At 61.0% G+C, this 540,266-nt stretch overlaps 32 protein-coding genes, 3 long non-coding RNA genes and 3 other non-coding genes across 73 annotated transcripts in view; 18 read left to right on the top strand and 20 right to left on the bottom strand.

Annotated features, from left to right (window-relative positions):
* Positions 1-8,007: 8,007 nt before the first annotated feature.
* CSPG5 (chondroitin sulfate proteoglycan 5) lies at positions 8,008-15,703 on the top strand. Of its 2 annotated transcripts, none has more exons than XM_032686744.1 (5): positions 8,008-8,134; positions 9,749-10,994; positions 11,999-12,187; positions 13,465-13,537; positions 14,015-14,780. In XM_032686744.1, exons 1-5 carry the CDS (start codon positions 8,071-8,073, stop codon positions 14,063-14,065), a joined length of 1,623 nt encoding a protein of 540 aa, XP_032542635.1. In that variant the 5' UTR covers positions 8,008-8,070; the 3' UTR covers positions 14,066-14,780. The 2 variants fall into 2 exon arrangements, with proteins under 2 accessions (XP_032542635.1, XP_032542627.1); XM_032686736.1 differs by lacking the exon at positions 14,015-14,780 and adding an exon at positions 15,221-15,703 and having other exon boundaries at positions 8,011-8,134.
* Positions 15,704-15,719: 16 nt separating this feature from the next.
* On the bottom strand, positions 15,720-17,958 carry LOC116786380. Its single transcript, XR_004356903.1, has 2 exons — positions 17,845-17,958; positions 15,720-17,276 (listed from the first exon to the last, which is right to left on the bottom strand). It is a non-coding gene; the product is annotated as an uncharacterized LOC116786380 (long non-coding RNA).
* Positions 17,959-26,427: 8,469 nt separating this feature from the next.
* Positions 26,428-43,966, top strand: ELP6 (elongator acetyltransferase complex subunit 6). The gene is made up of 7 exons (XM_032686870.1): positions 26,428-26,513; positions 31,008-31,086; positions 32,606-32,676; positions 38,593-38,723; positions 39,441-39,633; positions 41,617-41,763; positions 42,533-43,966. Exons 1-7 carry the CDS (start codon positions 26,460-26,462, stop codon positions 42,659-42,661), a joined length of 804 nt encoding a protein of 267 aa, XP_032542761.1. The 5' UTR covers positions 26,428-26,459; the 3' UTR covers positions 42,662-43,966.
* Positions 43,967-45,881: 1,915 nt separating this feature from the next.
* Positions 45,882-94,013, top strand: SCAP (SREBF chaperone). 3 transcript variants are annotated; one of them, XM_032686466.1, is made up of 24 exons: positions 45,882-46,056; positions 49,488-49,489; positions 57,633-57,842; positions 64,468-64,594; positions 65,638-65,795; positions 74,991-75,211; positions 76,343-76,448; positions 77,257-77,429; positions 78,148-78,274; positions 79,636-79,748; positions 80,444-80,538; positions 81,052-81,150; positions 82,236-82,451; positions 84,161-84,570; positions 85,578-85,769; positions 86,500-86,695; positions 86,991-87,106; positions 87,703-88,285; positions 88,553-88,638; positions 89,271-89,353; positions 90,066-90,232; positions 91,070-91,150; positions 92,117-92,323; positions 92,766-94,013. In XM_032686466.1, exons 3-24 carry the CDS (start codon positions 57,721-57,723, stop codon positions 93,009-93,011), a joined length of 3,924 nt encoding a protein of 1,307 aa, XP_032542357.1. In that variant the 5' UTR covers positions 45,882-46,056; positions 49,488-49,489; positions 57,633-57,720; the 3' UTR covers positions 93,012-94,013. The 3 variants fall into 3 exon arrangements, with proteins under 3 accessions (XP_032542357.1, XP_032542350.1, XP_032542367.1); XM_032686459.1 differs by lacking the exon at positions 49,488-49,489; XM_032686476.1 differs by lacking the exon at positions 49,488-49,489 and having other exon boundaries at positions 45,882-46,029.
* A 46-nt stretch (positions 94,014-94,059) lies between these two features.
* Positions 94,060-105,719, bottom strand: PTPN23 (protein tyrosine phosphatase non-receptor type 23). The gene is made up of 25 exons (XM_032686372.1): positions 105,497-105,719; positions 104,400-104,474; positions 104,194-104,321; positions 103,603-103,679; positions 103,459-103,508; positions 102,782-102,913; positions 102,365-102,445; positions 101,804-101,935; positions 101,659-101,706; positions 101,353-101,409; positions 101,094-101,152; positions 100,751-100,830; positions 100,377-100,491; positions 100,071-100,136; positions 99,816-99,961; positions 99,199-99,507; positions 98,543-98,697; positions 98,312-98,463; positions 97,930-98,109; positions 95,812-97,771; positions 95,490-95,671; positions 95,206-95,310; positions 94,986-95,124; positions 94,786-94,899; positions 94,060-94,708 (listed from the first exon to the last, which is right to left on the bottom strand). Exons 1-25 carry the CDS (start codon positions 105,578-105,580, stop codon positions 94,163-94,165), a joined length of 5,172 nt encoding a protein of 1,723 aa, XP_032542263.1. The 5' UTR covers positions 105,581-105,719; the 3' UTR covers positions 94,060-94,162.
* A 442-nt stretch (positions 105,720-106,161) lies between these two features.
* On the bottom strand, positions 106,162-108,276 carry LOC116786376. Of its 2 annotated transcripts, XR_004356900.1 has the most exons (4): positions 108,190-108,276; positions 107,537-107,749; positions 106,641-107,053; positions 106,162-106,499 (listed from the first exon to the last, which is right to left on the bottom strand). It is a non-coding gene; the product is annotated as an uncharacterized LOC116786376 (long non-coding RNA). The 2 variants fall into 2 exon arrangements; XR_004356901.1 differs by lacking the exons at positions 106,162-106,499; positions 108,190-108,276 and adding an exon at positions 108,056-108,112 and having other exon boundaries at positions 106,666-107,053.
* On the bottom strand, positions 107,842-107,970 carry LOC116781200. The gene has a single exon (XR_004354808.1). It is a non-coding gene; the product is annotated as a small nucleolar RNA SNORA9 (small nucleolar RNA).
* Positions 108,277-108,714: 438 nt separating the features above from the next.
* On the top strand, positions 108,715-122,739 carry CCM2 (CCM2 scaffold protein). Its single transcript, XM_032686807.1, has 10 exons — positions 108,715-108,850; positions 113,639-113,812; positions 114,108-114,191; positions 114,579-114,762; positions 115,192-115,328; positions 116,058-116,193; positions 118,496-118,553; positions 119,619-119,757; positions 120,701-120,839; positions 121,787-122,739. Exons 1-10 carry the CDS (start codon positions 108,821-108,823, stop codon positions 122,059-122,061), a joined length of 1,356 nt encoding a protein of 451 aa, XP_032542698.1. The 5' UTR covers positions 108,715-108,820; the 3' UTR covers positions 122,062-122,739.
* A 1,526-nt stretch (positions 122,740-124,265) lies between these two features.
* On the bottom strand, positions 124,266-133,289 carry NACAD (NAC alpha domain containing). Of its 9 annotated transcripts, none has more exons than XM_032686448.1 (10): positions 132,860-133,289; positions 128,491-130,745; positions 126,900-128,148; positions 126,282-126,458; positions 126,117-126,205; positions 125,956-126,039; positions 125,318-125,464; positions 125,106-125,237; positions 124,600-124,722; positions 124,266-124,408 (listed from the first exon to the last, which is right to left on the bottom strand). In XM_032686448.1, the coding sequence occupies exons 1-10, from the start codon at positions 132,879-132,881 to the stop codon at positions 124,394-124,396; spliced, it is 4,293 nt and encodes a 1,430-aa protein (XP_032542339.1). In that variant the 5' UTR covers positions 132,882-133,289; the 3' UTR covers positions 124,266-124,393. The 9 variants fall into 9 exon arrangements, with proteins under 9 accessions (XP_032542339.1, XP_032542331.1, XP_032542315.1 ...); XM_032686440.1 differs by having other exon boundaries at positions 126,900-128,164; positions 128,405-130,745; positions 132,860-133,288; XM_032686424.1 differs by having other exon boundaries at positions 126,900-128,067; positions 128,164-130,745; positions 132,860-133,286.
* A 2,099-nt stretch (positions 133,290-135,388) lies between these two features.
* TBRG4 (transforming growth factor beta regulator 4) lies at positions 135,389-144,918 on the bottom strand. The gene is made up of 11 exons (XM_032686680.1): positions 144,871-144,918; positions 143,882-144,311; positions 142,866-143,177; positions 142,157-142,328; positions 141,136-141,293; positions 139,910-140,020; positions 139,411-139,555; positions 138,152-138,403; positions 137,310-137,421; positions 136,712-136,826; positions 135,389-135,785 (listed from the first exon to the last, which is right to left on the bottom strand). Exons 2-11 carry the CDS (start codon positions 144,272-144,274, stop codon positions 135,660-135,662), a joined length of 1,896 nt encoding a protein of 631 aa, XP_032542571.1. The 5' UTR covers positions 144,275-144,311; positions 144,871-144,918; the 3' UTR covers positions 135,389-135,659.
* LOC116781194 lies at positions 137,508-137,640 on the bottom strand. The gene has a single exon (XR_004354807.1). It is a non-coding gene; the product is annotated as a small nucleolar RNA SNORA5 (small nucleolar RNA).
* On the bottom strand, positions 138,686-138,819 carry LOC116781187. The gene has a single exon (XR_004354803.1). It is a non-coding gene; the product is annotated as a small nucleolar RNA SNORA5 (small nucleolar RNA).
* Positions 144,919-145,437: 519 nt separating the features above from the next.
* On the bottom strand, positions 145,438-175,718 carry LOC116788791 (SCO-spondin-like). Its single transcript, XM_032691963.1, has 65 exons — positions 175,441-175,718; positions 175,278-175,360; positions 174,376-174,731; positions 173,860-173,962; positions 173,552-173,710; positions 173,379-173,464; positions 172,610-172,823; positions 172,293-172,533; positions 171,464-171,602; positions 171,238-171,364; positions 170,750-170,922; positions 170,407-170,628; positions 170,083-170,254; positions 169,483-169,729; positions 168,656-168,836; positions 168,486-168,580; positions 168,014-168,270; positions 167,401-167,535; positions 166,475-166,674; positions 166,171-166,298; positions 165,986-166,095; positions 165,449-165,598; positions 165,170-165,263; positions 164,384-164,784; positions 163,714-163,944; positions 162,872-163,177; positions 162,220-162,561; positions 161,905-161,987; positions 161,314-161,527; positions 160,720-160,872; positions 160,301-160,441; positions 160,033-160,233; positions 159,769-159,919; positions 159,536-159,695; positions 159,410-159,464; positions 159,222-159,309; positions 158,890-159,107; positions 158,507-158,662; positions 157,973-158,152; positions 157,603-157,725; positions 157,055-157,109; positions 156,813-156,941; positions 156,281-156,372; positions 155,692-156,186; positions 155,094-155,257; positions 154,355-154,521; positions 153,964-154,064; positions 153,679-153,822; positions 153,344-153,597; positions 152,802-153,000; positions 152,284-152,451; positions 151,904-152,035; positions 151,480-151,756; positions 150,860-151,015; positions 150,739-150,788; positions 150,314-150,478; positions 149,798-149,908; positions 148,980-149,121; positions 148,113-148,549; positions 147,365-147,654; positions 146,740-146,835; positions 146,611-146,671; positions 146,394-146,524; positions 145,902-146,052; positions 145,438-145,460 (listed from the first exon to the last, which is right to left on the bottom strand). The coding sequence occupies exons 1-65, from the start codon at positions 175,716-175,718 to the stop codon at positions 145,438-145,440; spliced, it is 11,343 nt and encodes a 3,780-aa protein (XP_032547854.1).
* Positions 175,719-178,262: 2,544 nt separating this feature from the next.
* LOC116786262 (zinc finger protein 467-like) lies at positions 178,263-181,032 on the top strand. The gene is made up of 4 exons (XM_032686714.1): positions 178,263-178,371; positions 178,490-178,549; positions 178,660-178,740; positions 179,063-181,032. The coding sequence occupies exons 1-4, from the start codon at positions 178,338-178,340 to the stop codon at positions 180,694-180,696; spliced, it is 1,809 nt and encodes a 602-aa protein (XP_032542605.1). The 5' UTR covers positions 178,263-178,337; the 3' UTR covers positions 180,697-181,032.
* A 584-nt stretch (positions 181,033-181,616) lies between these two features.
* LRRC61 (leucine rich repeat containing 61) lies at positions 181,617-183,924 on the top strand. Its single transcript, XM_032686849.1, has 2 exons — positions 181,617-181,663; positions 182,701-183,924. Exon 2 carries the CDS (start codon positions 182,716-182,718, stop codon positions 183,580-183,582), a length of 867 nt encoding a protein of 288 aa, XP_032542740.1. The 5' UTR covers positions 181,617-181,663; positions 182,701-182,715; the 3' UTR covers positions 183,583-183,924.
* A 1,233-nt stretch (positions 183,925-185,157) lies between these two features.
* On the bottom strand, positions 185,158-188,610 carry RARRES2 (retinoic acid receptor responder 2). The gene is made up of 5 exons (XM_032686880.1): positions 188,008-188,610; positions 186,488-186,589; positions 185,913-186,017; positions 185,717-185,830; positions 185,158-185,303 (listed from the first exon to the last, which is right to left on the bottom strand). The coding sequence occupies exons 1-4, from the start codon at positions 188,179-188,181 to the stop codon at positions 185,717-185,719; spliced, it is 495 nt and encodes a 164-aa protein (XP_032542771.1). The 5' UTR covers positions 188,182-188,610; the 3' UTR covers positions 185,158-185,303.
* Positions 188,611-190,526: 1,916 nt separating this feature from the next.
* LOC116786366 (zinc finger protein 271-like) lies at positions 190,527-198,191 on the top strand. The gene is made up of 5 exons (XM_032686892.1): positions 190,527-191,512; positions 192,508-192,781; positions 193,156-193,269; positions 194,056-194,878; positions 195,476-198,191. Exons 1-5 carry the CDS (start codon positions 191,489-191,491, stop codon positions 197,028-197,030), a joined length of 2,790 nt encoding a protein of 929 aa, XP_032542783.1. The 5' UTR covers positions 190,527-191,488; the 3' UTR covers positions 197,031-198,191.
* A 1,061-nt stretch (positions 198,192-199,252) lies between these two features.
* LOC116788850 (zinc finger protein 316-like) lies at positions 199,253-201,773 on the top strand (the record flags this gene model as incomplete). The annotated part of the gene is made up of 4 exons (XM_032692083.1): positions 199,253-199,280; positions 199,934-200,069; positions 200,618-200,713; positions 200,911-201,773. Coding segments are annotated over exons 1-4 (1,104 nt in total), but the record flags the coding sequence as incomplete, so codon positions are not given.
* A 183-nt stretch (positions 201,774-201,956) lies between these two features.
* LOC116789163 (S-antigen protein-like) lies at positions 201,957-203,671 on the top strand. Of its 4 annotated transcripts, XM_032692620.1 has the most exons (3): positions 201,965-202,433; positions 202,476-203,178; positions 203,273-203,671. In XM_032692620.1, the coding sequence occupies exons 1-3, from the start codon at positions 201,994-201,996 to the stop codon at positions 203,582-203,584; spliced, it is 1,455 nt and encodes a 484-aa protein (XP_032548511.1). In that variant the 5' UTR covers positions 201,965-201,993; the 3' UTR covers positions 203,585-203,671. The 4 variants fall into 4 exon arrangements, with proteins under 4 accessions (XP_032548520.1, XP_032548529.1, XP_032548511.1 ...); XM_032692629.1 differs by lacking the exon at positions 203,273-203,671 and having other exon boundaries at positions 201,957-202,433; positions 202,476-203,263; XM_032692638.1 differs by lacking the exon at positions 203,273-203,671 and having other exon boundaries at positions 201,957-202,430; positions 202,473-203,263.
* An 8,716-nt stretch (positions 203,672-212,387) lies between these two features.
* On the top strand, positions 212,388-217,807 carry AOC1 (amine oxidase copper containing 1). Of its 2 annotated transcripts, none has more exons than XM_032698385.1 (5): positions 212,388-212,711; positions 213,668-215,211; positions 215,753-216,041; positions 216,675-216,807; positions 217,088-217,807. In XM_032698385.1, the coding sequence occupies exons 1-5, from the start codon at positions 212,692-212,694 to the stop codon at positions 217,364-217,366; spliced, it is 2,265 nt and encodes a 754-aa protein (XP_032554276.1). In that variant the 5' UTR covers positions 212,388-212,691; the 3' UTR covers positions 217,367-217,807. The 2 variants fall into 2 exon arrangements, with proteins under 2 accessions (XP_032554276.1, XP_032554286.1); XM_032698395.1 differs by lacking the exon at positions 212,388-212,711 and adding an exon at positions 212,988-213,042.
* Positions 217,808-217,941: 134 nt separating this feature from the next.
* On the bottom strand, positions 217,942-219,651 carry LOC116791924 (vegetative cell wall protein gp1-like). The gene is made up of 2 exons (XM_032698409.1): positions 218,889-219,651; positions 217,942-218,762 (listed from the first exon to the last, which is right to left on the bottom strand). The coding sequence occupies exons 1-2, from the start codon at positions 219,158-219,160 to the stop codon at positions 218,261-218,263; spliced, it is 774 nt and encodes a 257-aa protein (XP_032554300.1). The 5' UTR covers positions 219,161-219,651; the 3' UTR covers positions 217,942-218,260.
* Positions 219,652-219,774: 123 nt separating this feature from the next.
* Positions 219,775-245,899, bottom strand: KCNH2 (potassium voltage-gated channel subfamily H member 2). Of its 2 annotated transcripts, XM_032698364.1 has the most exons (14): positions 245,766-245,899; positions 244,311-244,541; positions 240,545-240,709; positions 239,703-240,200; positions 238,857-239,071; positions 228,536-228,961; positions 227,406-227,793; positions 224,875-225,074; positions 223,213-223,465; positions 221,901-222,094; positions 221,403-221,502; positions 221,051-221,296; positions 220,491-220,668; positions 219,775-220,032 (listed from the first exon to the last, which is right to left on the bottom strand). In XM_032698364.1, the coding sequence occupies exons 1-14, from the start codon at positions 245,839-245,841 to the stop codon at positions 219,789-219,791; spliced, it is 3,414 nt and encodes a 1,137-aa protein (XP_032554255.1). In that variant the 5' UTR covers positions 245,842-245,899; the 3' UTR covers positions 219,775-219,788. The 2 variants fall into 2 exon arrangements, with proteins under 2 accessions (XP_032554255.1, XP_032554264.1); XM_032698373.1 differs by lacking the exon at positions 245,766-245,899 and having other exon boundaries at positions 240,545-240,705; positions 244,311-244,373.
* A 4,096-nt stretch (positions 245,900-249,995) lies between these two features.
* Positions 249,996-262,219, top strand: NOS3 (nitric oxide synthase 3). Its single transcript, XM_032705822.1, has 26 exons — positions 249,996-250,094; positions 251,090-251,221; positions 251,614-251,762; positions 251,989-252,151; positions 252,229-252,320; positions 252,390-252,531; positions 252,800-252,939; positions 253,486-253,660; positions 254,112-254,213; positions 254,703-254,897; positions 255,309-255,382; positions 255,467-255,611; positions 255,750-255,854; positions 255,958-256,025; positions 256,118-256,234; positions 256,939-257,113; positions 257,243-257,372; positions 257,971-258,049; positions 258,386-258,573; positions 259,215-259,393; positions 259,719-259,929; positions 260,187-260,274; positions 260,519-260,640; positions 261,067-261,215; positions 261,806-262,000; positions 262,079-262,219. The coding sequence occupies exons 1-26, from the start codon at positions 249,996-249,998 to the stop codon at positions 262,199-262,201; spliced, it is 3,537 nt and encodes a 1,178-aa protein (XP_032561713.1). The 3' UTR covers positions 262,202-262,219.
* A 466-nt stretch (positions 262,220-262,685) lies between these two features.
* ATG9B (autophagy related 9B) lies at positions 262,686-271,150 on the bottom strand. Of its 2 annotated transcripts, none has more exons than XM_032705813.1 (15): positions 271,054-271,150; positions 269,351-269,489; positions 269,087-269,130; positions 268,898-268,962; positions 268,662-268,820; positions 268,175-268,316; positions 266,567-267,315; positions 266,305-266,458; positions 265,636-265,815; positions 265,200-265,445; positions 264,923-265,131; positions 264,251-264,353; positions 263,513-263,609; positions 263,253-263,383; positions 262,686-262,957 (listed from the first exon to the last, which is right to left on the bottom strand). In XM_032705813.1, exons 2-14 carry the CDS (start codon positions 269,484-269,486, stop codon positions 263,268-263,270), a joined length of 2,400 nt encoding a protein of 799 aa, XP_032561704.1. In that variant the 5' UTR covers positions 269,487-269,489; positions 271,054-271,150; the 3' UTR covers positions 262,686-262,957; positions 263,253-263,267. The 2 variants fall into 2 exon arrangements, with proteins under 2 accessions (XP_032561704.1, XP_032561694.1); XM_032705803.1 differs by having other exon boundaries at positions 269,351-269,514.
* Positions 271,151-271,691: 541 nt separating this feature from the next.
* ABCB8 (ATP binding cassette subfamily B member 8) lies at positions 271,692-276,404 on the top strand. Its single transcript, XM_032701163.1, is given in 17 exon segments — positions 271,692-271,783; positions 272,554-272,617; positions 272,619-272,861; positions 273,175-273,330; positions 273,410-273,504; positions 273,575-273,680; positions 273,760-273,921; positions 274,009-274,094; positions 274,167-274,264; positions 274,348-274,453; positions 274,561-274,594; positions 274,679-274,815; positions 274,920-275,014; positions 275,207-275,340; positions 275,426-275,573; positions 275,860-276,110; positions 276,188-276,404. Coding segments are annotated over 17 exon segments (2,073 nt in total). The 5' UTR covers positions 271,692-271,706; the 3' UTR covers positions 276,269-276,404.
* A 1,201-nt stretch (positions 276,405-277,605) lies between these two features.
* On the top strand, positions 277,606-285,388 carry ASIC3 (acid sensing ion channel subunit 3). 2 transcript variants are annotated; one of them, XM_032701151.1, is made up of 11 exons: positions 277,606-278,566; positions 280,804-280,954; positions 281,030-281,157; positions 282,221-282,371; positions 282,451-282,507; positions 282,788-282,941; positions 283,933-284,024; positions 284,111-284,190; positions 284,269-284,340; positions 284,443-284,489; positions 285,067-285,243. In XM_032701151.1, exons 1-11 carry the CDS (start codon positions 278,012-278,014, stop codon positions 285,143-285,145), a joined length of 1,566 nt encoding a protein of 521 aa, XP_032557042.1. In that variant the 5' UTR covers positions 277,606-278,011; the 3' UTR covers positions 285,146-285,243. The 2 variants fall into 2 exon arrangements, with proteins under 2 accessions (XP_032557042.1, XP_032557034.1); XM_032701143.1 differs by lacking the exon at positions 284,443-284,489 and having other exon boundaries at positions 285,067-285,388.
* A 167-nt stretch (positions 285,389-285,555) lies between these two features.
* CDK5 (cyclin dependent kinase 5) lies at positions 285,556-289,100 on the bottom strand. Of its 2 annotated transcripts, XM_032701175.1 has the most exons (12): positions 288,994-289,100; positions 288,802-288,890; positions 288,658-288,725; positions 288,377-288,437; positions 288,205-288,261; positions 288,019-288,114; positions 287,204-287,278; positions 286,957-287,053; positions 286,818-286,887; positions 286,491-286,551; positions 286,343-286,423; positions 285,556-286,144 (listed from the first exon to the last, which is right to left on the bottom strand). In XM_032701175.1, exons 1-12 carry the CDS (start codon positions 289,028-289,030, stop codon positions 286,058-286,060), a joined length of 879 nt encoding a protein of 292 aa, XP_032557066.1. In that variant the 5' UTR covers positions 289,031-289,100; the 3' UTR covers positions 285,556-286,057. The 2 variants fall into 2 exon arrangements, with proteins under 2 accessions (XP_032557066.1, XP_032557074.1); XM_032701183.1 differs by lacking the exon at positions 287,204-287,278 and having other exon boundaries at positions 288,994-289,093.
* A 266-nt stretch (positions 289,101-289,366) lies between these two features.
* On the top strand, positions 289,367-306,234 carry SLC4A2 (solute carrier family 4 member 2). Of its 6 annotated transcripts, XM_032699476.1 has the most exons (23): positions 289,367-289,431; positions 290,242-290,296; positions 294,962-295,105; positions 298,242-298,410; positions 298,514-298,749; positions 298,869-298,993; positions 299,142-299,365; positions 300,058-300,194; positions 300,271-300,451; positions 300,535-300,670; positions 300,807-300,990; positions 301,068-301,182; positions 301,255-301,439; positions 302,108-302,621; positions 302,855-303,003; positions 303,134-303,328; positions 303,409-303,651; positions 303,779-303,868; positions 304,129-304,295; positions 304,372-304,625; positions 304,902-305,071; positions 305,353-305,526; positions 305,626-306,234. In XM_032699476.1, the coding sequence occupies exons 3-23, from the start codon at positions 295,046-295,048 to the stop codon at positions 305,704-305,706; spliced, it is 3,789 nt and encodes a 1,262-aa protein (XP_032555367.1). In that variant the 5' UTR covers positions 289,367-289,431; positions 290,242-290,296; positions 294,962-295,045; the 3' UTR covers positions 305,707-306,234. The 6 variants fall into 6 exon arrangements, with proteins under 6 accessions (XP_032555367.1, XP_032555376.1, XP_032555382.1 ...); XM_032699485.1 differs by lacking the exon at positions 289,367-289,431 and having other exon boundaries at positions 290,223-290,296; XM_032699491.1 differs by lacking the exons at positions 289,367-289,431; positions 290,242-290,296 and adding an exon at positions 292,056-292,072.
* A 55-nt stretch (positions 306,235-306,289) lies between these two features.
* FASTK (Fas activated serine/threonine kinase) lies at positions 306,290-315,943 on the bottom strand. Its single transcript, XM_032699527.1, has 10 exons — positions 315,900-315,943; positions 314,954-315,557; positions 312,176-312,646; positions 311,485-311,633; positions 311,071-311,287; positions 310,807-310,966; positions 310,163-310,254; positions 309,241-309,862; positions 308,824-308,938; positions 306,290-306,872 (listed from the first exon to the last, which is right to left on the bottom strand). The coding sequence occupies exons 2-10, from the start codon at positions 315,510-315,512 to the stop codon at positions 306,786-306,788; spliced, it is 2,472 nt and encodes an 823-aa protein (XP_032555418.1). The 5' UTR covers positions 315,513-315,557; positions 315,900-315,943; the 3' UTR covers positions 306,290-306,785.
* Positions 315,944-316,256: 313 nt separating this feature from the next.
* TMUB1 (transmembrane and ubiquitin like domain containing 1) lies at positions 316,257-318,104 on the bottom strand. The gene is made up of 2 exons (XM_032692417.1): positions 317,676-318,104; positions 316,257-317,223 (listed from the first exon to the last, which is right to left on the bottom strand). Exons 1-2 carry the CDS (start codon positions 318,035-318,037, stop codon positions 316,869-316,871), a joined length of 717 nt encoding a protein of 238 aa, XP_032548308.1. The 5' UTR covers positions 318,038-318,104; the 3' UTR covers positions 316,257-316,868.
* Positions 318,105-324,720: 6,616 nt separating this feature from the next.
* On the top strand, positions 324,721-433,613 carry AGAP3 (ArfGAP with GTPase domain, ankyrin repeat and PH domain 3). Of its 3 annotated transcripts, none has more exons than XM_032683113.1 (18): positions 324,721-325,120; positions 365,655-365,713; positions 369,182-369,269; positions 369,456-369,541; positions 369,700-369,841; positions 371,181-371,315; positions 376,198-376,325; positions 382,366-382,521; positions 386,252-386,344; positions 392,955-393,059; positions 397,816-397,984; positions 413,682-413,855; positions 418,305-418,466; positions 429,472-429,626; positions 430,081-430,171; positions 430,527-430,749; positions 431,790-432,045; positions 432,301-433,612. In XM_032683113.1, exons 1-18 carry the CDS (start codon positions 324,841-324,843, stop codon positions 432,523-432,525), a joined length of 2,727 nt encoding a protein of 908 aa, XP_032539004.1. In that variant the 5' UTR covers positions 324,721-324,840; the 3' UTR covers positions 432,526-433,612. The 3 variants fall into 3 exon arrangements, with proteins under 3 accessions (XP_032539004.1, XP_032539014.1, XP_032538994.1); XM_032683103.1 differs by lacking the exon at positions 324,721-325,120 and adding an exon at positions 355,064-355,547 and having other exon boundaries at positions 432,301-433,613; XM_032683123.1 differs by lacking the exons at positions 386,252-386,344; positions 392,955-393,059; positions 397,816-397,984; ... (5 more) ...; positions 431,790-432,045; positions 432,301-433,612 and adding an exon at positions 384,845-384,964.
* Positions 433,614-440,395: 6,782 nt separating this feature from the next.
* GBX1 (gastrulation brain homeobox 1) lies at positions 440,396-447,692 on the bottom strand. Its single transcript, XM_032698688.1, has 2 exons — positions 447,233-447,692; positions 440,396-441,199 (listed from the first exon to the last, which is right to left on the bottom strand). The coding sequence occupies exons 1-2, from the start codon at positions 447,690-447,692 to the stop codon at positions 440,676-440,678; spliced, it is 984 nt and encodes a 327-aa protein (XP_032554579.1). The 3' UTR covers positions 440,396-440,675.
* A 1,953-nt stretch (positions 447,693-449,645) lies between these two features.
* Positions 449,646-450,913, top strand: LOC116792079. Its single transcript, XR_004358995.1, has 3 exons — positions 449,646-449,720; positions 449,848-449,985; positions 450,810-450,913. It is a non-coding gene; the product is annotated as an uncharacterized LOC116792079 (long non-coding RNA).
* A 3,359-nt stretch (positions 450,914-454,272) lies between these two features.
* Positions 454,273-467,447, bottom strand: ASB10 (ankyrin repeat and SOCS box containing 10). The gene is given in 7 exon segments (XM_032698676.1): positions 454,273-460,311; positions 460,565-460,678; positions 461,946-462,450; positions 462,973-463,033; positions 463,036-463,078; positions 463,080-463,240; positions 467,025-467,447. Coding segments are annotated over 7 exon segments (1,371 nt in total). The 5' UTR covers positions 467,326-467,447; the 3' UTR covers positions 454,273-460,125.
* An 8,518-nt stretch (positions 467,448-475,965) lies between these two features.
* On the bottom strand, positions 475,966-478,334 carry LOC116789885 (late histone H2B.L4). Of its 2 annotated transcripts, XM_032694157.1 has the most exons (4): positions 478,043-478,334; positions 477,274-477,363; positions 477,039-477,164; positions 475,966-476,337 (listed from the first exon to the last, which is right to left on the bottom strand). In XM_032694157.1, the coding sequence occupies exons 3-4, from the start codon at positions 477,156-477,158 to the stop codon at positions 476,101-476,103; spliced, it is 357 nt and encodes a 118-aa protein (XP_032550048.1). In that variant the 5' UTR covers positions 477,159-477,164; positions 477,274-477,363; positions 478,043-478,334; the 3' UTR covers positions 475,966-476,100. The 2 variants fall into 2 exon arrangements, with proteins under 2 accessions (XP_032550048.1, XP_032550037.1); XM_032694146.1 differs by having other exon boundaries at positions 477,039-477,363.
* A 2,632-nt stretch (positions 478,335-480,966) lies between these two features.
* Positions 480,967-491,716, bottom strand: LOC116789874 (ATP-binding cassette sub-family F member 2). Its single transcript, XM_032694135.1, has 15 exons — positions 491,637-491,716; positions 491,246-491,413; positions 488,523-488,735; positions 487,413-487,595; positions 486,928-487,099; positions 486,678-486,773; positions 485,480-485,582; positions 485,302-485,397; positions 485,077-485,196; positions 484,435-484,524; positions 484,095-484,205; positions 483,771-483,833; positions 483,181-483,309; positions 482,188-482,391; positions 480,967-481,572 (listed from the first exon to the last, which is right to left on the bottom strand). The coding sequence occupies exons 2-15, from the start codon at positions 491,397-491,399 to the stop codon at positions 481,435-481,437; spliced, it is 1,872 nt and encodes a 623-aa protein (XP_032550026.1). The 5' UTR covers positions 491,400-491,413; positions 491,637-491,716; the 3' UTR covers positions 480,967-481,434.
* Positions 491,717-492,051: 335 nt separating this feature from the next.
* CHPF2 (chondroitin polymerizing factor 2) lies at positions 492,052-497,159 on the top strand. Its single transcript, XM_032705137.1, has 4 exons — positions 492,052-492,423; positions 494,252-494,816; positions 495,228-495,410; positions 495,675-497,159. The coding sequence occupies exons 1-4, from the start codon at positions 492,152-492,154 to the stop codon at positions 496,935-496,937; spliced, it is 2,283 nt and encodes a 760-aa protein (XP_032561028.1). The 5' UTR covers positions 492,052-492,151; the 3' UTR covers positions 496,938-497,159.
* A 6,316-nt stretch (positions 497,160-503,475) lies between these two features.
* SMARCD3 (SWI/SNF related, matrix associated, actin dependent regulator of chromatin, subfamily d, member 3) overlaps positions 503,476-540,266 on the top strand; it is a 72,658-nt gene continuing 35,867 nt past the window's right edge. Inside the window, exons 1-4 of one of the 8 annotated variants that reach the window (XM_032713046.1) lie at positions 503,476-503,573; positions 506,084-506,274; positions 508,426-508,507; positions 508,766-508,832. In XM_032713046.1, the coding sequence (XP_032568937.1) occupies positions 508,767-508,832 (66 nt within the window). In that variant the 5' untranslated portion in view covers positions 503,476-503,573; positions 506,084-506,274; positions 508,426-508,507; position 508,766. Of the gene's footprint in view, positions 503,574-503,902; positions 504,829-506,083; positions 506,275-508,425; positions 508,508-508,765; positions 508,833-527,761; positions 527,802-527,835; positions 527,949-528,841; positions 528,861-529,646; positions 529,841-540,266 lie in introns of those variants that run through there. The other 7 variants (XM_032713038.1, XM_032713053.1, XM_032713074.1 and 4 more) reach the window with 7 other exon arrangements.

The following is a 540,266-nucleotide window of genomic DNA, read 5'->3' on the forward strand; positions in this document are numbered from 1 at the left end:
AGTGAGGGAGCAGAGGTTTGGAGGAGCTTTGGGAAACCAGTTTCAGGAATGCTGGTGGGTGAGAGGCTGGACCTGCCCCAGCCCAGAACCCCCCGTGCCCTGGGCTGATCCCTCAGCAGGGCAGGGGGGATTCTGCCCCTCTGCCCCCTCAGCTGAGACCCCCCTGCAGAGCTGCTCCAGCCCTGGGAACAGCAGCAGGAGGACGTGGAGCTGCTGGAGAGAGTCCAGAGGAGGCCCCGGAGATGCTGCCAGGGCTGGAGCCCCTCTGCTCTGGAGCCAGAATGGGAGAGCTGGGGGGGTTCCCCTGGAGAAGAGAAGGATCCAGGGAGAGCTGAGAGCCCCTTGCAGGGCCTGAAGGGGCTCCAGGAGAGCTGGAGAGGGACTGGGGACAAGGGATGGAGGGACAGGACACAGGGAATGGCTTCCCACTGCCAGAGGGCAGGGAGAGATGGGATAGTGGGCAGGAATTGTTGGCTGTGAGGGTGGGGAGGGCCTGGAATGGATTTCCCAGAGCAGCTGTGGCTGCCCCTGGTTCCCTGAAGTGTCCAAGGCCAGGTTGGACGGGTCTTGGAGCAACCTGGAGTAGTGGAAGGTGTCCCTGACCATGGCAGGGGGTGGGACTGGGTGAGTTTTAAGGTCCCTTCCCACTCAAACCATTCTGGAATTCTGACCCTGCTGTGGGTGTTGGGATCCCCACAGTTGGGCTGGGAATGGGATGAGGGCTGGGATTGCTGCTGGAGCTCAGAGTGGGTTAGGGAGTGAATTCCTTCCTGTTCACAGCTTTTTGGAATGGATACATCGACTTGAAGGCGGGTTTAGGACAGGGCTCCAAAGTGGCTCAGTGTGTGCTCCAGAACTGCAGGGGGGTCATTTGAATCCAAGGTGTCATCAGGATAAAGGGAATTACCTGCCTGGGATGAGCCCTTCTGCCTGCTCCAGAAAATCCCCTGTCCCTCCCCCTAACACACACAGCTGGGAAGGGTTTGTATCTTCATCCCAGTGATCTGACACTGCTGGACAGGGGGAATGGTCCGTGGGGGTTTCTTTCCTCAGCTCCACAGGGATGAGGCAGCGGGAACGGGAACCAGCAGGAATGGGAACCAGCACTGGCACTTCTGCTTCCCACATCCCAATAACTCACCAAACCTCCTGCTGTCCCGGGGGGCCCAAAAAAGCTGGGGGTTGTGCTTTTCTGGCTGATTTAAAGCCACAAATGCCCCTTGGGTCACACAGAGGGTGGGGGCTGTCCCAGTGTGTGTGGGCACGTTGTCCCCCAGCGCTGTCCTTTCCTCCCCGTGCCTGTCTCACGAGAACATTCCAAAGGATTTGGAAGGCTGGAAGCTCCTTTTCTCCCTTGGGAGGTTTTACAGGACGGAGTACGAGGCTGACACCGGCGCCCATCCCCTGGATAATCCCCCAAATCCCGTAGGAAGAGACGTGCCCCAGACAAGAGGTGAGCGGGTGGCTCTGGGTGACCTGCCAAGGGCTGGGCCGTGCCGGGGCCGTCCCTTCCAGACCCTTCCAGACCCTTCCCGGCTCCCTCCAGGAACAGTCGCTCTTTGTCTGCTCCAGCTCCCGCCCGGCCGCCTGTGCTGCCCGCTGGGAATCTCCCCTTTCACTGGCACCCCGGGACGCTGCCGGGGTCAGGGCACAGGGACCCTTTCCAGCAGCACTGGGAGCCCTTGGGATGTCTCCCGGAGGCTGCAACGGGAAACCAACGGGTGACTGTTGGGAATTTTTTTCCCCCCAAATCCCTCGTTTTCTGTCCTTCCAAGTTACAGTGGGATAAAAACAACCTGGTGCCCATCAAAGCCAGCAGCCTTCCAGGCATGCTCCCAGGAGTCCAGCACTGGGATGTGACTGGTGGTCCCCACAGGCCAGGACTGACGTTGCCCATCTGGCTCCATGTGGCTGATCCGGCCAGCAAAGATCTGGAGCGGCCACTTCCCTGGGCAGGATCAGCCCAGTGGGGTCTGAGGGGCAGCTCCTCGCTGAGCACCCGTCCCTGTGCTGCTGGGAGAGCCACCAGATCCCTACAGGATCCATTCCACGGCTCCCTCCCAGCACTGGGGACCAGGACGTTGTGGTCCCACTGATCCGGAGCCAGCGCAGCCCTCGGAGGATGCTCGGATGGATTTGGGTGACCTGCAGGTCTGGTTCTCTCTCTGCTCCAGTTTTGGGTTCCCTCCTCCAGATATCCCAGAGCCAGAGCCCTGGTGGTGACTGAGCACCCCTGACCCGTGGTGGGAGGGATGAGGGGGGTGTTCCCTGCTCTGGGCACGCCGGGGCTCAGCTCCTCTGCCCTTCCCGAGCCTTCTTCCTTCATTTCAGTGGGATAACGTGGTGTCTTCACCCCTTGTCCTGACTGTGAAACAGCTGCTTTGATTCACCCGGATTTCCAGCAGTAACGAAAGCAAAGCCCCAAAGATAAAAAGCTTTTCTGAAGGGCCTTTAGTGCCCTCTTGGCAAAATCACAAGTACTAAACCAGATTCTCCAGCCGGGAAGGAGGAAGGTGTGGGAATGGTGCTGGTGCTCAGGGTGACTTATCCTGGTCCCTGACAGTTTTATTTGTCACCCCTGTGCAGGCTGGGCACGTTCACAGACACAAAAGGTGTTGGATGCAGCTGGCAGGTGCTGTGGTGTGTCCTTGGATGCAGTGCTCTGTCCTTGGGACACAGTGCTCTGCCCTCGGGATGCAGTTGTTGGTCCTGGGGACACAGTGCTCCATCCTTGGGATGCAGTGCTTCCTTCCTGGGACACCTTTGGGATGCAGTGCTTCCTTCCTGGGACGCCCTTGGGATGCAGTGCTTCATTCCTGGGACACCCTTGGGATGCAGCTCCCGCCGTCTCTTCTCCCCGGAGCCTCTCGGTCCCGCTTTCCTCAGGGTTTTCCTCGCTCTTTGCAGCTCAGAGCTGTGACAGGTGATTATTAAACCTCTCCCACCTTTTCCCTGTGCAGCCACAGGGCTCCATGGCTCGGGAATGGCCGTGTGTGGGAGAGCAGGAGCTGGGGCACAGCCAGGGACCCCTCGGACACCGGGACTCTGCCCCCTCCCCGAGCCGGCTCTGCCCCTGCAGAGCCAAAGGCACCACTCCCTGGGCAGGTCAGGAGGGTTTTTTGGGAAGATCCCGGCTCCAGCAGCACTGGGCATGCAGAACCTGTGGATCCGGGTCTTTGTGCCTCCGGCGTCCTCCCCCGAGCTGTTCGTGCCATCCGAAACGCGGCTCCTGCTTGGAGGACTTGGAATTCCGGCAGTTCTCGGCTCAGGTGTCGGGAGCGGTTCGGCGTGTGACGGATCCGTGGGGGGGAATTTGCTCCCTGCAGGAAGGGGTGGGATGTTCTCGGGCTGAGCAGGGGGAGGCTGAAGGTCGATGCCGAGTCCTCCAGCGCTCGGTGTCACATCAGGGCTCGTCACCTCGGAGCCAGCCCGGGCGGTGCTAGCCCCGATCAAGGGCAAAGCCAGCCCTAAAACCCCGCCTGGCTGAGCCGGGCTCGGCCCTGGGCTCAGGCTCAACGTCCAGGGTACTGTGGGAGAGGGAAGAGCTCTGAGGGGAGCAGTGCCTGAGCCGGGGCAGGAAACACCGACCTCAGTCCTGGCTCTTCGATTCAATTCTCCATTTTCTTCACACTTTTCCAACAGTTGTTTATTTTTTGAAAATAGGAAAAGGGTGGTTTGAGCATCTCCAGTACCCGGGTGAGGAGGGAGGCAAAGGCAGCCCAGGGAGAGGCAATGGGAGGAACAGAAGCTGTTGGGGAAGTGTTGGCCTGGCTCATCCTGCCCCGGCTCATCCTGCCCCTGCCATCGCCCCCCATTATCCAGGGGGGATGTCCGTGGGGATCATCACTGGGGGTGGGATGAGGTGATTCCCAGAGCTCAGCTGATGGGAAGGAACTGGGAAGGTGGGAATCAGAGCCCATCTGTGCCTCCCCTCAGCCTCTGTCTGCCTGTCCATCCCATGGGGTCCAGGGCCACAGCCCAGCCTGGCACCTGCTCCCGGTGGTGCCCCTGTGGGTGCAGGATGGGGGGAGGAAGGTGCTGGTGTGGGGCCATTCCATGGCCTCCGGGAGGCTCCAGGACCTGCCAGCTGGATGAGCTGGGATGTGGGACTGAGCTGAGGGCTCCCCATGGCATGGGCAGCCAAAGCCTGGCGCTGGCAGGAGCAGGAGGCAGCAATGGGGGAGCAAAGCCCCTCCCGTGGGTTTTTGGGGACCCCACAGTAGGGGGGATCCATGAGCAAGCTCCACTCCCATCACTGAACAGGGCAGGGAAGGGATTTGGGATGAGATCCCTCCCCAGCTCACGGGATGGACAGACAGAACTCACACCAATTTGTTCTGGAAATGCCCCAAACGCTGGCTGCAATTCCAGGTCTTTTAATTTACCTTTAATATTTTGAGTAACTCTCCCAGGAAAACACGGACTCGCAGCAGCCGCCGGTTCTTCCAGAGCAGAGGGAGCTGGTGTCGGATTTCTCCCTGGGGGCCAAAGAGCCATCACTGTCTGCCTGTCTGTCTGCCTGTCTGTCAGTCCCTGCTGCCCCTCATCCAACCCTCCGCTGCTGCTGAAGCCAAATCCAAGGCAGGTTTGTAGGAATGTGGTGGGATGTGGCTCTGCCCCCACGCTGGGCTCGGCTGCTCCCGGATTTGGGCACTGACATGGATGGGGAGGCTCCAGAACCGCTCCCTGCCGGGGTGTCCCTGCCCAGGGCACAGCACCCCCACCCTCCCTGTGAGCTCTGCCCACCGAGGGGGGCCAGACCCTCTGTCCCCCCTTGCCCACCCGGATGGATGTCTGGGGGTCCCTGATCCGGAGCTGCTGGCACAGGGATGGGAAGGGAGCCTGTGTGGGAGTGGGGGCTCTTCCCATGGAAGGGGGGCTGTGGAGGGCACCATCCCCTGGGGCTGGGGGAGAGCAGCCTCCAGTGGGATGGGGGGTGGGGGGTGCCAACAGCCCCTTTTCCCCCGGGGATCCCGTGGGATCCAGCACAAGGTCCCTCCTCCCATGGCTCAGCATCCCGGGGTGACGCTGGAGCCTCGGGGGGTCGGTACCTGAGGGGACACCAGGGAGCTTGGGAGGGGTCCCTTGGGATGGGGGGTGCCCCTGGATGGGGTGTCCCGGGGCTGGGGTGGGACATGGGCCCCACGGAGAGGAGGAGCCGGTGCTCAGGACATGGGCAGTCCCGAGGCTGGGGGAGCCTCCTGCCACGGAGGTGTCCAGGGTGGGATCCCGAGCAGCTCCAGGCTTGGCCCCGGTGGGCCCAGGGGTCCCTGCCAGCCCCCCCAGCTTCCCACCCCCAGGAGTTACTGCAGGTGCTGGAAGTTTCCATGGGCTGCTGCCCTGCCCGGGCTCCATCCCATCCCCATCCCCATCCCAGATCCTACCCACCTCTATCCCATCCCATCCCCATCCCCATCCCGGATCCCACCCACCTCCATCCCCAACTCCATCCCAGATCCCACCTGCCTCTATCCTATCCCATCCCCATCCCCATCCCGGATCCCACCCACCTCCATCCCATTCCCATCCCCATCCCCATCCTGGATCCCACCTGCCTCCATCCTATCTCCATCCCCACCCCGAATCCCACCCACCTCCATCCCATCCCATCCCCATCCCGGATCCCACCCGCCTTCCTTCGGCCTCCTGCTGCCATGGGGGGGACCTGGCCCAGGGACCCCCCAGCCCGTGGGACCCCGATGCCTCTTCCCAACCCTTTCCCGGCCATCACAGCCGTGTCCCCCTCCATCCTGGCGGCCCCTCGGCCCGTCCCCTTGGAAACGCATCCAGGGCCGGAAGCCTGGGGAATACTAAGCAGGTGCAGCCCCTTCAATCCCCCTTTGAGAGGGACAGAGCGGGGCTTGTTCCCGGCTCACGGAGCCCGGCCAGGAACTGGGGGGGGAGAGGGACCCCCATCCCCAGCAGCCCCCCCCACACACAGGGGTCCCTCGGAGCAGGACGGGGGGGGCCAGGGAGGGACCGGGGGGGTCACGGCCCAGCTGATGTGGGACCCACACGGGGGGGGGTCCCCAGGGAGCACCCACTGCCCCCCTGGCCCTGCCCCGAGCATCCCTTAGTGGGGTGGGATTTGGGATGTGGGTGTGGGATGGCTGATGTGGGATGCGGGATTTGGGATGTGGGTGTGGGATGGTTGATGCAGGATGCAGGATTTGGGACGTGGGTGTGGGATGGCTGATGCAGGATTTGGGATGTGGATGTGGGTGTGGGATGGCTGATGCAGGATTTGGGATGTGGATGTGGGATGGCTGATGCAGGATGCAGGATTTGGGATGTGGGTGTGGGATGGCTGATGCAGGATTTGGGATGTGGATGTGGGATGGCTGATGCAGGATGCAGGATTTGGGATGTGGGTGTGGGATGGCTGATGTGGGATGCGGGATTTGGGATGTGGAATGCCTGATGTGGAATACAGGATGTGGGATACTTGACCCGGGTTATGGACTGCCTGGTGTGGGACGTGGGATGCAGGATTTGGGATGCAGGATGCCCGATGTAGGATGCAGGTTGTGGGATGCCCAGTGCAGGATGTAGAATGTGGAATGCCCGATGCAGGGTGTCCAGTGTGGGATGTGGGGTGTCCAGTGTGGGATGTGGGATGCTCGGTGCAGGATGCCCGATGCAGGATGTGGAATGCCTGATGTGGGATGTGGGATGGGGGAGCAGCCACGACGGGCACATTCCTGTGCTGCAGGTGGAGGTATCCAAGGACACACGGTGACCTTGGGAAGCCTCAGCCAGCCGGGAGCTCGGCCGTGGGGGATGAGGTGTCCGTGGGGGACGGGGTATCCCTGGGGGATGGGTATCCATGGAACCCGGGGTGCTGGGACAGCCGAGGAGCCCTCGCTCTCCCGCACACACGTCCCGGCTGAGCCACTGGTGGGAGCAGCCCCCTGCCCACATCCCCTGCCTGTACCCCTGCCCACATCCCCTGCCTGTACCCCTGCCCCCATCCCCAGCCCCTCATGGGTGGGCCACAGATGACAGAGGCCCTGGTGGCCCCTGGTGGCACCTGGACCACTCTGGCCCCGGGAAGTGGCTCTGTGGCCGTGGGGAGCCCACACGGGGGTCAGGGAGGGGCTGACCCGACAGTGGGGTCTGTGCTGGGGGGGTGAGTGGTCACAGCCCCCGCTCTGGGCCAGAGCCCCGCGGTGCCCCCGGGCAGTGGCTTTGCCCCCAGGGCCGTGCAGGAGTGGGGGGCTCGGGGGTGCAATGGGGGTCCCCCCCGCTGGTTGAGGATGCTGGGAGGGGACCCCGGAGCTGGTGCAGGGATGTGTCCCCGCCCCGTGCAGGAGCGGTCTGGGGGAGTCAGAGGGGGGTGCCGGTGCCGGGGGATTCCAGGAGGTGTCCCGTGGTGCTGGAGGGTCCCGGGGGGTGCTCTGGTGCCCCCCAGAAATGCCGGTGCCAAGATGTGCCCCCCGGTGCCTCCCCCCGGGGATGCCGATGCTGGGGGGTGCAGGGGGGTCCCGGTGCAGGGACGCCGCCCCACAGAGCAGCACTTTGGGGGTGGGTGGGGTCACGGGGGATGCCGATGCTGGGGGGTGCCGGGAGGGGTTCCCCGGTATCCCCCCCCAGGGAACGCTGGTGCTGGGGGGGAGCTGGGATGTGCCCCCCGCTTCTTCCCCCAGGGATGCCGATGCGGGGCAGAGGCAGAATGTGCCCCTCGGCGTCCCCCTCCTGGGATGCCGATGCTGGGGGGTGCCAGGATGGTCTCCCCCGATGCTGGGGGGTACAGGGATGTGCCCCCCGGCGCTGCCCCCGGGGATGCCGGTGCTGGGGGGGCCGGGATTTGTGCCCCCCGGGGATGCCGCTGCCGGGATGGGTCCCCCGGTGTCCCCCCCGAGGACGCCGATGCTGGGGGGTGCCGGGGGGGTGCGGTGCCCGTTCCCGGTGCCGCTGCCGCGTCCCCGGTCCCGCCCCCGCCGCCCGGCCCGGCCCCCCGGCTCGGCTCGGCGCGGCTCCGCTCGGCTCGGCGCGGCTCGCTCGGAGCGGGGCGGGCGGAGCCGCTGCCGGTTCCGGCCCCTGGCCCAGCCGGGGTCCCTCCATGCCGCCATGGCCCCCCGCGCCCCCCGCGCCCCCCGCGCCCTGGCCCTGCTGCTCGTGATCGGCGCCCTCGGTGCGTTCCGGGACCGCGGGGAGCGGGCGCGGGGGGGACGCGGGATGGGGACGGGGGGGCGGCTCCCGGCGCGGGGGGATCCCCCCGGTGGGGAGCGGGGAGGATGCTGCGGGCCGGGCGGGGGCTGCGGGGCGGGGGGGGATCCCCGGCCCGGGGCTGGATCCCATTGCCGGGGCTGCATCCCCGGGGGGGAGGTGGATCCCCCGGGGGGGCGGCTGGATCCCCTTGCGGGGGGGTGGTGGTGGTGGTGTTGATCCTGTTGCCGGGGCTGGATCCCCTTTATGCGTGGTGGAATCTGCGGGAGACGGGGAAGGGCTGGATCCCCTCGCAGGGCGGGCGGGATCCGCTTGCCGGGGGCCGGATGCCCTGCGGTGGGGTCTGGATCCTTTTCGTGGGGCCGGATCCCTGGCGTGGGGCTGGATCCCCTCGCAGGGCGGCCGGAATCCCCTCGCCGGGGGCCGGATCCCCTGCGGCAGGGGCTGGATCCCCGCGTGCGTAGGGGGGGCATCTGCAGGAGGCAGGGAAGGGCTGGAGCCCCTTGCAGGAGGGACGAGATTCTCTTGCAGGGGCTGGATCCTCTTGGGATTACGGGGCACACTTGCAGGAAGCAGAGAGGGTTGGATCCCCTTGAAAGGGAGCTGCATTCCATTGCAGGAGGGGCTGGATACCCTTGGAAGGGGGCTGGATACCCTTGCAGGGAGCTGGGTCCTGTTGCAGCGGCTGGATGTGGTTGTGCATATGGAGTGCACTTGAAAGAACCGGAGGAGGGCTGGGTCCCCTTGGAAGGGGGTTGGATCCCTTGGAAGGGGGTTGGATCCCTTGGAAGGGGGTTGGATCCCCTTGGAAGGGGGCTGGATCCCCTTGGAAGGGGGCTGGATCCCCTTGCAGGGGGCTGGATCCCGTTGTGCATATGGGATGTTTATGCAGGAATCAGAGAGGGCTGGATCCCCTTGGAAGGGGGATGGATCCTGTTGCAGGGGGCTGGATCCCCTTGTAGGGGCTGGATCCCGTTGTGGGAAGGGCTGAATCCTGTTTTGTATGTGAGATGCATATACAGGAACCAGAGGGGCTGATCCCCTTGGAAGGGGCTGGATCCCACTGCAGGGGGCTGGATCCCCTCGCAGAGGGGGCTGGATCTGCTGGGCGAGGGGGAGTCTGGATCCCATTCCGGGGAGCTGAATCCCCTGTGTGTGTGGGGTGCATTTACAGGAACCAGAGGAGGGCTGGATCCCCTTGCAGGGGGGCCTGGATCCCTCTGGGGGAGGGCTGGATCCCCTTGCAGGGCAGCTGAGGGGGCTGAGCCAGGGGCATCTCGGTTTGGGAGGGGCCGTGTTGGGGGGGGTGTGTGTCTCTATTGCGGGGGGTCACAGAGCTGTGGGGGTGACTGGGTGCAGGGGCACCATCAGAGCTGGGGGTTTCTGCGGGGTTCATCCCTTCGGTCCCCGGGAGAGGCTCAAGGATTCAGGGTGGAACCCCCCCCAAATAGCTTGTTGGGGTGCTGGGGTGTGCAAGGTCGAGCAGGTGGGGACCTGTCGGGACCCCCCCAGGTTGCCACGTCCTCCCAGAGGTGCGGGGGCACCTCTGACACGCCTTTCTCTCCTTGTCCCCCTCCAGCATCTGAGCGGCCCCCCCAAAACACCAGCGATGCCGAGGGGAGAGCCTGGGAGGGCTCACTGGAGAGCAGCCCCCCGAAATGGGACCTGGCGAGCGGAGACCCCCCGGGGGGACCCAGCAACAGCACCAGCCCCGAGGGGGTCGCGGCAGGACCCCAGCTAGAGCCCCCCGGGGGGGGCACGGCCACCACGGACCCGTCGGCGACGCCGGAGGGGTGCCCGGGGTGCTCCGGGGAGGGCGATGCCAGCGCCGTGCCCCCCGGGGCCGTGACCTGGCCCGGGGCCGAGGGGACGGTGCCCGTGGCCCTGGGCAGCCCCGAGGAGCCGGGGAGCGGCGAGCGGCCCACGGCGGCCTCCCTGCCCGGCCCGGGGGGCATCGGGGGGCTCCCGGCCGCCCCGCCCAGCCCCCCCGGCCCCCAGCTCGCCACCGACTCGGCCGAATCTGAGCTGCTGCCGGCGGCCGGGGGCTCGGCCGCGCCCCAGAGCCCCGTGCTGGGCGAGCCCAGCCCCGTGCCCGCCGCCGCGGGGGACTCGGGGGGTCCCCCGGAGCTCTGGGCGGCCCCGTCCAGCCCCGCCCCGGCGCAGGGGGCTCGCGGCTGGACGGACCTGACGTGGCTGCAGGAGCCCATCACGGCGGCCACGGGCCCGGCCAAGCCGCCGCCCGGCCGGGCGGGCTCCGACATCATCGACGTCGACTACTACGACCTGTTCGAGGGGGGCGACGCACTGGGGGGCTTCCCCGGGCCCGGCCGGGAGGCGGCCGGGTCTGCGCGGCGGCGGGAGCCCGACGGGGCGGCCACGCCCTGGGCCCTCCACGAGCTCTACGACGACTTCACGCCCTTCGACGACGCCGATTTCTACCCCACCACCTCCTTCTACGCCGACGGGGACGACGAGGACGAGCTGGAGGACGAGGAGGAAGAGGAGGAGGAGGAAGACAGGGAGCTGGAGGATGAGAACGGCTACCGGCCGCCCGCCTCGGCCGTGCCCGGCGCCGCGCCCGCCCCGCGGGACCCCCGGCCCACCGGGCGCCGGGACGCGGCCCCGCTGCCGTCGGGCGTGCCCGGGGGCAGCCCCACGGCCTGGCCGCGGCCCGGGGAGCGGGGCCAGCCCGACAACGGCTCCGAGTGCCGGAGCGGGTACGTGCGGCACAACAGCTCCTGCCGCTCCCTCTGCGACCTCGTGCCCAGCTACTGCCACAACGGCGGCCAGTGCTACCTGGTGGAGAGCCACGGGGCCTTCTGCCGGTAAGAACGGGGGCCCTGGGGGGTCTGGGGGACATGTGGGGGCTCGCCACCCCTGGGCACCCCATCCCTAGGCTCTCCATCCCCTGTACTCCATCCCGGGGCTCTCCATCCCTGGGCATCCCCTCCCTGGGCTCTCCATCCCCTGCACCCCATTCTCAGTCTTCCCATCCCCATGTAACCCGTCCCTGGGTTCTCCATCCCTGTGCATCTCATTCCCAGTCTTTCCATCCCTTGTGTAGCCCATCCCCAGTATCTCCATCCTCCGTGCACCCCGTCCCTGACCTCTCCATCCCCCTGTACCCCATTCCCAGGCTCTCCACCCTCTGCCCCTCACCCAGGTCCCTCCGGCCCCCGCATCCCGATCCCGCCGGGACGCGGAGGGGTTTCCCTGCCCCCCGAGCGGCGGCTGGGCAGGAATTAGGTCAGGGCTGTGCAGCCGCGGCTCCGGGGCGGCCGCGCTAATCGGCCCCGGCAGATGCGCCGGGGAGGCCGGTGCCGGCTGTGCCGCACGGATCGGGACGCGCCCCGCGCCTGGCACCGAGCCCGGCCCCGCGGGGGTCCCCCCAGCCCTGCTCCCACTGCTCCCGGCGCTGGGAGCCCCCGGCGAGGGGGACCAGCATCGGTGGGGGACCCCGACCACGCTGGCCCCCACTGTCCCCATCGCACTCAGCCCCGGTGTTGTGGTGTCAAACCTCCATCCCTGGGGACAATTAGCCCCCAAATCTCCATCCCTGGGGACAATTAGCCCCCAAATCTCCATTCCTGAGGACATTTAGCCCCAAAATCTCCATCCCTGAGGACATTTAGCCCCAAAATCTCCATCCCTGGGGACATTTAGCCCACCCACCCCTCAGCTCCAAGGTCCCCCTCGGGGGCCCATTAATCTCCTCCCTCCCAGACACTCGTAATCCCCCCGATTACAGACGCCACATCCCCTGAGGACGCTCTGTGGGCTGGGGGGGACACGTTTTGGGGCGGGGGTCCCTGACGGCGTGCCCCGGCAGGTGCAACACGCAGGACTACACGTGGCACAAGGGCACACGCTGCGAGTCCATCGTCACCGACTTCCAGGTGATGTGCGTGGCCGTGGGCTCGGCCGCGCTCGTGGTGCTGCTGCTCTTCATGCTCACCGTGTTCTTCGCCAAGAAGCTCTACCTGCTCAAGACGGAGAACAGCAAACTGCGCAAGACCAAGTGAGTGGCGCGGGGAGGGGACGGCGCTGCCGCCCCCCGCGCTGCCCCCCAAGGTGTCCCCAAACAGCCGCGGCGGGGGACGGGCTCAGCTCCCGGCATCGCAACGGGGCTGGGTGTGATCCCGTCCCTGCGGGGACAGCGCTGGCACCCCTCAAAATGTCCCCAGACTGTCCCCAAACAGCCGCGGCGGGGGGTGGGCTCAGCTCCCGGCAGTAGCACCAGGGTTGGGTGTGATGCTCTGTCCCTGTGGGGACGGTGCTGGCACCCCCCAAACTGTCCCCAAACGCCCCGGCAGCCGCGGCGGGGGGGTGGTCAGCTCCCGGCGGGATGTGGTCCCATCCTTTGGTGTCACCGGGACCCCCAGTGCCGGTGGGGACACGGTGACGTGTGGGTGGGAAAGCTCCCGGAGGCGGGAGCGCGGCGGGGCCATGGATGTGGCTCCTGCTCCACGGTTAATCCTTTAAAGCTGCTCCTGACTGGCACCAGTTAATCTGCTGCCCTGGGAGCTGGGGACACCGGCTGGGCTCGCCGGGAAATGGCCCGGCTGGGGACGCGGCTGGGGGGACAGGGAATGGTTGGGGTCACCCCCCCGCCGCGGCCGCTGCTGCCCAGCTCCCGGAACAAGGAGGAGGGAGCCCTCCCAGCCCGGTCCCTAATGAGCTGTTAATTAGTGTTTGGAAGTGCCAAGTGTAATTAGCAGGGAAGCTCCGTGCCAGCCCCTGGGTCTCCCTCTCCGGCCCTGGGAGCGGCGGCTCCCGCTGCCCCGGGCTGCCCTTCCCGCTCCCTGCCCAGAGCGGGGGTCACCCCAAACCCCCGGGGACGGGGGCCCTGAGCTCCCCAAAATGTCACACTGGGCTCATTTAGTCCCAAGTCTCCATCCCCGGGAGATGGAGATCCATCCGGGATCTCTGTGGACAGCCCCCAGAACTGGGATCTTTTAGCCCCAAACCTCCAGAGCTGGGGATATTTAGCCCCCAAACCTTAGATCTGGATGTATTTGACCTCCACAAACCCCCTTGTTTTGGGGCATTTAGCCCCCAGATATCCATCTGTGGGGACATTTAGCTCCTAAATTCACACAGATGGAGACATTTAGCCCTCTAAAGCCCCCAGATCTGGGGGTATTTAGTTCCAAACCTCCATCCCTGGGGACATTTGCCCCCCAGACCTCCAGCACTGGGACCAGTTACCCTCCCAACACCAGGGTTGCCCTGAAATGTGGCCGGGGGTGCTGGGGGGTCCCCACTCTCAGCCCGTGCCCTCCTGTCCCCCCGCAGATACCGCACCCCGTCCGAGCTGCACAACGACAACTTCTCCCTGTCCACCATCGCCGAGGGCTCCCACCCAAACGTAAGGACCTGCGTGGCACCGGCCCCTGTCCCGCTTCCCATCTCGCTTCCCACTCCGCTTCCCACCCCGCTCCCCGTCCCGCTCCCCATCCCACCCTCCGCCCTCTGCCCGGTAACATCTCGCCCGTCCCCCCTCCCCGATCCCAGCACTGCCCCCCTGTCCCCATCCTGCCAAGGCCACTGCTCTGTCCCCTTGCTGTCGGGTCCCCAGTGACCACCCTCCAGAGTTCCCGACGGCTTTGGCCCCGTGTGCGGGTGGCAGGGCTGGAATTTCCAGGGCGGGCAAACCGGGGCGTCGTGGCTCTGGCAGTGGATACTCCCCGGCTGTGGCATCGCCGGCAGGAGCAGCGGATGGCTCCGGAGGCAGCGGGTGATGCCGGAGGGTGACACGCTCCGGGCTGCTGCTGCTGTGGTCGGGGTGCAGCCCCCAGCATCCCCCGGATGCCCGTCCAACCTCCTGTCTTTCGGCTCGGAACAGAGAGAAGCGAAGGGCTTTGCGGAGCCGGAGGAGGAGCGTAGGTCCCTCTAAGCCATTCCCTATCCACGGTGTTCCCATCTTCCGACGCCTTTAGCAGCCGTAGCTGCCCTGACAGGAGGCTCCCGGGGCCGGCTCCCACTGCTGAGAGGATGAACCTTGGGATGGATCCGGTGCCGCTCCCGGCGTCTCACCGGGGTCTGACTCGTCCCTCGTCCCTCCCGGATGTGGAGGGTTTGGCACAGGGTGTAGCACACTGAGGATGCAGAGGGATCAGAAGGGGCAACACCCCTGAGAAAGGGGTTTTTGGGACCCCACGGTGGTGCCCATCCCGCTGATGGCACCAGCCCCGACTGGCCGGACGTCTCTGCCCAGGAGATGGAGGTTCCCGTCCTCGTGCGACACCACCCTCGGTGTCCCTGTCCGTCCGTCACTCTCCGTGTGGCACCAGGAACACCGTAACCACCACACCCATCCTGCCTTGGCAGCCCCCCATGCCAGGGCTCATCCTGCCCCACCAGTGCCAACGGTGCCACCGGGACCCTCCGGGCACAGCCGTCACCCGGCACGGCCGGAGCTCAGCCCCGGTGCCGGAGGGGCCGCTCCCCCGGGGATGTGGGACAAACTCGGGGCACAGCCCAGCCCCGGGGAGGGGAAGATGCTCCGGGGGGGGCATGGGGAAGAGTGTCCCCGGCTTTGCCAGCGGCACGGCGGGACCAGCTGTACCCTGAGGATCCGCAATAAATCCAGCCCCTCTGGCCTCCTGCCAGGCCGGGAGTTGCTAATTGTCCATGAGATGAGCCGGGCTGGGAATGGGACGAGGAGCTGGGTGGGGATGGTGGCTGGGATGGCTGGGTGGGATGGTTCCCGTGGCTGGCACAGGCTCCCATTGCTGGCACGAGCTCCTATGGCTGGCACAGCCCTTGGGGGCTGTTGGTGAGTGGTTTTTGGGAGCTGGAGCATCCCAGGGCGAGGGAGCTGTGGCGGGGCACAGCCACGTGTCACCACAGGTGGGTCGGACCCTCTCGCCCACCGGGTCCCCCGTGCCGAGGTGTCCTCTGGGGGGGGAACATTTGTCTCTCCCCCCCAGTGTCTCCCTGCAAGGGCAGCGCCCGCGTTGGGGTCGGTGGGACATCGGTGCCCTCCCCCAGTCCCTGCTGTGGGTCACCCCCCGTCCCCAGCACCCCCTGACCCCCGTCTCTCCCGCAGGATGATCCCAGCGCTCCCCACAAGCTGCAGGACTCGCTGAAATCCTGCCTGAAGGACGAGGAGCCCTTTAACATCCACAACTCGACGTCGCCCAAGCACGACGGTGGCAAAGGGGAGCAGGACGGGGGGGAGCTCAACTGCCTCCAGAACAACCTGACGTGAGGGCGAGGAGGAGGAGGAGGAGGAGGAGGAGGAGGGAGGGGAGGGGAGCCAGGCTCCCACCCTGCGCCCCCAGCCCTGTCCTCCCGCTGTCTCTTTTCCCGTGGCATGCTTTGGTGTGTTTTGTACAGAGGAAAACAAAAATCCCGGTACTAATTGGGCCGTGTCGTGGGGGTGTTTGCTCCGTGCTCCGTGTTTCTCGCTTGGGTTCGTTCCGCGCTGTGGTTTCTAAACCTTTGCCGTCCCCGCAACTGACTTTTTTTGTACTTTTGCCCCACTTTTTTTGAAATACAGGTAAAAACGACAAAAAAAGGGAAAAACAAAAAAAAAAAGGAAGATCTTGAAATAATAAATAAACCATTTTTTTTTTTAAAGTTAAGGCTCTCGCCGGTGCCTGCGATCTCCCGGCGCGGGCACGGTGGGAATCGCTCCCTGCTTCCACAGGGTCCCCTCTGAGCGTCACCCAGGGGGTGGTGGGTGCCTGCTCCCCCCTCCTCACCCTCTCCAGACACCTCCCCAGCTCTGCCAGAGCATATCCTGCTGCCATCCCAGACACCCCGGGATGTTTGGTGGAGGTGTCTGGGCTGCTCCAGGGCCTGCTCCATCCCCATCCCCGTCCCTGTCCCCACTGTGGGTCCCCCAACCATGTGGGTGCACACAGGGTGACAGCTCCTGGCCACTCCTGCCCCAAGAGCTGCCCAGGATGTCAGTGGGACTTTGGATGAGACCCCCCAGGGTTGTCACCCCCCAGCTCCCTGTTTCCATCCCCTCGGAGAAGAACTGGCACCACTGTGGTTGGGCTGGTCCCACCACCATCCCCCTGGCACCGGGTATGGAGCAGGGATCTCTCCCCAGGGAACCCCAGCATTCCCCCCACCCTCCCCTCTGGCCGTGGCTCCGTGTTGCTTCCCACAGGAACCGATTTCTTCTGGAGACGGATTCAGCCACGAGCCAACGCTCCCGGTTCCTCGGGGGAGAGCACACGAAGCCATTAACCACCGGGCAGTATTAGGTGTGTGGCACAGCAGGGATGCAGCCACAGCTCTCCTGGTGCTCTCCCAGCCCTCTCCCGGCCCTCTCCCACTGCTCTCCTGGGGCAGGTGGGAGCCAGAGCTGCAGCTCCTCACAGATTGGGTGTTCCCCATGTGTCCTGTGAGCAGCTAAATAATTAATTCTCGGCTCACTCGGGGAGATTAAACACTGAGGAGTGTGGTGGGAGCCGGCAGTCGATCCCGGCAGTCACGGGAAGCGGAGCGAGCGGCACCGCTGGGGTTTGGTCTGTGCCCTTCCTCTCCCAGCACGGAGCTGTGGGACAGGTAAAACCATGGATACAGCTCCGGGAGGGATGGACACAGCAGTAAAAGAGGGTGGGGTGGGGCAGAGCGATGTGCTGGTGGAGCAGGAGCCCAGCTGAGCAGAGGGGAGATGCTGATGTCCAAGGAAACGCCTGGAAAGGTGGGATATCCTGGCATGGGCAGAGGCTGGGCACGAGCTTCCCGTGGGACTGGGAGGGAGGGAAAGGGAGCTGAGGAGGGATGAGCATCACTGAGACAGCAGGGAGAGGATCTGTGCTGTGCATGAGGAGCGAGGGGAGAAGAAATGGTTATGGGTGTGTAAGGATGGGGTGTTGGAGGGGATCGGGAATCTGGGAATGACACGGGGTTGTGGGTGAGGAACATCTGAGGGGATGCAGGGAAGAGGATGGAAGGGGAGGGCACCCCTCACCTCCAGCTGCCCTTGGAGGGGTTGGCAGGGTGGGGTGCAGGGAGGGGCAGGATGGGGCAGCCGGGGAATGAGTACAACCACGGAACACACGGCTGGATGGTGGGACCTGGAAACCGCCTGCTCCTTGCTGGGATCCTTCCTCATGGTGCCTGTGGGTCCAGCTGGACACTGTCTGGAGAGAGATCCATCATGGATGGTGTCACCTGGGAGGTGAGACTGGCACAGTGCAGCCCCTCCATCAGGGACAGTGTCACCTGGGAGGTGAGGGTGACACCTGGGAGGTGAGGCTGACACGGCACAGCCCCTCCATCCCAGCACAGCCCCTCCATCCCAGCACAGCCCCTCCATCCCAGACCTCTCCTGGCCCCACACAGAGGTGCCCACCCTGGAGTGGTGCCCACCTTCCCCTGCCACCCGGTTTTGCCCCTTCCGAGGAGCCCACGCACGGCCAGGGCAGGCAGTGGTGGGAGCAGCCCCTCTGCAGAGCGGGGTGGGGACTCCTTGGGGCAGCTCCTTGTTTTGGGATGACCAGTGGAGGAATCCCAGGGACCAGAGGAATCCTCGGCTGCAGCCACTCACCCCACGGGCTGCAGGGACTCACTGGGATTCAGGACAAAACTGGGTCACAGGGATTTCAGCAGGTCTAGGGATGCTCCCGTGTCAGGAGCACGGGGGGGATTTGTCCCCCTGTCCCCCCACAATTCCCCCCGGCTGTTCCCTCTCTGTCAGACCCCACTCACCTGCCCTGAGTGCTCCTGTTTCCTGTGGGAAGGCACAGCCTCCGTTCCCTGTGTCACCCCGGGTGGTCACGAGCCCTGGAGCCCCACGTGGCTCTGGGGTCAGTGTCCCTCGCTGTGGTCTGGGGTCAGTGTCCCTTGCCGTGGTCTGGGGTCAGTGTCCCTCGCCGTGGTCTGGGGTCAGTGTCCCTCGCCATGGTCTGGGGTCAGTGTCCCTCGCCGTGGTCTGGGGTCAGTGTCCCTCGCTGTGCCTCAGCTTCCCCTGGAGATGACGGCCTGTTCCCAGCCCAGCCCAGGCTCTCATCCCACTCTGGCTTTCCCAGATGCGGGGAGGAGCGTGGTTTGGAGGGATTCCCCAGGGACAGGGCTCCCCATCAGCAGGGAGAGCGGGGCACGGTGAGGAGCAGGCACCGTGTGCTGTGCCGGGCACCGGAGCCGACCCCACAGGCCCTGGGGAGGAATTTGCCTCCCAGCCAGCAAAGCAACACATGGGCTCTGATCACAGGCCCGATGACGCCGGGCTGGCCGGGCCGGCACTGCCATTAAATTTCAATGCTTGGTTGGTTTGCTGGAGGGGGGCCGGGCCCATTGTGGCCCAAAGGGCTGGCACGGGACGCGGGAAGGGAGTTGGCATCGGCCCTCCTCGCCCTGTCCTCCTCTTTTCTCTTGCAGACACACAACAGGACCAGAGCCACAACCCCAGACAAGGAGCCTTTTCTTCCCTTGATGAGCTCCGGCTGTCCGGAACAAAATAGCCGGAGTCAGGATTCATCGGCTGAGTCCCGATTCACAACCGAGTCCTGATTCACCAACCGAGTCCTGATTCACCAGCTGAGTCCTGATTCACCAAATGAGTCCTGATTCACCAACTGAGTCCTGATTCACCGAGTCCTGATTCACAACCGAGTCCCGATTCACAACCGAGTCCTGATTCACCAGCTGAGTCCTGATTCACAACCGAGTCCTGATTCACAACCGAGTCCTGATTCACAACCGAGTCCTGATTCACAACCGAGTCCTGATTCACAACTGAGTCCTGATTCACAACTGAGTCCTAATTCACCAACTGAGTCCTGATTCACAACCGAGTCCTGATTCACAACCGAGTCCTGATTCACAACCGAGTCCTGATTCACAACCGAGTCCTGATTCACAACTGAGTCCTGATTCACAACTGAGTCCTAATTCACAACCGACTCCCGATTCACCGACTCCCGATTCACCGACTCCCGATTCACAACCAAGTCCCAATTCACCAACTGAGTCCCGATTCACAACCAAGTCCTGATTCACCGAGTCCTGATTCACCACCCAAGAGTCCCAGTGCACCAGATGAGAGTCCAGACTCACTGACCAACCATCCCAATTCATCAGCTGAGTCCTGATTCGACATCCAAGAGTCCAGTTCCCCAGCCAGGAAGGAGGGGAGAAGGGCTGGCAGCAGCAGTGCCATGGTCCCTGTCAGCCTGTGCTCAGTGCCCTCGGTGCAGGACGCTGCTCCTGGGGGATCCCGGGTTTGTCCAGCCCCCCCTGAGCTGCCTGGAGCTGGCAGTGCCATGTCTGTCCCTTGTGCCCTTCTAGGCACCCTGGCACCACGTCCTTTGGTCCCACACCCTTTCCTTTGAGGAGCATGTGGAAGATGGGGCTGGCTGTCTCCTCTCCCCTCGGTTGGTTCTCCTGTCCCGTGGCCTCCACAGTCAGGCTCCCTCTGCCTGTGGCTGCAGCCCAGACATCTCCAGTCACTCACATCTACACGTGGTGGGTGAATCCCACCTGTGCTGTCCCACCTCCAGCCCACAGGGAAAGGAGGGGCCATTCCCAAACCCTTTTGGACCATCCCTGGGAGCTGCTCTGCCCACCCCCAGCACAGGAGCATTACATGGGGAGCTATGGGATGTTCCCAGTGACCCAAAGGCAGGTTTGGGAGGAGATGTGTCCTGTAGGTCACGGTGGGAGCACCTCTGGTGACATCTAGGTGTTCCCACCACCACTGAGCTGCCTCCTGGCTTGTAGGAGCCCTTCACTGGCATTTGTGTAGCCAGAAAGCACCAGGATCTCAACATTCAGTGATGGGAAATACCAATTACTCCATTACTTTCAGTCTGGCTGGAACTGGGAGTGATTCCAGTATTGAACTGGCTCTGTGTTGGATTTGAAGGGAGGAGAAATGCAAAATCCTCTTAATCTTCATAAACTGTAAAATGCCCAGTGTGGGAACGACGAGCTGGGCATGCGCTGGGATGGCCTGAACCACGGCAGCTCCCCAGTGTCTCTGGCCAGCACAGCACTGGGGAACTGGTTCTGCTGGGAGAGGAAGGCAGTGGGGCTCTGGCAGCGATGGCAACCAGCCACCAGCCACCGGTTTGGAACGTAAAGGCAGGAGAAAAACTGCCTGAGACCGAGTGTGGAGCGAGAGAGTTCACGCCCCTCACAGAGGGATGTGGAAGAAAAGGGAAGAACAAAGACAAGGGACACTTGGAGAAGTGGGATCTCATGGGAGTCACGTTTAAAAGTGAAAGGAGTTAAGGAAACTGGCAGGGCTTCAAAGGAACTGCAAACAGCACCCACGGGGCCATCCCAATAGGAAACACGGCAGGAACCAGCCGGGCTGCGGAGCCAGCGCCTCACTGACCTCGGGCTGGGAAAAAAGGGTCCTGGAAAGTGGGAACTGGGTCAAATTACTAAGGACAGTTCCAAGGGGAGCATAAGCATGTGGGGAGACATCAGAAGGGCCAAATTGAGATGGAAATAGGCAGGAGTCATTAAGAGGAAGAAGAAAAGGCTCCATCGGCAGGAGGAGAAGGGAGCGTTGGTCCGGACCCAGGGAAGGAGGAAGGCAGCTGGCAAAGGAGGCATTCAAGGGGTTCACTGGTTTGTTTCAAAACCAGTCTTTAAAAAAACCCCAGCCCTTAAAGATGCCAACTGCAAGCAGATGCCCAGCACAATAAATAAGGTGCTGTGCTGCCACCGAGAGCAGCAGCTGCAAAAATGACAATTTAAACAGTGCACTCAGACTGCCCTGAGCACTCCCAGCTTCATCCTGTGGGACTCAGAACACCAGTTAAAGCCACCTGAGACCTGTTAGGTGGAAACCAATTAAAGCCACTCTGGGCCTGTTGGGTAGCACAAGGGATGTATGGATAAGGGTTTATAGGAGCAGGCATGTCATGGAAGGAAAGATGGAACCCATGGGAGAAGGTTCAGGGGACCAAGGAGAAAGAGGAGAGATCCGGGAAAGCCAGCAGTGGGAAGTGTGGAGACCTCGGGACCAAAGGAGACGAAGGAACAATCTCTGAAAGATTCTGCAACTCCCTGACAGGAGGGTGGAGCCAGGTTGGGATCAAATTCTTCTCCCAGGTAACATGAGACAGGACAAGAGGAAACGGCCTCAAGTTGTGCCAGGGGAGGGTCAGGGAAAATTTCTTCATGGAGATGGTTATCCAGCCCTGGCACAGCTGCCCAGGGCAGAGGTGGAGTCCCCATCCCTGGAGGGACTTAAAAGCCATGTGGATGTGGGCTGTCCCACCCGTGGAAGTGTCCAAGGGTTGGAACAATCTGGTCTAGTGGAAAGTGCCCCTGCCCATGGCAGGGGGTGGAACTGGGTGATCCTCAGGGCCCTTTCCCACCCAACCCACTGCAGGACTCCGTGATTTAATCTATGTGTGCAATTTGCATTTATTAAAGGAACCCAGAGCCATCCTGCAGGAGCTCCCGGGAGGCTCAGTCACCTTTTCCTGGGAGCTACAAAAACGCAGCGTGAAAATATGGTCCTTGTTTAGAGCTGAGAACTGCACAGGGAGGGAAGAGACGGCAGATGGGACAATGTGGTGGGTGGAGGACACAGAGCAGCAGTGAGACAACACTGGCTGCCATGGCAGACTGGGGGGAGCACCAGGCCACTCAAACTTGGAGGGGTTTTGTGCAGGCATTGGAAAAGAGGAGACTTCAGAAAGGATTCGGGCTAGGTCAGGGTTATGTTATGTTAGGGTTAAATGTGGAGATGCTCTTGCAGGCTCAGAACTCCAGCTCTGCACGGTGGTCCAGGCCTGGAATACAGAGGTGGGGCGGAGAAGGGGATCCCTGAAGTTGTCTGTGTTGTCCTCAGGCTGCGGAATGTTGTGAGTGGGATCAGTGGGAATAGGAGAGGGCAGGGAAAGAGGAGCTGTGGGAGAGCTCTGTGAGCAGGAGCTGGGAGAAGGAGAAGGAAGTGCTGCTGCAGGAACGGTCAGAGGAGCGAGAGGAACAGCAGGATGGGAAAAAACAAGGAGGAGGAGAGGCTGAAGAGGGTGAGGAGGAGATGCCAGCACAGAGGATCCGTCAGAGATCCCCGGCCTTAGGGAGCCAAACACCTGGATCTGGGAGAGGGGACAGTGCTTTCCCTGCCTGCTCTGACCCCACTTTGCTTCCAGCCACCCTCAGGACCTCACTGTCTCCCTGCTGAGCTGACTTTGCTGCCAGATCCCTGCTGGTTTCAGCACATTTCCCAGGTACTCTTCAGTCTCTGCTGGAAAAGGCCTGGAGATACCTCGTGGAGGGCCAGCGGCATTTTGCTTCAGTGGTAAAGTGAATTTTAAAGGTGAGCTGAGAACTGAATCCGAACTGTTTTGTTTCTCTCCCCACTCCCCGAAGGCAGGAGATTATCCCCCCCAGCCATGGCCAGCCAGCACAAAACCCCTGGGTGACCCCAGCCAGGGTGAGACAAGGGCATGGGCTGGGAACCCCGAGGTGCTGCAGAGCAGTGCCAGGAGAGGTGGTGGAGCCCCATCCCCGAGGGTTTCTCGGGGCAGGTTGGACAAACATCTGCCAGCAAAGGTTGAGCCGGGCGGGTTTTTCTGAACGAGCTCTCCGGGCCCCTCCGGCCTCGTGCTCAGTGATCCTGCTTTTCTTCCAGCAGAAATGCCAGCCTGGCGCTTCCACCCCTCTGCCAGCCCCTGCAGAGCAGCTCTGTGAGCTCTGTCCTCGCTCTGGGGGCTGACAGTGGTAATTCTCAATCATTTTCTCCTGCATTTCATACTTGTTCCTTACACTGGGGATAAATTTATTTACACGAACACAGACAGGCAAAAATATTTGAAATGGGAAAGAATAAACATCATTGCTGTTCCTGTCAGTTTACTCTATTTATCTTGTACTTTTCTGTTCCAGTCTTCCATGAAATCTTCCAGGACAAGGAATAGCCTGAGGTGAGTCTAACTGCAGCCTGGAGGTCTGGCTCCAGGCAATCAGTGGAAGGAGAAGGAGAAGGAGAAGGAGAAGGAGAAGGAGGGAGATGCACTGATGCTGTTCCATGTTTTTGCTGGAGTCTTTTAAAGGCAGCTCAGCCATTTCACCACATCCTCAGGATCTAAATCCATATACATTTTCCCCATCTCCTCCCTGGTGCTTTATCCCTGCAGCACAACCCAAACTATGCCACGATTTTCAGCCTTAGGGAGTCCCAGACCAGAGGGTTTGTAAACACCTGGGGGATGTGGATTCATCGGCAGTGCTTCTCCCAACCCTGCCAAGCTAAAGGAGACGGGAACATCCAAAAGAGACCAGTTTTTCCCTGAGTTTTCCTGGAGAAAGGAGTGCTGTTGTGGCAGAGGGGTGACCTGGAGAACAGCCCTGCCTCTGGATCAGGGCTCCCTGTCCCCCTTCCTGTCACAGGGACGGACCCTCTGCCTCGGGAATCCTTTTCAAACTCTGGCTCTTGCATTTCTTCAGAGAAATCCGGCACCTGGCTCAGCTCATCCATTATTCCCCCCAGCTGCTTTTGGCCATGTCAGGGCCGGGCATTGAGGAGGTGGAATTATCCCAATTTATCCCGGGGATGTGTCCCATTCTTTTCTTCCCTGGCCATTGACTGGGCCCAACATCTGCTCCCGTTAACCCTCGCTGGCCCCACGCACTGATGGTCCTTTATGACTCCAAAGCATTACTAAAGCCCTTGGCATTGTAGCAGCAAAGGGAAGAAAACCCTCCTTTTTTGCAGGGGTGGAATCGGATTTGTGCATTAAAACCCACAGGGATGGGAACATCCTGGATAGTTCAGAAGTAAGTAACAACCAAAGGAGTTGAATCAAAGTGCCTTCTCCCTAAAAAAGCATTTTCCACACACCCACATCGTGAAACCTGGTGGTTTTAACCTGCCACCTGGGAATTGCCTCAATCACTGCAAGATTAATTGGTTTTATTTGTTCTGTTGGGGTTTTTTTCTGCTTTTGGGAATGAATTACTTTTTACCCCCTGGCCCTGATATAGGAGCTTCATTGGAAGCACCGTGGATACCTATGGATCCCATATGGTTCCTCTGGGAAACAGCTCCATGGTAAACACTGGAGATAAGCAGGAGCAGATGGGAGGGGAAGGGGCAACAGCTTTAACAGCAAAACCCTCGCTGCCTTGCTGCCTTCGCACGGTAACAAGTCCCGGGGTGTGGGAAGGAATATATTAGGAAGGACAAGGGGTGTTTCCAGAGATGCAGCTGCACTTTGCATGCGGTCCTGGTCCCCTTCCCACTGGGAAGAGAAAAAGGGAGGATTTAACGTGTCATTTACGAGGCATTCAGGGCTCTGCGGCTGCCGGAGGAGCGAAGTTCCGCAGGGAAGGGATGTGGCAGCGCAGACAAAAGGTGTCAGGAGGCGGCGGCTCCGCTCGCATACCGATGGAGCCCAGGTAGGAGCACCCCCAGGAGCACCCCCAGGAGCACCTCCAGGATCCAGGAGCACTTCCAGGGCTCCCTTTGCTGCCAGAACGGGGCTCCACAGCCAGACCCTGTGATCCAGGAAGGAGCCAGGCTCTCTCAAAGGAGAATTAGGAATGAAGGCTCTGGCTGCAGGGACTGAGCTGGTTCCTGGACTCCCTGGGATCGGCCCGGGGTTCCCAGCTCCCTGAAAGGGTGGGAAAACAAAAGCCAAGCGATTTGGACTTTTAAAGGCGCTTTCAGCTGCAGCTTTTTCAGGATTGAAGCCATCAAAGGGAAAGCAGAGAGGAAGTTCCTTTCACAGCCGAGTCACTGGTTCAAGCACAGGAAGGAGGGGGCACAAACAGTTCCTGAGGGATCTCGGGGGCTGGGACCGCGACTGGCTTATCCTAAATGCTCCCAGGAGGGGATGGAGAGCAGGATGATACGTTTTAAAGGTAATACACGCTCAAACACAGGGAATAAGGGCAGAAGAACAGCCGCAGTGGTTCAGCCAAATCTTCACACAGCCCTTCTTTCCTGCAGCCATCATCCTAAGAGGAAGCTGGGGGAAAATTGAGGCTGAGCCAAACACTTCCCGTGTTCCCACAGCTCTTCTCCTGGGAATCCACAGCTCAGGGACTGCCCGGGATGGTGGTGGCCCTCTGTTCCACAGGCTTGTCCCCTTCTGCCATCGATTTCCCCCCCTAAAGCCACACAATCCCTCAGCAGTGATCGTTTGTGGTTCCAAAGAGCTGCACCACAGAGGCATCTCCTCTCCCTTCCCTGGTGCTTGGTGTTTATCAGGATCATGGGATGCCCCCTAATGCTCACAGCAGAGCATCCCGGGCTCCAGAATCATCTCTCCAGACCCCCTGGCACATCCCGGGCTCCAGAATCATCTCTCCAGACCCTGGCACATCCTGGGCTCTAGAATAATTTCTCCCAGCCTCTCAGCACATCCCAGGCTCCAGAATCATCTCTCCAGACCCCCTGGCACATCCCAGGCTCTGGCCCTTCTCCCCTCAGCCAGGCAATCCTCCCCTAAGGCTATTGGTGTAATGGAAATACGGGGAGTAACAGACCCCTCCCAAATATCCCACTGTCCCAAAATGTCCCAAATGTTTCCCAGATATGTTAAATGTGCCACACAAACCAGGGGAGATGACAAAGGGCTGTAGGGGGACACCCCTGGGCCAGGGATCAGGGCGGTGACAGTGACACCAAGTCCAGCTGGAAGTGGGAACTGAGATCCAGTCCCATTTATTAAGGATGTGATGAGGATCCAGTCCTATTTAACACATTTATTAATGATGGGATTTGGATCCAGCCCAATTAATTAACGGCGGGATGAGGTTCCAGTCCTATTTATTAATGACAGGGATGAGGCTCCAGTCCCATTTAACACTTTTATTAATGATGGGATGAAAATCCAGCCCTGTTAACTGATAATTGGATGAGGCTCCATTCCCATTTGGCACCTTTATTACCAATGGGGATATGGATCCAGACCCATTTAACACCATTATTGATGATGAGACGAGGATCCAGCCCCATTTATTAGTGATGGTATGAGGATCTGGTCCCATTTATTAAAGACGGGGATGAGGATCCAAACCCATTTAACACCTTTATTACAATGCGATGAAAATCCAGTCGTATTTAACACCTATACTGACAGGGATGAGGATCCAGTCCCGTGTAACACGTTTATTATGACAGGACGAGACTCCAACCCCATTAATGAATGATGGGATGCGGCTCTAGCCCCGCTAATTAAGGCCGGGACGCGGGTCCATCCCCGCTAATCAATGACCGCCGGGTCGCGGGTCCCTGAGGGGCGGCCATGGCGGCCATGGCGGCCGGGGCTCGCGCCCCTCCAGCAGGCGGCGCCCCCCGCGCGGCGCATGCGCGTTGTCCCTGGGCGGCCGCGGCCCCGTCAGCGCCGCCCGCCATGTTCGCGGAGCTCAACGAGCTGCTCGGGGCGTCCCCGCAGCGCCCGGAGCCGGTGAGAGCGCGCCCCGAGGGCGGCCAGGGGGCGGGAGGGACCGGCCGGGGCCGCTGGGAGCGGCGGGGCACGCTGGGAGGGGCGCGGCCTCAGGCGGCGGCCGCGGCCGGTCCTGGGGCCGAGCGGCTGCCGGCGCTCCCCTCGCTCGGTGCCGGCTCCCCGCCGCCCCTCACGGCTCCGGTATCGGCGGCCGGGACGTGCTCCCGCGGTGTGTCCCGTGCGGGGTCGCTGCCCGGCGCTGCTCTGGGCCAGGGGTGTTCTGCAGGTTCTTATTCTTCAGGGCGCGTTAATTTAGTTCGTTCAGGCAGGTTTTGTGCTAATGGAAGTCACGCTGGAACTAAACACCCTCGCCCTGTAGGTAAAACGTTCATCATGGAATCACAGAGTGTCGTGGTTTGGAAGGGACCGTGAGGATCACCCGGTGCCACCCCTGCCATGGTCAGGGACACCTTCCACTACTCCAGGTTGCTCCAAGACCCGTCCAACCTGGCCTTGGACACTTCAGGGAACCAGGGGCAGCCACAGCTTCTCTGGGAAATCCATTCCAGTCCCTCCCCACCCTCACAACCAACAATTCCTTCCCAGTATCCCATCTATCCCTGCCCTCTGGCAGTGGGAAGCCATTCCCTGTGTCCTGTCCCTCCATGCCTTGTCCCCAGTCCCTCTCCAGCTCTCCTGGAGCCCCTTCAGGCCCTGCAAGGGGCTCTCAGCTCTCCCTGGAGCCTTCTCTTCTCCAGGGGAACCCCCCCAGCTCTCCCAGCCTGGCTCCAGAGCAGAGGGGCTCCAGCCCTGGCAGCAGCTCCGGGGCCTCCTCTGGACTCTCTCCAGCAGCTCCACGTCCTCCTGCTGCTGTTCCCAGGGCTGGAGCAGCTCTGCAGGGGGGTCTCAGCTGAGGGGGCAGAGGGGCAGAATCCCCCCTGCCCTGCTGAGGGATCAGCCCAGGGCACGGGGGGTTCTGGGCTGGGGCAGGTCCAGCCTCTCACCCATTATCAGGGCTGTTCTCCATCGATCCATCACTCCCTTCATCCCCAGCCTGTGCTGATACCAGGAGTTGTCCCAACCCAGGTGCAGGGCTTTGCCCTTGGCCTTGTTGAACCCCCTGAGGTTGGCACAGCCCCACCTGTGCAGCCTGTCCAGGCCCCTCTGGATGCCCCATCCCTTCCCCCCGGTGTGTGATGGCCCCACAGCTCGGTGTCCTCAGTAATTATTAACAAATTATCCTTGTGCTGTGTGTTACACCTTGTTTTTACTGACAGATATGAGCTGAGATAACAAAAACAGGTTTGGGGTGATAATTGATTTTGTAAGTCTGACTTTCCCCCCTTGTCTCCAGTTTCTCCCTGGGCTGGAAAACACCAGTGAGGTCAGTCCTTGTCAGGCTGCCCAGAGTGGGGCAGGGCTGGTCTGGTGGGGAAGAAACACCAGGGAAAATTTGGGAGAGTGCCCTCAAGGCTCAAAGCAGTTCTGGTGGAGGTGTTGGCTGAGGCTTGGTGGTAGTAAAGGATAGTCTGAGGCTGTGCAAATGCCCAAATCCCCGTGGTCCCTGTGGTTCCGTGTTGAGTTTTTAATGCATGGGAAACTCTTAAATGAGGAGCCCTCGGTGGAGGTGGAGTGATGGCAGAGCAGAGCCTGTGCACTAAGGTGTATTTGATGGTGGAGCTGTGGGATGACCAGGAATGCTGCCATCCACAGGTCTGGTTTTGGGAGCAGGGAGCTCCCCTTGATGGGAACAGAAATTCCACAGAGCAAAACCAAAAGATTTGGCCTCAAGATCCTGAGTTTGGACTTGCCTGCCAAAGCAGGACAGAGGAGCTGATCCAAAGGCTCCTCTGTGTGAGAGATTCCCTCGGATTGAGTTGGCTCTTCCCCTCCCAGCAGCCATGGACATGGAGTTCTCCTGGCACACTCCAGGTCCCTCTGTGCAGGTGCCTGGCTGTGGAGAGGAGATGGTGCCTGGCTGTGGAACAGCAGATCATACCTGGCTGTGGAACAGCAGATCATGCCTGGCTGTGGAACAGCAGATCATGCCTGGCTGTGGAACAGCAGATCATACCTGGCTGTGGAACAGCAGATCATACCTGGCTGTGGAACAGCAGATCATACCTGGCTGTGGAACAGCAGATCATACCTGGCTGTGGAACAGCAGATCATGCCTGGCTGTGGAACAGCAGATCATGCCTGGCTGTGGAACAGCAGATCATGCCTGGCTGTGGAACAGCAGATCATACCTGGCTGTGGAACAGCAGATCATACCTGGCTGTGGAACAGCAGATCATGCCTGGCTGTGGAGCAGGAGATGGTGCCTGGCTGTGGAACAGCAGATCATGCCTGGCTGTGGAACAGATCATACCTGGCTGCCCAACGAGCAGTTCCCAGGTGCTGGAGTTGGGGGACTGAGTTCCTGATGTCAGTGTTTTCAGTGCCCGGCAGTGTCACCGGTCCCTGGGTGTGCCGAGATACCCGGCCTGGCTGGCTGGGAGTCCATTCCCACTGCACTGACACAGCCTCAGCCCTCTGCAGCCCTCTCCCTCCCGGCTCTGCCCTCCTGAGTTCTGCAGCTCCAGGGCTGGTTGGGGCCATTTTCCAGGTGCTGCCAGACACCATCCCCGCAGGGCTGTGGGTGGACAGGGCTGTCTCCAGAGTGGGGGGGTGTGCCCTGTCAGGGAGCTGTGACACCCCGCCGGCGATTTTGGCAGCTCCTGACAAGTAGCTGCAGCTTCTCCCTCGTAGCCTGCGGGAGGAGAGAGTGTGAGGGCAGGGTGTGGAGGGAATGGGCTGGGGCACAGGGAGAAGGTGCTACAGGAAGGATTTGCCTTTGGAAGGGCTTCATCCCCAGCAGCAGCTTTCTGCCTCAAGAAGGGGCAGTGAATAACTGAGGTAGCAGCTTGGTCCGGTTCATAAGGGTCTTGGAAGGGGAGCCTTGGGGTGGACTTGGTGGATGCAGAGGCCTTTCCCACTGCCAGTGACAGATCCCATGGTTCTGTCAGTGCTGTCTGAGCAGCTGCAGTGTGACAGCACAGTGGGGGCTGGCAGGATTGAAGGGGGATTGCTGGAAGGTTTGGAGCAGTGAAATGCCGTGTGCTCAGAGTGACAGCATCCCACTGTGCTGGGCACAGCCTGCTCCGGTCAGGAGCCAGCCAAGGAGGGAGGGAGGGGATCCCTGCTCTTGCAGGGGAAGAGGGGAGCTGGGCTTGTGCTGTTTGAGCCCAGAGACTCCTCCAGGCTCATCCATGCAGGACACATCTCAGATTTGTGCTCACTGCAGCAGTGTCCCTGTCACTGTTGTGGCCACCAATGCCTAACCCTTTTTGGGGGGGAAGAGCTCTGTCTGTGACTGAGGCAGAGCAGCTTCTGTGCCCTGGCCTGTGCTTTGCATTCCCTGCAGCCCTGTTCAATATTTGCTGTTCCAGTTGCTCCTCTTTAGGCTTTGGGCACCCGGGAGTTCACTCTGATGGATCACTTGGGAATTGCCTGTGCAGAGATGGCTTGTTGCTGCAAAAGGCTTGTTCTTGGGGGTTAAAAAAACCCCCACTTCAATAAGTTCTTTGTGATTCCAAGCATCCCTTCTATGATTTGTGTTGATTAAAGAAACATCCTGCCTCAGCCTGTAATGGAAACAAACACCTTGATGAGGCTGGGGCTGATAATGACGAACGGAATTAATTTCCTGCCTGATCAAAACAAGGTTTATTCCTTGTGCCCAGAGCTCTGCTGCACTACACAAGTTTGGTGATAAGGTTTTCTGCCCTGGGTGTGGCACGTTGGAGGTAAACCTGGAAAAGGGGCCAGGGAGGTCTCTTTGGGGACAAGAGGAGCAGCAGCTTTAGCAGTGCTGACATTTTAAACACACCAGTGACACTGGCTGTGGCAGTGGCAGAATGGACTGGGGGTGCAGTGGGTGGCTGTTGTCCCCTTGCCCCTTGCAGAGAAAAGATGACTGTGAGCTGAAGGAGAGAGGAACAAAGCTGGGGGTGGAACTTGCTCAGAACCCCCCGATGATGGTGTCCAGCACCAAAAGCTCTGGGTGTGCCAGCACTGGGGGCACGGTGCTGCACCCCAGTGTCCTCTGCAGCAGCCAGGGGGCTCCTGGGGAGGGGGTGGCTCTTGGTGGGCACAGGGCATGGGGGTCCAGCAGGGGCCTCAGCAAGGGTTTTTAGCTGGTGGGTGGCTCTTTCAGAAGGCAGTGAATTCCACATCGGGCACATGGGGACGTGGGTTAGGGTGGCCTTGGCAGTGCTGGGTTAACAGTTGGACCTGATGATCTCAGAGGGCTTTTCCAGCCTTAACAGTTCTGTGATTCAGGTGCCTCCCCGTGAGCTGTGTCTGGAGGAAGCGCTGGGTCCCCTTGTAAAGAGCAGCTGGAGCTTGGCTTGTCCACTCCTTCCTCCAGCTGATCCCTGCAGATCTGCCCATCGGCTGAGCAGGCACCGTGTCCACCAGGAGCAGTCTGTGCCCTCCCCCTCCCCCGTTCAGTGTTTTGCTCCTCTCTTGCAGGGTAGGTTGACGCTGCTGCGGGACAGCCGGACGGACGGCAGCTTCCTGGTGCACCACTTCCTGTCCTTCTACCTCCGAGGTGGGTGAGCACAGCGCTCCCGGGGCACGGGAACCGGGGTCCTTCACCTGGCTCGGGGAGCAGAGCCTGGTTGTGCAGAGCGTGGGGCTCCCTTGGGTTAACACCGAGCTTTGGGGTGGGGACTGGGGGATCCCAGTCCTGACTTGTTGTGGGGACTCGCTCTGTACCCTCGGGTACATCCCAGAATGTCTGTGCCTTGTTTCCTCACCCAGCCTGGGGATCCTGGTCAGTCACAGGGGCTCTGACAGTGAGGTGTTCACTGCAATTCCTCACTGCCTCCGTGTTTTGTAATGTAATTACACATATCAGCATCAACTAACAACAGACAAGCTCATAGTGAGTAAAGAAGCAAACAAAGGGCCTGGCAAGTTGCCTAATTGCTTCTCTGGGAACAGTTTCCCCAGTGAGTAACCTCCTGCTCCCTGTGCAGCAGGCACTGAACTCAACTCCTCCAGCTTTCTGCTGGCACAGCCACCAACCCAGCAAATCTGGTGCTGTCAGGCTTGAAAGGGAGCTCAGAGTGCTGGGCAGGGGGTGGTCTGAGGGCATCCTGCCCCCAGAACTGCCACTGCCTCAGCAGGGATTTACCCTGCTTGGAAATATTCTTTTACTTAATGGAAAGAGGGAAACTGCAGGAAATCCCGTGGAGAGCAGGTTGGTAGTGGTGTGAATGGTTCATAGGGACTTGCCAGGCACTGCCTTGGGGTCTGCCCACATGCCCTCCTGGCTCTGCTGATGTGCTGACCTGCAGCACTGCCCTGGGAGTTGCTGCCTGGAGCTGCCCCTCTGCCTGGGAAAAGCCTTCCATCCCCTGTGGGTGGGCAGCCCTGTGGAATGTTACTGTCTCAGGACAGGTGTCCTTGCTGTCACCTGCTCCCTTCCACCCCAGGACCTGGGTGCACTTATTCCCTGTCTGCAGCACCCCCATGTTGTCCCCTTGGTGCCCCAAACCTTTGGGGCCTCCCTGTGGAGGCTCAGTGGGGCCCCTGCCTTGTTGCACTGGAGATCCGTGTCCTGTCAAGCCCTGGTTGTGTTCATACCCGTAAGGCCAGGTTTGTCACGTGGTTTCCCAAAATCCCATTTTAGTGAGTGAGGTGTCTTTGTAGAAATTCCTTGTTCTGTGTGCTTTTCCAGTCAAGGTCAGTCACCTTACGAGAGCCAAAGTGGGGGTTTTTGGCACATCAGTGGTTTCAGGGGTTGGTGTCATGGTCGGCCACTGGCCTCCTTACAGTGACTCCAGCAAACGGGGCCAGGAGGTCCCAGGGCACCAGGGCAGGGGGCAGAACAGGGGCCTTACACTTTTGTGGTGCCATCTTTTTCTTATTCCTTACCCCTCTTTTTAAACTAACATCTCCCCTAATGTAGAAATCCTCTAGAAGGGTGAAAATTGAAAGCAGGGAGGGGTCTGCCTGGGCCTGTCGGGGTCCTTCCAGACAGCCCTGCGGCCTGGCTGCCGTGGTTGGTGGGCTCTGCTGACAGCACTGCCCTGTGGAGCTGCTGACGTGTGTGTCCTCCCCAGCTGGCTGCAAGGTTTGCTTCGTGGCCCTGCTCCAGTCCTTCAGTCACTACAGCATCGTGGCACAGAAGCTGGTGAGTCTCTGGGGGCAGGTTCATCATTACAGCTCAGGTGGTTTCTGCTGGGTGGGAAGGAACGGGAATGGGAACAGGAATTGTGTGGGATGTTTCCAGGTCCTGGTGGGGACAGTCAGGGTTGGTGCTCCTGTGGTGGGGGATGGAGAGCACTCAGGGGCAAAGCCCTGGCTGTGGGGTGCCCCACAGACAGGAGCTGGACAGCTGCTTGCTCTGTGCTGAGCAATGTTTCCCGGGGATCAGCGTTCCCAGACAGGCCCACACTGGTACACGGAGTTCCCTTAATCCCCTGGGGAGGAGAGTGCCGTGGGATGGGTGTTCCCAGGGCCCTGCACGCCCCAGGACACGCTGGCTGTGCAGCATGGGAGCTCCCCAGGGGACTCTGTTCCTGTCCATGGTTGTGTTGGGATGAAGGGCTGGGTCACCTGGTCACAGGGACACCTGTGGACCAAGCCACGAGTTTGAGCTGTATGAGGAGCCACTCATTCCCATGTTCTTAGGGGTTTCCTTCCCACGGTGAGTCAGGCAAGGATTATGTGTACCCTGAAATGAGGAAGCAGAGAGCCAAGGTAGGCAGGATAATTCCCTGTGTCAGCAAATTGTCTGAGCTCCAAACTGCTGCTCTCAGCTCTTTGTACAACGCTCAGAGGTGAAACACTCCAGGTGGGAAGCCCAGGTGACCTTCCAGGGCTGTAGGGATGAGGGCCTGCATTGGTCCTCCCTCCTCTGGCTCTGCTGGGAGTCCATGAAGCCTTCCAGGTGCTGGGGAACCAGGTGTTGCACCTCCTGTATTCCCTGCTGCAAACAGGGGCCGAGTTTCTGTGCTGCTAAAAAACTGTGTTTTATTTACTGCTCAGTCTTTACCTTTTGAAAGGAGATCAGTGGTCTGAGGTACATGAAATGGGCTGAGGGAATGGAGCTGTAACTCCCAGGTGGATACTGGACATGGGATTCCCCTGCAGAGCAGATCCCCACTGAGCAAACAGCTCCCAACGTGGAGCTGTCCCGGCCTTTGTGGTGCAGGGAGGAGGAAATCTTGAGGGGAACTTGCTGAATAGGGCAGGAAATGGGGCACAGCAGCTGGTGTGGGGAGGAGATCCAGCTGTTAAATGTGGGCTCCCTGCCTGCTCCTGGAGCAGGATGGTGTCTGTCCTCCCTGCCTGCTCCTGGAGCAGGATGGTGTCTGTCCTCCCTGCCTGCTCCTGGAGCAGGATGGTGTCTGTCCTCCCTGCCTGCTCCTGGAGCAGGATGGTGTCTGTCCTCCCTGCCTGCTCCTGGAGCAGGATGGTGTCTGTCCTCCCTGCCTGCTCCTGGAGCAGGATGGTGTCTGTCCTCCCTGCCTGCTCCTGGAGCAGGATGGTGTCTGTCCTCCCTGCCTGCTCCTGGAGCAGGATGGTGTCTGTCCCTGTGGTTCCTAACGTGGTGAGATTTCCCAGTTGGAGTTAACAGGAGCTGCTGCCATCTCCCTGTGGGAGAGGGTGACAGAACATGGGGATTAGCTGGAGTGCAGGTGCAGTGCAGATCAGGGTGCTGTGCTGTGTGATACTCCTGCAGAAAGGTGGCTGCCATGGAGGAGGGCATGAGAACAGCACAGTTTGCCCGGGGGGCTCAGAGAGCTGAGCCCAGCTCAGCTCTGAGTCACTCTGGCATTGTAACTTCACAGGTGCCCCTGTGCTGGGTTGGTGTGAACTCCTCCCAGGCTCTGCTGAGCTGGGGGTCATAACATCAAACATCAGTTATTTATAGCTGGGTTTCCATCACATCTTGTCTTTGCTTTAACCCTCCTGTGCCCAGAGGAGTGCACCAGGCTCAGTGAAGGGGGTTCTTGGCAGAGTAGTTTCACTCTTGGGTTTGTTTAAGGACTTGGTGCTGTAGATCTGTGCAGGAGAGCAGCTGGGGTGCAGCACACCCCCATTTCAGTGTGCCTGAGCTGTGTCCTGCTGCTGGGAGGTGACCTGCACACTCCACCCAGTGACCAGCTCCTTCCTTCCCGTCTCCTGTTCCTTGGGAATGAGCTCCAGACGAACTGCTGGGCTTTCCATGTTGGCCAGGAGAGTTGCAGAGATCAGGCTGTAGTTCCTCTGGGAAGTGCTTGGAGGAATCTGACCCGTGAGCAGCCACTTGCTTTGTGTTATCCATCCAGAGTGGCTGGACATGAGCCCAGGTGTGCCCAAGTGGCCAAGACAGCCAATGGCACCTGGTTTGTGCCAACCCCAGTGTGAACACAGGCCCAGGGCAGTGCCCACCCCTGTGCTGGCACTGCTGAGGCACCTCCAGCCCTGGGGGCAGTTTGGGCCTCTCAGGACAAGACATGGAGGGGCTGGAGCGTGTGCAGGGAAGGGAAGGGAGCTGGGAAGGGGCTGAGGGAGCTGGGGGGGCTGAGGGAGCTGGGGAGGCTCAGCCTGGAGAAAAGGAGGCTCAGGGGGGACCTTCTGGCTCTGCAACCCCCTGACAGGAGGGGGGAGCCGGGGGGGGTCGGGCTCTGCTCCCAGGGAACAAGGGACAGGAGGAGAGGGAACGGCCTCAGGCTGTGCCAGGGGAGGGTCAGGTTGGATATTGGGACAATTCCTTCTTGGAAATGGGTGTCCAGCCCTGGCACAGCTGCCCAGGGCAGGGGTGGAGTCCCCATCCTGGAGGGATTTCAAAGCCCTGTGGATGTGCACTTGGGGACATGGTCAGTGGTAGCCTTGGCAGTGCTGGGGGACAGTTGGATTCGCTGGTCTCAGAGGGCTTTTCCAATCTCATAATTCTATGATAATGCCTTTAGGAAAGATTGCACTTGGAAGAGCTTCAGAACTGAGTGATGCTCTTGTTCACACTGGGAACTAGATGGTCCCAGGCCTGGGAGGAAGGTCCTGGAGCCAGGGTGGATTTTACAGCCTTTACACACTGGTTTGTGGGTCTGGTCCTTGTACCACCTGTGCAGTGCTACAGTGGGTATTTACACCCAGCTGGAGTGCTGCTTCCATGTACGTGCTGCCTTCCCAGGGTACCACGTTTTACCAGTCCCAGACCAGTTCCTTACGTGTCAGCCAAATGCAGGGATGTACTTTCACTGGCAGGAAAAAGCTTTCCTGGCTTTTTGTGCCCGTGTCCTCTTTTCCTGAGGATTTGCACTTCATTTTCAGGGACAGTCAATGTTTTTTGCCATGACCTTGCAGAGAACATGCTGGGCCGTAGCTGGACTAACAACACCAGGGCACTTTGCCAGGTTGGTGTTCCCACCCTCGTTTGGACAGTTTGTTGTGTTTTAAAGGACAAACAGATTTGTCCTCGTTTGGTCTCCCTCTGGCCTGTCCCCTGTTCCCTGCTCCAAGCCCTCAGCCCGGAGGACGTGGCCTGGCCTGATCACTGATGGCCACACTTTGTCCCACAGCTCATTCCTTGCTCCCTCCAAATATTTTGCTTTCCCTTATGGAATGGCCTGTGGTGAGTGGCAGTTCTGGTCTGAGGGGACATCCTGGGCCCCACGCTCCAGGCAGCTTCCCAGAGGGATGGGAGGAGCTGAGCTGTGCTGCAGAGCCATTCCTGGCTGGATCCATAGCTGGCAGTGGGGTGGGATGCTGGGAGACCAGGAAGGCTCTCAGGCTGTGAGTGCTGGGCAGCACCCTGTGTCCCGTGGGCACTCAGGGAGGTGCCCTTGGCCACTTGGAGCAGTTTTCCCACCGTCTCCAAGCTGCTTCCAGAGGTTACACTGGGCAGGCTGTTCCCTGGGAGACAGCAGAGCTGGCTGTGGCAGGGCACTGCAGGGGGTGAGTCCAGGTCTCTCTGGGCTCTGGTTCTCCACCTGGAAAATGAGGCTGGACTTGCTGTGTCCATGTACCAAGAGGATGGAATTCCTGGTTTGACACACAGACCCCCTGTCCCTGCTGCTGTGGCCCTTCCCTGCCACCCAGGCAGGCCCTGGTGGCACAGCACTGAGCTCCCCTCTGCACAGGGGACACTGCTTTGCTGCTGAAGTCCAGAGAGACGGTGTGTGCAGGAGGAAATGGCTGAAGCAGAGGTAAAGTCCGTTGCTGAGTTATTAGTAGTGAATTTAGTTGTGGCATTTCAGCAGGTTCCTGGTCCTGTGGGCTCCAGAAATGCCCGAGGGAGTGAGGTTTGTTTGGCTGCTGTGCAGCCCAGCCCTGCTTTATGGCACAGCAGGTGTTTATTTATTTGCCAGCCCTTCCCTGCTCCTCACCTGCCACAGAAAGCTGCTTCTGTCCTTGGCTGGAAAGTTTTCCATGGGGTGTGCTTGCAATTGCCCAAAATGCTGATAGTTTGAAGTTATTTCTGGGGGGAGGTGTTGAAAAAAATCTGTTGCTTTGTAGAGGGAGTTTGGAGGGAAAAGGAACATTCAGGCACACCTTCCTTCCCAGCTGAGTAAAAGGAAGATAGGGTAAACGTTCTTCTCAGGTAGCAGGATTCTCTGGGTTGGGAGTCCAAGTGGCTTCCATTCAAAGCAGGAAGAGGTGCCAGCAGGCAGGAGTTTGATCAGGCCTCAGATTATTCTGAATAGCAATGTCCAAAGAGATAGTACTGCAAAGCTGAGTCTGGGAAGTTAATTGTGGAATAGTTTGGGTTGGAAGGGACCTGAAAAGGTCACCTAATCCAACCCCCCAGGAAATAGTTGTCCTGCATGGGATCATGGGATCACAGAATAGTTAAGGTTGGAAAAAGCCTCTTAGTCCACTGAGTCCCAACTGTCCCCCAGCACTGCCAAGGCCACCACTGGCCATGTCCCCAGGTGCTTCATCCACAGGGCTTTGAAATCCCTCCAGGGATGGGGACTCCACCCCTGCCCTGGGCAGCTGTGCCAGGGCTGGACAGCTGTTTCAGGAAGAAATTTCCCCAATATCCAACCTAAGCATCCCCTGGCACAACTTGAAGCCATTTCCCCTTGTCCTGTCCCTTGTTCCCTGGGAGCAGAACCCAACCCCCCTGGCTCCCCCCTCCTGTCAGGGAGCTGCAGAGAGTGAGAAGGTCCCTTCTGACTTTCACCAACTCCAACTCATGAACTTGGATTTAAGGAAGTTTTTTACAGTGAGGGTGGGGAGGCCCTGGCCCAGGTTGCCCAGAGAAGCTGTGGCTGCCCCTGGACCCCTGGAAGTGTCCAAGGCCAGGTTGGACGGGGCTTGGAGCAACCTGGGAGAGTGAAAGTGTCCCTGCCCTTGGCAGGGGGTGGCACTGGGTGGCCTTTAAAAGTCCCTTCCAGCCCAACCTTTCCGGGGTTCTGTGCTTTCCAGCCAGTCTCTCCATGTCTGCTGCAGCTCTGGGATGTCCCTGTTGGAGCTGGACGTGCCCCACACGTGGCTCTCCTTGGCCTCCCCAGCACACAGGGCTGAGAGCCGGCTGTGCTTTGAGTCCTGGTCCCTCCTGCTCCGTGTGGATCAGGCTGAGGCCCTTCCCTGGGAGCCCTGGCTGCTCTCTCCTGGCTGTTGTGCAATGTTGGGTGCCCACGGCTCTCCCCCGGTCGGGGCCGTGCCCGGCTCGGGCGCGTGGGCTGTGCCAGGGAGTTGGCATTGCCACAGCCCTGAGCTGGAGACAGGGAAAGCCAAAAGGTTTTGCCACCCATGGAGGGAGGGTGAAGGAATTGCTCACAGCAGGTCCCTGGAGGAGCCCGGGCCATCCTCTCCCCTCCTCTGCAGAGGCAGCTGGTTTTCTCCCGTGCTGCCAGGCTGACTGCCCAGGAGGAATACCAGGAGGTTTGAGCCCCCAAATCACAGCAGGGTTTTTTTTAATCTCCTGGTAAAATACAGGAGAGGGATTGTGCCACCAGTGTGTCACAGAACCACCCGTTTCACCGCTGGAGCACTGGCATTATCAGCACATTTAGATAAGGTTTGATAAAATTGGGCTGCTGCCCCATGTGGTTCTGTTTGCACCATTTCTCCAGAGCTGTTCACTCAAAACCTGCTGTTTTCCTCTCCCCAGGGAGTCAATCTGACAGCTGCCAAGGAGCAGGGGCAGCTGGTCTTCCTGGAAGGCCTCAAGTCCTGCCTTGACCTCGTGTTTGGGGAGGAGGAGGAGCAGCCAGGGCAGCCCAGTCCTCTGCAGTTCCTGAGGTGAGCTGAGCCCAGCACAGAGTTCCCCCTGTGTCCTGCCTCCCCAGCCCCCAGAGCACACCGAGGGAAGGGGAACAGCAGCACCAGGCACATCCCTGTGCATGTCCTGGCCTGTCCCTCCCTGCTGTCAGAGAGGAGTCTGTGCCCCTCTCGGGCATTCTGGGGGAATTCCTGCCCCCATCCACACTGCCAGCATGCTATAAGTCTAGAAAAACATTTATTTCAACACTCAGCAGGTTTGTGTCAAACAAAACTCCAGCCAAGTTGTTTTATTCCTTTTCTTTAATTATTTTGAGTGTTGATCTTATCCAAGGGGACAGTGCTGCTTTACCCTTGCTGGCTTTTGGGTTTATTCCCACTTCACTTTCTCCACGCCCCACAGTAAGCTCAGCAAAGGCAAAACATTTCTCTGGAAGTGTCCAAGGCCAGGTTGGACGGGGTTTGGAGCAGCCTGGTCTAGTGGAAGGTGTCCCTCTCCGTGGCAGGGATGGACTTGGATGGGCTTTAAGTTCCCTTCCCATCCAAACCATTCCATGATCCCCGGGGCCAGGCAGGAGGGTGTCACCACACACAGGGCTAAAGGAGCAGAGACTGAGGGCAGTGCAGGGCCTGGGGACTGTCCCAGCAGTGGGGACAGGCGGGGGCAGAGGGTCCCCGTGCTGGGTCAGTGGGTGAGCCGGCGATGCCAGGCCCTGACACCTCCTCCCTGTGTTGCAGTGAGAGCCCCTCTGACCTCCGGGCGCTGTTCCACTTCGTGCGCGTGTCGCTGAGTGCCCCGGGCAGCGAGGCCTGGGCGGGCCCCGTGCTGCTGCTGGACGACCTGAGTGTGCTGCTGGGCCTGGGGGCCACGCCCGTGGCCGTGCTGGACTTCATCCACTACTGCAGGGCGTGTGTGTGCTGCCAGCTGAAGGTACTGCTCCCCTGGGCCTGGGGGCTGAGCCTCCACAGCAAAGCCTGCCTTGGTTTGCTCTTTCCACCTGACCCTGGGGAAGCTTTGGAAGGCTTTGGCTGTCCGAGAAATTCAGACCGTTGCTCTGGGGTCGGTCTTTGGGAACTGTGTGAGTCCCTGGAATAGCTGTGCAGCTGGATTCCTGCTCTAGAGCCACTGTCAGGAGTTGTGTGAGTCCCTGAGTACCTGTGCAGGCTCCTGTGCAGCTGGATTCCCCCAGAGAAGGGTTCTCGGTGTCCCTGACATGTGAGCAGGGGTTTGAGGTGTAAAATAGTGTTTCTGGGAGCTCCAGGCTCTCCAGAAATCCCAGCTCACACCCGTGGTGGGGGGAGGCAGGGAAGGAAATGGGTTATGTGAGGGGTTGGTGACTCTCACAGGGGACAGAAACAAGGGTCCCCTTGGAGAGCACCCCAATCCCTGCTCCCACCAACCTCCAGTGTCTGCATATTGCTCCAGCTGGTTTCCAAGGGGCTGTGATGATGTCCAAGATCTGCCCAGTGATGTGCTGACTCCTGGGAGCACCACAGCCAGAACTGGTTCCAGTCACCTCCAGACTCTGCCACCCACACCACAGTGTCCCCTCCTGGGCTGAGGGCGGCGGTGTCAGTGGGATGGTGGGACCGTCCTGCCCTTCACACAGCACAGGGTGTTGGGCTGAACGTGCTGACAGGGGTGTTCTGCCTGTGCAGAATATTTACCTCCAAGGCAGCTAAAAAAGATGAGAAACCATGCTAACACTTTTTTCTATTTCAGTCTGAGGTGTTCTGAAGCTTTCAAGTACATTTTAATTGATTGAGAATTCCATGTTATTTTAAGTCCTTGGTGACTTGCATCGTCTGAGCAGAGACTCTGGGGATGGAATTTAATAGAGTGGGTGTGTTGGGGAGCTCTTTGCTCCTTGTCAGAGCTGTGATTGTGTGAGTGTTGCTGCAGCCCTTCGGCCACCTCTTTATTTACCTGCTCTGAATTCAGTCAGTGCCATCTGCCCAGCCTGACAGACTGGTTTAACCAGACTCTGTCTCCTAACAGAGGCTCGAGGTATTTTTAGGCTGCACATTACATGTGTGTGTGTGTGTGTGTTTGTGTGTGTTTGTGTGTGTTTGTGTGTGTTTGTGTGTGTTTGTGTGTGTGTGTGTGTGTGTGTGTGTGTGCAATGCACACACAGCAAGCTCTTCCAGAGTTTATAGGTCATGCAAGCACAGACTGGTTTGGGTTGGAAGGGACCTTAAGGATTATCCAGTCCCACCTGCTGCTGTGGGCCAGGATGCCTTCCACTAGCCCAGGTTGCTCCAAGCCCCGTCCAACCAGCCCTTGGACACTCCCAGGGGTGGGGCAGCCACAGCTTCTCTGGGCAGCCCGTGTCGGGGCCACACCACCCTCACAGGGAAGAATTCCTTCCCAATATCCCACCTATCCCTGCCCTCTGGCAGTGGGAAGCCATTCCCTGTGTCCTGTCCCTCCATCCCTTGTCTCCAGTCCCTCTCCAGCTCTCCTGGAGCCCCTTCAGGCCCTGCAAGGGGCTCTCAGCTCTCCCTGGAGCCTTCTCTTCTCCAGGGGAACCCCCCCAGCTCTCCCAGCCTGGCTCCAGAGCAGAGGGGCTCCAGCCCTGGCAGCATCTCCGGGGCCTCCTCTGGACTCTCTCCAGCAGCTCCACGTCCTCCTGCTGCTGTTCCCAGGGCTGGAGGCAGCTCTGAGTGGGGCAGAGGGGCAGAATCCCCCCTCACCTGCCGTGGGGTCAGCCCAGGGCACGTGGCCAGGGCGTGTCCAGCCTGTCCCCCCCGCAGCTGCTGGCTCTGTTCCCAGTGCAGTTCAGCTCAGCCCATACTGGAGGATGCCCGAGCTCAGCTGGGACCTCTGTGCAAACTCCCATGTCCATGTCCCCTTCCTTCCCTGAGGGATGGGGCCCATCCAGTGGCTCATCCCTGCCTGCTGCTCCCGTTCCAGGGGAACGTCGTGGTGCTGGTTCACAGCAGCGAGGAGTCGGAGGACGAGGAGAACGAACTGGTTGTGAACTCCCTGTGCCATCACAGCGACCTGATCCTGTGGGCAGAGGGACTGGCCACCGGCTTCTGCAAGGATGTGCACGGGCAGGTGAGGCACGGGAGGGCACCCGGGGGTGGCACTGTCCCTGTCACCTGCAGCACTGCCTGTGGGAGACAGCCTGGAGAAGGACTGATCCTGTGGGCACCAGGATCTGCTGCAACACCCAGGCTCTTATGGCTGTGACTCTGCTTCTGTGGGGATATTTGGGGACATCCTGCTGAAGCTTTCCAGGGTTTATACAGCAGCTGCAGCACTGGTTTCTCCCACCCCAAGGTGATGGCAGAGAAAAATACCAATTTCCTGGGAAGTTTCCCCAGGGGTGGATCTGAGCCCGGCCAGTGGGGATCTCCTCGGGGCTGGGACAGCTTTGGAGTCTCTGATCCCTCATTGGGGTCTGCCACCACAGGGACAGGGACAGGCAGAGCTGCCACCACAGGGACAGGCAGGGCTGCCACTGAAAGGACAGGGACAGGCAGGGCTGCCACCACAGGGACAGGGACAGGCACAGCTGCCACCACGGGGACAGGGACAGGCAGGGGCTGCCACCACAGGGACAGGGACAGGCAGGGCTGCCACCACGGGGACAGGGACAGGCAGGGCTGCCACTGAAAGGACAGGGACAGGCAGGGCTGCCACCATGGGGACAGGGACAGGCAAGGCTGCCACCACAGGGACAGGGACAGGCAGGGGCTGCCACCACAGGGACAGGGGCAGGCAGCTGTGTGAGGGGTTATTTTTCAATGATCCCCTCCCTGCAGGCCAGCAGAGGCGTGGGGGCAGCCAGAGGGATGATGTTCCTGTTCCTTTCCCTTGGCAGATGAAGATAATCCAGAGGGTGTCCCTGCAGCAGGCGGGGGAGCAGGATCTCGTCCAGATCTACCAGTACAAGATCCAGGACCGCAATGTCACCTTTTTCGCCAGGGGGCTGTCGGCTGCAGTCCTGTGAGGCTGTGACAGCGTGGGGTGAGCCTGGGAATGCCAGTCCCTGCCTCCAGCTAGCCTGGCAGCTCCACCAGCACCTTCCAGGAGCAGCACAGCAATCCGACCCGGGAGGGAGCCTCGGACACACGTGGAAGCGGTGCCAGCACAGGGATCAGCCTGCCCGGGGATGCCACATCCCTTTGTCCTCCCACCCGGTTCCCAATGGGCTCAGGCCAAGAAGAGGAGCACGAACATGCAGGAATGGCCCTGGGAGCCTGTGAACAGGGGTGGGGGATGCCCCGTGGGCTGGGTGTGCCTCACCTGTTCGGTGTGTGCCAGGCGCCGGGGAGCACTGGCACGGCAGAGATGACACAGCGGGCAGGGCAGGGATGGTCTGGCAGCCTCTGCAATGCTCTGGCTGGGGGAGAGCTGCTCCACTCCAGCCTCCACACAGGGTAAATCCACAGCTCGTGTGCAGCCCTCACACTGTGGCGGGACCTGGATGTTGCCTTCACTGGCTGATCCCTTGTGCTTCCCAAGCTCGTCCTTGGCTTTGGGGTCAGATAAACCCCTGTCCGTGAGCCTCTGTCTCAGCCACTGCTTCCCCATCCCAAATCCTGGCCAGCAGTTGCGTGACCTGCCTGTACTGAAGCGTTTTTTTTGGATAATAATCCCTAATTTTAATGAGATAAGGGTACAGTGATGAAGTAACCACGGATTTCTGTGTGGGAACCACTCCCCACCAGCTCCTTGGCAGAGGGCAGGAATGGGCATCTCCCAAGCCTGGATGAGGAGAGGGTTGTGGGTCCCCTCCCTCCCCATGGCCGGGAGGGCAATCCTGGGAGCAGAGCTCAGGCCTGGAGTCTCCTGGCAGATGCTCAGCTGGGATCTCCCATTTGTCCTGGGAGAGAAACAACATCACACACACTTGTGAGAGACAAGTGACCTGCCAGGTCCTTCCAGGTCCAGAGCTGGGTAACAGCTCCAGCAGTGGGACACGTTCCTGCATTTTCCATGGAGACTCAGTGACCCGTCCTGCTGCAGGTTTGGGAATGGTCCCTTTGGCTCGAGTTTGGGAAGCCCTGGCTGAGTGATGGCAGTCCAGGGAGGCCGGGGAGGGCAACCAGGCCCTGCATGTGCTGCAGGATCACATGTGCTGTGGGTCTGTCCGTGCTCTGCCATGGAAGTGGCAGTGCCAGGGCTGCTGCTGCCAGCCCAGCATGGTGACAGGGCCCAGGGGACAGTCTGCAAAGGGAGGAGGATGAGACAACCTGTGGTTCTTGTGGAAAGGAGCTGCTTAAAATACACCTGTAATGAGCATAGAATGGTACATAATTGGAGTAATATCCGTGTGATTACCCTTGGAGAGATCCCAAAACCTCCTGGCTCAAAGCTCTGCCTGCCTCCTGGGGAGCTGGCAGGGTGGCCGTGTGACATCACCGTGTGACATCAAAGTGTGACATCACTGCTGGCCTTTGCCTGCTTCGTTCTGTGCTCACCCAGTGTCAGCATCCAAGAAACCAGGGCTGGGGAGCCTCAGCCTGACCCCCATGTTCCCAGGATCTGAGCCCTTCGGGATGAGCTGCTCTGCCTGCACCGTGACGGGGGGAGCTTGGCCAGGGAGATTCCTGCTGGAGTAGGGGGTGGTGCTGCCGAGGCCTGAGCCCAGCATTCCCAGCATTCCCAGCATCCCTGCCCGTGTCCAGCAGTGGCCTTGGCCATCAGGACGTGGAGGGGCAGCCCTGCTGCGCCAAGGCCACGGGCACGGCCAGGACCCAGCCGGGACCTCGCTCCGGAGCTGACGCTGCAGGAGAGCAGCCAGGGAGCAGATATCGGGAACGGTGCCCTCGGTGCCAGGACGGGGTGGCCTTGCCCAGGGTCAGCCCCCAGCTGTGTGCTCAGGGCTGGGCGAGCCAGAGCTTGGGCAATGCCGGGGAATCCAGCGGGATTGGGCTCAGCTTTGTTCCCTTGTCAGCTTTGCTCCCTTGGGCAATGCCAGGGAATCCAGTGGGATTGGGCTCAGCTTTGTTCCCTTGGGCAATGCTGGGGAATCCAGCGGGATTGGGTTCAGCTTTGTTCCCTTGGGCAATGCCGGGGAATCCAGCGGGATCCTCGGCCTCGGGGGGAGCAGCTGGGGCCTTGGGGAAAGGCCCACCACCCACAGGGATGTGAGTCCTGGGAGAGGGGGGGTGATGTGTTGGGAAGGGCTGCCAGCAGCAGGGACTGTGGGGAAGTGTCAGAGCCCGATGGCTGTTTTTGGAGGTGCTCAGTCCCTGGAGATGAAGGAGCAGGGCTTGTGTCTCCCAGCACTTCACCCCATGCCAGCAGTGTGCTGGCAGGACAGCGTGGGCATTCCCGGGGGGAAGGGAAGATCCCTTGGCTCTGGGTACCACTTGCCCCTGGCCCTTCCAGGCTGCCACCATCCGCTCGGTTCTCGGCGCTCCCTGTGCCTGTCCCACTCCTGTTCCAGCATTTGAGTCACCTCTGGCCCCTGCACCGAGCCAGGGCTCCCGGTGCCAGGCCCTCCGCACAGATCCGCGCTCCCCCGCATGCTCCAGGGTTCCTGGTGCCCACCTCTGCTCCCCGTTCCCCGTTCCTGAGGCCTTCCAGCGCTCCTAGTGCAAGGTCATCTCTCCAGATCCGTTCTCCCCCCCAGGGCTCCTGGTGCTCAACCCTCCCGCGCCCCCAGCACCCGACCCGCACATCGCCGCGACTCGCGGGTGCACGGGCCGGCTCCGCTCTCCCCCAGCGTGCCCGGTTCTCCTCCGCTCCCACGGCCCTCCCTGTCCCCACGACCCCCCTCCACGGCCCTCCGCGTACCCAGGACCCCCCTCCCGGCCTTGCCGTGTGTCCATCCCATCCCATCCCACCCCGGCTCCACGTGTTCCCGCCGCCCCCGCGCCGCTTCCGGGGGGCGTGGCCAAAGGGAGCGAAGCGCGGAGTATCAACCGGAGGCGTGGTCATGCAAATGACGCGCTCTCATCTGCATATGGGCGTGGTTATGGAAAAACCCCGCTGTTATTGGCACGTGGGCGTGGTTATGCAAATACCCCCGTACAGGGAGCGCGCGGGCCCGCGGGGGGCGTGGCCGGCGCGGTGTGGGCGGGGGGCGCGGCGGGCGCGCGGCGCTGCGCGCGCGCGGTGGGTGCCTGGCGGGGGGCAGAGCCCGGGCCGGAGCGGCGGGAGCGGAGCGGGCAGGGCCGGGAGCGGGGCAGGGCCGGGAGCAGAGCCGAGCCGAGCCGAGCCGAGCCGAGCCGAGCCGAGCCGAGCCGAGCCGAGCCGGGAACAGCGGCGGACCCGCTTGGCTGCGGCCCGGGCGAACAGCGCGCAGGAAACACTACCGGAAAGAAGCCCGGGCGAGCGCCGCGGCCGGCGGGAGGTCAGAGGGCGGAGGTGAGGAGGGAGCCGCTTCCCGGTGAGGTGAGGAGGGAGCGGGCGGAGCGCGGGCGCCCCAAACAGCCCCAAAACCCCCTTCCCGAACCCCCTGCCCTGCCTCAGCTCCCCCTCCGGCCCCTCCGTGCCTCAATTTCCCCCTCCGGCCCCTCCGTCCCTCAGTTTCCCCCTCAGGCCCCTCCGTGCCTCAATTTCCCCCTCCGGCCCCTCCGTGCCTCAGTTTCCCCCTCAGGCCTCCCTGTCCCTCAGTTTCCCCCTCAGGCCCCCCCGTGCCTCCGTTTCCCCCTCAGGCCCCTCCGTGCCTCAGTTTCCCCCTCCCGGGGTCCGGGCGCGCTCCCCTCCCCGCTCCATATTTTTAGGGATAACTGAAAAGGAATTTGGGAAGATCTTTCCTGCAGGGTCAGGAGAAGGTGCTTGTTGGAAAAAGGGTTAAAATGAGGGAACATGTAAAGGGATTGATGGGAACGTGGACTAAAATACTCCGGTTCTGGGGTACCAAAGGTGCGAAGCCGAGAGCGGGGAGGAGGGAAGGAGTTAAATCACCTGCTCTGCGGGATCGGGATAAGGATTAAAAGGAGGGAATACCTGAAGGGAATGCTGGGAACATGGAGCGTTCTATCGCCCGGGGTTTGTGCCGAGCCCTCGGGAAGCAGGAGGATCCCGGGGGACTGGGCTCTGAGCTCACAGCCCGGGTCCTGCCCCCGGCACCGCCCCGGGCTCGGGAGTCCGGTCCGGGCTCGGGAATCAGCTTCGCCGTGAGGGTCCCAGTGAGCCTTTTTAGGTTGTTGTTAATACAGAGAACAAGGAGCTGTTTGGGTGCCGGAGTGACCGTGGGCTGTGTTCGGGAGAATCCCGAGGAAAGGACTCCGGAAGGATTCCGGAGTTTCCTGAGTGCAACATCCACGTGTTTGCCAGGATCGTGGAAAGGCAAACCAAGTTTCCTTTCACGAAAGGGGCAGAGGTGAGGCGTGAGCTCCCTCTGCGAAACCAGGACGGGGTGGTAGATTTGGGATTACACGGGGCCGTTGTGTAATGCAGAAAGGAGATTAGCTGGGATTGGGATGAGAGGAAAACACCCCGGGATGTTCCAGGAACGTCCCCCAGCCCAGCTCTGCTCCATTTCCAGGTACAGCCCTGAACTTGGCACAGGGCTGTTTGTTTTCCCAGTTGTGAGTCAAATATCACAGCCCAAAAGGAGCAAAGAACAATCGGGGATTGTCTCAGGAGCACTAAAACAGTATTTGGAGTGTCAGGATCGTGGTGATGAATGAACCTGTCAGGCTCTCACTGAGTTACTCGGTGCTATTTTCAGGCAGGGGGTTGCTGGGCCTGTCTGGCGTCAGAGTTTGGATCACTGTGCACCAGAAAGTCCTGCTTTTTTTCTCTCTGATGAGCAAAGAGTTCAGAAAATAGAACGGGTGCAGCTGGAGGAGCAAAAATAGCTTTACCTGCCTGTAGTGGAACGTTGTGCCTGAGGAGGGGATGGGGAGGAGCAGCAGCACAGCAATTCCAGTGGATCCTGTGACCCAGGAATCCTTCCCAGGCCGGGGGGCTGCAGCACCTTCCTTCCCTTTTACGAGAGACTTTCTCCAGCGAGCTGTGGCTGGAGGTGGAGGCACAATTCCCTGCCCTGGGAGCAAGGGGGGACTGATGGTGCTCGGCACGAGGGACTGAAAGCAGGTGTAGACTGAGCTTTCCAGGCATTCCTTGGCTCTAATGCCTGGGGTTATAATTCCTTTGAATCCCTCTCCCCCCCTTGTACAGTGCATTGAAGGAGCACTGAGCTGTTCTGTGGTGCTGCAGCCTCTGGGAGTGTTCCTGCTCACGTCCCAGGTACCCAGACCAGGGAGGAACAGGGAGTGAAAGGTGCTTGGCTTGGAGGGAATCTTTCAATCCCTGTGTTCAGGTGAAGACACAGCCCTGGTGGCTCAGAACAGTTGTGGCTTTTTGGCATAACTGGGCTCCCCTGGGAAAAAATGAACTTCTCCTTCCAGGAAAAGAGTGGTTTTAGCTGGAGTGAGAGCACGATGGGGAGGGGAGCAGCAGTGCAGTTCCTTGGGAAAATCTGAATTAATCTTGTGTGGAACATTGTGAGAAAGGGATAATAGTGGGTTTGTTTCCCAAAGACAATGTCCAAGTCAGACTGTGGGACTTGCTGCCTCACAGAGGGGTTTGGGGATCGTTTCTGTGTCGGGAAGAAAGAGGAGAGTGATTTCCTGAGCCTGGCTTCCTAATGGTGGTTATTAGAAAGGATAATGTTTATTGTGTGACGCTGGAGATGCCAGACGCTCCCTCTCGGGGCTGGGAGCCCTGGAAGTTGGTGTGTGCAGCCTTTCCTGGTGTTCCTGCTGTGACCCAGAGCCTGTGCAAAGCCAATCCCATGGAGATGTGTCACCTTACAGGTGCTGTGTCCCTCCTGCCTTCCCAGGCCACTTCCCAAGCCCCAATGATCTGGGAGTGCAGGGGTTTTAACCATGAAAACTGTCCTGGTTGAGGGTTTGGGGTTTATTTCTGAGGGAACAGTGCAGGGGAATCCGTGCTGGGGGTTGTATCTGAGGTCTGGCTCTGGCCTTCCTGGATGTGTTGTGGTGGTGAGTGGCTGCTCCAGGAGGGGGAATCTCCAAGGGCTGTGTTGTGGTGGTCCCTGGCTGCTCCAAGGGCTTCCCAGGTGGACTTTGAAAAAGGCAGAGCTGGAGCTGGGCAGAACCTGCCCAGTGCTGGTTGAACACATCAGCCCTCCTGCCCTGGGGTTGTTCAAACCCCCGGGTCATTCCAGTCCCCCTTTGAGGAGCAGCAAGGCCACGTAAGGAGGATTAAGATAAAATTCAAACCTGACTCTCAGAGGGCACTGAGGGATACAGAGATTGTTCTGGGAACTTCCTCCAGGACGACCACCCTCGGTTCCCTCTTCCTCCCTGTTTTGGGCATCTTGGATGTGAGCAGGAACACTTCAAGAAGGTAGTGGAGGAAAGAACAGAGGGGAAAACTTCGGCTGGCCTCCCCAAAACCAGAGTGTTCAGCATCTCTGGGCTCTTGGGGGGCAACTGGTGGTGGTGACAGGCCACGAGAAGGAAGAGCAGCTTTGCGAGCTGTCGTTGCAGGGAGGTATTTCTGTCTTGGGTGCTCAAAGTACCGACTAAAAAAAACCTTCCAGGCTTCAGGAGGCGTCTCCTGAGCCACAGAACATCGGTGGGGCTTTGCAGTCCTCGAGGGGAGCGAGCAGTGGGTGAGGGTGTGGGACACAGAGGATGGGGAAGAGCAGTCCTGCTGAGATCCTGCAGCAGGCAGGGAATGGTTGGGGAGCCCCTGCCAGGGGACAGGGCGTGTGGAGCAGCCGGTGCTGCTTGGCCACGGGCACTTCCTTGGCAGGGGCAGTTGGCTCTTTCTAGGATAAGGTGTCAGGGCTGTTTCTGGCTGCACTCATGGATCCAGTGAGATTTGATTTCTGTGCCAAAAAGCCGCTCAAGTAGGTGAGGCTGAAAAAACCCAGAGCCTCAGAAGGTGCCAGTCTGTGATGGATAAAAATGTGGTTAAATAAACCCACTCAGAGCAGCGGTAACACCCCCAGTAAGGGGTCTGGGTGTGCTGAGACGGGCTGGGGGTCTCAGTCACCACTGCAGGGGCAGTGACTGTGCAGGTTAAAGCTGTAAATGGCACAGGGAGGGAAGGGCTGCACGGATGGCCGGTGACTGAAGAGGGACAGAGGGGTTTGAGGAATTCAGTGTGGCCTGAAGATGGGCTGCAGGTCACAAGGGCAGGGTGAGGGTTGGGGTTCCAGCAGAACCAGCCAGCTGCAGGCACCAGGATAACTGAGGAGGTGTAATCCCTCGTGGAAGGAACCTGGTGAGCTCCTGTGGGGAGGGGAGGAGGGGATGTGGGAGTGTGGAGTGTGAAAGTTGGGCAGGAAGCTGCAGGATGTGAGGTGATGCTTCTGGCCCCAGCAGTGATGAGGTGTCACGGGGACACCCCTCGGGTGGGTCTGAGGTGACACTGGTGGAGTGACCCAGACAAGTGCAGAGAGTGTGAATCAGCCCAGCCTGTGCAGAGTGTGAGGGGGGACTCAGTGTGTGTGTGTCCTGGGGAGATTGAGGGGACACTCCAGGAATTTACTGGTACAAGGAGCATCCTGGTTTGTGTCACCAGGTGTGACACAAGCCCAGGGCAGTGCCCACCCCTGTGCTGGCACTGCTGAGGCACCTCCAGTCCTGGGGGCAGTTTGGGCCCCTCAGGACAATAAAGACATGGAGGGGCTGGAGCGTGTGCAGGGAAGGGAAGGGAGCTGGGAAGGGGCTGGAGCAGCAGGAGGGGCTGAGGGAGCTGGGGGGGCTCAGCCTGGAGAAAAGGAGGCTCAGGGGGGACCTTCTGGCTCTGCAACCCCCTGACAGGAGGGAGGAGCCGGGGGGGTCGGGCTGTGCTCCCAGGGAACAAGGGACAGGAGGAGAGGGAACGGCCTCAGGCTGTGCCAGGGGAGGGTCAGGTTGGATAGTGGGGAAATTCCTCCTGGGAAAGGCTGTCCAACCCTGGCACAGCTGCCCAGGGCAGGGGTGGAGTCCCCATCCTGGAGGGATTTCAAAGCCCTGTGGATGTGGCACTTGGGGACATGGTCAGTGGTGGCCTTGGCAGTGCTGGGGAGTGGGTGGACTCGATGATCCCGGAGGGCTTTTCCAATCTCAGTGATTCCAGGTTCCAGGTGCTGCTCCCGGGCTCTGTGTGCCTGCTGGGAACAGCACCAAGGGGGTTTAAATGGCAGGGAGGGCCCAGGTGAAATATTTCCAAACCCTATCTAAGGCCAGGACCTGCAGCCATTGCTCAGGGTGGCTGAGGAGTCTCCAGCTGCTTAGGAGCAAATGGATAACAGTCCCTTGGGAATGGTCTGAGCAGAACTCGTGATGCTCTGGGTGAGGGGCACGAGGTGGAGCCCTGGGAGTCCCCTCAGGCCTGTCTGCTCTCCCTCGTGAGCTGTAATTGCTGCCCAGGGTTCAGCAGTGCTGTGGCTCCCTGACCATGGTGGGGCAGGAGGGAGGCAGGGGGAGAAGGGCCTTTCCCTGCAGGCAGGGTGAGGGACAGGGACGGGGAGAGAAGTGGTGTGTCCTTCAGTGCAGCCTGGGACGGCCTTGAGTGAGGCCCAGAAATCTGCAGGGCTGTGCTGAAGGGTTTGTCTGGATTTTAGGCAGTTCCTGTTCTCTAGTGGGGAGTTGGGGCAGCTCTGGGGAGGGTTTGAATCTCATGTAGTGCTGGAAACTCAGAAATGACACCGAGCGTGGATCTGACAAAGTGCCCACTTCAGAAATGGCATTTCCTGGGTTGGAAGGGACCTTAATGCTCATCCAGTGCCACCCCTGCCATGGGCAGGGACACCTTCCACCAGCCCAGGTTGCTCCAAGCCCCGTCCAACCTGGCCTTGGACACTTCCAGGGATCCAGGGGCAGCCACAGCTTCTCTGGGCAACCTGTGCCAGGGCCTCCCCACCCTCACAGCCAGGAATTCCTTGAACAGTCCTGTCCCAGTCCCAGCCCCTGAGGACCCCACTGCTCACTGGTCTCCCCTTGGACACTGAGCCATTGGCCACAGCTCTGAGTGTGACCACCCAGCCCATCCCTTATCCCTGAGTGTCCCATCCATCAATCCATGTCTGGGCAGTTCAGAGACAAGGATGTTGTGTGGGACAGTGTCAGATGCTTTGCACAGGTCCAGGTGGATCATCCAAAAGCATTTTACCCATTTCATACCCCAAGCAGGAGGCTGGGGCTGAGCTGCTCCTCCTGTCTGGTGGAGAGGATTGGAGAAGGGCAGCAGCAGCACCTGTAGCAGGAAGAGCAGAGCAGTGCAGGGCTGTGCTGGGCCAGCTGTTTGCACAAGGCTTCAGCCAGGGGGGAGGCACTGATGGATTCCTCCTGTTGGATCCTGGCTCCAGGCTGTGTGCAGGGCCGGGGGAGCTCTGGGGTGTAACTGCACAGGGGTGTTGCATCAGTCTGGTATCTTCAGGAGACAGTGATTCCCCAGCCACTTGTGGAGCAGCTACTCTGATGAAGAGGAAGGAGGAGATTATTCCGAGGGTCACGTGGGGTGTGTTGCATGAGGACATTTGCCAGGGCGGGCTCGGCCCCTCGGGGTTCCTGTGGATCCAGATCTGCCTGGGGTGGCACAGACGGGACTGTCCTTGGGGCACTGGCAGCCAGTGCCACGCTGGGGTCAAGTGGCTCATGGCACAGGAATCTCCTGGAGCCAGAGGAATCTCCTGGAGCCAGAGGAATCTCCTGGAGCCAGAGGACTCCTTGGCTTGGCTCAGCTCCCTTCCCGGAGGTTTATCCCTGGCTTTGCAGCCGCGTGACGGGGGCAGTGTCCTGGGGAAGGGATCTCCCAGCTTAGCCGAGGGTTATTTTGAGCTGCTGCTCTGGGGGTTGGTGCTGAATTATCCCGGGATGAGTTATCCCAGGGATATCCCTTCCTGGCTCTGCTTCCTCCACTCACTGGTAAAATCTTTTCCAGCTGGAGAAGTCTTCCCATACTTCTTTGTTTTGTGGAAGCTGCTCCGTGTCTTTGATCATCCCAGAACCTTTTCCAGTTCCCCTCCTTCGTGGGATGCTGAGGAAGAGGAGGAGGGAATGCCCAGTGCTGCGTGTGGCACTGAGCACGGATTTCCACACTGATCCCATTCCATCCCAAACAGTTCCTAACACACAGTTCCCTTTAGTTTAACTGCATCAGGCCACACTTTCAGGGAATTAAGGATCAGGACCCCTGGATGTTGTTTTCCCTGTGTGCATCACATCCTGTTCCCTGGATTTGAACTTCCCAAGGCACTTGGTGTGGGGTTGTTTCTCCCAAATCTCCAGTTGGCTGGACCTTGCCCAGGAGTAACAGGCTACTCAAGGGGTTACTTATCCCAACACTGCACCTTTTTCCAGGGAAAGTGAGTCTCCCAGGCACCACTTCCCTCTGGGAGTGCCCCATCCCCTCCCGCTGGTGTTCCAGACATTCCTCACAATCCATAGAGCAGGAACAACACTGGGAGGATCTTCAGGGGGCTGAATAGTGGTGGATTGGTTGGTCTTGTTGACAGAGAAGTTCAGAGTGAAAAGTGTTGGATGGGAAGTGCTGAACTCGGTGACTTCTGGGATAAAGTGAAGGAATTGCCACTTCAGAGTCAGCTCCGTGTTTGCCAGGAGATGCTGGAGGAGGTTTAGAGGCGTTGGGAAAAGTCTTTTCTAAAGGATGTTCTGATGCCCTGTGTTTAAAGTTCGTCTGTTCGTAGCACTTGGGAGTTTACTCCCCTTCTGTTTCTGTGACAAATCCCAAACTTCTGTGTTCCACGGCTCCTCACAGGGAACATCCTGGCACCTCATCCACACCAACAAGTTGTTGTCTGGTGCTGCTGGGAGTGTTTCAGGGGGAAGGAAGGACATTGGATAGAAACCACATCCCATGAATGACTCTTCCAAGGCAGGAGTTCAGCTGAGGTTCTTCTCTTGTGGCAGAAAAGTTAAAAAAATGTCCTGAAAACAGGTTTGGAAACTGATTTTGGATGCCAGCCCCTGTTTTGGGGCAGATAACGTTATCTGGGATGTAGAGATTATTGAAGTGTTCTCTTTGAATCTGTCATTGCTGCTCAAGCATTTTGAGATATGGTTAATAACTTGTAAAATGAGTGAAATACCACTTGTAAAATGGGATCTGTTTCAGACAACCTCTGGGTTTTTAATCTCAAAACATAAATGAATGTTGTCGAGGGGGGAAAACAGGCACAAGGGTGAGAGTGAAGGGAGTTTGCACATTTTGGGTGTCAAGTCTGGTTCAAAAACCTGTTTCAGACTTTCCCCCACTGGTTTAACCACAGAGCTGGAGTGGAGGGAACACAGCCTGAAATCTAATTTATTGAGGAGTTTCTCCTTGAATATGAAAAGTAACCCTTCTGTGCTGAACAATCCACTGGGGCTGTTCCAGAGCCTGGTTCCTGCCGGAGCAGTGCTGGGATTAACCCCTTGCACACCCCGGCCCCTCAGGGCTGGGCAGGGCTGGGATTTTCCCATAGGAAGTGTCCTGTTCCCCCGTGACCTCCCTGTCCCCTCAGAGCACAAAGCACGTTATTCTTCCCCTGGGAATGCGAGGGGAGAGCAGGACCTTGGTGTTAGAGCCCTTTGTGCAGCAGTTCTGAGAGGGGAGGTTTGTCCTCAGCATGGCTCTTGTTTTCCCACCCCTGAAGTCCTCACAGGAACGTTTCATCCCTGGCCCTCACTGGGCCAGAACCCACACTGCTGAGGAGAGGGAGAGCTGGGTTCCTGAGGGCTGAGCCTCTCTTCCTTCCCCTGCTCCCCTTGGCTGCTGGTGGGATTTGGGGGCTCCGGGGCAGCTGACACAGTGAGGGATCCCTTGGTGGGATTTGGGGGCTCTGTGGCAGCTGACACAGCCAGGGATCCCTTGGTGGGATTTGGGGGCTCTGGGGCAGCTGACACAGCCAGGGATCCCTTGGTGGGATCTGGGGGCTCCGGGGCAGCTGACACAGTGAGGGATCCCTTGCTGGGATTTGGGGGCTCCATGGCAGCTGACACAGTGAGGGATCCCTTGCTGGGATTTGGGGGCTCTGTGGCAGCTGACACAGTGAGGGATCCCTTGCTGGGATTTGGGGGCTCCATGGCAGCTGACACAGTGAGAGATCCCTTGGTGGGATTTGGGGGCTCTGGGGCAGCTGACACAGTGAGGGATCCCTTGGTGGGATTTGGGGGCTCTGGGGCAGCTGACACAGTGAGGGATCCCTTGGTGGGATTTGGGGGCTCCATGGCCTCTGACACAGTGAGGGATCCCTTGGTGGGATTTGGGGGCTCCAGGGCAGCTGACACAGTGAGGGATCCCTTGGTGGGATCTGGGGGCTCTGTGGCAGCTGACAAGGCCGGGGATCCCTCTGAGCACCTCGAGGCCCTGAACCACCTCCAGGAAAGGGCAGGAAAATGCAGGTGTTTTGCTGGTGTGAGTGATCCAACATCTGGCTGTTTGCACGTCCAGGGACACTGATTTCCCATGGTTTTGGGTGTCTGTGGTGCTGAGTTCCAGCATTCCTGTGGAATCACCGTGGTACTGAGGGCTCAGGAGAGGTTGGATCCATTTGCAGGTCGAGGGGAGGCCGTGGATCAGGGATTGCTCTGCTCTGTGTGTGCTGGGAATAGCCTGGGAGTGTGTGCAGCACCCGTAACTCAGTGCCTGGGGCTGTGAGCACATCCTGTGTGCTGGGAAGGAGGTGGCACATGTCCCATTTGGACCCTCCATTCCCGGCTCCAGATCTGAGCTGGAGCACACATCTGATGTTCCTCATTCACAGAGTGAATTCCAAGTGCTCTGGCTGATCCTGTCTCCAGCAGCATCAGTCCTGCTGCTCCCACTTGTCCTGGGGCAGCTCTGGAGGCAGAAGGTTCCTCGGGAGCTGGTGCTGGATTGGCTGGGTGTTGGATGGATGGGTGGATGGATGGGTGGATGGATGGATGGATGGATCCGTGGCAGTGCCCACAGGAGGGGCAGTCAGTGCTGGATTGGCTGGGTGTTGGATGGATGGATGGATGGATGGATGGATGGATGGGTCCATGGCAGTACCCACAGGAGGGGCAGTCAGTGCTGCTGGTCCCCTGCCCATGTGCTGTGTGAGCACCCCGAGCTGCTCCCTGGGCAGGGACCCACCCAGGGACCTTTATAAATGCACAGTTTCACTAAACCCTTCCTTCTTTCCCTTTCCCACCTCCCCTGCCCTTCCTTGGCAGGAAAGCTCCTCAGGTCCCACGTCTGCTCCTGGGGGAGAGGCAGGTCAGGCCCTGGACGTGTTGATCCCAGTGGGATATTGGTGAGGGGCTTTGAGGGGCAGAGGGAACATGTTGTGTCTGTTCCTGCTTTACCAAGCTTGGTAGTAGATGTTGTAGGTGGAAAATGCTGGGTTAAAATTCCCGTTGGAAGTTTGATTTCAGACAGCACGATGGAGCAAATTATTGTGTGTACTGAAGTACAAGAGAAATTGCTGCAGAACAGGGATTTGTTTATTTTTCCTTGTTTCCCCCCCCTCCACTCTTCACTAGCCCGGTTGTGTGGTTTTAGGACACCTTTGCCAAGAATTCCAGAATGTTTTGTGGAAGACTGAGGAGTGGAATATAATTAAAACCCCGGGATCCTGTGTATTGTATATGGAGGAGTTTTCTGTCTTTGGTAGTTTTTCCTCAAAGCTCACTGTGGGCTCTGAGCTGGTTCCCTGCTCCCAGTGTGCAGGGAGGCTCCTGGGAAGGCTTTAATAGGCTTTCAGGCAGAAATGTAAAGAATTTGGAACATGTAACTATTGTTGAGTGAGATAAAACCTTTTGTCTTGGGAAAAGTAGCAACTTGGAGTTGATTTTTTTTTTTTTTCCCCTACAGGAAGAAATTCTGCATTTGTTCCTTGTGCTGGTCAGTCTTGGGTTGTGTGAGAATGTGCAGGAGGGGGGAGCCAAGGGGGGTCGGGCTCTGCTGCCAGGAAACAAGGGACAGGAGGAGAGGAAGGGTCAGCTTGGACGCCAGGAGGAATTTCTCCCTGGAAAGGGTGGTGAGGCCTTGGCAGGGGCTGCCCAGGGAGGTTTGGAGTGCCCAGCCCTGGAGGTGTCCCAGGAAGGCCTGGCCGTGGCACTCAGTGCTCTGGGCTGGGGGACAAGGTGGGCATGGGGCACAGGGGGATCCATGGGCTGGGAGGGCTTTTCCAGCCTCAGTGAGTGTGGGATTCTGTGGGTGTGTCCATGTCTTGCACCTGCAGTGAACCAGAAGTGCCACCTGTGGTGCTGCAGGGTGGGAACATCCCAATGTTCCTGTGCCTCCAGGCAGACTTTGTCTTGGATTTGTGGTGCTGCCAAAGGGAGTGGATTCTCCTTCAGCACTTGTCCTGCAGTCAGAGGGTTTGAGTTAGATAACATCTGTTTGCAGAAGTGACTTGGAGCAGGAGCAGTTCCTGCCCTTCACCCTTACAGGGTAAAGCCAAGAGAGGTGGCAGAGTTCAGTAGGCAATCCCCAAAAATGTAATAGGGAATGATTAGCCTTGGAATGCTTCATGTTTTCTTACTGATGCTGCTGTTTCACAGCAGGTGAAGTGAGCAGATACCAAGTTTTCCTCCTTGCAATTAGTGGAAGTTGTTCCCAGTGTCACGATGCTCCCCAGAGTGGCTGTTGGCAGCTCAGGCTGGGCAAGGAACCACTACTGATTTATTTTTTTGCCACAGGAGCAGCAAATCTGTGTTGTTCCCAAGTTTGTCATGGAACAGGGATGGTCCAGTCCTGAGAGGGAGGTTGGATCTGCTCCATCATTTTGTAGAATCAGAGTTCTAGAATGGTTTGGGCTTTGGGAGGAACCTCAAAGCCCATCTAATTCCACCCCCTGCCATGGGCAGGGACACCTTCCACCAGCCCAGGTTGCTCCAAGCCCCATCCAACCAACCTGCCCTTGGACACTCCCAGGGATCCAGAGGCAGCCACAGCTTCTCTGGGCAACCTGTGCCAGGGCCTCCCCACCCTCCCAGCCAGGAATTCCTTCCTGAATTCCGAGGATCTTTCTAAAGCAAGCCCACAATTTATTTTTTTTTCCTCTTTGCTCTCTGTCTCTCTCCCAGCCCCCCTGCCCCCCAGCCAGGGGTGCTCCATGTGGGAGGTGCCCCCGTGCCCGCCGTGCCCCGGGATGGCAGCGAGCTGACAGTGAGGATGACCCTGACGGAGCGGCTGCGCCTCAGGATCTCGGGGGCCTTCTACAGCCACGGGCTGCTCTGTGCCTCCTACCCCATCCCCATCATCCTCTTCACTGGCCTCTGCATCCTGGCCTGCTGGTGAGTCACACACAGGGGGTCTGGGGGGGTTCTGGGCAATGCTCTCCCTTCCAGGCCGCCCCAGGAGCTGGTTTTTATTTAAACTGCATGGGTTTGTGTCGTCTCCTTTTGTGGGACAAAGGAAACCACGAGGATGAAGTGCCTTCATCCAGTTTAATAAGTAGAAGCTAATTGAGTAAGTGAGCTAAAGCAGTAAGTGAGATACAAGCAGGCACCTGGTGGTGGCCTCCAAAGCCATGAATTAAAAATGGGGAGAAGGAAAGCTGATCTTTCTCTCCACCCCTGCCTGCCCTGCCCTCCCTGGGCTTTGCACTCTCGTTTCACCCTGGGCACACAGGTGCTGTAAATTCCCTGCTCTCCTGGTGGACCCTCACTTGGATATAAGTGGCAGCAGGATATAATCTCTGTCAGAAACCTCCCAGGGGCTTGGAATCGTTTCAGTGGGGCTGAGCAAACCTTTGTGCTCAGTTCTGTGCACACCCGTGTGTATATCCAGAGTCTGTCTTGGAGTTTTCAATTCCAAGTCTGTTTTGGTCAAAATACTCCCGCTGTGATGATTTTCCTCCTCTGCTTTTGGAAGAGCTGCCCCTGTGCTGCCACAGCTGCAGGTTTTCCTCTGAGCTGGGATGGTGCCGGGGCTGCTCTCACATCACTTAAAGGATTATCAGAGGGACTGCTTCCAGGTATTGAAACCCCCCTGAGGTGGCTTCTCCTGCCTGGGGCCCTTTGTGGTTGTGAGCAGCAGTCAGGGTGTTGCTTCCTGATTTTTCACTGCTCCACAGGAATCCTTGGAACTGCCAGGGACAGTTTTATTCTCAGATCTCTTGCTCTGTGGAACATGAAGCTTCTACAAGGCCCAAGCAAGTGGATCCTACCTTTTCTTTATCTTGGATAAGGTTCCAAGTACCAGCTCTGGTGGCATTTTTTCACCTGAAAGCTGCAGCCAGCAAAGCCAAACCAGAGTTCCACCTGTGTCCTGAGTCACCTGAGTCACGGTTCCACCTCATTCCTGCTTGGGAATGGCTTCCCAGAGCTGCTCCTGGCCTCAGGCTCTGCTTTTCAGCTCTCCCAGGTGCTCCTGCCCGGGCTGGATTCAGGAATGCAGGACAACTGCTGCAGTGGGGAATGTTCACCCACACATGTTGTGTTTTGGGAGGGGTCAAAACAAAACCTCCATGCTTATTCCTCTTCCTTAATTCAGGATTTCCCAGACAGGGGGAAATCTGAGGGGGGTCACCAGCAGCTGTCCCAGTTCTTGGGAACCTCGTGCCCCCTGGGTCAGGCCTTGTACCTGCCCTGGCATTGTTGAGAGCAGGGAATTGAGGTGTTCCCACCACATCCCTGAGGCTCCAGGCCAGGTGGTCTGTGGTAACTGTGGGTTTTGGCAGTGTCTGCATTCCCAGGTGCCAATATTTGAGGGTTCTGCAGTGCCTGGTTACCTCCAGGCCGCAGAAACTCGTCCAAGGCACCATCAGGTGTGAAGGGAAGAGTCTGTTTTCTTTGGCAGGCTCCAGAAGCTCGTTAGCAAAGCAGATAATGACCCTGGGAGAGACAGGGCTTAAAAACACAGGGACACCCCTGGAGAGCAAGAGAGCCTCAGTGAAAAACAGAAGTGTGGCTGAAGTGCTCCCTCTTTAGAAGCCATTTCTGGGGGGTGTTTCAGTTCCTTCTCTGCATTAACTGCTGGTAACTGGGTGTTAATTCTGGCTGGAGAAGTGGCTTTGCTAATTAGGTCAGACCTGTTCTGGAGCAGGGCCCTTCTCCCCCTGAGCACGTCAGTGTGGTGAGAGTGAGCTCTGGCAGGAGTCAGCTCTGACAGGCTGTCTCTGCACAGCTCACTGAAACGGGTGTGGGAAGCTGAGTTTGGGGTTGAGGTCTTCAAGTCTTCCTCTTAGGGTGGATGGTGCCACAAACTTCATCTGTCTCCTGTAGTTTCACCTATTTCCTGTATCAGGAAGAGATTCCTGGCTGTGAGGGTGGCTGAGAAGCTGTGGCTGCCCCTGGATCCCTGGGTACTGTTGCTTTATCAAGGTGTTTGGAGCGTGCCCTTCCTCCCAAGCCGTCCTTCCTTCCACTTGCTGTGGTTTTTCCAAGCTGAGAAGGGAAGTGGTGCTGAAGGGAGCACAGATCCGTGCTTCTGAGGGATTTGGGAAGAACTCTTCTCTTGGCCAGGTGGCTTTGCAGCTGCAGTCCACATATTGTTGATCTCTTTAAAGCAAGAAATAAAACTGATTGTGTCCCATTGCAACGAGGCTGCGTCCCAAGGGATTTGGATTTCTCCTTGGTTTCCTCTGTGATTTGGGCGTTTTCTGGCCAGAGCTCAATCCAGGGGCTGCTCTCTGCATCCAGCACTTGGAGAACATCCCTGGCAGTCCGAGGTGCCTCCTGCCTGTTTGCTGGGTGTGGGATGATCCCCTGTGTGTGGGGTTGGCTCCGTGCCTGGGTGGACACTGACCCCTGGGCAGGGGGGTTCCCAAGGGAGCTGTGGGATGGGCACCCCCAGGGCAGCTCAGTTGGCCTGGACAGGGACTCTCTGGTGGCCACACAGTGTCACATCTGCCCTTGCCTCGTGCTGAGGACCCAGCACTAGTCCTTGGCACAGATTTACTGCTGGGATTGGATGATTTGTGCTCCTGGGAAATGCTGCATTTTCCTGGGACGGATCCCACTGATTCATCTCGGCCACCCCTCTGCAAAACTGAGTGAGAAACGAGCTGGAATCGGCAGAAAGAAGCTGCTGGGGGAAGATCAAGGCCCAGCTTTGGGGCAGAAGCTCCTTTTGGCAGCATTTCTGTGCAGTCTGGCTGGTCAGAGCCCCCAGCACAGAGCAGGGAACTCAGAATCCTGGAATCACTGAATCCTGAAGGTTGGAAAAGCCCTCTCAGAGCGTTGAGTCCAACCATGCCCCAGCACTGCCAAGGCCACCACTGACCATGTCCCCAAGTGCCACATCCACAGGGCTTTGAAATCCCTCCAGGATGGGGACTCCACCCCTGCCCTGGGCAGCTGTGCCAGGGCTGGACAGCCCTTCCCAGGAGGAATTTTCCCCAGTATCCAGCCTGACCCTCCCCTGGCACAGCCTGAGGCCGTTCCCTCTCCTCCTGTCCCTTGTTCCCTGGCAGCAGAGCCCGACCCCCCCCGGCTCCCCCCTCCTGTCAGGGAGCTGGAGGGAGCAACAAGGCCTAAGCCTGACCTTGGGCAGGTCTTTCTAAAGAGGAAAGAAGATACCCAGTGATCCAGGGGGTTCATCCTGACTTCTGTGAACAGGGAAGGAGCTGGAAACATCCTCAGAATTGCTGAGAAGGTCCATCCCTGTCCTAGGAGATGTGAGTGGGAAGGAGAGAAGGGAATAGAGCACGAGGGATCTGTTCTTTATTCCTCAGCCTGAAATGTGGTTAGTAAAGACATCCCAGCAAACAGGAGTGGATCTTGCATCCTGAATTCCTCAAAGGGATAGAGGTGAACCAGTCCTCTTGATCCTTCTGGGATCAAGGAGAACTTGTGGAATTCTGCTGCAGAGGAAATGATCTCAGTTGTTGTTTTCCTCCCCCTCACCTCAGTCAAACCCCACCATCCTCGTGTGCAGAGAAGGTTTTTAGAAGCTGAAACAAATCCCGTGGTCCAGAATAAATCCCGTGTATCCAGGTTCAGCTGTGGGCTCAGGGTGACAGCAGTGACATGCAGGGGTTCCTCCTGCCTGGGAAGGGCAGAGTGAGGATCACCTGGCACAGTCACCCCAGAGGCTGTTCTGGTGTGGAACATGTTTGTCTTCAGCCTTGGAGGGGACACTGTTTTTAATGTCACTGATAGACAAGACATGATGGCTCTGGGTTTGATAATAAAGTAATATCCAAAGCACAAATTCCTGTGACTCATTCTTACTCTGTAGTCTGAAAATCCAAGTCAGTCTCTGCTTCAGAGGGAAGGTTTTCTTGTTTTACCATAAGTACTTTGTAGGTGACACTTATTTTCCTCATCCCCTTTGAACGGATCTGCTTTGGGATCTTTTTCCCCTAAAATGGGAGTGCCTCTGACCCTGTGTGACACCAGTGGTTCCTCCTGCCAGCCCAGGGAACGGGGGATGCCTCTAAATGTGGCCATCAGGGTGAATTTGAAGTGCCTGTGTCACCCTGAAGAACAGCTCCTGGGTGCAGTGGAGTTGAACCTGAGCCAGGAGCCTGTGCAGCAGGTTCAGGGGAGTTAAACAGCTCAGGCTCTGCAGGTGTTTGTTGTTTGACTGAAACGGGAAGTTCTGCTCCTAAAGAACTGCAGAAGTGGCTGGACCCAGAGCCCCTGAGGGTGTGTGTATGTTTATTTATTTATTTATGGCTGGAAGAACATTTCACTCTCACAGCTTTGCACCGTTTGGGTAACCAGAGGAGCTGAGTTGCCCTCAGACTCCTCATGTTCTGGATCCCCACAGAACAGTCTCCCCTGGGATTTCCTGGTGCTGCTGGAGCAGGGGGTGTGTGACGAGGCCTCTGTTCTGCTGCACAGGAAAGGGGAGTTCTCCTCTCCCAGGGCAGAGTTCTGGGGCCCTGTCAGTGGGAAACAGGGCAAAGCCACCGTCACTTATTCAGCAACAGGGCCTGTTGATGCACCTGCCAAGGCTAAAAAGGAGCTGTTGCTGCCAGATATTGACCTTCCCAAGCCTCTGGCAGAGGGAATGTTACCAGATTCCCCCTCTCCTCAGCAGTGGGATTCCAGGCTGGGCTGTCCCTGTGAGAGCTGAGGCTGCAGACAGGCCCACAGCTTGTCCTGCAGTGAGCCAGCAGAGCTGGGAGCTGGTTTAATTCCATGTGTTCCCTGGGACCTGGCAGCTCCCTGCTCCCCTCCATCCTCCCTGGCTGAGGCTGCTCCGGTTGCTGGAGCTCTGGGAAGGAGGAAGATGCCAGTGTGGGGTTTCCTGGTGCTCACCTGGCCCTGCTCCATCCTGGCCCCCTGGGCCCTCCTGGGAATACATAAAGGAGCTGGAGGAGCGTTTTTGCTCAGACTTACCCTGTGCTTGGTGACTAAAATGCACTCTCACTTCAGTTCACCAATTCCAGCTTGTTGCATGCGCTGTTTTTCCTTTATGATGGGTTTTCCAAAGGTTTTCAGGTGCACGGTGACATGAGCATCTGAAAAGAGCTTTTCTCAAACCCAGAACTTCTTCCTGAGCTTTCCTGCCATCTCTGTTAGATCCCAGAGTCCCAGAATGGTTGGAGTTGGAAGGGACTTCAGGAGATCAGCTGGTCCAACTCCCAAATCCCAAGAACAGGAATCCCAATAACTGAGCTCTCCTGGGATCCCTACCGTGAGCAGTCCAGGTGTTGCAGTAAGGGCTGTAGTGGCTACACACAGCTGTGTACAAACAACAGGGGCTGGTTTAACCTTTAGTTTAAATCTTTTAGATGTGGGTTTCCTGTGGGTCATTTCTCTGAAAAACAAGTTCAGCCTTTTCTTTGTCCACGTGCCCAACAACACACTGGGATGTCCTGTCCTGGCATCGAAATCATTTAGGGAAAAAATCATTCCCCCTCAGTCTGGTCAGTCCCTGTGCTGTGTTTTATCACTCAGTTTGATTTTGGTATTTTATTATTCCTTTTTCTCTTCCCTCCCGTTCCATAAGGAAATGATAATAAGTAGATGTTGTGTTTCTGTCAGACTAATAAAAAGCAAGTCTGACAAGCTTTGCCTCTGATTTCATTGGGTTTTTTGGCTGTTTGTTGTTCACTCTGAGGCCTCGTTGCTTGTTCCTCCCTGGCCTCTGATGATCCAAACTAAGCCCTAATGAAGTGGGCAGAGCGTTGCATGAAAACAATTCCAAGGCCTTTATATTTGTTCTGGAAATACTGCCAGAAAATTCATCTATAAACAGGAAAACGTACCAGGAGTTGTAAGGCCATGAAAAGACCCAGGTTGTTCTCTGGTTCCTTTCAGTGCTGACAGTCCCAGCCCATCGATGATCTCTGTATCTGCAGCTCTGCTTGTCCCACCACTTCAGTCCTGGTTTGCTTTTAACCACTTTTGAGAACCTCTGGAGTTACAAAGCCCGTTCTAAACTCTCTGAAACACTGGTTTCTCAACTTCTGAGTAGTTTCAAGCCTTTGTTGTGGGACAGCAGCTCAACTGAAGGTTGAGGGGGCAAAGGAGCAAGAAGATCAGTATTTCATAGCTGTTTTGGTGTCTCATTGCTGCCTTTAAAAGTGCTTTGAGGACAAATGAAATTAGTGACAAGTTTTGGAAATGGTTTCAATCCAAATGAGGGAAATGAGAGGATTATAAAGGGTTTGGGGCAGGGAGGCAGCCCCTGGAAAGCACTGAATGTCCTGGGTTTGTGCAGGATTTGCAATAACTGAGCCATGGCCACAGTCAGTCTTTTTAGCACGACTAGCTTTGAGGTGATGGAGGAACTCATCTTCTTCCTCTTGCAGGACTTCTAGTCATCCCTTTCCATTGGGGAGAGACTCCTGTGTTGGGACAGGACACCAATCAGTTCCTGTGAAACCTTAACCCTCTGGCCGTGTGCCCTGTCCTGCACAACTGGGCCTGCACTGGCGTGGGCCCGCTTGTGTTTTGGGCTCTTCTGTCTCAAACAGTCCCTCCAGAGCCCCAACTCTGCTGTGTCCTGGTCTCTCCCCAGTTACCCGCTGCTGAAGCTGCCGCTGCCGGGGACGGGCCCGGTGGAGTTCAGCACCCCGGTGAAGGATTACGCTCCCCCCGCGCCCGGCCCGGCACCGCACGGGGACCAGGCCGAGAGACCCGACTGGGTGAGTGCTGGGGCTGGGGGGGACGGCCCTGCTGGGCTACCTGGGGCTGGGGGGGATGGCCCTGCTGGGCTACCTGAGCCTGGGGCTGGGGGGAACGGCCCTGCTGGGCTACCAGAGCCTGGGGCTGAGGGGAACGGCCCTGCTGGGCTACCAGAGCCTGGGGCTGAGGGGAATGGCCCTGCTGGGCTACCAGAGCCTGGGGCTGAGGGGAACGGCCCTGCTGTGCTACCTGAACCTCACTGGGAGCAGTTCTGGGGCTGGGGGGAACGGCCCTGCTGGGCTGCATGAGCCCTGCTGTGCTACCTGAACCTCACTGGGAGCAGTTCTGGGGCTGGGGGGGAACAGCCCTGCTGTGCTATCTGAGCCTCACTGGGAGCAGTTCTGGGGCTGGGAGGGATCGGCCCTGCCGTGCTACCAGAGCTCTGCTGTGCTGCCTGAGCCTCACTGGGAGCAGTTCTGGGGGCTGGGGGGAACAGCCCTGCTGTGCTGCCTGATCCTCACTGGGAGCAGTTCTGTGGCCCAGGCAGGCTGTGCTGCCCCGTCCCTGGAGTGTCCAAGGGAGCAGCCTGGCAGTGACTCCGTGAGGAACCTGCTGGTTGCTGCTCGTGTGTCCTCTGCCATTGTGAGGGACAGGGCGGGTTCACACGGAATCACAGAGCCACTGAGGTTGGGAAAGACCTCCAAGATCATCCATTCCCACCTGCCAGCACAGGCTGGGGGGATCTGCAGCACCGTGAGGTGTCTGTGAGAGGCAGCGAGTCCCTGTTCCTGCCTGCCCTTCCAGGACCAAATCCAGCAGGAATGGCAGCCCCTGCCTCCCACAGAAGTGCCCCAGGCTGCTACCAGAACCATCAGTGGCATTTTGCCCCTTGGAGAAACCCCCTTTTTGTTCCTGCTCTGTTGGTCCTGCCATGTTCCACCTCTGCTTAGGAAGGGCAAACAGAACCTGGCACGGCCCTTCCCCAGAGGTGCCAGGCTGTGCCTGGTCCTGCTGGGAGCTCCCCTGTGCCCGGGAGCCTCACTGTGCCCCTGTCCCCCCGCAGTACGTGGGTGCTCCCGTGGCCTACATCCAGCAGATCTTTGTGAAAGCCACCGTGTCCCCGTGGCAGAAGAACTTCCTGGCCGTGGATGTGTTCCGGGCCCCGCTGTCCCGCGTCTTCCAGCTGGTGGAGGAGATCAGGAACCACGCCCTGAGGGACAGGTAAGGCACAGGGACCCACCTGGCTGCAAACCACTGCCTCTGGGTCCAAGGGTGAGCTTCGAGTTGGTGACACTCTCAAAATTAAAGGAAAATGAGGGATCAGTGCTGACAAGAGATGTGGGATCCATCCTCACACAGAACAGTTCCCATTTGTGCTGGAGAACTTCCCTGTCCTCCAGATAAGTCACTGATAATCCTCAGGAATCTTCTGGTCAGAGTCTGGAAGGGGCCTCCAAGGTGATACCTGTTAGAGCCATTTCAGTGTCACAGAATTCCTTCATAACCAACCAGCCGTGAATCACAGGGAGCTCCTGTGCCCCTGCCGTGCTCCTGGGAATTCCAGGTGGGCAGGAACCTTCTCCTGACTCTCCCTTCAGCTGTTATTAGGACCAGTTTGTACCTGCTTGGTTTTATCCTGTCACAGCAGGATGTTTATCCTACAACAGTGATTTTCCTCTGCTTCCAGATAATTCTGGGGAGAACTCCCACTCCCCACTCCATACCTGTGGCTGTTAAGCCAAACATAAAGCTCCTGGCTCACTGGTGAGATGCTCAGTATTCCATGTGCCATCCTGGGCCTCCCCTTGGCACTGCTGCTGTGGCATTCCTGGAGGTGGGAGAGCAGAGCTGTGCACGGATTCAGAGTCTCACTTGTGTGGTATTTTCCCTGCAAAGGCCTTTCCTGATCTCAGGGAGATCACAGGGCCCTTTTTCCCATTAGGAGGGGATTTATCACCACCCCTGTGTCCCTCTGTCCCTTCCAGCCCACCAGGTCCCACCTCACAGCAGGAACTCGTTTTAGCCCCCGAGTGGGGTCTTGCACTTTCTGCTGTTTAAAGAAAAGGGATTAAATTTGTCCCAGCCCTCACATCCTCCACTCCAGAGCCTCTGTTCCTTTCCTGAATCCACAGTGTTCCTGGATTTTGTGTCATTGGCAGACGTCCCTGGATCTTATCATAACTTATTAATAAAAATACATAATAATCACAGAATCTTGAAATGCTTTGGGTTGGAAGGGGCCTTAGAGTCCATCCAGTGCCACCCCTTGCCATGGGCAGGGACACCTGCCACTATCCCAGGCTGCTCCAAGCCCTGTCCAGCCTGGCCTGGGACACTTCCAGGGATCCAGGGGCAGCCACAGCTCCTCTGGGCAACCTGTTCCATCCCTGGTTCTGTGACCTGCCTGTGAGAGATCCCACTTGTTTCCCTCAGCACTGGGGGCTCCCCTTCCAGCAGCTCCCTGACATTTTCCTGTTAACCTGGTTCTTCCTGCACCCCAGTTTTATGTCTCTCCTGTGAGTTAAAGCATTTTCTGTGTGGTGCTGCATCCAAAGCTTTGGGCCCAAGGAGCTGAGACCTGCTCTACTTCCCCCAGCCAAGGAGTCAGGAATTTAAAGGACAGACCCCTCGTGTTCTCTCCTGGCAAGCCAAGAATGCCTTTTGTGCACAAAAAATTACCCTGGTGGGTTTGGTTTTATTTTTTTAATAAGTTTTTCATCGAGATCCACTTTTTTGTCCGAGAGTTCCAGGTTTTATGGGGTCCCTGGCCAAGCTCCTGCCTGGGTTTGCTGCCAAAGGCCAGAGAGCCTTCCCAGAGTGTCCTTTGGTGCTCGGTGAGGATGAGGGTGCTGAGAACAGCCCAGATGGGGGGAAATGGTGATATTGGAGCCTCTGATCATCCCCCAGCTCTCCAGCCAGGAGCTTCCTTCATTCTTTGTCCTCCGAGTGTCATGGGAGGATTCACTGCCCCACCTCCTTTGCTTCATTTCTGAGGGTCCCCCTGGCTCCTCTGCCTCAGGATGTGCCCAGTTTGACCCATCCCTTGCCCCCTGTTAAATACAGATTCACTTTTTCCTCTCCCCTGCCAACTCCCACAGCCTTGGCCTGACCTTCTGTCCCTGTGCCCAGCCCATCTCCCCCGTTATCCTATGGGATGATAATCTGTTCCCAATTCCAAGGCAGAAACAACTTGCTCCCAGGACTGTGTTGTCCCCTCCTTATCTCCCTTTGTTCTCCTTGTATTTCCATTATCTCCCCTTGGCATTGCCCTTGATGAGCAGTGGTGCAACATGGAGGCAAAATTACTACTTTTATTATTATTATTATTATTATTATTATTATTATTATGCATATTACCAGAAGAAAACCACCTCAATATTTCGACCTAAACCCTGGGGTAAGGTCACCATTTCGGTGGTGGGCTCTGACACTTGAGGAAACATCTGATTTTGAGATAAATTGTGAAAGTCATTGTGAAGTTCTTGTCGGCTGCTTTTGTCCCTATCAAAGTTGAGCACAGTGGATTTCCTTGATTTACAAACAGGCCTCTTTTTATCTTCTGTTTTATATTCTTTTATCTTCTATTTTATATTCTTTTATCTTCTGTTTTATATTTTTTTGTGTTGAAGCCCAGAAGGAGCTGTGGTTGCTGAGTGTGGCTGGGCAGGAACACACTGTGGGTGTGTTTTCCTCAGCCCGAGGTGTCTGGAGCTTTGAGCTCTCCCCCTGTAAAACCAACAGTGACCTGGAATTTGTGGTGTGCCCGGTTCCTGGGGTTTGGTGTGACCTGGAATTTGTGGTGTGCCCAGTTCCTGGGGTTTGGTGTGACCTGGAATTTGTGGTGTGCCCAGTTCCTGGGGTTTGGTGTCACTCTGCACCCACAACATCCCCTCAGGGACACACCGTGGTGTCACATTAAAAGGGGCAGAAAAAAATCTCCAAATCTCCATATCTTGGTTTTAATCCTCTTCTCAGTTTCTGGGAATGTCTCCCCAGGTGCTGGGGTTTTCCAGGAAGCCATCAGGAGGGGTTTTTTTCTTCTTTTCTGTGGCCTTATCTATCACCTTACAGTTCCCACCCCGTGGCTGCAGCCACTCAAACTGCACAATATTCAAGTACAGTTGTGCAGTGTGATGTGATTTTATACCCTGGGGATCATCCAGTGTCAGTGCAGGTAACTCATGGGCTGACTGTTCCATAATGACCCAAACTTTAATGTACAACACAATCACTGCAATGAGAAGCAAGGAGGTCAATACCAATGGTGTAGTAACAGGATGAAGCATTTGATGGCAGATTCTGGCAGCTGCAGGTGCCCTCCCAGCCAGGGTGTCTCACCAGGGGTGTTCCCCATCCTTTTTCACTCCTTTTATCACACAGGATATTTCTTCTGCGTTGTGATAGACAGTAATTAGCCTTTTGTCCATTTTCTTGAGCACCTTTTAGTAATTGTCTCAAGTCCTCATCTTGCAGCAGTCCCTTTTACTAGTGTGAAGTTCATGCTAGTGGGGGTAGAGGCTGTAAATCTTGAATTAGAATATAATTAGATTCTAAAAATTGATAGCAATTAAAATTGCATTTTGTAACATTAACAAAATTACAGACACAAACATTAGAGCCATTACTTGTATCTGCAAAGACATTATCTACAAGCACTGAATTACACAAAGTTTTATGGAAGAATATCTTTTATTAAATAGGATTACTAGGATAAATGTTTATAATTTAAATTAAAATTACTAGGATAAATTTTAATTTATCCTAGTAATTTTAATTTAAATTATAAACATTTTGTTCAGTGTCTGGACAAATGTCTCGGCCTTCAGTGGTGTTGCCTTCACAAACAAATCTTTGATGCCCTCGTGCAGTACCTATATTAGCATTAACAGTCTGTTATCTATTTTCATATTTTCAGGTTCATCCTCTGTGCTGTGGAGGGCAGAGCACAGCCCTGTGTGATTTGGTTTTCAGGCAGTGACTGGGTGTGTTCCATGTCCCAGGGCCCTGTATTGGCAGCACAGAGCTGGGGCTGTTGCTGCTGGGCTCCAAGGTCAAACTGCCTGGATACCACCAGCATTTCACTTTCTGTTCAAATCAATTGTATTACTCCAAATCACCTTGTGAGTTTTGTTAGGTGAGGTGGTTTTTCCCTTCCCCTTTCTTTTATGAAGGCAGCTGTTACTGACTGTACCCATGGGTGCATCTGAGAGCCAGAGGGACCTTGGTTTGGGTGATGCCAAGTGCATCTGGGATCAGCTGATGGTCTCTTGGTTCTTTTGTTTTAACCACTTCTCTCACTGCAGCAACAGGTTTGTTAAGGGCCATTGATTAGTTCCCAAAGTTAAAAGGGAGAAGAGGGTTGTTTGGATTTACTGGGGTCAGTGGTGATTGCACCAGTGTCATAACTGATCCATTAATATTTGAGAGCTCACCTTGTCAGAGCCTCCAGTCCTGTTCTCAGGATTTAACTGCATCCCACACATGATGGCAGGGATGGTGACCAAGCTGTGTCAGTGGGGAAATATTATTTTGCACCAGCAGCTTGACTCACTTGGGGACTGAAGGCCCAGGCTCTGTTTAAAGCTATATTTTAAAGTCATGTCACTATTTGTGCTTAAAAAGCAGGCATATTTTTTATTTTTCTCTTTTAGTGTAGTTTACAACGTGTAAGATTGTTCTTGTGCATTTAGAGCACCATTTTTAATTTATCACCCTATTGAGATGATGTTTTCTTTAATTCCTTTCAGGGACAGAAAGAGTTGATTTCCACTCTTCTTTGTGATGCTCCATTTCTGTTTATAAAAAGCAGCTTAAGCATAAGTATACTTAGAGGTACACATTTTTTATTTATGACCACCCTGTCACACATTTATAAATTTTATAAAATTAAATGATAGTTTTATGCCTTGTTTCTGTCATAAACAAGATGCAAGCACAGGTTGTGTTAAAATAAACTTGGTTTTCCCTTTTTTTTTTTTCTAGTGGATAAATTGCTCTTATCCCATTCTGTTAACAGTGATTAATTAGCATAGATAACAGAAAGTGAGGTAAAATAAAAAGGATTTAGGAGAATATAAGTATTTTCTTTTTCAAAAAAATAGTTATAGGGTTTTTGTATTTTATTTGCAGGTCATATTTGCATTCTATAGTTGTCTTTCCTTTTGGTTAAGGAAGGAAGAAAAAAACTAGTTGCCTGAGGAAGAATTGGAAAGGTTGATACATATTTACATAATTTCATATATGCATAAATCTTGGTGTCTACTTCCAAGTTATATTTGGTTGAATTTTTAAATTTTTAATTGATTGAAATAAAGTTATATATATTGATAAGGTAAGAGGTTTTTCCACACTATTATTTTATTTAATAAAGACAAAAGAAAAGGCAAAGTGAACTTATTAAAATTTAAACTAATAACACATAAAATGGTTTGTTTTGTATAACTTGGTTAATAGTTGGTCTTCCAACAAGTGGCTCTCAATGAAAACACGAACACATTACGAGAATTAATAAACTAATAATCTAAATAATTATTAGATGTTTCATTAGTCTCAGGCGGTTCTGATTCACTCGTAGCTTGTGCCTATGAGAAGATGAGGTGAAAATTCGGCCTACTACAAATTAACCATTGAAAAAACCCGAAAAAATACTTGATCAACTGTTGCCTTGGTTTCTGTGCATATCCCACAAGTTAAAAGAATTCCAGGGAAGTTTGCTGGCAGTCTCTTCACTCCAGTCATGGGGGGGTGTTGCATTCCTGGAGAAAGAGGAAAAGGGAAAACCCCAAGCCCCGCAGGGGTTTCTCTTCCAGGGGAACACTCAGCAAGTTGTTCAGCACAGTCAGACACTTTTATTTCACTGTAGGTAACAACCAGCTGGGTACCGGAACAGAGAGGGGGTGTAAGGTCACACCAGCTTTGCTGAGTGCCCTTCCTTCTTTTCAAGGGTATTCCTGGGAAAGGGAAAAGAGAAATAGGCTTGGTTCCCTCCTGAACCAGCGAGGCTGATCAGAAAGAGGGGTTTGGGATCCAAACAAAATCCCAGCTGCTGCTTCACGAAGAGTTTGCCACTTGGATTTTACAGTTTGTCCCCAGGTTTGGGGGTGGATCTCCTCTGTGATTGGAGGGAGTGTTGTAAAAACCTCGGCTCGAGTCACTGGTTGAGCTGGGTTGCCTTTAGGGTTTTTTGCGGGCTCTGCCTCTCTCACTGTTAGAGCTGGGCTGCCTTTAGGGTTTTTTGCAGGCTCTGCCTCTCTCACTGGTTGAGCTGGGTTGCCTTTAGGGTTTTTTGCAGGCTCTTCCTCTCTCCCTGGAGTTACCTTTAGGGAGAACACTTGCCCAGTTCACTCCAGTGGCTGCAGCTTCTCAGCATCCCACTGCACTGGGACGGGCTGGATTTCGACCTCGCCTGATTTAGGGTCAGATTTTGATAGTTTAGTAGCAGTCAGAAAATCAGGGTGGGGTTTTTCTGCAGCAGAAGGGAATCCACAGCTTTCTCTGTGCGGTTTTTCCCAGACAGGAGAATTCCCAAAGCCCGAGTGAGCGATGACACTTTTTTCTTTGGGAGTTGTTCCCAGGCCGTGAACACCTGAGCGGGCCCGGGGTGTTTGAGCTGTCGAGTTCAGGGCATCGGGCACAGCAGCTGCTGCAGAACCGCGTTGGCAGACGAGAGCCTGCAGTGAGGAATCCTCAGGAATTGTTTTTCCGAGTTCTGTAGGTGGGTTTTAGTCGCCTGGCAAACGCTGACTTCAGTGAGTTTAACACTTGGCAGTTTATTCGTTAATGTACAATCGTTTAACAGCCGCAGGTTTTGTTCTTTTTAAGCGTTTAACACCTCATTTACCTGCAGCCCCTTTTGTTCCCAGCCTGGGAAGTGGAAACTTGAGGTTGTTCAGTTCTAAGCAACTTGTTTTTAGCGACCAGTTGAGAAACTGGAGTTTTCTGTTTTTCTCCCGTTTCCCTCTTACAGGGTGATGATAACTTTGATACTTTACTGTCTGATTTCAAACCCACATATTCGACATCACCGATCAGTTTAGAAGCAGGTAAATCTGTAGATTTTCGTTGTGCACCAAACACACTTTGTTGTTGGAGTTGTAATTCCAGTTTCTCTGTATTTTCTTGCGTTTTTGCCACCTCTGTTGGAGAGCAGGAATCATCGTGCAGAACAGCAATTCTGACTTTCTCTGAATTAGAGTTTTCTGTGGTCTTGTCACAGCAAATATGCCCTTTCCAAATTCCCATATCTGGGTGAGTTATTGACTTTTGGGGCTGTTTGACTCCAAGAGTTTGTTTTTCTGGCAGTGGTTTCTCTTTGTGGTTTGCAGGCAGAGTTTTAAGGTGGTTCAAGCATTTCTGAACTTTTCCTTTAGTTTTTTTGAGCATTTCAGTGCACTCTTCCTTCCACTTGGGAAGAGGTAAATTTGCATTTTTGCCAAAGAATATTCCTGACACCCCACTTTCCTTGGTACCATCTTCTGTCACCTTAAAAGGGGCAGAAAAAAAGAATTTTCTGTCCAACCTGTATTAATTTATCAGTGTCTGTCAGTGTCCCCCAGGAGATCAAAGCCTTTTAATGTCCAGAACATTCTGCTGTTGTCTCACCTTGGCTTAACAGGTTCCCCAGAGGACAGGAATTATTGGTACCTTTTATGTAAGGACTGCACCAAAAGTGGTCAGAAAACCCCTCAGCAGGTTCCTCCTATGAGTTATTTCAGCACCTGAAAATGGACTCACTTGAACAGTTCATGAAATAACACCTTTATTTATTAATACAAATTTGTGGCAGTTTGTGAGGTTCACTATGTCTGGAATAGGGCCTAATTGCAAAAAACCCACACTTAAACTGTGTAGTGATAATAATAATAGTAATGCAAAGTGTAGGCACACACACTAAAGCAAAAGCAACTTACAGAGAAGTAAAACAACTGACACAGAATAAGGAAAGCAAAAAACTGAAGTGCACACCATAGAGTAAAAGCAACTTACAACGAAGCAATCAGGAAAAATTTTGAAGTGCTGTGGAGCAAAAGTAAAATGAGTGTCTGTGTTTAAGGAATCCCTTTTGCTTGGGTCCAGTCTCTTTTTATACCTTTCTCTTAAGGCAGTTGGAGTGGCTGTAGTCAATAAACTAATTTTGGGGTGACAGACAGATGAAATAGGCCCAAGGGTCCAGTTCCCGGGGATTATCTCCATTTTTTAATTCTTTTATCAGTTTGTGGGAATGTCTCCCAGTGCTGGGGTTTTCCAGGAAACCATCAGGAGGGTTTCTTTTCTTCTTTTGTGTGCCCTTATCTATCAAATTACACAAGGTCAGCTGGCTCTTCCTGGAGCTCTACCAGAGGCATCACTGCATCAATCCCTTTAAATTGTTCTTCCCAAAACTTTTGTCCCTACAGACACCCTCTTTTCGGGTGTATTTTCCAGTCTTGTCTTTTGGTAGCTGTGACTTCTCCAGGTGTCCTGCCATACAGCCACTGGATACAGGTTCTGGAGGGAGCCCTCACAAGGACAGATCATCATGTATTGATGTCTGTGTTTGCTCTTTGTAGTTCTTGTAGAAACAATCTCCTCTGGAACCACCTTCTGTGACCTGCAAGGCCGGAGCCAGCAAGGGCTGCTCTCTGTTCTTCACTTGGCCTCTGCTCAGTACACCTTTCCTGGGCAGATCCCACCAGTTCTGTATCCCAAGGAGGGAATTGTCTCTTCTGGACCAGCAGCTCCTCCTTGTCTGTCCAACAGCTGGTTCTGTCACTGACCCTTCACACCAGGTCCTTGTGTAATCCCAGGTTGAGTTTTGCTTGGATCAGTGGTTGATAAGGATTCTGTCACTGTGCTAAAGGAAGTCTGGGAGCAAACACAGGTTCCAGTTCTTACCAGTTACAGTTCTGTGGATTTCTGAAGCCCTAAGGTTCAGAAGTTCCCCCTTCCACACAAAGCAGGGGAACTGGGAGGACACCACAGCCAGGTGAGACACTGAATCCTTGGCAGGTTTTAGAGCACTCTGGGCACCTCACAGGGTCCACTTCAGGAGGGCTGGCCAGGATTCCTGTAACACATCCCGTTCTGTGTGTGGAGAGAGGTGTGCAGGGGGGTTTGGGGACTTGGAAGAAGAATTCCAGGGAGACAATCTCTCTGTTGAGTGGAGAATGTGCAAGTGGGAATTGTGTCACTGAGGATGGGTGAGCAGTGAGAGCTGTGTGGGCAGGCAGCACCCAGAGGAGTGAGGATGGAGTTCTGGAGCCTGTGCCTAGTTCCAGGGAGAAGCAGGCTCCTGGTCCTCAGCTGTGAGGAAGAAGGGCGGTGACACTGAAGTGAGGAAGGTGCTGGAATGTCCATCTCAGCAGCTTTGCCTTTCCTTAGGGAGAGTTACACACACACAGGGCAGTTTGGGTCCCACTCCCCGTGTTTGCCTTTCAGTTCTGGAGTCAGGAGCTTGGAGGAGCTTTGCCTGCAGGTCACAGATCTCCTGCCTGGCCTCAGGAAGCTGCGGAACCTGCTCCCGGAGCACGGCTGCCTGTTGCTGTCTCCAGGGAACTTCTGGCAGAACGACCGGGAGCGCTTCAATGCCGACCCAGACATCTTCAAAACCATCCACCAGCATGAGCCAAAGACCTTGCAGACGTCAGCCACTCTCAAAGGTGAGGTGCTGCAGTGCCACAGGAGCTGGGAGAGTGTCCCACGGATTCCATTGTTATTCCATCCTCACTAATTCCAACATCTGGATTGCTCCAAGTCCCGATTTGGGCGGCATTTTGTCACTCACAGCAGCTGAAATTAAGGTGCCTGATCTGTGACAGCTCTTATTTTATATCTGTGTTTGAGCTCAGAATGTGGAAGATGAATAATTCACTCAGTCAGGCTCCTTTCTGCAGGTAAAAATAGCAGCTGTTTTGTTCCTCTCACTCCACCCGAGCTCCAGCCTGGCTTTTCCTTCTGTCACAGTCCCCGTTGTCAGGGATAAATGAACGTTCATCCTGCTCCCCTGGGCCTTCACTGATGGTTCCCTGCACACAGCCAGAGCTGACAATGGAGATCAGAAATGTATTTTTCCTCTCTTAATTAAAAAAAACCCTCTGACCGTGTGTGGGATCATTAGTGGCCCCATAATGCCAGAGGAAATGGTGTGTTAAATGCTGTTTCAGTCCTTTGGTTTTAAAGGAACTTTGTACCTGTCAGGAAGTGTAAAATGTATAATGGGACTTGTCTGAAAAGGGAGTTGTAACCCTGAAGTAAGTTTGCTTTAAAGGTTATTTTTGAGCATCCAGAGTGTGAACACCCTGAGGATGGAGCACCTGGAGCCTGTGTGGGAGCTCACTTGCAGATGAAATAGAGGGAGAATCATGGAATCAGAGAATTGTTGGGGCTGGAAAAGCCCTCTGAGACCATCGAGCCCAACCATTCCCCCAGCACTGCCAAGGCCACCACTGACCATGTCCCCAAGTGCCACATCCCCGGGGCTTTGAACCCCTCCAGGGATGGGGACTCCACCCCGTCCAGCCCCTCAAATGTCCCGTACGTGGGGACCCCAAAACGGCCCCGGGACTGGAGGTGTGGCCTCAGCAGTGCTGACACAATCTCTGTGATGCTCCATCTCCACTCCCTGCACCGGGTGTTGACTCCCATCCGTTGGTGTCACCGGAGCACCGGGAAGTGCTTCCATAGGAGCAGTCACCGTGTTCTTCACCAGGAACACCCGTGTGCCCTCTCTGAGCGTGTCCTGCTGTCCCCTGCCGTGCTGTCCCCTGAGGTGCTGTCCCTTGTCCTTGCAGACCTGCTGTTCGGGCTGCCCGGGAGGAGCAGCGGGGTCAGCCTGTCCAACCGGCAGCGCGTGGTGTCCTACACCGTCACCCTGGCGCTGCAGCGCTACGACTCCAGGTGAGGCACAGCCCGGCTCCCCTGATCCTGCTCTGGGAAAATGGGCTCTTTGCTCCACTCACCACTGCCGTGTTTGCCTTTAGTCTCCATTCTCCTGTGGTTTAGAGTACTCTGAAGGAGCTGTTCGGGAGAGAAAACTCGCCGTGTTTTAAGGAGATAAAATACGATCCATTCTCAGCTCCTCATTAAAAAATATTACCTGTAATATCCAGAGATGCCACTGGGAATTCCTGTGGCATCCAGGGTCCAGTGGGGCTGGTTTGACCCAGTTCCCTGCTCACAGACTGGTTTGATTCCCAGTAAGCACTGGTTCCACCGGTGAAAGCGTTTTGGCAAAGCCAGCATGGATTGAGTGGATCTGAGGACTCAGTGCTGCACAGAATTCCCCAAGGGATGCCTGGGGTGGAATTGGCAGCACAGGAGTCCAGACGTGCCCTGCAGGACCCCACAGCCCCCAGGGCTGTTGTGTGGCAGCTCTCCCAGCCATTTTTACACAGAATTCTGTGATTCTGTGGAAATTCTGGGGGTGTTTGAGACCACGGCGTGTCCTGTTCCCCAGGGCCCAAATTCTGGTTGATGAGCCTTTGCTTTAAATAGATTTGGAGAGTCTGAACAGCAGATCTTGGCAGGAATCAAGGTCTGTGAGTTTGGGCCACCCAGGAACAGCCCTGGGAGTGAGACTGGAGAGAACCACACCCTGCTGGTCCAAGTGAATCTATGGAGCCGCTTCCTGCTGGGCTCTGGGAACTGTGTGTGGGTTCTGGGAGCGGTGTGAGGGACCTGCTCCTGCTGCTCTCCCCCTGTGCAGGTTCCTGAGCAGCCTCCGCTCCCGCCTGAAGCTGCTGCACCCCAGCCCCAACTGCTCCCTGCGGGAGGAGAGCGTGGTCCACGTGCACTTCAAGGAGGAGATCGGCATCGCCGAGCTCATCCCGCTCGTCACCACCTACATCATCCTCTTCGCCTACATCTACTTCTCCACACGTACGTTGGGCCTTGCAGGCTGGGGGGCCACTGGGGCACCTCCCTGCTGCCTGTGGGGTCAGGGCTGCAGGGCCCCCAGGAGACACTCCTGGCTGTGGCACTGCCATTCCCGCCTGTCTGAGCAGCAGGGCTGCTGTTGGAATGTTACCCTGGACTCTCATGGACACAGTTCATAGTCCTTTTTATCTGCTTTCTGCTAATTTGTCCCCTTAGCCAGTGTGGGGTTATTCCTTGTGATACACCTCCCCATCCCTGTAAGTGTCCTGGTCTTGTGGAAGGTGTCCCTGCCCATGGCAGGGGGTTGGAACAAGATAATCCTTAAGCTCCCTTCCCACCCAAACCATTCCATGATTCTGTGATAACTTCTGAGGTGTTTTCTGTCTTGGGCAGCTTTTAAATGCCATAGGAATGACTTTTTCCCCCAGATTATTCCATCCATTATCACACAGGTCAGACCCCTCTGGCCACATTTCAGTTCCTTGTTTTCACCCCTCAGTGCTGGGCTGGGATTGGTTTGAGCTGGGAACCAGCACTGTCCCGTGTGCTGGGAGGCTCTGGGAGGCTCTGGGAGCTGCACCTCAGGCCCTGACACTGAACTCCCCTTTCCTGGGGGCTGTGGGGTCTCAGTTACCTCCTGAAGTCAGTCAGGACGAGGATCCCTCCTCCATTTGTGTGGATGCCCTGGGCTGTTCCTGCTAACCCGTGCTGTGTTTTCCAGGGAAGATCGACATGGTGAAGTCCAAGTGGGGCCTGGCTCTGGCTGCAGTGGTGACGGTGCTCAGCTCCCTACTCATGTCCGTGGGGCTCTGCACCCTCTTTGGCCTCACCCCCACGCTCAATGGAGGGTATGTCCGGCCCCTCTTCCCGGGGGGATGCACGTGGGAGCACGTGGGACCAGCTGGTTGTTGCTCCTGGAGTATCAGTCACACACTGCCCTGCACAGTCACCAGCACAGTCACCATCACAGCTCTCCAGGGATCCAGGGCATGTGTTTCCCTGCTGGCCAGAGCCCAGTCCTCCGGGAGGTTCCTCACTGCTGAGCAGTTGGCTCTGTGTGCCTAAAGCAGAAGGAATTGTTGGGAGAACACCTTGTTCATAACCTGATTTCCCGGAGCTGAGGAGGTTCTCCCACACCTCCTCCTGCTGTGGCTGCACTGTCTTTGTTTGAGGATTTCCAGCCCTTTCCTCACAGCAGTCTCCTGTCCCGAGGTGCTGCCTGCAGGGTGTTCTCCTGGCTCCTCCTGGCAGGGTTTAGGTTATTGTCCTGCCTGCAGGGTGTTCTCCTGGCTCTCCCTGGCAGGGTTTAGGTTATTGTCCTGCCTGCAGGGTGTTCTCCTGGCTCTCCCTGGCAGGGTTTAGGTTATTGTGCTGCCTGCAGGGTGTTCTCCTGGCTCTCCCTGGCAGGGTTTAGGTTATTGTGCTGCCTGCAGGGTGTTCTCCTGGCTCTCCCTGGCAGGGTTTAGGTTATTGTGCTGCCTGCAGGGTGTTCTCCTGGCTCTCCCTGGCAGGGTTTAGGTTATTGTGCTGCCTGCAGGGTGTTTTCCTGGCTCTCCCTGGCAGGGTTTAGGTTATTTCTGCACAAAGCACGTGCACAGCTGGGGTTGTTCCCGGTGCTGGAGAGCAGAGCTCCACCACCTCCCAGCTGAGAAGTCCCTTCACGTGTCTTTTCACTGCCCAGGGTGGGATCACTCAGAGCCCCCCAGGCTGGAACTTTTGCCCACAGGGTGTCCAAGCCAGGCCCTGCCCCTGCTCCTCACCTGGGAATTCCAGTTGGAAAGCTGTGTTTGCTGTGGTGCTGAGCTGGGGTTTATCAGATGGTCCCTGTGGAGGTGGGACACACTCCCAACCCCCTTCCCTGATGACTAATTACCCCCAAGTCCACCACAGTGTTCCAGGTCCACCCCTCTCTTTACACCTCCTTGTACCAGGTGCTGGAGAGTGAGGGGCTCTGTCCCCACCCTGGGGAGCACCAACACTAAAGCAGTGGTGCTCCACAAGGGCCACTTTCCAGAAATTCCTGCAGCTCTGCAAAAATGGGGATTAAACACCAACCTTTTCCCCCATCCCAGCGTGACCCTGGGAGAAGGGACTGGGCTCTGGGTGGTGTCTCCTCACCTCGACTCCGGGCTGTGTTTGCTGCTTCAGCTGCCTCTTTCCTCCTTTCCACCATGGATCTCCTCCCCAGCTCTGCTTCTGTGCCCTCCAGGGAGATCTTCCCGTACCTGGTGGTGGTGATTGGCCTGGAGAACGTGCTGGTCCTCACCAAGTCTGTTGTCTCCACGCCCGTGGACCTGGAAGTGAAGCTGCGCATTGCCCAAGGTGGGGGCTCTGCTCTGGGAGACTCCAGGGAGGGAAAACCGGGGAATCCCAAGGACTGGGAGAGGGGGAAAGGTCTAATTCTGGCCCGTGGAGGAAAACAGTGTGAATTGTTCATCTTTTTGTCCCGTTTTTAATTCCGAGAAATAACAACCTTGTCGTTGTGGGCACTGATTTTGGGGTTGTGGACTGAAACATGGTTAAATAAGTTTAAACACATATTAGTAAGGGAGAGCTGGATCTGCTGGTGTAATATTGAGCACCTTGTCCTTGTGTCAGGGACATCCTGAGTGCAGTCCACAGGTGGTACCAAATTCTCCTGAATTGTGACAAAATTATCTTTTCCATTCTCTAAACACTCTGTGCCTGAGTGAGGATTTGAGTGTGCCCAAACCATGGGTAAATGGAACTTGCAAACTGCAAAGCTGTTTCTAACCATCAGGGAGGAGAGAGCCCAGAGTGATGCCCAGAAAAATCTATCTGGTTTTAACAATAACAAAACACAAAGGTGTTTTGCATCCCAGATGGAAAACAAGCCCCAAGGCCTCAGTGGGCCTTTGCACTCTGGAATTTTAGCCTGAAAGGCCCTTTTTGCCTGTTGCCTGTGGTTCTGAAGAAGGGAAGTGCAGTTCCCTTTGCTGGGCTCGTGTCTGGCACCAGGGAAGAGGCTCCTTTGACCCGTCCCTGCCTTTCTCCAGGGCTGAGCAACGAGAGCTGGTCCATCATGAAGAACATGGCAACAGAGCTGGGGATCATCCTCATCGGGTACTTCACCCTGGTCCCGGCCATCCAGGTGAGTGTGGGGAGCAGGACAGAGGCTCGAGGCCCAGAGCCATGGAACTGCTTGGCTTGGAAAAGCCTCAGAGACCACTGAGTCAAACCAATCCCAGGCCACCACTGACCACATCCCCAAGTGCCACATCCTGTCCCAGTTTCCTGTTCTCCTGTCCCAGTGTCCTGTTCTCCTGCCCCACTGCCCTGTTCTGCTGGCAGTGTCCTGTTCCCTGTCCCAGTGTCCTGGTCTCCTGTCCCAGTGTCCTGTTCCCCTGTCCCAGCATCCTGTTCTCCTGTCCCAGTGTCCTGTTCCCTGTCCCAGTGTCACTGTGGGTGCTCCTGAGGCACACAGTTTGTGGCTAAACAGAGCAAAGAATGAGAATCTGACTAAAATGAAATTTCCCAGCCCTAAACCCTCAGTCCCTCTGGGGTTTGTCAGTAGAACACCCAGCCCTGGGCTCTGGGCAAGGCTTTGCTGAGTTCCCTTGTTCTGGGGTTGAAGTCAGAGCTGATCCCTGTCTCCCACCCACAGGAGTTCTGCCTCTTTGCCGTGGTTGGGCTGGTGTCTGACTTCTTCCTGCAGATGTTCTTCTTCACCACCGTGCTGTCCATCGACATCCGACGGATGGAGGTGGGGAAGGGACACGGGGCCGGCCTGGGCTTCCTTCCCTGCTGTGCTGGGGGACTGAGGGGAGCACAGCCTGGGACCTTCACCCTTCAAATAGAAAAAACCCATAGAATCAGGGGATCATGGAATCATTAAGGTTGGAAAAGACCCTTAAGATCATCAAGTCAGACCATCAAACAGCGCCACCACCACGGTCACCACCGTGTCCCCAGGTGCCACATCCACGTGGCTTGTAAATCCCCCCAGGGATGGGGCCTCCAGCCTGTGCCAGGGCTGGACAGCCCTTTCCAGGGAGAAATTTTTCCAATAGCTCATCTAAACCTCCCCTGGCACAACTTGAGGCCGTGTCCTCTGGTCCTGGGGGCCTGAGCTGTTAAAGTTCCTGTGCTTGCCCAGTTACACACCCAGGGATGGGGACAGGACACCTGAGGGAATGAGACACCTGAGACACCTCAGGAAGGACATGGAGCTGTTGGAGCGAGTCCAGGGGAGGCACCAAGGTGATCAGAGGGATGGAGCAGCTCTGCTGGGAGGAAAGGCTGAGAAAGTTGGGATTGTTCAGCCTGGAGAGGAGAAGCTTTGGGGTGACCTAATTGTGGCCTTCCAGGGCATGGAGGAACCGACAGGAAAGATGGAGAGAGACCATTATCAAGGGCCTGGAGGGACAGGACAAGGGGGAATGGCTTCACACTGACAGAGAAAAGGGTTAAATGGGATATTGAGAAGGAATTCTTCCCTGTGAGGGTGGGGAGGCCCTGGCACAGGTTGCCCAGAGGAGCTGCGGCTGCCCCTGGGTCCCTGGAAGTGTCCAAGGCCAGGTTGGAGTAACCTGGGCTAGTGGGAGGTGTCCCTGCCCATGGCAGGGGTGGCACTGTGGGCTTTGAGGTCCCTTCCAACCCCAACCGTTCCATGATTCCATGATTCTCAGTAGTGTGCTGGTCCGGGGCGAACGGGCTGGAAGGGGCCACGGTCACACCACGGCCGGGGGGAGAATCTGTGCCGGGACATTTCCCTGCGGGACCTCGCGGAGGTTCCCCGCCCGCTCCCCAGGGTTCCCTCCCCTCACCGTCCCCTCCCTCTCTCCCCAGCTGGCCGACCTGAACCGGCGGGTGCCCCCGGAGTCCATCCTGCCCCCGGGGAAGCCGCCGTGCCGCCCCCGGGCCCCCCCAGCGCGGGCCGTGAGCGCGGGCAGCCCGCACACCATCACCCTGCAGCCCTCGTCCCTGCGCAACCTGCGCCTGCCCAAGCGCCTCCGCGTCATCTACTTCTTCGCCCGCACCCGCCTGGCACAGCGCCTCATCATGGTACGGCACGGGGATCCCACATCCCTCAGGGGATCCCACATCCCTCAGGGGGATCCCACATCCCTCAGGGGATCCCACATCCCTCAGGGGGATCCCACATCCCTCAGGGGATCCCACATCCCTCAGGGGGATCCCACATCCCTCAGGGGATCCCACATCCCTCAGGGGGATCCCACATCCCTCAGAGGATGCCACATCCCCTCAGGGGGATCCCACATCCCTCAGGGGGATCCCACATCCCTCAGGGGGATCCCACACTCCCACAGGGGGATCCCACATTCCCACAGGGGGATCCCACACTCCCACAGGGGGATCCCACATTCCCACAGGGGGATCCCACACTCCCACAGGGGGATCCCACATCCCTCAGGGGATCCCACACTCCCACAGGGGGATCCCACATCCCTCAGGGGCATCCCACACTCCCACAGGGGGATCCCACATCCCCACAGGGGGATCCCACATCCCTCAGGGGATCCCACATCCCTCAGAGGATCCCACACTCCCACAGGGGGATCCCACATCCCTCAGGGGGATCCCACATCCCTCAGGGGGATCTCACACCCCCTCAGGGGGATCTCACATCCCTCAGGGGATCCCACACCCCCACAGGGGGATCCCACATCCCTCAGGGGGATCCCACACTCCCACAGCTCCTCGGGCCTCTACGGGGGGGGATCCCACATTCCCCACAGGGGAGATCCCACACTCCCACAGGGGGATCCCACATCCCCTCAGGGGGATCCCACACTCCCACAGGGGGGATCCCACAATCCCACAGCTCCTCGGCCTCTACGGGGGGGGGAATCCCACATTCCCACAGGGGGGGATCCCACATTCCCACAGGGGGGATCCCACATTCCCACAGGGAGGATCCCACATTCCCACAGCTCCTCAGGCCTCCATGGGCCTCGTGCTGCCCCACAGCAAATGGAAAATCACCCGCTTTCCATAAGCACCCTTAGGAGATGGTCTGAGCTTTGGGATGATTTTTACGGGCAGAAATCGTGGTCTGCTCCTGCAGATCCTGTGGGGTACAGACATTTAGGGGATATTTTTTGCTGCATGAAAGGCTTCAGGCTTTGCCTTTTGCAGGTGTGGCCACAGTGGTTACACCAGTGACTGCCCCTGCTTGGCCCTCTGTGTCTGGGTTGGGTGTTTCTAATGGAATTAGGGGAATTCCCAGTCAGCCACCACTGGCAGTTCCAGTTAAATCCCCCCCAGTCCTGGAGCTGCTGCCATCTGTCCTGCACAACTGGGGATCCAGAACCCCAACCTGAGCCGTTACAGCCCTGTTTGGGGGTGTCAGACCTGCCGGTCCCTGCTCCCAGCATGGAGTCCCCTCCCTGCTGTGTGTTTTGGGGGCAGGACTGGGGCTCTGACCATCACACGGGTCAGGACAAGCAGTGTCCGTGTTGTGGGTGTGCTGGGAGTGCTCCCAGCCCTCGGGAGGGTCGGTGCTGGAGCCAGGCTCTGTGGGATGGGGGTGTCCTTGTGCCTGGGGAGCTGTGGGTCAGCTCCTGGGGGGCCCATGGGTCAGCCCCCAGGGGAGCCGTGGGTCAGCCCCCAGAGGAGCCGTGGGTCAGCCCCCAGGGAGGCCGTGGGTCAGCCCCCAGAGGAGCCGTGGGTCAGCCCCCAGGGGAGCCGTGGGTCAGCCCCAGCGGGGCCGGGGCGGTGGCACTGAGGGGGTGTCTCTGCTCGCCCCACAGGCCGGGACAGTGATCTGGATCGGGATCCTGGTGTACACCGACCCCGCCGGCCTCCGCACCTACCTCACGTCCCAGGTGACGGAGCAGAGCCCCCTGGGAGAGGCGGGGCTGCCCCCCATGCCCGTGCCCGGGGGGGTCCTGCCCGCCGGGGACCCCAAGAGGGACCTGTCGGTGTTCCCGTCGGAGCCCATCCAGCTGCCGGAGAACCAGACGCAGCAGCGGGAGCAGCAGCTGGAGCCCAACCTGCCCCCCTGGGCCCCGGGAGCAGAGGGCAGAGGGAACGGGCAGGGCGAGCTGGGCACGGAGGCAGAGGTGACCTGGGGAGCGGAGGACGAGGAGATCTGGAGGAAGCTTTCCTTCAGGCACTGGCCAGCCCTCTTCAGCTACTACAACATCACCCTGGCCAAGAGGCAAGTAGGCTGGAATGCCGTGGGCACTGGGATTGGGGGATCGACCCCCAGGGTTGGTCTTTCTTCTGTCCTTCGTCCTCCCGGGTCACAGAACTGGTTCCATGGGGTCACTCCAGGGGTGTTCAGGAGGAGCTGCTGAGCAGGTCCTGTGGGGGCAGAGCTCCCAAACTCTCCAGGGCTGTTCCTCTGGGAATCAGGGTTGTTCCTCTCTGTGCTCTTGGGTGTTTTCCGTGCTTGGGGTCTTCCTGGACCCTGGAGGTGGAGTTTAGGATTTTGTAAAACAATAAGAGGAGGCTCAGGGGAAACTTCTCACTCCTGACAGGAGGGTAGAGCTGGGAGGGGGGGCGGGGTCAGGCTCTGCTCCCAGGGAACAAGGAACAGGATGAGAGGAAACAGCCTCAGGCTGTGCCAGGGGAGGTTTAGGTTGGACATCAGGAAGAACTTCTTCATGGAAAGCCTGGTCAGGCATTGGAAGGGCTGCCCAGGGCAGGGGTGGAGTCCCCATTCCTGGAGGGATTTCAAAGCCCTGTGGATGTGGCACTTGGGGATGTGGGTCAGTGGTGGCCTTGGCAGTGCTGGGGAATGGTTGGACTCGACGGTCTCAGAGGCTTTTCCAACCTCAGTGATCCTATGATTCCATAGTCTGATCACCTGTAAGTGGTGGGGATGGTACATGTGAGGAAGAGACATCTGAGCTGAAGAACCTTCTTGGGGAGATCTCCTGGTCTGCAGTGCACAGGAATCTGCACCAGATCACTGTATCCTTGCTTAAATCCATGGGATCCATTTGGTCTCATCAGGAGTTCATCCCGCTGTTGGCTCTTTGAAGGGTTAAGACCTGGGAAATACCTTTAGAGAAGAATATTTCCAGGGAGATCTTTAGTTTAGAACACCTGGAGTTCCTGACAAAAGCACCCGAACCCTGCCCTGGCTGCCTGCTCACCTGGAGGGATTCCTGTGTCCCTGGTGTCTGTTCCTGAGCTGTCCTCCCCTCTCCCCCCCTTCAGGTACATCAGCATCCTGCCAGCCATCCCTGTCACGCTGTACCTGAACCCACAGGAGGCCCTGGAGGTGCGACATCCCCAGGAGGCCTCGCGCTACCACCCCTTCCTGGCCTCCAGCAGAGGGGACCCAGACACTGGAGCTCAGCCTGACCACACAGCCAAGCTCCAGGGCCACCAGGATGTCACCCTTTACAAGTAAAATGTCCTTGTCACAGCCTTCTGACCCTCCTCAGCCCCGGGGCTGCTTTGGGCTGGGAGAGCAGCACATACCTGTGGAGCTGCAGTGCCAGAGCCTGGGCTGGGACACTCCAGGCACAGCTGAATTCATCTCCCCTGGCAGGGGCCCATCAGCTGAGGGCAGGAGTGGGCTCTGCATCCAGCCTGTTTATCACTGGGGAGCAGGGGGGGAGACCCATTTTGGGTATAAATGCCATGATTTCAGAGAATCCCAGACTGGTTTGGTTTGGAAGGGACCTTAAAGTCCATCTCATTCCAATCCCCTGTCCGGGCAGGGACACCTTCCACTATCCCAGGTTGCTCCAAGCCCTGTCTAACCTGGCCTTCAACACTTCCAGGGATGGGGCAGCCACCACCTGGATATCATTTGATAATGATTTATGGGGTGTCAGGTTCCCTGCCTGAATCTGCAGGTGCTGAGCACACTTTGGATTATCCCAGTCCCCATCCAGTGTTTTCTTAGTCTTAGTTGCTCTCTACTTTCCTTACTGAAAAGCCTCAAATCTTGTTGAAATTGTCATTTTCCCATTAAAAAGCCCATTAATTTCCAACAAATTTGCTTAACATCTTTCTCAGTCGGGACATTTAGAGCAGCACACGTGTAATCCTGGCACAGGATTTTTCAAACCTGGAAATTGGATCTCTCATCTCTTTTCTCTCACCTTGTCCTTGTGTCTGTGTCCCCCAGGGTGGCTGCTCTGGGTCTGGCCTCGGGCATCATCCTGGTGCTGCTGCTCTTCTGCCTGTACCGGGTGTTCTGCCCCAAGAACTACGGGCAGAACGGGCAGGGCCGCAGGAAGAGGGGGGACCTGCCCTGCGACGACTACGGATACTCCCCCCCCGAGACCGAGATCGTGCCCCTGGTCCTCAGGGGCCACCTCATGGTACGTCACATTTAGGGAGACATGTACCTGTCAAAGGATATCACAGCATGAAATCTGCTGCAGCGCTTTCCCACCTCCTCCTGGGCCTCGCTCTGAGCTCCAGCAGTTCCCGTTATTGCCTCGTCCGGCCTGGCCTTGGACACTTCCAGGGATATCCGTGTTCTCAGTGTCCCTCGGTTCCTAAACCAGCCGGTTCTGACATAAAATCTGCCACCTCTGTATTCCTCAGCCCCACAAGGCTGTGGTCGGGCCCCAGGGCCACACTCAGCCGTGCCTGTCCTTCCTTCCTTGGCAGGACATCGAGTGCCTGGCCAGTGACGGGATGCTCCTGGTCAGCTGCTGCCTGGTGGGGCAGATCCGCGTGTGGGACGCGCAGACGGGCGACTGCCTCACTGTCATCCCCAAACCCAGGTACCATCCCCAAACCCAGGTACCACCTCCAAACCCAGATACCATCCCAAACCCAGGTACTGCCCCACCATCATCCCCAAACCCAGGTACTGCCTCACTGTCATCCCCAAACCCAGGTACCATCCCAAACCCAGGTACTGCCCCACCATCATCCCCAAACCCAGGTACCATCCCAAACCCAGGTACTGCCCCACCATCATCCCCAAACCCAGGTACCATCCCCAAACCCAGATACCATCCCAAACCCAGGTACTGCCTCACTGTCATCCCCAAACCCAGGTACTGCCCTACCATCATCCCCAAACCCAGGTACTGCCTCACCATCATCCCCAAACCCAAGTACGGGCACGGAGCCCCTGCTGCTCCTCCTCCTCTGCTGGGGATCAGCTCTGCTGGATCCTCGGGTTCCATCTGCTCAGGGATCACCTCTGCTGGATCCTGAGATCCCTCCAGTCTGAGGGATCACCTCTGGTGGATCCTCGGGTTCCATGTGCTCAGGGATCATCTCTGCTGGATCCTCGGATCCCACTGCTGAGGGAGCAGCTCCGGGAGCAGCCCTGCAGCGGGGCCTGGCTGAGCTTTATCCCCCGTTCCAGGTTGCGGAGGGACAGCAGCGGCATCTTCGACTACCAGGAAGGCTGGGATCAGAGCCCGGACAGGAAGAACGGGCTGGAGGACTCCTTTGAGAGCAGTCACCAGCTCAAGAGGCTGCTGGGGCCCCCCCAGCCCCCCCTGTTCTGCGACCAGCCCGACCTCACGTCCCTCATCGACACCAACTTCTCGGAGCAGGTGAAGGCGGCCGAGTCGGAGCCGCGGCTCCGGGCCGTGGGCAGCCGCCACAAGGACACGGGCTACGACTTCAGCAGCCTGGTGGGGAAGGTGTACGAGGAGCACGGCGGCTCCGGCTGCAGGAGCGGGACCTTCCCGGGGCTCCCGGCCCCGCTCGGCCCCGCCGGGCTCTGCGGGAGCAGCGGCCGCGCCCCGGGATGCGGCTCCGACGAGGGCGGGGGCGGCCGCCGGCGCAGCCTCGGGGACCGGGGCCTGGGGGACGAGCCCTGCGCGGGCTGCGAGACATCCTCACCCCTGCCGGCCTGGGGAGGGGACCTGGACAGCTCCGTCTGGAGCCTCGACCTGCAGGGGCACCTGATCGTGGCCGGCCGGAGCAACGGGAAACTGGAGGTGAGGAGCAGGGCTGGGGTGATGGGAGGGGAAGGGAGGAGCAGGGACACGGTAACGGGAAGGTGGAGGGGAGGAACAGGCTGGGATGATGGGAAGGTGGAGGGGAGGGGCAGGGACACGGTAACAGGGAGGTGGAGGGGAAGAGCAGGGCTGGGGTGATGGGAGGGGAGGAGCAGGGGCACGGTAACAGCAAGGTAGGGGTCCCACAGCTCCAGGGGCACAGCCTGGGGAGCTGTTACCTGGTCACAGTGACCCCTCCTCCCCCAGGTGTGGGATGCCATCGAGGGCACCCTCTGCAGCAGCAACGAGGAAGGACAGTCCGGAATCACGGCCCTCGTCTTCCTCAACAACAGGTAATTCCTTGGGCAGGGCTGGAGATCCCCTGCCAGGGTGGGCCAGGACCCAGCCCCGACCTCCACAGCAGCTCCAGGCTCAGCTGGGAAGTCTCTTCCTCAGAACCATGGAATGTCCCGAGTGGGATGGGACCCACAAGGATCATCCAGTCCCACCCCTGGCCCTGCACAGACACCTCAGCAGTCCCACTCTGTCCCTCAGAGCGTTGTCCAAACGCTCCTGGAGCTCTGGCAGCCTTGGTGCTGTGCCCACTGCCCTGGGGAGCCTGTTCAGTGCCCAACCACCCTCTGGGGGAAGAACCTTTTCCTGAGATCCAACCTTATATCCAGCCATATCCTTCCCTGTGTCCACCTCTCACCAGCTTTTCTGGCTCCAGGTCTGCTCCAGCAGCCACTTCTTCATTCTTCAGCCTCCCCAGCAGCAGAATATCCAGAAGGTTTCAGGGCTGGGAGAGCTTTGGGTCCCTGGTTCCTGTGGCTGCTGTTGCAGAGGTGCTGCCCTGGGGCAGTGGGTTCTGAGCTCTGTGATCTCCCAGCCCTGCTGGTGCAGTTCCTCCCAGGAGTGGGTGCTCTGTGCTCTGCCCAGTCTGGGGGCCCGAGGGGGTTTCTCCTCACCCCCTGTCTCTCCTCAGGATCGTGGCTGCCCGGCTGAACGGCTCCTTGGATTTCTTCTCTCTGGAGACACACGCGGCCTTGAACCACCTGCAGTTCCGAGGTGAGCAGGGTGGGAGTGTCTGCATGGCCCTGTGCTCCTCCCTCTTCCTCCTCCTTCTTCCTCTTTGGAGCTGACTCTTCTCACACCCCCTCCAGCTTTAGCAGTAAGGGCACCTTGTGCTCCCAGGGGTCGAGGAGAGGTGAGGGGTTCTGGGGCAGTTCCCTGTGCAGGGAGTCCATCCCCATGCTGGTTTTCCCCAAGGCAAGGGGCTGGAGGCTCCAGTGTGCTCCCAGGGTCAGCTCTGTCCTTACCTCCTTCCTCTCCCACTTATTTCTCTCAGTTTTCACTCATTCCCAGCCCAGGGCCTCCCCACAGCCACAGGTCTGAGGGGGTAACTGCTTTGAGCACAGGGGTTCCTTCAGTTCTGGAGTGGATGATTTAGATGGGAAGGAATTCCTGGCTGAGAGGGTGGGGAGGCCCTGGCACAGGTTGCCCAGAGAAGCTGTGGCTGCCCCTGGATCTCTGGAAGTGTCCAAGGCCAGGTTGGACAGGGCTTGGAGCAACCTGGGCTGGTGGAAGGTGTCCCTGCCCATGGCAGGGGGTGGCACTGGGTGATCTTTCAGGTCCCTTCCCACCCAAACATTCCAGGATTCCATAACTCTGTTGAGCCCCTCACTGTTCATGATCCCTGAGCCGCTGCAGCTGCAGCCCGAGGGTTCCCTGGAGGGGCAGCCCCAGGTTCTGCAGTGCAGGCTCACCCGTGTCCGTGCAGGGGCCCCGGGCCGGGGCAGTGTGCCATCGTCACCGGTGCTGAGCGGCGGGGCCGTGGTGCTGTGCCAGCTCACCCACAGCGTGCCCTGTGCCCACCACAAACCCATCACGGCCCTGAAGGCGGCGGCCGGACGGCTCGTCACAGGCAGCCAGGACCACACGCTCAGGGTGAGAGCGGGACACGGGGACAGGGGGACACGGGGACAGGGGGACAGGGGACACGGGGACACGGGGACAGGGGACATGGGGACAGGGGGACATGGGGACATGGGGACATGGGGACAGGGCATGTGGGGACACGGGGACAGGGGGACACGGGGACATGGGGACACGGGGACGTGGGGACATGGGGACATGGGGACACGGGGACAGGGCATGTGGGGACACGGGGACAGGGCACGTGGGGACATGGGGACATGGGGACACGGGGACAGGGCACGTGGGGACATGAGGACACGGGGACATGGGGACCTGGGGACACGGGGACATGGGCTGGGCTCAGCCGGAGCACAGCTGTACTGGAGTCCCCAGAACAGCCCCCAGGACTGGAAGTGCCTCAGCAGTGCCCTGGGCCTGTGCCCTGGGCCTGTGGCTACACTATGGTGACACAAGCCAGGTGCCACTGCCCTCCTGCCCACCTGGGCTCATGTCCAGCCACTGTCACCAGCACCCCCAGGGCCTTTTCCAGCTTTCCAGACAGTGCCAATCCTGGAGCTGCAGGGGATTGCTGTGACCCAACATGAGTATCAGGGTCTCTGTTCTGGGGTGTCCCCTGTCCTCTCCCCATCCCCTTCAGCCCTGCACGTCCCTGCCCTGCCCTGTCACCTCCTGACAGCCATGACCTGCCCCTGCCCTGGCAGCACCATCCCGAGGCCTCTGGAATCGCTGCCAGGCTCTGGCTCTGCCGGGACAGGGATCAGGTGGATCTGCTGGGTCACGGGGAGCTCAGGTGGCACCACCCACGGCAGCTGCCCCGGAGCCCCTCACCTGCCTGTCCTGCCCCAGGTGTTCCGGCTGGAGGACTCCTGCTGCCTCTTCACCCTGCAGGGCCACTCGGGAGCCATCACAGCCGTGTACATGGACCAGGTACGGGGGTGTGGGACCAGCCCTGAGAGCATCCCTGACCCATCACTGACCCATCCCTGAGAGTATCCCTGACCCATCCCTGAGAACATCCCTGACCCATCACTGAGAGCATCCCTGACCCATCACTGACCCATCCCTAAGAGCATCCCTGAGAGCATCCCTGAGCTCATCCTGAGACCGTCCTTGAAACTATCTCTGACCCATCCCTGAGAGCATCCCTGACCCATCACTGACCCATCACTGAGACCATTCCTGACCCATCCCTGAGAGCATCCCTAACCCATCACTGACCCATCCCTGAGCATTCCTGACCCATCACTGAGAGCATCCCTGTCCCATCACTGACCCAGCCCTGACCCATCCCTGAGACCATCCCTGAGACCGTCCCTGAGAGCATCCCTGACCCATCACTGATCCATCCCTGACCCATCCCTGAGCCCACACCTGAGCCACCAGCTCAGCCAGAGGGACTCACCTGGACCCCTCCATCCCTTGCTGTGTCCTCACAGGCTGAGCCAGAGTTTCCCCCCAGGTCACTGTGAGCTCAGTGATCCCTTTACCTGCAGATCTCCTGCCTCCCTGCCCTGTTGGAGCAGGGAACCCCTGTTCCTGCACTGCCAGGCCAGGGGGTGAGCAGGGCTGAAATGGGGCCTGAGCCCCTGAGGAGGGTCTGCCCCCACCCCCCCGAAAGAGGAGGGGGAGCCCCCCCTGTGCTGTCCAGCCCTGTGTAAATGAACTCAGGTGTCTCTGTCCCTGGTGGCCTTGGGGGTTTGTCACCCCCAGCCTGCTCGAGCACAGGGACACAGGCAGGGAACCCCCGAGCTGGCAGTTCAGGCTCCCATCCCACATTCCCGTGGCCTGGGAGCGCTGGGAATGCTGGTGTGCAGAGCCAGCCCGGGCACCCGGCGGCTTCTGGCGGCACCGTCCCCTCCCTCGGGGTCCTGACCCAGCCCGGTGTCCCCGCAGACCATGGTGCTGGCGAGCGGTGGCCAGGACGGGGCCATCTGCCTGTGGGACGTGCTGACGGGCAGCCGGGTGAGCCACATGTTCGCCCACCGCGGGGACGTCACGTCCCTGACCTGCACCACGTCCTGCGTCATCAGCAGCGGCCTGGACGACGTCATCAGCATCTGGGACCGCAGCTCGGGCACCAAGCTCTACTCCATCCAGCAGGTGGGCACTGGGGGCACTGGGAGCACTGGGGGCACTGGGGAGGGACAGCGGGGGCAGCGGGGAATTGGGGGGGATGGAAAAGCCCTCTGAGACCATCGAGTCCAACTGTCCCCCAGCACTGCCAAGGCCACCACTGACCATGTCCCCAAGGGCCACATCCACAGGGCTTTGAAATCTCTCCGGGGATGGGGACTCCACCCCTGCCCTGGGCAGCTGTGCCAGGGCTGGACAGCCCTTTCCGTGAGGAATTTTCCCAATATCCAACCTAAATGTTCCCTGGCACAACCTGAGGGCATTTCCTCTTGTCCTGTCCCTTGTTCCCCAGGAGCAGAGCTCTGCCCCATTCCAAACCCCCAGGGCTCAGCTCTCCCCATCCCAGACCCAGGGCTCGGCTCTCTCCCCTGCCAAGCCCGTGGCTCAGCTCCTTGCCCGTCCCCCACAGGAGCTGGGCTGTGGTGCCAGCCTGGGCGTCATCTCGGACAGCGTGCTGGTGACGGGGGGCCAGGGCTGCGTGTCCTTCTGGGACATCGGCTACGGGGACCTGCTGCAGACCGTGTACCTGGGCAAGAGCAACGAGGCGCAGCCGGCGCGGCAGATCCTGGTGCTGGACAACGCCGCCATCGTCTGCAACTTCGGCAGCGAGCTCAGCCTGCTCTACGTGCCCTCGGTGCTCGAGAAGTTGGACTGAGCAGGAGCGGGGCCAGGCGGGACCGAGGGGGCTCGGCCCCAGGGGACGGGACAGCGGCTCCATCGCTCCGGCCGCGCCTCCGGCGCCTTCCCGGCTCAGACACCCGGCAGGGCCCCACCTTCCTGCTCCTCTCCCTGTTCCAGCACCTTCCCTGCCGTCCCGGGGGCTCCCAGGGATGGTACAGAGGGACACAGGGGGACACAGGGTAGGGCAGGGGGGGACAGCGGTGGTGGCTCCCAGCGCTGACCTGCCAGGGCACGGAACAGCCCCCGGAGAGCCCCGGGGGCAGTGGGGAGAGGGCCGGGACCGACCCCCCGGGCGTGGCTCGGCCCCCACGTGCCTTAGGGCGTGGCAGGGCCCCCCCCAGCCCCGCCCCGGCCACAGCAGCCCTGCCCTATTTATTTATATGCTGTAAATAGTTATTATTTATTGGGGCACGGGGGGCCAGCACCCCCCTCACCCTGGCACAGCCGCCCTGCCCGGTCCCTCCTGCGCCCCGTTTGCAGCAATAGCACCTTCCTCCTCCTCCTCCTGCTGCGGGGCCAGAGGAGGCTTTTCTCAGGTTGGGAGGGGCGGGAGCCTCGCCCACGCTCCTGCAGGTGCTGGGGAGGGACCCCCGGGCAGGGGGAGCACCCGAGGGACCCCTGAGTGGGACCAACCATGGGCAGGCACCACCCCGGGCACGGGGCTGCCCCCAGAGCCCCCCACCCACTGCGGGCCGGGGGCTGCACTCCCCTCCCCGCTGCAGCCCCTCCCCAGGCCGGGGGTCCCGCCCGTCCTGCCGTGCCCCCCGAACGCCGATGACGCCTGTTCTCAACCCCCGGTGATTGTAGAGGCGGTGCCGGCCCGGCACGGGGGCCCTGCAGCCCCGGGTCCCCCAGGCCGGCCCCGCGGGTGGCCTTCGCCCAGCTGTACCTTTGTGCCGTACAGGGGACGCTTTTTGTACCGATGTGTTTTATAACTGTGCGAGAACGCCCATTAAACGGAACTAACCCGAGCCTGGCTGAGCCCCCCGGGGCACAGCCCCCACCCACAGCAGCACCAGCGCCCGGCCGATAAACTCGCTTTATTTTAGTAGCAAAGAGCTGAAAAAGTCAGTTCTACCTGGAGTCAAAGTGGAGGGGGGGGGGGCCGGGGGGCCCCCGCCCCCCTCACGCCTTGTTGAGTGTCCAGAGGGGGTCGAGCATGCTCAGGGGGTCGTCGCTGGGCCGGGGCCCGCGGAGCCCCTCGCCCGGCTGCGCCTGCAGGAAGTTCTGCTTGTTCATGCGCTGTTTGCCCTTCAGGGAGGCGTCCAGGCTGAAGGCTTCGGGCGTGAGCGACGCCAGCAGCTCCAGCGAGGAGGAGGAGGAGGCAGGGGGGGCGGCGGGGGGCTCTGGTGGCCCCCCCGGCCCCTCGGGACTCTCCCCCGCGTGGTTGCTGCTCTCGGCGTCACCCTGTGCCTCGGGGAGGGGCGGCCCCGGGGCGGGGGGCTCGGGCAGGGGGGCACCGACACCATCCACGACGCCGTCGGGAAGCACCGGCGGCACCTCGGGGTCCGTGGGGTCCGGAGGGGAGGTGGGGTCCGCCCCCCAGCCCCCCCCGGGCTCTGTGCTGGGCCCCCCCGGTTTGATGCTGAGCTTGGCGATGGTGGCCTGGATGGAGCTGATGGGAACGTCCCCCCCCAGCACCAGGTCCTGGGGGTCCTGCTGGAAGTAGAGCTGGGGGAGAGCAGCCCCGTGAGCCCAGGGGTGGCAGAGCCCCCCCCCAGCCCCCCCGGTACTCCCCCCGTACCCACCTTGGGCGAGGTGCTGTTGGGGAGCTTGGGCAGCGCGGGGGTCCCCACGCCGTGGCGCAGCAGCACCTGCTCCACGTGGAGCAGGACGGCCTCGAAACAGAACTTGAGGTGCAGCTGCAGGGGAGAGGGACGCGGTGAGAGCCCGGGGGGCTGCAGCCCCCGCCCCCAGCCCCCGAGGGGCTGCAGCCCGTGCCCGGTACCTTCTCCTGCAGCATGTGCTTGCGCTGCTGCCGCATGCGCCTCACCAGCTGCGGCAGGTCCGGGATGCCCTTCCCGGCCTCCACCTCCTGCACGGCCGCGTACAGGAGGCAGAAGGCCCCGGTGCGGCCCACGCCGGAGCTGCGGAGAGACCCCCGGCTGTGACACCCCGAGGGACGAGGGGGGACCCCGCCCCACCCCGGGAGCCCCGTCCCCGCTCACCTGCAGTGCACCACGACGGGCGTGTGGAGCGGGCGCTGGTGCAGGTAGTGCCCGTGCACCTCCTGGATGAAGCGCAGGAGGCTCCCCTTGCTGTCGGGCAGGCCCCTGGATTGGGGGGACACACTCACTGGGGAGTCCCTGCGCTCAGCCCCCCAGGAGGCGTCAGGGCTGCCCAAACACCATCCCACACCCAGAGCTCTGGTCCCGCAGCCCCCCCAGCAGATCAGGCCTCCCAAGCCCTCCCCTGCAACCCCCCCAGTCCCCCTTGCCCGCCCGTTCCGTACAGCTCAGGCCAGGAGGTGAACTGGAGGTGAGCCACGGTGCGCTTGAGGCTCTGGTCGCGGTACTGCAGCGTCAGCATCCGCTCCACGTGCGTGGGGGTCACCCGCAGGCTGGTCAGCACCAGGGTCAGGGGGCCGTGAGCCACGGGCTGGCCCCGCTCCGACGGGAAGTACCGTAGCACCTTCTGCCGGGGGACGGGCGTCAGGACACCCTGCCGGGGCCGCCGCCCCCCACGGGCCCCCCGCAAGGGCGAGAGGCAGCAGGCAGGGTGTCCCATCCCCGCGGGCCCCGCCCCGGCCGCCCCTCACCCGGGACAGGACGCACCTTGTCCAGCTCCTGCTCGGACACCAACATGACGACCACGGAGACCTTCTGCTCGTAGATCATGAGCCAGAAGTCGGCGGCGGTGCCGAGCAGCGGGGCCTGGGTGGCGATGAGGGCGGGGCAGTACGGGGACAGGTCCTCCACGCGGCTGGCATTGATGTAGTCGTCCTTGCCCGAGCACAGCACGACGCGGTTGCGGTCGTAGGGCATGATGTCCTGGTGCCGGTTCTTCATGGAGTAGCAGCGGGCGATGGCGATGGAGCGCTGGCGGGCGTCCCGCTCCTGGGCCTCCTGCAGCTCCTTCCAGAGCGCGTCCAGCTCGGAGCCGCCGCCGGGCACGGGCCGCTCCAGCCGCTCGGCCGCGGCCCGGAACCGCTCCAGCTCGGCCCGCAGCCGCTGCACCCGCTCGGGCTCCGCGTACGGGTCCGCCTCGATCACCTGCACGGCCCGCGGCCGCTGCCCCTCCTGCGCGCCCGCCTTGGTGGGCTGCAGCAGCCCCCCGGCCGCCGCCCCGCCGGGCTGGCTCTCGGGGCTGGACGACAGCAGGTCCGCGGGGCAGGGGCTCTGCCGCGGGAACGCCGCGTCCCCCGCGGGCGGCGGACGGGGCGCCGGGGGCTGCACGGGCAGGGCCGGCACCGGGGAGGGGGCCGGGGACGGGACCAGGGGGCCCTGGACCACCACGGTGCCCGGCACGGGGCTGGGCGGGGGCGCCTGGTTGGGGGCGGCCATGGACCCGGGGGGCAGCTGAGTGCCCGGGGGGGCCGGGCTGGGGCAGAAGGGCAGCGCGGGGGAGCCGGTGGGCACGGCCGGGAGCCCCCCCAGCGCCGCGGGACCGCCCTGGGCAGGGGCCCTGGGGAAGGGCACGGCCCCCGGGTGCGGGGCGAGCCCCGGCGGGGGCAGCTGGTCCTGCCCTGGGAGCTGGTAGAGCTGGGGGGGCAGCGGGGGCTGCCCGGGGGCGGGGGGGGGCAGCTGCCCCCCGGGACCGGCGAAGGGCTGCTGGGGGAACTGGGCCGGGGGGGCGAGGGAGGGCCGGGGGGGCGGCTGGAAGGGCAGCGGGGCCTGGGCCGGGGGCAGGAACGGCCCCGGGGGGAACTGCTGGGGGGCTTGGGCGGGGGCGAAGGTGTGGGGGGGCTGTGCCGGGGGGAAGGGGTGCTGAGCCGGTGCCACGAAGGGCCGAACCCCTCCCGCGGGGTAGGGGAAGGGGGCCGGGGGCCCCGCCGGGCGCTGGGGGGGCAGGAAGGGGCCCGGGGGTCCCCGCGGAGGGGCGGTGCAGCTGGAGATGGGGGCATGGACACTGTCCACCGTGGTGGTGGCCGGGCGGGTGCCCGGGGGCTCGGGGCCGCCCGCCCCCGGCAGGGCACCCAGGGGAGCTGCCCCCGGGCCGGGGGGGCGGAGCGGGCCCGGGGCCCCCCCGGGCTGGCCCAGGCCGTAGGCGGGCAGGGCCCCGTGCTGGGGGGACGAGCGCGGGGGCGGCACGTGGGGCCCCCCGAAGGCCGGCTGGCCCGGAGCGCGGATCAGGGGGGCGGCCGGGAAGAGCTGGGGCGGGGCCGGGGCCGAGCTGGGCACGGGCCCGGCCGGGGCCGAGGGCTGCAGGAGCTGCCCCGGGGCCCCCCCCGCGGGGGGAAAGGGGCCGGGGGGCCCGGGCAGGCGGTAGTGCCCCGGGAACGGGGGCGTGGGGGCCAGGGGGGGCAGCGGGGCACTGGCCACCCCCCCCGGCGGCACAAAGGGCTCGGGGGGCCGCAGCCCCCCAGCCAGGGCGGCCAGTGCTGGGGGGGGCAGCTGTGCCAGGGGCCCGGGCAGCAGCTCCGGGGGGAGGCTCCGCAGCTCCTCGGGCAGGTCCGGCAGCCCCAGGGAGCCCAAATCTGCGGCCTCGGAGCCCCCGGGCTCCAGCTCCAGCGCCTTCTTCTGCAGGGGGGGCTTGGGGGCCGTGGGCCGGGGGGGCGGCTGCTTCTTCAGCTCCCTGGGGGGGCAGGAGGGGCTCAGGGGGGGCTGGGCACTGCCTGCCCACCACCCCACTCCACGGGCACCGGGACCCCTGAGCCACCACGCAGAGCACCCCGGGGCCCTTTCCTCCTCCCGGGGGTCTCAGCAGCCCCCCAGGCTCTGGGCAGCACCCACCTCTCGAGCAGCTGCTGCCGCTGGGCCTGGCTGGCCTGGCACACGGCCCGTGCCCGCTCCAGCAGCTTGGCTGCCTTCCCCTCCAGGTCCGTGTAGAAATCCTTCCCCTCCTGGGACTTCTTCATCAGGTCCTCGTAGGCCTCGTAGGAGGCCACCAGCGTCTGGACCGTAGTGTTCCACCTGGGAAAGGGGCAGGGAGGGGATGGACTACCGGTATAAAGGTTGGTCCCAGCTCCAGGCTCCCGGGTGACCCAGCAGCTCCCACTGGGATGGACACGGGGGCAGGACAAAGCCACCAGCACGGCTCCCAGCACAGGGGTCAGACAGGGAAGCCAGGGGTGAGCCCAGCCCTGTCGCTGGGCCCTGAGCCCCCCGCACTCACTTGTGCTCCACCTCGGCCAGGCCCTTGCGCACGGCCGCGTACTTGACGTTGGCGTCGGTCAGGGCCTTGAGCACGTTCTCCTGCGCCGCCAGGTTCTGCTCCAGGTACACCTTGAGCTGGTCGTACTTCCTGAGCTGCTCCTCAAAGAGCTTCTGCCGGGACAGGGGAGGGTCCGTGGGGCTCGGGGCCGGAGCGGCCCCCGCGGGGGAACGGGCACGTCCCCAGCCCCACCTTCATCTCGGAGCGGTCGGCGGTGACCAGCGAGGTGGTGATGTCGTCCTTCTGGATCATCTCCCGCAGCTGCTGCTCCAGGGACATCCGCTGGTCCCGCATCTCCTGCACCTTGGCCAGGATTCGCTTCAGGTTCTGCAGCACCTGTTTGTCGTCTGGGGGTGGGACAGGGTCAGGGGAAGGGCCGGACCCCGAGGGACCGCACGGAGCCCGAGGGGGGATCAGGGCTGGGATCCCCAGGGGTGAGGGGCCACACCCTGGGACAGCAACCAGGGCTCTGTCCCCAAACAAGGCCCCACTTGTCACATTTCCACGGGGACAAGCACCCACCCAGCTCACACGGACGGTGCCAGTGCCCAGTGACACACTGGGCACAGGGAGGGACAGCCCTGCCTCCCTCAGCCCAGGGTGGCACATCCAGCCTCAGAGGGTTACAGCCCTGCCTCCCCCCAGCCTGGGGTGTGGTGGGGACAGGCAGACCCCCAGAGTGGCACAGGGAGAGCAGCCCTCCCTCCCCCAGTCCGGGGGGACACATTCAGCCCAGGGGGCACAGGGAGGGACAGCCCTGCCTCCCCCATGCCAGGGGGACACATTCAGCCCAGGGGGGCACAGGGAGGGACAGCCCTGCCTCCCCCAGCCCAGGGGCCAGGCCTCACCTTCGCTCAGGGTGGGGGTGGGCAGTGCAGCCCGGACCTGCTCCAGGGGGCCGCTGAGCAGGCGCAGGTTGCCCAGGTGCAGGTTCATGGCGCGGTGCAGCTCGGTGTTGGTGAAACTGGCCTTCTCGTGCAGCTCCAGGTACTTGGAGCACTCCTTGCTCACCTCGGCCAGCCCCGGGGGGGACCCTGGTGCCGGCGGGACCCGCCCCAGCAGCTCCTGCAGCTTCCGCTCCTGCGCCTCGTCCTCCTCCAGCAGGTCCCGGATCTCCTTCAGCGACGCCTCCACGTCCGTGAAGACCCCGGAGAGCACTGGGGGGACACGTGGAGCGGGGCTGGGACACCTCCCGACTGCTCTGGGCCTGGAGCCAGGCACGGACACGGCCTCCCAGGATTAAACCCGGCTGTGGGCAGCCCAAGGCAGGACATGGCAGCCCAGACACCGGGGTGGTGGTGGGCGCTCCTGGGCACCAACCCCCTCAGGGTCACCCCCCTCCCATCCAACAGGGAAAACACTCTGGGATTCAGGAATCTATGCCGGTAGAGAACTGGCCGTTGGTGCAGCCGTTCCCAGTGCCGAGCTGTGGGCAGGGAGCAGTGCCACCCCCCCGTTCCCTCACCCTGCATGGACTGGACGAGGTTGCGGACGGTGTCGGGGCGCACGCTGAGGGCAGCACACTTCTCCATCAGCACGGCCGGGATGTGGTTGTACATGTCCAGGTTGTCCACAGTCTCGGGGTCCAGCTGCATGGAGTCCATGAACTGGCTGTGGGGCACAGAGGGGTCCCTGAGGGGTGGCCGTGTCCCCCCTGCCACAGCCCAGGACCCGCAGGGCCCCTGTGGGGTGGGAGGGCCCCACCAGTCCCCTCACGTACTCCAGCACTTCGTTCTTGGCCTCGATCTTGGCCATCACGTCCCGCAGCAGTTTGGCCTTTTCCTCGCTGTGACGGGACAAAACAGCCCATGAGTGCAGGGAAACCCCTGCCAGGATTCCTGAGCCTGGGGGTCCCTGGGTCCCTGAGCCCTGCTCCCCCCTGGGGACTGGCTGGAGCCTCGTCCAGCCCTGGGGGGGTCACAGATGGCTGTGACGTTGGTCCCCTGCAGCTCCTCCAGCCTGCAGAGCCCCAGCTGGGACAGGGGGTCCTTGCTGGATGCACACCCCCACCCCAGCCCAGACACACCTGTACAGGGACGAGGCCTCGTGGGCAGCCATGGGCACCAGCTTGGCAAAGATGTCGGGGCCGGTGACCGCGGGGTCCGTGGGGTTCACGGGCAGAGCCTTCACCAGGGGGGCACCTGCGGGACACAGCCCTGGCTGGGACCATCCCACATGGATCCCTGCTCCCAGGGAGCCCCTGGCTGGGACCATCCCACATGGACCCTGTTCCCAGGGAGCCCCTGGCTGGGACAGATCCCACACGGATCCCTGTTCCCAGGGAGCCCCTGGCTGGGACAGATCCCACATGGATCCCTACTCCCAGGGAGCCCGTGGCTAGGACAGATCCCACATGGATCCCTGCTCCCAGGGAGCCCCTGGCCGTGTCCCACTGCCCACCTTTGACGGACTGCAGGGTGTCCAGCGCGGGCACGGCCTCGTGGTAGATGAAGTCATTGTCCTTCTTGGCAGAATTGTACCTGGAATGGAGAGGTGATGCCTTGTCAGGAGCAGTGAGCAGCATTCCCAGCTCCCTGAGCTCGCTCCCACTGGGATCAGCCCCCCAGGTCTCCCAGGATCACTCCAGCATTCCTGCAGCAGCCGTTCATCCCCAGAGCCTGGGGCAGTGCTGGGCTCTGCAATGGGGACACCAGGGACACTCCCCAGGCTCCCTGTCCCCCAACATTCCCAATCCCTGGAGAAGGACAGATACACCACCCTGGGGTGCCCCCTCCACACTCACTTCCCACCAATCACATCCATGGTGAACCTCAGGGCTTCCTGCACGGTGTCAGGCTGGCCCTGGGGAATTGAGAGCAGGAATCACTGTCGGTGTTCCCAGAGCCTCCCAGGCACCTCCTGCTGCACTCCAGACAGGAATGGAGAGGCCTGGGGGCAGCTGAAGCCTCTTAAAGCCATCCCAATCCTCCCCTTCCCAGCCTGGCAGCACAGGGCCCAGCTCTAGAGTGGGAAACCCCCAATCCCTGCTCCTGGGAACACACCTTTGCCAGCTTGATGGCTTCATTGAGCTTATCCAGAGCACTCTGGAAGTAGATGACCTGTGGAGAGAGCAGGAATTGAGGTTGGCACGGGAGGAAATGTCCCTGCCCTGCACAGGGACACCAGTCCCTGAGGGCCAGAGCTTCCCAGGGCCTTCCCAGAGCTCCCAGGCACTGGCAGGACACAGGGCACGGGTGAGACACTCATGGATGCCCAACGTGCCAACCTCTCCCAAGACACAACCCCCTTCCCAGAACCACGATCCAGAGCCTGGAGTGGATGACATGGGATGAGGTGGCCCCGCTTACCCTCTCCCCAAACTTCTGCTGCTCCTCCGCCTGCTTCCCCATGTGCAGCTGCAGGAAAACAGGGATCAGAGCTGTGTGACTCCAGGGAGAGCTTCCAGAGGGGCAGGGAAAGCCCAGGGATCAGCCCCAGCCCCTCCCCACTCACGTGGGCCACGGCAGCGAAGTAGTAGATCTTCATCTGCACCAGCTTCTTCCAGTCCTTCTGGATCTTGCCCAGCAGCGCCGCCGTCTCCGAGTTCTCCAGCGCCCTGCAGGCCTCCTTGTAGTAATCCACCACCTGGGGGGCACAGGGCTGGGGCACCCAGGAACACAAGGAGCCACAGCAGCGAGGGCAAGGGGGGCACCGGCACCGGGATTTGGATCGCCCGGAAAAACGGTTCCGGTGGGGAACTCAGGGATGTGTTTGGGATCAGAGCCAGGGATGGTGACATCACTGGGACACCTGTCCCCGGTCCAGGTTCCTCCAAGTCCTGTCCAACCTGGCCTTGGACACTTCCAGGGATGGGGCAGCCACAGCTTCTCTGGGAAGTTCAGTCCAGTCCCTCACCTCCCTCACAGCCAAGAATTCCTTCCCAATGTCCCACCCAACTCTCCCCTGTGGCAGGGGGCAGCCATTCCCCGTGTCCTGTCCCTCCAGGCCCTTGCCCAAAGTCCCTCTGCAGTTCCCAATCCCTGGATTGTGCTGGGAGCAGCTCCTGGAGCTCACCTGGGCACTGATCCGGGCCACCAGGAAGCTCTTCCTGTTGTCCAGCATGGACTTCTCCAGGAGACACTCCTGTGCCTGGCCCTGCCAGGGACAAGAGGGGGAATGTTCACTGTCCCCAACCCTTGGGACACCCCAGAACTCCAGCAGGACCCCCCAGCTCCAGCCCCTTTCCTGAGAGTTCAAGGAGGCACAGGTAATATCAGTCCCAAGGTGCCCAGAGAGTCCAGGAATGTCACAGAGCCTTCCCTGACTCCCACTGCTCCCCAAAACCTCCGTTCCCCCCTGGAGGGAGCCCAGATCCCACAGACAACTCCCCGTGGGACACTGGGATCCCATCTCCTTGGATCCCCAGGGAACACCCAACCCTATGGACACAGGTGGAGGTGTCCCAGTGTGCCCAGTGCCCCCAGTTCCCACCAGCATGAGGTTGATGTTGAGGCTGAGGATCTGGTGGCTCATGTCCACGCTGTAGGAATGTGGGAAGTGATCCCGCAGGTAGGTGAAGGCACCAGCAGCACACTGGAAGTGGGTGCAGGAAACCTTCATGCCCTGAGGGGATGGAATTGTTTGGGTTGGGAAAGACTTCCCAGATCATGGAATTCAACCATCCCCCAGCACTGCCAAGGCCACCACTGACCATGTCCCCAAGTGCCACATCCACAGGGCTTTGAAATCCCTCCAGGGATGGGGACTCCACCCCTGCCCTGGGCAGCTGTGCCAGGGCTGGACACCCATTTCCAAGAAGGAATTGTCCCAATATCCAACCTGACCCTCCCCTGGCACAGCCTGAGGCCATTCCCTCTCCTCCTGTCCCTTGTTCCCTGGGAGCAGAGCCCGACCCCCCCCGGCTCCCCCCTCCTGTCCCCCTGCGGACCCCCCTGAGACCCCCCAGCTGCTCCTGGTGCTCCAGCCCCTTCCCCAACTCCCTTCCCTTCCCTGGACACGCTCCAGCTCCTCCATGACCTGTTCCCAGAGCCCCCAAACCTGCCCCCATGACTCCAGGTGTGTCCTCCCAGTTCCCAGCACAGGGACAGTCCCTGCCCTGTCACCCCCCGTGGGGCAGAGCTGTCTCTGGGCTCTCTGGGGGCCGTTACCTCCTCAGACACTCTCTTGTCCATGGCTCCCAGCATGGAATGCAGTGCTCCTGTGGGGACAGGGAGGGCTCAGCGGGGCAGGGACCCCCCGACAGCCCCGGGAATGGAGCAGGGAGGTCCAATCCATGGGGTCCCGTTCCTCACCCAGGTTGTAGAGAACACAGGCCTGCTCGTACTTGATGTCCTCATGTGTCACCACCTTCCCCGAGAAGATCTCAGTCCTGGGGGAAAAGGGGGTCACAGGACAGGGAACAACCAGGGATTCTCCCAGAAGCAGGATGTGTCAGGAGCCCTGTTCCCCAAGGGATCCCCCTGTGCAGGACACTGTTTCCCAAAGGTTCCCTGGGATCCCCCCCTTCCACCCTGGGGCAGGACACTGATCCTTGAGGGGTCCCCAGGACCTCCCTGTGCCAGGAGCCTGTTCCCTAAGGGGTCCTCCAGAGCCCACCTGTGCCTCCCTGGCACAGCATCCCATTTCCTAGAGGTTCCCTGGGACTCCACTGTACTACCCCGGGGCAGAACCCCATCCCCTAAGGGTTCCCCAGGACCCTGTGCCAGGACCCCATTCCCCGAGGGCTCCCCGGACCTCCCTGTGCCACCCCAGGACAGGACATGGTTCCCCACGGGCTCCCTGTGATCCTACTGTGCCACCCCAGGGCAGGACATGGTTCCCCACGGGGTCCCTGGGATCCTCCTGTGCCAGGACAGCCCCCATTCCCCGGGGGTTCCCCTCACCATGTGACGGGCACGGCCGCGTCCTGCCCCGCTCCCATGGGAATGCGGCTCTGCAGGAAGTGCAGCTGGCCCAGGTACTTCCGCAGGGTGCTGCAGCCCTCGAAATCCCTGGGAACGCTGACGGCGCTCTGGGAACAGGGAGCGGGGTGAGGGGGGGTCGGCAGAGCCCCCCCCGAGGGCCCCCCCCCGGGCAGGTCCCCCCTCACCTGCCGGAGCAGCTCCAGCTTCCGCAGCTCCTCGTTGTAGTTCTCGGGGTTCTCCCCATAATTCTTCAGGACAAACTGCGGGAGGGGAGGGGGGTGAGGGGTCCGGAGACCCCCGGGGGGGCCAGCGGGGGTGGGGGACCCCGGGCCTGGCCAGGGGGGCTCGGGGATGAAAACGCTCCGACCCCCCGAGGGACGAGTTCCATCCCCGCGGGCAAGGGAGGGAATCCGGGAATTGCTGAGGTCGGAAAAGGAAGTTGCGGGAAGGGAGAAGGTCCCCCCGGCCCCCGCAGGTGAGGCAGGCTGGGGACACTCCCAGGGCCACCTGCGCCCTGTGTGCCCCCCTCAAACCGCGGGGGAGCGAGGCAAACACGGGGGGAACCTCCCCAATCCCCCTGCCCTTCCAGGAATCCCGGCACGGGGAGCGCCGGGCAGGGGCGGGGCTTGTCTACACCTCGTCATTAAGGGATTAATTACTCAGGTCCCCATGGGGGTGACAGGGCCGGGCCGGGCCCCCCCAGACCTCGGGGGGCTCCGGGAAGGGGGGAACCCCCCGCCCTCGTGTCACCTCCTCCCCGCCCGTCCCACCCCGGAGCCCCCCGAGGGTCCCGAGCGGCCCCGCCCGGGTCCCCCCTCTCCGGACCCCCCCCGACCCGCTGCGCTGACCCACAGCCCCCCCCGCTTCACCTCCCCGCTGCCCCAGGGACCCCCAAACCGACACCCCCCCCCGCTTTGCCCTTCCCTGGGCACCCCCGAGCCTCACAGACCCCAAACACCGCCCCGAGCCTCACGGACCCCAAAAAACCCTGAGCCTCGCAGACCCCAAAGACCCCCAGAGGCCCCTGCCCCAGCCTCCAACCCCTCCCTCCCTCCCAGACCCCCAGTGCCCCCCGAGTCTCACAGACCCCAACCCCGCCCCCAGACGCCCACCCCACTCTCCAAGCCCTCTCTTCCCTCCCAGACCCCAAACGACCCCCCAGAGCCTCACGGACCCCAAACTCGCCACGGAGCCGTGACCCCCCGGCCCACGGCCCCCGCTCCCCCTCCCAGCCCCGCCCGTCCCCTCCCCTCCCACGCCCCTCAGGCCCCCCCGACCCCACCTTCTTGACGGCGGCGTTGAAGGCGAACTCCCCGGCCTCCTTGAGGTCGAGCCAGATCATGGGCATGCGGGGCACGGCCTCCATGGCGGCCCGGCCGCTCCCGGCCCCGCTCCCGGTGATCCCGCTGATCCCGATCCCGGCCCGCCGGAACCGCGCGGGGCCTCACGGGACACCGAGTCCGCGCGACACTTCCGGCGCCGTTCCCATGGCGACGCCCCGCCCACCGTCGGGACCCCGCCCACTCAGGGCGGGACACGACCTGTTGCCATGGCGACGCAGCCCACGCTGATAGGCTGAAGCGGGTGTAACCATGGTGACACCTCCGGCGCTGGTTGGAAGAGACAGGTGTAACCATGGCGACGCCCCGGGCGCTGATTGGAGGAGTCTGGTGTTGTCATGGCGAAGCTCCGCCCCCGAACAGGAGGGGCGGTTGCCATGGCAACCACCGGTACCAGGCCCTGTCAAGCCCTCCCCTCACGGGCACCGTTAATTACCCTGTTAATTACCCCTTTCCTCACCTCCCGTGACGTATATTGAGGCCTCCAGGACCCCTCGGTGATCCGGGGGATGCCCCATCCTCTCCCCAGGCCTTTTCCAACAATGTGGAACAATCACAGAAACTGAGTTTTTACCCTACAACATTTATTTATTGAACTCGTTAATTGAATTATTCGATCCATTAATTAATTGACCCATTAATTTATCTGCCCCATTAACTGAATCACTTGGCCCCTTAATTGAATTATTCCATCCGTTAATTGAAGGATTTGATGAGCTCTGGCACAGGAGCAGCCCCTTGGGAGCTTCCCAGATCCCAGAGGGACTGGAGCCATCTTCTTCCAGCTGGAAAAACCCACTCCCCACCCAGTTTTCCCATCAGGGTTGTCCCAGTTTTTCAGACACGGGGACACCAGGATGTGAGCACAGGGCCCTGTGGACATCAGGATCCAGGGATACCAGGACACTGGGCCTCAGGAACAGTGGGCTGTAGGGACATCAGGACCTGGGCCACAGAGACAGTGAGTCCAGGTGACCCTAGGCCTGTCAGGGACACGGGGACACAGGGAGAGTCCCTGCTCCCCTGGGAATCCCCACTCCAGCACCTGGAGCCCCTCCCTCCAGTCCCATTTTATCCCATTTTTACCTAAAACAGAAGGAGACAAAGGCTCTCAATTGTAAATTAGAAAAATCATGGTTTCACGTTTAATTCCCTGGTTCCGGTGCAGCTGGATCCACGTTCTCCCACAGGGAAAGTGCCACGTTGCCCCAGCTGCTCCTTCCATCCACGTCTGCCGGATAAATCCCTGTGGGATGAGGGCACTGGCACGGGGAGGGTGGGATGAGCTGCCCAAGCCTCGTGCAGGTGACAAGGTGACAACCCTCCCCTGGACTGGGGGTGACACCAGATGGACCCCACAGGGGTGGGAGGTGCCCCAGATCAGCATTCCTGGGGGATTCCAGCTTTAGTTAACTACAGCTGGGTTAATTACGGTGACAGAAGCACTGCACCCACTTCCTGGGCCTTCCTAAATCACTCTGGATCGCTGGAGCAGGAGCCTGGAATGGGAAAGGGCAGGAAGGTCACTGGCCCTGCCTGGGGGTGCCAGGGGTTCCCCTCCTATCCCCCTGGATCAGGGGTGTCCGGGGGTTCTATGACCACTCCTGGGAAGCACCGGGAGAGGCCTCAAACATTCCCAGAATACTCTGGCAGCACTGCAGGAATGGCAGAGGCCACGCCAGGCCCCCCCACGCTGGAGCCTGCGGCGGGAGGGGCTGTGGGACCCCGGACACGGCCAATCCCAGGCTCTCCAGAACCATGGGAAGCTCTAGGAAGGCGCAGCTGGAGCAAGGGGTGACACGAAGACAGCCTGAGAACGCAGGCCCACAGCCCACGGGGTCACCGGGAGGGTCCCAGTAGCCAACCCCCCCCCCAAGCATTCCCGTGGGATCCCAGCCCCGGGGACTCCCTGGGCGGGGCTGGCAGAGGTAATTCCAGGGAATGAGGGAATTACCAGGATGGGGCAGAGCAGCACAGCTCACCTGGACACGTGGTGACTCCGGAGAAATCCCGCCGGGATGGAGGGACAGGGCTGTGTCCCGGGTCCCCCCCACAGGAGGGGCTGAGCCCTCGGTAGTGTTAATTAGGTAGCATTAATTAACCACAATAAGGCCAGTTTCGGTGACAGGTCCTCTGAATCCACCTCCTCCGTCCCGATGGCTTCGTCAACGGGGCTGGATCCCCAGAGCGGGAGCCTGGAATGGGAAAGGGCAGGAATGTCCCCGGCCCTGCCCGGAGGTCCCAGGGCTCCCCCGGTGTCCCCCCCCAGATCCCTCCCGGGCCCTGGGGGTGTCCGGGGGTTCCATAACCGCCCCCGGGAAGCGCCGGGAGAGGCCTCAAACGGCCCCGGGATACTCTAGCAGCGCTGCAGGAATGGCGGGGGCCACGCCAGGCCCCGCCATGCTGGAGCCTGCGGCGGGAAACGGCTCCCGATCCCGCCGGGATCGCTCCCGGATCCCGTCGGATCCCCCCGCCGCCCTTCCCGCGTGCACCGCGCCTACCGCCCCTCACGGCCCGGTGCGGGAGAGGCGCCGCGCACCGCGGGAGCCGCCCCGAGGAGCCCTCTGTGCTCCCGCGGCCCGGGGCGCGGATGCGGGCGGATGGCGCCGGGTGCCCCAGGCCGGTCGCCCCTCACCTCCCGCCGCCGCCATGGCCGAGACACCGCGCGCGCCGGCTCTGACGTCACCGCGGCGCGACGCGCGGCGGCGCCACCTGGCAGCAGTAGGTGGGCGTGGTCATAAGGGGGCGGGACCTGAGAGCGGTGGGCGTGACTACAAATTCAGTATCGCAACTGGGGGCGGGGTTACAATGGGGCGCGGTGTCTGCGTGGTGGGCGTGGCCAATACGACGGTCGATCAACTGGGGGCGTGGCTATTTGGAGGGCGAGGCCTCGGCGTCGTGGGCGTGGCCATTGAGATGTTCTTCGATTGAGGGGCGTGGCTTTGGCATAGTGGGCGTGGCTCGGGGCGCTGGAGGGTCGGCGCGTGCGCATGGTGGCCCTCTCCCCCTGGCGGCGGGCCGATGACGTCACGGGAAGGCGCCGCCCAAGATGGCGGCGGGGCCGAACCGCGGGCGCTGAGGCGGCGCCGGCGCCGGGAGCGGGAGCGGGGCCGGGAGCGGGAACGGGAGCGGGAACGGGAGCGGGAAGCGGGGCTGGAGCGGGACCCGGGCGGGCTATGGCTGCCGCTGCCGCCGCCGCGCACTGAGGCCCCGCCGCGCAGCCAGGCCGGGATGCCCCGGGGGGGGCCCGGGCCGCCGCCGGAGCCATGGAGGAGGAGGGCAAGAAGGGCAAGAAGGTGAGAGCGGCGGCACCGCGGGGACCCCCCGGGGGTCGCTCAGCCCCGGCGCGGGGCACTCCCGAACGCGGGCGTGGGACCTGCGGGACCCCCGGCCAGGATCCCCCTTCCCGAGGGTTTCCCGGATCCCCTTTCCCGGGGGTCTACCCGGATCCCGCCCCCCCAAACAAAAATCCTCCTCCCGATGTGAATGGGGGTGTCGAGAAGATCATTAATTGATGGGGTTATTATTTATGAAGCTCTTAACTTATGGGTTTGTTAACTTACTTAAATCAACTCTTTACGGGAATTAATCTCATTTCTATACCGGTTCATTTATACCTTTATACATTTGTACTTCCTCGTGTCTCTGGGTCTCAGCAGCTGCCCCTGTTCCCACCTTGCCCTAATTTCCCTCATTTCAGCCCATTTCTGGCTCCTGCGGGGGAGGTTCAGCCAGAGCTGCTCCACAATCCTGGAGCAGGGGGGGGGGCTTTGATCCCGTAATTTTGGGGAGAAATCAGATATTTTTGTGGGGCCCTGGACTCCCAGGGATCCAAGGAAGGGGCAGCAGGTTCCCGCTGAGCCTCTGCCTGGGACTGAGCAAAACATTCCCAGAGTGAGGGAAAATGGATGGATTTCTTGGGGCGTTTCCATCCAGGCTTCCCATGGAGCCAGACCTGGGAATTCAACCCCCCTGGTGTCACCTGGTGCCAGAGAGGGAGGAATTACCCTCCTGGAGATGGGATGCTCCTGCCTTTGGGAAGGACTTGGCTCCCAAGGCTTCAGGTGATGTGGGGTGACCCCAGGTGTGGGTCCCACCTCTTCCTTGGGATGTCCCAGTTTGGAGTCTGGATCCTCCTCTTAAGTGCTTGGACATGTTCAGCTGATCCCCCCACTGCTCTCCATCCCACCTGGATGATCCCACCTGTCCTCCTTCTGATCCCTAAATCCTCCTCACAGCCCCTTCCCAGGGCTGATCCCGCATTTTCCAGTCCCTTCTGTCCAGACCTGGCTGCCCCAGTCTGTTTCCCTCCTGCTTTGTGGGTGATCCCAGTGGAGGAGGAGGAGGATTCCCAAGGCTGATCCCACATTTTCCAGTCCCTCCTGCACCGGTAATCTCAGACCTGTCTGTTCCTGTCCTGATCCCAATGGATTGTGAGCTCCCTGAGCCCCTCCAGAGCTATGGCATCTCCTGGGCTGATTCCTGGCCTTATGGAGCTTCCTTGGAGCCAGTTTTCCATGGGTTTGGGGTTGGATCACCATTAAACCCTGATCATTCAGGGGTGGATGTGGAGTCGGGGGGCTCCATCCCTGTGTCCAGCTGCTGTTCCAGCTGCAGGGAAAACTCTTCCCCCTGTTTTTTTTCCACCCTGTGGATCATTCCAGCAGCACTCTGGGCTGAAGTGAGGGCACTGAGTTCCTCGAGTGCTGATCCAAAGGGAGGCCGGGGCAGGTTTGGGATGAGCAGGAAAGACCCAGCTCAGCTTTGGGTAAAGCCTGAACTGGTTTAAACTGGGAGCCTGGAGTTCCTGCCAGGAGCTGGTGTTGCCAGGATCTCACTGGGGGTTATCCCAGCAGGAATGAGCTGTTTCCTGGGCAGGTTTGGGATAAACTCCCGTTTCCCATCCGGAATTCCCGCGGGGCCGTGGGAGCCTGCCCGGGGCTGGGATCACACCTGGAGCCCCAGGTGAGGAGGGATGCTCCCGGCCTGGTTATTCCTGGGAAGAGGAGAGGGTGGAGGTGGATTTTCTGGGAATGATTTGCCTGTCAGGAGGATTTTCCTGCTGGTCTGACTCCGGAATCCGTCCGATGGCTGCAGGTGATCCAGAGCTTGCGCCATGTCCCTGAAGGAATTCTCTGTTAGCATGAAATTCCTGACTTTTCCAGCTTGGGAATGCCCTGGATGGATCCAGCCCCGTGCCCTGGGCTGATCCCTCAGCAGGGCAGGGGGGATTCTGCCCCTCTGCCCCCTCAGCTGAGACCCCCCTGCAGAGCTGCTCCAGCCCTGGGAACAGCAGCAGGAGGACGTGGAGCTGCTGGAGCTCCTGGGGCTGGAGCCCCTCTGCTCCTTGGGGTGTCTGGGGGGCCAATAAAGTGGATTTTGGAGTGTCTGTGCTGTGGCTGCTGGGGGAGCAAACAGCTGCCTGTGGTTACTGGGAGATGGGGAACAGGGTGACAGATAAACTTCCACCAGCCCAGGCTGCTCCAAGCCCCGTCCAGCCTGGCCTTGGACACTTCCAGGGATCCAGGGGCAGCCACAGCTTCTCTGGGCAACCTGGGCCAGGGCCTCCCCACCTTCCCAGCCAGGAATTCCTGCCCAGTATCCCATCTCTCCCTGCCCTCTGGCAGTGGGAAGCCATTCCCTGTGTCCTGTCCCTCCATCCCTTGTCCCCAGTCCCTCTCCAGCTCTCCTGGAGCCCCTTCAGGCCCTGCAAGGGGCTCTCAGCTCTCCCTGGATCCGTCTCTTCTCCAGGGGAACCCCCCCAGCTCTCCCAGCCTGGCTCCAGAGCAGAGGGGCTCCAGCCCTGGCAGCAGCTCCATGGCCTTCTCTGGACTCTCTCCAGCAGCTCCAATGGGAATGACTCCTGGCTCCCATTCCCAGGATGGCCCCATCCTCCCCAAACCGGCCACCAGGTCTTGGGCTGCTGCTTCTCCAACCAACCTCCTTCTTCAGGGAGTTGTAGCCTCATTCCCAGCTTTGCTTTCCAAATGTGAAACCTGAAACTCAAAACAGAATCATGGAATGATGGAACAGTTTGGGTTGGAAGGACCTTAAGGCTCACCCAGTTCCACCCCTTGCCCACCTTCCACTATCCCAGGTTGCTCCAAGCCCCATCCAACCCTTGGACACCTCCAGGGATGGGGCAGCTGTGGCCTCAGTGGATCATGGGATCATTAAGGTTGGAAAAGCTTCTGGCATCATCAAGTCCAACCCCTGGTCTCTACCCGGGTGCTGGAGCCAAACCAGCTCTGAACTCTGGGGAGAAACCAGGGCTCAGCCTCCCGTGGGATGGGGGGATTTCCATCCTGGTGTGGCAGCAGCAAAACACAAAGGATTTGGGGTGTTCCCAGGGATTTGGGGGTGCAGGAGGCGGGGTGGGAGGTGGGAATGGGCTCGTGCCACAGCCCCATCACCAGTTCCACCCCCAGCTCGACCTGTCACGTGGGAGGGAGGAAACTGTGGCCGTGGCACTTCCTGGCCCCGAGCTCCTCCATCCCGGCCCTGGCTCCCCCAAAGCCAGGGGAACAGCTCCCCCTTTCCCCCCAGAGCCCCCCCGGCTCTCCCAGCACGGTTGTGTCCCAGCTCCCAGGGAATTCCATGGAGGACGAGGTGGGTGCCGGGATCGGGGAGCCCCAAAAGCAGAAGCTGTTTCAGAGCTGCGTCACCGCGGGAGGTGCCTCTGCCTCGGATTTGGGATCCCCAGGTCCTCTCCCCGGAGAGCCTGGGGGGCTCGGGATCATCCCAGCCCCACGGAGACAGCACATCCCTGAGGGAGAAGGGGGGTTTATGGATGGGGGGTGGATCTGGAGCCAGCTGGTGAAAGGGGAAGTGTCTGGGTACTGATTCCAGTCGGGGGTTCCTGCGTCGCTCTGCTTCGGATTCCCAAAAGATTCCTGTGGAATTAGATCCTTGGGCATCGGCAGCCAAGATTTGGGATGGGGCACCCTGGAGTTGGAGTGTCCCCAAACCTCTGCTTTTGGCAAACAGAACCTACTGAATCCAGGATTTCCTTCTCTGTGGAGTCCCAACCCCTGGGCAGGGTTATGGAGTCACGGAATCATGGAATATCCCGATCAAGGATCATGGAGTCCTTCTCCTGGATACTTCCCAAAACTCCACGCTGCTGCTCCTGAGGCAGGGGCTGTGGAGTTGTTTTCTTCCCTTTTGTCCTATAGAATCCCTTTATTTTTATCTCCCCGATCCAAGGGAAGTTTTTCCAGGCCGTGCTGTCCCCAGTGTCCTTGTGGCTGATCATTCCCATTCTCCCGGGAGCTTTTCATTGGTTTAGATTTAATTAATTCACCTTTGGAAGCACCTTCTCTGCCCCTGCAGATCCCATATTCCTTTCTCTTGGCTATGGGGATCAGGAAAGCTGGGATGTGAGTGTCCTGAGGGGTGGGAAGCAGAGGCCACCAGGGAATGGGGCGTTGGAGCCATGTTGCTGAGGAGCTCCCAGGTCCAGCCATGGATCTGCCTGCTCCAAACACCCACTTCACCTGATAACCCTGGAACTGGAGCAGTTTGGGGATGTTCCCAGTCGTTTATCCAGCATGGAGCTCGGTGGGATCCGCTTGGAATTCCCGTGCCGATACCAAAGGTGCTCCCTCTCAGCCAGGAGCCCACCTGTTGGCTCCAATGGTTTTCCAAACCTGGCACTTCAGGAACCACCAAGAGCCGTTTCTCCCAGAGAAATTCGCTTTCTGGATCATTTCCTCGTTATTTTGGGTCTCCTTGGAACATTCCTGCCTGTTCCTTGGGCATTCCTTGGTGAGTCTCCACGGCAGAAGGTACAAAACCACGGAGGAACCCTCCGGGTACGCTCTTTACCTGGAACATACTTGTATTCCCCTCACCTGGAAGGTTGAAGGTGGTGACCTTGGGGGAGAAACACCGCATTTTGGAAGCGTTCAGCACTTGGGACACGTCCCAGGACGACGCTTTCCAGCGGAAAGCCGCGGATTTGTAGCTCCCAGCGCGGAGTGTGGGAGCGGCAGGATGGGCTTGAGGAGGGCTGGGCAAGGGCCCCGAGTTTCAGTGGCACAGCCCCTGTCACCCTGAGCCCGGCGTCCCCCTTCCCTCCCCAGCCTGGCATCGTGTCTCCGTTCAAGCGGGTGTTCCTGAAGGGCGAGAAGGGCCGGGATAAGAAGGCCCAGGAGAAGGTGACGGAGCGGCGCCCGCTGCACACGGTGGTGGTGCCGCTGCCCGAGCGCGTGGAGCCCGACCTGCTGCTGCACGACTACATCGAGAAGGAGGTCAAGGTAGTGCTCCACCTGCTCGCTGGGAACCCCTTCCCCATATCCCACCTGTCCCTGGGAAACCATTCCCCGTGTCCCGTCCCCCCATCCCTTGTCCCCAGTCCCTCTCCAGCTCTCCTGGAGCCCCTTTAGGCACTGGAAAGGGCTCTGAGGTTTCCCCGGAACCCTCCCTTCTGCAGGTGGACATTCCCAGCTCTCACCTGTCTGCAGGTTTTCCTGGGAGCATCTCCATGGCTCTTCTGGACTCATTCCAAGGCTGTGTCCGTGCTGTGGTAACGGTTTGGCTCTTCTTTCCCAGTATTTAGGCCAGCTCACCTCCATCCCGGGATACCTGAACCCCTCCAGCCGCACGGAGATCCTGCACCTGATCGACAATGCCAAGGTGAGGGGGCACCTGTTCCAGGAATCCCAGCGGGGAAAATCCAGGGTCACAGAGCTTCCACGGCGCTGGGGTTCATCCAGCCGGTGTCCTCCATCCCAGTGTCCTCCATCCCGGTGTCCTCCATCCTGGTGTCCCCTGGATGGGAGGGAAAGGTTCAAAGGTGGGAGGGAACGGTGAAACACCCCTGGGAGGGCAGTGAGGGACTGGAATGGGCTTCCCAGAGAAGCTGTGGCTGCCCCATCCCTGGAATTGTCCAAGGCCAGGCTGGAGCAAGCTGGGCTAGTGGAAGGCGTCCCTGCCCGTGGCACGGAGCCGGACGATCCTTAAGGTCCCCCCGTGATCCCAAAGCGCTCCGTGGCTGAAGCCGTGCCCATCCCTGTGCTCCAGAGGGCCCACCAGCTGCCGGGCCAGCTGAGCACGGAGCACGACGCCGTGCTCAGCCTGTCTGCCTACAACGTGAAGCTGGTGTGGCGGGACGGGGAGGACCTGATCCTGCGCGTGCCCATCCACGACATCGCCGCCGTCTCCTACGTCCGCGACGACTCCGCGCACCTCGTCGTGCTCAAGACAGGTGAGCCCTGCCCCTGCTCCTGGGGTTGTCCCCACGGGGGGCAGTGGCACCGGGCTGGCGGGGGGTGTCCCTGCCCGTGGCTGCGGGTGGGACCGGGGGATCCTCAAGGCCTCTCCAGCCCAGGCCATTCCAGGGCTCCCTGTGACACCGGGAGCCTGTCCCTGTGTGCTCTCAGGAGGGGGAGGGCTGAGCCAGGGATTTATCACATTACAAACCCCCCAGACAGGCTGTGGGATAAAGGAGTAAGTGCCTTAGGGGCTGGAATTCCCCTGGTGGAGTTCTGAGCCGTGGGAACGGCCAGAGGTCTCCAGAGCTGTCGAAACAAACTGCAAAGTTGAGGCTTTTCATCCCCTTCTGCTCTGCCCCCCCCAAGATTCCTTCCTGTCCCCTCCCTGCCCCGCCTTTCCCTCACTCCTCCTCTCCCCCCAGCTCAGGATCCCGGGATCTCCCCGAGCCAGAGCCTGTGTGCCGAGGGCTCCAAGGCGCTGACGTCGGGGTCGCTGTCGGAGAGCGCCGGGGGGCCCCTGGAGTGCTGCTGCCTGGTGGTCCTGGCCACGGAGAACAAGGTACAGCTCCCACCTGTCCAGGGAAACCCCGGGAACACCTGGCCATTGCTGGGAAATGTCTGGCTCTTGGATCGCTGGGAGGGTGGAGCCCCAAACTCCACAGCGGCCACAGCCCGTGGTGTGTCCGGATCCTTCCCTGCCTTGTGGGACACGTGGGTCTGGGTTTAGGGATGCAGGTGTCGTTGGGCACTGCTGGAGCACGAGGTGATACCTGGAGAGGGACACAAGAGGGTCTCCAAGGATGGTTTCCCTTGGTTCCTGCTGCCCAGAGCCTCCTCCAGCAGCAGAAAATCCCTGAGGAGGACAATCCCATAACGGGATTTTGCTGATCAGGGTGTTTTCCCAGTGTTGACCTGGGAGTTTGTTTCATCCAGCATCTGGATCCAGAGATCCTGGTCTCAGTCTCTCCAGTCTCCGCTCGGGCTGGAGTTTCACTCCCCGTGTTCCCAGTTGTGATGTTCCCTGGGCCACCTCCACCTCTCTGGGATGCAGGTGATGAGCCAGAATCCCAGGGAGCTGCACGGAGGAGCCTTGGCATGGAATGTGGGGGCTCAGGAGTGGATGCTGGAGCATCCCAGCTCCGTTCCCGGGTGGGAGAGGGTCGGGATGTTCCTCTGGCAGCGTGGGAGGGTGACGGACTTCGGGTCCTCGTGGGAGACGACCCCTGTCCCACGGAGCCGACGGGAAAGGCCGGGCTGGGGTTTTCCAAGGCTCCCTGCTCGTTGCCAGGTGGGTGCCGAGGAGCTGTGCTCCCTGCTCAGCCAGGTCTTCCAGATCGTCTACACCGAGTCCACCATCGACTTCCTGGACCGCGCCATCTTCGACGGGGCCTCCACGCCCACGCGGCACCTGTCCCTGCACAGCGGTGAGTGTCACCTGTCCTGTCACCTGTCCCTGTCACCTGTCCCTGGCACCTGTCCCTGCACAGCGGTGAGTGTCACCTGTCCTGTCACCTGTCCCTGTCACCTGTCCCTGGCACCTGTCCCTGCACAGCGGTGAGTGTCACCTGTCCTGTCACCTGTCCCTGTCACCTGTCACTGTCACCTGTCCCTGCACAGCAGTGAGTGTCACCTGTCACCTGTCCCTGTCACTGTCCCTGCACAGCAGTAAGTGTCACCTGTCACCTTGTCACCTGTCCCTGTCACTGTCCCTGCACAGCAGTGAGTGTCACCTGTCCCTGTCACCTGTCCCTGTCACCTGTCCCTGCACAGCAGTGAGTGTCACCTGTCACCTGTCCCTGCACAACTGTGGGTGTCACCTGTCCCTGTCACCTGTCCCTGTACCTGTCCCTGCAAAGCAGTGGGTGTCACCTTGTCACCTGTCCTTGTCACCTGTCCCTGTCCCTGCACAGTGGTGAGTGTCACCTGTCCCTGTCACCTGTCACTGTCACCTGTCACCTGTCCCTGCACAGCAGTGAGTGTCACCTGTCCCTGTCACCTGTCCCTATCCCTGTCACCTGTCCCTGCACAGCGGTGAGTGTCACCTGTCCCTGTCACTGTCACCTGTCACCTTGTCACCTGTCCCTGTCACCTGTCCCTGTCCCTGCACAGCAGTGGGTGTCCCCTGTCCCAGGGGTGCTCCCAGCATCCCCCACATCCACCCCCTGGAGGTCCAGGGACAGCCACACTCAGGCAGTGCTTGGGGTTGGAAAAGCCTCGGAGACCCTCGAGCTCACCCATCCCTCATCACCAACCCATGTCCCCAGGTGCCACATCCACGTGGATGTTAAACCCCTCCAGGGGTGGGGACTCCACCCCTGCCCTGGGCAGCCTGGGCAACCCTTTCCATGATGGAATTTTCCCAAGATCCAACCTAAACCTCCCGTGGCACAACCTGAGGCTGTTTCCTCTCGTCCTGTCGCTCATTCCCGGCCTGTCCCCTTCCAGCAGAGTCAGGAATCAGGCTGGGTCAGGAATGCCTCTGTGTCAGGAATCACTCACTCTGTGTCAGGAATCACTCGTGTCAGGAATCACTCGTGTCAGGAATCACTCGTGTCAGGAATCACTCACTCTGTGTCAGGAATCACTCGTGTCAGGAATCACTCGTGTCAGGAATCACTCACTCCTCGTGTCAGGAATCACTCGTGTCAGGAATCACTCGTGTCAGGAATCACTCGTGTCAGGAATCACTCACTCTGTGTCAGGAATCACTCACTCTGTGTCAGGAATCACTCACTCTGTGTCAGGAATCACTCGTGTCAGGAATCACTCGTGTCAGGAATCACTCACTCTGTGTCAGGAATCACTCACTCTGTGTCAGGAATCACTCACTCTGTGTCAGGAATCACTCATGTCAGGAATCACTCGTGTCAGGAATCACTCGTGTCAGGAATCACTCGTGTCAGGAATCAATCGCTCTGTGTCGGGAATCACTCACTCATGTCAGGAATCCCTCACTCATGTCAGGAATCCCTCACTCATGTCAGGAATCCCTCACTCATGTCAGGAATCCCTCACTCATGTCAGGAATCCCTCACTCATGTCAGGAATCACTCACTCATGTCAGGAATCCCTCACTCATGTCAGGAATCCCTCACTCATGTCAGGAATCCCTCACTCATGTCAGGAATCCCTCACTCATGTCAGGAATCCCTCACTCATGTCAGGAATCACTCACTCATGTCAGGAATCACTCACTCATGTCAGGAATCCCTCACTCATGTCAGGAATCACTCACTCATGTCAGGAATCACTCACTCATGTCAGGAATCCCTCACTCATGTCAGGAATCACTCACTCATGTCAGGAATCACTCACTCATGTCAGGAATCCCTCACTCATGTCAGGAATCACTCACTCATGTCAGGAATCCCTCACTCATGTCAGGAATCACTCACTCATGTCAGGAATCCCTCACTCATGTCAGGAATCACTCACTCATGTCAGGAATCCCTCACTCATGTCAGGAATCCCTCACTCATGTCAGGAATCCCTCACTCATGTCAGGAATCACTCACTCATGTCAGGAATCACTCACTCATGTCAGGAATCCCTCACTCATGTCAGGAATCACTCACTCATGTCAGGAATCACTCACTCATGTCAGGAATCACTCACTCATGTCAGGAATCAGGCTGTGTCAGGACTCAACGCTGTGTCGCTCCTGGGCTGGGAAATCACCGAGTTTGTGCCTCTCACATTCCGTACCCCAAATTTTTCTCCTTCCAGATGACTCTTCCACCAAAGTGGACGTGAAGGAGCCCTTGGAGGCAGATGCCAGCACTTTGTAAGTGAGCCCTGGCCCTGGAGCCGGGATTAACCCCGGATCTGCTGCCGTGGGCAGGGGGGAAGCTCAGCCTGGCCCCGCTGGGCCTCGGCGGGTGTTGGCACGGATCCTGCCCGGGCCTGGATTGTCCTGCCCTCAGCATTCCAGGGAAAGTCACGTCCACAGCGAGCAGTGCCTGTGTCAGCACAGCACGGGGGCAGCGGCTGATCGGCCCTGCTGGAGCTGGGAGAAGGGTTTTCCCAAAAAACCCCTTCAATTGGGAAACTTTTCTCTCCTGGGTCACTGGAAACCTCTGTAGTGTTTGTGGGATGAAATCCCAACACACAATCCATTGGATAACATGGAGGGGCGCTCTTGGAATGCCAATATCAAGGGATGCTCTGGAATGTCCAACACTGAGGGATGTTCTTGGAGTATCCAACATGGAGGGATGCTCTTGGAATGTCCAACACTGAGGGATGTTCTTGGAGTATCCAACATGGAGGGATGTTCTTGGAATGTCCAACACTGAGGGATGTTCTTGGAGTATCCAACATGGAGGGATGTTCTTGGAATGTCCAACATGGAGGGATGCTCTTGGAATAGCCAATATTGAGGGATGCTCTTGGAGTATCCAACATGGAGGGATGCTCTTGGAATGTCCAGCATTAAGGGTTGCTCTCGGAATATCCAACACCGAGGGATGCTCTTGAAATGTTTAACATGAAGGAATTATGAACACTATTGGAAATTTGCAGCTTTAGCCCCAAAATGAGGAGTTTGGGGATTTTTCCCTGTGCTGTTCCCAACGAGGAAGCACCTGGAGGGATAATTCCCTGTGTGGGGCTCCATTGTCACAGGGTCACCAAACCAGTGTTTGGCTCCATGGGGTCCTCGGGGTGCCCTCAGGAGCTGGAGGTTCCAGAATCATGGAATATCCTGGGCTGGGAGGGAGCCCCAAGGCTCAGAGCCCGGCTCCTGGCCCTGCACAGCCCGCCCCAAAATTCCCACCCCCACGTGGCTCCCCACCCCTCCAGCCCCTCCATGCCCAGGGAGCTCCCGAGAACTCACCGTGTTCCGTGTCAGTTCCTTCCCAGACACCCTGGAGGCAGGAGACACGTCCCCGTCCTCGTTCTCGGCGCGCCCGTCCCCGCACGTGACCACGGCGAGCGAGAGCGAGCTCAGCACCACGGCCACCGAGCTGCTCCAGGACTACATGATGACGGTGGGGGCCTGGCCGGGCTCTGGGACCGGGACCCTTGGGGCACTGGGATGATCCTGGGATTTGGGACCGGGACCCTCGGGGCATTGGGATGATCCTGGGATTTGGGACCGGGACCCTCAGGGCGTTAGGATGATCCTGGGATTTGGGAGCAGGACCCTCGGGGCATTGGGATGCTCCTGGGATCTCGGATTGTGGCCTCAGAGGGAGGGACAATCCCCTGAGGGGTGTGGGAGCAGCTCGACCTCCTCCTTCCCAGCCAGGCTGGGCGTGGAGGGCCTGACTGTGGGCTCATGTCGTGGAATCTTGGAGTGGTTTGGGTGGGAAGGGAACTTACGGATCATCCAGTTCCACCCTGTGCCATGGGCAGGGACACCTTCCACCTTCCCAAGTTTCTCCAAGTCCCGTCCAACCTGGCCTTGAACAATTCCAGAGGTGGGGCAGCCACAGCTTCTCTGGGAAATCCACTTCAGTCCCTCACCACCCTCCCAGCATTTCTTGCCAATATCCCATCTGAATCTCCACTTTTCCAGTGGGAAGCCATTCCCTGTGTCCTGTCCCTCCATCCCTTGTCCCCAGTCCCTCTCCAGCTCTCCTGGAGCCCCTTTAGGCCCTGCCAGGGGCTCTCAGCTCTCCCTGGAGCCTTCTCTTCTCCAGGGGAACCCCCCCAGCTCTCCCATTCTGGCTCCAGAGCAGAGGGGCTCCAGCCCTGGCAGCATCTCTGGGGCCTCCTCTGGACTCTCTCCATGTCCCACAGGAGCATCCCCCACTCTGTCTCCTTCCCACTGTCCAAAGTCTTCCATATCCCTAAGTCCCAGCCCCAGTAGCACCCCGAGCCTGTCCCTGCTTTCCCATCGGGATGAGCGGGTCCCTGGCTGCAGCCAGTGCCATTCCCAAGCCTCCCCCCCCATTCCCAAGCCCCGGTGCCATGAGTGCTGTCCCCCAGCTCCGGACCAAGCTGTCCTCCCAGGAGATCCAGCAGTTTGCCATGCTGCTCCACGAGTACCGCAACGGAGCCTCCATCCACGAGTTCTGCATCAACCTCAAGCAGCTCTACGGAGACAGCAGGAAATTCCTGCTCCTGGGTGAGTGCAGGAGAGCTCCAGAGGTGGGAACTGGGTGCTAAGGGACAGGCAGTGGGATGGGACTGAGGGGGAAAGGGTTGGGGCACAGGGAGGCCTTGGGGTCACCACACGAGGGGAATGTCTCAATCCTCCACTCCCGTGGAGATTCCTCCTTCCTGGGCCATCTGTCCCAGCTTATCCTGGTTTGAGTCCCTGCCTTGGAGCTGTTCCCTGTTCTCTCCTGGCTGTGGAACACCTGGGAACCTCCTGCCAACCTGGGAACCTCCTCCAGAACAAGGGAATCTTCTCCAGACCAGGGAACTTAATCCAGACCTGGGAACCTCCTCCAGACCTGGGAAATCTCCAGGCCAGGGAATCTCCTCCCAACCTGGGAATTTTCTCCAGACCTGGGGCATTTAAATAACCTGGGCTTAAACACCTGGATCCTCTCACCTGGCCTTTACTATCCAAGGGAAAACAGGCCAGGAGTTTAAAATCCTGACAGGATAGGAACAGTTTGTCTGACCACACCCAGGGCCTCCCTCCTGGCCTCTAATATCCAAGGAAAACAGACCAGGAATTTCAAATCCCCCCAGCACCGAAGCAGTGTGTCTCACCTGGCCCCTGCTGGCCCCTGGGGACACCGAGGGGACAGGGCAGATGTCCCTGAGGGGACAAATTATTGGCATAAGCTCAGCAAAGCCGAGCAAGGAGTCGGGTGAGGAATTAGATCCTCTGGAGTTCGGAAAATTAGATCCTCTGGAGTTTGGATTTTGCCCTCAGTGGGCAGTGGCCACAGGTCCCAGGTGTGAATGGGAGACCCTGGAGCTCCCGTCCCCCCCGAGAGGCTCCCGGGCTCTCCCGGAAGGCTCCGGAGCCTCGGGAACACCGTGCGGTGAGGAACCCCCCGGGTACCTGCCCTGAGCGTCCCGCACTCCAGCCCCGTCCGTGCTCTCTCCCGGCTGCAGGCCTGCGTCCCTTCATCCCGGAGAAGGACAGCCAGCACTTCGAGAACTTCCTGGAGACCATCGGGGTGAAGGACGGGCGCGGGATCATCACGGACAGCTTCGGGCGCTACCGCCGCTCCCTCGGCGCCGCCTCCGCCTCCAACGGCACCGGCGCCGCCGGCAGCTCCGACGAGCAGTCGGTGCCCTCGGAGGAGGACGAGTGGGACAGGATGATCTCCCACATCAGCAGTGACATCGAGGCGCTGGGCTGCAGCCTGGACAGGGACTCGTCCTGAGGGAACGGGGCTGGACACGGGGGGGGCCGGGACACGGAGCTGCCCCGGGGGGATCCCGGCCCTCGGAGGGACACCGGGACACGGAGGTGCCTCTGGGGGGGACGTGGAACATGGACCTGCCCCTGGGGGGAACACGGAGCTGCCCTTGGAGGGACACCGGGATGGGGAGCTGCTCCTGAGGAGAACACGGAGCTGCCTTTAGGGGAGACGTGGAGCTGCCCCTGGGGGTACCCCGGGACATGGAGCTGCCCCCAGAGGGGGACATGGAACATGGAGCTGCCCCTGGGGACCCCAGATTGGCCCTCGGAGGGACCCAGGAACACCAACCTGTGCCCTTGGAGGGTCCCAGAACATGGATCCTTCTGCAGGACCTGGGGGCTCCAGCAGGATGGATTCACTCTCCTGGCCTCATTAACAGCTCCAGGGCAGGAACGGCTCCGGTGTGGATTTGGGGGACAGAGCTGGATTTGGGGTTTGGATTTTTGGGGACAGATCTCTTTCTGAGCATTAAGGTTTCCTTTCAAGGGATGGATCTCCCCAGAGGATGGATCTGCTCTCAAGCATCCAGATCTCTTCCTGAGGGGCTGGACCCGCTCCCTCCCCAGTTTACAGTTTGCACAGCAGGTCCCCCATAACCCCCCCTGACCCCCCAATGAAGTTTTGCCACAATGTGAATCATTTCACCCTCTCGGCCCTGCTGTCGGAACATTCAGGAACATTCTGGCTTCCCCAGTCTGGGATTTCCCACAATCACCCCCTGCCCATCCGGGGGGGAACAGGAGCTCAGGGGGGGCTGCTGGGGCGCCCCAGGACCCCCAGAGCTGATCCAGGACCCCCCTTCTATCTGCACCCCCTGATGGGAGTCCCACCTTGAGGGGGGGCCCCCAGTTAATCCCACAGCCACACCAGAGGGGTGCTGCCCCCTCCATGGGTGCCCAGGGGGGGATGGGCCCCTCCACCCAGGCAGACGCTGACTCAGCAGTTTGGGGGATCCCGCAGCTCCAGCACATTCCAGCGGCTTCAGCCCCAAATCCCCCACAGTGCCTTTAACCCCTCTGCTCCCAGTGCCCACCAGTTCACCAGCACCCTCACTGCTGTGTCCCCAGTTCACCAGTTCCCTTAACTGGTGTGTCCCCAGTTCACCAGCTCCCTTAACTGGTGTGTCCCCAGTTCACCAACACCCTCACTGGTGTGTGTCCCCAGTTCATCAGCACCCTCACTGGTGTGTCCCCAGTTCATCAGCACCCTTAACTGGTGTGTCCCCAGTTCACCAGCTCCCTTAACTGGTGTGTCCCCAGTTCACCAGCACCCTTAACTGGTGTGTCCCCAGTTCACCAGCACCCTTAACTGGTGTGTCCCCAGTTCACCAGCTCCCTTAACTGGTGTGTCCCCAGTTCACCAGCACCCTCACTGCTGTGTCCCCAGTTCCCCAGCACCCTCACTGGTGTGTGTCCCCCCACTTCACCGTTACTTTTACTGGTGTCCCCTTTCTCCCTTTACCCTTACTGATGTCTTCCCCTCCTCACCCTTAACTGGTGACCCCCCCCTTCTCCTCCCGGGGGTCCCCCAGCCCCAGCTCCTCCTCCTCCTGGAATTTGGGGGTGCTGGAAGCTGAGTGATCCCGGGGACTCACCTGGGGGGCACAGAGGGGGCCCCTCCGAGACCCTTCCCATTCCCAGGCCAAGAAACCGGGGGCAGGAAGGGGGTGGCAAAGCAGGGGGACCCCAGGTCCTTGGGATCTGGGGAGCAGGAATTCCCTCCCTCAGAGCTGGGGGAGTTTCCTTCCCATCATTAAACCCTTTGGGAAACTGGGAATTTCAGGAAAACCCCCATTTTTGACAGGATCCAGAGAGCTCCTAACAGCTCATGGGGGAGTGGGGGTGGTTTTATATTTCCATGGGACACGGGATTAAATTCTGGGAGTAAGGCAGAGCTGCAGCGTCCTGGCAGGTCCTGGCAGGTCCCTGCCACACTCCCCATTGCCCCCCTAAAGCTGGGAGGGGTAAACCCTGACCCCCAATGGTGTTGGGAGCACCCTGGGGTGCTGCCACCCCTGACCCCAATGAGAGCCCCAAAACCTGCCCACCCTGCTGTGCCTCCACCTCCCCATCCCAGTTACAACCCCCTGTGCTGCCCCCACAACCCCCCCCCGGGCTGGAAAAAGGGCTCCCCAGACCCCCCAAAATCACCACGGGGGGGCCAGGTGCGATCCAAGGGGTGCAGGAGGCCTTTATTGAGCGGTCCAGGGGAGGAGGAGGAGGATGGGGGGCAGGAGGAAGGATCTGGGGGGGCTCTGTGCATCTATACAGGGGGGCCAGGCCAGCCCCGGCCGCTACATGGTCAGTTCCTGCGGGAGAGAGGGCGAGTCAGGGACCCCCGGGACACCCCAGATCCTGCTGGGGAGGGGTCCCGGCCCCCCGGAGGGAGGGTCCCGGCCCCCGGGAGGGAGGGTCCCGGCCCCCCGGAGGGAGGGTCCCGGCCCCCGGGAGGGAGGGTCCCGGCCCCCCGGAGGGAGGGTCCCGGCCCAGCCCCACTCACCATGATGGCGTTGACGATGTCGTTGTTGTTGTGCCGCAGGGCCCGCACGGCTTTGGGGCGGGACACGTTGGCCTGGGCCATCACCAGCTCGATGTCCCGCACCTCCAGCCCCGTCTCGTCCACCTGGGGGGGGGGGCACAGGGCTGTCACCCCCCCAAAGGCACCCACCCAGAGCTTCGGGGGTCCCCCAGCCCCCATCCCGGGAGCCCCTGTGTGTCCCCTCCCAGGGCACATCACACTGGCCAGGGCCATCCCCAGCTCTGTGTCCTGCCCCTCCAGCCCCTTCCTGTCCCCATGGGGGGCCACAGTGCCTGTCCCCCCCCATAACACCCCACAGGACCTTGGGGGTCCCCCAGCACACCTCAGGGACTCCCCCCGTGCCCCCTCCCAGGGCACAAGACCATAACCTGAGCCACCCCCAGCTCCGTGTCCTGCTCCTCCAGCCCTGTCCCCCCACCTGGGGGAGGAACAGCTCCATTACCCCCCCGAGCCCCCCCAGCACCCACCTCCTCCTCCTCCTCGCTCTCCTCCTTGATGGCGAGGGCAGGGGCCGTGTCTGTCACCAGGGCCGAGTGTTCCAGCGGCACCTTGAACTTCTCGGCCGCCGCTTTGTGCACTTGCTGGGACAGGTCCTCGATCTGGGGGACACAGGGGGTCACTGCCGGCCCCCCCCGGGCAGGGACACACACACCCCCCCACCTCGGACCCCCGAGCCCACCTTGGCCTCCCCGAAGACGATGTAGATGTCGGAGGCGGGGCTCTTGAACACGTCGGGCTTGGAGATGACGAACAGGATGTTCTTGGACTTGCGGATGGTGATGCGGGTGACGCCGTGGATCTGCCGCAGCCCCAGCTTGGACATGGCCTGGGGGCACGGGGGGCACGGGGTGACCCCCTGCACAGCAGCCCAGCGGGGCTCCAGCCCCCCCAGTGACACCCCAAATCCCCGGGATAACGGGGAAACCGGGGATGGGGGATGGAGGACATTGTCCCTGGCATGGCCAGGATGGGACCCCCAACCCAGGGTGGGGACCCCCAGACGCTCCCCAGTGTGGCCTGGAGAACCCCCTGGAGTGGGGGCTTGAACCCCAACACCCCAGAACTAACCACCCCAAAAACCCGGGGTGAAATAAGGACCCCAGCCCCATGGGGGAGCCCAACCCCAACCCCATGGGTGAGCCCAGCCCCACCCCAGTGTGACCCTCCCCAGAGTGGGGACCAGACCCCCAACACCCCAGGACTGACCCCCCGGCCCAAACCCTGGGATGGGGATCCCAACCCCACATAGGGACCCCCAGTTCCCTGTGGGACCCCCTGTTCCCTGTGGGACCCCCCGTTCCCTGTGGGACCCCCCACCTTCCGGGCCTTCTTCTCGCTCCGGCTCTGCTTGGCCTTGCTCAGCGGTTCCTCTCCGGGGCCGAGCGCGTGGCCCAGGGGCACCTGCAGAGAGGGGGGGTCAGGGGGGCCCTCAGCACCCCCGGGGGGCTCCCACCAACCCCAACCCCCCAAACCCCCACCTGGGGCTGGGCGGGGGGCGGCTCCGAGCCCTCGGGCTCCTCCAGCTCCGGGATGGACTCGTCGTTGCTCTCGGACTCGTTCCCGGACCCTGGGAATGAAGGGGGGCAGGTGAGAGGGGCCCCCAGACCCCCCAAGCCCCGGGGGTACCCAGGGCCCCCCCTCACCTCGGTGGTTGGGCTGGCAGCGCTGGGGGGCCGGGTCGGCCCGGGGGGTCTCAGCCTCGCTGGACGAGCTCGACTCGGACTGCAGAGACCCCCGGGGGGGCCCCCGGCCCCCCCCAGCCCCCGGCCCCACTGCTCGGCCCCGGGGCTCCGGCTCCTTCTGCGGGGGGGGCTGGGGGGCTGCGGGGGGACGGGGGCTGAGCCGAGGGGTCCCCAAAACTCCTCTGGGGGGTCAAACCCCTGCTCACCCCCATCACCCACCCCGGGACACCCCCAAAGGCACATTCCCCCCCCCAGATGCCCACCCTGGTGCCAAGAAATACCCCGGGAGGGGGGCTGAGCAGGGGGAGGGGGGGAACCTCCCATGGGGGTGAACCCCCCCACTCACCCCCATCACCCACTCGGGAACAACAACCCCCCACCCCCAAAGGCACTCTCAGCCCCCCCAAGTGCCCACCCTGGCCCCACACAGTCCCCTATGGCAGTGGGGGGGGCTGAGCTGGGGGGCCCCCAAAACCCCTCCATAGGGCTGAACCCCCCCAGAGACCCTCCCCAGTCCCCCCCCGGGTGATGCCCACCCCACACCCACAGCCACGGAGGAATCTGGGGGGTGTCTCTTACCTTCGAGGTGCTTCCTGGAGGGGGGCAGCCCCGGGGGGGGCTCCTGGCCGGGGAGGGGCCCGGGGGGGGCCGGGGCCAGCAGGGACACGGCGGCGGGAGGAGGCACTTGGCTGAGTTTGGGGGGCGCAGGGCGGGGGGGCTCGGGGGGGGTCGGCTCCTGGGGGGGCCCCTGCTGAGCCCCCACGGCGGGAAGGGGGCTGGAGGAGACCCCCCCCACCGCCTCCTCCTCCTGCTGCTGCTGCTCAGGGGGAGCTGGGGGGGATCTTGGGGGGCCGGGGGGGCTTGGGGGACCACCCTCCCCCAGGACTTTGGCATCGGTGCCCCCCTCATTGGGGCCGGGGGGCTCAGGGCCCGGCCGGGGGGTGGGGGGTTCCTGCAGGGGCGGGGGCAGGTCCTCGAGGGCCCCCCGGGGCAGGGCGGTGACCCCCGGGCCGGCCCCGCACCCCGAAAAGGCACCGGGTGGTGGGAGCAGCTCGGGGGGGGCCGGGGGGGTCCCCACAAACACCTCCCGCTCCGAGGCCGTGAACAGGGGCGGGGGGGCCGCGGGACCCTCATCATCCTCCCCCCCCTTCTCTTCTGCCTCTTCCTCCTCCAGTGGCTCCCCGAGGGTGCAGGGGGGGCTGGGGGTCCCGGGGGAGTGTGGGGGGCTGGGGGTCCCGGGGGAGTGTGGGGGGCTGGGGGTCCCGGGGGAGGGTGGGGGGCCCTCCCTGGTGCTGTCGAGGCTGGAGTCGGGGCGGGAGCGAGATGCATCCGGTGGCTCCAGGGACGAGCCCTCGGGCGAGGTGGTGGCCACGTCCCCCCACCCCTCGGGGGGCTCGGGGACCTCCCCGGGGGGCTGTGACAGTGACCCCTGTGACAGGGGACACGGGAGGGGAGCCGGGGGCTCGTGGGACAGGGTCATCTCAGCTGCCAGCACCACAGGGGACACGGGCTGGGGCGGGGGGCTCGGGGTCACCGGGGCACTGGCTGTGGTGGCCACCAGGCTGGGGGTCACTGGGGCACTGGCTGTGGTGGCCACCAGGCTGGGGGTCACTGGGGTCACCGGGGCACTGGCCATGGTGGCCACCGGGCTGGGGGTCACTGGGGCACTGGCTGTGGTGGCCACTGGGCTGGGGGTCACCAGGTCAGTGGCCGCGTCATCCAGCGGGGTTGGTGTCACTGGTGTCACTGGCTCGGTGTCCCCGGTGTCCATCAGGCTGCAGGTCACTGGTGTCACTGGGGCAGTGGCTGCAGTGTCCATCTCATCCAGTGGGGTTGGTGTCACCAGGTTGGTGGCCACAGTGTCCATCAGGGTGGGTGTCACTGATGTCAGCACATCAGTGGCCACAGCATCCTTCAGGGTGGATGTCACCGGTGTCACCAGGGCAGCGTCCACAGTGTCCATCTTGTCCAGCAGGCTGGGAGTCACCGGTGTCACCGGGTCAGTGGCTGCAGCGTCCATCTCATCTGGTGGGCTTGCTGTCACTGGTGTCACCAGGTCAGTGGCCACAGCGTCCAGTGGCGTTGGTGTCACCAAGTTGGTGGCCACCGTGTTCAGCTCATCAGGGGGGCTCGTTGTCAGCAGGTCAGTGTCCACAGTGTCCATCTCATCCAGGGGGGTTGGTGTCACCGGTGTCACCAGGTCAGTGGCCGTGCTGTCCATCAGGTCGGGTGTCACTGGTGTCACCACTGCAGTGCCTGCAGTGTCCGGCTCATCCAGGGGGGTTGGTGTCACCATGTCAGTGGCCACAGTGTCCAGCTCATCCAACGGGCTGGCTGTCACCAGTGTCACCAGCTCAGTGGCCACAGTGTCTGGTGGGCTGGGTGTCACTGGGCCGGTGGCCGTGCTGTCCATCAGGCTGGGTGTCACCGGTGTCCCCAGATCAGTGTCTGGCTCACCCAGAGGGGTTGGTGTCACCGGTGCCACCATGGCAGTGACCGTAGTGTCTGGCTCACCGGGCGGGCTGGGTGTCACCGGGCTGGTGGCCACCGTGTCCATCTCATCCAGGAGGATTGGTGCCACGGGTGTCACCAGGTCAGTGGCCATGGTGTCCATCAGGCTGGGGGTCACTGGTGTCTCCAGGTCAGCAGCCATGGTGTCCATCAGGCTGGGGGTCACCAGTGTCTCCAGGTCAGCGGCCATGGTGTCCATCAGGCTGGGGGTCACTGGTGTCTCCAGGTCAGCAGCCATGGTGTCCATCAGGCTGGGGGTCACCGGTGTCTCCAGGTCGGTGTCCAGCTCAGGTGTCGCTGATGTCCCCAGGTCAGTCTCCGCAGTGTCCCCCAGTCCAGGTGTCACTGGTGCCACCTCCTCAGTGGCCGCAGTGTCCGTCTCATCCCAGGGGATCGGTGTCACCGATGTCCCCAGGCTGGTGGCCGTGGTGTCCGGCTCACCGTGGCCATCAGTGCTCCCTGCTCTCCCTGTGCCGAGCTCAAGGTCACTGTCACCGTCGCTGTCACCCCCAGGGCTGTCCCGGGGCTCCCCGTTGGTCCCCCTCAGCCGGTGGCTCTGGGGGTCCCTGGTGCAGAGCCCGGGGCGCGGGGGGACACCGACTGTCACCGCTGGCTCCGTGCGAGGTCCCTGTCCCGGCGCTGCCACTCCAGAACTTTCTGCCACCTCCTCGGGGGGCTCCAGGGGGGACCACGCCTCCAGCGTGGGGACAAAGTCGTGGCCGTCCTGCTCCGTGTCCCCTCTGGGCAGTCCCGGGGGGGTCCCCGCAGACCCGGGGCCCGTCCCCTCTGCGGGGGGGTGACACGGGGACCCGGCGTGAAGGTGGAGCTCGATGCCGGGGGTGCCCGTGGGGGCGGTGGGGGTGCCCGGGGGGGTGCCCGGGGGGGTGGCCGTGCCCCCCGCGTGGCGCTCGGTGCCGTAGAGCCGCTCGTCCTCGTCCCCGTCGTAGGCGGCCGAGTCGGACGAGGCGTCGGTGTCGTCGCGGAAGGCGAAGGCCTCGTCCCCCCCCTCGGGGATGGAGCTCTCGGACAGCGAGCGCAGGAACGAGGCCGAGGTGCTGCCTTCGTCCTCCTCCTCCTCCTCCTCCTGCCCGTCCCCGGGGGGGGCGCGGGGGGAGATCTCCACGGCCTCGGCCTGGAACAGGAGGCTGCCCCGGAACGGGAGCAGCGCCGCCGGGATCAGCCCCGACACCTCGTCCTCATCCTCGTCTTCGTCCTCCTCCGGCGTCTGCCCGTCCTCCTCATCCTCATCCTCGTCCTCCTCGCAGCCCGGGGGGGCAAAAGAACCCTCCTCGTCCTCCTCGTCCTCCTCATCCTCCTCCTCGGGGGACAGCGGGGGGAAGGCCGGGGGGTCCCCCAGGCCGGGGGGCAGCAGCAGGGCCCCCCCCAGGCCCTCGGGGTCCCCCTCGGGCTCCCCCAGGCCTTCGGCCTCGGCCGCCAGGTTGGGGGAGCAGGACGGGGAGGTGCTGGCGGTGCCCGAGGAGCCCCAGCTGCCGCCCTCGGCCGTCATGTAGGAGCCCGAGGGGGACGTGGGGGGCGAGCACAGCCCCTCGCTGTCCCCGTCCGTCGGCTCCTCGGGGGGGGGCCGGGCCCCCCCCGCCCGCACCGGCGTCGAGGGGGCCGTGAAGAACAGCTCGGGGTCCAGCGCGGGGGGGCGGCCCGGGGGGGGCTCTTTGGGGGGCGCGGGGAAGGGGCAAGGCACGGGGGGGCCCCCCCGGGGCTCGGGGGGGGGGCAGCGGGTCTCCTCCCCCATGACGATGCGGGTGTCCAGGGGGTCCGCGGGCGGGGGGGGCCGGCAGGGAGAGCCGGGGGGGGCGGCGGCGGGGGGGCCGGGGTCGCAGCTGGCCCCCTCGGGGGGGGGACGGGCCTCCTCCTTGGCCGGCATCGGCGGGGGGGTCGCGGGCATCGGCGGGGGGGCTGCGGAGAGAGGGGACAGCCCTCAGTGCCACAGACCCCCCCAGTCACCACGGGGAGGGGAGACCCCCTCCCCCAGTGCCACGGACCCCCAGGGCCAGTCCAGGGTGTCACCCAGGGAACTGCCTGGGGGTGGTGTCACCCCTCACCCATCGGGGGGGGGGAGAACAGGGTGACCCCCACCCAAACCAGTTGTTGGGGGGGGCTCCCCAGGGTCTGGGGACACCGGGGGAACACCAGCAGCTCCCCCTCCTCAAACTCCTCTCGGGGGGGGCAATAAGGCTGTAGCTGCATCAAGGGGGGACCCCAAGCCAGATCCCCACAACGCAGAGGGACCCCTCCCTTGGGTGGGGGGAGCACACCCCCCCTTACAGCCCCCCCTCCAGGGAGTCCCCGAATTTGGGGGTGCTCAGCCCCCCACTGCGCACCCGAGGGGGTGGGAGGGGTGTGCAGCCCCTTCTCCCTCCCCAAACACCCCAAAACCACCTTGTGGGACCCCCCCATATTACCTGGACCCCTTTCCCCATTACCTGGGATCCTCCCTGTGTCACCTGGGACCCCTCTCCCATTACCTGAACCCCCCCCCCACACATTACCTGGGCCCCCCAGGGGTGGATCCATAGGGAGGGAGCAGCCGCAGCCCACGGGACCCCCAAACCTGCAGCACCACCCCCCCGCCCCCCCCGGTGTTATATAGGGGCGGGGGCGGGGCGGCGCGGGGCGTGCCGGGAGGGGGCGGGGCCTGGCGGGGGTATTTGCGGGGCAGGTGCCGCTGCCCCCCCCCACTCTGAGATGGTTCAGTCCAAGCCCCCCCCTCCCCACAACGTACTGAAGGAACTCCTGAAAGGTTCCTTCGGGGGGGGGGGTGTCACCCCGCCAAGGGGGTCCCGTACTGCCCTCCCGCCCCCCCGAGTCATTCTGGGGGGTGATTCTGGCCTATAACATGGGGGGGGCGCTGCTGGGACCCCCTTAACGCAGCCCTTCCCCACCTCTGCCTGGCCGGGACACCCTCACACTTTGGGGGGATGTTTTGGGGTCCCCTCGCACTCCCACCTGGCACACGGTCCCCCAGAACCCCCTGGAGAGGATGCCCTAATTCCCTCCCCCCTAAAATGGACCCTTATCCCATTTTGGGGTCCCCCCGACTCAGCTCCTGAGGCCCAGGGGGAGGTGACACTGGGCTGTGTCCCCTCGATCCCCCCGGCAGGTGACAGTGGCCCCCCGGGGACATCGGTGCAGGGTGACCTTGGGCTGTGCCTCAGTTCCCCCACGCGGTGGTCCCGGGGGGTGGGTGGGATGGTGCTGGGGGGGTGAGGCTCAGCCCCCCCAGTCCCCCCAGTACAGGGCTGGGGTGGGGGACAACCCGCCGCCGACCCCCCTGGGGCTCCTGGGGGGTGAGGGAGGAGCGGCCCCGAAGTGGGGTCCCCAAAGTCCGTCCCTGGGGGGCCGTGCCGGAGCCCCCCAGCTGTGCCGGGCCCGGAGCCGCGGGCGGTGGCTGCCGAGAGCCGGGCCCGCGTCCTGCAGCGCTCCCGCTCCATCCTCATCCTCCGGCTCCGTCATTCCAGCCCGTCCTTCATCCCCCCGCTCCATCCTCATCCCTCTTGCTCTGTCCTCCATGGCTCCCGCTCCGTCCTCATCCTCCAGCTCCATCCTTCCCACTCTGTCCCTCATTCCCCCCCTCCATCCTCATCCTCCGGCTCTGTCCTTCATCCCCCCCCTCCATCCTCATCCTCCCATCCCGCACCCCTCCACCCCTCCCGCTCCGTCCTTCATCCCCCCGCTCCATCCCGCATCCCTCCACCCCTCCCGCTCCGTCCTTCATCCCTCCAGTCCCATCCTCATGTCTCCGTCTCCATCCTCCCTTCTCCGCCCTTCGTCCCACCGGCTCCATCCTCATCCTCCCGCTCCGTTCTTTCCGCTCCGTCCTTCATCCTTCCGGCTCCGTCCTTCTTCCCCCCGAGCCACCCTCGTCCCCCCGCCCCATCCTCGCCCTGCGGCTCCCTCGCCCGGCTCCCCCTCCATCCCCCGGCCCGTCCTCCATCCCCCTCCCCGCGTTCTTCCAGCCCCATCCCGGCCGCCCCGCTCCCTCCTGTCCCCCCGCGCCCCCCCGGCCTCACCTGCCTCCGCTCCCTCCGGCATCCCGTTCTCCTGCTCAGTCCGCCCCCCCGGCGGATTTCAGGGACTCTCCGGTGTCGGCCCCCCCCGCCGCCCCCCCCCGCTCCCCCCGCTCGGGCGGACGCGGCTGCGGCGGCAGCGCCGGAGCATCAGCGGGGCGGGGGCGGGGGGGGCGCGGGGGGGCTCGGCCCCGGCACCCCGCTGATGTCAGCGGGAATCGCGGCCCGCCCGGCCCCGCTCTGTCGCGATACGGGGCTTGTGCCGGAGGGCGCTGCGGCGGGAGGGGGTCGGGGGGGGCTCAGGGCCCACCCAGCGCTTGCATCAGCTCCGGGGGGGGGGGAAGGGGGCGGACCCGGCCTCAGTGTCCCCCACTTTGTCTCTTAAAAAAGGGGGCTGAGCCTCCCGCGGGGTCCTGCGGGGACGGGGGGGGACACGCAGGGCGGAGCCCCCCTGAAAGCGTCTGCGCCTGTGTGGCGGCAGCAGAGCGGGGAGATGTGGGGGCGTCGGAGGGGGGGCCCGGCCTCGGTGTCCCCTCCCGGAGCGGGATTTTGTCCCTTAGAAGAGGGGATCGAGCATCCCCGGTGTCCTGGGGGGATTTGGGTGGGGACGCCGGGGGGAACCCCCCGAAAAGCATCTGCGCGTGTGTGGAGACAGCGGGGGGGGGACGTGGCGTGTCCGTCAGCTCCTGGACGGGGGGGCCGGATGGGGGGGTCCAGCCTCAGCTCCCCCCGCGCAGTGGAGTTTTGTCCTTAAAAAAGGGGGACGAGCCTCCCGCGCGGTCCTGGGGGAGGTTGGAGGGGACGCACAGGGCGGAGCCCCCCCAAAAGCGTCTGCGCGTGTGTGGTGACACCGCGGGGGAGGGGGGCACACGCGGACCTGCGTGTCCCCCCCGTCTGTCACCGCCGGGGGTGCGGGATGGGGGGGGACGGGAGAGGACGCGCGTTGCCATGGGAACGGCTCTTCCCCCGTCTCCCTGGGGATGGGGAAGGAGGATGAGGAGGGGTCCCTGGGGGGGACACACATGACCCCCCCGGACAGCGGGGTGGGAGGGGAGTGATGCCCAGGAGGCACCGGACACCCCCAGGTCCTCCTGCCCCAGTCACCCCACGGCCTGGACCCCCACAGCACCCCCGAGGGACCTGGGGGGGCGAGGAGCTGGGGCGCGGGCACGCCGAGCGCTGCCAGGGCCTCCCCGGGCACTGTCACCCCCCCGGGCACTGTCACCCCCCCGGCACCGTCCCCCCCGCGCTGGCACCGAGGCCGTGCCCGCGCTGCCGGTGCCAGGCACGGGCACGGCCCCAGCGGTGACTCAGCAGCTCCGGCCCCGCCGGGCCCCCCCCGTCACCGTGTCCCCCCCCGGGGTGGCCGGACTGTGCCCCCCCGTCACCGTGTGTCCCCCCCGGGGTGGCCGGGCCGTGCCCCCCCCTATCACCGTGTGCCCTCCCCCCCTGCCAGGCTGTGCCCCCCATCACCGTGTCTCCCCCCCGGGGTGGCCGGGCCGTGCCCCCCCATCACCGTGTGCCCTCCCCCCCAGCCGGGCCGTGTCCCCCCCGGGGTCCGGAGGGGTCCCGGGCCAGGTGGTCTCTAATCCGCCCCTAAAGCCCTTCCCGGCCCCGGGGCGTCCCCCCCGAGGGTTGTCCCGAGCCCCCTTGTCCCCTCCCCGTGCGGGGACACGTGGCCTGAGGGACACGGGGACACCGTGGGGGCTCCACGCAGGAGAGACCCCCCCCAAACCCCGGCGCCCCTCGGTGCCCCCTCCCCTCTGCCGCTGCTCCCCGACCCAGCCCGGGGCCGGCCCTGGCCCCATCCCCGTCCCCCTCGGGGACAATCCCGGGATAATCGGGAATAAAGGCCAGGTGGCTCCTGACCCCGATCCCGGCTCAGACCGGCGGGCACGGGGAGAGGGGGATGGAACGCGGGGGGGGACACGGGGGGCGGGTCCCACCCAGGAGCGGGCACTGCCACGTGCCACCAACACTGGTGTCACCCGGCAGTGATGTCACCTGGCCCCAGTGTCACCCAGCAGTGATGTCACCTGGCCCCAAGGTCACCCATCCCTGATGTCACCTGGCCCCAAGGTCACTTCACTCTGATACCTACTGGCACTGATGTCTCCTGTCATTAATGTCACCTGCCCCCAGTGTCACTCAGCTCCATTGTCACCTGGCACTGATGCCAACTGGCCTCTATGTCACCCATCCCCAATGGCACCTGTCCCCAATGCCACCTGTCCCCAACGCCACCCATCCCCAATGTCACCCGTCCCCAATGTCACCTGTCCCCAGTGCCACCCATCCCCAATGTCACCCATCCCCAGTGTCACTCGTCCCCAATGTCACCCATCCCCAATGTCACCTGTCCCCAGTGCCACCCATCCCCAATGTCACCTGTCCCCAATGTCACCTGTCCCCAATGTCACCCATCCCCAATGCCACCCATCCCCAACGCCACCCGTCCCCAATGTCACCCGTCCCCAATGTCACCCGTCCCCAATGTCACCCGTCCCCAATGTCACCGTGCCCCAGCCACCGTCCCTGTACATTTGGGGTTTATTTGAGCCGTTTGTGACACAGAGCAGCGATGCTGGAGCCACTTGGGGACACAGTGACCTCGCTGTGGCCACCTGGCCCCACCTGGGCACAGTGACCCAGCGATGTGGCCACCTCAGTGTGGTGACGTGGCCACCTGGGCACGGCGGCTCGGCCACCTCGGCGTGGTGACCCGGTGACCTCGGCGTGGTGACCCGGTCACCCTGGCACAGTGTCACAGCCCTCTGGCCGGGGGAGGTGGCCACGGGCAGGGCTAGGCAGCCGTGTTGGGGGCCGTGTCGGTGGCCATGTCGCTGGCCACGGCCTTGGCCACCTTGTCCCTCAGGTAGGACACGCGCTGCCGCTCCAGCTTCAGCTCCAGGAACTCGTAGTGGGGCACCTGGGGGGAAAGGGGTGACAGGAGCCAAGGGGGGCCAGGGCTGTCCCCACCCTGTCCCCACCTGGGGGGCCCAGCTGTGCCCCCAGCACGCCCTGATCCCCGGGGGCCCAGCACCCACCTGGGGGTCCCAGTGCCCGCCCAGGAAGATCTCAACACCCACCTGGAGGGTCCCAGAGCCCACCTGGGGTATTCCCAGTGCCCACCTGGAGGATCCCATCACCCACCCAGGGCAGACGGTGACGCTGGAGGTGGGTGACAGTGATACCAGGGGCTGACAGTGACACTGGGGGGTGACACGTGGCTGTCACCCCCCCCCAGGGCTATAATTACCCTGGGGGTTTAACCCTGGCTGACCCCGTGGGATCAGCTCTAAGAGCTCGTCTGTGTCACCTCCCTGTCACCCCCCTGTCACCTGGCAGGTGGCCCAGGGGGATCACAGTGGCTCATCCCCGCTGAGCCCAGGGGAGGGAGGAGCTGGCAGCCCCCCAAAGGTGTCTGTGCCTTCATCCCCACAGAACCAGGTGTGCCCAGGTGGGCGATGGCACCCGGCTGGTGTCACCAGGGTGTGGCCACAGGGACTGTGCCCTGGGCTGGGCACAGGTGAGGCCACACCTGAGTCCTGGGGGCACCTCCCAGGGTGGGGGTCAGGCTCTGCTCCCAAGAGGGAACTGGCTCAGATGGCACCTGGGGACGTTCAGGTGGCTTTGGGAAGTATTTGGGGAATGTTTTCGGAACGTTCCTCCTGGAGAGGGCCGGGGGGGGGGTTTAAGTGCCGTGTGGATGTGGCACATGGGGACAGGTCAGCGATGGCCCTGGCAGTGTGGGGACACACAGGGGGTCTGGGGGTGCCCGGGGGGTGCCCAGCCCATCATTCCCAGCCCATCATTCCCAGCCCAGCACTCCCACTGCCAGCATTCCCAGCTCACCTCCACCAGCAGGAAGCCGGCCCTGCGCAGGTGTCGCCGTGCCAGGGCCCCCCGGCCCAGCAGCTCCCGGCCCCGCGAGCTGAACTGCGGGAATTCCCAGCGCAGGAACGCCAGCCTGGGCACAGGGACAGGGACACCGGGCTGAGCACACCCCCCAGCCCTGCCTGGGCACTGCTGTCCCTCTCCTGCCACCTCCTGTCCTCCCTCCTCTTCCTCTCCTTGTCCCCCTCCTGTCCCCTCTTCTCCCCCTCCTTCTCTCCTTGTCCCCCTCCTGTCCCCTCTTCTCCCCATCCTTCCCTTCCTGTCCCCCTCCTTGTCCCCCCCCCTCCTCTTCCTGCTCCTGTCCCCCCTCCCCCCCTTCCCCCCACCTCGAGTAATCCCCCAACCCTCTCCACCTCCTGGTCCCCGGGGGCAGTGCCTTTGTCCCCTCCTGTCCCCCTGTTCTTCCTCCTGCCCCACTCCTTGTCCCCCCACTGTCCCCCTTCTGTTCCCCACCCACCTCCTGGCCCCTGGGGACAGTAGCTTTGTCCCCTCCTGTCCCCTCCCCACCTCCTGGTCCCCAGTGGCAGTGGCTTTGTCCCCCCTGTCCCCTGCCCACCTCTTGGCCCCTGGGGGCAGTGGCTTTGCCCCCTGGCAGTGGGGCAGGTGGGGGGCAGTGAAGTCCCCCACGGGCAGGGGTTTGTTGTCGCTGTCCAGCACCACCTCGGCATCTGTGGGGACAGAGGGGACACGGGGGACGTGGGCACTCAGAGCCACGCTCAGGGGGTCAGGGGGCTCTCCCTGACCCTGGGCAGGGACGTGTCCGTGGGGGATCCGTCCCCCTGTCCCACGGGAGGGGACAGGGGGCACTCGGAGCACGGAGGTTGCTGTGGCAGCCGGTGGCCGGTCCCCGACACGGGGGGACAGGGACCGAATTTGACTGGGCTGCGGGGGGTGACAGGGGGTGACAGGGCTGGGGCACAACAGGGGAAGGTGACAGGGCTGTGACAGGGCTGGGGGTACCTGAGAGCACCTGGGGGTGCCCGGGGCAGGTGACAGGGCAGGGGGAGCTGGCAGGTGACAGAAAGTAGCAAGGCTGCAGCTGTCCAGGTGAAGGTGACAGGGCTGGGAGTACCTGGGGTAACTGAGGAAGGTGACAGGGCTGGGGGTGTCCAGAGGTCCCCGGGGCAGGTGGCAGGGTTGGGGGTGCCCAGGTGAAGGCAACAGGCCCAGAGTACCCAGGGGTACCTGGAGGTGCCTGGGGCAGGTGACAGGGGAAGGTGACAGGGCTAGGGGTGACAGGGGGTGCCAGGGTAGGTGAGGGGGCTGGGAGTGGCAGGGGGTGGCAGGGGTAGGTGAGGGCTGGGGGTGCCCAGGGCAGGTGACAGGGCTGGGGGTGGCAGGGTTAGGGGTGGCAGGGGGTGCCAGGGCAGGTGAGGGGGTGGCACAGAGGACTCTCACCGATGTCCCAGCCGAACACCGTGTGCACGTCGTAGCGCCCGAGGTCGCGGCCCCCCAGGGCCCCCGGCAGCGCCTCCCGCAGCCCCTGCTGCAGGGGGGTGGCCTTGTCCTTGTCCTTGTCCCTGTCCCCGTCCCCCCCCAGCGCCTCGGGGGGCAGGAAGGGCCCTCGGTAGCCCGGGGTCTCCAGCCGGGCCGTGGCGTTGATGTGCACGAGCTTCTGCCACGAGCTCTGCGCCCGCGGGGACGTGTCACCTGTGGGGACAGAGGGGATGTGTCACCTGTGGGGACAGAGGGGACGTGTCACCTGTGGGGACAGCGGGGACAGCTCGGGGGACACCCACAGCATGGGGGGAATGGCCTCGGGAGAACCAAGGGAGGGGCACGTGGGATACTGGGAATGCTCCTCCTGGAGAGGGCTGTCCAGCCCCGGGGGTGGAGGGGGCAGCTGGGACACGGGCTGTGTCCCCAGGGGTGGGGGAACAGGTGAACTCCAGCACCTGGGAAGCCCTTCCCAGCCCCAAGCGTTCCCTGATCTCGTGTCTCCAGTGGGATTCACCCCCCAGGTCTCACGGACGGGGACCTGGGGCTCGTGGGCACAGAGGTTGCTCTGGCAGCCGGTGGCCGGTCCCGGCCATGGGAGGGCAGGGACCGAATTTGACTGGGCTGCACCTGTCCAGCACCACCTGTGGGACAGGTAACCCCCCCCAGCACCACCTGTGGGACAGGTAACCCCCCCCAGCATGACCTGTGGGACAGGTAACCCCCCAGGGACAGGCAACCCCCCCCAGCACCACCTGTGGGACAGGTAACCCCCCCCAGCATGACCTGTGGGACAGGTAACCCCCCAGGGACAGGTAACCCCCCCAGCACCACCTGTGGGACACGTAACCCCCCCCCCAGCACCACCTGTGGGACAGGTAACCCCCCCATCCCCAGGGCTGGAGCTCCTGGTGGATCCCTGGGTCCCAGCTGGAGGGCCCAGCCCCGTGTGGGTCCCTCACCCCCCCTGTGGGTCCCTGACCCCCTCTGTGAGTCCCTCACCCCCCATGTGGGTCCCTCAGCCCCCCTGTGAGTCCCTCACCCCCTCTGTGGGTCCCTCACCCCCCATGTGGGTCCCTCAGCCTCCCTGTGAGTCCCTCACCCTCCCTGTGGGTCCCTCACCCTCCCTGTGAGTCCCTCACCCCCCCGTGGGTCCCTCACCCCCCGTGTGGGTCCCTCACCCCCCCGTGGGTCCCTCACCCCCCGTGTGTGTCCCTCACCTCGGAGGCGGGTGTGGAAGTCGGGGTTGAGCACCTGGCGCAGGTAGGGGGGCCGGGCCTGCTGCAGGACACACAGTGACCACACCAGGTCCGTCAGCACGTGAGGATCCAGCTGCTGCCCCTGCCCCTGGAGCTGCTCATGGAGCTGGGACGGGAGAACACGGAGGGAAGCTCGACCACAGCCACGGGGGTGCCCGGGTGTCCCCGCTGTCCCCCAGGGTGCTGCACAGGGGAGGCTTTAGGGCCCCTCTCAGGTGATCCCTCGGTCCCTCAATCCATGGACCCAGCCATCCAACGCCCCCTTCCCCGTGGGAATGTGCCAGGAGAACACCCGTGCCCCGAGGACGGGTGAGAGCTGGGGGGGCTCTGCCTAAAGGGGGGGCTGGGAGGGATTCGGGACACGGAAAGGGGGGGGATTTGGGGACGGAATCCATGGCTGTGGGAAGTCTTTGCCCCCACCAAGAGCACCCCAGAATCCCGGGATTCCCAGGGAAGTCACCATGGTGAAGAATTCCTCGCCGGAGCTGGGCTGGAAGTTGAGGCGGGCGAAGGACACGACGATGGCACAGAGGTGGGCAACAGACATGGCCTGGGTGTTATCCAGGGAATACTGAGGGGAAATGGACATGGCCCAGGTGTTATCCAGGGAATACTGAGGGGAAATGGACATGGCCCGGGTGTTATCCAGGGAATACTGAGGAAAATGGACATGGCCCGGGTGTTATCCAGGGAATACTGAGAGAAAATGGACATGGCCCGGGTGTTATCCAGGGAATACTGAGAGAAAATGGACATGGCCTGGGTGTTATCCAGGGAATACTGAGGAAAATGGACATGGCCCAGGTGTTATCCAGGGAATACTGAGGGAAAATGGACATGGCCCGGGTGTTATCCAGGGAATACTGAGGGAAAATGGACATGGCCCAGGTGTTATCCAGGGAATACTGCGGGGAAAACGGGAGTTTGGGGAGTCTGAAACGGCACCAGGAGGGAACAGCGGTAACACGAGCCAGGGACACCTCCTGGGTGGGGAGATGGGAGTGAGGGAGCCCTGGGGTTTTATCCAGGTACAAGGGGAAGCTCTGGAATACCCCGGATTGGATGGGACAAAGCAGGGGGATGACTGGGAGGAACTGGGAGAGAAGCAGTATAAGGAAAAGCTTGGAAACACTGGCCAAAGACACACCCCAATGTGAGAAAACAGGAATGAAGCATCATTTGGTGCTTCCCTGGGGTTTTATCCAGGTACAAGGGGAAGCTCTGGAATATTCCTGCATGGATGGGGAAGTGTACAAGAGATGAACTGGGAGGAAACTGGGAGAGGAGCAGCACCAGCACCCGGGGCTGGAGGCTCTGGATCAAGCTGAATCCGGAAGAAAATGATCCCCAATTCCTGCTGGGAAACGGGGACACAGCCTGGACAGGTGAGGGGTCCCCATTGCCCCCCTCTGCCCCCCAGACAGGTGAGTGGAACCTCCCACCAGCTGTGCCCCCCCAGTCCCTGCTGGGAAACGGTGACACCACCCCTGACAGGTGAGAGGAACCCCCAGACAGGTGAGTGACCCCCCCCGATAGGTGAGAGGAACCCCCAGACAGGTGAGAAGAACCCCCTCAGACAAGTGAGTGCCCCCCAGCCAGGTGAGGGGAACCCCCAGCCAGGTGAGTGATCCCCCCTGACAGGTGAGGGGAACCCCCCAGCCAGGTGAGCAGCCCCCCAGCCCTCACCTGTGCGATGCCCTCGGCGAGGGGGCGGCTGAGCCAGCGCAGGGCAGCGAAGGAGCGGGCACAGCGTGACACCTGGGCAGGTGTGAGAGCCCCCAGGTGGGGCTGCAGCTCCAGGGACAGCCTGTGCAGCACCTGGGGCTGCTGGAAGTTCAGCTTACCTGGGCAGAGGGGCACGGCTGAGGGCGTGGGGGCACCTGTCCCCCAGTGCCCCCACCCCAGCCGAGCACCCCAGGTGAGAGCTGGGAATGGTCTCCTGGACAAGGGAAGGCTCCAGGGAGACCTTAGAGCCCCTTCACACAGAGTGTGCCTGGCACCAGTACAGACCAGTACGAGTCACCTCTCAGACCAGGACAGACTGGGAAGGCCTAGGGGTGGGGAATCCCCCCCAGCTACCTGGTGCCTTGGGTGGAAACACCCCCAGTTCACCTGAGCTCAGGGAGGAACTGGGGTCACTGGGGGGGACTGGTGTCACTGGGGGGGACTGGTGTCACTGGGGGGGACTGGTGGCTCTGGGAAGGACTGATGGCTCTGGGAAGGACTGGTGGCTCTGGGAAGGACTGGTGGCTCTGGGAGGGACAAATGGCCCCAAGTAGCCCTGGTGTCTAAAGGGGCTCCAGGTGTGCTGGGGATGGAGGTGGGACACCTGGAGGGGCAGGACACCTGGAACAGGCTCACACTGAACTTCCAGGTGTGCTGGGGATGGAGGTGGGACACCTGGAGGGGCAGGACACCTGGAACAGGCTCACACTGAGCTCCCAGGTGTGCTGGTGTTCGTGCCTGGAGCACACAGGTAACGTACACCGCCCCTGTTCCACCCCCAGGATCGGGATATCCCACTGGAGAACAGCTCCTCGGGCTCCCTGGATTCCCTTCTCCCACCTGGCTGGAGAACAGCCCACGGGAAGGTTTGGGACCCCAAAGCTCACCCGGCTGCCCCCACCTGCCACCGGCCTGGGTGGTTCCCAGCCCCGTCCCACGGGATCCGTGCCCAGCCCCGTGCCCAGGCGCCCCTGGCACTCACTGTAGGCGAAGAGCAGGTCTGTGAGCACGGGCAGCCCCAGCTCGGGGGGTTTCTGCAGCAGGTGGTAGGACAGTGCCCGCAGCAGGGGCACACAGCGGCGCTGCTGCAGCGCCAGGGCCACGGCCATGCGCCGGATCTCATCCACATCCAGCTGCTCCGCCAGCTCCAGGGCCTGGGGACACAGGGCACAGCTGAGAGGGGATCCCCTCGGCATCCAGCTGCTCTGTGGGCCTGGGGACAGGGACAGGGCACAGCTGAGAGGGGATCCCCTCAGCATCCAGCTGCTCTGAGGCTCCAGGGCCTGGGGACATGGGAGATGGGGCACAGGGGACAAGGGAGAGGGGCTCCCCTCAGGGTTGATCTGCTCCACCAGCTCCAGAGCCTGTGGAAAGCGGGGCAGGTGAGGGGGAGCAGGTGAGGGGGGATCCCCTCAGGATCAAAGTGCTCCATCAGCTCCAGAGCCTGGGACAGGAGGACAGGGGAGATGGGGCACAGGTGAGGGGGGATCCCCTCGGGATCAAAGCGCTCCATCACCTCCAGAGCCTGGGACAGGAGGACAGGGGAGACGGGGCACAGGTGAGGGGGGATCCCCTCACGACCCAACTGCTCTGCCAGCTCCAGAGCCTGGCACGGGGGTGACGGGAGAGGGGGGAACAGTGCCCAGGTGTCCCACGTGCCCAGTCAGTGCCCGGGTGTGCGCAGGTCCCACCTTGTCCTCCAGGCGCTCCATGAGGGCGGGTGCCAGGTGTCCCACCTTGGCCATGAGCGTCACCACGGTCCGTGTGCCCTCCAGCTCCGTCCAGCGCAGCTCCAGCTTGCGCAGCACCTCGGGCAGGAGGGGGCTGTCCCTGTGCCCCGCCAGGTGCTCTGCCAGCTGCACCAGCTGGCGCAGGGGGAGCCGCCGCAGCCGCCACAGCACCTCCTGCTCCACCGAGCGGACCTGGCGCCCGGCACGGGGCAGCCCCAGCGCGGGCAGCGCCCGCAGCACCTGCACCAGCGTCACGTTCCACACCTGAGAGATCTGCGACAGGGACACGGTGGGACAGGTGTGCCACGCCCGGGACATCAGGGACAGGGACAAGGTGGGGCAGCTGGGGACACCTGGGACATCGGGGACAGGGACAGTGTGGGACAGGTGGGGACACCCAGGACATCGGGGACAGGGACAGTGTGGGACAGCTGGGGACACCCGGGACATCTGGGGACAGGGGACAGGGACAGTGTGGGACATCTGGGGACAGGGACAGTGTGGGACATGTGTGCCACACCCGGGACATCTGGGGTCTGGGGACAGGGACAGTGTGGGACAGAGGTGGAACAGGGGCACCAGTATCATGTTCCACACCTGGCAGATCTGGGGGACCCAGGGGACAAGTCCAGGTGAGGGACAGGGGCGGCAGGTGAGGGACAGGGGCGGCAGGGGAGGGACAGGGGCGGCAGGGGAGGGACAGGGGTGGTAGGGGAGGGACAGGGGTGGCAGGGGTGGGACAGGGGCAGTAGGGGAGGGACAGGGGCGGCAAGGGAGGGACAGGGGTGGCAGGGGAGGGACAGGGGCGGCAGGGGAGGGGGGTTTGGGGCACGGCCCGTCCCACTGAGCCCCCCCGGGTGTGCTCTGAGCAGCCAGCCAGGCGCTGCAGTACCCAGGGCCCTGCAGAGTTGTGCCCCAGCCCCTGCCAGGTGAGTCCCAGGGGGCAGGCACACCCCAGACCCCCGTGCCCGTCCCACCTGCCCGTCCAGGGTGTCCAGCAGCCGCAGCAGCCGGGGGTCCCCGTGGATGGCCGGTGCCTCGGGGTGCCCGTGGGCGAGGCGGGCGAGGCGGGCGATGGCCATGCCCGCCAGGTTGCTGCTCAGCCCGTGCCTCCCGCACAGCTGCAGCAGCTCCTGGGGGTCGCTGGCTCCCTGGATCAGCTCCCGGAGCTGCTGCTCCGGCCCCTCCTCCCGCGGCTGTGCCTGGGGGGTCTCGGCCCACCGGGGGGGGCCGGTGCGCAGGGAGCGGGGGGCGGCCGCGGGGGGGGCCCTGCCCGGGCCGGGGGCGGCCCCGGGGGGCGGCCGGGGGAGCCCGCGGGGGCCCGGGAGCAGCAGGCGCCGGCAGCACCGGCGAACGAGGTGTGCGGCCATGGGGGCACGGCGGCCGTCAGAGCCACATCCCGGGGGGCTGCAGGGGAAAGGGAGCGCTTGGAACTGCCCGGGGGGGAACCGGCCCCCAGACTCCCCCAGCGCTCCTCGGAGCCGCTCTGGGGGGTCTGGAACACTCCCAGTCCCTCCCCAGGGATGCGGTCCCACATTCCCAGTGCTCCCAGTATCCCCCCAGTAACCCTGAGCTGCCCAGCCGCTGCCCGGGATGTTCTCCACCGGAGCCTCCCCGGATCACACTCTCCCGGGGATATTTTCCCTCAGACTCTCACCCCCCCGGTACCCGGACACCCCCCCGACCCTTCCCCTCCATCCACCCGTGCCGAGCCCCCTCGGTCCCGGTTCCCCTCCTCGGTCCCCGGGTCCCGAGCACCCCCGGGACTCTCCCTTCGGGCCCCCTCGGGCCGAGCCCACCCCGCACCGCGGGGCCTGGTTCCCGCTCCGTCTCTCCCCCCGGGGCCCTGCTCAGCCCCGCGGGCCGAGGCCCCCCCGATGCCGTTCCCCTCCACACTCCCGTTCCCCCGATCCCCCCGGCTCCCGGTTCCCCCTCAGTCCCGATCCCATTCCCGTTCCCCTCTGACCTCTCCCGCCCCAGCCCCGCGCACGGGCCGCCACCGAGGCGCGCGGTGATGACGTCACCGCAACGCGCCCGCTCCGTGCGTCATCAGCCGGCGCCACGTGCGGGGAGGGGCGGGAGCGGAGCCGCCCCCGGTACCGGGGGCCTCTGGGGGGGGTGTTCCCCCGTGCTCCCAGTGCCCCCCAGTGCTCCCCCAGTGCCGCTCGGAGACCCTCCCAGTGCTCCCAGTGACCCCCGGGTGCTCCTCCAGTGCTCCCCCAATGAGTTCCCAGTGCCCCCCCAGTTCCTCCCAGTGCTCCTCTCCCAGTCCCCAGTGCCTCCCAGTGGCCCCCCAGTGGCCCCCCAGTGGCCCCCACATTTCCCCCCGTGCCCCCGAGGGGGTCGTGTGTTGCTGATCAAATATCGGTTATCGATCCCTGTGCGCTATTGATCGTTTATTGGCATCCATAACAAACTCCCCGGGGCCGACACGGGCGGTGTGTCCGAGAGGGGGATGGGGTGTCCGGGGGGGCTCCTCGGGAGGGTCCGAGCTCGGGGGGCTCCTCGGGAGGGTCCGAGCTCGGGGGGCTCCTCAGCGCCGGGTGAAGTCCCCTCCTGCGGGACAGGGGAGTTCAGGGGGGCCCGGGGCGCCTTGGGGTTCCCCTCCCCAGCCCCTGCAGCCCCCCAGCTACCCAAGGCCCCCCCCAAGACCCCCTACCCCCGAAGGCCTCGCAGTGGCAGTGTGTGATGCGGGGCTGTGTCCCACCCCTCTGCCCGGACACCCAGGACCTCCCTAGGATCCCCCCGGCAGCCCCTCGACCCCCCGGGACCCCCCTACCCCTGCAGGGCTCGCAGTGACACTGGGGGCGATGCGGGGAGCTGAGTCCCCCCCGTGACCCTCCGGAATCCCTCGGGACCCACCCCAGGACCCTTCAGGAACCCCCCGTAGGACCAATCCCCAGGACCTCCCCCCGGGGTCTCGCAGTGGCACTGGGCGATGCGGGGCTGTGTCCCCACCCCCAGGACCCCCCGGGCCCCCCCTGTGCCCCCCCGGACCCCGGCAGGGCTCGCAGTGGCACTGGGCGATACGGGGCAGCAGCGCGGGCCGGGGGCGGCCGCGGGGGCAGGGCAGGAGGAGGGGGCGCACGGGCCGGGCGGGGTCCAGGCGGTAACTGCAGCACTCGCACAGCGACCGCACGTACGGCTCCTGGGGGGCACGGGGGGGTCACACAGACCGGGGGGGTCACACAGACCAGGGGGAACCCCCGGGCACCCCCGGGCTCCCCGCACAGCCCTGCAGCCCCCCCGCCCCCTGGCCCGAGCCCCCCGCCCGGGCTGCGCAGAGGCGGCTCCTGGGGCGGGGGGGGTCACACGGATCTGGGGGTCTCACCCGACCCCCCCCCACCCCCGAGGGCTGAGAGTGGTGCGGGGGCGACACCCCCACACCCGGGGGTCCCACTCCCCCACACCTAAGGGTCTCGCTCCCCTCACCCGGGGGTCCCACCGGTCTCCCCCCTCCCCCGGTGGGTCCCACCAGCCCCCCCGCACCTGAGCGCTGACGGCGGTGCGGGACCGACACCCCCCCGCGCAGTAGGTGACGCGGACGCCCCGCAGGACACACGCGCCTTTGGCGATGGTCCGGAGAGCCGTGAGGAGCCGGCACGGCCCGGGGGGCTCCTCTGGGGGGTGGGGGGGCGGCGTGAGCGGGGGGGGGGGCTGCCAGGGCCGTCCCCTCACCCCGCGGTCCCCAGGTGCGGGGTCTCACCTGGCCACTCGTCCCGGCACACGGGGCAGCAGCTCCCGGGCTCCCGCACCGGCTCCGTGCCCTGCGGGGACCCCGCGCTCAGCCCCTGACCGCAGGGACACCCCCGCGCCCCCCCGGGCCCCCCCTCACCTCCGGGCAGGTGAGCGCGGGACAGGTGGTGGCACAGGTGACACGTCCCTCGGCGCAGCGGCAGGTCCCGCACTGCTCCTGCCACTCGCTGTCGGCCTGGGGGGGGACAGGAGCAGGGACCCCAAAACACGTGTCAGGGACCCCCCAAAACACGAGGTAACTTCCCAAACCCGAGGGATCCCCCCAGCACGGGGTGCTCCCCTAAACATGGGTCAGGAACCTCCAAACACGGGTCAGGGACCCCCCTAAAGCACGGGGTAACTCCCCAAACCCCAGAGATCCCCCCAGCACTGGGTGCCCCCTAAATACGGGTCAGGGCCCCCCCACAAACATGGGGTAACCACAAACACGAGGGATCTCCAAACACAAGGAACCCCCCAAAAGGGATGAGGGACCCCGAGACACAAGGGACCCCCTCAGAAACGGGGGATACACCCCCGGACACGGCGTCGGGAACCCCCAAACGCGGTAACCTCCCACCATGGATCAGGAACCCCCAAACCCAGGTCAGGGACCAACCCCAGACACAACCCGGGACAGAGACACCCAAACACGGGATGTTCCCCTGAACATAAGGGAACGCCCCCAGCCCCAGCCCCGGGTCGGGCCCCCCCGCGCCGCTCACCGCTCGCACTCCGCCGCGGTGGCGGCACCCGCAGCCCCCCGCGCTCACGCACTGCCCGGACTCGTTCCGGTACCGCCCGGGGCCGCAGGAGCAGCGCGGGGCGGGGGACGGGAGGGTCCCGGGAGTCGCGGGGGTCCCGGGGGTGCTCGAGGTGCCGGGGATGCCGGGAGTTCCAGGGGTCCCGGGGGTGCCGGGGGTCCCACCACAGGTGCCGGGGGGCTCCGCCAGGTCGTGGCAGCTGCGCTCGCAGGCGGGGCCGGGGTCCAGCCAGACCTCACCCGGGGGGCAGCCTGGGGGCACCGGGATGGCACCGGCACCCGGCCCTCGCTCCTTCCCGCTCTCCTCCCTCCATCCCTCCCTCCCCCGGCCCTCGTTCCTTCCATTGCCCCGTCCCCTCCATCCCTCCCGTCCCCTCCTTCCATCTCTCTTTCACTCTCTCCCTCCCTCTTTCCCCCCGACCCTCCGGTCTTTCCTCGCTCTGTCCCTCCCCCCAACTCTCCGTCTCTCCATCCTTCCGTCCCCCTGTCCCTCCCTCCATCTCTTTCCTCGTGCCTTCAGACCTTTATCCCTCCTGCTCTCCCTCCCTCCATCCCCCCCTTTCCATCCATCTCCCCATCCCTCGATTCCTCCCCCCGTCCCTCCCTCCATTCTCCCGTCCTTCCATCCCTCCATCCCCTTTCCCACTCCATCCCTCTCTCCATCCCCCCAACCCTCTCTCCTCTCTCCCTCTCCCCGTGCCCCCTCTCACCGGCACAGGGTTGGGGGTTACACTCCGCCGTCTCCTCCCCGGGGGTCTCCCCGCACGGGGACCCCCCCTCGGGGCCCTCCCGGCACTGCCGGTGCCGTGTCCGGGTGCCACCGCCACAAGTGCGGGAGCAGCGGGACCAGGGGGACCAGGGGGACCCGGCGGGGGACGGGGGGGACACGGGGGACAGGGGGGACACGGGGGACACGGAGGACGCGGAGGGTGAGTGGGACCAGGGGGACGCGGGGGCAAAAAGGGGGGACGTGGGGGTCGTAGGGGACAGGGGCGACGAGGGGGACAGAGCGGACACGGAAGACTCCGGGGACCAGGGGGACACGGGGGTCACAGGGGCCGCGGGGGACAGGGGGCTCGCGGGGGTGGCGGGCCCCGGGGAGGGACACGCCAGCGCCGGGCACGTGAGGGTCCCGTTCCCGCAGGTGCTGCGCGGGGGGACACGCGGGTGTCACCGTCACCGCACCCGGGGCTGTGCTGTGCGGCACCGCCACCGTCCCCGGCCCACCGTGTCCCCCCGCGTTTGTCCTCCTGTCCCCGTGCCCATCCCACCGCCACGGTGTCCGTCCCCCCGTGCCCGTCCCATTGTCCCCGTCCCTGTCCCGCCGTGTCCCCCGTGCCTGTCCCGTTGCCACCGTGCCCATCCCAGTGCCCCCGTGTCCATCCCCCTGTCACCGTGCTCGTCCCCAGAGCCCCCGACTGCTGCGTCTGTCCCATGTCACGGTGCCCACCCCCCGTGTCCCCCCGTGTCCCCCCAACCGCGTCCATCCCACCGTCCCCCTCCCCAGCCGTGTACCTCCCCTGTCCCCCTCCCACACACCGCGGCCCCTCCGTGTGTCCCCCTGCCGTGTCACCCACCAGTTGTGACACCCGATCTGGGTCGCCCCCCCCGGGGGCACCTCTCTGCTCCCGTTGCCCCCCCCGGGGGTCCCGCAGCGGCACCGGCCCAGGGGGACGCAGTGACCGTCCTGCAGCAGCTGCCCGGGGGGGCACCGGCACCCTGAGGGGGCACAGGGGGCACTGGGACCCTTGGGGGGACCATCGGCACCCTGGGGGGGCACAGGGGGGCACTGGGACCCTTGGGGGAGCCATCGGCACCTTGGGGGGGCACAGGGAGGCACTGGGACCCTTGGGGGAGCCATCGGCACCCTGGGGAGGCACAGGGGGGCACTGGGACCCTTGGGGGGACCATCGGCACCCTGAGGGGGCACAGGGGGGCACTGGGACCCTTGGGCGGGGCATCGGCACCTTGGGGGGAATGGGGGGAGCACTTGGACACTTGGCAGGCGCTGGGACCCTGGGGAGGCACCCGTGGGTGCTGGGGGGGCCACCAACACCCTGAGGGGGGCATGAGGGGACACTGGGACCTTTGGGGGGCATTGGGAGGGCAGAGGGTAACCATAGGGTCTGGGGGGGACACCCATGGATATGGGGGGCACGGGGGGGCAACCACGGGTGCTGGGGGGGCACGGGGGGACACAAGAGCACCCATGGGTACTGGAGGGGGCCACTGGGACCTGGGGGGTGGCACCAACACCCTGGGGGGGCACGGGGCGGCACTGCGGGCATGAAGGACCCGGGGGAGCCCGTGGGGGCTGGGGGGGTACTGGAGTCTGGGGGGGCACGGGGGGGCACCCCCGGGTGCTGGGGCAGCCCCCCCCGGTGCGGGACCGTACCTGGCTCGCAGGGGCCCTGCAGACACAGCACCTGTGCCCAGGTGTCAGCGCAGCTCCGGGGGCACCGCCCGGCACAGGCACTGCGGGTCCGGCCCCCCCCGCAGCCCGGCCCTGGGGGGGCACGGTACCCCCTCAGCACCCCCTCAGCACCCCCGGGGGGGCTGCGTGCGGGTCCCAAGGGCGCAGGGGGGGCCAGGGGCGGGGGGCCCCAGGGTGGGGGTACCGGAGGGGGTTGACGGGGTGGAGGGACCACAGGGTAGGGGGGCCCCAGAGAAGGGGTTACTGGGGTGGGGGTCCCCAGGGTGCTGGGGTGGGGTCTCCCAGAGGGGGGTTACTGGGAGTCCCCAGGACACGGGGGGTCCCTGGGTGGGGGGTTGTAGGGGGGTGGGGTCCCGGGGTGGGGGGTCTCTGGGTGGGGGGGTTACCGGAGGGGTGTCCCGGGTTGCGGGGTGGGCAGTCCCTGAGGTGGGGGGTCCCAGGGAGGGGGTGCCCCTGGCGGGGGTGCCCGGGGGTTACCGGCACAGGCAGTGGTGTTGCAGCTCTCGCTCTGGGTCCGGATCCCCCCACACGCCCGCCCGGGGGTCTCGGGGTTCAGGGGGTGCCGGTGGCGCAGGCGGGACCCCCCCCCACAGGGGTCTCCGCAGGGTCCCCAGGGCCCCCAAGGACTCCAGTCACAGGGCTCTGGGGGGCGCGGGGGGGGCACCGGGGTCAGCAGGACTCTCAGGACCCCCCCGGACGCACATCGCCCTCACGGCCCCCCACAATCCCCAGAACCTCGCTGACCACCGGGACCTCCCAAGACACCCCACAACTCCCCGGACCCCCTAGGACCCCCCCCGACCCCCCCGCCTCCCCGCAGGACCCCCCCCCAACGCCTTGTGTGACTCCCCTGCCTCTCCCAGCACCCCCCGAAACCCCCGCCCCCCCCGAGGCCCCCATACCGGCCGCACACGGGGTGTCCCAGCACTGGGGTCCCTCGGGGGTGCAGGTGCTGCGGGAGGGGGTCACGCGATGGGTGGGGAGTCCCTGGAGACCCCCCCGGCCCTCCAGCCCCCAACTCACCACTGCCGGCAGGGGCCGGGGGTCCAGTACTCGCCCAGCCCCCGCTCGCCCCCCCCCCAGGGGCACAGGGGGGGGCAGGGGGTCTCCTCGCACCCCCGACTCTCCTCCTGGGGGGGCCCGCAGGGTCTCCCCCCGCTCTCTGGTGGGATGGGGGTCCTGGGGGGGCACGGAGGTCACACAGAGCACGGGTGTCCCCCCCACTCCCGTGTCCCCCCAGCCCCACGTCCCCCCCATTCCCGTGCCCCCCCTCCAATGCTGTGTCCCCTCAAGTACCTCTGTGTCCCCGAAGTGCCCCGTGTGCCCCCCCAGTGTCGTGTTCCCCCCCCAGGTGTGTCATGTCCCCCCGAATGATCCCCACGGGTGACATGTGTTCCCCCCAGCGTCGTGACCGTGTCCCCCCCCGTGTTGTGCCCCCCCCGGTGCCGTTTGTGCCCCCCAGTCCCGTGTCCCCCCTCCAGTTCCGTGTGCCCCCCCCAGTGCCAGGTGTGTCCCCAAGGTACCCCGTCCCCCCCTCCCCGTTTCCCCCTCCAGTCCCGCGTGTCCCCCGTCCCATTCCCCCCCGACCCCCAAGTCCCCCCCGCGTCCCTCCCCCTGCCGTGCCCCCCCCGTGCCCCCCTCACCGGTACCGCTCCTGCCGCCCCCCCCCGCAGGTGACACTGCAGGGGCCCCACTGGCTCCAGCGGCTCCAGGCGCAGGGGGCGGTCCCGGGGGGGCTCCCGGGGGTGGGAGTGGGGGGGGGACACCCCCCGGGGGTGCAGCGCAGCCGCCCCCCCGCACAGGTGCAGTTCTGGCACCCCCGGGGGTGCCCCCCGCCCCCCGGCACCCAAAGGTGCCCCCCCGCGTCCAGGCACTCGCACAGCGCGGGGGGGACGCACCCCCCGTCCTGCTCCAGGGTCCCTGGGGGGGCAAGGCGGGGTCACAGGGGGGCGGGGGGGGGTCTGGGGGCTTCGGGGAGGGTTGGGGGGCTGAATGAGGGGTCAGGATGGGGCACGAGGGGGCACAGGGGGGTCCTGGGAGCGCACGGGGGGGTCCGGGGGGACTCACCGGGGGGGCAGCGGCAGCCGGGCTCGCAGGGGGGGCCCCCCCCGCAGGACACCCCCTCCTGCAGGTCCCGGCAGCTCCGTGGGCACTGGGTGGCACAGGGGGACAGGGTCTGCCCGGGGGGGCACCGCGGGCCTGGGGAGGGGGCACAGGACCCCCATCAGCACCACCGACCGCCCCCGGGACCCCCCAGCCACCCCAGGGCACCCCAAACCCCCTCCCAGCGGGTGGCACGGGTACCCCGGGGGCACCGCAGGCCGGGGGGGGCACCGCCAGCACCCCGAGAACTCCGGGACCCCCCCGCTGCCCCCCAGGACCTCCTGTTGCCCCCGAGCCCCCCGGACCCCTCCAGAGCTCCCAGGGCCCCCCCAGCCCCCCCGTACCGCAGGGTCGGGGGTTGCAGACCCGCAGCTCGTGTCCCCCCCCGGGGCAGGGGCTCCCCCCGTTTTTGGGGGGGGGTCGGGAGCAGGAGCGGCTGCGGACGGAGCGGCCCCCCCCGCACGTGACGTCACAGCGCGACCAGGGACCCCACGGGGACCACGCGCCGTCCACTGCGGGGGGACACAGGGGGGTGACCCCCCGATCCTCTCCGGGCCAACTCCCACCCCCCCCGAACCACCCAACCACCCCCCGGGAGTCCCCCGACCCCCAGACCCCCTCCGAGAGCCCCGGCCCCCCCATATCCCCCCCCCGGTCTCCCCAGAGTCCCACCCAGCCCCCACCCTCCAGACCCCCCGTCCCCCCTGAGCCCCCCAATCCCAGCAGAGCCCCCCCTCCCCAAAGCCCCCCCCATCTACAGCCCCACAGAGCTCCCCAACCCCCCCCGTCACACCCACTCCCCACTGCCCCCACCCCCTCCTGGCCCCCCCATAGCCCCCCCGTGCCCCCGCGCCCCCCGCACCCCGACACGCCGTCACCCCACACGGGCGCCGCTGCTCGTGGCCCCCCCGGATCTGGGGGCACCAGGAGCCCCCCGGGCTGGGGGGGGTGAAGGCCCGGAGCCGCCGCTGCTGCCCCCCCCCGCAGGGCCGCGAGCAGGACCCCCAGGGCCCCCAGGGGGTCCACTGGCACGGGCAGGGGGGGGGCCACGCAGGGGGGGGCTGCGGGGGGACCCCAGTGTCAGTGGGACCCCCACAACACCCCCAGACTTCCCGCTGTGGGTGAGGACCCTCCAGAACCCCCTGATTGCCCCCAATAGCCCCCCAGACCCCCCAGACCCTCACAGTGGGGCAGCTGCAGGGACCCCCAGACCCCCCCAGACCCACACAATGGGGCAGCTGCAGGGACCCCCAGACCCCCCCTCAGGACTTCCACAGCCCCCCCCAGCCCCCTCAGTATCCTCCCCCACAGCCCCCCCTCCCTTTGCACTGGGGCAGGTTGCAAGGACCCCATAACCCCCCCCAGCCCCCCAGTCCCCTTCCCAGTGGGGCCGGTTGCAGGAACCCATAGATTCTCCAGACCCCCATATCCCCCCGGCCCCCCAGACCCACCTTGGCAGAGGGGCAGGTTGCAGGGTCTGCTCTGGGTGCTGCCCCCCTCCCCGCAGTGCCCCCCCCCGCAGTCCCGGCGGCGGCTCCGGCTCGCGGGGGTCTCGGGGCGGGTGCAGGTGTGGGAGCAGGGACCCCACGGCCCCCACGGCCCCCACGGCCCCGCCGGGACCCCCGCGGGCCCCCCGGCCTCCTCCTCACCCCCGGGCCCTGCGGGAACAGCCGGTCAGGGGGGCGGGAGGGGCAGAGACCCCCGGGGTGGGGGGCGCGGGGGGGTCAGTGGGACCTCACCTGGGGCTGTGGGGCTGAGAGCTGTGGGGCTGAGATCCCACGTGGGGCTGAGATCCCACGTGAGGCTGAGAGCTGTGGGGCTGAGAGCTGCTGTGGGGCCGAGATCCCCCGTGGGGCCGAGATCCCCCGTGGTGCCGGGCTCCGCTGAGGGGGGAGAACCAACCGAGTGACATCATCTGCCCCCCCCAACGGGGCTGGGGTCGTGGGACCCCCCGGGTTGGGGCCCCCGGGAGAGGGGCCGGGGGGGCTGTGCCCCACTGGGACCGGGGGGGGGCCGTGACCCACCGGCGCAGGGGGGGCTCAGGCAGGTCGGACTCTCTGTGGGGGTCCCGGTGCAGGGGGGGCTCCCGGGGGGGGCACAGCGCAGGCGGCCCCCCAGGCAGGTGCTGGGGGGGCAAAGGGGGCGTCAGGGGGGTGCAGGGGGGACGGGGGGTACCAGAGGGGGGGGCCGTGGGGAGGGGTTGTGAGTGGTGGGGAAGGGTCGTGGAATGGGGGGAGGGAAAGACGGGGGGGTCCTGGAGGGCGGGGAAGGGCCGGGGGGCGGTGGGTGATGGGGAAGAGGAGGGAGAACACGGCGGGGGGGGGGGGGGGAGTAGCAGGCGATGGGTGGGGAAGGGTCGTGGGGAAGGGTCCATGAAGGTGGGGGGAAGGACCCCCGGGGTGTCCCCACTCTCACCAGCGGGCACAGCCCACGTGGACGGTCCCGCCCGGCGGCAGCTCCAGGATCGGGGGGTCCCCAGGGGGGGTCCCAGAGGGCTCCGGGCCGGGGGGGGTCCCGGTGGGGGTCCCAGGGTCCCCCCCCCGCAGCAGCGCGGCGGGCACCGAGCAGGGGCACTGCTGGGGCTGAGCACGGGGGTGGGGGGCGCCCGGGGGGGCACCCAGGGACCCCAAACCACCCCGGGGGGCACCCAGGGACCCCAAACCACCCCAAGGGGCACCCACCGTCCTGGAGGACACCCATGGGGCACCCATCTCCCCATAGAACCCCCGGGTGAGCCCCCACCACCCTGGGGACCCCCACCCCAGGGACCCCCCCCCCAGTACCCCGGGGGGCACCCATGACCCCCCCAGCCTCCGAGATCACCCCTGTGAGTCCACCCCACTCACCAGGGACTCCCCGACCCATGGACCCCCCCCACCCAGGGGGGCACCCACGGCCCCATAGAGCCCTCACGGAGCCCCCCTGGTGCCCCCACCCGTGGAGCACCCACGTAGCCCCCGTGGACCCGGGGAACCCCCACCCCAGGGACCCCCAACCACCCTGGGGGTACCCAGGGATCTGCGGGCCCCGCCCTCACACCCAGGACCCCCCCCCGCCAGTCCCCTCTCCAGGTTTTGGGGGAGCAACACCCCTGGGGGGGGACAGGAGGGATGGGGGGGCAGCACTCACGGGGGGTCCCCTGGGGGGGTCTCACCTGCAGGCAGGTGCGGTGGTGCAGGAAGGTGCCGGGGGGGCAGTGACACCCCTCCTGACACCCCCCCGCGCACCCCACGGCCCCGCCCAGGTGGGCGCAGCTCCGGGGGCACCCGGAATCCCCCCCGCACTCGCGGAACGTCCGGCCGGGGGGGCACCCGGCCTCTACCCCCCCCAAAATAAACCTCAGTACCTGGGGGCACCCGGCTTCTGCCCCCCCCAACACAGATTCCCCCCTCAGAGCCTGGGGGCTCTGACCTCTGCTCCCCCCTCAAAAAAACCCTTTGTACCTGGGGGCACTGACCTCTGCCCCCTTCCTAACCCCCCCATTCCCCCGGGGGGCCCCCCCTCTGCCCCCCAAAACACCCAGCTCTGTGCCCCATGGGCAGGGAAGGGGTGTGGGGCGGGGTGTGGGGCAGCGCGGGGGGGTCTCTGGGGAGGGGCTATGGGACAGATCAGCTCTGGGGGTCGGGGTCTGGGGGTCGGATCTGTGGGTTGGGGGGTCTCTGGGTGGGGGTCTCTGGGTTGGGGGTCTCTGGGCTGGGGGACTTTGGCTCAGATCTCGGGGGGGTCTCGGCTCGGGGTCCCCCCGCACTCACCGCGACACACGTGGCTGTGGCAGCTCTGGCTCTGCAGCGCCGGCCCCGGGCACGGGGGGGCTTCACAGCCCCGGCGGCGCCAGCGCTCGCCCCCCCCGCAGGGGACACTGCAGCCGCTCCAGGGGCCCCACGGCGACCACCGGCCACGGGGGGGGGGCGGCACCCCCGGGGACTGAGGAGATTCTGTGCCCCACGGCGACCAGCGGCCACGCGGGGAGTCCGTGGGCTCTGGGGACTCCGAGGGCTCCAGGACCCCCAGAGACTCTGGGACCCCCGGCTCCGGGGACTCCGGGACCCCCGGTGAGTCCGTGACCCCCGGCAGTTCCGACGACTCCGGGATCCAGGGGGATTCCGTGCCCCACGGTGACCCCCCCGGCGAGTCCGGGGCCCACGGAGACCCCGCTACCCACGGTGACTCGGGGGTCTCTGTGCCCCACGTCAGCCCCGTGCCCCACGGCGCCGCGGTGCCCCCGGGTGCCCCCGCGCTCCCGGGCTCTGGGGACAGACGGACACGGGGCACTCGACGGGCCGCGGTAGCACTCGGGGGTCCGGGGGGTCCGGGGGGTCCGGGGGGGTCCGGGACACGTACCGGGACCGCAGGGCTCGGGGCAGCCCCGAACCTCCCGGGGGGTCCCGGCGCAGGGGGCACCGCCGGGCACGGCCGCGGGGTTGGTGGGAGACCTGTGGAGAGCGAGATGTGGGGTAGGACCCCATCGCCGTGGGGCAGAGACCCCCTCGGTGTGGGGCAGGGACCCCCATCCCTGTGGAGCAGAGACCCCCTCGGTATGGGGCAGGGACCCGCCATTGCCATGGGACAGGACCCCCCTCACTGCGGGGCAGGGACCCCCCATTCCCCTGGGACAAGACCCTCTTGCCGTGGGGCAGCGACCCGCCCCGTTATGGAGTGGGACCCCACAGCCCCCCCACAGCCCCGTGGGGCAAGACCCCTTCACTACAGGGCAGGACCCCCTGCTGTGGGGTAGGGTTAGGGTCTGACCCCGTTCTGGGTCAGACCTCCCTCAGTGGGGCAGGACCCCCCCCCCGCTCAGGGTCAGACCCCCCGCTCTGGGTCAGACCCCTCATTATGGGTCAGCCCCCCCTCAGTGGGGCAGCCCCCCCACCTGAAGCGCTGCCGGGTCCCGGTGCCGCAGTCGCAGCGGGTCCAGGGGGTCCAGCGCGACCACCCACAGGGTTCAGGGGGGGTCCGACTCGCGGGGAGCCCCAACACCCCCGCGGGTCCCCCACACGCGCTGGGGGAAAACGAGGGGTCATCCCAAACCCTGGGGGATCCCCAACAACCGCGGGACCCCAACCCCGGGTTTTGGCATGGGGAGGTTTTGGGTGTCGGGGGGTTTTGGGGTACCCGGGCTCGACGCAGTCGCGCCCCCACAGCACCAGCCCGGGTGGGCACCGACAGCCTGGGGGTGGGGAAATATGGGGGGCTTCAGTTTCTCCTGAGCCTCCTGAACCCCTAAATTCACCCCCATTCCCCCGAGAGCTCCTCAGCTCCCCAAGTGCCTTCCGAGGCCCCCAAATCCCCCCAAGATCCCCTGTGCCCCTCCAAGCCTCCCCCAGACCACCAAGACCCCTACCTCCCGAGCCCCTCAAGACCCCCCTCCCAACCCCCTCCTCATCCCCCTCAAGGGCCTCCCAGACCCCCCCCGTGCCCCCTCCCAAGTTCCCAAGTTCCCCCTAAATCCCTCTGCCCCCCCCCAATCCCCAGGTCCTTCCAAGCCCCCTCAAGACCCCCTATGGCCCCTCAGGTTCCCAGGCCACTCCCAAATCCTCCCAATACTCCCCCTGCCCCCCCCCCCCGCCCTACCCAAGTCGCATCCCCCCCCCCGGAGACCCCTCAAGACCCCCCGTGCCCCCCAACCTCTCCCCCCTCATGCCCCTCGTGCCCCCCCCGACCTTCCTCACAGGCCCCTGGGCACGAGCTGTTCCCACTCGGGTCCGCGCAGGTGGGCGGGCAGGGGGGGACCCCCAAATCCTCACACCCCCCCGGGGGCACCAGCAGCATCTGGGGGGGGCAGGCTGGGGGGGGCAAGGGCGGGGGGGTGAGCGGGAGGGCTGGGGGGACGTAAGGGGGATTTGTGGGGCTTGGGGGGAGACTGGGGTGGGCACGGGGGTGTTTCGGGGGGACGGGGGAAGAATTTGGGGGGCAATAGGGGGCTCAGGAATCTGAGGGCAGTGGGGTGGGCAATGGGGGGCTTAAGGACGGGGGGAGCAGAGTTGGCGGTGTCTCCCCAGCCCCCCGCAGCCCCCCCGCGCCCCCCCGTACCTGGGCCGTCCCCACAGGGCCGCAGGTTGCAGGGTCGGCTCTGCAGGGCCCCCCCCTCGCACGGCCGCCCTCCGTTTTTCGGGGGGGGGTCGCTGCAGCTGCGGCGGCGGCTCCGCTGCCCCCCCCCGCACGGGGCGTCGCAGGGGGTCCAGTACCCCCAGGGCGCCCACCCGCCCGCAACTGGGGGGACACGGGGGGGTCAGGGGGGTCAGCATCCCCCCACTGCCCTTTGGGGGGGACCCCCTGCACCCCCCAACCCCGAGCCCCCCGGCCCTTGGGGACTCCCCTGACACCCCCACCCCGAGATCTCCCAACCCTGAGGATCCTCCCCAGCCCGGGGACGGGGGTCCCAGACCGCTGGGGGGGTCCCGAGTTTTGGGGGTCTCACCCCGGCAATGGGGATTGGTTCCACCCCACGGAGGGCCCGGATCCCCGGGGGTCCCAACCCATAACGGGGGTCCCAGCTCATTGGGGGTTCCCACCCCACAGCGGGGTCCCGGCCCGTGCCGGGGGGTCCCGGGGCTTTGGGGGTACCTGGGCAGGCTCGCAGGAAGCAGACGCGGGTGTCGATGTTGGGGGGGTGAGCGCAGCTCCCCCCGGGTGGGGTCCCCCCCCGGCGTCGCAGGGCGACCCCCACCCCGCAGGAGCGGCTGCAGGACCCCCACCCTCCCCAGGGCGGGGGGGCGCAGCCTGGGGGGGATGGAGAGGGCAGCGTGACCCCCATGTGTTGGGGACCCCCCCCGCCCCTGAACCCACAATCTTGGTGCCCCCCCAAATCCCCAACCTTGGAAGTCCCCAGCCCAACCCCCCCCCCCCGCTGCCTTGGCCGGGGTGCCCCCCCTCAGGAACCCCCCGTCCCTGGGGGGCTGTTTCGAGGGTCCCGTCCGCCCCCCCCCCCCCCCCCGGGGTCCCCTCACCTGCGGGGGTCTCGGTGGGGACTCCCGTGGGAGCCGGTGAGGGCAGCGCCCGGAGCTGGGGGGGCTCGGGGGAGGTCGTGGCACTCCCGGGGGCTCTCGGTGTCTCCTCGGGGAGGGTCACGGTTCCGGGGGTGTCCCCGGCTGCGCTGGGGGGCTCCGGGTGGGTCTCGGCACTTTCGGGGGTCCCGGACGGCGGCTCCCCGGGAGCGGCCGTAGGGCTGGAGGGGGAGGGGGGGTCAGGGGAGACCCCCTCGGTGCCCTCCGGACTTGGGGACCCCCAACTCCCAGGACCCCCAAGTCCTGAGCCTTCCCGCCCCCGGTGTCCCCCGCACCTGGGGCTGCCGGGGGGTTCGGCCGGTGGGGGGGGGGACAGCGCTGCCGTCACCGCGGGGGGGGTGCCCGGGGAGGTCGCGTTGTCACCTGCAGAGGGGACGGACACGGGGGCGACGGTCACAGCGTCTGCCCCGGCACCTCGGGGTCACTCCGCTCCCCCCGGGACTCCCCGGACCCCCCCACTCACCCGCGGGGGCGCAGGAGCAGCAGGACCCGCCGTCACCTTCCCGCAGCACGCGGCCCTTGGGGACACCGACAGCGTCACCGCCACCGCCCCCCGCGGCCGCCCCCGCCCCCCGCGCCCCCCACTCACCCGGGGACAGCCGGTGTCGCGGAGGGGGCAGTAGGGGACACAGTGGACCCCCCCGCCGGGCAGGCACTGGCACAGCTGGCAGGGGCCCCCCCGCCAGCGCTCGCCGGGGACGCGCCACCGGCCCCGCTCGTGGCACCGCCGGCACGGCCCCGTGTGGCACCTGCGGGGCGGGGGGGCGTCACGCACCCAGGGGACCCCCCGGCCCCCCCGCCACCCCCCCGGGCCCCGCTGACCGTCGGGCCTTGCGGTAGATGCCGCGGCAGTGCCGGCCCCCCCCGCGCCGGGGGGGGTTCGAGGGGCTGCGGAACGACCACTGCACGCCGGGGGTCCCGCAGGTGCCCGCGCACGCGCCCCACGGCGACCACGACGACCACCCGCAGTCCACTGTGGGGGGCACCGGGTCACAGGGGGTCCCCCCGCAGCGCCGCGGCCACACCTCGGGGTCCCCACGGCCCCGCCGGGGGTCCCCCCGCACACGGCCCCGCGCCCGGACCCACCTGAGCAGCCGGGGAGGGGGCGGCAGTGCCGCAGGCGCCCCTCGAGGCAGGTGCAGAGGCGGCAGCCGAGGGGCACCGGGACCCCCGGGGGGTACGCGCGCCCCCCGGCCCGGCACGGGCACTCCCGCGGCCACACGCACCGGGTGGGCCCCGCGCCGGGCTCGGGGGCGTCCAGCACCCGCCCCGCCGGGCACCAGCACCCTGGGGAGGGGCGGGGGGGTCAGCGGGTGCCCCTCACCTCGGGGTGCCCCCCCCGGGTCCCCCTCACCTGGGCGGCAGGGCGGGGGGCGCGGGCAGGTGACGGCGGCGGCCAGGTCGGCGCAGGAGGCGGGGCAGGGGGCGCAGGGGAGGGGGCGCAGCCCCCCCTCGCACTCCGAGGCGTTGGGGCACCCCCCCGGGGAGCAGGGGGCTGGGGGAGAGAGGGGGTCACCCACGGAGACCACCTGCCCCGCAGAGCCCCCCACTCTATAGAGCCCCCCATCCCACCGGGCCCCACCCGTCCCAGCAGGACCCACCTGTCCCACAAAGCCCCCCCGCGCTGTGAGGACTCCCCGCCCACGGAACCCCCCCGTCTGTGGAGCCCCCCCGACCCAGCGGGACCCCCCACCTCCTTGGGCCCCCTGCCACAGTGCCCAGAGCCCCCCCCGAGCCCCCTCCTGCCCCGTACCCCCCTGCCCCCGCACCCACCCATCTCCAGGGCTCCGGGGGCCCCCCCGGGCAGATCCTCGCAGGCTCGGCCGCCGTTCTGGGGGGGCCGACACCCCCTCCTGCGCAGCCGGACCCCCCCGCAGTCCCCCGGGCAGTCGGACCAGGGTCCCCACGGGCCCCACTCGCCGTCCACTGGGGGGGGGGGGGAGGAGGGGGGCGTCAGGGGGAGCCTTGGAACCCCCCAAGCCCCCCGGGCTGTGAGACCCCCAAATCCCTTGTGCAGCCTGAACCATTGGGACCCCCAAATCTCTCCGCATCCCATGGGATCCCTCCAACCCCCCCGGTCCATGGGACGTCCTCAAATCCCCTGAACTCCCTGTGCAGCCTGAGCCACAGGGACCCTCAAATCCCTCAGGCACCCCATGAGACCCCCAAACCCCGGGGTCCCCTCCGGTCACCCCCACTCACCTGGGCAGGCTCAGTGGAAGCAGAGTCGCTCCTGCCCGCGCTACCCCCCGCCCCCCCGGGACCCCAAAACCTCCCGGGATCCCAAAACCCCCGTCCCCCCCCAAATCCCCCCAAACCTCCCCGGGTGTCCCGGCCCCCCCAACCCTCGGGGTCCCCCCCGCTCACCTGGGCAGGCCCGGTGGAAGCAGGGTCTCTCCTGCTCGCGCGGCCCCCGGCACCCCCGCAGCAGCCCGGGGTGACCCTGGTGACACCCCCGGGCCCGGCGCTGCACCCCGGGCCCGCAGGGGCGGCTGCAGGACCCCCAGGGGCCCCAGGGACCCCACAGGCCGCACCCCCGCTCGTCCGTCCCCGAGCTACAGTCCCGCACCCCGTCACACACCTGAGGGGACACCGCGGGGAGGAGGGGACAGCCAGGGGGGACTTCGGGGACACGGGGGGGACACCAGGAGGGACACGGGGGACACCAAGGTGGCATTGAAAAGAAGTCGAGGGGACGCCGGGACACTGGAGTACCAGCGGGGTGACACCAGGAGAGGGTTCGGGGCGTCGGGGACACGGGTGGGAGGGTCGAGGGGACATCGGGAGGGGGCAGAGGGTACGACGGTGGCACTGGCGGGGGGGGGGGAGACACCGCGGGGAGGGCTGAGAGGACATAGAGGTGGCATCAGGAGGGGTTGGGGACACCGGGGTGGCACTGGAAGGGGGTCGGAGGGACCCCGGGACCCCACAGGGGGTCCCCCCTTGGCCCCCCGTTACCTGCTGGAAGGTGACACATTCGTCCCCCCCGCAGTCGAACTCGGCGCAAGGACCCCCCGGGCTGCTCCCGGGACCGCGGGGCTCTGGCGGGGTCGGACACGGGGCACTCTGAGGGGTCCCCGGGGGGCGGGGGGGCTGTGGTGGGGAGGGGATCCCCGGCCAAGCCCCCTCCGGTGGGTCCCTCCACTGCTGAGCCCCCGTCCTACCCCCGCACCCCAGGGTCCCCGGGGACCCCAGGAGCGGATCCGGGGGCACCCCCAGACCTCCCTTCCCCCAGGTGTCCCCAGAAGTGACCGGGGGTCCCGGGGGTCTCACCGCACAGCTGAGGGCTCTCGTCGGCGCTGTCGCGACAGTGGGAGACGCCGTCGCAGAGGTGGCGGGGGGGGACGCAGGCGGGGGCGCAGGGGCCGTGTCCGGGGTCGCAGGGGGGGTCGCAGGGCAGGTGTCCGGGGGCGCAGGGGGGGTCGCAGCCCCCCTCGTCGCTGCCGTCGGGACAGTCGCTGTCGCCGTCGCAGCGCCACCCCCGCGGGACACACCCGCCGCTGTCACAGCGCAGGGACCGGGGGGCACAGGGCGCTGGGGAGGGGGACACGGGGTCGGGGGAGCACGGCCGCCGGGACCACCCACCCACGGGGACCACCCACTCCCCTACAGCCACTGGGGGGGCACAGAGAACCCCCCGGAGCCGCGGGACCACCGACCTGCGGGGACCACCGGCCCCAGGGCGTGCCCGACCTGGGGAGCCCACGTGTCCCACAGAGTCCACCCACCACAGAGTCCCCCTGTCCCTGAGCCCCCCTGTCCCTGAGCCCTCCCGTCCCACCGGCACCCACGGAGCCGTCCCGCCCACAGAACCCGCCCACCCACCCCCAGAGCCCACCCAGGAGCCCACCCATCCCTCGGAGCCCCCCTGTCCTCTCACACCCAGGTCCCGGCCACCCCCAGGAGTCACCGAGCCCCCCCTCACCTGCCGAGGCGTTGGCAGTGCTGGTGATAGTGTCGGTGACCGTGCCAATGTCGGCGACAGCGGTGGTGACAGTAGCTGTGTCGGTGGCGCTGGTAGCCAGGATGACAGTGCCAGCGGTGCCAGTGGCGGTGCCAGCGGTTCCAGCGGTGCCAGGTGCCAGCGGCGCGGGGGGCAGGGCCACCGCACACCCCGCCGGACTCTCGTCCCAGCCGTCGCGACAGTCGCGAGCGCCGTCGCACACGGCGACCTCGGCCACGCACGAGCCGTCGGGACAGGGCACGGTGCCGGGGGCGCAGGTGGCCCGCGCTGGGGACACGGGGACACGGGGACAGCGGTGGCACCGCCGCCGTGGGGAGAGGTCTCCAAAGCGGGGGTCCAGGGTGGGGCGTGCCGGGGTCGGGGGTCCCCGGGCGGGGGGTGCCGAGAGGAATCCCCAAAACGGGGGTTCTCAAAGTGGGGTCCAGGGGTGGTCCCGGGATGGAGGGCCCCCAAAGGGCGGGTCCATGGGCGGGAACTGCCAGGGTGGAGGGTCCCCAAAGGGGAGTCCGGGTAGGGGATGGTGCCGGGGGGAGTCCTGGGTGGGGGAGTTACGAGTTGGGGGGTGCCGAGGTGGGGGGGTCCCAGGGTGAGGGTGGTCCTCAGGTGGGGACCCAGGGTGGTCCCAGGGTGGTGGGGTCCAGAGTTGATGCCCAGGCCGGGGGTCCCAGGTCGGGATTCCCAGGACTGAGGGTCCCCGATGGGGTTCCCGGGGTGGGGGATCCCAGGGGGTCGCAGGGTCGGGGTTTCCCGGTGGGGGGTCCCAGACGCGGTTCCCAGGGTGGGGGACCCCCCGTGCCCCTCACCGGGACAATTGGCCTCGTCGGCGCCGTCGGGGCAGTGGCGGCGGCCGTCGCAGAGCGCGGCGGGGGGGTGGCAGCCCCCCCCGGGGCACGGCAGGTGCCCCTCGGGGCAGGAGCAGCCGCGCTCGTCGCTCCCGTCCCCGCAGTCGTCGCGGCCGTCGCAGCGGTGGGGGAAGGGGACACAGCGGCCCCCCGCGCACCTGAACTGCCCCGGCCCGCACCGGGGGGCACAGCCTGCGGGGAGGGGACCCCCGTGTGGGGCACGGACACTCCCACCGTGGGCTACCGACACCCCACAGTGGGGCACAGACACCCCACAACGGGGCACAGACACCCCCGCACTGGGAATAGACCCCCACGACTGGGGGGCTCAGATCCCCCCATCATGGGGCACAGACCCCCCCCCAGCGTGGTCCATGGGTCCCATGGTTGTGGAGCTCAGGGACCCTCGCTATGGGGCACAGACTCCGAGGGTTGTGGGGCTCAGACCCCCCCTGTGGGGCACAGGCATTTCTCTGGTTCTCCGGGACCCCAAACTCCCCCCCACCCCAATTGCCGGGACCCCTGGACGCTGCCGTGGGACACAGACCCCCAGGACTGGGGGGCTCAGACGCGTCTCTGGTTCCCCGGGACCCCAAGCTCCCCCATCCCGGGCCCCCCCGGGGTCACTCACCCGCCTCGTCCGAGTGGTCCCCGGGGGGACAGTCGAGCCGCCCGTCGCAGACGCGGGCGGGGGGGAGGCAGCGGCCCCCGGCACAGGCGAACTCGGGGGGGGCGCAGGGCTGCGGGGAACACCCCGCCTCGTCCCAGCCGTCGGGGCAGTGGGTGACACCGTCACAGCGGGCCCCCCAGGGCAGGCAGCGCCCGCCGGGGCAGCGGGGCTGGTGGGGGGCGCAGGGCGGGTCGCACAGCTCGTCCGAGCCGTCACCGCAGTCGTCCTCGTTGTCACAGAGCCAGGCCCCCGGCACGCAGAGACCCCCCTCCCGGCAGCGGAATTCCCACGGGGCACAGCCGGGGACGGCGGGACATGGGGACGGGGTCGGGGGGCACTGCCAGCGCCCCTCGAGACACGTGCTGGGGGGACAGATCAGACACACGGGGGGCAGGGTGCCAGGGGGCCCAGTGTCCCCATGTCCCGGTGTCCTGGTATCCCACTATCCCAGTGTCACAGTGTCCTGGTATCCCAGTATCCCACTATCATGGTGTCCCAGTGCCTGCGGGTCCCAGTATTCCCATATCCCAGTGTCTCCATGTCCCAGTGTCCTAGTGTCCCAGTATTCCCATATCCCAGTGTCTCCATGTCCCAGCGTCCTAGTGTCCCAGTATCCCCATATCCCAGCATCTCTATGTCCCAGTGTCTTGGTGTCCCAGTGTCCCAAGATCCCAGTGTCCCCATGTCCCTATGTATCCCAGTTCCCCGTATCCCGGTATCCCGGTGTCCCAGTAGCCCCGTGCTCACCAGTTGCTGCAGCCCTGGGTCACGGTGGCTCCAGCCGGGAAGGCGAACCCGTCCCAGAAGCAGGGACAGGATGGGGGATCCACACAGCTCCCGTCTGCCGGGGGCGAGGGGGACACGGGCTGGCACCAGGACGTCCCCCAGCCCTCCCCCGGCCCCCCCGGGCCTCATCCAGCCCCCTCCCCAGCCCCCTCCTCCCTGCCCCAGCCCCCCTTCCTCCGGCCCCTCCTTCAGCCCCTCCCAGCGCCCCCCGGCCCCCTCAGCCCCCTGCCCCCTTCTCACCGTGCAGGACCCTCCCGGGGGGGCAGAAGCACCCCTCGAGACACCCCAGGGCCCCGCAGAGCTCGGGGGGGTCCCGGCCGAGGTCACGGCAGGTGGGGGGGCAGGGGGGGCCGCAGGGGTTGTACTCCTGCCCCCCCTCGCACTGCAGCGCTGCAGAGAGGGGGGGTTTAGGGGGGCTGGGACCCCCCAACACACATCCAGGATCACCCATGACCCACAACCTGGGATCCCCCTGACCCACATTCAGGACCCCCTGTGACCCACAGCCCGGATTCCCCTCCCACCCCATGGGGGGTTCCTGCACCCCCAGACCCATTGCCCGGCCCCCATCTCTGGCACATCCCATGGGGGCCTCAGCCTGGACCCCTCTGTGTCCCCCGGTACCCCCCGGTACCCCCAGCACCCCCCGGACCTGCGGGACCCCCCGTCCCCCCTCCCCGGGCTCACGGCACAGCCCCTGGCTCAGCCAGGGCAGGGTGGGGCTGGGACCCCTCGTCCCCCCGGCCCGCCCCGGTGCCCCCCGGCGCGGGCACTCACGGCACAGCCCCTGGCTCCGCCAGCGCAGGGGTCTCCCCCGACGGCCGCACTCCTCGGCGTAGGCGGCCAGGGCCGTGCACAGACACTCGCAGTCCCCTCCGCTGTCACACCTGGGGACACGCCGTGGGACGGGGCCCGGGACGCGCCCCTGGCGCCTGGGGACCCCCCGACCCCCCCAAACTCACCCGCAGGCGTCGAACAGGCACCACTCGTAGAAGCGCTGGGGGGGCACCAGGTCGTGGCAGGGGGCAAAGAGCTGGTGCCGCAGGACCCCGCAGCGCCCCCGCGCCCAGGCTGCGCGCTGCGGGCTGTCCTGAGGGGGACACACCCCTTCAGACCCCCCGTGTCCCCCACGCGGGACCCCCACCACCCTCGATGTCCCCCCATCCTCCCCCCTCATCCCCCCATGTCCCTCTGTGTCCCCCTGTGTCCCCCCGCGTCCCCCCGTGTCCCCCCCCCGTCCCGCACGTCCCCCGTGTCCCCCCGTACGTCGCAGGGGTGCTGGCGGTGCCCGTCGGCCTCGGGGCAGAGGGGGCTGAGGCGCCAGGAGTCCCCGAAGATCTCGGGGGTCGCCTCGAGAGCCCCCTCCCGGCTCCCGAAATCGTTCTCGGCGTCGCCGTCGAAGTTCCCGCAGAGCCCGGCCAGGCGCCCGCGGAGCCGCGGGGACGCGCGCACGTACACGCGGGTCCCTGGGGGACACCGGGGGGAGTCGGGGTCCCCCTGTCACCCGTGGCACCAGGGACCCTCCCCATGGCACAGGGGACCCGCCATGGTGACCCCTCCACGGCACCACCAGCATCAGGGGCCCCCCATGCCCCCCCCCCCGTACCGGGGACTCCCCTGCATCCTACTCTGGTCTCACCTCTGTTCCAGAGCCCCCCCACTCCGGTGCCACCCCTGTGCCCTGGAGGGGGGTCCCACCTCTCTCCCAGCAACCCCCCAATCCCATGGCCTCCCCATATCCCCCCCACGGCCCCCCGGGGGTCTCACCTCCGTCCCACAGACACCATGGCCCCCCAGACATCCCCACGGCCCCCCGGGGGTCTCACCTCCGTCCCACAGCACGGCCACGCCCATGGTCCCCCCTGGCCCCCCAAACACCCCCACGGCCCCCCGGGGGTCTCACCTCCGTCCCACAGTACGGCCACCCCATGGCCCCCCATGGCCCCCCAGACACCCTCATGGCCCCCCAGACCCACCCACGGCTCCCGGGGGTCTCACCCCCGTCCCAGAGCACGGCCATGCCCATGGTCCCCCATGGCCTCTCCATATCCCCCCCACGGCCCCCGGGAGTCTCACCCCCGTCCCACAGACACCATGGCCCCCCAGAGCCCCCCACGGCCCCCGGGGGTCTCACCTCCGTCCCACAGACACCATGGCCCCCCAGAGCCCCCCACGGCCCCCGGGGGTCTCACCTCCGTCCCAGAGCACGGCCACGCCCAGGCGCGTGAGGAGCAGCAGGAAGAGCCCCGCGCGCTGCAGTGCCAGCCCCGACCCCCCGAACACCTTGGGGGGTCGCACGGCCACCCCGTTCACTGTCACCTCCCGCCCTGCCGGGCCGGCACAGAGGGTCACCCACATCCCACCGTGCCCCCCTTGCGTCCCCTCATGTCCCCCCACGTGCCCCACCCTGCCGTGACAGGGTTGGGATGTCATTGTGGGTCACGCTGCCACGTCCCCGTGTCCCCCATGGCCCCCCTCTTGTCCCCCGTGCCCCTCCATGTCCCCACCCCCCGCAGCCCCCAACCTACCACGGTCGAGCCAGGATGTCACCGTGGGTGACCCACCCATGTCCCCGTGTCCTCCCCGTGTGCCCTCCTGTCCCCCCTCAGCCGCAGCACGTGCACGGTGTCCCCCGTGTCCCCCCATGTCCCCCCGTGCCCCCCCGTGTCCCTTCACCCGTCAGCATGTGCACCACGGTGTCCCCCCATATCCCCCCATGTCCCTGTGTCCCCTCACCCTTCAACATGTGCACCACGGTGTCCCCCATGTCCCCCCATGTCCCCGTGTCCCCCCGTGTCCCCTCACCCCTCAGCATGTGCACCACGGTGTTGCCCATGGCCACCACCACGGACTTGGTGCAGGTGACGCCGGTGGCCCCGCAGGGGACGTTCTCGGCGGTGACAGCGAACAGCCCGGTGGCCTCGCGGGCCAGCAGGTACTCGCAGTCCCCCGCGAAGGTGAAGGCGCGGCCGTCGAAGGTGACATAGTGCGGGTCCCCGGTGGCCACGCACGTCCCCGCGCACTCCTCGCGCCCGCAGTGCCACCGCTGCCGCCGGCACACGCTGCGGGACGGGCTCGGTGCCACCGCGGGGGCACCGGGGGCGGGGCGGGGGGCTGGGGGTGTCCCCGTGGGGGTGGCGGGAGTCGGGGGAGGTCGGTAGAGGTTTGGGGGGGGGAAGAGGTCCGGGGGTGTCCCTGAGGGTTGGCAGGGGTCTGGGGGTGTCACCAGGGGGCTGGCGGGGGTGCGGGGTGGTCTGAGGGTGTCCGGGGATCCCACCAGGTGTTGCAGTCGCGGGCGATGGTGGCGTTGGGGGGGTACAGCCGCCCGCCGTGGTGACAGGGACACTCGTCCGGTGACACGCAGCGCCCGTCCTGCGGCCAGACCGGGGTCAGTGGGGCTGGGGGGGGTCCCCCGTCCCCATCCTCCCCCCCGGGGGGGTCACGCACCAGGAAGAGGGTCCCGGGGGGGCAGACGCAGCCGTCGGCGGGGCCCCCGCAGGTTCCGCCGGGCTCGGCGGGGTCGCAGCGGCGCAGGCACGACCCCGGCGCGTGGAGCAGCCCCGGGGGGCAGCGCGGGGCGGGGGGACACGGGGCGGGGGTGCAGCGCCACGACCCCCCTGCGCACACACTGCGGGGGGCGGGGAGGGACCCCTGTCCCACCGAGACCCCCGAGACACGGTCCCTGCACCCCCATCCCCACCCTCCAAATCCTACTGAGCCCCCCTGCGCCCCCATCTCCAGCACCCCCAACCCACCGGGCCCCCCACATCAGTAACCCTCCCCACGCAGCTTCAGCCCCCAGCACCCACATCCCACTGAGACCCCCACACTGGGGTCCCCATGTCCCCATCCCCACCCTCCAGCACCCCCAACCCGTCACCACTCCCCACGCCCTGGTCCTGCACCTCAAATCCCACCAAGCCCCCCACGCTCCAGTCCCCCCACGCTCCAGTCCCCCCACCCCCAGCATCCCAAATCCCACTGAGTCCCCCGCAATGGGGTCCCTGCACCCCCATCCTCATCCTGCAGGACCCACATCCCACCGAGCTCCCCCCGGCGGCCCCCCCCCCCTCCGGGTGCCGGGTCCCCGTCGCTGTCCCCGCGGTGGGACACGGGACAAAAGCCCCCCCGTCCCGCAGGGGGTCACACGGGGCCGGAGGGGGTTTCATCAGGTGTCACTGGCACCGCCATGTCCTGCCTGGGTGACCCCGTCCTGTGGGTGACGCCCCAGCCCCACAAACCTCCCCGGGCCCCCCAGTTGCCCCAGGACCCACCAGGCCTGGCAGCCGCGGTGCAGGCGGGCGCCGGGGGGGTACAGGCGGGCGCCGCGGGGGCACGGGCAGGCGGCGGGGGGCACGCACTGGCCCCCCTGGGCCAGCAGCAGCCCCGGGGGGCAGCGGCAGCCGGGGACACAGAGGGTGTCCGGTGGGGGACAGTCCCCGGCTCCGGGGGGCTCCGAGCAGGAACGGCCGCAGGGACCCCCACAGTCCTGGAACTGCTGCCCCCCGGGGCACGGCTCGTCTGGGGGGGACAGAGGGGTTACCGGAGGGGCAGACGTGTCACATCATCCCATCCCCTCCCATCCCACTCCTATCTCCATCCCCATTCCCTCTCACCCCATCCCATTGCATCCCATCCCATTCTATCCCCATCCCACTCCTATCTCCATCCCCATCCCCTCTCACCCCATCCCATCCCATCCCATCCCGCCCCATCCCGTCCCGTCCTGTCCCGCCCCATCCCACCTCATCCCATCCCATCCCATCCCATCCCATCCCATCCCATCCCATCCCATCCCATCCCATCCCATCCCATCCCATCCCATCCCATCCCATCCCATTCCCATTCCCATTCCCAATCCCATCCTATCCAACCGCAGAGGCTCCGGTTCCTCCATTCCAGCTCTGTCCCCTCCCGGGCGCATTCCCGGCCGTAGGCTCCCAGTGCCGGGCACAGGCACCGCTCCGGCTCCTGCTCCCGGCAGGAACACACATCCCAGCGGCACAGCTCCAGGAACGGCTCCGGATCCACGGCGCGGTGACACGGCTGTGCCGGGGGGACACTGTCACACCCCTGTCACCCGTCCCCGCTGTGCCGGGGGGACACTGTCACACCCCTGCCACTCGTCCCCGCTGTGCCGGGGGACACTGTCACACCCCTGTCAACCGTCCCCGCTCCCCTCCGTGCCGACCCCTCACCTGGAACGCCGGCCCCATGAGCACGGCGCAGGCGGCCTCGGCGCGCTCCCGGCTCCCGGGAAAGCCGTGGCAGGGGTCGGGAATGCCGGGGCCCAGCGCCGGGCAGGCTCCGGCCGCACGGAAGGCGTTGGCGAAGGCGGCGACTCCCTGCTCCACATCCCCCTCCGGCGTCGTGAACTCGTCCCGCTGGTCCCCAGTGAAGGTCCCGCAGAGCCCCCGCACCTGCCCAGGTGTGTCACGGTGAGCCCACCAGACCCTCGTCCCACCACGTCCCCATCCCGCGGGATCCCACCGGATCCCCATCCCACCGGGAGCATCCCGGGGGCCCCGGGGTCCCACTCACCGTGCCGGCCATGGCGGGCTGGAGGGTGATGTAGGTGTTGGGGGTCCCCAGCCCCCAGAGCAGGTGGGCGTCGGGCACGCGCAGGTGCAGGAAGGCCGAGGACGCGCGGCGGATGCTCAGCCCGGCACCGGAGAAGGGCAGTGTCACCTCCCGCCCGGCCACTGTCACCTCCCCTGAGGGGGACAGCGGTGGCACCGTGAGGGTGGGCACCGGGATGGACCCGTCACTGTGGGGACAGTGGGGACGGGCACTGCAGTGGGACCCGCCACTGTGGGGACATTGGGGATGGGACCCAGTGCCGTGGGGACATCGGGGACATTGGGGATGGGACCCACTGCCGTGGGGACATCGGGGACAGGCACTGGGGTGGCCCCCACTGCCGTGGGGCGTTGGAGACATTGGAGACAGGCATTGGGGTGGCTGCCACCATCCCACCAGGGTGCAAGGATGATCCCGGCCCCAGTCCCGGTCCTGTCCGGGTGTGTCACCTGTGCCGTGCAGACGGGCCGTGGTGCGGCCGGTGGTGACAGTGAGGGTGCGGGGACAGCCGAGGGGCCAGGGGCTGTCGCAGGGCTCGTGCTCGGCCGTGATCAGCAGCCGCCTCCCCACGAAGTCCTGGCGGGCAGAAACACGGTGACGCCTCCCGGGCAGAGCCCGGTCACCGCGGCCACCGCGACCGCCCCCAGAGCCCCCCCGTGCCCCCCGGCCCCTCACCTCCAGCAGGGTGTGGGCGCAGGGGGCCGGCAGCGAGAAGCGGCGGCGGTCGAAGGTGACGAAGTGACGCCCCCCCAGCACCGCGCACTCGGCCGGGCACCGCTGCTGCTCACAGAGCCAGCGCCCGCCCGCGCACGTGCTGCGGACACCGGGGACACCGGGGACACCCGTCACCGGGGGGACGGGGGGGGGCACTGGGGAGAGGGGACACTGCAGGGGCACTGGGGGGAGGGGGACACTGCAGGGGACACTGGGGACACCGGTCACCGGGGGGACACCGGGGGGGCACTGGGGGGGGGGCACTGGGGGGAGAGGGGACACTGCAGGGGACACCGGGGACACCGGTCACCGGGGGGACACCGGGGGGACACTGGGGGGAGGGAGGACACTGTAGGGAGGGAGGACACTGTAGGGGACCCCGGGATGGAGTGGGACACGCTGCAGGGGACCCCAGGGTGGGGCACACACCACAGGGGACACTGGGGTAGGGGGAGAGATGTCACAGGGACCCTGGGACGAAGGGAGACATGTCACAGGGGACCCCGGGGTAGAGGGGGACACCACAGGGGACATCAGACTGGGAGGACACGTGCCACAGAGGACACTGAAGAGGGACACATCACAGGGGACACGGGGTTGGAGGGGGGACACGCCACAGGGGACACGCTGCGGGGGACTCTGGGGTAGTGGGGTCACCGCAGAGACACAGCAGGGGACGCCGGGCTAGGGAGGGGACATGCCACAGGGGACCCTGGCGCTGCCCATCAGCCGGGTCCCCCTCCGATGGGTGCCACCCCGGTGCCACCGCTGTCCTCCTGCTGTCACCCACCAGCGGTTGCAGCGCTGGTGGATGCTCTGGCCGGGCCCGTAGCGCTGTCGCCGGTGGTGGCAGGGGCAGGCGGCGGGGGGGACACAGTGGTCCCCGTCCCGGGCCAGCCCCGGGTCGCACTCGCAGCCGCCGTGGCAGTGGCGCTGGCACGTCCCCTCCTCGGCGCTGCCCGCGGTGACACAGGTGACCGGGCACAGGGACACGCAGTCCGAGAAGCGCTGCCCGGCGCCGCAGCGGCGCTCTGGGGAGGGGACACCGCGGTGGCACCGGTGGCACCGCGGAGAGGGGTCGGGGAGGGCCCCCCCCCCAGTTCCTACCGCAGAAGCCGGGACGGCGCCAGGGGACATGGACCTGGCGGCGGGAGCACTCCCGGGAGTACGCGGAGAAGGTGTCGCAGGCGGCGGGGGGCGGGGGGACGGGGGGCGACGGGAGGTCGGGGGGTGACGGGGGGCTGGGGGGTGAGGAGGGTCCAGGGTCCCCGTCCCCGCACAGCAGCGCCAGACACGCCGCATAGAACCCGCTGGGGTCCACCTGGAGGGGGGCGGAGGTGAGGACCCCACATAAACCCCTGGGACTCCCACACCCCCAGACCCTTCCAGTACCCCCCAGAGTCCCCTAGACCCCTCTCAGAACCCCTCCCGGACCCCCTGGGACCCTTCTGGACTCCTCGGAGCCCCCCTGAACCCCCCTGGACCTCCCAGAACCCCCTGGACCCTCAGACCCCCTGGGACCTTCCAGTATCCCCCAGGATAGCACAGGACTCCCCCAGGATCCGTCAGCCCCCCCCGGGACACTCCCAGGACCTCCCAGGACCTTCCCAGTAACCCCCTGGACCCCATGGGACCCCCCCGCCCCCCCGACGCCCTCGGGTGCCGCTGACCTCGCCGTGGCACTGTCGGAAGGGCTGGGCCAGCAGCTGCCCGCACGTGGCCACCGCAGGTGCCACCTCACCTGGGCCACACCTGGAGCCACCCTCCGGCACGTCCCTGCATGGGGGCTGAGCCGGGGGTCCCTCAGCGCCGGGAACCCCCAAATGGGCACGGGGGGGTGACCCCGCCCCCCAGGTGTGTGGCACTGCCCAGGTACCTCTGTGCCAGCTGCCGGCACCTTCCAGGAGTTACCAAAGGCGGCGGCAAAGGGAGCGACGTCCCCATCGGGGCTCACGAAGTCGTCTGGGGGGACAGGGAGGGTGGAGGGACAGGGGGTGTCCCCCCAGTCCCCAGGTGGAGTGGGGGTGGCACCGGGCAGGTGGCACTTACCCGTGGGGTCGTCGGTGTAGGTGCCGCAGAGCCCCCAGGTGCCCCCCCGCAGCTCAGGCTCCACCGTCACTGTCACCGCCAGGTGCCCGTCCCAGGCCACCCGCACGCCCAGGCTGCTGGCCACGGCCACCCAGTCCCCCGGCCAGGTGACACCGAGCCCTGCGGGGTGGGATGGGGCCGGGATGGGGACCGGGAACCTGGCGGCGGCTTTGCCGCCACCGCTGATCCATCACAGTGTCCTGGTGCCACCCAGCGTCACCGGGGGCTCATCCCCACCCTCCCGCGGGTCGGTGGCCTCGGGGACGCACCTCTGTGCAGGTAGGGGTGTCCCTCCAGCACTGCCACCCCGTTCACCGACACGTTCCGTCCCCAGGCCACCACCGTGTCTGTCCCGAAGGTCATGTGCAGCACCTGGGGCAGTACCGTGTCACTGGGGATGGCACCGGGACACACAGGTGTGCCAGGGACAGGGGGGATGGGAACAGGACACACAGGTGTGCCAGGGACAGGGGGGATGGGGATGGCACACACAGGTGTGCCAGGGACAGTGGGGATGGCACTGGGACACACAGGTGTGCTGGGCACAGTGGGGATGGGAACAGGACACACAGGTGTGCCAGGGACAGGGGGCATGGGAACAGGACACACAGGTGTGCCAGGGAGAGGGGGGATGGCACCGGGACACACAGGTGTCACAGCCCCTGAGGACAGGGACAGGACCCATCCCAGCCCCCGTCCCAAACCCCACCACAGCTCCCAGCCCCCGTTCCCTCTCCCAGCCCCACCCCACCCCCCCGGGGGATGACCCCCTGACCCCCCCATACCCGGGGGTGGCCGAGGCCGATGGTGACGTCCCAGGTGCCGTCGGTGGCCGTGGCCAGGCTGTACCGGCAGGTCCCGGTGAAGCCGAAGTGCCGCCCGTCGAAGGTGCGGAACCGCGTCCCGGCCCAGGCCTGGCACGTGGCCGGGGGGCTGCGGTGGCGCGGGGACCCCCCGTCCCCCCCCAGGGGTAGGCGGGTGCAGGGCAGGCAGGGCCCCGTGTCCCCGGTGTCCCCGCGGTGCCAGCTGTGCCCCCAGGGCTGCCGGCAGCACTCGGAGCGGCTCATGGCGCTGCCGTTGTGGCCACCGGGGCCATCCTGGCACTGCCACGTGCCGAAACAGCGGCCCAGGGAGCCCGGGCCTGCGGGATGGGGTGGCATTGGGTGGCACTGGGTGACATGGGTGGGATGGTACCCATCCCAGTTCCCATCCCAGCACCTGTCCTGGATCCCCAGCACCTATCCTGGATCCCATCCCAGCACCCGTCCCAATTCCCAGCACCCATCCCAGCACTAGTCCCGGTTCCCAGAACACATCCTAGATCCCATCCTGGATCCCATTCCTGCTTCCATTACCCATCTGAGCTCCCATCCTGGCACCTACCACCGCTCCCAGCACCCATGCCAGCAGCCGGTGGGAATGGCACAGTGGGAATGGCACCTATCCCAGTGCCCATCCCAGCTCCTGTCACCCATCCCAGTGCCCATCCCAGCTCCCGGCACCCATTCCAGCACCCAGTGGGAATGGCACAGTGGGAATGGCGCCCATCCCAGTGCCCATCCCAGCTCCTGTCACCCATCCCAGTGCCCATCCCAGCTCCCGGTACCCATTCCAGCACCCAGTGGGAATGGCGCAGTGGCAATGGCACCCTGGGACATCCCTGGGTGCCACCCCCCCGTCCCCATACCCTCGGTGCAGCGGGGGCCGCTCCAGCCGGGACAGCAGCCGCGCTCCGTGTGGCTCCGGACCACCGGCCGTGTCTCCGGGGGGCTGCGGGGGGACCCCAGTGTCACCCGGTGCCACCTCAGTGCCACCCGGGGTCACCCCGTGCCCCGTCTCCCCGGGCTCACCGGTAGATGTAGCAGAGGGGGGGGTCGGTGCCGGTGTCCCCAGGGGGGTCCCCGGTGCCCCAGGGGGTGTCACTGTCCCCAGGGGGGTCGGTTTCGGTGTCCCCCGGGGGGTCCCCGTGTCCCTGGCGCGTGCGGTCCCGGTCCAGCCGCCACCCGGCCAGGCTGTACTGGTACAAACTGGGACAGGGCACCGCGGCCTCGCGCCGGGGCGTCACCTCCTCCTGCTCCGTCACCTGCACCGTCCGCTCGCACCAGCGCCTGCCGGGCACCCGCGGCATCCAGCCGGGACCCAGGTGGGACCCAGCACCCACCCCGGCACCCATCCTGGCACCCATCGCAGATCCATCCCAGATCCATCCCAGCACCCATCCTGGCACCCATCCCAGATCCATCCCAGCACCCATCCCAGATCCATCCCAGCACCCATCTGGCACTCACCACACCTATCCCCACTCCTGGCACCCACCCCAGCTCCCAGCCTGCATCTAAGCACCCATCCCGGGATCCATCCAGAACCCATCCCTGCTCCAGCACCCATCCCAACTCCCGACATACATCCTGGCTCCCAGCTCCCATCCTGGGATCCATCCCATCCCACAGCACCCATCCCACCCCCTATTCCCAGTTCCCATTCCCAGTTCCCACCTCCCATTCCCAGTTCCCTTTCCCACCTCCCACACCCATTCCCAGTTCCCACTCCCATTCCCAGTTCCTCACCCCGTGGCTGCCCCCACCACCGTCACCCAGAGCACGGTGACAGCCACAGCCCCCCTGGCCACGCCCGGACAGGTCACTCCAGCCGTGCCAGATCCCATTTTTCCTGGAAAAGTGGAATCCAGGTGACTCCACTGTCACAATTCCAGGGCCACCCCTGTGGTTGGGACCCCCCAGCCACAGGAACGTTCCCAGTGTCCCCACCCCGATGTCACTCACCGGCCCCAGCTCCGGCACTGCCGAGAGGCTCTGGAATTTATGGAAAGTCCCCAAAAGTGGCACCAGCTGAGGAGACACTGATTGGGCCCAGCTGGTGACTGGGGGGGAACATGGTGACATCAGGGTGACACGTCCCTGTTTCCTGGGAGAAGGTCATGGCACAGGACACCCAGGATCCAGCACGGGGCGGGGGGACACGGATGTGGGGGGACTGCGGGTCCTGGTCACACTCGGCCCCCTTTGTTCCCATGTCCCTGCCCTGTGCCCCCCTGTGTCCCCCTGTGTCCCCATGTCCCTGTTCTCTGCCTTCCAATGTCCCTATCCTGTGTCCCTGTCCTGTTTCCCCCCACATCCTCCTGTGTCCCCTCATGTCTCTGTCTCACGTCCCCTCCATGTCCCCCCTTGTGCCCCTGTGTCCCTCCATGTCCCTGCACCGTGTATCCCCATATCTTCACTCCCTGTTCTGTGTCCCCCCGTGTCCCCCTCTCGCACTCCCGTGTCTCCCCCTGTACCCCCGTGTCCTTGTGTCCCTGTCCCGTATCCCCTGATGTCCCCTCATGTGCCCCCACGTCCCTCGTGTCCCCATCTCCCTGTCCTGTGTCCCCTCATGGTCCTGTCCTCTGTCCCTGTGTCCCCCCCTGTGCCCCTGTTTCCCTCCATGTCCCTGCACGGGGTCCCCCCACATTTTCACTCCCTGTCCCATGTCCCCCCATAGCCCTGTCCTGTGTCCCCCCATGTCCTCCTCAGTGTCCCCCAAGTCCACAGGTCCCCGTCCCGTGTCTCCCCCATTCCCTCCGTGTCTGTCTTGTGTCCTTGCCCTTGCCATTGTCCCCTCCGTGTCACCCCCCGTGTCCCCATGTCCCTGTCCCTTATCCCGGTGTCCTCACGTCCCTCGCATCCTCATATCCCTGTCCCTTGTCCCCTTGTTCTCATGTCCCCATGTCCCTGTCCCGTGTCCCCCCCGTATCCCCATGTCCCTGTCCCGTATCCCCATGTCCCTGTCCCGTGTCCCCCCCGTGTCCCCATGTCCCTGTCCATGTCTCCACGTCCCCATCCTGCCCCCCGCCGTGTCCGTGTTCCCTCCGGGGGGAGCACACCCGGTACGGCACGGGGCGGGGGGGCACCGGGGGGGCACCGGGACACACGGGAGGACAGTAGACACCCACGGGAGGGGACAGTGGGGGACACGGAGGTGGACACACGGGACCCGGGGGTCCGGATCCGGGGGGCGGTCCCGGGATGGGGGGACCGGTGGGAGTACACGGGGGGCGGTCCCGGGGGGCGGTCCCGGGGCGGGGGGACCGGCGGCCACCGCGGGGGGCGGGGCCGGTGGCGGCGGAGCCGGTGGGGCCGGGGGTGCCCCGAGGCCACGGGTACGGGGGGCCGGCACCGGGATCGGGATCGGGACTGGGATCGGGACTGGGATCGGGATCGGGATCAGGGCCGCGACCGGAACCGGGGGGCGTCGGTGCAGGAAGGGCGGGGGGGACCGGGGGGATGGTGCAGGATGGGGGGGCGGGGACGGGAAGGGCGTGGGGGTGACAGTGGGGGACAAAAAGGCTTCGGTGGGGACAGAGGGGGACTGAGGAGGCTGGGGGACAGTGGCGGGGGGACCGAAGGGGCGGGGGTGGCTTGGGTGGGGTTCCGGGGGGGCCGCGCGGGTCGGAGAAGGGGCGGGGGGGGCTGTGAGCTGCTGGGGGGAACCAGGACGGGGAAACCCCCGGTGGGGGACCCCGGGGGGCGGTCCGAGACTTCCCCTCTTTGCTGGGAGGGGTCAGGGCTGGCGGGGACCCCCTGCACGCCCCCGGATCCCCATCCCTTGGCTGAGGGCTCCCCGGGACCCCTGGCCCCCCGAGCGAGCCCGCGGCTCTTGCCCATCCCCAGCCCCGCTGAGCGCCGGACCCCCGCACCCTACGGGACCCCCCGGACCCCTGCAAACCCTCCTTGAACCCCCTGGACCCACCATGCAGGACAGCATCGACCCCCACTGTGCCCTGGGTACGTGCTGGGGGTCCTGGGCATCCCGGGGATCCCAATCCCCTGAGGGGGGTTCAGGGGGATCCCCAGTTCGGGTCTAGGGGTCTCACCCGGTGCTTCCCCCCCCCTCCCCCCGCAGGTCCCACCGTGGCCAAGGTGGAGCTGGAGGAGATGGAGGCACCAGGATGTGCCAGCTCAGGTGGGCACTGGGGTCCTACGGGGTGTCAGGTGGGCACCAGGGTGGTCCCGGGGTACTTGGGGCCACCCTGGAGCAGGGGGGAGAGCTGGCTGTGCCCCTTGTCCCCCCAGTGTGGCCGGTGGTCCCCAAGGTGGAGATGACCCCTGAAGGCGATGGGGACAACCTGGAGGACCCGGAGCTCCACGGCTCAGGTGAGGAACACGGCTGTGACACCGGCACTGCCGGGGGTCCCCTGGCAACACTGGGGCCACACGGTCACTGTCACCCTGTCCTGGGGCTGGTGGCAGTGCTGGGTCCTTGGGTGGCGGTCACTGTGTCCCTGGTGCCACTGGCCTTGATGGTCACTGTGTCCCAGGGCCGGTGGCAGCTCCAGGTCCTTGGGTGACAGTCACTGTGTCCGTGGGCCAGCGGCAGCTCTAAGTCCTTGGGGTGACGGTCACCGTGTCCCAGTGCTGGTGGCCATGCCAGGACATCCATCCCATCCCTGGCATGTGTCCCCACGTGTCCCCGCAGGGCACTGGCTGGTGCGGAAGGTGAAGGTGGAGGAGGATGAGGAGGACGAGGCCTGGGCGGCCGGAGCCGAGGCCCCGCTGGCTCCGCAGCCCCTTCCCGGCACCGTCCCCCCCGATCCCGCCGGGATGCCGGGAATTGCCGGCGCCTGCAAAGCGGAGGAGCCGTGCCCGGAGGAGCTGGGGTACGGGGTGCCGCCGACCTGGGGGCCGGGGCAGCGCCTGGATGGCTCCGGGATCGGGATCGGCTTCGGCGCCAGGATCGAGATCGGCCCCGGGATGGGGATGTGCCCCGGGATGAGCCCCGTCCCCGTGGGGCACGAGCGGCGCTCCCAGCCCGCCCCGCGGCCCTTCTCCTGCTCGCAGTGCGGGAAGGCCTTCGGGAAGAAGGCGCACCTGACGCGGCACCTGCGGGTGCACACGGGCGAGCGCCCCTTCCCCTGCCCCCACTGCGGGCGCCGCTTCCGCCAGCGCATCCACCTGCGCTCCCACCTGCGCACCCACACCGGGGAGCGGCCCTACCCCTGCCCGCGCTGCGCCCGCCGCTTCCGCAAGAAAACCCACCTGGACCGGCACCTGCGCACCCACACCGGCGAGCGGCCGCACCCCTGCCCGCGCTGCGCCCGCCGCTTCGCCCACCGCCAGCACCTCCTGCGCCACCTGCGCCTGCACGCGGAGCCCGCCCGGGGACACGGGCACGGGGAGGTGCCCCCCGAGGAGAAGCCGCCGCCCTGCCCGGGGTGCGAGACGAGCCTCGCCTGGAAGCAGAGCCCGGCGTCGCACCCGCGGCTGCACACGGGGCCGGCGCCGGGGGACGGGAACGGACACCTGGATGGGCACCGGGATGAGGACGGGCACGGGGATGTCCCCGCCGAGGAGAAGCCCCTCCCTTGCCCCCAGTGCGGGACGAGCCTGAGCTGGAAGCAGAGCCCGGTGCCACACCTGTGGCAGCACCTGGAGAACCGACCCCTGGGCTGTGCCGAGTGTGGCCACGGCTGTGCCCAGGACCCCCAGCACCCACCAGAGGTGCCCGGTGCCAAGTGTGGCCGTGGCTGCGCCCAGGACCCCCAGCACCCACCACAGGTGCCCGGTGCCCGGGACCCCCAGCACCTCCTGCAGCCCCCACAGGTGCCCGGTGCCCAGGACCCCCAGCGCCTGTCACAGGTGCCCGGCACTGAGCACCCCTTCCCACAGCACGTGTCCCAGGTGCCCCCCGCCCAGGACCCCCAGCCCGCCCCGCAGGCGCCCCCCGCCCAGCGCCCCTTCTCCTGCCCGCAGTGCGGGCGCGGTTTCGGGCGCAAGGCGCACCTGGCGCGGCACCTGCTGGTGCACACGGGCACCCGGCCCCACGCCTGTGCCCGCTGCGGGCGCCGCTTCAGCTCCAAGACCAACCTGGGCCGGCACGAGGCCGTGCACACCGGGCTGCGGCCCCACCACTGCGCCCGCTGCGGCCGCGGCTTCACCCGCAAGACTCACCTGGAGCGCCACGAGCGCACCCACAGCCGCGCCGGCACCGGGACGGGCACCGCTGGCACGGGGACCGGCACCGCCACCAGCGCTGGGATGGGCACAGGGACTGGCACTGGCATCGCCGGGCCCCAGCTGGGCTGGCCAGAGCCCCCCACTCTCTGCCCCTGAGTGCCAGGGTGTGCCAGGGGGCCTGGTGGCTGCCAGTGCCACGTCCTGAGCACTGGGATGTGCTGGGAGGTACCAGAGGTTCCAGTGGCTGCCAGTAGTGCATCCCGAGCACTGGGATGTGCCAGGGGTCCTTACGGCTGCCAGTGATGTGTCCTCGGTACCAGGAGGTGCCAGAGTCTCCAGCAGATGCCGAGTGCTGAATCCTGGGCACTGGGATGTGCCAGGATGTGCCAGGAGCTTCTGTGGCTTCCAGCAGTGCATCCTGAGTACCAGGATGTGCTGGGAGATGGCAGGGGCTCTGAGGGCTGCCAGTGGTGAGTCCTGGCACTGGGATGTGCCTGGTTCTCTGTGACTGCCAGTGCTGCATCTTTGGCACCCTCCGCTGGGATGTGTCAGGGGGTGCCAAGGACTTTGGCGGCTTCCAGCCCCGCACCCCGAGCACCGGGATGTGCCGGGATGTGCCAGGACATGCCGGTGGCTCCAGCCGCTGCCGGCGGTGAGTCCTGGGCACTGCGATGTGCCAGGATGTGCCTGGGGACCTGGTGTTTGCCAGTGCCGCATCCTGAGCACCGGGGCGTGCCGGGATGCACCGGGGGTCCCATCGGGGGGGACCCCCACGGGATTCCGGCCTGGCGCGGGAGCGTCGCGGCTCCGGTGGCTCTGGGATGGCCGGACCCCCGGCTGAGGGCCGGTGGGGGGGACACGGGGGACCCCCCGCCCAGGGAAGGGGCGGTGTCCCTGCCGTGGCTCTGCCGGGGGCGGCGGGAGCGAACGGAAATGTCAATAAACCCGTTTTTATGGAACATTCCGGGGCCGGGGGGGGATAAAGGAGGCGGAGGCACCCGGGGTGTGGGCGGGGCCAGCGGAGGGTACCCGTCCAATGGGGTGTGGCCTGGGCGGTGGGCGGGGATTCGTCTCCATGGCGACGGGGGGCGGGGCCTCGGGGGCCGCCGGGAGCCGCCGTGCGGTGAGTGGGGGGGGTGCGGGGGGGTTGGGGGCTTTGGGGGGGAGCGGGGAGAGATGGGGGGTCTGGGGGGTTACGAGGGGGATAATGGGGCACCGGGAGGGCCGGGGGATGGGGGGCACCAGGGGAGGAGATGGGAAGGGTCTGGGGGGGTCCGGGGTGATGGGTGGGCTTTGGGGGGCGTAATGGGGGCACTGATGGGGGGAACGCAGGGAGCCTGGGGGGGTCTGGGGGCACAGGGGAAGGGAAGAGGGGGGTTTGAAGGGTTCTGGGCGGTTCGGGGGCACCAGGGTGGGGGCAGGCCGGGGTCCGGGGGCTCCGCATGGGCTCTGGACCTGTCCCTGCGCTCCAGGTCCGCCCCCCAAGATGTGCCCCACACGTGCCCCTGGGCACCCAGGTCCCACCGAGATGAGCCCCACACGTGTCCCCACACCCCAGGCCACCCCACGGCCACCGTGTCGCCCCTGAGGGGTTCCCCAGTACCACCGGCAACCCCTTTCCCCCCTCAGACCACCCTGCGGGGATGGAGGGGCTCGGGGAGGAGGAGGTGACAGCCCCAGATGTGCCCCACGTGCCTCTCTGCGTTCCATACATCCCCCCCATGTCCCAGAGTCCCCCGGATGTGCCCCACACATGTCCCTGTGCCCCCAGGATCGCCCAGATGTACCCCACATGTGTCCCTGTGCCCCCAGGATCCCCCAGATGTGCCCCACGCATGTCCCTGTGCCCCACTCACACATCCCACATGTGTCCCCCACACCCCAGCACACCCCAGAGGCACCAGGTCCCCCCCAGATGTGCCCCACAAGTGTCCCTGTGCCCCCAGGATCTCCAAGATGTGCCCCGCACGTGTCTTTGTTCCCCCAGCATCTCCCAGATGTGCCCCACACATGTCCCTGTGCCCCCAGGATCCCCCAGATGTGCCCCACACGTGTCCCTGTGCCCCCCCCACACCCCCCACATGTCCCCGTGCCCCAGGACACCCCCAGCCCCCCCGGGCAGTTCCCCAGTGCCACCCCCAACCCCTTTCCCCGTCGCAGGACCCCCCCGTGGGGATGGAGGGGCGCGGGGAGGAGGCGCCGGCCCCGGAGGTGTCAGAGCCGTCGGAGGACGAGGAGGAGCAGGAGGAGGAGGAGGAGGAGGAGGAGGAGGAGGAGGAGGAGGAAGGCTCGGGGGTGTGCGTGACCCCGGCCCTGCTGAAGGCCTGCACGGGCGAGTTCTCCCTGGAGTCCATCCTGCTGCTGCGGCTGCGGGGCCGCGGCATCGCCCACCTGGGCTGCCTGGCCGACTGCTCCAACCTGGAGTGGCTGGACCTGTCCGGGAACGCCATCGCGGCGCTGGCCCCGCTGGCCGCGCTGCGCGCCCTGGCCGTGCTCAACCTGGCGGGCAACCGCGTGGCCAGCGTGGAGCCGCTGCGGGGCTGCCGCAGCCTGCGCCAGCTCAACCTGGCCGGCAACCGGCTGCGCAGCCTGCGCCAGCTGCGCTGCCTGCAGGGGCTGCGGCACCTCGAGAGCCTGCGCCTGCGGGACCCGCTGGCCCGCCTGGGCAACCCGCTCTGCGCCGCGCCCGCCTACCGCGCCGCGCTGGCCGCCATGCTGCCCGGCCTCAAGGCCATCGACGGGCAGCGCGTGGCCGGGCGCGGCAGCGAGCTCTTCCGCCTGTGCCGCGAGCTGGACGCCACGCTGGACGGCGGGGCCGCGGCCGAGGGGCCGGCAGAGCCCCCCCGGGGCCCCCAGCCCTGGGTGCAGGCCGGCTTCTGGGAGCCGCGGGCGCCGCGCCGCAGCCCCGTGCTGGAGGAGGCCACGCGGCAGCTCGGGGAGGCCCTGCGGGAGTGCCGCGAGCTCGGCCGGCGCGCCGACGACTCCATCGCGCAGGCACAGCGCGCGCTCGGCCGCCGGCACGCCGGCAACTACGGCTTCTGAGCCACAGAGGGGCCGGGGGGCACCGCGGGGCTGGGGGGGCTCCAAACGGGGCTGGGGGGGCTCCAAATGGGGCTGGGGGGCACCCAGAGACACCACAGCCAACACAGGGACTGGGAAACCACCAGAGACACCACAGCCAACACCGGGACTGGGAAACCACCAGAGACACCACAGCCAACACTGGGATTGGGGAACCACCAGAGACACCACAGCCAGGAGCTCTCAAGTTCTGAGCTGGGGGACTCCATATAGGGTTGGGGGCTTCCAAATGGGATGGGGGGGGTCCCAAAATGGGGCTGGGAGGGCACCAGATGGAGCCAAGGGGCACCCAGAGACAACACAGCCAGCCCTCAAGTTCTGAGCTGGGGGGGCCTGAAACAGGGCTGAGGGGCTCCCAAAATGGGGGGTCAGGGGGCACCAAATGGGGCTGCGGGGTCCAAATGGGGCTGGGGGGTCCAAAAGGGGCCGGAGGAGCTCCAAATGGGGCTGGCGGGCACCCAGAGATGCCACAACCAGCACTGAGCCCATGAGACCACCCAGAGCCACCACAGCCCAGAGCCTTCGAGCTTTGAGCTGAGGGACTCCCAAAATGGGGCTGGGGGGGCTCCAAATGGGGCTGGGGGACTTTAAATGGGATTGGGGGGGCTCCAAATGGGGCTGGGGGACACCAGAGACAGCACAGACCAGAGCCCTTGAGTTCTGAGCTGAGGGGGCCTGAAATGGGGCTGAGGAGGTCCCAAAATGGGGCTGAGGGGCTCCAAATGGGGATGGGGGGGCACCCAGAGCTACCATAGCCAATACGGGGACCATGAGACCACCCAGAGTCACCACAGACCACTCTGGGTCATGAGACCCCAGAGCCTTCAGCTTTGGACTGGGGGACCCCCAAAGCCACCACAGCCCACACCAGGAAACCACCCAGAGCACCACAGCCTGGCACCTCGGGGTTCTGAGCTGGGGGGACCCAAACAGGGCTGGGGGGGCATCCAGAACCACCACGGACCACACCAGGACCAGGAGACCACTCAGAGCCACTGCAGCCAACACTGGGACTGGGAGACCACCCAGAGCCACCACCAGTCTGGTACCTTTGGATTCTGAGCTGGGGGGCCCCAAAAATGAGACTGGAAGACTCCCAGAGCCACCACAGCCCACACCAGGACCGTGAGACCACCTAGAGCCACCACAGCCTGGCACCTTCAGCTTCTGAGCCATGGGATCCCAAAACCGGGGCTGGGAGACCCCCAGAGCCACCACAGCCTGGCACAGGGTCACCGGGGTCACAGAGGAGCTGCAGGGAGCCTGGCCTTGGCTGCGGGACATCGTGGGGACCGGGGGATGTTGGGGGGACATCCCCAGACAGGGGACATGGTGTCACTGCAGTAAACACGTCCCACCCGCTGGTGTCCCTGTGTCCTGCGGCCTCGGGGGCACTGCCTTGTACCCACTGCTCAGCCCGGGCCCTCTGAGCCCCCCCATCCCTGGGGACAGCGGGCGGGGGGTGGCACAGCGGGCAGGGGTGGTGACACGGAGCCCAATTCCCTCCCAGTTCCCGTTGGGAATAAGAGCCGGGACAGCGGAGCCAGCACTGGGTTTACTGGGGAGCGGGGACAGGCAGGAGGGGGGGACACGCCCGGGACCCTCCTCGGTCACGCGGTGCTGGGGGGTGACAAGCGGGGGGTCCGGGACCCCCATGGCAGCGTCCGTCGGTGCTGTGGTGCCTGGAGAGGGGACACGGGGAGGGGGGGCTGTGATAGGACCCCCTATGTCCCTGTGTCCCCATCCCAGGAGGTTCTTCGGCCATGTCCCCATCCGGGGGGGTTCTCCATCTGTGTCCCCACGTCCCCACCTCAGGGGATTTCTCCAGGTGTGTCCCCTGTCCCCATCCCAGAGAGTTCTCCTGCCCATGTCCCTGTCCCAGGGGGTGTCCCGACGTCCCCATGCCGGGGGGTTCTCGGGTGTGTTCCCATCCTGGGTGTTCTCCCAGTCATGTCCCTGTCCCGTGGTGTCCCCCTGTCCCCATCCCAGGGTGTTCTCCAGGTGTATTCCCATGACACCATCCCAGCGGGTTCTCGGGTATGTCCCTGTCCCAGGGTGTCCCTGGGGGTGTCCCCAGGGCTGTCCCCATACCCACCTATGCCGGCAGCCCCCGGGAGAAGGCGAACATTCCGGGCAGGTACAGCGCGTCCCCTCCCTTCCCGGCCTCCTCCACCGCCCGGCACTCGGCCTCATCCCGCTGCCGGATCTCCTGTGGGCACAGCACGGGCTGGCACCGGCCGGGGGGCACGGGGGGACACTGGGGGACACTGGGGGGACAGGGGGCACCTCACCTTGGCCGCCAGGTGATGGGCGGGGCCGCAGTTGTGGTACTTGTCCAGCACCTTGGGGACGTCGCCGGTGTCGAACTTGTAGCAGGCCAGGCAGGTCGGCTTCCGCTGGGGACACGGAGGGATGTCACCCTCCCCAGGCCGTGCCAGCCCCTGGCACCCACCACTGTCCCCTCCGTCCCACCCTGGCACCCGCAGCAGTGCGGTGGGGGGAACGGGGAGCCCGGGGGACGTCCAGGGACTGTGTCACACCCAGGATGGGGCCCAAGGGAAGGGACACCCTGGGATGTGCCCTAAGGGAGGGGGGACACTCCAGCACACGGCTCAGGGAATGGGGACACCCCAGGATGTGTCCCAGGGGACGGGGAATGTTGCCCAAGGGAGGGGGACACCTTGGAATGTGCCCTAAGGGAGGTGGGGGGACACCTGGGATGTGACCCAGGGGAGATGGGGACACTCGCGGGACGTGGCCCAAGGGAGGGGGGGACACCCCAGGGTGTGGGACAGGCACCGAGGGATGGGAACACCCCGGGATGTGCGTCGGGGAAGGGGGGCTGCCCCAGGCCGTGCCCCCTCACCCGGTTCTCCACCACGCGGCACTGGCGCTGCGGGCCCCGCTTGCGGCACGACGTCTGCGCCAGGCCCAGCCGGAGCTGCACGAACGTCCCCGAGGGATCCTCCTGCGGGAACGCGGGCGGGAGCGCGTGGCAGGGACCCCAAACCCCACAGCCTGCCAGGGGAATCCAGCCCCCGCAGGAATCCCAAACCCTGGGAGCAACCCAAAGCCCCCAGAGGGACCCCAAGTGCCAGGAGGGACCCTGAGCCCCAGAGATCCCAACCCCTGGGAGGGACCCCAAACTCCAAAGGGACCCTGAATGCTGCAGACTCCCAGGAAAATCCAGTCCCAGGAATGACCCCAGGGTGGGTGAGTGGCCCAAAGGGGGGGTGCCCAGAGCTCCTGGCTCTTCCTGGACGTGAGTGGTGCTCCAGGGGCAGCGGGATGGACCCGGATCCATTAATGAGTAACCGAGCTCAGCCAGGCCCAGCCAGCGGGGCCGATCCCGGGCACTCCAGGACACCCTGGCACCCACTGCCCACCTGTTCCCTCTGGGACACCTCACCCCACTGCCCTGACCCTCTCATCATTCCCATGGCCATCCTGGATCCCAGTCCTGAACCCTGAATCCTGAAATCCTGGTGCTCATCCCCACCCACCTCCCACTCCCTTGGGGACACTCCAACCCCTTCCCCATTCCCTCTGGGACACCCCAACACCCTCCCCATTCCCACGGCCATCCTGGATCCTTAACCCTAAATCCCGATCCCAAATCCCATTGCTCACCCCCTCAGTGATCCTCTCCACCACCTGCTCCCTCCGGGGCACCCCAGGACACAACAACACCCTCCCTGTTCCTGTGGCCATCCCAAATCCTGAATCCCAGATCCTGAATCCTGTTACTCACCTGCTCGATGATCCTCTCCACCGACTGCTCCGTCCAGGACACCCCAAATACCTCCCCATTCCCTCTGGGACACCCCAACCCTCTCCCCATTCCTTCTAGGACATCCCAACTGTGTCCCCAATGCTCTCACCATTCCTTCCAGGACATCCCAACTGTGTCCCCAACCCTCTCCGTGTTCCTTCCAGGACATCCCAACTGTGTCCCCAACCCTCTCCGTGTTCCTTCCAGGACATCCCAGCTGTGTCCCCAACCCTCTCCCTGTTCCTTACAGGACATCCCAGCTGTGTCCCCAACCCTCTCCTTGTTCCTTACAGGACATCCCAGCCGTGTCCCCAACCCTCTCCCCATTCCTTCCAGGACATCCCAACTGTGTCCCCAACCCTCTCCCCATTCCTTCCAGGACATCCCAACTGTGTCCCCAACCCTCTCCCAGTTCCTGTGGCCACCCTGAGCCCCAGATCCTAATTCCAATCCCTGCTCCCCCATTCCATGACGCCCCCAGCCGCCTGCTCCCTCCCGGACACTCCGTCCCCCTCCCCGCTCCCTCTGGGACACTCGAACCCCCTCCCCGCCCCCTCCCCGTTCCCGTGGCCATCCCGGCCCCGCTCCCGGTCCCGCTGCGATCCCGCGCTCACCCTCTCGATGACCCCGTCCAGCTCCCTCTCCCTGAAGAGGAAATGCACGTTGCTGCGCCCGTGGAAATATTCCAGCACGTCCCGGACCACGCGCCGCTGGAGCGGGGACTGCCCCGCGGCCACCGCGGCCACCGCCAGGGCCAGCGGCAGCCACAGGGACACCGGGAGCCTCATCCCGCCGGGAATGGCCTCACGGAGCCGCCGGCCGCTGGCGTCGGGCTGGCATGAGCCGATTTCCTGGGATCTGCCCCCAAATCCGCCCCCGGGACGGCCCCGCGAGTGACCGGGAGGAGGGGCTGGGATGGGATGGGGGGAGAGACCCCGGGAATGGCGGCGGGGCCCGCGGGAATCACGGCCCGCCCTCGGGAATGGGCTCCTGCCCACGGGAACGGCTCCCGCTCCCCAGGAACAAACTCCTGCACCCCCGGGAATGGGCTTCGGCGCCCCGGGAACAAACTCCGGCTCCCGGGAATGGCGTCACGCTGGGAATGACATCCCGGGAACCAACTCCAGCCCTCTGGAATGGCCTCATATCCCACTGGGAATGACGTCCTGCCCCCGGGAACAACCTCCTGAGCCCCAGAAATAGCTTCACGTCCCACTGGGAATGGCGTCCTGCCCCCGGGAACAAACTCCTGCCCCCGGGAATGGGCTCCACCCCCTGGGAACAGGCTCCTGCCCCCCGGGAATGGATTCATGTCCCATTGGGAATGACACTGTGCCCCTGGGAATGTCTCCTGCCCCCAGGAACGGGCTCCTGAACACCGGGAACGGGCACCAGCCCACTGGGAATGGGCTCCTGCCCCTGGGAACAACGTTCTGCTCCCTGGGAATGTCATCGCATCCTGCTGGGAATGACATCCTGCCCCCGGGAACAGACTCCTGCTACCGAGCATAGACTCCTGGCCGCTGGGAATGGTGTCATGTCCCTGGGAATGAGCTTCTTCCCCTGGGAACGGGATCGTGCTCCCGGGAACAGCCCCTGAACCCCAGGAATGGGCTCCTGCCCCCTGGGAATGGCACAATGCCCCTGGGAATGTGTTCCTGCCGGCAGGAATGGGCTCCCCGGGAACTACCTGCTGTCCCCCGGGAACGGTATCCCGTCCCTGGGAACAACCTCCTGCCTCCGGGAATGGGCTCCAACCCCCCGGGAATGGGCTCCAGCCCCCCGGGAATGGCTCCTGCCCCCCGGGAATGGCTCCTGCCCCCGTCCCAAGTGTCCTTGTCCTGGATGTCCCCTCCTGGGAGCAGGAACGGGGGGATGATGAACGCCAGGAGATGGGGGGGCACCAGGAGAGACAGGGGGGGTGTCGAGGTGGGGGACACAGAGGGGACTGGGGAACACTGGGAGGACATGGAGAGGCTGAAGGGGTGCGGGGAAGGGATAGGGGGGACACGGGGGGACACAGGGGGACACGGGGTGGGCACCGGGGGGAGCGGGGGGCACTGGGGGGTCTGGGGAGTCGTGGGGAGACACCGGGGGACACAGGGAGGCACAGAGGAGTCACTGGGGAGTCACTGGGGGACAATGGGGGGCACCAGGCGGGCACTGGGGGGCTCTGGGGGAACACTGGAATTACTGGGGGTTACTGAGGGGGGCACTGGAGGACCACTGGGGGTGACACTGGGGGTGACACTGGGTGACACTGGGGGGTACTGGAGGGCACTGGGGGTGACACTGGGTGACACTGGAAGCGACACTGGGGGGCACTGGGGGAGCACTGGAGGTGACACTGGGGGGGCACTGGGGGTGACACTGGGGGTGACACTGGGGGGCACTGGGGGCACTGGGGGGCACTGGGGGTGACACTGGGGGGAACTGGGGGTGATACTGGGTGACACTGGGGGGCACTGGGGGGTACTGGAGGGCACTGGGGGTGACACTGGGTGACACTGGAAGCGACACTGGGGGGCACTGGGGGTGACACTGGGGGTGACACTGGGGGGCACTGGGGGCACTGAGGGTGACACTGGGTGACACTGGGGGGCACTGGGGGGCACTGGGGGTGACACTGGGGGGCACTGGGGGCACTGGGGGTCACTGGGGGTGACACGGGGGGTGACACTGGGGGGCACTGGGGGGCACTGGGGGTGACACTGGGGGGCACTGTGGGGCACTGGGGGGCACTGGGGGTGACACTGGGGGCGGGGCCTCTCCGGCCCCTCCCATCCCGTCGCAGCCCGCTGATGCCGACAGGGGGCGCTGCCTCACGCCCCGCCCCCGGCCGGGCGCGGCCACGCGGTGGGCGTGTCTTTTCGGGATGACATCACTGGCGCGTTGACGTCATCTGGCGCGTGACGTCATTGCGTCGCGGGACAGCGGCCGCCCGTGAGTTTCCCTGGGAGGGGGCTCGGGGGGGGTCACGTGACCCCGGGGACACGAACGGGGGGCTGGGGGGGGTCGGGGGGGTTCGGTGTGTCAGGGGGTGTTTGGGGGGTCTCAGGGGTGCCAGGGGTGTTTGGGGTCTCAGAGGGGTGTCGGGGCGTGTTTCTGGGGGGTGTTTGGGGGTCTCGGGGGGCACACGCGGGGCAGCGGCGGGTTCGAGGCTCCCGCAGGAGCTGCTCGGGGGGATCCGGGAGCGCTGGTGCTGGGGGGGCCATCCCGAACCCCCCGACCGGCACCGAGGGGAACCGGGACCCCCCGAGCCCGGGATCGGGGGTTGCTCCGGGGGCTGTTCCTGGTTAACGAGTGATTCCATATTCCCGGCTATTCCATATTCCCTGGGGTTGTTCCCGGCTGGACAAGGCCAGGCTGTCCCGGGGCTATTCCTGTCTCCCAGGGCTATTCCTGCCTGCCCAGACGAGGCTGTGCCGGGGCCATTCCCAGCTCCCGGGGCCATTCCTGGCAGGGCGAGGCTGCATCGGGGCCATTCCCAGCTCCCGGGGCTATTCCCGGTTGCCCAGGAGATGCTGTACCGGGGCTGTTCCCGGCTCCCGGGGCAATTCCTGACTCGGGGGCTGTTCCCGGCTGGATAAGCCGTTGCCGTGCTGGGGTCATTCCCTGCTCCGGGCCATTCCCGGCCCCAGGGCCGTTCCCGGCTGCCGCTCCCGCTGTCTCCCATCCCATCCGTCCCATCCATCCCGAACTACAACTCCCAGCTCTCCCGAGCTCTCTCGGTTCGCAGTCGGATCCGGCCCCGCTCGGCCCTTCCGCGCCCCAAATTCCGGGGGGAGGAGGAGGAGGAGGAGGAGGAGGAGGAGGGGCGGGGGGGAGGCCGAGGCCGCTCCGGGGCTGCCGAGCTCCTCGGGCCCGGCTCCCGATCCCGCTCCCGATCCCATCCTGTTCCCATTCCCACTCACATTCCCGCTCTCCCGCTCTCCCAGGACCCTGCTGCGGCCATTTGAGCGAGTCGGTGGCGGAAGGAGACCAGGAAAAGGACGGGAAGAGGCCGGGAAGGGGCCGGGAAAGAGCCCGGGAAGAGGCTGAGGAAGAGGCCGGGAAGGAACCGGGAAGGGGCCGGGAAGGGGCCCCGGGGGAGCGATGTCAGCGGGGGGAGCGCCCCAGGTACGGGGGGATTCCCGGCGGGATCCCCCGCTGCTCTGCCACCCCGGCACTTTTGGGGGGACGTCGTGGGGGATTCCCGGGGCCGGGGACTCCTCCCGTGCTTTTTTTAACTCAACCCCTGGAACCCCCCGAGAGTTTTTCCGGGAAATCGGCGCTTTGGGAAGTCCCGGAGCGCGGGGCCTCCTCCGGCTCTGCCCTCCCCCAGGCTCTGGGGCTTGGGAACATGGGAGGAATCCGGGGGGACACGGGGGGTCGGGGCTTGGGGGGTTCGGTGTCCCTGGAAAAGCAGGATCGGCTCCTCAGGGAAGGTTCCTCCCTCAGTGCAGATCCGGGGGGGGGCTCAGGGAGGGGGGGTCAGCCCCCAGCTCAGGGGGGCAGGGATCTGGTTTGGAGGGACAGGAATCAGGTTTAGGGGCAGGGATGGGGGAACAGGAATCTGCTGGGAGAGCAGGGATCTGGTTTGGGGGAGCAGGGATCTGGTTTGGGGAGCAGGGATCTGGTTTGGGGGAGCAGGGATCTGGTTTGGGGAACAGGGATCTGGTTTGGGGAACAGGGATCTGGTTTGGGGGAGCAGGGATCTGGTTTGGGGGAGCAGGGATCTGGTTTGGGGGAGCAGGGGTCTGGTTTGGGGAACAGGGATCTGGTTTGGGGGAGCAGGGATCTGGTTTAGGGGAGCAGGGGTCTGGTTTGGGGAACAGGGATCTGGTTGGGGGGGCAATGATCTGGTTTGGGGAACAGGGATCTGGTTGGGGGGGCAATGATCTGGTTTGAGGAACAGGGATCTGTGGGGACTCATCCCTCAGCTCTGGGGGCTCTGCCAAGCCCTGCTTTGCTCTGATGGGGTCACAGGCACGGAGGGGCCGCAGCTTCCCTACGCTGAGGGAAATTCCAGTGGGTCCCAATGCTGGGATTTCCTGTGGGGATGAGCCCACCCGGAGCTGGGACCCCCCGAGGGGACATGGGAGAGTGGGGTGACATCCCTGTTACCCGGGCAGGACGTGCTCCAGTGCCGTGGGCTCCATCCTGGAGCGAGGGGCCTGGACCTGGGATCTGGGATGCAGGAACAAGGGGATGATCCCTGCCCAGGGAAATGTCCCAAACTGACACAAAGGGGCCCCAAATGGCCCCCAGATGCCGCTGAGCTGCCGCCCCCTCCCCAGCCCGCCCACGCCCTGGATCTGCTCCCGTATTCCCGGCTGAGCCCGGCGCCACGGGCCGGATCCCAGCTGGATGCTGTCGGCGCCGAGATCCCATCGGATCCCTGCACAGGTGGGTGGTGGGGGGCACGGGCAGGGGACCCTGTGGGATGGGGGGTGGGGAATTCTCCGCTCGGAGCTCGGTGCATTTTTGTGGGAGCTTTGAACTGGGACGATGAAAGTGTTCCGGGGGATTCCCGGGAGTGGGAGAGGCTGCGGGAAGAAATCAGAGCCCAGGAATGGCTCCATCCCACCTCACCTGGAACCTGGTTCTCCAGGAGCGGCTCCATCCCCCATTCCCAGAGCCCAGTTCTCCCAGGAGCGGCTCAGTCCCGCCTTCCCAGTTCTCCCAGTGGCAGCTCCACCCCCGATCCCGGCTCTGTGGGTGACAGCTGTGTGCCCTGGTCCCAAACCCCGGCTCTCCCAGTGACAGCCGTGTCCCCCCAGGGTACCGGTTCTTCAAGCCGGTGGGTTTGTTTGGGATGAAGCCGCCGGAGGAGCCGTTCGGAGCCGCACGGACGGGCCCGGAGGACTCCAAGGCCCTGGGCAGCCCCTGCGCTGGTGAGTCGGGATCCTCGGGAATGGGGGAGCGCTGGGATTGGGGGCGCCGGGGGAAGGGCGGGCTGGGACCGTGTGAGGACATTTGGGACCTTCAGAGGCGTTTTGGGGCCAGCGGGGGGCCGTTCTGAGCCAGTGTAAGGCAGTTTGGGACTGTTCTGGGTCAGTGTGGGGCTGGTTTATGTCCATTTTGGGCCAGTTTTCAGCCATTTTGGAGCCATTTTGTGGCCATTCTGGGACCGTTTGCAGCCATTTATGACCAATTCATGGCCATTCTAAGCCAGTTTTGGCCAGTTTTGTGGACCAGTTTTTGCCGGTTTGGAGCAGTTTATGTCCATTCTCAACCAGTTTTGGCCATTCTGGGCTGGTTTGGGCAGTTTTGGGCCAGTTTTTGTCATCCTGGGGCAGTTTGCCACCATTCTGGGCCATTCTGAAACGGTTTATGGCCAGTTTATGGTAATTTAGGATCAATTTTGACCAGTCTGGGCCAGGTACTGGCAGTTTTTTCCTGACACCGGCCCAGCACCACTGTGGGTGAGGCCGAGGGGTGCAGGAGGTTGGGGGGTGTCACAAACCGGGGAGTGCAGTGGGTTTTTGGGGGCACTTCGAGGTGTCACAAACTGGGATCTTCGGGGGGAGGTTGGAGGCTGTTTGGGGGGCCACAGACCACGGTGATTCCATGTCGGGGGTCCCACATGGAGCGGGGGGGGCTGGATCCAGGGCCTTCCCCCTCGGGACAGCCTGGAATTCCCCGAGGGCCGGGCTGACTGCGGGATGTCTCCGGTGCAGTGGAGCCCGGGCGGGTGAGCAAGGTGGAGCCCGAGGAGAAGCCCGGGATCGGCGCCGGCTCCCTGGAGCTGTTCCCGGCCGCCGGCAGCAGCTCCGGCCGCTGGTTCCCCGGCGGGCAGCGTGGCCCCGAGCCCCCCCGGGACCCCCCGGCCCCCCGCGCCGGCTGCTGGGGGGCCCAGGGGGGCGTCCCCGGCCCCTTCCGCTGCGGCCAGTGCGGGAAGGGCTTCCGGCAGAAGCAGAGCCTGGTGACGCACGAGCGGATCCACACCGGGGAGAAGCCGTTCCGGTGCGGGGACTGCGGGAAGAGCTTCAGCCAGCGGCCCAACCTGCTCACGCACCGGCGGGTGCACACGGGCGAGCGGCCCTTCCCCTGCGCCCAGTGCGGCAAGAGCTTCTCGCAGAAGGCCAACCTGCTGGCCCACCAGCGCATCCACGGCGCCCACCCCGACGAGGGCAAGGCGCGGGCGCGGCCGGCGCGGGGCTGCGCCGAGGACACGCCCTTCGTGTGCCCCGAGTGCGGGAAGAGCTTCCGGCAGAAGCCCAACCTGATCACGCACCGGCGCATCCACACGGGCGAGCGGCCCTTCTCCTGCTTCCTGTGCGGCCGCAGCTTCAACCAGAAAACCAACCTGGTGACGCACTACCGGGTGCACACAGGTGAGCGGCCCTTCGCCTGCGCCCAGTGCGGGAAGCGCTTCACCCAGAAAACCAACCTGGTCACGCACCAGAGCACCCACACCGACCTGCGCCCCTTCCCCTGCGCCCAGTGCCACAAGTGCTTCAAGGACAAGGTGTCCCTCAAGGCCCACCAGAAGACGCACGTCCCCCGCCAGCGCCGCTGCCTCGCGCGCGGCCCGGCCCCCGCCGCGCCCTTCGGGGCCGCGCCCGCCCTGCTGCCCCCCGCGCCCGCCCCGCAGGACCCCCCCTTCGCCCCGCTCCCGCCCGCCCCGAAGCCCCCCGAGGGCGCCGAGCTGTTCCCCTGCGAGGAGAAGGGCTTCCCCCCCCCGCCCCCGGGCGAGCCCCCCTTCCCCTGCGCCCACTGCGGCGACGGCTTCTGCCCCAAGGTGCCCCTGCTGCGGCCCCCCGAGGCGCCCCCAAACTTCTCCCCCGGCCCCCCCCTCCTGGGGCCCCCGGGGACACAGCCGGGGCTGGGGGACGCCACGGCCCCCCCCGAGAAGCCCTTCATCTGCAACCAGTGCGGGAACAGCTTCGGGCTCTGGCTCGCCCTCGTCGCCCACCAGAAGAGCCACGCGGGGCACAAGCCGTGCCCCGGGGCCCCCCCCGAGCCCGGTCCCGGTGCGGAGCTGCCCCCCGGGTCCCCCCCGGCACGGGCGGGCGAGGCCCGGCCCTGGCCGTGCCCCGAGTGCGGGCGCAGCCTGGCGCAGTGCGAGCGGCTGCTGCGGCACGGGCACGGCGCCGGCGGGCGCGGCCCCTTCCGCTGCGACACCTGCGGGAAGCGCTTCAGCCTCAAAACCAACCTGGCCACACACCAGCGCATCCACACAGGTGAGCGGCCCTTCACCTGCGGCGTCTGCGGCCGCCGCTTCAACCAGAAGGGCAACCTGGTGACGCACTACCGGGTGCACACGGGCGAGCGGCCCTTCGCCTGCGCCCAGTGCGGGAAGCGCTTCGCCCAGAAGCCCAACCTGCTGGCCCACCAGAAGACCCACCTGGGCCGCCAGCCCTTCACCTGCCTCGAGTGCCCCAAGCGCTTCAAGAGCAAACTGTCCCTGCGGGTGCACCAGCGGGTGCACGCGGGGCCCCCCGGCACGGTCCCCGGCACCGCCGACCCCGCCGGGGCCCCCTTCCCCTGCGGGCCCTGCGGGGAGGCCCGCGGCGAGCACGGGGGGCCGCCGGCGAACCCGCGCGGGCGGCCCCACTCCTGCCCCGAGCAGCGCCGGCCCTGCGCCGAGCACCGTCACCCCTGCACGGAGCAGCACCGCGCCTGTGCCGAGCAGCTGCACGCCTGCGCCAAGTGCCCCTGCGCCAAGCGGCTGCACCCCTGCCTCGAGCAGCCCCGGCCCTGCGGCGAGCAGCCCCACGCCTGCGAGCGGCCCCACGTCTGCGAGCGGCCCCACGCCTGCGCCGAGCGGCCCCACGCCTGCGCCGAGCAGCCCCACGCCTGCGAGCGGCCCCACGGCTGCGCCGAGCAGCTGCACCCCTGTGCCGGGTGTCCCCACGCCTGCGCCGAGCGGCCCCACGCCTGCGCCAAGCAGCCCCACGGCTGCGCCGAGCACCCTCACGCCTGCGTGGAGCAGCCCCACGCCTGCGGCGAGTGCCCCCGCGCCTGTGCCGAGCGCACCCACCCCTGCGAGCAGCCGCTGCCCTGCGCCGAGCAGCCCCAGCCGTGCCCCGAGTGCCCCCACGGCTGCGCCGAGCGGCCGCACGCGTGTGCCGAGTGCGGGAAGCGGTTCCGGCAGAAGGTGAACCTGGCCGTGCACCTGCGCACGCACACGGGGGAGCGCCCGTTCCGCTGCGCCGACTGCGGCAAGGGCTTCAGCCAGAAGGCCCATCTGCTGCGGCACCGCCGCACCCACGGCGCCGGCCTCGCGCCCGCCTGCTCCGCCGGGGACCCCCTGGGCAAGGGCCCGGAGCCCCCGGCCCTGCTGCTGCCCCCCTGCTCCCGCGGGGCCCCCCCGGCCCGGCCCGACAGCCCCTCGGGCGCCGCCGACATCCTCCTGCAGCTCATGCAGGACGAGCACCCCCCGGGCCCCGGAGCCCCCCCGGTGCCCCCGTGCAAGTGCCCGGGGGAGGGTCCGGGCCCCAGGGCGCCGGGGCTGCCCCCCCCGTGCTGCTGTGCTGCCTGCCTGGCCCCCCGCCCCCCCGAGCCCCCCCGGGGGCAGCTCTGGGCCAAGGCCGGGGGCTGCGCGCGGGCCTTCGAGGAGAAGCGCGTGCCGGGAATGCCGGGAACGCCGGGAGCGCCGGAGCAGGAGCACATCGAGGAAAAACCGGCCCCGTGTCCCGGCTGTCTGTAACCCCCCGGGACCCTCATGGGGATGTGCACCAGGACGCACGCTGGGGCCCCTGCCAGGACCCCCACCCCTGCCCCCGCACTGGGACCCTCGCTGGGACCTGTCCAGGCCACCTGTGACCCACAGCAGGACCTGCACTGGGACCTGCCCTGGCTCTCTGGGACCCCCCCCCCTGCACTGGGACCCCCACCAGGACCCCCACGGGCAAGGGCCGGCCCTCAGCTCCCACACTCACCCACAGCGGACCCACGGAGCCGAGGGGTCGGAGCCGAGGGGTCGGAGCCAGGGTGACCCCTCTGGCTGGATGTGACACGGACTTGGAGGAGCCTCGTGGGGATTGGATGGGGCAAAACAGAGCCAGACTGGGACATGGCCCATTTCTGGCTCGGGAAGACACCAAAGGACTGGAGGGGGTGCCGCTGGACCTGGATCTGCCACATTGGCTCGGGCCACACAGACTGGGAAGAGCTGGATCCAGTGGCTTAAAAGTTGCATCCACTGGAGGCAGCCATGGGGCGAGAGGGCTCCAACTGCTTCCAGAACCTTCCAGACTGTTCCAGACTGGATGGCGTTCCACAAGGACATGGTTGGGATGGAAGAGCCAAGCCCTGCCACTGCAGGAGTCTTGAGGCCCTTTCTCCTGTTGGATGACCTGGGATCCCCAGTCCAGCTCCGCACAGAGGAGCTGGGAGAGCACTGGGAAAACAGCCAGGAAAATGGCCTGGAAAGGGTCAGCTCTGCTTCCAGAAGGGACCCGGAGATGCCTCTGGTCCGGGGGGGGCGGGGGGGGCAGCTTGTGCTTCTGCTTGCTCTGGATAACTGTGCTTTGGGACTTGATATTGGTGGGGGCTGGGGGGGCTTCCAGGGGCGTGGGGGGCATGGGATGCTTGTTGGGCTTCGCTTGGCATCTCTGTGTCCCCCCTGGTGTGACAGAGCCAGTGGCCAGGGGGCTGCAGCCTCGGGCAGAGCTTTGGCCACGGGCACCGGGATCTGCCATTGCTTCATCCCAAAGGGAATAGGATCTTCTGAGGGGACCAACGTGGGGCAGCCACCACTGGAGCCCCAGCCGGGCAGGGGGTCCCACCCCAGCCCTCTTCTTCCCCCAGCTCTGCTCTCTGCAATTCTATTTTTTGAGGTTATTTAAAATAAAAGCTTCTGATGGCTCCAGCAGCTCTGGGTGCTCTGTCCAGGAATGGGGGGACACGGGGGTCTCCCTGGAGCCTCAATCCCTGCCTGAGTCCCGGCAAAGGCTGTGCCAGCTGCAGCCCCCGGACCGTCACCGTGACCAAGGGGCCATCGGGACTGTGACAGTGCCGGGACCCTCCAGCGCACCCTGTGGCCACCAAACCTCCCCTGGACACCAGGTGGGAGCTCAGGACCAGCGCGGCCACCCAGCCCGCCCCGGGGTCACCGTCACATCCGCTGGGGTGGCACTGAACCCCCCTGGGGACGGACTGGGGGTCTCACACTGAGGGCTCTCACTGAGGGGACACGCTGGGACACAGCCCCCCCCTGTCCCGGCTGGGGGCACTTGGTGTCACCCCGGGTGGGTTCTGGGAGGATCGGGCACACGGGCTGCAGGGGCAGGACCCCGGGGTGGCTTTGGTTGTTCCTGCCCTGGTGTGGGACCCTCCAGTGTGACACCCTCCTCTGGAATGGGACCCTCCAGTGTGGGACCCTCCGATGTGGGGGCTCCCAGACGCCCGGAGTAGCCGGGCTGGTTTCTCGGGATTTGGGGGGGTGGGGGGGTGGAAGGTGGTCTTGGAGAGCAGGGGGGGTGTCCCCGAGCAGCCCCGCTTGGGGGGTGGCCGATGCTGCCGGGGTGGGCGATCGCGGCCGCCATCGCCCGGGCGGAGTCCCCCCAAACCACGCGGGGATCCCCCGGCCCGTGGGTGCGGGGGGTGGGTCCGCGGTACCCCAACTCCCTCCCGGTGCCCTCCGTGTCCCGGTGCCCCCGTGTCCCGGTGCCCCCCGCTCCCGGTACGCCCCGTGTCCCGCTGCCCCCCCTCCCGGTACCCCCCGTGTCCCGGTACCCCCCGTGTCCCGGGGCCCCCCCCCCCCGGTGCCCCCCGTGTCCCGGTGCCCCCCCTCCCGGTGCCCCCCGTGTCCCGGTGCCCCCCCTCCCGGTGCCCCCGTGTCCCGGTACCCCCCGTGTCCCGGTGCCCCCCCCCCCGGTGCCCCCGTGTCCCGGTGCCGCCCCCCAGCCCGGCCCCTTCCGCCGCCGCCATCGGGCCCCTCCCGGAGATGCAGAGGGTGAGCGGGGGGGCCCGGGGAGCGCCGGGAGCGCTCGGGGGGTCCCCGGGGGGTCCCGCTGTCCCGGCGGAGGGGCCGGTGCCGGGGTTGGGGGGCTCCGGGGGTCCCCGCGGAGGGGGCGGGGGGCCGGACAGGGCGGGGCGGTCCCGGCGCCTCCGGGCGCGGTTAACGGGAGGGGGAAGGCGGGCTCACGGAGACCGGGGGGCGGCACCCGGGGGGTCCCCACGGCCCAGGAGGTCCCCACAGCTCCTCCCGGGGGTCCCCACGGCCCCAGGGAACTCCAGAGCCCCAGAGGTCCCCACTCATCTCTAGGGTCCCCACAGCCCCTGAGGTCCCTGCTCCTCCGGGGGGTCCCCACAGCCCCAGGGGACCCCACTTCTCTCGCCCCGGGAGGACCCCAGCCTTGGGGGTCCCTGCTCTTCTCATGAGTCCCCCCACAGCCCCAGGGAGCCCCAGGGCCCCGGGGTCCCCGCTCCTCCCGGGGTTCCCCACAGCCCTGGCAGTGCCCCCTGTGCTGACTGTGGGGGCCGGAGCAGCCCCAGGACAGGACCCTTTGGGACCCGGGAGGTGCCGCAGTCCTGGGGTGACCCGCGAGGGGTGCCCAGCGAGGGGTCGGTGCTGCCGGCTCCCCTGAGCCCCCCGCTGTCCCCCAGGGGGTGCCCCCCGACGTGTCGTTCGAAGAGGTGGCCATTTACTTCTCCCCCGAGGAGTGGGCAGAGCTCCTGCCCTGGCAGCGGGCGCTGTACCGAGAGGTCATGGCTGACAACTACGACCTGGTGGCCAGTCTGGGTGAGGGGCCGGGGGTCACCGGGCCGGGGGTGTCACAGGGCTGGGGGCGTGGAGATAGGGGTGTCACAGGGCTGGGGGCATGGCTGGAGGCTGAACAGGGGGTCCAGAGGCTCGGCCGGGGGGCAGAGGCTGAGGTGAGGGTCCACAGCCTCAACCAGGGGTCCAGGGGCTCGGCAGGAGTCCAGGGCTTGGCTGGGGGTCTGGAGGCTGAGCGGGGTCCAGGGGCTCAACCGGGGGTTCAGAGGCTCAACTGGGGTCTGGGGGCTTGGTCAGGGATCTGGGGGCTGAGCCAGGGGTCTGCAGCCCAAGCCCCCTGGCAGAGCCCGTCCTGCAGGGCAGGGCCGCGAGTGCATCCGCAGGTGTGAGGAATAAAGGCACCAGATCCCCCGGCCCTGCTGCCCCACAGCCCCCCATCTGCTGTGCCCCGGCCCCACAGCCCCCACAGCCCCCACAGCTCCCAGGGCAGCCCCCGGCCTGGTGGCGGTGACAGTCCCCCAGTGACACTCACCGGGCATTTTGGGGGGCACTGAGGGGTCTCTCCTGCACAGGCTCCGTGTCCGAGTTCACTGACATGAAGGAGGAGTCACCCGGGGAGGTCCCCTGTGCTGGGGGGGACAGCAGAACTTCTGACGCCTCCAGCACCGGTGAGTGACTGGGGACATCCTGTGGGGACGCCCTGGGCTGTCGCTGTGCCGTGAGGGGCTGGCCGCGGCCAGAGACCCTGTCTGACACCCCCCTGGCCTGGGTGGGAGTCCCTGCCAGCCCCCCGGGTGTCACGGGGGTGGGGGGGGGGCCGGCGGTGGGTCTGGGATCCCCCGTGGTGACACCCTTTTCCCAACAGTTGCCCAGGACGGTTCTGCCAGTGAGGATGATGACGGGGAACACTGGGAATTGGGGTTCAGTGCCCCCCGCTCCGGCTGGAGCGACACCACCCCGGGGGGCTGCGCCGGGGACCCCCCTCGGGAGGAGCCGGGGCCGCCCCCGTGTGCCAGGCTGGGGTTGAGCTGCGGGGCCGAGCCGGGGGCTCCCCGGGCCGAGCCCCCCGCCCCGGGCCCGCCGTTCGTGTGCGGGACCTGCGGCAAAGCCTTCCGGCACCGCCGCAACCTCCTCACGCACAAGAGGCTGCGCGGGGGGAACCGGGCCCGGCACGGCTGCCCCGAGTGCGGCCGCGCCTTCTGCCTGCGCGGGGACCTGCTGCGGCACCGCGGCTCGCACCGGGGGCGGCCCGGCTGCCACCAGTGTCCCCAGTACCCTCAGTGTCTCCAGCGCCCCCAGTGCCCCCAGCGCCCCTCGGGCGCGGCGGGGCCGTGCGAGGACCGTCCCTTCGTGTGCGGGCGCTGCGGGCGCGGCTTCGCCTGGCGGGAGAGCCTGGAACTGCACGTGCGAGCCCACTCGCCCCCCGAGCGCGCCCACCCCTGCCCCGAGTGCGGCCGCGCCTTCCGCAGCCGCGGGCACCTCCGGCTGCACCGCCGGGCTCACTCCGGGCACCGGCCCTTCCCCTGCGCCCGCTGCGGCCGCGCCTTCGCCTCGCAGGCCAACCTGAGCACACACCGCAGGCTGCGCCGCCGCTGCCGCGACCCCCGAGCACAGGGGAACAGGGACCCCCGCGGGGATGGAAACAGGGACCCTCGGGGTGACAGGGACCACCCTGGGGATGGGAACAGGGACCCCCAGGGGAACAGGGACCCCCGCGGGGATGGGAACAGGGACCCCCGGGGGAACAGGGACCCCCAGGGGAACAGGGACCCCCAGGGGGATGGGAACAGGGACCCCCGGGGGGAGAGGGACCCCCCCAGGGATGGGAACAGGGACCCCCAGGGGAACAGGGACCCCCAGGGGGATGGGAACAGGGACCCCCGGGGGGAGAGGGACCCCCCCAGGGATGGGAACAGGGACCCCCAGGGGAACAGGGACCTCCAGGGGGATGGGAACAGGGATCCCCGGGGGGAGAGGGACCCCCTCAGGGATGGGAACAGGGACCCCCAGGGGAACAGGGATCCCCACAGGGATGGAAACAGGGACCACCTCGGGGATGGGAATAAGGACCACCCCGGGGATGGGAATAGGGACCCCCAGGGGAACAGGGACCACCCCGGGGATGGGAACAGGGACCCCTGCAGGGAGGAGAACAGGGACTCCCCTGGGGATGGGAACATGGACCCCCAGGGGGAGAGTGACCCCCACGGGGATGGGAACAGGGACCACATCGAGGATGGGAATAGGGACCCCCAGGGGGAGAGGGACCCCCGTGGGGATGGGAATGGAGACCCTCGTGGGGATGGGAATAGGGACCCCCAGGGGGAGAGGGACCCCCACGGGGATGGGAACAGGGATCCACACGGGGATGGGAAGAGGGACTCCCCTGGGGAGGAGAACAGAGACCCTTCTGGGGAGAGGGACCCTCCCAGGGAGGAGAACAGGGACCCCCAGGGGGAGAAGGACCCCCACGGGGATGGGAACAGGGACCCCTCTGGGGAGAGGGACACCCCCAGGGGTGGGAACAGGGACCCCCATGGGGACGGGGAGTCCCACAGGGACAGGGACTCCCTTGGGGACCAGGTCACCCGTGGGGACAGGGATCACCAGGGGGACAAGGACCCCCCTGGGGATGGTGATGCCTGTGGGGACAGGGCCCCTCTTGGGAACGGGGACCTCCTCAGAGACAAGGATACCCTCAGGGACTGGGACCCCCTCGGGGATGGGGACACCTTCAGGGACAGGGGCACCCTTGGGGATGGGAACCCCCTCAGGGATGGGAACCCCCTCGGGGCCGGGGGTGACCCAGGGGGTGACCAGCAGTAGCCACAGGATGGGATTGTCCCAGTGCTCCCATGAACGTGCTGCCAGTGCCATGGCCCATCCCGGACACCCCGGAACTGTGAGCAGCTGTGACCCCCAAAACCGCCTGGGGGGCTTCTCCATATCCCTTTGGACCTCAGAAATCCCTCTGGGATGTGTCTCTGTGTCTCTTTGGACCTCAGAAATCCCTCTGGGATGTGTCTCTCTGTCCCTTTGGACCTCAGAAATCCCTCTGGGATGTGTCTCTGTGTCCCTTTGGACCTCAGAAATCCCTCTGGGATGTGTCTCTCTGTCCCTTTGGACCTCAGAAATCCCTCTGGGATGTGTCTCTGTGTCTCTTTGGACATGGAGACACATCCCAGAGGGATTTATCAAGATATATCAAGATGTATCAGGACCTTAATATATCTTCAGACTTTGGAAAATCCCTCTGGGATGTGTCTCCATGTTCCCTTCAGGCCTTGAAGTACCTTCAGACTCTGAGATGTCTCTCCAGGGCACTTTCCACTTCTTCAAGACTTTGGAAAATCCCTCTAGGGTGTGTCTGCAGGTTCCCTTTGGATTCTGAAGTATCTTCAGGCCTTGAAAAATCCCCCTGGGATGTGTCTCCATGTTCCCTTTGGGCACTGAAGTGCCTCCAGACCTCGGAATGTCCCTCCAGGGCACTTCCCAGTCCTCCCAGTCCCACCAGTGCCCTGCCCCGGGTCTGTGTTTAAAACCAGGAGTCTCTTTATGTCTGTTTATTCTGATTATTGTCGTTTATTTATTCTTTTCTATTTTTCTATTTTATTAAATTCTATTTAGGTTATTCCAGCTGTTCTTCTACTTATTCTAATTCTTCTCCTCGTGTTCCTTCCCCCTCCCTCCAGACCCTCCAGCACCTTCTGGGCCACGGCCAGAGCCTCCCAGTCCTGGGGGTGCTGTGACAGTGGGGGCCACCACGAGTCCCCCCAGTGCCCCCCCCAAATAAATAAACCCCCAAAATTGGGGGGTTATTGTAGAAATGAGTTAAAAATACAAATGAGGCTCAGGGGGTGGTTTGGGGGCACCCGGGGGGGCACCCACGGACCTGGGGGGGCACCTGCAGCCCCACAGCCACCCCCAGTACAGCCCAGTACATGTGGGGCAGCCCCAGTACGGCCCAGTTCACACAGACCAGCTCCAGTACGGCCCAGTACATATGGGGCAGCCCCAGTATGGCCCAGTTTACACAGACCAGCCCCAGTATGGCCCAGTCCATACAGACCAGCTCCAGTACAGCCCAGTACATATGGGGCAGCCCCAGTATGGTCCAGTCCATAGAGGGCAGCCCCAGAGCCACTCCCAGCATGGCCCAGTTTACACAGACCAGCCCCAGTACAACCCAGTACATACAGGGCAGCCCCAGTATGGCCCAGTTCACACAGACCAGCCCCAGTATGGCCCAGTCCATACAGACCAGCCCCAGTACAGCCCAGTTTACGCAGACCACCCCAGTATGGCCCAGTACAGCCCAGTTCACACAGACCAGCCCCAGTATGGCCCAGTCCCTACAGGGCAACCCCAAAGCCACTCCCAGTACGACCCAGTTCACACGGCCCAGCCCCAGTATGGCCCAGTCCATACAGGGCAGCCCCAAAGCCACTCCCAGTACGGCCCAGTTCCCACGGCCCAGCCCCGCAGTCATTCCCAGTATGGGAATTTCCCTCCACTCCCAGTAAACCGGAGGCTGCTCTGCACTGGGAGCACTGGGAGTGTCCCCCAGGCTGGATGTCACCGAGCAGCAGGACAGATGGTGACATTCCCACAGGAACGGGGACGGACCCCCCCCCTCCATCTGCCCACGGAGCCGGGAAGGAGGATGGGAATGCACTGGGGAAACTGGGACAGCACGGAACCAGGGGATGGCTGAGGTGGGAAAACCACAGGAGACCCCCCGAGTCTGCCTGGCCCAGGGGCCACCACTGCCCCTGTCCCCAAGTGCCACCACTGCCCCTGTCCCCAGGGGCCACCACTGCCCCTGTCCCCAGGTGCCACATCCCCGTGGCTGTTGAGCCTCCCAGGGCTGGACAACCCTTTTCAGGAGGAATACTCCCAAAATATTCCCAAAATCCCACCTACAACCCACCCCCTTGTGCCACTCGAGGCTGTTCCCAGCATTCCCAGCTGGGAATGTCACCCTGTCACCTCCCTGCCACCCCCGGCTGTGACAGCGCCACGGCCCCGGTGGCTTTTTTGGGATGTCCCAGTTCAACGTGCCGGGAGCACACGTGGAGGATCCTCCGGAATCCGGGTCGGGAGGACGGGACACAGCGAGGGGGGTGCTGGGCCACGAGTCCTTTGTGCTCCAGGGCTCAAATAACCAGGAAAAATCCCAACTCTCCCTCTTTGATTTTTGCCTTTCGGGTGAAATCACGAGGCCGAGAGACATTTTCCCAATTAAATTCCTGAAATCAGAGCAGAGCTGGGAGCACGGAGGGGGGTTGGGATGCTGAGGTGTCCGTCATCCTCCTCCAACACCCTTGAGGATGCAGAGTTTTGGGACTTAGTTCCTTAGTTTTCCATGCCTGGAACTGAGCCCTGGAGGGATGGGGGGGTGGATGTGCCTCATCCCGGGATCTGCAGAGCCTTTGGCACCTGGAGGGTCTCAGGCTGCTGCAAGTGATGGGACTGAGGTCCCTAAAGGACATTTCCTCCCATTTTTTCACGTCCTCGGGGGGCCCACGGTGCCTCTGCCCCCACAGCAGCTTTCCCAAGGGAAATGCAATTCCCAAACCAGCTGGTGTCCCGGGATGCTGGAATTCCACTGGCCCAGGGCTGTGGAGCCCTGGGTCTGATCCCCTGACCCTGGAACCATCCCAGGGCTGGGAAGGGCCCATCTCTCCCCCACGGGTCAATCCAGACTGTGCTGGAACAGGGGGAGGCTCCAGAATCCCTGTGGGACATCGGTGACATCATCGAGTCAGCAGAGCTGAAGGGTTTGAGAAACTGGAAAAAACAATCCCAAATCCCACTAAAAATGGGGTTTCCACAGAACAGAGCAAAGGGACCTGCAGAGGAGATCCAGCTTTTAGGAATGGAATGGCAGGATGAATGTGGTGAGATCCCAACGGATAACGGGATAACAGCCACATCCCCCCAACTGACAAGAAGGAAACACCAGGGTTTTGGGCCCCTGTGGGATTCTGGAGCGTGAACATTCCCGGTTCCAGCCTGGTTGTCCCCCCCCTCCTTCCCAATGGCCCCTCAGCAAGTTCTGTGCAATTCCAGCAGGAGATTTTCCACACTGTCCCCTCGGGCCAGTCCAGGCAGGGACAATGATCCCTCCTGGAGCCTCTGGCACGAGGCACCGGGACACTCCGGAGTCAGGGGTGGAGAGGATCCCAAATCCACAACGTTCCAGTCGGAAAAGAGATCCCAGAGGCTCGTGGAGGAGGGGGGTGGAACTGAATCCAGCTGCTCCTGCTGTCCCTGCTGGGGAGGGTGTTCTCCAGAGGGAGGGTCCCCAGAGGGAGGGTCCCCAGAGGGAGGGTCTCCATGACCACAAAGGGCTGGGAGAGGAAACCCCCGTCATCTGGGAATCCTGGAAGTGACCGTGGACTGGCCAGGAGGCCCAGATTTTGGAATGGCACCGGAGCAGGAGGTGGCTCGTGCTGAAGCAGGAAGGGAGAAGCAACATTCCCTGTTTGCTGGTGGGAAAGATTCGGGCACGGATGGAGCCCCCCCCGAGCAGTTATGGAAATTCCTGAGGGAAAGGGGGAATGGAGCCAGTCTCCAGGGGAAAAGGTCCCCAGCTGGCCCTGGCCATTCCCAAGGGAGAGAAACGGCCACTCCTTTGTCCCTGCACTGAGCCAGGGATGGGGGAATGGCCGGGGGGGGGCAGAGAGGGAATGACTGGGAACAGGGGGATAAACCAGAGGGAATAACCAGGAACAGGGGGATAAACCAGAGGGAATGACTGGGAACAGGGGGATGGAACCAGAGGGAATAACAGGGAACATGGGGATAAACCAGAGGGAATGACCGGGAACACAGGGATGAAACCAGGGGGAATAACCAGGAATGTGGGGATAAACCAGAGGGAATAACTGAGAACAGGGGGATGGAACCAGAGGGAATAACAGGGAACATGGGGATAAACCAGAGGGGATAACCGGGATAAAACCAGAGGGAATAACCAGGAACGTGGGGATGAAACCAGAGGGAATAACTGGGATAAAACCAGAGGGAGTAACTGGGAACACGGGGATAAAAGCAGCTGGGCTGGCCCATGGTGGGAAAGTGTCACTGCCCGTGGGGAGAACCCACTGGAAGATTCCCTGTATTCCCACCCCCCAAAAGATTCCCTGTATTCCCACCCCCCAAAAGATTCCCTGTATTCCCACCCCCCAAAAGATTCCCTGTATTCCCCCCCCCCAAAAGATTCCCTGTATCCCTCCCCAAAAGATTCCCTGTATCCCCCCCCGTGGCCGGAGCCGGGGTTTTTCCCTGCTGGAAAGGGGGCTGAGGCTCCTGCAGGGCCCGTTGGACCTCCCGGGAAAACAGGGTTTGGAACTTCTAAACACACTGACCCCGTTTTTGGGTCTTAAAACCTCCCTTCTGTTTGTTTTTAATTGACTTATCCCCGGGGGGTGTTTTACCTTTACAGCCACTCCTCCTGCTCTTTTGTTTGGTCTTTAAAACTTCCTCATCCCATTTTTGGGGGCTCTTAAAAGCTCTTATCCCATTTTTTGGGGGGCTTTCAAATCTACTTAACCCATTTTTTAAAACCACTTGGCCCATTCTGTTGTGACTTTTAAAGTGACTTTTCCTGGTTTGTTTTGTTTGTTGTTTGTTTTTTTTTTTTTACCTTTTAACCAGTTTTGAGGGCATTTTTAAACCACTTATTACCATTTATTTTTTACCTTTTAAAATTATTTACCCTGGGGTGGGTTTTTTTTTTTGCTTTTTAAGCCTCTTATCCTGTTCTTCTGGAGCTTTTAAAACTGCTTTTTCCTTTTTTTCAGAGGTTTAAAAATGACTTTTCCGTTTTTTGGTGGGGTTTTTTGTTTGTTTTTTTTTTGTTTGTTTGTTTTTGTGGGTTTTTTTTAATATTATTTTTTGGTTTTGTTTTGTTTGGGGTTTTTTATTTTTTTTTTTTATTTTTAAACCAACTAATCCCTATTTTTGGGGACTCTTAAAACCACTCGTCCAATTTTTTGTGGTTTGAAAAGGCACTTAGCCCAGTTTTTGGCACTTTTAAAAGCACTTGTCTCATTTGGGGGGGTTTAAAAACTGCTCATGCTATTTTTGAAGGGCATTAAAACCACTTATCCCACTGTTTTGGTTTTTAAAATGACATTTGGTGGGGGTTTTTTCTGGCTTTTAAAACCACTCATCCCATTGGTTTTTTTACCTTTAAAAAGATTTATCCCAGGGTGGGTTTTGTTTTAATTTTAAAACCACCTTGTCCCATGTTTTGGAACTTTTAGATCCACTTATCCCTTTTAGGGGCTCTTAAAACCATTTACCCCATTTTCTGGGCTTATAAAATTACTTATCCTGGTTGTTTTTTGGTTTTGTCTTTGTTTTTTTTTTGCTTTTAAAACCTCTTGTCCTGGTCTTTTTTTTTTTTTTTCCAGTCTTTAAAACTGCTCATCCCATTTTTGGGGGCTTTTAAATCCACTCAGCCCTTTTTTTGGGGCTTTTTACCCCACTTATCCCATTCTTTTGGGTCTTTTAAAATGACTTATCTTAGGGTTTGGTGTTTTATTTGCTTTTTTACCCCACTTATCCCATTCTTTTGGGTCTTTTAAAACCACTTCTCTTTTTCCTGGGGGGGAGGGGTGTTAAAAACGACTGATCCTGTTTTGTTGTTTTGTTTTTTTTTTTTTTTAATTTTAATAGCACTTATCCCATTTTTTGGGGGCTTTTAAATTCACCTAAGCCGTTCCTTTGGGGCTTTTAAAATTATATATCCTGAGGGGTTTTTTTTGGCTTTTAAAGCCACTTATCCCCAGTTTTAAGGCTTTTAAAAATTACTTATCCTGGAGTGTTTTTATTTTTTTTTTTCTTTTGAAACCAATTGTCCTTTTTTTCCGAGGAGGGAGGGGGGGGTTGTGTCAAAAGGGGTTCATCCCAGGACTGTTTTTTTTAGGTTTTTAAACCCACTTGTTCCGTTTTTGGAACTTTTCAAACCACTTCCCCGATTTCTTATTTATTTTCCCTCTTCCAACCACTCGTCCCAGTGTCTGGGCCTCGTAAAACCACTCAGCCCGTTTTTGAAGGGCGTTAAACCCATTTATCCCAAGGGTTTTATTTTTTTTTTTTGTTGTTTTTTTTGGTTTTTTGTGTGTGTGGTGGTTTTTTGATCGTTTTTGTTTAGTTTTGTTTGTTGGGGGGATTGTGGGGGTTTTTTTTTTTGCTTTTATCCCAATTTCTGGGACTTTTTAAAACATCTTGGGATTCTTTTGGCTTTTAAAACAACTCATCCCTTTTTTTTTTTTGCTTTTAAAACAACTTATTCCAGGGATATTTTCAGATTACAAAACCCCCCTGTCCCATATTTTTTTTCTGACTTTAAGCCTCACTTATCCCATTTTGGGGCTCTTAAAACCACTTATCCCATTTTTTGGCTTTTCCAATGATTTATCCCTGTGGGGTTTTTTTGTTTTTATCACCACTTTTCCTATTTTTTGGTGGCTTTAAACCCCCCTGAACCCAGTTTTTGGAACATTTAAAGTCACATAACCCCCTCCCCCTTTTTTTTTTTAACCCCTTTGTCCCATTTTGGGGCTTTCAAAGCTGCTCATCCCATTTTCCAGGGGCTTTAAACCCCCTTATCCCAATTTTTTGGCTTTTAAAATGATAACTTGGTGGGATTTGGGGGGGGAGTTGAGTTTTTTTTTTTGGTTTTTGGGGGTTTTTTCGGCTTTGGTTGTTTGTTTTGCTTTTTGTTTGGTTGGGTTTGGAGGTTTTTTTGTGGGGTTTATTTTTTTTTGTTTGTTTGGTTTGGGTTTTAATTTTTTTTCCTTTTCTTTTAAAACCACCTCTCCCCATATTTTTGGCTTTTATTTTTATTTGCTCTCAAAATGACTTTCCGGGGATTTTTGACCTTTAAAACAAATTATCACACCTCCCCTTTTTTTATTGACTTTTTTTTTTTTTGGCTCCTAGAACCACGTCCCAGTTTTTGGGGCCTTTAAAATTCCTTGCTCTGGGTGTTTGGCTTTTTTGTCTTTTAAAACCACTTATCCCATTTTTAGGGCTTTCAAAACCATTTCCCCCTGGGGTTTTTTTTCCTTTATAAATTATTCATCCCAATTTCTTTTTGCTTTAAAACCACTTATCCTGATTTTTAGGGGTTTACTGAAACCACTTATCTCTATTTCTTCTTTTAAAAGAATTTATCCTCTTTTTTTTTTCCTAAATCCTGGTTTGTTTTTTTGTTTTTCTTGCTTTTAAAACCACTTATCCTTTTTTTTCTTTCTGCTTTAAAAATGATTTATCCTGGTAGGGTTTTTTTTTCTTTTTTTTTTCTTTTTTTTTTTTTTTTGTTTTTGGTTGTTTGGGTGGTTGGTTTGGGGTTTTTTTGGTGGTTTGGTTTTTTGTTGGGTTTTTTGGTGTGTTTTGGGTTTGGGTTTTTTTTTGCTTTGCTTTTAAAACCAATTAATCGATTTTTGGGGGGTTTTAGAACAGTTTATCCCTTTTTTTGGCCTTTAAAATGACACATGCTTGGGGATTTTATTCTTTTAAAGCTCCTTGTCACATTTTTGGGGCTTTAAAACCCACTTACCCCATTTTTTTCCTTTAAAACCACTTCTCTTTTTTTTTTTTATTCTTTTAAAGCTGCTCATCACATTTCTGTGGCTTTGAAAACCACTTGTTCTGTTTTGAGGGGCTTTGAAAACTGCTCATCCCGTTTTGGGGGGGGCTTTAAAACCACTTGTCCCCTTTTAATTCTTGCTGCCTTTAAAACCACTTATCCCGTTCTTTTGGGGTTTTAAAGACATTTATCCCTTGTTTTTCTTTTGCCTTTAAAAATGACTTTTCCTGGTGGGGGAGGGTTTTTTTTTTGCTTGGTTTTTTGGTTGGTTTTTTTTTTTCTTTTAAAGCCATTTATCCTGTTTTTTAGGGACTCTTAAAACTGCTTCTAATATTCTTTTGCATCTTCAAAAACAATTCATCCCATTTTATTTTATTTTATTTTATTTTATTTTGTTTTATTTTACTTTATTTTATTTTTATTTTATTTTATTTTATTTTATTTTATTTTATTTTGTTTTATTTTATTTTATTTTATTTTATTTTATTTTATTTTGTTTTGTTTTGTTTTTTTATTTTATTTATTTATTTATTTTACTTTGTGGGTTCTGGCATTGAAATCCACTTATCCTGTTCTTTGTGGCTCTTAAAACCACTCATCCCAATTTGGGGACTTCTAAAATAACGTATCCTGTGGGGTTTTTTTTGCTTTAAAACAAGTTATTATTATTATTGTTTTTCTTTTAAAACCACCCATCTTGATTTGGGGACTTTTAAAACCTCTTATCCCATTTTCCTGACTTTTAAAATAACTTATCCTGTGATTTTTTTTGCTTTTAGATCAATTTATTCTTTTTTTTCTTTTAAAACCACTCATCCCATTTTGGGGGACTTGTAAAATTTCTTATCCCTTGTTTTTTCACCTTTTAAACCCCCTTTTCCCATTTTTGGGGCTCTTAGAACCAACCATCCCACCCTGGGGGCATTTACCACTAATCCTCTTCTCCGAGGCCTTTAAATCCTCTCACCCCAATTTGGGGGGTTAAAAACCACTTATCCCGGGGTTTTTTTGCCTTTAAAAGCGCTTTTCCGATTTTTTTTGGCTCTTAAACCCACTCATCTTATTTTGGGGGGCCTTTTAGAACCACCTGTCCCAGTTTTCTGGCTTTTCAAGTGATTTATCCCGGGGCTTTGGGCCTTTAGAACCACTTATACCATTTGGGGGGCTTTTAAAGCCATTTATGCATTTTGGGGGGGGTTTTAAAAACAGTTTATGCCATTTTTTTACTTTTAAAATGACTTATATTGGGTTATTTTGTTGGGGTTTAAAACAATTCATCACAATTTGGGGGCCCTTTAAAACCATTTATCCTAATATTTTGGCCTTTAAAATGACTTGTCCTGGGGGTTTTTTTTGGCTTTTCAAAACCTCTCGTTCAATTTTTGGGGGCTTTAAAACCCCTCATCCCATTTTAGGGGCTTTTAAAAGAACTTTTCCTGCGGGGTTTTGGCTTTTTAAACCCGTTCTCGGGCTCGTAAATTCACTGCTTCCGAATTTTTTGGATTTGTTAAAACAACTTATCTCGTTTTTTTTGGCCTTTAAATACCAATTATCCCCTTTTTTTTTTTTTGCTTTTAAATCCATTTATCCCGGGGGGCGTGGCCAGGGGAGGGGGCGTGGCCAGGGATGCGTTGCCATGGGAACGGGATGCAGCCGGGGGGGGGTGGGGGTCCAAACCCCCTTTCCATGTGGATTTTGGGGGTCGGGGCCCCGTTTCCATGGGAATGGGAGGGTCAGGGACGCGTTTCCATGGAGACGGGATGCAGCCGTGGGGGATGGGGGGGGTCAAAAACCCTTTTCCATTTGGATCTTTTGGGGGGGGCCCCACACCCCCCCCTCGAGCCCCCCCCGGCAAATTTGGGAGCCCACGGTCTCCCGCGGGATATTCCGGGCTCTTATCTCGCCTCATCCCTGGAATTCGATCGCTCGGAGCCCCCCCAGGCGCGGGGGGGCAACGACCGGGCGGTCCCGGGGCACTCGTGACCCCCCCGGGTGATCATTAACCCGCGGGGGGCCCGCCCGACCCCTCCCGTGGGCGCGATGGGGCCGAGGGAGCGCAGGTAGGGGGGGGACGGGACGGGGGGCGCAGCCCCGGGGGGGGGACACTTGGGGGTCCCGCTGGTGGCCTCGGATCGGGGCGGGCCCGTGGGAGGGGGGCGGGAGAGGGCGGGAACGGGGGCGGTGACCCCCGGGGGGGGCGGGAAGGGGGGGTCAGTGCCCCCGGGGGTTGGAGAGGGGGGGTCAGTGCCCCCGGGGGTTGGAGGGGGGTCAGTGCCCCCGGGGGTTGGAGAGGGGGGGTCAGTGCCCCCGGGGGTTGGAGGGGGGGTCAGTGCCCCCGGGCCGGGGCAGAGACGGCCCCGCTGCAGCGCTGGGTCGGCAGAGCCCGGGCAGGTGAGGGGGGCGCGGGGGGGCCGGGGGGGGTCCCTGCGGGCACTCCTGGGGGGCACCGGGGGGTCTCCCCGTGCCCACCCCGGTGGGGTTCAGGGCCGGGTTGGGGTTCAACAGCCACCCTGGGGGGGTGCACGGCCCCCCCGTCCCCGGGCCTGGGGGGCTCTGGAGGAGGGGGGGGCAGGTTTCCAGGGAATCTCCCCACGGTGCCCTCGGTTTTCCCGGGGGTCATCTCACGGTGTGCCCAGTTTGTCTGGGGTCACTCTGTGGTGTCCCCACTGTCACCGGGGTCAGCCCGTGGTCCTCCCGATTTTCCTGGGGGTCAGCCCACGATGCCCCCCCAGTTTCCCTGGGAACACCCCCTGGGTTCCACCGGGGTCATTTGTGGTGTCCCCAGTTTTCATGGGGGTCACCCTGTGGGGTTCTCTGTTTTCCTGGGGGTCACCCAATCGTCTCCCTGGTTTCCTGGGGAGTCATCCCGTGGTGTCTCCGGTTTTGTTGGGGGGTCACCCCGTGGTTCCCCCAGTTTTGGGGGGGTGCCGGCACTGCCGGTGGTGGCACCGGAGCGGGAGGGCTCGGCCGTCTGTCCCCCCCCCCAGCGCTGACCCCCCTCTCCCGTGTCCCCCAGGATGTGGTTTCTGGGTGTCCCCTGGGCTCTGGCCCTGCTGGTCAGCGCGGGGTCCCCCGGCCCCTCGGCGGCCCCCCTGGACCCCGCGTCCATCTTCTCCGACCTGTCCCCGGCGGAGCTCCGGGCCGTGCGGACCTTCCTGATGGAGCGGCCGGAGCTGGGCCTGGCCCCGAGCCGGGGGGGCCCCCTGGCCAAGAACTCGCTGTTCCTGGTGGAGCTGCTGCCTCCCCCCAAGCGCGCTGCCCTGCGGTTCCTGGCGCACGGGGGGCGGCGGCCGCGGCGCGAGGCTCGAGCCGTCGTGTTCTTCGGGGCGCAGGCGGAGCCCAACGTCACCGAACTGGCCGTGGGGCCCCTGCCGCGGCCCAGCTCCTACCGCGCGCTGGGGCCCAAGAGGGGCCGCTCGGTGCCCTTCTGGGCGCGGCCCATGACCCAGCTGGAGTACGAGCTGCTGCACGAGGCGCTCGTGGCCGCCCTGGAGCCGCTGGAGCCGCTGCTGCGCGAGGCCACCGGCTTCGGCTTCCAGAACTGCTCGGCGCGCTGCCTCACCTTCTCCGACGTGGCGCCGCGCGGGCTGGGCCCCGGCGAGCGCCGCACCTGGCTGGTGATCCAGCGCTTCGTCGAGGGCTACTTCCTGCACCCCGTGGGGCTGGAGGTGCTGCTGGACCACCGGGACCCCGACCCGCGGCGCTGGGCCGCGCGGCGGCTCTGGTACGACGGGCGCTACTTCGGCTCCGCGCGGGAGCTGGCCGAGCTCCACGCGCGGGGGGCGCTGGCCCTGGCCCGCCTGCCCGAGCCCCCCGCCCGACACCTCTTCTCCGGCTACGAGCCCCGCGGGCGCTTCTTCACCGGGACGCCCACCGAGGTGCACGGCGCCAAGGTGTGCGAGCCGCAGGGCCGGCGCTACCGCCTGCGCGGCAACCGGCTGGAGTACGGCGGCTGGAGCCTGGCCTTCCGCCTGCGCTCCTCCGCCGGCCTCCAGCTCTTCGACGTGCGCTTCGGCGGCGAGCGCGTGGCCTACGAGCTGAGCGTGCAGGAGGCCGTCGCCTTCTACGGCGGCCACTCGCCGGCGGCCATGCAGACCAAGTACATGGACGCCGGCTGGGCCATGGGCGCCTCCAGCTTCGAGCTGGCGCGCGGCGTGGACTGCCCCGAGACCGCCACCTTCCTGGACGCCCACCACCTCCTGGACGCCGACGGCCCCGTGCGCTTCGCCCACGCCCTCTGCGTCTTCGAGCTGCCCACGGGGGTCCCCCTGCGCCGCCACTTCGACAACGACTTCCAGGGCGGCTTCCACTTCTACGCGGGGCTGGAGGGGCGGGCGCTGGTGCTCAGGACCACCTCCACCGTCTACAACTACGACTACATCTGGGACTTCCTGCTCTACCCCAACGGCGTCCTGGAGGCCAAGGTCCACGCCACCGGCTACATCCACGCCACCTTCTACACGCCCCAGGGCCGGCGCTACGGCAGCCGCGTGCACAGCCACGTCCTGGGCAACCTCCACACGCACCTCGTGCACTACAAGGTGGACCTGGATGTCGCAGGTGAGGGGCCCCCACAGCTCTGACACGCCCCGGCTGTGGGGAGGGCGCTGGGAGGGGGAGCTGGGCCCATGGGGCGTTCCAGGGACCAGGGGGCCTTGTCCCTGAGAGGGGTGGTGCCACCCAGACATCACCTGGACCCTCTGGTGATGACCACCCTCAATGGTGGCATCTCTGTGGGGTCCCGCCCCTCCACGGGGACATCTCTGCAGGGTCCCAGTCTTCCATGGTGGTGGCATCTCCTGGGGCCCCAACCCTCCATGCTGGTGGCACCCCTGGAGGGTCCCAGCCCCCCATGATGGTGGCATCTCCCTGGTTTCCCAGTCCTCCCTGGTGGCATCTCCACTGTGTCCCCCCCTCCGTGGCGGTGGCACCTCCAGGGGGTCCCAGTCCACGTCCTTGGTGCCATCCCCACAGCGTCCCACCCCTCCACGCAGCACGTCCGTAGGGTCCCACCCCTGCGCGGTGACACCTCCACGGGGTCCCGTCCCCCCCCGGGGGGTCTGTGCCGCCGTGTCCCCCCCACCGAGCCCCCTCCCCGCAGGCACCGGGAACAGCTTCGAGACGATGGACATTCGCTTCGAGAACATCTCGAACCCCTGGAGCGCGGGGGCCCGCGTGGTGCAGCCGTGGCTGCACCGGGAGCCGCGGCGCCGGGAGCGCGAGGCAGCGCTGCCGCTGGGCCGGGCCCCGCCGCGGTACCTGCTCTTCACCAACCCGCGCCGGCGCAACCGCTGGGGCCACCGCCGCACCTACCGCCTGCAGCTCAGCTCCCACGCCGGGCCCGTCCTGCCCCGCGGCTGGCGCGAGGAGCGCGGCGTCACCTGGGCCAGGTGGGCGCGGGGGGCCCGTGGGGGGACGTGGCTGCCCCGTGGGCTCTGGCACCCCGGCTCTGTGCCGAGTCACCACCGCTATGGGCACAGTGCCTTTCCCCCGGTCACACCTTCCTCTGGTGGCACCTTCCCTTAGTGGTACCTACCCCTTGGTAGCACCAGACCTCGATGGCACCTTGCCTCACTGCCACAATCCCCTGGTGGCACCTTCCCCTGGTGGCACCTGACCCCCGGAGCCCCCCGTTCCTGCCGTGGCCCCCCAGAGCAGGCGGTGGCCTCGCCCGTGGGCTCTGTGGTCCCAGCCGTGAGGGCCCTGGCTGAGGGGGACCCCGGCCTGGTGCAGTGGGGACGTGTCCAGTGACACCTCCAAGCTTGAGAGCCCCTCAGGAGCTGGGGAACCCCCCTGGAAGTGGGGTGTCCCCCAGGGCTGGGTGGACCCTTGAAGCTGGGGAGCACCCGAAGCTGGGGAACCCCCGAGCCCCCTTGCCAACCCCATCTCCCCATAATGTGACTGGGCAGGGGGTGGCACAGCAGGGGGGCCCAGGCAGGGGTGGGAGAGGGATCCCCTGGCTGGGACCCCCCAGCACGGGTGGGTGCCACCCCCAGGCCGACTCCACCCCCTCACCTGTGCAGGTACCACCTGGCCGTGACGCGACGCCACGAGAACGAGCCGAGCAGCAGCAGCATCTACAGCCAGAACAACCCCTGGGACCCCCCGGTCACCTTCGAGAGCTTCATCCGTGACAACGAGACCATCGAGGACCAGGTGACATCGGGGACACAGCGCTGGGGGCAGGGGGGTCCCATCTCCGGGGGGGGGCCCAGCTTTGGGGGCTCCCCAGATCCAGGGGGCTTCCCAGCTCCAGGGTCTCCCCCACTCCCACAGGGTTCCCCAGCTCCAGTGTATCCCCAGCTCCTGAGGGGCTTCCCAGGTCTCGGGGGCTCCCCAGCTCTGGGGGGTCTCCCCATTTCCCACTGGTGTCCCCAGCTCCCGTGGGGGGGTCCACGGTGCCACGGGCCCCGCTGACTCCGCGGTGTCCCCCCAGGACCTGGTGGCCTGGGTGACCGTGGGCTTCCTGCACGTGCCCCACTCCGAGGACGTCCCCAACACGGCCACCCCCGGCAACGCCGTCGGCTTCTTCCTGCGCCCCTTCAACTTCTTCGACGAGGACCCGTCGGTGGCCTCCCGTGCCCCCGTCATCGTGCGCCCGCTGGACCCCCCGACCTGCTCCCGCCTGCAGATCCAGCGCTGGACCCCCCCCAGTCCCGGCGCCTGCGTCCACCCCGAGCCCTTCACCTACAACGGCACCTACCGCCCGGTGTGACCGGGCACGGGGACACCGTGACACCACCTGGGACGGGCCACGGGCCACCACCCCCTCCGAGCCCAGCACCGGCACCACGGGGACACCGGGGACACCCGGGCGCTGGGGGGTGGGACGTGTCACTCCATGTCACACGGTGCCATGTGCCAGACCATCACACGGTGCCATGGTAACGTGGCACACACGTGTCACTTGGTGCCAGGGCCGTGTTGGGCTCACTAAAGGTGATGTCACCTCGTCTGACCCCGGCGCTGGCACCGTGTGGGACACCAGTGCCACTGGGACACCGTGGCACGGGACGTGTCACCCGGTGCCACACAGTGCCATACTGCACCTGCTGGGCTCAGTAAAGGTGATGCCACCCCCTCCACCACCCTGTGGGACACCAGTGCCACTGGGATGTGTCACACGGTGCCCAGTAAAGGCAGTGTCACCTCCTCTGTCCTGTCTCGGCCACTACCGGGACGCCCCGACCCGTCCCTGGCTGTCACCATGTCTGATCACAGCGACAGTCGAGGTCACTGTGTCCCCCCCGTGGTTCTGTCCCCTCCCCCGGTGACACACAGAGCCCGGGGGTCTCTGTCCGGTTTATTGGGGACACCTACGGCGGGGGTGACATGCAGGGCTGACACGGGACAAACACGGCACACGCTATGGGGGTGGCAGCCCCCCCGCCCCGTGTCCCCCTCCCTGTGCGTGGGGTGCCCACGATGTGACACCTGGCTGTGCGGGGGGAGCGCCCGGGGGGCTCGGGGGGCTCTGGGGGTCGCAGGGGGCTCCAAGGGGACACGCAGCCAGGCGGGGAGGGCACACACGTGCCCCCACCCCCCCAGCCGGGACACGGACGGGGACACGCGGGGGGACACACACGGACCCCCCCGAGCCTGCCGGCACTCACACACTGTGCGGGGGGCCCGGCAGGGGGGTCCCGGGGGGGCACATGGCAGGGACACACAGACACACACACGGATGGGGGGGTGACACACGTGTCCCGGCACAGCGGGACCCCCCGACACACACGTGAGGTCCTGGGGACAGGACACGGGGACACACCCGTGCACACCCCCCACCCCGCCCGCCCGGGGGTCCCGGGGGGCTCCGGAAGGAGGAGCAGGAAGAGCAGCAGAGTCCGGGGCAGGGGGACCCCGGGGGGGGCCAGATAGCGGGGGGTTCCCGGGGGGCGAGCCCCCCCTGCCGGCACTGGGGGAGTGTCCGTGGGGGGCAGCGGCCGGAGCCCCCCGGCAGGTCAGGGCCCGGGGGTGGGGGCTGCGGGGTCCCTTGGCTCCAGAAGTCCCACGGCTCCGGGGGTCCCAGCTCCCGGGACAGGGGAGTTCCATGTCCCGGGCCGTGGGGGTCCCACATTCCAGGGTCGGGGGTCCCAGGGCTCTGGAGGTCCCACGTCCTGGGCGTTGGGGGTCCCACGTGCTGGGCTCAGGGGTCCTGCGGCTCCATGGATCCCACATGCCGGGGTCCGGGACTTCCAGGGGTCCCAGGTCCCAGGGTGTGGGGGTCTGAGGACTGTGGAGGTCCCACGTTCCAGGGTCGGGGGTCCTGTGACTCCAGGGGTCCCAGGTCACAGTGTCCAGGGGTGCCGGGTCTGGGGGTCCCACATTCCCGAATCTGGGGTTCCCGTGGTTCCGGGGGTCCCACGTCCTGGGCTTTGGGGGTCTCACGTGCCGGGGCCCGAGGACTCCAGGGGTCCCAGGTCCTGGGGTCCGAGGGCTCCGGGGGTGCCACTTTCCGGGGTCGGGGGTCCCGTGGCTCCGGGGTCCCGCCGTGCCCCGGCGCTCCCATTAGCTGCCGGGGTCGGAGCAGTGTCTCTGGAGCGGGGGGGTCCCCGGGGGGGTCCCCGCGGGGGGGGGCAGCGCCCCGGGCAGTGAACGGCGCCGAGGGGGGGGCGGCTCCAGCAGCAGCACCACGTCGGGGGGGTCCGGGGCACGCGGGGGGGGCGGGACCTGCCGGAACCGGGGAGGGGGAGAGTCGGGGGGGGATCCATCGGGGGACCCACACCCGGCACCAGGAACTCCGGATATCCCCACCCAGAACCGGGCCCCCCAGTGGGTGACCCCAACCCACAGAAGGGCTGGAGAACACGGTGATGGGCACGGGAGGGGGTTTGCCCCAAATCTGGGGGACTTGGGGTGTTCCCCACTCGGCACCAGGGATTTAGGGCGTCCCCCCAACCCAGGGCAGGGCCCACCCGCAGCAGTGGGGAATGGAGTGGTGGGGCACAGGAGGGGGTATACCCCAAATCTGTGGGGCCTCAGGGGTGACCCCAACCCACAGAGGGGCTGGAGAACAGAGTGATGGCCCCCAAAACGGGGTGCACCCCAAACCTGGGGGCTCAGGTGTGACCCCAACCCACAGTGGACTGGAAGAGAAGGTGATGCCCCCAAACCAGGTGCACCCCAAACCTGGGGGCTCAGGTGTGACCCCAACCCACAGAGATGTGACAGTGGGGTGCCCCCCAAAGCAGGTGCCCCCCAACCCCGGGGTCCCTCACCTGAGCGAGCGGCCGGAGGGGGGTGATGGGCAGGGGGGGCTGCAGCGGCCCCGGGGGGGGCTGGTGGGGGGAGGTCACGGTGCTGTAGGCGGGGGGCACCAACACCTGGCGCTGCAGCAGGTGCACGATGGACGAGATGTCCGTGCTCAGCCTGGATTCCAGCCTGGAATGTCCATGGGGGAGTGTGGCCAGGCCGGGAGGAGACCTGGGACCCCCAACCCCATCCCTCCCCCAGCCCCCCAGGACCCCCAGACCTGCCCAGCGCCTGCCCCTGCACCCCTGGGGGGGGGCACCCTCCATCCCACCAGGTGGTTTAGGCACCTCAGGATGGGGTGGGGATCCCCCATTCCCCCCTCCTCACTCAGGGCTCTACAGACCCCCCAAAACTCCAGCACCCCCAACCCCATCCCTCCCCCAGCCCCCCTGGACCCACAGCACCTCCCCCTGCACCTCTGTGTCCCGTCAAGGTGTGTCAGAGGGCTCAGGTTGGGATGGGGGTCCCTCATTCCTCCCCTTGCACTCCGGGTTCCCCAGACCCCTTTGGGGATGGTCGGGGGGCTCCCATGGGGTCTCACTGCCCTAAACCCCCCCCGGGGTCACACCTGAACCCCCCCGAATTACCTGTTGAGCTGTTTTTGGAGCAGATCCAAGCGGGATTCCAGGTCGGAGCGCTGGCGGCGGGTCAGAGACGGGCTGGGATTTGGGGGAGCCCCATGGGAACAACGGGGGAGCTCCTGGTACTGGCGGGCCCGGGTGTCACCCCAAAAACTGAAGATGTTGGAGACCCCCGAGAAGGCGCCTGGAAAAGGTGTGGGGGGGTGGGTTTGGGGGGTGAATGGGGTGGGACACTTAAGGGGGACTGGGAGAAGGATGGGGAGGATGGGGAGAGGGCACTGGGGCTTTTGGGTAGAGCCTTAAACAGGGAGGGGAGGATTGCCCCCCTCCCCCACCCTGAGCCCCCCCATGCCCTTCTGAGGGGGTGCAGGGGCAGGTGCTGGGGGAGGGCGGGTTTGGGATTTTGGGGAGCGTCTGCAGAACCCCGAGTGAGGAGGGGAGGAATGCAGGACCCCCCACCCGCCGGGTGGGATGGGAGTGCCGGGGTTTTGTGGAGTCTGCAGGACCCCGAGCAGGGAGGGAAGGAACGGGGGACCCTCCACCCCACCCCGAGCCCCCCGACCCACCTGAGAGGGGGTTGCACATGTCGCTGCCCTCGCGCTCCTCGGGCTCGGGGGGGGCCGGGGGGGCACTGCGGAAAGGGGACAGCGCGGTGGCCCCCGGGGGGGGTGCGGGGGGCTCCTCCTCATCGCTGGAGCCGCAGCTGGAGGGGCTGGGGGGGTCCCACTCGGCCGGGCCCCGGGGGGCGCCGGGGGCCTGACCCCCCCCATTGCCCTCCCGCAGCGCCCGGGGCTTCTCGGGACTGGGGGCGTCTGCGGGGGACAGGCGGGGTCAGGGCCGGGGTCCCGGTGACCCTGGGGTCACCCCTGGGGTCACCCCTGGGGTCCCGGTGCCCGCCCGGCCCCCCCGACCCCCCACCTTTCTCGGGGCGCCGGCGGAAGGACAGTTTGCGGCGCCGGAGCCGGGAGAAGCCGCCGTCCAGCTCGTCACTGCCCGGGGAGCCGGGGATCATGTTCGTCTGCGGGGACAAGGGGGCACAGTCGGGGGGCTGCGGGACCCCCCCCCGCTTTGTCAGGAGCCCCCCAGCTTGCTCAGGACCCCCCAGGGGTTGTTCAGAGTCCTCAGGCTTGCTCAGGACCCCCAGATCACTCGAGACCCCCCAGATTGCTCAGCCCCCTCCAACTTGCTCAGGACCTCCCCCCACACTTGCTCAGGACCTCCTGGTTTGCTCAGGACCCCCACCAGCTTCCTTGGAGCCCCCTTCTTTGTTCAGGACCCCCCAACTTTCTCAGGAACCCCCAGTTTACTTGGACACTCCAGCCAGCTCAGGACCCCATAACTCGCTCAGGACCCCCCCACCTGATCCCCCCCGGACCCCCCTTCAGACCCCCCCCGTCCCCCCGGGTCCCCCCTCACGTCGCGCAGGTTGAAGGTGATCTCGAGGGTGCCCCAGAAGCGGTCGGAGAACTCGGGGTACATGTCGAGCACCTCGAGCAGGTCCTCGCGCAGGATCTTGTGCAGGTCGCAGTAGGTGAGTGCCCGCACGTCCGCCCGAGACTTCCCCGGCCGCGCGTGGAGGTGCAGCGGCTCCCCGAAGGTGTCGTTCTTACCTGGAGGGAGGTCCCGGGAAGTGACTGGGGGGGTCCGCGGGGCTGGGGGGGTCCCGGGGGCTCTGGGGTGCTCGTACTGTCCCAGCCACACCCGCGGGTGCAGCGGCTCCCCAAAGGGGTTTGTGTCTGGCGGGGTACTCCGGGAAAGGGGGGGGTGTCTCTGGGGGCTCCCGAGAAGGGCGGGGGTGACTCTGGGGTCCCCGAGAAGGGGTGGTCACTGGAGGAGCACCTAGTGGGTGCTGGGGGGGATCCCAGGGGCTCGGGGGTGCAGCAGGTCCCAGCACTGCCCCAGTTGTTGGTCTTACCTGAGGGGACAGGAGGGGCACTGGGGGGTCCCCGAGAGGGGGGACACCCTGGGAGGTGGAGGGTCACCCCAGGACAATGGGGGTTCACCAGGACGAGCGGGGTCAACATGGGTTGCCCCCAGCACTGTGGGTCACCCGGGGGGCACCGGGGTTGTGTCCAGCACTGGGGGGTTACTGGGGCTGTACCCCGGGCTGGGGGGACCCCAGGACGTGAGGGGTTATCTCAGAGGTACTGGGGGGTCCCCAGGAGGCGGGAGGTCACCCTGGGGTGCCTCCAGCACAGGGGGTCCCTGGGAGCCTGGGTGTCACCATGGGGACACTCGGGCTGTGCACAGGACTGGGGGGGCTATGGGGGGCAGTGGGGGGTCCCCAGGAGGTGGGGTGTCACACAGGAGGCACCGAGGGTTGGGGGCACCCTGGGAAGCACTTGGGGTGCACCCAGCACTGGGGGAACCAGGGGAGGCAGGGGGTCACCCCATGGGGTACTGGGGGGGGTCCTCGGGAGGTGGGGGTGTCACCCACGGGGCACTGTGGGACCCCACAATGCGAGGGGATTCCCCGAGGGGCATTGGGGGTTCTCCAGGATTGGGTATATGCCATATGGGGCACTGGGGGGACCCCGGGGGGGGTCACTCGAGGGGGACTGGGGGCACCCCAGGTCACAGAGGGTCCCCCATGGGGCACTGTGAGGTGCCCAGGAGGTGGGGGCTCACCCTGGGGGCACCCAGCACTGGGGCCCCTGAGCACAGTGGCTGCCCCGGGGGACACCCAGGGGACACGGGGGGACCCCCGGGCCGCGTCGGGGGGTCTCACCCAGGATGGCGACGACGACGTCCCCGCGCAGGATCTCGATGGAGCCGCGGGAGATGAAGTAGAGCGCGGTGAGCACGTCCCCCGCGTGCACCAGCGTGTCCCCCGGGGGCGCGTGCGTGGTCTTGAACTTCATGGCCAGCGCCCGCAGGCAGCCCTTGGTGGCCCCCCGGAACGGGGCACAGTTCTGCAGCAGGCTGCGGTTCAGGTGCAGGCAGATGTCGGCCTGCAGGCACTCGGGGAACCCCTTCAGCACCTGGGGGGCACAGGGGGGCACAGGGGTCAGGGGGGCACAGGGGTCAGAGGGGCACAGGGGTCAGGGGGGCACAGGGGTCAGGGGCACGGCAGGTTTGGAGAGGAGGTCACCACGTTCGTGGGGATGCTGTCAGTCCAGGACCAGGACTGCTGGAAGTGCTTCCCGAGCAATGGGGGGAGGCTCAGGGTCATGGGGGATTTTAGGGGTCCCCGGGAAGTTTTGGGGGTCCACGGGGGCGCCCTGGGGGGGTTCACTGCATTCATGTCAGTGCCACTGCTGTAGGGCCGGGCGTGCTGGAGAGCTCGAGGAGGGAGGGGCTGGGGGATTGAGGGGGTGCTGGGGGGTCCTGCCGGGTTTGGGGGGTCCTGGGGGGTCTCACTGTGTTCATGACGATGCCATGGCTGCAGGACCAGGACTGCTGGAAGCACTCCCTGAGGAGTGGGGGCCTGAGGGCCTTGGGGGGCTTTAGGGGTCCCATGAAGGTTTTGGGGACCTGTGGGTTTTGAGGGGTCTCACTGCATTCATGTCAATGCCGTTAGTGCAGGACCAGGTGTGCTGGAAATACTCCTTGAGGAGTGGGGGGCCGGGGCACCATGGGGGATTTTAAGGGTCCCTTTGGGGGTCCCAAGGGGTCCTGGGGGTCTCACCACGTTCAAGCTGAAGCTGTTGGTGTAGGACCAGAAGTGCTGGAAATACTTCTCGAGGAGTGGGGGGGTTGGGAGGCCATGGGAGTTTGGGGGGGGTGCAGTGGGTTACAGGGGTCCATGGTGGGATCTGGGGGTCCTGGGGAGCCATGGGGGTTTGGGAGGGGTGCAAGAGGTTACAGGAGTCCAGGGTAGGTTTTGGGGGTCCTTGGGGGATGTGGAGGTTTGGGGGGGTTGTAGTGGGTTCCAGGGGTCCATGGTGGGTTTTGGGGGTCCTGGAGGGCCGTGGGGGTTTGGGGGGGCCATGGTGGGTTCCAGGGGTCCATGGCAGGTTTTGGGCATCCTGGAGGGCCGTGGAGGTTTTGGGGGGCTACGGTGGGTTCCGGGGGTCCATGGAGGGTTTTTGTGGGTCCTGGAGGGCCGTGGGGGTTTGGGGGGGCCATGGTGGGTTCCAGGGGCCCATGGTGGGTTTTGGGGGTCCTGGATGGCCGCCGGGGTTTGGGGGGGATGTAGTATGTTCCAGGGGTCTGTGGTGGGTTTCGGGGGTCCTGGAGGGCTGTGGGGGTTTGGGGGGGCCGTGGTGGGTTCTGGGGGTCCATGGAGGGTTTTTGTGGGTCCTGGAGGGCCATAGGAGTTTGGGGGGGCCATGGTGGGTTCCAGGGGTCCATGGTGGGTTTTGGGGGTCCTGGAGGGCCGTGGGGGTTTGGGGGGGTTGCGGTGGGTTCCAGGGCTCCATGGCGGGTTTTGGGGTCCCGGGGGTCTCACCGCGTTCATGTCGATGCCGTTGGTGTAGGACCAGGCGTGCTGGAAATACTCCTCGAGGCGCTGGCGCAGGGGGTTGGGGATCTGGTGGAAGCGGATGAACTCGCGGACGCGCAGCATCTGCGTGTGGTACCGCGCCGTGCCCGAGTACAGCCGCTGGATGATGGCTGACACGTTCCCGAAGATGCTGGCGTACATCAGCGCTGGGGAGGGGGCACGTCAGGGGGGGCTGCACCCCAAAGCCCCCCACACCCTCCTCTGCCACCCCCGGGGTCCCCGTGCCCCCGGGTGCGGGCGCTGGATGAGGCAGACACGTTCCCAAAGATGCTGGATTACATCGGTGCTGGGGAAGGGGTAGGTCAGGGGGGGTTCTGCACCCCCAAACCCCTCCAAACCGCCCCCCACCACTGCTGCCAGGGCTGAGGCTCGGGGTACCTGTTGGCAGGGGGGTCTTCATCATCACAGGGGTGCCCATTGTCATGGGGAGGCCCATTGTCACCCAGGGCCCCCATCTCCACAGGATCCCCATTGTCACCCAGGGCCCCCATCTCCACAGGATCCCCATTGTCACCCAGGGCCCCCATCACCACAGGATCCCCACTGTCACCCAGGGCCCCCATCTCCACAGGATCCCCATTGTCACCCAGGGTTCCCATCTCCACAGGATCCCCATTGTCACCCAGGGCCCCCATCTCCACAGGATCCCCATTGTCACCCAGGGATCCCATCACCACAGGATCCCCATTGTCACCATGGGATCCCCATCATCATGGGGGGGTTCCCAGTGCCATAGGGGTCTCTATCAGCACAGGGTGCCCATTGTCATGGGGTCCCCCTTGTCACTGGGGATCCCCATCACCATGGGGGGTTCCCACCATCACAGAGTCCCCTCTGTCACAGGAGTGCCCACCAGCACAGGGGGGTGTCCATCAGCACAGGGCACCCATCACCACGGGGGGTGCCCATTGTCACAGTGGTCCCCATCACCACAGGGCTCCCCACCATCATGGGATCCCCGTCATTGTGAGGTCCCCATCACCATGAGGGTCCCCATCATCACCAGGGTGCCCACTGTCATTGGGGTCCACATTGTCACGGGACTCCTCATCACCACGGGGGTCCCCATTGTCACAGGGGGTGCTCAGAGTCACCGGGGTCCCCATCACCAAGGGACTTCTCAGACCCCCAAGCCCACCCACCCATCACCACTGACCATGTCCCCAAGTGCCACATCCACAGGGCTTTGAAATCCCTCCAGGATGGGGACACCACCCCTGCCCTGGGCAGCTGTGCCAGGGCTGGACAGCCCTTCCCAGGAGGAATTTCCCCAGTATCCAACCTGACCCTCCCCTGGCACAGCCTGAGGCCGTTCCCTCTCCTCCTGTCCCTTGTTCCCTGGCAGCAGAGCCCGACCCCCCCCCGGCTCCCCCCTCCTGTCAGGGGGTTGCAGAGCCAGAAGGTCCCCCCTGAGCCTCCTTTGCTCCAGGCTGAGCCCCCCCAGCTCCCTCAGCCCCTCCTGCTGCTCCAGCCCCTTCCCAGCTCCGTTCCCCTCCCTGCACACACTCCAACCCCTCAGTGTCCTGCTGTAAGGGGCCCAGAACTGCCCCAGGATTCCAGGTGGTGCCCAGTACAGGAGAGGTCACTGTCCTGGTCACACTATGGTGACACAAGCCAGGTGCCCACTCTTGCCCACCTGGGCTCATGCCCAGCCTCTGTCACCAGCACCTCCAGGGTTTTTCCACCTTTCCAGCCACTCTGCCCCACATCTGGAGTGTTCCATGGGGCTGGTGTGACCCCAGAGCAGGACCTGGCACTTGGCCTGCCCGATCCTCATGCAGGTGTCCCCAGCCCAGGGATCCCACCTGTCTGGATCCCTCTGTGGAGCCTCCTGCCCCAGCAGAGCCACATCCTACCCACGGGTGTCACCTGTGGACGGGCCAAGGTGCCCTTGGTCCCCTCGGATGGAGCATTGGGGAAGGTGTCACACACACACAGGTGAGCACACGTGTGCAGGTATGCACACATGTACAGGTGTGCTCTCACACACACAGGTGTGCACATGTGTGCAGGTATGCACACATGTACAGGTGTGCTCTTACACACACACAGATGTGCACACGTGTGCAGGTATGCACACATGTACAGGTGTGCTCTTACACACACAGGTGTGCACATGTGTACAGGTATGCACACACACACAGGTGTGCTCCTACACACACACACAGGTGTGCACACACACACACAGAGGTGTGCTCTCACACCCACCCAGAGATGCTCTCACGCACACATACAGGTGTGCACACCCACTGAGAGGTGCTCTCACACCCACCCAGAGATGCTCTCACACACACAGAGGTGCTCTGACACCCACACCCAGAGGTGCTCTCACACACACCCAGAGATGCTCTCACACCCACATACAGGTGTGCTCTCACACACACAGCTGTGCACACACACACACAGCTGTGCACACACACACCCAGAAGTGCTCTCACACCCACCCAGAGGCGCTCTGACACCCCCCGGTCACTCACATCCAATCAACATGACGCAGATGGAGAAGATCTTCTCGGAGTTGGTGTTGGGGGACACGTTGCCGAAGCCGACGCTGGTGAGGCTGCTGAAGGTGAAGTAGAGGGCGGTGACGTACTTGTCCTTGATGGAGGGCCCTTGCCGGGGGTCGCTGTTGTTGAGGGGTTTGCCGATCTGCTGGCCCAGGGCGTGCAGCCAGCCCGTGCTCTGCCCCTCCACGTTGCCGATGGCGTACCAGATGCAGGCGAGCCAGTGGGCGATGAGGGCGAAGGTGCACATGAGCAGGAAGAGCACGGCCGCCCCGTACTCCGAGTACCGGTCCAGCTTCCGCGCCACCCGCACCAGCCGCAGCAGCCGCGCCGTCTTCAGCAGCCCGATCAGCGTCGTCGTCTGGGGGGGAGAGGGGGTCAGCGGGGGGAGAGAGACCCCGCGGGCACCCGGAAGGGCGAGGGGGGTCCCTGACCTAAGCCGGGCACCTCCGGCCCCCCGGCCCCTCTCCCCACATCAGCAGCCCGATCAGAGTCATCATCACAGGGGGCGTGGGGGGAAAGGGGGTTAATGGGGGGAGATACTCCATGGGCACCCAGAAGGCTGGGCCATCCCACCCACACCAGCAGCCCCATCGGTGTCGTCATCCGGGGGGACCACAGTGGAGAGACACCCCACAGAACCACCAAAAGACCAGGGGTCTCTGCCCCCAGCCAGGCACCTCCATTCTGTAAGTCTCCCTCCAACAGAGGGAGCCTCAGGTGCCCCCCAGGGCAAAGGTGGTCTGGAGAGGGAGGGAGGAAAGGGGGCAGTGGTGGCAAAGAACCCCCAGAGATCCCTGGAAGGGCAAAGGGCATCCGGGGTCCCTGCCCCACAGCAGGATCCCTGTCCCCTCTCTCCACATGAACCCCAGGTGCCCCCAGTGCCCCAGCCCAGAGCAAAGGTGGTTTGCAGAGCAGGACAGGGGGCATGAGGGTGTCCTGGGCTGGGGGCACATGTGGGACCCCCAAGCACCAGCCCCTGGGAAGACCTGGGGGCACAGGTAGGACCCCCAAACGCAACCCCCCAGCACCAAAATAGCACCGCCCAGCCAGGGCACGGCCCAGCCGGAGCCACCACGTCCCCGCGTCCCCACGTCTGTCACCTCCTCGGAGCCGGAGCCGAAGATGAGCAGGTCGAAGGGGATGGCGGCCACCATGTCGATGAGGAACCAGCCCTTGAAGTAGTGGATGGCGATCTTGGCGGGGTGGCTGACCACCTCCTCGTTGGAGTTGACGTAGGTGGTGCGGAAGTTGATGAGGATGTCGATGATGAACATGATGTCCACGATGAGATCCACCACGTTGAGGGGGCTGCAGGAGTAGCCGCAGTGGTGCCGCTGGGCCTCCTCGGAGTCGCTGAGCAGGAAGGCGGCCGAGTAGGGTGTGAAGATGGCCGTGTAGATGACGAGCAGCAGGATCAGCCAGTCCCACACCGCCTTGAAGGGGCTGTAGTGCAGGATGGTCCAGCGGTGGATGCGCGGCGCCTGCAGCTTGTACTCGGGGAGCACGTCGGCGCCCAGCGACAGCACCTGGGGGCACGGGGGGGTCAGCGCTGCACCCCGGCACCCCACAGGGCTTGGCTCCCCGGCCCGGGTACAGGTGGCACTTGGAGATGTGGGTCAGGGGTGGCCTTGGCCACGCTGGGTCAACATTGGGCACGATGGTGCTAAAATTACCAGTTTTGTAACTCTCTGGGGTGCAGAGGGACCCCAGTGCAGAGGGACCCCGGTGTGAGCCACAAGGGGTGCACAGGGGCCCTGACATGGGTGATGTGGGGTGAAGGGGAATGGCTGGAGGGCATAGTTGGGACAAAGGCCGCCCCCAGAACCGAGTCACCCCACAAACCCCTTCTGCCCCACAGACACCGTCGGGGCACTTCCCACCCCAAACACCCGCAGACACGACACTGCCCTGTGCCCCTCACCCTGTGCTCCCCACCTGTGCCCCTCAACCTGCCCCATCCCCAGCATCTCCATCTGGGGGGGGCACAGACCCCCCCAGCATCTCCATCAGGAGAACATGAACCCCCCCAGCCACTCTCACCATCTCCACTGGAGGGTACAGACCCCCTGTGCCTCCCATTCCCTGTGCAGGACACCTGGCACAGCCTTTGGGTGTGACCCCAGGGGTCCCCGGGCATTCTGGGGGGTCCCTGGGGGGGGTCCCTCCCCTCCCTGCCACCACAGAGACCGTCACCATGTGCAGCCCCAGGGCTCAGGTGAGAGATGACAGGGGGTGACCCACAGCCCCCTGCCCTGTGCCCCACAGCGGTCACAGCCCCCCTGCTCCCCACCGGGGTCCCCTTACCCCACTTCTGCCCCCCCACCCTGCCCACCCCCACGGCGGGGCTCCCACCCACTGTGGCACTGCAGGGAAGGGAATGGGCACCGTCTCCCTGCACCCAATCGGCCCCAACCCCGGGGACACCGCTGGGGAGCCGGGGGGTCTCCTGGGGATCCCTGGTCATGCAGGGTCAGAGCTCTTTGTAAGCCCCAAACCTCCCCAGACCAGCGCCGGGGACGCAGCCGGAGCCTCGTGTGGCCACCGCCGGGTCACGGTGGGCACAGTGCCCCCCCCGTGCAGCACCACCCCCCCCCAGCGCCAGACCCCGGGGTGTGGTACCGGTACCTTCTCCTCCTGTCCGTGCCCGGTGCCGTCGCGGCGCAGCCCCAGGCAGGTGCCACAGAGGGGGACCCCGGGCATGGAGCTGGGGCCGGGGGGGGGCCCGGACCGGGGGGGGGCGGGGGGGGTGCCCGGGAACTCCTGGAGCAGTTGCAGGAGTGCGGGCAGCATCCTCGGGGTGGGGGGCAGTGGGGGTTAGCTCCCGCCGGCCCGTGGGCACCGGGGACCCCCGTGCCCCGGCCCTGTGCCCATTGCAGTGCCCAGGGACCCCCGGCAGCAGCGGGGACCCTCAGGGGCAGGGGGGGCCCTCAGTGGCAGTGGGGCCCCACGGCATGGCAGGGACCCCCAGCGTGGCAGGGCCCCCGGTGTGGCAGGGCCCCCGGTGTGGCAGGGCCCCCGGTGTGGCAGAGATCCCGGTGTGGCAGGACCCCGGTGTGGCGCGCGCCGGCCACGCTCCGCCGGAGCCGACAGGAATTATTGGGGCGGAAATTTTTCCCAGGCTGCTCCGCTGCCGCCGCCACGGCCAGGGCTGCCCCCCCCAGTCCCCCCGCCAGCCCCCCCTCAGACCCCCCCGGCACATGGTGACACGCGGTGACACACCAGAGGGGTCAGCGTGCGGCGGTGACACGGCGGTGACACCGGCGAGGCTGGGGGTGCCCACGGGCGATGTGGCTCGAGGTGGGACGTGTCACAACCCCCCCAGGCACCCCAATGGCACCGAGGGGGACGCGGCCAGCCCCGTGGCAGTGAGCAGGGTGTGACGGGGCACACACACGCCACAAACATCGCAGGAACACGGCAGGAACACGCCAGGGACATCCCACACCTGTGCCAGTGTGGGGGGCACACAGCCAGCCCTGCAGGGAGCACAGTGTCACGGGGCACACACACACCAGGAACAGCCCACACCCGTTTTTGGCATGGAGGGGATACAATCAGCCCCGTGGTGGGGAGCAGGTGCCATGGGGCATGAACATGCTATGAACATGCCGGGAACACACCAGGAACATGCCAGGAAAATGTCCCACCTGCGCAGTGCCCACGGGCCAGGACACGCTTCCTGTCCTGCCAGCTCAGCCCAAACGTGTCCCCTGCTGCCACCACCCTCCCCTGGGTCACAGGGCCAGGGGACGTCCCTGGGGGTGCAGGGGAGCCCTGTCACTTCTGTCCCCAGGAGCCTCGGTGGCCTCAGGGGGCAGCGGGTACAGCCGTGTCACTGCGGGGACAGCCGCGTGACAACGGGACATGTGGTGACAGCAGTGGGGCAAAAGGTGATGGCACCGGGACACGCAGTGACACACAGTGCCAGGGACACACGGTGATGGCACTGGGACACGCAGTGACACACAGTGCCAGGGACACACGGTGATGGCACCGGGACATGCGGTGACATGTGGTGACACGCGGTGATGGCACCAGGACACACAGTGACACACAGTGCCAGGGACACGTGGTGATGGCACCGGGACATGCGGTGACATGCGGTGATGGCACCAGGACACACAGTGACACGGTGACAGGGACATGCAGTGATGGCACCGGGACACGCAGTGACAGCACTGGGACACACAATGACGGTGCCGGGGACACGCGGTGACATGTGATGACAGCACTGGGACACAGGGTGACAGCTCAGGGACACGCAGCAGCTCCTGCGTCACCCGCCGCCACCCCCACGCGGGGGATCCCCGCTGCCACCGCGTCCTCACGCGCCGTGGGACGGAGGGACGAGGCCACGCGTGGCCTGGGCGTGGGGTGGTCCCAGTTCCCGCATCCCTTCCTGAGGTGCTGAGCACCAACACCCACCATGTGTCCCAGATACGTCCCCCAAGGGGGTGGCAGGTGTCACGGGGTCACGTGAGGTCAGGGGACCCTGGGGACACGGGGGGTAACAGGTACTGTGGGCCACAGCCCCCGGGCTCCAGCGCCCCAGACGGCAGCGGGGTCCCTGGGGGGGACTGGGGGAGTCCCTGGGAGTGTCCTGCAGAAAAAACCCCAATCCCAGAGCCCCAGATGGTCCCTTTGGCTGCCATTTGAGGGGGGACAGGGAGGGAAGGGGGGACAGCAGGGGAGGGGGGGTCGGGGGGGGTCGGGGGGGGTCGGGGTGGGACACCCCAACTCCAGAGCTCCTCGTGGCCCCCCTACCTATGGTGTGAGTGTGGGTGGGGTGCCGGGGGACAGCAGGGAAGGGGAGGGGTGGGGGGGACACTCCGACCCCGGAGCTGCTGAGCCCCTTTGGCCGTGGCTGTGCCGGGTGGCTGCGGTGTGATGGGGGCAGGGGGCCGGGGGTGGAACAGGGGGGACAGCGGGGGGGCCGGGGGGCGGCTCCAGCCACCAGCAGCTCCTGCCGCTAAATTTATCGCAGCTGCCACGGCAAAGTGGGACAAATCCCGGCCCGCGGCAAAGGGGAGGGCGAGGGGGGGCGGCAGTGGGGGGTCCGGGGCCTGCAGAACCCCTCAAGGTGGGGTGGGGGGTCCTGCTGTGCACTGGGGGAGACCCCGGAACACCTGGGACCCCCCCACTGGGCACCACCGGCCCCTTCCCTGAACTATGTGGCCCCCACGGGTGAGGGGGGGGGTGACGCCCACATCCCACCTGGACACCCCCCCCGGGACCCCCATCTGGGGACCCTCTGGTCCTGCAGGCAGCTGGAAGTGATGGATGGGGGGCAGAAGGAGCAGGACCCCGACCCAGTCACAGCCTCCCGAAACACACCCCCGACCCCAGCACTTGGTTAACCCCTCAGGGCAGGCCCATGCCACCCCCGGGGGGCACAGCCGGGGGGGGCACATAGTCCTGGTAACCCCTCCCTGAGCCAACCCCCCCGCACACACAGCCGGGGACCCCTCGAGTGTCCCACGAGCCCCAGCCGGGGGGACCCCAGTCCACCAAGGTGGGGACAGCTCCCAGCCCCCCTAGTCTGGGGACAGCCCCCGGCCCCCCCATGTCCCCCAGCCACGGGGACAGCCCCCCCGCCCGTGCCACGCAGGGCTCAGGGGTGCGTGATGAGGGGCTGGGGACCCCTCGACACAAGTGGGACCCCCCCCCTCAGTGCGTGTGTCAGGACGGGGTCGATACGCGGAGACATCCTGATCCCCCCCCGCGCTCCCCCCGCCCCGACACCCGTCACTCACGGTGACACAGATGGCGGTGGCGCCGGTGACACGTTCGGCGACACGCGGTGACACGTCCCGCCCCGGTGACGCGTCCCCGACACCTGCGGTGGCACCGACACCCCCCGCCCCCCGGGACACCCGGCACCGCACCTGCCGCGACCCAGACAACCGCGCCCACGGGGCACCCCAAATACCCCACACACCCCGCGCGGGGACGGGGGGCACCGACACCCCCTGGGGCAGCCACACCCCCCCCCCCGGCATCCTGACTTACCCCCCCGGGGCACCGACACCCCCTGGGGTAGCCACACACACCCCCCCCCCCGGCATCCTGACTTATCCCCCCGGGCCACCGACACACCCCTGTCACCTCCTGGGGCACTCCCGAGGGCACCAACAACCCCCTGGCACCCCCCAGCACCCCAACACCCCCTGGCACCCCCATGGCAGAACCGCCTGGCCCCGATGCAGTGGGGACCCCCTGGACCCCCCAACACCCACTCTGGGAGGTGACCCCAAACCAGACCCCCAACACCTGCCCCGGTACCTGACACTTGTCCCACGGACCCTCAACATCCACAGCTACACCTGCACTGGCAGCTGCCCCCCCTGCCCAGGTGCCCCACACCAGCACCAGTGGGTCCCCGACAGCCACAGCCCCCCAAGTCCTGCACCAGCAGGTACCCAGTATTCAGAGACCCCAACACCCACATGGGCACCCAACACTCACCCTGGCAGGTGCCCCACACCTGCCCAGGTACCCCACACCTGCCCAGATACCCCACAGCAGCACTGACACAGGCCCTTGCACCCACCCAGCCACCCCAGCAGGTTCCCAGACCCTCTGGACCCCACACACCTGAACACCCACACCCACCTGCATCACCGACCTGGGGGGGCCAGGGGAGACCCTCGGGGACACCCATGGCCAGACAGACACCGACCCCCATGACACCTCGTGACCCCACAGGTGTCACCCAACGTGGTCACCACTGGCACTGACCACTGGCCAGGTGACACCTGGTTGCAGTGACACCTGGCCCTGGTGAGGACACCCCAATGTAGGGGACACCCCAATAGCACCGACACCCTGACTCAGGGGACACCCCAATGCAGGGGACACCCCAATGTAGGGGACACCCCAATAGTGCCGACCCCCTGACTCAGGGGACACCCCAATGTAGGGAACACCCCAACAGTGCAGACACCCTGACTCAGGGGACACCCCAATGCAGGGGACACCCCAACAGTGCAGACACCCTGACTGAGGGGACACCCCAAGGCAGGGGACACCCCAACAGTGCAGACACCCTGACTGAGGGGACACCCCAATGCGAAGGACACCCCAATGCAGGGGACACCCCAACAGTGCAGACACCCTGACTCAGGGGACACCCCAATAGCGCCGACACTCTAACGCTGTGGGGACCCTCTGACACTGAGGACACCCCAACTGTGGTGACCCCCTGACAGTGGTGACCCCCCGCCCCGCTGTCCCCCGGGGGTGGCACTGGGGGTACTCACGTCGCTGAGCTGCGGCGTCGCGGTGCCCTCGGGACCCCCCGACATGGGCACGGGGGACACGCGGCCGCCCCGGGCAGGCGGCGACAGCGGCACCACTGCTGGTGGCACCCGTGGCAGGGTGGGGGACGAGCCCTCTGACAGGGTGACGTCCCCAGGGGAGGGGGTGACGTCCCAGAGGGCGGTGCACCCACCCCACCACCGACCCCCACCCTGTGACGCTGGTACTGACCCACAGTCGCCCCACGGCCACGGGCCACTGGCGAGGGGACGGCCACGGACCACCTGGGACACAGCGAGGACCACCTGGGACACAGTGAGGACTACCTGGGACACAGTGAGGACTACCTGGGACACGGTGGGGACCACCGAGGGAGACAGTGAGGATCACCTGGGACATGGCACGGACCACCTGGGTATGTGAGGGACCACCTGGGGCCACAGTGGGGACCTCAACAGCCACGTGCCATCACCCCTCCCCACGCCACAGCCACGGCCACCGTGGCACAGCTGGACACAGCACTGGGCCCAGTCATGGCACTGGGTGGACACGGGGGTTCGGAGTGGGTGATGCCCCCCAACGTTGGTCATGGGGGGCCCGGGGTGGGTGATGCCCCCCAACCCTGGTCGTAGGGTGCCCGTGGGGGGTGATGCACCCCCAACCCCGGGGGGCACTGGGAGAGCCCCAAACCCTGCCAGACCCCCAGAGACACCACAACCCCTGATGCCCCTCCCACCTTAGTGTGGGGGCATCCCTGGGACCCCACACCCACTCACAGCAGGACAAGCCACGGGACCCCCTTCCTCAAGCAGGGGGGACCCCCCGGAGCCCCCGGGTTCCCCAGATGCCCTCGCAGCCTTCCAGAGATGCCTGCTGCAACTCCTGGTGCCACCCCCTGCTCAGTGTCCCCCCTCCCAGCGCGATGGCATTGCTGAGACCCGGCACCCACACACGACAGGACGAGTGGCATGCAGGTCCCTTTTCCTGCCGGGGGGGAGACCCCCCGAAAATCCCGAGACCCCCAAACTCTCCAAAACACCCCTGCCACAACCCCCGGTGCCCCCTCTCTTCGTGTCCCATATCCCAGCGTGGGGACACCCCAGGGACAGTCCCGGTACCCCACGCCCACGCGCGGCAAGACAAATCGCAGGAGCCCATTTCCCCCTCAAGGGAGACCCCCCCGGAACCCCCGGCGCCCCCCAGAGCCGCCCGTCGCGACCCCCGGTGCCTCCCCTGCTCCATCCCCGCAATCCTGGCAGGGGGACACCCCCGGGACCCCGCGCCCACGCGCAACGCGACGAACCACGGGTCCCCTTCTGCCGGGATCCCCGGGCCCCCCGTACCTCCTGTGCCACCAGGCTGGACACCCGGACGGCCCTGCGGACCCGCTCCCGCCGCTCCCCGTCGGAGCGGTCGCCGCTGTCTCGCCGCGCCGGGGCCATGGCCGCGCTCGGGGGTCCCCGCGCCCCCCCGCCGCCCCCGGCCCCGCGCGGCAGATGGAGCGGGGCGGGACCCCCCGAGCCCTCCCCGCCGCCCGCCCCCGCCGGGCCCCCCCGATCTCCCCTCCCCGGCTCCAGCCCCCGCCACTCCCCGGGGGAGGGACCGGGAGCGCCCGGGAACGGCCCCGGGGGGAAACTGAGGCACGACGGGGGTTGACCCGGGCGAGGTGGGGCACGGGAGTACCCCGGAACCGCTGTGCCCCCTGCCTGCCCCACGGTCACCCTCTGCCAGCCCCACTGCCAGCCCCTGCCCCACTGCCGGCTGTCACCTGCAGCCCCGCGCGCCCCAAGGGATCCCCAACGCGTGACCCGCACGCCCCGTCAGCGGTGGCGCGGGGACAGTGACGGCGGGGACGGGGACAGTGACGGCGGCGCTGAGTTGGCCGTGGTAGCCTCGGCTGATTCACGGCTCCTGGTGTCCCCGTGTCCGCCGGTGTCCCTGGCCACTGCCCAGCCCTGGCAGTGCCCCACGGCTGCGCCCGCCCGGCCCCCCCGGGCACCCCCAGCCTGGCCGAAGGGCGATCTGGGGGGCAGCGCCCGCACCCACGCGGTGGGTGCCAGAGGGATCGGGGGGTCCCCGGGGTCCCCAGCCCGCCACCGACAGCCAGTGACGTGCCGGTGACACCCCCCCACCCCACCCCGTGGCACCACCAGACCCACCACCCTGAGTGGGTCCGGGGTCTCCCAGCCCCATCCTGTCCCCTCCAGGGGTCCCCGTCGGAACGGGCCGGGGGTCCCCAGGAGTTCCTGAGCCATGGGGATGCCACGGCCCCCCCGGCCATGCCAGGCCCTGTCACTGTCACCCAGGGCGTGGTGACCTTTCCGGGCGCTTGGCTCCAGCCCCGCGGGTGAGTCACGGTGCCGCTGCCGGGACACGCCGTTCCCCTCTGCCACCGGACCGGGGGTCGCCGTGTCCGAGCCAGGGACACCTCTGAGCCCCCGCTCCCATGTCCCCCGTGTCCCTGTCCTCGACTCTGCCCACCTCGGGGAGGACCCCCATCCCATTCCGGGCAGACGCCGGGTGCTCCCCCCAGCACAGCCGGGGCACCCCGAGACCCCCTCTCCAGTGCCCGGGGCAGAGCCCGCCCCGGTGACGGCGACCGTGTCCCCTCGTGGCCACGGCGGGGGCAGGAGGGACCGGGGCATCGCTGGCGGCGCATTTAACCACGGCCAAGGCAACGAAGAGGCTCCGTGAGGAACAGGGGGCGCCGGGGGGTGTGGAGTGAAGGGGGTTCTCCGCCCCAGAGGGGTCCCCCCCCACCACCGAGGGGCCCGCGGCTGCTCCAGCACCGGCGCGAGGAGCACCTGGAGCCCCTGCAGCAGGGCCGGGAGCTCCCGGTGGGAACGGGGGTCCCCCAGGGGCTCCCTCACGTGTGCGGGCAGGTGCGGGGCCGGGGGGGCTCGGGGGGGCTCGGGGGGCGTGGGCAGATGCACCGGGGCGGTTCTGTCTCATGCCAGCTGCCGGGGGCCCCCGGGACAGCCCTGGCACGGGGGGTTCAGGGACAGGCAGCGGGTCCCCCCCGCGTAGCCCCCCGGGGGTCCCCGGAGCCCCCCCCGGTCCCCCCAGTTCATTAGCGGGGGGGCAATCAGGGTGTAATTAAGCGGCGCCTCCTGCTCCCGTGGCAGATGGTGGTTACACAACGGGCCACGGATTAGCGGCCGCCGCCAGCGCCCAGCACCGGGCAGGCACGGCACCGGGCAAGCACGGCACAGGGGTGAGGGGTGCCCTGCACCGGGCAGGCACGGTACGGGGGTGAGGGGTGCCCTGCACCGGGCAGGCACGGTACGGGGGCGAGGGGTGCCCTGCACCGGGCAGGCACGGCACCAGGATGAGGGGTGCCCTGCACCGGGATGAGGGGTGCCCTGCACCGGGCAGGCACGGCACCGGGATGAGGGGTGCCCTGCACCGGGGTGAGGGGTGCCCTGCACCGGCCAGGCACGGCACCGGGCAGGCACGGCACTGGAGCAAGGGGTGCCCTGGTCGGGGGGTGTCTGCCGCCTGTGCCCCACTGGGAGACCCCAGGGACCTGATGTACCTCGGGTGGTCTGTCCCAGCCACATGACCCCCACCATGTCACCCACTGGCACCAGAACACTGCGGCCACAACCCCCCTGGTCGGTCTCCATGAGGGACCCCCCCAGAGTGGGGGTACAGTGGCCTCCAATCCTGCCACATTGGCCCCTCTGGCCCCACCAAGGCTGGGGCACTCCAGGGACCCAGTGGTGCCCTTGGCACCAGTGCCTACTCCCACTGCCTCCCACTGCACTCCGGCACCTCCCAGTGAGCTCCAGCTCCTGCTGGAGCATCCCAGGGGCTCTGGCCATGCCCCCAGCACCACTCGCGTGCCTTGGCATTGCCTGGCCACCTCCTGCAGCACCCAGACACCTCTGGTACCACCTGGCCACCTCTGGCACTGTCCATCCCCTCTGGGGATGGCACTGCCTGGCCATGTCGTCACTGCCCGGCTACCTCCAACATCATTCAGACACCCTGCCACTGCCGGTCAACCTCTGTCACCCCCTGGCCACCTCAGCGTCACCTGGCATTGACCAGTCACCTCTGGCATCCTCTGGCCTCCACAGCACCGCCTGGTCACCTCCAGCACCAGCTCGTCCCCTTGGCACCGCCCAACCTGCGGGTCCCCCCGTCCCTCTGGGCTCCTACCTGCGTGACCTTCTCGGTGACGTTGTGGGTGCGGTCGCGCAGCTTGGTGGGGGCGATGATGGGGCGGGGGGCCGGGGGCGGGGCCAGGAGCCCCCCAGGCTGCAGGTCCACGAAGTTGAGGGTGATCTGCGGGATGCGGCCGATGGCCCGGAACCGCGCCAGGTCCGAGTCCGACGTGGAGTTGAGCAGAGCACTGCGCACGGCGGCCACTGCGCCTGCCAGGGGACACCGTCACCGGGGGACACGGACACCCAGGGGACACGGACACCCGGGGGACACGGACACCCGGGGGTCCCACAGCAGGCAGGGCACTGGGGGCACATGGACCCTGGATCCCGGGGTGCGTCCCATGGCTCCCCAAGGCTCCTGGGGCAGGGGTCCCACAGCTCCCCACAGATCCCAGGGTTGGGGTCCCACAGCAGGTAAAGTGAGTGGGGAGCTCCAGGGCAAGGGGGCCCCCCCAACCATGTGCCACAGACCCCCCCGGGACCTGTGGAGCTGCTCTCAGTTACCCTTAATATCATTATAATTATTGTCCCTTCTCTTAATGCGCTTAAAGAGCTCCAGGGCCAACAAGGTGATTCCCACGGTGATTCCCACGGTGATTCCTGAGGTTCAATGTGGCTGAGGGGGTGGGGGGGCCTGCAGGATGGGCTGAGGGGGTTCCAGTGGTGATAGGGGGGTCGCAGGAGGCACGATGGGGGTCCTGGGGGTGACGGGGAGTTCCAGCCCCTTGCCAGCGCTTGGGCACTGCCGGGGGGTCCATGGGGAATGGGGGGTCACCAGGGTCTCTGGCTGTGGCCGCTCCAGTGTCCCCAGCCCCAAGGAGCGTCCCCCGTGCCGTACCGGTGCTGGAGCCGCGGTGCAGGCCGGCGCTGGCGCTGGTGTGGCGGTTGTGGCAGCGCTTGTCCCCGTCCCCCTTCATGGCCTCGATGTCATCGACGGACGACGCCCGGCGCAGGCTGCGGAGGCTCTCCCGGGACCGGCGCTCCCGGGACCGGCTCCGGGCCAGGCTGTGGTTGGCGAAGGCCAGCGCCAGGCGCTCGGCCCGCGGGGACGACTGCGTCACCGGCGGCTCGGGGTCCCCCATCAGCGCCGCCTCGTCCTCGGGACGGTCCCCGGCCCCGGGCTCCAGCGAGGACGAGGCATCCTCGGGGCATGAGTCGCTGCCTGGCAGGGCCGGGTCCATGACCAGCGGGTCCACCACCCCTGGGTCCATGACCCCCGGGTCCACCACCCCCGGGTCCACGACCACCACGTCCGGCGGCTCCGGCGGCTCCGGAGGCAGCGACTGGCGGCTGCCGGTGAGCGCCAGCAGCTTCAGCCGCAGGGACCGGCTGCGCCCTGGGGAAGGACAGGTCGGGGTCAGGGCTGGGGCTGGGGTCAGGGCCCCGCTCCAATCCCCTCCCCATGGTGCTGCTTCAGCCACAGGAACTGGCTGTGCCCTGGCGGGAAAGGACAGGGTGGGGGTCGGGGTCGGGGCTGGGGTCAGGGTCAGGGTTTCACCTCAACCCCCACCAGTGCTGTCCAGCAGCACCGAGGCACCCTCTGCCCTCACCATGTGCCCTACAGTGCCCTGTGCCCCTGGGACATGGGGTCAGCAGGACCTGGGGTGACACAGGCCCCTTCCCCACCCGTGGGGACCCAAGGGGGGGTGACCCAGGGGTTGGTGTCCCTGTCCCCTGTACCTGCAGGGCCCCAGGGGGCCGGGGTGACCCAGTGGTTGGTGCTGGGGGCCGGGGCCTCCCCCGGCTCGGGCTCCCTCACGGCCTCGAAGTTGAGGATGAACATGATGACGGCGCCATCCTCGTTCTTCACCGGCACCACGTCCACCAGGCACGGGAAGGAGCTGCCTGCGGGGAGGGGGGGTCAGTGACACGGGGGGACAGCACCCCCCTAGGGGCACCCCTGCCTGCCCCCCACCCCCCATAGTGGGAGACACTCTCCTGCCCCTCCTGGACACCCGCTCCTGCCCCCACTCTGCTGGGCAACCCCTGTCCCTGCTGGGCACCTACTCCTGGCCCCCAAACCATCTAAGCACCCCCTCCTGCCCCCCCATCCTGGGGGGCACCCCGTCCTGGGGCCACCCCGTCCTGCCCCCCCATCCTGACTCAGCCGGGTGCAGCCCCCCCTGCAGCTGCACCACGGGGGGACACCGAGGCACGGGAGGGCAGAGGAGGGTGGGGGTGCTCCCCATCCCCCCCCAAACGCTGCAGGCAGGGCCATGCGGGGAGGCGGGGGCGGGGGGGCTCTGGGGGTGTGGGGCCGGGTTAAACCGCTCAGAAGTCGTTAACAGCTGTGGCGTTAATCCGGTGCCACAGCTGGAGGGGGGGCCGGGGCGGTCAGGGCAGCCCGGGGTAATCTCTGTGTGATGGGGATGGGGGGGCATCCTGCCCCCTCCCGCGCCCCTCACCCTAAGGGGACCCCGGGGGGACACAGGCGGGTGACACCGGCGGGACACGTGGGTGACGCACGGCACCGGATCACCGGATCCCCCCCACGGTGTTGTCCTCCCTCTGCGTCCCCCCCGCTGGCGCCGGGCCCGGCAGCCTGGCAGGGCGGGTGCCAGCTGGCACCGTCCCCGTCCCTGTGCCCGCGGCGGGGGGATTCCCTGCTGCACGTGGGGCCGCGGGCCGGGGGCCAGCACAGGGTGGCACAGGGTGGCCCGGGCCACCGCGGGGTCCCGGCCCAGCCACCGCCGTGGGGAATTAGTGGCACTAACACGTGGCCGTCGGCTTTATCCGCCCCCGCGGGAATCCCGAGTCCCCGAGCCCAGGGACTCTGGCCCCCCCCGGCCCACTGCCCACAGGGGAGTGGCCCAGGGTGGGGGCTATGGGGGCACCAGCGGGGTGGGGGGTGATGGGGGGATCAATAGGGGGACTCTCGTGGTGAGGGTGATGGCAGGACCAATGAGGGGACCCCCGCGGCAGAGACACACACTGCACTGCAATGGGACCCCCCCCTGCACATCAACCCCCTGCACCCCAACTGCACCCCTCACCTCCAGAGCTGCACCCCAAATCCACCCTGTACCCCCCACCCAGCACCCCCTGCATCACTGCCCAGAACAGCCAGGGGGCACCACCGGCACCCCCAAAGTGGGGGGACCCCCCTGCACCCCAAAGCCCTGTAGCCCCCCAACCTGCGCCCCCATCCCTACACCCTACTCTGCACCCCCCGCACCCCCACACACGTAGCCTGGACTGCAACCTGCACCCCCAGACGTGCAGCCAGGACAGGGACACCCCGCTGGCACAGGGGGGACGGCCATGCCCAGAGGTGCCACCTCGTGCCACGGTGACACAGCCCCGACCCAGCTCCTCGGTGCCCTCGGCCGCTCCCGCCCTGCGCTGACACCGGGGCCACGCACGGGGGGACCCCAAAGGCCACGGCAGCAACTGGGGGTCTGTGCACCCTCCCCGTTCCCTGGGGACACTGCCCGGGGAGCCCGAGGCCCCACGGGTGCCACCACGGGGACACGGGTCCCCTGCGGGCGCCGTGACCTCCCGGCGTCCCCGGCGCCATAAACAACACGTCGGGAAGACGAATGGCTGCAGCAGCGGCGGCGACGCGGCGGCTCCACAGCCCCGCCACGGCTCTGCCACGGCTCTGCCACGGCTCTGCCACGGCACCGGGGACCGGGACACGCCGGGGGCTCGGGATGGGGGGATGCGGGGCGGGGGGTGGGGGTCAGCATGACTCCAGGGGCACTTGTGGGGTGGCGGCGGCACGGGGAACACCGGGAGCACCGGGAATGCCACAGCCCAGCCACAAGGCCGGAGCCATCGGCAATAGGATCCCTGCCTCCCGTGCCGGGGGTGGGGGGGTGTCTCAGTGCAGTGAGGGGCAGCAATGGGACCCCATGAGACGCCCCCAAGCCAGCCCCACAGTGGCAGGTGGCACTGGTATTGTGTCACCCATGGTGGCCCCACCACAGCCCCAGGGCCAAGACCCACCAAAACAGTCTCCAGGCACAGGGCCTGTCTGTGGGTGCAGGACACCCCAGATCCGGGGGTCACACACTGCCAGGGGGTCCCACCCCCTGTCCCACAGGGCAGCCGGTCCCCATGGAGGGCAGTCACGGTGGGGGGCTGCAGAGCACCCCCAGGACCCCCATCACACGTCCCCATGGGCCCAATAGCAGCACCCAAGGCCTGGCAGGGGGTGGGATCCCCACACCCCTCGGGAGGCACAGCTGGGCATGCTGGGGTCCCCTGGGAGCCACAAGAAGGCCCCAGGTAGGAGCACGAGCCCCATCCCCATGCCTGGCATGGCTGGTGGCACCACCAGGGTGATTAGTGCCACCCTAATGAGGGCTCAGCACAGGGTGCAGGGGGGCACTCACATGCCACCTACACCCCACAGCCCCTGGCACACGCAGTCCAAAGGGCACCGGGGCGTGCTGGGTGTGCCAGGCAGTGCCGTGGTGGCAAGGTGGGGGTCCCAGGGCCAGAAGCAGCGCCCCCCGCCCCAGCCCAGCCCCATCAGGGCCCCCAGAGCCACCGTGGCTCCCATGGTGCCGTGGCCACGCCGGCAGCTGGCACCAGCTTTGTTTACTCCGGCACCGGAACTAGGGCCGCGTGCCCAGAGCTGGGACACATGGCACTGGCACGAGGCCATGGTGAGGGGCAGCGCCGGCACCGCCAACGCGGGGTGCCAGCCCTGGCCTGGGCTCTGGGGGTCACAGCATCCACCCCCTGGCACGGGGACCCTGGGATGTCGCTCTGTCCGGTGACCCCACACACACCCCAGAAGGATGTGGAAATGTGACACTCGACACCAGCTCAGCCCCCGCCACTCCCGTGCCCTTGTCCCTGGCCCAGGTGACACGGTGCCCCCACACAGCCTGTCACCCTCTGCGGGGGGGGCACTGCACGCTGCTCCCACCCCACAACCCCAGCCCCACAGCACATGACTTCCTAGGACCCCAGCTGGCTCCCTGGCTGGGACCCACTGTGGCACCGGGGAGGGCTGCAGAGCCCTGGGGTGCCAGTGCCCCTCGAGCTGCCACCAGTGCCAGGTTCCCACCCTGCTGGAAGCCATAGGGGAGCACTGCGGACCCCGGGGGTGTCACAGCCCCTCAGGAGCTACCGGTGTCCCTCGGGAGCCACAAGTGCCAGGCTCCCACCTGTGCCAACACCTCGTGCCACCCATGGCATTGGCAGGTGCTGGACGGGCACAGTGCAGGTCTGCCCCGTGCCTGCCGTCCCCCCGTGCCCGACGCAGCCCCCCGGGGCAGTCGGTACCATCCTTGCGGGAGAACAGATCCACACCTCGCACTCCCACAAGTGGTGTCCCCAGCACGGCCCCCTGTCCCCGGCTGTCCCCGGGTCCGTCCCCGGCTGTCCCCGTGCCCCGGGTCCATCCCCCGCTGTCCCCGTGCCCCGGGTCCGTCCCCCGCTGTCCCCGTGCCCCGGGTCCGTCCCCCGCTGTCCCCGTGCCCCGGGTCCGTACCGTCCTTGCGGTAGAAGCAGATCTCCACCTTGCGCTCCTCGGCCCCCAGCAGGGCCTGTGCGATCTGCGCGGCCGCGCGGCGCTGGGTGCGGGGCCCGTGCAGGAAGTCGCAGGTGCTGGGCTGCTGCATCACCTCGGCCCGCGAGTACCCGCAGAGCCGGCAGAACCCCTCGTTGCAGTAGATCACGGCGCAGTTCTCCACCCGCGCGTTCCCGATGATGAACTTGCGGCCTGGGGGGAGAGGGGACACGGGGGGTCGGGACGGAGCACCCCCAGCCTGGCAGCCCACCCGTCCACCCGTCCAGCCGTCCAGCCGTGGCTCTGGGCTCCCCAGGACAAACACCCTGTGAGTTGCCCCCCCTCCTCCCCAGGGACTCCCTAAGCTGATGGCACCACCACCATGGGGACCCCAGAACTGTGGGGACCCCATAGACACAGGGACAATCCCTCCCACTGGGACCTGGGACTCCACAATTGCAGGGACCCAGGGACTCAAAACACTGTAGGGATCCCCCCAAGGACCCCACTACCATGAGCACTCAGGGACCCCCACCACTGCAGGGATGTCGTCATCATGGGGCCCCCACAACGGCAGGCACCTCATCACAGCAGGGACCCCACAACAGGGACCCCAGAACTGCAGGGACCTCATCATAAGGGGGACCCCACAACAGGGACCCCAGAACTGCAGGGATCCCAACACTACAAGGAGCCCACGGCACCCAGCACTGCAGGGACCTCATCACCACGGGGACCCCCAAATCTGCAGAGACCCCTTAAGGACACAGCTACCATGGGGATCCCCACCCCAAAGGCAGGGCCTCAGCCAGGTCAGACCCCCCAGCCACAGCCTGTCCCCCAGCACGGTAACACCCCAGCTCAGCCTGTGGGGCAGCATCGCCCCGTCACTGCCCTGTCCCCAGGGCCTGACCCCCAATAGATGCTGGGGACCCCCAGACCCTCCATTCCCACATGTCCCCCTGGTCTCCCTGCACTTGTGGCTGGGCAGCGGTCTGGGGGGGCCATGGGCCAGGTGGGACCCCCAGTCCCACAGCAGCCTGAGCCGGGGGCAGGGTCTCCCTCACCCCTCGGGGACTGGGGGAACCCCTGAGCTGTGGGCTGCTGGGAGCCGGGGCAGGTGGTCCCCCCCAGTCAGGCTTGTCCCCATCACCTCAAACCCACCCGGGGCTGGGGGCTGCTGGGGAGTTCCGGGGGCTTCTGGGGGCCAGGGTGGGCAGTGACCCCCCTCTCCCCGAGCTGGGCTTGTCCCCAGTCACCCCAAACCCACCTGAGACTACCGTCTCCCTGGTCCTCCCCATCCCGGGTCCCCCCAGTGTCCCCTAATGCCCCCATCCCGGTCCCCGCCGCCCCGTCCCTCCCACCCCCGGCTCCCCCGGCCCCGCCCCTCCCGGGTCCCCCCCCCCCGGCCCCGGTGCCCCCCCAGGCCCCACTCACTCTGCCCCTCGAACTTGCGGATGATGGTGTCCAGGAAGGTGTTCTGGGGGGCGACGTGCCCCCGCCGCACCGGCATCGCGCCGGGCCCATGGGCAGCGCGGGCGGGGGCGGGGGGGCCGGGGGGGCCCGGGGGGGGGGGGCCCGCGCCGCGGGGGGTCCCGCTGCCCTTGAGCCAAGGACGGCGGCGCTCCGGGGGGCCCGGGGGGGGCCCTCCCCGGCCCGGAGCCGCCGGGCGCGGACCCCGCCCGCCCGGAGCGGGGCCGCGGAGCCGGGGGGGGCCCGGGGGGCCCGGAGGGGGCGGCGGGGCCGGGCCCCCCCCCGCTCTACCCGCCCGGTGCGCGCCGCGCCATCGGCCTTATTTAGTCACGGAGCGGCCGGGGGGGACCAGCCCCCGCCCCGCGCGCTCGGCGCCGCTCGGGGCGGCTCGGGCAGGCTCGGAACGGCTCGGCTCCGTTCGGAACGGCTCGGCTCGGCCCGTTCGGCCCGGTTCGGCCCGGTTCGGCTGAGCTCGGCGGGGTTCGGCCCGGCCCGGCCCGGTTCGGCTGAGCTCGGGAGGACTCGGCTGGGTTCGGCGCGGTTCGGCTGGGCTGAGTTCGGCTGGGCTCGGCTCGACCCGGCGCCGTTCGGCTGGGCTCGGGCGGGTTGGGCCGGGCTGGGCTGAGGCTGGGGCGGGCTGTGCTGGGCCGGGCTGTGCTGGGCTGGGCTGTGCTGGGCTCGGTTCAGCTCGGCTGTGCTGGGCTCGGTTCGGCCCGGCCCGGCCCGGCGGGCGCGGCGGGCGCTGCGTGTTGACAGCCGGGCCCGGGGGCGGGGCCAGCGCGGCCGCAGCCAATGGCCGGGGGGGGCCCGGGGACCCCCCGCCCCGCCCGGCCCGGGGGCGCGAGCCGTGCCGGTGGCCACGCCCACCGAGTGACCACGCCCATGGCCCCGCCCACGGATCACTGTGCCCCCCCCCCATCGCCCCGGGGACACCCCGGACCCCCCTTCTGCAGCGACACAGGGGGCACCGGGGGACACCGGGGGACACAGGGGGACACCGGGACATGGGGACATGGCGACACGGGGCACCGGGTCACGAGGACACAGGGACACCGGGACGCGAGGACACCGGGACATGGGGACACCAAGACACGGGGACTGTGGGATACAGGGCCAGTGAGACACTGGAACACCGGGAGATGGGGACATGGGGTCAGTGGGGCCGTGGCAGAGCCTCCAGGCACAGCCCCAGCCGCGTCCTGTCAGGAGCCTCCCAGGCCCAATCCTGCCATCCCGGCCCAGTCCCCTTCCAAGTACCAGTCCCAGTCCTTGTCCCAGTCCCAATCCTGATCGAATCCTAATCTCAATCCTAATTCTAGTTCCAGTCCAATTTAGTCCTGGTCCCACTCGCAGTCCTGTCCTGTCCAGTCAAAATCTCAGTTCCAGTTCCCACCTAGTTTCTATCCAGTCCAGTTCTGGTCCCAGTCCCAACCTCAGCATAGTCCTGCCTATCTAGTCCAAAACCCAGTTCCATTTCCAGTCCAGTCCAAGTTCCAGTTCTGGTTCTGGTCCTAGCCCTAGTCCACTTCCAGACCAGTCCAGTCCCTTCCCAGTCCAACCCAATCCCATTCCAGTCCAAGCCCAAATCCAGTCCAATCCTGGTCCCAGGCACAAAGATCAGTCCCAGTCCAGTCAGGGTCCCATCACTGTCACAGTCCAGCCTAATCCCAGTCTCAGTCCCAGTGCTGGTCCCAGTCCCAGTCCAGTCTCACTGCAGTCCAGTCCAGTCCTAGTCCCAATCCAGTCCTAATCTCAGTCCTGGTCCAAGTCCAGTCCAGACCCAAGTCCCTGTGCCAGTTCGGTCCAGTCCCAGACCCAATCCTGATGCTGGTCTGGGTGCCGGTCCCAGTTCCAGTTCAGTTCCAGTCCCAGTCTGAGTTCCAGTACCAATCCCAGTTCCAGTCCAGTCCCAGTCCTAATCCCAATCTGTCCCGATCCCAGTTCTAGACCCAACCCCATTCCCAGTCCAGTCCTAGTTCAAATCTCACTCCCAGTCCCATTTCAATCCCACACAGTTAATTCCTGGTTCCAGTCTAGTCCTGGCCCTAGTCCGGTCCCAGTCCCGTTTCATCCGAGTTCAATCCCCGTCCCAGTCCCCTCCCAGTCCCGCCGCCCCCGGGCTCTGTCCCAGGTGCTGAAGCTGTCGCCGGCCTCGACTCGGCTCCGCCGCTGGGCCGCGACCGCGGGGACCGACTGGACCCGACCGGACCAACCGGACCCGAATGGACCGACCGGACCCGAATGGACCGACCGAACCAGCTGGACTGACCGGACTGACCGGAGCCGACCAGACCGACAGGACCGACCGGCCCCAACGGCTTTGAATGGACCCGAACAGACCCACTGGACCCAAACGGACCTGAAAGGACCTGACCGGACCGACCGGACCCAAATGGACCCACCAGACCCCAGCGGACCCGCCAGGCCCGAGCGGACTGGAATGGACCGGCCGGACCACGCGGAGCTCAGCCGAGCCGGGCGGGGGGGCTGTGGGGCTGTAGGGCTGGGGGACACCGTGCGCTGCAGGGGACACTGTGGGGTACGGGGGAGGGCTGGGAGGGAGGGGGGTCTGTGGGGCAGGACAAGCTCTGACCCCTCCAGCTCCCCCCTGTCCCATGGCCCAGTCCCCGCCCCCGCGGGCAGGACAGCCAATCGGATGGGCGCTCTGCCGTGACGGACAGGCCGGCCCCGCCCCCCGGGGATGGGCAGGGAACACCCTGGGGCCGGGGGGGCAACCCGGGACCCCCCCGGGCGGGATGATCGACCCCCACTCCCCGTTCGGGGCCGGGGCCGCCCCCTCCGTGCCCCCCCCGGCGGTCCCCGGGACGTTCTCCCTGGTTCGCCCCCCCCGCCGTGCCGCGGCCCCCCCGCGCCCCCCGGTCTCCCCCGCCCCGCAGGAAGGAACCGCCTCGCCGGCACCGGGCGCGGTTTCCCGTCGCTGCGGGAGCTGCGGGCCGAGCCCCCCGCGAACCTCCGGCGGGACCCCCCCGCCGGGACCCGGGTGACCCCGCACCCCTCCGCACCCGAACAGCGCTCCTGCCCCGGGGTCCCCGCACTCGCGACCCCCGGGACCCCCGCCCCACTGCGGGGTCACCGCGCGACTGCCCCGCCACAACTGGGGTGACGTCCCCCCACCCCGTGCTGCTCCCCAGAGTGCCCCCCAAGGCAGGGTTAGGGGGTGCACCCCCCGTTCGCAGGGTGTCGCACCCCCCGTTCGCAGGGTGTCCCACCCCCAGGAGTGGGTGCCTATCCGGGGGTCCCCGGGAGCGCCCGGCGCGTCAGTGGCCGGAACTGGGTGGAAGCGGCGGGAAATGGGGGGGTCCCGCCGGACATCCGCCCCACGGATGGCCCGGGGGGCTGGGAGGGCCCCGGACCCCCCGGAGCACCCAACTACCCGGCAGAGAGCACTGGGGGGGCGCAGTTTCCTGAGGTCGGGATGGGGGTCCCTGCCACCACCATGGCCCCACAAGTGCTGCGTGTGTCCCCCTCGGGTGCCATGTCCCCTCCACTGTCCTATGGGTGCGGTGTCCTCTCTCTGGGTGCCATCACTGCGTCTCCAAGGTGCCAGGCTCCCCCCGGTGCCATATGTGTCCCCAAGCGCCATCTATCCCCCCCAGTGCCATGTCCCCATCAGCTCCATGTGTGTGCCCCATGTGTGCCCCATCTCTGCCACAGTGCCGGGTCCCTCCAGTGCTGTGTCCCTCCTGGGTGCAACGTGTACCCCCAAGCTGCCATTTACCCTCCCCGGGTGCCACGTGTCTCCTTAGGGCCCTGTGTGCCCCCAAGTGCCACGTATGCCACCCAGTGCCACGCCACCTCCAGTGCTGTGTCCCCTCGGTGCAATGCGGGTCCCCCATGGCCCCCCCAGTGCCATGCCCCCCTCATGGGTTCCGTGTTCCCCACTCTGGGTGCCATCGCTGCTTCCCCATGGCCACGTACCGGGGTGCCGGGGGTCACATTGGGTCCAAAGCCCCCCGGTGGGGTCCCCAGTGTGTCCCACACGGTGGTGGCAGGGGCGGGGCGGTGGCGGTGGCTCTGGAGGTGACGGAGGTGGCAGTGGAGGTGACGGAGGTGGCAGTGACGGTGGCGGTGGCGGTGCCCATTGTGCGCGGGGCGGGGGCGTCGCGGCCCCGTCACCACTTCCCCGGGCCGGAGGAAGCGGGAAGCGGCCGCTCCCGGCTCAGAGGGGCCGCGATGGGGAACCTGCCGGGGGTCCTGCCCGGGGCCCCCCGCGCCTGCCCCGGCCTCGGCCTCTGCTCGCGCCCGCGCGGCCCCGCGCCCGAGGACCCTCCTGTCACCGCTGCCATCGCCGCTGTCACCGAGCCCCCCGGGTGGGTGTCCAGGTGGGATGGACGGGGTGGGATGGGACGGGATGGACGGACGGGGCCCCGGGGCATCGGTACCCCCCCTGCCGCGGCCCCGAACCTGGACGGGGACCCCCCTCCTGGCTCCCGGGCACATCCCCGCACGGCCGGAGCCCACTGGAGACGTGTCCCCGCTGGGGAGGTGTCCCCGCCGTGGAAGTGTCCCCAACAGGGTGGCACGACTGGGTCACCGGGGCAGGACGCGATGCCCACCGGCAGCACAGCCCCGCTCCCACTGCCCGTGGCACCACGCCAGTGTCCCCTGTCCCACGGCGTGGCCCGGGCAGCCCTTGGGACCCGCTGGGGTGCACTGGGATGGGTTGGATTTGGGGAGGGGGACATATGGGGAGGGGGTGCGTGGTGTCGGGTGAGGATAGAGGCGTGGGGATCCTCAGGAGGTGTGGGTACTCCCAGGAGGTGTGGGGACCCCCAGCCCAGTGGGGACGGGGATGGGAACGGGACAGGAGGTGTGTCCCCCCCGGTGGCCCGGAGCCCGCTCTGACTCATGGCCATTGTTCACACTCGCACGAGGGCCAGGAACGCCCCGCGCCTCCCCATCCTCTGACCCCCTCAACTCCTGACCCCTCCGGCTCAGTCCCGTCTCCTGTTCCCCCATCCCCTAGATCCCTCTTCGGCTCAGTCCCCCCATACCCTGACCCCCAAACTGCTGCCTCCCCAGTTCGGCACCCCCCACCCTCTGACCCACCCCAGCCCTTACCCTCCCCCCCTCCCCATGGGGCTGAGCCGGGGGCTCAGGACACCCCCAGCAGCAACAGGGGTCGCGGAAGTCCCCACCCCACCCCGCCCCGCTTCCCTCGCCCGTGCCCCGGGGGTCGCAGCCCCCTCAGACTGGGCCCCACACCCCGGGGAGGTCCCGGAGTCGGAACCGTGAGAGCCCCCCCGTCCCCTGCGACCCCCGGGCAGGGCTCAGGGGTGTCCCGTGCCCCCCCCAGCCCGGCGCCCGCTCACCCGGCGGAGCCCCCGCGCTTCGCCCGCCTGAAGAACTGGGAGACGGGGAGCATCAGCTACGACACGCTCTGTGCCACCGCGGGGCAGGTGCGGGGCCGGGGGCGCGGGGGGCGCGGGGGGTGCGGGGATGGGGGATGGGGACGGGGGTGGGGCTGGGGGTGCCAAGATGGGGGGGCGCAGGGATGGGGGCACAGGGATGGAGGTTGGAGGGTGTGGGATGGGGTGATGGGGTGCGTGTTGGGGGGCAGATTGGAGGGGCAAAGTGAGGGGGCAGGGTTGGGGGGAGTGCAGGTTTGGGGGGTGCAGGGCTGGCGGGGGGTTGTGGGGGGGATTCCAGGACGGAGATTTGTCCCGGGGGTGCGGTTTGGGGAGTGCCGGGATGACAGACACGGGCGAGGGGCTGTGGACGGGGATGCTGGGACGGGGGTTCTGTCCCGGGGGTCCGGGCAGGCCCCCGAGTCACACGGTCTCCCCCCCAGGAGCTGCCCTGCTCGGGGCAGCGCTGCCTGGGGTCCCTGGTGCTGCCGCGGCCGCTGCCCACCCCGATCCCCGAGGGGATGCGACCCCCCGAGGAGCTGCTGGAGCTGGCCCGGGACTTCATCACCCAGTACTACGTGTCCCTGCGGCGGTGAGCAAGGGGCAGTCCCTGTCTCTGGGGGTGCTGAGGGTCCCCCCCACAGGGGGGATGTAGATGCAGAAGCTGTGGGAGGTGGTAGTGTCTGGGGGTGCTGGGGGTGTCCCTGTGTCTCTGGGGGTGTCCCTGTGTCTCTGGAGGTGCTGGGGGTGTCCCTGTGTCTCTGGGGGTGCTGGGGGTGTCCCTGTGTCTCTGGGGGTGCTGAGGGTCCCCCCCGCAGGGAGAACTCCCCGGCACACACGCAGCGGCTGCGCGAGGTGGCTGCGGAGATCGAGGCCTCGGGCTCGTACCGGCTGCGGGAGCCCGAGCTGGCCTTCGGGGCCAAGCAGGCCTGGCGGAACGCGGCGCGCTGCGTCGGCCGCATCCAGTGGAACAAGCTCCAGGTGCGACCCCACCCCTGGGACCACGCCCACCACGACCCGTGGGGGCACCGACCACACCCCACCCCGTCCCCCCACAGGTGTTCGACGCCCGGGACTGCGCAGGGGTGGGGGAGATGTTCAGCCTCCTCTGCTCCCACATCCAGTTCGCCACCAACCGCGGCAACATCCGGTGAGTGCCCTCCCGGCCCCCCGACCCCCGTTGCCAGAGGGGGTCTGTGACGGCCCCCGATCCCCCCAGGTCTGCCATCACCATCTTCCCGCCGCGGGCACCGGGACGGGGTGATTTCCGCATCTGGAACCCGCAGCTGATCCGCTACGCCGGGTACCGGCAGCCCGACGGCTCCGTGAGGGGCGACCCCGCCAACGTGGACATCACCGAGGTGGGGCACCCCTGGGCCCCCAGACCACCCTCATCCCCCCTCTATCCCCTCTCCATCCCTCCCTTCATCTCCTCCTTCACCTCTCTGTCCCCCCCTCCACATCTCCTCCAAACCCTCTCCATCCCTTCATCCTCACTCCATCCCTCCTCCAGCCCCATCTCCTCATGCCCCCTCCATCCTTCCTCATCTCCCGCTCCATCTCCCCCCCAGTTCCCGTGTCCCTGGACTCCCCTGCCTGGTGACCCCCCTGACACTGTCCCCCCCCCAGCTCTGCATCCAGCACGGCTGGACCCCCGGGGGGGGCCGCTTCGACGTGCTGCCGCTGCTGCTGCAGGGCCCCGACGAGTCCCCCGAGCTCTTCCCGCTCCCCCCGGAGCTGGTCCTCGAGGTGCCGCTCCAGCACCCCACGTGAGTGGGGCTGTGACCCCCGGGGCCCCCCTGGCCAGGGGACCCCCGGGACACCCCTCTGGGCTGAGAGCCAACGGGGTCGTTCCTGGAGAGGGAATAGAGGGGATGGAGGGGATGAGAGGGGATGGAGGGGGCATGGAGGTTGGGACCCCCGCAGGGGACGTGGGGCTGTTGTGGGGCTGATCCCATCCCTGACTGGGATACCGAGCTGCTGATCCCCTCCCTGGCTGGGATACTGGGAAACTGCCCCCTTCCCGGGCTGGGATGCTGCGATTCTGGTCCCTTCTGTCACTGGTCTACTGGTCTGCTGGTCTCCTCCTTGCACGGGATACCGGGAGTCTGGGTTGCCGACCTCCTCCCGGGCTGGACAGTGGGATATTGGGATGCTGATCCTCTCCCTGACTGGGATACTGGTCTGCTGACTCCCTCCTTGGCTGGGTACTGGGATACTGGGGTGCAGGTGGGATGGGGGACCCAGGGTGGGGCCAGCGTGGGGCAGACGTGGGTCCCTGAGGGTCCAGCTGCAGCCCCCCCGTGCCCCCCCAGGCTGGAGTGGTTCTCGGAGCTGGGGCTGCGCTGGCACGCGCTGCCAGCCGTGGCCAACCTGCTGCTGGAGATCGGGGGGCTCGAGTTCCCCGCGGCCCCGTTCAACGGCTGGTACATGGGCACCGAGATCGGCTCCCGCAACCTCTGCGACCGCCACCGCTACAACGTGCTGCCCGTGAGACCCCCGCACCCCCCGCACCCCCTGGGACCCCACCAGAACCTCCCCAGCACCCCCCGGGACCGCATTGGGACCCCCCAGGACCACTCTGGGACCCCCCCCCAGGACCTGACTGGGACCCCCTGGCACAGCCCGGGACCTCACTGGGACCACCCCTGGTGCTCCCCAGCACCCAACCGGGACCCTTCTTGGGACCCCCTGGGACACCCCAAGGACTCCACTGGGAACCTACTGGGAACCTTTGGGACCCCCCACTGGGATACCCCAGGACCCACCAGGACCCTCCAGGATCTCCTCTGGGACCTCCCCTGGAACCCCATTTGGACCCTTGGGCCAAGCTCCCGTGGGACCCCTCTGGGACCCCACAAGGACTCCACTGGCTGACACCCTCTGGCTGAGCCCCCTGCCCGACCCCCCCAGTGACCCCCCCCTTGATTGCCCCCCACAGGAGGTGGCCCAGCGCATGGGGCTGGACACGGGGACCAGCTCTTCCCTCTGGAAGGACCGGGCGGCCGTGGAGGTGAACGTGGCCGTGCTGCACAGCTTCCAGGTGGGACCCCTGCCGGGACCCCCCCAGTGCCGTGACCCCCCCAGTGCCGGGACCCCCCCCAGTGCTGGGACCCCCCAGTGCCAGGGCAGCTCCCAGAGCCAGAACCCCCCTGTCAGGACCTCCACACTGCTGAGACCCTGCCCTCAGGACTCCTCCACTGCTGCACCAGGGGGACCCCCACACCTCCGTGACACCCCCCACTGTGTCATGGGGAACCTCCCACCGCCACGATGCTGAGACCCCCACAACTCCAGGACCCCCTCACTGTGTCATGGGGAACCTCCCACCGCCACGATGCTGAGACCCCCACATCTCCCAGATCCCCACACTGTCATGCCAGGGGGGCTCCCACAGAACTGGGACCCCCATCACCAGTCACACAGACCCCCCCGCTGCCACACTGCCATGGGGGACACCATTCCCTCCCAGAACCCCCAGCCCCTGTCCCTGCGGGTGGCCCAGGTGCCCACTGCCCCCCTGTCCCCGCAGGTGGCCCAGGTGACCATCGTGGACCACCACGCGGCCACCGAGTCCTTCGTGAAGCACCTGGCAGCGGAGGGGCGGGCGCGGGGGGGGTGTCCCGCGGACTGGGCCTGGATCGTGCCCCCCCTCTCGGGCAGCCTCACCCCCGTCTTCCACCAGGAGATGGTCAACTACCAGCTGCGGCCCACCTTCCGCTACCAGGTGGGACCCCCTCCCCACAGCCCCCAGGACATGCCACAGCACCTCTCAAGCACCCTGTGGGACCCCCACGGCACCAGCTGAGGGTCTCCCTGTCATGGTTTGAGAGCCCCAAAAATCCAATTCCCTAGTCCAAGCCCCCTCCCACATCTCAACTCAGTGTGAGATGGATTTTCCAGACACCACCACACTCCCTCAGGCCCCTCAGGACTCCTCCAGCCCCCCCACGACCCCCTAAGCTCCCTCTGCCTCCCCAGCTCCCCACACAACCCCACGACCCCCAGTTCCCCCTATGACCCCCGGCCCACTATTCGCTACCAGCTGGGTCCAGCCCCACAGCCCCTTGACCCCTCTGCCCCCCAACCAACCCCCCCATGGCCCCTCTGCCCCATAACCGCCCCCTCCCCCCCGCAGCCCGACGCCTGGAAGGTTTACGTGTCCAAAGGCACCACCGTCACACGGAGAAAGACCTTCAAGGAAGTGGCCAAGTAGGTGAATCCCGCGATCCCAAGGATCCCACAGGAATTCTGGGATCCCACGGTGATCTCATTGTGATCCTGGGGATCCCACAGTGCCGTCAAGATCTCGGCCAAGCTGATGGGACAGGTGATGGCGCGGAGGGTGAAGGCCACCATCCTCTACGCCACCGAGACTGGGAAATCCCGGACTTACGCTTGGAATCTGTGCCAGCTCTTCCGACGAGCGTTCGATCCCAAGGTTTGCAAGGAAAAGGCGGGAATTGGGGCGTCTCCCCTCACCCAAACCCCCTCCCCTTGGCCAAAGGCGAGGGTGAGCGGAGACACCGAGTGAGAGGATCCCATCGTGGAGGGATCCCAATCCTGGAATTCCACGAAGGTGCTGTGCATGGACGAGTACGACGTGGTGGCCCTGGAGCACGAGACCCTGGTCCTGGTGGTCACCAGCACGTTTGGGAACGGGGACCCTCCGGAATGTGCCGAGGTTGGGATGGGATTGGGATAGGGATGGGATGGGGATGGAATTGGGATAGGAAAGGCACTGGGAAGGGGTCTGGATTTGGGGTTGAAATTCTGTCCCCCCCCAGAGCTTCTCCAAGGCACTGATGGAGATGACATCGCCGTACACCGGCACCTCCCAGGCGGAGCCGCCCATGTGAGCACCGGGGGGGCTCGGGGGTCCCTGCTGGGACCAGGGGCTGGGGCAGGACCCCCCCAACCCCCTCTCACCTCCCTGACCCCCCCCAGGAGCTACAAGCTGCGGTTCAACAGCGTCTCCCAGTCCGACCAGCTCGTGGCCTCCTGGAAGAAGAAGCGGCGGCAGCTGAGCAACACGGACAGTGCCGGGACCCTGGGAGCCCTGCGGTACCACGGGCACGGGATGGGCATGGGATGGGCATGGGAGGGGTATGGGATGGGCATGGGATGGGCATGGGATGGGTATGCTGGGAGCCCTGCGGTACCACGGGCATGGGATGGGCACGGGATGGACATGCTGGGAGCCCTGCCGTACTGGGGCCATGGGGGTGGGCCCTGGGATGGGCATGGGATGGGCATGGGATGGGCATGCTGGGAGCCCTGCGGTACTGTGGGCACAGCAGGGGCACGGGAGGGGCACGGCAGGGGCATGCTGGGAGCCCTGCTGTACTGGGGCCATGGGGGTGGGCCCTGGGATGGGCATGGGATCGGCATAGCCACAGGTATGGCGACAGGGACCGGGATGGGGACGGGCACCCCACCCCCACCCCTGTGTGTCCCCGCATTCCTTGAGTATCCCACCCCCTCCTTGGGTGCCCCCACCCCCACCATCCCTGCATGCTGAGCATTCCCTGCTCCCCCCCCCTTTGGGTGCCCACCCTATCCCTGAGTACCCCTCGTACCTAGGTACCCCCCATCCCTGGGCACCTCACATCCCTGGATGCCCCCTGTCCCCATCCCTGGGTGTCCCCTGTCTCCTTACCTGGGCACCCCACCATCCCTGGCTCCTCCCAGCGTCCCTGGGCACCCCACACCGTCATCCTGCGTGCCCAAGCCCCGGCTCTGAGGACCCTGCCCCCTCCCTCCCCCAGGTTCGCGGTGTTCGGGTTGGGGTCCCGGGCGTACCCCCACTTCTGCGCCTTCGCACGGGCCGTGGACACGCGGCTGGAGGAGCTGGGGGGGGAGCGGGTGCTGCCCCTGGGCGAGGGCGACGAGCTGTGTGCCCAGGAGGAGTCGTTCCGCACCTGGGCACGCCAGGTGTTCCAGGTACGGGGCTGGGGGGCCGGGAGCAGTCATTCCACACCTGGGAACACCTGGAGTTCCAGGTATGGGGGTCTGGGGGGACCCACCAGCCCCCCTCCCTTGGTGCCCACCGTGTCCCCCCCGTGCCCCCAGGCTGCCTGTGAGACCTTCTGCGTGGGGGACGGGCCGGGGGGGGCCGAGGAGCTGTTTGCCCCCCCGCAGGGCTGGAAGCGCCAGAGGCACCGGCTGGTGCCACAGCCCCAGGCCACCGAGACCCTGGCTGGTACTGACCCCCCGGCACCCCCTGGCACCCCCAAGGACCCCCCAGCCCTCTGCATCACCCTCCAGCTGCCACCAGCATCTGCCCCATGGCCCCCCCGGGACACCCCACAGCAACAGCCCCCTCCGAGCACCCTGTGGGACCCCCTCACACCCCACAGCTCTGGGGGTCACCCCACAGCCACCCTCCAGGGACTCCTTCAGCCCCTTCGTGACCTCCCCAGGATCCCTTGGCACCCCCCCAGCCCTCCTGTCACCCCATGACTCCTCAGCCCCCCGTGTCCCCCCACGACCCTGAAGTCTCCCCAAGTCCCCCCACATCCCCCCAAACCCCTGTTCTTCCCCAGCTCTCTGTGACTCTCCAGTCCCCCTCTGACCCCTCAGCCCCCCATATTCCCCAGTCCCACATGTGTCTCCCTGTGCCCCTTTGTGTCCCCCCATGCATCCCCAGCCCCCCCACGCCCTCCAGTGCCTCCCCATGACCAACCAGTTGCCCCATGACCACCAGCCCCCCGTGTCCCCCCCAGCTCTCCGTGTCCCTCCCACACATCCCCAGCCCCCCGTGTCCCCAGCCCTCCCATGATCCCCCCCGTGCCCCCCAGGACTGTCCCACCTGCACAAGCGCCGGGTGTTCCCCTGCTCAGTGCTGTCTGTGGAGAACCTGCAGAGTGAGGAGTCCAGGTGAGACCCCCCCGGACAGTGACACCCATCTCAGGCCCCCCCACTCCCGGGACCCCCCTACCCTGAGACTCCCCCAACCCTGGACACTCATTCCAGGACCCCAGTTACTGGGAACCTCCATCCCTGGACCCCCCCCCCCCCCAAAACCCTGGGTTTCCCCAACCTTGGGCCCCCCCATCCTCAGGGCCCCCATCCCTGGGACTCCCCAATCCCAGAACCCCCCCACCCCCGGGCCCCCCCATCTCCAGACCCCCCCGCACCCCACAGCCCCCCATCCCTGGGACTTTCACCCCCCGTGTTCCACCCCCGCCGCGCTGACCCCCCCGTGCCCCCCAGCCGGCAGACGCTGCTGGTGCGGGTGGGCTGCGAGGGGCAGGAGGGGCTGCGGCACCTGCCCGGGGACCACCTGGGCGTGTTCCCCGCCAACCGCGAGGAGCTGGTGCGGGGGGTCCTGGAGCGCGTGGAGGACCCGCCGCCCCCCGAGCAGCCGCTGGAGCTGGAGAGCCGCGACGGGGACCCCGCGGGTACGGGAATGGGGACACAGGAGGGGTGGGGGAAACTCACTGGTACGGGAATGGGGACACAGAGCTGATGGGGGAACCCCGCGGGTACGGGGAGGGGGACACAGAGGGGATGGGGACACGGGAGGGATGGGGGAACCCCGCCGGTACGGGAATGGGGACACAGAGGGGATGGGGAAACCCCGCCGGTACGGGGAGTGGGACACAGAGGGGATGGGGACACAGGAGGGGTGGGGGAACCCCGCCGGTACGGAGCGGGACGGGGGGAGGAGGGGGGACCGGCATTACGGACCGAGACGGGGGGACAAGGGGGACCCCGCCGGTACGAGCAGGGGCTGAGGCTTGGGAAGGAGCTGGGAAAGGGGAAAGGGTCGGGGAAGGAGAGGAGGAGGAAGAGGAAGGGTATGGGGAAGGGGCTGGGAAAGAGGAAAGGAGAAAGAGTTGGGGAAGGGGCTGGGAAGGGGGCTGGGAAGGGGACTGAGGACGGGGAAGAGGAAGGGGCTGGGGCTGACGCAGGGGCTGGGGAGGAGGAAAAGGAAAAAAGGAAGAGAAGGTGCTGGGGAGGGGCAGGAGGAAGAGGAAGGGGCTGGGGAAGTGGGGGAGGGACAGGACAGGACTGAGCACCCCTAACCCCCCCCCTGCAGGCGGGTCCCCCCCCGGACCACGCTGGGTGGTGCAGCCGCGGCTGCCCCCCTGCACCCTGGCCCAGGCCCTCACCTTCTACCTGGACGTGGCGGCCCCCCCGACCCCGCAGTTCCTGCAGCTCCTGGGCTCGCTGGCGCGGGACCCCGCGGAGCGGGAGCGGCTCCAGCGCCTGGCGCAGGTGAGGGGCGTCACCCCCGGGGACGGGGGCTGGAGGAGAGGGAGGCTGGGATGCTGGGATGTTGGCCCCGTCCATGGCCGGATACTGGGATGCTGGGATGCTGATCCCGTCCCCAGCTGGGATGCTGGGATGCCACCCTGCCAAGGTGACTGCTGGTCCCTTTGTCTGGGTGCTGGGTGAGTGTCCCAGACTGGGTCCCCGTGTCCCGGCCGTGTGCCCGGAGTGGGGTCCCAGCGCTGTGCCGTGTCCCCGTGTCCCGGCCGTGTGTCCGGAGTGGGGTCCCAGCGCTGTGCCGTGTCCCCGTGTCCCGGCCGTGTGCCCGCAGGACGCGCGGCTGTACGAGGAGTGGAAGTGGTTCCGGTGCCCGACGCTGCCGGAGGTGTTGGCCGAGTTCCCGTCCGTGGCTCTGCCGGCCGCGCTGCTGCTCTCCCAGCTCCCGCTGCTCCAGCCCCGCTACTATTCCATCAGCTCCGCGCCCGGCGCCCACCCGGGCGAGATCCACCTCACCGTGGCCGTCGTCACCTACCACAGCGAGAGTGAGCGGGGACAGGGACGGGCACGGGGCCGTGGGGGCTTCCAGGGCATCTCCGGGGTCCTCGGGGCCCCTCCAGGGTTCCCAAACCATCTCCAGGGTCCGCAGAGCATCTTCAGGTCCTCCGTCCGCCAGCCCCGCCCGGGGAGGGGGGGACAGGGGGTGTCCCCAGCCCCTCCGCGGGGGGGGGTGTCTCTCTGGGGGGCTGTCCTTTGGGGTGCCGCCTGCCGCAGCCCCCACAGACCCTCCCGGTCCCCACAGACGGGCAGGGCCCTCTCCACTACGGCGTCTGCTCCACGTGGCTGGCGCGGCTGCAGCCGGGGGACACGGTGCCCGCCTTCATCCGGGGGTAAGGGACTGTCCCCCCGGACCGCCTGCCTGCCCCCCCCCGCTCCCTGCCCGCTCTCCCTGTGGCCCCTCTGCTCCCCTGCCTGTCCCCCCGCTCGTCCCCCTACATGTCCCTGCCCGCCCCCGCTCCCCCCGACTACATTTCCCGGCATCCCCGAGCAGGGGTCGGTCCCGGGGCTCCCCCGGGTCCCGCCGCCGCCCGCTGGGTTGGTCCGGGTCCCCCCGGTGACACCCTCACCGTGCAGGGCCCCCTCGTTCCGGCTGCCGCCCGCCCCCGACACCCCCTGCATCCTCGTGGGACCCGGCACCGGCGTCGCGCCTTTCCGGAGCTTCTGGCAGCACCGGCTGCACCTCCTGCACACCGAGGGTGGGGACAGGGGTGGGGCTGGGGGACAGGGCTGGACAGGGGGAACAGGAGAACACAGGGACAGGGGAGGGCTGGGGACAATGGGACATGGCGAGGGGCAGGTGGAGGGGGGACTTGGGGAGGGGGTACATGGAGATAGGGACAACGAGGGCATGGGGGACGGGGGAAATGGGGATGGGGGGGACAAGGGGGACACGGGGATGGGGGGCACAGGAACACAAGGTCATGGTGGCACTGGGATGGGGGACAAGGGGCGTGGGGACTCTGAGCATGGTGTTGGGGATGTGGGGACACGGGGAAGGGGATGGAGGCCCGGGACATGGGGATGGGGTGATGTGGGGATGCAGGGACGGGGGGGAGTAGGGCTGCAGGGTATGGGGACACGGGCACACAGTGTGCAGGGAGCCAGGGACACTCTCCCCACAGGTGTCTCCCTGGGCCCCATGGTGCTGGTGTTCGGGTGCCGCTCGTCTGCCCTGGACCACATCTACTGCGAGGAGATGGAGCAGGCGCGGGAGCAGGGGGCCCTCAGCCAGGTGCTCACGGCCTTCTCCCGCCAGCCCGGGACCCCCAAGGTGTGACGGGGACAGGGGTGGGATGGGAACAGGATGGGGACACACTGGAGTAAGGATGGAGCTGGGGAGGGGGTGTGACAGGGACGGGGACAGAAATGGAGGGGATCCATGGTCAGGCACTCACAGCTTTCTCCTGCCAGTCCAGGACCCACAAAGTGTGACAGGACAGGGATGGGATGGGGACAGGGAGGGGATGAGGACAGGATGGAGGGGCCCCTCAGCCAAGGTGCTCATGGCCTTCTCCTGCCAGCCTGGGACCTCCAAGGTGGGATGGGGACAGGGACAGGATGGGGACAGGGATGGAGCTGGGGAGGGGACTGTGATGGGGACAAGGACATGGATGAGATGGGGATAGAAATGGAGGGGACAGGGATCAGTGGGTGACACAAGGCCAGGGATGGAGGAGAGGAAGAGAGGGGCCAAGGACACACATGGGGACAGGGACAGGATGGGGACACAAAGGCACGAAGGGAGGAGGGGCTGGGGAGGGGGATGAGGACAGAGACAGCACACAAAGTGTCGGGGTGGGGAGGGGGACCTGGGGCCAGGCTGGGTGGTGCCAGGTGCCATCGGCCCCACGGTGTCCCCAGACCTACGTGCAGGACGTGCTGCGGGCACAGCTGGCAGCCGAGGTGCACCAGGTGCTGTGCCAGCGCGGGGGCCACATGTACGTGTGCGGGGACGTCACCATGGCCACCGAGGTGCTGCAGACCGTGCAGCACATCCTGGCCCAGGAGGGAGACATGACGCTGGGGCAGGCAGGGGACGTCATCAGCGAGCTGAGGGTAAGGGCTGGGACCCCACGGGGACCCCACGGGGACACCACGGGGGACCCTGGCCCTACTCTGACACCCGTCCCGCAGGACAAGAACCGCTACCACGAGGACATCTTCGGGCTGACGTTCCGCACGCAGGAGGTGGCCCTGCGCATCCGCAGCCAGTCCTTCTCCCTGCAGGAGCGGCGCCCGCCGGGCCCGGCGCCCTGAGTGGGGACACGGGGGACACGGGGGACAGGGGGGACACGGGGGTCCCTGCGGCTGAGCCCCCCGTCCCGCCACCCCCCAGTAAAGGTTTTAGTTTTGATACCCCGGCCTGGCACTTTGGCTCCTGCGGTGGCTCTGGGGAGGGGACGGGTTCTGTGGCACCTCTGAGGTCACCTGTCCACACTCAGGACATGAGAGGTGGGAACTAGGGGGGTGGAGGGGACACGGCCGTGCTCTGGCCACGAGGAGTGAGGGCACACGGCCAAGGTCCCACGGCTCCCAGGGGTGGGCAACGGTGGGACGGGGGACACGGCCAGGGCCCTGTGGCTCACACCTGTGCAGCTGCAGGTGAGTGGCCCCACCCCAGCAGCACTCCTGCCACCTGCCCACGCACCCCAGTGTCACCCCCAAACTGCCACGGCCCCGTCCATGGCATCGTCCTCCCAGCTCCCCCCAGCCCACCCCCCAAGCAGACAGGGGGCACAGCCCCTCTGTAAACCTTTATTTCAGCTGGTGCCCAGGGCACCGTGGGAGGCACCAGCCCCGTGCACCCCCCTAAACACAGCACCTGGGGGGGCCCCTCGCAGCACCCCCGGCCCCACGCCACAGCACGGGCACCAGGGACACCCCAAGTGGGGGGCTCCCACGGGCAGGGCCCCCCAGGCAGCACAGTGGGCACAGCAAGCCCCCCACTGCAGCCACCCCACGCCCACAGCAGCTCCCCTGGCACCTCTGGGGGGTCTCGGCACAACCAGGGCCCTGTGGAGGGAATGGGACATCAGTGGGGATCCCAGAGTGGGGACCCTGGCAACTGGGGACCCCGGCACACATGGCAGCCAGACCTTGGTGAACCTCAGCCCTGGGGGTCTCTCTGTCCCAATCCGGGGGGTCTCTCTGTCCCCAGCCCTTGGGGTCCCCATGTCCCATCTCCAGGGGGTTTCCATGTCCCAGTCCCAGGAGTCCCCATGTCCCCAGCCCTGGGGTCACCGTGTCCCACCCCACGGTCTCCCTGTCCCCAGCTCCGAGGGTCCCCAGCCCCCCTGCCCCCACTCACCAGAGCCGGGTCCGGCTACGTCATCGTCATCGTCTCCTCCTCCTCCTCCTCCTCCTCCTCCTCCTCCTCCTCCTCCTCGGCCCACCCGCCCAGCGGCATCTCCCGCAGCTGCGAGGCCCGGGCAGCCGAGCCTGGGGGGCACAGGGCAGGTCAGGATCCCTGGGACCCCCCCGCGGCCCCAGCTCGGGGCTCAGCCCTGCGGGGGGAGGGTTGAGCAATGTCCCCCGGCCCCCTGAGCCCCCCGCATGGGCAGTGCTCACCTGTGGTCACGAAGAGGGGTTTGGGTGTCCCCATGGTCACCCACCCCCCCGCGGGCTGGGGGCCGGGGCCCTGCGGCTGCTGCTGCTGCTGGTGGAGCTGGGGGGGTGGGAGGAAGGGTCAGAGCCCCCCCGGCATAGCAGAGACCCCATATTAGTGCTCAGAGCCCCCCCAGAGACAGAGCCCCCCAGCACGGTGGGCAGAGTCCCCCAGAGGCAGCCAGAGCCCCCCAGAACAGCACTGCTCCCCCATGTTGGTGGTCAGAGTCCCCCCAGTATTGATGCTCTGAGCCCCCCACCATAGCAGAGCCCCCAGTAGTGGTGCTCTGAGCCCCCCACCGTATTGGCACTCAGGGCCCCTCCATGACAAGCTGCCTCCCCATGGGGCAGTAGGGAAGGGGTCCCCGAGCCCATGACACCCCTGGCCACTGAAGGGGTGGTAGAAGGGGGACATGGGTGACACTGGCCACGGGGCCTCGTTCCCAGTGCCCCATCTGGCAGTGGTTTTGGGGTCCCGGGCCAAAAACGGGGGGGGGGGGCTGTCACCCCCTGGGGCAATGTGAGGGGGCAGCCTGGAACAGGGCTGGGCACAAGGAGCAGGGGACAGGGACAAGGGATGAAGGACAAGGGATGTGGGACAGGTGGCAGGGCCAGGCAGGACCCCCCGGGGATGAGGGCAGAGCAGCTGGACAGTGACACTCGGGTGGGCAGGGGGATCCCGGGGGACCCCAGGGGACACACCTGGTGCAGGTAGATGGCGTGGAGGCTCATCTCGGCCGAGGCCACCTCAGCCAGCAGCGCCGAGCGGCTCAGGCTGCGCAGCCGCGACTCGCTCAGCGCCGGCCTGGGGGCCACGGGGGGGCGATGTGACACCCCCACCACAACATCCCTCTTCACCACGACACCCCCGAACCGTTGTGACAGCCCCCTCCCTACCACGACGCTCCCCCGGGCCTCGACAGGTATGACCCACCACAACACTCCTCCCCACCACCCCCTCCCTACCGTGACACCCCCTCCCCGCCGTGACACCCCCGGGTCACTGTGACACCACTCCCTGCCGTGAAAGCCCCTCCACGATACCCTCTCCCCCCCATGACACCCCTGAGCCGTGACACCCACCCCGCCACGACACCCCCTGTGACATCTCTGAGCCACCGCGACGCCCCGTCCCCACCGCGACAGCCCCTCCCCTCCTTGTCATGACGCCCCTTTCCGCCACGACCCCCCCGTCCCCACCACAACACACCCTCCCTGCCGTGACACCCCCTTCTTGACGCTTCCTCCCCCCTGTGATGCCCCCTCTTCATCACAACACTCTTCCCCTCCGTGACACCCCCTCCCCACCGTGACCCCCCTCCCTGCCGCCACACTCCTCCCCAAAGCCCCCTCCCCACGCCCTCCCGTCCCCACCTCTCCTCGGGGCTCAGGTGCTCTCCCGGGCTGTCGGGGGCTCCGCGCCCCTGCCCGGGCAGGGGTGTGCCCGGGGGGGTCCCCAGGGGGGTCCTCAGGGACGCCAGCAGGCTGGCGGTGGCGCTGGCCGTGCTGCAGGGCTGCCCGAAGCGGAGGTCCCGGGCCACCAGCCCGCTGGCCATCAGGACACTGGCCACCAACCCCTCGGGCTGCGGGGACACGCATCAGGGGGGGACCCCAAAACACCCCGCAGCCCCCCCAGACCGCCCCCACTCACCGCCAGGGCCGAGTCCTCGGACAGGAGGGACGCGGCCAGCGGCCCCTCGGCCAGCAGGGGCCGGGCGGGTGGCGCGGTGGCCGCGTCGCGGGTCACCTGCGCGTGCAGGTGGCCGAGGAAGCGGCGGGCGGGCGGCGGCGGCCGCCACCGCGGGTTGCTCAGGGCGAAGCGCATCAGCGACAGCTCCGTCTTCCCGTGCTCCGCCTGGCGCTCCGGGGGGGCCTCCGTGTGACCCCCCGATAGCCACTGCGGGGACGGGGACGTGGGACACCCGACACGGGACCCCTCACCCCAATCGCCCACTACGGGGGTCCTCTGTGTGCCCCCCAGGCACCCACTGCAGAGACAGGGACACGGGACACCCCGACACGAGTCCCTCTGTCCCGGGACCCCCCACCCCCGGCCTCCCCCCGCCCCGGGCCGCCCCGGGCCCCACCTGGGGGTTGCCGTGGTGCCGCACGTCCAGCTGCGCGAAGGAGCAGATGTCGCCCACCCCGGCCACCTCCACCGTGAAGTTGCGGAAGAAATCCACGATGTCGAGGGCGCGGGGGGGGAACGCGAAGATGAGGATCAGGGGGGTCACGAGGGGGCTCAGCAGCTCCTCCAGGATGAAAACCTGCGTGGGGGACAGGGGAGTCGAGGGGGTCCCGGCAAGGGGGTTCCGGGGTGGGAAGTACTGCGGTGGGAGGTCCAGGGTGGGGGTCCCACGGAGTCGGTCTCGGAGAGGGTAATCGTGACCCACTGGGGAGGGGGGTCTCGGGTGCAAGAGGTCTTAGGGCAGTGGGTCCCGGGGTGGGGGTACTGGAGATGGGGTGTCCTTAGGTGGGAGGGTCTCCGGGTTAAGGGGTCCCAGGGTGGGGGATTCCAAGGCATGGGGGTCCTGGGATGGGGAGTCTTGGGGCAGGAGTGTCCTGGCATGGGAGATCCCGGGGTGGGGGGTTCTTGGAAAGGGAGCTCCCAGTCTGTGGGTGTCCCAGGGACGGGGGGTCCCAGGGTGGGGGATCCTGGGACAGGGAACTCCCAGTCTGTGGGGTCCTGGGGGAGGGGAGTGGCAGAGAGGAGGGTCTAGGGAGGAGGGTCTCGTGGCAGGGGGGGCTGCACCCACCGCCTTGTACTGGAAGAGCTGTGCCATCTCTGCGCGCGTCTCGGCGCGGCCGGCGCGGCCCTGCCAGTGCTCGGGCAGGTAATGGACGTGCGCCAGGACCCGCTGCAGCAGCTGCTCGGGGCACCACACCGAGTGCTCGTCAGGGATGAAGGACCTGGTAGTGACAGGGGGGGTCCCACCTGAGCCCCCCCGCCCACCCGGCACGGCACCGAGCGGCACAGAGCCCGGCACGCCCACCGCGACCGCCAGTCCCAGCACCCACCTGGCCACGGTGACCACCAGCCCCAGCAGCGTGATGGCCGTCAGGATGTGCTGCACCGTCAGCACGTCCTCGTCGTACACGGTGAGGACGATGAGCACGGCCAGCACGGAGCCGGCGAAGAAGCCGACGTGCCGGGCCAGCACGGCCAGCAGCGGGCTGCTGAACGAGTCCATGTACTTGGTGGCCGGCGCGTGGCCGCGGCTCAGCCGCGCCTGCAGCTCGTGGCCCAGCTCGTTGAAGTGCCGCAGGTAGTGGCGGGCGTAGAGCGACCAGCGGCGCGCGCCCAGGCTGCCTGGCGCCCGCTTCAGCCCCTCGGCGTAGCTGAAGAAGGCGAGGAGCAGGCGCCAGCCCAGCACGCAGGGGCACAGCGCCAGGTTGGCCACCCCCAGCAGCACGGCCGCCCGCGCCAGCCCCCGCGCCAGCGCCCGCCGCGCCCCCGCCCGCTTCACCTGCGGCCGCAGGCTCCAGGTGTTCTGGAAGAGCGCGGCCGGGCCCCGGAACAGCAGCAGCTCCAGGTTGAACTGGAGGCCGCGCGTGAGGAAGACGACGGGGCCGAGCAGCGGGAGGTGGAAGTGCACGGGCAGCAGGGACTTGTTGACCATGGCCACGGTGTAGTTGCGGAAGCGCAGGATGCGGTGGTGGATGTCGAGCTCCGTCAGCTCCCGGCGGGGCACACACAGGGGCTGGCGCCGCTGCAGCGCCAGCAGCCGGGCCTGCACCGACTGCCAGCTGTGGTTACACAGCTCATCCTGGGACAATGACACGGGCGTTGGCACTGGTGTGGCACGGCGTGGTGCAGCACGGCACGGCGTGGCTCAGCATCGCCTGCCAGCTGTGGTTGCACAGCTCCTCCACTGACAATGGCAGTGATTGGCACTGGTGCTCCATGGCACAGCTCAGCACAGCACAGCAGCACGTGGCACTGCTCAGCACTGCGCAGCACAGCATGGCACTGCTCAGCACCGTGTGATACAGCTCAGCACGGCACAGCCCAGCACCACACAGCACCAGCGTGGTTCAGCATGACATGGCACATCTCAGCACCACGTGCCAATGGCACGGTTCAGCACTGCATGGCACAGCTCAGCATGGCACAGCCAGCACCATACAGCATGGCATGGCATGGCTCAGCATGGCACAGCCAGCACCACACAGCATGGCATGGCACGGCTCAGCATGGCATGGCACGGCTCAGCATGGCACAGCCAGCACCACACAGCATGGCATGGCACGGCTCAGCATGGCACAGCCAGCACCACACAGCATGGCATGGCATGGCTCAGCATGGCATGGCACAGCTCAGCATGGCACAGCCAGCACCACACAGCATGGCATGGCACGGCTCAGCATGGCATGGCACGGCTCAGCATGGCACAGCCAGCACCATACAGTACGGCATGGCATGGCTCAGCATGGCATGGCACGGCTCAGCATGGCATGGCACGGCTCAGCATGGCATGGCACGGCTCAGCATGGCACAGCCAGCACCATACAGTACGGCATGGCATGGCTCAGCACGGTAGAGCTCAGTGCCACGTGTCACCACATGGCACAGTCCTGACCCCAGCCCATCCCCGGCCCTCCCCAGCCCCTCCAGCCCCCACTCACAGCGGGGATGCCGAGCGCTCGGATGTAGAAGCTCCGGATCTCCCAGTAGCCCACGAGGCGCCGGAGTGCCGTGACCAGGCGGCACAGCCAGACCATGCCCGCCAGCACCAGCAGGAACAGCAGCCACCCACTGCCACGGAGCCTGTGGGGACACAGATGTCACCAGCGCCACCAACTCCCCCATGGTCACCTGCTGCCAGGGAGTCTTTGGGGACACGTGTGTCACCAGTGCCACTGGGACCCCCCACGTTCATGCCAGCAGGCCCAGCAGCCACCTGCTGCCACGGAGCTTGCTAGGGGCACACGTCACCCACAGCCCGGGACCCGACTGGGCCACACCAGCGGCACTGAGACCCCCACGTGGCCATGCCACCAATGCCAGCAGGGACAGCAGCCACCCGCTGGCACACGTGTCACCTGCAGTGCTGGGACCCCACGTGTCACCCACAGCACTGGGCCTTGCCCAGCCCCCCGTGGCCCTGCCCACCTGCGGGCGCACTGCGGGGCGGGCAGCACGGCGTCGGGCAGCGTCACCTTGGTGTGCTCGGGGACGTGGCTCTGGTTCAGGGGGCGGGTGGCAAACAGGACGTCGTAGTCGACGCAGCACAGCAGGAACGTGCTGAAGGTGACGACGAACAGGAACTGCCTGGGGGGCAGAGGGGTCACGAGATCCTCGTGTCAGGTCCACGCAGCACCGTGTGCTGACAACGAGGTGTCACTTACACCAGCTCCAGGACATCTGAGAGTACGACGCAGGCGAAGCCGTTCCTCTGGTGGAAATGGTAGATGTAGGGGGGGTTAAGGAACCTGTGAGGGTGTGACAGACCCCACTGTGCCATTCCCCCATTCCCAGGGTCCTCCCATGTCCCTCCGTGTTCCCCCATAGCGCCACCAAGGGCTGTGCCAGGATATTTTGGTGAAGAAACTGTCCAGGTCCTTGATGTGGTGCCACGAGTCTGTGGGGGGAAACACATGGGGGGGTCAAGTGGGAATGGGGTATGGACCCCCCAGCCTGGGACCCCCACCTTGGGAGCCATGGCTGGGACTGCCCTGAGACCCACAACCCCCACCTGGGACCCACAAACCTCCTCACCTGGGACTCATAACCCCCCCCACCTGGGACCCCCAGACGGCCCACGGGGACCCCTGGATCCCCTGCTGGGTGGGGCCCAGTACCTGTTGGCCCCTCGGTGACGTGCAGCAGCAGCTCCTCCTCATCCTCGCCCGGGGGCGAGTCCTCCTCGCAGTCCTCCAGCCGCTGGTATTCCCGGTATTCCGGGTACTCCGGGTCCTTCTCTCCCTGCTCTGCCATCACCTGCGGGGACACCCGTCGGCACCGGCTGCCGCGGTGGGGCGGCCGTGGGGCAGGTTTGGGGACCGGAAATGCCGCTGAGGTCCCGCAGCGTCACCGGCATGCCCCAAATTCGGGTGCCCTGAGCTGGCCCCGGCCTCGGGCAGGTGACACTACGGGTGACACCGCAGGTGCCACTAACCTGTCCTGTCCCACCGGCTGAACCAGTGTCAGGGCCTGCCATGACCCCGCGGGGTCCCCCGGGACAGACCCCCCCTGCCCAGCCCGAGGGACCTCAATTGACCCCCCATGCTGTGCTGCCCCCCGCAGTCTGCGTGGGGGGAGCCCCCTCCCCATGGACCCTGTACCCACAGCCCCCACATCCCTCATCTCCATAGACCCCCTCTCCACGGTCCCCTGTACCCACAGCCCCCCACCCCACAGACCCCCTTTCAGTGCCAAGGGGCAGCAGCCGGGAGCGGGACCAGCTCAGAGCCAGCCCTCTGTCCCAGTGGCCTCTCAATGCGCTGGGGACCCCCTGCCCGGGAGAGGACGGGACTCCCCGCTGGGGCAGGGCAGGACCCCACACCCTCGGGACAGGATCACCCCCCAGAGCAGGGGAACCCCCAGCCCCCAAGGGGAGGACAGGACTCCAAACCCTTGGAGGGGACCGTCACCCCCGTGGTGACCCCCTCCCCTCCGCACAGGATGGGACCCCCACCCCTGGAGCAAGACAGGACCCCCAACCGCGGAGCACGAGGGGACCCCCCCGGCCCCCCGTCCATTACCGCCGCCCCCGCAGCCCCGCGCGTCACCTCCGTCCCCCGCGGTGGCCGCAGCCGGTGTCCGGCCAGGCCGGTGTCCGCAGGTGACACCGTCCGGCCCCTCCTGTCCGGGGTGACTCACGGCGCGGGGCCGCGGGGCCGGTACGGCGGGAGGGACGCGACCCCCGCCTGTGCAACACCCCCCTGGGGACAGCGGCCGCGCCCCCCGGGATCGGGTGTCCCGGCGGGTGACACCGGCACGGCCCGTCCCTGCCCCGCACCGGACGGCCAAAAATACCCGCGGGGCCCGAAAATAACCCGAGACTGTAAACAGTGGGGGGGCAGGGGAGACCCCCGGGCGGGGGCCGGGCAGCCGGGACCCCCCCGGTGTCAGGGGACACAGCCCAGGGGACACGGCACCCGGGGGACACGGCGGCCCCAGGCAACGGCCCCGGTGACCCTACCAGGACACAGCTCTGTCCTCGCAGCGGCACCTTGTCCCACGGGGACCCCTGCGACCCGCGTGGGGACACAGCAGGGTCACAGCCCCACGGTGACACCCCCACGGTGACACGTGACCCAAAGGTGACACACGGCTGCCCCGCGGGGACATGGGCGCGGCACGCCGGTGACCCCCGGGACTGACCCGGACCCCCTGGGCTCACACGTGGGGATTCGGGCACCGCCACATCTGCCCCGGTGTCCTCGTGTCCCCCGGCGTGGGGACCCCGGGAAGGAGGGGGGGTTTCCCCGCACCGGGGACGGCGGGGCTCTGCCACCCCCCGTCCCCCCCGTCCCCGTCCAGTGTCCGCGTCCCGCCTCACCTGGTGGCCGCTCGGTGCTGGCTCGGTCCCCGCCGTGCCCGCCGCTGTCCCCGCCGGTGCCGGGCGCTCACGGGGCCCCGCGCCCGCCCCGGGTCCCGCCGCCGGCCATGGCCGCACCGGCAGCGGCCCCGGGGGGCGGAGGGGGGTCCCGGTGGGGGTCCCGGTGCGGGTCCGGGGGGTCCGGGGGCGGCCCCGAAGAGGGCGGGGGTGCAGGGACCAGGAGCTGGAGGGGTCGGGGTGCGGAGCCCGGGGAAGGGCCCGAGGGGCTGGTGCGGGGCCGGGGCTGGTGGGGCCGGCGCAGGGCCCGGGCCGCGGTGTTTGGGGCTCCGCCCGCCCGGGGCCACCCCAGGACCGCCCCCCCCGCCCCCGGTTCCACCCCGGTCCCTCCCCGTGCCGCCCCCGGGACCGCCCTCCCTCCTGGTGCCGCCCCTTCTCCCGGTCACTCCCCGGTCCCTCCTCGTGCCGCCCCCGGTGCCGCCCCTTCGCCCGGTCACTCCCCGGTCACTCCCCGCTTCCTCCTCGGTGCCTCCCCGGTTCCGCCCCCCGCCCAGTCCCTCCCCGGTGCCGCCCCTGTCCCTCCCCGGTGCCACCCAGTCCCTCTCGGTGCCGCCCCTGTCCCTCCCGGTGCCGCCCCTGTCCCTCCCGGTGCCGCCATGCCGCTGCCGGTGCTGCTGCTGCGGGCGGCGGGCGCTTGGACCCGGCTCCGACCGCCCTCAGCCCCGGGGCGAAGGTACGGCGGGGGACGGGGGGTCCCGCGGGGGTCCCGCACTCCCGAATCCCTTGAGTGGGAGGGGAAGGAACCCCAATCCGCGGTGGACAGAGTCCGGACTTTGGGGTCCCGGGGGAGCAGGGGGGCTGGGGGGGGATCGGGGCTCCCGGGGAGTTCAGGGGTGCGTGGACGTCCCGGGGCAGCGGGGCGGGGGGTGGGGGGGGCGCGATACAGGGTCAGGTACTGGGGAGCCCCAGAGGGGTCCCGGACGCTTTGCAGTGAGGGGAGCTCGGACTGCAGTCCTGGGGTGTCCCGAGGGGGATCCCAGACTCACAGGTCCCTTGGGACCCCAACTCTTGGTGCGAGGATGGTGAGAGGAACGGGGACTCGGGGATCTTGGTGGGTCCCTGAGGATCCCCGAGGGTCCTGGTGGGCGTCCGGACTCCTGGGTCTCCTCTTGGTGGGGTTTGGTGAGCCTGGACTCTGGGGTTGTGGAGTGTCCCGGAGGGGGCCCTGGACTCCTGGATCCCTTGGAGGGGGGAACACAACTCTTTGTGGTGGGAGCTGGGACTCTGGGGTCCCGGGGGGTCCCTGGCAGTCCGTGGAGGCTGTGGGGGGGTCGGGGCTCCCGGGCCCCCAGAAGCAGGGACATGGGTAGCAGCAGGAGCGGGGTTGGGGTCTCCCTGTGCCGGACAGCCCCAGGCGGTGGGGGGCTGCTGGCCCTGCCGGGGGTCCCCGGGCTCCCTGGGGCTCCCCCCATTGGGACACACCGTGCTCACTCCTCTCCCCAGTTTCAGGTATGGGGGGGGCCACCTGGGTCTGGCCAGGCCCCCCCGGCTGCCCCCCCGGCTGTCCCCCGCCCCCCCCCACCCCCCTGGCCCCCCGGTACCTGCTCCTGGCCGGCTCAGCCACGGGCTGTGTGGTGCTGGGGCTGCTGGGCACGGCCGCACGCTGCCAGGAGGCCACTGTCCCCCCTGGCCCCACGGTCCCCCCCGGTGTCCCCGAGCCCGCGGAGGCCCCCCCAGAGCCCCCCTTCGACTGGCAGCTGTTCTGGACCTTCCTGCGCCCGCAGCTCCTGGCGCTCTCCGCCGCCGTCATGGTGAGCAGGGGCGGGTGGGTGGCCACGGTCCCCTCATCCCCACTGTCCCCGTGTCACACCTGTGCTTGGGGGGGGACATGCTGTCCTGGTGCCACAGCACAACGGCCACTGTCCCGGTGCTGGGGCATGATGGCCACTGTCCCGTTGCCATGGTGTGACACCTGCCATCCTGGTGTCACAGCATGACAGTCCCTGTCCCACTGCCACAGCTCTGGGCAATGGCATTGCTCCTGCTGTCCCCATGCCACAGTGTGATGGTCACTGTCCCAGTGCCATGGCCTGACACCCGCTGTCCCTGTCCGTGTCCCCACAGCTGGCGCTGGGCGCGGCCCTGCTCAACGTGCGCATCCCGGTGCTGCTGGGGCAGCTGGTGAACGTGGTGGCCCGGTGTGCCCGCGGGCACGTCCCCACGTACCTGCGGGAGGTACGGCGCCCGGCCCTGCGCCTCCTCGCCGTCTACTGCCTGCAGGTGAGCACTGACCTCCCTAAACGGCGGGTGCTGGGGGGCCCCGGGGTTGCCCCCGCCCCTCCTGACCCCCCTCCCACAGGGGCTGCTGACCTTCGGGTACATCGCGCTGCTGGCGCGTGTCGGTGAGCGGGTGGCCGGCGACATGCGCAAGGCGCTCTTCACCACCCTGCTCAGGTAACCAGGGGGACGGGGGCGAGGGGGGAGCGGGGGGAGTAGGGACCCCCACCCACCGCTCCCCCGGCAGGCAGGACGTGGCCTTCTTTGATGCCACACGCACGGGGCAGTTGGTGACACGGCTGACGGCCGACATCCAGGAGTTCAAGTCCTCCTTCAAGCTGGCCATCTCCCAGGTGAGGCCACGCCTGTCCTGGGCGAGCCCGGCGGCCCCCCGGCCCCCAAGCCCCCCACCCACTGCCCCCCCCGCCCCAGGGCCTGCGCAGTGGCACCCAGACCGCCGGCTGCTTCGTGTCGCTGTACCTGCTCTCGCCCAAGCTCACGGGGCTCTTGGTTGTGGCGCTGCCGGCGCTGGTGGGCGCCGGGGCCTTCATCGGCGCCTTCCTCCGCAGCCTCTCCCGCCAGGCACAGGAGCAGGTAACCATCTCCTGCCCCCCAGCCCAGCCCTGCCACCCCCAGGGGCCGCAGCTGGGGGTGTCCCCACTGTTCCCCCTCTCCCCGCAGGTGGCCAAGGCCACCGTGGTGGCGGACGAGGCGCTGGGGAACGTGCGGACCGTACGCGCCTTCGCCATGGAGGAGCAGCAAGCGAGGTAAGGGTGGAGGGCTTGGGAGTGGCAAGGGGCAACAGGGGCAGCGGGGACCCCAGCCTGTCCCTGCCCCAGGCTGTTCTGTGCCGAGGTGGACCGCTCCGGCCAGCTGAGCGAGCGGCTGGGGCTCGGCATCGCCGCCTTCCAGGGGCTCTCCAACCTGGCACTCAATGGTGAGTGGGGGCCGTGGGATGGGACCTGGGGAGCTGTGGGGCAGGACCCCTTCCAAACACCGCCTCTGCCCCCCACCCCACAGGCATCGTACTGGGAACCATCTTTGTCGGCGGCTCCCTGATGGCTGGGGATGAGCTCTCACCAGGTGACCTCATGTCCTTCCTGGTGGCCTCGCAGACGGTGCAAAGGTCAGGGCAGGGCCTGGCGTTACCCCGAGTACCCCCAGCACCCCCCCATTCCCCACAGCCTGCCCTGGCACAGCCCTGAGCGCAGCCTCTCCCCTTGTGCACTCCAGGTCCTTGGCCAACATCTCCATCCTGATGGGGCAGGTAGGTGGGGCAGGGGCTCCTGGCACCCCCAGGGCTGGGGGTCTGGTTCTGGGGGTCTGAGGGGCTCCCACTGCCCCCCCGCAGGTGGTGCGGGGTCTGAGCGCCGGCGCCCGCGTCTTTGAGCTGCTGACACTGGAGCCCCTCGTGCCTCTGCAGGGGGGGGGCTCCATCCCTGCCCACTCCCTGCGCGGCCGCATCTGCTTCCACCATGTTTCCTTCAGGTGAGCCCCCTCGGCCCCCCGTGGCCCCCCGTGCTGCCCTGCAGGCTGTGGGGCTGGCACCGTGTCCCCGCAGCCCCCACAGCTTCCCTCTCCTCTGCCTACAGTTATCCCACCCGGCCTGGCTACCCGGTCCTGCAGGACTTCAGCCTCACTCTGCCCCCCTGTCAGACTGTGGCCATCGTAGGACCCTCCGGAGGAGGTACCAGCCCACCTAGAACCCTCTGAACCCGCACGTCATAGCCCCGTGGGACCTTGGTGTCCCAGCCCCTTACCTCTCCCTGGGCACGTCCTCCTGCACCCCAGTCCTCTGCTCGGTGCACCCAGTGGGTGCCAGGGACTGGGACCCCTCCAGTGCTGCCAGAGCCGATGGGCTGAGGGGTCCCCTCCATAGGGAAGTCGACAGTGGCAGCACTGCTGGAGCGGTTCTACGAGCCCACGGCAGGAACCATCACCCTGGACGGGCACGACATTGCCGGCCTGGACCCCTCCTGGCTGCGGGGGCAGGTCATTGGCTTCATCAGCCAGGTGGGGACAGGTGGGGACAGGAGGGACAGTCCCCAGGGCTGGCTGTCCCCAGGGCTCAGCACTAAAGCCCCGGGCGCTGCCGTAGGAGCCGGTGCTGTTTGCGACGACCATCATGGAGAACATCCGCTTCGGGAAGCCGGAGGCCTCTGACGCCGAGGTGTACGAGGCTGCCCGGCAGGCCAACGCCGACGGCTTCATCCGCAGCTTCCCCCAGGGCTACGACACCGTTGTGGGTACGGCTGGGGCAGGAGGGGGACGGGCGGGTGTGGGACCCTGGCAGGGGTGACCCCGGTCCTGCGGCAACACCGTCTGCACAGGAGGGATGGGGTTTGGGTGGGGAGGGTCCCTGGCTCTGGGTTGGGGCTCCTCCCAGGATGGTGCAGCAGTTGTTCCCCCATCCCCATGGTTGTCTCTGCGATCCCATGCTGTCCCCCCATCCCGCGGTGTCCCCCGGTGTCCCCCATCCCGCGGTGTCCCTGTGCTGTCCCCCATCCCGCGGTGTCCCCCGGTGTCCCGTAGGCGAGCGCGGCGCGGCGCTGTCGGGGGGGCAGAAGCAGCGCATCGCCATCGCCCGCGCGCTGCTCAAGGACCCGGCCGTGCTCATCCTGGACGAGGCCACGAGCGCGCTGGACGCGCAGGCGGAGCGGGCGGTGCAGGAGGCGCTGGACCGGGCGGCCACGGGCCGCACCGTGCTGCTCATCGCCCACCGCCTCAGCACCATCCGCGCCGCCAACCTCATCGCCGTGCTGGCCCGCGGCCGCGTGGCCGAGGTGAGACCGGCGCCGGGGCGGGCGCGGGGGCGGTGCGCGGGCACCCGGGGGTGACACCGTCCCTGCTGTCCCCACAGGCGGGGACCCACGAGGAGCTGGTGCGACGGGGGGGGCTCTACGCCGAGCTCATCCGACAGCAGACCAAGGAGGGGTCCTGAGCGAGGGCCCCCCCGGCTGCTCCCCAATGAACAAAGGAGGAGTCTTGAGAGGGTCCCCCCGCCGTTCCCCAGAGAACAAGGGGGTGTGCTGAGGGGGCCCCCCGCTGTTCCCCAATAAACAGGGATGGAAGGCGGATAGGGAGCTCTCCTCTGCTCTGCTGGGACGCGCTGTGGGATCCTCCGGGCCGCTCTGGGGCGCCCTTGGCACAGGGCGGGGTCTCGGAGGGGCGGGGCCCCGTCGAGTGACGTCCTTTTAGTGGGCGGGACTGGTGGCGCTGGCCCCACCCCCTGCCCCGGCCGCGCTGCCCACGGGGGTGGGAGGTCCCCTCTGTCACCCCCTCGTTGGGGTGAACCCCCCCGACAAGGGGGACCTCTGTGTGGCCTTCCTGGGGTGGGGACCCCCTGCATCACCCCTGGGATGGGGGACCGCTGCGTGACCCCCCAGGGTTGGGGGGTCCCACGTGTCGCCCGTGGAGTGGGAGACCCCTGTGTCACCCTCGGAGTGAGGAAAGGATGCATCGCCCCCGGGCTGAGGGAGCTCCTGTGTCACCCCTGAGATGAGTGGCCTCTATGTGACCCCCCTGGTGCAGAGAGTCCCATGTGTCACTTCTGGAGTGGGCGACCCCCTGGGCGACCTCTGGGATGGGGAGACCCCTGTGTGACCCCCGCTGGGGCGGGGCGGTCACGCGTGTCCCAGTCCAAGGTGGAGGACCCTGTATCATCCTTGGAGAGGAGGAACCCTGGGTCACTCCCTGGGGTGCAGGAGCCCCGGCATGACCCCGGGATTGGGGGTTACCGCTGTGGGACCACAGGGGCTGGAGGGTCTGCTGTGTCGCCCCTCAGTGTAGGGGACCTCTGTGTCACCTCCCAGGCTGGGGGAACCTCTGTGACCCTCTTGGGCAGGATCAGCCCTGCATGACCCTCCCGAGGTGGGGGGGTCTCCTGCGTCAGCCTTAGGATGGGGGACCCCTGTGTCACTCCCGGAGTGGGGGGACCCTGTGACATCTTTTTGGGGTGAAGGGACGACTGCATCACCCGCCGGCATGGGGGAACCTCTGCGTGACCCCGGGATGGGGGCACCGCTGTGTGACCCCCGGGGTGGGTTCCCTTGGGCCGCCCGGTGAAGGGGCGCTGCTGACCCCTCCCTTCCCCGCGGGTCTCAGTCCCCCGTACCCCAACGCCGCGGCCGCCGCGGGGGCGGCGGGTGGAGCCGAGCGGGAGGGGCGGGGGCGGCGGCGGCGGGGGGCGGCGGGGACCGGCGGCGGCGGCGGCTGCGCCGCGGCGGGAGCGGAGCCGGGACCGGGGCTGCAACAGGGACAGGGACCGGGACCGGGACCGGGGCCAGGGCCGGGCTGGGGCTGGAACCGGGACCGGGGCTGGGGCTGAGATCGGGGCTGCGCCGCGGCGGGAGCAGAGCCGGGGCTGGGACCGGATCCGGGACCGGGATCAGGATCGGGACTGGCACTGGAACCAGGACCGGATCCGAGACCGGAGCTGGAACCGGGACCTGGGCTGGGGTTGGGGCTGGGACCGGGACCGGGACCGCGGCCCCGCGGCACCGGTCGGGCAGCGCTGGCACCGGCAGCGCGGGGGAGCGGAGCGGCCGGTCCTGCCCCGCCATCCCCTGCCTTCCTCTGCCCTGCCCACCCTCCTCCTCCGTGCCCTCCCCGCCGGCAGCGCCCTGAGCCCGGCGCGGCGATGGGCTGAGAGTGCCGGGCACGGCGGGGGCCCGGCCGCGGCAGGATGAGGGGGGGCTCGGAGGACAGCGGGGAGGGCGAGGGGCTCTCGAGCCTGCGGGCCTTCGCCCACAGCTCCTCGCTGCACGGCATCAGCCACGTCTTCGCCTACGGGGCCGTGTCCCTGCGCCGCGTGCTCTGGGGCGGCTTCTTCCTGGGCTCGCTGGGGCTGCTGCTGCTCGTGTGCGCCGAGCGCGTCGCCTACTTCCTCACCTACCCCCACGTCACCAAGCTGGACGAGGTGGCCGCCCGCAACCTCACCTTCCCGGCCATCACCATCTGCAACCTCAACGAGTTCCGCTTCTCCAAAATCACCCGCAACGACATGTACCACGTGGGCGAGCTGCTGGCGCTGCTCAACGAGCGCTACGAGATCAGCAACCCGCAGCTGGCCGAGCCCCACGTCCTGGCTGCCCTGAGGGACAAGGCCAACTTCAAGAACTTCAAGGCGAAACCCTTCAGCATGGCCGAGTTCTACAACCGCACGGGCCACGACCTGGCCGAGATGCTGCTGCAGTGCACCTTCCGTGGCACCGGCTGCACCGCCCGCAACTTCACCGTGGTGAGTGCCCGGAGGGCGGAGCAGGGACCCCCCTGTGCCCCCGGGGCTGTGGAGGGACGCGGGTGTCCTGCCAGGGTTGGCCACCCCTAGGTGAGCTCCTCCTCCCATCTCGATGCACGTGGGCACAGCGAGGATGGGGAGGGGACCCGCCGTGTGCCCCCGGGGCTGTGGAAGGACATGGGTGTCCTGCCGGGGTTGGGCACTGGCAGCTGAGCCCCTTCTTCCATCCCACTTCTGCATCCCATCTTCTGCCACCCATGGCACCATCAGCCCCTGCCCACCTTCTGGACACTGCAGAGGGACCTGGGTGTCCTGCCAAGGTCAGGCACCTGTGGGTGAGCCCCTTCTCTGGCCGGCTGGTGCATCCCACCACCCACAACACCACCAGCCCCTGCCCACTCCTCTGGACACAGTGGCTGCCAGCCAGGGGTGTCCCTGCCCCACGTGCTGCAGGGGGTGCCAGGCAGCTGGGAACGCTGCCCAGGCTGGAGCAGGGCTGTGCTGGGGGTTCTGTGCAGGGTGGGGGCTCTGCTAGCATGCAGGCACGGGGATGGGGTGGCAGTGGGCATGGGATGCTCACGGGTATGGGGTGCTCACAGCTGTGGGGTGCTCACCTGTACAGGGTGCTCACAGGTACAGCCCCCAGCTCCACTCCCCCGTTCCAGCTCCAGGTACCACCTGGGCACTGCCAGCAGCAGCCGCTGCCCTGGCTGTTGGCACAGAGGCTCCCAGGGACAGCTCCTCCACACCTGGCACAGGTGGGGGTCCCTGTGCAAGCACTGGCCCCACCACTGCCCCCAGAGCAGGGCAGGGACGGTGGTACTAGCTGGGATCATGGCACATGCATGACAGGCAGGGATGGTGGCACAGGCAGGACAGGCACATCCCTCATGCTGCAGCAGTGTGCTGCGGATGCTGGGCAGCCTGTGCCCGCTGTGCCTAGTGCCCATCTCTGTTCCCAGCGATTACTGTCACCTTAATGCTCTTAGAGCATCAATTAATTCTCTGGAGCTCAGGGACAAGCTGCCCTTCAGCAGCTCCGTGCCCTCCCCATGGCCCCTGTGCCCCCACACCCTTGGCCAGAGCCACTCTGCTGGTGCCCCTGCAGCAGGACCAGGTGCTGGCATTGGCTCCCAGGCTTGAGGGGCAGGACATATGGCTGGAGGGCCTAGTCCTGGATTGGGATCCTCTGCCCTGGGCTGTGGCACTGAGCTCTGGTACTGTGTCCCTGCGCCTTGTCCCACCCCATCCTCAGGGTCCCTGAGGTCCCTGGGCACGTGGCAAAGGCCCAAGGGCCATCAGGGTGAGCTGTGCCCCCTTCTTGCCTCCACCAGGGCTGGTGGGATGGGGCAGGATGGCAGTGCAGGGACATGGGTCCAGGGATGGAACAGCAGAGAATGGGAACAGCAGGTCCCCAGGGTGCAGGGTTGGGGGTCCCTGGGTGACCTGAGTGTGGGAAGCAGGAGGGCTGGAAGTGCCAGGGCCATGTCCCAGTCCCTGTCCCCATCCATACCCTCCCCAGGCATCCCCATGCCGGGCAGTCGTTGCCATGACACCCGCCCCCCCCTTTTCCTCCTTGGGCACCGTGTTACCATGGTGACAGGTCCCCACTTTGGGAGCAGCTCGTTGCCACAGCAACGCCCCCTCCCCCCATGGGACACTGGGGGGGGGGCACCCATAGCGGGGGGGGTGTGACCCCAGAGGGCTGTATGGCAGGACTGGGGTCCATGGGGCCAGTCCTGGGGCCTCTGGATCACTCCAGGAGCCCTGTCTGTGGATGCCAGTCCCTGAAGGCTCAAGGTCACCCTCAGGTCCCTGGCTGGGGGTGCAGGTCCCCAGGGTTGCTGGGGTGGCTGGCCCAGGACAGGCTCTCAGGTTCTTAGGGGACACGGTGGCCTCTGCCACTGTGACTGAGTCCCGGTCTCCATCACCATCCTGGCTTGTGCCCTCCCTGCTCAAGTGTCCCCACGTGTCCCCTGGAGCCTCACTGAAACCCAATATCCCTGCAGAGTCGCGGCAGCCCAGGCACAGGGCGGGCACTGTCACCGTTCTGGCCTTGTTCTGGGCCCCGGCGGGCTCTGGGATCCCACCCCGAGGCACTGGGATCCTGCACTGGGTCCTGAGGGGCACTGGGATCCTGCACCGGGTCCCGTGGGGCACTGGGATCTTGCCCTGTCCTCACAGGGTCCCACAGTGTCACCCAGGGCCCTGTCCCCGTGTCCCCTGTGTCCCCGCAGATCTTCACGCGCCTGGGGAAGTGCTACACGTTCAACCCGGGGGGGCCGGGGCGCGAGGTCCTGACCACGCTGCAGGGGGGCTCCGGCAACGGCCTCGAGCTCATGCTCAACGTGCAGCAGGAGGAATATCTGCCTGTCTGGGGGGACACAGGTGAGAACCCTGCCTGCCTGGGGACACAGGTGAGCCCCCCTGTGTGGCACCTGACCCCCTCCCCCTGCCCTGCAGACGAGACGTCGTTCGAGGTGGGGGTGAAGGTGCAGATCCACAGCCAGGAGGAGCCGCCCTTCATCGACCAGCTGGGCTTTGGCGTCGCCCCCGGCTTCCAGACCTTCGTCTCCTGCCAGCAGCAGCGGGTATCCGGGCACGGCGCCCGGGGCTGGGCACGGACCCCCGAGGGATCAGGATGGACCCCCAGAAGGCTTGGGATGGGCCCCCAAAGGGCTTGAGACAGCCTGGTGTGGACACGCTGGGACACCCCGAGGCATAGGGACATCCCGAACCCTGCCATGGGTACCACAGCCATCCCCGTAGGGACATCCCGTGCCGAGCGGTGCTGTGGGTACCACAGCCATCCCCACAGGGACATCCCGTGCCAAGCTGTGCCATGAGTCCTGTGCCACCACACTGGCCAGGAGCAGCACACGGTGTGGGGCAGCCCCACACCGGGACCACGTGGCCTCTCCACAGGCTCCGGCTCCGGCAGCGACCCCCTGGCTCCTGCGGAACAGCCGCCGGGGGGGTGGCAGCGCCCGGCCCCCGCAGCCAGACACCTAAATTTAGGTGCCTCGGGTGGGTGTCACCACGTGTGCCGGCGCGCGTGGCGCGGGCGGCAGGAGCACGGCGGCAGCAGGAGCGTGGCCCTGGCACCCACGGGTGGGGGTGCTGGGCCCCTCACCAGGCACGATCCCTGCACGCCCGGCCCCTGTGTGCTCCCAGCTGCCACGTGCCAGCCCTCGCTGGCTCCTGCCCTTCCCTTGTGGCACCTGGTGCAGGTGACATTGCCTACGACACCTGTCCTGCGCCTGGCAGGGAGGGACAGGGTGGGATGGGGGCGCTGGGGGTGCAGGACCGGGACCCCCAGCACTCACTGGCTGCACAGTGAGCACCGAAGGGAGCATGGGCGTCTGTGCCGACCCCCTGCCTGGCACGTCTGGCCCCCGTGTGCTCCCAGCTGCCATGTGCCACCCTTGCTGTGGCACCTGCTAGAGGTGACACTGCCTGCAACACCCGTCCCCGAGACCAGAAAGGAGGGCACAGGGTAGGAGGGAGGCTCTGGGGTGGTAGGACCTCCCAGCACCGGCTGTGCGGGATAAGCTCTTCCTGTGGGCTGGGAGGTGGCAGCGTGGCCAGGGACGACAGCAGGGGTGACACTGGGAACCCCGGGACGCCGTGTTTTCCTTAGCGGGCGCCCGGCAGCTCGTGTACCTGCCCCCCCCGTGGGGGGACTGCAAGGCCACCCCCATCGAGTCCGACTTCTTCACCAACTACAGCCTGACCGCGTGCCGCCTGGACTGCGAGACGCGCTACCTGGCCGAGAACTGCAACTGCCGCATGGTGCACATGCCGGGTGAGCGGGGGGGCGGCCGGGGGGCTGCGGGGGCTGCCGGGACCCCCCCCCGCCCCTGCGACCGCCGCCTCCCCCGCAGGCAACGCCAACGTCTGCACCCCGGAGCAGTACAAGGAGTGTGCTGACCCCGCGCTGGGTATGTACCCCCGGCCCCTCGACGGCCCCGGGCACCCCTGGGACCCCTCGCGCCCGCTGTGCCCCTATTGCTGCGAGCGTGGCTCTGGTGTCCCTGTGCCCTCTGTGCCCCCATCGCTGCAACCGTGGCTCCAGTGTGCCTGTGCCCTCACCAGGGTGGGGGTCACCGCTGTCCCGGGACATGCAGGGCTGGGTTCCCCCCATGTACCACCGATTCTGTCCCCGAGTATCCCCCCCGGCCAGGGATCCTGCGGCTCCCTGTCCCACCCGTGCCCCCCCAGACTTCCTGGTGACGAAGGACAGCGAGTACTGCGCGTGCCGCACGCCCTGTGCCATGGTGCGCTACGGCAAAGAGCTCTCCATGGTGAAGATCCCCAGCAAGGCCTCGGCCAAGTACCTGGCCAAGAAATTCAACAAGACAGAGCAGTACATCGCGTGAGTGACACTGCCACCCCTGCTGCCGCTACCGTGTCACCCTCTGCCCCGCCAGCGCACCGTGTGGCACAGCGTGACAGTGGGACATGGCACAGCACAGCCACGCGGCATCCCCAGCATGTGAACTGGTGTGACATGGCACAGCGTGACAGTGTGACATGGCACACAGCATGAACCAGCACGGTGGGATATGGCATCCCTGGGAGCCGTGAACTGGCACAGCCCAGAGGGATGTGACATGGCATGGCCACAGGGTGTCCCCAGCACACGGGAACTGGCACAGCACAGCATGACATGGCACAGCACAGCGTGACGGTGTTACATGGCACAGCACAGCGTGACGGTGTGACATGGCACAGCACAGTGTGACAGTGTGACATGGCACAGCCACATGGCATCTCCAGCACCTGTGAACTGGCCCAGCACGATGTGACGGTGTGATACGGCACAGTATGGCCACACAGTGTCCCCCAGCACACGTGCACTGCTGTGACATGGCACAGCCACACAGTGTCCCCAGCACGCGTAAGCTGGCACGGCACAGTGCGATGGTGGGACACAGCATGGCACAGCCACATGGCATCGCCAGAATCCCTGAACTGGCCAGCGCAGCACGGTGTGAGGGTGTGACAAGGCATGGCCATACGTCCCCAGCACACCTGAACTGCCCAGCACAGCACAGCACAGCCTACCCTGTGCAAATATGCCCCAGCAAAGGGAAAAACATGTGGCACTGCATGGCATAGCACAATGTGGCATGGCACAGATGGCACCGCATGGCATGACACTACATGGCACGGCCCAGTATGGCGCAGCATGGCACGGGGCCCCAGAATACAGCCCAGCACATCCTTGTGTCCCCCAGCACCAGGCAGACCCCTCTGCCCATTCCCCTGTACCCCGCGGCACAGTCCAACCCCCCCCCGCACAGCCTGGCACAGCCCCCCAGCCTCCTGTGCCTGACTCTGTCCCCTCGTCCCGTGTCCCCCAGGGACAACGTGCTGGTCCTGGACATCTTCTTCGAGGCTCTGAACTACGAGATGATCGAGCAGAAGAAGGCGTACGAGGTGGCAGGGCTGCTGGGTGAGGGCCGGCGGGGGCGGGTGAGGGCCGGGGGGGCCGGAGGGGCTCCGAGGGGCGTGTCCTCTCTGACACCGCCTCCCGCCCAGGTGACATCGGGGGGCAGATGGGGCTCTTCATCGGCGCCAGCCTCCTCACCATCCTGGAGATCTTCGATTACCTGTACGAGGTGAGGCCCCCCGACACCCTCAACACCCCCTCCGCTCAGGGGTCTCGGGGCCGGGGGCTCTGACCTGCGCCCTCCCAGGTGTTCCGGGACAAACTCCTCAGCCTGTACAAGGAGAAGAAGCGGAGCCCCCGGAGCGACAGCGGCACCTTGGTAACCCCCCGCGCCCCCCGCCCCCCGCCCCCGCCCGGGGGGTCGCACCTCATCCCCCTTCCCCGGCTCACCGCTCTCTCGTCCCTCCGTGCGCCCATCCAGGAGCACCCGGCGGTCCCGGGCAGCCCCGCGGCCCCGCGCCCACCCAGGTACACGCGGGGGGGGGGCACCCGAAGCCCCCCGGGGCCGGGGGCCATTCCCTGCAGAACTCCCATTCTCTGCGGACCCCCCCCATTCCCTGCAGATCCCCCCATTCCCCACAGACTCCCTCCATCCCCCTACAGACCCCTCATCCCCTGCAGATCCCCCCATTCTGCGTGGACCCCTGCGTTCCCTGCAGATCCCTGATTCCCTGCAGATACTCCCATTCCCTGCAGACGCCTCATCCCCCGTCCTCATCATGGTCTCCAGCACCCTGTCCCGGGGTCCCCCGTCCCCCCCGGAACCCCCCCAGCCAGGCTGGGACCCTCCAACCTCCCCTCCGGGACACGGAGGGGCAGAAGGGAGGAGACTGCTTGGGGACGGGGGTGGGCAGCCTGGCTCCACATCGGCTGCGTGGTGGGAGTCCCAAAGCTGGGAGGCTCCCGGGGCATCCCGGGGGGCACAAGGGGTGGGGACGAGGTGCTGAGCCCCCCAGCTTGGTAGGACACAGGGGGAGGGAGATGGCGGGTGGAAACCGATCCCCCCTGAACCCCCTAGCCCTTCTAACCCCCGACCCCCCCGCAGAGTGCCCGGCCCCCCCTGCGTGGCCCCGCGCCCCGTCTCGGCGTCGCCCCGAACCTGCTACCTCGTCACCCGGCTCTAGGCCCCCCCCGGGACCCGCCGCGGAGCCCAGCCCGCCCCCCCGCCGGCCGGGGGGCTGGGGGGGCACCCCCGGGCCACGGGGCAGCCTCCTGGTCCCCCCCACCCCCTGAGGGGGTGTCAGGGGGCTGGGGGCAAGGGGCCCCCCCAGCCCCGCTCCCGTGACCCTGCATGCGCTGCCTGTGCCCCCCCGCGCTGGACATGCGACCCCCCCCCTGCAGCCCCCCCAAATAAAGAGGTGCCCCAGGCCCCGGCTCCAGGCTGCTGGGGGGTAGGGGGACACAGCTGCTCCAGGAAAGAGGGGGCAGCACTGGGGGGGTCCCAGGGGTGGGTTGGGGTCAGGGGTTGTTGAGAGAGGTGTCCGTCACGTGGCAGAGGGGGGGCCCTGACACCCCAGGAAGGAGAAGGCAGCACTGGGAGGGGGGGAAAGCTCTTTATGGGGTTCCGAACGCACATCATCCATATACAGCAGTGCCCTAGAAAAGAAATGGGGTCCTCCCCCGCCCCCCCCAGGGGGGCTGAATCCAGAACCCCCCCAGGCAGGGAAGGGGCTGGGGGGGAAGCAGGGACAAGAGGGGTGGGGGGGTCTCACCACCCCCAGGGTCCCCATGCCTGGTCCCAGAGGGTCCTGTCCCTCCACCAGCATCATGGCCCCATGTCCTCGGGGGGGTCTCATGCCCTGGAGGGGTCCCCTGCCCCCAGGGAGGTCCTGTGCCACCGGGAGGGGTCTGAGTGCCCTCAGTCCCCTCCAGGGCCAGGGGGTTCAGGGGCACCATGCCAGCCCCCTGCAGCTGGGGCAGAACCTAATAAATACTGGGGGGACGCTGCAGTTTGGGGGGGCTGGCATGGGCTGGCTGGGGGAGCTGGGGGCTGCCCTCCCTTGAAGGGGGAGGGAGCCAGGGAGGGTTGGGGGGCCCTAGGGCGGGCAGAAGTCAGTGAAGTAGGGGTGCTGCAGGGCCTCCTCTGCCGAGATCCGCTGCACCGGGTTGCACTTGAGCAGGTTCTGGGGGACATGGGGGGCTGAGGGAGGAGAGCACAGACACCCTCCCCTCCACAGCCCCCCCATCCCACTGTCCCCCTCAGGTGGGTGGGGGCTGTGAGGGGAGAGGGCAGCCACCCCTGGGGAGCCAGAACCCCTGTGGCATGGGCAGGGGGACAGGCAGGGGGACAGAGGTTGGAGGGGGGCAGGGGCGGGTCTCACCTGCAGCAGGTCCCGGCCGGTCGCGTTCAGCTTGGGCACCACGTTGACCAGGGAGGTGGTGGCCGGGTACATGGGGTAGGGCTGGGGACACACAGGTGACCCACGGCCCCCCCGGCACCCCCTCCAGCCCCCCCGGCCCCCTCCTCACCTTGTAGTCCGGCAGCTTGGCCATGGCCGGCCACTGCTCCTCCGTGGGGGTCCCCAGCAGCGTGGGGATGGTCAAGGGCCACCACGGGGCACCCGGCACCCGACCCCCCTGACCCCCTGCCCAGCAGAGATGGGTCCCCATGCCCAGGGGTCTCCATTCCTATGGGGGTCCCCATTCCCACAGGGCTCTCCATTCACAAGGCTCCCCATTCCCAGGAGGTTCCCCATTACCAACTGGGGCCCCCATTTCCAAGGGGGATTCCCAGAGGAGGTCCATTCCAGGGGTCCCCATTCCCGGAGGTCCCTGTTCCCCCCATTCCAAGGATATCGGAAGATCCTCTTCAGCTGGTCGTCCACATCGTTCCCCGGGAAGAGGGGCCGCCCCGCATTGGCCAGTTCTGGGGAGACAGAGGGTGGGTCCCAGGGCTCCTGCAGCCCCCCAGGCCCCCCAGGGCCCCCCAACAAACCTGCAAAGATACACCCAGCTGACCACATGTCGATGGAGGTGGAGTAGAGCTTGGCACCGAAGAGGACGTCTGGGGGCCGGTACCACAGAGTGACCACCTGGGAGGGACAGGACCCTCAGACAGGGACAGGGACCCTCAGACAGGGACAGGGACCCTCAGACAGGGACAGGGACAGGACCCTCAGACAGGGACAGGGACACTCAGAGCACGGGACAGCCAGTACCCCGAGCCCCTCGAGCCCCCTCACCTCAGCTGAGTAGCAGCGCACGGGGATGCCAAAGGCCCGGGCCAGCCCGAAATCCGCCAGCTTGAGCTCCCCGTTCTGGGGGGGCAGGGGGGTCAGTGTGGGGAGCCCCACCTGTGCCACCCATACCCCAAAGGGGGGTTGTTCTGGTGCCCCCCACACCCAAGGGCAGGCGGTGGCTGCTGCTCCAGCCCCATCACCGGGAACACAGGAGACATGGAGCTGCAGCCACAGTCAGACAGGCTCCAGGTGTGACCCCCCAGAGAGATGGACAGACAGACAGACCCCAGGTGTGACCCACTCAGACAGACAGACAGACAGACAGACAGACAGACAGACAGCCCCCAGCTCCCAGGTGTGACCCCCCCAGACAGACAGACAGACAGCCCCCAGCTCCCAAGTGTGACCCTCCCCCCAGACAGACAGACAGACAGACAGGCCCAGCTCCCAGGTGTGACCCCCCCAGACAGACAGACAGACAGACAGTCCCCAGCTCCCAGGTGTGACCCCCCCAGACAGACAGACAGACAGCCCCCAGCTCGCAGGTGTGACCCCCCCAGACAGACAGACAGACAGACAGTCCCCAGCTCCCAGGTGTGACCCCCCCAGACAGACAGACAGACAGACAGTCCCCAGCTCCCAGGTGTGACCCCCCCAGACAGACAGACAGACAGCCCCCAGCTCCCAGGTGTGACCCCCCCAGACAGACAGACAGACAGACAGGCCCAGCTCCCAGGTGTGACCCCCCCAGACAGACAGACAGACAGTCCCCAGCTCCCAGGTGTGACCCCCAGACAGAGCCCCCCCCCGTGCCCCACCCTGTTGATGAGCAGGTTCTGGGGTTTCAGGTCCCGGTGCAGGACGTTGCGGCTGTGGCAGAAGGCGAGGCCCTTCAGCAGCTGGTACATGAACGACTGTGGGGGACACGGGGGGGTCTGTCAGCCCCCCCACACTGTGGCACCCCTGTGGGGCCGGGTTGGGACTCTGGGGACCCCCAGACCCACCTTGACAATCTCAGGGTCCAGGTCCCCGTTGCAGCTGTCAAAATATTTCTTCAGGTCCTGGGGGGGAGCGAGGGGGGGCCGCGTCGGGGGCGGCCAGGAGCGGTGACCCCCGGGGACCCCGAGGACCCCCAGGGACCCCCACGATCCCCCCACGCCCCTGGCGCTCACTCACTTGGTCACAGAACTCAAAGACCAGCGTCAGCTTCTTGTCGCTGTGCAGGACGTCGTGGAGCCTGCAGGGGCGGTGGTCCCTGAGCCCCCCAGCGCCCGGCCCAGCCCGGGGCATCTCGCGTGGCAAGCCCTGATCCCCCACTCCCCTGCCCCAAGGCACTGGGGGGGCAGCCCCCTCCCACCTCGCCCCCACAGCTCCCCCCACCCCCTGTCTGGGTCAGCCCGAGGGAGCAGCCCCCGTGCCGTGACCCCACAGCCCCCAGCCCGCGGCCGTCCCGGTACCTGACGATGTTCTTGTGCTTGAGCTCCTTGAGCAGGCAGATCTCCCGCAGCGCCGAGCTGGGCACTCCCTGCGGGACACGCCGGGTTGGGGGGCGGGGGGTCCCGGGGGTCCCGGGGGGGTCCCAGCCCGGCCCCCCCCCTCACCTCATCGTCGTCGTCCAGCCGCACCCGCTTCAGCGCCACGATCTCGTGCGTCTCCCGGTTCTTGGCCTTAAACACGGTCCCGTAGGTGCCTGTGGGGCGCGGGGAGGGGGTCACGGCAGGGCCCCCGCTAGCGATACCGGTCCGGGCCCCGCGGCCCCCGGTCCGCCCCGCACGGCCCCGGCCCGGCCGCACCTTCCCCGATCTTCTCCAGTTTCTCGTATTTCTGCATGGCCGCGATGTCCCGGCGCGGGTCCCCCGCCACCGGCCACGGCCCCGCCGCCCTCCCGGCAGCCCCCGCGCGGCCCCGGCCCCTCCCGGCAGCCCCCGCGCGGCCCCGCCCCGCCCCGCGCGGCCCCGCCCCCGCCCCGCCCGCCCCGCCCCGGGGTTCCGGGTTCGAGTCCCGGCGCCGCCCGTCTGTTCCCGCCGGTTCCCCCGCCTGCCCTTCCCGCGGCACCGGCTCCGGACGCGGTCCTTGCGGGGATCCCCTGAGGGCACGGTGTCCACGCCCGTCGGGGACGGAGCCGGGAGCGGTGCGGACACGCCCGGTGCCGCCCCGCCTCGCCCCGGCGCTCTCCCACCCCTCCGTCCCGCGGGGACGCACAGACCCTCCCGGCGAGGTCGGACTGTCCGGTAAGCGGCGGCACCGGGACCGGCACCGGGACCGGCACGGCGAGGGAGGCGGCGGGGCTGGAGGGGCGTGGCACGGTCGGTCCCGTCTCGGTTCCGATCCCGGTCCACGTCCCGGTCCCGTCCCAGTGCCCCGCCCGCCCGGAGCCGCCCGTCCCCCGCCGGTGCTGTCCCCGCTTCCCACCGCTGTGTCGCGCACGCTGCTTTCCCTCCGCTCCTCTCCCTCCGCTCCCTTGCCAGCCCTTCCCGTCCCGCCCTGCCCGCTCGCGGCAGCCCCGGTCCCGGTCTCCGTCCCCGTCCCCGTCCTGGGCCCCCCCGCCATGGCAGCCCCGAGTCCCTGCGCGGCCGCCGCTCCGCTTCCCCTGCTGCCCCCCCGGAGACCCCTGGCCGCGGTGGAGGGGTCGGGGGATCTGTGCCGTGCCCCGCGGCTCCGGATCCCCCAGAACACGCTCTGTGTACCCTGGCTCCTTCGGCCGGGAGGGAGCAGCACCCGGCCTCGGGCATCCCCCGGCCCCCCTGGACTTCTCCCGGACACCCCAGGACCCCCCCGGGACCCCCCGGACCCCTCCCGGATATCCCAAGAGTCCCCGCCCCCCCCCGGACCCCCCAGCACCCCCAAGGACCTCCATCCTCCCAACCAGTGACGATGCCACCCAGGGCATCGAACCTCGGCCCCTCCCCGCCACCACCGGAGCCACGTGCGGGGTGGTCTCAGGTGACCCCAGACCCTGCTCTCGGGGTGACGGTGGGCCCGGGACCCGCGGGAGTGGGAGGGTCAGGACTCTTCACCACTCATCACCCTCTCTCTTGCAGCGAGGCCGCTCCATGCGCTTCCCCCCCGGTGCCTGAGCCCGGCAGCTCTCGGCAGGTGAGAGACGTGTGGCCGTGGAGGGGACCCGGGGTGTGTGTCTCTGTCACCGGGCTGGAGCCATCCGGAAACAAGGGGCTCCCCCGGAGCACAGGGGTCCGAGGGGTCCACGGGCCGGGGAGGGGACTGGGGGTGTGTCCCTGTCACTGGGTTGACGCCAACGACAGCGCTGTCCCGCATCCACCGGCTCCCTCGGAGTGGAGGGTCCGAGGGATCCACGGGACCAGCGAGGGGACCGGGGTCAGCCAGCCAGCTGCTGCCATCCCGCTCCTCCCAGGCAGAGGGGCTGAGCAGTCAGGGGGCTGGGGTGGGGACCGAGGTCACCTATCTGGAGCCCCCCCCCCAAATGGCTCCCCCTGAGCAGAGGGGTCCGAGGGGTCCACAGGACCAGGAAGGGGAGTGGGATCATCCAGGCAGCTGTCACCGTCCTGCTTCCCCCGGAGGGTGTGAGGGGCCCGGGGGATCAGTGGCCGCTCGGCGCCCGCCGGGAGCTGCCATGTGCCGGGTGCCGGGTGGTTCTGCCCCTTGCGAAACCAGCCGGGGTTGAGCAACGCCGGGCACGGCTCCAGCCCGGGGCTCTCCCACGGAGCGTGGGCTCCCACGGCCCCGGAGCGCGTCCTCAGGGAGGGGGGAAGCATGTCTGGGGGCGGGGAGCAGGCTTTGGGGGACGCGTTGCCTGTGGCTGCCTCCCTTTCCGCGGCTGGAGAGATCCCCGTGGCCTCCGATCCGATGTCAGGAGCTGGGATTGCTCTGCGGTGGAATTACGTTGGCACCTCGCGGTGCTGCGGGGAGGGCTCCGTGCCCCTCCTGTCCCCCCACGGGGGGGCCTCCGGTGGGGACCCCGCTGTCGAGCCCTTCGGGGTCGCTGCACCGCTTCAAGCGGCTGCCAGAAATCCCGGGATTTGATCGTCCTAACGATCCGCTGGCACCGGCGCCTGCGCCTCCCCGCCAGCAGCCCTTCCACCCGCGCTCCCGGGGGCTCGGGGGCCGGGAGCGGGGCTGGCCTCGTGCCCAGGTGGGGCTGTACCTGGTTTGTCACCTGTCCTGGGCGGGCAGCGACGCTGCAGGAGACAGAGGGTGACAGGAGCGTCCAAAGGACGGGTTGGGAACCCTCCTGCCGCCCCTCGTTCACTGGGAAGGGCTGGGGGTGACTCAGGTGCCCCCCTGCCCACGGATGCCATCCCAGCCGGCGGAAGGGAGGGGACCGTGGGAGCCGTGTCCCCGCGGTGTCCCCATCGCAGCCCCCACAGTCACAGCCTGTCATTAGAGGGGATGTGGTGGCCGCAGGGGCCGGGCTGGCTGCCCGAGGGCGCCGCACTGGGGCATTCCAAGGGCGCGGGGCCAAGAGGGTGGGCGCAGCCCTCGCCCGAGGTGGGTCCCTGCGCTCATGGAGGGGGTCGTGTCCCCTGTGTCCCCAGAGACGCGCGGGACAGGAGCGGGGTCGCCACGGGAGCCGCGGCGAGGTGGGGCTGCCCGAGGAGCCGTCGGGACTTGGCACGGCCGATGTTTGGATCCGGGGCCGCTCCACGAACAAAGCCTCGCGCTCCCGCCGCTGCTCCCGCGGCTTGTTTTCCTCCTGAGCCGGTATAAAACTCCCGGCAGCGCTCGGCAGCTCCCAGCACAGCGCGGCTGCTCCGGCCACGCTCCAGCCGGGCCCCGCGGGCCAAAACCCCGCCGCGCCGCGGGTCCCACGTCGTCCCCGCTGGGGCAGGACCCGGTGCCGGGAGCCGCGGGAGCCGCTGGAGCCGTGAGCTCTCCGGGTCGGCGGGCGATGGGGTGAGTGTGGCCGAGCCCGTGCGGAGCCCGGGGGGTGGCATAGCCGGGGTGTCCCCCAGCCCTGCCGCGGGTGATGGTGTGGCTGTCCCTCCAGCCAGACCCCCCACCTCCCCATGGGGGTCCCATTCTCCAGAGACCGAGGGGTCAGTGCCAGTGCACAGGGTTGTGGGGGGCAGCTGTGCCCGTCCCCTCCCAAGACTGGGATGGGGATGGTGGTGGGGACCACTGACGGTGATGGCAAGAGCCTCTCGTGGGGGTCCTGGCCTCTCCAAGGTGGCAGTGAGGTGGGGGGGGGGTCCCTGGCGTGTCAGTGACAGTAGTGGTGGCAGTGACACCACGTGGGTGCAGAGCCATGATTCATTTCCAGATCTGGTGGTTTCGAGGTTGTGGGCTGAGGGGTGTGGGGGGGGCAGATATTTTTGGTGTTGGTTTCCAAAGTTTCAGTGTGTGAAGCTCTGCCGGGCAGGAGCCGGTGGTGTCCGGCCCAGCTCCGTCCCACCGTGTCCCCCACGGTGATGAGGGAGTGCTGGACCACAACCCCCTCTGCCAGGTGGGATCTGGTGGGCACTTGGGGTGCTGGCATCTCCCGGGTGTGTCCTGGAGCAGCCAGGTGAGCTGGGCCAGGGAGCGAGGGGCTGCAGGGGGCTCCCACTCTTGGGGGTGGGCAGAGTGCTGGGGCACCCACCAGGCCCCTCTGTTTCGGGGTGCAGGGAACTGGGGGTCTCCTGACTCCCCCATTCCTTGGGCGTGTCCTCGGGCACAGCCTGAGCCATGCTGGGCTTGCCCCAGCCATCCCTCCCACCTGGAAACTGGGAACCCCCCGTGCCTGGGGCCTGCCAGCAGGGGGGCTGTGAGGGACACGGCGTGTTCCCTGTCACCATGGGGCCAGCCAGGTGTCACCTCTGGGGCTGGGGAACGTGGCACAGGGGTCACCGTCAGCCTCACCGCTGGTGTGGGCACAAGAGTGGGTGGCACGTGTGTGTGCACTGAGCCCGTGCCAGGGGTCTGCTGGGTATCGTGGTGGTGGCAGGAGACACGGTGACAGGAGTCACAGTGCTGCTGGTGGCAGGGGGGTTCCTGCTGCTCCAGCACGGTGGAGTGGGCAGGGGGGCACTGGCTGCCCTGGGGCTTCCCCACTCCCAGTCCCATCCCTCGTCATGCATCATCGTCCTGCCACGCTCATCCTGCCACCTCAGTGCCAGCGGTGCTGGTGGTCCCGGCTCAGGAGGGGTCCAGGAGCTTGTGGGCCCCGTGGGGCAGCCCCACGGCAGCGTGGGGCCAGGACCGAGCCCTTTAATCGCCTCAGCGGCTCAGGCAGGCTGGGGCTGGTCCCAGGAATGTGACTCCGGCGGCGCGGGAGTGGCCGTGGCAGCGGCGCTGGGCGCCCATGGCAGCGACCGGTCATTCCCGGCGTGGCCAGCGCTGGCAGCCGCCCGGGATCGCGGCCCTGCCCCGCTTATCGGGGCGGCCCGGCCTCGCACAAGGGGCCATTGTGCTGGGGGCCGTGCACAGGGCGCGGCTGGTGGCGATGCCAGCGCTGCCACCGTCACGGTCCCGCCGCTGCCACGGGCCACGGCCCGACCCTCCTGCCCCAGAGCAGGGCAAGGTGGTGCCACCACAGCTGCCTGGTGACAGTGGCACCATCCTGGGGTGTTCCCACTGGACCTGTCCCCCCATCCCAGCGTGTCAAAGTGCCCTGGGAGCAGGGTCAGCCATGGGGCTCCGATCAGGGCTGGCTCCACAGGGGTGGCACGAGCCCTGTGGTGTTCTGGGCCGCTGCCTGTCTGTGACTCAACCACCCCTGTGGAAAGCAGAAGTGTCCCTCTGCCCCCCTGGCTGCCGTCACCCTTTCCAGTGAGGTCATGCCCCCGGCTCCCAGGGACTGCATGTCCCCTGTGCCGCTGTCCTGCCGGGTCTCTGCGGTGGCACCTGGGGGTCAGGGGGCTGGGACCCCCTTTTTGGGCATTATGGTTGAGAGCGCGATGTTCCCGAGAACAATCCCAGTGTGTTCCCAAACTAATCCTGAGCTGCCCACAGGATTAAACCCAAAAAGCTGCTTAGCACTGGGAGCAGCAATGCCATCCTGCTCCAGCGCCCCGGCACCCACCGAGGTGGTAGCCCAGCACCATGTCTCCCCGTAGGAGGGTCCCATCCGGAATTTGGGGGGGGTTTTGAATGCTGGCGGCGGCTTGGCGGGCGCCCGGGGAGAGCGGCGTGGCAGGGCGGATAATCTGCTCACTGGAATGTGGATGTGCTGGCTCTGGCCCCGGGAGCGGGGGATTAGGGAGCAGCCGGAGCAGGGTAGCACCGAATTTTGGGAAAAGGTGGGATCTAGGGCCTTGGTGAGGGCTTGAGAAGCCACGGCCTTGGCAAATGCTGAGACCACGACTCCTTGAGCCTCACTGTGGCCACCGTGCCGCCACCCCAGCAGTGATGGTGACGATGACGGTGATGCCACCCATGTGAGACGCAGTCATCCGTCACCACCCTCCTCGGTCCCCACCGTCACGTGGGGCCACCTCCCGCAGCAATAAACGCGGCACGCCGGTGCCAGAGGGGTCAGCGCAGGGCCCAGGGAGCTGCCGAGGGGCAAGTGTGGGATGAAGTTGGGTGGAGCAGGGGAACTGTGGGGCTTGGGGGGTCAGGCACTGCTGTGGCCCCCTGGGTCTGGCACCCTGCCCACACCCTGCGGGGTTGGGTGCTTGCCCGGGGTCCCGCTGCCCCGGCTCTGCTCCCCTCCCGGCGTTTGTCTTGGCCACGGCTCTCCCATTCCAACCAGTGGCCAAGACAAACCAGCCTGGAGCCAGCACGGCCCGAGGAGGGGCAGCCCTGGCCCCTGCCCACGGCACTGCCCTGGGGACACCCCCTGAGCCCCCTCTTTCCCCCCAGGTTATGCTGCCCCGACAGCGACCCCTGAGCCCCCGCGAGAAGGAGAAGGGCTAAGCCGGCGGTGCCGGGGGCCGTGCCGGCACCATGACCCACTCCCAGGTGTCCTCCGAGCTCCACCACATCGTCTCCACAGCCTTCCAGAGCGTAAGTGCCACTGTGGCGGCGGGCACAGCCCCGCGGCTGGGGGGACGGGGGGCTGCACCCCCTGATGCTGCCTGGAGGGGTGAGGGGTGGCACAGCACGGCCCCATCACTGGGCTGTGGGGTGCTGGAAGTGCCCTGTGGCACCGCCACATTGCTCAGGTGTGGGCAGGGCTGTGGGGTGCTGGAAGTGCCCTGTGGCACCGCCACATTGCTCAGGTGTGGGCAGGGCTGTGGGGTGCTGACAGAGCGGCTCAGCCGTGGGGCAGGGCTGTGCCCCACAGCAGCCCCCCAGGGCAGGCCAGGCCAGCTGTGCCGGGGCGGTGAGTGCCCTTGGGGCTGGCGCAGTGCCGGCGCCGTTGGTGCCGCAGCTGTGGCGGTGCCCTCGGTGCCCGTGGTGCCAGCGCTGCCCCGGTGTGGGTCCCAGGCTGAGTTAATGATTGACCCCCATGCGCGTCGGGGCTGCCGGTGCCGTTGGCAAGTCCCCGTCGCACACACGTGACCGGGGATGGGACCGGCCCCGGCCTCATGGAGTTCCTCCGGGGCTCCCCGGTAAGCCGCGGCCTCGGGAGGCCGGCAGGGCCCCCCGGGCAGTGCCCACCAGGGCACCGTCCCCCCCGTGCCGGGGTGATGCCGGGCAGGGAGCGTGCGCTGCCAGGGTGCAGGATGGAGTCCCGCGGGGTGGGGTCGGGGGTGCTGGGCCGTGGCCAGAGGGGCTCAGAGGCTGTGGGGGATCAAGGGGGTCACAGGGAAGGTGGAAGGTGGGAAGGGCGGGGGGATACAGGTGCAGGACATGTCCTGACGCCACTGCTGCTGTCACGTGGGGCTTTGGTGTGCCAGGCTGGTGGGTGTGATGGGGTGGCCTGGGTCACCCCCGGGTCACCCTCGGTCACCCCCGTGGGTCACCCCCCTCAGGGGGCTCTGGGGTCACCATACAGTGGGGACATGGACGGGGCACCACGACTGTGCCCAAATGTGACGTCTCTGCTGAGGGTCTGCAGGGGGGTCGAGGCACCGCCCTGGACGGGCAAGTGCTGTGGGTGCTCACTTGGGTTGCCCCGGGCGCATGGGAGACCCCCTTTGCCTGCCGGGGGGTGTCCCCCGCCCCACCTGCCCCCCGTCCCGGTGCCCCCCCATCCCAGTGCCCCATCCCCATGTCCCCAGCCCGGGTCCGGGACAAGCCCCGTCCCGGGGTCACTGGGGGGCCGTGGCGGGGGGACGGCAGTGCAACCCCCGGAGGGGGCGGGGGGAGCAACGCTCCTGCCTTAGCGGGGTGAGGGGGGATTTACCGAGGAGGGGGGTGCGTGCAGCAGTGGGGGTGTCGGGGCTCCACCGGGGGGTCGCTGCGTTCCGGGGGGTGATCTGAGCTCAGCAGGGGGAGCCGGTTGTTCCGGGGATCCCGGGATCGGCGGGGGGGGGGGGGGGGGCTGATGCGTCCCGAAGTGTCGATGCGTCCCGGGGGCGCCGGAGTTGGTGGGGGGCCGGTGCATCCCGGGGGGATCGGTTCATCCCGGGGGGGCCGGTGTAACCCGGGAGGGCCGGTGTAACCCGGGGGGGCCGGTGTAACCCGGGAGGGCCGGTGTAACCCGGGGGGGCCGGTGTAACCCGGGGGGGCCGGTGCATGCCGGGGGCTCGGTCGCTCCGGAGCCGCCGCCGGTGCCGCGGTGCCGCCGGTGCCCTCTGCGTTCTCCGTCACCTTGAGGCGGGCGCGGGGCGGCTCCGTCAATATTTGGCGAGGCCGGGACGGAGCCGCCGCCCCCCCGATTCCCTCCCCGGCCCCCCCCTCCCGGCCCCATCCCCGGCCGGTCCCGCCGCTCCGATAAAGCGCTGCGGGAGCTGCGGCGAGAGCGGCTCCGCCATGACTCAGGTAGGACCGGCCGGGGACGCGCCCCCCGCACCCCCCTGGCGTCCCCCCAGCCCCGCAGCCCCCGCATGCTCCCCCCAGCTTTGCACCCCCTGCCTGCCCCCCCCGGTCCCGCACTCCCCGCATCCCCGCACCCCTCTGCATCCCCTCAGTCCTGCACTTCCCGCACATTCCCCCCGCCCCTCATTCCCTCCCACATCGCCCCCCCATCCCTCTATCCCCCTCATCCCTGCACCCCAGCCCTGCCCCCCCAGCCCCACCCTCCTGCCCCCGAGCCCCTCCCCCCCGAGCCCACCCGTTGCCCCCCAGCACCCGCGGCTGGGGCAGCACCGGGAGGGGCCACAGTGCAGGGGCCCTGCGGGTGCAGGGGAGCAGGGGTGGCACGGCACTGGGGGCTGGTGGGGGGAGCACAGCACCAGCGCACAGCACCAGCGCACAGCACCGGGGTTGCTGAGGTCGTACCGGGGAGCACAGCACCGGGCATGGCACTGGGGCTGTATGGGGGGCACAGCATGGGGGCGTTGGGGGTGGGGCACAGCACCAGGGCAAGATACTGGGGGTGCTGAGGTTGTTCAGGGGCACAGCACTGAGGGTGCTGGGTTCCAGCTCGTAGGGAGAAGGGAACTGGGGATACTCAGGGGCACAGCACGAGGACATGGCACTGGCGGCACGCGGCGGGCACGGCACCGGGGCTGTGGTGTTCTGGGGGACTGGGAGTGTGGCACTGGGGTGCTGGGGCATGTGGAGGTAGCGTGGCCTTGGGGATACCCAGGGGTACAGTACTGTGCTGTCTTGGGGGTGTACAGGGGGGCACAGCACTGGGGATGCTGGGTCCTGGCTGACTGGCGAGCAGGCACTGGGGGTGCACAGGGGTGCATGGCACCGGGGCATGGCACTGGGGGTGCACAGGGGTGCATGGCACTAGGGGTGCACAGGGGTGCATGGCACCAGGGCATGGCACTGGGGGTGCTGAGGCACGTGGGCTGGAGGCAATGCTGGAGCACAGTGCTGAGGCTGGGGGTGCGTGGGCTGTGCGGGGTGGGAATGGGGGTGTACGGGGTGTGCTGGGGGTGCATGGGGTCTGTGGGGTGTGAATGACACAGTGGGCACCCTGCCCAGGGGTCCCTGGGTGCCTTTGGGGACCCCAGAGAGCCCCCTGTCTGGGGTGCCCATCGGGCAGGGGGCCGTGTGACTGGGGTGTGCTGGGGGCCGGTAGCGTGGTGGTGGCGATGCCAGCGGCACTGAGTGCCTGCTCAGCCCCGGTGCCGGCCCACAGCCCGAGCAGGAGGCACCGGGCGCCGGCTCACCTGTCTTTGGGGAGGAGGAGGAGGAGAAGGACCTGAACAAGGCGCTGGGCGTGGAGCGCTTCGAGGAGATCCTGAGTGACGCTCACCCCCGAAACGCTGAGGAGGCCGGACGCAGCTACGGCGAGGAGGACTTTGAGTGTGAGCAGGGCCGAGGGCAGGCACGGAGCAGGGAATGGGCAGGGGGCAAGTAGGGAGCGGGGAAGGGGCAGAGAACAGGGCACCAACCTCCCCATTCCTCCAGACCACCGCCAGTCGTCCCTCCACATCCACCACCCACTCTCCACGCACCTGCCCCCTGATGCCCGCCGCAAAAAGGGGGTCCCAAAAAAGGGCAAGAAGAAGGCCCGGCGTGCCTCCGTCCCCGGAGAGACCCCCACGATCGAGGAGGCTGAAGAGGATGAGGATGATGTGTGCGACACGGAGACAGAGCGATCGGCGGAGGAGCTGCGGCAGCCTGGGCCGGCCGAGGCGGTGCAGGTGAGGGCACTGGGGTAGGGGCAGCGCTGTGCCCCCCTGGCTCGGGGCGTCTGGGCCAGTGTTGCCCACGGCTGGGGGATGTGGCTCCCCAGCAGCTGGCTCACCCCCTGCCCCCCCAGTTCTTCCTGCAGGAGGATGAGGTGACCGACCACCGGGCAGAGGAGCCGGTGGCCCCTACAGCACTGCCCGGTTCCCCCCCGGAGCCCCGGGGGGCCACGACCCCCAAGGATGCCTGGGCAGGCAGGTGAGCCAGGATCGGGCAACGCTGGGGCTCTCTGGGGATGGGCAGCCTCCTCTGGTGCCCCCATGGCAGAGCAGCCCCCTCCAGTCCCTCACAGCAGGGTTGGAGTGCAGAGGGGGGCTCGGTGCTGAGCTGGGCTCCTGATTTGCAGCCCCGATGCGGAGCAGGGGGCTCCAGGGGAGGGCGCAGCTGCCGAGGCCGGGTCCCCGGGTCGCCCCACGCCCAAATCGCAGCCGGGGCACCGGAGCTACAACCTGCACGAGCGGCGGTGCATCGGCAGCATGACGGCTGCCGAGCAGGACCGGTACCAGAAGATGCCGACGGACGAGTCGGAGGCGCAGACGTTGGCCTCGGCCGACCTGGACTACATGAAGAGTGAGTGGGGGCTCCCCGTGCCTGGGGCCGCGCTGGCAGTGACCACGGGCTGGGTGAGGGGGCCGGGACGGTGGGTCGGGCAGTGCTGGGGGGTCATGGCTGGAGATGAAGGGTCTGGCACTGCCAGGACGAGGGGCTCTGGGACGGTGGGTCTGGGACGGGGGGTCTGGCAGTGCCAGATCACCCCTTGGCTGCAGCCAAGCCGGGCTGGAGACAGGTGCTGACCCCACTCCCAGCACCGGGCACAGCAGCAGGGGACCCATCCCGGGTGTCAGGACTGGGCCAGGTCCCTGTGGAGCACTGCCAGGAGCTGTGCCTGGGGCGGCTGGAGCCAGTGACAATGATGGCAGTGGCAGTGGCTCCCCTGGGTGCTCGCCAGCCCCTGGGATCCGCAGCTTGGGACTCCCAGGGTGACACTTTTTCCTCGGAGCTCCCAGGGGAGTGTGGCCATGGCAGAACCTCTGTGCAGGTGACCTCTGGTGCTGCAGCACTTGCTCCCAGCACTGGGATGGTCCTTCTGCCCTGAGATGTCCCAGGCAGGATGTAACAGCTCCACAGCCCCTTGTGTCCCCCCTACCAGGGCTCAGTGCCCCCCATGCTGGAGCTGTGCCCTCCGTGCCAGGGCTTGGAGTGCAGGGCTGTGAGCCCTGCAGGTTGCCCCCCCCACAGCGTCACTGACCCTTCCCCACCAGGTCACCGCTTCGAGGACGTGCCGGGCGTGCGCCGGCACCTGGTGCGGAAGAGCGCCAAGGCACAGGTGGTTCATGTCAGCAAGGACCACAAGGAGCCCAGCACGCGGCAGCGCAAGCAGGACAGGCAGCCCCACGAGGTGCGGGGTCCTGGGGTGGGGGGCAGGCAGGGATGGGGGTCCCAGGGATCCCGGTGCTGACCTGGCCATGCCGCAGGTGTTCGTGGAGCTGAACGAGCTGGTGGTGGACAAGAACCAGGAGCTGCAGTGGAAGGAGACGGCGCGCTGGATCAAGTTTGAGGAGGACGTGGAGGAGGAGACCGACCGCTGGGGCAAACCGCACGTGGCCTCCCTCTCCTTCCGCAGCCTCCTGGAGCTCCGCAAGACCCTCGCCCACGGTAGGGAGGGGGGGGTCACCCCGTGGTGCCCACGGAGAGGGGGGTCCCGTTCCCGCTGTCCTCAGCCCCCTGTCCCTTGCCAGGGGCTGTGCTCCTGGATCTGGACCAGAAGACGCTGCCAGGGGTGGCTCACCAGGTGGTGGAGCAGATGGTCATCACAGACCAGATCCGGACCGAGGACCGCGCCAACGTGCTGCGGGCGCTGCTGCTCAAGCACAGGTGGGCACAGGGAGCGTGAACGCAGCCCCCTCCCCTGGGCTCTGCTCCCCAAGCCACAGGGCCGGCGCTGTCCCCAGGATCCTGGTGATGGCTGTGCTGTTGGGCCACCACGGACAGACCTGGCTCTGTCCTGCAGCCACCCAAGCGATGAGAAGGAATTCTCCTTCCCGCGGAACATCTCGGCGGGCAGCCTGGGCTCCCTGCTCGTGCACCACCACAGCACCAACCACGTGGCTGAGGGCTCCGAGCCGGCTGTCACCGAGCCCCTCATCGCTGGCCACGCTGCCGAGCACGACGCACGTGTGGACGTGGAGCGGGAGGTGGGTGCCACGGCCCCCCAGCCCTGCCCGTGCCCTCGGGAGGGGCCTGACCCCAGCCCCCCGCTCTGTCCCTGCAGAGGGAGGTCCTCACCCCCACACCTCCAGCCGGCATCACTCGCTCCAAGTCCAAGCATGAGCTGAAGCTGCTGGAGAAGATCCCGGACAACGCCGAGGCCACGGTGGTGCTTGTGGGTACGGAGGGGTGGGCAGGGCAGGGGGGTGGGGGCAGTGTGTTGGGCCCTTGACTGACCTCTGTGCCCCCAGGCTGTGTGGAGTTCCTGGACCAGCCCACCATGGCCTTTGTGCGGCTGCAGGAGGCCGTGGAGCTGGACGCGGTGCTGGAGGTGCCCGTGCCTGTGCGGTTCCTCTTCGTGCTGCTGGGCCCCAGCAGCACCCACATGGACTATCACGAGATAGGGCGCTCCATCTCCACACTCATGTCTGACAAGGTCCACGGGGCATCGGGGTCCTGCCGGGGCAGGGGGCTCAGGGATGTGCTGGGACGGGGGGCTCAGGACCATGCTCGGGTGGGGGCTCAGGGCCGGGATGGGATGGGGCAGGAGGCTCAGGTTGGGCTGGGACCAGGAGGCTCAGGTTGGGCTGGGACCAGGGCCTCAGAGCCGTGCCAGGATTGGGGCTGGGTGTCCTGTTGGGGCCAGGGGTCTCAGGGCCGTGTTGGGACCAGGGACTTGGGACTGTGCTGGGACCAGGGACTTGGGACTGTACTGGGTGGGCATCTCGTGGCTGTGCCAGGAGGGGGGCTCAGGGCTCTGCTGGGGCTGTGGGCTGTGCTGGGGCTGTGGGCTGTGGGCTGTGCCAGGATGGGGGCTCAGGGCTGTGCCAGGGTTGGGGGCTCAGGGCTGTGCTGGGGCTGTGGGCTGTGCTGGGGCTGTGGGCTGTGGGCTGTGCCAGGATGGGGGCTCAGGGCTGTGCTGGGGCTGTGGGCTGTGTTGGGGCTGTGGGCTGGGGGCTGTGCCAGGGTTGGGAGCTCAGGGCTGTGCCAGGGCTGGGGGCTCAGGGCTGTGCTGGGGCTGTGGGCTGGGGTCTGTGCCGTGCTGTGGTCTCAGGGCACTGCAGTGCTGTGGGGTGGGCACTGACCCCACCGTTTCCCCCCCAGCAATTCCATGAGGCCGCGTACCTGGCCGACGACCGGCACGACCTGCTGAACGCCATCAACGAGTTCCTGGACTGCAGCGTGGTGCTGCCGCCCAGCGAGGTGCAGGGCGAGGAGCTGCTGCGCAGTGTCGCCCACTTCCAGCGCGAGATGCTGAAGAAGAGGATGGAGCAGGAGCGGAGGCTGCTGCTGGAGCCCAAGTCCCCTGAGGAGAAAGGTACCTGGGGCAGGGTTCGGGTGGGGGGGTCTCAGCTGTTGGAGTCTCACCGTCTGTCCGTCTGTGTGTCTGCCCCAGCACTGCTGAAGCTGAAGGTGGTGGAGGATGAGGTCGAAGAGGACGACGACCCCCTGAGGCGCACGGGGCGTCCCTTCGGGGGGCTGATCCGGGATGTGCGGCGGAGGTACCCCCACTACCTGAGCGACTTCCGCGACGCGCTGGACCCCCAGTGCATCGCCGCCGTCATCTTCATCTACTTTGCCGCGCTGTCACCAGCTATCACCTTTGGGGGACTGCTGGGTGAGTGCAGGGGGTGTGGGGGAAGTGGGGGGCTGTGGAGGGCAGTGAGGGGTGGTGGGGTCATGGGGGGCTGCAGAGCTGCCGGGTGCTGCCCCGTGTGTGCTGCAGGATGCAGCGGGTCAGGGACCTGGGGCGGGGCCACGCAGGCCGAAAGGCGGGTCCTGCCGGTGTGCCTGAGCCTGTCCTGGTGTGCCTGAGCCTGTCCTGGTGTGCCTGAGCCTGTCCTGCCACAGGGGAGAAGACGCAGGACCTGATTGGGGTGTCGGAGCTGATCATCTCCACATCGCTGCAGGGCGTCCTTTTTTGCCTGCTGGGCGCCCAGCCCCTGCTTGTCATCGGCTTCTCGGGGCCGCTGCTCGTCTTTGAGGAGGCCTTTTTCACGGTGAGGGGATGGGGGTTGCCCCGGGGCCCAGGGGGACATATCACCCCTGGCCCCACTGCTGAGCCCCTGCCCAGCCCTGTGGCCATCCTGACACTCATCTGTCCATCCGTCTGTCCCCGTGGCTGGGCAGTTCTGCACGTCCAACGAGCTGGAATACCTGGTGGGGCGTGTCTGGATCGGCTTCTGGCTCATCCTCATCGTGCTGGTCATGGTGGCCTTCGAGGGCAGCTTCCTGGTGCGCTTCGTCTCCCGCTTCACCCAGGAGATCTTTGCCTTCCTCATCTCCCTCATCTTTATCTATGAGACCTTCTCCAAGCTGGCCAAGGTGAGCTGGTGGGGCCGGGGACTGCAGGGCGGCTGGGCGGGATGTGGTGCTGAGTGTCCCATCCCGTCCCGCTGCTGCAGATCTTCCAGGAGCACCCGCTGCATGGCTGCCTGCCCGCCAACGGCTCGGCCGAGGCCTGGGGCAACGGCAGCGTGGCCACAGCCAACGGCACCGCCCCGGCCACCGGCACTGCCGCCCGTGGCACTGCCAAGGTCACAGGGCAGCCCAACACGGCGCTGCTCTCGCTCGTGCTCATGGCCGGCACCTTCTTCATCGCCTTCTTCCTGCGCAAGTTCAAGAACAGCCGCTTCTTCCCTGGACGGGTGCGTGGGGCTGTGGGGCAGCTGTGGGGCTGGGCTGAGCCAGGGGCCTGGGGGGCTGGATTGAGCCCAGGGGGACTGGGGTGAACGGGGGGGCAGGCAGGAGGCTGAGGCCAGGCCGTTCCCCCAGATCCGGCGGCTCATCGGGGACTTTGGGGTGCCCATCGCCATCCTGGTGATGGTGCTGGTGGACTACAGCATCCAGGACACCTACACACAGGTCAGCACCCACCCACCCCTTGGGCAGGACTCCCCCCCCTCCTCCTGCAGGGTCCCTGTGCCCTTTCCCTCTGTCCTGGGTGTGGGTCAGTGGCTCCATCTGTCCCCGCTATGGCTGTGCCCACTCAGCTGCCTCCAGCTCCCAGTGTCTTACCTTCCATCTCTCTTCAAGTCCAGCTACTGTGGGTGGTGACTCCGTGCCCCCCCTCGCCCTGGGGGGCACAGCCAGCACCCCCACCCAGCGTCTCTCTCCCCCTGCAGAAGCTGAGCGTGCCCAGCGGGTTCTCGGTCACGGCCCCGGACAAGCGGGGCTGGGTGATCAACCCCCTGGGTGAGCATAGCGACTTCCCCGTGTGGATGATGGTGGCCAGTGGCCTCCCTGCCGTCCTCGTCTTCATCCTCATCTTCATGGAGACCCAGATCACCACGTGAGCGCAGCAGGGCTGGGTGGGGTCATCGGTGTGGCCGGGGGAAGCTGTGCCAACCGTCTGCCCTTGTGCCCAGGCTGATCATCAGCAAGAAGGAGCGGATGCTGCAGAAGGGCTCCGGGTTCCACCTCGACCTCCTGCTCATCGTGGCCATGGGTGGCTTCTTTGCACTCTTCGGGCTGCCCTGGCTCGCCGCGGCCACCGTGCGCTCAGTCACCCACGCCAATGCCCTCACCGTCATGAGCAAGGCCGTGGCACCTGGGGACAAGCCCAAGATCCAGGAGGTGAAGGAGCAGCGGGTCACTGGGCTGCTGGTGGCCGTGCTCGTTGGTAGGTCTGGCCCTGGGGGAAGCCAGGACGCTGCGCTGGTGTGAGGGCAGCAGGGGGAGGGGTCCAGGAGCCTTGGGGGGCTGTGGCTGTGCAGGGTCACTGTGGGCAGTGGAGCTGGGGCACCCCGAGCCCTGGCCAAATCATCGTGGCCGTCCTGTTCCCTGTGGGCGCAGGAACGCGGGACCTTCTCCACGTGATGGGGGCGAGCAGGGAGGGTGGAGCGGGGCTGGGGGCTACGCTGACCCCCCTGCCCAGGCTGACCCTGCTCTGGCCCAGGGCTGTCCATCGTCATCGGGGACCTGCTGCGGCAGATCCCGCTGGCTGTGCTCTTCGGCATCTTCCTCTACATGGGTGTCACCTCCCTCAACGGCATCCAGTTCTACGAGCGCCTGCAGCTGCTGCTGATGCCCCCCAAGCACCACCCTGATGTCACTTATGTCAAAAAGGTGGGGAGGGGCCCTGGGGAGAGTCACTGGGGGCAGGACCCTTGGCTGGGGCAGCAGCCAGCCTGGGGCACCCATGGGTGGGGGCACTGGGACATCCGCAGGGCAGGCTCTGCCAGAGCCTTGTTTAGGGGGGCAGAGGGGGCCAGGGCAGTTCTTCGGGGGCAGCCAGACCCTGGCAGGGCCATGGGCCGTGTTTGGGGTGTGGGTACCCCTGGGCAGGCTGTGCCCATGGTGGGAGGGGGACGAGGGGCCCGGCCCACGCTGACACGTGCCCGTGCCAGGTGCGCACGCTGCGCATGCACCTCTTCACCGGGCTGCAGCTGGGCTGCCTGGCCGTGCTCTGGGCCGTCATGTCCACCGTGGCCTCCCTGGCCTTCCCCTTCATCCTCATCCTCACCGTGCCGCTCCGCATGTGCCTGCTCAGCCGCATCTTCACCGACCGGGAGATGAAATGTGTAAGTGTCTGTCGTCCCTGGGGGGCAGTGGGGGCTGGACCCCCGGGGTGGGCAGGGCCGAGGGGGCCCTTGCTGCCCCTCAGCCGCCGTGTCCCGCAGCTGGACGCGGCTGAGGCCGAGCCCATCCTGGACGAGCGGGAAGGTGTGGACGAGTACAACGAGATGCCGATGCCCGTGTGATGGTGCCGGCGGTGAGCAGCCCGTGGTGGAGGCTGGGCACAGCCAGACCCCCCTGCCGCGGGGCCGGGGGCAGCAGCTGCATGGCCAGACCCCCACACTCCCTGGGCCCTCGGGGGGCACCTGCCAAAGAGACGCTGGCCCCAGGCTTGCCCTGCCGAGGCCCCTGACCCCCCTCACGGTACAGCCCCCTTGGGCACCTCCTGCCCACGGCGTGGGGCGGAGGCCCCTGGCCCCCCAGCAGCGCTGCAGGTCCCCCCACAGCCCCTCAGAGCCCCCAGCTACCGCCCGACACGCAGGTGGCACCTGAGCCCCCGCGGGGGTTATGGAACAGGAACTCAATGGCAATAAACAGCTTTATTCCCAGCACGGGGCTGAGGCTGGAGGGTGACCCTGTGCCCCCCCATGGAGGGGGGGGCCGGTCCCTGGGGGGCTGCCAGGGAGGGGGCCAGGGCTGCCCTGTGCTGGGCCCAGCCCGGGGGGGGCCGGGGGCCCCCCGCTGCCTTCGACTAATAAAGAGATCGGACTTTGCACACTTTTCACCAGTTTTATTGGAAAGTTCCCCCCTTCCCAAGCTCCCCCCTCCTCCTGGCCCAGGCCCTGGGAACAGCCCCCTGTGCACACCCGCTCCCAACCCTGCACGGGGTCTGCTGTAGCCCCGCAGGACCCCCAGCACCCCAGGGAGGGACCAGGCCCAAACCCCCTCCCGGCAGCTGTTGGGGGCACAGCGACACCCCCAGTGCTGAGGGGAGCCCAGGCCTGGCCCCTGCAGCGACGCTGGGGTGGCAGAGCCACTGCAGGGGGGCCATGAGGGACCTTCCCCCCACCCCCAGCACCAACCCCCCCGCACCCCTCAAGTCACACCCCAGCCCCCCATAACGGCAATAAATAATCTCACAGGCCCCCGCCCCCGTGGGAACAGGTGCCCACAGCCTGGGCCCACAGCCCGACCCCCCAGGACGGGGGGCAGCTCCATATCCCCCTGGCCCCCCAGGATGGGGGGCAGCTCCGTATCCCCCTGCCCAGGGGAAGGGGCTGGCAGCACCCACCTGGCCCCCCACAGCCCCCCCCGGGTCCATCCCTCAGAAGCGCAGCTCCCTCAGCTTCTGCCGCAGGTAGTGCTTGGCCTCCTCGATGCCACTCACCTTCTCCAGCTCCGTGTAGGGCAGCTGTGAGGGGACAGGGACAACGTCAGAGCAGTGACACCAGCTCCAGCACCACCTGCACCCCCAGTGCCACCAGCCCCCAGCCCACTGCAGCTGGGTGGTGGTGGGAGGAAGAACAGGATGTGGGATGCTCCCCCTGGGAAGGAGGCCAGCACAGCTCCTGCCAAGGGGATGGAGGGCACGGGAAGCACGGACAAGCCCCCGCTCAGCCCTGGACAGGGTGCAGGGAGGGGCAGGCCCAGGGAGCACCCATGGCCCCAGTTCCAGCCCCCACTGCAGCCAGGACAAGCCTGGCACACTCGTGAAGGAATCTCGAGCCCTGCTCTCCAGCCTCCATGAGGGGGGAAGGGGTACTGGGAGAACTGGAAGCTCTGCTGGCCCAACAGCCCTGAGAGCACCACCAGCGCTCACGGAGCAGGAATGAGGGGCACTGGGACTTGCACTCCAACCACCGGCAAAACAGGGGAGGGATAAAGCATCAGGAAGGCTCTGAGGGCTGGAGCCCCTTGAAATACAGGTGAGAGCTGGGGGTGTTCACCTGGGAAAGATAAGGCTCCACAGGGAGACCTGAGAGCCCCTTCCAGGGCCTAAAGGGGCTCCAGGAGAGCTGGAGAGGGACTTGGCACAAGGACAAGACAGAATGCCATCCCACTGCCAGAGGGCGGGGATAGATGGGATATTAGGAAGGAATTCTTGGCTGTGAGGGTGGTGAGGCCCTGGCACAGGTTGCCCAGGGAAGCTGTGGCTGCCCCTGGATCCCTGAAAGCGTCCAAGACCAGGCTGGACACAGCTTGGGGCAATCTGGGATAGTGGAAGATGTCCCTGCCCATGGCAAAGCTGGATGAGCTTTAAGGTCCCTTAAGGTGGGTCCCTGCTGTGCTTTCCACAGCCAAGGGCGTCCCAAAGAGCCTGTGGCACCAGCTGGAGCCCAGTGGTGGGCACTGGGAAGCCCCCTCAGCGTGATGGGGGTCAGCCCTGCTGTTGCTCCGGGGCCATGGCCAGCCCTGCCCAAATGCTGCCCAAGGGAGAGCCAGCTGTGCTCCCAGCCCTGGGCAGCTCCCAGGCAATTCCTCAGCAGTCACAGGACTCCAGAGCTCTGCACAAACAAGGGGCTCTGGGCTGCTGAGCTGTGGAATGAGGAGGAGCCGGTGCTGGCATGGCCCGGCAGCAGCGGGGGGGCGAGGAGCTTTGGGAAGGGCTGTGGGACGGCTTTGGGAATGGCCGTAATTCCGGTCAACTCTGCCGTGCAGGAGTGAACAGGACTGAGGGCTCATTTCTGAGCCGTTTACCTCAGAAAGATCCATCCTCAGGCTACAACCACCCATAAACAGGCGTGTGGGAGCTGCACACCCTAAACCAACACCTGGAGGTTCCTGAGGGAGCTGCAGACACCTGTGAGGGCTGCGCTGGAGCCCGAGGGCTCCTCCAGCCCCAGTGCTCTGCATAGAGCAGCCAGGGCTGGAACCAGGGATGGAACCAGGGTGGGCAGGGCCCAACCTTCCTCCCTCTCCCCAGCACATGGGATCACGAGTCACAGCACAGGGACCTGTGTGTCCCCACCTGATTTCACCCTGAGCCCTGGCAGCCTATGCTGCCACTGGTCTGCTGGCCTGGGCTGAGCCCCCTCCCCTTCCCCTCCCTCGGGTTCAGATCTCGCTGCCCAGGACTGACTGTCCCTTGTCCCTGCTTTCCATCAGAGCTGGTGTCACCCGCCAGCCACATGGAAAAAGTCCTGGGTGGGGTGGGGGAGGGCGAGAAGGAGCTGTGAGGATGAGTCATCCCAGTTTCCCCTCATCCCTGCTTCCCCTCACAGGGACCAGAGTGTTTACAGTGGGCATGCCAGCTCTGACCCCGTCCATCCATGGGGATGCCAGCTCCCAACTCCAGGCCCATCAGATGCCAGCTCTGAGCTCTCAGCCCAACACCCACTGCACCCCCCGGCTCCAGCACTTACCTGCACCAGACAGTATCCCAGCAGCCGCAGGTGCCGGTCCCTCATGGCGCGGGATCCCACCAGGATGTCGGAGTTCTGGCAGTAGTGCCACTTGTCATTGACCGACAGCACCACCCTGCACAGGGGACAGCAGGGACGGCGGTGTCACCCCACATCACAGCATCACTCCATGCCACAATGTCACCCCACCCCACAGACCCTGCTCCCCAGACCCACGATGGATGAAGGGCAGCACTCCAAGCCCCCACAGACCCCGCTGGCGGCAGGGGCAGCTGTTCCCAGCACACTGGGGCGGTGGGGACGGGGGTCTGTAGGTGCCCCACAGTGCTGGGGCCAAGTGCCGCAGAGGGCGGGAGCCGAAGGCAGTGCCAGGGTGGCAGTGCCAGAAGGGACCGGGCACAGGGCCCCGTTCTGTACCTCTGGATCTCCTCGGTGCCCTGGGGCCCCTCGCCCGGGCCCCGCTTGGGGCTGGGCCGGCACGGCGAGGGCGGGGGGCCGGCATCATCACCGGCGGGGGGGCTCCGCTCCTCGGGGTCCTCCTGGGCCTGCTCCCCCTGGAAGCAGCCGTGCTCGTGGCCAGGGTGGCCAGCGGCCTCCTCCTCCTCCTCCAGGATCTTGCCGATGGGGAACTGGAAGAGGGAGGTGGCGGAGGCGCGGGGGGAGCAGTCGGGGGTGCCCGGCGGCGGAGCCGAGAGGCACTCGGAGGGGCTGCTGAGTGTGGAGCTGCCCGGGCTGCCCAGGGATGGCTCCTTGCTCAGCCCACAGTAATAGTCCGAGGGGGGCTGGAAGCAGGGGCCCCCCAGGGCCGGGCAGAGCGCGGGCAGGAACCGCCCGGCCCGGCCGCTCTCCCGGGGGCCTGGGGGGCTGCTGGGCATCTCTGGAGCAAACGGGGCAAAGTCCTGCAAGTCCGAGGTGAGGGCCAGGACGCTGGAGCGCAGGGACATGGCGGCAGGGGACGTGGCCGGGGGAGCCTTGGAAGCCGCCGGAACGCGGGAGAGAGGCAGCACTGTGCCCGAACGGTTTATCCACAGCAGGAAATCTGTGGAGAGGCAACAGCGATCAATGAGGCTTTGGGAACCCCTGACTTATGGAACACAGGCTCAGCGCCCCTGCGGCCCAGTTGGAACTCTGTGCCACGGAACAGAGGCACAGGAAAACCCCCCTTCCTGTGGCGGGAGGACTCAAGGAGCTTCCTCCCAAAGTGTCACAGAAGGTAGCAATACAGGGAAGGGGGTGACAGAAACAGCCAGGACTTGTTCTGCCCTAAATAACCTCCCAGATCAGGCCCTGACACACCCCCCCCAGCTGGCAGGCCCCTCCCCAGGGCCCGGGGGGTTACCTGTGCAGTACCCCGGGGGCAGCACCTCATCCTGTCGGTAGCACTCCTCCCCCACCAGCTGCCGCAGTGCCTCGGCCACCAGCCCCTTGTAGCTGTGAGAAGAGGGGACAGTCAGGGGGGCACTGTGGGGGCTGTGTCCCCACACACAGCTGACACATCCTCCTGCCAAGCACATCCACGCAGAGACGGGAACCCCCAGGAGCAGGAAGCAAAGAATGGGAGCTTTGGGCTCTGTTGTTGGGGGGCAAGAGGGGCCAGGCCCTGGCTCCTTCTGCAGAAAAGCTCCTCCAGAAATCACGACACTATAGGCCTCCAAAAGGGCTCCCCAGGCCTGGCACCACTGCCCAGGGCAGGGGAGAGTCCTCAGCTCTGGAGGGATTTAACAGCTGTGTGGATGTTGCACTTGGGGACACGTCAGCGGTGGCCTTGGCAGTGCTGGAGGATGGGTGGGCTCAGGGTTCTCAGAGGCCTTTTCCAACCCAAACAACTCTACAATTCAAAATGATCCTGTGATTCTACACAGCTCCTCCACAGGCCTCAGAGCTGCCGCAGGGCCTTTCCCCCGACACCGTCTGTGATCCTGCCTGGGCAGGTCACAGAGCCCGTCCCTGGAGAGGACCGGTGGAGGGGCACTGCCCCCTCACCTGTACTTCCTGTTGGTCTCGTCGGCGGTCAGGGCGTGCTCGAACATGAGGACGCGGTACCGCGGGTCGAGCCGGGGGCCGCTGTACTCCCGGAACTCCAGCTCCACCGCCGCGTCCAGCAGCGACAGGTACCGGCGCACGATCAGCGCGTAGGGGCTGCCTGGGGGGAGCAGGATGGAGCCCACCGGGACGGGCACCCCCCACCCATCCCTGCCCCAGCCCGGGCTCTGCCAGCTGGGAGCCCCCAGCAAAGGCCCCACGTACTCATGACATTGGTGATGAAGGCTGGGGAGAAGACCTGGTGCAGGACAGTCTGGGGGAAGTGGCTGAGCTGGAACATGGACATGAGGATGTTGACGGTGGCCAGGGGTGAGCTGCCAGCCTTCTGCTCCAGGATGGCCTCCAGCTTGGGGAAGAGCTCCCCATGGTTGGAGGGGCGGTAGTTCATCCGGCTGAAGGGGAACACCAGCTTCTGGATCACCTGCGGCAGGAGGAGAGGGCATGGCGTCGGGGAGGTACGAGGGACAGGCCGGGGCCACCTGCCCAGCGCTGGGCAGAGATGGGAGCTCAGAGCCTGCCAGGATCAGGGCATGACCCCTGATGCCCCAGGACACCCCACTGTGCTGGGGAGAAGGGCCACGGCTCCCCCAGCCCAGGTGTGCCCAGCGAGGAGCTCACCTTGCTGTCCAGCTGCTCCCCGCGCTTCAGCAGGAAGTTGGCGATGGTGTCGAGCAGCCGCGGCTCGCGCAGCCGGTGCCGCGCCACGTACTTGGCGATGAGGGCCATGGTGTAGGGGGTGAGGTTCTCTGCCTTCCGGGGCAGCCACTCTGCCAACACAGCGCGGGCACTGTCACGGGGCTGCCTCTGCCCCCACCACAGGCCCAGGGCAGGCAAGGGGAACAGGACCGGACAGCAGCACCAGCCCTCCCAAAACCTAGGCAGCTCCCAAAAACCCTCAGGTATGGGCCAGGTGAGAGGCTCAGGCAGATTCCTGTCATGAACAGCCAAAGCACAGCTGGAGCACAGCAGGAGCATGCACAGGGTGGGGCCCTTCTGTAAAATCCCACTGAAATTCCACCGTACCCAGCCTGGAGACACGGTGGGAAACCAGCCCCTGGAGAAATGGGGGTCCCACCCCTCTGGAAGGGCTGGGCTGGGCAGTTGGTGACAGAGCGGCCATGACGCCTCCTCCTGCTCCACCCCCGGAGCCCAGCAGGGCCCCAGCCAGGGATTTCATCACCCCACGTTCCCGGGGCCCAGGAAGGCAAGGCTGCAGAGCCAGAGCCCTCCATGTCCCCCACTCAGCCAGAGCCCTGTGTCCCCCGTGCGGGCAGCAGCAATGCTGGGAGCCCACCCGGGCACCCCTCACCTGCCATGCTGCGGATGAAGCGCTCCTGCCGGTTCTCGTAGAAGAGCTGGGAGCTGAAGATGGCCTCCAGGGCCTTGTTGTTGGCCTCCTGGGCGCACAGGGCCAGCATCTCGTCCAGCAGCGCCAGCTCGTGCTCTCGCATGGCGCTCACCTGGCCCAGCGTGTGCCGCACCAGCCGCAGGATCTTGCGGTTGTTGATGAGCTGCTGGTCGGAGGCCGCGTGGCCCTGCAGCGCCTGCGCCCGCAGCCGGTAGTATGAGAGGAGCAGGAAGAGGGTCTGCGGGTGCCGCTCCTTCTCCAGGTGCCGCTCCAGGCTGCTGAGGCAGGACTCGACCAGGGGGTGGGGGCTGGAGGGGTGCAGCCGCATCACGCTGCTGAACACCATCGACACGTCCTTCTGGTTGAAGCGGCCCAGGCGGCTGCGGGACTCGTCCTCCAGCACCCGCACCAGCGGCGACTCCCCGGGCAGCCCTGCGGGGGCACGGGCACGGATCAGACGCTGGGCACGGACCAGCGCCACAGACAGCTCAGTTCACACCTCAGCCCCACAGCACAACCGCCTCCGGAGCTCAGGCACGAGGCCACCGCTGGGGCAGGACGGATGTGCCGGGTCAGTGACCAAACCAAGCAGCAGAAAGGGAAGGGAAGGCAAAGCCTGGCTGGAACATGAGCACACCTGCACCATGGAAAACGCCACGTGGAGCTGTGGGGTCATTCCCACCCACCCCACCGGAATGGGAGCCCTGCGGCACACCTGCATGAGCGAGGTTCATTTCCTAAGTCTCAAACATCTTTGGGACAAATAATTCATAGAATCCCAAAATTCCAGAATGGTTTGAGTTGGAAGGGATCTTAAATCCCATCCAGTCCCTCACCCTGCCAAGGGCAGGGACACCTTCCACAAGACCAGGTTGCTTCAAGCCCTGTCCAACCTGGCCTTGAACAATTCCAGGGCTGGGGCAGCCACAGCTTCTCCGGGCAACCAAAAAATTCACCTCAAAAAGTTCTTTAAAAAAAGTTGTGGTTGGAAAACAACTGAGACTTCTCACGTGACCAGACTAAACCCTGTTTGTTCCGGCAGAGACTAATCCTTTGGCTTTTCTGACCTTCTCCCATTTCCCGGCTCAGCTTTAGCCTGTCTGACCTGGCTCCCAGGGAAACACTTCCCTGCAGCTCAGGAGTGTTATCCAGCCCCGGCTGTCAGGAGGGATCTCCTCAGTAGAGGCACAGAGTGCTGGGAGGCCCCAGAGCCCTCCGTCCCCCCCGAGGCTGAGCTGGCACGGGCAGTACAGGGCGAGTCACTGTGGGTTATCGTTAACCACAACTCAGGAGGAGGAACGTGCAGAATTGGTCTGAGCAGCTGCTTTGTTCTGTAAAAAGGCCTCAAAAGGGGCTTGGAGTTTGTGTTAATGAGGGGCGAGAACCAAGTGGGGGGAACAGCAGAGCTGGGCGGCCCGGCACGGGGGTCTCGGCGAGGGCAGCCCCGGCTCAGCGTCAACTAACACCCGGCGCCGCCGGCCCGAGGGGGAAGAAAAGCACCGGCCCCCCTCCCCCGCCAGGGGCTCGAGTTACTGCGGCAACCGCGACCAGGCAGCTCCGCCAAGCCCCGGCCCGGGGGGGCTGCCGGGGACGGCTGGGGGGAGCCGCAGACGGAAGGGCAGGCACCCGCCAGATCATGGAATTCTGTAATGGTTTGGGTTGGAAGGGATCTTGAAGCTCATCCTGTTCCACCCCCTGCCATGGGCAGGGACACCTTCCACCAGCCCACGTTGCTCCAAGCTCCATCCAATCTGGCCTTGGACACTTCCAAGGATCCAGGAGCAGCCACAGCTTCTCTGGGCAACCTGTGCCAGGGCCTCACCACCCTCAGCCAGGAATTCCTTCCCCTATATCCCACCTATCCCTGCCCTCCGGCAGTGAGAAGCCATTCCCTGTGTCCTGTCCCTCCATCCCTTGGACCCAGTCCCTCTCCAGCTCTCCTGGAGCCCCTTTAGGCCCTGCAAAGGGCTCTCAGGTCTCCCTGGATCCTTCTCTTCTCCAGGGGAACCCCCCCAGCTCTCCCAGCCTGGCTCCAGAGCAGAGGGGTTCCAGCCCTGGTAGCATCTCCAGGGCCTCCGCTGGACTTGCTCCAGCAGCTCCACGTCCTCCTGCTGCTGTTCCCTGGAGCTGGAGGCAGTTCTGCAGGTGAGGTCTCACCTGAGTGGGTCAGGATTCCCCCCGGCCCTCCTGCCCACTCCTCTTTTACACAGACCCCAATCTCCTCCTTGTGACAGGAGAACGTGCAGGGTCTTCTGTGCCCAGTGAAGGGGGAACCCCTGGCACACAGCCCCAGCTCCGTAACATCCAGAGGCAGCTGCACAGGAACCCAAACACCTCAAACATTCCTCCCAGAAGAGCAATATCTGGTGACATAGGGTTTGTGCCCTCGAAGGGTTTAGCCAAGGCTGAAACCTCAGTGCTCAGGTGTTTCAGGGCCTGGAACTGGGCTCCAGGAGCAGCTGATCCACACTGGCCAGGCAGTGCTGCCCAGCGTCCTGGCTCCCGCTGGCTCCAGCACTGATTCCTGGGGCAGCCAGGGGCACCCTGCTCTCCTGCCCCTCAAGCAGAACCCTCAGAGCAGGGTCCCCCAGGGCAGTGCTGCCCCCTGAGCAGAGCCCTCCCTGAGGGGCATCCTGCCCCCCAAACGGAGCAGAACTGGTCTGAGCAGTCCATGCCCCTGGAAGAGCACAGCTCCAGGTGCCACACACCCACCCGGCCCCAGGCCCCGGGGTGTCTCACCCAGCGCAGCCGCCGCGTACAGGCAGTTGACGATGCTGAAGTTGTCGAACTTGGCGCAGCCGCTGACGATGGCCTGGCACAGCGCGTGGAACTCGGGCTGCTCCAGCACCTGCCCCGCGGGTCCGTGCCCGGCCCCGGCCCCCGCGGGCGGCCCCGGCTGCTGCTGCAGGAGCTGGCCCAGCTTGTGCAGCGCGATGGGGTAGTGGCTGGCCGACACCTTGCCTGGGTTCTGCGTGACCCAGCGCAGCACCTCGCCCACGCTGCGCGAGCGCTCGATCAGCCGCTTCATGGTGAAGAAGGTGTCGTAGCTCATCTTCTCGTGGATGAAGTTCCAGCTCTTCCTCTTGCCGTGGGCCCGGCCCCGGCCGCCGTCCGGGGGCACGGGGGGCAGCAGCCCATGGCCGTAGGGGTCCAGGGGCAGCAGCAGCCGCGGCCTGGCCTTGCCGGCGCAGCAGCAGGCGGGGAACATCGCGGCGCCGCGGCGCTCACGGGCAGCCGGGCCCCGCGGGCCCGCCCGGGTCAGAGCGCGCAGCCATGGGCACAGCAGCGGGCACAGCATGGCGGGGGCGGCGCGGCGCGGGGGGCTCCGCGGCTCCGGGGGACCCTGCGGGAACAGCGGGGGTGCGGGCAGTGAGGGGGGCTGCGGGACGGCCGGGGCCGGCGGGGGCACGGGGGCCGCCCCACCCACGGAGACCCCCGACCTGTCAGGGCCCCCCCATCCACAGGGACCTCCACCCGCACGAGCCCCTGGCACCGGGACCTCGGCCCTGCCCGGGTTCCCGTCCCGCTCAGCGCCGCGGTCCCGAGATCCCCGGCCCGGCCGGTGTCCCCCGGCCCACAGCCCTCTCCCCTCTCCCGGGCACACACCGACCCCCGGGGGGTGACGGGCCCGCCGCGGCCCCCCGGCGGGCCTCCCCGCTCCCCCCCAGACCCGTCCCGGCCGTACATGGCGCTGGCGGCCGCTCGGTCCCGCCGCCGCCGCTCAGCGCTGCGGGGCCCCGGACCGGGAGCGCGGCCCCGCCGCCATCTTCGCGGCCCCGCCCCGCGCGCGAACCTTCCGGGGCGGGGCCGGCGCGCGCCGTATGCAAATCAGTCCTGAGCCCCAACCAATGAGGGAGCGCGCCGCGAAGGGGCTGCCGGCGCAGGCGCGCTGCGGTCCTGCGGAGCGCGTGGTTCGACGCGCAGGCCCCGCCCCCTCCCGGAGCCCCGCCCCCCGGTCCCGGTTCCCCCCGGTCCCCCGTCACCCCCTTCCCGCCCGTTCCCCCCCCGCTCCCCGACGGCGCAGCAGAGCCGGGACGCCGCGGCCGGTCACAGTCCTTCCGCTTTAATTGTTACGGCGGTGGGGGGCGGCATCCCCCAGCACAGCACCGGGACACCCGGGACAGTGGGGAGCACGTCCCGCCCGGTACCGAGACCCCCGGGGGGTGCGCTCCCCCGGCACAGGGACCCCCGGCACCCCGGGAGCACATTCCGCCTGGCACCCTCGGGATCTCTGGAGCATATCCTGCCGGCACCAGGACTCCCGGCACCGCAGGGAGCATGTCCCCCCCGTACCGGGACCCCCGGGAGCCGCCCCCGGGAGGGGTTGGGCCATACCCCCGCGGGAAGGAGCGCCGGGGGCACGGTCACCCATGGAGCGGCCGTGGGACACTCCGTGCAGGGCTGGGGTGCACCGGGACCCCCTAGAGGTAGCTGAGCCTCCACTCCTGCAACAGCCCCGACCCCGGAGCCCCAGCATGAGGTGAGGGGACCTCCCGGGACCCCTGGGCCTACAGCCCCTGGGGGACACAGTCCAGTGCCTGGTCCCTCTGGTTCCGACGTATTGGGTGAGCTGAACGCAGAGCCCCAGGTGGGCTGGGGGGCTCCCCAGGTGTCCGAGCGTGGCCCGGGGCCCCGGGAGCGGGTCTGGGCCGCGCTATCTGCGGTACATGGCGAAGGCCACGAAGGTGACGAGCAGGGTGAGCCCGGCCAGGCAGGTGGTGGCGGTGGCGGTGAAGACGTGGCGGTGCTGCAGCTGCAGGTACCAGAGCAGGGCCAGCAGCAGCACGAAGAGTGGCAGCGCCAGGCTGCCCACCCCCAGCGCGGCGGGCGCGGGGCCGCGGGGGCCGGGGGGCCCGGGCGCGGCGGGGGCGGCACTGGGCGGGGACAGGTGGCAGTGCAGGACGCTCAGGTGGCCCAGGTGCAGCCCCGCCAGGCTCTGGGTGTCGTCGCGCAGCAGCTGCCCCTGGTAGATCAGCCGTACCTGCTGCTCCTGCCCGGGGAAGTAGGTCCTGGAGGGGACAAGGACAGAGGTGTCACTGCTGGCAGGACAGGCCCCTCCACCCATCCTGTGCCATTGTGCCCACTCGGACCCCCTGCCCCACCTGCACACCCAAGCCCATGTCCCCATTACCCACTCCCGGTGCCACCCACCAGCACAGTCCCCTCCGTCCTCCTGTGGACGTGCCCACCGTGACCTCCGCCCTGCCCCGCACACTTGTGCCCCTGTGTCCCTCCAGCTGTCACCTGCCAGGGCACTCCCCTCTGTCCACCCCTGCCCCTCTGCACAGCTGTGCCCGCACATCCCCATCACCCGCCCCAGGGTTCACCTGCCAGCACGGGCTGTCCCACGGCCACAGCGCCGGGCACAGACACCCGGGACAAGCCCACCTGCCCCGGGCACGGCTGTCCCCTCCCGGGGGCCTCCGAACCGGGACACGTCGGCGCTGCCCGCCCCCCTCACCTCTTGAGCGCCCCGACGGTGTCCCCGGGGCGCACCCGCGCCAGGCGCTCGGTGTCGTTCAGGAACTTGAGCCGCAGCACCAGCGTGGGCTCGGCGGGGCCCTCGGGGGCGGCCGCGGGGGGCTCCCGGTGCCGCAGCCCCGCCGCCTCATCGGGGGCCGCCGCTCCCTCGGCCGGGGCCGCGGCCGGGGCCGGGGCCGGGGCCTTGCGCTCGGTGGGGGCCGCGCTCGGACCCGCCTCGGGCGGCGGCGCCGCGGGCTCGGGGGCTCGCGTGGAGGCCCAGGCGAGCCCCAGCACCGCGGCCGCCAGCAGCAGCGCGAACAGCACCGTCACCTCGTCGCCGACGCCCTCGATCAGCGCCATGGCGGCGGCGGGGCCGGGAGGGCGCTCCGAGCGGGGGCTCCGGGCGGGCGCGGCCTCAGCCCGCGGGGCCGCGGGGAACCGGGGCCGCGGCCGCACCGGGCCGGACTCGGGCCGCCATCGCGCCGCTTCCGGCCGGGCGCGGGGGGCGCCGGGACGTGTAGTCCTGCGCCACGGCAGGGCGCTCGGGCGCGGGGCACGCCGGGAGCTGTAGTCCTGCCGGCAGGCGCCATGGCGGGGTGGTGCCGCGCGGGGCACGCCGGGAGTTGCGGTCCCGTCGGGCGGGGGGGCGCCGAGAATTTTAGTTCAGCCCCTTCGCTGTGCTCAGGCACTCCCAGTACGATCCCGGTCACTTCCAGTCAAATGTCAGTTGCGCCCAGCGTGCTCCTGGTTGCTCCTGGTCACCCCCACTATGGCTCCAGTCACTCCCAGTATGAACCGAGTCACTTCCAGTAGGGCTCCAGTCACTGCCTGCATGATTCCAGTCACTTCCAGTCACTCCCAGTATGATCCCAGTCTCTCCTAGATATTCTCAGTATTATTTCAGTAATTCCCAGTCTGATTCCAGTCAGTTCCAGTATGATCTCAGTGTTATCCTAGCATTGACCTAGCTGCTCCCAGTATGATCCCAGCTGCCCCCAGTGTGGTTCCAGTTGCCCCCAGCATGGTCTCAGTTGCTCCTAGTCACCCACAGTATGGCTCCTGTCACTCCCAGTATGATCCCAGTCACTTCCAGTCACTACCAGTATGATCTCAGTCCTTTCCAGATACTCCCAGTGTTATTCCAGTGACTCCCAGTATGAAACCAGTCATGAACCAGGATAAAATCAGGAGGCAGCAGCGTGCAAGGGCAGCCCCTTCCTGCTGGGGGAATCCGGGGGGCTGGGGGGCTCCCAGGAGGGAAGTCACGACTTCCCTTCCAGGATCCTGTATGGGAGCTGCCTGGGTGGGAAGGACAGGTGAGGCTGTGTCAGCCTGGAGCTGCTGAGCGGATCCCGGGGCTGTCGCAGTGATGGATGTGAGAGCAGCAGCAGATTCCAACCACGACTGATCTGTGCGGGTGGAGAACTGGGATTTATCCCTTCCCGATGTCGGAATGAGCTCGAACACGCCATCAGAGAGGTTGTGGCTGCTCAGATTTGAGGGTTTATCCGGTGGTTCATCCCCTCTCCGATAAATCCAGTGTCTGGTTGTCACTGTGGATTTGTCTGGCTTCGGCTCCCAGAGGTTGAGACTTTTCCATCCTCCCAGCCTTGATTAAGGAGCCATTTAATATTCCCATGAAAGTACATCCAGCCACCCCTCAATTTCCTGGGAAAGCTGAGCAGATTGTGTACCTTAAATCCACTGCCAAGGGACCACAGAGCCCTCGAGTTATCCTGCTGGGGGCTGCTCCCAATCCCTTGGATTTTTCAATGTTCTCTCAAAATAACGGTGGTATAAAGCAGTGGCCGGTTCTGCTGCTCCAGAGGTGGGGCCCCCCTCCCCTGCCTGGGCTCCCCGAGAGGCAGTGAGGTGGCCCTGGGGGCTCCTGGGCAGCAGCACCCAAAGGTGCCCCAGCCCCTTCCTGCAGCTCTGTCCCCACTGGGGCCGGGGGAAGAGCTGGGGGCTCCGGCCCTGTGGCGACTGAGGGGCACAGACTCTGTTCTGGTGCAAAATGAAGACTTTATTTTAACAATGCATAAGCTTATATACCCTAGGGGGAACAATAGATAATTCAAGCTGAACAATTGGTAATTTTCTACTTTTGCTTACTTTCTCAAACTACATAATTCGGCATATGTTTTAACAGATACAATTAACTACAGTTTTTAGCAACCAAGGTCTTTCTTGCAATCTTGTATCTTCTTTCTTCCGTATCTTCTCCTGCTTACCGTTCCCACGGCTTTCTGCCAACCAGAGCAACAATGCCCACTGTCCTGGGCCCGAGGGATGTGACACTGTTCACCTCCATACGGCCCCTCCAACACAGGAGGAACCAGTGTGGGCACAGGCCCAAGGCAGTGCCTGTCCCCTGTGCCGGGTGCTGCTGAGGCCCCACCTCAAATCCTGGAGTCATTTTGGGCCCCTCAACAAGACATTGAGGGGCTGGAGCGTGTCCAGGGAAGGGAACGGAGCTGAGGAAGGGGCTGGAGCACTGGGAATGGCTGAGGGAGCTGGGAGGAGAAAAGGAGGCTCAGGGGGGACCTTCTGGCTCTGCAACCCCCTGACAGGAGGGGGGAGCCGGGGGGGGTCGGGCTCTGCTCCCAGGGAACAAGGGACAGGAGGAGAGGGAACGGCCTCAGGCTGTGCCAGGGGAGGGTCAGGCTGGATACTGGGAGAACATTTCCATGAGAAGGGCTGCCCCGTTGTGTTTCTGCCTTTAATCTGTTGGGGTTCATAGTCCCCTCCATTTCCTCTTTACTCATCAGTTCACCTTTTCTCAGTGTTTCTCAGACAGACACTGAGGCTGAGACCCCTCCTGCCCTGCTGGCATTTCCAGAGTCACAGGCCCTGTGCCCTGGTTGGAACCCCCAGCTCCCTCCGATTGGTGCCCAGGGGAGTTTAATCCACCTTGCTCCATTTTCAGCTGCTTTTCACAAAGCCCAGGTGCCTGCACAGTTCAGTTCCTGTGAACTGAGGTCTGTGACCAGAGAGGGGGTGCAGAGGGATCCTGCCCCACGTTCCTGTGACCATTCCAGTCCAGCCCAGGAGAGGATCCCGGGGTGCAGCACCTGGACACCTGTGGGAGCAGGACATGTCCCAGCTGTCACTGAGCCCCACGGGGTGCCCTGAGGTGGCTGATGGTGTCACGAGGGGTCACAGCAAGGGACACAGACAACTGTGGTCCTTCAGACTGAGGTCACCTCACCAGGCCAGTGGCCACCTCGTGTCCTCGGCACAGCCCCGGGTGTGCTGCTCTGCTCCTCTCTGCTCCACACCAGAGCTGCCGGAGCCTCGCGGGGGGCGGGGGGGAGGGCACAGCGGGATGCTGCGCCCGGGTGATGGATTTTGGATTTGCAATTTGACAGCCCCACGGTGCGGATCGGGATGGGATTAACAGTGGAGCTGGTACCTCCACGCTCCAGAGCGAGATTCACGAGCTGCAGCTATTCCGGGGAAAGCTCCTGGCTGATCCCCGGCCCGGAGAGGACGGTCCCTGTCACCGGAGGGTGACATTAAACAGTTCCCTCCCACCGAGCTGCTGCCGCCGTGCACCGAGTGCCGATGGGTTTGGGAACAGGAGCCGCTGCCGTGCGGGGTGTGCGGGAGGAGGGGCAGCCCGAGCCCCTCGGGGAGGGACGGGGCTCCTGCTCCCCTCGGTCCAGGGAACAGGAGCAGTGTCCCCAGCAGTGTCCCCCAGTGCTGTCCCCCAGCAGAGCCCTTGGCTCTCCTGACAGAGATGTCTCCACAGAAGTGAAGCCCCAGTTCCTATGGCAAGAATGATCAAGGACCTCAGGGCCTCCAGTGCCCTGAGAAGCCCAGGGAGAGCCCTCTGGGATCCCCCCTCTGCCCATGGGGCCCAGACACCCTCTGGAGCTCAGCCCCGGGCCTTGGCCTCCCCTCTGCTCTGTTCTGGGGGTGCTGCTCCCCAGCCCTGCACCCCCCGTGGGCATCGGGGGTCTGCAGTGGGGACCCTCCTGCTGCCCCACACGGGCTCTGGCACTGTCTGGTGTCACGGAATGGTTTGGGTGGGAAGGGGCCTTCAAGCCCATCCCGTTCCACACCCCTGCCATGGGCAGGGACACCAGAGGCACTGGAGCGGCTGGTCTGGGGGTGGGAGCAGCGGCAGGAGGAGGAGGAGGAGGAGGAGGAATAGGAGGAGTGGGAGAAGGAGGAGGAGGAGGAGGCGGCATCGCTGCTCTTGGCAGCGGCGCCGTTTGAGGCACTCGCGAACGGCAGCGTCAGAGGGAAACGCTGCAGATGGAGCTGAGAAAGTTGAGGATCTGAACGTGAAACTCACCCTGAAAAGCAGTTTCGATCTCTGTGTGTCTCCTGTCCACAGAGAGTGGCCAGCCGGCCATCCCTGAGGGAATGCTTGCCCCCAAAAGTCCCCAGCTGGTCCCCAGCTACTCCCGCCTTTGAACTTTTCCCCTTGTTTTCCACTGAAGTTCCCTCCAGGTTTTATCCTATCCCTGTGCTAAGCCCCAGCTCCATCTGTTTGTTCTGCTCCCTCTGCTCCTCCGTTCTCCAGCGCCAGCCCCAGTGCTGACTGAGGGGTCCTGCTCCAAAGGGGCTGTCAGGGACAGGATCCCCTCGACCCCTGTGCAGGCTTTGGCTGGGGGAAGCTCTATCTCAGTGCCTGCTGTGCCTCATCCCATCCCTGTGCCCTGTGTCCTGCTGTGTGGTGGGAGGTGGTGGGGACCTGAGGGACCCCCAGTGCTGGGGGACACTGGTGGCCCAAAGGGATGCAAAATGTTCTCTCAGGGTGGTCTGTGAACACCCACACAGGGGGTGAGAGGCCAGGACTGCAGGAGGGCATCACACATCTCTGCTGGAGGAGGACAAGGGGAAGGAGGAGGAGGAGGAGGAGAAGGAGCAGAAGGAGAAGGAGGAGATGTGGGGGTGGCCACCAATGCCCACCTGTCAGGGGAAAGTCACCTCAACCTGTCCCTGCTGCCACCTCAGCCAGATGAGGGTGAGGTAAGGATGAAGGACAATGTCCCATCCCTCACCAGGAATAAATCCCAGAATCCCTGTCTGTGAGGGTGACATGGAGGAGGGAACTGCGAGCACTTGGAGTGTCCAGACATTCCAAGGGGCTGAAATGGAGGCAATTTATAAATGTTTATGCATCAAACTGACTGAGGGCAGGGTTACGTGGGGTACTGGGCAGAAATCTTTCCCCGTGAGGGTGGGGAGGCCCTGGCACAGGTTGCCCAGAGAATGTGTGGCTGTCTCATCCCTGAAAGTGTTCAAGGCCAGGTTGGTCAGGGCTTGGGGCACTCTGGGATAGTGGAAGGTGTCCCTGTCCAGGGCAGGGAGTGGAATGAAATGAGCTTTAAGGTCCCTTCCCACAAAAACCATTCTGGGATGATGATGATGATGGCAGGAGACCAAGAAAATGGCTGTGAGCAAGGACAGAGAGACCCCAGTGAAAAATGGGCTGGAGAAAGTCCAGGGCATGGCCAGGCACTGCTGTGCCAGGAAGGCTCCACAGAGCCCGTGAGGACATGGACCCATCAGACACGTCAGGAAAGAGCCAGCCCAGCAGAGCTGTGACTCACAGAGCCATTGGGGACCTTTGGAAGCCTCGGTGAGTGTGCAGGTGAGGGGAGCCTGGTGCTGTAACAGACGCCGATGTTCTAAAAGCTTTCAGCAAAACCAAAACAGCTGTTTTCTAATAAACCCCTTCTCGAGGCGGCTGGGATGCACTCGAGGAATCCTGGCAGGGCACAGGAGGGAGACAGGGAGGGCAGGGAGGTGCTTGTCCCACCCACGCAACCCAGCACCCACTGCCACATCCCAGAGGATTCCTGAGCCGGGAGGCATTTAGAAACCTCCCAGAGATGTCTCCTCCTCCTCCTTTTTGTCCTCCTCCTCATCTTCATCTCCCACCCTTCCCACCATCATCCGGAGAAGGGTGGAGGGTGGCAGCCAGCCCCCACTGCCCCCCCGAGCCCCACTGGCAGCAGCACATCACTGCCCACTGTGAAGCTGGTCCCTGGGGGTAAGGGGGGGCAATCCATTGGGATCTTGGCTCTCTCAGCTGTCTGCTTTTTCATTCCTTCCTCTTTTCCCAAATTCCACTTTCTCGTTTAATCTGCCAGGGCCCATGATCCCACTTTTTTTATGTTTCTCAGCCTTTTGGAAGATGCCAGCTCATCCCCAGTGAGCTCCACTGGCTCCCATGGCACTGCCAGGGGCTGTCAGCCCAGTGCCCTGTCAGAACCTTTCTGTGCCTCTGGTCACCCCTCACAGGTTGTTTTAGGGGTGGGCACAGTGTGGGGGTTGTTATTGGCCCCTGCCCAACATCCATCCCCTGTGATGGTCCCCTGGGTGGTTTCATTACCATGATGGTCCCCCAGACAGTCCTGCGACCTCGCCAGACCTCGTTGGAGTGGCCTGTGCTGAGCACATGAGGGAGGGAACAGCAGTGGGCCCTGTGGGCAGGGGGTGACCCGAGAGGGGACCCTGCCACGGCGGGGCAGCAGCTGGTGGGCATCCAAGGACCTCTTGGGAATGGCCATGTTCTACAGCTTCGTTAACGACCTTGGGGTGACTAACGATGACATTATCTCCAAAAGGCAGTCGTGAGGAAGGGCTGGTACAAGGGACCCCTAGCCGTGCTCCACGGGGCTGGCACAGGGTGTCTGGGGGGCCGTGGGCAGGGGCAGCAGCACAACACTGGCTCTGCCGTCGGGGTGGCCCCGGTGGGGTGTCGAGGGAGGGGAGCTGCGACCTGCCCTTAGGCGAGGGCCGGGCAGGGCCGGGCAGTGACAGCCCTCCACTCCCGGTCCTCCCGGTCCCGATCCCCCCACTCTGCCACCCAGCCCCCGTCTCCTCGTTCCCACTCCCCGGTCCCGCCCCCAAAGTCCCGGACTCCCCCTCGCGATTCCCCCGTTCCCCCTCGCGGTCCCCCCAGTGCTTCTCCCGGTCCCGGTCGGGTCCCGGTGCCCGCTCCCCCCGCCATCCCGCCCGCCCCGTCCCCGCCGCTGCCCCCTCCCCGCCCGCCGCGGGGCCGGTCCCGGTGACGCGCGCGGGGCGGGGCGGGCGGGGGCGGCGGCAGAGCCCGGCAGAGCCCGGCGGAGCCGCACGGACGTGGTCGCGGCCATGCAGCTGCTGCCCGGAGCCCCGCGCCGCTGACCGGCCCCGCCGCCGCCGCGATGAACTTCCCGGGCGGCGCCGGGCAGAGCCCCGGGCAGCAGCAGAGCCTGGCGGCGCCGGGCGGGCCGGTGCCCGTGCCCGTGCCCGGGCCCTCGGGGCCGCAGCCCGGCGGGCCGCCCCCGCCGCAGTTCGGGCTCTCCAACTCGGCCGCGATCCGCGCCGAGATCGGGCGCTTCGAGTCCGTGCACCCCAATATCTACGCGATCTACGACCTCATCGAGCGCGTGGAGGACCTGGCGCTGCAGAGCCAGATCCGCGAGCACGTCATCTCCATCGAGGGTGAGCGCCGGGCACCGGCACCGAGCGGGGCACGGGCATCGGGCACGGGGTACCGCGCCGAGAGACGGGCACCGGGCACCGGGTACCGGGCACCGAACCGGGTACCCCGCACCGAACCGGGCCGGCCGCGCCGCCGCCTTTGTCCCCGCCGCCGCTGCACCTGCGCCCGCTGCCGCCCGCGGGGCCCGGCGGGGCCCGGCCCGGCTCTGCCCGCGGGGCCGCGATCGGGATCGGGCCGGGCCCTGCAGCGGCGGGGCCGGGGGCGCGGGGGGCCGGGCGCGGCCCGAGCCGGGGCCTGCGGGCGCTGCGGGCCCGCCGCCGGCAGCGGGGCCGGGCACGGCCGGGGCTGCGGGGGCCGCGCCGGGGGCTGCGGGGAGGCCGCGCTCGGTGCCGCCCCCGCCCCGGGCCCGGCCCCGCAGCGATGGTGGTCGCGGCCGGGCCTGCGCAGGGCCGGGGACTCCGCCCGCGGCCTCTGCCGGGAGCGGCGGGCGGGGGCGGGCGGGGGTCCGGCACACGGGGGGGCTCCGGCACACGGGGGGGCTCCGGCCGCCGCGTCGGCGGGGAACGGGCTGTGCCGGAGCCCGTTAACGTCAGAAACGCAGAAAACTGCAGCCCGGGAACCGGCAGCGAGGGGAGGGACGGAACCGAGCAACTGCAGTGGAGCCGAGGGGCTGCAATGGAGCCGGGCGACCAGGATGGGCGAGGGACCGCAATGGAGATGGGAGGCCGGGATGGAGCCGGGGGGCTGGGATGGGCGAGGGACTGCGGTGGAACCAAGGGACTGAGATGGAGCTGGGGGGCCGGGATGGAGCCGAGGGACCGGGATGGGCGAGGGGTTGCGGTGGAGCCGGGGAGGGGAAGGTTCGCAGTGCTGTGCTGAGGCCCACAGCGGGCCAGGAGGCTCTTGCAGCCTCTCACGTGAAAGGTCCCTCTGCCCTCGGTGAGCCCAAAGCTCCAGGTTTCTGCAGCCGGCGCTACCCCAGGCAGGGAAAGCTGCAGGACCACGGGTGCCAGTGGTCTCCGTGAAGAGCCCCGGTCTGGCTCGGTGCTCGCCGAGCGCTGCCGTTTCCCTGCCCTGGATTTTGTTGTCCCTGCCGGGTGTTGGCAGCGTGCTCAGCTCTTCTCCTGCTGCCTCACACCGGGAGTGTCACTGCAGGGTTTTGGGGAGCAGTGGCCCCGCTGAAGGGGTGCCAGCAGGAACAGTGATGCTGCGTGGGGGTGGCAGCCAGCCTGGGTGCCTCCTGGAGGCCTGCACCCCCCCCGGGTCTTTGGGGGTTTCTGTGGAAATGAGGGAAGGAAGAGGGACCTTAACAAGAGTCTGAAAGGTTGCATAGTCCAGGGAATGTAACCCAGAATTTGTGTCATTGGCCTTGCAGTGCAAGGACAAAGGATACTCCATGGGGTCAGGACAGGGTCAATTTAAAACCCATAAGAGGAGGGGGCTTTGCCACCTCTCTGGAGGTCTTCAGCCATGGAAGGCTGTTGGATTGATGGAATTTGAGGAGAGGAGGGGAGGGACTTGGGCTGGAGATGGGTGGGAGTGCAGGGCTGGCACAGGCCATGGCAGTGGCTCAGCCAGCGTATCAGGGTCTTCCTGGTCCCTCTGGGGTTCGGGGTGGGCTGGTTGGGGAGGACCATCCTTTGTCTGTTCCCTTGGGGCTCCTGCAGCTCTCCCTTGTTTGTGCCTCTGATGGTGGCTGTGGTGGGAGCCCCGAGGTCCCTGGTGACATGGTCTGATCCTGCGTGTGATTCCCACACTGTGGGGCAGAGGAACTGCTGGCTGAGACACGGTGGGGCCCCACCTGAGGTGCTCACGGGGTCACCTCCTTGGGCAGAGCCCTTCCGGACACTGTGTCCCTGCCCGTTGTCCCCACGTGGGAACACCCAGCCGCCCGTGGTGTCGCGCGTGTCCCGTCCCGCGCCCCCGGCCGTGGGAGCGGGTGCTGGGCACGTTGGTGGGAGCCGAGTGCGTCTCTTAGCAACTCCTCTGGTGCGTGGATCCTCCTGCTGCTGGGGAAGGTGTGAACACACACACCGGGTTCTGGTGCACTGCTCAGGCACATGGGGCTCCCCAAAGTTACCCCAAATGAGGGGCGAGGGGTGGCCGGCACCTGGCCGTGGCGCAGCTCGCCCGGTGTCCACAGGGCCCTGGAATGGGGCTGGAGGCTGCGTGTCCTTGGGGGCTTTACCTGTTCCAGCCACAGCCCTGTCTTGTCTCCTCTGGGCCTTCTCTGGGGATTTGGAGCAGGAATCCCACAGACTTCCTTATCTGGGCTACATTCCCCGATTACCTGCCAGACACCGGGATAAATCCTGATCCCGGTGAAACGCAGTGATTGCACAGTTACCCGAGACCCGTTACCAGGTGCGTGTGAGTTAACGGGGTAATTAACGGCTGGAAGAGCCTTGCTGGAGATGTTATCATTCTCTGGAGCACCTGGGTCTGGAGGAGAATTTCCTTCTAAACTGTGGGTTGGGGGCTTGATACAGAAATGCCTGGAAGAGGGTTTTGTTTGTTGATGTTCCTGATTTGAAGATCAGAGTCAGTGACCGGAATGATGGCTCATGGTCCAAAAATCCGTGACGGAACTTGCCAGTGAAATCTCAAATTCAGCTTCCTAAAACTGAGCACTGGGTCTTGCAGGACTTGCTCACATCCTCATGCCAGATTCTTTTCCTGCAGGCAATTCCTTCATTTTTGAAAGGCAAAAGGCAGGGCAGTTCTGTGCTGCAGTGGGGATGGTGGGACTGAGCTGCCCATCCCCTGCCAGGGCTGAGGCTGCCAGTGTCACCACCGGGGTGTGACTGTGGGAGTGTCACTGGGGGTGTGTGACTGGGGTTGTCACTGGGGGGGTGTGACTGGGGGGGTGTCACTGGGGGGGTGTGACTGGGGGGTGTCACTGGGGGGGTGTGACTGGGGGGTGTCGCTGCCGCAACCGCTGGTGGAGCCGGAGGCGTTGGCAGAGCTGTACTGAGCCGAGGGGATCTGTGGCTGTGAGGTGCTGCCAGGGAGGGAGGTGGAGCCGGTGTTCGGGGGCTGCTGCAGCTGGAGCCCTGCCAACCCCCAGGCTTGGGGGAACAAACCTTTCGTGAGGAGTTTGGAGCCTACGAGGGGGCAAGAGCCACCTGCAGCTGCTCACGGGTCAGCCTTGGTGGTGTTGCCACGGGAGGAAAGGGAAAAGGGAAACCTGCTCTGTTTTGGTCTCCTCCTTGAGCTGGAGCTTTGTTTGGCAGAGGGGCCATGGGACACTGGGGCTCAGGGTGACGATGGGGACGGAGGGGCTGTTGGGCATCAGGGCTGGGGGTGGCAGGTCGGGCTGGTCTCCAGCGTCAGCTGCATCGCAGGCGGGACCCGGAGGTTTTTGGTGGTTTCTAACGACCAAATTTGGACAGATTTTCAGGGGGCTTGCAAAAAGCGATTCCCTCATCCCAGGCTGCTTCCCTTGCCAAATCTCAGAGACTGCTGCAAGCTGCTGAGCTCCGTCAAAGATTTCATGTCTGCATAAAGCAAAATGATACCAACGTGGGGCTGGTGCAGCCCCTGCTCACAGTAAATGTGACCTCGAATGCTGTGACTCTGGGACAGGCTACAGGCAGAGCCGTATTAATAGAGTTTGTAATTAGAACAGTACTTGCACAGTGCTTAATTTCTTTCCTAGAGAAAACTTTGAGCAGTGACCAGAAGGTGGGTTTGAGGAGGGTGAGCAATGCCCCTGTGCAGGGCATTACCTGACGGACGGGCTGCGAGTGGCAGGGGGCCACAGGAGCCAGCACAGATCCATGGACAGACAGGGGAGGGAGCACCAGGAAGGTGGAATAGGGAAAGAGCATCATGGTGCAGGGCTGAGAGGATGGTTACACAGAGGTCTTCTGGATGCAGAAGTGGTGAAGGCAGAAGGGAGAGGTGGAAGGGAGATAAGGAGAAGTAGGTGAGATTCCTTTAACAGAGCTTTTGGCAGATGACGGGAATTGTTTCCTGACCTTCATGGTCGTGCACATGCCTTGCAGCCCACCTAAAACTCAACTCCCTTGGGAGAGCTTGGAGAGGGCTTGAGCTGTGGTGAGGACTCGGTAGCCAGGGAGCAGGAATCTCTGTAGTCACAGTTTTTTTACCCAGAGCATGTGCTTTTCCCTTCATTGTCCCTCCATACTCCTCTCACACGCCTCCAAAGCCATGTGGGTTCCTTTCTGCAGTTGAAGAAGTGGGGTTACTTTAGGAAAGCTTTCCTCTACAATTTCCAGCTGTTGCTGCTCTGGCAGAGGCTGGGGATGAGGGAAGCCCTGGAGAACGTCTGTGATAGCTGGGAGCAGCCTGGCTATCCCAGAGCTCCACATCTGCTCTGCTGGGTGGGGGCTGTCCTGGCTCTGCATCGCTCTGGGGACAGACTTTGGGGGGGTGTGAGACCAGGATGGGCTGTTGGGTCACTTGGTGTGAACAGTCCATCCCAGGATTTTGGTCTGATCACTTCACCTCAGGATTTTAGCCTTAAAAATAAGGCCTCTCTGAGGTACAGGCAAAGCCCTGGGCCTGCTGCTTCAGGAGATTTTTCCATCTTTACCCATCCTGCTGTCAGTAAGTGGCGTCACTCTTCCAATTGACATCTCCAACATCCTGGGTATTTTTTGCGTTTCTCTCTGAGGAAGGACTCCTTTGATACTGGATATTTTTATGTTTAAAGCTGCTTGTACCAGTTAATGAGGTCACTTTGTCGTCTCTCTTTCTGATGAGTTAAACTACCTGAACCTCATCATTCTGTTCAGTTCCGGCACGAGGCTTTCAGCTCCATGCTCCATCCTTTCCCAGCATCTTTTGAAACTGGCTCCTCCTGATGTGCTGATTCACAGAGGAAACTCACAGGCAGGAGTTGCCATTGATGCAGGATCCTCTGGAGGAAGATGAGGAGGACCCTCCCCGCTGGAGCCCCCCCGGTCCTGCGGGCTCGGGGAGCCCCGCGCTGCCAGGCCACACTTGGGGCTGGCTGTGTCCTCTCTCTGCTGAATCAGCCTCGAGTAAATTACACCCTTTGGGAAGGAGAGTGTTCTGCTTAGCCAGCTTTTTCCTGCTAATTCCACGACCTCTGCAGAATTGCCCTGTTTACGTGTGCCTGTGAGTTCCCGAGGGTTGGGAAACCACAAGGCACGGTGCTGGGGTGCCGTGGGGGAGCTGTGAACTCCAGAGCCATCGGCGTATCCCTGCTCCACAGCTGGGCATTCCAGGCATCTGCACAGCTCCCACAGTGCTGCCCTTCTCTATGCAGGTTGGGGCAGAGCTCCTCTGGCTCTGTGGTCTCCAGATTTGCTGGAAATTAAATGCAAAAGTGGTTAAAAAAGCACAAAAGTGGGAGACTGGGCAAATTGTAGAACCACAGAATGGTTTGGGATACAGACCATCTTGTCCCACCCCTTGTCATGGTCAGGGACACCTTCCACTATCCCAGGTTGCTCCAAGCTCCATCCAACCCGGCCTTGGATACTTTCAGGGATGGAGCAGCCACAGCTTCTCTGGGCAACCTGTGCCAGGGCCTCCCCACCCTCACAGCCAAGAATTCCTTCCTAATATCCCATCTAACCCTGCCCTCTGGCAGTGGGAAACCATTCCCTGTGTCCTGTCCCCCCATCCCTTGTCCCCAGTCCCTCTCCAGCTCTCCTGGAGCCCCTTTAGGCCCTGCAAGGGGCTCTCAGCTCTCCCTGGATCCTTCTCTTCTCCAGGGGAACCCCCCCAGCTCTCCCAGCCTGGCTCCAGAGCAGAGGGGCTCCAGCCCTGGCAGCATCTTGTGTTCTGGTCACGTGCTTTCTGTGGCTTGGATGGGGGGTGCTGCAGTCCTGGGGCAAAGACTCTCAGGAGAGATTCCTGAGGGCAGTGGGGAATGCTTCTCAAGCTGCCTTACCTGCAGGAAAGGAAAGCCCTGTGTCCTGCACTGCCATGTGTGTTGTTGCCTGGCTGAGTTGTCGGCAGGGCTGGCACTGCTCGGCGTGGGTGGCACAAGCAGAAGGATCTTCAGAGTCCTGGAGCAGGTACTGGAGCAGAGTGTGAGGGGAGACCTTGGCCCCCTGAGAGTGATGGGCAGAGCCAAAGCATGGCTGGGGTAGCACACTTGGACAAATACATCCCCTGTTTTTAGGCAGTTTTATGTTGTGGCCCAATTCATCTGGAGGCACCTTTGCCAGGTGCAGCTCTCACCTCACCAAGCTTAGAGCTGGAGAGCCTGGTTTTCAGGAGGAGTCAGAATGGGCCTGGACTGTGCTGATCCGAGCTGTGTGAGAGCTGACAGCAAAGCTCTGTGTGCCAGATCTCCTGGCCATGACAGCAGCACAGTCAGTGCCTGGGGAGGAGCTGGGAGCCAGTGCCTGTGCCAGGGACACGCTCTGGGTGTTTGCAGATGTTGGCTGGTGTCCCTGCACTGGCTGTGGGTCAGTGTGATGTCCCTGGTGGCTCTCTGCCCTCCCTTGTCCCACCATAAACTCCCAATTTTTTTAGGAGTTTCACAGTTTGGTTGCATAGAGCCTTTTCCAGTTTTGGGACATTCCTCACCAACTGGCAGTCCGGGCAGTGACATCCCACTGACCTGAGCCTCTCTTGGGACTGGGTGCTCTTGTGCCCAGGGCAGTGGTGTCCAGCCCTTGGGCTGAAATCCCCTCATAGCTGGCGTGGATGTGAGGGGGATGTGGGCAGTGGCCATGAGGTCTGGAGGAGCAGCCATGGGCTGAAGGGCTGACACAGAAGCCTGGCTGCTGGGAATTGAGGGATGTGAGAGCTGTCCTAGCCTGTGATCAGAGCTCTGCACTTGATGGGCACCTCGGCAGTGACACCACGCCTGACTGTGTCTCTCCCTGGCAGGAGGAGGCCTTTTCTCCTCTGATTTCGCCTTCCTGCTTTGGCATCTGTTTTTTTTTTTAATTCTCCTCCAGGACTTCCTGCAAGTCATTGTCTCCAAGGACTTGTGGTGTTCCTTCCTGCAGTGTCCTGCATGGAAGAGGCACCTGTAGTCTCACTCCTGCTGCTGCCTGCAGCTCGGGGCAGCACTGGGAGCAGAGAGCCTGCAGGTGCCTATTCAGGTGGGTTTCCTGAAGTGTTGTAGTGACAGCAAGGAATCTTCTGGGGCAGGAAAGCTGAAAATCAAGATAATTTTAGCTGCTTCCTAACTGGAAGGAGGTTTGTGTGATTAAGACCTGTTGCGTATCTGCTCGCCTCTCCTGCCCCAGTGACTTTCAGACCTGCTGTCCAGTTCCATTCAAACCCTGCTGCTTCTGAATTCCCCCAAATCCCAAGGAAACAGATATCCCTGCAGAGCAGAGTGCCCCAGCTCGTGGCACGCGGAGGGCAGAGGATGTTTGCATCTGTGCCGGGTGTCTGGCTGCCGTGGGGCTGCAGCTCTGCTCTGGAAGTCCTGGCTGTGAGTCACTGGGGAATTCCTGCTTGGGGTCATGTGTGACATCTGGTTCTGGCCATGTGATCTGTGGTGATGAAATCCACTCCAGCCCGGGGGCTCTGTGCCTCATTCCCAGCTGCTGTGTCTGAAATCCCGCCTGAGTTCTGCTGCTGCAGAGTCCCGGGCTGGGAGCTGCTGAATCCGGGTTGCCACGGTGGCCAGTGTGGGCTGTCTGTCCCATGCTCGCTCCCATAGCAGGCTCGGTGTACACTGGCTCCTGCTCTTGCTTTTGGGCAGGTGTTGGGTATTTACCCCAGCAGTGACTCCTGTCGTAGGGAAAAGGGAGTTAGAATCATAGAATCATAGAATCGATTGGGTTGGAAAAGACCTCCGAGATCATCGAGTCCAACCCTTGGTCCAAATCCAGTCCATTACTAGATCATGGCACTCAGTGCCACGTCCAATCTGCGTTTAAAAATCTCCAGGGATGGTGAATCCACCACCTCTCTGGGCGGCCCATTCCAATGCCTTCAGAGAGGGATTTTGGACACGGGCCTGGAGTGACAGGACAAGGGGGAATGGCTTCCCACTGCCAAAGGTGGGAGACTGGGGAGAAATTCCTCCCTGTGAGGGTGGGGAGGCCCTGGCACAGGTTGCCCAGAGAAGCTGTGTCTGCCCCATCCCTGGAAGTGTCCAAGGCCAGGTTGGAGCAACCTGGGCTAGTGGAAGGTGTCCCTGCCCATGGCAGGGGGGGTTAGAACAGGTTCAGCTTTAAGGTCCCTTCCCACACAAACCATTCTGTGGTTCTACGATCAGGCTCTGGCGAGTGCCATCCATCCCCAGCCTCTGGATGGCTGGGTGGAGCTGGAGGAGCACACACATCCATGCAGGGTGCTGTGCTGTGGTGGGAGCTGGAGCAGCACACACACATCCATGCAGGGTGCTGTGGTGGTGGTGGGTGCCCGAGGCCTGTGCTGTCCCTGGCAGGGGGTGGGGGCTCAGGGCTGGTAGTGCTGTGGCTCTTTGCTTGGGAGTGATTGGGTGGGAGGTGCTGCTCCCATTCCTGGATTTTCATGGCAGTCACCCCTTGGAGCCTCACCTGGCCGGGTCCCTCCTGCAGAAGGTGCTGTGGGAGCACAGGGCAGGGCCAGCCCTGCTGTGGGGGCTCAGGGTTAGTTTAAAGGTGAGAGGCAGGTGCTGATGAGCACGTGGGGAGCACAGGGCAGGGCCAGCCCTGCCATGGGGGCTCAGGGTTGGTTTAAAGGTGAGAGGCAGGTGCTGATGAGCATGTGGGGAGCACAGAGATCGTGGGACAGCGGGGGGCTGCGTCAGGACATGGACCTCCCAGGGCAGCCACCTCCCCTGGCGTGGCTTGGGTGTTCCTGGTGGGCACAGAGCTTGGGAGAGCTTTGAAGAACTCTTTGGAAGAGGAGAAGAAAGTGATTTCAGGTGCTTTAAAGAGAGCTTTTTCAATATGAAGCACAAACAGGAGGAAGCAGGGAGGTGTTTGCTGGAATTCAGCAGCTGGGAAGTGGAGCTTCTGCCAGGTTTGGGAGGGAGACAGCAGAGGAAGGATGGTTGTTATGGAATGAAGCATTTGGGAGGGGGAAGACATGCAGCTCATGGTTGATGTGACAGAAGAGGAGGGCCTGGAGTGGGATTCAGAGGGAGTATTGGCCTGCTGAAGAGATTGGGAAATAATTCCAGCTGCAGCAGCGTTCTGGCTGAATAGGGATGAGGCAGGATTATATGGTTTATAGGCAGTTTTGGGGGAAAGGGGCAATAATGGTCAATGCTGAGTGGATGCTGGGAGCCTTTGGCTGCATGGCCAGGGGCCAAGGCAGGCTCCAGGGACTGGAGCTTGTGGAGCTCCACAAGGGTTTGGGGACAGCCAGGATAAGGAGGAGAGGGAGAGGAAGATCCATGAGCTCTGTTACTGTCTGAGTTGTGTCCTCAAGTCTCAGACAGGATCTGAGCAATGTCCCAAGGCCCTGAGCAGCGAGAGCTCGAGGGGAGAGGGGACAAAGCTGGGATTAGCAGCAGCTCTCTTTAATCATGTGGAGCTCGGGCTTGTGGGTGCACACTTGAAGTGCTGGAGGGGAAAAAAGCTGAGACTTCATTTTGGACAGGAGACAGTCCAGGAATAGAAAGGCAGAACTATGAATCATCACCCAGAGCTGAGGGATGGCGTTAAATTAAAGCATGAGGCTGGAGGAAGCGTGGAGGGAGAAGGGAAGGTGCTATGGGCAGAGCCATGTGAGACACCCGAAAAACAGCAACACTGGAGGTGGAGAGTGAGGATGGTCTGTCTGAGGCTGGTGAAGAAAGCTGTAGAGAACCAGGAGGAGAACAAAGAGGATAAAAGAATTGCTGGGATCAATGAGGACAAGGCGTTGAGGCCAGTTTGGTTCCTGAGGGAGGAGCTGGCAGGGTCCAGAAGAGCCCAGAATCTGCAGGTGAGGCAGGAGCAACCTTGTGCAGTCCCCTGGTGGGATGGGAAAGGGCGGTGGGAGATCACGGGGTCGGGATGTCTGTCCTTCTGGGAAACGAGGGACCAGCTTTTAAAGGCCTGTCAGTGACATCTTACACCTTCCCAGGAGACTGCAGAGAGTTTGGAGAGAGGTGAATTTGGTGGCTGGACTATTGGGTTGGTGAGGAATTGGCTGGACATATCCGAAGGGTTATAGTCAGTGGCCAAATGGAAACAGTAATGAGTGCTGTCCCTCTTGGGTCCATACTGAGACCAGTGCTTTTTAATATCTTAATTAATTAATGACATAGACAGTGGCACTGAGTGCACCCTCTGCGTGTTTGGAGGTGACAGCAAGCTGAGGGGTGCAGGTAACAGGCTGGAGGGCAGGGATGGCATCCAGAGGGACCCTGACAGGCTGGAGGAGGGGGCCCGTGGGACCCTCATGAAGTGCAGCAAGGCCAAGTGCAAGGTCCTGCACCTGGTTTGGGGCAATCATCTCTCCCAGTACAGACTGGGACACCTTCCACTAGCCCAGGTTGCTGCAAGCCCCATCCAGTCTGGCCTTGGACACTTCCAGGGATGGGGCAGCCACAGCTTCTCTGGGCAACCTGTGCCGGGGCCTCCCCACCCTCACAGGGAAGAATTTCATCCTAATATCTAACTGAAATCTCCTCTTTCAGTTTAAACCATCATCCCTTGCCTGTCCCCATGTGCCCATGTGAAACACCCGACATTGCATTTTTTACTGGAAGCTCCAGTGTGTTCTTTGGCTTCTGCCTGTGCTGGCCCCCTCTTTGCTCTTTGTGGTAGAGACTTGGACAAAAAGGCTTAACCCCCCCAGTCCTCAGTGTCATTTCTCAGTGGCTCCTCTGTCCCCTGCAGAACAGGCCGAGCTTTCCTGTGCTCTTGTGTTGGTCCCTGGTGCACCCCAGAATCACCTCTGGTCTTTGCAGTTCATCACTGGTCACCTCTCACTCCTTGAGTAGCTACTCTGGGCTCAGGCTCGGCTGCCACTCCTTTGTCTTTATCCTTGTTAATCTGACCTCAATTCCAGTTTCCCTGTGTGTGCCTTCCCATGCCAAGCCCAGTACAGAGCTCGGGTGAGCCAAGTTGGTTTCTTACCACACTGGTTACCTCTGCACCAGGGTGATTTCAGTGTATGCCACCACCACTGCTGCTTAGGGACACAGCAGCTTTCTGTAATCTCCTTTTGTTTTCTCTTTTTCTATTTTCCTTGTGGATTTACCTCCGATAGGATCTTGCCTATGGAGTTCAATAATCATAGAATCATAGAATGGTTTGGATTGGAAGGGACCTTAAAGCCCTTGCAGTCCCACCCCCTGCCATGGGCAGGGACACCTTCCACTAGCCCAGGTTGCTCCAAGCCCTGTCCAACCTGGCCTTGGGCACTTCCAGGGATGGGGAGTCCACAGCCCCTCTGGGCAGTGCCTGCCTTGGTGGAGTCTCTGCAGTTTGCTGTCCTTCCTCCCAGAAATCCTAAGAACTTGTGGTCACTCTTCCTACTCTTCCCTCAGAGGACTGGCTGAAGGATGCTTTGGTAGACTGTGAGATGTGAAAATTGAGTTGGAGAGAGTCTGAGAGAAAATCGAGGCCAAATGGCACATGGCCTGGTGCAAATGAGAAATGGGCTTGGGAAGAGGCGCCAGCCCCTTCTCAGGGCTGCAGTGGGTTGCTGGGGAGGGCATTGCACAAGGCAGTGTGGTGTTCTGTGAGCTGGGGGGGGGGCACGAGGGGGCTGTGGTGGTGAGAAGCAAGGGGAGAGACCAAAATATTCCTCTTGGAGGAGAAAACACATAAGCGTGTTGAGCTCAGTCACCTGGTTTTCAGGGTCTGTGAGGACCCCGAGGGTCTGTGTGGAGTGTGGGGTGTTTGGATTTAAACACAGACTTCGATACTGGAGTGTCTGTTCCATTACTGGCTGTGTATCGTGAACTAGTAAATGGTGTCATCATCCCCTGTTCAGCTTAACAGATTGTTTGGCTGAAGCATTTCCCAGACAAATGTGTAGTTCAGCCTGAAAACCATCAGGAGCTGGAGAAGGGCTGACTCTTCCTGGTGAAGGGACCTTGGCAGGTCTCAGTGTAACATCCTGCTCCCACGAGGTCAGCATTGCCATCCAGGCAGGTTGGGAAGGGCTTTGTCTCTCTGGAAAGGTCTTGGATCCCCCACTCCTGGAGGTCTTCACACCCTTCCTGGGCAACACGTTGAACGGAGCCCAACCACTGCTTCTTCAGGCAGTTATTCCAGTTGTTAATTCCTCCAGCTGCTGATAGTTCCCATTTAATTCCCAATTTGCATTTATCTGGTTTAAAGTTCCATTTTCTCACTTGTTTCTTTAGATTGGTCTAAATAAAACTTTGTTACCTGACCATTATTTCCTGAGAAGTTTACTGTCACTTTATCATCACTTATCTCTTGATGTTCTTTTTAGGAAGTTGATCACATAATGCTCGTTGAAAGTCTCTTTGTGAGTTCATTTCCTGTGGTCTTCAAAGAATTTTTATGGCTCTTCCTTACCCAGTGTCCTTAAAATGAAAAACATCAGACTATAGGCAGCGTGCTCCCTCTTGACCCAGCCACAGTTGTATGGACTATAAATCCAGCTCCTTTCTCCTGACTGCTCTTTTTCATGGACTCCCAGAGTGGTTTGGGCTGGGAGGGGCCTCAAAGATCATCTTGTTCCACCCCCATGGTCTGTGTGCGTTAGAGCTCTGTTGTCTGGCATATCCACCTGCCCCCTCCTGATGGTGGTGAATCCACACCGGTGGTTCCTGGTCACGCCCTCCTTGGTGTTGGAAATGTGTTGCAAATGGCCCCAAGAGGATGTAGTCTGTAGTTTGGGGCTGGGGGATCTGACTGTCCTGGTGTTCCCAGTGTTTGCCGCTTTGCCTGCCTCAGACCTGGCATAGCAAGAGCATTTTCCCAGTTGTGTGGAGCTTCCCAGCATCACTGGGATGGCCCCAGGGGTCACTGAAATCCTCTTGCCTGTTGGCCTGGATCTCTGGCTCTTCTGAGCCTGGTCCTGTAGCCAGTTCTTACTGTCTTTACTGTTACTGACTTTGCAAAGTGTTGATTGATAGAGGGAATGTCGTGTGGGAATGAGTCACGTGGCCATGGAAACATGAACAGAGTTGTCTGTGTCGTGGAACCACGGAGCAGTTTGGGCTGCAGGGACCTTCGAGGTCATCCAGTCCAACCCTGTGTCAGCAACACCTGAACCACCTGGAGGAGTGGGATCAGCTGTAATGTGAGTTGTTGTTTAAAACATCCAATTCCATTGACTCCGACCCCTTCCCAGGGACTGGTGTCAGCAAGGGCTGCCTGAGGGTCAGGGGGATACAAGGTCACTTTGCTCTGTTCCAGGCATTCCTGAAGATCTCCATTATTTCAATATTTATTAAAAATTAGCATAAGCAAGAGTGTGAGCTAGCTCTTCTTCACTCTTCTTCACTCTTCCTCACTCTTCCTCACTCTTCCTCACTCTTCCTCACTCTTCCTCACTCTTCCTCACTCTTCCTCACTCTTCCTCACTCTTCCTCACTCTTCCTCACTCTTCCTCACACCATTGCATTCAAGTCTGTGCCTTTAAATTAAAGTTACATTGTTTTAATGACATTTTAAGGATTGTTTCTGTTAATGGTTTTGCCGTTCTGCATTGGTCTGTGTTTGCTTTTCCCCGGTGTTTGGGTGTGAGGCCCGGCAGCCCCCGGGCCCAGGAGGGAGCCGTGCCCCCCATGCAGGTCCGTGCTCTGCACAGCCGCTTCCTGCTGCTCTCAGCATTGTTACAGACTCCTTTTCCTGAAGGCTTCAGCTTCCTACACCATTTTTGATACTTCCTGCGTTCAAGATCACATTGACATCTGTTTCCTCCTCTTTCTTCCCACTTCTTACCCTTTTTTGGGCAGTTTGGATGTCCCTCGCCTCCAAGCTGGTTCAGGGCTTTTAGTAGAATTGTTGTCCTGGTGTTTTTATGGAGTGTTGGGATTTGGGCTGTCTGATAAATTATTGTGGAAATGTGAAAAACCAAACCACAACAAAGCCCCAAACCCCATTTTAGAATCACAGAATGGTTTGAGTTGGAAGGGACCTTAAACCCCATCCTATTCCACCCCCTGCTATGGGCAGGGACATCTTCCACCAGCCCAGGTTGCTCCAAGTCCCATCCAACGTGGCCTTGGACACTTTCAGGGATGGGGCAGCCACAGCTTCTGTGGGAAAACCCAGTTTGTCCCTGCCTTCCTCCCCGGGTGCCAGGTCCTGCTGCTGCTCCCCTGTTGTCCCTGGCTCTCACCGGGCCCGCCGGGCTCTCGGAGCACTGGCCCAGCCCCACGTCCCCTCCTCTCCTTGAGCTAATTGTGCCGGTCCCAGAGCGCGTCGGTGCTGCCAGATTTAGGTGTCACACTAAAATAAGTGCAGTCAGTGAGAATTTGGGTTACTTTATTGCTGAAGTAGGTGTTGGGTGGCTTCCTCCAGGTGAGGAGGCCACAGTGGTCAGAGAGACCGGGCAGGTCAGGTCCCCTTGGTCCCCCCAGTCCCCCCACACTGAGGGGCACATCCCTGTCCCCTGGCACTGCCTGCACCCGGGAACATGCTTCACACAAGGGGAAACAGACTCCAGCTGCTCCAGGGGAGGTTTAGGTTGGATATTGGGAAAATTTCTTCATGGAAAGGGCTGTCCAGCCCTGGCACAGGCTGTCCAGGGCAGTGGTGGAGTCCCCATCCCTGGAGGGATTTAAAAGCCATGTAGATGTGGCACTTGGGGACATGGCACCACGGTGGGTGGTCTTGGCAGTGCTGGAGGAGCAGTTGGACTCAATTGTCTCAGAAGGCTTTTCCAACCTTAATGATTCCATGATTCCTTGATTCCATGACAGGCCATGCTCCTGGCACAGCCTGGCCATCAGGCTGCCCCATGCCCCGGGCAGGGGGTATTGGGACCGAGGACGGGGGGTCTATGGGGCACTGGGTGAGCCCCGGACTGGCCCCGGAGCCAGCGGGGGTGGCAGGTATGGTCAGGCTGAGGGCTCACCTGATCTGCCACGGGGAGGGATCCGCAGCAGGGCCACCCGTGTGTCTGGGGACAGGCACAGTGCCCCTGTCAGCATGTCTGGAGCAGCGCTGGCAGCCCGGGAGACCCCTGCCTATGCCCCTGCCCCTGCCCCTGCCCGGTCAGTGCTCTCCCGACGCCGGGGCCCCCGGGGAGCCGCCGGCAGCAGCACGTCCAGGAGCAAACCCGCAGCTGGAGCGGCCGCATGTGCCGGCCGCATCCGTGGGCCCGCAGCGCCGTGTCCGAGGTGAGTCACCGGCCACGCTGTGACTCAGCCGAGACTCCCCCGAGCGCTGGCTCCGCGCCTGAGTCACTGCGCTGCCGGCGAGCTGAGCACCCGCCGCTGCCCCCCGGCCAAGGGCTGTCAGTCCCACCCTGCTGAGGCTGTCAGTCCCACCCTGCTGAGGCTGTCAGTCCCACCCTGCTGAGGGTGTCAGTCCCCTGCCTGCCCAGGGCTGCCAGCCCCCACTCCCTGCATGGGCAGGCTGCAGGCAGGATTGGGAAGGATGGAGGAGGAGCCCAGCCTTCCCCCAGCTGCTGGAGCTACGGGGTGCGGGGTCCCAGTGTGGGTGTGGGGTGAGCCCTGGGTCGGTGTAACCTTGCTGGGTGTCCTGGCAGTGTCCCGACAGCGTGTCCCCTCTGCAGGAACTCCCCAGTCCCACGTGTGGTGTGGTGGGGCCACCTGTGTGACACGAGGAGCTCGGGGGGTGAGCGTGGGGCTCAGGGTGCTCACGGGCTCCCTGTGCAGAGCAGCAGGAGGGACCCGGGGTCGCAGCAGTGCTTCCTGCTGGTACCTGTCTGTGCAGGCAGTCTGGGTGGGCAGGTGTGCAGCTGTGCCCCGGGGAGTTCTCTTCAGAGGCTGGAAGAGAGTCTGGCCTGGAGCACACCCGGCTGTCACGGAGATCAGCTGTAGATGTAGTTTCAGCCCTGGAGCTTTGCCAGCTCAAGGGTGGGGATGGCTTCACGTGAGCTCCTGCTGGAGCAGACGCTTGCCCTGTCCCACAGCCTCTAGCGTAGAAAATGATTTCTCTCCAGCTTCCCCTGGTCTCAGAGCAGGGCTGGGATTTCTGTGGGTGGGAAGTTGTTCTCCTCGAGGCTGGACTTTGGTGTCCTGACCCCCAAGGAAGGGCTTTAGGAGTGTGGCTGTAATCATGGCAGGAGCATGGCTCGTGCACAGGTGTCCAGGCATGGGCAAGGCAGTGGAATGCACGTGCCATGGAAAATTTCCATCAGCATGTTGCCTGTTGGTCCGTGTGGTGGTACATGATCAGAGCTTGGCCGAGCAATTTCAATCCTTGGATTGGGCATAAAGACCAGGAGAGGCTCCTTGTGCTGGTCCTGTCAGCTAAAGGTCCTGCTGACCGCAGTAGGGCCAAGACGTGGAGCACCCAGGGGGGATTTTGGGGCAGCAACCCCTCAAGATAGTTCCCTGGCTGAGCAGAAGCAGAGGGACAGCTCTTCTCCCCTCTTCTGGGAGATGGATTTGTGTAACCCGAGGGCTTGCTGGGCATAGGGAGCTCCCCTGATCTACCTCAGCATCCTTGGTGATGCTCCCATGATGGCAGCTTTCGCCGTGGTGTTTTGCAGACCCAAGATACGTGTCTTGGGAGGCTTGTGGTGCTGCCAAGTCCTTCCCAGCCTTGCTTTCAGGAAAGGCTCGTGGCTGCACGGTGGAGTGATGACAGTGGGACAGGGTACCCTGTGCCAGCGATGGTAATTGTCAGCTCTGCGCTGTCCTCGGGCTGACCAGAACCACTGCGGTGCTTTGCTGTGCCAGGGGAAGGGGAGGCACTGGCTGGTCCTTCCCATAGTGCCTGGAGCCATTCTCTGAGTGACTCAGGAGCACATAAAGCCTTTTCCTGCTGCTGAGGCACCGGGGAAGCCTTGGTCAGCAGGATCGCTGCACGTCCTCCAGGATCAGCTGCCAACGGACAAGCTGGCACTGGACGGAGCCACCATCAGCCGGGAGCTTCTGCCTCCTGACGCGCTGACGTGGGAGAGACTGGAAACCCAGCTGGGAGAGACTGGAAACCCAGCTGGGAGAGACTGGAAGCCCAACTGGCTGCTGAGGGAAGCAGGAGCAAACACTCGAGTGTGGCCGGGAGCGGGGTGGTGGTGTGGGCAAGCACCGTCCCCTCTCGTGGCACTGGGGACGGGAGTGTCATGGGTTTAACAGTTAAATTCCCGATGTTGCTAATTGTCATTACACCGAAGTCTCTAATTCTGCTGTTTCCATGGAAATAGAACGATCTTGTGATTAAGATGTGAGGCTGAGGTGGCAGCGCTCTGGTCCTTCGGAGCTGCAGGGCCTTGTTCACTCCCACGATCGTGTCTGTCTGTGAGGGGAGATGTACACCTACCCTTGCACAGGAATCCAGGCACCTGCCCTCAGAAAGGTGTCCAGAACCCCCTGCCTCGCCCTGAGGATCCTGGCAGAACCTACTCAGGTGCCTCAAGGGACAGCATTGGTTGTGCCATGTCAGCTGAGTGGGCTGTCACCAATGGGAGATGTGGGATCCAAGAGTTGGGGAAGTTGGCAAACACGGTGTCAGGTGGCTTGGATGGAGGTGATGCCACCCGAGTCAGCTCCCCCGGGCTCCTCGTCATCGGTCTCAGGTTGAAGTAGGAGTGAGAAGTAGGTTGGGTGACTTGGGCACTAAAAGTGCTGATTTCTCTCCATGCTGTGGGAGAGCCGAGGGTGCTGGATCAGATGCAGAGCTGTTAAACCACAGATGGTTGGAGTTCAGCTTGAGAGAAGGAGGAGGAAGAGTTGCAAGGGGACCCACTTTAATTCTGGCAGCCTCCTGCGTAGGGTGGTGGTGCCGAGGGGACACGGGGCTGGTGGGGCTCAGCAGAGCCTCTTCCTGCAGAGTTGCCTGGGGAAACCAGCCTCTGCAGAGCAGAACCATTCTTGGGGGGCTGGGGCAGCAGGGATTTGCAGCCCACCTCTCCCAAGTCCCCCAGCTGCCTTACCTGACCGAGGTGTTTCTGCTGCTTCCATCTCAGGTGATGCCTTGGGCTGACATGGAGGATACTGCAGCTGGTGTGGTCATAGAACCCAGAATGGTTTGGTTTGAAAGGGCCCTTAAAGCCCATCCAGTGCCACCCCCTGCCATGGGCAGGGACACCTTCCACTAGCCCAGATTGCTCCAAGGCCCCATCCAACCCGGCCTTGAACACTTCCAGGGGTGGGGCAGCCACAGCTTCTCTGTGCAACCTGTGCCAGGGCCTCACCACCCTCACAGCCAAGAATTCCTTCCCAATATCCCATCAACCCTGCCCTCTGGCAGTGGGAAACCATTCCCCCATGTCCTGTCCCTCCATTCCTTGTCCTCAGTCCCTCTCCAGCTCTCCTGGAGCCCCTTTAGGCCCTGCAAGGGGCTCTCAGCCCTGGATCCTTCTCTTCTCCAGGGGAACCCCCCCAGTTCTCCGAGCCTGGCTCCAGAGCAGAGGGGCTCCAGCCTTTGGAGCATCAACTTGGTGGTCTCCAGGGGATGGAGGTAGGTCCAGTCCCACAAAAACCAAATATCTGAGTCCTCCGGTGTATTTGCTGCCTTGGGAGAGCTGTGCTGGGCTGGTGGGTTCAGTCAAATCATCTTGCTTATGGTGGGGTACATGTCGTGGTGGAAGATCAGCAGGGAGGAGGATTCCATCCCCTCCTGGGACCTGCTCCTGTGGCTTTGGATACCAAGACATCACATAGGTACAGGGAGTGCAACAGGTATGTGTACTCTCTGTGTGAGCCCTTGTTCCCCTGTTGTTTTTCCGTATTTCTGCCCTTCCTGGCTTTCCTGTCAGGGAAAAGGATCACATATAGCACAGGGGAAGGTGCGTTCGAGTTCGGTGCAGACTGGGTGACACCCCAGTTCAGAGGCTGGAGACTGCTGGTGAACTGTGGGGCAGAGTCCACAGCTCCATGGATTCAGCTGGGAAGGGCTTGTTTCTAGCAGAGGGATCTTGCTGTAGAAATGCTGGGGCTGGAGATGCAGGAAACACTTGCTGGGCCCCGAGCAAAGCACACTGTGGCTTGGCAGATCAAAGTCTGGAGCGCTGGGCTCCAGCCCGGAGCTGGGAGGTCGATCAGCTCCTCAATCCCTCACTCAAAGCTGGAAAAATGTACAGCTTTGGCCAAGCTGCTGTGTTTTTCCCTAACCTTCTTTTTGGAAGTGTCTGAATTGCTTTTGCTGAAACTTCTATAAATACCAGCCCAATGCGGCGGGTGAGCGTGGAAAATGTCAGTGGGAGTGTGGGTTTGGCAGGGTTTGGCAGCCCCAGGCTGCCGTGGGGACAGTGTGACAGCCCCAACCACGGCACTGCCGGCGGCTCGGCGTGCGCACACGGGGGGCACGGGGAGAGGGGCGAGGGGAGCCCCCTCCTCTGCCACTGCCCAGGGGGCTCCAGGGGCTCCTCTGCCCCCAGCCCGGCCTCTGCTGCTGCCCCACTGCCCCCGGGGCCGGGCTGTGCCTTCCTGCTCCCAGCTCAGAACTATTCCCAAGCCCAAAGCTACATCTCGTGTTTCCGTAGCCTCGCACGGAGCTTTTGTCCTTGAATTTGAGCAGTCATCCTCTGAGTGCTGCCACAGCCCCGACGAGGCGTTTCACAGTGATGCTGTATGGGAAGAAACCTCCTTCTGTTTTGGACCTGCCTAATTGGATGTGGTGTCCCCAAGTTTCTGTTTCGAAAGGAACAGTGAACAAATTGTTCCCTGGTGGCCTCTTCCTTTCTTCTCCTGGCATGGAAGGCTTCACTCCCCCTCTGCCATCTTCCTTTCCAGGCTCCCTGTGCAGAAGCTGTTCTATCCTGTCAGTCATCTCCAGCCCCTCTCAGCACCTTTTCAAGTTCCCTCCCATCTGTTTTGGAGACCCAGGTCAGAAGTGCTGGGGAGGCTGAGGACTGTGGGTCAGGGTGAGAGCATCAGAGTATTCCCTGTCTTGTTCTCCATCCTTCCCCTAGTCATGGCTGGTACCCTCTTTGCTCTTTGCTGCTGAGCAGTGAACTGACATTCACAGAATCATGGAATCATGGAAGGGTTTGAGTTGGAAGAGACGTTAAAGCTCACCTGGTTCCATTCCCTGCTGTGGGCAGGGACATTTTCCACTAGACCTGGTTGCTCCAAGCCCCGTCCAACCTGGTTTTGAACACTTCCAGGGTGGGGCAGCCACAGCTGCTCTGGGAAATGTTTCCATGGAATTGTTGAGAATAATCCCAGGATTTCATCTGAATGATGAGAACTTGCAGCTTGTTCTTGCAGATTTAAAATCAGAATTGTTTGTTTCTGATGATCCCACTTTTCTTCGGTCACCTGCTGCTCTGCCACCTGGACACTCAGGATTTTAGGGTCCTTTTGCAAAGCTTTCTCTTTTTTTTTTGGTTTCTGCCACCCTGAGCAGCACTTTGAGCTGATGGGGTTTCCTTGGTTTGTGTTGTTCTCCCTGTGGCTGCTGCACACCCTGACTTGCTCTGTACCTTCCTCCCCTGCAGCTCTGGGGCTGCAGATGGGCCTGTGCTGCCGGCGAGAGCTGCGCACCCGGCCGGGTGGCAGAGCTCGCCGTGAGCCCAAACCTGGTCTTGAGCCCTGCTGGATCTTTCCCTGGTCCCAGGCTCCTTCCAGCCAGCGGCCGTTCCCTGGGTGTCCCCGGCCCGGGCAGGTTTCCTGTTTGCTGCCCTTCCAGCAGTGCAGCAGAGCTGTGCAGGCGCCTCCACTCAGGACGGAGTTCTCCCAGGGAGGGAGACCATGCTCTCTGCTCCTGGGGTGCACAGTGTGCTCCTGGGGTGCACAGTGTGCTCCTGGGGTGCACAGTGTGCTCCTGGGGTGCACAGTGTGCTCTTGGGGGGCACAGTGTGCTCTTGGGGGGCACAGTGTGCTCTTGGGGGGCACAGTGCGGTCCTGAGATGCACGGGATGGTCCCGGGGTGCACAGTGTGGTCCTGGTGACAGTGTTTGGGTGACACTCACCCATTGCTGTTCCATTTTGGAGGTTGGTGTCACTAAAGCCAAAAGACCAATAAAATGATGAGCCACAGGACTTGGGAGAGAGAACACAAATAGCAAACGCAGTAATTTCAAAGAATGTTGTGTTTGTGCCCAAACCACCCAAAGCCCTGTTAATGAGGGAAGCTGTGCCAACAGCCAGCCTGGCACACAGAGGGGGTGGTGCATCTGAACAGCAGGACTGGCACAGGATTGATCCTGAACAGGGGAAGAGTTGGTGTTATGGAACACAGACCAAGAGTGGAAGTGAGCAAAAGAAAGGGATGGGACAGAAGTGGCTGTTGGCGTCTAGCAGGACAGTGCCCATTGGGAATTGGGAGGTTTATTTGGAACAGGGATTTTTTTTAGCTATGGTGTTTGTCTGTGCTGGCTGAAACACAGGGAGTTGGGAGCTGTGCAGCATGAGCATCTCCATCTCTGCTTGGAGAGATGGAATCCTTTCTCTGGAATGGTTTGTCAGGGCTGAACAGCAGCTGCCAAAGGCAGGTGTTTTCAGATTCCCAGCTTTGGGCAGCTGGCACCTGGAGCCCTGGGAGCTGGCTGCAGAGCTCCCTGGGAGCTGGCTGTGAGAGGATGAGCAAGGCTGGAGTGGGCTGACGCTGTGCCAGCCTTCAGCAGGATCCGTGGATGACTCAGGTATTTAGGATACAGTTAGGCTGATATCGATCCCTGGGAAAGCAGTGGAGTGCCTGACATAATCCGAATTAGTGGAGAATTAAAGAAGGGAAGTGAGTGCCGAGTGACGTGGTTTGATGGGATCTGCTTTCCATGACACTGAGAACAGCTTCTGAGCAGAGGGATTAGTGAAAGGTGCTAATGATTTAATAACATTTTGAGGCTTCTTTGTGGTATTTGGGTTAGGCCAGAGTGACCTGAGGAAGGAACTGGAAGAGCCAAGGGTCAACATGAGACGTGTGGAGTAAGAACTGGGGCCTCAGTGTGTAGTTGTGAACACAAACTGCACTGGGGCAGGTTTGGGTGAATTCTGGGGATCCGTTCTTGCCTGAGAGCATTTAGTGTTTGTATCAGTTCCCAGAAAAGTCATCAAGAATGATTCCCCCCGCTGGATCCAGGGTGGTGTGAGGTGCCCAAACCCATCCCCTTCTGCCCCAGCCACAGGGGAAGTTGGTGTCAGTGCCGGTGGGGGGTTGAGGTTTCCCTTGGTGCTCTCAGTGGTCAGTCAGGCAGGGGCACTGCTGGGACTCGGTCAGGGAGCCGGGACCCCTCGGGCCATGCTGGGACTTGGTCAGGCAGTGGGGGCCCCTTGGGCCCTGTCAGGGCTCAGTGTTGGTGGGGAGACACGAAGCGAGGGTCAGCGAGGCCGGGGGTGTGGGCTGGGCAGAACAACGCGGGGACTGGTCCCTCCGGGTCCCTGGGGTGGGACGTGACATTCATTCCCGTTTGGGGGCATGAGCCCACACAGGCTGAGGCGTCTGTGGCTGCAGCAGGAGCCTTGTGAGATGGTGGGAACAGAGAGCCAGGTGTGAGACCTTCCGTCCCCCCCTCTGGCTGTAGCTTGTGGCTTTCGGTTTCTGGGTTTTTCTGCTGCCTGTGGTTGGTGGTTGGTCTCTGTGCAGAGGCCTCGGGGAGGAACCCAAAACGGCCAGGTTTGCCAGAGCTCAGCTCCCTGGGGTGCCGGGGTCTGCAAAGGTGAGCAGTGCTGGAGGTGGATGGCAGGGGGAGGCTGCTCCAGGGCTCTGTGCTCCACAGCGTGGGGCAGCTTCAGGGGTCAGAGCTGGAGCCCTTGTGCGAAAGTGGGAGCAGGAGGAAACACCAAACCCTCAGCCAGTCTGGAGCAGGGGCTCTGGCTCAGGACCCTCGTGGGCTGGGGCTGGCTCCATCTCCTCCAGACCCTGGGGGCAGCACCTGCTGTGTGAGTGGGTTCACTGAAATGGATGTTCTCACCTACAGCGTTTGTTGTGAAGGTGAGTGTCACGTGCCAGGTGACATCTCCATTCTTTAATGTCCCAAGGGTGATACTTCCTTCTCTAAATCCATTATTTGTGAGCACTGAAGCTCTGCCATGGGGTCTGGGGTCTGTCCACAGGGAGGAAGCTGGTTGGGTTTCCTGGAGAAGGTTGTTGGTGGCTGGAGTGCTGCAATCCCCCTGCTCCAGGTGGGATACAGGGGGATTACTAATGCTGTTCTCACCGCTGACTCTCGTTGTTTGTGGCAAAACAATCTCTGCCCGTGTGTGGATGCCATTAGTCACCACGCTCGCCTCAGGAGGATGACGAGGTGGGAGCAGCAGTAGCACAGCGTTTGTTGGGGTGCTCAGGCCCACGTGAGCATCTCGTGTTGTTGTCAGTCTCGGTAGCTTTTTAGCTTGTGTTTTGAAAATACTTCCTTTGCTCCTCTATTGTTCCTGAGCAGATGCCTGAGGGAACAGGGCGAAAGGACAGGACCTTTTCGTGGCTTTGGTTGTTTTGCATGTTTTCCAGGGAGGGAGGAGCGATCTCAGAGAGCTTTGGGAAGCACTGTTGGGAACATCCCTTTGGGGCTCTGGGCTTCTCCGCTTTCCACAGAGCTCAGTGTCTCTCCAGTCCTACCATTTGCCGGGGGTCGGCTCTCCTCAGAATTCCTGTGCGCGTCGTTGGTGTCTGTGATGCCGTGTGCGCAGAGCCAGAAGGACCTGAGGACAGGTGTCTGTCTGGTCAGTGCACACTTGGCTTGGGGGGCTCAGGCTCCATCCACTGCTGAGGTGGGTCGGGGGGTTTGCATGTGGGTGCAGGAATGTCCTGTGTCTGCTGGGCATGCGAATGTGACGGGCATGTCTGAAGGAGCTCCACGGCCATATCTAAAGGACAGCTCCTGGGCCATCTTTTGCAGGCTGCTGTGGGGTCTCTGCCTTCTTATCAAGTTAGAAGACATTTTCCAGCTTCCTCCATCTCCTGCCCAGGAGGCCCTGTTCTCCTTCCAACCTCCACATGGATTTTTCTGTCCTCTGTGTCCCATTGCTGCACTGTTCACATCTTAGTTTCACCCCGTTGCTATTTTTCTTGTCTTTTCTCCTTTCCTCCCCTGCCTTTGGAATAAGGTGGAGGATTTTCACTGTTTAAATGATCATTATGGGAGGGATTTTAAAGCCAGGGTGAGGTTCAAGGACCAGAGGAGGTCTCCTTTAGTCCTCTAACCAAATTTTCACATGGTCTTTTGTCTTTGGATTTCAAAATCCCGAGGAGATTTCCCGATGTCTGACCTAATTATGCTAAGGCTGCTTGTACCTGCAGCCATTGCTGGAGTATCACCACTGAGGAGCTTGGGAATTGGGAACATCCTGGTGCCTGGGGACAGCCTGGTTCCGTGGGAATGTCCCTGTCCCTGGGAACATCCCAGTGCCTGGGGACAGCCCTGTGCCTGGGAGCAGCCTGGTGTGTGGCTGACAGCACGGCAGGACTGCCCATGCCCCAGAGTGCAGGTACCAGACTACCTGCACATTTAGTCAGGGTACTGGTATGAACGTTCCTGTTCACAGAAGAGCCTGGGGGTGGCTTGAGGAGCAGAAGTGATCGCTGCTACCTTGATCTTGTATTACACCCCACAGGTAACACCCTGAAGCGTTACCTTCCAGGACTTCCCTGTGGCACTGGGGTCTGGAATGGCTTAGGAAGTGTCATCTCTACATCTGTCTTGCAGCGTGTGGGTGCAGGATCTGCAGCACAGCTGCCCTCACAGGGTCCATGGCACGGCTGCTCTTGCCAGAGGGCTGGCAGCGATTTGGTGCTCAGCTTCTGTCCTTGGTGGGCAAGAGCGTGGCCGTCCCTGGGCGGAGGCTGTGCCCTGTTTGGGTGACATGGGCATGACCTCACCTGCGTGGGAGGGAGGCGTTTGCTTCAGTGCTGCATCCCGGGGTGGGGAGAAGGTGGCAATTTCCTCGTCAGCTGCTCGAGGTTTGCGGCAGGACCCGAGCTGGGGGTGCGCAGTGTGGGAGGAGGGAGGGAGCTGGTGCTGGAGTCGGCTCTCCTGTGCCTGCTGTTTACTTCCCAGCTGGTGTTAACTCTCTGCTGGCTGGGCCCGTTCCTCCTCTCCTTGGAAACTGGGGGGAACAAACTGCTCTGAGGCACCTCTTGCCTTGAAAAGTCAGTCAGCCTGTCAGATGTCAAACCTGGGGCTCTGCACTGAGAAGGGAGCACGGGGCAGGAGCAGGGCAGGGCACGGGGGTCCAGCTGGCAGTGAGGGCCTGCGTGGACCTTGGACCTGAAGCAGTGCCTCATGTCTTCGTCCCAACACCCTTGGCATGTGCAGGGGTTGAGGGGCAGGCAGGGGTTTGGCAGTGGAGAGGGTGAGGACATTGTCTCTTGTGAATGGGGTGGTTGGGGTGACCAGAGAAGGCTGTTGGGGTGGTTGAGGTGACCAGAAAGGGTTACCACAGTGGAGCTCTGTGGTGTGTGGTGCTGCTGTGCTGGGTGCTGAGCCCCACAGCAGTGCTGGCTGTGCTGGGTGCTGAGCCCCACAGCAGTACTGGCTGTGCTGGGTGCTGAGCCCCACAGCTGAGCCAAGAGCCTGTCGCAGGACTCAGTGTGAACGTGTCCCCCTGCTCAGGGCCAGGGAACGCCTCCGTCTCCTTCTCCCTCCTCCTGCCTGGGCTGAGGGCGGCTCTGTCCCGCCCCATGGGGCAGCAGGCAGGGCCTGGCCCCCTCCACCTCCTCCGAGTGACGGTGCTGTGACGCGGTGGCAGCGCGGGCTGTGACGCGGGGCTGCGGGGGCTGCGGCGCTGCACCCCACGGCCGGGTCGCCGAGCCTGCGCCCCTGGACGCTCCGGTTTGGCAGAGCCTCATCAGTATTCCTGGTGCATGGCCGAGCCAGCTGGAGCTGGTCTGCAGAGCCCGGCAGCTCCAGCACTGTCCTGGCACAGCGCTCGGGGTCCTCCTGCAGCCGCGGGGGCTCCGTCCGTGGCACTGCACGGAGCCCTCCTGCTCCGCTGCTCCGGCTGCAGGCGTGTGCTGGGGGTTCTGGGTGCCCCACAGCCTGATCACATGGGGCGGCCTGTCCTGCACCCTGTCCTGATTTTGTTCCTGGCTCTGGTGCTCAGCCTGGTCCCCTGCCCACGGTCTCTCCCCCCACACGTTCTGTGTGGGGCTGTTGGCCTCAGGCACTTGCAGCCCCGACAGCATGTAGGGCCTGGGGCTGGCTGGTATCTGTCGTGTGCTCCTGGTCTGCCTCTGGCATCTACCCACTGTGAGGGCACTGGGAACCTGCAGGGCCACCTGTGCTGGGAACCTCATCCCTCATCCCTGGCTGCCGAGGCAGTGCCAGTCCCTCATTCACACAGGATGTGTGGGGCTGCAGGGGGTCCCCAGACTCAGGCCCCTCTGCAGATGGACAGTACTTTCAAACCCAGGAGGGATGATGAGTGCAGGTGTCCCACCCTCCCGGCTGAGCATCCCCCTGACAACACAACCTGCATATCTGCAGACCTCCAGAGCAGCAATACCTGTTGGGTCTGGGGGAGCAGTAATACCAGTGCATTGGGTCTGGGGGAGCACAGGGATACCAGTGCCATGGGGTCTGGAGGAGCGCAGTGGAGCATTTGACCGTGGTTCAGACTCCTTTTCCATTTCGGAGCTCCACCCTGAACGTCTCACCAGCACCAGCCAGCACTGGAAAATTCCCTGGCTCTTGAACTCTTCCCGTGCAGCTGTTGTTGAGCCTTTCATGGATTATGTTAATTTCAGCCAGATGTTCATGCCATAATATTTGCACCATGCGTGTGACTCACAGGAGTGCTGGTAGGAGACCAACTTGCTTCTATCCCCAGGCACCTGCAATGGGTCAGATTGCCAAAGCCTGATGTCCGTGTTACTTCCTGGCTCTTGGAGATGCTTCTGGAGCCCTGCATGGCTCTGGTAGCTCCAGCTGAGCCGCTGCCCACCGGGTGGGTGAGCTGTCACCTGTCATTTGCGTTAGACACGCACACAGCACCAGTCCAACCCAGTGTGCTCGTGGCATGAACTGCTGGAGAAGAGATGTGTGAAGGCGTGTGGGGCGTTTCGGTGGTGGCTGTCTCCAAACTCTGGTGGCCTCTGGTCTTGTTCTCAGAGCAGTTCCTCCGCTGGTGGAGGGCTGGGGCAGCCAGAGCCCACGTTCTGCCGAGACCTGGTGGGGTTTGAGCCTGTCCGTGGGTGCAGATGCCCCGCAGCCCTTGGCCTCAGAACTTGGCACTGAGGCTCCATTTTAGTCTATTTCAGGTGTAGGAATAATGCAGAGGGGATCGTGTCAGTGCACATATCAGTGCACAGAGCGCATGGAAACCTGTGCCACAAAACAGCCTAATTAGGTAAAGACACCACTGTGCCATTACTGTGGTAAGGACCAGTATCTTACTGGGATGCAGCAGGACAGGTGTTGTACCTGTATTTCTTTTTGGGATGCTGGAGGCCCCAGCTGAGTGCTGTGCCTGCATTCTGGCTTTAAGAAAGGTGGTGACAAACTGCAGAGAATCAAGGGACGAGGACGTCATCAGCTGAGGAGAACTCTCTGTGTTTCTCAATAGGCTTAAGGGAGTTTTGGATGGGGTCACTGGAGGAGGAAAAGCTGGAGCAGCAAGGAGGGCACAGGACTGGAGAGGGTTGGGGAGGTCACAGTGGTGGGTCAGACAGACCCTGTCGGGGGGACCCAACATGTCTGGTCCCACCTTGGTGGGCAGCGTGTGGTGCATCATCTCTCCAGCAGACAATCTGTGCTTCAGCAACACCTCACAGCCAGAACCTGCCAGAATATTTTAAAAAGCTGAGACTCATGTGGAAGGGAAACCATCTGGTGCTGTCGGAGTACACGTTAAACCTAGGATTTGGGAAGGGATGAATATAGACAGTCCTGTCTCCCTGTAGGAACAACTTTGCATCCCTGGGAGCACAGAGCTGTGCTAGGCGTGGTGGGAAGGAGCTCACGAGCCTTCTGCCCTGGTTCCCTGCCCAGGCAGATACGTGTGCCTGAGGTGTCCCTGACAGGTCGGCTCTGACAGCCCAGTCCCTGTAGCCAGCCCCGTCGGGCGTTCAGTGCTTTGGAAGATGTTCCTTCATAATTGCTTCCTGCAGAATTCCTCGTCCTCGCTGCAGTGTGGCTGCTCCTGGAGACGGGGTGGCAGATGCTGTGGATGCGGGTCGGATCCAGTCTGGCAGCTCATGTGTTCCTGTGACCTTGGCACAGATGGCAGAGCTGCAGCTCTGGCGGGTTGTCAGGCACCTTCTGCTCAGTCCTGGGCATGGGTGCCCGTTGGCTTGGGAAGGAGGGGAGCAGCATGTGTCCATCTCTGCCCACAGAGCATGGCCATGGCATAGGGAGGGGCAGCTCTGAGCTGCTGCTCCGTGGGTCTGGCAGCGGGTACTGGGGAGGGGAACTGCCCGGGTAAGCTGGAACTGTCTGGCAGGTGTGAACACCCGAGGGAAGAGCAGGATGTGCAGCCTTGGGAGAGGCTCTGGGTGGGAGCTCTGCTCCCATGCACTGGCATGGGGGTCTATGGTATTGATGGGGTGGGAGGGAAGGCAGATGGTGGGACCTGTGGGCTTAGGAGAGGATGGAGAAGGGAGGGGAAGGGGCTTGGTTGAGGCGCCGGCTATGCTGTGGGGAGGGGAAGGACTGAAGGTGGGGTTTGGCTGTATCCCAGAGCTGGATGCCTCCGGAGAATTGGAGACTGTGGAGGAGGATGAGGGATCAAAGAGAGGGCAAAGTCCGACAAGGTGATGCTCCCAGTGCCGCTCCCGGTGCTGGTCCTGCCGGGATCCCGGTGCCACTCCCGGTGCTGGTCCTGCCGGGATCCCAGTGCCGGTCCTGCCGGTATCCCGGTGCCGCTCCCGGTGCGGGTCCTGCCGGGATCCCAGTGCCGGTCCTGCCGGTATCCCGGTGCCGCTCCCGGTGCGGGTCCTGCCGGGATCCCAGTGCCGGTCCTGCCGGTATCCCGGTGCCGCTCCCGGTGCCGCTCCCGGTGCCGCTCCCGGTGCCGGTCCTGCCGGGATCCCGGTGCCTCTCCCGGTGCCTCTCCCGGTGCCGCTCTCGGTGCCGCTCCCGGTGCCGGTCCTGCCGGGATCCCGGTGCCGCTCCCGGTGCCGCTCCCGGTGTCGCTCCCGGTGCCGGTCCTGCCGGGATCCCGGTGCCTCTCCCGGTGCCGCTCCCGGTGTCGCTCCCGGTGCCGGTCCTGCCGGGATCCCGGTGTCGCTCCCGGTGCCGCGGGCGCAGCGGCCAGCGTGGGCGCAGCGCCCCCTGGCGGACACGGCGGGCCCGTTCCCGGTCCCGGCCCCGGCGCTGCCCCGGCGGGGCCCGGCCCGGTCCCGTCCCAGCGCTCGGCGCTGCCCCGGCGGGGCCCGGACTGGCCCTGTCCCGGTGAGCGCCCCGCCCCGGCTCCGGGCTGGCCGGGCAGCGCCGTCGCTCCCCGGTGCGGGCTCTCCCGCGGGCACCGAGCGCGGCCGTGCGGCGACAGGGACCAGGGCCAGGGGCCAGGGCCAGGGACCAGGGACGGGCAGCCCCGGGACGGCTCCGCCGCCGCTGCCCGTCCCCCACGCTCGGTGCTGTCGGTGCCCGCGGAGGGCGCGGCGAGCGGGGCGGCCCCGGCCCCCGCCCCATCCCCATCGCGGCCCCGGCCCGTTCCGGGGCGGGCCGGCCCAGCCCCGCGCCGGCGGCGCCGAGCGCGGCCCGGACATGCGGGCGCGGCGTGGGAGCCCCGCGCCGGCGGCGGAGAGCGGCGGGCGCGGGGCCATGGGGCAGCCCCGCCGCTGACCATGGCCGAGGGCTGGCGCTGGGCCGGGCCGGGCCGGGGCGCCCCGCGGCCGAGCCCCCGCCGCGCCGTCAGCGTCTGCGAGTCGCTGGACCTGCAGGGCGTCCCCGCCGTCCAGGCCGCGCTCGGCGCCGCGCAGCAGCAGCGCCGGCGGCCCAAGAGCTTCTGCGCGGCGGGGAACGGGCTGCCCGGGGCGCTGCTCCCGCCGCCGCCCCCCGCCCGCGCCCGCGGCGGCCTCCTGGACCTGCTCCGGCTGCGCTCGCCGCGCAGGCAGAGCCCCGAGGGCGAGAGCGACGGCCCCGACGGGGCGCAGCGCCCGCGCCCCAGCAGCATGACCTTCCTGCCCACCGCCCGGCCGCCGCAGTCCGCCGAGAGCCCCGGCTTCCTCCGGGGCGGCTCCCTCTGGGGCAGCCGCCGCTGGAACCTTTTCGGGGGCAGCGGCTGGAGCGGCTCCAGCCCCAGGAAGAACTTCAGCTCCCTGCGGAAAAGCTTCAGCTTTCGCCTGCGCCGGGGCCACGAGCTGCGGCGGTCGGAGTCCGGGGGGCTCCTGCGCCCCGCGCGCCTTCGCACCAAGAGCGAGGGCGACGCCAGCTCCCTGCACACCTGCCCCAGCAAGCGGGACCTGCTCTACCCGGAGCTGGCCAGGGTTGGGGGCCGGCTGCCCACCGACCCCACACAGACAGGAGGACTCTGGAAACTCCTCACGAGCCGCTTCCGAAGGCGAGAGCGTGGCAGCGCTGGCAGCACGTGCCCCAAGGACCCCCACGGCGGTGTGGAGCCCATCCTCCTGGGAGGGGGCCCGCTGCGGGCGCTGGGTGAGTGAGCGCAGGAGCGGTGCTGGGCTGGTGAGAGCCCCCTGCACCTGTGAGACCTGCAGGGACAGGTTGCCGTGGCCTCTCCCAGCCGAGGTCTCGGGCTGGGCACGGGCACCTGGTTCTGTTCTGGTGCTCTGGGGTCTGTGCTTGGCTGCGGCGAGGTCGTGTGAGCATTCCTGGTGCCGTGGGGTCGGTGGTGCTGGAGCAGCTGTGGTGTAGCTGCCTGGGAGGAGATGCTCCAGGGTCCAGTTCCCTTGCTGGCCACACACCTGGGAGTCAAGCACATGTGTTCCATGTTCTTGCCCCAGTGGTTCCCAGCAAGTGCAGTGGCATTGGGAGAGCAGAAGCTCGGTGGGAGGGGAAGAGGGGTGCTGTTGGTGGGCTCCTGAGCAAGTGGGACCGTTTGGGAGGTTGCCAGAGCAGAGGTGTGGAGCAGCATGGGGGGTTGGGGAGCACAGAGATGGTCCTGCACCCCCCTCCTATGAGCAACTCCCTAGTGCCAGGCCATCCAGAGGATGCTCTGCTGGGATCATCCTTGGGGCTGAGTGGAGGCTGGATGTTTGTGAGCATGGGACACCCACTATGTGTGGGGCAGCCTCTGGAGAGCAGGGGTGGTAACCCCAGTGATGGCACAGGGGGACAGGACCCATGGTCCTCCCCAGGGAACCCACACTCGATGGGGACTGGCAGCTGAAGCAGCTCTCAGGTGCTCGATTCCAGTGTCTAGTGGGGGCTTCTCCAGCATCGGGGTTGTGTGGGGCCTCAGCCGGAGCTGCACGAGCTGTGCCTCTGTGCTCTGTCCCCTTCCCGGCCCTGTGGAAGGAGCTATGGGCGAGCCCTGCGCCCTGGCAGGGCTGGGAGGCGAGAGCAGCATCCACAGCTTTTTAAGGCATGGAACGTGCGGAGCTGGGGGCTGGGCTGGGCCCCGCCGCCCGCTCCCGGTGGGGCCTCGTCGGGTTCCATCGCTCTGCTCTGCGTCCGGACGTTGTAGAGGCAGTTCCGCACTTGGCTCGTGTGCTGGAGGGACAGCTTGGGGCTGGCAGGCTCCCTAGGGAACCCGCACGCTCCCGAGGAACCTGCACACTCCTGAGCCAGCGGCTGCCCAGGCAGCGTTGTGCCCAGAATACTCTCTGGGAGGGCTGGCCTGCAGGGACCAGCACTGGAGCAGCTCTGCTGCTGCCCAGGGAGCTCAGGGGGCTCCTTCCTCCAGCCCCTCGTGCCCTTGGGGCTCACTGTGCTCCAGGGGAAGGGTCTGGAGGCTCGGGTGGGTGCGAGGGCTGCCGTGTGCCACGAGGCAAAGGGCTGGGATGCTCTGTGCTTGCGGGGGGCCCCGCGCTGGCAGGGCAGCCCGGGCCGGGTGCCGGGTGCTGGCTGGGTGGCGGGAGGTTCCCAGGCGAGGGGAGGCTGCGCTCATGGCTGGGGAATGTGGGTGTATGCGGGCAGGGAGGGCTGGGCCCTGCCCCTGCAGCGGGGGGCCTGTTCCTGCTTGCCGGCAGCTTCCAGTGGGAGCTGCGCCAGCAGCAGCCGGCCCGGCAGCCGCACTCACAGAGGAGCAGCCAAGGCTGAGCACTCCATTGGTGTCTTTGCCCTCACCTGGCTGCTCCATGGAACAGGTAGGGGCTCCTGTTGGGCCCATCTGTGGGAGACCCTGCTGAGGATTCCATGGGGAGTGCTGGGGGGGGCTTGGGGCCCCTCCAGCTGTGACCAGCCAGATCATGCGGGACCACTGCTTGTCACAAGGGTTAGTGTTTGCCACCGTAGCTCGTGCTGGAAGCAGAGGCTCAGGGATGACCTTTCCAGGCTGCCCCTGGCACTGTGGCTCGTTGTGGTAGAGTGAGCCCTGCCCTGGGGCTGTAGAGCTCACGGTGGGTTTAGTCACTCTGAGAACACTATGCATTACCTGCAGGTACCTGCACAGCCCCTGTACCCACCAGACCTGTGTCCTCCTGCGGACAGTGAGGTGTGAAGAGACAGCAGTGAAGTCTGCAGAGCAAAGCAACTGCTGCTTGTCCTGTCTCATGCCCTGTCTCCCCATTGTGTCTCTGCTCAGCACGTTGGTCCCTGGGCCATGGCTCGCTCCAGCTGTGGGCCTCTGAGCCCCGGCTGGAGGAGCACAGCCTTAGTGCTGCTCTGGTGGAGCTGCTCAGGAGGTCTCATCTCTGCCCCATCCCTGTTCCAGCCTTGCAGGCCGATGGCATTCCAAACCTTCTTGACATCCCACAAACTTTGATGGTCTGTGCGGGTGCTACCCACCTTGCCCTGGGAAAGCTGCTGGTGCAGCCCCAACTCGCCCTCCCGGGGGGTGCAGCTGCAGCTGCGGTTATCAGCGCTTGGAAAAGCTGGATGTAGGAGTCCCGGCAGAGAGCCAAGCCAGCACTCTCCCTGTTTCCAGAACCTGGAGTGGTTTGTTTACAGCACGCTGCGATACCCACCCAGCACTGTGCTCTGCATCCAGACGTACCCACAGAGAGCCAGGAGGATGCTCTGAGTGCTGCTCCCAGCCCTGGAGGGGTTCGACTGGGATGGAGCACAGGGAGGGGTCATGGGGGATTTTCGGGGTTTGTTACCCAAAAAACATAAAGGGATGGTCTTTGTGTAACAGGCAAGGGAGGGCAACAGCCCTTGGGACTGGAGAGCAAAGTGAACATAGTCCAGCCAGCTCAGACTGACCCAGGTGATCGTGGTTGGTGGTTCAGAGGAATGTTTCTAGGTATCCAGGTATTGGCTGGTGCCGTTCCAAAGAGGCTCTCTAATAAGCATGGACTTGGGAAAACTGGACTTGTTAGGGATTGGAGTTGTCCCTGTGCATAGAGGGACTGTGTGAAGGGTACAGCATCTCTGATGGCTCAGGATGTGTTCCTCACCTAAGAGAATGGCCCGAAGTTGTGTCAGGGAGATCTAGGTTGGATCTCAGGAAAAGGTTCTTTTCCCAGAGGGTGGTCCGGCACTGAACAGGCTGCCCAGGGCAGTGGTCACCACCCCAAGGCTGACAGAGCTCAAGGGGCATTTGGACAATGCTCTCAGGGACACTGGGTGGGTTTGTTGGGGTGTCCTGGGTGTGACTGAGTTGGACTCAATGATCCATACGGCTCCCTTCCAGCTCAGGATATTCTGTGATTCTGTGATCACAGCCATGTCCCCTCTCCCAGGGAGCCATGCCCTGCTTTTTGAGGTGCTTTGAGGTACCTCTGTGTACTCTCCTGTGTGGAGACTGATGTGCAGGGCATGTGAGGGAAAGCTCCTGGGAGAAGAGAGGGGTGTTTTCTCCTGGATCAGGTGAAGTTTGCATAGTGAGTTGGGTAGGTCATGATAAGTATCACCTCGTGTTGGTACCTGCCTCGGCTGAGCTGGGAGCACTGGTGGGGCTAGAGATGCCTTGGATGCTGAGGCCAGAATGGTGTCTGTGCTTTGGAAAAGCTTGGGAGGTCTAGAAGGTGTCAGGGAAGGAGTTGTTGGGACAATGCTCTGGAAGGCCCAGCTCTCAGGATGAGGTCAGAGAGTGTGCAGTGGGTGCAGAGATGTCTCACTGTAGTCACAGGCAGCCCCAGGGAGAGGGAACTCCAACCCCAGCGCCTTCAGTGTTCGTCTGCCAGCACCTGTGGGGTTGCAGAGCTGGAGCTGAGGTCAGGCATGTTGGGAACAGGTTTTTGCTGGCAAGATGGGTCCTCACTGTGCTGGGTAGCAGTGTCTCTCCATGTCACTCTGCTGGATTCTGCCTTCCAGCAGACCCTGCCCTTCCATCACAGGGAGGTTTGGTTTGGGTCTTTGCTCTGCCAGTGTTCGGACAGGGACTGGAAAGCAGCAGGTGCTGAGAGGTTGAAACACCTGGATCTTCCTGAGTCCACACTGACAGCAAAGCCTGGTGACAGGAACTGCTGCCACACGCGGTGTGATGATGGAGCAAAGGTGGCAGTTCCTGATCGTGCCCTGTTTCACCAAGAGACACACAATTATCTCCTTTCACTGCTGCAAAGTATTCAAAGCTCTGGTGAGGTAATCCTTGCTGAGATCATGTCCTGCAGTGAGTTCTTGCACTGACTTAGTGCTGACTGGGACACTGGCCATGCCTGTGCTGGTCCTTAACCTGGAGAAATCCCTCTCCTGCCAGCATTGCCGGGGCTGAGGCTTTATCAGCCTGGCCCAGGAAGGGTGGCTGTGCCCAGGAAGGGTGGCTGTGCCCAGGAAGGGTGGCTGTGCCCAGGCACGCTGCCTCTGCCGCCCTTTCATCTACGTGTGCAGGCAGGTGGATCCGTTGGACGTGGTTTGTGTGACCTCTGCTGTGTTTGCTCAGCCTCTGACCTGGTTTCAAGGCTGGGTTTAGTGTCCAGGGTTGCAGTGTCCAAGAGAGTTCCACCGTGGCTTGGATAATGAGTTGGTTAATTATTAGTTGCTGTGTGGGGAGACCAGGTGTGTCTGGCACTGGTGCTTCTGGATGGAGCACAGGGTAGATGAACCTGCTGCACGTCATCCCATGGAGGGAGCAGCTGAGGTGAGGAGTCGGGTTTGCCCAGCTGGCCCCTTCCTTCTCCCAGTTTTCCTGCAGCACATGTGTGTGAGCAGCCATGGGTCCATGGCTGAACCCCCTCCAAGCTTTCTGCAGGGCACAAGGGCTGCAGTGTCTGGGCTGTGCCATGAAGGTGCTGGTTGTGCCTCCTTGGTGTGTTACGCTGCTGTCCCATATCTGGGGCCTGGTCTGAGGGTCCTGCTGGTGTCCAGGATAACTGACTGAGGAATGTCAGCTACAGGGAGTCTGCTTCATGTCCCTGTCTGCTCTTCTGCCCTACCTCCCAAATTTCCACCTTCTGCAATAGAGCCACCTACACTGGGAAACCTCTGTCAGCAGAAGAATCTGAGCATAATGGAATTGGCCTGAATCTCCTTTTCCCAGGCCAGGCCAGACTGATCTCCTCTCGTATGGTTGAGTCGTGGAGCCAAGGACACTGCTGGGCTGTGCTGAGGCTCTTGTGTGACAGTGGTGCCCTGAGCCCACTGCTTCTTTTGGGTACACCTGGGAAGGTGTTGAATTGTAGCACAGACAGTCTAGTCCCCTCTGTGTGATTAAACAACAAAGAGAAGAGGGAGGCAGAGTGACCAGGTCTGCTTTCCTGTGGAATACCAGGGTATGCAGCCAGTCCAACAGTGAAGCTGAGCGAGTAAATCGTGCCTCCTGTGCTGCATGAATGCCAGTGCTGAGAGGGAGGACAGTCCCTGGAGGTGTCACCCCCTGGAGGCAATCCCTGCTGGGCAAGCTGGCACCAGGACCCAGGGGATGTGGGGAAGGTGCTCACACTCACCTGCCTGCTGGGATTTTGGGTGGTGCCTTTGCTCCGGTCAGGTCACCAGTGGCTCACTGAGTGCATCCACGTGGTCACTGCTTCATCCAGGAGATGATGGGGATCTCCCCACTGATCCAGTGGGGAGCAGTGCCCGAGGGCTGGGCACCCCTGCACCCCCTAGGCATGGCGGGTGGCTGGGGAGGGTCTGGCCGCCCTGGAGGGAATGGTGCTGTTCGAGGGGAGCTCCCACCCCCAAATCACCCTCCTGCAGCTGCGGACTCAGACCTTCCCAGTGCTGCTCTGGTGTGTGACAGCTGCACAACACACAGGGTGTGTAATGTCACACCAACAGGATTCGTAGCCATGAGTGCAGGAAATTGCCACGTGCTGCATTTTAGCAGCGAAGGATCAAGATTGGATGGACAGAGCTGATGTCAGAGTCGTGTCACTGGTATTTGGCAGCTGGGTGCTTGGCCTGTGGCTGTTTTAGGTTGAGAAACTGCTCTTGAGTACCCTTTGACAGCTCCGTGGTGCCATCCATGCCTGCCCACGCACGGAGCTGCTGGAGCTGCCAGCAGACAAGGGAAGTGAGTGTGAGAAATCGGGGGGGGTCCATTCTGGGGGGTGTCTGAGACCCAGAGCTGCCCCTGTGAGCACGGGTGCAGGCGGCTGCAGGACACAGGGCACAGGTGACATGAGAGATGAGTGACAGGGTGACTTTGGGCCTGCAGATGGGCACATCCAGACAGGTGTGGGTCCCCCAGGTGCCAGGGGAATGTGCACACATGTGCGTGTCCCTTGCGTGGTGAGAGGAGGGCAGTTGGCATGTCCCGGGGCAGAGCAGGGCGTGTATAAAGGACTGGGGGCACCTGCAGTGACAGACTCAGTTGCTGTGTGGGCCCCACCCTGACATGTGGCAGTGGATTGTGCTCCAAACCCTCAGACCTTCCCGGACTGGCCCACGGTCACAGAATCGTTGTGGTTGGAAAAGGCCTCTCAGACCATGGAGTCCAACCATTCCCCCAGCACTGCCAAGGCCACCACTAACCCATGTCCCAAGTGCCACACCCACAGGGCTTTTAAATCCCTCCAGGGATGGGGACTCCACCCCTGCCCTGGGCAGCTGTGCCAGGGCTGGACAGCTGTTTCAGGGAAGAAATTTTCCCCAATATCCAACCTATACCTTCCCTGACACAACTTGAAGCTATTTCCTCTTGTCCTGTCAGGTCTTGACAGTGTTGAGTACCTTGTCCAGGTGCTGGATGGGAAGTTTCCCTGGGGATTGCAGGCAGAGGACAGTGCCTCTGGACACACATGGCTTCCTCACCTCCCAGGCACTGCTGTCTTCATCCCCATCCCAGCAGGAGGAGATGCCTCGGGCAGCTCCACCCGCTCAGCCAGCGGGGCAGGAGAGCGGGTTGGGGCGGCACGAGGAGCGAGTGGTGCTCCAGATGGGCTGTTCAGAGTCAGGGTGGGATGTCCACCTGAACAAGAGGTGTTTGTTCACAAAGAAGTTCCTCAGTGGAGGGGTTGGTGTGTGCAGGTCTGGCCCAGGATGGCAGGGACTCACAGGGGTCTTCTACTGCTGACACTGTGACTTTGACTCCAGAGGGGGCCGCAGAGGGAACTTACCCCTCACAGATCTGTGTCTTGTGAAGGAATGGGGACTCCAACTGCACTGTGCAGAGCTGTGCCAGCACCCTGACACAGTGCTGGGTGGAGACGGTGTGGGTCCAGGCAGCGTACTGGGCTGTGCTGGGACCCGTGGGCTGTGCTGGGATCCGTGGGCTGTGCTGGGACCCGTGGGCTGTGCTGGGACCCGTGGGCTGTGCTGGGACCCCATGGGCTGTGCTGGGGCCTGTGGGCTGTGCTGGGATCTGTGGGCAGTGCTGGGATCCGTGGGCTGTACTGGGATCTGTGGGCTGTGCTGGGATCTGTGGGCTGTGCTGGGATCTGTGGGCTGTGCTGGGATCCGTGGGCAGTGCTGGGATCCGTGGGCTGTACTGGGATCTGTGGGCAGTGCTGGGATCCGTGGGCTGTACTGGGATCTGTGGGCTGTGCTGGGATCCGTGGGCTGTGCTGGGATCTGTGGGCAGTGCTGGGATCCGTGGGCTGTGCTGGGATCCGTGGGCAGTGCTGGGATCTGTGGGCTATGCTGGGATCCGTGGGCTGTGCTGGGATCCGTGGGCTGTGCTGGGATCCGTGGGCAGTGCTGGGATCTGTGGGCTGTGCTGGGATCTGTGGGCTGTGCTGGGATCTGTGGGCTGTGCTGGGATCCGTGGGCTGTGCTGGGATCCAAGGGCTGTGCTGGCATCCAAGGGCTGTGCTGGGATCTGTGGGCTGTGCTGGGATCTGTGGGCAGTGCTGGGATCCGTGGGCTGTGCTGGGATCCGTGGGCTGTGCTGGGATCCAAGGGCTGTGCTGGGATCTGTGGACTGTGCTGGGATCTGTGGACTGTGCTGGGATCTGTGGGCTGTGCTGGGATCCAAGGGCTGTGCTGGGATCTGTGGGCTGTGCTGGGATCCAAGGGCTGTGCTGGGATCTGTGGGCTGTGCTGGGATCCAAGGGCTGTGCTGGGATCTGTGGGCTGTGCTGGGATCCAAGGGCTGTGCTGGGCCCGTGCGTTGCCGGGGCCGTGTGTGCCGGGTTGGTCCCGTTCAGCCCTGGCAGAGGGTGGGAGCGGGTGGGAGCGGGCGGGCTGAAGTGCAGGCTGTTCCTGGTGTTTCAGGTTAAGCGTGCTAAGGGTAGTGAGGAGTTGGGGGTGTGTCTGTGGCTGAGCACAGTCCCGTTGGCCTTGTGTCCACCAGCATTTGTTTGTGTTGAGGTTTATTCAGAGGCCTTCACAGCAAGTCAAAAATCAAAGTGTTGAGAACAAACTCCTGAACCCAGGTTAAAAACCAAACAAGGATCTGTTGGGACAGCTGGCACAGGAGGCAGTTGGCAACAGAGCAGTTTGTCGTGGGCACCCGTGAGCAGATCCAGCTCACCTGAGAGCCCAGCCTGTCCTCTCCAGGGCTCTCCCTCCCTCTGCTCTTTCCCAAGGCCAGTCACTAAGAGCATGTCTTGTGCTCTGCTCAGAACCCCTCAAAAACCTGCTGTGTGTAGTGAAACAGTATGAATGTGGTGCTTTGTCCCCTCAGGGAGTGCTGGGAAGTAGAAGGCCTGGATGGTGCTTTATCCGTCACCTTACCTGTCAAAGGAACTCAGTGGCACAGAAGTCCCAGGTGAAGGTGACAGCTTTTTTTAGATCCAGTGATGCAGTTGGAAACACAGGTGTGCTGTTACCTTTTGGAAAGGGCTCAAGAATGTATCGTTTTCCTCCTGATTGATGGGTTGTTTTAATAAAAAATTTACCTCTACCTAAAAAAAGAAAAGGCAGGTGAAAGATACTGCAGAGAAATGATTCCTCCTCAGAATCCTCAGGATGGCTATAAATAATCTTGTGTTCTTGCAGCAGACCTGGGTGTTATTTGTCTGTAGCTCCTGGAGAAGGATTGTTCCTAAATCAGCCATGGAAGGCAAACTCCAGGTACAAGCACCGTGTTCCCCCGGAGGAACGCGCCCCACAGGCCCGGGGGTGCATGAAGCTGGGGTGAAGGCACAGTGCTGGGTCATCAGGTCACTGTTTGTCCCCTCGTGGCCATTGAGCACCTGTGGGCCAGGAGGGGTGGAGCCCAGCCAGCCACTTCCCCACAACTTTGGGCTGCGTGTCTCCTACCAGTGCCCACTGAGGTGGGAGAGGTGAGACAAGGCTTCAGCCTGGAAATGGAGGAAGAGCTGGAGCTGTTGGGTGTCCAACCTCCCCTCGGCAATTCTGAGGGCCAGAACATGAGCCCAGGCCACTGTGTCTGATCACTAACTATGATTGAGTCTGGTGGATTCACCACTTCCCTTGTGAGCCCGTCTCAGATTCCTATTCTTGCAATAGTCCGTGACCACAGATTCAGCAGGTTTCCTACAGGCTCCTGGAGTTGCAGAGCTCCCACAGGTTTCCAGTCTCCAAAAATCCTTTCTGTTTATGCACGATGAACATGCAGCCATGCACATTCGGGCCCTGCCCTGGAGCAGGCCTTGGATAGAGCGTCCAGCCTCGCCAAGGTGAATGAGGGACCCGGGATTGTCAGGAGGAACTGCTGCTGCTCTTGGTGCTCAAGGTGTTCTCCAGACTCCTGCGCCTCCCCCAGAGAGTCTGGTTCCATTTGGGAACCTGTCTCATCAGCTTCTGGAGCTGGTTGGGATGTAAATGAGTGTTTTGGAGCTCTGTGGCAGGCCAGGGGTGTTTCCTGTGCTGTTCCAGCCGTGCCAAATTTCCAGAGCCTCTGTAAGCCTGTTGCAGTGTGCTGCCAGTTCCATAACATGCAATAATTCGTTGTGTTTGTGTTCAGTCAGAAACATGGATGATGTGCTGCCATCAGCTCCTCACCCACCCAACCAAGGGCAGGGCTCGGGGCGCTGGCCTGTGCCCTCGGTTCTGGGCTCCTGTGCAACCTGTGCTCTGAAAAGGGTGTCTTCCCTTGTCCTTTGTGCCTCAGGGCAAGGGATGCTAAAGAGGTTTTTGTGCTCCTGCAGGGCAGGAGGGAGGGTCCCATCCTGTGGTGCCCGGGCTTTGCACTGCCACACTGCCCTCGGCTTGGCTGCTCCTCCCTGCCCAGGGCTCTGGCTGTGGAGCCACTGGGCATGGGCAGTATCAGGACCTCGTGCAGCTTCGTGTCTCTGGATAGGGTGTAAGGGAGGGAAGAGCCATAAACCTGCCTGGAGGGAGCAGGGAGAGCATGGCAAGGCCTTTGATGGCAACCGTGGTGACCTTGTGATTTCTCCTCTGTGTTTGCAGATTCGTTTGTGAACAGCCAGGAATGGACCCTGAGTCGCTCGGTGCCTGAGCTGAAGGTGGTGAGTACCTGCAGCTCATGCCTCGGGTACCCCTGGTTCCCCAAATCCTGTGGGATGAGGTCTCTGGTTGGGGGCTGCCTCTGCCCCCTCAGCCCCCAGCACAGCCCCTTGGGATGGGACAAGGTCAGTACTGTGGGCACTGGGGTGGCCTGGAGGGGATGTCAGGGTGGGCAGGATGCTGCGGGTGCTTCTCATTTGTGTCTGTTCTCGGAGCCCTCCACGATCTGTTCCCCTACTCTGCTCTTGCTGCACTCTCTGTGCCAGCCCTCAGCTCCCTGTGCAGGCTCATGGTGTGTCTCCTTCTGCCCTTTCTCCCTTTGGCCTTTTCTCCCTTCAGTCTTTGCAAGATTAACTTTTTTCAATATTACTCCAAGAAACAAAAGATCAAAATTCTTTTTGCAAAGCATTCCAGCACCGTCCTGCCATAGTGTCTCTTATCTGCAGTGAAGTGAAAATCAAAACAAATTCTGAGTTTGTTAGTTTGCCTGTGAAATGTGTTTTCAAAAACATTCCCGCAGCTGTTGCATGTGACGTTAAGGCTCTGGAGGCTGCAAAGCCATGCTGACAGCTAAACCATCCCAGAGCTTTTAGTTCTTCCTCAAGTGCCCTTTTCCCATGTTTTCCATGACCTCTGAGAGTCTCTTGTTCCGGGGTTTCATCCGGCCAGTGCAGCTCTTCTAAATGCCTGGAGGCCTTTCAGAGTCCTGGTTCAGAGTCACAGGATCATTTGGGTTGGAAAAGCCCTCTAAGATCAGTGAATCCACCTGTTCCCCCGGCACTGCCAAGGCCACCACTGACTGTGTCCCCAAGTGCCACACCCACAGGGCTTTGAAATCCCTCCAGGGATGGGGACTCCACCCCTGCCCTGGGCAGCTGTGCCAGGGCTGGACAGCTGTTTCAGGGAAGAAATTTCCCCAGTATCCAACCTAAACATCCCCTGGCACAACTTGAGGCCGTTTCCTCTTGTCCTGTCCCTTGTTCCTTGGGAGCAGAGCTTGATCCCCATCTGGCTTCACTGTCCTGTGGGAGGGACAGAGGACACAGAGCTGCTTGAAAACTGGAAGGGAGTGAAGCCTGGGAATGTTTCTTGTGGGAGTCAGCATTGGGCCCCTCACTGCAAGAAGGACATGGAGGGGCTGGAGTGTGTCCAGGGAAGGGAACGGAGCTGGCGAAGGGTCTGGAGCACCAGGATTGGCTGAGGGAGCTGGAGGGGCTCAGCCTGGAGAAGAGGAGGCTCAGGGGGGACCTTCTCACTTGCTGCAAATCCCTGACAGGAGGGGGGAGCCAGAGGGATGGGTCGGGCACCTACACTGCCTCCTGGCAAGACTCGTCCCCTGGATCTCAGTGCAGACTGCATTCCCTCCTTTTCCCAACAGTCATGGAACAGAGGTCCCCACAGTGCCTACACACCTTGTTTGGCTCTGGTTTGTGCCTCTCAGGGGTTCTGTTCTTCAGGACTGTCAGTTCTAGGGGAGCTGGTTTGTAGCTCCAGGTGAGCCCAAGGACAGGACAGGGCGGAGCAGCAGGATTTCAGTGAGATGCAGGTCAGGGTTTGGACTGTGTGCAAACAAAGTGTAACTGCAGCCTCTGTCCCAGTTTTAGAGCTAAATGCCATCACAGTGCTTATCTCTGGCGCGGTGTGGGGCCGTCACTGCCGAGCGGCCCTGGGAGCTGCTCCATTGGCAGAAGTGGCCCCAGGGACTGGGGCCGTGGCCAGCCTGGCACTGAGCCCCTGGGCTGCCTGCCTGGCACAGGGGTCTCCACAGTTTATTCTGTGGAGACCTTCTCCAGTACTCCCACCTGGAGTGCTGTGTCCGGGTCAGGGGCCCTCAACACAAGAAAGACATCGACCTGTTGGAGTGAGTGCAGAGGAGGCCACGGAGATGCTGCCAGGGCTGGAGCCCCTCTGCTCTGAAGCCAGGCTGGGAGAGCTGGGGGGGTTCCCCTGGAGAAGAGAAGGCTCCAGGGAGAGCTGAGAGCCCCTTGCAGGGCCTAAAGGGGCTCCAGGAGAGCTGGAGAGGGACTGAGGACAAGGGGGAATGGCTTCCCACTGCCAGAGAGCAGTATTAGATGGGATATTGGGAAGAAATTCTTGGCTGTGAGGGTGGTGAGGCCCTGGTACATGTTGCCCAGGGAAGTTGTGGATGCCCATCCCTGGAAGTGTCCAAGGCCAGGTTGGACGGGGCTTGGAGCAACCTGGGCTAGTGGAAGGTGTCCCTGCCCATGGCAGGGGGTGGGACTGGATGAGCTTTAAGGTCCCTTAAAGCTGTTGTGGGTAACGTGGGTGCAGTGTTGGTGCGGCCCTTGGGTCCCTGCAGGCCCTGTGCTCTGGAGACACGTGTGCAGGACAGGGAGGGCACAGCCCAGCCCGTGTTCTCCATGTTCTCACCTGTCTGAACGTGCTGTCGGGGACCCGTGGTTGCTGTGGCAGCTGACAGACCTGGCAGCAGTGCCTGCGGCCCGGGCACGCCCACGGGAGCACGTTGGTCCTGCTCCCTGGTCCTGCTGCGTGCCCGCTCCGTGGGCACAGGAGGAACTGGCACATGGGATGGTGTCCTGTGCTCTGAGCACGGTCTGTGCCATCAGAATGTCGGCTGCTGCTGGGCTGGTGCCTCTCTGCCTCTCACCGGGAGCGTGCGGGTGGCCCAGGGCAGGACCTGGAGCAACGGAAGTGTTCAAGCACCTGGCTGAGAGCTGGAGAACCTGCCTGGTGGTGACTCACCTGCCGAGCTCATCCCCGTGCCTGGAAAAGTTTGGCTGTGAACTTCTCTTTGGTGGCAGAGGCAGCTTTAGTGTTCCAGCTGCTCCTCACCCTACGTTTCTCAGCGTGTGAGTGCAGCTGTACAGGACCACAGAACCCCTGAGGTTGGAAAAGCCCTCTAAGATCACCAAGTCCCACCATCAACCCGCACCACCACCACCATGCTCACCACTAAACCATGTTCTCAAGTGCATCCACACATTTCTTGAACAATTCCAGGGGTGGGGACTCCACCCCTGCCATGGGCAGCCTGTGCCAGGGATGGACAGCCCTTTCCATGAAAATATTTTCCTAATATCCAACTTAAACCTGCCCTGGCACAACTCGTTTGCTCTTGTCCCTTGTTCCCTGGGAGCAGAGCCCAACCCTCCCCTGGCTCCCCCCTCCTGTCAGGGGATTGCAGAGCCAGAAGGTCCCCCCTGAGCCTCCTTTTCTCCAAGCTGAGCACCCCCAGCTCCCTCAGTTGCTCCTCATCAAACCTGTGCTCCAGACCCTTCACCACAAACCTGCTCCCACAGTTAGTGGCTTTAAACCATCGGGAAGATGCTGATGCCAGGCAGAGCTGGGCTCTCTGACTGACCCATCCTGGGACACCCACCTCTGTTTCATGGCAAATCTGAGAGTGCTGGTGGTGCCACCTCACAGGGGTGGCCTTGTGTAGAGGGACATGTGCTGGGCACATCAGGTGACATGTGCCTCTGTTCCAGGGCATCGTGGGGAACCTGTCCAGTGGCAAGTCAGCCCTGGTGCACCGTTACCTGACCGGCACCTACGTGCAGGAGGAGTCTCCAGAGGGTAAAGTTTGGTTCCTTGGGTCCTGGGGGTGGGATAGTCCTCTCTCCTTTCCCCAGTGCTGAAGGTGACTCCCTCCCCTGCACATCTCTGCCGCTCCCGCAGGGCTCTGCAGCTCCCCTGGCCCTCATTTGGGGTGTCCCCTGCCTACCTCCCCCCGCTGACCAGTGGCTTTGCTCTTCTCCCAAGGTGGCCGGTTTAAGAAGGAGATTGTGGTGGATGGTCAGAGCTACTTGCTGCTGATTCGAGATGAAGGGGGCCCGCCTGAACTCCAGGTAGGAGACCTGTCCCTCCCCACCTCATCCTGGGGATGCATCTGCCAAGCCTCCTCCTGGGATGCAGCTGTGGGGGTGCCCTCGCTGACTGCTCCGGCCCTTGGGCTCCGGCCGCTCTCCCGGGCAGTAATCCCTGTAATTCTGCCATGTCTCCTCAGTTTGCTGCCTGGGTCGATGCTGTGGTGTTTGTCTTCAGCCTGGAGGATGAGATCAGCTTCCAGACCGTCTACAACTACTACCTGCGGCTCTGCAGCTACCGGAACACAGCGGAGGTGCCGATGGTGCTGGTGGGCACACAGGGTGAGAGCGGAGCCTGGGCTTCCCCCCACACCCTGGCCTTGGGCAGGAGGGCTGGTGATGTGTCCCTTTAGGCCCCTGTGGGGTGCCAGCCCTGTGAGCACATCGGGGGATCCTGGTCTGTGAGTCCTACATGGGGCTGAGGCTCCAGCCCAGGGCCCTGAGGAGGTGATTCCTGCTCAGACCATCTCAGCTTTCCTGCAGGGAGCTGCCTCACTCCATGGAGCCACTGTCCTCATGGAAATGTCCAGATCTCCTGGTGCTGCCTCCTCCGACTCTGCCAGCAAAGGCAGGAAGGAACCTGGGGCTGCAGAATTGTCTGTGTGACAGCAGAGAGTGGGAGCAAGGCATGGATGTGAGGAAAAACTGTCCTGGCAGGACCCCGTTCCTGAGCAGTGTGACCTGTTCCTGGGCAGGAAGAAGCTCTGAGGCCAGGAAGACAGGGACAGCGGTGGGGAGACACAGGGGATCTGCTCCAGACCCTGGATTGAGAGTGGAACAAAGTTGTTAATCTTTGGATATTTAAAGACTGTGGAATGAATTTTAGGACTGAGCGATCTCGGCTCAGGACAGGACCGGGGAGGCAGCACGTGCTGTAGAGGTGCAGGAGTGGGGACAAATGACAGGGGGTTTGGTGGCCGTTGTTGTCACAGACATAGAGCCAGGTGGGGTCACAGCCTTGGTACAGTCACACAACTCTCTGGAGAGTCTGAGGAGAGGCTCCTCACAGCGTGGTCCCAGTGCTGCTTCAGCCCCTCCTGAGAGGGTTTGTTTGCAGCCCCTGCTTGTCCCTGGCTTATCTTCAAGGAGTTGGATTCCTTTTGGGAAGGAAGTTTTTCCTAAACAGGCAAGCACTTGGCAGCCATCTGGGATACAAACTAAGCCTGTATTTTAGAGCTGTCCACCAAGGCCTCAGCTGTGGGGACGTCCCAGCAGAGCCAACTTCTCCATTAGCCCAGGAGGATTTCTCCCTTGGATTCTTTAACGTGTGGGGCTTGGCCATGAGCCCTAAAATAATGGAGACTGACAAATCCATTTTACTCAGGGGCTGGGACTGCCTGGCCTTGCTCTCCACACCTCCCATGGGGTTCTGCCTCTGTCTGCTGAAACCTCAGTGGCTGGGTGGTTCAGGGAGTTGAATCAGGTTCATTTACAGAGATTCATCCATTTTTCTACAAATGTGGGACTCTCAGGCATTTATGGGGGGTTCCTATGGAGGTGGTTTCTCTGTGTGAAGAGAGGGAGGGAGGCCAGGAGACCTGGGAGCTGTGAACCTGTGGATAAGAGGGATCAGTGGGACACAGGTCCCTGCTCTGTAACCCCCTGTCCCTCTGGTTTGCAGATGCCATCAGTGCCACCAACCCCCGGGTCATCGATGACTCCCGGGCACGGAAGCTCTCCAACGATCTGAAGCGCTGCACGTACTACGAGACCTGTGCTACCTACGGCCTGAACGTGGAGAGGGTCTTCCAGGACGGTAACTGCAGCCGGGGCAGGGTGTCCAGGCAGGGCAGGGCAGCAGTGCAGTCCCACGGAGGGGCCGAGGTCCGTCGGGCACCCGCTCGTGTGCGGTGCCGCTGCTTTGCACACACAACCCTGGTGCGGGGGCAGGATGTGCTCTGTGTACAGGCTGTGTAAGGACCCCTGTGTGTGGCATGTGGGTGTGCTTGAGGGGACACAGAGTGGGGCTGGGCAGGACCTTCTGCCTCTCTTGCAGGGGCTCCTCATGGGGGGATGCTCGTTCCAGAGAGCAGAGAGGCTGTGGGACAGTTGGATCCCCGCAGGGCAGTACAGCACTTCCTGAGCCTGTGAGGACTTGGGGGGCTGCAGAGAGGGGTTTGGTGGCCTTGCATGGAGGACTGGAGGTATCACAGCAGGACCTGGAGGTGTTGGAGTAGGGGAGCAGCACCTGAACAGCTGGATGGGGCAGCTGTTCCTCATGGGAACAGTGTGGGAAAGCATTCCTGCTTAGGCTTGGAGGGTGGTCTACAAAAACGATGCTGAGGGGAGACAGGGAACCTGCACCATCTCTTGTGAGATTGCAGAATGCTTAAATAAACCAGGACCCTGCCCTAAATGGGACTCTCTGTTCCCTCTAGTGACAGGACAAGGGGGAATGGCCTTAAACTGAGCAAGTAGGTTTAGATGAGATATCAGGAGATATCTTCTCTGTGAGCGTGGGGAGGCCCTGGCACAGGTTGCCCGGAGAAGCTGTGGCTGCCCCTGGATCCCTGGAAGTGTCCAAGGCCAGGTTGGATGGGCCTTGGAGCAACCTGGGCTCGTGAGACAGATCCCTGCCCATGGCAGGGGGTGGAACAAGATGAGCTTTAAGATCCTTTCCAACCCAAAGCAGTCTGTGATTCTGCGGTTCCCTTGTTACCCCCTTCTCCTCCTTGTCTTCTGGTAGTGCTACTGGGTATCTGTGTTCAGCACATGAGGAAGGGGCTGTGCAGACCTGAAGGCTGGGCAGGGTCTGTGTTCATGGAAGGGTCTGTTGGAGCTAAAAGCTGGGCAGGACGGAGCTGCTTTTGGACAGGAGAGCTGTGCTGGTGGTGTTTGAAGGTTGAACAGGCACATGAATTTTGAAATTCTGATGCCTGAAGGCAGGAATCCAGCTGGGGTCATTGCAGCACAGCAAGACAGACTAAGGACAGGCACAGGACTGATCCTGTCACTGGCCTCAGGTGGCTCCAAGCTGGAGCTGGCGACCTTCCTTCCCCTGCCTGAGCCTGTGCCCTGCAGTCATCTCAAGCTGTGGCTGAGGGTCACAGTCACAGTGGTGATTTCTTACACAGAAACATGTGGAGATGCTCCAGCTGCTGCTCTGGGACCATCTGAGTGGTCAGCCCAGAGACCCACCTTCCGAGCTGTCCCACCTGGCAGGGACCCCTCAACATCTTGCAGCCTTTGCACCAGTTTGATATTCCTGGGGAAACTGGGGTGACTGTTGGGCCGGTTTATTGTGATCCTGCCTCCCTCCTCCTGAGTAATGGAGGAACGGGGGAAGGAACAGTGTGAAGAGCTGAGGACAGTGAGCTGGAGGGGAGGATCTGCCAAACCAGGTGGGATATTTGCAGAGCAAACCTGGGGAGAGCAGCAGCATCAGGGCTGTGAGCACGGCTGATCCTGGCTCTGGAGAGCATTTGGTACTGGGTGTCACCAGATCTGCTCAGCTGGTTCGTTCCATCTGGTTCTGTTGTGCCCACTCTCTGGAGGGCAGCATAGCAAGGAGCTGCAGCTGGAAGGGCTGGGAAGGTGCTGCAGGATAGGAGTGGCTGTTTGTTAGGAGCTGCTCATCCTTTTCAATCTCAAGATGGAATGAATTGTGCTCTGGGGTTATTTCTCCATCTCTTGACCCTGTAGCCCAGACAACACAACTTCAGCAGCACGATGTGGGAGGTGGACTGGGCTCTCAGTGCCAACACTGGCATGGTGGGAGACCTGGAGTTGCTGGCTGAGGGCTCAGGAGTGATCACCTGCAAGGTGCTGGGCTCCGTCCCTGTCTGGACTCAGCCATGGGCCATACATGGGGTCAGGGAGGCAGCAAGGGAGTAGGATTGTCCCTGAGGCTGAGGAGACCCAGGAGTGTGGCTACCTGCTCACACAAACCTAGTGTTGGTCTGGGCAGAGGCTGGTGCTGGGTGAACAAGGAGTGTGGGCTGCTGTGATGGGAAGGTGAGGCTGTCCCTGGCAGAGGAAGCGGGAGCACCAAGTGGAAATCTGGATGGATTCATGCTTCCATGCAGGTCAGCAGGAGGAGGCACTGGATGTCAGCACTTCCAAAGGATGCAGAGAGACTGAGAAAGTTAAAAAAGGAAAAGCTACAAAAATTAATCAAAAGCTGGAAAAAATACCTGATATGAGTTACTACAAGAGTCATCCATTCAGAAAATCAAGAAGCTCGAGAGGAGACTTGATTATAGGAGTAACTACTTACCCATCTACATGGGAAGAGATCCCAGCTGGGAGACTGCAGGCTGGGACAGAGCTTGTGCTAGAAACCCCAGCCAGATGAACTCAAATTTTAAAGAGTTCTTACTGACTTTATTAATAATTTTATTCATTAGCTGTTGGGAAAAATGCACGAGGAGGTACCGTATCCTGCATCTCTCGTGCTCTCTCCAAACCAGACCGAGTCCCTCACGGGAGGAGTCTTGCCGTTTGCTCCGATGGCTGCTGCCATGGTGTCCGTGCCCCTGCCGAGCGCTTTCAGAGCTCTGGAGAGAGCTCTGGGAGCTGGGACGGGAGCAGAGGGATCCACTGTCTTGTAGGAGATTTGGGCAAAGCCCGGGTACTCCATACTCTCACCTTCCTGCTCTACTGCAGGACCAGAGCTGCTCCTGAGCACGGCTGTGTGATGGAGGGAATGGAGCAGGAGGTGAGGGCAGTGCAGCTTGACAGGTCGGCTGCAGCCATCACTGGCATCTGAGAGCTGTTCAAGGATTTCCAGGGTCCCATTCCAGATGAAGCTGACTAATGGGAAGAAATGTTTCTGGAGTGGGTAAGCAACTCTTCCTAGTGAGCACTGTTTCAGGATCTGGTGGATCCTGGTACAGCTGGTTTGGGTCTAGTGGAGTGCTGGCAGTCACAGATGGTGTGAGGACTTTGCCTCAGGTGGTGATCCAGTTTCCATCAAACCCTGTCTTTATATGTCTTCTCCCACACCAGTTGTTCATCCCTAATCCTGGCAGACCTGTCCTGGGCAGGCTTGAGAGGATGTCCACTTCCCACAGCAGAGCAGGAAGAGTTCCCTGAGTGCTGGTCTTTGCATCCAGTGCCGAGGTCACTCCCTTGCTCATGCTGTGTGGAGCGTGTGCTGCACCTCTGCTCCCAGACAGCCCTTCCCTGCCACTGTCCTGGCTCACAAGAAGCAGCCACAGACCTTTTTGAGGAGCAGGTCAATGTGGAGGTCTGGCACAACAGCTTGAGGGAGTGACCACCCTGCCCCTCAGTGTTTGTGGATGGTCCTTTCCACACGTGCCCCTGGTACTGAGTGTCAGGGACGCTCTGAGATGGAGACACTGGAGTCTCCACCTTCACCAACTGCTCAGAGGTTCTCCAAGAACTGAGTGGCCCTGGCTGTTGTGGTGCCACCACAGATCAGGCAGAAGCAGCAGAGACCCTCCTCCTCGGAGCAGGTCCCAGGTATCCAGTCTGGAGCCTGGAGCTGTGTGTGGTTGTGCTGTGCCGGGTCTGGACCGAGCACATTCCAGCATGTACCTGGTGGTGGTGAGGCTGTTGATGTGACAGAGGCTGTGTCCAGTGTCTCAGTCCATGAGAAGGACACATGTCAGGAAGATGAGGGTCACTTCCTCTTTGCTGGTTTCTCATGTGTCCTGGCAGAATTCCCCCTGGAGCCGCTGCTCACTGTGTGGGAACTGCACTCCTCCGTCCTTCCCAAGTCCCCAGATGTCACAGTGACTGTTGTGGTGAGAGGATGGGACAGTGCTGGTGACTTCAGTATCACCAAGAGATGGCCTTGGCACGAGCAGGGATAGTGCCCCAGGCCAGGCTGTGTCCTGCAGTGTTCGGTGCCACTTCAGGACTCCCTGAGGGTGAGCCTGCTCTGAGAGGTGGTCAGTGTGGTCCCCTCATGGCAAAGCCCTCGCCGAGGTGGAGGCTGGCACAGAATGTGCCTTCTGACCTCTTGGGTCTGGAGAGGTCCAGTTAAAGAGCTTACTTCTCAGGACTGCCCTCACAGTTCCTGAGTGCAGAAATCTCTTGGGGTTCAGCAGATGCCAGGACAGTTGCCAGAAGCCATTGGTGTGGGGGAGCCTCAGCTCTTAGGATTTATTTTAAGGATGTTTCTGTACCAAGCAAAGGTCGGGAGCAGAGAGCTCTTTGTCCATGTTCACCTCAGCCTCCTGTTAATTTTCTGAACACCTGGAGCCCATGAGGGTCCCAAGGGCCCAGAGTGATGGAGGTGGTATTACCTGGGCTGTTCAGTTCAGTTCCTGGCTCCTGGAGCTGCCATGAGGGGTGACTGAGAGGTGACTCTGGCTGCCCAGGGATTCTCCTGCAGCAGCCCAGGGCTTGGTCTGTCTCCACGGTGTCCATGTGAAGTCACTGCTCTGCGTGACACCCAAGAGGGCAAGTGGCCTCTGGGGACTCGGCCTGGGCAGCACAGGCAGCCTTCCATGCACCTGTCCCTGTGGATGGCAGGGATCCTGTGTGGCAGCAGGATTGCAGGTTGGGTGTTCTACAGAATCCTCCCTGTGAGTACAGGGGGCACAGTTTGAGCCACAGGTGTTGGCCTCAGTCAGGGGAAGGGCCTGGGTCTCCCTGAAGCCCTCCAGAAATACGTGGGTAGAGAAAGCTGCTTTCTGGACTCTGACCCTGTCCTTTTCTCCCTTTTCCAGTGGCTCAGAAGGTGGTGGCTCTCCGGAAGAAGCATCAGCTGTCCATCGGCCCCTGCAAGTCCCTGCCCAACTCACCCAGCCATTCGTCTGTCTCCGCAGCCTCCATTCCTTCTGTCCACATCAACCAGGTGAGGAACAGGGACAGGGAAAGCCAGGGACCCCTCGTGCTCTGCACACCCCTCAGCTCACTCAGTACCCCACATGTTCAGCCTTAGGCTCATGCTGCTGCCCTGGGATGGCTCTTGGGAAGAGCAGAGTGGTGTCACCCTGGTTTTTCTGTTCATAGCCTTGAGAGACTGTGGCTGCCCCATCCCTGGAAGTGTTCAAGATCAGGTTGGACAGGGCTTGGAGCAACCTGGTCTAGTGTAGGTGACCCTGCCTGTCACAGGAATGGAACTGCATGGGCTTTAAGGTCCCTTCCAATTCAAACCATTCCATGATTCTATGATTCTGTGATGGTTTGACACTTGCCCTGAGGTCAGGTTTCGTGTCTGTATCTTTGAGTCTGGCTCATGGTCCCCAGACTGTGTTGTGCTTCTGCAGGCACACAGCAAAGCTGTGAGGAGTCTTCAGGGAGCTTCCTGGACAGCAAAAGGGATCTGTGAGAGGGTCTTGCTCTGTCTGCCCCAGCCAGGCAGGCACAGCTGCCCATGGTCCCCTTGCCCCCAAACTCAGGAAGCAGATGGTCTTGATGCGGATGCAGGTGGCTTGTGAGGGGATGTACCTGTGGAGAGGCTGTTGAGGGACAGCACGTGTAGCTGGTGAGTTTTTCACAAGGGGATTGGCTTTGAAGCTCCAGGTGTATTGGAAACTTCCAGCCCTGGAGGACTCCTGGTCCTCCAGTGTGGGACCCTGTCCCTGCACAGACCTGAGCCGTGTCTGCAGCCACTGCCTGGCTGCAGGCTTCTAAAGCTGAACTGCAGGTAGGCAGATGCAGGTTTTTGCAGAGATCTGTGCCAGCTTCCAGGTGCTCTGGGTCACCTGGATGCCAGCAAGTTCAGGTGAAGTCTGTGGGAAAGGTTGCAAAGCCAGATTCTGTCAGAATTTGCTCATGTCCAGGGAGCTGGAGACAAATTCAAGGGGAGACATTCAGGGTGGAGGACAAAGGAAAACACAGATTTAAGTGCATCTGGTAATCTGAGGGTTTTCTTAGCACACAAGTTGTGGGCAGTCAGAGCCTGGTTGGGAAGGAGAGGCCACCTGTGCTGGAAGGGGAGCAGGGGGCCCCCTTCCTTGGGCGGAGGTGGACACTTGCTTAGTGTTGTCTTCCCTGTCTGGTACCAGAGCCGCTCTGTCCCTCCTTGGGAGTGTGTTTTTCCCTGAGCAGGCTGCTTCTCTGGTGCCTGAGAGCATTCCCTTCCCCAAGATTGTCCTTTTTCCTTCCACCAGGAGCTGCTCATGAGGTCTGCTTCCCTGCATAGCTTTGTGCCCAGAGAGATGGGGGTGCCACTGGAGGTGGGAAGGATGTTCTGCTCTGGGCCTGGTCTCCTGGCCCAGGCTGCAGGCACAGCTCTATCCTCTGGAGCTGCTGGTGGAGAAGGTACTTCTCTGGGAATGAGAGCAAGGGGTCCCCACAAAGGGCTGCTTATGGCAGGCAGGAGCTGTGAGCCAGCCTTGCCCCTCTGCTTGTCCTGGGCATGTCTCTTCTGGAAGTAGCTTTATGCTGCTGGCTGAGCTGAACTGGCGTTTTTGGAAATGGCCACTGCTTGTCTGCTCTGTCAGTCGGGCCAGTCCAGCACCACTACTGGGAGAGGAGGGACCCCAGAGGACCCTGGTGATTTTGTCACCTGTCTGTCCAAAGGGCTTGGACCACTGCCTCCCTAAGATCTTGCTTTATGGTGAACTTGCCACTGGCTGCTGCAAGAGAGGAGCCCCAAAGAGGAGATACAAGGACTCCCTGAAACAACATCTCAGCCTTGGCCATATTGATCAACAGAACTGGTCTACTCTGGCCTCCACCTGGGAGGTCTGGAGACACAGCATCTATAACGCTGCTGATGCCTTTGAGAATGCAGCAGGATCACCCTTGAGGAGAAAAGACAACGCAGAAAGAATGGTGCCTTGCAGAATTTACCACCTAAGGAGTCTTTCTGCTGTGCCTTTTGCAACCGGACGTGTCTGTCTCGTATTGGCCTTTTTAGCCACCAACGTGCTTGCAACAAACGTGGGTACAGCCCTTCCCAAATCTTCGTTCGTGAAGCCCGGCCATGATGATGATGTCCAAAGGGCTTCTTTCTCCTGGGACAGCAGTGCTGTGGAGTGTCCTTGCACAGTGGATGATCCTCTTGGGAACCAGCCAAAGGCCCTGGTTTCATTTCTGCCTTTGGGAGTCTGGGATTTTTTGCTTTTATTCTGCAGCAGTGCCCAGTGCCTGGAGGACACTGCTCCCTCCATGGGGAGGGGAAGGGAGCTGCAAGAGCAGGTCAGCCCTGGTCAGTGTTTTCCAGCAGCTCTCACGAGTCACCAGAAGTGCATGGTGGGTACTGATCCTGAGTTTTGTGTTCAGCATCTCCCTGGTCCTCTGGTGTGGCAGGAGCCAGGGCCGGCCCCGGCGTCCTGTGCTCCCTCAGGGACACAGGTCTGTCCCTCAGGCCTTCCTAGCAGCTTGTGGGGTGTGGGTCTGCACCTGTTGGAGCAGGCTCCTTGGATCCCCTGGAGCCCTGCAGCCCCAGGGAAAGCTCTTGCTCCTGCCTTGGGCTCTTCTCTCCCTGTCCTGCCCACACCTGTCACTGGACGAGCAGGTTGGATGGGTTTGGGAGTCCCATTCCTCACTTGGCCCTGACTCCCACCCTGCTCCTTCCTGGCAGCTCCTGGCCCTCGCCTGCAGGAGGGGGTGGGAGTTTCTCAGACCAGTAGCTGCTTGCAGCACCTGCTGAGTTGTTCCACCTGATTTCCTCACTGTTGCTGCCCTGTTCTCGGTCCTTCTTCAGGGCCTCTGGGATGCCTTTGGGAGTTCCCCAGGCTGTGGGTGAGTCACTGTTGCGTTCACTGTGGGATGGGAGTTTGTCTTTCTACCAGGGAACTGGTTCCCAGTAGCTGGCAGGAGGTAAGGCAGGTACCCTGCATGGGTACCTGGCAGGGCAGTGGGTGCTCCCCTGGGCCTCAGGAGCCTCTGCCGTGCCCACTGCGCTCCGGCTGCGCGGTGTCATGGCTTCGCTCCCATGGCCTCGTTCTGCCTCTCTGCACGGGCACTTTGGAAGCACTGGGAAGGCCTTCACCCAGACTTCAGTGAGAGAGCACATGAAAGAGGAGGAAAATTAAAGTTTGCAAGTGAAATGAAGCCCCGGGGACAGCTGACCTGAGCTGTTAACAGCGCTCCCCGGCCTGCCATGGCACGTTCCGGCAGAGCTCAGGAGCTGCAGCAGAGGGTGTTGGCATTTCCTCAGGGAAACCCGTATCCCATTGCGTGCTTGGCTCATGGTACCCCCATTCCAGGGCTTGTACACTCCTCTGTCTTCCCTCTTCCTGCAGATGCCAAGTCAGTGTTTGCTGTTTGTTTGCACTCTTCTACTCAGAGCCCTTCCCGAATCTCTGTGTTCTGCCTCAGGCCTTGTTACACCAGGAATTACAGCCCCTTGACTCCAGCTGTGTTCTGCCCTGCCCAGGCACCCCGTGGCAATGTTGATGCTCTTCCACCCGTTATGCATTAACGGGAAGGATCTGTCTCAGATGTGTTTTACCAGGTTTCCAGCTCCCACTGTGTTCTCAGATTCTGATGGTGACCACAGGTAGTTGTTCAGGTCCATCAGCAAAGTACCTGCCAGGAGCAGACACTGGGTACGTGCCCAGACCTGTCGTCTTGTCAGGGTTCTCCCACATCCCTGCAATTTGTCCTGGATCCCTGGATCCCACTGAAGTTCTGGAGTTCCCTGCTCCATCAGAGCAGTGTGGTGGCTCAGGATTGCGTGTCTGAGCTGCTGTCTGTGTTTGGGGGAATTTCTCCTCTGCCCCCAAACTCACGGGATCAGCTCTCCCACTTGCCTTCACAGTGTGGTGCAAGCCATCCTCCAGCCCCAAAGCCTTTCCTGAGTTTTGGCTGGCTGTGGTACACTGGAGGCTCAAAGGCCAGTGTCCTTTATTGCCCAGGGACAGTAACCTTGGCTCCAGCACCAGGCAGACTGGGGCTAAGGAAAGTTATTCCAGCCAGGCAGAAATGACACACAAGGTTACAGGGACTATGTAAAATATAAACCAGGATTTAGCAAGATTTGTTCCTTGGAGCTTTAGTGTCCATTACCTAGATCCACAGGGTTTGTCCCAGCTGCTCTGGCAGGAGCTCAGACACTACATCCTCTGTTGAACCAGGTCCTCCCCACAGTGACAGCATCATGAATGTGCTGCCAAGGTCCCTGAGAGGCACCGAGCATAGCCAGGAGCCAACCTTGGAGGGGTCCAGGGCTCTGGGCAGCCATGCCTGGCTAACTGGTCCACATGGCATGTTCTCTGTGCTGCAGCATCTGCCTTCTCTTCCCTCACATTGGAGTATTTCTCTTTCTTTGACCTGGTTCACACAGGTCAAACACTGACTGCACACATGTTGTTATGCCTGATCCAAAACTTGAGCTGTCTCAGTAAATCCTCTCCCTCTCATTGGTCCTGGGTCTCTGCAACTCTTCCTTCATTACAGCACCTGCAGAACTCCTGTGAGTGTTGGGCCCGTGGTTCACAGGAGCTCTGTCTGTTGAAGGCTTTGGCAAGAAGTCACTGGCAGGAGAGGCCTTCTCTTAAGAGAGGAAAGTTCTCTTGTGTGTCCTCTCCCATTTTTCTTGTCAAAGATGAGAGGATCCACGGCTTGGGTGAAGGTTGTACCTCTCTCTGGGGCTGGGCTGTGCCTGTGGTGCTGCCTGGGCCATCAATGCTGCCACTCTGTGAGTGTGGGAGCTGGGAGGAGTGGGCTGCTCCTACTGGGTTGCCAGAGCTCTCCTGCCCTTCTAGGGGCAGCTCTTCCATGTGTTTCTGAAATCCTGTTCCAGAGCTGCCAGGGAGCTCGGGCTGCCGTGTGCTGTGTTGTAGTGAGACATCCTGTCCTGCAGATCTGAAATGCTTCTGTGCAGGTATTGCTCCTGGGACCTCCCTAAGCTCCTGTCCAGGTGGCTCCCCACAGAGCTGGCATGGGCAGGGTGGGAGTGAGGAGCCTTGTCTGGAAGAGATGTGTTGGTAATGTGGGTACATGGCTGCGTGGTTGGGTCTTCCCCTTGCCGTGAAGTCCAGCAAGGTGTTAGTGAGGACCCACATCTTGTCCCATGTGTTCCCAGGCACAGACCACTGCAGCCAGGCCACAGTGGTCTGCAGGCATGGGACATGTGTGCCAGTCTCGGGGTCTGCTTGGATAAACCTCCAGACCAGTAGCAGGGATGGGTTTCACACAGACCGTGAGCTTGGGGTGTGGCACCCGTGCTTCAGGACACTGGAAAGGCGAAGGCTGGAGTCCTGAGGACACACCTGGAGTCCTAGGGACACACATCCCCACTGACATCATAGTTGTCCTCGTGTGACAGGGAAGGGGAGGCTCTGGGCTGCCTCACAGCCCAGTGTCTGATGGTCTCAATGGAGGGGAGGGCTCTCACTGTCTGAGGGGAGCAACCCCAGTCCCCTGGAATGTTCTCCCAAATGTTCTGGGAGCACATGGAGGTGCCCCAGCCATGCCCCTCTGCTGGGTGGGGCTGTCATGGGTCCCTGCTGCTCCTGGCTTGCTCCACACCTGTGTCTGGAAGGGCTTCAGCCTGGTCTCTCTGACCATTTGCTGCCCTTCACTGTCAGTCTCAGAACTTGAACATTTTACTGGTGGAAAAACTAGAGCAGAAGGACGGGAAAGGCTTTCCTGAGCCCCACAGTCGGGCAGCAGCAGTGCTTGGTCTGGGACATCTCTGCGTTGTCCAGAGAGGTTGTGGACTCCCCATCCCTGGAAGCGTTCAAAGCCAGATAGGATGGGGCTTGGAGCAGTCTGGTCTAGTGGAAGATGTCCATGCCCATGACAGGAGGTTGGAACTAAATGGTCTTTAAGGCCCCTTCCAGCCCAGTCTGCTCTGGGATTTTGTGATTCTGTGGATGTCACCCCGTCCCAATCCTATGCCGCACTCCCTGCCCTGCTGCAGGTGGGTGGTGTTCCGCAGTCATGCCCCCAGGCAGCCTGTCTCTGTCTGACCATCCCCTCTCCTTCTGCCCCAGGCCACCAACGGTGGAGGAGCCTTCAGCGACTACTCCTCCTCTGTGCCCTCCACCCCAAGCATCAGCCAGCGGGAGCTGCGGATCGAGACCATTGCTGCCTCCAACACCCCCACCCCCATCCGCAAGCAGTCCAAGCGGCGCTCCAACATCTTCACGGTAAGCGGCACGGGGGGCCCGGGACCTCTGGGGTGGGTTTTCAGGGCAGGAGAGGGGAAGGGAGCGAGTCCCGGCAGCCTGACCCTCTGGGCTGTCCTGCACAGTGACCTGTGCAGTGCTGGCAGGAGGGCTGGATGGCTGGGGACGCAGGAATGAGCGTGTGCGTGGGAGGGACCTTCTGCGTGTGCAGGGACTGCGGTGCTGAGGGCTGCTTCTGTCAGGGGAGCACCTGGGAGCAGGACATTCCTTGCACATGTAGGAGTGTGCATCCGTGCACTCGTGTGTGTGTGTACAGTGTGTGTGTGAGCAGAGTCCTGCTTGTTTATGGGGGAGTGCACCTGTGCGAGCACAGCACCGGTGACTCTGCTCTTCCTCTCCATGGGGCTGTGTCCCCCGGGCGCGGCACGGAGCACTGTGCTACTGGGAGCCTTGTTTGGTGCCAGTGGTGCTGTGTCCAGTGGTGCTATGCAGAGCCCAGCACCTGGCACGGGGCCCCACTCGCTCCAGTTCCCGAGCCCTGCATCTGCGTGACTTGAGCAGCACACTGGGAGCTGCCATGGGCACGGAGGGAGGGGAGGCAGAGGGGAGGCAGCGAAGCCCCAGGTGGAGCAGGGTACGTTTGCAGCTCTTCCCTGTGCTGGTTGCCTTGCAGCCTGCCTCTCCACACGCTCTCACACCATGCACACACCGTCCATGCAGCGTGCACAGTCCTGCCCTCACACTCACCCTCGCTGTTAGTGCAGCCATGAGTGTCCCCTCGCTGTGAGCACACACGTGTCCCAGTCCTGTGTCTAGTGTAGGTGTAGCCTCTGTTCCCCATGTATGTGTGCGGGCTCTGGCCTCGCTCCTCTCCCCATCTCAATGTGCTTTCCAGCCACCATTCCTCAGCACACTGTATCTGCTGTCTGTGGCACTGGCCACCACAAAGTCCTTGTACCTGTTGCACCGTGTCACCCTTGTGACCAGACCACACAAATGCAGTGTCCCACGCCCCATCCCTCTCACTGCACCATTGGCATCCCAGATTCCCCACTCTTTGTGCTGGGAGTGTGTCCATCTCTCTTGGCTTCTGACATCCTGGAAGCTTCTGCGCTGATGTCCTGAATGCTCTGTGCACTCCCCCTGATTGCACCCTCAGCTCTCTGTGCACGCCCCTGCCCCACGCTCACCCTGTCCCTGTGCTGTGGAGGGGTGGGCTGTGCCCCCACCCCTCCTGATAGCACACGCTGTCCCTCGCAGCGGTCCCCGCTCCCAGCGCATGGTTGTTCCCTCACTGCCCTCCCGTCCCTGCTCACCCCTGCCGTGGATCCACGTCCATGGCCATGCCTCCCGCTGTCCCCGGTGCTGAGGGATGCTCCCCCTCCCCGCCGTTCTCTCGTGCTTGCTGCTGTACCCTGTGCTCGGGTGCTCGTGCTGTGCCACCCGTCCCGCTGGCTGCGCGCCCACGGGCCGGACTCGCCGTCAGCTCGTGCTCACGCTCTCTGGAGCCCCCTGCTCGCTCTTGTGGGGTGGGCACACGCTGGGGGGGGAGGAGGAGGGCGGCTTGCTGTGGGGCTTGCGCTTGTTCGCTGTGGACACCATCATCCGTACAGGCTCTCACGTGCTCTCCCATCCCGGGCTCACGCTTGCTCACTGGGCTCGGCTGGCGCGCGCTCACTCGCCGTGGGGCTGGGGCTCACCTCACCTGCTTGCTCGTGTGCTGGTGCACATCCATGGCTCACGTTGACGTCTTCACCCATCTGGTCGTGGCAGCAGCAGCAGCTCCTGACACTCCTCCTGCAGTGGGACAGGGCCAGGGAGGGCAGGGAAGGAAAGGAAAGGGCAGGCTGTTTTCTGCCGCTACCTTTTCCCAGGCAGACAGCTCAGGTGTAACCAGCAGCCCCCGTCCCCGCAGGGTCCCCAGGTGAGCACAGGCCTCTCTGAGGTGTGGTGCTTGGCTCAGCTCCAGGAGGCACTGCAGCCCCAGTCCCGAGCCGTGCCTGGCTCCTTCACTTCTCCTCTCCTCTCCTCCTTGTCCTCTCCTCCTCCTCCTCTCTCCTGCTCTCGCTCTCCTCCCACTCCCTTCCCACTCCCCACCGGATCACACCCCCCCAGCAGGGTCTGCGTGCCCCAGAGCTCCAGGTGGAGACAGACACTGTGCCCACCCGTGCCCCGAGGCGCCCACCTGCACTCAGCCCCTGCCCGGCCCCCGCCCCGACTGCTGCTGCCGCCGGCGCCCGCTCCGTGGCCTGTCCGTGCTGTCCGCTGGCGCCCATCGCTGACAGACTCGTGTCCGTGTTCTGAGTATAACTTGCCAAACTCTTTATTCTTTCGATATTTGCAGATATGTGCCACTGTTTCCAACTTTTCATCAACAAAAAGGCCTTTCCAACTCCTTCCAAATTAGAAGATCCAGGTGGTTACACACGGCACCTCTGTACAAATTCTCTCACTTTTCATTGCCTCTCCAGGGCCGGATAAGGGATGGGCACTGGGATTGATCTAAGATTAGAGGCTCGCCCGCCCTCCAGCCAGCATGGGTCCCCCCCTCGGAGACACGCAGGAGCCTTTTAAATCCCCCCAATGTAAAGTCTAGGAAGCGCTGAGACGGCCTGCGCCTGCACTTTAAGCTGGGACATTTCTGGGCCTGCTGGATGCTGTCTAGGCACTGCCCGTGCTCGGGGATGCCAGACGGACGACCCTCCTGGGATGGGAAGACCTGCAGACCCTCTGGGACCGGGCGACAGCCGCGCGTGGAGCTGGATGGGCCAAAAGACGCTTTGCTGCTGCCTGCGGGAGCCGCTGCAGCGCCTGCCGCTAGCGCTCCGCTCCTTCCTCCCTCCTGCACCTCTGCAGCCTGCATGGACTCCTACTCCTCCTCCTCTTCCTCCTCGCAGCCGAGCAGCCATCTGTGTCTCTTTAGTTTTCTTCTCTTTCGATCTCTTTGTTTGGTTCTGGGCCCAAAAGCCGGTGAATCGGTGTCCCAGGCGCGCGGGGCTTGTGTCCCTCTCTGATCCAAAGCACATGGGGCGCTCCCGGACTGAGGGGGTGTGTAGGACACTCCAGAGAGACGCTGCCGCTGCCTCCTGCCATTGTTGTGATTCTGAATGTATTGGTTGTGCTCCATGCCGTGTATGACTTGGTATTTCCCTCTGTCCTAAGCACTTTGAATGAGTTCTGCTCAACAGACTGTAAATTTCATATTGTATTTATCGGAGTTTGCTCTCCCCGCGGCCCTCGGGCGCCGGCGGGTCCCACTCTCGCCGCTCTAGACGTGTGGTAGATATTTATTGTCCATGCTCTTTTGTAAGGGGCTGGTATCTCCGCCCGGTGACCTGTGCTACTTTGTATGGTGCAAGTGTGTTACCAGAATAAATCTGTTGGATTAGTAGAGGTGTGAGTTCCTTCACTGCCTGAGCCTCTCCTGCTTCCATCCATGCTCCACCTGCATCCCATGCCATTTGTGTCTGTCGCCATGTCCTGTGTGCCCCGCGGGAGGGGGGGCCGAGGTAGCCCCGCTCTGCCAGGAGGAGGACAGCTCTGCTTGCAGTGGGGGGAGAGGAGAGCTTGCCGGGGGGGCTGGGCTGGAGTGTCCCGAGTGTCCCTAGAGGGGCCGGCTGCGCCGTGCGCTGGGAGAGCTGGCCTGGGGGAGAGCGGAGTGGTCTGGTCTGGAGCCCGCTGGGGATGGGGAGGCCGTGCCTTTGGGTCTCCTGTGCCCGTCTCTAACAGACCTCTGTCTCTTCTCTTCCAGTCTCGGAAGGGCGCGGACCCGGAGCGGGACAAGAAGGTGCCGGAGTGTAAAGCGGACAGTATTGGCAGCGGGAGGGCCATTCCCATGAAGCAGGTTCGATGCTCCCCCGTGAGCAGGGTCCAGGGGTGCAGTCCGGGGCGCCTTCGCTCGGCACGAGGCACGGGGGCACTGGGGGTCGGTGCCCCTCAGCACTGAGGGGCTGCACACCCGCCGGGCCCGGTGGCAAGGAGGGTGCTGGGGCTGCTGGTGTGGGCCCTGTGCCGTATGTGGGGCTGCTGGTGTGGGCCCTGTGCCGTATGCGGGTGGGGGGCGCAGGGTGGGGGCTGCAGCGAGGGCTGCTGGGGGGCTGTGTGGGGGCTGAGGCAGGAGCTGCATCAGGGGGCAGCTGGGGCAACTGCATCGGGGGCTGGCAGGGGGCTGCAGAAGGGGCTGTTGAGGGAACTTCGACGGGGGGCTGGTAGGGGGGCTGTGGGGGACTGCGGTGGGGGCTGCTGAGGGAACTGCGGGAGTGGCTGCGGCTGCGGAGCGGTTCCAGCAGATGGCATCCACACCCCGCGCCTGCCACAGCCCCTGTGCAGCCTCACTCTGCTCCTGGTCTGCTCCTCTCCTGTTCCTCTCCACCCCTGCTCCTGCTCTGGCCTCGCTGCCCTCCGGCAGGACAGGAGAGGGCCTCCCCTTCTCGTGGGCTACTGCAAAAAGCTGCGAGCACAGTACCCACGCTGTGAACTGCTGGGAATCCAAGGGAGGCCCCACTTGCTCTGGCAGCAGAGTGTTTGGATCCTGCCTTCTGGCTTCCAGGGAAGCTCAAGCTGCCTGGAGCTGACCCGGAGCATTGCCTGCCCGTGTCCGTCGCTGGCAAGCAGCGATGGGTGATGTCCGAGTTAGCCAAGCGATGTGGGTTGTCTGGATAGTTTCCACTGGGATTTCCTTGCACTGTGGACAAGATGGATCCATACACTGCTTGGCAGTGCCTGGCTGTGCTCCTGCCTTGCACCTCATGCCCCCCTTGTGGATTCATTTCCCTGCCGTGGCCCCCACTAGCCTCTCCATGCCCCATGTGCCCCCCATGCTGCCAGGGCTGAGCTGTGCTGCACGGGGCCAGTTGTGTCTCTGCATCGTGGGAGCGCTGGGCTGTGGGACAGGAGGGCAGAGTCTGCATCCCCACCAGATCCTGTCTGCCTGGTACCATTCCATGCTGAGATTCCCTGGGGAAGGAGAACTTGGTGAGGCCAGGCTGGCTGAGGAATTGGAGGGGTGGGTCAGAGGAGAGAGACTCTGCTCACTGCTGGAGCTGCCAGAGCTCCTGCACTTCCCAGCCAATGGAGTAATCCTGTGGCAGGCTGGTGTGGGGCTGTTGGTGCCCCTGGCAGGGAGCATGCTGGAAAGAGGGTGACACCAGGAGGGCAGCGTTGGGAGGGTTGGCTCTGGGGAGCATTGACAGGGGAAGCAATGCCAGGGCAGGGGCTGTGTGGTCTCACACATGGGGGCTCTGCTCCCAGGGTGCCAGGTAGCCCAACAGGAAGAGGCAGCCAGCTCTCTGTGGCACAGGTGCTGTTGATGTGCAGTGGGTCGCTGGTGTGTGGTGGGTTGTTGTTGGTTTGCAGGGAGTTGTTGTTGGTTTGCAGTGGGTTGTTCTTGGTTTGCAGTGGCAGTGCCCATATGCTCTGGTTTTGGGTCAGCCCAGCCTGGGCATCAGGGAATGTGGTGTGCAGCTGTTCCATGGTGAGGAAGGAGAGGCTGAGAGCAGAGCAGCTGAAGCCCTCAGTGGGACCTGATGTGACTCCCCAGAACCTACTGCTGCCTGCCAGAGGGCTGGTCCTGGGAGCCCTCCTGTGGTCTTGGTTGTCTGGACCTATGGGTTTCTTTTTTGAGGATCTCCCTCCACTTGGCAGGGCAGGATGCATCCTTTGCCTGCTCCTGTGTCTCCGTGCTGCTGACAGGGCCTGACCTTGTCTGGTCTGCCAGAGGATGCAGTGCTGTAGTGGGATTGCTGTAGGCAGGACACTGCTGTTCCCGTGTGGAACAGGGGGAGAACTGGGACTGACAGAGGCCCAGGTCAGCAAACACAGCCTGTACATCCTTTCTGGGCTTTGCAAGGAGGAGGTGCCAAACTGCTGCCTGGTTCAGGACTAAGTGGAGGGACCAGTTCATGCAGCAGCAGCTCCCCAGGAGAGCCCAGAGCAAAGTGTTCCCAGGGGAGATCCATGTCCTTGCCTGGCAACTCCCATAACCAGAGCTTCAGGAGGTGATTTTGCAGAAATCGTGTCGGTGTTTATACAGGAACATGCAGGGGAGGAAGTGGTGTTGAACAGGTGGATACCAGCTTGTGCCAGTGGCTCTCCTTCCTCAGGCTCTGGGTTACACTGTGCTGGAGGTGCTGGACCTGGGCAGGGCTCAGGCTGCAGAGCACCACTGTGACCTGTCTCCTGGGACACAGTGGCACCTTGAATCGCTGCCTTCCTGCTGCTGGAAATAAACAGTGGTGCTGCAGCATCTTAGGCAGGCATGGAGTTGTGTTCTTCAAGGAGGACCTGGCTGATATCCACAGCTGGGCTGTGGGGATGGGGTCTGTGGGAACATGCAGCCTGGAGAGTCCAGAGTGATGTCCCTGCTGTGGCCCTTCTCCACGAGGAGCGATGACTTGGTACCACCAATGGGAAGAGGACCAAAGACTCACAGGAGCTGTTGCTCTTCATCACAAAGATTCAGGACAGGGGATGGTTGCACTGTTCCCTGGTGTGGACCTTCCTCTTCTGGTGGATCATGGAGGTCTAGTTGCTTGCTGTCTCTTTGCAAGACAGTAGGAGAGCAGGGTCTTTAGTTAGTTCTCCTCTTACACAGCCTGGTGGTCCTGCCCAGCTGTAAGAGCAGAGAAGCCGGTGGGTTTGGGGCTGTGAGTGGCAAATGTGCAGAACCTTCTGGCTGAATATGTGTCCAGTGTTCCCCTGGTGTGGGCACTGCTGGGCTGGTGGCAGCACAGCTGTGTTTGGTGCTGGGGCCACTGGCATGTCACCTTGGGAGCAGTTGGGTTCTTCTGCTTGGGAGAACGAGGCTAGTCTGTGGTTACGTTACCAGCCGGTGGCTGAAGGCAGTGGGTTGGCTGCCTGGCAGACTCCCCTGTGCCTCCTGTGACCCACGACCCCTTCCTGGGCTCTGTGGGGACAGAACAAGCACTGGGAAGCGCTGGCAGCCCCATCGGCGCACCAGGCCCAGGGTTTGCATGGAACCAGGGTGTGGGAAGCTGGGCTGGGTGCTGCAGAAAGGAGAAACTCTGGGGAGACTTGGCTGAGAAGGGACATGTGCTGCCATGACAGGGTGCCTAGTTGTCACTTGTCACCACCTTCTCCAGCACAGGGCCTCTGGGTGACCTGATGTGTCTCCCTTAATGCACATCTGGAAAAGATGTGTTGGGGAAGCACATCTGGAAGAGAGAGTGTTGGGGCCCCTCAACACCTGGGGCAGCACCTCTGCTCCCTCTGGGCTGCAGGGGCAACTGGTGCCTGTGCCAGGGGTGCTCTGTGCCAGGGACTCAGGATCCCTGTGCCACAGGGACACTGTGCCACAGCGTCCTTTCGTGATGGTCCTGCAAGGCTGGAAGAGCTCCCTCATAGCTGGACGCTTGTCTCCAAGAAGTGGGTTAATTGGGCTGGGAGACGAAGCTTCCCCAGCTGTTTGTTGCCAGGAATGAACTCCTAATTGCACATCTACCAGATCTTTCTGGGAAGGCTGCATGGAGCGTGCCGGAGGCCCGGGGGTCCCTCGGCCCCTGGCCTGGCTCCGCTCGGGCCGTGCACTCCAGCAGGGCCCAGGGCGGGTGACTCCTCCTCCTTGGGAGCTGGGATCATGCTGGGAGCTTAGATTACATTTAAATTGCCATTTGCATTTTCCAATCAATACGCGACTTTACAATTAAGTTTGGTGTTAAAATTCTTAGCAAAAAGTGAGTGGAAGGGAGATTTGTGGAGTAAACGAGTCCTCTGGGGGCCATCGCCGCTCCCTGCTTCATTACGCTGCATATTGCTGCTGCTGCTTTTACTGTGCGGCAGCACAGCCCGAGCGGCAGAGCCGGCCCACGGAATGCCGGGAGAGGGGAACAGGGGGAAAGGGAGAGCATCGGGCTCTCCTGCCTTTCGGCTCTGGCTGCTCCTGCCCTTTGCACGCGACTTCCGTATGGGAGGAAACTTGTGGAAGAGTTATTTGCTGTAAGTCTTCCCAGGAGGCGCAGAGGGAGATAGAGGAGCACAGGGGTCTGGCTGGTCTTGGAGCCGTGAGGAGCCTGGCCAGGACCGGGAGCACGAGGGACGGCCTGGACCGTGGGCAGAAAGCCATTGTATTGCATTAGGTGTTTATTTACACCCTGTAGTTGCTCCTGGTTTTGGACTCTTGTGCGTCCTGGCTCACAAAAATAGGCTGCAGTGCTGGATCTTCCTTTCTGGCTCTGAGTCTGGTTGTGCTTCTTAGTGCTTCTTAGTTTGCCAAGTTCCAGGTTTGAGGCTGAACTAACTGCAGCCGAACTTTTCTCTGCAGGCAGCACGATTTTGGGGCAATCTGGAAGTGCTGAATTGGGTAGTTTGTAACACCAAGGTGCATCAGATACAAGACACATGGAGGAGAGGTGGCTGGAGCTGTTATGCAGCACGTGTGGGCAGGTCAGGCTGTGGAACCAAGCTGGGTTTAAGGGATGATTATTCTCAAAAGGGATTATTACATACCCAGAATTTCACCCAGTGACTTTGAGCCAGGTCTCTAACTTCACCCTGGTCTGAAGCAGATTTGTTTGAAAGATACCGAACAAATGTTGGGAACAGGTTTACCATTTATGACCACATTGTTCTCAGTCATGGATATGCTTTAAGACCTTGCACTTGACCAGTTTTCACTCCATCCATTGCTGGCTCTGGATTTTGTACAGCTGGTGTTTAAGGGTGTTGCTGCTCAGTTAAAGTACTGACAGAAAGCTAAAAACGCTGTGTCAGCACAGCCATCAGATATTGCATCTTAGCCAGGGTAGGACCAGGCTCCTCTGCTCCTCTGCTGTCCCGTCTGCACCAGCTGGCATTGGCTGCTCTGCTCTCCTCTCGTTTTTTTTCCCATCAGTCCTTGCTGTGGCTTTTCCACACATTTGCCTGGTGTTGGTGTCCGGCTGTGATTCCGAGGGTCATTGTTTGTCCCCTGGCAGATGTCGGCAGAGCAGGAGCTGCTGGTCAGCTGCCACATTCCACAGCGTGTTCCGTCAGCACCTTCTGACTGCCACTGAGTGAGCTCGTCGTCCCATCCCCTCGGAGCTCTTGAGGGCAAGGGATCTGATCCTGGCGGGGGATCCAATCCTGCCCACACACAGCTTCGCCCTCGCTGCTCTGTTTCGCTGTCTCATCCCTGCACGAGCAGGAGGTGTTTCCTTTTCCCACTGTTTGCTTCCCGAGCCCTGAGCTGGAGCAGTCATGGAGTACTTCTGCCTGTTGTGCACCATTTATCTCTGATTTCACGGTCACGTCTGGCAGCGTTGTCCCCCCGTGTGTGCCAAACCCCACCACTTTGTGCTGGGCCAGTCCACCGTGTAGGTGCAGCAGCCCAGTCTCCAGGCACTGGGACAGGGCCCCCAAATATGCCGAGGCTGGCAGGGCTGAGACTTTCTGCCCAGGTTTTTGAGGAGGGGCTGGCCTGGGGCCCAGATTTTTGCCATGTTAGGAACAGCCAGTCTGGGTGTCTGTCCAGACAGCGATTTCCAAGGGCCCAGGCCCGACATTTGATGGATCCAGCCTTTTTCCCAGACTCCGTTATGCATTCCTACTTTTGTCCCTCCATGCTGTCCTTCCGTCACTGCTGGCAGAATGCTTGATGTCTTCTCCCTGCTCCGGAGTCCTTGCATCCGGCATCTTGCTCCACCTTCCCTCTCCCTCTCCACCTCTGCCCTTACCTGGTACATGATGGATTGCTGCTGGAGGTAGATTTCCTGGGGAGGCAGAAGTGGATGGGGAAAGGATGAGGAGGGTCCAAGTTCTGAGCTTTGGTTCAGATCAGTGGAATTGATTCCGGTTTATCCTGGTGGGAAGACGGAGTTCAGGGTTTCCCAGCCCTGGGAGTGTGCTGTGCCAGAGACCACAGGATGGGTCTAATGTAAAATCCTGATGAGAAGAGGGTGTGAACCAACCCCTCAATTGCCCAGGACTTGCTTTCTCTCCTGGAATGTGTCCCTAGCTCTGTTTGGCAGCTCTCAGAAAGAATCGCAAGCAGGCGAGGGAATGTGCATCCCTTGGGAGACCTGTATTTGGAGTGTTGTCCCTCAATCAGCCCCCACCTGTCCCCTTGTTGTCCCTGCCTTGACCATTCCTCTGCGCTTTGGGTGGTGGGAGAAGGTTGGGAGCCAGCTCTGTTGGTGGTAGGGAGGTTGCTTCCTGCTGTGTGTGGGCACTGCCCTTCGGCACAGGACATTTGCCCAGGGAGTGATTCAGGACACCAGAGGATGGGATGGGTCCCTCAGAGGACCTGGGCATTGGCACTGGCGTGTCTCAGAGGGAGGGGGGCTGTCTGTGGGGGCTGAGTTGTTGGTGGGAAATGCTGTGGGAAAGCCAACCTAGAAGATGTTTTCTTAAGTCTGCTCTTTGTGTCTTTTCCAAGACCAGTCTCCAAGGGGCAGTGCTGGAGCAGAGCGGGAGGTGCCTGGACCAAACGTGGTGTGAGACTTTTGACTCTTCTCTTTCAGGGCATTCTCCTCAAACGCAGCGGCAAGTCCCTCAACAAGGAGTGGAAGAAGAAGTATGTGACGCTGTGTGACAACGGGGTCCTCACCTACCACCCCAGCCTGCACGTGAGTTCTGGGCTGGGTAGAGGAGCAGGGTGGGACAGAACGGTGTCCTTCATGCTGTGGCTGCTGCTGCAGATGCTCTCACAGCAGGCACGGTGACAGAGAGGGGCTGGGGAAGGGTTTGGCAGTGGGTGGGAGCCCTGGGCTCTACCCTCTCCACTGCGCAGGAGTTCAGCTCTGGCTCCCTCCAGTTTTCAGTAGAGCTGTTTTTTACCAGGGTCTGAAGGAGACCCCTTCCCTCTCCTGCAGGCTGTTTGTGCAGCGTCAGGCTGGTGGGAAGAGCTGGTGGGAACACACTCTGTGCAGGACTGTGCCGAGGAGCCGCAGCTCTCCTCTTTGCCTGCTCAGTGCATTAAAGCAGGGGCTGCTGCCACCCCACAGCCGGGTGAGGAGCAGGCAGAGAACTCCGTGCAACCACGGCTGATGGTGCCATTTGGGTGTGGAATAATTTTCCTGGCTGCTAGGTATTGGGTAATGGAGACGAGGTGCCTGTGCAGAGCCTGCCGAGCTGAGCTGCCGTCGGTGCGGGGCTGATCCTCCTCCCCGCGTGGCTCGGGCGCAGCTGCCGCCCCATCCATCTCTGTCGCCTCCCCACTGTGGGGCTAATGGCTTCTTCCCCGTTCCCTCTTGAGCACAGTTTGCTGCTGCGACAGCAACCACGGACAGACACACCTGTGACACAGGCCCCAGCACCTCCGAGAGGACATGCTGCTGCAGGACAGACAGACGGGCAGCAGCTGGGGAGCTCAGGGCGGTTTAGGGGTGCTGGAGCACCCTCTGGGGCTGCAGGGAGAAGGAGAAGGATAAGGTGCTGCAGATCTTGTGAATGCTCAAAGGCCCTCAGTCTGTCCCTGATATCCTCGACCATGTGATGTTGGAGTGCCCTGAGCCTCAGAGTCCTTCTCTGCATTGCTAACCCTGCATCCCTGGCTCCAGGGCTTGCTGTGCTCATCCAGCTCCTGAGACCATCATCCACGGACCCTTCTGTGCTTGCACTGGAGACCCAGCCATTGCATCCCCTCTCCCTAATTTGTGGGAGCTTTTTCTGTTAGACCTTGATCCCCATACCATGGTGTGGCCTGCAGTTCCCTAACTTTGTAACCCCGTTTTTTTGGCTTTGGAGCCCCAGACTGGGAGAGAACGGCTGCTGCTGCTGTCTCTGTGTGTGTGTGCTCACACGCGTGTGTGGCTTTATCACATTTCCATCATGGGCTGTTATTACCATCAGCTGTAGAGGCAGAGCAATTTCTGGGCTGTTGTTTAACCACTCTCGGATGCTGTTGCTGCACACCAGGTTTCTCTCCTTTTTACACCACTCCTTCCTCAGGGGGTGATCGAGATTGATGCCAGTCGCTTTCCTTCCTGCACTTCTTCAGTGTTTCATTTCATTACTGCATTGCCCCGAGCAAAAATCTGGTTCTCTTCCACCTGGTGCCACTGGTGATCCACAGCCCGTTGCTGAGGGCAGTATGAGCTGGGCCTCTCCTCCCCAGTTTCCACGGGGAGCTCTGAACCTTGCACTTGAGATAGGTGTTGTATCACCCGCCGTGTTTACCCACAGCAAGGGCTGATTACGTGTGGGCACAGAGCATGGGGCTGTCCAGCCTGGCTGCTGCAGGGCAAGGGTTCTGTGTGCTCCCCCGTGGCATCACCTCCCTGAGAGCTGGGGAAAGGACTCTGGCACCCACCCTTGTGTTCTGTGCTTTCCTCTGGCTTTGTGTGCAGGAAAGGGGCAGCATACCGTGTGGGTCAGCAGAGCCCCTCTGCCTCCCCTTTCCTGTGGTACCTGGTGTACAACCTGCAATTCTGTCACTTCATTGTGGCAGCAGCTCCCAAGCTGGTGGGTACATGGTGAGGGGAGCTGCGGGCTAGAACAAGCCACAGAGTCTCAGCCAAGGGGACACCTAGTATCCTGAAGATTCCTACCTTGGAATGGGCTTCTGCCTGTGCTGCCACGCGTCTGAGGGATGACAGAATTCTGGGTGCAGCAGAGAGGTCCCTGAGGGCAGGCTGAGCCCTGCAGGAAGAGAGTCTTTCCCTGTCCATAAGGATGTTCAAGTCCCAGAGCATTTTTGTGCTGCTTCTGTGCTCCCAGTGGCTGTTCCTTGGTATGAGTCAGGGCAGTTCCTGCCTTGACTTCTCTTCCCTCTCTGTTACATTCTCTCCCTTTTGGGTGTTCAGCACTCAACCTGTTTCTGGGTCTGGATCACGGCAGCTCCAGGCCCACTTGGAAGTTTTCTCACCAGGAGTGTGGCGTAAACCACGGGTTTGCAGTCAGAGGTTGGAGGAACCTGCACTGGTGAGCTGGGCTGGGCCCTGGACTCAGGGGTTCTGACTCCCTGATGGAAGTGAATCTGCCTTGACCACCAGCCCAGACCTGTGCTCGGGTCCTGTGGGGCAGTCGATGTGTTCCTGCCCTGAGGTGCCACCTCCGCCTCTGCTCCGGAGCAATTGGTGGTTTCGGGGACAAGCAGAACGCTGGAGCTGGAGGCAGGAGTGCTGGGGGCCTGATCCTTGGATTCAGCACGACTTTCCTTCTTGCATCTGTGTTTTTACCTTTCTGTGAGTGTGTTCAGCGACAGGAAAAGAACAAGTTGTGTGAAGAGCCCGGCGCGGTTTCCCATCACTTCCCCAAAGCCTTGGAGAGAACTGTGCTGCTGGGAAGGCGCGTGGCTGAGCCCAGCCTCGCCGGCCGCGCTGCGCAGAGCCGGGGAAGCAGCTCCCATTTTGCAGCCAGTGGAGCCATTCACACAATCACCTTCTGTTAATTCTATCTGCAACATCAATTAAATTGTTTGTAGAAACTAATTGAATGTGGCTTAATCACACATCTTAATAGCTTTCCACGCTTTGAACTCGTTGTTAATTCCAGTAATAAAATGAAATGAGAGAACTGGCTGGGTAATTAGTGAGGAGGCTTGGGAAGAAATTGCTGTTTTATGGCGGGTAATAAAAGCCGAGCGCCGGTGACCGCTCGCTCTGGCAGGCAGCCGGCGACCGCCACAGTTGTGCTGAGTGAGGGAAAATCCTCCAGCCCCTCCAAGGGTCCCTGCCCAGGGCTGCCACCAGGTCCCCACCCAGCCAGGAGCAGCCTGCTGCGGTGTTTGGCTGGGCTGGTGGTCTCAGAGTCACCTGAGGCACTGGAGGGTGAGTGCCAAGGTTTAAGGCCAGGCCGCTTGGCTGGTGGGAGCATGAGAGGATGTGCTGACCCCGTACCCCATGACTGGGGTGTACTGTGAGGAAGGGATGCCTGCACGGGGGTCAGAGGGGAAGAGAACAGTTCAAAGCACAGAGTGGAGATACTGTTGGGAGGCTGTGACCCTTGCAAGTACCTGAGAGCACAGAGCATGACCTGCGTAGCCCCTGTCACCTGCTCTTGGGGCCAGGATGGGGAGGATGGTTGCTCTTAACCTGAGCTTGTTCATGTCTTCATCTACCTGGATGTGGAATCAGAGAGGGACCAGCTCTGAGTTAATCTTTTTGGTGACCTCCTTGTGAACTGGAGCAGGCCCGAGCTCCCTGCAGCAGCCACAGCCCTGGACAGCTGTGGATCCTCCCGAGGGCAGCGCAGGAGCCCGGGGAGGGTGTCCCCACCACCCTGCTCCTCCTGAAGCCTCGAGCTCTGCTGTTGGTCCATGCTCCCTCGGGGTCTGCCCAGGAGCAGGGCACAGCAGTTCCCCTCTGTCATGTTGGTTGGGTCTTCTTCTTCTGGGGTCACGAGCTGAGGAGGAGCTGGGCCCATCAGAGAGAGCTGGGGGAGAAGTGTGGTGCCTCGAGGGTCAGGGAGGGGTGGGAGGCATGGGAAGAGACACAGCACTCAGGAGGAGCTGCAGGTCTGCACCCTCATTCTGACTGAAAGCTGAGATGCTGTGAGGAGACAGGGTAGAGTGATGGTTACAGTCTGCATATGGGGTTTTGGCTGTGTAACAAGTTGTCCACCAGATGAAATGGTGGAAGCATCAAGCTTTGAATAACAGGAAACACTGCAAGTGAATGTGCAAGGGAATTACCTGAGTTGCGTTGGTTTGGGTTTCACTTACCCCAGCTGTGACCTGAGAGGAAGTTTCCAGGTATCCCTTTGATTACACTGCACTTATATTATATTATATTATATTATATTTTATTATTAGATGTCACAGCTGAGTGCTGTAATTAAACAAACAAGGGATGACGGGGAGGAGGAACTGCCAGCTGCGTGTGTGCCCTTTGGCTCAGTCTGATCTCTGATCCCCAGTCAGGCTCTCCCAAATGGGATTGCTGGCATCCAACTGCCCATGGCAGTGTCCCGGTGTTACTCACATCAGAGCTGTCCTGGGCATTAACTGTGAGATCTGGCTCTTCTCCCGAGCCAGCTCCACAGCACCAGCTAGTCCTGGGCAGGTTGGAGTCAGGGCTTTGCATTTCTGTTGTCAGGAAACAGCTGCGGGCACTGGGAGAGTCCTGGGGTCTTTCTCCTCTGGCCCACCATGAGGCTTTGATGTAGTCCGAGAGATACTAGGATGTGCTGAGCTCCCAGATCACCTCAAGTCACTGACAGGCACCTGCCTGTGAATAGTTCCCATGGGGGTGAATGGAACCAGGGTTAGTGCTGATGCTGAGAATGGGGGAGCTGATGGATCTGGGTTTAGTGCTAGTGCTGGAGATGGGGGAGCGGATAGATCTGGGTTTAGTGGTGGTTCTGCGCATGAGAGGGTAACTGAGCGTGTGGGACCGAGGCAACCTTCTGCCTTTCTTCAACCCTTCTGCCTCTCTGCTCCAGGACTATATGCAGAATGTCCATGGGAAGGAGATCGATCTGCTGAGAACGACAGTGAAGGTCCCGGGCAAGCGACTCCCCAGGGCCACGACGGCGGCGGCGCCCAGTGCCAGCCCCAAAGCCAACGGGCTGGCCAAGGAGCGGAGCAGCTCCCAGCTGGCAGGAAGCACAGGTAAGAGCTGGTGTGGGTGGCACAGGTAAGAGCTGGTGTGGGAGACACAGAGCTGGCAGCTGTCCTTCCCTTGATACATCAGCAGCCCTTGCTTTTCTGAGCTGGGAACAAAACCCCTCCTGAAGCGTCTTGTTTTTGCCACCCTCGGGGAGTCCCTTTGGTGGATGTTGGCATTTCTGTGCATGTCCCAGGTAAGCTCCTGTTGGGTTTTTGTGCTGGTTGGTGTCCAGGACAGAAGAAAGTCAAAGGACTTAACTGGTGGCGTGAAACCTTGAGGAGTTTCCTCAAGAGCGTCAAGGCTGATGAGTTGCTGCGCATGGGGAAAGCTGCTGCTCCCTAAACCAAAGGAAATCCCAACCTGGGGTGGCTCTCGGTCCCTGGCAAGTTCTTCTCTGTTTCTGTCCTTTTTCATGAACCTCTTTTCCTCTTTGCTTTCCCCTGGAGAAATGGTGAGGGGCTAGTTTGGGATCATCACTGTGTGTGCACACTGAAGAGGGGCAGCTGCCCCAGAGTGTGGTGAAGGGAGGCTGGGAGACTCTCTGGCCTCTGAGTTCCTGTGACACTCCTCTCGTAGAGCTCCAGCCACGCTCCTCCTCTCACAGAGTTCCTGCCACACTCCTCCTGCCATGGGAAGTTCTCACTCTGTGGAAGCTGTTGAACTTGAGACTTTTCTAGCTATGTTTCCCCCTTGGGGCTGGTGTCCTGGGCCAGGATGGGCAGTTTCCACCCACCTCCTTCCCAGCCTGGTCTGGTGCACAGGGTATGGGAACCACACCGTTTGGGATGACGAGGGGAGTGCTGGTGGTGCTGCTGATCAGAGAAATCCTTCAGAATCTGGTAGTACCACTGAGGGTGAACTTCGGTGAGACATCTCTGTCCTGTTCATTCCTGCCCTGTGCCAGCTGTGCCCATGTCTGGGGTACTGTCAGCACGGAGCTTCAGAGTGTCCTGGGACTGAGGACACGTGGGGTGGGTGCAGCTGGGCCGAGTGCTGGGAGCTGGTGGGATCCTTGGCGTTGCACACACACAAGGGATGGGGCACGGTAACATCTCTGTGCTCACACTGCCAAGGGAGGCATAATGGGCCTTTTTGAACCCAAACTGCTGTTCCTGTCAAGTCAGAACTCATCTGTGGACCAGATAAACCGTGTGTTCTGACTGGGGGTGTGCAGCTCTGCCTGTTTCCTGCCACAACTCTCCACTGTACACTGTCACTTCACCACCTCACACCCTCAGCGTGCCCCAGCGAGGGGACAGTTCCTGCCTCTGGACAGGGACACTCCTTCACCAGCGTGTCCGGGGCACCTTGGCTGAGTTCTCACTTAGCGGAGATATCGGAGCTGGGGGAGGGATTCAAACCACAGAAGAGCTTATGCTGATGTCAAACCAACTGTTCATGTAACCCCATGTCCTGCTCCCAGCAGCCCTCTCAGTGCTGTTGGGCTGGCAGGGGCAGGTTGGGATGTGCCTGGATTACTGCTCCTGCTGCAGGAGGAGCGGTGCCCGTTCAGTCTGGGGACAGTGCTGGAGCAGGCACAGTGCGTGGGGGCTGGAGCTAGAGCAGTTTACACGAGAGGAGATGCCGTTTCCTAGCAGGGAGAGTAATTAATTTTGGGATAGTTTATCTGGAGAGTGCGTGGACTTAGCAGTGCCTGAAGCTTCTGGAATGAGATCGGTTCCCTTTTCATGAGATGTACTTTACTCTGGCTTGTGGGTGTCACTGTGTGTGTGTGTGTGCAAGGGATGGGACCTGCTGGTACAATCGTCCTTTCAGGGTAGGATCTGTGGATTTGGGATCCCCTGTTCGCTGTCCTGCCTTGGGCCCTGAGCAGAGCAGTGCCGTGGTCTGCCCGGAGCGGGTGTGTCCACTTGGAGATCAGCACTAGGACAGCAGCTGTGATCAGATGTGAGTGTCCTGGCCTGGCCCAGTGTGTGTCTGCCATATCACAAAGGTTTTTCTTCTGGTACACAATCAGTAAAGGGCTTTCTGAGGAATTTTTTCAACTTGTTCTAATGCCTCCAAGCCCAGCTGCAGCAGTTGCAGTCACCAAGTGACACAAACCCTCAGACGTGACGTGCTCATATCCCCGTGCAATGCCTAGGGCTGGATTTGTTGGAGAATCTGCCCAGCTTCAAATCAGCAGTGACCTTACAGTTTTGCCACCTTTGGAGCTGAGGATGGGACTGTTACTTTGAAGCTGGGGATGGGATGGGCCCACTGGACATCTCTCATCTGACACGTGCTTTGGGCACTGGAGAGGAAGCACCTGAAAGTTTGCACTTCTCTGCCAGTCACAAGTTAATCTTCTTGATTAGGACATGAGCTTTGGAGACCTGAGGGATTTGCTGTCTTGCCCCAGGAGCCACTGGGCAATCCCGGGTGGCCTGTGGTTAGAGTGCAGAACATGTGTTTGTGGTTCCTCTGTGACCTGAGCTCTGCCAAGGTAAGTGAGTGTGCTGGCTGATGTCCACCACACACACAGTCCCTACCTGGGGCAAGGAAAAACCAGGGACATAGAGGGGAGACAGAGAAAAAATTTAAAGTCTTACCCTGCCCTGTATGTGGATGAAATACACAGATGCAGCACTCTGGTGAGGATTCAGAATAATGCCTGGTACAGACAACTCTGAGCTAAATACAGTAGGAATGAGGAAGGAGCTTGTGTTTGTGAAACCTGCAGGGACTCTGAGCTCAGTCATGATTGTGCCCTGGTATTTAAAGCATTAAAGAAGGCGACTTTACTGTGGTCAGGCTTGGTTTTATTTTAGATTGGATGAGTTCCTACTGTCCAGAGGAAGCCATGGAGATGCTCTGAGGACTGGAGCCCCTCTGCTCTGGAGCCAGGCTGGGAGAGCTGGGGGTGTTCACCTGGAGAAGAGAAGGCTCCAGGGAGAGCTGAGAACCCCTTGCAGGGCCTAAGCTGGAGAGGGACTGGGGACAAGGAATGGAGGGACAGGACAAGGGGGAATGGTTTCCCACTGCCAGAGGGCAGGGTTGATGGGATATTGGGAAGGAATTCCTGGCTGTGAGGGTGGGGAGGCCCTGGCACAGGTTGCCCAGAGAAGCTGTGGCTGCCCCATCCCTAGAAGTGTTCAGGGCTGGAATGTCCCTGCCCATGGCAGGAGGAACTGGAGTGTTGGGCTAGAGAGGGCAGGAAAGGGACAAGCGGATCTCCTGCCTGAGCTCTCAGGTGCTGTGGCCTGGTGACAGGTATTCACTGCAGGTGTGGCAGTGCTGGGTCAGGTGTCTCCTTCAGATCCCTGGTGCTCCTCTTCCCGATGGAGTGTTGCTTCTCTTGCCCTCTTCCTCAGGGCTCCACAGGTACATCCTTGCCGTGTTCCAGCAGGCTCACCCACCCCTGTGCTACTCTTCATTGTGCTCAGCATATGTTTCTGGCTCGAGGAATGAGGGCAGCTCATATCCAAGTGCAGACAGGATGCAAAGCGACTTTAGTGGGGGAGAACAGATGGCAGCACAAGAAAACTATGGACACTGTCAGTCAGCACGAGAGCCTGGCCTCAGCCCGGCTGTGCCCTGCGTTCCTGCTCCGCAGGGGTTTGTAGGGACCTGCTCCAAAGTGTTAGCAAAGGGGAGAGGGGCAGGAAGGTCCTGAGACCGTGGTCCATGACACCTGTGCAGGTACATACGTGGCACTTAACGTGGCCATGCACGGAGCACACGAGCTGCTCCCTGGCACTGCATCGCAGCTAAATGATGTCAGAGGATGCCGAGGAGGTGAACACTGGGAAACCTGCCTTGGAGTGGGAAGTGAAGTGAAGGAAGAGTCTGCAGCAGTGCCGACCGAGATGGTTGTGCTTGCAGGCAGCAACTGGAGGCAGTTCCTGATAGCAAACATGGGAGAGCCAGAGCACAGTGTGAGGGGAGCAGGCTAAAGGGAAAAGCTCTGCCCAGTTCTGGGGACTCGTGAGGGACTGTCCAGCTCTCTGAGGACCGTGATCCTCCCATGGGATGTGGTGCTGCTGAGTGGTGCAGGAGAGCAGAGGTGGCAGCAGCATCGCCGGTGCTGGGGAGGCCAAGCAGGATGGGCTGGTTGGACTCAGTGCAGGGGTGTGAGCTCAAGCTCTGGAGGGTTTCAGGCGGGGGAGGAGCTGGAAGGGGCTGATGCTGCTTGGTTCCCTTCACGCCAGGGAACAGTCCTGATGGTCTGATGTGTGTTGGGGCTGGTGGGGTGTGAACCCTCCTCCTCTTCCTTCTCCTCCCACAGTACCGCTCCTGCAGTCCAGGGAGAGCATTTTCTGGAGCAGGTAGTGGTGGGAACCCTGCTTGGGGTGCAGGGCTTGGCTGATGCTTGTGTTTGCTCCAAGGTGACAAGGGTCTGTCTGTCCCAGGGCCAAATTCGGTGTGCTGGCACTGACTCTCAGCTCCACAGCATGGGCAGGGGAGTTCCTGGTGTGTGACACGGTGCCTGTCTCTGGCCCCGTGTGCCGTGTGTGGTGGTGGGAGGGAGCCTGCACTGGTCTCAGCCACTCCCAAACATTGGGATGGCAGGGGATGGTGCTGGCTGTCCAGGCAGCTCGGGATCTTTGCTGGGTTCATTTGCCAGGCAGCTCCATTGTGGCTCCCGGAGCGGATGGCCAGGAGTGTCTGCACAGGGCAGGCAGGAGGAGAGCACGGTGCTGGTGCCAGTGCTGGGGGAGCACTGCAGTGGCAGACCCCCCCTCTGCCAGGCCCGTGCCCCCCGATGCTCTGCCTCTGCAGAGTGAGGGATTGGCTCCCCCAGGCTGGGGTTGCTGAGCCTGCTGTGATCATGTCACGTCGGGCTCCGTCGATGTTAACATCTCATTATCTTTGTTACTGTAATTACATTATCCGCTGCTTTATGCAGAATTATTCTCCGAGGACTAATTGATGGATCCATGTTTAATTCATTAATCATTAGCATCAAATTCGACAATTACAGTGCACACTGATTGTGGAATTTCAAATGTAATGAGGGAAGAATTAACAAAGAAAAGGGAAAACCTGTTTCTCTGGCACACCACTGCTCGCCGTGGGGGACAATGACATTGAGGGAAGAAGAGCAGTGAGAGCAGGGTGGCGCAGGTCATGGCAGACAGGATGCTCCTGGATCAGCTCAGGCCTGGATGTGCAACAGTTTCATCGGGTCAGAGCAGGGAATTTGGGGACTGAGGAGGGACAGCTAAGCTCGCACCTCTGGAACAAAGTTGCTTTTCCTGCCGGCAGATTGCCTGTGGGTGCTGGAGCCGCTCGTGTCACCCTGCCCTGGGGACTTCCCAAGTTACATGTGCTCCATGCTTTGTAGGGAAAGCCGGATGGATTTTTCTGCCCCCTAGATTTGCCCATAGTGCTGTGACTGTTCTGTTACCTGCATGATGTGGCATCTGCTCTTAAATCCATGGCTGCTGTGCATCATTTCGATGTGTTCCACTTAGAGGGAGGATCCTGTGCCACTCCATCCTGGATTGTGGTCCCTGGGAGCTGGGCAGCAGAATGAAAGCCAGAGCAGGGCCCCCAGTGCTGCCCCTCAGCCTGAGGGGCTTCTCAGGACCAGGCTGGGGGCAGTGCCCCTGCACAGCTCGTTCAGTGACGGGTGTGGGGACACACCATCCCTCCCTCCAGCCGTGATTTCAGCTTTCTGTGGAGTCCAATTGGAAAAGTCCAACATTAGCCACTACTGTTCAGCCAAGGGCCAGGGCAGGGGGTGGAACTGGATGATCTTTAAGGTCCCTTTGACCCAAACCAGTCTGGGATTCTGTAACTCGGACATGGGGATGCTGAACAGAAAGGAAGAGGGTGAGGATCTGTCTGTTCTTCGGTGTGGGACCTCTACCCTTCCCAATGATGTGTTAAAGGGTTGTTTGTAGTCTGAAGATGGAGCCAAGATGAGAGATTTACTAAAATTTATCTGTAATTAATATCTTGCATTATGAATCATGTATAAAATACTGCAAATTCATGTGTATATTATAAATATTATACATTCACCATTACATTCATATGGTAACCTCTTAGGAATGTTTATCTGAGTGTCTGAAGGAGGAGGATGAATCAAAATGTGAGGCTGGAGCTGTTGGTTCAAGGGTTTGCATTGAAACTGTCAGGACTCCATGGGGAGGTGTGTGGAGGGAGCCAGGCAGGATGAGACGAGGCAGGACAGGACCAGCAATCTTTGGTGCCTGGTTCTGGTGCCGAGATTCTGCTGGATCAGCTCGAGGTTTTATTTGTTAGGTTATGGTAGAGTTAGGATGAATGTCATATTTCCAAGCATTGTAACCTGGTTATCTCAGATGTTATGATTTCTTTCTAAAGAAGGAAAACTGAGGAGGCAAAGAGAAGATGAAGCCAAAAGTGCCAAAAGTATCTGCTAACTCTGTGCCCCCAGTCTGGAGCCCAAGAATTGCTTTTTCTTTCTCATGAACTTGGCCTTATTTTAGCTCTTTTCACCACTCTTGTCATTCAGAGCTCAGAGTCTGTCCCAGGCACTTGGAGCAGGAGGAACGTGTTGTTAGGCAAGAGTTGGTATAAGTGACTGGAATAGTAGTTTTGGGGATTTTTCAGCATTGTGTTGGTTGGATCCCATGCCCCCAAAGCAAGCACTCTGCTCTGAGGCCCCTGAGGCCCTTTCAGTTGCTGACACTCATGAGATGTGGCTGCCCCATCTCTGTAAGTGTCCAAGGCCAGGTTGGATGGGGCTTGGAGCATCCTGGTCTAGTGGAAGATGTCTCTGCCCCATCACTGGGCGAATCCAGTGCCTAGAGGACACGTAGGACCTCCTCAGGTCTCTGCTCCACTCTGCCCTTTAGGGGAGCCTTTGTGGCTCCATCGTGCTGCGTTGTGCCTTCACACAGGGCACAACCCCCACGGGAAGGACCCGCTGGTGCATCCCCATCCTGCCCCGTGGGTGTGGGAGCATCCAGCCGTGCTGGGCCCTGACTCTGCTCTCCCCTCACCTCGTCCCAACCAGCAACAGAGCGAGGCTGTGCCCTGGCGGCCACGGCTCAGACAAAGCTCCCACACAGCTCCTGCTCCTGTAACTGGGAGCACCGGAGTCGTGTGGGCAGGGAGAGGCTCGTGGGAGGGATCAGAGCACGGAGGGAGCTGCCAGTGCTTCCTCCCTCCCCACCCCAGCTCTCCCTGCCCTTCCTGATGGCAAACCAGAGATTGATTTTCTCCGACCCAACAGTATAATCACTAACCCTAATTAGAGATAATTACTGGGACTTGATACACTTATTCCTTGCCAGAACACTAGAGGAGCCGTGCAGTGCAGGGCTAAGCAGGGAGAAAGCCTCGGAGAAGGGGTGGAGGAGAGGAGCAGGGATAGAGGAGCACAAGGCAACAGAGTGCCGTGGTGATCAGAGCCTTTCCCAGGGCCGGTGGAGGTGACAGAGGCAGCCAGGTGGGCACAGGTGGGCACGGGGCAGCCAGGTGGGCACGGGGCAGCCAGCCAGGCCCTGCGGCTGCGGCTGTAGCTCTCAGCATCCTGCATTCCAGAACATCTGGCTCAGGGTGCCTTGCACAAGGCACCTGCAAAAGCAACGAGGGTGTAATTTGTGGCCACCTGTGAAAATCTCAGTGTAAATAACTTGCCCGGCACTGCCAGGGAGGGCAGGGCCGGAGGGGCAGCCAGTGTTCTCCAAGGTGGACTGAGGACCTTCTCCAGCAAACCGAGTTTTCTCCTCCATACAGCCCAGGTTTGTGCTGCGGGAGGGAGAGGAGCCGGGGAGCAACTTGCTGCAGGCTACAGACTCCTGTCCTTTGCTGTCACACAGCCCCAGCTCATCCCCAAGTGCAGGCAGCTGCTCCAGCAGTGAGTCCATCCAGACCTGCGTCTGCCATCGGCAGTGCCTGGGATCTGTGCTCTGCTGGACAGGGAGGTGCCCCAGAGAAAGGTGCAAAAACCCATCACTAGCAGGCAAAGGACAGAGCCCTCCTGTTCTCCAGACAGAGCAGGGCTTGCTCTGTCCCCTTGGAATTGTGCACCCTGGGAGGTTGTGCTGCAGTGAGCCCGGCAGCCTTCTTGGGCAAAGCAGGCAGGAGTGGATGAAGCATGATGTGAGTGAATGGCTTTAGAAACAGGAGTTATGTAGGAAAATACAATGCCAGCATCCTTGAACAGCCCTTTCCCATCTACACTTAGGAGCTGGGGGCAAGGGCTGTTCTCCATCAGTCACTGCAGTGCTGGTCCTGGTCCACACTCCACAGCAAGCCCAGAAGGTTCTGGCTCTGCTTCCTTCCCTCCTGCAGTTCTGTGTCAGACCTGAATTCCTGCTCTGCCTGTACATGCAAATGGGGATCTGTATCAGTGCTGCCAATCATGAGCGTCCATCTCCCTCCACCATTGCAGGGATCTCATGGGGACTGTCCAGCTGCACAGGAGCTGTTCTGGGTGGTGTGTTAGACAGCATTACTTGTACATTTTCTGCAACTTACTTTTCCAAGTTTCTGCAAGGACTGTAAGTGACACCTTTGGTCACAGTAGCAGACGAGGAGAGTGATCTGGGACATAGACCAGAGTGATCTGGGACATAGACTGTGCTTCCTTTGTCTGCTCCCACTGCTTATTCCCAGCACCTCAGTATGGGTGCCTCAGAAACACTTCTGAGGTGTTGGAGTATAAATGACATCATGGTGAAAGTCACTGAAGGGCTTTGCCAAGTTGCAGTAGAGCTTCCTTGGACCTTCTGAAGCCTGGTTCCAAACAGCAGGGCAGCTCCATGGGGAATGCCACCATTACCCCATCTCAGCCGATGGGGGTAATGAGTCACCAAACCAAATTCGGTACTGGCTTAGGTAAAAGTAACCTGAGTGTGTTGTGCTGGTGTTCAGGCAGAGTAAAATTCAATCAGAAATAGAGTATTAAACACACACATGCACAGACACATGCACACAAAAATGTATTTGAGACCATTTCACCAAGCTGGAAGCAATTACATGCCAGATCTTTAGGGAAAAGGAACTTAAACAGAGGGGGTTGGGGGGGGGAAGTAAAGCGTAATTAGAAGTGTTTAAAGAATATCTTACTGGGTACCAAAAGGTTAAGATGAAAAGGAAGGTTTCACTGCTTAAAAACATGTCAGTCAGGGTTGAGAGGAGACTGAACTGTTCACTCTGTGTCCTGGTAGAAGGGACAGGGACAGGCAGAGGGAGCTGCCTGCGTGGTGCTGCTGCGGCTTGTGCAGCTGTGTCTGTGTGTGTGTAAAAATTGATAAAGTTAACAGCAACATGATAAAGTAATGGATAAGTGCTGAGCAGGAGCTGGAAGCTGCACCAGTCAGATGCTGGTGGCACCGATGTGGCCCAGCACAGCCAGCTGGAGCCACGGCAAGGCTCCCACTGCCATTCAGCCCTGTGCCAGTGCTCCCGGCCCAACATCCGCCGTGAGTGATTAATTGTGAGCAGCCCTTGAAGTGACCCTCCTGGCTTTGTGGGAAGCATTCCAGGTCCTGGCGTTCCCAGACTCGCTGTGGCTGTGGCCACACAAAGGGTTGTGTCAGTTTGTTCTGGGCTCATAGCTCTGCACCACTCTCCGTGCCCGCCGGCTCTGGGGAGGAAGTTAAATGCATTTGGTAAATGATGGTGATGAGGAACTGAGGAACAAAGTCACCAGGGAGGTAAGAGCACCAGCACAGCATAGCCGCTGGGGAGAGCCCCCCAGCACCTCCTCCCTGGGGACAGGGGTGTCCCAGCTGATGGAGACACCAGCACTGCCTGCCCTATGGAGAGCTTCCCAGTTTGGGGACGTTTGCCCGAGTCTGTCAGAATAGGTTGAACAGGAACCAGCAGAGTTACAAACAGTGAAAAGGGTTTTTTCAAGTTTATTAGGAGCTAACAAATCCTAACCCCAGCATTCCTTCGTTACTGTATGGGAATAGTAGAATGGCTAATAAGGAAAAAAAGTGAAGTGCTCAGTGAACACTTGTGTTGATGTCTTGGAAAGGCAAGATGATGTATCTCAGCACAGAATGATGAATTCTTCATATTCCAACTGTAATTAGGCAGCGAATTAAACAGCAGGTAGGAGATGTGGACATGCTGGAATCAGCAAGGCTGAATTATTTCATTCAGGAATTCTAGAAGGTGTTGTTAAGATCTTTTTGATGTGTGGATGGTGACAGTCAGTTTGGGACTGGAGAGGACTTCCAGAGGGCTCAGGTTCATGGATTTCTGTGTCTACAGTATGAGAAATAAAATGATGGACTGGAAAGGCCTGTAAAAACCAAGAACTGCTCCCAGAACACATTGTAGAGAAAGATTTGAGGAGCTCAATTTGTTTAGTTTATCGGACAAAAGGTTAAGAGATAATTTCAACACCATCTGTAAGTACCTGTGTAGGAAGAGAAATTTGGGGAGAGCTCTTTATCAGATAAAAGGTACCAGGATCCAGTGATGGTGACAGGAGGAAGACAACTCAGACCAGAAATAAGGCCCAGATTTCAGCAGTGAAGGCAGTTAACCACTGGAACCACTTACCCAGAGTGGCAGTGATCTCTCTGGCACCGGCAGTATTCGAGTCGGGATCAGATTTTCTGACAGATCCATCCTTACTCAGGAAGGATTGACTTGCAGGCAGACCACCTGTGGTGTGACTTAGTGCTGAGCAGCAAAGCTCAGGCAGTCCAAGGGCTCCTTTGGCTGCTCCTGGCTCCCAATCCAGGCATGTCATCACTCTCCCAGTGGATCCACCTCTTCCCTACACAGCTCCAGCCTCCCTTCCTTGGCCATGGAGCTGCTCAGTGGGTGGACATGGGGTGCCTCAGCTGGTTTCAGGGCTCGGTGTGGGGGCTTGGTGCGGGCAGAGCTCATGCTGGAGAGGAAGGAGGAGCTGTGGCTGCCTGCACTTTCCAGGCTGGTGGTGTGCTCTCGGTGCAGGACTGGGGGGGCAGCGTCACTGTTCCCAGATTTCTCAGGTTTGCTGGGTCTTGTAGCTCTGTACGTGGGGTCATCCGCCGTCTGAACCAGAGGTGAGTTGGGGTGTGGGCTGGAGAAGCCCTGGCTTATCTCATGTGCTCCAGAGCTTTGGCTGGGAGACGGGAGGTGTCATGGCCAGCGCAGGCTCTCGGTCCTCTCGGAGGTGTCGGCACCACACAGGGCTGTTTGTCCTGGCAGTTTGTACCCACCCTGGGTCAGCTTTGGTGGGAGCTGGGGTGTCACAGAGTCACTTAGTACATGCAGATGTCCAAAACTGTGCTCTCCAAAGGCAGCACTGAGAGAGGAGGGAGATTCTTTGTGTCAGAGCAGCTGTGAGGCCCAGTGCATGGCAATGGCTCCCACTGTGTGCAAGCTGCCAGATCCTGATGGCCCTGCTGTGGAGCTGGGCTGGGAAACCTCAGTCACCCACGGTTTGGATCAGTGATTCCACACAGACACTCGCTGTTGGCAGAGCTGGGAAGGACACCTGTCCATCTGTCGCCCTGGAACATTCCCCCTCATGCCTGGGGACTGTATGGGTGCTTGGCTTGGTGGTCAGCTCCTGAGCAAAACGTGGAGGTTGATGTCTTTCAAATCACACATCTCCATCCCAGTGCTCCTGGGAGCCACCCCACGTGTTTTGGCAGTATTACCAGTGGGAACTGTTCATGAGGAAGGACCTGATGATGTCCCGGTAACAGCATGCAATGCTTCCTTCAGAAAGCCAGCCTCACAGAGACTCCTGGCTCCAGAGCATGGATGGCTCTGGGAACAGCAGCCACAGGGGCTCCCAGGACAGCTGTGTTTGTGCCATGTCAGCTGCCAGCCCATTGGCAGGGAGGGGTGAGTTATGTCCTCCCCAGCAGGGATCTTGCAAACAGGCAGCTCTACCAGGCTCCTTGGCTCTCACCTCCCCCCAGGAACCGGTTGGTTTCTGGGAGTGGAGGAGTTTCCCACCAGCTGGAGGTGGGTTCCCATCCTGCTCCATGTATTGGGGTCCCAATGGCTTTTGGGGAGGCTTTGAGACATGCTTGGCTGTGGGCACCAGCAGAGCAGTACACTAAGGTAGTAATCCTGGTTCTTATTTGAAATAAATGGCCATCAGTTGGCAACAAATGCCCTAAAATTTTGGTTAAGGGGCAACGGTGACTGATGACTCCTTGGGACACCGTTTGGCAGAGGGTCAATAGCATTACCCTGTACTGTGCTACTAGCCTCTGCAGTACCAGAGAAAACAGGGTTTGCTCCATGGCAGGGTGTCCTCACCCCGTCCTGGAGCACCTCCATCACCATCTCATGCCACATGCTGACAGTCCTTCTGCCCTGTGGTGCAGCAGCAGTGTCCTTCTGCCTGTGCTGGAGCAGGGCCTGGCACTCCAGAGGAAAGACCTGTCCTGTCCTTGGCCATAAACCCAGGGGGATTCCCAAACTGCTTTCAGCTGGTGCCTCTTTAAAATTCAGCATAGCCCATTCCCCATACTGAAGCCGGGTTCCCCCGTGCTGTAAGGGCCTGGAAGCAGCACCAGCATAATGTCACCAGGAAATTTCACCAGACCCTTTGCATTATTTTGCCAAATTTCTCTTGAAAATATTAAAGAGACTCTAAAAAGATCTTTAAGTGACTCTGCAAATGATCTCCTTCCCAGCTGATGGTGCCCCTTTGGCTAACTCACCTTTATCCTGTTCCCTGGGCAACCACACCTTAACAAAGAATTCCCAGTTTGCTCTGATCCAGGTATTTCGCCAAAGGATCCGGGCTGGCACTTGTCACGCCTGGGAAGAGGCTATTCTGGTTTCAGGTCTTTTTCCATCCACTGCCACATCCATCAGTTGGGCTCTACTGAAAAGACATCATGGAGCCTTGGGTCACACCGATGTGACCACGTGAGTCTCTTGGAGTGAGGAAGCAGTGACTGGGGAGGGACTTGAGGGGCTGTCAGCAGGTCGGGCTTTCAGCCCCTGGAGGTGATGGCTCAGGGACAGATAGTATTTACATGTAGATGTCTATTCACCTGTCACTTGGCTTGTCCAATTTACAGGGGACATATCCAGCAGCTGCCAGGGTGTTGCTTCCAAAGGGACACAATTCCTGAGAGCTCTGGCCTTGCTGGGACCACCCAGGAGCTGCCTGGAACACGCTGGAGTTGAGCGGGGCAAGGTCCACGAGCTGAGTGAGTGGATGGGCTGTGGGGGAGTTCCCCCACAGCTGGGTGACTCCAGGCAGTGAGAATGAGGTGCCAGGAGCTTGGAGGGGCTGGAGAGGCTGATGGAGACTGTTCCTTCTTTCAAAATGGAATTTTGGGTGTTTGTGGCAGCCTGCACTGCTCCTCGGAGGAGTGTTGGATGGGCACATCCTGGCAGACTGGGGCTCCCAGCATGGCTGAGTGGGGGTGCAGAGTGAAGATCTGGGCTCTCTGGAGCCCTGCAGGACTTTCCCCTCTGAGGAAGCAGCTTCTCCCAGCCCCTCTGTTCTCCTCTCTTCACCTTCCTCTCCTCTGTAGGTGTGGCTGTGGACACGGGCTGTATGCTTGGGGGCTTGGGGCTGGCAGGCACTGCCTGAGTGCTGGACAACCTGTTCTCGTCCCATCCCATCCAGTCCCGTCCCAGGACCCAGCTCATCCCGGTCTGGGGAGAGCAGCATTGTCCCTGCTCCAGTGGCAGCAGGCTCCCTCCCACGAGGAGGCGAGAGGAGATGGATGCAGCAGTCAGGAGCAGAGCGCCAGCTAATTACCCTTCCGAGTGTGTCTTGTAAATTAAGGGCTAATTAGAGGCAAAGTCAGTGTCATGGTTTTACACGTGTTTCTGTGGTGCTGAACAAGGGGAGGGAGGGGGAAGCATGCAGCAGCCGGGCTGGAGGCAGCGAGACAGGGGCACTGCAGGGTCCTGGCAGTTTGGGGTGCAGGGTGCTGAGGCCCTGGCAGCTTGGGGTGAGGGTCCTGGCAGCTCAGGATGCAGGGTCCTGGCAGGTCAAGGTGCAGAGCACCGTGTCCTGGTGAGCCCCATGTCAGCACTGCTGGCAGGCGGGATCTGCAGCCAAGGCTCGCAGGTGATCCCTGCACAACAAAGCAGGGAAAGGGGATTTTTGGTACAGGGTTGGTACAGGGAAGAGGAGGGTGGGAGGCACCTGCCATGCTGGCGATGAATGAAGGGTGGCAATGATGATGATGATGATGATGGTGGGTGGCAGACATGCCTGGTGCAGGGCTGGTGGCCACATCACCCCTCTGTTCTCTGGAGGGGAGATTTGTGCTCTTGAGCTGTCCTGTCAGGCACTTGGCAGCCCTGGCTGTGCCCAGGCACCAACAGCATCTGAACAGCATCCCTTGGGTTTTCATGGAAACAGCAGGAACAGAAATGTACATTTACGTACAAACTTTGGGGCTCCCCATGGGATTTTATGGGTCTCTGCTATTCATGAAGGGTGGTCCAGCAGAGAGAAAGGTTGCCCGGGGAGGTTGTGCCATCTGCCTCATCAGAGATGCTCCAAACCTGTCAGGCTGCTGGCTGGGGGGATCTTGCTCGAGATGGAGCTGGATGGGATGATGCCAGACCTTCCTTCCACCTCAGCCGTGCTGGGATCCACAAGAGCCAAGTGGGGCTGGTCTCACACAGATGAACTGCCCTGGCTGTAGCAGCTTTTGCTGGGGACCCACTCCTGCAGGTGTCCATTTGTTCTGTGGAAGGTTCCCACTGCCATAGCAGTCCCATTGAACCCGGGGCTCAGTTCCTCGTCATGGCTCGTAGCCCGGCTTTGCCGTGGCCGTGGAGGGGTTGGTGTGCCAGGGCTGGAGCTGTGGTGCACAGTGCATGGAGCCATTCCACAGCCCTGCCCTGGCCATGGCCAGGTGGGCTGCAGTGGGAATCCCAGCTGGGAATCCCAGCTCAGTGTCTGTGCCTCCGGGCGTGGAAGGAGGAGACTGTATCTTCCGAGTAGAAAAGGTGCCCCTTTGCTCCACCCTGAGATCCCAGAGCACGTCCTCTGCAGTGGCTGGAGCTGAATGCCCTGAGGGGAGCACAGGAAGGGGCTGGCGGTGGGGAGGTGCAGTGGGGTCCCTCGGGGCAGTGTTCTCCTCCATGGCACATTGCCTGCAGACTGAACAGGATGATGTGTGCTCCCTGTCAGAACTGCCCTATTTGCTGTTCTCAAAATTTTGGGTGTTCTTGTAGTCCAGAAACACTTGACCTGTTTTGAATCACTGAGTGATCTTGTCCTCTGTGACAACCTCTGGTCCTAAAAACACCCCTCTCTCAGGAGTTCAGGTTCCTGGGCACAGTCACAGAGGTTTCCAGCGCGTGGGAAGCATTTCCACCTGCTCTTCCCATCTTACAGATGTCTGTTCCCCTGCTTGTCCCTTTGACACCCTCTGTTTGATTGCCCACTCTCTCCAAGTGTCTCCTGCATGGCTGGATTTTACTGCCAGGGACACACAGGGAGTGAATTTGAGGAATGAGGGTGGGCATGGTGGCCATGGAGTGGGTTTGGGTTTGCCTAGGTGCTGGAGGCAGTAGTGAAAATCGTGAGCTGTGGGAAAGCTGTGTGCCAGGATCCCCAGCTGTGCATCCTGGGATGCTGCACTGAAACCCACCAACGGGGGTCCCTCTGGGAAGTAGGGTGCACTGGGCTCTTCTCTCAGCACCCTTGGGGTGATGCACCAGCACCCCTTGGGAGAGGAGAGACAGAGAGAGCCTGTCCTTATGCAGGGCCACTGGATGAATGTGGCATCAGGTATGGGACACTGTGCCTTCTCCCACCGTGCTTCGGGGCAGCAGTGGGGCTGCGCTCAGTTCGTGTCTCTCTTGCAGGTGCTCCCCACTCGACCAGCAGCACGTCCTTGCACTCTGAGCGCTCCATCAGCGGCATCAACCTGGTGGGCTTCAGCTCCAAGCCAGATGGGATGCACCAGCGCTCCTACTCCGTGTCCAGCGCTGACCAGTGGAATGAGGCTGTGGCTATCCCCGGCAGCTGCCCCAACCCCTGTGAGTAGCCTTTCTGGCCCCTCTCCCCTTACCTGTGGCAAGTGGGGGCTCATTTCATCGATGGGGCAGTCCTGAGCTCTGCCCCGTGGCTGCAAGTCTGGAGTTTGCTCATGGGTGTCACACGCAGCCTCTGGGCCTCACTGGGGCTGTCCCCCTTAGCGAGGGTGGGCTGGCAGCGTCCCAGCCAGGGGAGAAGCTCTCCTACTGGCCATGGAGAAGGTCCAGCCAAGGGATGCTGCTCCACAGCAGGACAGTTCCGACCTCTCTGCTCTGACCTCACTCCCAGCTCACCATGCCAGGGGTAACTACTGCTTTCCCTATCTCTGCTCCTTGCCGGCACCCCTATCTCCTAGATTTTGGGGCAGCTGAACAAATAGGAGTGATTCCTATCTCTGGAGCACACACTGAGCACGGCCCGCCCCCTCCCCCCACGCTCACTCGCTCTCTGTGATGTTTCAGGACAGTTGAGTGAATTAAAATAATTCATACATTTCCCAACGTAGCCACTTTGCCGAATTGGAAAATAAATGCTTTTGTGCTGCATTCATCACTCCTTCGTTCCTGGCTCTGCCGCCGCACTAAAAAAGCAGTTAAATGCACATCAAGAGTGGAGGAGCCATTTCCATGCCTGCTCGCCCCTTGTAGTTCTCATTAGCGCGGCAGCCGCCCCCCCGCCCGCTCCCAGGGGCTTTCGCAGTTTAAAGGAGCCTCTTTATGATCATTACCGGAGTCCGACTGTGCGGGCGCCATTTGCAGCTGAGGAGGCTCCTCATTTGTAACTGTGAAAAACTATCAATTTCAGCGCGCCTGATGCAGCGGCTCCATCATTGGCCCCATCAGCTCCCTGCTGGAAGCGAATTAATCAGACTGTTACTGCTGATGGGGCAGCGCGGGCGAGGGGAGCGGAAGGGCGCAGCGCTGAGCGGGGATGTGCCGGCAGCCCCCTCGCCTCGGACACGGGGGGCGGCGGGCAGCCCCCGCCGGGGGAACCGCGCTGCGAGAGGCACCGGACACGGGCGCGTCTCCTCGTCCCCGGGCCGGGAGAGGGTCCCCGGCGCAGGCCGTGCCCGGCCCGTGGGAGCCGTGAGCGCAGGCAGCGGGAGCCTCCGTGCCCCGGTGTGCACAGCGGCAGCTCTGACACCCTCGTGCAGCACCACGGCCGGCACACGAGGCACCTTGGCACAGGCGAATTCTGTGGCACAGCCCCTGTGGAGAGCAGCTCCCTACCCCAGTGCCCTCCTGCCTCAGGAGCTGTTGTGGCAGGTCTTATCCCTCCTCCCAGCGGCCCCACTGCAGAGCTGGGGGCTGTGCATTGGCCTGCCGTGGCCTGGCTCGGGTGTCATAGGAGAGCCATCCAGTCCCTGCTCTCCATCCCTCTGCTCCCCTTCCTCCTGCATCCTGTCCCTCGGCCTCCCCAGCCCCCCCACTCCGTTACTCTCCTCCTATCCATGGAGGAGCTGTCCATGCTGGAAGCACCCAGACCAGTCTGCCTCTTCCATTCACAGTAACTGGAGACTGACAAACGGGAGCTGTGCTGCAGGGTCTGTTGTGGCAGGACAACGAACAACATTTTTAAACTAAAAGCAGGTGGATTTATTCCTGGAAATGTTCAAGGCCAGGTGGGATGGGGCTTGGAGCAACCTGATCTAGTGGAAGATGTTCCTGCCCATATCAGGATTGAATGATCTTTGGTCCCTTCCAACCCAAGACTTTCTGTGATTCTCTGCTGCTGCTCCTCCCCATGACACAGGGGTAAGATGCCAGCTCAATGCTCAGTGTGTCCCGAGCGCTGGTGGCTGTTTGTCCACCCTTGGGTCCCACCACACTGTGCTGGACCCCGAGCCCTGTGGTCACTCCTGCCTGGCCATACCCTGTGTTAGTGCTCCACAGACATGTCACGGGGCCAGCTGTGCTGGAGGGCCTGTGGCACACGAGGGACCACCAACTCAGGGGTCCCAGGGGTCCCAGGGCTGTGTCCATGGGCTGTGTCACCCACAGCCAGCAGAAGTGGATTCTCAGCATCACAAGAGAGGGGGCATTTGGGGGGTGGGCAGTGCTTTCCACATGGCACAGAGTGCTGAGCTGAGCAGCACGACTACCCCTCCACCAAGGGACTGAGCACTGTGAGGGGGTCCCTGCACCACACCTGAACCCCAGCTCTTCCAGGGTCCAAGCTCTCTGCTGTGTTTCCACCTCTACATGGCCAGACAGGTGAATAATATTCCTCTGCTCAGAGCAGATTTTGGGCACATGCCGAGGGTGTAGGCTGTCCTCCTGACACCTGAGGACAGGCTGCCTGCTCCAGTTGTGCCCTGGAGTGCACACAGAAGAGGGATGGACAGGGACGTACGGTCATGTAAACGTGCTCCAGCACATTCTGTGTCTGTCCTTTATGGAGGAGCTCTGTGACCCACCCGTGGGGTCCCAGAGCCACCCATAAGACTGGCTGGTTTGGAGATGGAGCCCAGGAGGTCCCAGCTGTGCCTGTGGAGGGTTCCATGGTGAGACAGGAACCTGGAAGTCCTTGGGTGGATCAGAGGGGCTCATTGGCCCTGCTGGGGAAGGAGGGGGAGCGAGCAACACCTGATCTTGCAGAGGGAGTATATTCCACATGCTGCCCCCGCCACTGCCATCCCAACCCCATCCCACCATGGCCCTGGAAGCCCCCAGCTCTGGTGCTGGGCAGTAAGAGCAGGGACAAAGGCAATGATCCCTTGGGGATCGGGAGGTGCCAGGCTCACGGCTGGCTGCAGGAGCATTGCTGGGAGCGCAGAAGGGCGCGACCCCACTCACTGAGCCTGGAGGGGGGCAGAGTGCTGGCAGCACAGAATTTGGCCCGGGGGGCATCCTGGTGAGCAGGTGGGCAGCAGAGGGAGGCTGGAGGCACCATGTGTAGCCACTGACGAGAAAGTTCAGGTCCCCTGCGACTTGCGGCTGGGAGCTGAAGGTGCCTCACACCTGCTCTAAGCACAGTCCTGTAACAGGATCAGTAATTTATATTTATAAAACTGGAGTCTGATTTTATTAGATTTATCTCTCCTAATTGTCAAGGGTGAGCTATTTCCCTGTGGATAAATAGCATCAGAAACACCCTACTAGTCTGTGTCAGTGCAGGAGAAGCCAGAGTTGGGATAGATCCAATGCTGTGTCCTCTCCCATCCAATGCGAGGGGGACACTGGCTGCCCTCTGACCCCTGGGAGGTCCTGGGCTCTTTCCCTCTGTGCTGCTCTGTATCCCTCTGTTCCCCTCTCCACCCCACTGCCGATGTTTGTCGAGACAGATCAAGCCCCAGAGAGCTAGTCTGACCAAAGCAGGCTGAACTGGGGAAGCAGAGGCTGGGCTGGGGTGGGAGAAGGGCTTGGCAGGTCCCTGCAGTCCCACTGCTGGAACTTGTGTGATGCTGTAATTCCTTTCTTAATTCCAGGTGCCACAGAACATGGAAATGAAGGGTCAGGACTTGATGGGAAACACTAGGCTGTGGCAGAGAGCACGGCAAGCTGCCTGAAGCAGAGGAGCTGCCATCTGTGCCCTGGGGGTGGGTGGACACTGGAGAGGCAGGAGTGGATTTAGGAGAGGGTTAACAGTGCGGTGAGGGCTCCTGCGCCTCGTTGCCTTCCCCGGAGTCTGCATTTTTATGCTGATTGGAAGCCTGCGCTGTGTGTGCTGCTGAAATTGAATGTCAGGCTTTTGATTTTGTTGCTGGTCTCTAATGAAATTTGACATTTAATGGTGAGTGCAGCGGCAGCGTGTGTGTGTGTGATCGGAGCTTGATTAGCGCACTCTAATTGACAGTAATTAGGCAGCTCCCTGATTGTTTCTAATTCTGCTATTAATTGTAAGGAACAGTATGATTGAGGATAAATTTGGTGCGTTGCTGCTGGGGATGCAGCTTCTTCAGCTCCGTATCGGAAGCCTATTGAGCCCATCATGCTCAGGTTCCTGAGTGTGGCAACCCCAGTCACCTCGTCTGGCAGAGCGGTGCTGGGGGGGCCAGTGCTTCTGCAGAGGCTCTGCAGATCCTGGGGCCTGGATCTGCCCCGGGGGCACCGAGAGCACCTCCTGGGTCCGTCCCTTCCCTTGTGCAGCCCTGTGAGGACCCTGCTGCTGAGCTGCTCCCCCAGGGACACGTGCTGGGGGGTGGCACATCAGACTGTGCCACTGTGCGTGTCCCAGCTGCATAGATGCCAGAGCTGCCCCTGTGTGATCATCCCACATGGATCCTGGTGTGGAGCAGATCCAGCCTGACTCTGCCCAATTTGCTACCAGCCCTGAGCTGGAGCGAGTGTCAGAGCGGCCCCGTGCCATGGGGCTGAGAGGGTTCTTCCCTGTCTCATGTGGCCATATGGCCAGGCGAGTACCAGGGCTGACTCCCAGACACCTGGGTGTCTCTGGAAAGAGCAGACTGTCACTCTCCCACTGTACATGACTTGCCTTTTCTTTGTCCCCAGCTAATGGTACCGCCGACTCGCTCAGCTCCAGCCCAAACATTTCCAGTACCGCCAGCCCAAAGCTGGAGCCGCCTCCGTCACCACATGCCAACAGGAAGAAGCATCGCAGGAAAAAGAGCACAGGGACGACTCGGCCTGATGGTCCCAGCACAGCAGCAGAAGGTAGGAAGGGTCTGACAGCACTGCCATCTCAGAGCACCCGCCATCCAGGGGTCCTGTGAGGTTCGGGGAGGATCTGGGGCTCAGAGTGCTCCTCATCCAAGTCTTGATAGGGATCTGGGGCTCAGAGCACTCCTGATGTGGGACTTGATGGAGACCTGGGGCTTGGAGCACTCCTTGTCCAAGCAGCTTGTGCTGAGGAAGGAGGGAGGGAGAAACCAGCTTTTCTGATCTGCCCTTCCCTCCATTTCTCATGCTCAGTGCAGGCAGGACCATCATCATGCCTGTGCCTGCACAGACCCTCAGTGGTAATAATAATTACTAACTGTAGTCACAGGCCTGAGAGCACACCACATGGTTAACGGGTGCAGACACTTTCCACCACAAGAACCTACTTCTGTTTTGGAAATTGGCCAAACTTTCATTATTTAAAGGACCTGCGCTGGGCACCTGCCTAAAGCCAGAGGTCTTCTGGAAAAGCTTGTCTAGTTCAGGTGACCAGCTGAAGGCATGTGCACTGCTTAGCCAATACTCAAAGTACTGATGGTTTTTGTGTTAATTCTGGTGACTGTGGTTGCTGAAGAGGGACCCAAAGCTTGGCAGGAGGCTGCAAGGCATGGGGAAGCATTCTGCTAGGAAAAGCCACCCAGATTTGTCCAGGTAGAGATGAGCCTGGCAGCCACTTTCTCCAAAGCCTGCATTTGTGATTAGCCTCTGGAAAAAGCAATCCTCAGTCTGAGATTTTACTTCATTCTTGGTGGTCCTGTCCTATAGCACTCAATAAGCTTTTGTAGTGAACCAAAGATGTAATTCAGATGGGAGGAGGGTTCAGTACAAGTGTTGGAAGCTAATGACTGCTGCAAAACAAACCAGAAAATGTTAGTCTGTACCTCAAGCTGCTGCAGCTGTCCTGGCACCCTGCTCCATCACAGGTCCACCCGCAGCCCAGCAGCCCAGGTGTCCCATGGCAGAACTGCTCCCCTCAAGTTCCCTCTCTTGGAAACATTGCAGAGATGATGTGCAGAGTTGGACAGCTCTGTTGTGCTTTCTTTGCTGTTGTAGTTGTCTGCATCTGAAATGCCCCAAGTCTAAGACAGGCTTCCCCTCTGCAGGGGGAAGGCACCTTGGCTGAGGCACCTTGAGTGTTGTTTGAGTCTGTCATACCCACTGGTCTCATGGTTAGCAAAGCATGGTGTAGCTGCAGTTTGTTCTTAGCTCTGGGTGTATGTTGCCTCCTCAGATCCATTGCTGCCCTTCCTAAATTGGTTTGCAGTTCTCAGCCCGGTGCTTGACAAAAGAAGAGACTCGTTCTTTGTATGAAGAGTGAGATAGCAAAGGGTAGAATGACTTTGTGCCCACATGTGAAACTTGAGAAAGCAGATGCTGAAGTACCGTGTCCCATCCTTTAATAATATTCTAAGAAAGAGTTGTAAAGAAGGTCCCAAAGCCGACTTGGGTGTGATATCTGGGTTTATGTTGTGGACATGAAGGCACTCAACTGGCCACAGTGAAGATCGTGGAGTGCAGGACTGATGTGTCAGTGCATGCAGAGGAGGAGTCTGGTCCTGTGGCTGCTCAGCACAGCTGACGGCGTGGGAGAGGTGCAGATGCTGGGACCTCAGGTTACACAGAATAGAATGCAGTGTTGTAATGGAAAAGGTCATTGAACTCGGGAACACTTTTACAAAGCATTCATATGGACTAACCACTGCTCAAAATCTTGGGTGCCCAGACCTGTAGTCTTTGAGCCATCCCAGTTTTTTCATCATTTCATAGGGGTATTTTTTCAGACATATGCTCACTCTGTATGTCCTTCCCAATTTGGCAGCATCCCTGGAAGGTGGAGTGGGAGAGGTGGAGCACGAGGGCCTCACAGTATTTTCTGTTGTTCCCTGCCCTGGTCCTTGGCCGTGGCAGTGAGCTGGGCAAAGGCCTGTGTTACCTGCAGTGATACCTGGGCCTTGTCTTGATATGGTTAATTTGGAGCCCTGTGAGGTGTTGGAGTAATGTAACTTTTTCCTACAGTGTGCATTCCTTCACATTTATCAACATGGAACTTCATTTGCCAGCAAAGTGTCAGTTCCCAACCTTCATCCGTCACTTCGCAGACCTTGCACGCCGTGGATCCTCCTGCTGCCAGAGCCTGTGGCACTGGTGCCGGGAGCAGGAGGAATCCCCTGGCTGTGATCCGCAGTGCTGCCGGTGCTGGGACATGGGCAATGGGAGCTGCTCTGGTGTGGCAGTGGGAAGGAGCAGTGCAAGCACCACTGAGCAGTGAGGAGAGCGCAGCACAGCAGAGGGGGCATCTGTGACCCACAGGCACACAAGCAACCCGTCTGCCATGTCTCCAGACTTTCCAAGCTCCCGTGCCCTCCTCCAGGGGGTGAATGGGTGCAGCTCAGCGCTGTGGTCGGGCAGAGGCGACGGGAACCAGCTGCTCCCAGGCCTGTGTTGGGACTCAGTGGTGCCCTGAGGTGTTGCATGGTGGGTTTCTGCCTTTTGGTTGGCTGTTAACAAATTGACCTTGCATTTATTTTTTAAGTAATCTACTGTGTTAGAAGACTGGTCCGATTGCAAAATTGGACTTCCAAAGGCAGGATCAGTTCTGTTGTGCTCCCAGCTCCCCCTGTGTGAGCAGGATGCCTTGCTGTGGGTCGAGGGGCTGCAGCCAGCGTCCATGCCAGCAGGACCCTGCTCTGAGTCCAGGGAGTGGCCACTCCTGCTGCACTTAGAGCTTCCCATCTTCGTCTTGCTGTAGGCAGTTCCAGCAGCAAAGAGCTGTATGCCCCGTTTTGGGGAGAGAGGGGCCTCTCTGTCAGGAGAGGGTCTTTGTGCACCCCTGCGCTCAGTATGAATTATGGAGCTGGGTCACACACTCCTGTTCATGCAGACAATCCCCTGCCTGCCACACACCTGCTACCAGGTCTCTTGGACCTTTGTGGGTAACTTAGTCGGTCTCTCTCCTGCTCCCAGCACCAGGACTACACTGAGAGCTGGCACGGCTCTGGGCTCTGTGACAGCTTGTCACCAGGACCAGCAGCCCAGGGCAGAGGCAGAGGAGCAAGTGACTCTGGGACTGATGCTCGGGTGGTTGCCCCTGGGTCACTGTCCTGCGTGAGATGGAGAGACTGGTGCAAGCACAAGGAGGTGCTGAGCCTCCACGTGAGGTCCCATACCAATGTCTGAATGGATGGCAGTCAGTTCCAGCCATGAACCCAGAGCTGAGCATTGCCCCACGTCATGGGCATGGCCATGGGTTTATCTCATGGACTGGTGTCCGTAAGTATGCCTGATCCCCCCTTGAATCTTTTTTAGCTGCTCTTGAACAGTTCCAGCAGTTTTTTTCAGAGCAGGGTAATCTGAGCTTTTTGCTTTCACATAGTCAACACAGTGAAAGTGTGAAATCCCTGTGCTGGGAGTGGGGCTGATGGGCCCTGTGGCAGAGCGGCCGTCCCTTGTGCTGAGCTGCCATCCCTTGTGGTGCTCATCCCTCTGTGGAGGCTTGTCTGTCCTGGCACGAGCATGGGCACAGCCCAGTGATGAGCCATGCTCCCCATCAGCTCAGGCCAGTGTGGCTGTGCTACTGTGGGGAGCACTGTGGCTGGACGCCCCAAAACCAGGAGCTGCGTGGGGCTGGATGCAGTGTCAGGCTCAGCCTCTGTCACAGTATTCCTCTGGGCAGGAACAGCTGTGGGGGTGTGTGAGGGAGCAGGTTTGGGCAGTGCCCAGACTGCCTTCACCTTCCTGTGCCCGCCCCACACCTGTGAACGGGGCATGAGCGGCTCGGGTTAGCATCCTGGGAAAGTTAGTGAGGTCTGGGGATAAATTGCCATCAGTTTATCTCATTTAGGAGGTAATCAGAGCCAGGGACGTGCGGAGCAATTGAATCTTAGTTGTTCTGAAGTATCATAAATCAAACGAGCTGTTGCTATTTTACATGGGCTCATGTTAAAGAGAGCGCAGTGTCAGGCTGCCAGGGAGCATCCACAAACTATGGCAGGCGTGGGATTGGGCTGCCGGGGATGTCACCAAACCGGGGAGTGCGGCTCAGGCTGTCAGGGAGCACCCACAGCCTGGCAAACGTGTGTCAGGCTGTCAGGGGATGAAGATGCTTGTCAGCACAGTGGGGTTGCAGTGTCAGCCCGCAGGGACCATCAGGGAAGTCTGCTCAGATCAGAGCCCAGCAAAGTGTCACGGCCAAAAGTGCCCCATCCTGCCACGGAGCAACCCAGAGCCTCCCTGCAGCCACAACTCCTCTGTGCCTGAGACCCTCGGCCCCTGTCCTGAGAGCCAGGAGGGCCCAGGAGCCACCAGACACAGCTGAGGGCAGCAGCACCTTTGCGACGCTCCCTGCGCCAGCCTCCCCATGGCTGCCAGAGCTCCGGGGATAATGAACTTCTCATGTGCTTAAAGAGTGATGCAGGGTGCATGGCGAGAAGCTGACAGCCCCTTAATGTGCTTCTCAGTGGCGGCCAAACGACGCGGTTTTGTCTTTGTTTTTTAGTTTTAAAACCCACGGGAAATTGATGGCCAGTAAAGAGTTGTGTTGGGGCGATGTGCGTGATTAATGCCAACTGTCAGGGGCTGTCGGAGGCCGATCGCGGTGAGCCGGGAGCGCGAGGCTGAGCCGCACTCACCAGATTGCCGGGGATTCCAGCTGCCATCGCTCAGCTCCCGCCTGCCCCACACAGCTTGTGTCACCCGCGCGCTTCCTTCCGCCAAGCCTCTTAATTCAGTGCTAACAAGTCACTCCTGCTCATTACAGACCCTGGAGCTCCCTGCTCCGTCCTGGCTCCTGCCGGGCATTGCCGCACTACAGCCAGTCCTCCATCTCCATCAGCTCCCACCCCCTTGCTCTGTGGTTCCTGGAGGACCTTGTGCAGCTCCATGTTGCCCCCCTGAGAGACCCTCATGTGCACACCCCTGACCCCACCTCAAGCCTCCGCTCACACCGCAAAGCCCTTACTGTACATGCCCTCCCTCCCGTGCCCACAGCGTGGCCCCCCCCCCCCAGTGCCTGCACACACTTCCATGGTCCTTCTGCTACCTCCCATCCCTGCCACGCTGTGCTCACGCTGCACCCTGTATGGCATGTACCCAGAAATGACACTCTTTGACCCTTACATGACCCCCTGCACACCCCTGCGTACCTGCGGTGTCCCTCAGGAGGACCTGCTCCTCCTGACACTCTGTGTTTTTACACATACACACGCACAGATTTGAGACCCCGCCGTGTGCCCTCTATTCTACAGCTCAGTGTGGCCATCCCTGCTTGAGCCCCCATGGCTGCCACCCCCTGCACCCGTGCTGTCCCCCATGGGGACGTGCCAGCTCAGCCTGGGGCACTCCTGGATCTGGGGGCGCCGGGACAGCGGGCGCTGTTCCTGCTGCGCTCTCCTCGGCTGTCCCCGCGGAGGGGCCTGTCCCTGTCGCACTAATACAGGTTGGGAATATTGGGTTTAATGATCTGCAAAATGAGGAGGCAGCGAGCTGACATTTACGAATGGTGCTGCATCCTTCTCTTCCCAGACGCCTGCTAATTTGTTGATATCCCAAACACCTCGTAATGATGTGGTACAGTGGCAGCTTGCAAACAAGCATCCTGAGGCCAGGGGCTGCTGGCTGCCCTGCTCCAGGACCCTTCTCACGGGCTTGGTAGCCAGAGAGCGGAGCTGTGGGCCAGGGTCTCCCTGCATCTCAAGTAGGACATGCCCCTGGCTTCTACCATGTGCCCCACACACTGGAGGCATCCCCTCACCTCCTCTCCTCTCTGTGTGACCTCCCACTCACCAGGGCATCTGGAGACACTTCTGCTATGGCAGCAAAAAGTGGGAGAAGGAATGGAAGTGGGAGAAGGGCAGTGTGGAGGGAGAGGCTGGATGTGACTGGGAGATGGAGAAGAGCAGAGGTGAGAGAGAATTCTGCTTGGAAACAGGGCTCAGTGCAAGCTCTGCTTCCTGTTTTGCTGATGTTGAGTGTGATCCTGCTCCTCCCTGCCTGACCTGCTGGGATGCAGGGAAGGTGTTCCACACTATCCTGTGCACCCCTGTGCTTGGGAAGGAGCCACCCAGGGAGCCATCTGACATGGAGGGCTCTCTGTGTCTGGGGTGCTGGTGTGGAGGTGCTCCCGCCATCCTCTGTGCTGAGCTCCCCCAGCCCAGCCCGCTGGGGTGGGAAGTGCTGCCCTGGGCCTTTGGGCTGGCATGGAGGAGCTCTGTCCAGTGCTCTGTGTGGGGAGGGAATTGCTGCTGTGTCTGAGTGCTTTGGAGCATGGTCCTACCGTGGTGGGTGAGGAGCATCAGGGACTAGAAGGACACTGCTCCATCCTCTGTGTCTTCACACAGCTGCTTTGTGTCCTGGTGCCTGTGGGACAGGGGAGCAGCCCCCCTGTATTGCTGTTTGTGCTCTGAGTGTGCTGCCCCAACCTTGGGAGGCACCTCAGGTAGGGCTGAGGGATGGGGCCAACCTGCTCCACTGCAGCTCCCTGTGGGGACACGGTGGCCTGGGGTGACCTGCCACACCCCAGGGAGAAGCACAGCATCCATGGGAAAGGAGGTGGGAAGTGCTGCTCCCATGGCTCCGTGTTGGGGTCCCCACGGGGGCGTCTCTGGTCTGAGTGATGATATGGGGTGTAGCCAGAGCCCTTTGCAGAGCAGGACTGAGCTCTGCCCTATCCTGTGCTAAAGCTGAGGGGTTTTTAGCCCTCTGATGTACCCCTTCTGCTCATAGCTGTGCTTCCCACCACTCGGAGCAGAGAAAGGGGCCTTGGCACAAGCTGTGAGGGCAACACTCCAGGGCACCACTGTTCCCCTCTCCAACATCCCACAGGTGTCAGCGACAGACCCACCATCCCACTGGGCACCTTGTCCCAGGGCCCCCATGGGCAGCAGAGCTCTGGCCCTCCCTTGCACCTTGATGGGCTCTTCCTCACCCTCCTCCTGTCCCTTTGGGCTGGCTCCCGGCAGGGCACACAGGATGTCTCCATTCCCTTGTTTCTTGCCAGAGGACATGCTTCCTTCCCAAGCTGGTGTACTGGAGGGGGGGTGCTGGCTGCCTGCCCAGCACAGCAGCCTGGGGAGGGATGACTGCCTGGGACTGGTCACCTGGCTGTGGTCCCTACCAGAGCCAGCTCAGCTCGGCTGCCAGTGGGGTCTGGGTGCCGCATGGCTCTGCCATGCCCTCCCTAATTCTGCTCCCATTTGGAGCCCTCACTGCTGGGCGGCGTTGGAGGGGGGTCGTGGGGTTAACACCCATTAGCAGAGCCGGCTCCCACCGAACTCTGCTCAGCGACTCTTCATGGAGCTCAGTCTTTAAAACATCATCAAAAAATCATCAAGAGAGACAGGCAGTGAGTTCATTTCCACTGCCCACTAATTCTAATGGAGCTGGTGTAATGGGCTCCCACCAGCACGCCGGGGGGCAGCTGGGGGGACGGGCTCTGCCGTCTGGCCCCAGGATAGCCCCTCACCCCAAGGCAGCTAGGAAGGCCTCCTGTAGGAGTGGCTTCCTCTGGGACCTGAGCCCTGTTGAGTTGGAACTCTATGGCTCCTCTGGGCTCTGGGAAGGAGCCTGTGCCTACACGTGGGGCAGGAAAGGGAGTTCTGCCAGCTCTGCTTCAGCAGAGGTAGTCCAGACCCTTCTGCCCACGTCATCTGTTTCATGCTATGCTTTCATCCAGCCAGAAATGCCCCTGCCACATTGAAACCTGTACCTCTCCCCAGAAAAAGATGAGTCCTTCCCTGTACTTCCCCTAAAGCAATGACTTGAGTCTGATTCAACTTGCATGGATCCCTTGGGGAGCACAGGAACTGGTTCCAGACTGTCCCAGAAGCTGGATCTGCACGGTGTTCAAAGCTGCTCTGAGTCCTTGATTCCCTTCTCTGCTGAAGGGAATTCACCCATGTGTGAATCCAGGGGTGTGATCCCACAGTGCCCTACCCTTCTACCGTAGCCACGCTGTGCTTGGGCCTCCAAAGAGATGCCATCCCGTGTTACTGCAGGGAAGAGAGGTGGGGAGTTTGCCTTGGTGTGCCCTAGCTGTGGTCCTTTGTTAGCTCTTCCTGGCTCCGAGAGCAACAGGCCCTTTGTTCAGCATGAAGCTGGAATCCAGGAGGCACAAAGGAGGAAAGGAGCAGAGTCCCCCGGCTTGCAGAGCCTGCACAGGGGCTTTGGTCGGACTGGGACTGCTGCCAGGGCTGGGACCACGCAGCCCCAGGGCCCCAGGATGTCACTAAGCTGTGACAGTGCAAAAGGTCCATCCCAATGGGGTTGGAGCCCCAGAAATTTCCATCTCTCAGCAGGAGGGACTTGCCTGCCCCCTGTAAATGTCCTGAGCAGAGGGTTGGGAGCCCCCCAGCCCAGCACAGGGCCTGGGGCAGGCAGAGTGGACATTTGCTTCCACTGGGAAGCTTACAGGCACAGGAAGGCTGGGGCTGAGATTCCTGCCTGCATGTTTGGTAGGGAGGTACTGGGCAAACAAGAGACAGGAACAAGGAGGATGGAGCCTTGTGAGCCCATGGCAGGAGTCCTTGCTGTGTCCCAGGGACCATGACCTGCTTCCTGCTGTTCAGTGACAGCAGAAGCAGCTCGGCAGCAGGGAGGGCTTGAGGTGCATCCAGTGCTTCCCCGGTCCAGGCAGCTGGCTTGGGCTCTGCAGCACAGTGATGGCAGCCACGGGTGGCTCAGACCAAGGGAGAGATTTGAGAACAGGGCCTGTTCTGATGTGTCAGGGTGCCCCAGGAGTGTTCTCTGCAAATGCTCCCTCCAGCACATGGGCAGTCTCAGGGAGCTGCTGCTCTCTCCTGGCTGGTAGTGCTTGGCCCAGGGCAACCACTGGCCCTGCTGTGGGGGGCTGGTCCTGGCTCCCCTGCAGCCCCGGGGGCTCCCTGCCCGTGCCTGGGTCTGGCAGCAGTCACAGAGGCTGGTGCCAGTGAGCCAAGGAGGCAGTGCCTGTTAGCCTGGCTGTTGTCTGGTTATTTCTTCTCCCAGTATTCACAAGTCACCAGCTGTATATTTGCCAAGAATGTTGTTCTTGAGCTGGGATTTGGTGTCCTTGAAGCCTCCACAGCAAATACCCTTAGGGGAGGAGGCACATGGCCTGAAGGGAGCCCCCCAGAGTGGATACTGTGGGGTCTCTCCTGTGGCTGAGAGCTGGAGGAAAGGGCAAAGTGCTGGACAAGTGGGATGTCCCCATTAGACTGGAGCATCACAAGAGAGGGGAGAGTCCAGCAGGGCAACTGACTGCCCCCTACCCTCAGTCTGCCAGCCTCCTGAGGGCCCAGAGTCTCATTCCAGCAGGAGAGGCAGGTGCAGACATCTTTTCCCAGAGGAAGATTCCCAGGCTGATTTAGGGTGAAATTAATGAAACAGCCTCCCCTTCCTATCTGGGAAGGGCAAACCAGGAGAGCCCCACATGCTGGAGTCATTCCATCCTCCTCAGGCTTATCTGGTATGGAAACCCAGCCTTGCATTCCTACACCAGTGCACAAGCCCTGTTGGTCTCCAAGCTGGGGACTGCTGCTGGGATCCATGCAGGACATATCATGGAGCTCTCAACACTGGCAAAGGGCAGCACCATTCCAGCCTGATGTCACTCACACTTTTAACTGTGGAATGCAGGATCCCGAGGCACTCTGCACCACGGCACAGGCACAGGAGGGCAGTTTGCCCTCAGATTGGTGTGGGATGAACACCTCTGCATGATAGAAAGAGATGAAGTTGGGTGCTGTGCCTGGTACTTGTCAATGCAGGTGGTGCCTGTGAGGAAGGACCGTGCTCTCCCACCACTCCCACTGGAGCGGGCCTTCCTAAGGAGACTTCCCAAGGCTGCAGCATGTTCTGGGGGTATTTGTGGGCCAGATGGCCCAACGACAGCCAAGGGTGGTCGTGCCCTTGGTGGGACCTGGCCGGAGGCCTCTGCAGCCATTCACAGCCCTGATGGGGCTGTGGCACCTCCTCAGTCCGTGTCCTCCTGCTGCTTCCCTCCACTGTGAGGGGCTTCTTCACCACAGAGAAGTCAGGCAGAAGAGAGGACCCCCTCCAGACCCCTCCAGACTCCCCTGCTCGCCTCTCCATGTCAGCCCCAGTAGGCACAGACCCTGCCAGGCTTGAGGCCAGTGCGGCTCTGCCTCGCTGAGGACCGAGGGCCCCTCGGCCTCTGTGCTGTCTCTGGAGCTGAGCAGTTGACTCTCTGCTTTTAATAGAGAGCTGGGAAGGCACATTATGGAGATGAGGGTGTTATTTGCATAACGCTAATTAGGTAATTACAAATCATTTTGCTATGAGCTGAAGCGTGTGCTGTGACATAACGTTTATTAGTCATTCCATTCAGGCCCCGCTTAGTTAAGTCATTTACTGCACTAACTACTGAAGTTGGCAATAAAAGGTAAATGCTGGCGCTGGGTGTGAGGCTGAGGCAGAGCACCCCATGAACTGTGCCTGTGGGGGGCTGCAGGGCAGAGCCCGGGCTGGCAGGCATTGGGGGTAGAATGCATTTTAAGCCTTGGTGAAGGGCTCCCTCTGAGCCCATGGCACGGGACCTCCCTGCATTACCTCACTCGCTGTGCAGGGCCTGTCCCTCCAAAGCCACTTCTGGGCAGGCACCGAGTGCTGGTGCTGGGGCAGTTTTGAGGTACCAGCTCTCGGAGGAGCTGACTTCACTACTCCAGAGACTGGCAGCTTTCTCCGAGGGTGGGACACAGGGCAGAAGGAGTGGGCGCAAGCAGCTTTCAGGGGTCTGGAAGCCTCCTAGGTTTCCCAGACCAGATGGTGGGGAAAAGAGGCTGCAGAAGGGTGAGCCAAGGCCAGTGGAGCTGTGTGGGCAGCGGGAGGGAGGGCTGGCACAGAGCTCTGGTTCCTCTCTGCTGTCACTTGCCTGTCCCAACCCCCTGGGCTCCGCTGTTGCCAGTGACCCTGCCCATGTGCAGGCACAGTGATGGCCCGTGGGGACTGTCTGATGGCAGACCCCCTCCTTCCCAGCCCCATGTCATGGCACACCTTTCTCTTCCAGAACCAGATGAGCCATTTGAGTTCATTATTGTGTCGCTGACGGGCCAGACGTGGCTCTTTGAGGCCTCAACATCGGAGGAGCGGGAGCTCTGGGTGCAGGCCATCGAGAGCCAGATCCTGGCCAGCCTGCAGGGCTGTGAGAGCAGCAAGAACAAGGTAAGAGGCCTTGGCCAAGGTCTGCTCTGTACTCTCCTCTCTGGCTTCTGCCGCATCCCTCCATGTCCCAAGTTAGCCTGTCTGTCCAGGCTGGATCCTATCCGGATCCCTCTGCTCCCCATCAGTTGAATCCCATCACTAGGATTCCCCCCAGGTTTTCTGTCACCTCTTCCCAGCCTGGCTCTGGCCCCACAGAGCATTCTGCATCCCACCGGGCTGGATCCGTGCTGTCCACTCCCTCCCTGGACAGCTCTGCCCTTTCTCCCTGCTGTGGTGCATGTCCACTGCTCCTCTGGCACGCAGCTGGCCATGATCCGTGGTCCCTCCAGACCCAGTTGTCTGAGTCCCTGTGCTGGACAACCCCCTGGGTTTCCCTGGACTGTGGTGCCGGCGGGCTTGGGGGGTGCAGGACGTGTGGCCTGCAGCGAAGGGGGTCTCGTGGGGTCTGTTCCAGGCTCGGCTGGGCAGCCAGGGCGACGCGCAGGCCATGCAGGCCGTCCGCACCGCGCGCGGGAACAGCTTCTGCGTGGACTGCGACGCTCCGAGTAAGAGACACTGCACTGAGGGAGGGGCCCGCCCAGGATGGGAGGGGGCTCCAGCCACCCCAGCCACCCCCTCTCTCAGCCCAGAGAGACCTGCTCTGTGGGACTGTCCTGTCCTCTCCTGCCATGGACCTGCCCCTCAGGGGTGGGGTACAGACCCACCTGCCACACTGGCCGTGACCCCTCACTGGCCAGCCTGGGGCCCTGGCCTCTCTGGCCCTACCTGTCCCAGGGGTGCTGGGCTGGGAAGAGTTCTGGTGGGCAGGTGCCTGCAAATATGGGTCTTCTGAAGCACAGGAGACGAGCTGCTGAGTCTGTGCAGGTATTAACTCTCCCCCACTGATCCTGCTGCCCTCAGATCCCGACTGGGCCAGTCTGAACCTGGGTGCCCTCATGTGCATCGAGTGCTCCGGGATCCATCGCAACCTGGGCACCCACCTGTCCCGCGTGCGCTCCCTGGACCTGGACGACTGGCCTAGCGAGCTTCTCATGGTCATGACAGCCATTGGCAACGCCCTGGCCAACGCTGTCTGGGAGGGAATGGTGGAGGGGTACCCCAAGCCCACTCCTGAGAGCAGTAGGTAAGGGAGGTGGGGAACCCCAGAGATGCTTCTTGGGCACCACACCAGAAGGATGGGGGCACCACGGGGATTTGGGAGCAGCCATCAAGACAGGATTCCTCAAGGTGCTCCAGTGTTGGGGGTCTTGCCTGCCCTCGAGGTACTGGCCATCCTCTCCCACCTTCCTGGTGGGTCAGTGAGGCTCCATGGTGGCCACGGCCATGTGGTGCCTGAGGGAGCCAAGGCTGACTGCAAAGCCGAAGGGGTTAACAGAGATGGCTTGGCAGCATCGTGTGGGTCTCTAGGGTCTGTCCCTTTCAGGCCCTTGTCTGTCCCTATCGGAGCCACTCTGCTGTCACTCATCCCAACAAGAGCCCATTCTGCAGCTTATCAGCGCTGTGGCGCGGGTCAGGGGCCGGCGGCAGTGAGCATGCTCGGCGCGGGGCATTGATGGCTGCCCGCCAGATGCAGATGGATAGAATGGCAGCAGATAGCGGCGGGACGGCACACATCGATCCGCCGCCCCGCGGCCCCGCCGGGACGGACGCGGACACAGCCTTTGTTTGCGCCGGGCGAGACGGCGGCGGCGATAAGGTGCCTCCCGTGGCACTGGGCTGGCGTGTGCAGCGCTAACCTTCTCCTGCTGCTGGCCGTGGCCCACGCACAGGCACGGGGCAGGGACGGTCCCCACGCTGCCACGGCACGGGCATGCAGGAGAGCGTGAGGGGCTCCAGAATGAAGAGATGGGCGTGGGGTCTGGGTGTGGGGTGCTCCCGCTTTACAAGCATGGACATAACCACACAGTGTCCATAGGGAGCTGTAAGGAAGTTCAGTGAGCCAAGCAGGTGTCAGGCAGGTGTCTGGATTGGGGTTACAGAGCCCTAGTGACAGCTGTGGGCACTGGGACACAGCAAGGGGTATGTAGGATATACTTGGGAGTGACAGACACTCACTGCTCACAAGGGTGTTTTTGGGTGACAGTGCTGGTACTCATGTCCCTTCGCATGTGGGGCCCAGGCAGGTTGTCCCACCTGTGACAGTGACAGTGTCCCCTCTGACAGGGAGGAGAAGGAGCGCTGGATCCGGGCTAAATATGAGCAGAAGCTCTTCCTGGCCCCACTGCCCCAGTCGGACATCCCTCTGGGGCAGCAGCTGCTGCGGGCCGTGGTGGAGGATGACCTGCGCCTTGTGGTGACACTGTTGGCCCATGGCACCAAGGAGGAAGTGAATGAGACATACGGGGACGGAGATGGGCGCACGGCGTTGCATCTCTCCTGTGCTATGGCCAATGTTGTCTTCACACAGCTGCTCATCTGGGTAAGACCTGCAGCCTCCACCATGGCACTTCTGGTGCTATCCCAGTGCTTCCCCACCTCCCTGCTCCCAGGGCATGAGACACCTCTCACCCATCTTGCTGCTGTGGGTTCCCTCACATGCCCACTGACACTACCCTGCCCCCCCTCCCAGCTCCCTCTCCTTACCCATCCCAGAGCCCCTCTGCTCCCTGTCACTCCCACGCCCATGGGCACATGGCACCCAGGTGCCGCTGATGGTTTCTTCTCTCCCACACAGTACGGAGTGGACGTGAAGAGCCGGGACGCTCGGGGCCTGACCCCGCTGGCCTATGCCCGGCGAGCCGGCAGCCAGGAGTGCATCGACATCCTGCTGCAGCACGGCTGCCCCAGCGACAGCGCTGCCACGCTGACCCCCAGCCTGCCCCGCCGCAACGCCAACGCCAACAACAACGCCTGCGCCGCGGCGCCGGCCGAGCTCAGCACCAGCCCCAGCGCCGTCTAGCCCTGCCTGGGCCGTCCGCTCTCCGCACGGCCGCCCTCCAGCCCTGCCGGGGACCGGGGCCTCAGGAGCAGGACTGGGAGCAGCACAGCCGGGCCCCCACAGTGCTTGCCCCCACCGGGACTCCCGTACTGGCCAAGAGGAGGCCGGGAGCCAGCTGGGAGCCAGCATCCTGCTCCTCTGCGCCGGTTCCGGTGGACTTTCCCTGTGCAGCTGGTGAGACTGTGCAGACCCGGTGCTGTCAGCTTGCAGAGGGGTTCCTGCTTAGTCACTGGGGCGGCTCCAGTGTTCCCCGTTCTCATGACCGGTACATGGAGGGGGAGCCGGTTTCTCCTGCCCCCCACCAGGCACACCTGTAGATAAAGCAGAGGCTGGGGGCAGTTCAGGGGTGTGGCCCCCGTGCACAGCGGTACCGGGGGAGGGTGATGGCTACACCCACTCTCCCAGACAGGTCAGTTTGGGCACTTCCCTCTTGCCCTCCCTCCTGTGTGTCAGCCTCGACACACAGCCCCCTGCAGGGGGGAGGTGGGGGGAAGCAGGAGGTGCATGTTTCTCTGCTGCACCCCCATGTTCCTCTGCTTCTGGCTGGTGCAGGAGAGATGCACTCACTGGTACCGTGTGCTGATGCATGGGCGGCATCTCCCCCGCACAGCCCCTGGACAAAGATCTCCCCAGCCTTCCTGGTGACCTGGAGGGGGAAGAGGTAGTCACCCCAGGATCCCCAGCTGTGTCTGTCTGTCTGTAGAGTCACTGTCCTTCCAGGTTCAAGCTCCAAAGCCATACACAGTGTCTCCATCAGAGCCTCCCACTGGCTCCCGCTGCTGCCCAGGCGGGGCTGGTCTCCGGCTGAGCAAGCGGAGAGGAGAGGAGAGGAGCATCTCTCTGAATTGGGGCCAAGCCTGCAGCTGAGTGCTGGAACCCCAAGGCTTTGGACGCTGCTGTGGAACGTCTCTGTCACTTGTGTATAAAATGTACATTGGAAATATTTATATGGACACTCTGTATATACGGTTTCTTTGCCATGAGTTGCCCTGTGTGTGTCATCTGCAGCCAAGGAGATAAAGGCCAATAAAGCAACCCACCTCCTGCCAGGCCAGCCTCTCAGTGTACTGCCTTTGGGGCCTCTGCTGCAGCCCTGGAGTCTGGTGGCTCTCCAGCCCAGGCTGACCAACAGTCAGCCCCTTCTCCTCCAGCTTGGGCACTGGTAGCAGCAGTCCTGTGCCACACCAGGCCCCTGGGACATGGCAGAGTGCTGGGGTGGGGAGGGGAGATGTGCCAACCCTGGGCGCTGAGGGACAATGCCAGGACTTGGCCCTGGAGGGATGCACAGCTCTGGTGGGACTGGAGACAGGCACAGCAGAGGAGTGTGCCAGGCAGGACATGCTGGGGCCAGCTGCTCCCTGTGCACAGGACAGTTGAGTGTGAAGCTGGGGTGGGGGGGAGGCAAAGATGGGCAGGGAGTGATGAGCTGTGCCGGCAAGTGAGGAGCCTGGGTGCTTTGCTATGGCTACATAAGACTGGGGGTCATCCAATTCCAAGGCACAAGCAGCCCCAAGCAGTGAAGGGAGGAGTGAAGGGAGTCTGCACTACCACCAGCCCTGACCCCACCTGCTTCTTCCAGTTGTGGGCAGAGCAAGGCCCCCGTGCTGCCAGTTCCCTGCTGGCTGCACCCCAGGCCGCAACACAAAAAGCAGTTCAGGGCTCATGTGTCTCCTTGTGCTGTGCCGTGGTCCGGGCTCTGCTGGGCCTTGGTCCCCAAGCCTGTGTAGTGGTGTTGCAAGGAAGGGAGGTGCCAGGACACCCCACCTGCCACAGGTTCCCCTCAGCTGTCCCCACCAAACTCCTGCTGTGGCCCGTGCCACTCCCACGGCAGAGGGTTGCCCTGCTGGGGGCTGCAGAGAGTGGCCCCAGCCCCTTCATCAGCCCCTTCCCCTCCTTGCTGTATGCTGGCTCTGCGTACCCATGTCTCCATCCTCATCCCTGTGCTGGTCCTGGTCCCTGTCTGCCCCCTGCACCCGTGTCACCCCTCATTCCCATCCCCTCTTGGTGCCCGTGGGTGCCCCCTCACCGGCCCCAGCCCCAGCCCAGTGCTGGGTTTGGTTAATTTCCTGGCGACTGCATTAGCGGGAATGGAAGCCGAGGGACGGCAGCTCCTCTGGGGCCCATTAATCATCCCCCTCAGACAAGCTGCCTTGATTACAAGTGGCAAGAAATTCATTAGGGCTGCGGCTCTGACAACTTTTATCTGCGCGGCTGGATCTGACTCATTAGGCAGCCAAATTAAAGCCATGATGGGCCCTGATGAAATTCACTGCTTGTTTATCTTGTGCGATCTGATACATCTGCCCATACATCATCTCCCGTGCGGGATCCCGCCCAGCCCAGCCCTGGCGCCTCCCTTCCCATCCCAGCCCTGCCCCGAATCCTGGGTGCCAGCCTGGACCCAGCTCTGGAGCCAGCGTGGGCTGGGGGCTCCCAGCAGACCCCTCTCCTGCCCCCCTGCTCTACCTGTGGCATCGAGGCTGGGGTTGGGGTTGGGGGCAGTGGCTGTGCCACCTGAAGACGTGTGAGGACGTGTGGAATCACAGAATCAATCATACAGTACCCTGAGTTGGAAAGGACCCACAAGGTTCATTGAAGTCCAAGGCTTGGGGCCACATGGCCCTGAGCAGCCACATGGCCCACACAGTGCCCATGGAGGGTCCAGCCTCCTCAGGGTGTCCCCAGCCCTGGTCAGGTCCTGCCAGCAGTGGCACCACTCCATGCCCTGCTGCTACTCACATCTTGCAAACAGGTGCTGGGGATTCAAGGGGTGCTCCTCCTCTGCCACCAGCTTCCCACGGGCTCTGACACGGTCCCGAGGAGCCAAAAGAAAAGTCTGCACCTGGTAGTGGGGCCAGACCCCACCAGCAGCAGCATTTGGGACCTGCCTTGCCCCAGCCCAGGGCTGCCCTAATGTTGGAGCACATCTGGGTGCCAAGGTGGCCAATGTGGCTTCTCACAGTCCCAGGTCAGGACAGGCTGAGGGAGGAGCTGCATGTCCCTGTTCAGGGGCAGACACGTATGTCCATGTTTAGAGACAGGAGCTGTGTCCATGTTTAGGGACAGGAGCTGTTTGTCTGTGTTTAGGGACAGGAGCTGTGTGTCCGTGTTCACGGGCAGGAGTCATGTGTCCATGTTCAGGGGCAAGAGCTGTGTGTCCATGTTTGGGAGCAGGACTCATGTCTGCGTTCCAGCTGTGCCAGGGCAGCGGCACAGCAGGACTGTCCCTGCGTGACGCAGCCCCAAGCAGCAGGGTGACCACAGCAGCTGCGTGGCAGCACTGTGAGGACCCTGCCACAGGCAGCCAGCAGCGCTCACCCTGTGGAGCCAAGGCAGTGGCTGCAGCAGGGGCTGTGTGAGTGCCACAGGACAGGAGCCAGGGGTGCAGACTTGTGCCATGAGCACATCCACCGTGTGTAGCCTCAGGCTGGAAACCAGCTGTGCCACAGCGCTTCTCAGAGAGCCTGCAGAGCCAGGACAAGCCCCATGGGGCACAACTAACAAACAAAGCCCCACGGGCCCTCTCCCAGCCCCAGCTGAGGTGCCACAACTTCCTGGGGGTCTGTAGGTGGGCAGCAGCAGGGCATGGGGCAGCACTGCCCAACCCTGAGGCAGCTGGGACCACATGCTGGGCACACACAGAGGTGCTTTCACAAGAGATGACCAGAGCAGAGATCCTGCACCTTTGTGTGTCCAGTCAGCCCTGCCTCTGAGACAGGGAGTGACACAGGTGTGGCACAGTGTCCCAGCTCCCTTGGCCTGTTCTCACCAAGGTATGGCACCAGCACACTCCACTACAGCACCTGCACCCTGTGCCCACCCACGGGTACCTGCCTTGCCAGTGGGTGCAGACAGGCACAGCACTGGACCTCACAAAACCCTGTGGAGATCCATCCAGCCTGGCAGGTGAGGATACTGCACAAGCTGGCAGGCTGTGCCAGGTCCAGCATAGGTGGCAAGTGGGACCCCCCAACTTGGGAAGGGTTTTACAGCCCTGGTGAGCTGGGGGTCAGCTCTGCAACCTCGTGAAGAACTTCACAGCATCCAGTGACCAGCAGCACAGCAGAGTGTGGTGACAGTCTCTCTCTCTCTCCTCTCCATCCCCAGTTCCAATATGCCCTTGGTGAGTTCTTTCAGGTCTTGGTCATTTCCCTTTGGCACTGAAGCTGCACCTACCAGGGGTTTGCACTGTGTTGCTGAGGCCATCCTGACCAGACTCGCTCCTGAATCTCCTCTGCAGCTGCACTCAGAACTCTGAGCCACTCTGGACCACTCTGCAAAGGAATTGGGCGGTGGTCAGGAGGAGCTCATGACCCTTCCCAGGTGCCAGCCAGCAAGAGATTATTTCTCTCCTGCCCATGTGCAGCTACTGGGGAGCTGCTCTGTGAGTCGTCATCAGGTCAACCAAGCACCTGAGCTAGTCCTGGAGCTGCTGGCTAATGTAGAGCACTAGCACCGTGTTGTGGGCCATCACCTCTTCATACAAGTCCCTTGTCAGGGAATGTTGAGAATCAGCTTTGTTGCACTGAATGAATAAACAGCCTGTGGGATGCAATCTCTGCTCCTTTTCCAGTTCTTTAAGAACTACTGTCCAGGTAGATGGCTGGGCAGGTCTGGGTAGGGAAAATTCCCTTGTAAGTGCTGAAACTGCCTTCCTGAGGGCAAAATAAGTCTTGTTTGTATGAATGTGCGTAAAAACACATATAGAAGTAAATGCATGTCCATGGATATACACATCTCTGTGTGTCTGCATCTGTATCTTATTACTGTGCATGGGTGGGTGGGTGTGTACACATGCACATACATGTTCAATGTCTGTGTTTGGGTACCCACATGACAGTTACTCCCCCCATCAGTTCCTATCCCAGGACACAGGAAACAGGCAGAAGCTGGTAGATGTGAAATTCCAAATAGATACAGGGGTAAAACCATACTAGGATGGTTGTTGGACATTGGCATTGGGGCCCAAAGAGGAGAGATTGCCCATCCCTGAAGATACTGGAAGTCAGATGAACAAGTTCCTCTAATGAGGACTAGCTTTGAGCAGGTGTTGGAGCGGAGACCTCCCGAGGTCCCACCCAGATGTGCAGGGTCACACAGGGTTACTCTTTACTGCACAGTTTTTCATTGTGGCCCTCTTCCTTCCACCCACCCCAGTCTGACTCAACATGCAGAGCTCCAGCTCGTGGGGGCCCCTGCAGCTCTCCCATTTGGGGAGGGGCTGCAGCTCTCGGTGCAGGGAGTGCAGCACTGTCAATGGGGTGCGCAGTGCAGGCAGGGCCGTGCCCCATGCTCACTGTGAAGGGCAAGCAGTGCTGTGCACCACACTCACCGTGCCTTGCTCTCCGCTGTGCAGGAGGCACCAGAGCCGTCGCAGTGCTCCAGGTTCACGGGGAGCTCTGCTCTGCTCTGCATGGTGCCAGGAGCGCTCTGCTGCTCTGCAGCTCTCTCCAGCAGCACTGGTGACAGCATGAGTCTGTCACCTACAGTAGCACCAGACCGAGCAGCACCTCTGCAGCTCTTGTGGGGATTTTAACATGGCTGTTAAAGGGTGGCAGTGTTTACGGGCTCTGGGACTGGTCTAATGCGACAACAAAAAAAAGCCAAAACCCAAATAACTTCCAAGCAGCTGAAAGCTCCAGGTCTTGGATCCATCTCAGTGGCAGCTGATGGATGAGCGTGTAGAGGAGCAGGGATGCTCTGTACATGGAGTTCAGGTGGGCAATGGCCTGCATAGTGTGGGGGGTGGGTTAAGGACACAATAAACTCTTGCTGTCACTGGAGCAGGACTTATCAAAGTAGCGTCATCCAGAAATGCTCAGTGAGAGTAAGGGAGTTCTTCAACCCTAAAATAAAACTTAACTCCTTTCTTTGTCACTGCCCTGCCCCTGGAGCTGTGGACACTTTCCAGAGTGTTGTGATTAACATGCACTGCTGTGCCGTGCTTGGCTGCAGTGACACAGACCCCTCATGTGGACACATTTGTAGTGGCAGAGCCCTGCTTGTAGCTGCAGAATGGCTTTACCCTCCCCTCCCATCCCACCTGGCCAGAGGCGTGTGCACCATTTCATGTGCAGGAGCTGCTGGAGTCACTGCAAATGGCTGTGTCCCCTTTGCAGCTGTGTAGCACAGGGAAATTCAGTCTCTGTCTCAGACCAACCCCCACTCAGGGAGGGAGAAGTGGGGAATACCTGAGCTGGGGGTCTCAGGTGCAGGCAGCTCTATCCCAGCATGTTGAAAAGGGACCTGGCAGTTTTCCTGAGGGCAGGGCAGTGGGGGCTGCCAGAGGACATTTACCTCCCCTGATCCAGAGCAAATGCCAGCAGATGTTGGAACCTGAGCAGACCAAACCCACGCTGGGGATGCTGTGAGCAACACCAGGCCAGGCAGTTCCAGGTTGGTGGTGCAGGGACAGAGACAGAAGGTGTCCTGTGATGGAAGTCAGCTGTGCTCAAAACTGTCTTGGGATCTGCAGCAAACATCTCTGTGGAAAGAGGCACCCACCAAGGCCATCCAGGAGCATGGCTTTGTCCGAACAGTTGCTCTGCTCTCAGCTGCCCCCACACAGGCCAGCTGGAGCCAGTGGCTGACAGGCAGGGACAGCCACCCTAATGCTCTGAGGTGCCAGGCTGCTGCAGGACGGCTCAGTGGTACAGGCTGAGCATGGGCTCCACACTCCAGGTAAACAGAATGTACCTGCCAAAGAGGGAAGGGCCATGGGGAGGGAGCACTTCCTCCTCCTGGCAGAACTGTGCCCCAGCCCTTGCTGTGGCATCAGGGAGGACACCCAGGAAGATGAATTTGGCTCTGGCTCTCAGAGATGTTTCTTGCTCTCCCAGGCTGTGTCTCCCAGGGAAGGTGACAATGACCAGCTGGACCCTGTTTGACCCAAACTCCCCACCAAACCCTGGAGCAATTAGAGCCCCAGCAGCACCTTGGAGAGAGCCTTGCAATGGGTGTTGCTACCACAGCACAGGTGCAGGAGCTCCTTTGCCCCTGGACTCGCTGATGTTCATCAAACCAGGGCAGAGACTCCCACGGCTGGACACCTGGGGAATGGTGGAACCACACGGCCCTTGTGCTGTTGACTTGGTGTGCAGCTGTGCCCATGTCAACTGGATCTTCATAGGGTTCTGGGATCGGGCTCAGTGTCTGAGATTGCTGGTGGCAGAAGCAGCATCTCATGTGGTAGCTCTCAAGAGCAGAGAATTCCACCCTGGCTGGCTTGGATGTGTGAGCCCCTTTCATTGTTGCTCCCGTTCCTGGGCCTGGGCACCAGGGAAGCAGCTGTCCCAGATCAGGGCAGGACCCGCAGCCGTGTTGGGAATCTGGGGCACTGCACACCTTCCCCCACCCTGGGGTGAGCTGCGGAGGCGACCCCGACCCAGTCCCGGCCCCAGCCCCAGCCCCGGCCCCGGCCCCACTGGCGGGAAGGCGGACCTGGAGATGCTCCCGGGCGCTTTCCGGCCCTTCCTCTCCCCTTCTCCCTCCTGTGTCTCGGTACTGGCACTGCACCGGGTGCGATAAAGCCCGCAAGACCACCGCTGCTCCCCTCAGAGCCGCCGGCTCCGTCGGCCCCGGTACCGACACTGGCCGAGGGACCGGTGAGCCCCGGAGCCTCCCGCCCTCGCCGGCCGCCCTCCCAGGCCTCCGCGGCCGCCCCTCGGGGTCGGCCCGCTGCCCGTGCTCCTGCCCCTGTTCCTTTCCCTGCCCATGTCGCCCGTCCCTGTCCCTGTTCCCGTCCCTCTCCCTTCTCCGCCTCCCTTCTCCGCCCCCGTGGGGCCGGGGCCGCGGGCCCGCATCCCTGCAGCGAGGAAGAACGTGGCCTCGCTCCATAGAAAATAATTTATTGAAATCACAGCTATACATGGGCGGGCGCCCAAGGCAGCGCGGCCCCGGCCCGGCTCGGCCCAGCCCGGCCTGGCTCAGCCCGGCGCGGCGGGCGGGGGGCCCGGCGGCGGGGCAGCCGCACTCCCCACGGCACGGACAGACGGACACGCTGCCGTATGTACAGAGTTTACACGGAATAAATAAGGGACATGTACAGAGGAGTGGGAGCGGGCGCCCGGGCTCCCCGGCGCCCGCCCCGGGGTCCGGGAGCCCCGCCGGGCTCAAGGCCGGGCGCCCTGCTCGATCTGCTGGTGCTGGCTGCGCACGGCGAAGCGGTTGACGTGCACCGGGATGGGCACCACGATCTTGGGGTTGCGGACGGGCTCTCCCGAGCGGTTGCTGACGTTGCCGGCTTTGATGCGTTTCCACTTGGCGCGGCGGTTTTGGAACCAGATCTTCACCTGCACCTCGCTCAGCTTCAGGGCGTGCGCGATCTGCGAGCGCTCCGTCAGGCTCAGGTACTTCTTGCAGTGGAACTCCTTCTCCAGCTCCAGCAGCTGCTCGCTGGTGAAGGCCGTGCGGCGCCGGCGGCTCTTCCCGGCCCCGGAGCCCGGCGGGGGCTGCTCGGCGGCGGGGCCGCCTTTGCCCTTGCCCTTAGCGCCCAGCGCGGTGCTGGCGGCCGCCCCGTCCAGGAAGGGCTCCTCCTCGCTCTCGCCCGCCGAGCTCTCCTCCTCCCGCTCGCTGCACGGCGTCGCCGCCGACTTCACCTCCAGCTTCTCCTCGTCCGAGCTGTACGCCTTCCCGTCTGCGGGGCACACAGCGTCAGCGCCCGCCGGCTCGGCCCCCGCCCCGCCCCGTCCCTCCGCGCCCAGAGCCCCCGCAGCCGCGGAGGAGGCCTCCCCCCGCTCCCTCGGCGGGCGGCTGCAGCTGCTCCCACAGCCCCGGACCCCTCCATCACCGCGTCCCGCAGCTCCGGGGAGGCCGAAACGGTGGTCCCAGCCCCAGCAGCAGCCCCGCACCGGGCTCTGCCGCGGGCAGCGCCAGCTGCTCCAGTCCGGGACCCCAATGCCCTGCTCCCCGCAGCCTGCTCGGCTCCGAGGGGCAGCACCCACAGACCCGGCGGGCACACTGGGGTCTGACCTCCACAGCAGTTGCCCCATCCCCATCCCACAGCCCAGCCGTAGCAGCACAACAGTCTTGGTCCAGCAGAGCACGTCACAACCCTTAAAGGGCTTGTCTGAACCTCCACATTGGAAAGAACATCCATACCTTGCCCCTCAGGTCAGCCCTCCCTGTCCCTTCCCACTGCACCAGACCATTGATTCTGTTCAGCAAGAAGCCAGCCAAGAGGAGCTAAAGGACTGTCCAGAGTATCCAGAGCCAACAAACTTCCTTACTCTACAGGACGTGGGGTGTCCCACTGCTGGCTCTCTCTCCTTAATCCCAGGACCCACCAGTGGCTCTCTGTGCAGCCAGAGAACAAGGGGCTGAGAAATCTGATGCTCAGGGCTCAGCTTCCCCCAGCAATGTGCAGAGGGGCAGGACAGAGCCTGCCAACATCACACAAGAGACAGCACCTCATCCCAGGCCACTGGACAGGATGCAGTGCTTAGACCACTGTAGACACCTCTCCCATGCTGCGAGGATATTGATAAAGTACAAGGTTATGAATCTTCTCCTCACAAGCTTCTTCTGTCCCAAACTGCCGACGGAACAATTAAAGAGCCATGGAGCAAGGGAGGACATGGGGGGAGACGGGGGAGGAAAGAGGTCTGGAAGGTGGTCACTTCCATGGTAGAAGGGCTCAAACAAAGTGAGAAGGTGTCCCAAGTCACAGCCAGGGGTCATGAAGGGAGGACCCACGGCTATGCACAAACAGGTGAGGAAGCTTTTCTGTCATGCTGAGGCTAGAGGAGATGAGAAAATTCTTCAAGTGTGACCCAAGAGCATGAATCGCTGCCAGAAGGAGCCAGTCCTGAAGCACTCCCACTCAGTATAAGCCAACATGCAGAAGAAGAAGCAGCAACTCTTCAAACTTCTAAGCAGTGTCCAGGTACTGGCACATGCAACCCAGGCCACTGGATCTCTGGCCACCTCACCTCATCTCAGTGGGAAAGGCAAAACAGCCCTCAGAAGCCTGACAGGGCAGGGTTCAAATACACAAACAGCTACTACAAGAGACTATTTGAGCCCTGAAGACATTGCTGGGAGTCTGGTGACGGTGTGAGAGCCCCCATTTCCCTTGTCAGTCCTGCAGCAAGTCTATGGCTTCCTGAGAGCAGGTGGCCAGTTTTGGAGATTTGGATTCATCTGCCTGCTCCTACTGCTTTGTATAGTGGGAAGAACAATTTGATCTCTGTCCTGCTGCAGAAGAACAGACAGTGACCTCTTTCTTCCTGAGGGTTGGGGATGGGGATGAAGACACCTCCCATATGCATAGTGCATAAGGACCCAGAGAATTTGTGCTGGCCGGGCTGGGGATTAGGAGCAGGTGGCAAGGAGCATTTTGGCTGCGAGCACTTTGCTGAAGAAAAGGAGAGCTTTCACTTCTGTGTACCATCTCCATCCCATGGAGCACGGGGCCTGACAAAGTAAGAGAGCTCTTATGCGGAAATCATTGTCTTCCCCAAGAGCTCTCATAGGTCCTGCCCCAGCACTGCAATTCCCCAGGGATGGAGGATGGCATCCCAGCAGCCACACCAGCAAACAGTGCTGATGAGGCAGGTTGCTCCTGTCAGCCCAAGCTGTGCCCAGGAGACTGGAAGAAAGCTGAGCTACCACTGCAACATGACAATTTGTAAAACAGGTGCTATGTCTGGATACTCTCTTCTTAACCAGACCTCAAATTTTGAACAGTCTCTAACACTCTCACATTTGTGTCTTATAAAAGGGCTGGGTTTGCAGTAAGAAACTTGGAACTATTTGATGACAGAGTCTAAACCAGATGTTTTCACAAAGAAAATTGGTATATTGGTTTGTTAGTCACCTACTGTCTCCCCAGCGAGGAAGGAATGGAGGCAGAGGATCCCACACATAGTGTAGGGGGTGTACACTGAGGTTTCCAAGGCCTTTGAACAGGAAATGAAATTGTCATGAAGCAAAGCATCGTGACTGAAAAATCAACAAGAAGCAGTAGATGAAGAGTAGAGCTGACCCTCTGGTTTGCTCTTCACAAAGTCCCAGCTGTTCATTGATCCAAGGAAAGACATTGAAGAGGGCCTGAAGGAGGTCACAAAAATGCTCTGAGGGCTGGAGCACTTCTGCTATGAGGACAGGCTGAGAGAGTCGGGGTTTTTCTCTCTGGAGAAGAGAAGGCTCCAGGGAGACATTATTGCAGCCTTTCTGTACTTAAAGGGGACTTATACAAAAGACACAGAGAGGCTTTTAACAGGTCCTGCTGCAATAGGACAAGGGGTTTGATGGTTTTGAACTCAAAGACGGTTGATTTAGATGAGATATAAAGAAGAAATATTTCACAGTGAGTGTGGTGAAACACTGGCCCGGGTTGCCCAGACAAGTGGTGGATGCCACATCCCCTGCAACATTTGAGGCCAGGTCAGACAGGGCTCTGAGCAACCTGATCTAGTTGAAGATTTCCCTGCCCATGGTCTTTAAAGGCCCCTGCCAACCCAAACCATTCTGTGGTGCTGTGATTATGGATGTGGAAAGCATGGTGAGAAGAGTTGGGTGTTGCAGGAGACAAAGCTATTCAAACAGGATCAGGGAAACCTGGATCAGGAATTGGTGTTGTGACAGCCAGAAGAGCCTCGTGTTGGTAAGCGTGCGAGGAAACAACAGAAACTCCTCCTGCTCCCGACTGAATGTGCAGTCACTACATCAACCCAAGAGAGGGTCTCAGACCACAGCCTAGATCTCAGAGGAGACCTGCACAGCTCAGGAACAAACCTGCTCTCAGGAGAGCTGTGGAGAGCTGAGTGTTGAGCACCCTTATCCCAGGGGTCATGCTCTTTGTTGCACCTGTAGTAACAAACCAGACTCCAAGCTTTGCTGCTTCTCACCACTACTTTCCCTACATGTCTGTACCCACTCAAGAAGGGTGGCAACAACTGGAGGCGAGTTTGAAACCTAGAGGATGCAGAGAGAGGCCCTAAAATAGGGCATTGACCTCTTTGGCTGATCTGGCAAGCAACTGATCTTGTGTTCATAGACACCTGCAATGGAGATACTAACAGAGCCCAGGGACAGAAGTATAAGTCTGCGTATAAGTCAGTTGATGTCAGTAAAACAGACAAAAGGAGGCATTTATTCTTTACATGGTTCTTCCACAGATAAGAGATCTGTGGAACACCTTGTCTTGGGATGTGGCTGATGCCAGGGTTATCATTCCTTTCTGGTGGGCTCCAGGGGAGATTAAATAAAGTCACAGAAAACAAATTGGTCGAAGTTTACTAAATATACAGAAACAACACCTGTTTCAAGAAGCCCCTGACGTGCAGATTCTTGGATATGAGGAAAGTGTCATTTTAGAATTGAGCATTGCACAGATTGTGCTCTCTTGCTCTTGCCTGGACAATTGCTTTTGGCCAGGGCCACAGACAGGATGTGAGCACAAACTGCATTATAGACGGTTTTTGATGACTCCTTTTGACACAAATCATCTTTCTCTTTCCTAATATCGGAAAGAGCCCACAGCAATCTGAGATGGTTAGTAAAACAGACCCTACTGTCCATCTCTGACACAGTCAGGAGAAATATTAAGTATAGGAGAAGGTGGCCACATTTGGCCAGACAAATCCTCTCGGATCTGGGCAGAGCAGCCCACAGAGTTGGGTCCACATGGGCACATGCCTATGCAGAAAGACAAGCATCCTTCATGGCTCTGGAGCAAGCACAGTGCTCAGAGGCAGCAGGGAATGAGTTGGTAATAAGACATCTTCCTTTCCATATGAGCCAGTTGCAACCGGAGAAGTCTTAGAGGTAGAATTTCTTGGATTCAGAAGTGGCCACTCTCTGGGACAGTTTGTCTGAGTCTCGTGGGGGGAGGGAACATGTTGGGCTCGGCTACGGAGGAGCCACGGAGGGAGATCAAGCACAATGCAGTTCATCTGCCCACAGACTGGGAAGATGAAGTCGTATGGACAGGTGGCTTTGGCCAGGGCAGCGCTGCCCTCGAGGAGACTTTCACAATAAAAATGAGATCACATTGGGTTTTTAATGCAGCACGGAGGCTGGGGAGCACCAGATGTGCACCAATGCCCTAATAACCCACAAAGGCAATGGGGAGGCAGAATGCCGCCATTGTCCTATGTGAGGGGTGAGGTTCAAGGGATACCTGAGCGAGGAAAATGCTCTTCTGAGGGAGGAACCAGGCAGGACAAAGGAGATGCCTGGGCTTATCCAGGATAGACTAAAAGGAGGATGGAGAACAAACAGCCGAGCAGTGCGAGAAGCAGCAGAGACTTTGCAGCATGCAACCATGCCAAGAAGCCTGCGAGACAAAGGTGGATCTCAGGAGTGATCAGGACAGGCCACGCCGGAGAAGCAGCAGCTGGCTTGTCTGGGTCTCGCCGCAGGGACGCCTCACGCCCCACGCTGCAGGAGCCGAGGGGGAAGAGCCGAGCGCTGGACCCGTCTGAGAAATATGGAGCAACAAGTCCCCGAGGCCGGTGGAGGCGCACTCGGGGAGCGGCCGCAGCGCACAAAGGTGAGGACCCCGATGGGAGCTGCCCCCAGCTGCAGTGGGGGGTCCCGGGAGCAGCGCTGCCGTCTGCCCGCGACGTCGGGCTGAGCAGGTGCCGACGCGGCGCTCGGCGGGCAGAGCAGCGGGCAGAGCAGCGGGCAGAGCAGCGGGCACGGCAGCGGGCACGGCAGCGGGCAGAGCAGCGGGCACGGCAGCGGGCAGAGCAGCGGGCAGAGCAGCGGGCACGGCAGCGGGCACGGCAGCGGGCAGAGCAGCGGGCACGGCAGTGGGCAGAGCAGCGGGCAGAGCAGCGGGCAGAGCAGCGGGCACGGCAGCGGACACGGCAGCGGGCAGAGCAGCGGGCAGAGCAGCGGGCACGGCGGCCGGGACGGAGGGGAGCAGGGCTGCGGGGGCCGCCTCAGCGCGGGACCTGCCCCGCCACGGCCCCAGCGGGGCGGGGTCGGAGGGCACTTGGAGCGCCGGTAGCCGCCACACGGCGACGCCGGGAGGCACCGGCCCCGAACGCGGCATCGTGCTGGGGACTAGAGGCGGCCCCGCGCCGAGCCGAGCGGGACCGGGTCCCGAACGGGGACCGGGATCAGGAGCGGGACGGACGGGGAGGGCTGCGGGCCGCCCTGCGGGCCGGGCCGGGCCGCGCCCCGTCGCCTTCCACCTCGCTCGCCCCGGGCCGGGTGCCAGGACCTCGGAGAGCTCCGCGCCGCCGGCCCGGCCGCGGCTCCGGGCCGCGCTGGCCGCTCTGGCCCTGCCGGGCGGCCCATGGCACGCCGTGGCAGCCCCTCCGACCGGCCGCGCTCCCCCCACTCCTGCGCCACGGCCCGGCCGAGGCGAGCAGAGTCCGCAAAAGCTGCGGGCGCTGCGGAGCCGGCCCGGGACGGCAGGGAACTGTCCCTGTCCTCCCGTCTCGGCCCGACGGGACGGACAGGGAGCGCAGCCGCGGGCAGGTCCAGCCGTCGAGGCCGTAGCGACCCCGCCGTCCTGCCCGCTGCGCCCCGGCCCTCAGCGCCCGCGGCTCCGTGGCTCCCGTCCTGGCGAGCTCGGGCTCTGCGGGTCCGCCATCCCCAGGAGCCGCCGGCGCGGCGGGGAGAGACCGGTCAGGGTCCTCTCGGGGCTGTGGGGGTCCGGGAGAGGCTGGCCGGCCTCTCTCCGCCGGACGGGGCGGGCCCGCGCCACTCTTACCTGCCAGGCCGGGGAAGGGGTCCGGAAAGTGCAGCGGCGGCTCGGGCGGCCCCTTGTCGCGGCCCGGGGGCAGCTCCTCCGCCTCCAGGCCCTCGGCGCCTCGCCGGCAGCCGGCGTCGGGGGTGGCGCGCGGCGGGGGCAGCTCCTGGGGCGGGTAGAAGCCGTCGGGGGGCTCGGAGAAGCTGGGCAGGGCGGTGGTGAGCGCCACCATGGAGGGCACTGCCTGGCCCAGGCTGGCGCAGAAGGTGTTGGTGAGGCGGCCGGCGAAGGAGGCGAGCGGGGCAAGCGGCGGCAGCCCCGACTGCAGCGGGGCGTGGGACAGCGCCTGCGGCAGCACCAGCGGCCGGTACGGCATGAACATGGGGTACCCGGTGTAGAGCAGGTGCCCGGAGCGCGGCGGCGGCGTCCCGATGAGCGAATCGATGGAGAAGGCGGTCCCCTGGCCGCCGGGTCTCTGCATGGCGAGCGGGCGCCGCCGGCTCAACCGGCACCAACTTTCCGGCGAGCTCGGGCCGCCGCCAACTCGCCGCGATCCCTCCGCCGCCCCCGGGCCCCGCCGCCGCCGCGGCCCCGGCCCGCGCCCGCCGCCTCCGGTGGGCTCCGGCGCCCAGCGAGAGCTGCCGCCCGTCCGCCCGCTCGCTGTCTCGGCGCGGCGGAGTGAGGCGCGCTCGGAGCCGCCCGCCCGCCCCGCCGCGGGGGGGCCGGGCCGGGCCGGCGAGGGGAGGGGGAGGAGGGAGGGGAGGCGGGCGGGGGTGTCGCCCTCTGCTCTCATCCATCTTCCGCACATCACGGTCGAGTTCCTCCTTCAGCGCCCGCTCCGCCGGGGCAAAGCGCCCCGCTCCCCCGGCGCGGCCGGCCCCTGGGAAGGCGCCTCCCCCTCCCGCCTCATCAGCTGTTATTAATGGTGATTGATGATTAGCAATTACGGGGCCAGCACAAGGGTGCTTTTGTGGGGACGGGACGGGGCCGCGTCGCTCGGCACAGCCCTCCGCGGGATCACGGACGGGACGAGCCGGCCCCGCAATCGGCCCGGCCCGGGCCAGCGCTCTCGGCGGCCGAGCCCGAAGGGAGCGGTCAGGGGACGGCGGCGACGGGCGGGCTCCAGTGCCCCGACGGACTGGCCCTGGCCAGGTACCGGCCCCGTCGCGCTGCGGCCGTGCCGTGCCGTGCCGTGCTCTGCCCGCAGACCCGCCCGCAGACCCGCGGGGCCCGCCCGGCCAGGGCTCCGACTGCCTCTTTCCCAGCCCAGGAGTCTCTGTGGGCTCGGAGCGGGATCTCCGTGAGACCGGCGGGCTCGGGCGCCGCGGGGCCGGGGGAGACCGCGGGACCGCCCGCAGACGCACTCGGGCCGTGGTGGGAAGGGAGAGGGCTGAAATCCGAAAGGGGCCCCCTCGTCCCCCCTTGTTGCTCCCCAGAGGCCCCGGCGCCGCACCCCGCGGGGTGGTCCCGGTGCTCGGCACGGCGGGCAGGAGCGGGCATGCGGCGCGGAGCGGGGCCGGGGGCGGATGTCCCGGCCCCGGCGGTCCCCCGGCCCCGCTGAGCAGCACAGAGCCCGGGGCTCGACCCCCCGCACTCCGAGCGCCATACGCGTTCCCCGGGTGGCGGCCGGTGGCCCTGGTGTGCATCGCTCCGTCTGCAGAGCAAGCGAGACCCGTGTGAGCCGAAAGCTCCTGGAGCTGCGGCGAGAGCTCTGCGGCTCCGCTACGCTCTGTGTGTTCGGGGAACATCGCCTGCCCCTTGTGGGGAGTCTCCACGCTAAAGCAGAGGACTTCTCCCCCCAGCTCAACATTTAGGTTGTGCTCCTGTCTACAGGGAGCTGCTCACCGGGCCTGCAATATGCTGAGCATCAGACAAACTAAAGCCCTGCTTCAGAAAAGCATCGGGATTGCTACGTAAAGCACTTGGATGCTGAGAAATGCCACAGCTGAAGTCGTGTCTGTGCTCACTCTGACTGTATTTTCAGTGGCACAGTGACACGCCAGACCTCCATCTCTCACCTAGAGGTATTCCTCTTTTCAGGCCCCCTGTGTTTTCCTGCCTGCACTCCCCCTTTGACCAGGGATGCAGTACCTCTGGCTGCTTAGCTACCCAGTGTCCCTGGTGGCATTACTATCTGTATGAACACATGGATTTCTAAACCATCACCTTCTGCTCTGTCCCTGAGGAGATCTGGAACACCACTTTGCTGCAGTCCTGAAGCACGTGTTTTGTGTGGGACATGAAAGCCCGGCCATGGAGCTGGACACTTGGATCCTGTGTGGAGTGTGTAAGTTAGGCAAAGTGGGTCCACCAGGTACTCAGCCTTCCTCCACTAAACAGGCACAGTCTAACTCCCCAGGGCCCAGCTATGACATCACAGAGCCTCCTTTTTCTTTCATGTCTTTTGTGCCTTTCTCTGTGGCACATCCTTGCAGTCCCAAGGAAATATCCCTCTGCAGTGAGAACTGCCCTGCCGCCAGCCAGGGAAACAGGTGTGGAAAAGTCAATGGTAAAATAATCATCCAAACTCAAATACTGAATCCTAAAATTGAGGCCCACTGGATCCCTGTCACCACTGATGCAAACACCTCCCACCCTTGGATCACTAAGGGAGAGAGAGATGCCTGTGTTTACAGGACATCAACCAGTCAGTCCCTAGTCCAGGAAGAGGGCCCAGATTCCAGGCTGGGAAGGAAGCTGGCAGTGACGAGCATTTGGATGGATCCCACCACAGGGATCAGTTGTGATACAAGGGACATGGTCCAGGTCTGCAGGTCAGCATCCATATTCTGTCTGTCCTTGGCCCAGCTCTTCTAGCGTGTTTGTGGGAAGGGGACCTTTGGGTTGGAGTCATCTTCATGCACACAGTTTTGGTCCATTCCCTGCTATCACTAGACCATGGAGAAAGGGAAAGAATAGCCATGTGTTACTGGATCTCATGACTGCGCCTGAAGAGGCCCAAATCCAGGCTATGCAAACAGCTTCCTGACTCCTGAGCAATGGAAATTTGATCATTTGTTCAATGAACCTTTCCTACGTAACCTTCAACCTACACCTCACACCCTCAGATAGGTTAGCAAGATATTTGAGAGCAACAGGAAACTGCTCTACTCTGTGACCTTGCGGAGAAACTGAACGAGCTGGGGTGATGTGTCTCCCACGAGGGAGGATGGTGCCTTTGCCATCAGCAGCAGGTCCTGCCTAAAGCCTGGAGCACAAACTCCATACTGACTTCTACATATCAATATCTGGCACCCAGTAAGTCCCTCCCTGTGTCTCCAAGACTGGGCTTCTGCTTACCTCATCATACACTTGCATTACCTGCAGCCCCTGTCTCCCTTCAAACATTCAATCTCTGTTCCATGCTGGGAGCAGCAAGGAAAGACTGCTTCCAGAGGGGTGGGAAGCCAGGCAGCAAGGGCTTGCAGTCCACAGGGTGAAGTCCACAGGACCTGAGGAAGGTGAGCAGAGCAGATCTGATGACAGACAGGTGCACCATTTGAGTAAGCCCTCATCCCAGAGGGCTGAACCCCCGTGAGGGGCGAATGTACTCAGGGTCCAACAGCTTACTCCACTCTGGTTTACTTTGTCTCATCAGACTTTGTAGTAAAGAACGAAAGAAACTCATATGCCAAATCACGAAGCCAAGACTCAGATAAGGAAAGGTTGAAGGACTGCAGAAAAAATTAAAAAGTTGCAAAATAGAGCAAAGATTGTGCTGCTGTATTCCAAGGTGTACATGGAATGGGACAGGGCTCCCACACCCACCATCCTTGCAGGGTGAGCCAACTCAGAGTGAGGGTTCAGGTTGCACATGATAACTCTGTTACTCCTTGGACCTCCCCAGGCTTTCCCAGTTTCTGTAACTTCTGTCTAATCTTCCATAGCTTCTTGCTGTCTAGTGAAATGCAGTTTCCATAGCTTCCACTTGAGGCTCAGACCTCCACTGCTCAGTTTGCTCCCTGGACATCTCTCCCTCTCCACACACCTTCCCTGCAGGAAGTCCCTCACTTCTGGTTTATCAGGCTCCATCCCTCCCTTGCAAAGAGCCAGTGCATTCCCCTAATGTGCCTTAATATACACCATCCAACATGCCAGGTACAGCAGAAATATTAACTGTGTGTGCAATTGTAAAGCCCCTGGTCTCATTGCACTCTCAACTCTTGACAGAGACCTCTCAGGACCTCACTGGGTACATTATCAGACATTAAGCTAAGAAAGAATCTCAGGGGCACACCTACTCTTTCCTTCTGTTTTGAGGTTGCTGGGTCATGCCTTGTGTTTTTCAGCCTCAGCCTGGTTCTGAGTCTCACCAGGCTGGACCCAAATTCAAGTCCAGTCTCTGCCAGCAGCACCTTCAGCAATCACAGACCAGCCTGGCCCATCTCATCCTCCATCATGCCACTGCCTCTGTCCTCAGTCTGCCTTTGTTTTCAATCCCTCTTCTCTGGTTTCTGCATTAGAACTGCTGAAGCTTTTTCCTCCTCCTCCTCTTTGCCGTTCCTTGCTGCAGACACATGATCATGGACGAGTCTATTTGCCTGTTTTTCTGGAGTCAGTAGGCAAGACTGGAAAGTGTCCTGCTCAACACTTGACACTTGGGACACAGTGTCTGTGCTGAAGACCGTGCATGATCTGTCTGGCTAGCACAGTGGATCTGCCCTAACTGCAATCTGCTCAGCATAGACAGAGGCTTCTTAGGAGAAAACCATCAGCCTCTAAAAATGTCCTTGCTTGGAAAACAAAAGGGGGATCCTCAGAGGCTGGTAATTTGGGAAAAGTTGATCCTAGGCTACTGGGTAGAAAAAGAACCATCTGGGCCAGCTCTCCTCTCTGAGGTGAGGAGTCTAGAGCGTATTCCTGGTGTACTGGCTGTTGGCCAGGGAGAGGCCAATTAATTTTTGCTGTATCTGTAATGGGAAAAGTTCTGAGACAGACACAGAGCATGGTAACCACAACTGCTACAGTTAAAATGTAATGACTGACTGGCAAATGAAAGCAGGTCTTCCTAATGGAAACTGCTATGCAGCCTTAACTTTATGCCTCTACCTGCTCCACTTACGATCTCTGCATGGAATCTAGCACAACAGGACTAAATCTAGTCACAGCCTCGAGGCATTCCTGCAATATAGCTGCTAAACATATTAAAAGCAAGCGTAACGTTGCAAAATTATTTACTCAAAGTATGGGAAATCTAGAGATTAGTCTGGCTATGGCCATGATGCTGTTTGACTGAAGCTGGGCTCCTGCCAGGCACAGACTCTGCTATTGGATGTGCCCATGACATGGTCCATCAGACCCTGCAGCCACACACAGCCTGGGGTGGGCAAGAGCTCACAGGCAAGGAGCACCCAGGAGGCCCCAGGTGGCCTCTGCAAACATGGTCCCACAGGCTTTCCCTGACTGCAGAGCTGCCCCATGTGCTTCTGTCTTCAGCTTCCGACAGCAAAACCTGTCGCAGTCATCTATAGTGGCTATGGAAACCTGCACTCACACCTGGGGAACACATTTCAGAAGCAGACCTGGCAGAGCCATACCTGGAGCAGTAGGATCCCAGGATCTTCATTAGCAGCAGCAAGAGCAGTCCCAGGTGGATGGGTTTGCTGTTGACAAGATCTCAGAGGAGAAATTTTCATTCCTGTAGTCTTGGACAAGGTAGGATCCTTTGACATACCTCTTTAAGGATTATTCTGCTTAGGAGAGCCAAGCCATCCCTCAGTCCTGGGTTTGGATCCTGCTCTGGGAAAGCGATATCAGCCAAACTCTTCAGATAATTTATGGGGCTCCTAAGGCACCGGACTGGTACCTCTTGGACGTTTAGCCTGGAAGCAGCTCTCTCCTAGTGCACTGCTCTGCCCCGCTAATTACTTGAGCAGAGTGCTCTGGATCCTTTTGTTCAGAAGACATCCATCATCTGCAGGTCACTGTATGGACACGTCTCATAGCTCTGACAGAACTAAAGAGCCTATGAGCAAACCTGATATTTTCAGAGTGCAGGATGCAGGACTCAGAGCAAAAGGGGTTATACAGCACCATTCACAATACAGGCTGGCACATGACTAATGCTGTCTTCAGCTGGGAACGTGGTCCAGTCACTGGCACCACTGGAAACAACCTGGCTCTATTGTCTTTGTGCTCTCCCTTCAGGCACTTATCCACACTGATGCGATCCCCTGGAGCTTTCTCTTCTCCAGGCTGAAGAGTTCCAGCTCCTTCAGCCTTTCCTTGTAGGAGAGGTGCTCGGGTAATTTTTCTGTATTTAGATATTGCTATTTTGTCACTACTCAAGTTTCTCCAGCTCCAGGTCCTTGAGGCACTTTTTGTTGGGCATTTCCTTGTCTTCTGACCATTTTTGATGTCCTCTGCTCCCACTGCAAAGTTATATCAAACCTGCTTTTGCTGATTTACAATAAAGTTGCTTTTGCTGACACCTTTGCTGGTAATTCCTTAAGCGACCTGAACCACTCACTCCCGGCAAGCGGCTGCGGGGGGCAGGGACGGACAACCCAGAGAGCACCCTTGTGCAAAAGGGGTCTGCTCCCCAGGGTTCACCTGCAGAGCATGTCCCCATGCTCACCTCAGGGCCGTCAGCATCTGCTACAGCACCTCTGGATGGAAACAGAAGTGGAGGAAGCATTGGGAGTCACACTCCCAAGGGGGAAGGACCAGAAGCCCTCGGCACTGGGAGAGCTGCTGTTGGGCCAAGCAAGCCCCCAGTGCGAGCCCAGCAGAGCTCTGCACAGGGCTGATCAGAGGGGCAGTGTTGCTGTCAGGGGTCACAGCCTGCGATGAACAGAGGTTCCTACTGCCCTGAGCCAGGGCACCTGGTGCCTCCCCGCGGGGGATCACAGCCAGGGTCGTGGGGCAGCCCCTGAGGTGCTCATGTGCTGGGGAGAGGACGGGCTTTGCCTTTGAGTGTCACATCCAGCCCTGAGGTCCTTTGGAACCCCCAACCACCACCCATCCCACAGGGAGAAACACCATCATCACTGCCAAACAGCTGAGATCTCAACGCTAAAGCTCGTGAGAGAAATGGAGTAAGAGCAAATATTTAAGCAACATTATAAATGCAGCATCACCATTTATTCTAGCATGTCTTTCCCAGAAAGCAGTGCAGGCAGCAGATTCAGAGCTCAAAGCTGACAGAACCAGTACAAACCAGTGGGGCCAAAATGAAGGAAACTAAGGGGAAGTCAGAGGTGTCAATGAGGTGCCAATGGAGTGAGCAGCGTTGGGAAGGGAAACTGGGGCTCATTATCCTGGGCCAAACACAGTCCCGGCAGCGACAGCACAGTGCAGAGGAACGACAAGACTGGTTCATAGATCTGTAATTAATCAGTCTGATCTCTTTGGGACTGGGCTGACCACTGTGCAGGATGAACCCTGCTCTGGGCTAGGGCAAAGCCTACAGTGATTTTTAAAAAAACTAGAGATGAGAAATCTACATACACCATGACAAGCTGTTCTAAGATGCAATTAACTAGAAGATTAATTGCACTTGCTATTAAAAATGTGTTTCATTTCTAATTCTAATTTCTGTGTTTGCCCAGCTCCAACTTCCAGCCACTAGGTCTAATTTTACCTCCAAGTGCCACTCGGAAAGCCTGGCAGTGCTGAATGGATGCTGCAGGGAGGTTTGGCAAGGCACAGCAGGGTCCAGCAGCAGGTGGCAGGAGGTGATGGAGGGTCCCTCAGTTCTCCCTGGGAATGGGATCCTAGCCCCTCCCACCCTGTGAACCTGGCACTGGAGAACAGGAGCCCACACTTGCACACAGGACTCCAAGGAGCAACGATGGTGTGCCCAACCCCAACCCCTCTGCAGCTCCTGCTGCCAAGGAGTCACTGCAGCCCATCACCCACCCACGGTGCTCCTCTGAACCTCTCCAACTTCTCAAAGGTTCTGACACCTCAACCCCGAAGCAGGATGCCCCAGCAGCAGAGAAGGCAGAGACCTGCAGGTGCTGGGCCCCAGCCCCAGGTGACTGTGTGCCACACACATTCTGCATAATGAAAGCCAAGAACTGAGTGAATATTTCTGCTCTGCATTTGAAACAACAATGTGTAATATTCATATTTTACAGTGGTAATGAAATACTTTCTATTCCATCAGTAATTAAGGAAGATGCTAAACTGTGTAAGTAACAATTTTTATAATGTGCAGGAGAAGAGCTTACATCCAAGAGTATTTAACTGGCTAATGAATTCACTAAACCATTTATTTTTTTCTTTATAACAAATCATGGCACACTGGGGAATTTAAGATTACTGGGGGGGAAAAATCCGATGTCTTGTCAGTATTTAAGTGTTCACATGGATATCCAGGAAACTACAGACCAGTTAGTTCAACATACATCTCTAGCCAATCACAGACAATCAACTAAAGGATGTCCTGGGTAAATTAGCAAAAGCTAGAACCCAATTTAACCTAATTCAAAAAAGGTACTTTCAAATGATTTTATGTAACTTTTTTGTAAGCCTAGAAGTTTGAAACAGCTAATGAGAGACAGAGTATGCTTAGATTCCTGTAAGTCATTTGACTTAGTTCTGCAGGACATTCTAATATGAAAAATTAGCTGTATACTGCAGGCAGTGGGCTCAGCATTAAGAGATCCAAAAGAACTGGGTGACTGAGAAGACTTATCCTACACAGCCATTTGACAGGTGTATTTCTAGCTCTATTCTCTTTGCATATCAATGTTACAAGTTGTTAGCAATCAGTGAGAAATAAAGAACAGTTGCTGATAAAATTACTGGAGTGGATAAAAATGAATTGTTGGGATGGTAAAAGTAATATGTGACACTTACTCAAGACAACCTGATCGTGGTTGCTGGAAACACCAGGTATGTGAACAGGCTTATTTGTGCCTCCAAGTATAGGGTGCAACGTACAGGAAAGAAGAATGGGGCTTCACTTTAAATCAAGGACAGCATCCCAGACAATGAAAAACATTAAAGGTTGTGACATGTGCCACCTGAGCACAGACAACACTGAATTCAGGGCAGCGCTGCCCAGGCCTCCTCCGGGGCTGTGCAAATGGTCAAGTGATGTCAAATACAAATCCAAAGGTCCTGAGCATTCGTGTGGATCTCACATCCACAACAGAACAATCCTTAGACAATCACAGCAAAACCCCCTGTCCTCCCTCCATCTCCAAAGGATGCACTGGGACCAGTAACAGCCCAGGGAAAGCCTGTGGGTGTAGTAGGGGCTGGGTGACAGCTTCCACACAGGAACAGCACAGCTGAATAGAATTCCAGCCCGAGTAAGGAGAGAAGGGGCAGGGATCTGTATAGTTCTGAATAATATGATGAAGAGGAACAGATGATAGCTACCCATATATTCTTAGAAAACAAGAGTTAAAGGGCATCAAATGAAGCACAACGGTAACAGCAGAAAGATAAATAAAAGGAGGTGATCAACACACTGTGCAATTCAGCTCTCCTTGCCACAAGGACATCAGAATGCTCAAACATACACAGGTCCAAAAAGTGACCGTTCAAATTTATGGCAGAAAAAACCAAATCTCTCCACAACCAATAAATACAAAGCTGCCTTTTTGTCTCAGAAGTAACTACAATGTAGATTACAAGTGTAGGATGGGGATGGACATGCTGGGGAAGAGCTTTTCTCTACTTGCTTTGTCTGTCGTCCTTCTATAAGTATCACTATGGTTTACTAGTCTGCTCCTGTTATGGCCTGCCACGCTCTTTCCCGAGGAACAGGAAAGATCAAGTAAGAGTCAAGCAGGTGCTCGAGGTTGGGAAGCTGCAGGGAGGTGCTGATTCTGTTGATCTCTCAGAAGAGGGTACCAGGGATGGGCAGTGCTCTGGCTCCACAGGGAGAGTCAGAGCAGGATCCAGGGGCTGCAGCTGGGCTGGGATTGAAACTTCTATCTAGAACTGGGATAACTTTTTACCCCTGAGCAACCACTCAGATGGTTGCACTGAGAATGCAGCAATGGACTTGCACCTTTCCAGCAGTCCTGAGGGTGCCTCTTGCCATGACAAACCCAGCTGGATGCTGAAGCAGGAGCAGTAGCCTGTCTAAGACACATTCCCAGCAAATCCAGCAGCTGCTTGGGCCTGCGGCAGCTGGTAAAAACACACCGGAACCACATGTCCCTGTGCTAACAATGCCTCACACTCACTGCCCTCAGTGGAGGCCACAACCTTCCCACTCAGGATGGTTACACTTCCCTGGCAAAACTGTCTGAGCAAGTACACCCAATGCTGCATTAGGAATTTCCCATTCTGACACCTGAGAAAATAGCAGAGCCTGTTAAATTGCCAGAATGTGCTCTGGGCCATTAAACCTTTTTAAGTCTCTTCTTGTAAATGTTTTTGAAAATCAATTGCTTATAAATTAGTATAACTGAGTTAAACTTGGAGCATTTGCTCTTAGTCCGCTCTTAGCTCAAACCTTTCTGCTTGTTTCAGCTTGAAAAAAGTGCTAAAGCTTTTCTGGTGGGTTGATTGGAATTGGTTTGGTTTTTTTTCCCCCAGTAATCCTGGTCCCTCTGTAAAAGGTTCTCTCCTTTTCCTACCAGCCTCACATTCCTTGAAGTTATCCCGTGGTACCACACGCAATGAACTCACGCCCTTTCAGTTTCAGTGGGAACACAGACAAAATTCAGTCTATGAAGATTGTGCCCAGGGATGGCTTGTCCCTCTCTCAGCCCTCTGACCTCAGCCCTCCCACGCACACTGGGACACCCTGCCTGCAAACCTAGTGGCTCTGAGAAGAGCCCTGGAAAGGGACCTACAGCCTCACACGGGTCCTTCACTGCAGCAGGTGCCCGTCTGGGCCATAGCACCTTCATCCAAGGAGGACTGGGATGTGCTAGGAGCTGGCCAGCCTGCTCGTGCAGGAGCTCCCTGTGCCCTCGTGTGTGCAGAAACCAAACCCTATGGGTTCTCCTCTTCCCCCTGGAGCTGTCCTCATCACCCAGTGCAGAGCAGCCTCAGAACTGGCAAAAGCAGCCAGCCTGACCCCAGGAATGCCTGTAAGCTTAACAGCTGCAAGTTAACAACTACAAAATAAAGCAAACCATTAAATTCAACCTTTCCCTCTCCTTAAGGTGATATTATTTTAGTGCCTGAGCATGCTTTAGTGATCACAGGCATAGGGGCAGTGCTGGAGAGAAGGACAGTACACCTGCCACATGTGCTGCTCTGCATTCTGCCTTCAGACTGGGACACTGGGTCAGGCTAAGGCAATTCCAGACTCTGCTGCCACCAAAAGGAACAGGACCTCCTGTTTCTGCTCCTTGTCCAGCCACAGACATCATCTGGCTAAAAATGAACTCTCTAAAGTGCTGATTAGACTTTGGGAACAAGACCACTGGACCTGATCCTATAAACAAATCACCTGAGCAGACAAGCCAGCTCAGCCAGAGGAAGGAGGTGACTTCAGGCTGGGTTCCTGCACTGGTTTGAGGGAAATGCACTTACTGGTCTGTGGTGCGAGGGTGGGCCATTATCACAGTATTTTAGAAGCTTTGGCTCCCCTGCTTACTTCATCCCATCATGGTTTGTCACATCGAGCCAACACCTTACCTCTCTGTCCCTGGATGCCGTAAAACACATTGTTAAACCTTTTTGAGATATACTACTGCAGTAGTACCTACACATAGGCAGCCACAACTGCTTTCCCAACACCTTTTGTGTGCCTGTACCATGTAGACACATCCCTCTTGTATCCTGTTAGCATTCCTGCTGTGGTGCATCAGGAATGGCATGATGAACTTCGTGGAGGGATTTTGGGCTCACCACCTCAGAGCAGCAGGGCCTTGGCTGTGTAAGGTGACAATAACTGGGGGCAGAGAGCTACACCCCATGTCCCCACAGAGGCAGGAACAGACACCGGCATTGGGTCTGTCAAACCCTTTCGCCCTCAGAGCTGTACATTCCAGTGTCCTGGCACTGACGTGGCCACAAACAGAGCCCTTGCAGGACAAGTGCAGTGAGAGAAGGGACCCTCAGTGCTGCTCTGGGTACCTGTGCCAGCCACAGCAGTTCAGGTACTCCTTGAGGCAGAAGCGGGAATGGAGTTCACTCTCAGCAGATCTTTAAAGAGTAGCTGGTACTTTGCTTTCTTTACAACTGTGTCCCTTTACCTTGTCTGGAGTGTGGTGCAACCCAGGCAGCAGCACACGGCCCCACACGGTGCTCAGGGGTGGCTGCTCTGTGCCCAGGAGACCAGAGTTCTCAGGGAATGTTCCTCCTCACCCTGCAGTCGGGTCCTCAGTGCTGCACAAGCACTGCTGTCCTTACCCAAGCTGCTAAACCAGGTAACCCAGACAATGTACCTCCACGAAAAGGGGTTGTTTGAGACCCGCAGCTCCACACCCACCACACATTTCCCTCTGACAAGCAGGTTCACAGGTCCAAAAGCGCACATGATACCACCTGTGGCACAGCACACGTGTGAGCTCTGTCAGGACAGTCTTCAAGGCAAGGCAGAAGTTGTACCCAGGTAGGTACAACTGTACCTTTGGGTACAGATTGTAAACAACTTGACTAAAGACAGGATCCCAACAACTGCCCAAGGCACCAGAGCTGCCTGGTAAAGGTTAGAGTTTTTAGATTTGGGATAGGGAGACATATCCTACAACTAAGCCTGTGATCCATGCGGTGTACTTGCTCCTAGTCTCACAAAATGTCCTAATCTCCATATCTTCATTTTCTTATTCTGGAGTCTCTCCTGAGTAATATGGACAAACAGAATGCTCCAAAACAGGTGCATAAGGCAGAGCACAAGACTGACTGGGACACAGTGACAGGCTTGGCACAGAGGGCTGATGTGGCCTGGCAGGAGGGGGTGAGGGGAAGGGGATAGCTGGGAAGGCACCGACTGCATCAGTGGGGGTGGATCATCTTTGCAGAAAAGCACAGCAAGACTGGTACCACAGTCCTTAGTAGAGAACATCCTCGAAACCGAGCAGCAGGAACTGGTGCAGGGCACTTGGCAGGTGCAGCTGGGACAGGACCAGAAGTAGCCGGCCCTCCAGGAGGGTCCTGAGGGTGCAGCGAGCCAGGTGCTGCAAGGAGCGAGGTCTGTGCTCCAGGGAGAAGAGAGACTGGTAGAAAAGTGGGTATTTCTACAGAGGGAAGAGAGGACCACAGGCAGAAAAAACTGAAGATATCCTGGTAGCAGAGGTAGAACCAGACACCCATTTGCCTTACTCACTACTGTGCATCCTCCCTGTCCCCAACAGCGCCGTCCCTGTGTCCTGCAATTTCCTGCCCAGCCTCAGCCCTGCCCACCCGCACCAGCCCCAGTTGACCCTGCACCCCCATCTCCAGATCCTGGACGTGTGTTCTCCAGCCAACAGCAGGCTCTTATTCCCTCACCTGTACGACCTCCACTGGAACTGCTTCCACCCAGTCCTCGGAGACGCGCACGTGGGTGTAGCTGTTCACCAGGGCCTCGATGACGCGTGGGCAGGTGTGGCAGTACCGCAGCACCTGCCAGGGAGAGAGCAGGTGAACACCATCAGGTAAGGTCCTGCAGGCCCCACTGTCACCTCCTAGAATGCTGCTCAAACCCAGATGTGGTAAATCTGGGGAACTCACATCCTTCCCTCGTGCCAACCCAGGAGAGCAAAGCAGGTGCGAAGCTCCAGAGTGTCCCTCCTGTGAAGAGGGTGACTGAGCCATCACCCAACATGCACAGCACAGCTGCTTTCAGCACAACTGGGTCCCCGCAGCCTCTCCTCAGACACAGAGATCAGTGCACGCAACTAGGATGATGATCTCAATCATCCTCACTGCTGCAATTAGCTTGTAAGCACCAATGCTCTGCTGTACACCAGGCTCCTTTCCTCATGTTTTGGTGGTTGAAGCATGAGCCATTCTGAGTCAGGGACTGACACCTGTTTTATGAGCAGCCAGACCACGGTACTCTGTGCCTCTGTTGAGGGCTGCACTTGGGTCTCAGGAATACAGGATTGTGCCTGTTTGGCACAGGGCTGCAGAGACATCCTGTCCCCATGTCCTAAGCAGTGTTGTGCCCATGCCAGAGGCTGCACAGAGCCGCAGAAGACATCACACTTACTTGTACAATATGTCTCTGGTGTGTCCCATGTCCATGCAGGTACAGGTGACACACTGACTCTGTGTACCTCACAACAGTGCAGCCTTTGAGCACAGCCCACCCAGGCGCAGTCGCACAGAGACAGATCCCCCGGCTCTGGGCTCCCACTCTCCACGGCCCTGGCCAGCAGTAGCTGTCAGAGTCTATTCTGGCTGTACCAGCGATCCTCATTATCTGGCGTTAATAGGAGATTAATTAGTGTTAATTGTTGATTTTCCTGTATTTTCCCAAAGGGGAGAGCAATCTGCTGATCTCCGGGCTGGGTAATTATTGCACTGCTCAGGAATTAAGACAGGAAATTAACCCTTTATCTGCTGGTGTCTCCCAGAGACAGCAGGAGCTGGAGGGTGTGCCCCTGAGAGGAAACACCTCCAGAGGAAAAGGGCCAAACACTGTCCAGAGCAAGTGATTATGGAAACCGGGTGAGTACTGTCCACACAGTTTAGCAGACAGAAGCAGGAGAGTCCTACAGGAGGTCATCAGGGATTCCCATACCAGAAATGACAGTTCTCTCTCCCCAGTCCCTGGGCAGAGTGAGCAGGACAGCAAGCAGGCTGCGATAGAACGAACCCCGCTGTGACCCTCGCTCACACTGGGGCCCTGATGTCCACAGCCTTCCCCTCCCACCACTCTCCGCACCTTAAGGAGGGAGCCCGGCCAGATGCGGACAGCGCCGTGGTTGAGCAGGGCTCGCACCACGAGCTCCGGGCGATGCTGCAGTTTGTAAGCAGCTACTTGCAGGATATTGTGCAGGGCTGTGTTGCCACCGTAGTTCATGACATTGACGTTTGCACCCCAGGCCAGCAGTAGCTCTGTGATTTGAGCGTTAGCATTTTTGCAGGCCAGGTGAAGCGGGTGCTGCCTGTCCCGATCGGCAGCGTTGATGCTGGCACCACTCTCCACCAGCAGCTGGCACACCCGATAGTAGCGGTCCATGTCCTGGGGCTCATGGTGCTGAGCACAGGCAGCGTTCAGTGGTGTTTGTCCCTCCTCATTCTTTGCCTCCAGCTCTGCCCCGTGGTGCAGAAGCAGCTGGACGTGCTCTGCCAGGCCGTGCCGTGCTGCCACATGCAGGGCTGTGTCATCCTCCTCCTCTGTCCGACTGTTGGCACTGGCACCATGCTGCAGCAGCTGCCGGACACACCTGCGTGGGCCAAGGTGACTTGGTGACCTACTCATCTCCATCTCCCATCCTACCTCCCAGCCCCCACATCCATACCATCCCACAGCCTTCACTTGTCCCAAGAGTGAAAAATCCCTGCTCCTCATGCCCTGGAGCAGCAGTTTTAAGCCATGATGACTGGTGAGCAGAGATACTGTTGCCTAATCCAAGCTAACTCCTGCACAGAAGTCTTAAAGTGTTGTCCCACTTGACATCTGCTCATCTGCCCACTGGCTCTGCATGGGAATGCCCTGAGTCACACAATGTGACCATCGGCTCTCGGTGCCGGTGGATGGCCAGAGAGCAGCACCTGGCTCAGCTGTGTCAGCTGAGGACTTGAGCTTGCAGTCACCTGTATGACCTCAGAGGTGATCCTGGCCCAGGAACAGGCATCAAGGCCATGTCATTCAGCTGCACCCACCAGCAGGGATGAGGAGGGGCCCCTCCTACAAGGGATGAGACTCGAAGGGAGGGGGGCCAGCTGTGCCCCCGAGCAGAACTCACTCAATGGAGTCTGGGCTCTTGCAGAGGTGCAGGGGCCTGTAGCCATCCTCAGAGACAGCCTCGGGTCGGCTCCGGAGCCGAGCAGCAGACGCACGCAGTCGGTGCTTGGCGGCTGCACAAGCCTCGTGCAGGGCCGTCTTGCCCCCGGGGCAAAAGTCGACGGCAGCGCCCCGGAGCAGCAGGAGCCGCAGGCAGTCGGTGTAGCCCCGGCTGGCCGTGATGTGCAGGGGCGTGGTGAGCTCCTGCTCATAGCTCAGAGACCACAGTCCTGCAAGGAAAGAGAGGTCAGGGAGCCACATCCAGCCACAGTACACAAAGACCTGCCCTTTCCCACAGGGTACCTGATGTATGTCCCCCTAAGAGACTTGGGTTTCTCCTCAAGGGACTTGCAAGTCCCTTCCCGGCAAGGTCCCTGTATTGGAGTGGCCAGTCAAAGGCAGAGGTCTGTGGAAGGCTCTCAGGCCAGCCACAGCCCTGCTGACATGGAGCTCCAGGGAGCAGGAGCCCAGGGCAGAGGCTGTTCCCAGGCAGTGTGCTCCTCACCTGCAGCTCTGGTGGGCACATGGGGTTTCTGTTGTCAGAAGCACAGGGGAAGAAGGGCCTGGGGCACCGTTGGGGCTGAAGGCAGTGAGGTGGCTGGGATGAGCACCATGCATGAAGCATCACAAACACAAGGAACCAGGCAGTAAAACAGAGAGGTGTCAAAGCCAGCTGCCGCACACACAGAAGATTCAGCTGAGTCCTGATGAGGGTGCAGACAGCAAGATTCAGCAGAGATGGACATCTAGGGCCCAGGAGAGCAAGGGGCTGAAATGCATCAGCTCTCAAAGATGCTGACCCAACTGGAACCATCGCTGAGCTGGAAAACAGCCTGCAGATGCTACAGGAAAAGGGCTCCTTAACCCAGAACGTTCTGGCTGCCCCACCCAGGCTGGGCTGGAGGACATGGCCCAGACTGCACAGCATATTCAGCACTACATCCTCTCAGCTCCTTCTTACAGAAGCAGCAGTGTGTCAACGGTGTTTCCCAGGTCCAGGTTTAAGCTGAACCATCTGGAGGACCTAACACAGGGCTGTGACCATCCTTTGTCCAGCACAACAACAGGACCCAGCAGCCCAGCACACACACAGAGCACAGGCACACAGAGCTTGGCTGCAGGGCTGGTCACAGAGATTGACTCCTCTTTGCCCCGTGGGGAACCCAAGCAGTTCCCAAGCCCTTGCACAACTCCTGTGAGAGGGGCCAGGTTTCCTGGGTGCACCCCATGCTTCCAGACACACACGCACGCTTTCACAAGATGCACAGGAGAACCTGACCACATCCCCGTGCTCTCACTTCCCTTTGCACTCCTCCATAACCCAAGCAGCTCCTGTAACACACAATTCCAACAACAGCAATGTCCCACAGCTCATGCCACAGGTTGAGCCCCACTGCCCCCACATACTCAGCCCACGGGGGTTGAACCGGTAGTTCTTCCACTCTTCCAGGTCACTGGTGTCAAACACAGCACTGGGGCTCAGGTTGTTCTGAGGGTTGCTGAGGATCTCGGCCACAATCTCCTGATCCCCAGTCAACAGGGCCTCCCAGTACACCTGGGCAGGGCCAGCTACCTGCTGCGTGCGGATGGGCTCCCGTCTCTCATCTCCTCTGCCTGTGATGCTGTCCATGACAAGCACCCAGACCCTTCTCGGAGACCAGGACAGGACCTGCTGGTGCACCCCAGCCAGGCTCCGAGCCTGTGGGCACAGCCCCACCAGCACCCTGTGTTCTGGCCGAGGGGCTGCCTGCCTGCCCATGGTGCTCCGCAGGGAGGGGGGACATGTCACACCCCTCTTTGGCACAGGTTGGGCACAGCTCAGGTCTCAGCTGATCTATTCTGGGAAACCTTGTGACCAAACACAGGCCAAGAGGCTGATAAAGGCTCTCTGCTCACATAGCAGTACCTCTGCAGTGCCCCATCGTGAAGGGAAAGCCCCAAGCAGGGCAGGGGGACCTGAAGGGTAGAAATGGGGACAGGACATCACTAAGACAGCAGAGAGGGAAGTTGTCTCATGCTCAACCAGCCTGCTGTCATCCAGTGCTGCCCAGACCACAACAGCACAACCCCATCAGTCCTCTGCTCTGTGCACATCTCCACGCCCTCACCCACCCTTCTGTTCCATGCATAACTCCTTGCCTTTGCCCACCCCTCTTCTCCATGCACATCTCCAGCACTGCACACCCACTTCCCAGTTCCACCTGAGCTCTTGGCACTAGTTAGGTTTTTAACAAGCCATAGGACAGCTCTTTATAATCAAAGCCAAAGGAGAGGTAGAATAGTCACAAGGATCGGAATATTGAAGTAATTATCCTTTAGACTTCTTTCTTCTTTTCCTGATATCCAGCTTTGCAGAGAGCCCCTGCATGACTTCAGTGCTCCTTTTCCATCCTCGGGCACTCTCCCCACTCAAGGTTGCTCACTGCTGGCATGTCACCTGAGATGGAGTTTTCCTCTGGCCCCACTTGGCTAAACACACCCACCCTGCCCACTGAACAGTGTGCATTGCTAACTCACTGTGTGTTTTGTTCACAATGTGTGCTCTAGAGAACACATCAAACTGCATGGAAGGCTACTAAGTGTTCAGTTTAATTTTGTCATAGAACTACTTAGATCATGCAGCTAAGCACAAGTTAAGTGACCCCAATAGACCACCAAGCAAAAATTACCAGGGGACCAGAGCAGAGTGTAAGACAGGGAACTTTACCCTTCTCAGTAATGAAAATAAATGAGCAAGTTCTATACTGACAGTCTCCAGCTCATTCTATCTCAGCAGACTTCACCCTCACTAACTAAAATGCTGCCTGTGAAAGGGTAAAAAGAGGGAAGCATCTGGCAGATGTTCTCACCTGATGGAACCCTATATTTCTCCAAAGATAGAAGCAGACATCCCAGAAACGCTTGAGGTTCCCAGTCACCCACCAAGGAGGCAGAAAGCTGTATCAGTTAACATCAGTGACACTAGACAGTTTACACTTCCTCTGGGCTTTTTAAAACATCGACAGGGGTGACTTGGGAAAGACCAGGTCACTAGAACCTAATGTTAAGGTCATTGGCTGGGTCAGTCTTAAGAATCTGTCCCTACAGACCGGTGAGATACAGAGCCAAGCCTCAGGTAACACAAAGGTTTATTTTGGTTTTTGTTCTACATCCTCAGCTGATAAATTTGGCAGCACATTTTTGTTCTGTGCTTGATGAATTTGGTTGGATTTTTCACATCTTGGTGATAAGAACAGTTTCCGTGCAAGATTGTTTTACATCATCTGTTCCGTTTTCTCTGGTGCAAGGCAGTTATGACCCCTCCACACCTGACACTTAAATTCTGGGAGTCTGCCTGTACCACATCACTAACAGACAGAAGGAAGGACAGAGGAATGTCCAGGCTGCTCAGTACACCTCTCCCTTGAACACATCAGCTACCCTGCTTGCTGAGAAACTCATAGATGACATCAATGAGGAGGGAAGTAAAAGGGACCAGAGAATGTGGAAGCATGCGTGGTAGCCACAAGATGTGCCTGGCCAAGGTACAGTGAGGTGTACCGATGGGAGAAAACACCAAGGATGATCAGGTCCTACCTTCTGTCACTCAGGACAAGCTTGCTTCCACCATCTTTCTGCCAGGCTGGATTTCTGCTCCCCTTGTGAAATCCCTCTCATGGAACAGAACAGCTTTCTGACACCTTCTCACTCAGGCACTCTCTCCATCTGACACATTTACCATCTATCCCAGCAGTCTCTATCCAGACAACCCTGATGAGTGCCCACTGACAGCCCTTCCAAGGGTCCTATTCTCACCATTTCCTCATAGGTCTGTCACTGGCCATCTTCAACAAGCCTGCTACCATTTGTTCTACAGCCCTGGAATCCTCCTTCCTCATCTAAAAGCCATTCTTCCCAAATACCTCTTCCACCACCAGGGATTCCTCTCAACACTTTTCTGAGGAGCCCATGCCCTTTCTCTGGGCCACATCCTGGGCACTTTCTGTTCCTCATGTCCCAGCCCCACACACCCACCACGTTTCCTGCTAGTCCAGCGCAGCACATCACCCCTGGTCTCAATGACGAGATTGATGGCTGCGCTCTTGGTGAAGTACTTCTGCACCATGTCCAGGTCTCCAGTGAAGAGTGCATTCTGGACCAGCAGATCCCGGCACTCCAGTGGCTCCAGGCGGCTGTGCTGGCAGCCCTGGCCATCGGGGCTCAGGCTGTGCTCACCGCGGTGGCACCGGGACCTTGCACGGGGAGGATACTTCCAGTGATCTGGCTGCAGCAAGTGCTGTGTGGCAGAGTTGAGGGGGAAGGTGCAGTCCGTCATGGGGAACAAACTGGACAACTCTGAGCCACACAGTAAACAAGCTGCTGCAGGAAAGAGCCTTTGTCCAAGAGTTTGACCTTTGCAGGTTGCTCCTGGGTTCCAGCTCCCCAGCGTCCGGCTGGATTCAGGCATAGGCCTGACTCACCCAGTATAAATAGTCCAGCTTGGCAGCTCCTCATCACCACCTCCCTTATTTTCAGCTGCTGGGTGCAATCACCAGCACAGAGTAGGCACAGATTAGGTAGCAGACAGCCTGGAATCACTGTCTATGTGCTCGTTTGCTCTGCCAAGTCCCTGCTCCGCTCTGTGCTACCGCAAGAAAGGAACAGATGAGGGGGGACAACCACAGAGCTTGGGGAAAATCTGGAGCAGACAGTGTCAGAAGCCATAAGGGACTGAGGACAGAGCCCTTCCCTGAAACAACTCCACAGGGACAAAAAGACCCTCACAAGTCCCACATACTGCTCTGAGAACCAGTCCCTTCCCTGGGGAAGTGAGGCCCTTCCTCACCCCCTCTTTTGCTGCAGAACCTGCCCAGGAGTCAGGCAGGGGCCCTCAGTGGGTCCTTTCTGTCCTGTTTCTAGAGCAAAACCAAAAAGCCAACAGGTCCAAGAGCTCCCAGACTGATGTAGGCACTAGGAATGAAAATGCCACTATAAGCATTTTCACACAAGTTCTGTCTCTCCCTCCAGGCACAACCACAGCCCAGACACACCTAGAGAGTCCTTTCCAGCCTCACTCACACTCACTTCAGCTTGCTCAGCACCCCACAGAACCCATGACAAGTATATTTGCACACACATGGCCAGGGCCCTTTTTTCTTCTGTCTACACACCAGTCCTAAACCCTTTCCCCACACAGTGGTCTGGTCCCCTTCTGCACACAAAATGCCAAAAACAGAAACAGCTGTCCTGTCCCAAGACAGCAAAGTACAAAGCTAAGAGTTATTTGTTACCTTGAGTTTTTTTTTCCCTTTCTTGTGTTTTCCTCGTGCCTCCTTCACTTCTGCTGTCTCTTGCACTGCCTGGAGCCACTCTTTATCCAGGGCTGTCTTCAGTTACCAGTCCTGCAGAGAAAGCAAACGTGCAAGGGGTAAAGCAGGCTGCAAAGGAGGGTCACAGCACAGAAGACAGAAGCAAGTCTCTGAACCTGCCTGTTCAAAGACTGCCAGGTCTCTGAACAAAGCAGAGAGCCCGTGAGAGAACACTGTGGCAGAAAGGAAAAAAAGAGAGCACAACAAATAGCCAGCCTCCTCTGGCCAGATGAGGGGCTCAGTACAACAGCCCTAACTTGGGGGACTTGGAGTACAGGGAGCCTGGATTCTTTTAGAGATGGGGAAAAAGAGAAACTGAGGAGAACTCTTAGTTCCTCTCCAAACTACCTTTCCACCTCCTGCTGCTGCCACTACTGGAATAAAGCTGTCATGCTTCCCCCATACAGGAGTGTCCATTTACACACAGTGAGAGGCGGGACAAAGTATATCTTCCCACAGAAGACAGGGAGAGTATCTAGTTACTGGCAAAGTCACCTATGTAAACTACAGCCTAAAGATGTAACACATGGCCCTGCCAGATTAGAGACTACCCAGGGAACCACGATTTTATGCAGATACTGGCTGGTCATATACACTAACATGATGTACTAAATACTGCCACCTTTAGAAGGCCCTGATGACACAGAGAGGGCCACTGGAGCCCATACTATGCAGTAGAACTGCATAGTTGAACTATGAGATCTTCATTATCTACCTTAAGCATTAACAAACCCTGGTTTTGCTTCACTGTTAAACCTGCTGGAGTGGAGCCAAAAGCAAAGCATACACCTCTACAATACAGCGGATAAAATGAGCTAACCCAAAGAGCTTGTACCCTGAGCAAGAAGGGGGACTAGCAACCAGACCCTGCTAATCTGCAAAAGGCAAATGCAGTAGCTGTGGCAGCTGCTGTGCTTTGGAGGAGCACAGAGTCCCTCCTGTATGCAAAGGCAGCAGAGAGATCTCACAGAGCTTCAGACCAGACTCCAAGGAAAGAATGATTAGACCGTGTCTGATCCTCAGAACACCACTGAGCTCATGGACAACCAGAGCTATGAAACCTGGGGGCCAGGCTAGAGACCCTCTTGTGGGTAGGGAAAGGTCTTCAAACATTTCTCAGGTCTGCTCTTGCAGAGCAGCACATGGGTTGGAGTTACATCCTCAGTTACATCCTCTCTGCTGCTCAGGACCAAATTGCTGTGACAAAAAAAAGCCATTCTGAAGAGCTTTTCAGGCTCACTCACTTCTGACTCAAGCAAGGCAGCAGCTCCTGGAAGGGGCTCTGACCAGGACAGCACACAGCAGGGATTGTGATTTGCATTATTGGAAATAATGGGTTTCTAACCCAGCCAGAGGGGATGTTTGAATATACAAGCTGACAGTCCACCTCTCTCTCCCCTCCTTCTCAGATTCTTACAAAATTCACTTTTTCCATTCCCGACACAGATTACTGCAGCAACTTTGCTAGCTGCAGTGTCAGAGGCCTTAACCAAAGCCAGAGTACATGGGCCTGAATGGGGACCACCAGCAGAGGCTTTCCCAAACAATTCCAGGTGAGTCAGACCCAACTTTACCCACAGTCTGTCTCAATTACTTTCTCAGTTACTTAAAAAAGCCTTACATTCCCACCTGTGGCACCTGAAACACTGGGCTCTTTTCCTGACCTTACTGCCTTCCTTGTGTGGCTTCTTGTCTTCCATTGCCACTCTGAGTATCTGTGGCTCCTCTCTCAATAGCTCACCATCAACCTGGAGAAAAGGTGACCTCAGCATAGTAAGCTCCTGGCTCACCTCTAACATGCCCCCGTTCTTCGGCTCCAGCCAGGAGCGCTGTCCCTAAAGGCCACAGCACCTGTCAGTCACTCCCAGCCTAACTCACACTTGCACAGGGACACAAGTTGCACAGAGCAGTGATAAGCTGAGGTTTATCCAGGAAGAAACAGCAATGAGCAGCTCTGCCCTCAAATCCTGGAAATGACTAAAGCCTTCCTATTGCCCTTCAGCATCTCCAAGCCAAACACCCACGTAGGTGCCAAGTAGGAAAGTCTACAGAGACAATGAGGATGCTGAGGACCCACAGCCCTCAGGCAGAGACAAGGATGCCAGAGCCTTCCATTGCCTATCCAAAAAGCAGCCAGTCAGGCCACTGTGCAAGAGGAATAGGTGTCAGAACACAACATGTCCTTAAGGATGTGGGGGCTTGATCCTCACCCCACTAATGCTTGGCCACAAGGCAGTGCCAAGAAAAACCACAGCTAGGACCCTGGCTAGAAGCAGCTGAACATGATCAGGAGGGAGAAGACAAAGGGAGAAGACTGAATACTGCTCATATCACCAAGGCCAACAGGACAAGGATAAAGCAGTACCAGGAGCCTTGTCCTGCCACACAGGATTTCTGCTTTGTGTGGTTTGGGAGGACAGCAGAGCATGCCCACACAGCAGCAAGAGAGGAACAGAGGTAGAGGGGCCACTCTCTTCCGTCCAGCCACAAACCAGCACTTGCAGGACCATTGCTGAAGCTGCTGCTCCCTCACACTTAGTTCTTCCAGCTCATGCAGCTTCCACAGACATTCAAGAGTCCAGGCTGGTCCTCAGCCTCAGATCCAGCCTGGGACAGGCGCTGCAGCTCTTCCAGTGGTACTCAGAGCACAGCAGCTGAAAGCCTTGGGGCTGCAGGGTCTGGAGTCTGCAGTGACAAATCTGAGGGCTCGTCAGAAAGTGACACAGTTCTGCATCACGAGTGAAGGACAGGACACCTGAGTGACAGTCCCATCATCAGGTGTGCCCTACACATCCCTGTCCTAAAGGGCAGCACCCAACTCCTGCACCCCAGCTGTGCCCCTTCTCCTGCTGGAGAGGACACCAGGCCTACCTTGTCAAACAAACGTCTCCACAGAGCCAAGCCCAGCAGTCACGGTGGGGGAGAAGCACTCGGAGCCTCGGCGGTGTGGGGAGGGAGCAGCGCGTGTAAACGAGCCTGTAACGAGTTTGTAATATGCATGTGTGGCGCGGCCTGCGCAGCGTCATCACAATGGCACAGGCACTTTCCCGCCTCATTGCCTCCCAAATGGATTTTAAATATCATTCCGAGGACACAATTATTTAAAACGCTGAACTAAACACTCACTAATGGGAAAACGGCGTGTGGCCTGCAGCAGCCATTCCTCATGGGGCCACTCTGCCCATGTCACCCTCTTCTCCAGCCCCACAGCCTGCATGGGGCCAAAGGGAAGTGTTCTCCTTGTCAGAGGCCAAGCAGCACACCACTGGTACCAGCTCAACACAGATTGCTTACGTAAGAACACACCCTTTGACCCCATCCCGCTGTCTCTGACCCCAGAGCAGCACTCAGCCTGGCCCGAGGGGCACCGTGTGTCAGCCCCTGGGGCTCTCCTGGTTGCAGCTCCACGTCAGGGAGCACCTCACCCCACTGCAGGTCTTTCAGTTTGCCCCCAGTTCAGCAGCAGGTAATACAGCACTGCACAGAGAGGACATGAGAACGGGGATGCCTCCTGACCCAAGTTATATGGTCCTGGAAGCCACAGTTACAACATAAGATTTACTTTCTCACTTAATTAACTTCTTCGTTCACAAAGCCTAGCCATGATAATTAACTTCTGAATACCTCCCTCACCCCTAGCACATTCCCAAGCAGGGGAGATGAAGGAAGCAGCATTATTGTTGGCTACATCCTAGACTCTAGAACAAACAGAGGACAAAGAGAGAAAAAAACAAAGAAACAAACTATTTGCAGCAATCCTTGCTGGGTAGAACATAGATGGAGACACAACTCCAAGGATGCCATGGACCCTCAATCCCATTACAGTACAGGCAGCACTAGGGATGACAACCTCACGCAGCAGTGTGTGTACTCACAGGGGAGTGCCTGCCTGACCTTTGATCATCACTCATCTCCCTTCCTCCAGGCAGGGAGCCCAGGCCACCACGAGCTACCATTACTCAGGGACAACACCCTACCTCCGACTAAACAGAGAAGGGAAGGGCCACAGAGCAGCACTGTCCCCACACACCAGCAGTTAAGCACAGAGAGGATGAGAGTCCCTTGCTGGAACTCTGGCTGTACATCAGAAGTTCATATTTTAACAGCTTTGGCATCACTAGAGCTATCCATCACTGGCTCATTTTCCTCTGAGTGCTGAACCGTTCTGGCCTCTGCTATTTGGAACGGTGTCTAATGATGCACCGGAGCAGCCACCTGGCAGCATGGTTGCCAAGGGACACAACATGGGGAAAGGAATACACGCAGGTCTGCGTGCTGCTGCCAGCCTCCACTGCCCAAGAAGCTCCCTCCCCTCAAACCTGCTCCACTCATAACAGACCAGAGGGATGCTCTGCCTCATGGTCCTCCACCACGTGAGAGGAAGAGCACATGCTCTTAAGCCATTGCTCTCTTACAGAACGGAAAACGGAACATAGGCATTGATGATATTTTTATGAACAGTCATTCAGTTTGTCACACTCTAGTACTCTTTTTGAGAGGTTGAAGAGCGGACCAAGGCAAAAAAAAAGAGGCTTCTTCTAACCCATAGACATGCATAGCTCATTAAAAACACAGACAGGGGGCCAAGGACATGCAACATGACAGCACTGCAGTGTTACAGCACTAAAAAAGCCTCCCTGGGAGACTTGTGAGGACACAGGCAGATCTGGACAGACTCACATCGAGTAAGGCAGCCACAGGAAATTTGGAAAAGAGCCTGCATAGGCTCCAAGTTAAGCTTTGCTTTTATTGCAACTTGAGTGCTTCTGGGTCATTCTCACAGCAACCAGTATCCTGTGAATCTGTGCTGGATGGCAGAGTCTACCCCCTCCTCCCAAAACAACTTCATCCAGATCTCGCTGGATCCACTAGGACAAGGGCATGGAACCACAACTCCAGTCTGGAAACAGCTGAGCTGAGGAGCAGTTCTCACCAAAGCTAATCTGTGCCAGCACAGAGTGATCCTTCAGGAAGACCATGTATGACATCCTGTGCAGGCATCCCAGAGCAGCTCCATGGGAATATACTGTGGGGAGACAAGCAGCAGGATCCCTGCATACCTAGAGATGAACCCACCTCCACATGGAAAATGTGAAAGGGACAGTCTGGGCAGGTTGAGTGCAGAACTCACCCATTCCAAGAGCAACCTCCTCCTTCTGCCTCTCAGTCTTGGTTCATCTGCACTACCTGTCCCCATCTGCAAGGAAATGCAGGAACCTGGTAAGAGAAATGTGAGGCCATTCACCAACTCCATTCTTCAAGCCTTCAGTGACAGGATAGGGGGCAGGTGTGACATGAATTAGGATGCACAAATTTAAGTACTGGAGAATCAAGCACTTGCACCATTAAAGCCTTACTCCTTGGGGGCTCGCTCAGTGCTAATGCTCCACCAGACACCTCCAGGGAACAGCCGCTCATCTCACCATAAATCGGCACCTTTCCTGGCTGGTTGTGTGGGTATCTGCCAAGAGAGCCAGGGTACCAGGGAGGGAAGTTGCACAGTCCACAGGCAGCCTGCTCCAAGCAGAGCAGCACGGGGATCCTTCCCATGCTGCAGGAATGGATCTGAGATCAGGTAGTCAGATAGACCCATCTCCAGGTCAGGAGCAGAACTGCAGCTCCAGGCTGCTCCTCAGCATTCCTCGTCTCACAGAGAGCACAGCTGCACATCCCACTGCTAGGGGAACGGGAGAGTGGCTGGAAAGGGGAGCAAGCACAGATACATGGCCTAGGAAGCAATAGACTGGGCAAGGAGATGGGCTGCTCACCTGTTAGATGCAAGTGGAGCTTGCTCAGCGTCCCACTCTCAGGCTGAGCTCTGCCAGACCTGTCTCCGATCGCTGCATCCGGCTGAGCGACCCCAAAAACCCAGCCCAGGGGCAGCCCCGATGCAGCAGCTCCGCCACCAGCACCAGCCACACAGCCTGTCCCCACAGCACAGCCACCACAAGGCTCACAGGAAGGAGAAGTAGTACAGTCTTGTTGGGCAAAGTGCTGCTCCACTCCTGTGCTCAGATCCAGTTTACAGGCCTGGCAGGGTGAAGGGAGCACTCTTCAACGCTGTCCTACAGCCAAAAGAAAACAGAGCACCCCGTGCAGCCCCTTCCCTCCCTCCCCCAGCCAGCCACAGTCCACAGCAGCAGGGCTAGGTCTGAGAGGATGATGCCCAGCCCCAACCCTGTTGCCTCCTATACTCTCCTGAGGAGCATCATGGACATCTTGTCTGGCCCACACTGCCAAGCCAGGCAGATCAGTACCCATCACAGGTCCATATCTCATGAGACTCAGCATCACCTCACAAGTTTGTGAAATCCAGGATTGCCCCACATACTGTCACTTTGGACTAAACACAGCTCTGGTTCCTCCTGGTTACTCCTACCCTGGTGTTGGCTGTGAACAGAAGATGTTAGAGCCAGACATCCAGTCCAATGTGAAGGTGGGAAGAGGCACTGGAACAGGCTGCCCAGAGAAGTTACAGATGCCCCAAGTGTTCAAGACCAGGTTGGACAGGCACAGTGGAAGGTGACCCTGCCTAAGGCATGGGAGTGGAACTGGATGGACTTTAGGGTCTCTTCCAACCCAGTCTACTCTATGACCTCCACCACAACTCCACCCAGAATATGCCCCACGCCTTTCCTTTCCAGTGCAGACAGTGAGGCAGCACCTCTGTGCAGGAACTCAGGACAGCCCTGCACACCCCAAGAAGGTGCTGTACTCATGGGGCAGCCAGGCTGCCCCACCACAGCTCTGGAGGTCATTGCCTGCACCATCACTCTGGACACAACACTTCACCCTGAGGACTTCCCAAGCTCCGTGTGGACAGAGAACCTGCTCATGCTGCCTGCAGGGCCCTGGATCATTCCCATATTCCCTGGGAATACGAGAAAAGGCAGCCAGGGCCAGTTATTAACACGATAATCCAAGACAGAACACAGGACACTCAGCCCTAGCCCAGTTTAGAGCCCTGTAAGACAAAGTTCTCTTCAAAGCAAGTGGAGGGAAAGGCTACAAGTCCTAGAAAGAAGATACTGTTTGTTTCTCCTGTCGGTCCAGCTCATTTGACTTTGTTTGTCTCCCCTACCCAAAAGGGAGAAAGCCTTCACCAGGAGGAAAAAACACAAACAACAGAAAACCAAACAACAACAAACAAAACCAAAACAAAAACCCAAGGAAAAACCCATCAGAAAAAATCCCTTTACCTTTGAAAACAGCTTATAAACATGAGAAACCCCCTTACCACTGCTAACTACACTCTACTTACCCAGAGGGGTTCAGCTTCTGCTCTGACCAGTACCAACTGACAACCTGGGCAAAGACACCCACCAAGTAAGGAAGCACTTGAAGAACCACAGGAAAGTCAAAGACAACAGAAACTTTTAGCAGTCAGGAATCTAAAAACCAGGATAAAGAGTTTGGAGAACTGTGGAGAGCTCACTCTGCTTCCCAGAACAACCCTAGCTCTCCTCAGGCATGCCCCGTGGTCTCTGCTCCTACTTGTGTGTGGTTGTTGTCGAACAGCAGCTCTTCTTCCAGCCCTACCAAACAACCCCCACCACCACAGTTCAAACGGCCTCACACTTTGCAACACCAAAATTAAAGACACAATGTGTATCTCTATGCTTTTTTTATTTGCAGGCAGCCAACAGGAGGCTTTGCTTTCTCAGTTGAGTAAGACTGAATACCAGCTCCCGCAAGACTCCACAAGAAGCGGGGCCCGGGCTGGTTTCCCTGGGGCCGGGTGGTCACTTGCTGCTGGTGTATTTGGTGACAGCCTTGGTGCCCTCGGAGACAGCGTGCTTGGCCAGCTCGCCGGGCAGCAGGAGCCGGGCCGCCGTCTGCACCTCGCGGCTGGTGATGGTGGAGCGGTGGCTGTACTGGGCCAGGTGTGAGGCCTCCGAGGCCAAGCGCTCGAACATGTCGTTGATAAAGGAGTTCATGATGCTCATGGCCTTGGAGGAGATGGTGAGGTCTGGGTGCACCTGCCGGGTGGTAACCGAACGCTGTCTCACACACCCGTCACCCTGGGGGGAGCAGGGACCCAGCCACCCCAGAAAAGCAGGGCCCCGCTTCCCATCCTGGACAGGGCACTCTAACACCAAAGGGACCCACAGCTGCCACCCTGAGGGTCTCAAGTCATGGGCCACTTGCATTAGACTGAAGAGAAGCTCCCATAATGCCACAGCAGCTTTGGGATTGCACAATGGGAGCCCCCCCACAATCCCTGTGGAAAACAGGACTCCGAGGGATGAAAACACCCCAGTTTCCAGAACCTGCTACAGGCTCATGCTGATGACTGTGGCCTAGACAGTGCATGGCCAATTCCAAAATTTCTTTTTCTCATCTCACCAGAGATTTTAACACCTACTCCCAAGCCCAGCAGGAGCTGTTCCTGCCCTCTTCTATTCAATTACTTCTTCAGGCAGAGCCATACAGCAGCGCTTGCTCTCTCTAGGAAACTCTTTCTGCTCCAGATCCATCTATTGTCTCCCACCCCCAGAATCTGTTCCCCCCCCCAGCTTCTGAGCCTCAACTGGGGCTCTCCTGTACCCACTCACCTTTTTTTTCATCTCACTAAAAAGCAGATTTCTTTCCTTCCTTCCTCTTATAGTGTTAACATGCAATGGGTAGAAGTAACTTCACGGATAAAGCAGTTTCTAGCAGAAAAGAAACATTTACTCACCTGCTTCAGTACTTTGTAAATATAGACTGAAAAGGTTTCCTTTCTCTTAGGTGTCCTCTTAGATATTCTGTCCCCAGAGATGGAAACATGATCACGCTTCTTCCTAGGTTCTGAGCTCATCTCAGCCTCCAACAGAGCAACCAGCAGGTGCCATGGGGCTGACTATATAGCACAGGCTGCAGACCCTAACCTGCCTCAGGTGCAGCCCCCCCCAGGGAGCAGGAGCAGTACACACCTGTGGCTGATGATTTCTCTGGGCACTAAATGAAGGGTAGCTGGCCTGAGAGGAGCTTGGAAGTGACAGATTCAAATTAAACTTTCAGATCTGAGAAAAAGTTTGAGGGTAACTTGGGCAAAGAGGGAGGCAAGAGCAGTAGCATCAGATTCACAGGGGAAAAATTGCCAGAGAAAAGCCATTCCCAGGTCCACCAGGGGTTTGGTGAAAGAAGAGATCCTCCTTTGGTGCAAGGGTGTGAACTAGAGTATTCAAGGTACTCCAGAGTCAAATGGGTGGAACCACATCTGTGCTATGGAACAAGTACCGCCCTTAGCAGGAATTCAGTAATGGGAGGGAATGTCACTGCATTGTAAACTCCCCACCAGCCAGATTCCCCTGCTATCTCAGCTACCTGCTCTTGGGACTCCACCTGCTGCACCGAACAGGGCCTGGAATGCCAGGAGGGAGACAGGGGAGGGCTGACACCCCACGTATGGATTTGATCTGTCTTGTAAACCAGCGATCACACCAGCAAGAGTAAATATGACACAGGAATTAGGCTAAACCAGGAAAACGTGCAGCAACAGAGTAGAGAAGTGAACAAAACAGAGTTTTCTGTCCTTTGGAGGGAAACGGAAACGCTTCAGCAGGCGTCACAACAGCAACCTCATAGAAGGATCGTGCCAGTATGCTCGGCTAGGAGGGGGACACGCCGGGGTCTCTGTGCTGCCATGCACAGTCTCCTGCTTAGGGGCACATGCCATACTGGCACATTTGAGCAAATCACCTCTTCCGAGGAGTGAGCCTGGGAGACCCACTCATCAGCCAGTGACTCTGCTTCTGCTTGTGCAGCCCACAGTGTTTCACTGAACTGTTGTACTCTGGCCTGTCCTCATGGGGAGGCACCTGATCACTCTCCGTGAGTGCAAATAACCGTCACTGTGACAGGGCGGGGCAGGTTGTTCAGTGTCACGGAAGGGCTTCTTGCTCCCAGGAACTGAAACATTAGTGATCAGGCAGGACAGGCTGAACGGTCATGGCAGCTCTTTGTAAAGAAGAATGGGCTTGAAGATACAGGGCAGTGGAATACTCTGGGAATGGGAGGGACTCATACTGGGACTAAGGAGCAGGTGACATCACCACTTGTGCTTTGTAAGAGGCCGTGTGTTGACAAGGAACAACACAGGGTCCCCACTCTGAGGGACATTCCACTGCCCCCCGATTCACAGAGCTGTGAACAGGTGTTGGGGAAGACTTGTCACTGCAAGGGGAGCTGTGTGACCCTGGTCTCAGGTCATAGTACATGGGCTCTCTTGTGATGAAGGAGCTGGGGGCTGTTGTATCCCTTCCCAGCTGCTGCCATGGCTGGCACTGGCAGTGATACGCACACAGCTGGTTTTTCCGACAAAATGTTTAGTTAGAAGGAAGCCCTTTGGCGGAGGAGCAGCAACTGATCACTTGGCATTAGGCACAGGGAGACTTTACACAGCAAGGGTGGAGGCTCATCCACTGAGCAGTCGAGTCAGATTTGAACTCCCAGGTTTGGGGAATCACCATCTGCTTCCCTGGACTGCATGTGCTAGAGGCTGTCCGTGCTGCTGTGTGCTGGGCTTGGCTCCTCCTCGTGCTGTTTTTGGTGGTGTATGGATCTACTTGCAGCACATAGACAAAGGAATCCCATAACCCTGCACCTGTCACTTCTGGCTGTGGCTGTGTTAGAGCCAACCTCAGTTTTAGATCACAGGCAAGAGTAAATGTGCAGGCTCTAGGCCACTTCTTTCAAAGACCATCCTAGCAACTAAGGAGCAATTCCTGTAATTTATCTATAATTTTGCTTTTGTAAAAGACTAGAAAAGTCCCAGCTGAAACAGCTCTAAGTGCCACTGCCCCAGCTTGTGGCTGCCTCAGATCAATGCTCCACGACATCTGCTGGGAGCTGCTTCAGTGCAGTCCAACGACGTGTCACCACAGAACAAATGAAGGTTAAATCAAGGCTCATAAAGTATGTGTATAGATTCCATTTTACAAGTCTTGGCTTACTGAGACCTCTAGTGCAGCTACAGCTGCTTTTGCTTTGAACATGTACCTGTGGTCCTTGTTTATAAATCAGAGACATCTCTGGACCCAAGAAGTTCCTCTCTCTTGGCAGCAGCAGACAGGTAACACAGCTCTCCTCTTGAATGCTCCAACTACTGCCTGTCATGCTGGCTGTCATCCCAGTGTCCCCAGGCCCTCCTCAGGATTTAACATTCTCAAAGAACTCAGTTTAAGATTGTATCCTGCATTTATTATTGCCACTCAGATCTGAAATGCAGTGATTTGTTGCCAAGTCTTTGGTAGGAGTAAGGAAGAGCAGGATGAACAGCTGTAGCCTCAGACAGGACTCCCTGACCTCACCATTTTCAGAGCTACTTTGCAATCCTTTCCAACTCACCAACACTTCCTACAACCTAGAGAGCAGAACAAACAGACAAGCATTAATCTATTCTTGTTTAACTCTTGTGACCCATTAGCTTTTTGAGTAATCGCTTCCCTATGGGTTGCTTTTACTCCACCTCACAACTTTTGAGTACTCCGCTGTGAGATATTCATCCAAGTGACTTTTCACTGCTATCTAGACTTTTCTGCAGAACTAAGTTGGAAGCATTTATACTATATAATAATATATACTATACAATAATTTATCTGCATTATTTTATCAGAAACTACTTTTTTGTTCTCTCAGATCGTTGCTAAAAACAGTGAAAAACCTGAAGGTTCTGCTTTATCTACTGGAAGCAGCTCCTGTTGTGACATTTGTCCTATGACTGACACACAGTGCTTCCACAGCAGCAGTCACAACTTTGATAGGCCCTTTAGGAAAGAAAACCAAGGAAATACTCTATCCAAAAAGTCAAAGTCAGTCAGCTGGCACTGGAGGAAGCACTGCAAGGGAGCACAGCTCCCACTTTTGTTCTGTCCTTCCTCTCCCATGGCAGCATGTGGTCCTGGAGGGGCTGCTGGGCTACATGAACCCTTCACATGACCAGTGCAACCATTCTCATGTGTCATGATAACTCATGATCAAAAGAATCTATTTGGTTTGATTTGCTACCTTTCCCTTTAGTACCTTTTAATTGCTTTAATAATAAATTAAAAATTTGTTTTATTCAAGCTTCTGTGGCACAGGGTGAGGTTTAAACACCAACTTTTTCAAAAATCTGTTATTGCAAACAAAATAAGTTTAGTTGGTTAGTCCGCAAGAAACTTGCAAGGACAAAATAACTCATAGTCCAGAAATCCTACATTACTAAGTCTCATTATTAGACAATTCAGGGAGAAGGAAAAAGCCACACCTGAGCCAATGTGTTGCAGAGGACACATGCTGGTGTTCCATAGATCTACATTGTGTTTCTGACTTTGATATCCACAACCTTTTCAATTTGTGTCTGCCACCATCTACAACAGAAGCATCTGTGGCTTGTTCCCCCTTCTGTCACCTGCTGGAAACCCAGCGTTGGCTCTGGCTGAGCAGAGGTGTCCCAGGTGTGAGGGTCCTGCTCACTGCTTAGTGCCTGCAGAGCTCAGTACTCACCACTTCACGTAACCCTCAAGTTCTGCCACAGCTTTGGCTGTACTGAGGAACTGAACCTTCAGCAGGAAGGGTTGATCCTCACTCAAAGCTCAGCCACTGCAAGCCCCAACTACCACAGCTCACAAAACAAGACAAGATTGTTCTTCCCTCTTTATTGACTGACGGATTCTCAGGCAGATCTGTTAATTACACTGTTAAATAATAGTTAAAAACAAACCAAGGCCAGAGGAGTTTGAAGTGAAGTATCTAAACTGAAGCAGAAATTGGGAAGGAAGAGGCAGGAGAAGCTGGGCTGGGGTCTCCACCTGTGTTACACTGCAGCTCAGACACCCTGACGGCCGCTGCCGTGACCCTGGGCCATCAGATTCCAGGGCCCGGCTCGGATGGGACATCATCTTAATATGGAAACGGTTGCCCAAATGTAGCCAGACTGGGAGAGAAGAGCTCTGTCCAGACACAGAGGTGCAAGGCAAGTCGAGGGAAAGCAGTATTGCAGCAATCCTAGAACAAAGCCAGCGAGAGCAGCAGTCCTGCTCCTGCCGGCGGGCGGGTGACTCGTGGCCACCGCCGGCCCCACAGAGCACCGGGGCCAGGGGCTCCTCAGCTCACACGTTGTGGGTCCGTTTGGTGAGCTGTGGGTCCTCATCCACCAGCTTTGACTTGAGATGCTCCTTGTAGGCAAGGATGTCCCCTTGCCACTTGGTGATTGTCTGCTTCTCACAGACCCAGATCTCCTGCGCGACCTGAGAGGAAGCACACGAGGAGGAGGAGGAGAGGTTTGCAGTACAGCATTTTATAATCTTATCAGAATGATAAAGTTAACTAAAAACTATTCTCTGAAGTCTGGCAAGAAAAGTTCAGTAACTCTCACATTTCAACTACCAAACAAAGCATCTGCAGAGAAACATCTTCCTTGTTTTTTTCTGCATAATTTATATAAGATTTTATAACTGAAAATCCTGGACCTCTCTACATTTCTGATTTTGTTCATGCACTAAGAAGAAAAGCCCTTCTTGCTAAACTGGGAATTGAAACAAAAGTAGTTCTTGACCTGAACTACTTGGATATAACACACTGAAAAACAAAAATTATACCTGAAGTTGCAGCCAAAGCTATAGCTGACAAATCAGTATTTGACATTTGTGTTAGGTTTTTTTCTATATTTCAAGTTCCTAATATTTTTCTGGGCTATCTCAATAATTGTTTAACATGAACACAGTAAAGGAATTGTGTGCAGTGATTTTTTTTCACTCACCCATCTTTTTGGGATATGTAAAAGCCAGTGAGTTGAAAACATCTTGTTTTAATTACTCGAAGTGCTAAAAAGGTGCTCTGACAAAATTCATGACTTTCGTTACCTGCTGGATGAGTCTGAAGTCATGGCTGACAAGCATCATTCCTCCTTCAAACTCATTGATAGCATCTGCCAGAGCATCTATGGTTTCTATGTCCAGGTGGTTGGTGGGCTCGTCCAGGAAGAGCATGTGGGGGTTCTGCCAGGCCAGCCAGGCGAAGCACACACGGCACTTCTGCCCATCCGAGAGGTTCCTGATGGGGCTCACCTGCCCAACACAGACACAGCTCAGGCTCTGCAGGCACCTCACAGCCTGCCACCCTGACCCAGAACACTTGGGTCTCACCCTGGGATCCCAGCAGCTCCATGACATAAGAGGACAAATGTTCAGTCAGCCTTATACCTACGCTGAGCTTCTCCCACCCATGGAACAAGGGAATTCCAGGGGCTTCTGAAGAATGAGTCTCCCCAGCAAGACCCAGCTTGTGCCAAAGATGTGCAAGGACAGTTGACTGGGGTCTGACTGGTGTTCACTGATATAACCATCAAACTACTCTCAACTTCTGCAGTGATAAATGGCAAAAACAATGCAAAAATCAACGCTAAACTGCAGTGACATTGACACCTCCTGTCACACACGTGACGTATGATGTACAGGAGCACGTCATGCTCGGACTTACTAGTACCACTGGTGAGCCTCTTGTCTGAACCAAGGGGACCTCACACCCAGCTGAGATCTTCTAACACTTCTGGCTGGTATTCATCTCAGAAATGAGAGATAAGCAAACTAGTTCAAGTTACAATTAAAGTGTGCTCAGGTCTAGCACTACACCACAACTTGTCTTCTTTTCACCCAGATTCTGAGGGGGTCACCCGTTCCAAGCCACATCTTGCTGTGAGCCATTTTTTTCTCCAATTTCAAAGGACTGGATTTTGATGCTATGGTGAGCCATGCTGCATACTGTATCACACTGTCAGACATCAGTGGAGGAACAGAAAACACAACAGCTCTACTCCCCTAATGAGCAAAAAGCAAAGCTCAACAGCTCACACTTACCTGCTGCTTCCCTGTCAGACCATATCTGCCAATGATTTTCCTCATCTCCTCCTTCTCCTTGATCTCTGGGTAGCATTTCAGCATGTACTCCAGGGGTGAGAGGTCTAAGTCCAACTGCTCTTGCAAGTGCTGCCAGAGAAGAAGTCAGCTTCAGGCTGTGCAGGGCACCCACTTCATGGCCCAAAGCACATCTCCCCTTACATCCCACAACCCTCCGGTACCAGATGAGCGGCAGAACACAAGAGCCAATAATCCTACCCACAGGATAGGCCCTGTGCTGAACTATTATGAAACAGTTTCCATTTCAGGAGCAGGAGTGCTGTTTCAGAATAGCAGGTTTGTCCACCACCAAACACAAGGCAACCAGCTCTGCCATTAGCAGGTGGGAGGCTGAATGGGAAGGACCACAGTCAGCAGGGTAAGGACATGAGCTGGAGCCCATTCCATGGACAGTTCCTTCCCCCTTCTCTGGGTACAGAAGGGCAGCAGTGGGAGGGGCCTTAGAAGCAGAACTAGAGGGGCAAGTTTCCTCATTCCTGACAGCTTTTTCCTCTACATTCCCTGTCCCTGGGGGCTGCTGCAGGGAGTACCTGGTGGTATCTACCGATCTTCACATGTGAGTGCTTGCGAATCATCCCATCTGTGGGCAGCAGCTAGAAAGGGAAGATAAAATCATTTCAGCAGGAAATCTCTCCTCTTGCTGTATGTCAGAAATACAGAATCCAGCCATCTCCACTCTGGCACAGGGGAGGTAGCCTGAACACATAATCTGAGAGAAAAAGCCCTATACTGCAACGAGACCTCAGGATTTCCAAGGCCTGAGACTGGGGTGTTCTGGCAAATAAGTGCAGCTTTGTTGAAGACTATCCCAAGAATAAAGGTCCAGAGCAGGGTAGACAATGTAGGAAGCAAACCTCTCCTGTGAGCAGTTTCAGCAGTGTTGACTTTCCAGCTCCATTGGGTCCAACGAGAGCTACACGGGTATCCAGGTCAATCCCAAACTCCAAGTTATTATAGATCCACGGCTGAAAACCACAAAAATCATGCCACATATTATGCCTTTTCACTACTCCCCAGACCTCTCTGCTGCACCTGTAATGCTCTGTCCTCAGCAGACCCAGCATCAACACTGCCAAGGAGTTTGCTCCACTAGTCATATGCTGTAGCCTGATCAGGAAGCTCAGCCAAATGCCTCCCACTCCCAAACCAAGCAGAAGCACAAGAGATCTGTGTATGCACACTCCCCATACTCACCCCATCCTTGCTGTATCTGAAGCTGACATTCTGCACCATGATGACAGGAGGGGGGATTTTCCCACAGGGTGGGAAGTAGAATGACAAAGTCTGTTAACATAGAACATCCACCTGTGAGACACCCCGGAGCACGAGACAGCCCGGACATTCTGGTACAACCATCCCTCACTACCAACATCAGCTGCAGACCAAGGCACCAGACTGCAACTTTTTATAAGCCCCTCTATCAACTTACATATATATTCTGATGAGCTGCTTGCAAGCTCATCTGCTGCCTAACAAGTCCCTATTTCTTCCCCCTTGAAGCAAATGTGGGCTTGTACTCTTCAAACAAGTAGGAGTTGCTCTGAGAATCCTCCCCCATCTCCTATGAGCCTTTGGCACCCATTTCTGATTTCTGTATCTGCAAAATAGCCTCAATGGTATGACAATTCCACTTTCCTCCCCTAAAAATTCCTCCTCCTCTTCCCACTGTTCAGCATTATTCCATGCTGAGTACAGGGATCCTTGGCATCAGGAAGGGTATCTTGTTCTTGCTCCCAGCTTTGTCAGCCATTCCTTCTGTCTGCTAAAGATCATTCTACTTCCGTAGCCCAGGTTTCCAACACTGATCCCTAGATGCAATCCCATGTCTGATCCTACCTTATCATTCACAACTCTCTCTGTCAAGCCAGAAGCCATCATCTTTTGAAGAGTCTTCTCCTTGCTCTGAGCTTGCCTGGCCAGCTTTGCACTGCCATGGCCAAATCGTGCAATGTAATTCTGCAAGAAAGCAAAGTCAGCCAAAAGCCACAGAGACAAGGTTGAGAAGGGGCAGGGATGCCCACCTGCATGGGTAGGAAGGTGCTTATGCAGCCAGGCAGGTACCTTCATATGGGCGATCTGATCTTGCTCCCAGTGGAATCGCTTCATTTGATTTTCTTCTAGTTCCAAACGAGTCTTTACATACTGATCATAATTTCCCTGGAAATAGACCATGGGATATCAGATGTGCCCAGAGAACAGCTCCTGTTTCTGCTGGTGGCACGGGGCACCATTTACTCACTGTGTAGTACTTGAGTTTGCGGTTGTGCATGTGGATGATGTTGGTGCAGACGCCATTCAGGAAGTCCTGGGAGTGGGATATCAGCACAAGGATCCGCTTGAACCTGCGGCACCATGTAAGTAGTTAGAGACTAAGCTAGGAAAAGAATTCCTGTTTGTTGGCCTTGATGGTGACAAAGGCTTCACATGTACCAGATTTCTCTTGCCTTCAATCAGATTAAGAACAAAAAGGCCACAGCCTGGGAGATGCTCTAGGAAACTGGCAGGAAAGCAGCTAAAACCAGGTGCTGTGAGTAAATCCTGCCAACACCTTTCACTGTGGTAAAACACCCTGCACCACTGGACCAGTCTTCATCTGTTGTCACAAGAAGCCCAGGGCTGGCTGCCCATGTGGCAGGTGACTCATGCTACTGATGTAGCTGACTTCATTAGCATCACACTTCCAAGAAGTTTCAACCTTCACTGCTCACTTTCCCCTTCGTACAGACTCCCATCTGTTAGGCACCTTGTGCCTGGCTCCACTCCAATTCCGTACAACGATGGGTCAAAGCCTCCCAAAAAGAAGTTCAAACTACTTCCCTAAAACATCTGACTTTTAAAGGAAGGATGCAAAAGATTTAACTGACAAAGCCGATGGAAAAACCTCTGCAAAGGCAAAGCCCCTCTCACAATACAGTGTTTTAATGTACACCCCAGATAACCTGAGTTTCATAACTATTCCTAAGCTTTTTGCGTTACACCCTCACATTTTACCTTTGTTTATGAAAACCAGTCACCAACACAATAGATGGAACCAGCACACTCAGATACTACAGTTCTGCTAAAACAGAGAAACGGTGGGCAGGGAGATGAGCTGGGAGCCAGGTCTAGAAAGCTCATGCTACTGGTACAGCACACAGTGCTTGTACACAGGCTGCCAAGGCCTCCTCCTGGCTTTCCAGGAAGCCTCTAACTTGGGAGTACAACCCAGCATTTCTCATTTCTTCAGTGACAGGGAGACGGGGCCTTGTCTTGAATTTGTTACTCTTGCATCAAGAATCCCACACAGCAGCAAGCAGAAGATGTCACTGCTACCACAACACAGTTATGTACCCACAAGAACCATAGACAGTTACTCCTGCAGCACTTGCTCACATGCTGACAAGATGTTCCAGCAGAAAAGCGCAACCCACAGAAGCAGCAAACTCCTCTGTGCTTACGTTTTCAGCTCTTCCTCCAACCACACACAGGCATCCAGGTCAAGGTGGTTTGTAGGCTCATCGAGCAGCAGCATGAAAGGCCGAATGAAGAGGGCTCTGCAAGGACAGGGGAGATGACGGCGTAGGGTGAGTGCAGGTAACCCAAAGTCTCTTAGCTCTGCTCTGAGTTCTCAAAACTGTGTCCATGGCTCTTCAGAGTCAGGAGCAGGCGGGCATTCTCCCAGGAGGCAGCAGGCACTATAGCACTCACCTGGCAAGCGCCACCCTCATTCGCCAGCCACCACTGAAGTCCTTCAGCTTTTTCCTCTGCATGGCTGGCGTGAACCCCAAGCCGTGAAGGATACGTGAGGCCCGTGCTTCTGCCTTATCAGCATCCAGCTCCTCCAAACGTTCATATAACTCCAAGAGTTTCTCACATTCCGCTGAAAGAGAGCCTGCCTGTCAGCACCTCTGCCAGTAAAGGGCTCTCAGCTGCACCTCTGCACAGCTAGGAAAGCTCACAAGCCCTCTGCCCTACTTCTATTCAGCACCCTCCATTCCCAAGCCTGAGACACTTCTTAAGAAGCTGCATGGAATAATTCATCCAAAGAATTGTCATTCCATTAGTGTCACTGCCATGTGGCAGCTGGGGGAAAGAGGTACCACAACATGTGAAAACTCCGCCAAGGAACCCAAATTTTCTTTGGTGGGGAAGGAAATGGAGGAAATGTCCCCGGGGATTCGGAGAAGCTTTACCGTCTTCATGAGCCAGACGTTCTGCCTCTCGCTCCAGCATGGCCCTCTCTGTATCCACCTCCATCACACACTGCAGAGGGGTCTTGTCACTGGGGGGCATCTCTCGCGTCAGGTGATAGATGTCAATGTGCTCTGGGATGGGCACTTCTCGCTTCCCAATAGCTGATAAAAGCATGGATTTCCCTGTGTGCAGATAACCACTCCACAATTAATTGTTGGATTCAGTGAGATCCAATGTCACAGTGAAACAGAAGAAATGCACTCAGATCCCATTGATTCCCTCCCTTTTCAAGCCCAGAAAATCCTGAGCAATTTCTTGCCCAAAAGGCCAGAAGACTTGGCGACACAGCAGAGCCCACTGTCTCACTGTGACAAGCTGCCCTCACAGCTAAGGCTCACCGCCCCAAGGACAGGACTGAGACACGAAGAAGCTTTTTGGAAACCGCTTCACTTCAGCCCTTGCTCAGATTTAGAGAACTTTATCTCTGTTGTACTTCCTGCTGTCTAACCAGGTCTAATGGCTGTTACCAGGGCCCCATATTCCAAAGACTTCTAACATAGAGGGAAGTAAAGTACTCATCACTGGAGAACACCAGTGTTTTCCTGAAGGTTAAAGCAGCTGGTCACTCTTACTAGCACTTCTCCAATCACACCCATATTCTGCATCTCTCAATGTAGTGTCACCTTCTCCAGGCACTGTACAGTTGTTTTCCCAGTCAGGCCAAACCACACACTCTTTACTCCTCCATAATGTGCACATTTTTTGACCAATACCATCACTATTTGGTTTACTGGCACTACTAAGCAAATCATGTAAACAGGAATCAGACAGATTTACAGATCCCAGACATCTCACCCAACTCTCCACCGAAACAAGTTCAAATGCACAGTCCAAAGCCAGAATGCACTCTCAGACTTCTGTCAGCAATCCTAGCAATTCCCCTCTCTGGGGAGAGACATGGGAGAACAGGAACTGCCATGGCCCAGCCATGTCTGTCCAACAGCCCTCTTTCCAGTTTCCAGCATCTCCCACCTGCACCTGCCCAGCTCCTCAGCAGCACAACACCCTCACTGAGCTCCAGGGAGCCACATCATATCCCCACAGCTTACCAATGCCATTGAGCCCGATCAGGCCATAGCGTCTCCCAGAGTTCAGCTCCAGTTTGGTGTCACTCAGCAGCTCCTGGCCATGGAAGGTCAGGGAGAGGTTAATGATGTGCACATCAGTGCTGTTGGGGTGGGAGGCCAGCACTCCTGTCACAGCTCGGGCAGCAGCTTTCTTTAATTCAAAGTCCTCCAGCTCCTTTGTAAGAGCATCCACCTCTATACGCAGAAAGATCAGAAGCGTTACTGATTTACAAGTACAAGGGAAGCCATAAGCCCCTCTACAGAAAGGCCCAGGGGTACAAAAACAACTCCCAGCCCCCATTTCTATGGAAGAGTTGAGGACGCTCAGATGCAATGACACTCAGCTTTTCATCTTAGCAGATGGATATACATAGTCTAACAGGAACTTCCACCTGCTAAATATCTAAATACCATATAAATGAAATAGGACCATCAGAATTAAGTCAGCAGCCAGAAGAGCGAGCCAGTTATCTGAGTGTCATGAGACTAACCCCTCCTGCAGGAAGTACTAGGATAGGAAAATACCTTACAGAGTACTGCTTGCAAGCTTAAGGAAAGGGTTAGCCAAAAAAAAATTGGCTAGAAAATGAATGAAGGGAAAGGTTAGAGAAAAGCAGCAGCATTGGAACAGGCCCTACTCATTTTCGGAGAAGCTACTATGTCCATCTGCATGTCTCCCTCTTCCTTTCCTCCTATAGTAACAGCAAATCATACAATCACAGAATTCTAGAATGGTTTGGGCTGGATCTTAAAGAGCATCTAATTCCAAACCCCCTGCCATGGGCAGGGACACTTTCCACAAGCCCAGGTTGCTCCAAGCCCCAACCAACCTGGCCTGGAACACTTCCAGGGATGGGGCAGCCAGAGCTTCTCTGTGCAGCCTGTGCCAGGGCCTCACTACTCTCTTTCCTGTCATGCTGACCTTCTGTTGCAGCCCAACTTCACTGCTCGGTGAGATGCTGCCCTTGGAAGCAGCAAACGGCACTGGGGATCTCGGCAGCGCTGCTGCTGCTCAGAGCAGAGAGCTGAACAACAGCCTGGCTGCGAGCATCTAGTGCTCCTGGCAAAATCACCCACTCAGCCAAATCACCGCGAACACCACAGCAAATGTGCCTCAGCCAAGGAGCACAAAATGTCACTGGTAGTCACACGGGACCCCTCTGGACAGTGCCACAGAGCAGGAAGCAAAGAGGAGCAAGGGCGTTTTCCCCCGATGTGTAAACAGCTCATGCAGAACTCCCAATAAGAAATATGCCAGTATCGACCCATATGGAATCACAGGATCTCCTGAGCTGGAAGGGACCCCCAAGTATCACCCAGTCCAGCTCCTGGCCTGGCAGAGGATACCCAAACAATGGCCCAAGAGCACTGTCCAAACATTCCTTGAGCTCTGCCAGGCTTGGGGCCATGACCACTGCCCTAGGGGGCTGTTCCAGAGCCTGGTATAGGTTGGATATGAGAAAAGGTTCTTTCCCCAGAGGGTGGTGGGGCACTGAACAGGCTCCCCAGGGCAGTGGGCACAGCACCACGGCTGCCAGAGCTCCACGAGTGTTTCAATGATACTCTGGGGCACATGGTGGGATTGTTGGGGCTGTTCCTGTGCAGGGCTAGAAGTTGCACTCGATGGTCCTTGTGGATCCCTTCCAACTCGGCATATTCTGTGACTGTGACCCCCTCGGGGGGGAAGAGCCTTCCCCAGATTCCCGCCGGATCCCGGCACAGGCCCCGCCGCTCCCACCGCCCCGCCCGCCCCGGGCTGCACCAATAGGGAGGCGATATGCGAATGAGAGACAGACGGACAGACAGAGAGGGAAAGAGAGACAGACAGACAGAAAGAGAGAGAGCCCCGCAAGGGGAGGGAGAGACAGAGAGAGCCTCACACGGGGCGGGGAGAGGGAGAGGGAGAGGGAGAGGGAGAGGGAGAGGGAGAGGGAGAGGGAGAGGGAGGGAGAGAGAGAGAGAGAGAGAGAGAGAGAGGAGGGAGGGAGAGAGGAGAGAGAGAGAGAGAGGAGGGAGGAGATGAGAGAGAGAGGGAGAGGGGGGGGGGGGGGGGGGGGGCGAGCGAGAGCCCCGCACGGGGAGAGTGCCCCGTGGCTGCGAAAGCAAGTTGTCCCTCGGTAAGCGTTACCTATGTCCTTCAGGGTCGACAGCGCCCTCTGACAAAGTTTCTCTCTTTAACAGGCACAAAGTCTCTTTTAGAGACAGGCTCTCAGACTCTGCAAACCAGGTACGTCCCAGAGAAACAGGTGAGGAGAGAGTGAGAGCAATAGCAGTAAGAACAGAAAGAATTCAAGTGCTGCACTGGTCCCTGCAGCAAGAAAGAAAACCCCAAACAAAACAAAACGAAAAACAAAAAAAAAAATCCAAAAAGGTCTGGGCATTAAGTAGCAAAAGATCGGGACAGTGTCTGTCTGAGGGGGGAGACATCATCAGTCCTTTCCATCTTTACGCTGCCGTGCCTCGAGCGAGGGCCACGGGCATCCTTCACACACACGGCCCATGTGGAGCCCCCGGGGGGTCCTGCTGCCCCGGGGCAGAGTGGCCCAGACGGCAGCTGCCGCAGCCGCCGGCTCGGCGCAGCCCGTGCCCGAGGTGTTTCATCCGAAGAGAATCAATGTCCCGGCTCACCCAGCCGGGGCACGGCCGAGCCCCAGCCGGGCCCTCCACCACGGGACACCCAGGGCAGACACTGGCCGCCCCCTCACCTGGCAGCGCCGTCCCGTTGGCCTCCGGGGGCCGGACCTCCTGCGGCTCCGTCCCGGCATCGCCGTTCTCCTCCGGGGCCCGGCGCGGCCGCTGCCGGGCCTTGGCCGCCTCCTTCTTCTTGGCCGCCTTCTTCTTGGCCAGGTCGGAGGGCATGGCGCGGGGGGGGGCTGCGGCGGAGGGGAGACAGGCGCCGTTAGGCCGCGCCGCCCCGGGTCGCCCCGCCCCCGTTCCCCGCCCCGGTGGCCCCGCGAGCCGGCGGCCCCGGCCCGTAGCACGCTGCGCCGCTCGGTCCTGTCGAGAGCTCCCGTCCGCCCGCCCGCCCGCCCGCTGGGCTGCCCGCGCTGCCCGGCCCGGCCGCTCCCGCCCCGCGCCCCCCGGGCCCGCGCGCACCGGCCTCTCGCGCTTTCCTTCTGTCGCAACAGCCCCGCCGCGACCGCGTGCGCGCGCCCCGCCCCCCCGGCGCGCCGGCCAATAGCAGCGCCGAGTGTCACCGGCCCCCCCGGCGCGCCGGCCAATCGCAGCGCCGAGTGTCACCCGGCTCCCCCCGGCGCACCGGCCAATCGCAGAGCCGAGCGTCACCGGCGCCGGGCGGCGCGCGTCCCTGGGCGGCCGCCGCGCCCCCCGGCGTGCCCCGAGCCGGCCCGGCCCCGCCCCTGCGGTACCATAGAGACGGGGGGGCGGAGCGGCCGCCCGGTACCATCGAGAGCGGAGCGGAAGCGGAAGGGCGAGGGGCGATGCGGCGGGTGAGGTGGCAGCGGCGCAGCGCGGACGGGACGGACCCGCTGCCGTCTCCCGCGCCCTCGGCCCGGAGCCCCGGGCTGCCCCCGGCGCTGCCGCCGGCCTGCGGGTGAGAGAGCCCCGCCCGCCATGTCCTCCGGGAGCTCGGTCCGGCCGTAGCCGCCGCGATGCGCTTGGGCGCGGTGCTGGGCGCGCTGCGGCCCGCGCTGCCGCTCCTGCTCGGGCTGTCCCTCGGCTGCAGCCTGAGCCTCCTGCGTGCTTCCTGGAGCCACGGCGCGGCCGAGGAGCGATGCCTGGCACCGGGCCGACCCGCGCCGCCCGCCCACGGGGCTCCGCCCGACGCAGCGGAGGGGGGGCCGGGCCCGGGCCACGAGGACTTCAGGCCCCGCATTGTGCCGTACTACAGAGACCCCAACAAGCCTTACAAAAAAGTGCTCAGGTAAGCTCTGTGCTTTTTGGCCCGGCTTTCCTTCAGGGAAAATAGTCACGTGTGGGTGGTATTTAGGGTTCTAAATCTCGGCGTGAGTGAACAGGTTCAAGGTGGAATTTGCTGTTTGAATTACCTTGTGTAGGAACAACGTGATGTAACAAGGCGATGGCCAAGATTGTCACCTTAAAGGAGTGGAAGACACTTGTTTAGGAAATTAACCTGAGGGGGGAAAAAAGGCAACAAAAGTGCCCGAGAAGATTGAGAATATTTCTTTTCAATACGGGAGGGATTCTACCCCTCTGCCCCCTCAGGTGAGACCCCACCTGCAGAGCTGCCTCCAGCCCTGGGGTCCAGCACAGGAAGGACATGGAGCTGTTGGTGCAAGTCCAGAGGAGGCACTAAGATGGTCAGAGGGATGGAGCACCTCTGTTATAAGGAAAGACTGAGAGAATTGGGATTATCAGATGGAGAAGAGAGGGTGGGGTGACCTCACTGTGGCCTTCCAGGACCTAAAGGAAACCTGCAGGAAAAATGGAGAGTGACTATTTACAAGGGCCTGGAGGGACAGGAAAAAGGGCAATGGCTTCAAACTGATAGAGGGCAGGGGTAGATGGGATATTGGGAAGGAATTCTTCCCTGTGAGGGTGGGGAGACCCTGGCACAGGTTGCCCAGAGGAGCTGTGGCTGCCCCATCCCTGGAAATGTTCCAGGCCAGGTTGGGCAGGGCTTGGAGCAACTTGGGCTAGTGGAAGGTGTCTCTGTCTGTGGCAGGGGGTGGGACTGGATGAGCTTTGAGGTCCCTTCCAACCCGAAACGGTCTGGAATTCTATGATTCTTTTGTTACCTGTGTCTAATAGAACACATTAAATTATTCTTCAAAACTTTTCTAAGCAGTCTATTCATTAAGGAAGTTTTGAGCAATTAACAATAATCTATTGAGGTAATGTAATACACTACAATAAAGTATTGTACGAAACTTTCCTGCCTCACCGTCCAGGGCCACTCTGGGGGTCACACTGGCACCACCCAGACTGTCACTGCTGGGACCGGGGTCCCTTCGCAGTGGTGGCTCTGGTGACCCAACAGGTACCCCCTCGGCTCCTTCCACAAACCACAGTCACACTGTCAGACAAGTTCCCTTGACCCCAGGCTTCCTGTAGCAGAGTTTCTTTGATTCCTTTAGGTATTTTATTTGTGGTGCAGCAACATCAGAACAGCTCAGGCTGGTGCCTCTGCAGAGGGACCCTGAGCAAAGGGACCCCTGGGCTCTTGTACCCTCACAATCTCTTTACATGCTCTTCACGTGCGTTCTCACGTGCCTTTTGGTCCAATGGTGATCTTTGGTCTGGGGTCTTCTCATTGTTCACCGGGTCCTGGAGGGCTTTGGACCCTTTGTTAGGCCAAGGCCAGAGACTGTTGCTGGCTCATGGCCTGGGGCTCCAGTGATTTCCTGCCACTCGGGGCCCCACGTGCAGCTGGTGCACCCTGGCACACCCCAGCCCCCAGCACTAGGGACTCCTTAACAGTCCTTCCTGTGGTTTAATTGAGCAAACCTCCTAAGCTGCTAGTGGTTAGCTCTGTGGTATTTTAATTTTAATTACACTGGCATGGTTTTCTAGCTCACATAAATGATGTGAGATTGTAGCTACCTTGAAGGAAGCAAGCGTTTTCACAAAATGGGATTTTCACTAATGAGTTTTCTCTTAAAGCTTTGCATCTAGGCTTGACTGTTTCACCATGGGTTGACTCCAGCAAATAAGGATTTATCCCAAGTTACCATAATTCTTGATCTTTCTTCTCCAGCTCTTTGTCTTATAGGTATGTCCTTCCTTTACAGAACTCGCTATATCCAGACAGAATTGGGATTCCATGAGAGACTGTTTGTGGCTGTGCTGACCTCCAAGGCCACCATTAACACGTTGGCAGTGGCAGTGAACAAGACGGTGGCCCACCACTTCCCACGCCTGCTGTACTTCACGGGGCTGCGCAGTGCCAAGGTGCCCCATGGAATGGTGCTGGTGGCCCATGGAGACGAGCGGCCCATTTGGCTCATGTACGAGACCATGAACTATATCCATCAGCATTTTGGTTCTGACTATGACTGGTTCTACATCATGCAAGATGACACCTATGCCCAGGCTGAGCAGATCAAGGCTCTGGTGACGCACCTGAGCATTAACCAGGATGTGTACCTGGGGCGAGCGGAGGAGTTCATCGGGGGGGATGAGCAGGCCCGCTACTGTCATGGGGGCTTTGGCTACCTGCTCTCTCGTAGCCTGCTGCTGAAGCTCCACCCACACCTGGACAGCTGTCGCAATGAGATACTCAGTGTGCGGCCAGATGAGTGGCTGGGCCGTTGCATCATTGATTTCCTTGGCATCACTTGCGTTTCCCAGCTCCAGGTACTACCTCCCAGCTCAAGGTTTTGTGTTAGCTGAGCCTGACAGAGCCCATGCTCTTACTTGGTCCCTGCTCTGTAGCAAAGTGGCTTTTCTGTGAGCTGCAGAGGAGGAAGGGGCTGTGTGCTATAGCAGCGTCGGGGAGGGGCCCAGAATCACAGCTGTGATGTTGAGATAGCACACACGTGACTTAATTTTTGGCCTACTACCAGGGTCTGATCCACAGGTTTTTGGAGGTAGGATAAAGGGCATGTTGGTACCAAGAAGAAAATGGAGGTTAGGGTGGGAGGGACGACTCATACCTTTTTATCGCAGTCTGTATGGAAAGAGGGGCAGGTGCATGTCTGGGGTGAGGGAAAGCTGCTCTGTGAACTCAGATTCCATTCCAGTCTTTCTGGCTTTTGTCTGCTTCAGGGCCAGCATTATCACACCTATGAACTGGCCAAGAATACTGAGCCAGAGAAGGAGGAAGAAGAGGAGTTCCAAGCAGCTCTTGCAGTCCACCCTGTTTCCGACATGACCCTGATGTACCGGCTGCACAAGCAGTTCAGCAGGATCCAGCTGGACAGAGCCTACCGGGAGATACAGGACCTCCAGGTATGTGGTGAGAAATACCTGCAAAAAGTCCTTGACCAAACAGATTTCCTTCTATTTTAGTGCAGTAGAGGAAGATTGTTGCTTCCATTTGTGGATGACTGTCAGCCAGACACAGGCTGCAGCCCTGTGTCTCACAAACAGCACTTTTGACACCTGAAACTGCTGGTGTGACATTTGTAGGTGGTGTGGTGGGCCTGGAGGGGAGCTGGCCTGGACCCCTTTGAGAACGTGGTGGGGCTCAGTTTGTGCTCTCTGTTTGCACAGATGCAGATCAGGAACTTGACAGCACTGACCCCTGCAGGCGAGGCAGGCGTGACCTGGCCTGTGGGAATAAACGCCCCGTTCCTTCCGAAGTCCCGCTTTGAGGTGATCAACTGGGACTACTTCACTGAGCAGCACCTCTTCTCCTGTCCTGACGGCTCCCCAAAGTGTGAGCTCTCTGGAGCCAGCAAAGCAGATGTTGGTGAGATCATTGAGTCGGCGCTGGAGCAGCTGAACCGTCGGTACCAGCCCCTGCTCCGCTTCAGCAAGCGGCAGCTGCTCAACGGCTACCGGCGCTTTGACCCCACGCGGGGCATGGAGTACACACTGGACCTGCTGCTGGAGGCTGTCACCCAGAAGGGCCACAGTCACGTTCTGGCCAAGCGAGTGAGCTTGGTGCGACCCTTAAGTAAGGTGGAAATTATTCCCATGCCATATGTGACGGAGGCCACGCGGGTGCAGCTGGTGCTTCCCTTGACAGTGCAGGACCTGGATTATGTGGCAAACTTCCTGGATATGTTTGCTATGAACACACTGGACACGCATGATAATGCCTTGCTGACTTTGCTTTTTGTCTACCATCCCTACGATGCCCAGAGAGTCGGTCAGGTGGATGTTTTTGCTGGAGTCAAAGCCATGGTAGGAGAGCTGGAGAAACGCTATTCAGAAGTTAAAATCCCGTGGATTAGTGTTAAAACAGAGGTGCCATCACAAGTGAAGCTCATGGATATAGTCTCAAAGAAGCACCCTGTGGATACACTGTTCTTCTTGGCCAGTGTCTGGACAGAAATCAACATGGAGTTCCTGAACCGCTGCCGCATGAATACCATCAGCAACTGGCAGGTCTTTTTTCCTGTGCATTTCCAGGAGTTCAACCCCGCACTGGTGTACCGTGGTGAGCAGACAGCTTCCTCCAGCACTGACTTCCTGAGGGATGGGCATTTTGACAGACATTCCTTTGCTGAGGCCTGCTTTTATAATTCTGACTATATGACAGCCCGTACCAAGCTCGCAGCCGATATCCTGGACCGAGATGAGGTGCTGGAGGGCATGGAGGTATTTGATGTCTTCCTCCACTATTCTGGTCTGCACCTGTTCAGGGCTGTGGAGCCGGGGCTGGTGCAGAAGTACACCCTGAGGAGCTGCAACCCCCGGCTCAGTGAGGAGCTGTACCACCGCTGTGTGCTCAGCAACTTGGAAGGACTCGCGTCCCGCTCACATTTGGCCATGGCCCTCTTTGAGCAGGAACAGGCCAACAGCACTTGAGAGATGGAAACATCAAGAGCTTCTTAGCACCTTAACACTTGGCACTTTCCATCCCCTTCCCAGCCTTGCCATGGGTGAAGGGCATGTGAGGTCAAGGGAAGAGGAAGACTTTCTGGGCCCCACTCTGAAGCACATGGGCTATGGAGAGAGGCTGTTTCTGTGGAGGGGGTTTGGTTTGTTTGTTTTGGGGTTTTTTAATAAATTTAATTTTCTTTCCAGGCAGACTAATGTGGTCACTTGTAAACTTTGCAGCCTCTGGGATGAGGGAAGTGAGACAAGCTGTAGAGCTGACCTTACTTAAAGCTGTGCAATTCTGCTGAGCGGTGCATCGAGAGAGCGAGCGTGAGCTACATACTGGGGCAAAGTTACCCTGACTTGGTACTCTCAGGGCTGTTGTTGCACCCTCCTATGTGTTTGTGTGTTTATGCATTCACTTTTTCAAGAGGCATAAACACAACTTGTCCAATTCAGCTGGGCAAAGCTGTTCAACCACTTTCACTTTGCTGTGTTTGACTCTTCCAGAGCTTCAGAGCTGTTCCAGTTTAAATGTCTTGGGGATGGAGACTCCACAATCCCTCCTGGCAGTATGCCCCTGTGTGTAGTTAACTTTTACAGCTGAAAAGTTCTTTCTCATGTTTAAATGAAATTTCTTGCATTTCAGTTTATGCCTGTTGCCTCTTGCAATGTCACCAGAGACCACTGAGCAGAAGCTGTTTGTGTCTTCCTTACATTCTCCCATCACTGAGACACACATGGATGAGACTGTGCTGAGCCTGTTGTCCAGGTGAAACCATCCCAGTTCTTGCAGTCTCACTGTTAGGACTGACACTCCCATTACTTAACATCTCCACATTCCTTTGCTGGACTCGCTCCAGTATGTCCATGTCTGTCTTGTACGGGGGAGCCCAGACTGGACACAGGACTCCAGGTGTGTCTCACCTGTGCTGAGGAGATAGCTCATTGCCCTTTACCTGCTGGCCACAGCCCCCCTGCTGCAGCCCAGGATGCTGTCCCCACCTTTGCTTGGAGGGAACACTGCTGGCTTATGTTTAACCTGGTATCCATCAGGACCCCACTAATCTTTTTACTTTTTCAGCTTTCCAGCATCATCTTTCCAGGGAATATCCCAGAAATCAAAGCCTCAGTGTGAACTTGTGAGTTTGTGTGATGAGCCAGCAAGTGTGACTGACTCCCTTAATGGCTGCAGGGGTGCTGCTGAAGGAGAGAGGTTGTATTTGCTATACTTATCTCATGAGGAGCACGAGGTGGAGCTCTGGTGTTGGCATCAAAAGAGATGCTGAAAAATTAGAAAAGCTTCAAAAGAAGTATTAAGAGTCAGGAACATTGGATCAAATTGATAGAAGTCTTGGATTTGTTTGTTTAACAAGTAAGGCATGTCTTGATTACATTTACATGGGAAGAAGCCAGATCTCTGCAGTGTCTTAGGGGGATGTGTGTTTGTTGCTAAGCAAACATTCTCAGAATGAGGACAAGGGCAGCTACCTGGGAAACCCTCTGTTGATAAAAGGGTTGTTTTGCACAGGGAGGTTATGATCCCAGTAGGAAAGGCGGTCGTAGTGGGTAGGGTACCATTTAAAATGTGTCAGAGCTAACATGATAAAGAGAACAATGTACATCATCTCACATCCTTTAAAGTCAGGGAACCCCAAGTGGTGCAGTGTCAAATAGGCCTCTGATCCACACCCAGCATGCCATGCAGACCCCACCTGCAGAGCAGGTTCTCCCTTTTTGGCCATTATAGCTATTATAGGATTGCCAGAAAACAGCTCTGTCTGTTATTCTTGCTGTCAGACAGAAAGGATGTTTGCCTGGGAATTTCTTGCCTCAGTTTTAGACAGAGGCCAGGACACAGGAGTGGAGGAATGGCTGGTCTGGTCCGAGAGTTGCCCGCAGGCCTTTCTGTACGATGAGCTGGCTGAGGCTGTCCTGTGGGCAAGGAATTTGTGCAGCAAACCCAGGCCTGCCTGTGAGCAGCACAGGCCTGTGCACGCTCGGGTTTGCAGCGGCTGCCGGGCGGGATCAGGTGCCACGGCAGAGACGGACAGAGCGAGAGCCCCGATGCTGCTCACCTTGGGATGGGGTGCTCGGTGTCTTGAATGCAAAAGAGATTCTGCAGCATGAAAAACAACCTCCTGGTGCCAGAGAGGATGCAGAGCTTGAGAGAATCTGGAAGCTGATTCTATTATTTTTTAAAATCCAGCTCTTTGGGAAAGGCAGGAAATACTGTCAGCAAACTGCCCAGTCTGTAAGCTGGAGATTCTGGTTTTTAACTCTGCATTCCAAGGTGAGATTAGGTGATATGAAATGACCAACTTGGGTCTTGTTTGGTGTAATGCTGGATCAATTCATTCAACATTTAATTTGATTATTTTCTTTCCTCTTTACAGCATTTGCCTTGTGGCATTTTTAGTTTACTATCCCCAGGCTGTTCCAGCCCTCGTGTAACTGGGAAGGTGAACGGGTCTGCCCAGGGGGGCAGTTCTCCAGCCAGTGTTGTTTCACACTTAATGGATTATTTGGAAGCAAATGTAAGATCTCTACTGATAAAATGTGCAGATGATGTAAAAAACTGCAAAAAAGTCGTGAAGAGAAGATAACAGTGGAGAAGAGTAGCAGAGTAAGGCTCTTCACATCAATTTTTGTCTTAAAACAGTCAAGTGCAAATTTACATACTTGTGGAAGATGAAGGTGTATCACTCCTCCAGAGAGGACTGCATGTTAAAAGAAAAAGGTAAATCTGGGAAGCAATTGACTGTATTAAAGTGCCAGCAGCTTAATTTGTCTAGGACCCACTATTTTAGACACTAAAATCCAGAGCTGTCCCAGCCCTGTAAAGCTGACAGTATAGGATTAAGACATAACAGATCTTAACAGGTAGACAGTCTTGGGGAAACAGATGCTGTTAATGTGAGACAGTAAAAAGGGCAGAGCTCACAGCCTTTTTTTTTTTTTTTTAAGGCTTGAAGGGAAGAGAGAAAAAAAAAGAATGAAAAGAATGTATGAGAGGTTCACAACACTTACCTGAAGACTGGAAAAATATTTTATGTGAGATGAACTCCTGTTGTGATAAGACAAAGGGGTAATGGCTTTAAACTGAGCTTAATGGTTTTAAACTAAGAGAGGGTAGATTCAGAGTAGATAGAGGAAAGACCATTTTAAAAATGAGGGTGGTGAGGCCCTGGCACAAGTTGCCCAGAGAAGCTGAGGCTGCCCCATCCCTGGAAGTCTCCAAGGCCAGGTTGGGCAGAGCTTGGAGTGACCTGATTGAGTGGAGATGTCCCTGCCTATGGTGAGGAGGGACCAGATGGCCTTTAAAAGCCCCTTCCAACCCAAACCTTTCTATGATTCTATGAACTCTAATTACTTAGACACTGATTAGAGTGTATGAATACATGTACTGAGTGAAAACACTGGATACTAAAGAGGCTTTTAATTGTCCAGGAGTAAGGCACAACAACCACTGAACTAACAGCTTTAAACTGTAACAAATAATTCCAAGGGGAAACAGGCACATGCTTTCAGTGCTGAAAGTGAGTAGCTAGTGAAATTACAGTGGTAACTTTTCCAGTGTTCTACAATTTACTTGGTTTGTGTAACAGAGATCAATGGAGGACTGTGTGAAATTACTTGTCAAATGTAAGTGGGCAGAATTAATGGTCCTTCATGGCCTTAAGTTTCATGACTGTCAATATATAGTGGATGAAAGATATGAAAGAGAAATCCATCAAAGGCTGTTAACCACAAATCTAACAGCTCTGGCACAGAAGGTCTCTGAACCAGAAATCCCTTGGAGCTATGAGAGCCTTCAGGAAATGAGCACTGTGGTGATATTTTCTAGACATTCAGTGTTGGCCACTTTCAGTGACAGAGTATACGAGTCAGGTGTACTTATGATTTGACTCTATACCACTATTTTTGCGTCATTTTGGACTAGATCTTTTTCAAGGATGTGCTTTAGTTCAGCCAGAAATGATGAACAATGTGAGGATCATGATACAGAGTTTGTGGACTACAGTGGGGTCATCTTTGACCTTGTACCCCTGAGGAAATGCATACCCTCATTTGGTGTCTGTGTTACCCCAACACCGGGAGTGTGTACTTTAGTACTTCGCTTTTTTCTACATCACTCCATGCCCTTGGATAGTCTTCTTCCTTGTCATCAGTTGTAGTGAATTTCTTCCACTGGATGTCCTAGACTGGCTGATGTATCCTGTTGCCACAGTCTGCGTTGATCCCAGAGAAAGACATACAGTATATGGTACAAACACAGAAAGCTTCTGTCCCTGCTGCATTTTTAACTTCAAGAAACAGGTGAAAACAAAGTCTCCATCTTCTCACCTGTGACAGAACTGCCACTCTATCCCTAACTAACAGGTGTACTTAAAAAACCCACCAAACCCAGATATTGTGAACTCAGATATTGTATCTGATCATGGTGTACATCAGTCTTCTCCAAGACTGGAATACAAATGATGTGGCTCTGCCATGTGAGTGGGACGTGCAGCCCATCTCCCCTGGGAGAGGGGGCTGTTCCCCCCTCCTCCCTGGGACACACCTGGCAGCATTCAGGTGTGTCGGGGCAGGTCCTAGGATGGCTGCACTGAATCACAGCTCACAAGTGCTGAATCTTATCCCTCCAAAGTGGAGCAGAGCCAATTTCCAACACTCTGGAGAGTACAAGCCTGGCACTTACAGATGGTTTAGGCTGTTCCACAAAAGTTTTGGAGTTGCTGTTGGTCAGATCAGATGAGCAGATACAGAGGACACGATACTCTCATGAACAGGTGCACATTTTCCCAGGTACTACAGCAAGGTATTCTTGCTTAGCAGACTCCTCCATTCTTAACTCCAGCATGAAGAGGTCTTTTCCGAGGAGCTTGCTCTCTTCTGTTTGGCCTTGACCATGGCTTTGTCACACATTCATCATGAAACATTCTGTACAGCACTGCAGAGCATGTCCAGGTACAAGTGCCAGTTGAGTCTCCTGCCAGGAGTTCTGGCCTGAACCACTATACCAGGTGCTTTTGTGCCCTGCTGTCCCAGGGCTCACCCCTCCCGAGTCCTGTACCTTGGCCAAGACAGTCACCCTCTCATATTCCCATTTCAGGTTCTTTCCTGGATGTTCTGAGCACTTAAGGTACCTTATCTTCTCAGCATGCACGCTGAAACTGCTGCTGACAGGTAACAGAAACTCATTTTCCATTTGCAACCGTGTTTTGCTGGTGCAAGTAACTGTAGAAAAAGCTTGAAAATGTGACAGGTGAAAAATACAGTGGAAAAGATGAATGCGTGTATTTGTGCTAGAGAGACCTAAATCCACCTTATAATCTTTACAATGTTTTACTTCATCTTTTAGGCTTAAACCCTTTTTGAACATGAGGCAGGCTTGCTTGGCTCCCTGATGGAGCTCAGTCCTTTCACTGCTTTCACTGCTTCCTTGCAGCTCCTTGGAGCATCATCCCAGAGTATTCACTGTCAGTGCTCATCCTGTCCAAACTGCCCTCCTCATCCTCATGGACCACAGGACACCCGCAGGTCACACTGAGGCTACCTTCACCTTACTCTGTCAAAGTGCACATCATAGAGGTGGTCTGTGTTTGTGAAGCAGTTTTCCTTTCCCATTGTAATTGGCATTGCACCACAGACCCATGGTCTGCCAGGCCCAGCACCCTTATCTTCACCCTTTGGGAATCACCAGCTTCTTAAGACAAGGAAAATCATGTGGATGGTGGATCGCAGCTCTGGGCTGGTTCTGCATTTGAAGGATCAGACGTGCCTTTGAGCTACCCTCATCCCATTACGGCCGTGCCGGAATTCTCACCGTGTCCTGGTGAGCCCCGGCCTCGCCACAGCCGGTGTGAGCCCCGCTCGGTATCAGCCGGCAGGGCTGTCGAGCTCTGCTGCGCGCGGCCGGTGCCAGGCGTGGGCAGGGCTGGCACCGGTACTGGGCACGGGCAGGGCAGGCAGGGCTGGTACCGGGCACGGGCAGGGCTGGCAGCGGTACCGGGCACGGGCCGCGCTGGGCGGGGGCTCTGCGGGCGGGCGCGAGCGCGGCCGGCAGGCGGCGCTGTGGAGCGCGCGGAGGCTGCGGCGGGGCGGGAGCGGCGCGAGCGCGGCGGGGCTGCGGCGGGGCGGGGGCGGCGGTGAGTGCGGGGCGGGGGCGGCGGGGCTGCCACGGGGACGGGGCTCTGCCGGCGGTGAGGGGCGCTGGGGTGGGGGGAGCGCGGGGCTCTGTGGCGGCGGGGCCCAGCGGTGGTAGGGACCGGGGGCCGTGGCGGCCCCGCAGCCCGTCCGTCCCTCTCTCCAGCTCTCCCGAGGCGGCAGAACCGGGGCGGCCGGCGGCGCTGGGAGGGTGTGGGCGCTGCTCCCGCCCGTCCCCGGGAGGAGTTCCGCGCCGCGCCGCCCCCGCGGGTCTGGGAGCGGGGCAGGGGCCGCGGCCGCACCGCCCTCCCGCCGCAGCGGCGGGGCCGGGGCCGGGCGCTCCCGCAGCGGGACCCTCTCCCCGGCGCGGCGGGCGAGCCGCACTTTGCAGACGGTCCCTCGCCGGTGTCCGCAGCGCCGCGCAGGCGCCCCGCGCTCCGACGGCCCCGGCGGGAGCGGAGCATGGACGGGACGGTGAGCGCCGCGCGGCCCCGCCGCCCCCGCCCCGGCACCCGCGGGAGCTCTGTCTGCGGGACGGCCCCGCAGGCGGCGGCCCCGGCCCGGGCACGGACTGGGGCAGCGCCCGCACGGCTCGCCCGGCCAGGAGACCGGCGGAGTCAGGGCAGACCCGGCGGTGCCTCCTCCCGCGGAGCCGCAGCTGGAACACCCCGACGGCTGCGGCGCCGGTCTCTCCGTTCTTCCCCGCGGACTTGGCTTTGCGCGGTGCAGCCCCCGCCGAGTGTCCCAGCGCGGGCCTCGCGTCCTCGGCCGAGCCGCGGCTTTGCTGCCTCGCAGGGACTTGGCTGGCTCGGAGGGGCAGAGAGGGGGAGCCCAGTGCGCATTTACCGCTCCCGAATGCGGGCTGCAGGCCCCCTCGGGAGGGTCTTCTTTAGCAGGGACTGACTTTTCCGCGGGAGACACCATCACTCATCTGGAATTGCCCATCCTGCCCTGACACGATCCTCTGGAGAGGAGGAGTCCTCCTAACAGCCTGTCCCTGGAAACACTGCACACCCAGCGCTTCCCTGTGGCTAACTGACCGCTGTCTCCAATGCTCCAGGAACAACCAGCCTTCACACAGGAGAAGGCAGCTTTTGAGAGAGAGCATTTGTCTCGCTGCCTCTAAGGTGCCCCTCAGTTCTGTCTTCAGAGGGAGATACATGATCCCAGATGCTCTCTCAGGACTAACTGATCCCTGTCTGTAGGAGACTGGTGCTCTGCATGGCTTTCCAGAAGATCTTCCTGACTTCCCACACATACAAAGCATCTCACTGGTGCCAGGAGCTTGCTGCTGGAGATTGCTGCTCTCCCTCCTGTTCCCTGAGGCCTGAACTCTCCTCCGTTTCCTGCATCGCCATGGCCTGCGGAGGGTTCCTATGTGCAAGTTGCTTCTGGGAAGACTGAGGTAGAATTGAAATGGGAGACTGAGGAGCAAGCAACGTTATCTACCAGTTAGCATGACCTGGGAGAGCGTTTGTGCAGTATCCTCACTTGCTGCTGTCAGCACTGCCCTTATTGGAGAGACTGGCTTCATCCTACTGCCCATCCAAGGGAGTCCTACAGCTTCTGAAAATACCCAGTTCCTTGGTGTTGTCTCAGGAGCAATCAATGACCTGCTGTTTTCCATGGGAACACCAGCAAAGCCAGCCCGTCTTCCCTTGCTGAATCCCCTGACCCCTCTCTGAGGAGGAAACTTGCGGCCTGGCCTTACCCCTGAGGCAGGGTGAGGGTGAGATTCCCAACACTCAGCCTTTGCTCTCCTTTTCCTCAGTGCTGCACTGATGTTCCTTTCTGTACCTTGTGCACTCTCCCTTCTCACTTGCACTGCCTCCACTGCGGTGTTTGCCTTAGCCCCTGCTTGCCTGGGCTCTGTTCTTCCTTGACTTCAGCTCTGTTTTAGCAGAACTCACCATGATCTTCTTTCTGCCCTTGATTCTTCCCTTGTTCTGACCCCACTAGACTCAGAACCTTGGTTCTGTCCCTGGTGGAGTTATCTGTGCTTGTGCTGCACGGCACTGGCCAGGCTGGCACTGTCATGCTCATACTTCCCTTTCTTGCCTGTCTGTTCTTTGAACAGTTGTGTCTAACTGCATGCCTAGGTATGAGCTTACACCTGGGAACGCTGTGCGTGCTGGTGACACCTGTTCTGCTGTAATGCTGCTTTTCTTCATCAGCTGCAGTACAGAGCTGTCAGGAGCAGCAGAGCTTTGTATGTGCACATGCAGCTGGCTCAGCTCTTCCCAGCTTCTTTTCCTTCTTACTCTGGTTCATCTTCTCTGGGACCTATCATAAGTATGCAGACACTGAAGCTGTCTGAACTATACCCTAAATCTGTGGGATCATTAGTTCTCCCAGTCTGCAACACTCTCACCGTCCTACGGGGGCAGCTGATGGTGGCTGCTGAAACGCTGCAGTGTTCTGGTAGCCTTTAAGGAGTTGATTTCTTTAAGGATGAAGGAAAGCAGACTTGGTTGATGCTTCTGAACTGGCCTCCCTTCCCAAGGGTGACCAGAGATGTCTGATGGCAGAAACACAACTGAGAACATCTTTGTGAGAAAATACCCTTGCTTCCTGGTTAGGCCAGGCAAATTCCAGGGATCCCCTCCAATCCTACCCACCCTATTGATCTCATCAGTCTTCTCAATATGTTCACAAGTTGTAGGCAAGTGGTGACTTTCTGCATGCTCTTTCCAATCTTCTCAATTTCAGGCTGGCTCTCGTGGGGAAGCTGAACAGCCCACATGGATTGGCCATGTGGAAAAATGGCTGTCCTGGCAGCCTGGACGTGCCCCCGTGTGCAGGGTCTGCAGAGAAGCCCTGAACCACTGTGTCAGTTGCATCTCCCCTTTCTTGCTTTTTCCCCCTTTTTCCCCCCCAAGTTGTGCTGCTTTTGAAGTGTCCCATGAATTGATGCTGTTCTAGGAAATGTTATTTATACTGTATATTATTTCCCTCTTACCCAGAATGTGCTTTCTTTTTTTCAGAGTTGGATCCAAATACGTCCTCATCCTGCTTGCCTTAGAGCTGATGCTGCTTCAGGTCATTGAGAACATCTCCTACTAATTCAGCATGACATAATATCTGGCCTCCTGCCCCATCCACAGGATAAGTTTCTTGCTTCTTCTTGGTCTATACAGATGTGACTCCAGGTGTTCAGCTGTCTTGTCTGGTACAGGTAGGTTTTAGCTCTTTGAAAAGTGACCTGTTGTAGTTGGGAAGGATGTGTCTGTGCTTTGTATCAGGGCTGGAAAATGTTTGCCTTTGGGCTTATGAGAAATGTTATGTTGTGAATAAATCCTGAACTGTCAGCTTGCCTAAAGGACCTAAACTGGTGTTTTGAATAGCCAACTACTTCTGTGATAGTTTGTGGTAGTTCTGGCAGGAAGATGCCGATCTGGCAAAGTAGACTGGCTCAGAGCACGTGAGGTTGGGGGATGCAGTTGCTAAGAGGAGTAGTAGTAGTAGGAATTCTTTGTGGTAATTCATTACTCCATTTGCCACAAGTAAATGTGATCAGTTCTTGTCAGGTGCTAATTGTTTTGTGGGGTTCCCACGCTTCTCAGAGCAGGTTTAAATTAGCTCTTCCCAGGTGGTAGACTTCTCCAGTATCTGCTGTTGTTGGATGAGCATTGGTCATCTCCATGACAAGGTGCTCAAATCTGCCACTCAGATATTTATTTTCTACCATTAGTTCCATTCTTCATGTTGCTTCCACTGGTGAATATGCACCTGTATCCACCTGTCTGTTTTCCCAGCCGGTACACGGCATGCCTGTAAGGGACTTTGTTTTTTCACAACTGGATTGGTGACTTCTCACATTTCACAGCCTGCACAGGTCACCCCGCTGGTTGTGTAAATTGTCTGGTAGAAGAAATGCATTCTATTTTGCTTTGGAAATAAGTAGCTTGGGTTATAACTATTTTATTTTTCTATTTTAAGACACATTAGGCTTGTTATTGTCACCTGAGGTGGCCCTTTCCCCACAGTACTGCACAGCCGGCTGCAGAGTATGCACAGTGCCCAGTGCTGCTGCCTCTGCCTGCGTGGTTCTGGGTGAGCCAGGGCAAGCCTGGCACAGAGGTACCAGCCCCAGCCTGCCAGTGGGAACTCAGGCTAATTTAAGGACTGTGTGCGCTGAGTCAGACCAAAATTTCCCATCTCTAACTCGTATTGGAGGTGTGGAACAGGAATAGGAAAATGAGGCAAAACGTAGAATAATTTTTTTCTTGCACATACATTTTAAGATTTTGCAGTCATTTATGGAATAAACAGTGTTAGAAAATCCCCCGTACTCCTAGATATGCTGGTTAAATGATAAGTTATCCTCATTGGAAGGAGTTGTTCCAGTTTTCTGTGATTATCTTTTTTGTCACAATTCTGTCCTTTTCTGTTCTGGATTCTAAGTCCAGGGAGGATTATAGGACCATTCACTTTGGCACGTCCTTAATGGCAGTGGGTACCTGTAAGCAGCTCCCAGCTGTCCCTTTTTGAAAGGCAGTTTGGCAATTCTCCTCATTGAGGTTCCAAATGATTGAAAACTGAGAGCTGCTTGGTAGGAGGAGAGACCAGACAGAAAAGGGGTGACTGCAGATGTTCAGTGAAAAAACCTGGAAGTAAAGACAGTGAGAACAACAACCTGGTAACCAGGAACTGCTCTTGTGATTTTTTTCACTCGTGTTTGCACTTTTGGATGGTGTTGGGTTCAAGATGAGCACTCAGTGTCAGGCAGCAAATGTGGCAAAAGGCTTCTTCTAGCTGACATCTGGGAAAGTTTCTTTCTTTTCCAGTTCTGACATCCTACTCTTATTTCTCCTGTTCCTATACCTATCACATGCCATGTTCTCTGTGCCCATTAGCTTGTTAAGAATCCACTGATGTTCAAGTTAATGCAGAAAATACCTGCTAATGTATATTCCTGCAGAGAGTCCACAATTCTCACTGGAATCAGAAGAGCTTGTGTATTAAAACTCCTTTAGCTTTTTGATGAAGGTAAGGTATTAATGGTAACCCTCAGTTCTCTCAATCACTCAGAGCTCTTTCCTCTTCCAGTGCAGTGTTGCCACATCAGTTTCCAAACAAAGTACTTGGACTAAAACCTGGAATTTGCTGGTCTCCCCTTAAACTCAACAGCGTTCCAGGAGGTTATCTTTTCTGGAAAGATGCATGTACAGGAATTGAATGGTTCTTAATTTAAAATGTAAAGGATTAAGAGTTCTGGTGTTATACCCAAGGAGTTATCCAGGTTTTACATTTATGCCTAAGTGTCCTGAGTGCATTGAAACAAGCAGATATCTACAATTTACATGCCTTTTCTTCTTGCTCACAGGGTTTTCTATAATACTGTCATAATGCAGACACTGGCTAGTAGGTCCTGTTCAGGGAATATTCCTCAGAAGTCAACAAGTGAGGTGTGTCTGATTTTTGTGAATTGACAGTCTGTGATGCCGTTGTTTTTGATGTGTGCTGAGTAAATGTGAAAGTAACAGTCATACTGTCATTCCTGTACCTGGATGTATTTGAGAGCGCTGGCACCTCGGTGCTGGACAAGGGCCCCATGAGTTTTATGTAAAGCTGTTTGGGTCTTCTTCCATTTTTTTAAAAACTCTATTCATTGGGTTCTATTCGTTGGTTCCAGTGTTTGAGAGACAAACTTCTGTCCTTTCCAGTATGGCCTCTGACAGTCCTGTAGGATCCTCTGTTCTCTGCTCTGTTCTGGAGTCCCCGAATCTCAAGGTAAGGACTGGGGAATGAAGTCTTGCCCATTGTAGGAGAAGATCAGATCCTAGACCATCTGAGGAACGTGGACATACACACATCCACGAAAGCTGATGAGACGCATGCCAGGGTCCTGAGGGAACTGGCTGATGGTGAATCCTCTCTCTCCCCAGTAATATTCATCAAAGAACATCCCATGATTGTAGAAGCTGAAGCCCTGGTGTCCACACCAGCCCTGAAGCTGAGTGTTGATCTACATTGCTCATGGTCGTTTACAGATTAATGGGTCTTACGGCTAAAAGAGACTTTTGGATCATGTGACACCCATATTTTATTGAGCACTAATGGATTGCCATATGTGCTTACTGTGACCCTTATATTTCCCACAAAGACAAGCTGCAGTTTGGTTAACTATTGGAAATTTAAAATTGAATATACTGGTTGTAGACCTTCTATCAATGGAGGGTTTAAGAACTTAGACAAATACTTGTTAAGAATGGCTTTGGCAGGATAGTACTGACTTGGGGCCAGGAAGGATTGAAGCTCTAAAGGCCATACCAGCCCCTCTGCTTTGATTCTGTAAATCCTCTGTTTGTGACAGTGAGACTGCCCTGAGGGCCAGGGGTGAAGGTTGGGATGGTGTCACTGACCTGTGAGGAGAGCGAGCCCTGCCGTGCTCCCGGCTGGCAGGTGCTGTGTGGTAGCGTTTGTGGCAGAGTTTGTTCATGTCATCTCTTGTCCACTGTCTCTTGTTCTGTCTTTCTTTTTCTATCTCATTTTATAGCTTTTTATCATTCGGGATTTTGTGACTGTACTTATATTGAATGTCTTTAAATGCTATCACTGCATTCATATCTCAGCTTTATGTTTAGATCATTAAACATTTTGCATTACTTAAATCTTTCATGGATAGCATTTTTCAGACTTCTGGACTGTACTTGGCACTACTTTATTCAGTGTTCCAACATGGATTTCTCTAGTGATTGAAGTATACAGAGAAACTCATCCTACTGTCCTTGCTTTCTGCTCTTCATAAATCCAAAGGTTCCTTTGGCTGTTTCTGCCACTGTGTGGCACAGAGTGGCACAGTATGAGTTGTTTTCCCACTGTGATCTCCACTTCCTTTTCACGTTTTCCACTTTTCAAGACATGATCTCCCACTTAGAGAGATGTTTTTCATTCTTTGTTCTCAGGTTGTTCGTTGCCTTTAAACACACTTTGGATGGGTCCATCTTAGTAAGGTGGCTTGATCCAACAGTTCTGCCCTGCACTCCAGTTCATTAGAAAGGACTTTGTATTCATTTTCATGTGCTGAATGACACTGCTGAGTGTTGTCTGACTAGTTACTAACCCTTCCTGTAACTACATTTACTGTTTAACTTGGGCTAGAAAATAGGGGACATTATTGATATATCATAGCTTATTTGTAATCAGAAAAAAACAGTCTAACAATACCCAGTCATCTCTCTAGAATGGTCTTTCAAATCCCTCATGATTAATGAGGGATTCATTATTGATTAGTAAGCTGCCCTTCAGAAGCATCCTGTTAGTTCCCAGTAGAGCCTGGCTTTCGTTCCATGGGCTTTTTTCTTCACAAAATTTGTCATTGTTCTCTTAATACTGAGCATTACAACTCTGTATATTCTCGTATGAATGAAAGTCTCTAGTCCAAGGGTATCCATTTATGGTTTGTAAATAATCCTTGTGCCAGTTTTGTGTTCGGTAGTCCAGATCTACCTTAGAAAGGAAGCGAACCAGTGTGGACTGCCAAAAACAGCATCCCTGGGTTTCCCTGGGATCCAGGGGTGTACACAGACCAGCTGGGGCTCAAGGCAATGTGGTGGGACATGAGAGACATCTGCTGTCATAACTGTGCTGTGGACTGTCTGGTACTTTTAGTCTCCAGCATCCTCTGAAGTAACTGGTGGTGTGTGTCTTGTGGACGTTTGACATGTACAGATTTTGCTGAGTGGCGCGCAAGGTCAGAAACTTGGATACTCCTTACCTAGTGTCCTGGGTTAAAAAGGGGTTTCCCCTGGAGTTGGAAAGTGGTTAACTCCAGGGGGGTAGTGTTTCTTGGTGTTGACCCAGTCAGCGCCCCTGCAAAATTAAAACATATCACACCAGACTGGAAAAGAAGGAGGATGACATAGCTGGAAGAGAGGCAGCCATGGTCTGAGCCACGAGGAGGTAGGGGCCAGCGAGCCCTGCTGGGGGCCAAAGCCCCCAGCCCCCTGGCTGGGGGCTGCAGGAGCTTGGAACAGTGCTAAACTGGGCCAAGTACTGTAGCTAAGAGCTGGAGGAAATTTCCTTGCTGTGAGTGGGCAGCAGAAGACGGAAAAGCGGCGGCAGAGACAGCACCAAATAGAGAACTGTGGCTGAGAGCCAAAAGAGATAGCAAGCAGTGAGATGGCACATAGCCAGGCTGGGATATGCAGAGATGTACCTGCAAGGAGAGAGAGCTGGCAACAGAGCAGAGAAGACTCAACAGAGACTGTTCTTTGGGTAAGACTGAATTACTTTCCCAAAAACCCTTGGAGACCCCTCTTAAAGAGAGGGAGTGGACTTTCATTTGAAGGGAGTCCTGAAATGCAGCAGCACCAGAGAGAGGAGCTAAGAAGCTCAGAGACGTTCTGAAGCTGGATCAGAACGGGCCAGATGGAATGCAGAGGAGGTGGCCTTGCCCCCACTGCTGCTGCCACGCTGGCAGTTCGAGACAGAACAAAGGAGCTCTGGTAGGACACTTGGGGCAAAGACTGAACTGAGAGCTGCCCTAAACGTGCTGACTCAGAAGGAACTTGAATCTCCTGAGGAAGGGACCTTCACAGGATGCCCTGCACTTTGTGATATGACTGTGGTGAAGCAAGTTTTGTCCCTGCTTTGCAGCCCACGGGAGAGAGACCTTCGGTTGGAGCCGAAGGGCTGAGAGGGGTGAGAGAAGACCCCTTGTATTGCAATGGAGAGAGAAATCTTCCAGCTACAACAACTCCAGCTACGACTGCTGCATTGAAGAGGAGAGACACTGCTGCCCTGAAAGTGGAAAGGATCTTTCCTTCTTCCCTTCTGAACTTTTATTGGAGGGAGAGGAGGGACATGGTCTAATATAAATATTGCTTTACCATAGGAGAGGTAGTTAGGATTGTGTATATAATGTGTTATAGTATTCATTTAAGTAATAATTTTAATATAATTCCCCCCATACTGAGTCTTCTGTTATGTCTGGAAAACCCTCTCACACTGAAACAAATTGTTGGAGGGGGGCTTGGACTTGGAAATTGGATTTTTGGGGGTCTCAAACTATGACACCTAGTAACTGCTTTTTACATCTTCAGTGTCTCTTGGCAAGTCCTATGGCAGTTAGTGCCCCAGGCTGACTATTTTGCATCAAAAGCCTTTTGTTTATTTTGAACTTACTGTCCTCTGGTTTTGTTCGTGGTCCTCCAGTTCTTCTGCTACAAGATCATGTGCTCCTTTCTTCTCAGTGATAGTCTTAATTCTGTATGTTTCCCCCCTCCTCTGCAATGTAAACAAGCATTCTGCTTCAGTTCCTCTTCCTAAGAGGATTTTTTTGTACCCGGTCTTTCCATATCTGTATGGTTAGTAATTCTGCTTTTAGAGATGTGACCAGCACCAGCTGCAGTGTGATAAAAGTGGGAGAGAACTACTGACGGATACCATGTTCTGTAATGTCTTCTGTCAGGCTCTTCAAAGCTCAGATTTTATTTTCTGAGTGAATGCTTCTGTCAAGGCTGCAGCCATTCTCATCTGTTAATATCATTAGCGATGTAAATTGCACATGAAGTTGTAATTAGCAAAGTCCTGTTTTTGGCCCAAGGCTTGGTGTGTTGGCATGCCAGTGCAGGTAAGGAGTCAGTGTGTCTTCTGTAGAGACAAATGGTACCTCATGAGTCTGTTACATTCTTGTTCTATTCTCTGTTGTGCCCCTGTTTTATTAGGATTAGAATTCTTTGTTAGGTCATATAAATAGGAGTGGGCCTCTCAGCATGTTGTACTTCAATGTTTTCAAAAATGCTCTTGTGGCTTCTGGCTCTTCAGATTGCACAGTCACATAGGACTCATCTTTCCTCTTCTTTCCCTCCTTGAACTGCTCTGTGGAGGCCTGTTCCACGCATCACATCTGGACTCTCTTTGATCTGTGCCTTCTGCACAGCCTGTTGTTCCTGTGCACCTCTGCTTTCAGTCAGAGCTGGCAGCTACACACTTTTGCATCAGTATGGAAATGTCACCTGAATGCTTGTTGGAGCACTCAGCTTAAGGAGGGGTCAGAAGGCAGAGGAGCAGTGCTGGGCTAGGAAGCAGAGCCTTGAAAAAGGTAGGAAAATACAGAAAAGGATAAGTGATAGAGGTAGGGGTAAGGAGCTCTGGTGAATGACCAGCATTCTGGAAGTGGGCTTGGGGGTTGTTTTGACATCAAATACAGATTAGGAAACAAAAAACAGACAGCAGCAGAGGTGCTGTATGGCAGAAGTGCTGTGGAAAAAAGCTGTACGTGCAGAGAGCTTCTTTATCCAGGACAACATAACCTCTTTTGCCTGCCTGCCACCTACTCATGCTCCTGTTGGAAAAAAAAGTAGGAAAAAGAAATGGTGGGAAGTAGTTTCAATTTGTTTAGGAAGTAGCTTTTGGCTTCAGGAATGGTTTGAGGTTCAGCAGCACCAAGTGCCCGGGTGCTGTCCTTGGGTCAACACAACCCCTCCAGGGGTTGGCTGGGGCAGAGTGGCTATAAAACTGCCCAGTGGTGCTGGTGACTGCGGCTGGACATGAGCCAGGTGTGCCCAGGTGGGCAGGAAGGCCAATGGCACCTGGGCTGTACGAATCTCAGTGAGGGCACAGACCCAGGGCAGTGCCTGTCCCTGTGCTGGCACTGCTGAGGCACCTCCTCAAATCCTGGGGGCAGTTCTGCACCCCCCACAAGAAGGCCATTGAGGGACTGGAGTGGGTGCAGGGAAGGGAACGGAGCTGGGAAGGGACTGGAGCACTGGGAGTGGCTGAGGGAGCTGGGGGGGCTCAACCTGGAGAAAAGGGAGCTCAGGGGGGACCTTCTGGCTCTGCAACTCCCTGACAGGAGGGGAGAGCCGGGGGGGGTCGAGCTCTGCTCCCGGGGAACGAGGGACAGGACAAGAGGAAACAGCCTCAAGTTATCAGGAAATATTTCTTTACCAAAAGGGTTGTGAAACCCTGGCACCGCCTGCTCAGGGAAGTGGTAGGATCACTGTTCATGTAGGGATTTAAAAGACACGTGGACATGGTGCTTGGGGACATGATTTTGTGGTGGCTTTGGCAGTGCTGGGCTTATGTTGGACTTGGTGATCTTGAAGGTCTTTTCCAACCTAAATGATTCTGTAATTCTATTCTGTGATTAGTAACTGGACTGCATTCCCCTTCACTCTTAGGGCACTGTACTCATTCTAGAAATTGAGGGTGGAGAAGCGGCCTCTCTGCTGCCAGAAATGCCAACCCTTCAGGCTCCATTATGGGACATGCTATCTACTGCTCCTTTGGGCCCAGTCTCCAGCTGTCTCTCCTTCCTAACATGAGGTATATGGGAGCAGAGGGTCCCTGTTTCAGTTGATGCTCCCTCCCCAAATTGCAAATCTTGACTATTAGTGCAGTTTTTTCAGAAGGATGGGAAAAAGGTTGTGAGGGAGGAAAGACTGTGAAAAGGGATGGGGTGGCACCAGCAGTGCAGTGGGCACTGTCCTGTGGCCCAGGGAACTACCTTGCTGCTCCTGCGTGGCTGTGGTGCAGATCCCACCTCCACTGAGGTCCCAGGCTGTAGAACCTCTCCCTGGTGAACTGGCCGAGGTGGCCACAGAGCAGCAGTGAGGAACTGCTGGGGCAGCATCCGTGCTTACCCCCCAGCCGTGCTGACCTGGCTGTGCTGAGCCTGGCCATGCTGACCCCAGCTGTATGGACCTGCAGTGGCCATGCTGACCCCAGCTGTATGGACCTGCAGTGGCCATGCTGAGCCTGGCCATGCTGACCCCAGCTGTATGGACCTGCAGTGGCCATGCTGAGCCTGACCATGCTGACCCCAGCTGTATGGACCTGCAGTGGCCATGCTGACCCCAGCTGTATGGACCTGCAGTGGCCATGCTGAGCCTGGCCATGCTGACCCCAGCTGTATGGACCTGCAGTGGCCATGCTGAGCCTGACCATGCTGACCCCAGCTGTATGGACCTGCAGTGGCCATGCTGACCCCAGCTGTATGGACCTGCAGTGGCCATGCTGAGCCTGGCCATGCTGACCCCAGCTGTATGGACCTGCAGTGGCCATGCTGAGCCTGGCCATGCTGACCCCAGCTGTATGGACCTGCAGTGGCCATGCTGAGCCTGGCCATGCTGACCCCAGCTGTATGGACCTGCAGTGGCCATGCTGAGCCTGGCCATGCTGACCTCAGCTGTATGGACCTGCAGTGGCCATGCTGAGCCTGGCCATGCTGATCTCAGCTGTATGGACCTGCAGTGGCCATGCTGAGCCTGGCCATGCTGATCTCAGCTGTATGGACCTGCAGTGGCCATGCTGACCCCAGCTGTATGGACCTGCAGTGGCTGTGCTGAGCCTGGCCATGCTGACCTCAGCTTTATGGACCTGCAGTGGCCGTGCTGACCCTGGCCGTGCTGAGCTGTAGTGACCGTGCTGACCCCGGGTGCACAGAGCTGCTCCCACGCTGACAGCAAAGCTCGGGAACACAGCGGGAATCTGCCACGTGCTGCTGTCCGGCACTGCCACCCTGAGGCCTCCAGCGTACAGAGCCCGCCTTTACAGACGTGTTCATGTTAAAACTAGTGGAGAAGATGGGGGAGAGATGGACCCTGGCTTTGCCAACCAGCTTGTCTCGAAGCACAGGTTAGACCACAGGAAACCCAAGGAGAGGAAGGAATCAGTTTTACTGCATGTTAGATCAGTGAGAGTGAATTGGAAGAGCTACAGAACAGGAGAAAAGATTTGCAGGCATACAGAGGTGTGTAGGTTGGCAATGTCATTTTAAACGTTGATATCAAAACCAGATATTAGAAATAATCTGACGTATTATAGCAAAATGTGTAAAACATTTTCTGAAAAATACGAATGGGAGGATGATTGATGTGTATAACTGGGGGAGGCGATTATGACTGTATAAAGCTCCTTATGATCTTAAAGATGCTGAAATGATTTGGGCACAGTGTTCACCAGTCTCTAAAAGCAGTGGCTGTCTCCTTGGCAACAGGAGGGCATGTGTCTGTTCCCATGGCAATGGACCAAGGCTGCTCAGGGAGGCTGTGCAGAGCTCAGCAGCAAAGGCTCCCAGCTCTTTGTAGTTCATACCTGGAGCAGAGGCTGTTGGCACATTCAGGTGCTGTGATCCTGCATCTGAAAAGGAGGAGTGAGCTGCAATAATGTGGTACTGTTCCTGCTCCCTATGTAAAACAGATTGTGTTGTTCCATCTGAGGAGTTCCTTCCTGAGTCCCTAATTGCCAGCATTAAAGATTTCTTTGCAGCCCTCCATAAGGAAAGCTGGACTTTTGTTATCCAGAGAGGCATCAGAGAGTGTCTGATACTGATTTTTTCAAAGGAGTGGACAGACAAATCTGAAAAACAGGAAACAAAGTAAATGCAGGGTGTCTGCGTCTCAGCAATCCTTTCTGGTGTCTGAAAGGAGAAAAGGAGAACTGTGCAGAGGCACTGACAGGTCTACCTGCACAAGATCCACCACATAAGAACTGCTAGTACGGTGAAAAAATTATGTGTAATAGGCACCACTTCTACCCCCCCCCCCCGATGCTCTTCTAAGGGAGCTCAGTCAGGAGCTCCTTGTTCATGCATGCAGGTCTCCTGCTGCTTTTGGTTATTTTCTTACCTGTGGGGTGAAGCAGTCTTGAATTTGGAGGAGGTGATCTTTGAAAATCAACTAGATCTCCTGGAACCCTCTTCTTTCCAAGGCCGTAACTCAAAGTCAGGTCCCTGAATAGGTCAAAGTCTGCTCTCCAAATGTCTAGAGCTGTGACCCTTAGACCCCTCTTTTAGCAGGGACCAGAAGTATGATGCAAGCATGGTTTGATGTTTTTATCTTTATTAAATATGAGGCGTGGGATGCAGAAGCACTATGGGAACAGTGATCATTTCAAAGAGATGAACTGGGAAAATTATTTTAGAAGTAGCATTTTGCATGCATTTCTATGCATTTCCTATAGGTATTACTAAGCAGTGTTTGTTTTAATTTTTTTTTATCAACGGCCTGCTTTTCATTCCTGTAGCTTCTTCCTAGTCCTGCATTAAAGGATAGCAAAATAGAAATATATTTACCTTCATTATGCTACTGTTTTGCCCCCTGATACCTACCTGTTAAGGTAAAAAGCATTTTCAGTTGCTGTTCCTCAACTGGCATATATGCTTCCAGGTAAGAGCACTCTAGGTGTTTTGTCTTTGCCTTGTTTCTGCTCCAGTCTCGAGGCTGCGGTTCCTCCCGTGAATCAACTGCATGTTGACTGGGCAAGTTGACTGAATTTCTCGTAATGCTTAAATCTTTCCTGAGAGGAATCATAAAATCATAGAATGGTTGAAGTTAAAAGGGACCTCTGGAAATAGTGTGGTCCAGCCTTCTTCCTCAGAGCTGGATCAGCATGAACAACTTGCTGAGTATCAAGTTCAGTGAACTTTTGAATATCTGCAGGGATGGAATGAAGTTGGTCTCTGGGCCACCTTTTTTAAGTAAAAATCTGTCCAGCTGGTTTAAACATTCCCTAATCTTGTCTTCCTTCACCTAGGGCAAGTCTTCCTTGCTCCAGACTTTCTTAGTTGTCTCAGAAGCCTGGGATTTTTGATGGCCAATCTTGCCAGTAAAGAAAGAGGCAAAGAAGGCATTCAGTACTTCAACCTTTTCTGTGTTTGTTCTCAGCAAGTCCCCTCCCAAGTAAGCCCACATTCTTCCATGTCTGTCTTTTACTGCTGCGATATTTGTAAAAGCTTTTCTGTCTGCCCTTCCTGTTCCTCACCAGATTCAGCTCCAGGTGGGCTTTTGTTATCCTAATTGCATCCCTGCATGCTTGGACAGTGTATTCATCCTGAGTCACCTGTCCCTGCTTTGGCCTCTTGTAATGCTTGAGCTCAGTCAGGAGCTCCTTGTTCATGCATGCAGGTCTCCTGCTGCTTTTGGTTATTTTCTTGCCTGTGGGGTGAAGCAGTCTTGAATTTGGAGGAGGTGATCTTTGAAAATCAACTAGATCTCCTGGAACCCTCTTCTTTCCAAGGCCGTAACTCAAAGTCAGGTCCCTGAATAGGTCAAAGTCTGCTCTCCAAATGTCTAGAGCTGTGACCCTGTTTTCTACCCTGCTTCGTCCTCTTGTGTTCTTGAAATGCTCCATCTCGTGGTCCAGCCAAGGCTGCTCTGGACCATCACATTCCTGACCAGTTCTTGCATGTCCAGCAGGCCACCTGTCCTTGTCTGCTCCTCAGTCATCTTCAGTGTGCCCCAGAAGCCTCAGGGATTGCTTGTGCCTCGCTCTGTTATCCCCGCAGCAGATACTGGAGTGGCTGAAGTCTCCCATGAGGACCACAGATGAGAGATTGTGAACTTGGGGATTTTTCCTGCTGTCTGTGGTCTCACTACTTCATCTGCAGCAGGTGGTCCAGAGCAGACACCCACCACAGCATACGTGTTAGTCTGCCTCCTAACTCTGGCCCTACCTCTGGCCCTGAGCTCTCAGCTGATTCTCTGTCCATGCCAAGGTGGAGCTCACTCGGCTGAAGGGTGGCTCCCCCTCCTCGCCCCCAGCCTGCCCTTCCTAGAAAGTCTTGTCTTCAGCCATCACAGCACTCCTGTCCTGTGCTGTGATTCTAGTCACCTTGGAATTCAGTGCATGTTCAGGATGGAAAGGGGTCAGAGAGAGCATCAGTGACAGTGTGTGGATGATTGGAAGCTTCCTGTGAGAAGGGAGAGGTGGGCTGTCACTCTGGGAGCAGACATTGTGCTGTTGTTGTAGGAATCAAGAGAACACATCACAGCTTCACCAGTCTGAAGAGAGGGAGTGAGGGCTTTCTGTCCCCCAGCGAGAGGCAAATGACAGAAAGAGCATTTGACTGCTTCCTGCTCTCTCACGTGCTTTGTTGCAGGGAGGATCCTGACCATTTTAATTCTGGGAGACTGCAACAGAATCAGGAGCTGAAATACTAAGTATTTGAGCTATATGTCATCCATTCTTTACCAGCTCCCAGACAAAACACTCATTTTCTGGGTGTTCTTCAGGGCTTTGTCTTGTTTGAAATGTCAGAGAACTGTGTCCTGCAGGCAGGCAAGAGGGTTCACAGCACTGGTCTTCTGGTAGACAAATGGAGTTGAAGTATAAGGGGAGATCAATGCTAAGCCTTAAAATAAGGCCATAACAAGAGGTGTAGGTCTGCAACTGATTTTTTATTAAATTAATTCTCATGGGGAATTGTGACTATTGACTCTTTGGACAAGACAAGGCATCCTGGAGTTGAGTGGCATGAGAAGTGTGTGGCAAAGCAGGTGCAGGGCACGGTAAAATCAGCAAATGCATCAGGCAGAGTGATACAGAATTGGGCCTTTTTAGTCCTGTTTTTGGCATTTAGACAGTTTCAGAGCAAATTTTTGCCAGTGGCATTCCAGGTGGATTTAAATCAGAGTGAAAAAAGTATTTGCCAAGTTCAGAAAAGACAAAATTGCAGTGGTGTGATATGCAATGGCAGGAGCTTGAACTGTGGAAAGGAAGGATTGACTCAAATAGAAGGAGGTGGAGAAACTGAAAATTAAAAAAGGAGTAAGTGTTAAGAAAAAATCAGCCAAGAGGAATTGTTGATAAAGATTGGATGCAGTAAGAATCAGTTACATGATAGACAAAAGAAGTTTTTCTGAAGAACAGAAATACAACAAGCTTTTTTTTGTGTTGAATATTTCTTGGGCAAGATTCTGCTCCCTGTATTTCTTATGGTTGGAATAATAGTGATTAACCTTCCATTACAGAAACTTTTCACTAATTTTTTAAGTTTGTTTTGTACTTGTTTAGATTAGGTGAATACCCTAGTGGAAATTAATGTTCAAGATCTTAACTAAAGGAATTTAAGGAAATATTTTTTTTAATTTTCATGGTATCTCAGACTTTTAACTAATAATTTAGAAAGCCTTTCTCTCTATAACCTTAGCAGAGATTTATGTGCTATTATTTGGCATCATATTTATAACTAACACTCAGTGTTGCTGTATCATATGTCCATGTACCAGCTTGGCTGTGGCACTGGAGCACTAGGGAATCTCTTTGAAGAAGGAACCATAGTTATTTCCCAAGAGAGAACAGGGTACTCAAAATCCCCCACAAGTGTGTTGTTTCTATGGTTTCAAGTTGCAGGCTGGGTGTAAATTGATCAGAAAACAGGTGCCAAGGATGGGGTGCACAGGGTAGGAATTTGGTGGCTATTCCAAACACGTGTAGCCAGTCAGCTGCCGTGCCAAGTCCCTGCCTGTCGGGATGACTGGTGCTCTCTGTTCCACTGGGCTCCTTCTATTTCCATCTGTTAACTTCATCTGAGAGCTCTAAAGGTCAGAGACTACACTGTTCTTAGCTGTACCTCCTCATACTCTCAGGCATCAGAAGCTACCGAATCCCGAGAATGGGAAGAATTGTGACATGTGGCAGAGGATGTGACATAAGGTAGAACACACCCCCCTTCTCCCTCTGACAGTTCATGGCCACACACAAACAAGCCCTTCTGCTGTGCAAGTTCTCCACTGTAAACTTTTGTTTTGAAAAGCACTGAATGCCATAATGATTCAACTTATGTTTCTTCTGCCTGTGTTTCTTCTACACGTGTTTTGAAGCTGATTTAACAAGTAACTTGTTCCCCGTGCTGTTTCCTGGGGTCACACACAGTGTGTGCGTTGCTGTGACCCCATTGCTGAGGGAAGGCTGTTGCTCTGAGCTGGGAGCTGCCAGCCCACTGTGCCTGCACTCTGGTGAGGGAGACAGCAGACAAACTGCTGTGCTGTGCTGGAGCCAGACGGTTCCACTGCGGCCAAACTCTGTCGCTCAGAAGGAGCCTCAGTGGAAAGCCCAGCTGGAGCCCAAGCGCCGTGATCGTGTCTTGGTGCCACAAATGCTGTGCTCGTGGTCCTGTGATTTCATACATGTATTTATGTAGGGGTTGAATGGACTCTGAAAAGATTAGCAAACCATCCTACCTGCTCAACAGACATAGTGCAGTTCTTCCACCTCAGGATTTATCTTCCACCACCAGCTTGAGTTTTTCCAGCTTAAATCTCCTGTCTAACATTTTAGGCCCAATCGAGGGGGTTTTTTATCCTCTGTCTTGGCTGGCTGTGAAACTTCTCCAAAATCTTCTTGTGAGGATTTAATCTGCATGTCTTTTACTTCCATCTCTTAGATCTCTGAAGACAGTAAAACAATCTGTGTGTAACAATCAGTTGGAGTCCTTAGTAGCCACTTTCCTTCCACTTGTTTTTATTATTTCTTTATAACCTTTCAGTAATGTTACATACAAATTACATACAAATTATGTTCCTATTAAGAATTTCAGGCATATGATGATGTTTTACTATATTGCCTTTAAGTCACATTTGCCATTTCCCACTGGCTGCAATTTCCAAAGCCATTGATGTTTGCTGTAATCAGGTACCATTTCAGATTGACTTTTTTGGAGTAACCTGTTTGTAATTGTTGCAATTATTCTACCAAATAAAATAATTTAAAAAGACATTTGTGCTTGTCTGGCAATGCAGTTTTTTTATGATTACTACTATTCCTTGCTCTTAATTCCACCATGCTCTAAGGCTGATGTGGTTGTATTCCCCCGTTAATTGTTCTACCAGTGCAGTTGAAGTGTGAGCTAGATTTATGAGACAGTCCATGCCAAGATTGCTCTGTTTTCCTTCTTTGGTTCTGTGCTTTCTCCAGCCTCCTAGTGCTCAGTTCTTATGCAGCTTTGCATATTAATACATCCTTCAGTCTATATTTACTTACTGTTGATTTGCTTAAACTATAGACACTTTTCAAATAATTTTCAGTGAGAATGGGACATAATTCCTAACATTACTAATATTAATCAAAACAGACTTTAAATTTGTTTTTCCTGACAAACAGGCAGTCCTGTAGGTTTTCTTAAAATACAGAAGGACAAGAGTACTAAAGGCAGTTGCATTTACTTGATCCTAAGTCCATGCAAGGCTAAAGAATGATTTTTAAAAGAGAAAATAACTGAGCAGAAGGAGCATGTGCATGAAAAAGCATCCTAAGTTTATTAACCTACTCTTTCTTAGATAACTAATTTTCTACACAAAGGAGTTAATGTCTTAGTTATCTAGACTTGGGTGAAGCCTTTGATACAGTGCTATCTAAAAATCTGGCTGAGACTCAGAAGAGAGGTAATAGCAGAACTGCAGCATAGGTGTGGAGCTCAGTATAGAAGACATAAAAGACTGCAGTTTCTTCAGGATCTGCCTTGGAATTGATGTAATTTAATATTTTCAGTAATGCCCACAGCACAAAAATAGGCAATCTAATAACTAAATTTGCTGATGCTGCAAAATAGATAGGTATAGTTACTTGGGGAGAACCACTTGACTCTCAACTGCACAAACAGAAAGCAGCTGGTATCTGGTGGTTGGGGTCCTGTCCCGGGAGTCGGCACTGTACACAAGACGTGGTCTAATGGCAGGGATTAGGAAGGAAGAACAGCCCAGTACATCAGTCCATGCGTAGGAGAATGCGAGGTTGTCACTGCCAGGATGCTGTGGAAGGCAGCTGTGGGCCTAGAGAGGTTTGGAAGATTTCTGCTGGTGAGAGAACTGTTAATGCCACACAAGGATGTGGCCTGAAGACTGGAGGTGCAGTTCTGTCTGCTCTCATTCTAGCCAGGTTAACTGGGACTGACAGGAGAAAGGCTGATGGAACGATGAGAAATGGGCACTCAATTTTAAGAGAACAAATAACAGTTTCACTTGTTTAGTCTGACAAAAAGAGGAGTCGAGTGTGGGTGTGACTGCTGTGTAGAAATGCTTCAAAGCATAAACATCAGACAAAAAATTAACCATTAAGGATAATGTTGGTAAAATAATAAATGGAAATAGCTACATATACAAAACTCAAGAATTCATAGCAGCTGTCCCCTCTGGGTCTCTTTCCCCCCGTGGTGTGGGGCGACCCAGTTCTAGTTCCATTTCCATCTGAGGAACCATTCCGACGTCTTGAAGGATAGGGAAAGGGAACTCCAGCATCAGGGGTTTCTTCAGGTCCTGAGTCTGGAGGGGAGAGGTGCCCTCCCCTCCTTCCACAACCCACGTGGTTCCACGGCTGGCACAGAGACAGCACACCGGTGTGGAGAGGAGGCAAGAGAGAGTTTATTGTTGGGGGTGTTACATTTATAGGCTTAGGAGGATTCACAGAGTAACCAATTACAGGTTGCAGGAAGGGGTTAACAACCAATAGGAAGGGGTTAAAAGGGGCCAAGGGGAACACCTCAGGATATCTTCTCAGGACATTCTTGCATGGGATAACACTTGTTGTGGGGGGTGTTGGGAAGAAGAAAGCATGAGTTAGCAAAGAGACTACAAAAAGCCATTTTGAAACATGTTTAAACCACAGTTTTCTCATATACTGCAGATTTCCTGCCACAGTCCCCTATGAATTTAAAGTGCTGTGCAATAAATTTATGTCAGAAAGGGTTATATGTGACATGGTTGTCCAGCCAAGATTTGAATACTTCCAGGGATAGGGCAGCCACAGCTTTTCTGGGTAGCCTATGCCAGGGGATCACCACCCTCACAGGGAAGAACCAGCAGTTCCCAGATGCTGACCCAGTGGTTCCCTCAGCTGTTTCCTGTCAGTGAATGACAGCAGTTGAATCCTTTATGATGCTCTTACAAACATACCCCAAAGTCATCGTTCTAACCATCAAATACAGGGAAGATACTTACTTTTTGGACTAGGGGCAGTTGGTTTGGAGGTAGTTGTTGATAGGCGTTTTCTCTGCTCCACCAGGATTTCCCACCAAGAATTCCTCTATTTCCTTCACTTTTGAAAAACTGAAATCCATACTGCCAACTCTTCTCCTTCCAGGACCAAAGTCTTCCTACTAACCTCTCACACTCAGCTCTGCCCTGCCCTAGGTCAGCAGATGGGCACTGTAGCCTTGCCTGCAGAGCTCTGGTTCTTTGCTCAGGTGTGTGAACTGTGCATAGCTGTCCCTGCACAGGCTGTGTTAAGGAGGTTTGTTGAGCAGGGAAAAGTGGAGGTAAAGGTAGAATAGGGCTGGACAGCTTACCATGAGGTCATACAGAATTGTACAGAGTTGGCTAAAATACAAGTATGATTGATGACATGATAATTCTGATTACTCATTATTTTGCATCCTACAATATTATCTATATATTTCCATCTCCTGGCATCCCCGCTGTTGCCTTTGATTACTTTTAAAATGGTCAGGAGGTAAATTTGTCATTATCTCTCTACCTCTGCAGCATAATGTTTGGAACCTCTGGAGACTGAGACAAACAGTTTTCTTTGCCCTCACTTATTCATTTTTTTGCCTTTATTTCAAGTCTTCTTTCCTTCTTGATGTGTACTGCAAATTGCTTGTGTTATTTCTTCATTGCAGATAGATTTTAGAAACAGTGGAAAGGCCTAACACAGAAAGAAGGGTCTGTGGGACAGTGATGCAAGATCTGGGAGTCCAGGAGAGAGGAAAAAGCCACAGTATAAAAGCTGTATGGCACTTGGGAATCCCCAAAGGATAACTGGTAGCACTCGGCATATGCATATTGCTCATTCTTACATTGCTATTACAATCAGATGTGTACTTTTTCCCCCCCAAAAAATGTAAGGGACCCTTTTTGATCAGTTTAGATTTTTTGCATAAGATCTGTGAAATCTGTCAAGGGAAACTACTCTGCATAGAAAAAAAAGGCTTATCTTTGTCTTATGCAATTCCATACAGTTTCCGTAGGGAAATAAGGCAAAAGGAACTTCTGGAAGTCATCTGGTCCTTTGTCCTGCCCCAAGTCAGAATTTACACCACCTACATTACTCTGGACAGATGCTAGTCTAACCCGTTCTTGAAAGATCTTTGGCAATGGAGATTCCATCCTTGCTGGACAAACTATCCCAGAACATCTCTAGTGTCACTGTTGCGCTGTTCCTTAATATTGAACATAAATCTTCCTGGGAGAAATTGTAATCCATTATTTCCTGTACTGCATGTATGGGGAGCAGCTCTTCCCTGTATTTGCAGCACCCTTTTGGATACCTAACGACTGTTGTTTTCTCTTTATTTTTTGGGCCTAACAGTTCTTGTCACTTACTGTTCTCCCCTGAACCATGCTGCTGTCTCCCACATTTCCTCTAATGCACAGAGATGCAAGTGCAAAGGCTGGTCTGGTTGGGACACTGACAATTAATACCACAACAGGATTGCTTTGGAAGAGTTCCTCCGCAATTCTGGCAAAATTTAATTTGCAGCCTCGGGGAAGTGTTGAGCTGGGACAGCTTGTGCCCTAGAGAGCTCAAGGGATGCAGGGAAGGAGGAGAGACAAAATGAGGAGAAAAAGAAGAATCTAGAGTATCGTTGACACTGCTTAATGCTGCCACCAAGGGGATGAGAGCAGTGGGGCAGCATTCCTGCAGTTCCTGCTCTTCTGTGGGTTTATCTGCTTATTTCGTGTCAGTGTCGTATTGATAACTGACATTTAGTTTATGATCTGTTATATCCACAGATATTTCTTCGGAAAAAAAACTCTTCAGCCAGTTTTTCCCCATCTTCTGTTTAGACAGTTGTTGATTTCTATTCTGATGTGGAACCTTGCACTGTTTCTGATTGAACTGTGGTTTGAAAAAACAGGACATATCTCCAGGTTCTCAGGATTTTAATTTAAATAATCTCTTGTAGCAAACCTGTAACCCCTCCAAACCGTATGTTGCTAGGAAATTTAATAAGCATGTTCTCTAGTTGATTATCTGTACTGTTCATGAGCATATTGAGTAATTTTGAACTCAGGAATAAGTGGTCATTTCTTTAGACTAAGCAGAGCCTCAATCTTCGGATATTTTCTGTCCGGTTTCAGCATGTTTTCTGTGCCATATTGCATCAATTCCAAAACTGTTGGGAATATTTCAAGTTTCAGTGAACAGAGCGCTGCTGACTTTAATGAAAACTGGATGAGGGAAACCATGCCTGCTTAAGGAAACCAACACCTTCATGTACTTCTGTAAATACCCACAGATCAAAAAATTGCAAACAGCTGCAAGTCTGTGTCCCTAAAACAACAACTTGGTTCTTCTCTTTTCTAACCTGACCATTGTAGTTTAACAGCCTGAAAAGCCTGAATAACAGCACAGAAGTAAAACCAAAGCACACACACCCAGGAGACCAGGTGGGCTCTTGGGGCTCCAGGAGGTACTGAGGAAGGATGTCAGCCTTTCTCTGAAATCAGACAGCTGGGAACATGGCATGAAGTGAGCTGGTAGTGATCAGCTGGTAGTGACCTGCTGGTAGTGACCAGCTGGTGGCATGAACTGACCCCAGTGCTTGCTCAGCCTCCAAGAACCAGTGGAGGAACGCGAGCCTTGTAGGGAGCCCCATGGCACGGAGATCTTCCAGGCCAGAGATGGCTGGGAGCTGCCAGGATACTTGCAGCAGTTGGGGAAGACTTGGGTTGAACCATGAACTTTTTTAAAGAACACTGACAATTATTTCCTACAGTTGTATGAAAAAAAAATGTTGGGAAAATAGGAAAACATTTTGAAATTAAATTATATGCTGTTTCTCTTAATATGGGAGAAGACATTCTTGCACTGTAACCTTTACCCATTTGTACAAATGCCTGGCACAGTAGTTTTCCTGGACACTATTGTGGAGGGTGGAAGAATCACAGGAAATGGGTTTCATTTTCAGCTAGGTGATGCTGGGCAAGTCACTTCCATCCATTTTTGTACCTTATTTTCCATTTGCAAAACAAAAGAGCTGTTTCTACTGATTTATTTTCTAAAGTACTTGGAGAACTAAAATCGTACTAAGTTAGAGCTGAGTTTTTATTACTACATGATTTATTTTTTTTTACTTTTACGCAGTCTATGGCTAAAGCGAGTCTGCCGATCTTTTATTTTAATGTCTGGCCTTGGAATTTGACGTTCCAAGACTGTGTTTATTCGACGCCTGTTAAGAACAACCAGGTAGATTACAATACATGTTGTATGGTTGGTGTTCAGCTGAGATTCGTAGCAGATGTCCTCCTGCTCCAGGAAGCAATCAGTGCCTGTCGCCGGAGATGGGGCAGCTGCGGCTCATTGTATCTAGTTGTATCTAGTGCTGAGGAGAAAAATAAGAAAAACCGCAGCCGAGCGCACGCCCCGGCGGGGGGACAAAGGGCCGGGGCTCCGCGCCTTCGTCCGTCCCGGGAACCGCCCAACCCCGCCCTGTCCTGCACGGCCCCGGCCCCGGCCCGAGCTCCCTCTCCGGCGGCGGCGCGGCCCCAGCCCCGCTCCCGGCCCCGACACGGCCCCGCCGGGCGGTGCTGAGGGTTAAGGCGCCGAAGGGGTTAAGCCGCTCCCGCCCGCGCGTCCCCGCCGGCCCGCGCTGACCTTCACGGGGCCGCGCCGGGCATGCGCGCGCCCGGCGCGGGGCCGCGCTCCGCTGGCCGCGGTCCGGCTCCCCCGACCCGACCCGGCCCGGGTCGGCTCGGGGCCAGCGGCCCGGCCCGGCCCGGCCCGGCCCGGCCCCCGCCCGCCCGCCCGCGGCGCGCCCGGGACCGCGGCCGGCGCACGCCCTGCCCGTGCCGGGCGCGCCGTTGCCATTCGGTGCCGATGGTGCTGGCGGCAGAGCGCAGGGGGACGCGAGGGGGGACCGCGCGCCGCGCCGAGCTCGGAGCCGCCGCCGCCCCTTCCCGCGCCGGGCGGGCGGGGCCGTCACGGCGGCTGCCGGCCCGGAGCCGCTGCGGCCCCGCCGTGGTGCCATTTCGCGCGGTGAGGGTCCGCACGGCGCCCCACGAGCAGGGGAACAGCCGCATCCGCACAGGCCCGGGCCGGTGACCCGCCCGCCCTGTGAGGACAATGCACGGCGTCTGCCGGGAGCAGGGAGGGGGCTCACACGATGGGAGCCAGCATTTCTGTGTGAGTCTGGGATCTAAAAAACAGCCGATGCCGGCCCGACACTGCCTTGCCAGCCGTGCTGGCGTGTAGCATCAGAGTTCGTTTAGGTTGGAAAAAACCCTTCAGATGAGTTAACCCAACATTACTATGTCCACGAGACACATAGCAGTTGGTTCCAGATTACACGTGCCTTTAGTTCAGCTAGAACTGCAGGAATAGTTGTAGCACTGAATAAGGCCATGTTACTTTGCTTAGCATGTTCCTTCTGAGGGGCTGAGAGGGGGAACAGTGCCCACCCTCCCAGAATTTCTGTGATTCCTATGGGTGTTGCCACACAGTAGCACTTGGATTGGGGTGACCCTAAAAATCAATGGAGCTCGCTGTCTCCATCCCCATGTGCAGAAGGCCATGTGATCTTCATGGCTTGCACTTCACTGCTGGACAATGCAGTGTCTTTTCTGTGCTTGTTTTTATTACTGGCTGAGAGCAGAATTTTATTTATTTGTTTCAGATACGACTGTCTTCTGTTTGCAGTCTTGCCAGAAAAGTCACAGCCCCCAGACAAGAGTTTCAAGCAGAGGAAGAGAATAAACCCCTCTTGTAACCTGGCAACATGTCGCCCGTTGCTGTGCTAGGCAGGCCGCGGAGCATCGGCCCCTGCGAGCCGTGGGCACGGGGAGCTGTGGGAGCTGTCGGGAGGCAGAGCGGTGCCCCAGGCCACCACTGCGGGCTCGGCCATCATGGAGGAGCTGCGCTCTGCTCATGGAATGGCCGCCGTGCCGCCAGCGCCGCGCTCGCCCCCGGCCCTCCAGGGCCGTACGGGGGGGGTGTCTGCTGCTCTCTTCCCCCTTCCCCTGGGTGGCCCGTGGGCTCCGTTCCGAGCAGCTTCCTGGGATGCCACACGCTGTTGTGCAGGGCTTTGTGTGACAATCGGTGAGCTGCTCATGTCTCACGGCAGCCGTGGTGTTAATAGTTTGTCCGTGCCTGTCAATCACCTGGGGTCTCTCATGGATCTGTCGCAGTGGTACCAGGGCATCCCGAGGGCGGTCACTGGAGAGCGGCAGTGGGCGCGGGAGCGTGGAGGCGAGTCGGGAGCTGTGCCGCCATGCTGGCCCCTGCCCCCTCCCTCCGCCGCTCTCACACTCTTTCTTTCCCCTCGCTCCCACATGCTGTCCCCTCCCTGTTCCCAGCTCCTGCCTCCCGCTGCTTCTCTCTCTTGTCCAGAGGGGTTAGTTCTCGTCTCTCATGCTGGAAATGCTGCCAGCAAATGTTTCTGTGTGCTGCCTGCCAGGTCCCTGGGGAAAGGGCCTGGAAATGCAGTGCGGGAGGAGCAGTGGGAGCAAGGGAAAACCATTGTTTCTCACTGCTCGCCTGCTGCATTTTCTAGTGGGAAAACATCTCTGTGAGGTGCTGAGCTCTGTCACTGCTGGAGTTGCCCCCTCCCCCTTCCTCTTGCCCCAGAATTTCCTATCCCCAGTGCAGAGGAGGAGAGGCTGCAGCACCACCATGGAAAAGCTGAGATGTGTTTTCAATTTGCCTCCTGCTTATCTCTGCTGTTTGGACAGAGAGGTTTAAAAAGCTGGATTTTCTGTCCCTGCAGAGTAAACAGACAGAGCCCGGCAGCACAAACTATTTCTGGCTTATCAGTGGAGGAATGCAGCAGCTGAGGCTGAGTGCGAGTGGGCCGTCAGGAAGGCCCTGAAGGGGCCCCCTCCCCACTCCGCGCTATTAGAAGTGTGAGAGCCCAGCAGGACTCAGAGGGGAGAGTTGGAGAAAAAGGCAGAAAAGGGAAAGAAAGAGGAAGAGAGAGAGTGAGAGAGGCTGAGCAGACCCTGATGGCTACAGACGAAGTTACAGGAGGGGCTCGCAAAGCTACGAAAAGCAAACTTTTTGAGTTTCTGGTCCATGGGGTGGTGAGTCGGGAAAGTTAGTGAGCTGGCTGGCTCTGAATAGAGGGATGAGTGGAAACTGGAGGCTCTGTGCTGGGCTGGATCGGCTCCTGCTGTGTGCTCCTGGGGCGCTGGTAGCTGCCTCGCCAGGAGAACACTGGGGTCTGTGGAGCCCCCAGCATAGGCACTGATTCATTGATAATATAGGCTTGTGTCTGGGGGGATGTGTGCTGTGCTTTTTTGCTGTGATTCTCCATGAATGGCGAATAGCATGCTTTTGAGTCTGATCATGGTGCAGAATCTGCACTGGGTCTAACCCAAATGGGCTTGTAGGACACTTTGTTCTGTAATCAAACTTGTGTTTTGAAAAACAATTCTGATGAAAGCCTGATGAAGCCTTGTGGTGCTGCCTCTGGTTCTTGTCTCCAATCTTGGCTCGTATGTATCCTCTGGCTACTTAACAGGTGACTTTCAGGGGTTTGAAGAGATTAGCTCTGCAGATCTGTAACAGTCTATGGGACCTCACCCACGAGAGAATTTCAGGGTGCCATGCTTAATTAAAGCAATCCTTCATGTCCTTAAAAATGTTCCAGTTTATGTTTAAGAATCAGGTCTTCGATCTCCATTTAAGGGGAAATGCTAACCCTGTTTTGCTGCCATTGGAAACAATGTTCTTTAAATGACTCTTGTGTTTGAGAGCAGTCACCAATTATAACATTTGGATTTTTGGTATTGATACACATTTAACAAATAAGGCTGTTAAAGAGCCCCAAGGAATGCAGATATTGTTTGAATACTGGTAGTCCCCCGTGTTTCTCTTTTGAGGAATCTGGCACCTCCTGTGACACCTTTTTGAAGACATCAGGTGGGGGGGCTCTTGTGCAGAGATCACAGAAGTCTGTGGCACTCACGACAGGCTCCCGAGTTGTCTCCATGATTCAGGCTTACTCCAGCTGTGCGGGATCTTGCGCGTGTCCTGCAGATCCTGGATATGGTGGGACTTGAAAGGCTAAGAACTTTGAGGTGGCATTCTGTGTTGGTGAGAGCCGTGGAGAGGTGATGTGGTGCCAGTGCACAGGACAGCCTGGTGGCTCTTCGGGGCTGATGGAGGGCAGGTGTGCAGGTGGGAGCAGTGGTTTTGCTGGGGACATGTGGGTTCATCAGGGTGGTCTGAATCAGGATGGCTGTATCTGGGCAGAACTATGGGAAAGTTGTGAGTGTGGCAGATGGGATGGCTTTGCCTTTTCCAAAGTTTCTCTTGACATTTGCCCACCAGTGATCTTGTTTAGTGCCAAGAAGAGCGGCAAAAATAGTTATGTGAATCTGCTTATTCCACATCTAGCTGGGCTTCATGTGAAAGCAGCACTGAGGCCTCTTAAGCCTGGGAAATTTTAATTTATAACAGAATGAATATAGCAGAACTCATTTCCATTACTTATTTGGATGCCAGGAAAGTCTGCCTTTTCTGCCCTGGGAGTTTTGTTGCTAGTGGCATCTTACTTGAATGTATGTGTTAGCCTGGAATATCTGCATGTGTTTGTCATCTTTCTGTTCCTTGTTGCTGAGGCTTCTTGGCTGTTATTCTGGGGCCTGAACATCTCTTGTATCACCCTCTCTTCCATTAGCATCTCCCTTAATTCTGCTTTGTTGCCTGGTTTGTTCTTTCCTTTAGTTTCTTCCTGATCTCAGGTTCATTTTGTTCATAGCAGGGGTTGGGGTACTCACCCTTCCATTATTTAAAAAAGATGAAAAAAGCTATAACTTCATTTTATCTCTTCAGGCCTTGTGTCCTACCAAATTAGAGAATCTGCCATGCCAGCCAGTACCTTGAGTTTACATAGTGCTGGCTCCTGCATTTAATTACCACCCAAAGGGTGTCAACATCTGAATTAATTCCTTGAAAAATCAAGTTACATAGCAAACTTTAGTGGAATTCCTTGGAGTCAGATTCTGCTCTAATTTCAGGGACCAGTCTTCTCTTGAAATTACTTACTTTTATTCTATCTATGATAACATTATTTAATTTGATTATTGAAAATTATTTTCTTTACCTCCTCAAAAAATCTGGAGAAGCAAATAATGGTAGAATGTTGAGAGAAATATTTTTTGCTCTGTGGGCACTTAAATGAACAGGGTAATTCTGCGGCATTTCCTAAGGGCAGTCAGCTTCTGGATTCACTTGATCTTTCTGAAAACATATGTTCCTTTGGTAAGGTCACTTTACCCTTTGCTCTTGTGCACCTGATCCTGCCTTTGTTCTTTTCTATATTGCCAGTTTAGAAGATGTCTTCTTCCTTGTTTGTCCCAGGCAAATAGGATCCCCCTGAACGGTGAAATCTCTTAACAGTTAAAAATCTCAAGTTGGATGCTTCGTTCTCCTCCTGCTTGAGTCGTTGATAGTTTGTTCCACCTCTAGTTAGCACTTGGGCTCTTAAAAAGGTTAAATTTCTTTCAGTTATTTATTTTTATAGTGCTTTAAAATGTTTTTTACTCCTTTTTCATTGTTTTGCACATTGTTTTTGTGGGGAGAGATTCTTTTTTCCCCAAAGGTTTCATCCTGTATTTTGTTCTTTTTTTCCTTCTCTATTTCTAGCATTTTTATGGATAAATATGGCTTTAATCACCTCATTTATGTTGATCTATCTCTTTATTGATGCATTTTCTGCTATCCAGTAGTACCTTTCAGGCAGTCTTTAGGACATCTCTCTAGGTGTCCAGCTGTTGCCTCATATTTTGTTGACCAAGTTATGAATTTTTCTGCAAGCCATTCCTTTCCTCAGTTTCCTCTATCCCCTAGGCCCTACCATAGGCCTCACTGCTGGCCGAATCCCTTCAATGGATCCTACCTTTGTCTCCCTCCCACCCCCATCTTTTTTTGTTTTTTTCTTACTCAAACAGGTATCTACCCCGTTTAGCCCTGGGAAGGTCCATGGTGCAGGTCTTGTCAAAGCTCTTGTCCAGACATCTGTGCTCTTATGACTCGATTGCAGCCCCCTTCCCTGAGTGCCCTGTGCTGGTGACCTTGCCTGTGTCATCTGCACACAAGACCTGCTGAGAGGTTCGTTTTCTTGTCCTGTTGTTGTGACCTTTTTAATCTGTTTCTGTGTCCTTTTTCGGTTCCCACTTTATCTTCCTCCCAAAGCCAATCTTCTTGGCTTTTATTCACCAGATACCCCTGTAAAGGTCTATGTCCCTCTCTTAACTAACGAGTCATAGCTGTATTTACAATGTACTTGCTGTCAGTTCAAATCACCTTCTTTTTCCTATAGTCATCTTGGTCTTTGTCCTCTGTGCTATGCTTAGGAAGCTCTCTGTGGTAATATCAGTCCTCGTCCATATTTTTTTTCTGCTAATAGGTGTTATTTCATGGTTCCTGCTAATCGCTACAGTTTAATATTAGTTACACACCAAGATTGCTAATGCATACAAATCTGTATATAACTGATGTTATATCCTTTGCTTATCCTCAGTCCTCTTGTTGTTTGCTTACCTACCTCTCAAATCTGGTCTTAGAATTTCATGGTAAATACAGAAACTATCTTAAATGAAATGGCATTTAATACAGTGAAAGAAGGTTCTCAGAGCATACCAGCATGTAAACAAATATTTAATATAGTGATAAATAACTTGTTGCCAGTGTTAGAACAGACAAAATGACAGGTCTGATGCCCCAAAGATAGGTATGGAATGTCTAATAGATTTATCAGTGATTTGGAAAAGGGGATGAGCGATGAATTTCATAAACAAATTTTGCATCTTCTGATATGTTGCTGAGTTTAAATCAACTGTCACCATTCAGGAGGAAGGCTTGGATGTCCTGTGATCTGCCTTAGTGTGTAGCTAATAAGAAGTCAAGTAAACGGTTAGCTTAATTGGGAAGTGGGGCAGGGAATAATGCAAAAGCAATTGTAAATCCGTGGCGTATACTTACAGGAATGTTTTTCTGATTTTGGTAATCTGTATGACTAACAAGCCAAAGGAATGGGAACTTGGAGGGCAGTAGTAGTGGGAGGCCTCTGAAGACTTCATCAATAAGAGAATAGGATTTTTTTGTTTTGTTTGTAGTATCTAAGCACAGAAACTGATTATGAAGGTTGTAAAATCTCTGTCACTGGAGATTCTTAGGCACTGGTTAAAGAAGTAAACATCTTTCAAAGAGGATGGAGATACTGGTGATATTTCTTTGAGACGAGGAAGGACTGGATGACATCAAGGACTTGTAGTTCAGTATATTATAAAAATTATGTTTGTTTTATTAGAATGGGAAGAACTAAAGATATTTTCCCCAAATTGAATGGTGATCTGTTTTAAGTGGGTAAAAGTGACTATTTCTTCCAGCCAGTCACAGATTTGTAGAGATCACTACTGGAAGTAGCGAGGTGAGGAGAGTATGGTGAGGTTGGAAAAAAAGTAGAGCTCTGCTAATGAGAAATATCCCACTAATTTTTATATTGTCATGGATATCGATACTGTCTTGTCAGAGCATAAGTCAGCTGACACTAGAATAACTAGACAAGAGCGTCATGAACTGTTGAGTTTGGACAGTTTGTTCCACTTCCCTACTACAGGGCGGTTCTCTCTGTGAGGGCATCCTCTGGGAATGGGGCCTTGAACAGAGACACTGGTTTGCCGTGTGTGTATTCCCTGTTGGGGTAAACAAGGAGATGTTTGGGGTGTGTAGGGCAGCCTGGAGAAATCAAGGGACCTTACTGCAGGCAAGGAGTTTGATTGGGAAGGTACTTGCAGGGCACTGTTAGAGTGAAAACCTTGTACAGCATTTAACTGTGTGAGCAAGCTGCTGGTAGAGACTGAAGGTTTGTCCTTTCCTAGCCCTGGACTGATTGCAGGCTGACAAATAGAGAAAAGTGCACATATAACTAAGAAAAAAAAAGATATTAATTCTAGCCAAGGCTTTAATAGAGATCAGTGTGATTTTGTGCAATATGGGCTTGTTAAACAAATTTGAGTTGCTGATTAAGAGAACTTGTATTTGCTGATGAATGTAGGTGCACAGACGTAATTGATCTGTGGGATGTGTGAATTGCACTTCTCTTTTTTAAAAAAATAAATACTGTAGGAATAAAAAAACAGTCACACTGGATCATTTAGCTCAGTGTGCCTGGTTGCAGGGAGCATGGAAGGCTGCATGGAAGTACAGGAGCAAGGCAAAACCTCGGTGATTCTTCATACAAATACTCTGTGATTTGCAGCTCAGGAGCTTTCTGACCCAAAGCTGCCCTCTGTGTAGTGCCTTTATATGGATTTTATTTATGGACATTAGTCCAATGACGTCTTCCTTAACCCATATAAACTTTTAGCATTCAGTGTTTTGTGTCAGGAATTTTTTAGTTTTGCAGCTTATCTTACATAAGGAATTACCTGATCCTGCCAACTGTTGTCTGATTCTTGTAAGGGAAGAGAAAATGAGGTCTTGACCAGCCTCTCATCTCTCAATGCTCCTCTCTCATGATGCTGCAGAGCTCTGTTGCTCCTCTCCCTCCCAAAGCCATCCTTTTCACAGAGCCAAGAGGCACATTCTTGTGGTTCCCTTCCATACGTTAGATCACAGCAATGATGTGATCAGGTCTATTAAAGCTAGTGGAACTCAAAGCTGATCTATAGGGTTTGTTCCAAAGAATGTGTTTTTTTTCTTGGTTGCATCCAAATGTTTTACTTGAGGTTGGTGGCTGATTATTCTGAGCTGTGAAGAGACACTCATGAATTAGAAGGATGGTCCCTGACATTTGTCTTGCGTTACAATTCACAGTTCTGTAAATGGGATGTTTTCTAAGTTAAAGACTTTTGGATTGTCGTGAACATTATATAAAAAGGGGTGGAACCTGGAACACTTGGACTTCTACGTTGTGCGAGCTTTTGGAAAATGGAGAAAGGTGAATATGGCAGAGAAGAAAGAATTGCAGTACTGAATCTCTAAAAGATTCATAGACATTAAAGAAAAAGGAACTTATGAGGTAACATCTGTAGTTAGAGGGGGGGAGAGAAGCCTTGTACAACTTTTATTTCTTGTACTTCTAGGAGTCCATTTTGAAATAACACATCAAATTGGGAAACAATTTGTGCAGCCAGAAACCTGTTGCCATCAGACCATAACAGTCTAGTTTAAATTTCTTAAGGGTTCCAGGTACTTCTAGTGACCCATTCTTGCCTCCAGACAGCATCTGATGTCTCCTCCTACTTATGTTTATGCCTTCTAGAAGTCATAGAATGATAGAATGGTTTGGGTTGGAAGGGCCCTTAAAGCTCACACAGTGCCACCCCCTGCCATGGGCAGGGACACCTCCCACTAGCCCAGGTTGCTCCAAGCCCCATCCAACCTGGCCTTGGGCACTTCCAGGGATGGGGCAGCCAGAGCTTCCATGGACAACCTGTGCCAGGGCCTCCCCACCCTCACAGGGAAGAATTTCTTCCCAATATCCCATCTAACCCTGCCCTCTGGCAGTGGGAAGCCATTTCCCACTTGTCCTGTCACTCATGCCCTTGTAAGTAGTCTCTCTCCATCTTTATTGTAGGCTCCCTTCGGTAGCTACTGTAACACCTTGACAAGGTCTGTTGTCTAGCCAAGGTAGCTTCTATTTTTGATTAAAAAATATGCTGTTTGAATACTTGGTGGTGATTGTTCTCAAGATCTGTCTCTTTAACAAGAATCCAGAGGCTGTTCACCACGAGCCATCAGAGCCTGCAGTGTGGTGCCAAGGTGGATGGAGCCTGTCAGGACAGGACATTGCTGTAGGTACAGCTCAGCACTCCACTGCAATGCAGCGACTCCCCAGTCTGTTCAATCCCTTTTGAGGATTTTGTAGGTGTTTTTGATTTTCTTTTCTTGATACTTTTTTTCTGTCCAGGGCACTGTTTGTGCAGAGTAGTACCTGTAAATGGAATCAATGTAGGTCAAAAGGAGATAGGTCTATGGGTAAGAACAGAGATGTGTTGGGGAGAGGAGTCTAGGGTAGATGATTTCCCAGGAAGGAGGATGTGTCAGTGCTGTTTGACACTGCAGCCTTCCCCGTGGATGCTACTTGATTAGGACAGATTCCATCCCTCTGAGGAAGAGGGGAGAAACAGATCCTAACCCATAGACAAATGCACCTCTAAGATCTCTTTCAAAAGCTGTAATGATATTGGGATACTCTTTAGTATCAAGACTTCGTTTTTTTTAATGTCAGTACTGTGAAAAATATGATGTATTGTCCATCACTATCTTGACTTGCACATGCATTTGAGAGCAAAATAAGCTTTTGGATAAGGTAAGGTACTGCTTCTATGTCCTTCTTTTATAAGAGTTTAGAGAGAGAAAGCATTTCTGTATCTTGGGAGTCTGGTGGGCTTGCAGCAGGGAGGTGGTGTAGTGAGTAATGCTTTATCTCTGGGTGATATCGGAGATAGGAACATGAGAACAGAGGGGAAGAAATGAGGCAGTGGAGAGATGAGATCAAATGTGCTTTTGCTAGAGCTGTCTCCTTGTTCTCATGTTTGTCTTTTCTCTACATTTTTCTATTTTGATGCTTAACAAAGGGAACTGAAGGAAGTTCAAAGATGTCAGACCAAGACTGAGAGTAGATTTGGCTTTCTGACTTGGTTCTCCAAGACTTAAGATGTCCTTTAGAGCAGCAGCAAAGTGGGCCTGCAGTTTGATCCATATGGCCAGTCAGTGTCCGTGAGATGGCTGTGCTCAGGATCTGGGCTTTTCTGAAAGACTGTCAGTGGTCCCTGGCTGACTGACGGGCAGCAACCAGCCCAGTGGTCTGCCCTTTGCTGGAAGAAGGCCACAATGTGTGGCTTGACAGATGACAGAGAGATCTTAAATGCAGACTCAAGAGAGAAGCATTTTCTGGACCATTTCTGTCTGCTGACTCTCCCTGGGTCAGAGGGTGGGGGCGAGTACGTGGGAACGGAGAGCACTGTTCCCTTCCAGCCGTTCTCAGAGCTCCGTGCTCATGGCAGAAGGCGTTTCCAGCTTTGCTCAAAGCTGCAGTTTTGCCTATTTGCTGCCTGCTGCTCTCTCCATGGCCACACCCACCACTGGTTTCTTACAGGCACACTTGCTGAATTCACCTGAACTCACCTTCCTGCGCTGGTCACTCTCATGCCTCAGCCTTGCTTCTCTGTCTGTACCAGTTATAGCCCATATTGGTTCTTTGCTGATCATACATTCCCCTCCTTTCTCTGGTTTCCTTTGTAGATACAAGCACAAGGAGGGTCCAAGACGTGATCAGGGAGGGCACTGAACTGGAGCTACAGTGGATTTGGGTGGTTAATAGGAGATATAGGTCCAAATTATATTTAAAATTATGTTTTGTTATAGTATATTTAATAATTTAATATTTAGAAATTATAAAAAGGATGAGATAAAGATGAAATAAACTTTTTATTATTATTATTTAACTTATTAACTGTGCACAAACCATTTTCTTGGTTTATAATGAAAGCCACCTCCAGTGGCTCGCATACCCTCAGGGGTGCAGGCACCCCGCTTTAGAGCCCACTAGTATACTTCTCCCAAGTACTTTCTCAGTCTGTAACTGTGGCGCCAGGTATGTCTTCCATGCCGTTAGCACCCCTTTGGAAGGGGGTTCCACAGCCTGATAGCCACAGTGGGGCAAACTCACCCCTTCGGTGGTCTGAGAGCCTGACCCCTCTGCTGGTGGCCGGGGTTCACTGATCTGGCAAGGGCAGTGAACAGTCAATCCCCAGCTGCCCTCTCCAGGCCACACCTGATTCTGCAGAGCTCTGGCAAATGCCCCCTTAGATCGCCTTGGATCACCTCTTTCCAGATGGAAAATATATTTACTGTTACTTTTACTTTACTTCCATGGATGCAGTTCCATACATTAAGAATTTCTGTGCCGTTCTTTATCCTTATTTGAGCTCTGCTCTGCCATCACTGAGCTGCAGGAGCCAGAACTGCACACAGCCTTCACACGTGGGCACACCATGGGCAGTGGCACACTGATACTCTCTGTTCCCCCCATTCTCATTTATTTTGTTTAGTGGCTTTTTTTGACCTCTAGTAAGCAGTGAACTGATTTTTTTTTCTGTGTTTGTTTAAACAAGATCTTGCTTCTGCTGGGCAGCAGTCAGCTCAGGGCTCATTGCTCTGTATGTGATACTTGGATTGTTTTTTCCCCATTCACTTCAATATGTATTGAAATACATTTGCATCTTCCTTTTAAGTGTTAAATCTGGCTCATCAAGTCCTTCTGCAGTTCTTTGAAGCTGGCCTTTGTCCCTGCCAGTGTGAATAACTTAGCTTTACCAACAAACTTTTTCACTTCCTTGCTTTTTTTCTTGCCTTTCTTTTGTTCTTTTTTTTTCCCCCCAGGTTGTTAAGAATATGCTGAAAAGCAGGAGGCCCAGCAAAATTTTGTGTGTGCGTTCATTTTCAGAAGCAATTACTTTTACCTCATTTCTATCCTTTAAACAATTATTTATCCATAATGGATTCCATTGCCTTTTGATTTCTTTAAAAGACTTTGTAGACGGACTTGACTTTCAAAGGTCTTTTGTGTATGGTTATTCTTATTCACATCCTGGTTCAGATGCCTAGAGAGAGAGTGTGTGTGTCTGTATTTTTGCATATACATAGACATACAATAAACATCTTGGTAATTCTTAGTATGAAACTAAGCTCTTCTCTCTGTTTTAAATTGCATTTTAGAGGTGGTAATTGTTTTACTGATGTTTTTCCTTGATGACTATAAACTTGTAGGATTTAGAATTGGGTTTACTGTGTGTCTTGTGCAATGTTAAGCTTGTGATTTGACCCAAAGTGTCTCTCCAGAGCACGCTGAAGTCAACATAAATGTCAGGGCTTTAGAATGCCTACAGGGCCTGCTGACAAACTACCACATCCATTCCATTGTTTTCCTTATTTCAGAGGCTTGATCAGAGACGTGACCTTTTTTAAAGGATTTGTGTCACGTTATGAACTTACGTTGCTCTCCGTTGTTGGTGAAGGAGAAAGCTCTTAATGGAAAATGTTTATCGCTGTGTTTCTGTGTTTTGCCTGTGCTGGCTCCTGTCTCCAGCTGCTCAGAGCTGCCTGTTCAGCAGTGCAGAGCCTGCAGTGGGAGCTGAGCAGCTCTGAGCAGCATATGAGCTGCACCACTTTGGGCTGCGCGTCGCTGCCATGGGGCGTTTCCTTTGGGCTGGAAGTAGAGCTTTCAGCTGTAACGTGGCCTGGATATGTTACTGAACACTGAGTGTTTTCCCAAGCCTAGTATTTTTCATCCCTGTTTCCTGTCTACTTTATCCCTGAATGCCTCTTTATGACGTCCAGGAAACACCAGTCACAGAGCTCATGTGCTTTGTGTTGCTGCTTAGTGCTTGTCAGGACGATCAAAATGGGGAACCTGCTGGAGCCAGTGTCTCATGATGTACAAATGTCCTGGCAGCTGGAGAAACAGGGACTAAACTGGCTCTTCTTTCTGTT

The sequence above is a fragment of the Chiroxiphia lanceolata genome, chromosome 1, assembly GCF_009829145.1.
Source record: "Chiroxiphia lanceolata isolate bChiLan1 chromosome 1, bChiLan1.pri, whole genome shotgun sequence".
In the NCBI taxonomy this organism is placed as follows: domain Eukaryota; kingdom Metazoa; phylum Chordata; class Aves; order Passeriformes; family Pipridae; genus Chiroxiphia; species Chiroxiphia lanceolata.

What these genes read in the sequence shown, in the direction of transcription:
- ASIC3 (XM_032701143.1), top strand. Translation starts at nt 278,012, where the DNA reads ATGAGGGGGGGCTCGGAGGACAGCGGGGAGGGCGAGGGGCTCTCGAGC. An exon ending in CCGCCCGCAACTTCACCGTG is followed by an intron (nt 278,567 to 280,803) that starts GTGAGTGCCCGG and finishes GTGTCCCCGCAG; the next exon opens with ATCTTCACGCGCCTGGGGAA. An exon ending in CGAGGTGGCAGGGCTGCTGG is followed by an intron (nt 284,025 to 284,110) that starts GTGAGGGCCGGC and finishes CCTCCCGCCCAG; the next exon opens with GTGACATCGGGGGGCAGATG.
- CDK5 (XM_032701175.1), bottom strand. Translation starts at nt 289,030, where the DNA reads ATGCAGAAATACGAGAAACTGGAGAAGATCGGGGAAG. An exon ending in ACTGGAGAAGATCGGGGAAG is followed by an intron (nt 288,891 to 288,993) that starts GTGCGGCCGGGC and finishes CGCGCCCCACAG; the next exon opens with GCACCTACGGGACCGTGTTT. An exon ending in CAGCTGAAGAGGATCTTCCG is followed by an intron (nt 286,552 to 286,817) that starts ATATCCTTGGAA and finishes GACCATCCCCAC; the next exon opens with GCTGCTGGGGACCCCCACGG.
- LOC116789163 (XM_032692612.1), top strand. Translation starts at nt 201,994, where the DNA reads ATGGGAACAGGGATCCCCGGGGGGAGAGGGACCCCCTCAGGGATGGGA. An exon ending in TGTCCCTTTGGACCTCAGAA is followed by an intron (nt 203,179 to 203,272) that starts ATCCCTCTGGGA and finishes CAGGACCTTAAT; the next exon opens with ATATCTTCAGACTTTGGAAA.
- NACAD (XM_032686385.1), bottom strand. Translation starts at nt 132,881, where the DNA reads ATGCCGGAGGGAGCGGAGGCAG. An exon ending in CTGCCAGCCCAACCACCGAG is followed by an intron (nt 126,206 to 126,281) that starts GTGAGGGGGGGC and finishes CTTCATTCCCAG; the next exon opens with GGTCCGGGAACGAGTCCGAG. An exon ending in CGCCCCCCGCCCAGCCCCAG is followed by an intron (nt 126,040 to 126,116) that starts GTGGGGGTTTGG and finishes CCCTCTCTGCAG; the next exon opens with GTGCCCCTGGGCCACGCGCT.
- FASTK (XM_032699527.1), bottom strand. Translation starts at nt 315,512, where the DNA reads ATGCTGTGCCCGCTGCTGTGCCCATGGCTGCGCGCTCTGACCCGGGCG. An exon ending in GGGAGCAGCTGGACAGCAAG is followed by an intron (nt 311,288 to 311,484) that starts GTGAGCTCCTCG and finishes CTCCTGCCGCAG; the next exon opens with GTGATCCAGAAGCTGGTGTT. An exon ending in TGGGATACTGTCTGGTGCAG is followed by an intron (nt 306,873 to 308,823) that starts GTAAGTGCTGGA and finishes GTCCCCTCACAG; the next exon opens with CTGCCCTACACGGAGCTGGA.
- LOC116789885 (XM_032694157.1), bottom strand. Translation starts at nt 477,158, where the DNA reads ATGAGCTCAGAACCTAGGAAGAAGCGTGATCATGTTTCCATCTCTGGG. An exon ending in TTTACAAAGTACTGAAGCAG is followed by an intron (nt 476,338 to 477,038) that starts GTGAGTAAATGT and finishes ACCACCCGGCAG; the next exon opens with GTGCACCCAGACCTCACCAT.
- PTPN23 (XM_032686372.1), bottom strand. Translation starts at nt 105,580, where the DNA reads ATGGAGGCCGTGCCCCGCATGCCCATGATCTGGCTCGACCTCAAGGAG. An exon ending in AGCTGGAGCTGCTCCGGCAG is followed by an intron (nt 104,322 to 104,399) that starts GTGAGGGGGGAC and finishes CCCTGTTCCCAG; the next exon opens with AGCGCCGTCAGCGTTCCCAG. An exon ending in ACTTCGCTGCCGTGGCCCAC is followed by an intron (nt 101,707 to 101,803) that starts GTGAGTGGGGAG and finishes GTTTTCCTGCAG; the next exon opens with CTGCACATGGGGAAGCAGGC.
- LRRC61 (XM_032686849.1), top strand. Translation starts at nt 182,716, where the DNA reads ATGGAGGGGCGCGGGGAGGAGGCGCCGGCCCCGGAGGTGTCAGAGCCG.
- CCM2 (XM_032686807.1), top strand. Translation starts at nt 108,821, where the DNA reads ATGGAGGAGGAGGGCAAGAAGGGCAAGAAG. An exon ending in ACATCGAGAAGGAGGTCAAG is followed by an intron (nt 113,813 to 114,107) that starts GTAGTGCTCCAC and finishes CTTCTTTCCCAG; the next exon opens with TATTTAGGCCAGCTCACCTC. An exon ending in CCTCGTCGTGCTCAAGACAG is followed by an intron (nt 114,763 to 115,191) that starts GTGAGCCCTGCC and finishes CTCTCCCCCCAG; the next exon opens with CTCAGGATCCCGGGATCTCC.
- ELP6 (XM_032686870.1), top strand. Translation starts at nt 26,460, where the DNA reads ATGTTCGCGGAGCTCAACGAGCTGCTCGGGGCGTCCCCGCAGCGCCCG. An exon ending in GCATCGTGGCACAGAAGCTG is followed by an intron (nt 32,677 to 38,592) that starts GTGAGTCTCTGG and finishes TCCTCTCCCCAG; the next exon opens with GGAGTCAATCTGACAGCTGC. An exon ending in GCAAGGATGTGCACGGGCAG is followed by an intron (nt 41,764 to 42,532) that starts GTGAGGCACGGG and finishes TTCCCTTGGCAG; the next exon opens with ATGAAGATAATCCAGAGGGT.
- SLC4A2 (XM_032699476.1), top strand. Translation starts at nt 295,046, where the DNA reads ATGACCCACTCCCAGGTGTCCTCCGAGCTCCACCACATCGTCTCCACA. An exon ending in CCGCAAGACCCTCGCCCACG is followed by an intron (nt 300,452 to 300,534) that starts GTAGGGAGGGGG and finishes GTCCCTTGCCAG; the next exon opens with GGGCTGTGCTCCTGGATCTG. An exon ending in GCGCTGCTGCTCAAGCACAG is followed by an intron (nt 300,671 to 300,806) that starts GTGGGCACAGGG and finishes TCTGTCCTGCAG; the next exon opens with CCACCCAAGCGATGAGAAGG.
- SCAP (XM_032686466.1), top strand. Translation starts at nt 57,721, where the DNA reads ATGACCCTGACGGAGCGGCTGCGCCTCAGGATCTCGGGGGCCTTCTAC. An exon ending in CTGCAGCGCTACGACTCCAG is followed by an intron (nt 76,449 to 77,256) that starts GTGAGGCACAGC and finishes CCCCCTGTGCAG; the next exon opens with GTTCCTGAGCAGCCTCCGCT. An exon ending in TCCTCAGGGGCCACCTCATG is followed by an intron (nt 86,696 to 86,990) that starts GTACGTCACATT and finishes CTTCCTTGGCAG; the next exon opens with GACATCGAGTGCCTGGCCAG.
- CHPF2 (XM_032705137.1), top strand. Translation starts at nt 492,152, where the DNA reads ATGCGCTTGGGCGCGGTGCTGGGCGCGCTGCGGCCCGCGCTGCCGCTC. An exon ending in CTTGCGTTTCCCAGCTCCAG is followed by an intron (nt 494,817 to 495,227) that starts GTACTACCTCCC and finishes TGTCTGCTTCAG; the next exon opens with GGCCAGCATTATCACACCTA. An exon ending in GGGAGATACAGGACCTCCAG is followed by an intron (nt 495,411 to 495,674) that starts GTATGTGGTGAG and finishes CTGTTTGCACAG; the next exon opens with ATGCAGATCAGGAACTTGAC.
- AGAP3 (XM_032683103.1), top strand. Translation starts at nt 355,064, where the DNA reads ATGACCTTCCTGCCCACCGCCCGGCCGCCGCAGTCCGCCGAGAGCCCC. An exon ending in CGGCAGCTGCCCCAACCCCT is followed by an intron (nt 413,856 to 418,304) that starts GTGAGTAGCCTT and finishes CTTTGTCCCCAG; the next exon opens with CTAATGGTACCGCCGACTCG. An exon ending in CGTGGACTGCGACGCTCCGA is followed by an intron (nt 430,172 to 430,526) that starts GTAAGAGACACT and finishes TGCTGCCCTCAG; the next exon opens with ATCCCGACTGGGCCAGTCTG.
- NOS3 (XM_032705822.1), top strand. Translation starts at nt 249,996, where the DNA reads ATGGGGAACCTGCCGGGGGTCCTGCCCGGGGCCCCCCGCGCCTGCCCC. An exon ending in CCGCGCCCGAGGACCCTCCT is followed by an intron (nt 250,095 to 251,089) that starts GTCACCGCTGCC and finishes ACCCCCGGGCAG; the next exon opens with GGCTCAGGGGTGTCCCGTGC. An exon ending in GGCCACCGAGACCCTGGCTG is followed by an intron (nt 257,373 to 257,970) that starts GTACTGACCCCC and finishes CGTGCCCCCCAG; the next exon opens with GACTGTCCCACCTGCACAAG.
- LOC116788791 (XM_032691963.1), bottom strand. Translation starts at nt 175,718, where the DNA reads ATGCCGCGGGTGCCCGGCAGGCGCTGGTGCGAGCGGACGGTGCAGGTG. An exon ending in CTGCTCCTGCGCCCCCGCGG is followed by an intron (nt 159,310 to 159,409) that starts GTGAGTGGGGGG and finishes TCCCCTCTGCAG; the next exon opens with GTGACAACGCGACCTCCCCG. An exon ending in CCCAGGGGCCTGTGAGGAAG is followed by an intron (nt 157,110 to 157,602) that starts GTCGGGGGGGGC and finishes CCCCACCCCCAG; the next exon opens with GCTGTCGGTGCCCACCCGGG.
- LOC116786366 (XM_032686892.1), top strand. Translation starts at nt 191,489, where the DNA reads ATGTCAGCGGGGGGAGCGCCCCAG. An exon ending in CCTGGGCAGCCCCTGCGCTG is followed by an intron (nt 193,270 to 194,055) that starts GTGAGTCGGGAT and finishes TCTCCGGTGCAG; the next exon opens with TGGAGCCCGGGCGGGTGAGC. An exon ending in GCCCACCAGAAGACGCACGT is followed by an intron (nt 194,879 to 195,475) that starts CCCCCGCCAGCG and finishes GCACGGCGCCGG; the next exon opens with CGGGCGCGGCCCCTTCCGCT.
- TMUB1 (XM_032692417.1), bottom strand. Translation starts at nt 318,037, where the DNA reads ATGGCGCTGATCGAGGGCGTCGGCGACGAGGTGACGGTGCTGTTCGCG. An exon ending in ACCGTCGGGGCGCTCAAGAG is followed by an intron (nt 317,224 to 317,675) that starts GTGAGGGGGGCG and finishes TGTCCCCTCCAG; the next exon opens with GACCTACTTCCCCGGGCAGG.
- KCNH2 (XM_032698364.1), bottom strand. Translation starts at nt 245,841, where the DNA reads ATGCCGGTGCGGCGGGGGCACGTCGCCCCCCAGAACACCTTCCTGGAC. An exon ending in CTGCGTCATGTTGATTGGAT is followed by an intron (nt 225,075 to 227,405) that starts GTGAGTGACCGG and finishes CCCCCTCCCCAG; the next exon opens with CGCTGATGTACGCCAGCATC. An exon ending in CCGCCGGCGCCCCGAGAAAG is followed by an intron (nt 221,297 to 221,402) that starts GTGGGGGGTCGG and finishes TGTCCCCCGCAG; the next exon opens with ACGCCCCCAGTCCCGAGAAG.
- LOC116789874 (XM_032694135.1), bottom strand. Translation starts at nt 491,399, where the DNA reads ATGCCCTCCGACCTGGCCAAGAAGAAGGCGGCCAAGAAGAAGGAGGCG. An exon ending in AGAGAGTTGTGAATGATAAG is followed by an intron (nt 484,525 to 485,076) that starts GTAGGATCAGAC and finishes CTATGTTAACAG; the next exon opens with ACTTTGTCATTCTACTTCCC. An exon ending in TGAAACTGCTCACAGGAGAG is followed by an intron (nt 483,834 to 484,094) that starts GTTTGCTTCCTA and finishes TTCCCTTTCTAG; the next exon opens with CTGCTGCCCACAGATGGGAT.
- RARRES2 (XM_032686880.1), bottom strand. Translation starts at nt 188,181, where the DNA reads ATGAGGCTCCCGGTGTCCCTGTGGCTGCCGCTGGCCCTGGCGGTGGCC. An exon ending in TGGACGGGGTCATCGAGAGG is followed by an intron (nt 186,590 to 188,007) that starts GTGAGCGCGGGA and finishes GCGTTCCCGCAG; the next exon opens with GAGGATCCCTCGGGGACGTT. An exon ending in CCCATCACCTGGCGGCCAAG is followed by an intron (nt 185,831 to 185,912) that starts GTGAGGTGCCCC and finishes CTGTGCCCACAG; the next exon opens with GAGATCCGGCAGCGGGATGA.
- LOC116791924 (XM_032698409.1), bottom strand. Translation starts at nt 219,160, where the DNA reads ATGGGAGCGCCGGGGCACGGCGGGACCCCGGAGCCACGGGACCCCCGA. An exon ending in CCCTGGAACGTGGGACCTCC is followed by an intron (nt 218,763 to 218,888) that starts ACAGTCCTCAGA and finishes GCCCAGGACGTG; the next exon opens with GGACCTCCAGAGCCCTGGGA.
- LOC116786262 (XM_032686714.1), top strand. Translation starts at nt 178,338, where the DNA reads ATGCAGGACAGCATCGACCCCCACTGTGCCCTGG. An exon ending in CGACCCCCACTGTGCCCTGG is followed by an intron (nt 178,372 to 178,489) that starts GTACGTGCTGGG and finishes CTCCCCCCGCAG; the next exon opens with GTCCCACCGTGGCCAAGGTG. An exon ending in CCCGGAGCTCCACGGCTCAG is followed by an intron (nt 178,741 to 179,062) that starts GTGAGGAACACG and finishes GTGTCCCCGCAG; the next exon opens with GGCACTGGCTGGTGCGGAAG.
- TBRG4 (XM_032686680.1), bottom strand. Translation starts at nt 144,274, where the DNA reads ATGGCCGCACACCTCGTTCGCCGGTGCTGCCGGCGCCTGCTGCTCCCG. An exon ending in AGACCTGCTCTTCGCCTACA is followed by an intron (nt 141,294 to 142,156) that starts GTGAGTGCCAGG and finishes CCCTCTGCCCAG; the next exon opens with GTAAGCTGAACTTCCAGCAG. An exon ending in GCGAGGAATTCTTCACCATG is followed by an intron (nt 139,556 to 139,909) that starts GTGACTTCCCTG and finishes CTCCCGTCCCAG; the next exon opens with CTCCATGAGCAGCTCCAGGG.
- ATG9B (XM_032705813.1), bottom strand. Translation starts at nt 269,486, where the DNA reads ATGGCAGAGCAGGGAGAGAAGGACCCGGAGTACCCGGAATACCGGGAA. An exon ending in TCAGATGTCCTGGAGCTGGT is followed by an intron (nt 268,821 to 268,897) that starts GTAAGTGACACC and finishes TCTGCCCCCCAG; the next exon opens with GCAGTTCCTGTTCGTCGTCA. An exon ending in CTGGTGGTCACCGTGGCCAG is followed by an intron (nt 266,459 to 266,566) that starts GTGGGTGCTGGG and finishes TGTCACTACCAG; the next exon opens with GTCCTTCATCCCTGACGAGC.
- CSPG5 (XM_032686736.1), top strand. Translation starts at nt 8,071, where the DNA reads ATGGCCCCCCGCGCCCCCCGCGCCCCCCGCGCCCTGGCCCTGCTGCTC. An exon ending in GCTCGTGATCGGCGCCCTCG is followed by an intron (nt 8,135 to 9,748) that starts GTGCGTTCCGGG and finishes GTCCCCCTCCAG; the next exon opens with CATCTGAGCGGCCCCCCCAA. An exon ending in AGCAAACTGCGCAAGACCAA is followed by an intron (nt 12,188 to 13,464) that starts GTGAGTGGCGCG and finishes GTCCCCCCGCAG; the next exon opens with ATACCGCACCCCGTCCGAGC.
- GBX1 (XM_032698688.1), bottom strand. Translation starts at nt 447,692, where the DNA reads ATGCAGAGACCCGGCGGCCAGGGGACCGCCTTCTCCATCGATTCGCTC. An exon ending in CCCCTTCCCCGGCCTGGCAG is followed by an intron (nt 441,200 to 447,232) that starts GTAAGAGTGGCG and finishes TGTGCCCCGCAG; the next exon opens with ACGGGAAGGCGTACAGCTCG.
- AOC1 (XM_032698385.1), top strand. Translation starts at nt 212,692, where the DNA reads ATGGGGCCGAGGGAGCGCAG. An exon ending in ATGGGGCCGAGGGAGCGCAG is followed by an intron (nt 212,712 to 213,667) that starts GTAGGGGGGGGA and finishes CGTGTCCCCCAG; the next exon opens with GATGTGGTTTCTGGGTGTCC. An exon ending in GGTGGACCTGGATGTCGCAG is followed by an intron (nt 215,212 to 215,752) that starts GTGAGGGGCCCC and finishes CCCTCCCCGCAG; the next exon opens with GCACCGGGAACAGCTTCGAG.